Source organism: Pan paniscus, chromosome 2 (assembly GCF_029289425.2).
Source record: "Pan paniscus chromosome 2, NHGRI_mPanPan1-v2.0_pri, whole genome shotgun sequence".
NCBI lineage: Eukaryota > Metazoa > Chordata > Mammalia > Primates > Hominidae > Pan > Pan paniscus.
The window spans coordinates 53,418,208-53,994,923 of NC_085926.1; the positions used below are offsets into that span (position 1 = coordinate 53,418,208).

Sequence of the window (576,716 nt, forward strand, 5' to 3'; positions counted from 1 at the left end):
GAGGCTCCCTGTGAACTGGACCATAACCAGGACTCAGTTTATGGCCTCCACATAAGGTAATAATGGGAGACCTGTGATGAGGCTTTGGGTTTCTAGGTGTCCGTGTTAGCTCAGATTCTGTGTCTAATCGTTCTCAAAAAGTCTGGAAATTTCTCTATTTTTTTCTATATAATCACATGAGTAAATGGTTCTAGATCCTTGGAAGAAGAACTGGGGGAATCATTATAGTACAACTTGCTGTGTTGTTAAGGGACTTGGCCACCTCACCTCCTTTGGGCAGTGGGTTCCAGATCTAAAAGTTGCCTTGGGCTGGGAACAGAGTGAGGGAAAGGGAAAGCAAGTTTTTGGTTTGTTTGTTTGTTTGTTTGTTTGTGATCACCCTCAAGCTCCATTCTTCCTTTTAGTATGTGCGTGTGTGTGTGTGTATGTGTTGCTTGTAGATGTTAAGTAGCACCCTTGATGGCTGTCCATCTGTTTTGCCCCAGGAACATTATATGCTCTATTCACCATCTCTAAACTCTGTGTGTTAAGTCCCTTTCCCTGCCACAAGCCTCTAGGTCTTTGGGCCCCATAGTATACATGAATATTAAGGAGCCCAGCTCTGATTGCCTTTCCAATCATGAACTCTGGCCTGCAGAGAAGAACCATCACTAAACTCGTTGGTGGTGCCAGATAGATGGGGAGTCCTCAAGCTAAAGTTGCCTGTTGGAGGACTCTCTGTCTTGCTAGAATAAGCCTGCATTAGTACCCCTGCTGTGGCCAGCCATTGGTTGAGAGCAGCCCGTGGAAGCCTGGCACAAAATGTGGTGGCAAATCCAGAGGAGTAGCAGCTGGAGCCATCAGTCAGTGATTCCCCTGCAGCAGGGGGCCTAAGCAGTGTGTTTTCATGGCTGCTACACATCCTCTCTCAGGTAAGAGTCCAGGAGTGGAGAAGGCCTCTAGCTCACAATGTGGTAACAGGAAGGAATGACTGTACCAAAGACAGGTAGGCATAGTTTCTGGGGTTTCTTTCCCTAAATTATCTTTGGAAACTTCACTTTCACTTATTTTTTGATATGCCCAACATTAAAAAAATTGAGATATAATTCACAAACCATAAAATTTTCATATTTCAAGTGTACGACCCAGTGGTTTTTTAGTATAGTCACAAAGTTGTACAAACATCACCACTATCTAATTTCAGAACATTTTTATATCCACAAAAGAAATCCTGTACCCATTAGCGGTGACCCTCTGTTCCTCCACCTGCATTTCTGGTGACCAGTAATCGACTTTCAGTCTCTATGGATTTGCCCATTATGGACATTTTATGTAAATGGAATCATACGTATATGGCTTTTTATGTCTGGCTTCTTTCTTTTTTCTTTTTTTGGAGACACAGTCTCTCTCTGTCACCTAGGCTGGAGTACAGTGGCAAGATCTCAGCACACTGCAACCTCTGCCTCCTGGGTTCAAGCAATTTTCCTGCCTCTGCCTCCCAAGTAGCTGGGATTACAGGCGCCCACCATCACACCTGGCTAATTTTTTTGTATTTTTAGTAGAGATGGGGTTTCACCATGTTGGCCAGGCTGGTCTTGAACTTCTGACCTCAAGTGATCCATCCACCTCAGCCTCCCAAAGTGCTGGGATTACAGACGTGAGCCTCTGCGCATGACTGGCTTCTCTCATTGAGCATAATGTTTTCAAGGTTCATCCATGGTAGCATGTATCAGTACTTCATTCCTTTTGGGGTTGAATAATATTCCATTGTGTGAATATACCATATTTGGTTTATCTGTTCATCAGTTGATGGATATTTAGGCTGTTTCCACTTCTTGGCTATTATAAATAATGCTTTTCTGAACATCTGTGTATAAGTTTTTCATATGTTTATGTATATTTTCACTTCTCTAGGGTATAAGATTAGACCACTGGGTCATATGGTCACTCTATGTTTAATTGTTTGTGGAACTGCTAAACTGTTTGCCAAAGCATGTACCCAGCATTCTTTTTTACTTATTACTTTTTTAGAGATGAGGTCTTACTATATTGTCCAGGCTGATCTCAAACTTCTGGGCTCAAGTAATCCTCCTGTGTTGGCCCAACATTTTTTATAGGCATTTTGGGAGACACAAAAGTGAAGCTAATCCCTCACCCCAAAGAGCATACAAGTTAGAGTAGATGGGAGATGAAATTAACATGTATACATTTGAAATATAAGCATAGTACAGCTAATAATGAAGGGCTAATCTGTGTATCTCCAAATTAAAAGTACATCTACACTCAAATACTCTGAGAGCTAGAAGGGAAGAGAAGAGGAGGGAATGACAAATATGCAGTAGTTAGGGGTGTGCCCCTCAAAACCTCCATTTCCACGATCTTCTTCAGCAAGACCAGGATGGGACTACTCAGGACAAGGGAAGAGCAACTGCTTGAGATTCTGGAAAGCCTGCCCAGTGGCAGGGAGGGGATGTTCTCTGACTGCTTTGTTTTACATGATATTTTTAGATAAAAATCTGATATGGTAGGCTGACCATCTGTAGAACCTATGTTTTAGATGTTTCTTCCAAAAGTGAACTTAAACATGAGTTAGAGCTACTTCTATTCTCTGAACTGGTGTCCTTGTGATAGATGGTACGAATTTGCTGACTAATTTGTTGAAGTTACAGTTAAAATATGTGACCAGGAGCAGACAGAAAGCAATGACTCTATAGAGGAAATGGACAATGAACTGTGCGTTCTAAGCTATAGGAAGAATATCTTGGAGTATCTTCTATTTTATGCCAAAATGACATTGTTGCATTAGTATTCTGCCTCTCTTCTTCCTTCAGTGGGCTTCTTAATGGATGGAGTCAAATAGTTTTCATTTTCTACCCATTTATCTTTCAGAGACCATATAAATGATAGGATAGACATTATTCCCACTGACTTATTCTGAAATACTTCTTAAATAAAACTAGCATCACCTTTGGTCCATGTCATTTTCATATTTGCAGGTGACTTGTTACTCTGGAAATTCCATAACTTCTCCTCTCAGTATCCAGACCTCATTGCCCTTCAGTCATCACTGATAACTGTGGAAGACTGCTCACCATACACTCTCACCTGACAATGCTCACCCAATCTGTCCTTCACAAGGAGATTTGTTCTGGGCTCTACACACCCTCTTTTCTGAGCTTCCTCACCTTCTTGCAAGGCTGACATTAATTCTGAATTTTAAGCAAGAAAATATGGGGAGTGAGGGAGAAGAAGCCTCTTCTGTTTGTGCACTAAAAAGCATGTTCTGTTTCCCTCTTTGAAGGAGGAGGGACTTGATAATGGACTGGTTCCCTCCACTTGTTAAAATTCTCATCTTTTAGTAGAAAAAAACCAAATTGCATGGTAAAGCTGTCTTTATTTTCTCCATGACTAAACACTGCATTTCTCAGCACTTAACAAGTCATTGTTCTGAAAAATTGGTTTCAGATCAGACCCTGCTTCCTAATGAGGCAGTGACTTAGTTCGTAATACTTTTTTTTTTTTTCTGGACTCTAAACAGTAGCAGGCAGGAAAAAGGGAACAAAAGATGGATGGGAAATAAAATTGCACCATCGCCCCTTTCCAGTGGGGTCTGTCTGTGAGTAATAAAGCATTGATCGAAGAGCCGGGTCTTTGATTGGAATTCTATAAATCAGCAAGTACTAATTAAACAGCTACTGCATGACCAGCTTTGGGCATTGTTGGTTGAGGACCCAAGGAAAAGGAGGGTTGCTGCAATCTAATTTGGGAGGCAAGATTTTAATCTTTCTATTTCTGGGCTTCCTGTCTCTATCACATCAAGTCTGAATCTTTCCTTTTTCTTGGAGGATCTTCCAAAAGCTGTGATTCACCTGCTCTTACAACTTTACTTGCCATTTTATTCCCCAAAAGGAACTCTTCTTAAATCTGTCTGGTCTCATGTGCCATTTTCATTGGCTTCATTCATTGCTTTCCCATCTCCCTTATTCCAAACCCAAAACTTCCACCTTTCAGAGTCTAATTCAAGTTCCATTTTTTTTGAAGTTTCTCAATGGCTGTAGCATTTACTGATCATTTTACTTGATTTCTTCAACTTTAGAGCACAAATCTATGTTAAATAATTTGATTCTTGCTTATAAATTATTCTGTATTTTTCACTAACTTCAAGTGTTCCATGAAATTTTCCTTCAGAGTTGAGAAATATATTGTTTCTCTCAGAGTACTTTTTAAGCATCCTTCCATCAAATCAACAATATTTATTAAGTGCTTATTTTGCACTAGCACAGTTCCAAGGCACTGGAGAGATACAACAAGATGAGACAAAGCTCCTACCCACATGGAATTATACTCTAGAGAGAGAGAGGTAGACAATAAACAGACCAAACAAATAGATGATCTAATACCAGAGACTGGTAAGTGATGAGCACAGTCTTGAATACATGTACATTCTTATCTTAAGAAGTCACTGTTTGGAGAATAAGTGCAGACTAATTGGAGAATAATTAATTAACAACCTCGTGCAAATTATTTGTGCACTTTACAGTTGATCTATGGCATCATCTCGGGTGCTTAACTTTGCGATGCTTCAGTTTCTTCATTTCTAAATTGTCTATCATGTTACTGTCCCCCAAACCATCAACCCAGCTACTGGGAAGCTGCACCACATCATGGCTATAGGCAGTGCTGCTTCTTGAAGAGAATCTTCATGCTCATGTTCCCTGATGCATAAGTACAGAATCACATCAAAAACAATATTACCCCCTCCCACACTCCAACGATCACACTTAGTTACTTGCATAATTTTCTGGTCTTCCAATTGTTCGAAACCAAGCCTCTAATAATTATTCTCAGTTTTGATTCATATTGAATTAAAGGGACTTTAGAATCACCTAATCCACGACCTCACATTACAGGTGGAGAAATCAAGGCCAAAAATATAGAGGCCAATAAGTTACTGTAATCGTATTTGGGCATGGCATACCTGATTGTAGCTCACTGCAGCCTATACCTCCCAGGCTGCAGGTCAAGGCTGCAGTGAGCTACAGTTGGGAATGTCATGCCCGAATACAATACAGTAACTTGTTCGCAAAATCAGGGCTAAAGCCTAGACTGCTGATACTCCCCTCCACCCCCAGCTATAATTTCATTATTTCGTTCCATCTAATCTGGAATGGCTTTCTTTGACCCTTACAGGCTGCCAAGGCGGATATTAGAGCTTATTGTATTCTCTGCTGTGGGACTATTTCCCCAGCAAATACTAAGCTCTGAAAGCCCACCTGCTTATGGCCCTGTCCCTGCTGTATACTGTACTGCCTGGCACATTGGTGCACCCAGTAAATTTTGGTTGAATGATGGCATTATTAGTGAATAATTTAAGTGCATCTTACTTTTGCAAGAAATCCATTTCTAAAGAGTGATGTGTGAAATGAATGTTAGTAAATAGAATATGACTTTCTTCTTTTTTTTTCCCATTCAGAAAAGATGACTATATTTATTTTGGATTTGCCTTTGATTGGCAGTAGTTCCTTGCATTTTATGCTCTATGTTTCTTCCCCCGTTCAGGGACTTTGTAAAGCAGTTCATAGTGTGTAAACCGACACTCGAGTATACTAAAGGAACAACTATTTAAGCTCACTGTGATTAACTTTTCGTATGTTGAAGAATAGTTTATTCTGTCTGTTTCCTCAACCTATTATAGATCTACTTACCACTCCTGGATTTCACATGTTGATTTTTCTCATTCCATGTTGGAATGTTAAGAACCGAAACCAAGTTTGGAGTGGTCCTAGAGTGAGGACGAAGCATAAGCAACATCATAGAACAGTCAGTGTTGTAAAAGACTAGCAAGTGAGGCTGGGCACGGTGGCTCATGCCTGTAATCCCAGCACTTTGGGAGGCCAAGATGGGTGGGTGGCTTGAGCCCAGGATTTTGAGATCAGTCTGAGCAACCTGATGAAACCCCGTCTCTACAAAAAATGGAAAATAAATCAGTCAGGCATGGTGGTGTGCGCCTGTAGTTCCAGCTACTCAGGAGGCTGAGGCTGGAGGATAGCTTGAGCCTGGGAGGTCGAGGCTGCAGTGAACCATGATCACACGAATGCACTCAGCCTGGGCAAGAGAGTGAGACCCTGACTCAAGAGAGAGAGAGAGAGAGAAAAAAAAAAAAGACTAGCAGAGAGAGAGAAAAAAAAAAGACTAGCAAGTGAGAAAAGACTAGGGGGTAGACTGAGAGACTGAGACGTGTTGTGCAGTCTTGAGTGTCAGGATGGGGAAACTGCATTTAACTTGGTACATCTTTGAAGATTTGATTCATTCAAACCTCTTAGCTATAATCTAGCCAAATTCCTTACCCAATACATTGAAAATTCCCCCTTTGAAGGGTTTTTAGCAGAGCTTTTCACGTTCTTCTTGATCTGCCCTTGACTTGTCATTCTGGCCTCATTCCTTATATATCCACCAACTGAAATGATGAGCTTCTTGTAGTTTACTGAGCACTCCTTGTTCTATTGCCTCTGGATCTTCACCTCCCCTCATAGCTCTGTATTGATGGTGAACTCTAACTCATTTGTATTTGTAAACATTGTCATCCTGCATTTATTCATTCATTTAGCAAATCATTTGAGTGCTGACTATGTGCAGTGTGTGGTGTACATGACTTAAGGAAATTTAGTAATAAACAAAATCTTCCCAAATAAAAATTTGACTTTGGCTTAAATAAATGTGTACATAAGTATTACTTCTTCTTCTTCTTTTCTTTTTTTGACTTGGAGTTTTGCTCTGTTGCCCAGGCTGGAGTGCAGTGGCGTGATTTCAGCTCACTGCAACCTCTGCCTCCTGGGTTTAAGAAATTCTCCTGCCTCAACCTCCCTAGTAGCTGGGACCACAGGCACCTCCTACCATACCCAGCTAATTTTTGTATTTTTAGTAGAGATGGGTTTCACCATATTGGTCAGGCTGGTCTCGAACTCCTGATCTCAAGTGATCCACTTGCCTCAGGCTCCCAAAGAAGTGGGATTATAGGTGTGAGCCACTGCACCCAGCCTCTTTTTAAAATTTTATTTCAATGGCTTTTGGGGAACAGGTCGTTTTTGGTTACATAGATAAGTTCTTTAGCAGTTATTTCTGAGATTTTGATGCACCCATCAGTATTACTTCTTATTAAAATAAGAAATGAATGTACACTTGGAACGAAGAGGGAGTTTTTGGTGTACTGGGTAAGGGATTTGGCTAGATGACATCTAAGGGGTCTGAATAATCTGAGTCACAATTCTATAACACATTTCATAAATGAAACATTGAACTCTAACTTACTCTTGAGGTTTCACATATCATTTCTACCAGGAGCCTTTCCTGTCCCCCACCAACTGAGTTGGACACTGGTCGTGCCCACTCCTTCCCCTTGGTGACCCTGTCATACCACCTATCACTCTGAGTTCTGATTGCTTGCTGAAATGTCTGTATCCATCTCCAGATAGTAAGCTCCTTGGGAAGGGACTCTGACATGCTCACCACTGTATTCCCATTGCCTGGCACACAATGGCATGAGTATTTGATGCATGAATAAAGGAAATAATGAGCAAATAAATGCATGGGTGGAATGAAGTAATTGGTGCTGCTCTTTAAGAATATAACTGGAAAGAGAGAGAGAGAGAGTAGGTGGTGGTTCTGATAGTAATCCAGGTAAAATAGGAAGGGGCTTAAACCAGGTAACAGAAAGAGTACAAACAGGGCTCAGACAAAATATGAGGAAATTTAGTGACTGATTGAATATACAGAGTGAGGAATGAGGAATGGTCTAAACATGGAGGTTTTGAGTTTATAAGAATGGTGGCAAGGTGCATGGAAACAGGGAAGTCAGAACGAGATGGTTTGGGGTGGTTAGTGGTAGGGGGAAATGAGTTTGGCTTTAGACATGTTTTTTTAGGATGCTACAGGATACCAGAGTCATGCATGTTTAATATCATCTACTAAAGATAATTTTATGGTTCATTTTCCTGATTCATGAAAATGTATCAGAATTGAGTTACTCATGTTTGAATGGCAGATCTGGCCTCTTTTTCATCCTCACTGTTAATCCTTGGATTGTTTGAAAGATCCTACCTTCTTTCCTTAATGTGGATATCTGGCTTGCTTGGGAAAGTCAACTGTTTTTTTGCACTTCAATTCAGGCAAGATCTTGTATGCCCAGGAAATTAATGTTTTGAGCCCATTTCCGTGAGATTCCTCTCAAATGCCATGGCAAGGGAAAGTAATCTAGGACAGTCCCTATAACTCATGATACTACCTTCTCTGCTTGCATCGTGGGTCACACATGCACTGACTCTGCAAAGGTGGAATGCTTTGGTCATGGCAAAGCCACTGCCAGGTCAGATGGCAAAAGAAATGTCCTCTCATAAGGTTACTCTCAGGGTTAACATAAGAAAAGAGTGATGCAGAGGAAGTTTGTCTTTGGCATTTTTGTTTGTTGCTGCTCTTCTCATCCTTTTTTACTAGACCCTCCGCACTTTACACTCTTCCCAGTGTCTGATCTAGGCAGGAATCTTCCCTTGACATCCTGGGCCATTTGAAAAGAATAAGATAATGCCATTCAAACTTAGGTGTTAGGCTGGGCACAGTGGCTCACACCTATAATCCTAGCACTTTGGGAGGCCAAGGTGGGCAGATTGCTTGAGTTCAGGAGTTTGAGACCAGCCTGGCCAACATGGTGAAACCCCGCCTCTACTAAAAATACAAAAATTAGCCGGGTGTGGTGGTGCATGTCTGTAATCCCAGCTACTCAGGGGACTAAGGCAGGAGAATCACTTGAACCTAGGAGGTGGAGGTTGCAGTGAGCTGAGATTGCGCCACTGAGCTCCAGCCTGGGTGACAGAGCAAGACTGTCTCAAGAAAAAAAAAAACAAAAAACTTAGGTATTAATGTTAAACCTAATTTATTTTACTTAGTTATCTGTGGTAGACCTAATTTTTTTTTTTTTTTCTTAGAGACAGGGTCTCACCCTGTCACCCAGGCTGGGGTGTAGTGGCATGATCATAGCTCACTGGAGGCTTGAACTCCTGGGATCAAACGATCCTCCTGTCTCAGCTTCCCAAGTAGTTGGGATTACAGGCACAAGCCACTGTGGGCAGTGGTATTCCTATTTTAATAAGTTTCTTTGTAATATCTGAGGATGCTGGAAAATTTGTTGGCCCCATGGTATGGCTTCTGAAGGCAAAGGGAGAAGCCCGGGGGTCTGCTCCTTGCACTGTTATTGACAGACATTGTACTTGGACAAACTGAACGAACACAGCCTCAGTTTCTTTGTCTATGAAACAGGCAGTTAAACTTAATCAGTGGTTTTCAGCTATATCTGACTCAGGGTCATCTCTTTTATTTGAAACTCCCTTGTTACTATCCTGAAATGAAATTCAGAGATGATATGTTACTTATATACATAATTAAAAAATCAATATAGTATCTTAACTGTAACATAAAAAGAAATAAGTGGATTTTCTATAAAACAGTATGTATTCCAGTATGCAAATGCTAAGGCCCACCTACACCAAAGATATACTAAAATAGTTAGATGCTTGCAGCTGTATGTGGAATCACCATGACTGTGATAGCTACAAATGCTCCCCCCATGAGTGTGTAATATTAGCCTTCGTTTATTATTTTTATTGACCATCAAATACAACTATAGTAGCATTGCTGTCAGTGATGTGATTTTCCAAAATGGTGAACAATTCTCGGTAAGGTTCCAAACAAAATAAAGTATAATCTTCCCTTCTTTGTTGCTCTCCTAAAAAAAAAAAAAACACTGTGCAAAAAAACCCCCCAAAAACCAAACAAACAAAAACAAATCACATGCTTATATGTTCTAGGCTCAGGTAATTGCAAATATGTTTATCACCCATGTGATTGACAGACTGGCATTTGGAAAGTCAAAGTGGAAGTGACATCGTTCAATGTGGGCGGGACTCTTCTGCACATTGCAGTGTCCAGCATCCCTCGTCACCTCCACTAAATGCTAGGAGATTCTCTCCAAATTATTGGGAGTGCAACAAAAACTCCCACCACAATTTATAAAATGTGCCATGGGAGGGAGGCACTACTATTTCCCTTGAGAATTACGGAATTAAATGATATTTTAAGTCTGTAGAGGCACTGCCAAGGGCAGATCCAGTTATTGTGAGCTCCAAAGCTTATTCCATTTGGGAGCCCTCTCTTTAAACAAAGAATCGAAATTATAAATACAGTATTAGGTATGAACATGAGCATTTATCTATAATGGGAACAGAAATTGCAACAAAATACACAATCTTAAAAAACTGATGAATACCATAAACATCACAAACACCTACTACAGGGGTGTCCAATCTTTTGGCTTCCCTGGGCCACATTGGAAGAACAAGAATTGTCTTGGGCCACACATAAAATACACTAACACTACTGATAGCTGATGAGATAAAAAAAAAATCACAAAAAAATCTCATAACGTTTTAAGAAAGTCTGTCAATTTGTATTGGGCTGTATTCAAACCTGTCCTGGGCCACATGCAGCCCGTGGGCCACAATTGGACAAACTTGACCTAGTATTTTAAAAAATCAGTTGACTTGGGAGGCCGAGGCGGGCGGATCATGAGGTCAGGAGATCGAGACTATCCTGGCTAACACGGTGAAACCCCATCTCTACTAAAAATACAAAAAATTAGCCGGGCATGGTGGTGGGCACCTGTAGTCCCAGCTACTCTGGAGGCTGGGGCAGGAGAATGGTGTGAACCCGGGAGGCAGAGTTTGCAGTGAGCCGAGATCGTGCCTCTGCACTCCAGCCTGGGTGACAGAGCGAGACTCTGTCTCAAAAAAAATAAAAAATAAAATAAAAAAATCAGTTGACTTGGACCAGGCATGGTGGCTCACATCTATAGTCTCAGCACTTTGGGAGGCTGAGGCGGGAGAATTGCTTGAGCCCAGGAGTTAGAGACCAGCCTAGGCAACATAGTGAGACCCTGTCTCTACAAAAAATAAAAAAATTAACCAGGCATGGTGGTATGCGTCTGTTGTCCCAGCTACTTCAGAGGCTAAGGCGGGAGGATTGCTTGAGCCTGGGAGGTTGAGGCTGCAGTGAGCTGTAATTGCACCACTGCATTCCAGCCTGGGTGACAGGGTGAGACCCTGTCTCAGAAAAAATAAATAAATAGAATAAAAACAAAAATTTAAAAAAAAATAAAGAAGTGAAAACAAAAACTTAACTCTATACAAAAGTGACTGTGAGCTATATAAATATTTCCCACTGAAGCAAAACTAAATGTATCTACAATTCGACTTCCTCTTATCCAGATTCCAAAAATGACTTCTATTCTAATGGTACTCAACCCTAGATGTGTGATGGAAGGGAAGTCAGAGTGGAAAGACAAAATTCTTAACAATTTTGGTTGAAAACACTTTATGTTTGCAAATTACCTGTTTTAATGTGTGTGTGTGTGTGTGTGTGTGTGTGTGTGTGTGTCTGTGTGTTGGAATTGTGAGTATAAGTGTATTTCTATATGAATACATTGTGGAGAGGAGAGACCCTTCCAGGGCTTTGAAAGGGGCCTGTGCAAGCTTAAGTTCCAATAGCTTCATGGTGAATTGGACACTGTCTAATACTCTATAATTCTATGAATTAATCCCTAATGTTGAGGATGAGAGGAGTTGGGGTGGGAGCCTTCCCAAAGCCTCTAACATTATATAACACATAGCACTTCCTCTGTTTCTAATAAGGCAGGATTTTCTCCTCTAATTATATGTCCTGTTGCATTTTTTTTTCTTGTGATGCCAAATTCTGGGTGATAAACCACTTAAAAAATTGTAAACAAATTTTTACTACTGGAAAAATAATAAATTCACATATTTTAGAGATTCAAGTAAGGCTGATAAAAATCAGCAGTCCCATGGCTTCTCCCAATCCAACAGTCAACCACTTTCATCCAACTTTTTAAGATTATTTCAGGTTTTAAAAATATTTTAAAAATTATTTATATACTATGGTCTCTCAGGTCATTATTTTAGACATTATTGCCTCTATCATAACCTATGCAAAATTTAGCTTTCAGCTTTATTGTTTTCTTTCCTGGAGCCATCCCTTCTGGAGCCTCCTACTGCTCCCTTCGGATCTGGACCCATCATTCTCCAGGACTCTCATATGGTTGTTTTCCTAGGGCTTCCCTTTGCCAGCACCCTGAGGTATTGAGAAAGTCCTTTCATCTCTGTCCTGTGTAGTATTTCTGATTCCTGGCTCTCATATTCTTCTTTTTTTCTTGGTTTACTCATCTATTTTGATGAAATATATCTTACAGTAGCTTTCTGAAAAAGAATATATAGGAGGCAAGTCTTTAGAAACTGCAAATTAAAAAAAAAACCTATATATTTTTCACTCTTAGGTCAAAAGTAATTTCCCATCACATCAGAATTCCGAAGGCATTGTTCCAATGTTTTCCATCTTCAGTCTTGCTGATAAGTCAAATACAATTTGACTTCCACTTCTTTGTAGGTAACCTGTTTCTTCTCTTTGGGTGTTTTCAGCATTTTTTTTTTTTTTTTTTTTTTTTGAGACAGAGTCTCACTCTGTCACCCAAGCTGGAGTGCAGTGGCGTGAGCTCCGCTCACTGCAACCTCTACCTCTCCGTTCAAATAATTCTCATGCCTCAGCCTCTGAGCAGCTGAGATTACAGGTATGTACCACCATGCCCACCTAATTTTAAAAATTTTTTAGTAGAGACAGGTTTTTGCCATATTGCCCAGTCTGGTCTTGAACTCCTGGCCTCAAGCGATCTGCCAGTCTTGGCCTCCCAAAGTGCTGGGAATACAGGCATGAGCCACTGCACCTGGCCTGGATGTTTTTAGGATCTTTCATTTAACCCTGGTATTCTGAAAATGTATAATAATTTGCCCAGTGTGTGTTGTTTTTTAGTCACTGGGTTGGACACTTGGTGGGTGGACGTTTTTAGTCTGGAGGATCATGTCCTTTGGATTTGGGAAATTTTCGTCCATTTTTTTAAGTTAAAAAAATAATATTCTCCCTACTGTTTGCTTTGTTTTTGGGTTCTGGAACTATTATTTAGAAATTGGATTTCCTGGAATGTTTCTAATTTCTGTTTCTTTTTATTATTATTGTCATTTTTTTGGTCTTTTTTTTGTTCTACTTCTACCTTTTAGGAAATTTTCATGGATTTAAAATTTTTATGTATTTTTAATTTTGAAGAACTTTTTTTCTTCTTAGATTATTACTCTAAAACTTTTATATAGTATCCTGCTATTATTTCAAGGATGAAATATCTTTATTATTTCTCTGAGTTCTTTTTTTTTTTGAGACAGAGTCTTACTCTGTGGCCCAGGCTGGAGTGCAGTGGTGGGATCTCGGCTCACTGCAACCTCCTGGGTTCAAGCAATTCTCCTGCCTCAGCCCCCCGAGTAGCTGGGACCACAGGTGTGCACCACCATGCCCGGCTAATTTTTGTATTTTTAGTAGAGACGGGGTTTCACCATGTTGGCCAAACTGGTCTCGAACTTCCGGTCTCAGGTGATCTGCCCACCTCAGCCTCCCAGAGTGCTGGGATTACAGGCATGAGCCACTGTGCCTGGCCATTTCTCTGAGTTCTTTATTATTATTATTATTATTATTATACTTTACGTTCTAGGGTACATGTGCACAACGTGCAGGTTTGTTACATATGTATACATGTGCCATGTTGGTGTGCTGCACCCATTAACTCATCATTTACATTAGGTATATCTCCTAATGCTATCCCTCCCCACTCTCCCCACCCCACAACAGGACCTGGTGGGTGATGTTCCCTGCCCTGTGTCCAAGTGTTCTCATTGTTCATTCCCATCTATGAGTGAGAACATGTGGTGTTTGGTTTTCTGTCCTTGCAATAGTTTGCTCAGAATGGTGGTTTCCAGCTTCACCCATGTCCCTGCAAAGGACATGAACTCATCCATTTTTATGGCTGCGGAGTATTCCATGGTGTATATGTGCCACATTTTCTTAATCCAGTCTATCATTGTTGGACATTTGGGTTGGTTCCAAGTCTGCTATTGTGAATAGTGCCGCAATAAACATACATGTGCATGTGTCTTTATAGAAGCATGATTTATAATCCTTTGGGTATATACCGAGTAATGGGATGGCTGGATCAAATGGTATTTGTAGTTCTAGATCCTTGAGGAATCGCCACACTGTCTTCCACAATGGTTGAACTAATTTACACTCCCACCAACAGTGTAAAAGTGTTCCTATTTCTTCACATCATCTCCAGCACCTGTTGTTTCCTGACTTTTTAATGATCGCCATTCTAACTGGTGTGAGATGGTATCTCATTGTGGTTTTGATTTGCATTTCTCTGATGGCCAGTGATGATGAGCATTTTTTCATGTGTCTGTTGGTTGCATAGATGTCTTCTTTTGAGAAGTGTCTGTTCATATCCTTCGCTCACTTTTTGATGGGGTTGTTTGATTTTTTCTTGTAAATTTGTTTAAGTTCTTTGTAGATTCTGGATGTTAGCCCTTTGTCAGATGGGTAGATTGTAAAAATTTTCTCCCATTCTGTAGGTTGCCTGTTCACTCTGATGGTAGTTTCTTTTGCTGTGCAGAAGCTCTTTAGTTTAATGAGATCCCATTTGTCAATTTTGGCTTTTGTTGCCATTGCTTTGGTGTTTTAGTCATGAAGTCCTTGCCCATGCCTATGCCCTGAATGGTATTGCCTAGGTTTTTCTTCTAGGGTTTTTATGGTTTTTAGGTCTAACATTTAAGTCTTTAATCCATTTGAATTAATTTTTGTATAAGGTATAAGGAAGGGATCCAGTTTCAGCTTTCTATATGTGGCTAGCCAGTTTTCCCAACACCATTTATTAAATAGGGAATCCTTTCCCCATTTCTTGTTTCTGTCAGGTTTGTCAAAGATCAGATGGTTGTAGATGTGTGGTATTATTTCTGAGGTCTCTGTTCTATTCTCTTGGTCTATATCTCTGTTTTGGTACCAGTACCATGCTGTTTTGGTTATTGTAGCCTTGTAATATAGTCTGAAGTCAGGTAGCGTGATGCCTCCAGCTTTGTTCTTTTGGCTTAGGATTGTCTTGGCAATGTGGTCTCTTTTTTGGTTCCATATGAACTTTAAAGTAGATTTTTCCAATTCTGTGAAGAAAGTCATTGGTAGCTTGATGGGGATGGCATTGAATCTATAAATTACCTTGGGCAGTATGGCCATTTTCACGAATTGATTCTTCCTATCCAAGAGCATGGAAGGTTCATCCATTTGTTTGTGTCCTCTTTTATTGTGTTGAGCAGTGGTTGGTAGTTCTCCTCGAAGAGGTCCTTCACATCCCTTGTAAGTTGGATTCCTAGGTATTTTATTCTCTTTGAAGCAATTGTGAGTGGGAGTTCACTCATGATTTGGCTCTCTGTTTGTCTGTTATTGGCGTATAGGAATGCTTGTGATTTTTGTACATTGATTTTTTATCCTGAGACTTTGCTGAAGTTGCTTATCAGCTTAAGGAGATTTTGGGCTGAGACTATGGGGTTTTCTAAATATACAATCACATCACCTGCAAACAGGGACAATTTCACTTCCTCTTTTCCTAATTGAATACCCTTTATTTCTTTCTCCTGCCTGATTGCCCTGACCAGAACTTCCAACACTATGTTGAATAGGAGTGGTGAGAGAGGGCATCCCTGTCTTGTACCAGTTTTCTAAGGGAATGCTTCCAGTTTTTGTCCATTCAATATGATATTGGCTGTGGGTTTGTCATAAATAGCTCTTATTATTTTGAGATATGTCCCATCAATACCTAGTTTATTGAGAGTTTTTAGCATGAAGTGTGTTGAATTTTGTCGAAAGCCTTTTCTGCATCTATCGAGATAATCATGTGGTTTTTATCTTTGGTTCTGTTTATATCATGGATTACATTTAATGATTTGCATATGTTGAACCAGCCTTGCATCCTGGGGAAGAAGCCAATTTGATCGTGGTGGATAAGCTTTTTGATGTTTGCTGGATTCAGCTTGCCAGTATTTTATTGAGGATTTTTGCATTGATGTTCATCAGGGATATTGGTCTAAAATTCTCTTTTTTTGTTGTGTCTTTGCCAGGCTTTGGTATCAGGATGATGCTGGCCTCATAAAATGAGTTAGGGAGGATTCACTCTTTTTCTATTGATTGGAATAGTTTCAGAAGGAATGGTATCAGCTGCTTTTTGTACCTCTGGTAGGATTCGGCTGTGAATCTGTCTGATCCTGGACTTTTTTTGGTTGGTAGGCCATTAATTATTGCCGCAATTTCAGAATCTGTTATTGGTCTATTCAGGGATTCAACTTCTTCCCGGTTTAGTCTTGGGAGGGTGTATGTGTCCAGGAATTTATCCATTTCTTCTAGATATGCTAGTTTATTTGCATAGAGCTGTTTATAGTATTCTCTGATGGTAGTTTGTATTTCTGTGGAATCGGTGGTAATATCCCCTTTATCATTTTTTATTGCGTCTATTTGATTCTTCTCTCTTTTCTTCTTTATTAGTTTTGCTAACGGTCTATCAATTTTGTTGATCTTTTCAAAAAACCAACTCCTGGATTAACTGATTTTTTGAAGGGTTTTTTGTGTCTCTATCTCCTTCAGTTCTGCTCTGATCTTAGTTATTTCTTGCCTTCTGCTAGCTTTTGAATGTGTTTGCTCTCGCTTCTCTAGTACTTTTAATTGTGATGTTAGGGTGTCAATTTTAGATCTTTCCTGCTCTCTCTTGTGAGCATTTAGTGCTCTAAATTTCCCTCTACACACTGCTTTAAATATGTCCCAGAGATTCTGGTATGTTGTGTCTTTGTTCTCCTGGTTTCAAAGAACATCTTTATATCTGCCTTCATTTTGTTATGTACCCAGGAGTCATTCAGAAGCAGGTTGTTCAGTTTCCATGTAGTTGAGTGGTTTTGAGTGAGTTTCTTAATCCTGAGTTGTAGTTTGATTGCACTGTGGTCTGAGAGACAGTTTGTTATAATTTCTGTTCTTTTACATTTGCTGAGGAGTGCTTTACTTCCAACTATGTGGTCAATTTTGGAATAAGTGTGATGTGGTGCTGAGAAGAATGTATATTCTGTTGATTTGGGGTGGAGAGTTCTGTTGATGTCTATTAGGTCTGCTTGTTGCAGAGCTGAGTTCAGGTCTTGGATACCCTTGTTAACCTTCTGTCTCATTGATCTGTCTAATATTGACGGTGGGGTGTTAAGGTCTTCTGTAATTATTGTGTGGGAGTCTAAGTCTCTTTGTAGGTCTCTATGGACTTGCTTTATGAATCTGGGTGCTCCTGTATTGGGTGCATATGTATTTAGGATAGTTAGCTCTTCTTGTTGAATTGATCCCTTTACCGTTATGTAGTGGCCATCTTTGCCTCTTTTCATTTTTGTTGGTTTAAAGTCTGTTTTATCAGAGACTAGGATTGCAACCCCTGCTTTTTTTTGCTTTCCATTTGCTTGGTAGTTCTTCCTCCATCCCTTTATTTTGAGCCTATGTGTGTCTCTGCACATGAGATGGGTCTTCTGAATACAGCACACTGATGGGTCTTGACTCCTCATCCAATTTGCCACTCTGTGTCTTTTAATTGGGGCATTTAGCCCATTTATATTTAAGGTTAATATTGTGATGTCTGAATTTGATTCTGTCATTATGATGTTTGCTGGTTATTTTGCTTGTTAGTTGATGCAGTTTCTTCCTAGCATTGATGGTCTTTACAATTTGGCATGTTTTTGCAGTGGCTGGTACAGGTTGTTCCTTTCCATGTTTAGTGCTTCCTTCAGGAGCTCTTGTAAGGCAGGCCTGGTGGTGACAAAATCTCTCAGCATTTGCTTGTCTGTAAAGGATTTTATTTCTCCTTCACTTATGAAGCTTAGTTTGGCTGGATATGAAATTCTAGGTTGAAAATTCTTTTCTTTAAGAATGCTGAATATTGGCCCCCACTCTCTTCTGGCTTGTAGAGTTTCTTCCGAGAGATCCACTGTTAGTCTGATGGGCTTCCCTTTGTGGGTAACCCGACCCTCCTCTCTGGCTGCCCTTAATATTTTTTCCTTCATTTCAACTTTGGTGAATCTGATAATTATGTGTCTTGGGGTTGCTCTTCTCAAGGAGTATCTTTGTGGCGTTCTCTGTATTTCCTGAATTTGAATGTTTACCTGCCTTGCTAGGTTGGGGAAGTTCTCCTGGATAATATCCTGCAGAGTGTTTTCCAACTTGGGTCCATTCTCCCCGTCACTTTCAGGTACACTAATTAGACTTAGATTTGGTCTTTTCACATAGTCCCATATTTCTTGGAGGCTTTGTTCATTTCTTTTTACTCTTTTTTCTCTAAACTGCTCTTCTCGCTTCATTTCATTCATTTGATCTTCAGTCACTGATACCCTTTCTTCCACTTGATCGAATCGGCTACTGAAGCTTGTGCATGTGTCACGTAGTTCTCGTGCCATGGTTTTCAGGTCCGTGAGGTCATTTAAGGTCTTCTCTATGCTGTTTATTCTAGTTAGCCATTCGTCTCATCTTTTTTCAAGGTTTTTAGCTTCTTTGTGATGGGTTTGAACATCCTCCTTTAGCTTGGAGAAGTTTGTTATTGCTGATTGTCTGAAGCCTTCTTCTCTCAACTCGTCAAAGTCATTCTCCATCCAGCTTTTTTCTGTTGCTGGAGAGGAGCTGCATTCCTTTGGAGGAGAAGAGGCACTCTGATTTTTAGAATTTTCAGCTTTTCTGCTCTGGTTTCTCCCCATCTTTGTGGTTTTATCTACCTTTGGTCTTTGATGTTGGTGACGTACAGATGGGGTTTTGGTGTGGATGTCCTTTCTGTTTGTCAGTTTTCCTTCTAACAGTCAGGACCCTCAGCTGCAGGTCTGCTGGAGTTTGCTGGAGGTCCACTCCAGACCCTGTTTGCCTGGGTATCACCAGCAGAGGCTGCAGAACAGCAACTATTGCAGAACAGCAAATGTTGCTGCCTGATCCTTCCTCTGGAAGCTTCGTTTCAGAGGAGCACCGGGCTGTATGAGGTGTCTGTCAGCCCTTACTGGGAGGTGTCTCTCAGTTAGGCTACCTTGGGGTCAGGGACCCACTTGACGAGGCAGTCTGTCTGTTCTCAGTTCTCAAAATCTGTGCTGGGAGAACCACTACTCTCTTCAAAACTGTCAGACGGGGACGTTTAAGTCTGCAGAAGTTTCTGCTGCCTTTTGTTCAGCTATGCCCTGCCCCCAGAGGTGGAGTCTACAGAGGCAGGCAGGTCTCCTTGAGCTGCAGTGGGCTCCACCCAGTTCGAGCTTCCTGGCCACTTTGTTTACCTACTCAAGCCTCAGCAATGGTGGATGCCCTTCCCCCAGCCTCACTGCTGCCTTGCAGTTCGATCTCAGACTGCTGTGCTAGCAGTGAGCGAGGCTCCGTGGGGGTGGGACCCTCTGAGCCAGGTGCGGGATATAATCTCCTGGTGTGCCGTTTGCTAAGACCATTGGAAAAGCGCAGTATTAGGGGGTGGGAGTGTCCCGATTTTCCAGATACCGTCTGTCATGGCTTCCCTTGGCTAGAAAAGGTAGAAAAGGGAATTCCCTGACCCCTTGCGCTTCCCGGGTGAGGCGATGCCTCACCCTGCTTCAGCTCACACTCTGTGGACTGCACCCACTGTCCGACAAGCCCCAATGCTGTCCGACAAGCCCCAGTGAGATTAACCTGGTACCTCAGTTGGAAATGCAGAAATCACCCATCTTCTGCGTCACTCATGCTGGGAGCTGTAGACTGGAGCTGTTCCTATTTGGCCATGTTTCTCCAAAGCTCCATTTCTCTGAGTTCTGAGTGACTTTTCTTCTGCTCCTTGGGTTGTATCTGTTTTCTCTGAGTGTTTGTTTTGTTTTGTTTTGTTTCATTTATTTTATCCCACTATATTAGAAATATTTCTAATATTTCTCAAATGTCTCACATTTCTAATATTTGTCAAATGTCTGATGGTCTTAGGTTGTCTATTCATATTTAAGGATAAAGTCTAAAGAGCTGTTTGTGTATCTAAAATACATCTAGAATTCTTCCACTTCTCACCACTTTCATCTGTACTATCTTGGTCACAACCACCATCAACTCTTGCCTATATATTGCAATAGTCTCCTAATTGATCTCCCTACTTCCATACCTATGCCTTACAGACTATTCTCAATAGAAGCTAAAATGTAAGTCATATTACATCACTTTTTTTTTTTTTTTTGAGACAAAGTCTCGTTCTGTGGCCCAGGCTGGAGTGCAGTGGCGTGATCTCAGCTCACTGCAACCTCTGCCTCCCAGGTTCAAGCGATTCTTCTGCCTCAGCCTCCCAAGTAGCTGGGATTCCAGGCGCAGGCCAGCACACACAGCTAATTTTTGTATTTTAGTGGAGACGGGGTTTCGCCACGTTGGCTAAGCTGGTCTTGTACTCCTGACTTCACGTGATCTGTCTGCCTTGGCCTGCCAAAGTGCTGGGATTACAGGCGTGAGCCACCATGCCCGGTCCATAAATATATTTTAAATGAATGAATGTGTATGTGCAGGACTTGTTCTCTGATAGGCTTAACAACAGGACAATTGGATTGGTGGATGGTTGGCTTTTTTTGTTGGAGATCCCCAAATATCAGCATCTATAGGTCTTTGCCTATCTGCCATTCAGTTTCTCCAAGAAAGAAACTTACAGAATATTCTCCAATCTATTCATCCACATTACATCCATATTACAGCCTATTCATTCAATCTCCCACTTGAGGTGTCTAAGAAGCCAACTGCCATCATCTTATAGCTATGCAGTGGAAAGGACTGAGGTTCTCATATTCAGTCTGCAGATTTTCCCTTATCTCCCAGTTTTCACTTCTTTTCCTCAACAACTCTCTAGTCCCTAGGCCTATTGTCCTCTGATTTGGTCTTTTCTGATTCAATTTCTGTCTCCTGTGAGAAGGGGAGTCAGTTGAATATGCCAGGGGTTCGGATCCTGGGGGACTTACCTGCTGCCACTGGCATCCATCTGGTACTCACATTTCTTGGTTTGATTCTTCCAGATTTTTTTTTTTGTTTTTTTTTTTGGAGAGACAGGGTTTTGCTCTGTTGTCCAGGCTGGAGTGCAGTGGTGTGATCATAGCTCACCACAGCCTCATATTCCTGGGCTGAATCTATCCTCCTGCCTCAGCCTCTCAAGTATCTGGGATTACAGGCATGTCCCACCATGCCTGGCTGATTCTTCTAGAATTCTTGAGGATGAATTAGCTTTTCTTTCACTGATATCTTCTTTTGTGTGTGCTCAGGTTTAACCTTTCTCTGTTCTGTTAAGTCATTTATCCTTTCTCTATCCATTTTCTGACTTTATATGGAGTTTCTCTTTGTTTTCTTCCTCATCTTGGAGAGAGTTTTGAGAGGAAAAGAATGCCATGTTGGTACTGAAAATCAAAAAAAAAAAATTCATCCGGATGTGTAACCTCTCTTTGGGGATAAGCTTAAAGTGTAACAATATTGATGACAAATGGAAAGTCTTATCAGAGGAAGCTTAATTCTGTACTAATGGTAAACATTAGGAAAAGGCTTCTAGACAACTCAAGTGTTAAATAGGATTGGAGGAGGACGAGGTGAGAGGTACCATCTACAGTCAATGATTCTGATAGTTTATACCTTTTGGCCCTGTAATTGCCACTCTATGACTATGTCTTAAGGAACAACCAGAAACTTGGGCTAATAAATGTGCAATTGTATTCATTGTTACTAGACATATGGTCTAAATTAGCGAAGCCATGGCAAAATAAAATATGATATACTCATTGATATATTAATATAGACTTTTTTTTTTTTTTTTTTTGCGATGGAGTCTCGCTCTGTCCCCCAGGCTGGAGTGCAGTGGCATAATCTCGGCTCACTGCAAGCTCCGCTTCCCGGGTTCACGCCATTCTCCTGCCTCAGCCTCCTGAGTAGCTGAGACTACAGGCGCCCACCACCACGCCCGGCTAATTTTTTGTATTATTAGTAGAGACGGGGTTTTACCATGTTAGCCAGGATGGTCTCGATCTCCTGACCTCGTGATCCGCCTGCCTCAGCCTCCCAAAGTGCTGGGATTACAGGCGTGAGCCACCGCGCCCGGCCTAATATAGACATTAAAAGATATTTTTAAAGGTATTTTTAAAAAGTTAAAAAAGGTACTTTTTGACTGTTTAATGACATGAGAAAGTGTTCACAATCTATTAAATATATTAAATGATAAAACAAGGTAAGTACATATTATTTTTATTGTAAGAAAGCTTTTTAAAGGCACAACTAAATTAGGGTGCCATTTAATTTATTTTAAACCATTTAAAAAGATTCCTAAAAGGTACACAAAGTGAGTGTTGTATAAACCAGAAGTACCAAATCATACCAAATTATGGTTTATAAATTAGTTTAAAAGAAAGCATTGGTTTCCTTTCTGAGGTACCCTTTTCTCCTATGGGTAGGCATGAAAGGGAATAAAGCAGTCATACTCCTTTTCAAGGAAACCAATTACCTTTCCTTCAGACTGTTTGGTAAACTTATAAGCCTTCGCTTTCCAGCTTTCCAAAATAATCTTTGAATGTACTTTAAAAGAACAGCTTTTCCCAATAGTCTGCCAAGCTTTTAAAAAAAGAACTACTCTTGACCAAGTTTGGAAAAGTGCGTAAGTGTTCACTCCACATAAAACCAGTGTGTTCATTTCATAGAAAATTCCTCAGTATGTAAGACATTTTACAGCATGCACGTGGCCTGTGCTGTAATATTAGTTATTAATACTGAAAACATTTTATTTAGGGAAAAATGATTTCCTTAGTGAAGATGTCAGTTTTTGTACCTAAACCCTTCACTACATAAAATGGATGTTGGGAAACGTCATGGCTCAGGAGATAAGCATCACCGTGAACCTTTGTGCTTAGCCTGCATTCATTTACTCGATTCACAGGGACAGAAACTGTATAGCTTCTAGGAGGGTACATCTAGCCTTTGGGCAAAGCAAGAGTTAGGATGATGAGCAAAAGTTAAATGAGGGTATGTGTTCTTCTCTGTTTTCCTTGCTCTTATTCTTTGTGTTCTTTCTCTCCTCCCTGCCCCACCCCCAATTTCCATTGGAAATGGAGAGGATAAGTATTTATATTTGCTGTTCCACACTCACAAACACTCACAAACTGATACTGACTACACAATTATGCATTTCTACCCTTCATTTCTCATATGCATTTACTGAGCATTTTATTCTGTAAGGCATTATGTGAGACATGTGGCCTTAAGGAATTTATGATTGAGCTAATGATTCAAGGTAGTTCAGTCTATACCATGTATGGTGTGGGTAGACAGGAAGGAAATCATTGTGGGCAGGTATCATAGGGAATAGCTTTTGTTCTAGGCATTTAGCTTTCTGGAATGGGGGCTTTTTCTCTTGCGATAGTTTGAATTTCATTGTTACAGCTGGGCATTTTTATATATACCCTGAAGCTGTGTATACTGGACAAAGGCTTAGGAAATAGCCTTCTCTGCCCAAGAAAGTTTGGAGTTGACGGCTGCAAATTTAAAGAGGTGAACTTTCCCTGGGTTTCTACAGAATGAGAGGATTTGTTTGGTAGAAATGTTAGACACAGATACCTGAACTAAAAATAAAGAAGCTGGACTAGTTAAAAATAGGCTAATATTCTCAGTTTTTACATATTTCAAAAACTTTAGATGTTTTTGTTGAGAAAATTTTACTGAGCAGAGTCAAATTTCTGAATCAGTAACTTTATTTTATTTTATATTTATTTATTTTTTGAGACAGGGTCTCGCTCTGTCACCCAAACTAGAGTTCAGTGGTTCAATTATGGCTCACTGCAGCCTTGACCTCCTAGGTTCAGGTGATCCTCCCACTTCAGCCTCATGAATAGCTGAGAATACAGGCGTGCACCACCACGCCTGGCTAATTTTCTGTAGAGACGGGGTTTTGTCATGTTGCCAGGCTGGTCTCAAACTCCTGGACTCAAGTGATCCACAAGTGTTGGCCTCTCAAAGTGTTGGGATTATAGGCATGAGCCACTGTGCCCAGCCTGATTCAGTCACTTTAGAGCAAGCTTGTCCAAACCATGGCCTGTGGGCTGCATGCAGCCTAGGACAGCTTTGAATGTGGCCCAACACAAATTTATAAACTTTCTTACAAAATTATGAGGTTTTTTATGATTTTTTTTTGGCTCATCACCTGTCATTCATGTTAGTGTATTTTATGTGTGGCTCAAGACAATTCTTCTTCTTCCAAAGTAGCCCCGAGAAGCCAAAAGATTGGACAGCCCTGCTTTAGAGCTTCCATATTTTAGACCTTTTAATTCTATGACTTGCTTTGGTGGATCTGATATCTCCTTAATAGTCTTAGATCCATGTGGCAGAAGTTGTAGTGTTTTCTGTTTATTGAAGAGAGAGGTCTGGGATGACAGTAGCATTTCTGTAGTTCCATTATTAAATCTTATTCACTAGTCTTTAAATATGAAACAAATCATCCTAGCACCCTACTGCAACACTCAGAGTTGTGGTGATGAATTCAGTATTGATGAATTAGTCTGTCTGGGACCTTCACAAGGGGATTTAATCATTGAAAGACACTTTACTCAACACTAAGCCCATAAAGAGTTTAATATTAATACATAGTGATTCCTCAACTCACAAATCTTTTGGGAGCAATGCTGTTATATATTTTATTCTATTAACTTATTTTTACAGAGACAGGATCTCACTCTGTCACCCAGGCTGGAGTGCAGTGGCACAATCATAGCTCACTGCAACCTTGAACTTGTGGCCTCAAGTGATCCTCTCACCTCAGCCTCCCCAAGTGCTGGGATTACAGGTGTGAGCCACCACACCCATCCCTGTTATATATTTTAACATTTTTCATATATATCATGTAAAGCAGTGATATTTTTTAACAATTTGTTTGTGCAGCTACACAGGACCAATAAGCTACAGCTAAAAGCAAAGAGGGCCTATGTACCCCACTCTACAAGGGAAAAGAAAGGATATCTAGACATATTTCAGAATCCAGCTTAATCCCATGAAGCTTTGTCTGTCTACTGGACTACTCATTGCCTTCCCTTGGCTTTCAGATCTTACAGCCTCTGCACACAACTGTTCACTCCATTCATACCAACAACTGCTACAGCTATGTTTTGGTAACTGATTCATGCCAGGCTCTGTACTAGGTACTAGGTGAGCGAAGCAGGCAGTGGTTTCTGCCCTCCTGGATGTTACAAAGCCATGGGGGAGGAGATAAACAAGTAACAATAAACAGTGCATTGAGTATTCTCCAGTGCATTGCATATAAACTTGCAACAGCTTTTATTTTTTCCCAGTGACTGCTTTCAACCTTGTTCACCCAATTTCTCATCTCTTAGTGAATGTTTGGCAGATCTATTAATATAACTTTCCAGTCAATTAGAGTGATTAAAATACAGTACAGACAAGCTTAAAATTCACCCTGACGTCTGATTCAAAGTGAACCCCTTCCTCACTATGTGCTGAACTTCTGTTCACCTAATCTGCAGAGAGATCCTCAAGGATTCTGGTCATTCTCTTTTTCCCGGGAAAACATATAAGATAAAAGTTTGTGGGCTGAGATGCGTCTCAGCTGCAGTTAGTCTCAAGGCTACAAGTGGTACTCAGCATCCTTTCTTTATACTCCCTCTAAATTCCTGTCACTCTTGGCTAGTACATCTACTGGCTTAGGTGTTAACCTTATGTGGTGAGGACTAAACCCCTGGTCATTCCTGAGATATCCAAGATCCAAGTCTACTGTACGTGTCCTTGTATCATCAAATCAGGCAGGGGAATACCAAGAGAAGTGCCAGTAGGTCACCCAGGTGCCACACACATTCTTCCCTGTCTCTTGTGTAGTGCAGCCCTACCTTCTGCTGATGAACAAGACCAATGACCTCTGCCAGTATGGTAGTGCCTTTCTTTGCTTGCTTGGCTTTTGGAACAAGGAGCTCAAAGTAACTTACTTAAAGTGTAATGGGACTCATGCATCCTCTGATAGAACTGCTACTCCTGTGAGAAATAGGATCTCAAGACATGCAGAGTCTGAAGTTTCAGGGAAAAGAAGCACAGATTCCCCTGGTGGGTTACTGGGGGTGACAGTAAAGTGAAGGCACTCCTATTTTTTCACCCTTTGTTTCCCAGGCCTATGCATTCTACCTACTAGGGGCACAATACAACATAATGGTTGTTGATTTAGGTGTAAACCGTGTGTATATCCTGTGAGCATCATCTCTAAGGTGACATCTAAGCTGCACCTGCAACAGGCTGTTCTATCACTCTATCAATGTAGCATCTTCTGGAGAGATGCAGAATATGAAATGACCAGTGGATCTCATGGCCGTGTGCCACCCTGCTTCGCCTCCTTTGCTGTAAATGGGTCCCTTTCTCTAGTACAGTGTTGTGCAGGATCCTGTGCTGGTGGACTGAACGCTCCGTGGATAACATCTTGGATAATGGTGCTGGCAAAGGCCTTGTAGGCATGAAAGACAAAGGTAAACTGTCAAATCCCAACAGGTGAATTGCTGCTCCTTTCAGGCGGAAGGGGTCCAATGTAATCAACTTAGTGTTTGGTCTCACCAAGAACAATGCTGTGTTGGGCCCTCGGATTTGGTCTCTGTTGCTGGCAGGTTAGCTCTTTGCCAGTGGCAGCAGAAAGATCAGCCTCAGTGAATGAGGGCCCATGCCATTGGACCCATGCGTATCCTCCAGCCCTGCACCGTGGCTACTCCATTCATGAGCCTATTGTGCTAGCACTAGGGTAGCCAGTGGCAGAGGCTGGCTGATGTCGACTGGCCACATCATGGTGTCTGCTTGATTTTTAAATACCTTTTCTGTGGTGGATGCTATCTGGTGAACACTAATATATGATAGAAAAATCTTCACATCTTGTTTTTTTTTTTTTTTTTTTAATGGAGTCTTGCTCTGTTGCCCAAGCTGGAGTGCAGTGGTATGATCTCAGCTCACTGCAACCTCCACCCCCCAGGTTCAAGCAATTCTCCTGCCTCAACCTCCTGAGTAGCAGGGATTGCAGGTGCCGGCCACCACACCTGGCTAGTTTTTGTATTTTTAGTAGAGATGGGGTTTCACCATGTTGCCCAGGCTGGTCTTGAACTCCTGACCTCAGGTGATCTGCCCGCCTCGGCCTCCCAAAGTGCTGGGATTACAGGCGTGAGCCATTGTGCCTGGCCCATATCTTGTGTTTCTTCCCATAGATCTATCCGTAGGCCTCTTCCCCAAACCTCCTTGTCCTTGATCATCCAAACTTTTTCCTTCCATGCCCCTGGTCAACCAGTCAAGCCATTCACTTGTGCCCATGAGTCTATGTATAGTCTTACTTCAGGCCACTTCTTCCACATAAAGTGGAGGACCAAGTGCAAAACACATAGCTGCTGTTGTTCAGTGTCACCCCAGAGTGCAGCAGCGGTGTATTATTGGCTTGTACCTGCATATCAAGTCACTCTATCCATGAACCACGTTCTGCCTTTTTTCCTCTTCTGTCAGCTGTTCCCAGAGTTCTACCCAGCTGGCCAGATGCGTGAATTGAGGGAAAAGTGTCTGTGACACCATGGAGGACGTGGAGGTCTGCTTCATGTAGCTTCTTTGTGCCCTCTGTCCCTACTCATGCTCTGTCCTAGATGTACTATTTCAGTCTCATGATGGAGCTGTTGGGCCCATCCTATTTTATGACTTGCTGGGTCTGAGAGAACCCAGTTCATGATGCACAACTTTGGCCACGTGGTCACTTGATGCCTTGTGATCAGACATTCCGTCTCTCTCACAACCCAGCAGCACACTAGAAGATGTGTTTTTAAAATGAAATAACTATCTGCTGCAGATGTCATGGTCTTTTTCTGGAACCCTTGGAATTTATGTTGTCATTCTCTTGCAGGAGTTTAACATAAACTCCCCATAGCATTTTCCCCCCAACAAATATACCTTGAGAATCATACATTCTGCTAGGTCAGATAATACAAGTTACAGAGTTGAATACATCATTGCTTGGACTTGGTATAGAGCTCTTTCCTACTCTGGACCCACTTAAAACTTGCATCCTTTAATGCCACTTAATAAATGTGTTTGAACAGTATTCTCAGATACAGAATATTCTGCATCCAGAGCTCAAAGATTTCCACTAGCTCTTATGCTTCCTTCTCTAAATGGAACTATCTAGTGGGCAGTTGACATACATTGTTAGAGTCAGAAGGGAGGTCTGGACTATAGATGTAAATTTGTGAGTTGCCAGTAGATTAATGATATTTAAAGCAATAGAGAAGTATATTAGTTTGGATTATAACTGATTGCATGTTTCAGAAAACCAAAAATAGCAGTGGTTTAAACAAGATATAATTTTTTCCCTCTCTACTGTAAGAGTCTGGGTGGATAGTCCAGTGCTAATATGGTAGATTCTCAATCATCAGGAAATCAGGTTTCTTCCACCTTGTTGTCTGGGCACATAACCATCCTCATTATGCAGCTCCACTTCATGGTTCTGGAGGGCCACTCCAACTCCAGCTCTGGCTCCTCCATTGTATCTTCAACATATCTGCTTCTCCATGCAGCAGAATGGAGAAAAGAAAAGAAGACCACGTCCCCACCTTCATTTAAAGGCAATTCCCAGGAGTTTCAGACACCACTTCCATTTATTTCTTGCTGTCAGAGCTTAGTCATCTGGCCACATCTAACTGAAAACAAGGCTGGGAGATGCACATTTTTTTTTTTTCAGATAACGATGCAACTAGCTGCAAATGGGAAGTTCTCTTATTGTAGGAGGAGACAGAATAGATATTGGGAGTCACCTAGCAGTTTTCAGCTACAGATAGATTGAGAACACCTAGAAAGTATAACTGAGGAAGAAAAAAGATCCAGGACTGAGTGTTGAGACAAACCAAGATTCAGAGATCAGGTAGAAGAGGAGGAAAATAAATGAGGGTTAAATGGAACAGGCAAAAAGAGAGATGGTAAACAAGCTGAGAATGTTATCTTGAAGTCAAGAAAGAAGAGCATTTTGATCACCTGCATCAATTGCTGCTTGGATGTTGACTAAGATGAGGACAGGAAAGTATCACAGGGCTTACCTCTGTGCAAGTCTTTGAGCAGGCTCGGTGTTGGGAAAAGAATTACCTTGGAGTGGGATGATGGGTAAATGGGAGAAAGTGAAAACAGGATGTGTAGACCAGTTTTTGTAGGTTCATCTGTGAAAGAGGGCAGAGAAATAGGATGGTATTAAATTAGAATGGGGTTCAAGGAAAAAATTTTTTTTTTGCTTGATGGTGTTTGTTTGTTTGGTTGGTTTTAGAATGTCAGTACTACAGTTTTTTAAAAAAATGCTGCTGGAATAATCCACTAACAAAGGAGAGCCCAGTGATGGAGAATGGGAGGTAACCAATGGAACTTATGTGATGGGTCAAGTAGAAAAGATACTTCCTCCACTCTAACTGTAAAAATTAGGAAAATATGGGTTCAGCTGTGGAGAAGCTAGTGGATTTGGTCGTGGAGTGATGAAAGAACTCTCATCAGATGGCCTTTGGTTTCTCAACTTAGAAGGCAGGAAGGGTGAGAGTGAGGAAGAGGGACAGGAGATGGTGTGAGGGCAGGAGATGGTATGAAATATTCCTCTTATAGAGCGTAAGGTCAGTATTAATGCAAAAATGTAATAGGATTTCCACAGTATTGAGAGCCCATTTAAGGACTGAGATCGTTAATTTAAATTGAAACCAGCCTGCATGTTTGTGGAGTTTCTTTAGTAACCTTCAGTTACTTGGGAAGACCTGATGAAGGAAGATGCCTAAATATATCTAAACAGGGTTGATGTTTTATCAGGGGAATACAAGAATGGAAGGAAGGAGGGGCAAGAATTGTGAGGCTTTGTAAAGAGGTAGTTATAAAAATGGAACATGGACTCCAAAGAGAATAAGGGGGGAAGGAGATAGAGATGTTGATAGATGTGAGGAAGTGCATTGTAGTTCCAAAGTGATATTGAAGAATTGCTGTAGTTGGGATTCTTGAGCCACAGAGCAAACAAATAGGAGGCTGGAGCTGGAGTTTGAAACTGAAAAAAAAAAAAAAAAAAGAAGTGGTGTCTGTGTCTCTATGTGTGTGTGTGAGATAAGGTCCACAGTGTCATCATGAGGGTTGGTAGGTTGCTGCAATAGAGTGGGGGAAAGAGATATCTGAAATTAGAAGGAGGAGAGTTCAGTCCAGTCTTCTGTATTGTTTGTGGTTTGTTTCATGAAAGTGTATGTCTTCCCAACAAGACTCAAATCTCTTATAGTATTTGGCATCTGATACAGTGCTAAGCTGGTAGTGGAGATTCAATATATACATGAGAGGAAGAGCCTTATGATGTTACATATGGAAAGAAAAATGTGAAGTTACAGACTGAAGAGCTAGAGCCATGTATACCTTTATACCTGTGAGCAGATATAATGTTATAAGGAAGCCAGAGAATCAGTAATGGAGAATAGATTTGCATTTTTTTTTTTTTGAGATGGAGTCTCACTGTGTTGCCCAGGGTGGAGTGCAGCAGTGTGATCTCAGCTCACTGCAAACCCCTCCTCCTGGGTTCAAGTAATTCTCATGCCTCTGCCTTCCAAGTAGCTGGGATTATAGGTGCATGGCACCATGCCTGGCTAATTTTTGTATTTTTAGTAGAGATGGGGATTCACCTGGCCTCAAACTCCTGACCTCAAGTGATTTACTCACCTTGGCCTATATTTGCCTATTTTTGATGTTTGCGTTTAGCAGGGTGACTGGCGAACAGTGGCAATGACCAGAACACAGAATCATTTCTGAGATTTTGTTATGTATTATTTCCAAACTTATTTCTTTTCTTGTATATCATTGTCTGGTTCATTATTTTTAATGATGGGGGGGGCCTGTATAGATACCTCTTTTTCCCTTATGTTATGAAGTTGTGTTACTTTTTCTCTCTTCTTCCGAAGAAAATGAGATGGCTTTGATTTTAGGGACATTTAGAAGCTTTTTTAGCTGGGATATGTTTCTTTTGAGGGAATCAAACTTTCCTTAGAGTGACTGGCTAATGCTGAAAATTCCTTTCACTAATTTAGTGTATGTCTTCCATTAAAGAAAAACCTTAAAATGCAAACTCCTGGCGGGAAGATAACATAAAGCCTTACATACATGCTAGGTTGCAAATCACTAAGACTGGAGTCTTTTTGGAGAGAAAAGTATACTGAGGAAGGGGGCCAGAAGACAGTGATGGGTGGAGTGGAGAGAAATTGCTCTACAGTGATGGAAAAAGGAAGCTTTTTGCCCAGTGCTGGCTCCGCCACCAGGGAGCCTCTGGGTTGCAGGGTTTCATGGCGAATATCACTTGTGAGAGCCAAAGTCATGGCAGTGCTTCAGACTTCAAGAGGAAATACAGGACTGTGCTCACTTTCTTGGTCCTTTAGGAACTCATCTGGCTTATCAAATTTACATTTCCTCAAATGCATGAGAATCCTACCTAGTTTTCCTCTCTATGTGTTCCAATTCATTCTTCCAGCTGTTTCATATGGCCCATGTATGTAGAAATGAGGTTTTTTTTTTTATTATACTTTAAGTTCTAGGGTACATGTCCACAACGTGCAGGTTTGTTACATATGTATACATGTGCCATGTTGGTGTGCTGCACCCATTAACTCATCATTTACATAGGTATATCTCCTAATGCTATCCCTCCCCCCTCCCCCCACCCCACAACAAGCCCTGGTGTGTGATGTTCCCCTTCCTGTGTCCAAGTGTTCTCGTTGTTCAATTCCCATCTATGAGTGAGAACATGCGGTGTTTGGTTTTTTGTCTTTGTGATAGTTTGCTCAGAATGGTGGTTTCCAGCTTCATCCATGTCCCTACAAAGGACATGAACTCATCATTTTTTATGGCTGCATAGTATTCCATGGTGTATATGTGCCACATTTTCTTAATCCAGTCTATCATTGTTGGACATTTGGCTTGGTTCCAAGTCTTTGATTGTGAATAGTGCCACAATAAACATACGTGTGCTTGTGTCTTTATAGCAGCATGATTTATAATCCTTTGGGTATATACCCAGTAATGGGATGGCTGGGTCAAATGGTATTTCTAGTTCTAGATCCCTGAGGAATCGCCACACTGACTTCCACAATGGTTGAACTAGTTTACAGTCCCACCAACAGTGTAAAAGTGTTCCTATTTCTCCACATCGTCTCCAGCACCTGTTGTTTACTGACTTTTTAATGATCGTCATTCTAACTGGTGTGAGATGGTATCTCATTGTGGTTTTGATTTGCATTTCTCTGATGGCCAGTGATGATGAGCATTTTTTCATGTGTCTTTTGGCTGCATAAATGCATATCCTTTGCCCACTTTTTGATGGGGTTGTTTGTTTTTTCTTGTAAATTTGTTTGAGTTCATTGTAGATTCTGGATATCAGCCCTTTGTCAGATGAGTAGGTTGCAAAAATTTTCTCCCATTCTGTAGGTTGCCTGTTCACTCTGATGGTAGCTTCTTTTGCTGTGCAGAAGCTCTTTAGTTTAATTAGATCCCATTTGTCAATTTTGGCTTTTGTTGCCATTGCTTTTGGTGTTTTAGACATGAAGTCCTTGCCCATGCCTATGTCCTGAATGGTATTGCCTAGGTTTTCTTCTAGGGTTTTTATGGTTTTAGGTCTAACCTTTAAGTCTTTAATCCATCTTGAATTAATTTTTGTATAAGGTGTAAGGAAGGGATCCAGTTTCAGCTTTCTACAAATGGCTAGCCAGTTTTCCCAGCACCATTTGTTAAATAGGGAATCCTTTCCCCATAGAAATGAGGTTTCACAGTCATCAAATTAAAATAGGACCTGTCTCAATGCTTTAAAAAGCTGAATTCTGAGTTTAAAACAAGTAAAATATTTTTAGAAAAAAACTTTTTTCAAACAAAAGTCGATCAAGATTCCAAAGACCACAATTTTATTTCTAGTTCTATCACCCAGTAGCTGTATGGCCTTGCATGAGGTGTTCTACTTTTGGGGGGCTTCGGTTTCCTCATCAAACAGGAGGAAGACTACATTCAATTAAATGCAATGCAATTAATGCACGAGAAAATGCTGGGTAAACTCTGAATAGCCATATGACTCTTTGATGCTATTACTAATGTGGTTTGAATCTTGGTAAATATAATACTGCAACTGCTTTGGGAATTTGGTTAAGCTTTTTCAGCTTTTGTTTGTTTGGATTTTGCATCTTTTTTGGGCTGTTGAGGGTAATATTAGAATCATTTCTGGTGACCCTATCCTCTTGAAAGCTAATCCCCAGGCTTCAAAGTTATTGCGGAGTCAACTCTGCTTGCCTTTTCTCTCCTAGAAGTAGTGTTGATGTTTCTGGCTTTTTATTTCTTCTCTCCCTTGAGGCCTGTTAAGTTAAAGAACTTATTTAATTCCCTGTCTCCAGCTGGGAGTGAACTTGAGTTCTGTTTTTTCTCCAGGATCTGTGAGGAACTTCTTGCTTATTCCTAGATATTCTATCCCTTATGTTATCAGAGTTGAGCCTACTACTTGGCTTCCACTTTCTGCAGTTTTCTTTTTTCCCCCTCTGTTAGTGTATTGATTGATTGACTGATTTTTGAGACAGGGTCTCACTCTGTCACCCAGACTGGAGTGCAGTGGCATGACCATGGCTCACCTTTCTGGGTTGGAGCTATCCTCCCACCTCAGCCTCCTAAGTAGCTGGGACTAGAGTTGTGAGCTCCCACACCCAGCTAATTTTTATATTTTTTGTAGAGATGGAGTTTCACTAGGTTGCCAGGCTGGTTTCAAACTCCTGGCCTCAAGAAATCCTCCCGCCTTGGCCTCCCAAAGTGCTGGGATTACAGGCATGTGTCACTGTGCCTGGCCTGTTAGTCTATTTTCAAACCATTGCTGCTTCCATCAAGAACCCTGTTTGCTTTTCATTGGAGCCAATGAATAGTGGACACTGTGGTTCTTCCAAAGTGTGCTAGTTATATCCTAACTCCTCTACTTCAGTTCACACACTGTTGATGAAGTGAAAATTTAGGAGTTACCTTTCCCCCTTTCTTTCCATCTCTAACCCTATGACTCTGGCTTGACCACAGGGTCTGAGAGCACTCATAGAATTATACCAATTTATGTTTTGGATGGATTGAGTTTTTCTACCAACCCTGGAGGCACAAGGTACATATTTTTATCCCAATTTGCCATTTACCTGCCATGGGCTCTTAGGGGATTCACTTAACATCTGAGACCCTGATTCCTTATCTGTACAATGAGTAAATGATTTATTGCCTACTACACAGTTATGAGGATGAAATGTGATCTGTAAAGGGCTGTATACATGTAAATGATCTTTCTTGTTATTGTGGCTGGTCTTCCAGAATGTATCATTAATATTGCCAGTGATGGGGCTGTGGGACTGACTGGCCCACTGGAACACAGGAAAGGGTATGTGAGAATATTGGAGAGTGGGCAGAGTCACAGAGTGGAGCTGAGATACCTGAGGTTCCAAAGAATGTGACTGTGTTAATAAGTAAGATGTGGACACTAAGTCCTATCTTTAGTCCCAAGATAAGGGCCTCTGTCCTCCTCTGCAGTGCCTTCTCTGGTCTCTCTTGTCTTTAGAGCTCACTATCAGTTTTTCAATGCCCATTGCACTGGCTATCCATACCACTTACCTGAATAAAGCAGGGTAATCTTTGCCATTTTTCTTTTGAATTTCTGTATTCTTTTTCCCCTACAAGATTACAAGTGTCTCAAGGTCTAGGACCATGTATATGAATGTCTCTTATCTCATGGCGATAGCACATCACAGTGATTTATACCAGGTAGGCACAAGAAATGTGTGGTGTTTATGAAAAGCTTTGTAGGCCATGTTTTTCTCTGTTGAAGGTTGGGAAAAAAAGTTTTCTGTATGTGTTCTGTTATTCTTAAAAAATTTTTTTAACAAAATGATAAATGAACATCCATTAAAAAGTTAAGTAATGGTCAGAGGCTTATAAAAACAGTAGTCTCTGCCAACCACACATTCTAGTCTGTTCCCTAGAAGTAACCACTTTTTTTTTTTTTTTAGAGATGGGGGGGTTCTCACTATGTTGCTGAGGTTGGTCTTGAACTCATGGGCACAAGTGATTCTCCAGCCTCGGCCTCCCAAAGTGCTGAGATTACAGGTGTGAGCCACTGTGCCTGGCCAAGTAACCACTCTTAACTGTTACCTGTTCTTCCTCTTCTTTGCACTGTCTTATATGTATGTATATATAATTATCTCCTGGTTCACTGATTTTACACATTATCTACTAACTTTAAAGACTGGCAAATGAAAAATTTTAACTATCTTTCACTCCCCTCTCCTCTTCCTACAGTCCCGATATAATTATATCCCAATATAGTGATATAGTCCCAATATAGTTACATGGTTATTATATATATATTTACATATATAACTATATATAGTTATATAGTTATATTTGGTTAACTCTCTTGTCAATGTTCCTGTTATTTATTGTGGCTGAACAAATCATTACAAAACTTGTGTCTTAAAACACCTACCATCTTTTTATTCTTTCTCACATTACCTATGGGCAGGCACTGAGAAAGGCTCAACTGGGTGGTGGTGTCATGTACTTGCAGTCAGGCAATGGATGGAGCTGGCCAGGCCATCTCTCCATGTCTCTTCATGTAATCTCAGGGCTTTTCCATGTGGTCTCTCCCTGTGGGCTAGATTGGGCTTCCTCATAACATGGAGGCCTCATAACACGTGAGGGTTCCAGTGAGCAAGGCAGAAGCAGAATTGCCTCTGAAGATATTGCCTCAGAAGTCACATAGCATCTCCTCTCCCATACTCCACTATTTACCAAAGACTTTCTCAGATTCAAGGAGAGGGGACATAGAACTTGCCATTTGATGAGAGGGGTGTCAAAGAACTTGGGGCCGTTTCTTTAAACTGCAACAATTGATGTTTTCATTATGACCAAAGAAATATGGTCTACTCCTGAGCCACGTAGTGTACTGCAGATGCATTACCTTTCTTGTATAACTTTCTCTTTTTCCTGGAGACATGTGTCTTAGTTTGCCATTTGCTTTGTTGTCTTAAAATCTCTGGCTGTGTTTTTTTTTTTCACATCCACCAAATAGCTCTGTAGTTTTCCACATGGTCAAACCTGCCAGATAATCTGTCAGTAACACTTATTTCTTTCCCTGCAGATGTTCCTGCTGGATTCTGCTGCTCTCCTCTGATCTAGAATAGCTGCTTTCTAGGTCAGCTGCATAGCCATTGTCCTAGGAGTTCTCTTCACTATCATCATGAGAATCTCCTTCATCTCTTCTTGGGTTAAATCCTTGATTCCTGGATCTTATGTCTTCTTTTTTGGCTTACTCATGTTTTAGTGAAACACGCCTCCATTAACATCTTTCTTGAGAAAGGATGCATGGGAGGTAAGCTTTTAGAGACTGTGCATACCCGAAGACATCTTTTTTCTACCCTTTTACTTTTGTCTGTGTGCAGAATTCTAGGTTGCAAGCATTCTCTCTGAATTTCGAAGGTGCTGCTCCTTTGCATTCTGCCTTCTGATATGCTGATGACAAGTCAAATGTCATTTGATTCTTGATCCTTTCTATGTAAACTGCTTCTTTTCCCCTGGAAGTTTTTAGTATTTTCTCCTTACCCTTGGTGTTCATGCCTTGGATCTGAATCTTTTTTTCTTTTGAAATTTTATTATCACTATTTAAAAAAATTTATTTCCATAGGTTAATGGGGAACAAGTGGTGTTTCATTACATGAGTATGTTCTTTAGTGGTGATTTGTGAGATTTTGGTGCTCCCATCACCCAAGCAGTATACACTGCACCCAATTTGTAGTCTTTTATCCCTTACCACTTTCCCACCCTTTCCTGTTGAGTCCCCAGAGTCCATTGTGTCATTCTTATGCCTTTGCATCCTCATAAGCTTAGCTCTCACTTACGAGTGAGAACATATGATGTTTGGTTTTCCATTCCTGAGTTACTTCTAATAGTCTCCAGTCTCATCCAGGTTGCTGCAAATGCCATTAATTCATTCCTTTTTTATGTCTGAGTAGTATTCTGTCATATATATATATACCACAATTTCTTTACCCACTCATTGACTGCTGGGCATTTGGGTTGGTTCCACATTTTTCCAATGGCAAATTGTGCTGCTATAAACATTTTTTTTCATTCATTGTTCTGGAAATTAATAGTTCACATAAAAGATATCTTTACATGAATTAGAAAAAGTTATTCTCTTCTAGGGCCAAGTTACAAAAGGAATTTTCTTGGGGAGATCAATTAGAGAAGGGTGTTCCCTCTGGGTAGACCAGTTAGAAATATGTTCCCCTTCCTCTTGGCTAGTGCCGCAAGGTACAGGGCATGGTAAGCAGAGCCTGGGCGCATTTCAGCCCCCACTTCCCCTCTGTTGGCTAGGGATCTTTGTGTCAGGCACACCTTGCATGACTGCACTGCACATTGACCTTGCAGTTAGGCACTTGGCCAGTGGGCATTCCAATCTGGAGACTCACTCTATTCCATACCTGGGAATTTTCCTGTATTATTTCTTCAGTAAATCTCTTCTTACTGTTTCCTGTCATCTCTTTTTAGAATCCTATTTCTCAGATGTTGGATCTACTGACTGAGTTTCTTGTCTTTCCTCTCTTGTTGTTCATCTCCTGGTCCTTTTATTCTAGTTTCTGGGAAATTTCTCAAGTTCAATTCTCATACCAAAATTTTTTCAACCAAAATTTTAATTTCACCTATACTATTTTTTATTTTGATGAGTGATCATTCTATGATGACTCTTTTTTATTTTTACTATATCCTTCCACTCATGTTTCATTAGTACAATATCTCATTATCTTTCTCTGATTCTTAATGAGATTTCCTTTTCCAGCAGGGTGTCTGTTTCCTTTCTTCTCTCTTGCTCCTCTAGAGTGCTTTCTTCAAATATCTGTTTATACTTAAGGATGAAGCACTGGGAAACTAATGGGAAACTCAGTTGTTGTATGTGGCTTGTTAATGATGGGCTTCTCAGTAGAAAAACAGGATGACCCTTTTCACTGGAGAACCTGAAATATCAGTATCTGTGGGTCTTTACTTGGGTAACTCAGCTTCTTCAAAAAGTAATGCTTCAGACTCCAGCCTTAAGGGTACAAATGTGTCTGGTTGCTGTTACTCTGAAACTGCTTAGGGAGTCTCACTTTCAGCACACAGACTTTCCCTTAATTTCTCAGTTTTTACTTTCATACCTTGTCAATTCCATTCTTGAACTAAGTCCTCTAATTGTGGTATTGTTGCCATTTCTTCAGAGACTACACCTTTTGACTCCTCCATGGGTAGCAGTGGCAGCCGTTGATTATGCTGGGTGGGATGGGGATGGGAAGCTGGGAGGTGCCACTGGTCTTTATATAGACTTTCAAACAAGTCTCAATCTCAGTCCTGTACCCTCACCACAGCTTCCTTTCTTTTTTCCTCTTCTTCGTCCTTCTCCTGCTCTTGTTCTTCTTTCCTTTTTTAAATATAAAATATATACATATAAAGATGTATATGAAGGATAAAATCCAGTGAGTTTTGGGAAATGAGTTATACCCAGGTAATTCACACTCGTAGCAAGATATAGAACATTTCCATCACCCCAGAAAGTTTCTTCACATTCCTTCTCATCCCCTCCAGAGGCATCCTCTATTATGTGTTTTTTCACCATAACTTAGTTGTTTGTCAACATATTCATATAAATGAAATCATACAAATGTACTGTTTTGTGTCTTATGGCTCAACACGGTGTCTGTGAGGCTCATCTATGTCATTGTGTGCATCAGTTTTGCTCCTTTTTAACTGCTTCCCCTGCCACCCATGAAAGAGTCAAAGGGTGTAGTCTCTGAAGAAGTGGGAACCATCTCCCAATCAGAGGACTGTAATTCAAGAATGGAAACGATGAGGGATGAAGATAAAAACTGAGAAATGAAGGAGAAGTCTGTGTACTGAAAGTGAGAATTTTTATTGATGAGTAATATTTATTCCATTGTGTGAGTATACCCCAGTTTTTTTCTTTTTTTGAGACAGGGTCTTACTCTGATGCCCAGGCTGGAGTACAGTGCCACAATCATGGCTCATTGCAGCCTTGACCTCCCGGGCTCAAGTGATCCTCCTGACTCAGCCTCTTGAGTAGCTGGGACTATGGGTGGGTGTGCAACACCATGCCTGGCTAATTTATTTTATTTTTTTAGTAGAGAAGGTGTTTCACCATGTTGTCCAGGCTGGTCTCCAACTCCTGAGTTCAAGCAGTCCACCCACCTTGGCCTCCCAAAGTGCTGGGATTATAGGCATGAGCCACTGCACCCAGCCACAATTTGTTTATTCATTCTCCTATTGATGGACACTGGGTTATTTCTTGTTTCAGGCTATCATGAATAAAGCCACTATCAATATTCATCTACAGGGCTTTTTTTGGAAATACATTTTCATTTCTCTTGAGTAAATATGTAGAAGTAGAATTGCTGGGTTAAAGAGTAGGTACATGGATATCTTCATAAGAAACTGCCAAAGCTTTTCCAAAGTAATTGTACCATTTTACATTCCTGCCAGTATTTTATGGAAGTTCTGGTAATCTAAATCCTTGCCAACATTTGATGTTGATAGTCTTAAATTTAACCATTTTAGTGGGTGTGGTGTGTCTTTATGCTTTTAATCTGCATTTCCATAATAACTTCTCTTCCATTGCTGGTTTTCTGAGAGTTGTGATTATGAATGTGTATTGAATTTCGTCAAATTCTTTTTCTACATCATGTTTTTCTCATTTAGTCTGTTAAAAAATACTGAATTACATTGACTTTTTGAGTTACACTCATTTTGCATTCTGGGGTATACATTCTTGGTCATAATATATTATCCATTTATATATTGCTGTATTCCATTTTCTAATTTTGTATTAATAATTTTTTTTGTGTGGCCAGGTGCAGGGGCTTGGCTCACACCTATAATCCCAGAGTTTTGAGAGGCTGAAGTGAGAGGATCACTTCAGCCCAGGAGTTCAAGGCGAGGCTGCGCAACACAGCAAGATCCTATCTCCATAAAAAATTAGCTGGGGCTGGGCACAGTGGCTCACACCTGTAATCCCAGCACTTTGGGAGGCCAAGGTGGGTGGATCACGAGGTCAGGAGATCGAGACTATCCTGGCTAACATGGTGAAACCCTGTCTTTACTAAAAATACAAAAATTAGCCGGGCATGGTGGTGGGCACCTGTAGTCTCAGCTACTCGGGAGGCTGAGGCAGGAGAATGGCGTGAACCCAGGAGGTGGAGCTTGCAGTGAGCCAAGATCGCACCACTGCACTCCAGCCTGGGCGACAGAGTGAGACTCCGTCTCAAAAAAAAAAAAAAAAAAAAAAAAAATTAGCGGGGCATGGTGGTGTGTGCCTGTTGTCCCAGCTACTTGGGAGAGTGAAGTAGGAGGATCCCTTGGGCCCAAGAGATCAAGGCTGCAGTGAGCTATGTTTGGACCACTGCACTCCAACCTGGGTGAGAGCGCAAGACCCTCACTCTTAAAAAAAACAGAGTAAAAATTTTTGTGGCTATATTCATGAGGAATACAGGTATACAATTTTCTTTTCTTGTCATGCTTTTGTCAGTTCTTAGTATAAGCATTTTGTTGACCTTATAATTAGTTGGGAAGTATTTCCTCCTGTTTTTTTGAAGGGGTTTGTATAAAATTGGCATCAATTCCTTCTTGGATGTTTGATAGAATTCATCAATGAAGAACAACCTGGTCTTGGGTTTTCTTTTGTGTGTGGAGGTTTTTATAATACATTCTTTTTTTTATTATGCTTTAAGTTCTACAGTACATGTGCACAGCGTGCAGGTTTGATACATAGGTATACATGTGCCATGTTGGTTTGCTGCACCCATCAACTCATCATTTACATTAGGTATTTCTCCTAATGCTATCCTTCCCCCCTCCTCCCACCCCACGACAGGCCCTGATAGGTGATGTTCCCCACCCTGTGTCCAAGTGTTCTCATTGTTCAATTCCCACCTATGAGTGAGAACATACAGTGTTTGGTTTCCTATCCTTGTGATAGTTTCCTCAGAATGATGGTTTCCAGCTTCATCCATGTCCCTGCAAAGGACATGAACTCATTCTTTTTTATGGCTGCATAGTATTCCATAGTGTATATGTGCCACATTTTCTTAATCCAGTCTATCATTGTTGGACATTTGGGTTGGTTCCAAGTCTTTGCTATTGTGAATAGTGCCACAATAAACATACGTGTGCATGTGTCTTTATAGAAGCATGATTTATAATCCTTTGGGTATATACCCAGTAATGGGATGGCTGGGTCAAATTGTATTTCTAGTTCTAGATCCTTGAGGAATCGCCACACCATCTTCCACAATGGTTGAAATAATTTACACTCCCGGCAACAGTGTAAAAGTGTTCCTATTTCTCCACACCCTCTCCAGCACCTGTTGTTTCCTGACTTTTTAATGATCGCCATATTAACTGGTGTGAGATGGTATCTCATTGTGGTTTTGATTTGCATTTCTCTGATGGCCAGTGATGATGAGCATTTTTTCATGTGTCTGTTGGTTGCATAGATGTCTTCTTTTGAGAAGTGTCTGTTCATATCCTTTGCCCACTTTTTGATGGGGCAAATTTGTAAATTTGTTTGAGTTCATTGTAGATTCTGAATATTAGAGCTTTGTCAGATGGGTAGATTGCAAAATTTTCCTCCCATTCTGTAGGTTACCTGTTCACTCTGTTGGTAGTTTCTTTTGCTGTGCAGAAGCTCTTTAGTTTAATTAGATCCCATTTGTCAATTTTGGCTTTTGTTGCCATTGCTTTTGTTGTTTTAGTCATGAAGTCCTTGCCCATGCCTCTGTCCTGAATGGTATTGCCTAGGTTTTCTTCTAGGGTTTTTATGGTTTTAGGTGTAACATTTGAGTCTTTAATCCATTTGAATTAATTTTTGTATAAGGTGTAAGGAAGGGATCCAGTTTCAACTTTCTACATATGGCTAGCCAGTTTTCCCAGCACCATTTATTAAATAGGGAATCCTTTCTCCATTTCTTGTTTCTGTCAGGTTTGTCAAAGATCAGATGGTTGTAGATGCGTGTTGTTATTTCTGAGGCCTCTGTTCTGTTCCATTGATCTATATATCTGTTTTGGTACCAGTACCATGCTGTTTTGACTACTGTAGCCTTGTAGCATAGTTTGAAGTCAGGTAGCCTGATGCCTCCAGCTTTGTTCTTTTGGCTTAAGATTGTCTTGGCAATGTGGGCTCTTTTTTGGTTCCATATGAATTTTAAAGTAGTTTTCTCCAATTATGTGAAGAAAGTCATTGGTAGCTTGAAGGGGATGGCACTGAATCTATAAATTACCTTGGGCAGTATGGCCATTTTCACGATATTGATTCATTCTTCCTATCCATGAGCATGGAATATTCTTCCATTTGTTTGTGTCATCTTTTATTTCCTTGAGCAGTGGTTGGTAGTTCTCCTTGAAGAGGTCCTTCACATCCCTTGTAAGTTGGATTCCTAGGTATTTTATTCTCTTTGTAGCAATTGTGAATGGGAGTTCACTCATGATTTGGCTCTCTGTTTGTCTGTTAATGGTGTATAGGAATGCTTGTGATTTTTACATATTGATTTTGTATCCTGAGACTTTGCTGAAGTTGCTTATCAGCTTAAGGAGATTTTGGGCTGAGACTATGGGGTTTTCTAAATATACAATCATGTCATCTGCAAACAGGGACAATTTGACTTCCTCTTTTCCTATTTAAATACACTTTATTTCTTTCTCTTGCCTGATTGCCGTGGCCAGAACTTCCAACACTATGTTGGATAGGAGTGGTGAGAGAGGGCGTCCTTGTCTTGTGCCAATTTTCAAAGGGAATGCTTCCTGTTTTTGCCCATTCAGTATGATATTGGCTGTGGGTTTGTCATAAATAGCTCTTATTATTTTGAGATACGTTCCATCAGTACCTAATTTATTGAGAGTTTTTAGCATGAAGGGTTGTTGAATTTTGTCAAAGGCCTTTTCTGCATCTATTCAGATAATCATGTGGATTCTGTCTTTGGTTCTGTTTATGTGATGGATTACGTTTATTGATTTGTGTATGTTGAACCAGCTTTGCATCCCAGGGATGAAGCAGACTTGATCGTGGTGGATAAGCCTTTTGACATGCAGCTGGATTCGGCTTGCCGGTATTTTATTGAGGATTTTTGCATTGATGTTCATCAGGGATATTGGTCTAAAATTCTCTTTTTTTGTTGTGTCTTTGCCAGGCTTTAGTATCAGGATGATGTTGGCCTCATAAAATGAGTTAGGGAGGATTCCCTCTTTTTCTATTGATTGGAATAGTTTCAGCTGGTAGAATTTGGCTGTGAATCTGTCTGGTCCTGGAGTTTTTTTGGTTGGTAGGCTATTAATTATTGCCTCAATTTCAGAGCCTGTTATTGGTCTATTCAGAGATTCCACTTCTTCCTGGTTTAGTCTTGGGACGGTGTATGTGTTGAGGAATTTATCCATTTCTTCTAGATTTTCTAGTTTATTTGTGTAGAGGTGTTTATAGTATTCTCTGATGGTAGTTTGTATTTCTTTGGGATCGGTGGTGATGTCCCCTTTATCATTTTTTATTGCCTCTGTTTGATTCTTCTCTCTTTTCTTCTTTATTAGTCTTGCTAGCAGTCTATCAATTTTGTTGATCTTTGCAAAAAGCCAGCTCCTAGATTCATTGATTTTTTTGAATCAATTGATTGTGTCTCTATCTCTTTCAGTTCTGCTCTGATCTTAGTTATTTCTTGTCTTCTGCTAGCTTTTGAATTTCTTTGCTCTTGCTTCTCTAGTTCTTTTAATTGTGATGTTAGGGTGTTGATTTTAGATCTTTCCTGCTTTCTCTTGTGGGCATTTAGTGCTATAAATTTCCCTGTACACACTGCTTTAATTGTGTCCCAGAGATTTTGGTATGTCGTGTCTTTGTTCTCATTGGTTTCAAAGAACATCTTTATTTCTGCCTTTATTTCATTATTTACCCAGTAGTCATTCAGGAGCAAGTTGTTCAGTTTCCATGTAGATGTGCATTTTTGAGTGAGTTTCTTAATCCTGAGTTCTAATTTGATTGCACTGTGGTCTGAGAGAGAGTTTGTTGTGATTTCCGTTCTTTTACATTTGCTGAGGAGTGCTTTACTTCCAATTATGTGGTCAATTTTAGAATAAGTGTGATGTGGTGCTGAGAAAGTGTATTCTGTTGATTTGGGGTGAAGAGTTCTGTAGATGTCTATTAGGTCTGCTTGTTGCAGAGCTGAGTTCAGGTCTTGGATATCCCTGTTAACCTTCTGTCTCATTGATCTGTCTAATATTGACAGAGGGGTGTTAAAGTCTCCTGTTATTATTGTGTGGGAGTCTAAGTCTCTTTGTAGGTCTCTAAGGACTTGCTTTATGCATCTGGGTGCTCCTGTATTGGGTGCATATGTATTTAGGATAGTTAGCTCTTCTTGTTGAATTGATCCCTTTACTGTTATGTAATGGCCTTCTTTGTCTCTTTTCATTTTTGTTGGTTTAAAGTCTGTTTTATCAGAGACTAGGATTACAACCCCTGCTTTTTTTTGCTTTCCATTTGCTTGGTAGTTCTTCCTCCATCCCTTTATTTTGAGCCTATGTGCATCTTTGCATGTGAGATGGGTCTCCTGAATACAGCACACTGATGGGTCTTGACTCCTCATCCAATTTGCCAGTCTGTGTCTTTTAATTGGGGCATTTAGCCCATTTACATTTAAGGTTAATATTGTTGTGTGTGAATTTGATCCTGTCTTTATGATGTTTGCTGGTTATTTTGCCCATTAATTGATGAGGTTTCTTCATAGCATCGATGGTCTTTACAATTTGGCATGTTTTTGCAGTGGCTGGTACTGGTTGTTCCTTTCCATGTTTAGTGCTTCCTTCAGGACCTCTTGTAAGGCAGGCCTGGTGGTGACAAAATCTCTCAGCATTTGCTTGTCTGTAAAGGATTTTATTTCTCCTTCACTTATGAAGCTTAGTTTGGCTGGATATGAAATTCTGGGTTGAAAATTCTTTTCTTTAAGAATGTTGAATATTGGCCCCCACTCTCTTTTGGCTGTAGGGTTTCTGCTGAGAGATCTGCTGTTAGTCTGATGGGCTTCCCTTTGTGGGTAACTCGACCTTTCTCTCTGGCTGCCCTTAACACTTTTTCCTTCATTTCAACCTTGGTGAATCTGACAATTATGTGTCTTGGGGTTGTTCTTCTGGAGGAGTGTCTTTGTGGTGTTCTCTGTATTTCCTGAATTTGAATGTTTACCTGCCTTACTATGTTGGGGAAGTTCTCCTGGATAATATCCTGAATGTTTTCCAACTTGGGTCCCTTCTCCCCATCACTTTCAGGTACACCAATCAAACATAGACTTGTTCTTTTCACATAGTCCCATATTTCTTGGAGGCTTTGTTCGTTTCTTTTTACTCTTTTTTCTCTAAACTTCTCTTCTCGTTTCATTTCATTCATTTGATCTTCAATCACTGATACCCTTTCTTCCACTTGATCGAATCGGCTATTGAAGCTTGTGCATGCGTCACGAAGTTCTTGTGCCATGGTTTTCAGCTCCATCAAGTCATTTAAGGTCTTCTCTACACCCTTTTTCTAGTTAGCCATTCATCTAATTGTTTTTCAAGGTTTTTAGCTCCCTTGTGATGGGTTCAAACCTCCTCCTTCAGCTTGGAGAAGTTTGTTACTACTGACCTTCTGAAGCCTACTTCTGTCAACTCGTCAAAGTCATTCTTTATCCAGCTTTGTTCCATTGCTGGCGAGGAGCTGCGATCCTTTGGAGGAGAACAGGCACTCTGATTTTTAGAATTTTCAGCTTTTCTGCTCCGGTTTCTCCCCATCTTTGTGGTTTTATCTACTTTTGGTCTTTGATGTTGGTGACCTACAGATGGGGTTTTGGTGTAGATGTCCTTTTTGTTGATGTTGATGCTGTTTCTTTCTGTTTGTTAGTTTTCCTTCTAACAGTCAGGTCCCTCAGCTGCAGGTCTGTTGGAGTTTGTTGGAGTTCCACTCCAGACCCTGCATGCATCACCAGTGGAGGCTGCAGAACAGCAAATATTGCAGAACAGCAAATATTGCTGCCTGATCCTTCCTCTGGAAGCTTCATCCCAGAGGGACAGCCACCTATATGAGGTGTCTGTTGGCCCCTACTGGGAGGTGTCTCCCAGTTAGGCTACACAGGGGTCAGGGACCCACTTGAGGAGGCAGTCTGTCTGTTCTCAGAGCTGAAACACTGTGGTGGTGAGAGAGAACCACTGCTCTCTTCTGAGCTGTCAGACAGGGATATTTAAGTCTGCAGAAGTTGTCTGCTGCCTTTTGTTCAGCTATGCCCTGCCCACAGAGATGGAGTCTAGAGCCAGTAGGCCTGATTGAGCTGTGGTGGGCCCCACCCAGTTCAAGCTTCCTGGCCACTTTGTTTACCTACTGGCCTCAGCAATGGCAGATGCCCCTCCCCCAGCCAGGCTGCTACCTCACAGTTTGATCTCAGACTGCTGGGCTAGCAGTGAGCAAGGATCCATGGGTGGCAGCCACCGAGCCAGGCAAGGGAGAGAATCACCTTGTCTGCTGGTTCCTAAGACTTTGGGAGAAGTCCACAGTATTTGGGTGGGAGTGTCCCATTTTTCCAAGTAGTCTGTCACAGTGTCTCTTGGCTAGGAAAGGGAAATCCCTGACCCCTTGTGCTTCCCAGGTGAGGCGATGCCTGCCCTGCTTCGGCTTGTCCTCCACGGGCTGCACCCACTGTCCAACCAGTCCCAGTGAGATAAGCCAGGTACCTCAGTTGGAAACGGAGAAATCACCCATCTTCTGTGTCGATCACGTTGGGAGCTGCAGACTGGAGCTGTTCCTATTCGGCCATCTTGGAAAGTCTCATAATACTTTCATTTTTAAAAAACATACAGGGTATTAAAAATTTCAATTTGATTTTAGGTCAGTTTTAGTAAGTTTGTTCTTTTAGAAATTTGTTTCCTTTAATCTAAGGTGTTAATTTTTTGCCATAATACACTTCATACTATTTCAGTGTTAGCCTTTTAATATTTGTAGGATCTATCCTTTCTTTCATTTGTAGCAGTAACAGCTTTTGTTTTCCTTTCTTCTTGATCATCCTAACCAGGAGTTTACTGATTCCATTAAATTTTTCAAAAACCAACGTTTGGATTTGTTATTTTTGTATACTCTTTGTTTTCTAGTTTCTTAATTTCTGCTTTATATTTATGATTTCTCTCTGTTCACATATTTTGGGTTTAATTTGCTCTTCTTTTTTTAACTTCTTAAAATAGAAACTTAAAATAATTGATTTTAAATCTTTCTTCTTTCCTAATATAAGCAATAGACACTAAAAATTTCCCTCTAGGCACTGCAGTGCTGCATCCCATAAAATTTGATATGTTTTAATTTCATTCAGTTCAAAAATATTTTCTAATTTCCCTGTGATTTCTTTTTTTTATTTAATAAAGTTTTGTTTTTCCAAATGTACAGTCAGTTGGACCTGTTCATGCATCTTCACCAGTGGTTGTGGCATCTCCACTTTTGGTATTTCTGGTGTAAATAACTTGAGCTCTGTGTTTTGAAACCAGTTTGATAAGTCCTTTACCAAGGAGCTCCTGAAGGGCTGCCCTGGCCAGGGAGCCTCGAATCTCCAATCTCTGAGAGACCACAGCTGGGGTTATAAACCTATAGCTGGAAACTTCCTTACAGAGTTTGTCATACAAAGCTTCCTTACAGTAGCATTGTCAAACAAGACTTGGTTATTGAGCTTATCCCAAACTTTGCCTTTGGACCACTTCTTTTTGGCTTTGCACCTGAATTTGTTCACTGGGTTTTTGTCTTTTTTGGCCAACTTCCCGGGGTCTTTCCTCTTGTTGTCCTTGGATGGCATTGTGAAGCTTGCAGAGCAGCGGCAATCACTGCAGCCTTGCTGAGATGTCAGACGAAAAGTGATTTCTTTGATGCACAGGTTATTTGAAAATGTGTTGTTTAATTTTCAAATATTTGAGGGGCTGTAATAGATATATTTTTGTTATTGATTTCTAATTTAATTTCAGCGTGGTTAGAAAACAATGTATATTCTGTGGTTGTTGAGTTTAGTGTTCTATTTTATTTATTTATTTGTTCTAGTTTTTTAGAGACATTCTTGCTCTGTCACTCAGGCTGGAGTGCAGTGGTGTGCTCAGCCTCCCAAATAGATGGGACTACAGGTATGTTCCACCATGCCCAGCTAATTTTTTAATAGAGATGGGGTCTTGATATGTTGCCCATGCTGGTCTCCAGCTCCTGGCCTTAAGTGATCCTTCTACCTTGGCCTCTCAAAACTCTGGGATTATAGGCATGAGCCACCACATCTGGCCTAGTGTTCTATAAATGTCAATTAGGTTAAGGTGATTGATAGCATTGTTGAGATATTCTACATCATTTTTGATTTTTAATAATCTATTTGTTTTGTCAATTACTGAGAGAGGGGTGTTAACATCTCTAACTATGATTGTGGATTTGTTTATTTCTCCCTTTAGCTCTTTCAGTTTTTGCTTTATGCATTTTGAAGCTCTGTTATTAAACACACATTTATAATTGCTATGCCTTTTGAAGAAATGACCCTTTTGTCATTACAAAATATTGTTCTTTATTTTTGGTAATCTTTCTTATCCTGAAGTCTATTTTGACGGATATTAATCTAGCCATTCCATATTTCCTATGATTAGTGCTTGCATGATATTTCTTTTACAATTTTTAAGTTTTAAACCTATATGTGTCTTTGTATTTAATGTATCTCTTGTAGATAACATATAGTTGGATCATAACTTTTATCTACTATAAACAATCTATTTCTTTTTCTTATAGCATTTAGTCAATCTACATTTAAGATAATTATTGATATGGTTGGATTTAGTTCTCTCACTTTTATTTGTTTTCTATTTTTCTGATATGACTTGTTTCTTGGTTCCACTTTTCTTGCCTTTTTTGGGAATTAATATGGTTTAGTATTTCATTTTAATTTTTAGCTATAGCTCTTTGCATATTTTTAGTGGTTACTTTTGGGATTAAAATAATTTTTTTTAATATTTTAAGTTCTAGGGTACATGTGCAGAACGTGCAGGTTTGTTACATAGGTATACACATGCCATGTTGGTTTGCTGCACCCATCAACCTGTCATCTACATTAGGTATTTCTCCTAATGCTATCCCTCCCTGAGCCCCCCACTCCCTGGCAGGCCCCGGTATGTGATCCCCTTCCCCCTGTGTCCATGTGTTCTCATTGTTCAACTCCCACTTATGAGTGAGAACATGCGGTGTTTGGTTTTCTGTTCCTGTGTTAGTTTGCTGAGAATGATGGTTTCCAGCTCCATCCATGTCCCTGCAAAGGACATCCTTTTTTATGGCTGCATAGTATTCCATGGTGTATATGTGCCACATTTTCTTTATCCAGTCTATCATTGATGGGGATTTGGGTTGGTTCCAAGTCTTTATGTTCTATTATGAACAGTGCTGCAATAAATATATGTGTGCATGTGTATTTGTAGTAGAATAATTTATAATCCTTTGGATATATACCCAGTAATGGGATTGCTGGGTCAAATGGTATTTCTAGTTCTAGATCCTTGAGGAATCACCACACGGTCTTCCACAATGGTTGAACTAATTTACACTCCCACCAACAGTGTAAAAGCATTCGTATTTCTCCACATCCTCTCCAGCATCTGTTGCTTCCTGACTTTTTAATGATAGCCATTGTAACTGGCCGTGAGATGGTATCTCATTGTGGTTTTGATTTGCGTTTCTCTAATGACCAGTGATGATGAGCTTTTTTCCATATGTTTGTTGGCTGCATAAATGTCTTCTTTTGAGAAGTGTCTGTTCATATCCTTCACCCACTTTTTGATGGGGTTGTTTGTTTTTGTCTTTTAAATTTGTTTAAGTTCTTTGTAGATTCTGGATATTAGCCCTTTGTCAGATGGGTAGATTGCAAAAATTTTCTCCCATTCTGTAGGTTACCTGTTTACTCTGATGACAGTTTCTTTTGCTGTGCAGAAGCTCTTGAGTTTGATTAGATCCCATTTGTCAATTTTGGCTTTTGTTGCCATTGCTTTTGTTGTTTTAGTCATGAAGTCTTTGCCCATGCCTATGTCCTGAATGGTATTGTCTAGGTTTTCTTCTAGGGTTTTTATGGTTTTAGGTCTTACGTTTAAGTCTTTAATCCATCTTGAGTTAATTTTTTTATAAGGTGTAAGGAAGGGGTCCAGTGTCAGCTTTCTGCATATGGCTAGCCAGTTTTCCCAACACCTTTTATTAAATAGGGAATCCTTTTTATTGCCCTCTATATTGCTTGGGGAAATGCCCTCTATATTTTTTTAGTGATGTGTAGATTCTACTGAAAGAAAAATGAAAACTTGTTCACAGGCAATGTTGAAAGGATAACTTTCAACTTTTTAAAGGGTTGAAAATTTAAACTACTCTCCATAGTTTCCGGAAAACATCCTCAAGCCTTTACAAATGAGGGTGAGGGCTGTGGCAGCCTTAAAGTTCAAGAGAAGGAAAATACGTTAATTTTCAAAGTTTTCTCCTATTTCAGATCTTTCTGAGGAAAATAATGTGAGGCCAGGTGTGGTGGCTTATACCTGTAATCCTAATACTTTGGGAGGCCCAGGCAGGAGGATCACTTGAGGCCAGGAGTCCAAGACCAGCCTGGGCAATATAAGGAGACCCTGTCTCTACAAAAAAAAAACACACACACACAAAAACTGGGAGTGGTAGTGTGTGGCTGGAGTCCTAGCTACATGGGAGGCTGAGGTGGGAGGATCACTTGAGCCTGGGAGTTTGAGGTTGCAGTGAGCTATGATTTTGCCACTGCACTCCAGCCTGGGCAACAGAGTGAGACCCTGTCTCAAAAAAAAAAAAAAAGAAAAAGAAAAGAAAAGGAAAAAGAAAAATAATGGGAAAGAATCCCTTCACATATCCAGTGGCAGATCTGACCTGCCAGAGCCCTGTTCATCTTGACAATGAGTCAGGTGATCTGGGTTCATGGCCACACTGCATGACGTCTGCTTAGAGCAGCACCCATGGGTTCTCTTCCTTAGCCAGTAGCTTTCTCAGCTTTCTCATGGACCTAGGAACTCCTCAGTGCCTAGATGCAGTGGAGCACATAGATAGCCTTGTGTTGTCTGGAAATATCTGTGTTTCTGTGTAGTCTCTGCCAGTCCAATCCCAGGATGGAGGGTGGATGTGGGAACCTCTGTTTTTTAATTAGCCTTTAGGGCATAGTCTTCTCTCCACACACTTGTCAGAACAAAGGGATCTTTTTTCTTCAGGGAATAGCATTAAGAAGCAGGAGGTGGAGTAGTATACTTGTCTTGTTTGAAATGGCTTTTATCTGCTGTTGCATCAGTGATCTTTGACAGCTGATCTGCAGTTCTGGCTTAACCATTTACTAGTTGCATAACCTTGGCAAACTCACATCCCAGCATAATGAATCTAGTTTACTCCTTTATGAACTGGAAGTGTTAATATTTTCCCTGACCTACCTCAGAGGCTTAAAGGGTTGCATGGAGATGAAAACCCATTATAAAAATAAATTATTACTATGAAGGGTTAGAGAAGTTTGTCTTAAGAAGAAGGGTAATTTTAAAAAAGAAGTCTTTGTTGCCTCCTGAGTGAGCACAGTTCTTGGGGTAGAAACGGGATATAGGACAATCTGGCACTGAGTCTGCTGAAGGCTGTCCTGCCACTGCTACATCTTGCCCTTCTCTCCTAACCTCACTGCCCCAGGGGTGGAGACAGTCATGACACTGGGCAGGCCAGCCCTCCTCTGTGCTGCTGGCCACCTATGCGGCACAGTCTTGTCAGAGAGCTGACAATCAGCTCCCTGCTGCTTTCTCATCTTTTAAAGTCCAATTAAACATCTCTGGCCACAGCATGATAATTGTCTGGGCTCCACACAGTGGAACGTGACCTGAGGTGGCATTAGGAGACCAGAAAAGAAAGAAAAGCCCTTTTATCTTGGAAAGATCATGTCCCCAGTTCCTTAAAGTGTAGAATCATTGTTCACATTGAGCAGTTGCCCAGCTCAATTCCAAACGTCAAGATATCAAAAGGCATGCAGGAGATTTAACCGTGTCCACATGGACTCATGTGCCCAAGAAGCAATCCGGTGGCTTAAGAATTAGCAATGGCATAAGGTATGTGTGAGAAACAGTGAGTCTGAGTGGAAAGTTCCAGCAGGGAGGGATGCTGGAAGGCTAGGTTAGGGCCAGATTGCAGAGGACCTTGATGCCAGGGGTAAAAAGGTGAACTTTGCTTCAGCAGGATAATCAGGAGTCTTACATGGGATTGTAGGGCCTGGTCTCTGGTGGAAGGCAAGAAGATTCTGCTATGGACAGGGTGTCCTGCCTTGTAGATTGCCCTCTTATAACATCTTGCCATTAAATGTTTCCTGAGGTTTATATCCAGCCCAACTAATCACAGTGCATCAGCACATTGTCTGCTTGATGCAGTGGTGGCTCCCCTTAAACATTTAGGAAGTTGCTACATCTGGAAGGATAAAAAACTCAGAAATATGGCCTGGCATGGTAGCTCATGCCTGTAATCCTAGCACTTTGGGAGGCTGAGGTGGGCGGATTGCCTGAGCTCAGGAGTTCGAGACCAGCCTAGGCAACATGGCAAAACCCCATCTCTACTAAAAATACAAAAAATTAGCTGGGCGTGGTGGTGTGCACCTGTAATCCCAGCTACTCGGGAGGCTGAGGCACGAGAATTGCTTAACTCGGAGGCAGAGGTTGCAGTGAGCTGAATTCATGCCACTGCACTCCAGCCTAGGTGACAGAGCGAGACTCTGTCTCAAAACAAAACAAAACCAAACAAAACAAAAACTGAGAAATATGGACTTTGGTCCTGAACCTGCTATTGATTAATTGGGTATCTGAGGAAGCTCTTTCTCTTGTCAGGGCTTCAGCTTCTACCAGAAAAATCTGGGGAGAGAGGGATGGTGAGACCAAGTGATCTCTTAAGTTTCTCTTCACTTGAATGTTCTTAGGAATAGCTTCAGTTGCTGACATGTCTGCAATTTGTTTATTACGATTTGCCTCCCATGTCCCTAGGATCATTCTGCTGGACCAAGTTTCTGAGGAGCTTTTTATTTTATTTTATTTTATTTTATTTTATTTTATTTTATTTTATTTTATTTTATTTTTTAGAAAGGGAAAATGACTTGCTAGCAGTTACAAGATGTGCCCAGTTTCCCTGTCTCTTTTGGTCCAGTTTTCTTTCTGCTGTCAGCTGCAGAGCTTAGTACATGATGGGAGGATCACTGTACTTTCTATAGCACTGGGAGATTACAGGAAAAAAGGATTAATAAACCATGGAGTTGTTGGGGAAGACTAAATGGTAGATAAAGGCTTGGGCCCTTTGGATACTGATGGAGGGGTGAGGATGCAGAGAATTCTCACCAGGCAGAGAGAAGGGAGTCAGGCATTCCAAGTAAACCAGGAAGGAGAGGAAGGGTCTGTGTCTGGATGTGTCAGGAGCTGGCCTGGTAAGAGAAGGAAGCACCAGGAAATGAGGCCAGGGCCTTAAAACCAGGCAGAATGGGAGGTTAGACTTGATGCTCTAGGACCCTGATACACAAAGTGTGGCGTGGGAACTAGAAACATCAACATCACCTGGGAGCATGTTAGAAATGCAGAATCTCAGCCAGATGCGGTGGCTCACGCCTGTAATCCCAGCACTTTAGGAGGCCGAGGCAGGTGTATCACTTGAGGTCAGGAGTTCAAGGCCAGACTGGCCAACATGATGAAACCCCACTTCTACTAAAAGTACAAAAATTAGCCAGGTGTGGTGGCACACATCTGTAATCCCAGCTGCTCGGGAGGCTGAGGCAGGAGAATCGCTTGAATCTGGGAGGCGAAGGTTGCAGTGAGCCGAGATCGCACCACTGCATTCCAGCCTGAGGGACAGAGCAAGACCCTGTCTCAAAAATAAAAAATAAAAACAAACAAAAAAGAAATGCTGGGCTGGGTGCGGTGGCTCACGCCTGTAATCCCAGCACTTTGGGAGGCCGAGGCGAGTGGATCATGAGGTCAGGAGATCGAGACCATCCTGGCTAACACGGTGAAACCCTGTCTCTACTAAAAAAAATTACAAAAATTTAGCTGGGCATGGTGGCGGGCGCCTGTAGTCCCAGCTACTCAGGAGGCTGAGGCAGGAGAATGGCGTGAACCCCGGAGGCAGAGCTTGCAGTGAGCCAAGATCACGCCACTGCACTCCAGCCTGGGTGACAGAGCGAGACTCCATCTGAAAACAAACAAACAAACAAAAAGAAATGCTGAATCTCAGGCCCAGCTCAGCCCTGCTGAATCCACATCTCCATTTTAACAAGATCCAAAGGTGACTTCATACCCCTTGAAGTCTGAAAAGTGCTATAGTTCAGGACATTTGTTCTCAGTGGTACCGATCACTGGGCCCCACCCCAGGCCCCCTGAATCAGAATTTTCTAGGGATGGGGCTTGGGCACTGGAAGTTTTAAGAAGCTCTAACCTGTAGCCAGGGCTGAGAACTACTGTTCTCATGGTTATAAAGCAAGAATGACAATGTCGGTTCACAGAAGAACATTTAATAAAGATCAGATAGGCAGCAGTATGAAGAGTGTACTCAGGAAACAGAAATTAATAGCAACGAACCAAATGTGCATAGTGAAGAAGACAGCTCCATCATGTTGAGTCCTGAGAGTTGAGAAAATGGCTGTGCTAGAAGTGGCTATGGGGAGCTGGTTTGTAGAGGATAATGAGAAGTGAATTTGGTTTTAGACATTTCCACTTAAATTTGATGGTGGCAACATCTACCAGGAATTAGTTGATGTGGCACTGAGCTTTGGTTAAAGGGCAGGACTGGAAGTTTGAACTTGTAATTTATTATCACCGAGGTGGAAGCTGGAGTCATATAAATGGTACAAGACAACCGGATAACAGAATAAAGGCTTTTGTTGTGTATAAATTAGAATTGTAGGCTTGGAAGGAATTTTAGATAACTTTAGGCTAAATGTCTATGCATGAACCAAGTGTACTGGCCTTAGTGATAGAGCAAGGGATGTCTTTTCAGCTTGGCCATAGCAATCCTCTGCTTAGAGTCTGTGAAGGACCATGGCCTGGGCCACCTTCAGAGCCCTGTGGGGCTCATTACCAGAGGGCCTGGCCTATGTGAAGTTCCCCTGCCAACTCTGTGACTCATCCACACACTTCCACAGTGAAATTTTCAAAGTACAATTATGTGTAGCAGAATGTCTTTTCCATGGCTGACAATGTTGCCCATCTGTGAAGTCATTAAGCTCTTGTGCTCTAAAAGCAGGGAGGAGGTAAACAGTGGCAGCAAATTGGGAACCTGCTTGAATGATGGGAGCCTGGGATTCACACTCCATGCCGGGGCTCTGGATCCCTGATAACCTTCTCTTTAAAGGAGTATGGGAGTTGAGCATTAATGCATGGTTCATCCCTGCAGTTGGGTGCAAACCAGATTGAAAATACACACTGGGGCCAGGTGCAGTGGCTTATGCCTGTAATGCCAGCACTTTGAGAGGACAAGGTGGGAGGATCGCTTGAGACCAGGAGTTCAAGACCAGTCTGTGAAACATAGTGAGACCCTGTCTCTACAAAACTAAAAATTAAAAAATTAGCTATGTGTGGTGGCATGCTCCTATTGTCCTAGCTACTCAGGAGGCTGAGGCAGGAGGATTGCTTGAGCCCAGGAGGTTGAGGCTGAAGTGAGCCATGATCATGCCTTTGCACAACAGCCTAGGTGATAGAGTGAGACACTGTCTTTAAAAAAAAAATTAAATTAAAAATGAAAATGCACACAGATGAAAGAAGTAGGCTTGGAATTGGAAAACCAGGATTCAAATCTTAGTTCTGCCATGTATTGGCAGTAGCCAAGCCCAGGTTTCCTCCTTAGTAAATGAAGAATTTTGTCTTTTTCATAGGGCTGTAGTGAGCAAATGAATATTGTATGTGAGAGTGCTTTGCAAACTATAAGGTACAATACAAATATAATACTTTTTAAAGAAAGGGATGTATAGACAGGTGAGGAAGAAGAGAACCAAATAGAATTGGAAGTTCTATTGATCTATTTCCATGTTAATTTGGTGGTGGGGGTATGGTTAGGAGGGTGGGTCTTGGGGGTGAGGGTTTTTATCTTTCCTAGTGTACCAAAAGGCAGGAATCTGCCCATTTACTTCTATCTCTGTTAAGGTCTACTCATTCTTCCTCCTTCAGCCTCCACAGTCAATCCTTAAGGTTTTTATGCACCTATATTGTACACCTGGTTATGTGTGCACACCTGGCCCTTGGCAAAATTATGCAGAAAGCAAAGTTGCATATAGTGACCCTAGATATCCCCTTTGGAGTAGTCTTCTCAAAGCAGGTGCAGACATTCCACTTCCTGAGAACAAGGTGCTCATATCCTCTTTCTTCCATCTCTTACCCGAGAAGTAAAGGGCTTGATATGATATTCCAGGGATATTTGCATTTCAGATGGAGGACTGGAGCTTTAAGCTATGATGTTGGAATTTCTGGCATCAGTGAACTTGGTGGAAAAGTGTAGAATTTGATCTTTCTGGCATCCTTGAAACCATAATACACAGTCTTCCATCAGGTCATTGGGCTAGCTTTGAGGCGGAATATTTTCCAGCCCTCAAAGCTGTCATAAATTGTATTATTTACATGATAAGTCCTATGAGATTCTGTGAAACAGATCCAGTTGCATTACTTTGCAGGGATTTTATGAGAATCAAGAAAAGAACAGAAGAGAATAAGCTATTGTGCTTTTCACATAAGTACTATTGAAACACAAGGGCATTAACATTCCTTATGCTGCCAGAATCTATTCAGAATCACAGAAAGCTACAACCAGAAGAAATCTTACAAAAAGCAATTCATCTGTACAGTGCAATGTCTTCAAACTTTAGAATGAATCAGAATCACTTGGAGGGTTTGCTGAGACACAGATTACTGGGCCCCACCCCTAGAGTTTCTGATTCAGTAGGTCTGAGGTGAGTTGGAGAATCTGGATTTCTATCAAGTTCTCAGATGATGCAGCTGCTGCTGTCGGGGCAACTACACTGAAAACCATGGGTCTTGTGGCTTATTATGGATTTGGAGATAGAGTCTTGCTCTGTTTCCCAGGCTAGAGTGCAGTGGCATGATCATAGCTCACTGCAGCCTTGACCTCCTGGGCTCAAGCAATCCTCTTGCCTCAGCTTCCTGAGTAGCTGGGACTAGAGGCATGCACCACCATGCCTCCACACCTTGCTCTCTCTCTAGAGAGAGACAGGTGTCTCTCATAGAGACAGAGTCTCACTATATTGCCCAGGCTGGTTTTGAACTCCTAGCCTCAAGTGATCCTCCCACCTTGGCCTCCCCAAGTACTAGGATTGCACGAGTGAACCACCACACCTGGCCATTATTCTAGTTCTAAATTGTACCACTGCAGAGTTCTAGGATGTCAACTAAGTGTGGCCAGGAAGAGAACCTTGATCTTCTGCCTCGTCTTGTTAAATCTTCCTCAGGATGATGACCTTGCCTTTAGTTGTCTCTGGTGAGCTATAATAATTGGGGCACTTTGGAGATTCATGAAGAAGTATTTGGAGGAGGAAGTAAAGGGACTAGAGGGAAGAAACTTCCAAGAAGAAAGGTCTATGGGTGATGAAAGGAACCCAGTTAGGCCCAAGGAGCTGGGAAAGGAAGCCAAGAAGAGGCCTGCTGAAGGGAAGGGAGGCAAGCTATGGGTGGAAAGTTCAGAATCCTGAAAGACCTTTTTATACCACTTAGATATTTAGCTTCCTGGGACAAGATGTCCAGTCTTCTATCTTTTGGCTATTCTGTCACATCATTAAAAGTCTAGTCTGTTTGTGATGTAGTGTGTTTGCAAAAACTCTCCCATACACCCTGGCATTCTTTGTTAATTGCCATTAAAGTCATGTCAGGTTTTGAAAAATTATGGTATTCTTGACACTGTTCCCTTTCAGCCTCACGTGTTCCTTGTATTTATCACAATGGAACACTAACAAATATTTATTCAGTTTTATAGACATGTTGACAATAAAGTCTACCATGTGTGTCTCCCTGCCATGGTGATTATTTTGCTCAATATGTGATTGACTGAGATTTTTCAGTGTATTGTAAACACATTAAAAACAGCAACATAAAAAAGATAAAACAGAAAAACGGAAAGTTCCATATTTCTGGATGCAATACCGTGCCAACCGGGTTATTAGGACACGAAACAGATAATTCTTAGTGAGTTATCTAAGTTTGTATAATGATTCTTCTTCAAATAAGTAGTTTTGGATCCCATAACCTTCCTCTTCAAAAATTTCTCGAATTAGAACCTTTTAAAAAGTATTTTTTCCCCTGTGTGTTTGTTCCAATAACCTAGGAAATATAAAGTTTGGCTATTTTATCAAACTTTCAAACCCACAGTCCAATTCCAATTTTTAGCATCCATTTTAAACCATAAGCATGAAGCTGCAAGAGGTCACTGCATTTTCATATTGCATTTTTGTCAAACAGAAAGAAAACTTATTAAAGTGGCTAAGTCCTCTCTACTGTGTTAATCAAAGGGGTGGTGCTTATTTCAAAGGGTCTTATTAGAAAACTGAGATTACAAAAGGTCAGTATTTTTAATGATTTCCTATTTAATGATCCCCCAAAGTCCTGTTTAACAAGCTTATGTCAGTATTAAGGATTTGTGATTTAGTTTTTTTTTTTTTTTAAGTAGTAAGAAAGGTAAACAGGCCCACATACATGGTAGGTGCCAAGTCTGAGAGACACTGGTGCCATTTAAACTTCAGTTTTGTTTTGTGAATTAAATATTTAAACAACTGCTCTGAAAAAACAAAAAGGTAACTGTAATGTTTGAACTATAAAATTTCTGACGTTTATTGACTTTCTGGATCTCCCTAACAACTTCCTGTCCTCATAAATTTGCTCCTGTGGTTGATTGGATGCAGATCTGTGTGATTTTTTCATTGCAGTGTGTGACTATACCAGTTTTATTTCCGGTAGCTAGCTTATGCTTTTAACCTGGAGATGGCTGTGTAGTGGTGTTGACTGAAACCAGTGTTGTGTGCGGTGTGTGTGTGCCTATAATTACATTCAGCATGAGCCACGGGGCTGCATTTATGTGCATGTGTGTAAATACCTATTTCACTATGATCTCTGTCCTGCTTTGGGGTTGTCAGCATTGATTACTGAATCTTAAATACTAAATAACAGAAATTAAAATTAAGCAAAATTCAAAGACTGTTAAAAAAAACCACTGTGTTCAGTTGCTTTGGGACTGTATTTGAACGACAGAATGCACTTAAGAAAAAGGAGAGCCATTACAGTGGATTGTATTAGGTCGGTGCAAAAGTAATTGCACCCAGCTAATATTTTAATTAAGGTGGTGAGTTAAGTTCTAAAGTCAGGACATAAAGGTAAAAACTAAGACCAATCAAAGGAAGGACAGACTCCTGCCAGCACCACTTAAGTGGCTCCCTCCGTCCCTCTGTAACTGAGTATATTTAAATTCACATGAGTTATATGATTTAACTCGATGGTATGTGTCAGAAGCTCTGAAACAGTATTTTAAATGTTTGCAATACATAAACAAGATGGGTGATATTATCCCTGTTTTAAAGGTGAGGAAACTGAGGCCGTAAGAGGGTAAGTGACATCCCCCAAACAACATAGCTAGTAGCTGGCAGAGCCAGGATTTGGGCCCAGTTCTATGTGTCTCCAAAGTCTAGGCTCTCCAGTACGCCACCCTAGAATGTGAAGAACTCTTAGAGATCATGTTATATAACCAGTTTATTTCACAGATGGGAAACTTCAGACTTATTCCCTCCTTTCAGTCAGCATGGATAATGGGGTGTTGACTGCATATTCTAGACTCTGCCAGGATTTCCCAACTCTGGAAGTGGAGAGTACTTGGTGCATCAGAGAGTGATGGATAAGATTTAAGAATTGGGTCAAAGGGGATGGGAATGAACCAGTTAAAGGAATTGGAATTACTTCGTCTGATGTGAAATGTAAATCCTGTTCTTCGAGTGAACAGTCACTTGATGAAGGATAAAGACCAGCTGGACTCCATGCAATGAGGCCAAAGCAAGAAGAAAGGACTTTAAATTTTGCTGGGTGAGGCCTAAGTCAGTTGTAATGGAGAAGTCCTGATGGTGGTGGGGTATGGCGGTGGATGGGGAGAGTAGCGAGTTAGCACCATGGGGTAGGGGACCTCACTAGACAGTAAGCTGCCCTCTGCTGGCTTCCTGTTTTCCCTGCCCAATCTCAGAGTAGCGCCGCCCCTCACAGTAACTAAAGAAATTCATCAACAAATCTTGTATTGATTAAGACAAAAAGTGACATCTTCTTAATGGATCCATCAGACCTTTCTGTGCTCTACAAATCTTTTCATCCTCTGATCTACCTTGCCCACTAAGGTTAGAGCTATTTTCATGAAGTACGACTGATTCCATTTCTCCGCTCAAAAATGAACCAAAGCAGCCTGAGCAGCTGTTTTCAAAGTGTGGTCTATGGACCCCCAGAGGTAAGGTGGCCAATTGTGGCAAATAAAAATACAGAAAGCCCAAGGAAATTTCAGTTTCAAATAAACAGCTTTTTTTTTTTTTTTTTTTTTTTTTTTTTTTTTAGTGTAAGTATGCCCCATGCAATATTTGGACATCCTGTATTTTATCTGGTAACCCTACCTGGGGGACCAAAAGGCCCTCTCTTTGAGGTCAAGACTATTTTCATGGTAACATTAAGACTTATTTGTCTTCCCTAATGTGTTGACATTGCACTGATGGTACAAAATCAACAGTGTTTAAAACTGCTGGTGTCTTAGCATGAATCAGGGCAGTGACACCAAAGTGTACTGGTGGATGCTGCCTTATTCTGTCATGCACTCACTGTAAAAAAAAAAAAAAGCCAGTTTTACTTAATAATCTCCTTGATGAAGCAGTAAAAATAATTAACTTTATTAAATCTTAATCCTTGGGTAGATGTCTTTTTAATATTCTGAGTAACAAATTAGGACAAATGCATAAAACATTTCTGCTGTATATGATTGCCTCACTTCTGTGATGGTTTGAGGTAGGAAGCTGAATGGCTTTTTCATGGAACACCATTTTTACTGAAAAACTATGTTTATTCAGACCTAAGTATTTGGCAGTTATTTTCTTGAAAATGAATGAAGTAAGCCTGTTACTTTAAAGAAAATCTTGACAGTATTTGTGCCAATTACAAAATTTCAGCTTTCAAGTGAAAATTAGAATTTTGAAAAACTTCTGTCTACCACAGGGAGCTTGACAGTTTCCCAATACTTAAAGACTTCTGATGAGATTGGTGGTGATAACAATGAATGTGGCTTTTTGATATTGTATAATGAAACGTGTCAACATTTGGAAAACCTGTGTAACTCAGTGAACCAGGATTTTCCAAATGACCAATGCATAATGTTACCAAATCATGCATGGGTAAAAGATCCATTCAAACTGTGAAATAGACTGATAGAATTTAATGTAACATTGTAGAAAGTTTCACTGACATGGTTTGAAATAACACATTTCAACTAACTTTTAAAAGTCAAGTTTTGGTGTCATGGCAAAGAATAATATCCACGATTATCTGAAAAGGCGATTAAAACAGTCCTCCTATTTCCAGCTATATACCTGTGTGAGGCTGAATACTCTTCACATACTTCAGTCCAAACATTCTATCACTACTGATTGAATGCAGGAGCACAAAGGAGAATCCAGCTGTCTTCAGCCAGACAGTGAAGAGATTTGCAAACAATAAGAACACCACTCTTCTCACCATTTTGTTCTGGAAAACAGTTACTTTTCATTTTTAAAAGTATGTTAGAACACGTAATGGGCTTGTGACTATTTTCAAGTGAATTATAAATGATTTAAAAAATGTTCTAAGCCGAGTGCAGTGGCTCATCCCTGTAACCCCAGCACTTTGGGAGGCTGAGGCAGGAGAATCATTTGACAAAGCGAGACCCCATCTCTACAAAAAAATTTTAAAAAAGGTTGCAGTGAGCTGTGACTGTGCCACTACACTCCAGCCTGGGTGACAGTGAGACCCTGTCTCTGAAAAACAAAAACAGAAACAAAAAGCTCTTTATAATTGTTAGGAGTCTAAAGAGGTCTGAGATTTAAAAAAAAAAAAAAATCAGAACTGCTGGGGCAGGGTAACACCTAGACTGCTGAGCCAGACACTAGGGACCTGACACTACTTACTCTGTGCTGCCTTTACAATCTTCCTTACCACCACTATCTCTTAAGTCCCCCTAGGTCCCAGCCTAACCATCTACTTATTAATTTCTGCATGTACTCTGGACTTCTCAGCCTGACTTTGTGCATCCCATTCATTCCTCTACCTGGAACACATGTCCCCACCCGCTTAATCCGCCTTTTCTGGTGGTTAGTGGGTCAGGGCTATCCCCTCTTAGCACCAGGGCCTGTGGATGGAGGAACTCATTCAAACCCAACTACACAGTTTGTTTAAGGATATGTTCTGCATATAGCCTTCAGGATCTGTTTATCTTCCTTAATTAGAATTCCTGGTGTGCAAAGGACCCAATTTTCCCTCTGTTTTATATTTTTACCATCTAAGGGCCAAGTGTGCTACCATAAACTTTATGGGATTTTTGTAAATATCAGCTGACAATTTCTGGTGATCTATGTGGGCTTTTATGATCCTGTGCAGACTAATCAGAGTATTTAGTGCCCGCTGTGAGCATAACACTTAGCAGCAGGGAGAGGGGGTTAAGGAGGTGATCCTTGCTTAAGGACCCACACTGTGGTTGGAGAGACAGGATTTATAGCCAAGAAGCAATCACACAAGACACAAGAATGTATGTCATCAAAGGGGAAGCCAGGTGCTGCAGGCCTTTAGGGAAGGGGAGGTGGGGGTGGGGGCACACGAGTGTCCATAGCAGCAGTAGCAATCAGAGAAGGCTTCTGGAGGAGGCAGAGACTTGACCGAGGCTTTTTCAATGGAGAGGGGTTAGTGAGAGGTCAGCAAGTCAACAAGGTAGGGATTCCTGGTCAGCGAATAAACAGGAGCCAAAGCAGAGAGTCAGAAATGAGCACAGCATGTTCACAGTCTAATGAGACTGCTGACCACAGTTGAAAGTGAATGGTGCGAGATGATAAGGTTGAACGCTAGTCAGAGGAGTTTAGGTTGAATGTGGAAGGAAGGAGGAAGAAAACATTTTTTGGTCAGGGAAGTGACATGGTGTGTTTTGAACAAGATGGATTATTTGTGGGAGGAAAAATGGAGAATGGGCATCTTGTGCATGACCTGGGGTGTGAGATGGTGAGGTTCTGGATTGGGCCATCAGCAAGGTTTTTTGAAATGCAGTGCACGCAGGTAATCATGTCTGGCATGCCAGCTCAGTGCGTTCAAGTGGGAGTGCTTTATAAATAAGGTCATGGAGATTAAGACCCCACAATAGTGTGTTAGCAACATAATTGGGTTGTAGCACATGTAGCTGATTTAGAGCTGAAATCTTTTGTTTTAGCCTTTCCTCATGTCTTGTTGGCTCAGCTACTAAGTAATTGTGTGTGGTTTTGGGCAAGCTACTTAACTCCTCAGTGTCTTGGTTTTGTTGTCTGTAAAATGAGTTTTTTTTTTTTTTTTTAGAGTTTTGCTCCGTTGCCCAAGCTGGAGTGCAGTGGTGCAATCTCTGCTCACTGCAACCTCCACCTCCCAGGTTCAAGTGATTCTTCTGCCTCAGCCACCCATGTAGCTGGGACTTAAGGCACACGCCACCATCCCCGGCTAATTTTTGTAATTTTAGTAGAGATGGGGTTTCACCACGTTGGCCAGGCTGGTCTCAAACTCATGGACTCAAGCCCGCCTTGGCCTTCCAAAGTGCTGGGATTATAGGCATGAGCCACTGAGCCTGGCCAAAATGAGGGTTTTATAGTACCTCGTAGGCTTGTTACGAGAATTAAATGAGTTAGTACATATAAAGTGCCTACCCTAGAACCTGGCACACAGGAAGCCTTTAAAAGATCTTATTATTTATTTATTCAGTAGTTTGCATTATCATGGGAATATAAATATTTAAATTACCCAATGGGCCAATGCATCTAGAGCTGTGCTGAATCAAGGCCCTCAAAAAAAAAAAAAAAATGCTTGCTGGAGACATCGCCAAGATGAGACTCATTCAGAAACTGGGATGGAATGTCAAAAACTCCAATTCAAGGCTGAGCAGTGGCTCATGCCCGTAATCCCAGCACGCTGGGAGGCTGAGGCAGAACTGCTTGAAGCCAGGGCTTGCAGCTTACAGTGAACTATGATCACACCACTGCACTCCAATCTGGGCAACATAGTGAGACCCTGTTTCTAAAAATAATTATTAAAAAAAAAATCCCAAACCCTCCTGCAATACCATAAACTTGTTAAGATCTAACGCACAAAACCTGGAGACCGAAACCACAATTTAATCATGTCACTTTTGAGCTAAAACACCGTCACTGGCTCTCACTGCCAAGAAATTGAATCTGGTCTTCTTAGCCAGCCAGCCTTCCTCCACAGATTTGGGGTGGCCTTTCCAGCCTCCTCCTCCTCTAGCCCAGGTGGTCTTTGCCTCAGCCACACTGTGCTCCTGCTCATTTTTAAACACACCCACCTTGCACTTCAGTCTCCCCTGTGCCTTTGCTCTTACCCCCAAAGCTCATTCCTCATACATCATTTATGCCCTGTAAAAGTAGTCACCTGTTTTTAATAGACTTTATTTTTTTTAAGAGCAGTTTTAGCTTTACAGAAAAATTTTGCAGCAAGGACAGAATTCCCATATATTCTCTCCCCCAACAGTTTCTCCTATTAACATCTTGCATTGGTGAGCTACACTATATACACAGTTATAACACTGGTACACCCCAGTGTTATAATTGATGAACCAATATTGTGGTACTACTATTAACAAAAGTCTATAGTTTGCATTAGGGTTTATGCTTTGTGGTGTACAGTCCAACGGGTTTTTGACAAATGCATAATGTCCTACGTCCATCATGGCAGTATCATAAAGAATAGCTTCACTGCCCTAGAATTCCCTGTGTGCCACCTATTCATCCCTCTTTCTCCCGGTCAGTTTTTAAGAATCAGTTCAAATGCCCTCTCTTCTGTGAAAACATCTCAGTTCCCTCAGTTACAATTAATCTGTCTGATGCTTGTATAGCGCTTTTTCATACTTGTTATAGCTGCTATGTTTGCATGGTATGAAAGAAGTATACACGGCCGGGCGCGCGGTGGCTCACGGCTGTAATCCCAGCACTTTGGGAGGCCGAGGCAGGTGTATCACCTGAGGTCAGGAGTTTGAGACCAGCCTGGCCAACACGGTGAAACCCCGTCTCTACTAAAAATACAAAAATTACCTGAGGGTGGTGGCGCGCGCCTGTAGTCCCACCTACTCAGGAGGCTGAGGCAGGAGAATCTCTCTTGAACTCAAGAGGCAGAGGTTACAGTGAGCTGAAACTGCATCACTGCATTCCAGCCTGGACAAGAGAGTGAGCAAGACTCCGTCTCAAAAAAAAAAAAAAAAGTATACAAACTTTTCTTCTGTCATTAGGTTGTCCTTGAGGAAGGAACTGTGCCATAGATTTGTCCTGACATCTAGACCAGACCCTTATTCTTAACCGGTGCTTTATGAATGCTGGCTGCACTGAACTGAACCATGAGCAAATATGGTTCAGCTCAGTCATCCACTAGATACAGTATTTTTCCCTCTAGACAGGAGCTGCTGTTTGCAAATCTCCCCCATCCCAAATCCGAGCCAGCAAAGGTATCATAAAACAAACTTGCTCAGGGAATTCTGTAGAAAAGGCCTCAAGAGGCAAGGCTTTAGACCAGGAGTTCTGAAAGTGACATGTGTACTTGTGAATTTCATACATGCTCCTTGGATGGGCTAGTTCCTTTGGAGGGAACGGTCTTCTATCCCTTCAGATTTTGGATCAGAAGCAGCCATAGGAGAGGTGGCCCAGGCCAGCTTTATATTGTTACTAGACCATAGGGCGATTTCTCGCCTCTCCAGTCTCCAAAAACAAAGCACAAAAAAGGACAAGAGCCTGGTTGTTTTCATCCTCACGGACCAGACACCCCCTCAGGAAGGCCTCTGGAGAGTCTTCTGCCTGGTCCCCAGTGTCTCTGCCCAGGTGCCCCCCAACAATTGAGGATGACTAGTGTGTTCTCTTTGGGTAAGGAGCACCTTCCCATAAACACTTATTTTTCTTAATTCACGCTGAGCTTTTACTTTATTTTTGCTTTAAAGTCACTGTTCTGAAACGTTCTAAAACGCCGTAGGAACATGCAGATAGGAACAAAAGCAAATAAATCGAATCCTGTGAAGTAACAAAGCAGACGCCCTTCTCCTAACAGCCAGCACAAAGCTAAATGAAAAATATCAGTCATCCACTAGATAAAGTATTTTCCCCTTTAGACAGGAGCTGCCGTTTGCAAATCTCCCCCACCCTAAATCCAAGCCAGCGAAGGTATCAAAAAATAAACTACTCCCTTCAGCTCCCAGACTGCAGGCAACAGTTTCAGCAGCACCGTCTATTTCCTTGAGCAACACGAGCGGTTTGAAAGACCTTGGCTTTGACTTCCCTGTACCTGCCTCCAAACACACGTGGGGGCGGGGTGGGGTGGGGGGAGATATTGCCCCCCATCCCCGTTGCCTTCCGCGACGCCAGGCCAGGCGCAGGGCAGGGGAGAAGATGGGGGGCGCCCTGGATTCGCGGTTCCAGCTGCAGGCAGTTACCTGGGGTAGTGAGTGCTCTCTACAGACCCGGGCTACCCCAACCCCCCCGATTCCAGAAAGGGCCGGAGAAAAGCAGGGGGCGCCTGCCCCGCTCCGGAGCAGCCAGGGAGCCGGGCCGAGCCTTGACGAGGATGAGCTCGGAGACCGCAGCAGCTACCGCCCGCTAGCACCTGTGCTCCCAGGGGGCGGGGCCTCCTCCAGGTGTGCGTAGAGGGAGGCCGGCGCGGAGTCGGGGCCGGCGCGGGAGCCCGAGCTGTCCCCCAGCCCAGAAATGCGCGGGGAGGAGCGGTTCATCCGCACCCCAGCGCCGCGGGAGACACTGGCGCCGCCTGCCTCCTCCGGGTCCCGGGGGGAGAGCGCACCGTGCGGCGCGGAGGGGGTTAACCGGGCAGCCCGCGGCTGGAGCGCGCTTAACCCTTTGGAGCCCGCAGGTCAGCCGGGCCAGGCTAGGGTGGCGGCACCCCGAGTCCCACGCGGCGGCCACCCCGAGCGCGCAAGCGGTGCCGGGCAGAACCGCGCGCCGGGCTGCAGACCCGCCGGGGCGCGGCGCGGCGCGGGCCGTGGGCGGCTCGGGGCGGGCGGAGGGCGGGGGACGGCGGCGGGCGCGCAGCGTCGCCAGGGCGAAGCCGGCGTGCGGCGCGGCGCGGCGGGCGCGGAGCGAGCGGGCGGGCGAGCGCCTCCGTCCCCGGATGTGAGCTCCGGCTGCCCGCGGTCCCGAGCCAGCGGCGGCGCGGGCGGCGGCGGCGGGCACCGGGCACCGCGGCGGGCGGGCAGACGGGCGGGCATGGGGGGCGCGCCGAGCGGCCCCGGCGGCCGGGCCGGCATCACCGCGGCGTCTCTCCGCTAGAGGAGGGGACAAGCCAGTTCTCCTTTGCAGCAAAAAATTACATGTATATATTATTAAGATAATATATACATTGGATTTTATTTTTTTAAAAAGTTTATTTTGCTCCATTTTTGAAAAAGAGAGAGCTTGGGCGGCGAGCGGTGTTTTTTTAAATCAATTATCCTTATTTTCTGTTATTTGTCCCCGTCCCTCCCCACCCCCCTGCTGAAGCGAGAATAAGGGCAGGGACCGCGGCTCCTACCTATTGGTGATCCCCTTCCCCATTCCGCCCCCGCCCCAACGCCCAGCACAGTGCCCTGCACACAGTAGTCGCTCAATAAATGTTCGTGGATGATGATGATGATGATGATGAAAAAAATGCAGCATCAACGGCAGCAGCAAGCGGACCACGCGAACGGTGAGCAGCCAGAGCCCGGGCACCCGCTGCCAAATCCGATCCTGTCATGGTCCTCCAGCCCCCTCCCCCTTCCCCGCGGCGCTGGATGGGTTGAGGGGGTTGGAGAGGGTGCTGCCAGCTCGGTGTCGTCTACACAGAGAGGGGACATGCGTGACAGCCACTCCGCGCTCCCCTCCAGGCCCTGAATGTCAGAGTTAATTCTGCATTTGTGGGGTGGGGGCGGCCGTGGAGTGTGTGGAGCGCGGTGCAGCCGGAGGGGCGGCGAGTCGAGGTGATTCGGGTTCAGTGTCCTCGGGCTCAACTTTCCTTCAACGCCCCCGAGCGATGGCAGGAGGGCCGCAAGTCTTCAGCCGGAGCCCCCTTGCCAGCCTCTTCTCGCCTTCCACTCCTCCCCCGCCCCCTCGTTGACTAGGAAGAAGGTCCCTGGTGGCATCCGGAAAATTCTAGGATTGCCCGGTTTCGCCCTCCGCGCCGGTGGGTGAAGCACACCCATCCCCTCGCGGGGGAGGCCCGGCCTCGGTATCGGGGAAAGGGGTTCGGGTGGAGCGTGCGTTCCCGCTCCCGTCGCCGGCTGTGCACACGTCGGTAACCTAGCAATGCCCGGGGAGCCGCTGCCGCTGTGGGGCTCCCCTCCCCAGCTCTGGCCCGGGCACCACGTGCAGCTTCCACGCCGGCCGGGGCTGGGTCGAGGGAGGATGGAGCAGCTCCTGGCCAGCCCTCCCCTTTGGAGACCGCCAGTGCCCCCCAACCCCTGTCGGCTGGAAGCCTTTCCGGGTGAGCGCTCCCCTAGGGAGAAGCTTGACATGACTCGACTCGTCCCCCGCTCCGATTGCCCGCCGCTCGCCCGCTTTGCCCCCTTCTCAGGCTTTCAGACCCGTGCTTGCTTTGACTCTTTACTTAGCAATAATTGGCTTTGCAAACGCCCATCTCTCTACCTTGCTGTCACCTCTCTCACTTCTGCTTCAGTGAGGAGACTGTGGCAGAAGGCGGCAGGTGCCTGGGAGATCTGCCTGGGAGATGGCCTGACCCAAAGCTGGCGGGGGCTTCGCATAGGGAGCCTCCTTGGGTTTCTGCCTTGTGTGCACCTGGATACCAACCTACACGGAAATAATTCCCTCTTAGGCCTGGAGGCCCCTGGCATAATCCAGTCAGTCTATCCTAGGTGTAGGGGTGCAGGCTGACTGCCTTGTCTGTCTCTCTGGATGCTGGCTTGGCTGATGCTGCTGCAATTTAAAATGCAAAAAAGCCCTAAAGATGTTTTCTGTTTTCGGAAGCCTGTGGAGGAAATGAGTCCCAAGCATCATGAATTTTCATTTGCAGGAAGTGTCAGTGCATAATCTAGATATTTGTTATGGGGTTTTTGGTATTGCCTGGGTGCCTATGGAAGATTTTTTTTCGGTACTGAAAAAAATGCATTTGTGGCTGTGGAAAGATGTTGGAGTAACACTCTGAAAATGATTAAGACTATTGAATTATTGGTACTGCCTTTTTTTTCCCCCTTGGTGATGGTGGTAGTTATGTTAGAGAAAAGCCGTTGTATGTATCTGTTACTCATTAGAGATAGATGGGTTTTACAAATCAGAGATGCGGAGTAAATGTGGGAATGACCTCAGTTTTGTCAGAAGAAATGCACTAAAAGACCCTTTGTGAAGACATGATGTGAAGGAGTACTAACCCCACTGGGTGTGATGCAGCAGTGATCCTGTGTGATTGACACTGAGACCAGAGCTTGTGGACTTTTCTTGACTCTCCAGCTGACTAAAGCCCAGCTTGTGAAAAATAGGACATGAGATTCAAAATGGAAACATAGGAGTGAATGATTCCCCTGTTATTGATGGGAGACGACCTTTGATTTTTTTCTCCTACCCACTGGATCCTCATTTTAAAAAAAAAATCTTTGTTTTTCTCCTTCTCCCCAGAGGCAAACTATGCAAGAGGCACCAGACTTCCTCTTTCTGGTGAAGGACCAACTTCTCAGCCGAATAGCTCCAAGCAAACTGTCCTGTCTTGGCAAGCTGCAATCGATGCTGCTAGACAGGCCAAGGCTGCCCAAACTATGAGCACCTCTGCACCCCCACCTGTAGGATCTCTCTCCCAAAGAAAACGTCAGCAATACGCCAAGAGCAAAAAACAGGGTAACTCGTCCAACAGCCGACCTGCCCGCGCCCTTTTCTGTTTATCACTCAATAACCCCATCCGAAGAGCCTGCATTAGTATAGTGGAATGGAAGTATCCTTTTTTGGGGGGAAGTCTTTCTCATTTTCTCTTTTACCATCTGTTTTTTAAAAGGATTTGCTTTCTGAAGTGACACAAAGCTGTAGCAGTCTGGAATGCGAGTAACAGAAGTTGTATATAAGGGGTTTCATTGTATATACCTTCCTGTCTCCTCGGGTTGCAGAGGGGTGTCTGTACGGGTATATTTAGCCCACTGTCTGGGTGTGTGTATAGTAGTAGTAGTGGGGGGAGGGAGTGACAGCCTGAAACTTCACAGGGGTAGATAATTAAAATGTGAAACCAACCTTTGGTTATTGGACATTAGATGGTTAGTTTTAAATTCAGTGTTGTCTTTGGGCAATAGCATGCATTGAACCTATTGCAAACAAGATATACAGATTAGAAAAAAAGACTGTGTAAGACTCTGTTTGAAGGGAATACATTTTTGACCTTTAGTAGAATTTTCTCATTCTGATGTTTGAAATTTGCTTCTGCAACTACAATTAATGCTAAGGTTGCTTCTAGTCTGACATTTGGTGATTCTAATTATTCAGGTAGCTACAGATATGAGCACATGCTTCCTAGGGAGAGATTACTTTTGATTTTTTTTCTCTGATCAGTGCTATAACTTCCTGGAATTTCCTTTTGACAAGTTCCAAAGAAGCATTTGGAACGTGAGCATGAGGGAGCCAGTGAAGGGAGAGGTTCGTGTGTGCCTCTTCCTCCTGGGCCCTTATGAGTTATAGAACAGCCTTTTCAGTGGAGGAATTTGCAGTTGCTGCCTTTATAAAAAATTCTGTCTATGTCCTTGGACTGGAGTTACATTTCTGGGTGTCTCCTTTGTATTTTTAAAATTGAACTCCAAATGCCCCAGAATGGCTATCATGTCCCAGATCTTGGAAAATGATTGTGCTTCAGCCTGCTTAACCCCTTCCCTGAATCTGGAGGCCAACCTCCAGTTACTGCCACTCTTCAGAGAAGGTTGACTGAGGCCTTCTTTCTGAGCAAATGGCTTTTTAATTAGGCAGATGATTCATTGGTCTGGGTAAAATAAAGCATTTCCTTTCCCCAGAAGTGTGTTTGGAACTGTCAGGGGCCTTAGAACAGTTCCTAACTATAGGAAGGGGTGTGAATATAGGAATTCCCTCCACCAGGCCCAGAAGGATGGAGGGGCCACACCAAAAAGGGAGGATGTTGGCAGCCAGCTAGAAAGTGGAGCTGAAATCCCCTTATAATTTGAGGATCTAGCTCGGCGGCTATTTGCATGCCCTCTGTCTTTAGTTGGCTATTTTCTGTGCTAATGGACAGGAGTTAAAATGAGGTAACTGTCTAGAAAGATTTTGGAGAGAGCAGCCAAATGCTAGGGTAGGATTTGAGGGGTTCTCATGTGCTTTTTCATTTTGCAGCAGATGTCCCTTCTCTAGAGTGAGTTATGGTGTCTCTCACATAGCTGGGGTTGTGTGTGTGCATTTTCTTTTGAAGTTCTCTAGTCTGAGAACGAGGAGGGAGCTCGGTAAGCCAGCATGTGGCCCAGTGGCATTGCTAGAGTCATGACAATGGCTGTACCTTGCCAGGAAGACCTCAGACTGGCTTGACATGACTCTGAGTAAGCAGAGACCTCTTTGTGGGGTCACTCCTTTTGTGTGGAGTAGGTGGGAGGCCTGATGCTGTTTCTGTTTGTGCACAGTAATGTGTACATAGCAAGTTTTGCATGCAGAGTGAATTCCTGGATCACGCTGCTGTCTCCCTTTCCCAGTTGCCAGACACATGTGTACAGGAATTAGGGGATGTGGCTGCCAATTCAGGGAGAAGCTTGTTTACAAATGGGACAGTTTGTAAAATAGATAGACCCTTAAGCGATATATGATTTTTTTTTTTTTTTAATGACAGTTTCCTTCTAATTCAGGGAGCATGCTATAGAAATCCTTTCCACCCCGGGCAGCTCTGTCAAGGCCCCATCCACAGTGGGAGAGCAAGGGTCAAGGGTCATTTGTTTTTACAGACAGGCATGACAGAGTGTCCTGCCCCCTGGAGGAGTGAGGGATGCTCTCCTTATCAGAAGGAATTGTTAGGATCAGACCCATCTATTTCTCTATTGCTCTGTTCTGCTTCACTTGTGAAAATCTTATGGCAGTGAGATGGTATCCACTTGTACCTGGAGACCAAAACTGGACCAACATAAAGAAAAAAAAAATACAGCTTATATTTAGTCTTCCTGAACAGTGTTAGTATTTCTCAGATGTGCTGGTTTATCATTTAGGTATTGGGAAATTGAAAAGGAAGAATACCTATTACTTAGGTATTGGGAAATTGAAAATGAAGAATGGAAGAAAGAGGGAGGGAAGAGGCTATTGTGTTTCTATGGAGAACAACATTGGGGCCCTTGACTTTAGATTTCAGTGGGGACCTACAAAAAGGAAAAATGGAAAGGGAATTCTGAAGTCTTAAGGTGGGCTATCTGAAAGTTGGATCCCTGGGTGAAAAATATTTTATAATGTTAGATGAGTTGAGAGAACCAATGTGAATTAAAGCTGACTGGCTTAAAAAAATAAACCCATCAAAATTAGTAAGGGAATAATGTTATTCATTGCCTTTTTTCGTTGAGTTATGAAAGCTCTTCGAAGATGAAGGTTTTATGAAACTCAAGATCTCTCCAGAGGCCGGGCACAGTGGCTCACGCCTGTAATTCCAGCACTTTGGGAGGCTGAGGTGAGCAGATTGCGAGTCCAGAAGTGAGCAGATTGCTTGAGTCCAGGAGTTCAAGACCAGCCTGGGCAACATGGCAAAACCCCTGTCTCTACTTAAAAAAAAAAAAAAAAAATTAGCCGGCGTGGTGGCACATGACTATAGTTCCAGCTACCTGGGAGACTGAGGTGGGAGGATGGCTGGCTTGAGCCTGGGAGGCGGAGGTTGCAGCAAGTTGAGATTGCGCCAGTGCACTCCAGCCTTGGTGACAGTGAGACCCCATCTCAAAAAAAAAAAAAAAAAAAAAAAAGATATCTCTAGAGAGGTAAAGAGTATTTGTTTCCTGTGGCATTTTTGGATTTCCCAGAAGTGTGTCAGGATGAATGGAGAATAGTCTGTTCGTATGCTCCAGTTTTAAGTACCTTGAAGTGTTTAGTTAAACCATGGCCTTGCCTCTTGTGGGTGAGTGTATAGGCGAAGCACTGTGGTAAAATTAAGCCCAGGAATTGCAGATGAGGCTGATGCTCACAAAACCTTGTATTTGGAAAGGCTGAAAACCCAAAGAAGAAAAACAATCATTTTGGCAGATGTCAAATTTTGTATTGCCAGTTTTGACAATGTCTCTTAATAACACCAGAATGTTAGGTAAGTATCTCTTGAAGGCTGATCTCAAAGTGATTCTTCCAGACAGACCACCGAGATTGAGAAATGTTAAAGCCTACTTTGAACGTGTCTGGTGCTGATTTCTTATGGCTTTTTAATTTAATTTGTTTACAAATTGAGCACAGTAACAGCATATTATAAACTGAGCTTCAGTCCGGCTCTAATCTGAAACAGTTATAGCCATCGATTCCTCTAGCAGAGAAAGCAGAGGCGGGAGCTGAAGCCTGGCTCGCTGCTGATCACATCTGAGGTATTGGAATATGCCATGGGAAAGTTATAGGTAGAATGAGAAGGTCCTGGTGGCTTGGCCTGGCCCAGTCCAGACAGGCGATTTAGGCTGACCCTGCCAAGAATAGCCCCTGAGAAAATGGCTCTAACACATGGAGGCAAGGATCTGCGGAAGACATTTATCCCATGATGATTTCTCTGTGTCTACCACAGCCAGGAACTTAGTAAGGCTCTTGTCACTTTTAAACCTGTAAGAAGCAGAAACCTGGTTCACACAGTGCCCTAATTGGATGTACTTTTAGGTTTTAATATGCAGTGTGCAGCCAAAGAATGAGTGTAACATGATCCTTGCAACAGAAGAAAAGGACACGGAGAGGTCATTTGGTAGGAGGCTCCACTGTGAGATGACCACCGATGATTACTTCTGCCGAAAACCTAGCAGTCACAGCAGTCAGCCGAAATAGGATTTGTGTATGTCATTTTCCTTTTAAAAGTGCTTTGAAAGTGGTGTGATCGGGAGTGTGATGAGGGACATGGTTTATGTTTCCATAACACATATATACCTTAACACATTTTTTCAGACCATTTGACATATTTATATTATTGGCTATTTTTGCCAATTGTGTGGCCTTAGCTATTTACATCCCATTCCCTGAAGATGATTCTAATTCAACAAATCATAACTTGGTAAGTGTCCTTAGAGTTCCTGCTGGTCCTGGTATATGGTTATCATTTGCTTCTATACTTAAACTGGCAGCTGGCCTTCTGGGTGGTTGAAGTTTATAGCTATGCATGTCGTGTTTCTTGGAGCTTTGCAACAGTGGTTTTTTGTTTGTTTGTTTGTTTTAACCTGTATTCTCAAATTTATACTGACTGAAAGTATTTAAAGTCATGAATCTTTTATAAATAGATATGGAATTTTTATGGAAGAGATTTGGAGCAGATTTTAAAGTAACTGTTATCTCCACATAAGTTTTTGCTACCATTCTTTTCCTGATAATATTAGCTTTTTTCTTTTCTTTTTTTTTTTTTTTTTAATCTAGTGTTCTTGGGAGTGGTGGGTACTTTGGTCAGTTGTTCTGGTAAGTAGAGAATTATCGTAGACTTTGTACATGAACTATTTTTAGAGAAGTAGAATATAACAAAACTAATAAATCTACATAGAGCATAATTTGGAGAATAATACATGATATTATTGAATACATGATATAATATTAAAGTTTCTACTCCACGTCCTATGAAATGCTCCAAGAGAAAATGATTGTATGGTTAAATAAATCAGGAAGCTTCCATATACTTTGCTGCCTTCTTAAAGATTTATAGTGCACATTAGCTTAGTAAAAGCTTTGGGAAGTTCTGCAGTTAAAAAACAGGTTTCCTTTTGTTTAACTCAGCTAGTCCCTAAAAGTAATCAGTCATGAATTCTTTAAACATTTTTTTTTTTTTTTTTGGCAAAAGACTTTAACATCATGGAACCAGTGGTCCATGGAACTTCCTTTGGGAAAGGTTGATATAGTTTTTTTTAAAAAAAAAACACTAAAGAGTACTAGACTGGGACTAGGATCTTGTCCCACTCACCTGTCAACTAGCTGTATTTGGGGTCATTTCTTATACCTTTCTGCATTGCTGTGCAGCCACCTGGCAATTAGGAGGATTGGGTAAGAAGATTGCTAGTATCGTTTTTACCTCTGACATTCTGCAATCTTTCTTTGATGATTCAGAAGCCATTTCAGGATTTTTCTGGTGCTGCAGCATCCTTCTTGCAAGGATTGGTTCTTTGCAATCAGAAGCCATGCAGAATGGGAGATGAAGGGGAGCCCATTCTGGATAACAGGAAACTCTATTGTTTTTCTTCTCTTCTCTTAGCTGGTTCCGTTTGTTTTTGGCTTCTCATGTTGAAGCTCTATTTTAGCAGGGCTGGATGTTCCTAACTGAGCGAGCGTTGTAAAGGCAAACACACTAGGCTCTCCCTTGTGTGGGAGAGCTCTGCTGGCTTCTGAAGATAGTGAAATTATGCTCTTGTGAATAAGCCTTAACGATTTATGTACAGGATTTCATGTTACATTTAAAATGTTGTGGCACATTTCAGATGTAATGTGATGTCTATTTGTATGTGGGCTTTAGTAGTTTGATATCTAGAGAATTTTCTAAAAATTTTGGGAATTGATGCTGAAAATACAACTATAAATGGGAGTTGGATAACCACATAAACGCTGGTAGTATATATTTGGACAATGCCAGAGATCATTTGTGTAACTTTGGACATTTTATGTAGCTTTTGATTTCTTTGTAGACATGTGACATTAGATAATTGTTTTAAAGAAAAAGCAGAAGTGGTGGAAAGCCTCCCATCAATGGAGATAGATCATCGTAGTCTAGGCCACAGATGGTGTTAGCCTTGTTACCAAATTTAACGACGTGGATGGTGACCCAGATTGTTACTTTTCGTAGCTCAAGAGAACATGATTAAACAAACTTAGAAAATAAATACCTTTCAGAAAGGCAGATTAATTCAGATCAATGGAATAATTAATGTAGCTGCATGTGTAAGCCAATTAATATTCTGAATTTTTCCCAGGGAAATTCAGGGCACTGATATAGGCACTGTCAGACCATTTGGATTTCTCAGCTAAGAAGTCAGGAAATAAAATACAGGAAATGGATTTATCTTTCCCTTTTGCACCCCTTCTCCAGTGAATCTTTTCTTGACTATTCTTAAGCTTTGAACTTTTTTTTTTTTTTTGTGGGGGGGGATTTGGCAGTGTGTTAATTTGGCGGGCCTTTCTAAAAGCCAACGTATATTCCTTTGACCTCTTCACATAGTATTCTGAAACTCATGGCATTCAACTTTGTGTCTTGCTTTCACTTGGATGGTCACATGGCCAGATGAATTTTTACTCTGCTTGACTCTTTAAATACTTCCTTTCCCACTGTGGGAAGGGAAGATCTTTGTGGAGTTCCTTCTGACTCTAAGCAAGGTCCCATGCCATGTTGGCCCTCCCATGAGGGAGCTGGTTTTTTTTTTTTTTTTTTTTTTTTAATACATTTGACCCAATTTGTACTAGAGTGATTGCTCTATTTTTGGGATTGGTTTAGAGGCAGCTGAACGAAGCTTATTTTTCATCTGTAGTAAATACCTTTCATTTAATGTGAATGGTAAAATCAAAGGGCAGACGCTGAAATGAGTTGCAAGGCTGCATGTATCTGGAAGCTGCTGGTTTTCTTTGCCTGATAGCTCCATGGGAAAGATGCATGTTGAGCGATACAGTGAGATTCAGGGCCAGCTTTATGTGTGATGTTTCTGCCTGTTACCAGTTACCTAGTAAAATTATGACTTTTTTTGGGTAAGAAACGTGGCCATCCCCATTGATCCAATGTGTCTTTGTTCTGGATAGTATGTAACTCAGCTAGTTTTGGGATTTGGAGACTACCTTGGGGGGCAGAAGTTTTCCCAGGGATAGTTTTTGTTCTTTATTTTTTTAAAAATATAAACACTCTCAAGTTTCTATGCAGCTTTCATTTATGGACTTGCAGGGCTAGTGGAGGCTGGAGTCATGGAAACAGTGCAACTCAGTTCCCACAGTAATAGCCCTCCTAGTTCAGTCAATAGCAGTATTTCCTCAGTTCCATTTACTGAAAGCAAATACCATTGATTTTATTATTATTTTTTTTTAGCACAGAGGAGGGGAATGCCTCTGTATCAAGTGTCAGAGTGGGGATGATTACAATATCATACTTCACTGTGATGAAAAATGCTTTATTTCATATCATTCAGTTTCTTATAAGCAAACCGACATGGTTGAACAGTTTTGAGTCTGTGTAATCTGTTCCTGGTACTCTTCCTCCCGATGCTACCTCTTACTTCTCTGGAGTGTGGAACTGCTTGAAATTAAAAATGTCCAGAATGGAGATCTTCATCTGCCAAGTCAGACCTTCTTTGATCCCTACTGATGGCTGCACTCACCTCTAAGCCATCTCTGAACCAGCACTAAGCGCCTGGAGGCGAAGGCCCATGGCCCATGTCTCTCTATCCCCTTATCTAGCAAAGTGCCTGATGTACCAGGTGCTTTTTATTTGTTTATTTGTTTTTTCTTTTTTTTTTGAGGCTCTGTTGCCCAGGCTGGAGTGCTGCGGTGCAATTTCGGCTCACTGCAAGCTCCGCCTCCGGGGTTCATACCTTTCTCCTGCCTCAGCCTCCTGAGTAGCTGGGACTACAGATGCGCGCCAACACGCCCGGCTAATTTTTTTGTATTTTTAGTAGAGATGGGGTTTCACCGTGTTAGCCAGGATGGTCTCGATCTCCTGACCTTGTGAACCGCCCGCCTCGGCCTCCCAAAGTGCTGGAATTACAGGCTTGAGCCACCGTGCCTGGCCTATATGCACATCTTTATCCTCTAGAGCATCTTCAGAATACAGTTAATAGCGAAGCATTCTGAACCCCCAACCATGCCTGATGGAGTGGTAGGGGTATACAGTAGATGTTCAGTAAATAAGTATTGCTGATGTGCACCAAATGAATGACTTTCCCAGGAGAAGCACCACCATCATTCCTTCCTCTGAGCCATGTTTCAGATTTTCTTGGGTGGCAGGTCCCTTTGTGGATTTCTTGCAGGTCCTTAGCTGGGAATGAGTGGGAAGGTGTACGTGTTATTCCTGAAAAGCTTAGGGTCTGCGGCCCTTCTTGTGCACCTCTGCTTAAAAGAGCCCACAGTGTTGGCTTTCATAGCAGAGCAGTCTAGGAAATTTTGTGCTCTGGTTCCTGGGCTCAGAGTAGCAAGAGTGCTGGGACCTGTCTGAGAAGCAGTGCTGGGCTGTGGATGCTTGCCTGTGGCACCAGACGCCTTACAGTGGCCAGGAATGCTGTGGGACAGTCTACTTTGATTGCTTTCTTTCCTCCATGGCTGAGATCTGAGTGTAGTGTTAACTGGGCTTAAAAATCAAGTCCGTTATATCTGCATGGTCACGTAGTTCGGCATCTCATGGCTTTTGCACCTAGAGGTGTGAACCATATACCTGAAACACAATTTCATAACCTGGCTCCTTGGGCTTAGCCTATATGGTGGAGGTTAGGTCTGTATATCATCAAGACTGTGTCTTTGCGTGGTTGTCGTTCTGTTGGAATTGAACTTTCTTATTTCTGTAGGCCTAGGTTCTGTCTATTCTTCTCAGACAGCTCATATGCTGCTTCTTCCCTTCAGCCTTCTCTGATACTTGTCCACTCCCCGCCTGCCTACATCTGAATACTTGCTTTCCCTCTGGACACCCCTGTGCCCAGTCCAACTCTCCTGTACAGACACCAGCCCCTTTCCCCCGGTTTATAACTGTTATGGGAAGTGGCATGGAGTGTGATGGTCTGCTCGTGGGCTGTGGGGTCTGACAGCCTGACTCTTTGGCTGATTAGCTGAGTGACTTTGGATGGAACTAGAATATGAGTTCCTAGAGGCTGAGACTGCAGTCTGATTTGGGTGTATAGCCTTGTGAACTTAATCCTGTGCCTGGCACACAGGAAGCACATCAGGAAATGCACGTCAAATGAGTGAATAAATAAATGAATGACCATACAAGGGCTCCATGGTATATTCTCGTAGATCATTAGTTAATTATCAACAATCGGCTAGTGATTAATGTTTGCCTGAGAGGCTGACTTTTTGTCCATTAGTAATGACATCCCAGGAAACACCTGGCAGAGTTCCTCTTTAACTTCAGGAGTATATCTTTCTTTCTTGGCAAATTTAACTATTACAGAGAGAAGAAAGACAAGTACTTGATGCTTTTTGAATCAGTAAGTTATAAACCTGTCTTCTGTGTTCAATGTTGTATATTAGCCACATTGCAGATGATTCTATTTGGATGGATGTGTGACTGTCACCTTTCACATAAAAATTGATTGAGCCAGTCATAGTGGTATGTGCCTGTAGTCCCAGCTATGTGGGAGGCTGAGGCAGGAGTCTTGGTTGAGCCCAGGAGTTTGAGACTGTAGGGGACTATGATCGAGCCACACTGCACTCTAGCCTGGGTGACAGAGCAAGACACCATCTCAAAAAACAAAACAAAACAAAAAAATGTGGTAGAAGGAGAGAGAGCCTCAAAATGACCAGAGTAGATGGACTCGTGTAGTAAAACTTTACCCAAAGCTGGTTTCCTAAGGATACAATGTGAAACAGTCTATGTGCTATACAAATAATTATATCTCTTTTGTTAAGCCTTATGTCATTTTGACAGAGGCTTTACTTGATTGAGTATTGACGGCTTTTCCAAAATAAAATCCAGCTCTTAATTGAGATTTGTGGCTGGGCATGGTAGCTTATGCTTGTAATCCCAGCACTTTGGGAGGCTTAGCAGGGAGGATTGCTGGAAGCCAGGAGTTCAAAACCAGAATGGGCAACATAGTGAGATTCCATGTCTCCCCCCGCCGCCAAAAAAAAAAAATTAGCTGGGTGTGGTGGCGTGCACCTGTGGTCCCAGCTACTCAGGAGGCTGAGGTGGGGGGATTGCTTGTGCCTGGGAGGTCAAGACTATAGTGAGCTGTGATTATGTTACTGTACTCTAGCCTGGGTGACAGAATGAGACCCTGTCTCAAAAATAAAGGAAAAAAAGAAGAATTTAGGTTTTTTACTATTAAAATTCCTTAAGAGGAATTCCAGTGGGGGTCCTTGCTCATTTGGTTTGTTTTTTTACAATGTGAATATCATTATTTTATAGTCATACCTTATACAACGAACCTCCCCATCTAGACCCTTCACTAGTGAGACTACCTTAGGGTGAGGATATTTGGGTATTTTAGAGTATTAGCCAGAACTCTTTGGGTTACAGATTGTGGGAATACAACTCACTCAAATTGGCTTAGCTGAAAAAAAAGTGCATATGTATGTACAATTTATAAACTCAGTTAACCAAAGAGTCCACTGGGTAGAAATGGCATCAGACACAGCTGGAAAGGGGGGGCTGAAAAGATGCCACCAGCGTTCTATCCCTGCCCTGCACCCTGGGGTTTCTGAGCCAGAGTCTGACTGACCTCTAGTAGGTCAGCCTCACGTTGCCTATGTGTACATCTTCCTCAGCTCATTTTGAGGAGGGCATGTGGGGACATGCATTTCTTTCTTTTTTTCAAATTTTATTTTATTTTAAGTTCCAGGATACATGTGCAGGATGTGCAGGTTTGTTACATAGGTAAATCTGTGCCACGGTGGTTTGCCGCACCTATCAACCCATCACCTAGGTATTAAGCCCTGCATGCATTAGCTATTTATCCTGATGCTCTTCCTCCCACATTTCTTTATTTTGTTTTTAGCATTTATTTTAGGTTTGGGGGTACATGTGAAGGTTTGTTACATAGGTAAACACATGTCACACAGGTTTGTTGTACATATTATTTCATCACCCAGGTATTAAGCCTAGTACCCAATGGTTATCTTTTCTGTTCCTCTCTCTCCTCCCACCACCCCCCAACTCAAGTAGACCCAGTGTCTGTTGTTTCCCTCTGTGTTCGTAAGGTCTTATCATTTAGCTCCCGCTTATTAGTGAGAGCAAGGCATTTCTTTCTTTCTTTTTTTTTTTTTTTTGAGACGGAGTCTCGCTCTGTCGCCCAGGCTGGAGTGCAGTGGCGCGATCTCGGCTCACTGCAAGCTCCGCCTCCCGGGTTCACGCCATTCTCCTGCCTCAGCCTCCCGAGTATCTGGGACTACAGGCGCCCGCCATCACGCCCGGCTAATTTTTTGTATTTTTAGTAGAGACGGGGTTTCACCGTGCTAGCCAGGATGGTCTCGATCTCCGGACCTCGTGATCCGCCCGCCTCGGCCTCCCAAAGTGCTGGGATTACAGGCGTGAGCCACCGCGCCCGGCCGGCATTTCTTTCTTAATCTCAGCTTAAGTTCGGTATTTTAACAATGATTGCATCAGAAACAGAGACCTCTGTAGCAGATTGGTGGGTAGTTTTCTTTTTTTTTAACCTTCCTCGTTGGTGTTTGTTTACTTTTTAACTGTCTGACAAATGTGAAAAGTACCCAATACAGGGGGACAGCATGCCCAGCAGTAGAGACACTTGGGTGTTAAATACCAGTGGCGGTGGGGACACACCCCAACAGACCCCAACAGCTTCTCACCAAAGAAAGTTCCTAAAGGAATGGAAGAGGTTCTAGAATTCTGGAGGTGGGGTGTACAGGGAGGGACCATGTGCACTGTTACTGTTGAGTGGACAGATGTGCAGAAGGGAGGGGTGTCGGCGGCTGTCCCTGCCCCAGCAAGGGTAGAGGGCTGGTTAGCAGTTGATCCAGGAGTAGATGTTAGCATCCCCACCATGCAGCTACAGGATGTGGTCCGCAAGTCCTGTCTGCTCATGTGATGGAAATAAGGAGAGTGGTGGAGGGGGGGGGGGGTCTTCCTTTTTTAATTCAAGTGAGATTGGTATTCTCCCAGCTGGGGTTCCTGTGGGCTGTAAGGGTGTTTGGCTGGGCAGGCAAAGCCGGAAATGGGTGGTATGGAGGAAGAAACAGAATAGCTGAAGATGGGATGAAGGAGGAACTGCCTGAACTGATCAGTGAGCTCCACAGCCACCTCTGTGTGTGTGTGTGTGTGTGTTTGAGAGAGTAAGAGAGAGCTCATGCTCATGAGTGTGTGAGTTAGGGGAAAGGTGGAGGTGGGCATTGTTGACACAGGCCTTGCAGGACGAAGCCTTCCTTTGGTGGCTTTAATTAAGCAGGGCCCCAGACACTGCCTGGGCTGGAGAAAATGACTTTCTTCTCCAGAACTTCAAAGCAATTTTTTTTGCTAATTTTTTCCTTCCTCCCTGTTAGGTGAGTGGTAGTTTTAGAAATCACAGGACATCTGTTGAAATTATTGAGTGAGTGAACGCGAGGTGAGGCTGGAGGGAATCAGGGGCTGACCCGAGGGAGGGCGGGGAGGCAGGTGCAGACTGCTCAGTGAGTGTGGTGGGAGCCCGGTCTTGGCTGGCCCTGTAGGAGCCCAGCCAGGGAAGGCAGGAAGAGGTGGCCTAGGTTAGCTTTGCCTGGGGATTCAAAGGGGCCAGGCGAGAGGCTCATGCTCTTTCTCCTTCCCTTTCCCTGCCATGCTCATCTTCTGAGGGCTGACTCTGAATCCTTTTCCTGTGTCCGTCAGGGATTCCTGCATAACATAGACTCACAGATACTTTTTTACAGCTATAAAGGCACGTATTTATAAGAGAGGAAATTGAGGCAGCTTTATTCAACAAATATTGATTGAGACCTCCTGTGCAGAGCACAGCAGCCCTGTGTTTCTGCCTTCCAGCCCGCTGCTGTGGCTCCCCATGCCTTGTTGTGAAGGAAAACCTACAGTGTGGGGTTGGAGAACAGCTAGATTTGTTTTCATATTTTGCATTCTTACTATAAATCATCACTCAAAATTGACACAAGTAATACATGAATACAATGTTTCAAATAATTAAAACAATACAGATAAAGTAACAAACCCCTTTACCTACCCAACTCCTTCTAATTACAATGATCAGTTCTGTGTGTCCCTTCCGAATTGTTTTTCACAGCGTGTGTGTACATATGTATATATCACCTGTGCATTTTGAAACATAAATACAGTTTGAATATTTTAAATTTCATGCAAGTGGGAACATGCATTCTATGGCCTCCTTTTTCCCTCTCAATAGACCTTACAGATCTTTCCATATCTGTATGCAGAAATCTAACAACTTCATAGTTGGTGTAAAATATTCCATGTATGAATGTACCACAGTTTATTTGTTTTCTTTGTGATGAACATTTAGGGTAATTCCAAAAGTTTTACTGTTTCAAATCATGCCGCATTGAATATCCTTTTGTATGCTTCTTTGTGCATGCAAGAAAACGTTTATCTGGGACGACAACTCAGAAGTAAACTCTCCGGGTTGGAGGGTATGTGCGTTTTTAATATCCGTGTTTATTGCCACATCATTCTTCACTAAGCCTGTACTCTTTTACCTCACACCACATCTCACTGCCTCAGCAGTCATTTCACTCTGCAGAGTGACCTCATGTGTTCTGTATCTTAGGCTGTACAAAAGGAAGTCTTGGGGATTGGGTCTGGCCTCTCTCTGGGATGTTAGTAGCATCTGGTTAGAGTAGAAAGTCCACAAACCTGAGCCCTAGATTTTTGGAATCTATTTTGCACCAGTGACCAGATAAAAGGCACCAAAACTTATTCTTGTCTCCCTTGCTTTCAGTGCCAGGTGCTTAGATACTAATGTTTCTTTTGAGTGAAATATTCATTCCAGGTAGCTAATAGGTAAATAAGTTCCTAATACAAAAACTGAGTCTTATTTTGGAACGTTTGCTTGCTACGGACTGGTTTCATGACAAATACTGACTTTATGTCCCTGTTAGTTGGGGAAGAAGAATATCCAATCCGGTATGTCTCTGATGTCCCGTGTTCTTATTATCTGTTTTATTTTCACACACAGTAAAATCTCGCTATTATTATGGTGTTTAGGGTTTGTGCCCTTCTTATTTCCGAAATCTCTGAGGTGGTTTAGAAAATAGAATTTGATGAAAGTGGGACAATTGGGAATGGAAGCAAAGTCTACTTGCCAGGGTGCTCGAGGGGAACTGATTGCTGACACCTGGACATGGAATTGGCCTCAAGGTTTCCCAGCAGCGGCGGCGAAAGAGAGTACATCCTGACACACAGGGTTTTTATCCTTTCGACAAAGGGAAGCAGCCACGCTCATTCACAGCAGCACTTTCTAGGAAGCACATCCAAGGAGGAATCTCCAGCACAGGTCCTTGTGTAAGGTACATTGTTGGAGCACAATGAGCCATGTCTTCGCCGTGCTTTTGTCGGGGTCAGAAATGCCGCGCAAGCAGATGGTCCCTGCATTCATGTTTTTCAAGGGTCAGGGCACGACATTAAACTGTGGTATAATGAAAATGGAAGCACTTCTCATTTCTATAAAAACGCTGCTTTTTGATTATATAAATTAGTATAGGATGAAAGCTGGGAAGATGACAAAAGAGTAGTTTAACATAGCCATTATTTAATCATTCATAAAGTACTTTTTAAAGCATTTATTACGTGTAAAATATAGTCCCATTAGACACATTCCCTCTTTGTGCTAACTTGGTTTAACTCAAAATACAAAGGGATACAGGAATTTATGCAAAGAACATCCTCCCCTGCCCCCGTAAAACCATCTTTGAATATATGTGGTTTTATTATTTTACTCTAATGTAATTTAAATAAATGACCAATATTTTTAAAAATAAGAGATCCTTGAATATTCTTCAGTAAATAGATAACAACAGGGTATAATGAAACACTGTTTATATTTAAATGACTGCTTTGAAACGGTGTGAAAGCAGCTTAAATGGGTAAAATGCTGCCCTTTTATGTCAGTAATTAGCCCCTTGGTCCTTTTTTCACGATAATGCAAAATTGTACTTCTCTGTGGGCTTACACAAATTCTGAATTATTGAAATATAAATTAATGATGAATCTTTCTAAAGCTCTTTTCAGAATTTTTATCTGGTGGGAGTGAAATTAAAACATCCAAAATTCTAAATTAGAATGTGGCAAAGTGGAGACAGCCAGCTAGAATTTGGTAAAAGACAGGTGTTTAATAAATCTTTTCCTAGAGATCCATGGGTTGGTACTAGTGTGGTGGGGTAGAGAAAGCTTTGGCGTGTTTTAGGTTGGCCAAATGAATCAGTTAATTGATGTTATTAAAGCCAGGTGGGACAATAGTAGGTTAGATGGCCTGGTTTTGATTGACCCTGAATGAGGAATCACAGACATGATGAGGTTGGGATTGGAGAGGACATCAGAAACCTCCATATGGGTCTGTTCCTTTTTCAGACCCGCCAGCATGACCTGCCCTGGGTTACACAGTGAGAGACGAACCGCATGGGGATGTAGGGCAGAGCATCTGTCTCCCAATCTGTTTTCTTCCCACCCACCTCAGTTACAACTATGACTCCAGGTTGAAGTTGGGCATCTCCTATCTGACCAAGGGACAGGGTCTAAGCACAGCAGGGGCAGTGATGACAAAAGATTGTCTCTTTAAAGCAAGCTGGGCATTGAGTCAACTTTTCATTATCTCTTCAATTATTTTCTTTGTGTAGTATTAGGTCGGTGCAAACGTAATCACGGTTTTTGCCATAATACATCTTCCAAAAGATAGTTTCCATCACCTCTCCCTCCCCTGCTTGATTTCATAAAATGCTTTATTGCTTTCTTCATACATACCAACCTGTAGAAATCATTTGACCATAGATTGCCACATTTATTTTATGGAAATAGCCAGGGCACAGGCCAGCGGATGTAGTAGGGCAGGAGAGAATCAGCAGAGCTGGCTAACAAATGCAGTGGGTCTTTCCTCAGTTCTCTTGTTTTTGTGTGGTTAGCTTGCCCTGTCTTTCTGACTATAACTGGAGGCACAGTGGTTATTGCCTTTGTTACTAGCTGACATTGGCTGACATTGCTGAGCTAGGTGGGCTTTCTATATAGGGTCCTGTGCTGAGTAACAGTGTTTCAGTTCATCAGCCAAGATCAAAGTCGGTGGTCCCATAAGATTATAATGGAGCTAAAAAATTCTTGTTGCCTAGTGACATCGTAGTCATTGTGCCTTTGTAACATTGTAGCACAATTACTTTATTTTAAAAATAAATTTGGTAGCCAGGCGTGCCTCACACCTGTAATCCTAGCACTTTGGGAGGACGAGGTGGGCAGATTGCTTGAGCTCAGGAGTTCGAGACCAGCTGGTGAAACCTCGTCTCTACCAAAAATACAAAAAAATTAGCTGGGCGTGGTGGCACACGCCTGTGATTGCAGCTACTCAGGAGGCTGAGGTGGGAGAATCGCTTGAGCCTGGGTGATGGAGATTGCAGTAAGCCGAGATTGTGCCACTTTATTCCATTCTAGGTGACTGAGACCCCGTCTCAAAAAATAAAAATAAGTAAATTCAATGTAGTCTGAATGTACAGTATTTATAAAGTGTATGGTAGTGTAGGCTTTCACATTCACTCATCACTACTGACTCACTCAGAGCAACTTCCAGTCCTGCAAGCTCCATTCATGGTGAGTGCCCTCTACAGGTGTACTGTATTTTGGCTTTTATACAGTATTTTTACTGTACCTTTTGTATATTTAGATACAACTGGTGTTATAATTGCCTATAGTATTCAGCACAGTCACATGCTGTACAGGTTTGTGGCCTAGCAGCAACAGGCGATCCCATATAACCTAGGTATGTAGTAGGCGGTACCATCTAGGTCTGTGTAAGTACACTCTGTGTTCACACAATGATGAAATTGCCTAACAATGCACTTTTCAGGACCCTGTTGTTTATCCCTGTTGTTAAGCTATGCATGACTGTAATCTCCTCTAATTCCCATTTAATCTTTACCATAAACCCACGAGGGAGATACTGTTAAAAAAAATCCTCATTTTACAGGTGAGGAAACAAGGCTAGAAATGGTTATATTGCTTGCACGAGGCCGTGCTCCTGGTAATTGGCAGGGCCAGGATTCACACCTGGACTTCTGACTCAAGCGCCCACGCTCAAGTACTAGGCCATGAAAGGGAGTCCAGGCTCACAGGCTGATGATGCCTAAACACCAAGCGGAGGAGGGTATGACCAAAGGGCAGAGCCAGAGAGGAGACCGTGGGGGAGCTGACGGCAGAACCTTTTGGGGGCGTGGGGGTGGGGGTCTCTCTGGCCAGGCTTCACATTCATGCTTTTGATTAGTGATTGGAACCAAGGTCTGGGGACTGGCATATGAACTTTCCAGGTTAGGATTCAGTCCCAGCTTTGCCTTTCACTGGCTCTGTGACTGGGTCAAGCCCTTTCTGCATCTGCTCTTTCTCTGTGGAAGAGGAAATAAAATGGCTAAAGGTGTTATCACAGGCCCTGGCTCCTAGAAAGCACTGTGCTGTGAGCCAGAGGTTTAAGATGGGCTTCAGCCTGATAGCAGTCCTGTGAGGTAGGTGTCGTTAGCCTTAGCTGTAGATGAAGAAACTGAGGCTTGGGAAGACCAGCCGGCTTGCTCTGGGGCACCTGGTGAAGAGCTGGCTGGATGGAGGATCGGATAGTGATGGGCCCCTCCTGCCATACTAGAAGAGCTTCCTGGACAGTTTGCTTGGATTGGAGTTTAATTTCTAAAGCCATTTTTTTAGGTGTTCTTACCAGACTGAGCTAGTGCATCTGTCCCACCGAATAGCCTAAGACTTTAGTGGTCATAGAGGGTTTTGCAGTGGATCTGGTGAAGAAATGAACTGAAAATGAGCCTGCTGGCCATAGGAGGGCCTAGACCTAGACCATACCCCATCATCATTTAGACAATAAAGGGTGGTTAATTCCCTTGGAACACCAAGGACAGAGAGGGGGCTACTTTAATGGTCAGGATCTGATTCTGCTGCAGCTAGAAGACTGAAGCCTGCCTCTACATGGTGATCCGGGGTAAAAAGTTCAAAGCTCAGCACACTACCCACAAGGCTTGGTGGTTTCTTTACGTGTGACTTTCTCAGCCGACTTGAAATCCACCAGCTGTCTCTTGTTCTCTGCTTGGCCCAGGTGGGAGCCCCTGATTGTCTCTTGACTTAAATGTTGCTCAGAAGAGGAAATAAAGCAGGAGCTAAGGAGCACAACGATGTCGGGGGGATTCCGGCCTGATGGGCGTGCAGTTCCTAGATTTGGAGTCATGAAAACAATCACTAACACCTGCGTGGTCAGGGACGGCCTATACGGCACTTCATCATAGGGTCTGATTTTTATCCTCACAGCAGCCTTGTGAACATTGCTGATATTTGACACACCAGGTAGCCAAGGTGTGGGGCCGTTGAATGACTTGCCCAAGAGCAAACAGCAAGTAAGCAGCAGAATTAGGATGTGGACCTCTCCTGCCCTTTCTGCCACACTGTGTTCCTCGTGTCATGGAGTCCTCCCTGCAGGTCACTCGGGTAAGAGACCAAGGCTCACAGATGGGAGCTGGCTTGCCAGAGCTAGGGCTCCTCAGGACCCAGGTGATGGGCTTGCTTCTCTGACATGTGGTCCCTGACCTCTGTTTTCTCACCTGTAAGATGGGGATCGTAGCATTATTAATAGCCATGTTGTTGAGAGGATTAAAGGCGATTTTGCAAGGGAACCCTCTGTGAACAACAGATGCTGGCCCATTAATTTCCTTGTGCATCTAGTCCCACTTTCTCAGGCATTTAGGCTTTGCCCTGCTCTGGCTCTCTCTCTCTCCAGCCTTCCACCCTATCAGGAGAGTGGAGACTCTGGAGGAAGACAGATCTTGGTTTGGTTTCTAGGTTTGATGCTGACTGACTGGGTTTGGGAATGAACAAATGATCTCACCTCCCTTGGTCTGGCTTCCTCATCTGTAAAACAGAGATAATAATTCTCATCTCACTTTTCATGAGGGATCTTTGTGAGGAGTCAATACAAATAATGTGTGAGGGAGCTCTCATTTACCAGAAGGCATTAGTTAACTGGTCAAGAATAGTTCCAGAGAGTCTTACCTCCCAGTGAAGTTTAAGGTTTGGCAGTATCTGAGCACTGGGGGAATCTTTTCCTATACCCCCCTTGAAGTGCTGTAGGGTTTTGAGAATCAGTCACACGGCATACCTGTTAAATCCCTGTGTTCTTCCATGATTGCTGCCTTTCTTTGCCTTATGATTTTTTCCCTTATTGTGGCCTAGTCCACGGAGGTTGGAAAGAGGAGTGTGCCCTTCCCTTCCCTTCCCTTTCCTCAGCAAGGGGCTAGTTTCTACTCATAGCTCAGGGCTCACCCACAGCATAGCGCTGTGTGGAAGCCTGGTGGGGGCACTGGGTGAGTGGTGCTGCAGCAGAAAGGCCTCCTGCTGAGATGCTGAGGTCAGCATTTTCAGCAGCAGGGAGCCCTGTGACTGAAAGCAGAAAGACCAAGTACAGTGTGAGGACTCGGGTTGGTGTTTGTGGCCCCATTGATGGCTTCATGGAAGTATGTTCCCCTCTGTGCAATGAACTAGTAGGGCCTGTGTCTTGGGGCCTGCACCTTTTGATTGCAGGCACCAGGCCCAGCATTTTTTCTGTGTTGCCTATCTTGACGACAAGCCGTACGGTAGTTACTAGCATCCCCATTTTGCAGGTGAGGCAGATGAAGCTAGGAGGCGTTAACTAAATGACTCTTTGCTGAGGGAATAAACCCATAAGATGACAAATGAGGTCTGTGGTCACTTTCTTCACTGTTGCAGTGCTGTGCCCAGCACTGAGTATGAGGGATGTCATGGAGAGAATGCTGAATTTGGAGTCAGGTGGCCTGGCTTTGAGTCCCTGCTCTGTAACTTTACTTCGTTGTGACCCTCACTTTCTTCGTTGGTCATAAAGCAGGAGGTAAAAATTTAAATGAGATCTGTGTGAAAGCGTTTTATAATCTACGAAGCTATATACACATGGGTGGCATCATCCTTATGGCTGTCTGTTGAGAGAGGGCCTCGGGGAGAGGACTTGGCCTCATCTTGCCTTCTAATCCCTCACTGCAAGGCCCTGAATCCTAATTCCACTCCATCTCTCCATGATGCCAGTGCCACATCTGGGACCTACACAGAAGAGTCATACCCGCCAGCACAGCTATGGTGATTGTGCTTGGGAAGAAGTTGAAGTTGCAGAAGGGAGATGGTAGAGAGGGACTGAAAGAGCCAACCAGGCCAGAGCTTGACAGGACCCTCCCTCCTTCCCTACCCTTCAGACAGGAGCTGCATCACCATTTTCTTTTTCTTTCTTTTTCTTTTCTTTCTTTCTTTTTTTTTTTAGACGGAGTCTCACTCTGTCACCCAGGCTGGAGTGCAGTGGCAGTATCTTGGCTCACTGCAACCTCTGCCTCCCAGGTTCAAGCGATTCTTCTGCCTCAGCCTCCTGAGTAGCTGGGGCTACAGGCGTGTGCCACCACGCCCAGCTAATTTTTGTATTTTTAGTAGAGACGGGGTTTCACCATATTGGCCAGGCTGGTCTCAAACTCCTGACCTTGTGGTCCACCCATCTCAGCCTCCCAAAGTGCTGGGATTTCAGGCATGAGCTACCGTGCCTGGCCGTGCATCACGATTTTCAAAGGCCAGCTTCCTGACTGTTCCTTGAACTCCTTGAGATAGGTATTTACTGTGCTTGTGAAATGCAAACTGCAAATGATTCTTGCCTCATAATGGATAGGCCTGTAACCCAGCCAGCCCTCTAGGCAAGCAAATGTTATTTCCTAGTTTTAAGTGTGAGCTTAATATGTGAGTTAATTTCACATCTTCATCCTCTTCCTAAATCTGTCTTTGTTTTGTCTGATGAATAACTGAAGTAATGGATTTGGTCACACCACTAGCTGGGTAGCCACCTGAGGCTGGAGTTCTGATATGTGGGTCTTGCCTGCTTTCTCTGCACTGTGGCTTTGCACATCGGGTGCTGAAGCTGGGGAGCTGGAATCAGCTGGTGTGTTCTCTGTAGAACTGAGAGGACTAGCACCCTGGGGTGGAAGCAGCCCTGCCTTCTGAACCACAGACTTGCTTGTGTTTGATCTTATGCTGTTTTCTTACTATTTCTGATAAGAATGTGAACTCCTTGTGGGCAGGGACCCAGTGTCCCATTTCTCTTAAATCCTCTACAGCTGCTAGCATGGGATGTTTGGTAAATAATAGACCATTTAATGAAGCATCACTCTGTCTGTACCAGGCACCTTGAGGTTGCTTTGATTGCTTTGCCTGTTTTCCTAATAGGTGTCCGGTGGTCTCTCTTTCCAACGCAGGAACAGAGTGCTGGAGGTAGAGACTGTGATTGCTTAATGAAGATATCAGAACTTGCACAACCCACACATAGGGCTCCCATCAAAGTAGTAGTCCTAGGGCTGCAACCTCTTCCCAAAGGTGTTGCAACACTTGTCTTCAGAGCCAGTTTCTGCTTTTCATTTTCCTTTGCTTCTGGCTAAAAATGGGATCCTGTTGTCACTGACCTTACTCCCCAGTCTTTTCTTTAAGAAACTCTTGAGTATTTGTAAGAAAATCAAATCTATCTTCAAATAACCAAGTTTTCTTATCTTTGAGAATCTTGAGTGCAATGTGTCATGGGCTCTGAAGGTCTTACGTTGACATTTTTGAAAACACTCTGAGGAATGGCAATATTATCAGAATTACGTGTCCAGCTTCCCAAGCTTACTACTTTGAAGGAACACATATTTACACAATTCTGATGTGTTTATTAAACAAACAGCTTTACCACTTCGCAGTCACGCTTCTCTAAGTCTGCAGTCTCGTCTGGCCTGACTTTCTCCTTGTGCCAAGAATTCCTTCACCTTTTCTCTTTAGCCTTTGGCCCCAGGAAAATGGGAAAGTAAGATATTTTACTCCTGGCCAATGCCTGATTTTTAGAAACCTTCCTCACTCCCTGGCAAGGCACATTTTCCTGTTACCTCAGAGTAAAGAGACTCGGTTCTGGGGTTCTGCATAGTGATGCTACATGCCTGACCCTTGCTAGGGTTTGAGGGTCCTTGGGAACTGATGCAGTCGTAGAAGTCCCAGCTGTCATTCAGGTTATTTACAGAAGTAGACAGAATTGCTTCACTTGCCAGCAGGGCGTCTTGAGCTTGACTCAGAAGGATATGTAAGTTTCTGCTTTTTTTTTCTTGCCTGTTTCAAAAACGCATTTTTGATACCAGGAAAGTTAGACAATTTAATCTTATCTGTAGCAGAGGGAGCTTCATCCTTGCTGTGTGAAGCTGTGCGAGACGACAAAGACTGTTGTAGAAAGAGGCCTCTTGCTTATAATTGAAGCATCTTTGACCTGAGTCAGTGTTCTGCAGCCAGGATCAGATAATCAGCACTGGTCACTGGCACCTGGCATTGGGACCTGGAGGCAAAGAATAACAGAATTAATTGGTTTCCAGTAAGTAGCAGGGATCATGGCATGTTCATACTTTTTAAAAGAAGCCTTATTGAGATTAAGATATAGTTCACACACCCTATACTTAACTAATTTAAATCATACAATTCAGTGTTTTTTACTATATTCACCGTTAAGCAACCATCATCAAAATCAACTTTAGAACATTTTCATCACCCAAAGAAACCCCCATACCTGTTAGCTGTCACTCCATTTTCCATTCTATTCCCCTTCCCTAGCCCCAGCCCTAGGCAATTGCTAATCTGCTTTCTGTCTGTGGATTTACCTATTCTGAATATTTCATATAAACGGGATCATACAATATGTGGCCTTTTTGCCTGGCTTAGCATAATGTTTTCAAGGTTGATTCATACTATCGTGTGTATCACTACTTCATTCCTTTTTATGGTAGAATAATCTTCCATTATAGGGACATACCACATTTATTTATCTCTTCATCAACTGATGAACATTTGAGTGTTTTCCCCTTTTTGGCTATTATGAATAATGTTGCTGTGAACATTCATGTGCAAGTGTTTTGTGAACTTAAGTTTTCAACTCTCTTGGCTATATTCCTGGGAGTGGAATTGCTAGGTCATATGGTAACTTTCCCATTTTGAGGGACTGCCAAGCTGCTTGCCAAAGCAGCTGCACCATTTTACATTACCACCAGCAACATGTGGAGGTTCCAATTTCTGTACGTCTTTGCTAACACTTGTTATTGTCTATCTTTTTAATTATAGCCATCATAGTGCATGTGAAGTGGTATCTCATTGTAGTTTTGATTTGCATTTCTCTGATGACTAATAACAGTGAGCATCTTTTCATGTGCTTATTAGCCATTTGTATCAAATCCTTTGCTCATTTTTAAATTGAATTTTTAAAATTATTGGTTTGTGGCAGGGCATGGTGGCTCATGCCTGTAATCCCAGCACTTTGGGAGGCCAAGGCGGGTCGGTCACCTGAGGCCAGGAGTTCGAGACCAGCCTGGCCAGCATGGTGAAACCCTGTCTCTACTAAAAATACAAAAAATAGTCAGACATGGTCGCAGGCATCTGTAGTCCCAGCTACTTGGGAGGTTCAAGCTGGAGAATCACTTGAACCCGGGAGGTGGAGGTTGCAGTGAGCCTAGATCATGCCACTGCACTCCAGCCTGGGCAACAGAGTGAGACTCAATCTCAAAAAAAAAAAAATTATTGGTTTATAAGACTTCTTCATATATTCTGTATACCAGTTCATTTTTGGATTTATGATTTGCAAACTCTTTTTTCTTTCTTTTTCTTTCTTTTCTTTTCTTTCTTTTCTTTCTTTCTCCTTTCCTTTCCTCCTGTCCTTTCCTCCCTCCCTTTCTCTTTCTTTTCCTTTTCTTTCTTTCTTCTTTTTTTTCTTTCTTTCCTTTTTTCCTCTCTCTCTTTCTCTCTTTCCTTATTTCTTTCTCTTTTCTTCAGGCTTTTGCCCTGCTGGCCATACTGGAGTACAGTGGTATGATCATAGCTCACTGCAACTTTGAACTCCTGGGCTCAAGCAATCCTCCTGCCTCAGCTTCCTGAGTAGCTAGGATTACAAGTGTGTGCCACCCAACCTGTGCTAATTTTTAAAAATTTTTGTAGAGTTGGGGGTCCTGCTACGTTGCCCAAACTGGTCTTGAAATCCTGGCCTCAAGCGATTCCCTGCCTCAGCTCCCTAAAGCATTGGTGTTCCAGGCATGAGCTACTCACTGCTGGCCTCTTCAATTTCTTGATGGTATCCTTCAAGCACAAAAGTTTTTACTTTTGATGGCGTGTAATATACATTGTTAGAAGGCCATAGCTGGAGTGAGTCTTCAAGGTTGCCTGTTCCAACTCCCTTGTCGGAGTGATGGGAGGCACTGTGATCAGAGAGGAGGGGCCTTTCTGAGGGTCACAAACCCACAAAACCAGGACTGGAGTATAAGTCTCTGGACTTTCACCTTGGGACATTCTCAGTTTCCACCCTGCTGTTTCTGAGGGTCGAAAGGTTTGGGTATATATGTGGGGAAAGATAATTGGTAGGCTCTGAAGCACACAGTTCATTTGTTTTTCAATAAGGAAGAGTCATGTTAGAAATTTGGTCCTTTCTTCCAGAAGGTACACTATATAGCCTGGAGCCACACTGTCCAAAATGGTAGTCACTGGCCACATGTCATTATAAGAACTTAAACTAATTAAAATTACATGAAATGTAAGATTCTCAGTCATAAAGCTGTATTTTGGCTAAGCATTGTGACTTATGCCCATAATCCCAGCATTTTGAGAGGCTGAGGCAGGATTGCTTGAGGCCATGAGTTGGAGAACAGCCTGGAAAACATAGTGAGACCCCATCTCTACCAAAAAAAAAAAAAAAAGAAATTAGCCAGGCATGGTGGTGTGTGCTTGTAGTCCTAGCTAGCTACCCAGGAGACTGAGGTAGGAGGATTGCTTCAGCCCAGGAGTTCAAAGTTGCAGTGATTTGTGATCATGCCACTGCACTCTAGCCTGAGTGACAGAGCGAGAAGCTGGGGGGGAAAAAAGCCACATTTCCATTGTTCCTTATTTATATATGGCCACCGTATTAGAAGACATATGGGTTGTTTCCATGATTGCAGCCAGTTCTGTTGGGCAGCACTGGCTGTACCCACTGGCATTCTGTCCACTCCTGACCCAGTGGTGCCCTAGACACACAGCTGTGATCTGTCTTCTATGGGTCCCTCATCTACCTGCTGCTCAGGCTTCTTTATGTAGTTGCCTCTGGGCTTCCTAGCAAGCCACCTACCCAGACTAGATGGTCTGTGGGCCCTGCAGGCAGAGACACTTCTTCTGCATAGTTTTTGGATGTGGTTGCCAGTATAAAGGCTAGTGCCTTTCCTCACCTCAGCCAATAGGTGTGACTTGCAGAAATAGAGCTGAAAGATGCTTGCAAGAAGTGTGTTCTTTCTTGGAGAGGTTAGCTCCTAAAAGTGAATGCTGAATGAGTGGATGAATTGATCTACTCTTTGGACTAGGGGAAGATGTTGAAGAACTTTTTATCGAAAATTCTATTGATATGTAATAATTGTACATATGTATGGGGTACATGTGCTATTTTGATACATGCCTGTAAGGTGTAAAGATCATAGTGGGTAATTTGGGTATCCGCCACCTCAAACACTATTTCTTTGTGTTGGGAACATTTCAAATCTTCTATTTTGAAATATACAATAAATTATTAACTATTAGTCACCCTACTGTGCTATCAAACACTAGAGCTTATTTCTTCTATCTAACTGTGTGTTTGTACCCATTAACCAACCTCTCTTCATCCCCCTCCGGCCCCTCTTCTCAGCCTCTGGTAACTATTATTCTACTCCCTATCTCCATGAGATCAGCTTTTTTAGTTCCCACATAAGAGTGAGAACATGCGATATTTGTCTTTCTGTGCCTGGCTTATTTCACTTACCATGATGGAAGTTGGAGTACTCTCGAGTTTAGTTCTTTGGCTGCATTGGTTGGTGGTGTTTTGGGTGGGTACTTCATTTTAGAGGCAGTCAGTTCCAAGAATTTGCAAGATGCTGAGTGAAGTGGGGCAAGAGGCAGGAGTTGGAACACTGGATGTTCTGAGACAGTGACATGAGGGAGACGGGTGTAGTCCTGCTGGGTGCCCTGTGTAGAGGTTTCCTTTATTTCAGGTTCCTGTAACCCTGAGGGCCATCTGAGCCATCAATCCAAGGTCAACAGGCTATGGAAAAAAATCTCAAAACTGCTCTATGTAAAAGGATGTTTTACCCACATCTTAGTGATGGGAGATACTGTGGTTTGGACCAAGCTAGGATATTATAGACCAGAAATGAGTCTGGGGACTATCTCAGACACGAGAAAGGATTGACCAAGAATCATAGCAGATTCACAGTGGCACAACTGAAACTGGCATCCAGGGCCTCTGGCGCTTCGCCATAGGCACATTCCAAGTGCCATGGTGTATGTCTTCATTTACACAAGGACAGGTACTTCATACACACAAGCAAGCAAAGCAACTTCTTGGAGACATTGCCCAGTCTTAGATTTTAATTTATTTAACTCATGTTAGGCACTCAGTCCTGCCTTCAGGCCCCCCTTTGCCACTCTCATAATTAGAAGGTATTAAGAAACCTTTCAATTACGGCAAGATCACCAGGGTTCTCATTTCTTTTTCTTATCTCCAGCCTATCTCTAGAATCTATTTTTTGCAGGGAGGACTGTCCTTGACTTTAAAGAAAGCATTCAGAAACAAAGAGACTTGTTATTTTTGAGGTCAGCCTCCTCCACCAGACTCTGAGAGCCTTGAGGGCAAGGACAGTGTTGTCTCTTATCACTACTCAAGGACTGGTGCAGAGTGTTCATTTGGTGAATATCTGTAAAATTCTCATTTTTAGGAGAACTCCCTTTTGCTGGGCTTCTCAGGTATGAGGTCCCTTTTCCGTATGGTCCTGAAACTTTATCAATTCCAGTTTAGAAGTAGTGACCTGAAGAAATGGAATAATTCTTCTGTCCATGGTGAGGGGAGGACGGGGGGAAGGTGCTCATTTTGCCTTTGAACTTGATAAGAGCAGAGAACAGTCAGGTTTGTGCTGAGAATGTAAGGGTTACTTTTTCCTGAATTGGGCAGTGGGTGGATGGAGCCCAACAGGACATCCTGGGAAGGATTCCCAGAGCAGGGAGAGGGCAAGCACAGAATTGTGGAAGGAATTCCGTGCCATAAACACAGAATATCTTATTTAACAGTGGAACTTTTTTGCTCTCTTCTTTAGAGGTGGAAAACAGTTCTTTCCAAAGACAAGCTTAATGACTGCTGTGCCAACACACAAAACTACAAGATACATTTAAGCATCAGTTTAGCACCAGAAATGCAGTTTACAGAAGATTTGCATGAAAATCTTAAAAACAGGTTGAAAATGTCCTAGGCTCAGCTAGTGCACTTTTAAGTTAGTAGGAACAGGGCTCTAGGGATGAGATGATGGAGCAGGGATGTGACATAGGTCAGGGGTACATGTGTACCTGGCCTTTGAAGCCTCTTTTGGGGTTCATTTTAATTAATTTCTTGTTCAGCTTTTACCATGGGCCTAAGTTTCTCTGGTTGGAGCAGAGTAAGTTTTCAGGCTGAATTTCTTGGATCATTGCCTTTGTTTTCTTTTTCACATAGCCTGTGGATGTCTGGCCTTTTCAGCCAAGGAAAGAAAATGGAAATGGTTTTAAACACTCACTCACTTGAGCCATGAATTTCAACCATATATTAATTTTGCTTATTTTTGGATTTTCAAATCTTCTGAGAAGCAATGAAATGACACAGGGGCAGGCCACTAGGGTGCTTTGGAGGTTCTGCGTGGCCTGGAGCAGTGGGGAGAGGCTCGGGAGAGTGGAACTGTGCCCTCCCACTCATGCTACCCACACAGCAGCCTCCTGCCTCGCTCCCTCCTTCATGTATGTGTGTTTGAGGTTCTGCTTAGCACTTTATTTGGGGGAAATAAGTTTTCTGAAAACTTATTTTGTAGGCAATAGAGGAGAGATTGGTGTATGTCTTATCCTTACTCGAGTTGGCAAGGACTCTGGGCCGAATATTTAGGGCTTGGCTCTTGTTCCCTCTACCTAGGTGGATTATGCAGTGAGGTCTCACTTGCCTTTAACTCATAGTTATTGCTTAGCTCTTAGGAGCAGTAGAAGTAAAAATCCTGGTATCGTAAATGAGCACAATCCCTGTAGTAAGTGATTTCTGTGTATTATTGGTAGCTTGAAAAATATTAAGTGTTACCTCCATTTTTTAAATATGAAATAAAGGGCTAGATCAGGACATGAACTCATTCCTGTTGTCTTCCAGAGCTATTTTACTAAGGAGGAGATGACCCAGTGGTGAAGAGTAGGTAGCAGCATGTCAAACCTGGTAGCTTTGCAGTAGGGGAGGTGGGCAGTACAGTGGGAATAAGCTAGAACTAATAATTCAGTGATCATATGGGGCCTTGCAGGTTTTTGTTATTTTCTGCTTGGGTGTAGGTTTTGCTTTGCAAAGTCTGAAGGTGACCTATATAATTCCCATATATTTGGAGCTCTCAGGATGTGCCAAGGATCAGCCCAATTCTCTGAACGTTAACTGAGGGAGTCAGGAGCTCAAGAAGCTCACAGTTCAGTTGGGGATAGATGGCCTTGAGCTTGTGTTTTAGAGCTCTGGTCCCAGGTAGTGAGCTCAAACCCAGCACAGACTAGATTAAGCTAAAGAGGAATTTATTGGCTCACATTGCTGGCCAGTCCAGGGATAAACTGGAGTCAGCTCAGGCACTCAAATGATGTCACCAGGATCTGGTTTCTCTCTCTCCAGCCTGGCTCCACTTCCTGTATGTTGATTCCATTCTCAAGAATTCTCAGACACGACCTCCCCTTGTAATTGCAGGATGGCTGCCAACAGTTTCTAGGCCTACGCCTTTCCACCTTCCAGCAAAAGAGAGTGTGAGAGTCTTTGTCCCAGTCCTTCCAGATGGAGTCTTCTTTCTTCCCATTGTCTCAGATTGGGTCACGCGCACATCCGGAACCAGTTGCAAGGCCAGGGACATGTGCAGCACTGCTGACGTGGGGCCAGGTCATGTGCGTCACCCCTCGACCTGGGGAGGAGCCAACTCTACCCTGAGTTCCTGGGCTAAGAATGGAAAGAGAGTCAAGTATTGGTTATTGGGGAAAGGTAATGATGTAGGCTTGAACTCTGGCCTGACCCATTGTCAGGACAGCCTGAACTTGGGGCTGTATTCCCACCTGACATAGCCTTAAGTCAGAATTTATTCCAGTATGAGTACAGCATCTTGTTACCGTGTGGTTTTAGCTGCACTGTGGATTTAGACACCAAATCTTGTCTTCCCTGAGAACATTGTCCTTCCTAGAGGTGGGGTGGAAAACTTATTTCAGGTAAGCATTCGGACCTTGACCCTAACCTTAATGGTGATTACTGTTCGAGGTTTTTCAAACACATAGTGAATAAGGACAGCTGGTGCAATGGCACGCCCTCCAATTGGCTACATTACACAGATAAACATGTCTTAATCTTTCTGAGGTTTTGTATAGAAGAGTGGAGAATTGTACCAACTTTTCTCCCCCAAGTTGTACATCTTGACTTTGTCACCAAGCCTGGATTCCTCATCTGTAAAATAGTATCCCCTCAGAGTTGCTATGAGAAATAAATGAAGTGATTTGAGTAAGGCATGGCACCTGGAACTTAGTACATCGTGCATAAGAAGCAGCTATTGTTATTATCTCCTAATTTGTCAAATGAGCAGGGCGTATTGCCAGATAAGCTCTTTAAAGTTTTAATGTTCACATTCTATAAATCTAGGAAAATCTTTCCTCCACTGCCCACCCACACTTGGATTTTGAGAACTGCATCTTCATTGAGGGTAACGTGTTAGAAAGCTCTCAAACATTATAGCCCTCACAGAATGTATAGTACTTCATAATTCACCGAGTACTTTCGTGTCCATTCTCTCATTCAATCCTAGAACAATCTATGATGAAACAAAGCAGGTATCACAATTCCTGTTTTATAGATCAGAAAACTTAGGGCTTAGAGAGATCAAGTGACTTACCCAAGGGCATAGTGGCTGGAAGGTTGCAGGGCAAGGCCTATTGCCAGAATCTTCTCAGATATCCCATGTCTGTTGGAGCATTCTTCTACTCCAGTGTGGATTTGCCTTTCTGATGGATTTGACTGGAGAACTATATTGGGTAGTTCATCAAAATAAGAAGCCTTGAGTTCATATAGTGAAAAATAAGATCACCTTTTCCCTTTGTTCATTGGCTTGATTTATTAGGATTGTATTCTCAAACCTTTCCTGCTATTAAAGGAAATGACCTTAGTTTGTGTTGCATGAAATAGCATTAAGTCAAGTTTACAACATTTCAAAGTTATGGTCAGTAGCTTTCCAATTAGAACATGAAAAGCTTACCTAGCTGAGGTTTAAGTCGTTGATCTTGGAAAAGGTAAAGACTTCTCAGGGAGGTTGGGCTGCTGTGTATGACAGCTAGACCCTCAGTTCTTGGTCTGTTAACATGTGGCCCATTTCTTCCTATCCATGCCCCTCCATAAAGGTTTGTGCGCTGGTAGTATTTACAGTACTGGATGATAATTATGGCATTAATTATTTGAGATAAATGGAGTGTGCCCAGTAGCCAATAGACTATTGTTAGAGTATTATTAGTATTTTTATAGGTCTTTTGGATAGCATTCTATTTCAAGACATTTGAAAATGTAGACCAGATTAGTCAAAAGCATCGTACACGATCTGTCCATGAGTATAGGCTCTCATTAGAACTTCTGGAATCATTCTGAGATATACCCAGCTAGATAATACTAAGTCATACCAATTAAAAGGAAAGACTTGAGTTTGAGTTATAGAATGTTGGAGAGAAATCTAGTTTTATTACTTTTAATATTGAAGTCAAATTTTGATTTTTCTTTTATGGTTAATATTACCTGGGTCCTAAGAAAGATTGCAAACATGTTTTCTTACCTTTTTTTTTGTAGAAGCTTTATATGATGTTAGCTTTTGCATTTAGGTCTGTGGTCCATTTCAAATTAATTTCTTTTCTATGGTATGAGGTTGGGGTTAAGAGGTTAATTCCACCCACCTCCCCTGTGGGTATCCAGTTGCTCGAGCAACATATGTTGAAAATGCTTTCCTGTCCTCATTGAATTGCTTTGGTACCTTTATTGAAAATCAATGGATCACATAAATTTGGTTCTGTTTCTAGGGTCTCTGTTCTGTTCCATTGACACATTTGTCTTTACGCTATTTCTGTACTGTTATTATTACTGATGCTTTGTTTTAAGTCTAAACATTGGATTATATAAGTTCTTCCATTTTTGTTCTCCACCCCTCACTACAAGATTGTATTGGCTATTCTAGGTCCTTTGCATTTCTATCTAAATTTTAGAATTAACTTGTCAATTTCTATAAAACAGCCTTCTGCGATTTTGATTGAGATGACGTCGAATCTATAGGTCAATTTGGGGAGAAGGATAGCTAAAGAACATTGAGTCTTCTAATCACTGAGTGTGATGTATCTCTTTAGATCTTCTCTAATTTTTCTCAGCAATGTTATTAGTGTAGAGGTCTTACATGTATTTTATTTATCCCTAATTTTTATATTATTTTTGATTTTATTGCACATAGAATTTTAAAAAGAATCTTCTAGTTGTTTATTACTAGTATATGGAAACATGCTTGATTTTTGTATATGTTGCCTTGTACATGCCACCTTGTCACATTTACTTATTACTTCCAGTAGTTTTTGAAGATTCTTTAGAATTTTCTATGAACACAATTATTTTGTGAATAAAGACAGTTTTGTTTCTTCCGTTCTAATACTAATTTATGTATATATGTATGTATGTATTTTTCTTGCCTTATAACATTGGCTAAGACCTTCCATACGATATAGAATAGAAATGGTAAGCGTGTAGACATTCTTGCCTTCTTCTTGAACTCAGAAAGTGTTTATTCTTTCATCATTGAGTACAGTGTTAGTTGGAGGTTCTGCATAGGTGTCCTTTATTGGTTGAGGAGGTTTCCTTCTGTTTCTATTTTCCCGAGAGTTTTTATTATGAAAGGATGTTGAATTTTGTCAAATGTCTTTTCTACATGTATTGAGATCATAATATGGTTTTTCTCCTTTATTTTATTGTGGTAAATTCCATTGAATTTTGCATGTTAAACCAATTTTGCATTCCCAGGATGCACCTCACTTGGTCCTGATATGTTATCCTTTTTATATATTGAGGGATTTGATTTTCTAGTATTTTAGCATAGGCTTTTAACATGTATGTTCTTGAGGGATATCAGGTCTGTACATTTTCTTTGTAATGTCCCTGTCTGGTTTTGGTGTCTGGGTTGTGCTGGACTCATAATGTGAGAAATAGTGTGGTACCAGTTGCTCTGTCATGACCAGCAGCAGAAGTCTAGTTTTCTTTAAGTGTGTAGAGTGATGACTGTTAGGTAAAGAGTTAGAATTATTTTAATGATCAGCCAAGAGTCTCTGCTAAGTAACATGAGGTATCTATGAAATGGCATAACTGTTGTGTATGAAGCAGTGCATCAGAGCGGCTGGGAAATACTTTAAGTGGGTTGAGCAACTCATACCATTCCTTATGCTAAAATTGTACTTATATTTTATTAGCAAAATTTCTTTTATCACTGAGAGAATGAATTATCTATCTGATTGCCACTCATAATTTATGGAGTTATCAGTTAATAAGGTTTTATTGTATGTTAATGTGAGACTCATTTTTTTCCTTTCTCCCCTCTTTGGGTTGTATTTCTTCCAAATAAGAGCTTAAGTTCATGGGTCAGCTAGTACTGACCAGCATCTGTTGAGTTATTTTGCATAAATTTGGTTACCTGGCCTCAGATAAGAATTTTTTTTAATCTGTATTGGTGGCATTGTTGGTTGCTGATACTGCTGTGGTTTGTTTTTGCAAGACTTCTGTTTAAAAGAAGGGTTATAAATTCAGTGTAACTCAGAGCAGAGGTAAAGTATAGAATGGAATTAGAAGAAAACGAAGCATCAATTTCAGTAAAGTAGAAATTGTTTATTAAATAAGCGGTGAGTGACAGGGAATTGGGAGTAACCATCCTGGTTCCCATAGTGATGGTGCATCCAGGAAAAATACAGGGAAAAAGGGAATCATTATGGAAGAGTTTTGGGTGTGTGTTGTCATGCTTTAGGAAACTTGCCAATTTCTACACCTCTGTCTTCAGATTGTCGTGTTTAGACACACATCCCACACAAAGTGCTCAGCAGTACTTCTTGTGCTCGTCTTTATCCCCTGGAATCTAGAGGATGGCACCTCTGGGGGAGTTATTGTCTCACATGATTTAGAAAGACCTCCACTATTTTCTTTCCAAGAGTCCAAGGAAGGTGGGTGAGTTGTGGGCCAAGCCTGGCACCTATAAGCAGGGACCTACGACACTGCTTGAAGCACCTGGTGACATCTGATTGACAGGCTTCCCCTCCCCACTGTTGTCACCACTTCCATGGGTGGTGGGTGGTGTTGCACGGTGCCCATGGGGTGGTGTGCATGTTCTCCAATGCCACCTGCCCTGCCTCAGTGCTGCCTCCTGTAACAGTCTCATTTGTTTCTCTGGAGTATCCTTATCGAAAAGGTCTTGGGGACCATTTGCCTAAAATGTTCCCCAGCATGAAATGTCCCCCACACTTGCACTGTACCCGTGCACATCCTCCTTTTTTTTTTTTTGAGACAAGGTCTTGCTCTGTTGCCCAGGCTGGAGTGCAGTGGCACAATCACTGCTCACTGCAGCCTTGACTCCTGGGCTCAAGCAATCCTCCTACCTCAGCCTCCTGAGTAGCTGGGACTATGAGAGTCCCACCATGCCCAGCTAATTTTATTTATTTATTTTTTTTTGTAGAGGTGAGGGTCTCAGTATGTTGCTTAGGCTGGTCTTGAACTCCTGGCCTCAAGCAGTCCTCTTGCCTCAGCCTCCCACTGGGATTATAGGCATGAGCCACTGTGCCCAGCCTCCTCCTCATTTTTGTAGACATATCAAGTCTGGCTTCCTTCAGGAAGCCTTCCCTAACTAACTAATCAAGCTCCCCATGTTTCTTTCCTTTAGGATCTATTTTTTGGATGTGTATGGTTTAATATCCCCTTAAGAATAATGCGTTTGGAATTGTAATTGAGAAGACAAGGTTTACGTTAGCAGATTATAGTCTAACTCTGATTTTTAGAAAAGTGATATAGAATAGAGACTTAAAAAAAACGACATTCTCACATAGGTTTTGGATATTTGGAGATAGGAGGAAAAACATGTCTTTAAACCACACAATGGGAAGTGAAGTGTTTGCAACAACCAGAACATTTAGGTTATAAAGTGTCAGAGCAGATAATTTAGGCTAAAAGAAACAGAGTTAAATGATTTGGTGGGGGCTTGATTTCTCTGGATTGACCCCCCTGGATTATTGGCTGTTTCCTTCACTTCCAGACTGTCTGGTAAGATTTTTCTACAGAGGTACCTTCTTATTAATGAATTCTTCCCATCACACCCACTCTGTTTGAATTTCGGAATTACCTTCTCCTTTTGGTTTCTGTATCTCAACTTTCTTCTTATTGAGTCTTCTCTGACAGTTTCTTTGAGGGTATTGCTATCAGACTCAGACATGCCCATGGCAAGATTCCAGGCTGTGTAATTTTGAGCAAATCAATCTTGCTGGTCTACTTTTTTTCTTAAAAGAACAAGGAAGCTTGCCTTGCAGGGTGGTTAGAATTTGAGACAATGTATGTTGCATGCCCAGCAGGTGGCAGGTAGCTAATAACAGGTGTGTGCTTGCTCTACACCAGGGATCCCCTCGGTCTTTGGTCTTTGCATATCATAGATGCTCAGTAAGTGCTCTCGCAAAGGATTACTGACTTAACAGGTAGGGTAATGTTTATAGCCAAGGGGAGGTGAGTGTCATCAGGCCCAGGTTTGTATGCCTATTTCTACTGAATTGTCACAAAGTTATGTTTCATCCTATTTACCAAGTTGTATTTACAGAAGACTAGTCCTGTTATAACAAAGCCCATTGAAACAACACCCAGGAAGTAGACCACAAGAAGTCAGTGGGTATCTTACTCTGTGTCCTGCAGGGGGATCTGGAAGTGAATAAGGGAGAGAGAAAATGTGGAGTGCAGAGGATGCTGCCTGAAGGTGAGACTTTAACCACATGATTATTCTCAGTTATGGAGCAACGGCTTTGTTCCAGGCATTGTCTCCAATAGTTGCAATCACACCATAGGGCTGATGTTTTTTCTATCCCACTGAGGTGTAAACAGAGGCCCCAAGAGGTTGCATCTGGAGGTGCGTGAGCAAAATTTGGAGAGAAGTACCAAGTGGGCACTTCACAACAGGGGAAGAGAATGAAGAGATGGATAAAGATAAGTGTTAAGCACTTTTTGGTGGTACTGGAACTTTATCATGTCTCTTGATTTTTAAGAAAAGTGGCCTATTGACTAGAATTTGAGACTTTCATTATATCGTTCAGTTGGCTTTTGCATGTATATTGCTTTTATGTTTTTGATGCGTTTTTTCAAAACCCTTTAAATTAGTTGGATTTTATGTTGTTCTTAAGTTTGTTGAGGTAGACACTTTTTTAGCTGGGAGGAATAGAGAGGCAGTGAGTGTGTTAACAGAACACAGCAACCTCAGACTCCAGCCCCCGCTCTCCTGTTATCCAGCGGTGTGACGTTGAGCCTGATGCATGACATCTTGGCAGCAGAGGTGCTGGTGCTCTGTCAGGCTCCTGGACCCCTGACTGAACATGCCTAGGGTCATGAGGAGGTTTTTGTTCCTGTAACATTGGCCACAACTGCACAGCCAGTGGGTGAGGATGCTGAGATACAAACTGAGAATTTTGCACTTCGACCTAGGCTCTTTGCTAGATCAAACTTCTTTTGATGTCTTAGCCATGATCCCTCTGAGATATCTTTCTCCAAGTTATTAATATATCTGTGTTTCCCATCATGTTTCCCCTTTTGTCTTGGCTTCAAAGAAGCTCAGAGCTAAATTTATTGCTTGATTATAGTTGCTGGATTGGCCAAGGTTTAAAATTTATGTTTTTAACTTTTTTATGTGATTCCCTCCCCATTTTCATTTTGATAGTCTTATTGTTTATTGTATGTCACCTTAAATCCATTTGAGAAGTAGATCGGGTCTACGTTTAAAAATCGCGTATGTGGGAGGAGAGGGCCATTAGGCAAATGGGACAGAGATTGGGGTGACTTTGGCCAAAAAAGTTTGGGATAGATTTTTGTATTCTCTTGTGTTATGTTATTCCCTATCAGATGGTCTTTGCAGCTCATTTTTCTGTCTTCTCCTGTGTGGTCAGAATCAGAGGAGAGTTTTTCTTTATAAAAATGATTTGTTTTCCTGATAGAACAGTGCTGGTGGGTAACATTCAGTTCTGACCTTGTAGGCAGACCTGGGATTCCCAGAGGGTGCAGGGACCGCAGCACTCGCTCTTCTTTGTGACAGGCCTGAGGCAGCTTCCCTGGGGTCCCCAGCCTGCCTCCTCCATGGCTGCTATGGCCGTGGGCTCTGAGCACGTGCAGCTGCTGCCTGATGCTCCTGGACAGGGAAGGATAGATTTTGGGCATAGTTACTAGGTGTCACTGCCTCCTTTTTTCAGCCTGGCTTTTACAAGTAGTTGTAATTTACTTGACAAACACTTATTTGGCATTTCCTTCAATACGCTGGGTACTGAGATGGTTACTGCATTTTTAGGCATTTAACGGGGATAATAGCATCATCGTTAATAATTACAAATATGATCGATCCATCATATAGGCAATACATTTCAGAAGAATATTATTAAAAAGACTCATAGTAGTGGGTGTATGCAGCTGTAGTAGAGGAGCTGAAGCCACTGAGTTACCCTGGGGTTCAAGGTGGGGAGCAGCATTCCCATCTCTAGGTTGTGTTCTTGTGTGGGAGGGCCTCCTTGGATACCTCTCGACAGTAATTCCAGGTACTTGAGCTCACAAAGAAAGTGCCTGGGGCCCTCAGCCCTTTGCTGTGGCTCCCAGGGACGCCTGAGTTATTTCCAGAAGTGGCGTGGTGGGTAGAGTGTGAGGGCCGGCCTCGCCTCCCCGCCCCTCTCCCCTGTGTGGCTTTTCCTTTCTGTAATTCAACTGATTGCTTTTCCTTCCAAATTGCTGGCTTAAGCTTTATCTTATCTAATTTTATCTCCTCCAGCCTCGTACATCCAGAGCATCATTAGGGCCTGTGCCCATTCTGTCCCTCCCACTTCTCTTGGTCTCCCTCCACGTCCTGAGGGGATAGAAAGACGGAGTCTGCATAACCTCCGCATCTTCCTGCCTGGGAGGGCGGCTAGGGTGGTGCCTGCAGCCTCTGGAACCTCTCCATTCTGTGTGCCCCTCAACCTCATGGACATACTGGCGTTTCAGGACCTGGCCCTGCTTTCTCTGTCCCCGTCTCTCTCTGCCCACTGGTTTCTGTGACCCACGCCCTTCCCACCCCATTCTGCCCCTTTTCCTCACTTGCTTTTCTTACCTTCTGTCACATTCACATGCTCACTATTTCTTTTTACTCCAAGCATCTGTTCCTCTAAATCATGAACTGTAGTTGGCATAATTAAATATGTAATGTGTTTATTTTAATATCAATATGTCTTTTCATACACATATTAGTAAGAGACTTGGCTGTCAGCGCCGGGCCAGATCACCATTTGCAGATGTCCACTCACGCCAGCTCCCCCACGGAACATTTCTTATGCACCTCATCAGTTCTCTTTCTCCTTGTCTCTCTTTCTCTCTCTGTGTCTCTTTGTTCTGTGTACATCTCTCTGTATGTCCCTGGCTTCCTCTCTAACACAAATTGCTCCAATAGGCCGGCACCTTTTCCTCTCCGTAAACCCCGGTTTGTAGGTATACACAGGCACCCAGGCAAGGGTAGAGAAACCAAAGAGCGCTTGTTCACACTTGCTCACACAAGGACCAGCAGAGACCTAGAGCTGCATGCCACGTCTTTATTATCCTTGCTGCTAGCTCCTCTGGTACAGCAGCACTGTGACAGTTTGGAATTTGAGCCTGGGCACTCTCCCCTGAGTGCATCGGTGACGTAAAGGCAGGCAGGCAGGAGCAATCACAGCCTCCCGTCGCCTGTGTGTCCCAAGTGAGCCCCCTCCCCAAAGGGATGTAGGGAAGCCAGTCCATCTGCAAGGTATCTGGAGTGGAGTGACAGGAAGCAGAGGATCCAGTATTAGAATAGATTACATGGTATGTGCTTGTCACTTCCGTTTAAAGGTAAATACAAATCTGTCTTTGGCTTAGAATTCTAGCCTCCTGACCTGGGGGTGAATATTGACTGGCAGGCTTTACCTCCCATGTAGAAAAGAGTTGCATGCCAGGGTTATAAATTAGAGCTCTGCATTGGATGGATCTTCATAATGTTTTCTGTGGAGTGGAATTAGAGCATGTTGTTTCTTTTGAGGTTGCAAAAAGCAAACAAGGATCCCTTTCCTCCCAGACTAGTGGGAAGTAGACTAATTACTTGAAATCCTGTTTTATCAGCCATAAAACTGAGATGAAAGCTGGGGCAGTTATGAAGATCCTGATATATCCTAGACCACAAATTTCTATTCCTTTTCTGGAAGAGAAAAACTGCATTTTAGGTTTAGATAATTTGGTCAAATTTTTTAGGCTACCAAATGCAAAGATTAAGTTTCTAGAGTCTTGAATTTTAGCACAGAGATAGCATCACTTAACCTTCCCGAGTGAAAATTCCTGCCTTCTAGGTGGTGGGGAAGATCAAACGAGCTGTGGATGCCAGCATACTTAATATGTGTTCAGTAGATATTAGTGACAGATTCAGTGGATATGACTGCTGAAGGCCTGGGTGGCTCTTCTGGGCTTGTTGGTTGGTTTCGTTATAATGTATATGGTTGGACCTAAGATAACCCATGTTTGTGCTTCTGTGGACACTGGTGCTTTCAGGGTCTTAACTATATTGTTTTCATGGAAACTTTGAAAGGACTCATGGCTCCAAAAGGGGCTCAAAAGTTTTGAATTTCCTTTTTTCTTTCTTTGCAAAAGATTTTACAGCTTAAGTCATGTAATTAATAACAGGGGAGGTTAAGAGTCAAAGATTTTTCTCTTACCCTGGTCATTTTCGAAGCTGCACTTGGCATGGGTTGAAGCAAATTTGTGTCTTCTTGACCATTTACTTTTTTTTTTTAACTGAGAAAATAGATTCTATCTCTAATGAAGTAATTGTAAACAGCCTTGTTAACATATGGTACTGATTTTTTCACAGAAGCATTGTTGAAATGCATGGGAACTACCAGGTTAAAAGACATAAAAATAGACAATCTATATAGTCCAGATGGTATCTCCAAACTAGGGGATCCAAGTGGCATGAGAAACTGTCTAGAGCAGGAGTGGCAAACACGGCCCCCAGGCCAACACGGCCTTATGCCTCTTTTTGTATGGCCTGTGAACTAAGAATGGTGTTTTACATTTTTTAATGTTTGAACAAATAGCTGAAGAATAGTAATATCTTGTGACATATAAAAATGGTACAAAATTCACATTTCAGTTACCATAAGTAAAGTTTTATTGGAACACAGCCCCACTCATCCATTTACGTATTATCTATGGGTATTTTCCCGCTACAATGGCAGAAATGAGTAGTTGCCTAAGATATTTGCTGTCTGGTCCTTTACAGAAAAAATTTGCCGATCTTTGGTCTAGATGGTGAGGAATTTTAGTTCTCATATGTGTTAACTGATACATGATTTCGTTTTGAAGTTCAGCTTTTAACTTGCGGTTATTTTTCTTTCTACTTTTATTTTTTACTAATAAAGACAGAAGAAAACCATGGCTGGTTAGTCTCACTGCTCAGACTATGCCTTCTAATGTTTTTGATAATAAAAGTTAAAATGCACATGCTAATTTTATTTCAAACAGTATAAGAAAGCAAAATCTCTCTCCTACATTGTCCTTTATTCCAATTCCTTTACCCAGTGTTAACATTTAATAGTTAACATTCCAAAAAATGTTTTGTTTATACTAGAATATATATTCTTTTCAAAAGCTTTTCTTAAGCTTAGTTTACTAGTAAAAATACTCTTAACCTTTTACTATGAAAAAAATTCAAATATGTACAGCACAAGACAGAAAAGTGTAATGAACCCTGTGTACCCATCATTCAGCTTTCATACTCTTCGTCTTATAGCCCATCTTATTTAATTTGTGGAATCCATTTCCTGTATTATTTTGAAGCAAATCTCAGGTATATCATTTTTTTCTCAGGTATATCAGCAAATCTCAGGTATATCATTTTATCTGTAGATATTTCAGTATGTATCTCTAAAATATAATAACTTTTAAAAAACATAACCACAGTCTGCTAACACATGAGAAAAAAAATAATAATTCCTTAGTGTATATTTGAGCACTGAGTATTACCTATAATTGTCTCCCCACACCCACAGTTGTCTTTTAAATGTCATAGTTTATTTTACTCTCTTTGAATTAGGATACAGGTAGGTTTCACACAGTGTGACTTGGTTGTTGTCCTTTAAGTCTATTTTAATCTGTCTGTTCCCTCTGTACACACTCTTTTATCCTCCTTGCTACTTATTTTTTAAAGAAATGAGGTTACTTGTTAGAGGTTTTACATCCCCATAGTATTGTTTAATATGTTCCTCTCTCCTCTGAATTTCCTGTGAATTTGGTAGTTGGACCTACAGGCTCATAACATTCAAGTTTTGTTTTATTTTATTACTATTTTTTAGCTAGGCTACTTCACTGGTGACATTGAGTCCTTCCAAGAGGAGGCACTTAGTATCTGATTGTCCTTTTTTGTGATGTTAGTACTCATTGGTGTTTAATGTGTAGATCAAGTCATTCCTTATGGGTTGTAAAATGCTGGATACTCTTAGTTCTATGATTTCTGTGACATTTATTGGCTTAAATGTTTGATTTTTCTCCATATTTACCAGTTTTTGAAGTTTTTTTTTTCTTTTTTTTTTTTTTGACAGAGTCTCGTTCTATCTCCCAGGCTGGAGTGCAGTGGGGTGATCTTGGCTCACTGCAACCTCTGCCTCCACAGTTCAAGCGTTTCTCGTGCCTTAGCTTACTGAGTACCTGGGACTACAGGCGCACGCCACCATGCGTGCCATGTCTGGCTAATTTTTGTATTTTTAATAGAGATGGGGTTTCACTGTGTTGCCCAGGCTGGTCTCAAACTCCTCACCTCAAGTGATCCGTCCCCATCGGCCTCCCAAAGTGCTGGGATTACAGGCGTGCGCCACAGTGCCTGGCCTGTTTTTGAAGTTTTGACTTAACTTATTAGTACCCTTTAACAGTGACTGGTTTGTTTTTTGGTTTTTGTAATTTTTAAAAGTATGATGTATTTTAACATATTTACTGTGTTCCGCTGAAGTTACCGACGCTCAGATCATCCCCCTTGTGGTAGTGTGAACCTTCTCACATTGGTCCCTGTGTCTGTTTGGCATAACCTAGTAGTCTCTGATAGCTTTCTCTCTTTCTGGTACAACAAGATGTTTTGGATTCATCTTACACATTTCTTGCCCTGGATCTGGAATCAGCCATTTTCTTCAAGGAGTCAGTCCTGCTGCTTTTTAGTGGGAGATAGTATTTCAGAACTAAATTTTGGGTTCAGAGGTACATATCCATAAACAAACAGCTTTTTATAGTAAAAACACATACAGAAAATGCATACGGTACAACACCAATGTAGCCTCAAAAAAGAACACAGCAGAGCACCGCAGGGGATCCCTTTCTGAACACAGTCTTCTCCCACTTCCCTCAGTCACTCCTCAGTGTTTATGGTAATGACTTCCTCTATTTTCTTTCCTGTTTGATCATTTAAGACAAAATACGTCCCTAAGCAGTATCACTTGGTTTTGTCTGTTTTGAATTTTATTTAAATGGATCATGCTTCCTGAATTTTTTGTTGTTGTTGTTGTTCGAGACAGAGTCCTGCTCTGTCGCCCAGGCTGGAGTGCAGTGGCGTGATTTCAGCTCACTGCAACCTCCGCCTCCTGGGTTCAAGCACTTCTTCTGCCTCAGCCTCCCTAGTAGCTGGGATTACAGACGCCCAACACCATGCCTGACTAATTTTTGTATTTTTAGTAGAGACAGGTTTTCACCATGTTAGCCAGGCTGGCCTTGAACTCCTGACCTCGTGATCTGCCCGCCTCCGCCTCCCAAAGTGCTGGGATTACCAGCATGAGCCACCGTGCCAAGCCTCCTGAATTCTTTTATATCTTGCTTCTTTCATTCAACATGAGATTCATTTGTTTTCATTTTCTTTGCAATATGATACTCCATTGGATGAGTAGACCACAATCTATCCATTCTGCTATTGATGTACAGTCAAGTTGTTTCTAGTTTTGTGCTGTTAAAGAATTGCTGCTAACCTTGTATCTGTCTCTGGTTGCACATGTGCATATGTTTTTGAAGGGTATATACATAGAAGTCGAATTGCTGGGTTAGATGCTATGCATGTCTTCTTTCCAGTGTGTCATGCCAGCTGATATGCTCACCAACAGCGTGTGAGCATTCCTGTTGCTTCACATTCTTGCCCACACCTGGAATTGTCAGACTTTAACATTTCTGTTAGTCTGTTGATGGAAAGTGATATCTGACTGTGACTTTGGTTTGGTGTTTCTCTGATTACCAGTGAGGTTAAACACTTCTCCATATGTTTGAGTATTGGACTTTTCTCCTTTATGACATTTCTATTCAAGTTGTTTCAGTAAGTCTTTGGTTCATTTTCCCATTAAGTTATCTTTTATTGATTCATAGGCATTTTTATATGTATTGGGTACAGGTTTTGATTGGTTGGGTGTGTTGCAAATTTCTTCTCCCACTCTGGCTTATCTTCACTTTCTTTATGGTGTCTTTTGATGAACACATTCTTTTTTTTTTTTAAACACAAATGCTATTTATTTGTTTGTTTATTTATTTTTGAGACGGAGTCTCACTCTGTCACCCAGACTAGAGTGCAGTGGCATGATCTGAGCTCACTGTAACCTCTACCTCCCAGGTTCAAGCGATTCTCCTGCCTCAGCCTCCTGAGTAGCGGGGATTACAGACATGTGCCACCATGCCCGGCTAATTTTTTTTGTGTTTTTTTTTTTTTTTAATGGTAGAGACAGGGTTTCACCATGTTGGCCAGCCTGGTCTCGAACTCCTGACCTCAAGCAATCTGCCCACCGTGGCCTCCCAAAGTGCTGGGATTCCAGGCGTGAGCCACCGCGCCCGGCCACAAGCACTTTTAAAATTTTATTGTAGGGCGTCTTCCTCCACTTGTTGGGATATGTGGTATATAGTAAAGATTTCAAATATAGTAATTATTATTATATACTATTTAGTATTATATGCAACTTATATATGATCTTTTAAAAAAAGTCTTATATCTTTGCCTTTCTATTTAAATTTCCTTTAAAAAAAATTGACACCAAAGAAATAATAGTGTCACATTGTTTGCACCTTACTTTTTCACATACAATTTTATTCTGGAGCTCTTTCTACATTATCCATATGCCAGTCGGCTTCATTCTTTGTCATGGTGGCATGATATATGTATATATTTTTTTGAGATGGAGTTTTGCTTTTGTCACCCATGCTGGAGTGCAATGGCGTGATCTCGGCTCACTGCTACCTCCGCCTCCTGGGTTCAAGCGATTCTCTGGCCTCAGCCTCCCAAGTATTTGGGATTACAGGTGCACACCACCATGCCTGGCTAATTTTTGTATTTTTAGTAGAGACAGGGTTTCACCATGTTGGCCCGGCTGGTCTTGAATTCCTGACCTTAGCTGATCCATTTGCCTCGGCCTCCCAAAGTGCTGGGATTGCAGGCGTGAGCCACTGTGCGCGGCCGGCATGGTATTTCATTGACAGAATTAAGGTTGTTTTTCTTGTTTAAAATTGTGCTGCAAAAAACTCTGGTACATAATCTTGACATAATTTTGTGAGTACATCTATAAAGCAAATTCTAAACATGGGAACTTCTGGGTCAAACAATTTGATTGTTTTAAATATTAATAGACAATATTTACTCCCAGTTAATTCATGTAAAATAGCAGTTCATACAGCATAAATTAGGAGGTCTAACTGGCCATATTCAGAGAAATTATCTGGATATGAAGTAATTTTTTGTTAGGTCTAACCTGTATTAATGACAATATGATGACAGTATTTTCCAAAGATTGACACTTAGCCATTCTCCATGTTTCAAAGGAATAAATGCTAATTTAGCCAAATAATAGTTTGGAGCAAATTTTGTGGGAGAGCCTGCGCTTGTGTGGAGCAAATCCCCTGTCGTGTTGTGAAATGGGCGCGGAGAAGCCTGTTCTAGTGACTGTCGATGCTCTTTGTGACAGCTAACGTGAGGGCTCTCCGGCTCCTGAGTCATCCTCCTCCCCAAATGGGGGGCTGACCAGTCTTTTGGATCTCTGATTTTGTTAAAGTGGAAATGTTTTTCTCTCCCATTCCAGTAATTCTTTGAGTATATCTGTTTTTCTTCAGATGTTTCCTGAGCACCTGTGTTCTGGGGAATAGTGAACACCGTGAGGAAGGTGGAGTGTTGACTATGCCATCCACTGTTTGTCTTCAAGCAGATTACTGTCGCGTAGGGGAGTTGTGATGTAGTGTATTTGTATAATGGTCTTTTACCATAAGTGGGTATTACTCCCTCCAGGACATCATTTAAGTCAAGGCAGCTGAGACAATCACAAAAGACCACGTATTTTATGATTCCATTAATATGAACGTCCCAAATAGGGAACTCTATAGAGGCAGAAAGTAAGATCAGTGATTGTTTCAGGCAGGAGAGAGTGGGGTGATAGGGAGGTGATAGCTAAAAGATACAGGGTTTCTTTTTGAGGTAATCAAAATGTTCTAAGATTGACCATGGTGCTGGTTGCATATATCTGTGAATATATTAAAAGCCATTAAATTGTGTACTTAAATGAATTGCATGGTATGTGAATTATGTTTCAATGAAGCTATTAAAAAACATTAAAAACAAGCAAAAAATGCAGGTTTTTTTTTCTCAGTTGTCTCAGTGAAGTTTTCCCTGTAGGTTTCATAGTTACTTTAATTGAATGGATAGTAAAGAGTTGTCTGGTCTGGGTTAGATGCAGTGGCTCGTGCCTGTAATCCCACCACTTTGACAGGCCAAGGAAGGTGGATTGCTTGAGCCCAGGAGTTTGTGACCAGCCTGGGCAACATATGGAGACTTTGTCTCTACAAAAATAAAATAATTAGCAGAGCATGGTGGTGGTGTGGCTGTAGCACTAGCTACTCAAGAGGCTGAGGTGGGATGATCACTTGAGCCCAGGAGTTCAAGGCTGCAGTGAGGTTTGACTGTGCCACTCCATTCCAGCCTGGGCAACAGAGCAAGACCCTGTTGCTTAAATAAATAAATAAATAAACAAATAAATATTCAAGAATTCTCAGGTCTGGATGTAGGGTTAGATGCCAGTTAGATATAAGTGAAATAGCCGGTTTACTTACCAATAGACAGGAAAGTAGTCTTTTGTGATTCCCTTCTCCACTAAATACGAATCAGTGCTACTCAGGGGCTCTTTAAAGAAGGAGTTGGCCAGGTGTGGTGACTCACGCCTGTAATCTTAGCACTTTGGGAGGTTGAGGCGGGTGGATCACCTGAGGTCAGGAGTTCGAGACCAGCCTGACCAACATGGAGAAACCCTGTCTCTAAAAATACAAAATTAGCTGGGCGTGGTGGCGCATGCCTGTAATCCCAGCTACTTGGGAGGCTGAGGCAGGAGAATCGCTTGAACCCGGGAGGTGGAGGTTGTAGTGAGCCGAGATTGTGCCATTGCACTCCAGCCTGGGCAACAAGAGCGAAACTCCGTCTACATGTACCCTAAAACTTAAAGTATAATAATAATAGAATTAAAAAAAAAAGAACAGCAGCAGTAAAAAATAAATAAATAAATAAATAAATAATAAATAAATGAAGAAGTCAATCGGTACCATAAGAAAGGACAAAAACCAAAACAAACCCAAAGCAAAACCAAAAACTCCCCACAAACCAGCCTCCCCTAACCCTTTTAACTCAAAGCTTCGTAATGTCTCTGAATTTATAATTACGATTTTAAAGAGCACTGTTTCTCATGCCCCATCCCCCAACCCATTTCGGGAGTAAACCTTTTCTGTCAGGGTGAGGAGAAAGTGGGTAAAGGACTTTAGCATTTACAGTTGGGTTAGTATTTGTTGTTCTCCAAATGTGCAGGATTCAGGGCCCTCTCTTTGGTAGGTGTGTGGGAATCTATTGGTATTTATTGGGTTCTTAATGCCTGCCTGTCCTTGTGTAAGACACTCTGGCAGTACCCAGGAATACATCAACCAGCTGAGACAAACATGAAGAATAATTATTGTCCTAATAATAGCTAACATTTATTGATTGCTTACTATGTGCTAAGCCTCTAAATTTTAAAGTTGTTGTAAAAGCAGGAACAAAGCCTGTGACATGTACCATTGTCTTATTTAGCTCTCAGAATCACAGTGGTAGAGGCACTCTCATTATTTTACAGGTGAGGAAACTGAGATTCAGAGGGCTTAGATATCTCGTCCAGGGTCACATGGCTGGTAAATGGTAGATTCATACCCAGATCAGCCTAACAGATCTGAACTTTTTCTTGTTGGGGGAGAGGGGCAATGGAATTTTTAACATTTTCATTGCACAAATAATGCAAATTAGGCAAGAAAAGCACAAAGAAGAAAATAAGAATCATCCATATTTCTACACACAGATTTGCTCATCTTTAATGTTTCTGTGTGTTTCCTTCGTTTGTGTTTTTATGCCTTCTGATTTATTTTTATATCCAGTCAATCTCTGTCAGCCCATCAGTGAAGGCCATTGCTAATTCATTAAAAGACCTTGGGACTGAGGACATACAAATCATAATCAGGATATTTCATGGACTGGGGATTGTGGGTGGGGGAAGGATGCAGATCTGACAAATTCATGCTGTGGTCTAACTCAGAGAGGGTCATCTTGTCCCAAAGTGTCCCCTCAGTCTTTCTCTCCTTCCCCAATTATTAAGACTATCTTGTGAAATAATTAAAAATATCTATAAAGGGGCAAATTTTGCAGCACATATAATTATAGAAATTATATAGTACAATATGGACAAATGCAGGGCTAACAATAATTCTTAGGGCTTTCACAGATGGGCAAGGTTGGGGGTAGGGACCGGCTGGAGGCAAAGAGAAGGCTTCCTGAGACAGAGGGGACTGGGGCTGGCTCCCACCCAGATGAAAACCTGCAAATCTCAGGGAGAAAGCTTCATGCACTATGAAAAGGTCACAAGAACCTCCAGTCCTGGGATGATGCAGGCAAGGGAAAAATCAGATGGGACTTTCCCCATTGAGTCATGAATCATTTGCCTGGTGATTGGTGGGAGTCAGCTGTGTGTTGTGCCTGTTCCCAGTGGGAGGTTAGAGCTTCATCTCTGAATTAATATCAAAAGAAGAGCTGTCTTTACAAATCAATATGCTTCTCACAAGGGGATGGCATATTTAGATGCAGAAGTTGGCATGGCGAATCGGATGGTTTGAGGGTAGTGGGGCATCTGGGTTAAAGGCCCTGATGTTCTACAGACTTGGGTTTGAATCTTAGCTGTGCTACTCTCAAGCACTGTCACCTGGCAAGTTGCTTCCTCCCTCATTCGAGGAAGTGGGGCCACTGGAGCGTCTACCTCATAGGCTTACAGGTGGTTGGGAGGATTAAATGAGATGAGCACATGCAGCATTTAGTACAGTGTCTGGCATAGAATAAGTGCTCCATAGGGATTAGCTAATGTTTTATAATTCTAAAGGGGAGGAAAGATGGATATTAAGGTTGGAGAACTATGGATCCTTCCCATTGTATTCACAAAGAAAACCATGCCATGAGGCTTTTTTGGCAAGTCACTTTAACTTTTTGGGCCTAGGTTTTCTTAACAGTGAGATGCTGGGTGGTTCTAAATGATCTTTCAAATTCTGCCCATGACTATAATCCTATGATTCTGCAGTTTTAAAGAGCATCTTAATGAATACAAAGTACTTGCCAGAATATTTTCTTTTTTGATTCTCCCCACAACAGTAATGGGCCGATGATGATTCCTGCCATTTTCCCAGACCAGGCAGCAGGGCTGGCAGACATTTAATGACTCTCCCTCACAAGGCCATGGAGCTCGTGAGAGGGCATAAGGCCAGGTTCCCTTTACACACATGTGGTGTGTAAAACGGATGTACCTCGATTGGGCTTTTGCCCTTGTCATGGAACTGAGCCCGAAGGAGGTTCTTAGGGGAGCGGGGTGAGGATTTCAGGAGAGGTGATTCCCAGGGGAGCTTCAGGCCAGGACTGTCATAGTAGAGCAGTAATTTATGGGCTTCTGACAGCTTGAAAAGGTCATGGTGTTCTTCTTTACTTATAAATGAAAACAAAGTAATTTGGGGGTCAGGGAAAGACGAAAGGGCTTGTGCAGACTGACCTCAAAATCCCTGGTGGTTATCATGTAAAAATTCGATTTGTTTGATGCAATTAGCCAAACCTGGACACTTTCTTCTCCTTCTCAAAGCAATTGGGATTCAGGGCACAGGATAAAACAGAGTTGGGGCAGGGGGCAGGGAGGAGGCGCTCTGGCAACAGTGGGAAGTCCAGATTGTTTCTATTGTGCGTGCTGATGTAATTCTTTTTCTGCAAGCCCTCTGTGGTTTATCACTTTCCCTTCATGCACCCTTCTTATAAAGCAATTACAGAATCACGGGAAAATAGGCAGTAGCAGTGTGAATCAGTGCCTTTTGGAATGGAGAACTGATACAAACTGGGCTTCAGTTTGCAGAGGGTTGAGGAATGTCTAAGGCTCGTGGATGGGGGAAGGAGAAGTGACAAGGGATCACAGATATTGTATATTGGGCCTCTTTGGCCAGGCCCTCCAGTCCCTGAGGCCCTTCTATGCTGCTTACTGGCTGCATGAGGGCTGTGGCTGCGGCCGTCGCCGTGTCAGCTGAGCTTGTAATTTAGATGTTACCACTGCTCAACTATGAAAAGTCAGGATCAGCAGCTTTGTCCTAGTGCTGGGAGGGAGGTGTGGGCCCTGGGGGAACCGGCAGCTGGATTTAGAGTGTGACCGATTCCAGGAACCCAACAGAGCTGCACTAGGGCCCTCCTCATCTCTGTGGGTCTGAATTTGGGGTGGGGGTTCCCCAAACCAAACTGTCCAGACTTTTCTGTATTGACATTGAGTCTATAGTCGTTAGTGATCAGGGTTCCGATTAATCTGTGTCCTTATTTTAGAGTAGCTTCTGGCTTAGGGTTCTGGTGACCAACTGGTCACAACCATAATTTAGCTTCTGAAAGGCCATAAGAGTCAGAATTTGTCTAACAGGAATCTCCACAGAGATCCTGCTGCATTTATAATTGGGCATTTCCTCTGCATTTACTTTTGCCCCTTGTCTCCTACTCCAAGCCACCCCCATGTGCTTGAATGCTGAAAGTTTTGGGTTGCCAGGCTCAACTTACCAGCATGGTTCCATTTCTGTGATTATTACTAACTGCATTGCATCATACACAGAGCAAGTGGTTGGAAAATAGACCTGCGTCCTAGCAGTGGGCAAGAGACTCGACTCTCCTGAATCTCAGTGTTTTTACTTTTACCATGGGAGTTGTAAAATATCCAGCCCAGTATAACATTGGCTGGATGTAAAACAGCCTAGTATACAACATGGGCTTTGTAAAGTGAAGTGCTGTTGGAAAGTTGTTTGTAGTAAATTGTATTATTACATACTATACTTATATAGGACCAAACATTGGCCCAAAGAGTTTTTATTTTGTTACTTCTTTTTGATCTCATCAACCATGCCATGCAAAAAAAGAGGCAGGAAAAAAAAGGGGCATTTTAGAAATGAGGGAAATGGAGGCTCATGTATGTTGAGTGACGTGTCCAGGATTATTTGCTGAATAAATGTCAAAATCAGCAGTACAACTAGGTGTCTGGAATCTTAGTCCAGTGCACCTGTCATTGTGTGCTGGGTGCAAGGCATTAAGGCTCACTGGTTGTGGTCCTAAGTGCTCCCCTGCCTTTGCCTGCTTGCCCCCCATTCATTTGTTCATTGGCTATTATGAGAGCAGCTGTAAGCCAGGCCCTGTGTTAGGAATGCTGCTAACGAGGGCAACAGGGCTCTTGCTCTCTTGGAGCCTATTGTCTAGTAGGGGAGACAGACTTAAAAAAATATTATGGCATCAATTGATTCTCTTTATTTTCTGCATCCTGTGAATGCACAAGGGCCCAGAGTGGAGAGAGACCTGGTCCCCTCATCTTGGGCTTTGTCTTACTTTCTCTTTCCTTCTAGAAAGTTGTGAGTCGGTTCTTTAGATGGGTGCGTCAGGGTTCTGCCTTCCTGTATTTGAGGCTTTGTGTACTTGGTAGTTGGAGATGATGGACGTTGCATTTGTGTGGGCTGAAGAGAATTAAGGAAGAAACGAGGCAGGGAAGTTTCTCCGAGGAGGCACATTTTGAACCCGCTGTTAACGATAATGGCAGTGGCCCTTTGGAGGCGGCTGCCTCTCTCGCTGACTGTCATGACCCAACCATGGCAATTTTCACTGAGACTGCACCTTCTGTTTGTGATGTTTTAGTTCAGGTTTACATTATCTGAGTAGAACTGGGAATGACAAGGCTATGAGGTCCTGCCTATGCCCCTCTAACATCGTTTCCCCACCAGAAGTTTTCCCCTGAGGATGTATTAAATGCTGACTACTTCCTTGGAATTGCTGGATAGCCTTTCCAGCGTGAGCAATGGGGACAGCTCCAGAAGAGTGGCACGTCAGGCCAGGGAGGATTATCCCAGATTTTACAGCTGGGTAGGTAGAAGGCAGGTCTGGCTTGTCCCCACTTCCATCAAGGAGTAGAGGTGATTTACAAATTTCTCTGTGGTTTGGTTTACTTCTTTCTCTTGGTCCTTTGATTCTTTCCGCCTGTGTCTTTCCTTTTCTTTCTCTTTGCACCTTTCTCCCCTGAAAGATCACTTGGCAGAATGGTTAGAAAGTACTACCTTTGTGGCTTAGTTGATGGTGCACAAAATAACTGAAGAAGAAAACATACCTTGGCTTTGCAGATTGTATCCTCCTGGAGAGCTGAATTTTCCAGAGTGCTAAAGCTGAATTTTATCCATTGTAAGCAACAAAGCTTTTTTTTTTAAAAAAATTATCTTTAAAGAATCCATTTTAGAAGGAAATTCTCTGAAAATACATTACACATTTAACTACCTTCAGAAGCAGCCGGCTGAGAACTTAACCCGACATTCTCTCCATCATGCCGGGTCACTGTTAGGAACATCCAAGATTCTGCTGTGCTCGAGTGATGGTGCCTTCAGGTTGCTTGCCCCTGCAGGTGGTGGCTCCAGAGTCTTAGACTTCTCTGATTCTTCTTTCTTGTCCTGTCCCATCTGGATCCCCCAAACCCTGACCCCTCAGACTGTTAGGTATTATTTCTGCTTGTATTATCTCTCCCTTTCTGATTTGTGTGTTAAGAAACAAGACAGCAATTTATTTAGAAATATAAGAACAGCATCTGCCATGTAGTGGTTCTTATTGTAGATACTGCAATAGTTTGCGTAAACGTTCCCATTTAACGTCCACACAGATCTGTGAGGTGAGCAGCGTTGTGATCCTTATTTTACAGAGGCAGACGCTGAGTGGTAGAGAAGATGACCACATATTCTCCTTGCCTGGAATACAGGAAATGAATTCAACATTCATTCATTGGGGACTTCTATTGTACTTGTTAGATATCATTAGTTAAAAATAATTGATGTTGGGGGTGTTGAGCAGTAACAGAAGAGTTAAAAAATAGAATATTCTCATAGTCTGGTTATGTACAGGGCTTCACAAATCTTTGTGTTGTTTTACAGCACTTAGCGGGCCTTAAGAATGAGAGAAACAGTCTGCAAATTAAATCACAATGCAGATGCCATCTTCTCACTGCTGCTGTGGGGTTTAGCTCTACAGATCAGAGGATGGCTGAGTATAGTAGGCATTTTCTTTTTGTCACGTACTGATGTCACAATACTTTGTGTTCTTTTATGTGGTCTAATTGCCTCAAACTTGAATGTGCTTTCATTTAAATCCATTTACGTTGCTTTTGTCAAATGGGAATGATTTCCATATGAATTTGAATTTACATACTCATAGGCCCTTGAGACCGTGTGGATATAGTGAACCCAACTCTTGGTAGACTTGGGCTCTATTTTTGCCTCAGCCACTGACTTGTTGACTTGCTGAAGGGCCTTGAACAGAAATGATTACTTTTCTGGACTTAACACTCCTCAGCTGTAAAATGAGGTAGGAAATCTGATGTGATTTCTAGTTGGGGACATTCTAGAAGATTCCATATTGTATCTCAAATGACTGTTCAGAGACACAGTCTTTAGGTGCTCACTCTAGAGAGGACTGTGATAAGCATAAAGCATAATAATGTAAACCCTAACTTACAAGTTTCTTTAAAAGTTGACTCTTAAGGGTATTATACTTGCTCATATTTTAAATATTTAAAAACAATTAAAATTTTTTTCCTTCATATTCACCATTGGCTTTTCAAGCATGCACAGAAGTGGTGTGCAGATCGTTTCAGATCAATTTATCATAAAATCTAAGTTGGTAGGTGTTCTCTTAATGATGTTCTTATACTGCCTGTTCACCTTGACCCTTTAGCTTTGAGTAGATTAGAGAGTGTAGGGGAAAGATCTTTTTCCCTTCAAATACTCAAAGGATCATGTGTTCTCTTGAGCAGTTCTGCAAATCCATATAGGACAAAAGGAGAATAAGGATTTAAAGTGAAAGATTTCAGTCGGCTGCTGAGCTGCTGGGAAGAAGAGATGGTGTGTGGTGCTGACCTGTCCCTGATTGCCCCTCATAGAAAGAGAATTGGCTCTCCCCACGTTGGCTCCCATGGAAGGGACTGATGGGAGAGAGAGTGAGGAGAGCTGGGGATGCCCTTCCAGAATGCTGACCAGGGCACGTGGGAGCAGTGGTGCTGGCTGGCCTTCAAGATCCCTTTCTGCACATGGGAGCTGAACCAGTGAGACACAGCACCTGGATCAGGCAGCGCAGAGGAGCAGTGTGGTTCTCCTCTGTGGTGTGAAATTACCCTGGAACCACCAAGCAGGGTTGAACAGCACTGATCCCTCCCATCAACCCAGGTCTAGGTCTCACTCCCTCAGCACCATCTCGCAGCCTCTAGCACCCCTGGAGGCTCTGTGAACCTCTCACCCTGCATTCCTTGACTCTTCATGAACTGTTGGCCTTCCTGTGTAAGTGGGTCAGGCAACCATGTGACCTGCTCACTGCCAGTTTCTTCTTTGAATATATGTTTATTTCATGGATCATTTTGAAGATTCTCCGTGGGTGTGCAACATGGTTTTAGAATGTTGGGTAATTTCTCATGTGTTCTTTGAGATGGATGGCTTCTCAGTCGTCTTTGCAGTCAGCCACTGTAGACTTGAGTTTCTCTCTTGCTGTCTTCATTTTATTGCTCCATATCTGAGGAAAACCATGTGAAAAATCCCTAGACCCATAGGAGCCCTGAGAAGTGGTGGCAGGGAATGCTTGGGGGACAAAACAGATTTTAGAGTTACGGGTATTTTAATTAAAAAAAGAGAGACCCAGAATTGTTTTTCACTTAAATGAGCAATTATATCTTTAACTTGGGGATGGAAATATGTTGTGAAATTTGTTTAGTCAGCTCCCTCTGAAATAAATAAAATTACAGTGATGATATCATTCTTGTTTAAAATGTTTGAAAAGGTATCAAGACAAAGTGATTAAGGCCTAACTGTTTGCCAAATTTTCTTTAAAGCTCCATTTTTGGGGTATTTCTATGCCAAAAAACATCTTAAACTGATGAACATATAGTTCTCCACACTTGTATTGGCTGGTTTTTAATTAGATGACTGTTCTAATAGTGGAAGAAATACATTTAGGTTGGGCCTAAGCCCCAGGGTGCCAGATTTCAATCCCAGAAAAAAATGTTCTCTCTGTTTAGTGCTAATGTGCACTTAAATAGCACAGGTGTGAGTGCTTTTCCCTGGCCACGGTCACACATGACTTTCCCGAGGGCTGATTGGTTATGGGGTTGGCAGGTTTAAGGTCAGGTTCCCCGGCTTGCCCTCCACCCAGAGGAGCCAGGACTCTCAGGCTCCCTGTAAGGGAAGAAGTTACCCAGATCATGAGCCTGTTTTGTCTGGGTCAGACTGACTTGAGCCACAGGGAGTGGGTACAGAAGCCTGGGTTGCTGCCGGATATGACCCGACCTTCGTCTTGTACCCACTGTCTCCTTCCTTTTGTGAGTCACCAGCTCACACATCCACATGCCTGTAAATGAACTATGAGGTATCGAGTATGTGCTACCTACCATGGTGGATGCTGGGAAGGATGAACCATGCATTTTCCTAAACCCACACTTCGAGGCTTACAAAGATAAAATCTCATGGCTCTTTGCCATCCCCTTCTCAAGAACCTTCACTGGCTCTCTTTTTAGTTAGGAAAGAAGGTCCAAAGCAAAAGAAAGGAAACACAGGGTGTGAAGGCTGGACTCCTACCTAACACACCTGTCCATTCCAAACAAATTGGCCGTGCCTCCTCCTCAATCTCCCACTTGTGTGGGTGGCTGTGTCATTTCTGTGCAGCAGCTGATGGTGAGGTCTTTCACTTGGCTCCATGGTGAATGGGGAAATTCTCCCAGGCACTCTTCCTGCCTCATCTGTAACTGTTTGTCTTCCCCTGGGGCTATAGTTTGAGTACTAGGTGGTATTTTCAGTCTTGTCTTTGCCCTGAGGATGCAGAAGTACTCTATGGCTATCCCACTCCTGACCTATGCCCAGGCCCCCTCTTCCCTCTGGGGGTGGATCCCACTTGTACGGGCAACTCAGTGCAGTGCCCTGGAAAATGGTAGACCTGGGGTATCTCTGGTCTCTGCCACTGTCTCCCAGTGTGTGTGGAGGGGCTGTATGCTTGAGGCATTATTTTACTGTGGCTTACCTCCTTGGTGTTTTCTCCAACTTGGAGCTTGGGTGAGAATGCTCAGGGCTTGGTTGACACCTCTTCATTGTCCCAGAGGTGTAAGGGCTGGGTCGGAAGCTATGCCACCAGAAGCCATGCTGCCCTTTCCACCAGATACTTCTGTTTCTCTTCTCGACATAGACCATTTCCCTTTCTTTCTTTTTCTTTTTTTGAGACAGGGTCTCGCTCTGTTGCCCAGGCTGGACTGCAATTGCACAATCTCAGCTCATTGCAACCTCTGCCTTCCAGGTTCAGGCAATTCTCCTGCCTCAACCTCCCAAGTAGCTGGGATTAAAGACATGCACCACCACGCCTGGCTAATCTTTGTAATTTTAGTAGAGACAGGGTTTTACCATGATGGCCAGGCTGGTCTCAAACTCCTGACCTCAAGTGATCTGCCCGCCTCGGCCTCCCAAAGTGCTGGGGTTCCAGGACATTTCCCTTTCTTGTTTGATTTCTCCTGGTATCTTCTTTCTTTCTCTTTGGACTTTCTTTCCTATCTCATATTTATTTTGCTTGGCATTGTAGTAGAAAGATAACATGTTACCACTTTACCCTCCAGTCTGAACTTGGAACTGCTGCCATACACTAAAAGGATTTACTATTCTTAAGGATTTCCTTCCAACCTAAACTACAAACTTTTTCAGGTCAGGAACTACATTTTATTTTGTGTATTCCCACTGTACCTTCACCTGCTGAGTGCTTAATAAACCCAGGACAGGATTGAAGGCAGGCTGAGCCTGTATAGGAGAGCAGTTGCTTTCAAGTTATGTTAAAAACTCCTGGGCGGGAGCATTCAAAAATTACTCATAGATAACAAATCCAGCTACCTGCACGTGCATGAAAGCAGGGAACTAGAGCCACTTTCAGACAGTGACTTCAGCTTAGGAAACAAAAGGTTACTTTAAAGTAATGCTGTTTTACTTATGTTTAACCAATTCTAGTTGACACACTTATTCAGAATGGCCTTACTGCCAATTAGTGGAGCATGTTAGTGAAGTTTGTAATAAAGTCCTAATTTCCGTGACTAATGAAGCTTTACTTGTGTTCAACACAATCCCTGCTCTCAGTTATGAAGTTATACAAAAATGTGTTTATGCTGTTGCTGCCGCTGCCCGTCTGTCTGCCTCCCTGCCTGCCTGCACAGTCTTTAAGAGCACTGTTGCTCTCCTCCTGTTCCTCACGCATTTCAAGCACAAATCCCTACCATTCATCAAAGGCATTTGCTGGTGGTGGCAGGGGAAATGTCACAGCACTGCTGCCACCACTGCCAGGTATCTTTTTAAAATGTAATGTGTGTGTATGCGTATGTGTGTGTGTATGACTTCCACCATTTCTACGGGAATGTTTTTTGCTTAGAAAAAGAAATAGTTGTTACATTTGCAATTTGTAACCAGAACCATTTTCTTTCCAATGCAGTTGTAACAGTGTAATGATAAGTAGGGTCTTTATCCAACCCTATGACAAGTCACATGTACACACGCCAGACATAGGCTCCAGATTCTGTAATATTTAGCCCTATACAGTCAACAGATTTGATTCCCTGGCAGTCAGTGTTTGCATTGGAAGAGAGAGTAAAAATTAGGACTGTTGAGTTCAAAGGTTCTTCTAAGGCCTAAGCCTTTGCAGTAGGAGCTTTCCATACTAGATATGTTACCTAGAGACTTGTGTTAAAGTGGAAAATCATGGGCTGGGCATGGTGGCTCACACCTGTAATCTCAGCACTTTGGGAGGCCAAGGCGGGCAGATCATGAGGTCAGGAGATGGAGACCATCCTGGCTAACACAGTGAAACCCTGTCTCTACTAAAAATACAAAAAATTAGCCGGGCGTGGTGGTGGGTGCCTATAGTCCCAGCTACTTGGGAGGCTGAGGGAAGAGAATGGTGTGAACCCGGGAGGCGGAGCTTGCAGTGAGCCAAGATGGCGCCACTGCACTCCAGCCTGGACGACAGAGTGAGACTCTGTCTCAAAAAAAAAAAAAGGTGGAAAATTATCATACAAATCATATTTGTGTCAATCTTTGTGAGGGTGTCCTAAACTGTACGTGTGCCTATATGTGTGTTTTAAAACCAGAATGTGTAGTATTGTACCACAGAAAAAAGACGCTACAAAAATAGAAATTGTGTCAGTAATTTGCTTTTACTGCTATGAACAATCACATGCAATTCCTACAAGTCATGCTGTGTCTAGCCTCACAGCCCCCTCACTCTCCAGGCCTTTCTGCCAAACTCAGCTTCTCTGTGAGCATGCCCTGATGAGTTCAAGGGGCTCCTTTCTTCGTGCCACCACCTTTGAGCCCACAACAGGATGGCTGTTGAATTGAACATGCACTTAGATTTCGTTACCATTTCCTAGGTCTTTTTCAAATACATTCCGCTTCCCTCTTCAGTTACTTTTTAGTCTCCCTCAAGGGTAGGGATTAGATTCTTCTTTGTTCCCTCTCCCATAGCACAGTTTATGTGGCTTTTGCTGCATGAGGTTAAAGCACATTGGTGGCTTACATTTTATCCATTCGTAACCACTCAGGGACCAGCACATGGCCTTGTACCCAATAAACAATCAATATTTTGTTGATTAATGATGCCTAAAGCTGGTTAAGTTCTTGGACTCAACATTCTTCTGAGCTCAATGACTATTTGCATTCTAGTCATAAATAGGAAAAGGTTCTGTTGGCAGCCAGGGACATAGTAAATACCCCTGACTCTCATACATTGACTTAATCAGAAGCAACAACTTCCCCTTTTCAAATTTGCATTGTGAATGATAATATCATTTTCAAATATGTAGGATTATGACATTTTAAAGAGAATATAATGAAATAGAATGAAGGTGAAAACTTGTAATTATATTAGAGCAAAACCATGTTTCCCATAGCTTATATCCTACTATTTCTATGTAGTGTATCTGGCATGGTCCCATGAGGATGCCATAACCAAATGATTGAACTAGAAACTGAGAAAGACTTATCAAACATTTAGTGTCACGGGCTTGTGAGATAATCAATGCTGGGATTTCCAGCTATGTTTTTTATGGTCCTGTATTTTACAAAGCCGTGGAAAATATTGAGTATTTGAACAAGGCTCTCAGTCACAGTCGTATAACAAGATGCAGGATAGGGCTTTGCCCATGGAGTTCAGTGTGCAAGTGGCTGTGGTTGGTGGACCCTTTCCCCTATTGCTCTCTGGCTGCTTTTTCTGGTGTGTATGTATATGTGTGTGTGTGTGTGTGTGTGTGTGTGTGTGTGTGTGTGTATGTGTGTGTGTGTGTTTTCTGAGGTGCTTCCCAGGGAACAGAGAAATAAGTTGACAAAAGGCACGTATAAAAGAGAGATCTAGGACTTTCTAAACCTGAGGCCCACAGCCCTTTCATTTAATGCTATATTGGCACATGTCTTTTTTCTCTTCAAATCATTCTCAATCATGGTCCATTTCTCACCACCCCCTCCTCCCAACTTGTTATCAGTTGCACCTGACCTTTTGGGAAGAAGAATCTTTAAACCCTGTTTGCATCTCAGCAGACGGGAATGCCTGCCTACTTCTTGTCTAGGGCTCCTTTCTCTGCCTTTAGAAATTCTTTTTTATCCTTGATACACACTGCTCAGATTATTTATTAATTTAAAAATTAACATACAGTAAAAATCGGGGTGTGTGTGTGTGTATACAGTTCTGTGAGCTTTAACATATAAATTGTTGTATCTCTTACCACAATTAAGATACAAAACAGTTTTGTCCCCCACAAAACTTATCCTGCCTCTTGTAGTCCTATTCTTCCTTTACCCCAGCCCATGGCAACCACTGGTCTGTTCTCTATTGCTATAGTTTTGTCATTTCCAGAATGTCATGTAAATGGAATCACTCAGCATAATGCCTTTGATATTCATCCATGTTTAGGAGTGTGGAGAAATCGTTCTTTTTTATTGCTGAGTAGTATTACATTTATGGATATAGTACAGTTTATCCATTTATCTGTTGAAGGAAATTTGGGTTATTTCCAGTTTCTGGTGATTATAAAAAGGTGCTAGAAACGTACAGGTTTTTGTATGAATATAGATGTTCACTAGTGTAAATACCTAGGAGTGGAATTGTATATTTAACATTATAAGAAGCTAACTGCTTTCTAAAATGGCTGTACCATTTTGTATTCCCACCAGAAGTGTATGAGAGCTATAGTTGCTTCACATTCTTGCCAACACTTAATCGTGTCAGTATTTTTTATTTTAGCTTTCGTAATAGGTGCGTTAGTGGTATCTCATTTTGGTTTTAATTTTTATTTCCTAATGGATAATAATGTTATGTTATTTCATGTGCTTATTTGCCACCTGTTTATTATTATTTTGGTGACTTGGTGAAGTGACTATTTCTGTCTTTTGGGTTTCTTTTTACTGTTCAATTTGAAAAGTGCCCCATATATCCTGGATCCAGGTCTTTTATCAGATACGTGATTTGCAAATATTTTCTCTCAGTCTATAGCTTGTCTTTCTATTATCTCTCTTGCTCTCTTTTTTTTTTTTTAATTTTTTTTTGAGACGGAGTCTCGCTCTGTCACCAGGCTGGAGTGCAGTGACGTGATCTTGGCTCACTGCAACTTCTGCCTCCTGGATTCAAGTGATTCTCCTGCCTCAGCCTCCCGAGTAGCTGGGGCTACAGGCATGTACCACCATGCCTGGCTAATTTTTGTATTTTTAGTAGAGATGGGGTTTTACCATGTTGGCCAAGCTGGTCTTGAACTCCTGACCTTAAGTGATCAGCTCACCTCGGCCTCCCAAAGTGCTGGGATTACAGGCATGAGCCACCATGCCCAACTGTCTTTGTATTCTCTAAGTGTGTTTTGCAGAGCAAAAGTTTTAAATTTTGATGACATCCAGTTACTCAGTTTTTCCTTTTATGAGTTATACTTTTGATGTCGTATCTAAGAAATCTTCGCCCAACTACAGATCGTAAAGATTTTCTCCAGTTTTTTTCCTAGAAGTTTTATAGTTTTACATTAAGATCTGTGGTCTGTGGCCGGGCGTGGTGGCTCACGGCTGTAATCCCAGCACTTGGGAGTCCGAGGAGGGCGGATCACCTGAGGTCGGGAGTTTGAGACCAGCCTGACCAACATGGAGAAACCCCATCTCTACAAAAAATACAAAATTAGCCGGGTGTGGTGGCGCATGCTTGTAATCCCAGCTACTTGGGAGGCTGGGGCAGGAGAATTGCTTGAACCCGGGAGGTGGAGGTTGCAGTGAGCCGAGACTGCGCCATTGCACTCCAGCCTGGGCGACAAGAGCGAAACTCTGTCTCAAAAAAAAAAAAAAAAAAAAAAAAGATCTGTGGTCTACTTAGATTTAATTTTTGTAGAAAAAGTATGACGTTTAGGTTGAAGAGGGTTTTCTTTTGCATATGAATGTTCAGTGTTTCAACTCTATTTGTTGAAAAGCCTATCCTTTCTCAACTGAATTATCTGTACATTTGTCAAAAATCACTTGGCCATACTTGACTCTATTTCCAGACTCTATTCTGTTGGTCTTTGTGTCTGTCCCTTCACCAGCACTATACTGTTTTGATTACTACAGATTTATTGTAAGTCATAAAGCGGGGTGACTTGAATTCTCCAGTTTCTTATTTCTCAAATTTTTGTCGTTCATTTCAATTCCTTTGTCTTTTCACATAAATTTCAGATTCAGCTTGCTGACTTCTACCAAAAAAGCCTGCTGTGATTTTGATTGCACTGAATCTATAGATTGATTTGGGGAGAATTGATATTTTAATCATATTGTTTTCTAATTCCTGAACATGATATCCTTCTCTATTTATTAAGGTCAGCTTCTGTTGAGTTGATCATGTGCTTTTGATCTTTATTCTATTAATATGATGTATTACACTGATTTTTGTTTGAACACAATCTCACATTCTTCATATAAATCCCACTTAGTCATGGTCAAAATGTTTATATGTTTATATGCTGCATTCAGTTTGCTAGCATTTTGTTGATGATTTTTATGTCTATATTCATAAGAGATGTTAGTATGTAGTTTTCTTTGTGATATCTTTGTGTGGTTTTTGGTATCAGGTAATACCGGCCTTATAGTATTCCCTCCTCTCCTGGTTTTTGTAGAAGTGTTTATGAAGGATTGATGTGAATTCTTTTTTGAACATTTGGTAGAATTCACCAATTAAGCCATATGGGTTTGGCCTTTTCTTTGTGGGAAGTTTTTTGATTACTAATTCAATCTCTTCAGTTATTATAGGCCTGTTCCAATTTTCTGTTTCTTCTTGAGTCAGTTTCAGTAGTAGTTATTTACTTATTTTTCCTGAGAACTTGTCCATTTCATGTAGGCTATCTAATTTGTTGACTGCATTTCTTTTAGAATGAATTCTCTTAGTTTGCATCCCTCTGAGATTTTTCTTTCACCTGCATTTCAAAAGGATGCTTCTTGCTAGGTAAAGGATTATAGATTGACAGCTCTTTTCTTTCAGTACATTATCAGAATTGTTCCTCTTCTTTCTGACCTCCATGGTTTCTTCTGAGAAATCTGTAATAATTCAAATCATTCTTCTCTATGCTGTATGTTGTTTTCCTCTGGCTATTTTCAAGATTTTTTTCATCGTCTTTAGTTTTTAGCAATTTGATTATGATCTTTCTAGATATTGATTTCTTTGAGATAATCCTGCTGGCAGTCTGCTGAGCTTCTTGAAGTGGTAAGTTTAGGTCTTTTGCTAAATATAGGAAGTTTTCAGCCAGTATTTCTTCAAGTATTTTTCCTACACAACACCGTTTCTTCTCTTCTTCTGGAACTCCAGTTCCAGTATTTTAGTATTTTCTTTTTAGTATTTTCTTACAGATCCCTGAGCCTCTGTTTATTTTTATAATCTTTTTTCTCTTCATGTTTTACATTAGATAATCTCTATTAATCTAAATTCACGTTCACTCACTATTCCTGCTATTACCTCTAGTCTGCAATTGAAGCTATCCAGTGACATTTTAAGTTTTATTGTATTTTTTATTTTCAAAATTTTTGTTTTTGCTATCATTCCATTTATTTTAAGAGTATTTAGCCTTACTTCTTGGAGCATGGTTAAAACAGGTACTTTAAATTATTTGTTTGATAATTCTGGTATCTGTGCTATCTTGGGGTTGGTGTCTTTTGATTGTCTTTTTCCTTGCAAATTGAGAGTTTTCCAGTTTTTCATATGTTGAGTAATTTTGGAGTATGTTCTAGACATCTTGAATATTTTTATTCTGAGTCTTATTTATTATGGAGACTGTTTATTTCCTTTCTTAAGCAGATAATCGACCTAGTTGCAAATTCTGACCTGACTTCTCTGGGCTGTGTTTCTGACTTTGGTTCAGTTTTCAAAGCCTTTACAGTGTCATTTTAGTCTGTTTCTTTTGTGTACAATCTATTGTTCAGTCTGGGACCTGGGCAATGATATCCTAAAGTGAAAATCTGAAGGCCACTGGCATACTTTTTAGGGTCGGATCCACAACGAACAGCTTAAATGTGAGCCCAAATGTTAATATGCCCCTTTGTGATATAACTCTCTTGAGCTTCCTTGATTCCCTGATGTCCTCTTTTTGCTGTCCTCCAGCTAGAAAGCCAGGAATTTAGTTCCCCTGTTCTCCCGCATTACTTTATGTGACTGTGTCCAAAGCCAAGCGCTTGAAGGTCAGGGAGAAAAAGAGGCAATGGAAATTCGCCCCTTGTTCTGGGACTACAACTCTTGTGAGAATCATTCTTCTTTCTCAGAGTTTTAGGTACCTACTCTGCCTGTGCTGCTGCTTCTTGGTACTGAGGGATTGTCTGGGGGCTGGGGTGGGAGGGATTGGAAAAAAACAAAAGCAATACAGAGAATTTCTCTGAACATTAGGAGTTCCTTTTTTTTTTTTTTTTTCCTTTGTTGGCCAGAAAATGAGGGTTCTCTTCAGGTTATTTCTGTCCATACCCCGCTAGCACTTTTGGATGGTGAGCTGCCTTTGAATCCAGACTGGGTGATACTGGAGGGGGAAAACAGTGGAAAATTCTCCACAGGTTTGGTGATACTCTGAGTTCTAGTCTCATTTCTCAATCTATTTGTTGTTATTTACTTTTCAGAGTCCTCTGATTCTTCATGTTTTCTGTCTAGCTTATATATTTGCATTTGGTAGGAAAGATAGGGTGGGAGTTCTTACTCCATCTTGCCTGGAACTGGAGCCTCCATATTAGTCTGTTTATTTATTAATCAAATCCTGCATAGAGTGGGATTTACCAAGCCTGGTTTCTTGAGATCCTAGGATGTATTCATAATATGTACCATGGAATTCTCAAATAATGCTTATGATAAAATAAGCTTAAATTTTCCTTACTTTAAACCAGAGGCTGGCAAATGTTTTCTGCACAGGACCAAATAGTAAATATTTTAGTCTTGTGGTCTCATAGTCTCTGTCATAACTTCTTAACTCTGCTGTCATAGTGTAAAAGCAACCATGAACAATACATAACTAGTAAAGATAGCTATGGTCCAATTAAACTATTGATTGACACTGAAATTTGAATTTCTTATGCTTTTCATGTGTCATGAATTATTATTTTTTTGATTTCTTACAACCATTTAGTAGGTAGTGGGCCAGATTTCGCCCATGGGCCAAAATTTACTGACCACTAATTTATGTCATGGATGGCTCTATGGCCCTGATCAACAACTCCTCTTGATTGAAATTTTCTGTCTGTTCTGGAGAAACAAAGGTAGGAAAGCAAGAGAAGTTCTAGAAATCCTATGGAATGCTTATGGATACAACCTGTAAACCAAAGTAGCTTCTCAGTCTTCTTTTGAACTCCTTAGGTAGGGCACAGAGAGAGCTCATAGATGTTTTATCTTAATTCATCTCCATATTACTTTGTAAGGTAAATGCTTTCATCTTCATTTTATGGATGAAGAAACTGAGGCACAGAGAGGACTGCTAGCATGTCTCAAGTCACGACTAAACTGGGATTTGTATCCAGGCCTGTCCAGCACCAAAGCTGTTGCTCTTCACACTCTAGGATGGCACAAATCTCCTTTTTTTCTGTTTTGTCTTGTCTCTGTACAAAAAAGCCATGTCAATAATGGTATAGGTCATTGAAAGCCTTATACTTTAAGACTGCTGCGCTCTGGTCTGGACTTGTTCATGAATTATTGCATAACTCTGGGCAAACCTCTTCATTTCTCAAGGTCTTAGTCTCCATGCCTATAAAATAGGGGATTGGATCCCTATTTTACGTTTATTTCTCTGTCATGGTAGCTGTGAGAGTTTTGTCAGTGAGCATCCTAATCACAGACAGCGACTTTGGAAAGAGATGGTACACCTTGTCATTGGAGGGCTGTGGGGAGTTGTAGAGAACAAGCTTCATCCTGGGACCATGTGTGATGGCTGTTGACATAGAGCTCTGTAGCTGTCAGGGAAAATAGAGTAAACACACTACTTCCTTTTGATCTTCAGTTTTTCACAGTATGCTCCTAGATCATATTTCTCTTGATTTAGTGATAGCCTTATAAATTATTGCCATTTTCTTTGAACCCTTATTGGTATAAGTCGGTGATAAATGCTTGAGAAACTAGGCCTTGATGAAGTACTGGTATACCTCGTTTGGAATTTGTTCTGAAAATAGTAAAGCATTTCTTAAAGACTTTGTTATAATATGAAAATGTTCATTGCTTTTTTTGTTCATTCTATAATTTTTTTATCCCTTTTACATTGCATGTCTTGATTACATAGTTGATTTGATATTCTCTGAAATGTGATGGAAAAGAAAATGTAAACACAAAATTAAAAAGCAGAGGAATGAAGACACATTTTGTGTGCTGCTTCATGCCAGATAATTTTGTACATATCCTTGTACAAAATAGTGGTCTCATTTTACCACAGTGAGTAAGCCCCTGGTCTCTACCTTTAAGGAACTTAGAGTTTGATAGGCTTAATGGTTCTCAACTGGCATTACTCTCTCTTGAGAGTATTTAGAAATCTGCGGAGCAGCTGCAATTGTCACAAATATTGAGGGATGCTGTTGGAATTTAGTGTGTGGGATTTTATCACAATGAAGAATTATCCCATCAAAAATGTTTATAGATCTCCTTTTGGGAAACACTGTGCTGAGTAAAATAGTAGTAATGATAATAAAAACGCTTGCATATTGAGCACTGCCATTGTGTTCAGAGAACTCTACAGATACAGTCCATATTCTCTGATATGTAGCTGTAAATTCAGAAATCTCTAAAATTGAAGCGGGTTTTTTATTAATCCATTTGGTAAAACGTGACCTGAATTGATGTGAGAACTTTTTTTTTTTTTTTTAAAGCTGGGAGCTGTATTTTTTATAGCTGTATTGAAGTATAGTTTACATACCAAAAAATTCACCTGTTTTAAGTGTACAATTCGGTGATTTTTAGTAAATTTAAAAAGCTATATGTAACTATTACCACAATCCAGTTTTGTAACATTTTCATAAACCCCCCCCCCCAAATTCTCTTGAACCTGTGTGAGATGATTTCCAGATGTTTCACTGAACAAATATGGAAGTGTTTGATTATGGAGTGCTGCTCCAGATCCTTCCTGAATGGTAGGTATTCATTCAGTTTCTGAGATCTGAAAAATTTTGAATTCCAAATATACCCGGCTGCAGAAGTTTCTTGTAAGAGATTGTGGACTGTATGAACACATCCCATCCCCACAATAACCCTGGAAAGTAGATGCTATTATTGTTCCTTGTTTTGCAGTTCAGGAAACTGAGGCATAGCCTTTATACAAGGCTGAATGGAATGTCACAAGAAAGTCCAGTGGGGGTCCAGAAGAGAAAATCTGTGACCACTGGGCCTGTAACAGAATTTGCCTATATTTAAAGATGGAGGAAATAATCTTTTTGTTTTGTTTTGTTTTTTAGTTGATACTAAAGGATATGCATAAAGTATTTAAAGTTTAACTCAAGATCCAGTGGACATGTGTGGACCCTCACTACCTAGTCTATAACTCACCACACCTTTCACTCCTTTGGGTGTCCATCCTTATCCTCTGTCCCCCTCCCACAGGGATGACCACTGTCTAAAATTTGTGCTTATCAGGCCAGGCACGGTGGCTCACACCTGTAATGCCAGCACTGTGGGAGGCCAAGGCGGATGGATCACCTGAGGTCAGGAGTTCAAGACCAGCCTGGCTGACATGATGAAACCCCATCTCTACTAAAAATACAGAAAGTAACCAGGCGTGGTGGTGGGCGCCTGTAGTCCCAGCTACTTGGGAGGCTGAGGCAGGAGAATCACTTGAACCCGGGAGGCAGAGGTTGCAGTGAGCTGAGATTGCACCACTGCACTCCAGCCTGGGTGACAGCCTGGGTGAGAGCGAGACTCCGTCTCAAAAAAAAAAAAAAAAGTGCTTATCTTTCTTTGATTCTCTTTAGTTTTACCACATATGTTTTAATTCCTCAGCAACACTTTAATTTTGCATATTTTTGAAGTTTATATAAATGGAATTATACTGAGTATATTCTTCTGTAACTTAGTTTTCCCTCAATAATACTTCTTAGATTTACCGGTAATTCATTAGTTTTCATTGTTCTTTTGTAGAATATACCATGATCTATCTATACTTTGACTGTTGGTGGACATTTGTGATGTTTTCTTTTTTTCTAAAAGATAATTCAAATGGTGCTATCTTGAATAGTCCTCCTGAATTTTTCTTGATACATATGTGCTAAGGATTATGTAGGCATGAAATTTCAGGGTCCTATTGTGGGTACATCTTCAGCTTTATTGGATGATGCCTAGTTGTTTTCCAAGGGGTTATATAAATTTATACTTCCTCCAATAATTTATAGATGCTAGAATTTTTCCAATCTAATGGTTCTAAAATGATATATCATTCTGATTTGAATATGTATTTCTCTGATGACTAAAGAGATTGAGCATCTTTTAATATAGCCATTTAGTTTTCCTTTTTTGTGAAGTGTCCGTTGAGTCTTATGTCCATTTTTCTACTGGTTTGTCTCTTTTTTTGAGACAGTCTTGCTCTGTTGCCGAGGCTGGAGTGCAATGGCATAATCTCAGCTCATTTCAACCACTGCCTCCTGGGTTCAAATGATTCTCCTGCCTCAGCCTCCTGAGTAGCTGGGATTACAGGTAGTTGCCACCATACCTGGCTAATTTTTGTATTTTTAGTAGATACAGGGTTTCCCCATGTTGGCCAGGCTGGTCTCGAACTCCTGACCTCAAGTGATCTGCCCACCCCGGCCTCCCAAAGTGCTGGGATTTGCTGGGTTGTCTTGAATACTCATTTATTAAACTTCTTTATGTGCTCTGGATACTGATCCTTTGTTGATTATACATGATAGAAATGTTTTTTCCTTGTTTGTGGCTTGTCCTTTTGATCTCTTTTTGGTGTCTTTGGATAAACAGAAGTTCTTAATTTTAATGTAGCTAATTTATCATTTTCCATTAGGAATTTTTTTCTTTAGTTTTTAAATTAGCGTTTATGGAGTACTTTGTATATCCTAGACACCTTTCTAAGCACCTTATAAATATTCATTAATCCTTATAACATTAGAGGCAAGTACTGTTGCTATTTCCATTTTATAGGTGAGGAAACTGAGGCACAGAATATTAAGTGACTTTTTCAAGGTCACTCAGGTAGTAAATGGTAGAGCCAGGACTTGAACCAAAGCTGTTTAAGGAATTCTTAAGAAAACCTTTTCTACCATGATAAGACGTGCAGATATTCTTATATGTCCTCTGAAACTTTTTTGTTTGTTTGTTTTTGTTTTTTGCCTTTAGCATGTAGGTCTTCAGTTGCTCTCTAATAGATTTTTGTGTGTGGTATGAGGTAGGGGCCCAGTTTAATTTTTTTCCATGTGGATTATCAGTGTTTCAGCACAGATTACTTAAAGTCTAACCCTTTCCCCACCTCTATAATACATGCCTTATAACAAATCAAATTTCCTTATATGCTCATATCTATTTCTGGGTTCATTGTTTTAGTGGTGAATTTGTCTCTGTGTCAGCACTGTACTGTATTAATTAGTATGCCTTTATAATAATTGTTGATATCAGTAAGTCAAGTCCTTCCATCTTGTTCTACTTTATCAGCAGATTCTTGGAAAGTTTCCTACTCTTTAAAAGCAAGATTGCAGGATAATTTTTGACTGTAACACACACACACACACGCACGCATACACACATGCATACACACATTGGGGCTTTGGAAGATGATTTGTCATTGCTATTGTATTGACTTGTTTCCTGAAAATTTAGCAGATATAATTTCATTTGAGTGGCTTGAGCTCTATTTATCTGCATGGCCAAAATCTCAAACACACATGATGTAGTGGCTTGTAGAAAGCTTTTGATTCTTGTTAAATGGAGAGGAGGGAGAAAGGAAAGGAAAATCAGTCTGATAGATTACTAGTGTCTTCTGTTTAAGTTCAGTTGCGCTCATAATTCCAGAAAATATACTGAGGAACTTCAAAAGGTATGTGGAACCTTGTGTAGTATGATTTATACTAATCATAGTATGTATGTATGATTGTATAAGGTGAAAAACAAGATAATGCATCTTCTATGATTAAGTTGCCTTATTTATCAAGTAAGAGGTAACTGTACCCCGTTGGTCTTAAATAGCTGATATGTGGTTTGGTACTTAATGCTGTCTATTGGAGGAATTGAAATAGAATACCCAGAGATACCCAGAGTCTCCACTGGGAATACTTCTGCTCCCCAAATGTGATGTCAGAGTAATATCAAATAGAATGTGGAGTACACCCACCTATTGAGGCACAAACTGCCCTCTCCCATGACCCTTTCTCTGTAGAAAGTATTAATTATACTGTAAATAGCAGTCAAATTTCAAGTTAACATCAGTTCTCTACATCTTAGCCTTTTCCAATCTGGGTGGCCAAAGTGAAGAATGATTAGGTACTGAAAATTTATAAATGCTGTGTCTGAGAATTTCTAGACAATGGGAAGACACCTCTCTAAGGAAACCTGTCAGTCTGAAGTCTTCCCAGCTTTCAGAGCATAGCAAGTTCTTACCATAGCCTGGAGAATATGTGATCTGCCAGTGCCTGCTCCCCCTTCACCTCTTACTGACATCCCCCTTCTCTCTGCAAGAGTGACTGCCTTGCTGTTCTTCAGAATGCCAGGCACCCTTTCACCCCAAGCATTTGCTCTCCTCTTCCTTCTGCCTGTATGTGCTTCCCTGGATGGGTGTTTGGTTTACTCCTAATTACCTGGGTCTCTGCTCGAATGTCATCTTCTCAGAGAGGTCCTCCCTGACCACCCTCTCCCATAATAGCACCCACATTCATCTCTGCCAGCCCTCCCTGAGTTCCTACATGGCACCTGACACATATTCACTGTCTGCCCTCCCTCGCTTCCCCTCCTCACACACTAGGAAGTCACTTCCTAGAGGACCAGGGACTTTGTCTTTTTAACTGCTGTTTCTTCCACACATGTGCCACAGCTTGGCACATGGGAGCCACTTGAGAGCTGTTTGCTGAGTGAAGGAAGCTGTTGGCTGAAAGGAGGGCAGAGAGGGCCTCTGGAGGAGGCCCGTGCCCCACCAGCCCTCCCCGAGAGCTCCTGCGGCAGCTTGCTTGCCTCTCTGTCGGAAACTTGCACCATTTAGGCAGCTCTTCCATGAGTATTCTTCCATTACATGCTAAGCACCTTGAGACAAAGGTCTGTCTTAAGTTCTTTCCCTACTGTCACCCCTGCTGTTTTCCTTCAGGGCTCGGACTGAGCCTGGCACGCTATTTGCTCATGCTATTTGTCTTCAGCTATCTGTTAAGAAGGCATGCAGGTAGCAGTCATCCTCCCCAAGGGGAGCAGCAGATTAGGCAGCACTGTAATTCCTTAAGCAAACTCCTGGCCCAACTAGCATTTCCATTCTGAATTCCTCTATGTACTGTCTTTGAGTCTTATGGAGACGATAATCTTGGTGAGAAAAGGGACCAGCCATATTCACTGCAGGATCTCCCGTGGATGCATAGCATGGTGCCAGAGGCACCCCAACTCAGCACACACTCACTAATAATTCATCGCTAAAGTTCACTTTGGCCTATGTGAAATTTATTATTGTTGATGTCCAACATTACACTAAAATTATAAGAATTTATGTACAATCTCTGTACAGGATCTATAGGGAGCACACAGTTTTTCATTATGAAAGAGGCTTCGTTGCTCATCTGAGCTCCTGTGCTATTGAACAAAAGGTGTTAGACACACACCCATTCCCTACTTGGGGTATTCACAAATGTCAGACCTCAAAGTCTCTTCTGAGTAAATTACTGCCTTTGCTTCATTTAAAGGTGCCCTTGTGACCTTAAAGAATTCAGCCACCTTTCAAAATAGAGCTGTATTTCTACTCCCACCTCACCAGAGGGTGAGCCTCAAGTGTTTGATTACAGAGGACCAAGAACTTACTCTCTAGGATTAATGTAATAAGAGATGAAGAGCAGACAACATAGCCACTCACCGAAAACCATGTATTCATAAAAAATAAGCCAAGCCCAAAGTCTGGATTTCAGAATATTTTCATTAATAAATACTTTATTGCAATGAACAGCTTAATTGCTTAATCTCTGTGTAGTTATGGACGTGTCTTGTATACACTGCCTGGGCTGTATACACTGTGTACACTGCTGGCTGGATGGGCTTAGGCAGAAGCAAGGGTCAAGGCTTTTGCCAGTCTTGCAAGGCAGGCTTGCATCAGGAATTCCTAGAGACTGAGGAGTTCTCATTGTAGGTTTCTTTCTGACTGAAAGAAGCATGGTGCGGGCAGAGCACTAGGCTGGGGGGGTTAGAAGACCTTGCCTCACGACTCTAAATAAGTCCTTTAACCTAATTGAGCCTCAGGGTCCTCCCCTAATGGAGACGGACACATCAAGGGGCTGTTTGGATCAAATGAGATCATGTGACTGTTTGTGGATAATGAAGTTCTGTGGAAAGAAGATGGGAGGGTAGCATTGCATACTGTCTTGGTAAGACCTCAGACTTGCTTAGCTGCAGCTCTTCACCCTCTTACAGACCTGCAGCTGAGCAGCTAAGCGTCATTGGAAATGTCATTCAGCTACGATGATTGGTATTCTTTAAAATGACCACTGACTTCAAGCAAGAACTTCACACCACTGGCATTGATGCTACATTCAGGACCATTCTTTCTCATTTCTAGACAGTGATTTCATATATTTTCCTCTCTCCCGAAACCTCCAGCACCTTCCAGCCTCACTCTCGGCCGATGGCTTTACTTCCCATTTCCCTGAGAAAATTCAAGCCACCAGGAGAGAACTTCTCAAAAGCGCCCACTGCCACATCCCCCTGCCTACTCTTCTGTCCACAGATACTACTGCCTCCCCTGTTAGCATGGGTGACCATACACACCCCTTGCTAAGGCCAGCTTCTTTACTCGCACACCAGGTTGCATCCAGCCTTGCTTGTTGAAGTCCATGGCAGTGCCGTTCTCCTGCCTCTCTCCTGCTGTCAGCTTTTTCTTCTAGACTGGATCTTCCCAGTCAATACACACAAACATACTCTCGTTAATATCTCCCACTTAGATAACCCTTTATTGATTCCTTTTCAGCCATTAGCTACTACCCCATTTCTCTTTTCCTGTATGGCTAAATGCTTCAAATTATTTTCCATATTCCCTGCTGCCTATTCCTCCTCTCATATTCCTCTTGAAACTCATCGTCATCAGGCTTTTGCTCCCTCCAGCCTACCAAATCTGCTGTCATCAAGATCACAACTGGTCTTCCTGCTGTTAAATCCAGTGGTCAGTTTCCATCCCTCACTGTACTCGATTCCACATCTAGCATCCTCCCTCCTTAATGCACTTTCTTCTCATCTTCTCATGGCTCCCAGGATACCACACTTTCCTGGTGTTCCCCCCACCTCACTGTTGCTTCCTTTCAGTCTTCTTTCCTGATTCTTCCTGGCCATTTGTTGTCTTGTTGGAGTGCCTGGAGGAGTCTTTAGGCCTTCTCCTCCTATTTCTGTCAGCACTCGCTCCCTCAATGATCTTACCCAGTCTAGAGTTTCAAATCCATCCAGAAGCTAATATCTCCTGCATCTCCAGTTGAGGCCTCCCTTCCACACTGCAAGTTCTCACATCCCTCTGCCCTTGGAGAGGCACGCCCTGTCCTACTTACCCTCCCAAGTGCTTACCACTGCTCACTGGCTTAGGCGTACGTGTTGGCCAGGGGTTGTCATCTCTGTGCTCTCCACTAGAATGTGGGCTCCACAACGGAGGACTCTGTTTACTGTTGTATCCATAGCACTTAGAAGAGTGCCTGGCACATAGTAGGTACTTATTCAATATTTTGTTAAAGGAGTGAATGTGTTAGGTCTCCATATACAGTGGAGATTCTAGTAATTTGCTGTCTCAGGTCCTGTCTCAACTCTCCCTACTAGTATTAGGGTGCCCTAGCCTTTCAGAGATGGTCTTTGTCTTGGAACTCTTACTAAATATATTTGATAAAATATGATTGTTTCTCTAGAACTCTGTTGAATTGATACCAGGCATTCAACTATGCAGTATTAAATGTATTCTTTATAATTGATTTGGGGAGGCTATTTGGGATAGTAGAAAGATCTTTGACTTTAGAGCCAGATACTTCTGAGTTTAAATTCTTGCTCTGCTGCTAAATAGCTACAGAGCCTTAGTTGAAACATAGCAGCCTTAGGCCTTAGTTTTCTCATTTGTAAAGTGAAAGATTTGGTTCATAGGGCTCTTGGGAGAAATTACATGCTGAATATATGAAATGCATCTAGCATAATCTCTGGCATATAACAGGCATTCTATAGTGGTAACTGTGATGATTATGGTCCTTAGCTATACGGATAATCTTTAGGATTGCTTGCAATTCAAAACTTTTTGGAAAAAAAAATGTAATTATTCCTTTTAAATACTGGCAGTTGGTCTTTGGTTCAGAACATAATTGTCTAATTTAACATTGTTTCTGTGGTAAAAGTTAGATTTGATTTACATTTCAACTTACAGAGCCTTTTTCAGGAATTTATTCTGCTTCAAAGATCAAGGACTTCCTTTCAGTGAAACTTAACGACAGTGCTTAGGAATGGAATGCTCTTGAAGGATTGTCTTCTAATTAATGAGAAAGGAGCTTATTTTGTGGGGGGAGGTTCTAAAATGCCTTTATATGTGCACTGAGCATAATTCCAAAGTTATACAGTAAACACTCCATGAATACTTGGTTACTTGTTTTTGCTCCAGAGATACTTAACTGAACTCCTCTATTGATTGCCCTGAGGTATAGCTATGGAAAGTAGAGGTGATGCTACTAAATACAAATTCAACATAGGCTTACAAATATCTTAGAGGAGCTTTTCTGGCTTTGAACTGTAAACGTCAACGTAGCTATATTCATGATAATTATATCTTGATTGTATCTTCTTAGGGAAAGGATTGTCAATGGTCCTAGCTCAAAGGAAATTGAACAAAGAAGTTAAGATAGCACATGCAAACATACACATCCGTGTGTGCCCAAACATACGGACTCTCTCACACTGTTAAATAATGCACGAGCAAAATATTAAGTGCAAGGTACAGTCTAACGCATATCACTCTGCAGTATGTGGTAAGTGCCAAATGAACAGGATAAATTTAAGTACTGTAATTTCAAAGAACGAGTCATTAGCAAAGGCTAAAAATGGTCAAGGAAGGCTTCCTGGAAAAGGTGAGCTTGGAGCTGGGCATTGACAGATGAGTCACACTGTGCCTCATGATGCAGTGTGCAGAACTGGTCCAGCCAGGGTCAAGTGGATGGCTCTCAGGCCAGTCCACACCCTCCTCTGGGGGAACTGGGGCAAGTCTGCTGGCTGCCTCAGTCCTTCCCTGTGAATGCAGCCCATTATTCCTGAATCACATCCTTGTCTGCCATTGGTGATTTTGGGTGCTTCGTGGGCTTTGGGTCAAGGCAGGGGGTTCTTAAGTGGGGAGGGCAGGAAAGGGAGTTTAGGATCACGTTTGTTGTGGGGAAGTATCTGAATGATTCATTTCCTGTGCGTGTCTGAATCTTTCTTTGGAGATGAGTTGATGAGGGCAAGCTTTGGCTGTGGATTTCTCTCTGGTGATGTGATTTGATTTGATGGATAATTATGGAAGAGAAGGAAAAGGAGATTCAGGATTCAGACACAGAAAAACCTGACACCATTCACAAACACTTTCCTCCACCCACAGAAACCCAAATACTTAGACTGTGCCTTGTGGCAGGGGCAGTAGGGTGGCTGGAGAGAGCTGTCACATGCACTCACTTGCCCAGCTCCATGGATTGTTTACTTGGCAGCCATAGCTGTCGATAGTTGGTTATACGAATGGGGTGTGTTTGGCCAGGATCCCACAGTCTCACTTAGGCCTTTCATAATAGTCATGACAGGTTCTCTGTGGTCAGGGAGGCTGTGATAGAGGTGGGGGAGCTGGAAAAGGATGGGCCACCTCTGTCCTGTCCATAGGGTGACAGCCACAGTTCTCCATAGGAACCAAACCTGCAGGTGTGTCAGTTAACCGTGAACCCTAAGCAGGAAAATAATATCGTCTTTTTTAGACCTCCGCAATTTGTGTCTCTGCATAAGACAATGAGTTTTATTGCAAAGGCCTAGTTACAAAAAAGCGTGACCTGTGTGACGATGACTGTGACTGTCCCAAGCTGTTCTGCTTCGGTAGGACAGTCCAAACCAGAACCAGGACCAGGCTTGCTTGACAAATCCTCTCTAAAGGAACAGGTGGTAGGAAACTTCTGACCCTCAGCGATTGGACTCAAAACATTCTCTGGAAGTGCCTTAGACATTACCCTGGTTTTACAAATGAGAAAACTACCACTCCGTCCATGGACTGATTTGTTTGAGGTTACCAAACTCTTCTTGCCTGTCTCTTTCTCTCTTTACATGCTGTTAATTTGTTGTGGACTGCCAGATTTACATCTCTTCCCCTGACCTGTTGCTATTCTAGACTTGTATGTTTCAAAAGCATCTCAAGCTTGCCACGTGCAAAATGGAACCCAGCTCTTTCTCCAAGCCTGGCCACTCCCAGCCTTTCCAGTCCCAGTGGATGGTGTCAAGTCCACCTAGGGTGCTGACCCCACAAGTTGAGCCTGAGAATGTCTTGGATTTCTTTTTATCCCTCTACCATCGAAATCATCAACTTTTTTGGCCCTCTCTGCCTCTGGTTTGTTTGTTTGTTTGTTTGTTTGTTTATTTATTTATGTTTTAGAGATTGGGTCTCACTCTGTCACCCAGGCTGGAATGCAGTGGCACGATCTTGGCTCACTGCAGTCTCGACCTCCTAGGCTCAAGCGATTCTCCCACCTCAGCCTCCTGAGTAGCTGGGACTACAGGCATGTGCCACCATGCCCAGCTAATTTTCGTATTTTTTATAGAGACAAGGCTTCACCGTGTTGCCCAGGCTGGTCTCGAACTCATAAGCTGAAGTGATCCACCCGCATTGGCCTCTCAAAGTGCTGGGATTACAGGCGTGAGCCACAGTGCCCAGCCTTCTGGATTTATTTTGAACCTCTCCACTTATTTCTCTTTGTCTCTGCTATCACCTCCCTGATCTAAACCACCACCATCCTTTGTGCCTCCAGTCTCTTCTCCACACAGTCTCCAGAGTGGCCTTTTAAAAACAAAGCCGAGCATGTTCCCCGTCTCAACACCCGTTTATAGACCATCTTTATATGAACAGAACTCAGACTTTGTGCTGGCGTCCACAGGCTGTGTGTGGTCCCTGTCTCTCTCCTGCAACCCTGTCCATCTTCCCTCTTGCCCATGGCACACTGGCCATATCAGCATCATTTCAGTGTCCTTTGAATGATAAATATTTGTTGCCACAGAGCTTTCAAACATAGTTTTCCACCTGAAAACTTCTTTTTATCCATTAGTTTGTAGCTTAGATGTCGCCTCTGTTAGGCCTTCATGGATTCCTCCATCTAAAAAGTCCTCCCATATTTTTCTCTGTCATTATGGCCAGCTTGTTTTCTTGACAGCATCATTTGTGATTGTTTATTAATTGATCTGGTTATTCTCTGTGCCAACTGCTGGCAGGAAAGGGCTGACGTTTGTTTTGCACCCCCGTAGGAGCGTCCTTTTATTCCCAGCTGGCTTCCTATTACTGTACCTTCCCCTCACTCCTCCACACTTGTCTCCTTGCTGTTCCTCAGCCGTGCCAGGCTTGCTGTGCCCTGGGGCCTTTGCACTTGCTCGGCCTTCTTTTAAGAACTTTTTTAAAATACTGGTATCTATGTGGCTGACTCTCATTTTCTTTAGATCTTTACTCAGAGTCACCTTTTCAGTGACACTAGCTCTGGTCCCAGTGTCTAAAACTGCACCTGCCCCTGACACTCCATACTGAACTTCTTGGCTTTATTTTTCTCCTTTGTGCTTCTCCCTATCCACCATATGGCACATTTTACTTATGCCATTTATTGTTTGTCTCCCCAGCTAGAATGACATCTCCATGAGGGCAAGGAGTTTCTTCTGTTCTTTCACTGTTGTATGTCCAGTATCTCGAATAGCTCTGGGCACACAGGCACTCTATACATGGTTGAATGAATGAATGAATGAATGAATGAATGAATGATTTCATGAACAAAGTGTGTCCAGTCACTGGCACATAGTGGGCTCTCCTTATCCTTTTTATTGTGGTGAGATACAGTGTATCATTTTAACAAATTTTAAGAGCACAGTTCAATGACATTACGTTTGTATTGTTGTGTAACCATCACCACTGTCTGCTCCCTACACTTTTCTGAAATGAAGGAGTCGAGGAATAAGCAAGTAATTGAGTGAGGGACTCTTGGCAAAGCAGTTGTACAGTGTCGATCTCTTGACTTGGAGGCCCAGGGGGTCCTTTCCATTGCACTGTGCTCTGGAGGAGGAAGGGCAAGAAGATGAGTCAGAGCCCCATCTCAGGGTGCTCGATGCATGCAGCAAGGAAGCTCAGTGTTTCCACACGTTTCAGGTTGCCTCTGTTCTAAATGACGAGGGTGCTGCCCTGTCTCCCCTTCCTTCTGCCGTGCACACACCTGCTCACACAGGCACCATGTGTACACATCCCTTCCTCTGCACTGGAGGAAGGGCCTTTGCAATATTTCCAGCTCATGGGATGGTGTGAAAGGGATATGCTCATTCTCCTTTGAACCCTTCTCACCGGATCTCCATCATGAGGGGACTCTCTCTGCCTCCCTTGGTGTTCTCGTCAGCACCTCATCAGGTGAGTATTCCATTGATGGCAGGGAAGTGTTTATTTTTAATTCTAAAGTAAATCAGATTACATAGAACACAAAATATTGTGTTGGATCAAAACCATTGACTATGAAATTCTCCCAGATGGATGAAAGGCGGGGGCTTGTTTTCAGCCCTTAACCACTTCTTCTCACAAGCTGGTTAAATTCTACGAGAAGTCCATCCTTGCGAGCACTTCGCCATCGCAGGCCCTTCCCTTGGGGAGCTGTGGCATCTCCCCCACCCCCAGCACACTCACACCCCCCAGCAGACGGGAACATTCTCATGCTCACTGTCACTCACGTGTGTGCTGTCCCACGTGTTCTCACTCATATGCACTAATTACACACACACACCCAACCTGCAGGTTTGCTTTTGACACGCCAGGAATTACATGGGAGCAGCCAGAGAGCCCAAAGTAAGCCTTGAGATGACTTTAACCCCTGTGAAGCCCACAGGGTAAGACCCCTGCTCAGACCAACGTGACAGGCTTCTGCTCATCACATGAGTTGCCCTGGATTCCTCGATGACGTTGCAATGGTGTCTTCTCAACAAAACCTCATTGAGGTCTTGAGACAGGGGCGCAGGCCAGGCACATCTAAGTGTTCGAGGTCTTCTTTGTTGAATTCCACAGCATTATGTGTGCCTCCAGGATGTGCCTGGCACATGGTTGGCCTGGGGTGTTTGGAGAGGACTGGGTGTAGGCCAGACCCTAGAGGAGCTTATAGGACAGTGCTGGCGGCAGGGGTGCCCATACCTGCGTCCTGCATGATGTCGCGAGCGTGATACCCGATCTGTGCCCAGGAAGCTGCGGGAGCTTGGAGGAAAAGAGAACCTTGCTCTGTGGGATGAGACTGCAGGTCAAGGTCAGGGGAGAGTTCAGAGAGGCACTTGCCAACCTGAAGGTGTGGAGATGCTGCCGTGCATGGGCAGGAAGGGGAGTGGTGGGGCAGAGAAGTCAGGGTGTGGGGTGGGGGCATGGTTCCAGGAAGCTTCCTATTTTGTCTTGTCAGCAGTAGATAGGAACTGGATTGAATCGGGATTATGCTCACTTCTATTGTTAGCTCTGATCATTTGTTGTTTGACTTCCTGCTTTCCCACTAGAGATACGAGTACATGGCAAGAGATTTCTGAATTCCCACACCACAGGTGTGGTCATGGTGCACAGCATTGCAAGGTCCAGGCTCAGTCGTCATTTTGCTGGTAAGGAAGGCATAAACTAACAGCCCAGTAGACAAATAGCAGTGTCCCTTCATGCGGTTGTTACTTTGTGAGAGTAAAGACACACACCAATTGGTTTAATGTATTCGGGTAGATTTTCTACTAGTCGTGTCCGTTTAAAAAAATCACCAGTCAGTTCTCTTTATCGGAAAAGGTACTAGACACCTGTAGTTGAGCATGTGCTGAGATCTGGTGTTTTGTTAATTGCAGTATTTGATGATACTGGCAAAAGTCACTAAGAGAATCCTCAAAACATCTTGTTAGAAATGGGAAGAATATTCCTTGACTGGCAAATTTTTTTTCTGTTCTTAAAATTAAGCTTATAAATGGCTGGAAAAATTAGTTATTTTTTCCAGGCTTTAGTTGGGAAGAGATTTTTGTGTCTCGTGGGAACGTTCCCTCTCTCCATTGATGCTTGAGAAAGCTACAAGACGCTGATGGTGTTGGTGGCAGCTTTGCCTTATTGGCTCTCCTGGATGTCTTGGCCTCAGATAAGACACTTAACCCACAGCGGGAGCATGCTGCTGCTTTTCAACTGGGAAACGTTACCGTCTGTTTCCATCACAGTGGCCCAGGACGAAGTTGAAAGATGCCTCTGACATTTGTTATATTACAAAAATGCCAAGAATCTCCTAAAGTTTGACTCATAGGTCAGTTTGCTTTCTTAAAACAAAATGGCAACCAATGAAAGTTTTCTGGTGAGTGTTATCCTCCGAAATTTTAAGTGGATTTAAATAAAGTTCAGTCCGTGGATGAGAGGATTCTCAGTGAAATTTTCAGTGTGCAGAATTACTCGAGGCCATTGAGCAGAGTCATTGCTTTCTGTAATGTTTTCCCATAAGAACACAAGAATCTCCATCCTCCATCAGACTAATGGTTTTTCCAGTCCAGCATTTTGCCACTGAGAATGGAATTAAGGGAGTTGCTGTGGGAAGACCCCATAACCCTTCCAGCCATCACCTCAAAAACGTAGGCGTGTGCTTTAAATATGTGTAACTCCCCTTAATAAGCTATTATGGAGCCCTTATTCATATGATTCTTGAATTTGTCTAAATTGCATTTGCAGCAGTTTTTATTTTGGGCTGTTACCATCTGGTGGAACGTGGCGGGCAGTCTGAACAGCAGCCAGTCAGGATTTACCCCATATCACCACCAAAGGATCTCAGTCCTTTTTCCATTCAATTTTCATGCTGATTCATTTGATTCACTAAGTAGAATTGATAAATGCCTACATTGTTCACCTATGTGTTGATTTTTGGCTCTTTGTAAGGGCATTGCTTTAAATCATGTCACCGTCAGTTCTTATTCTTCCTCTTAGTATGTAAGAAGTGCAGCTTCTTCATATTGATTCCAAAGGCACAACTCACCATATTTTCTCTTTCATTTTCTACAGGGGCAATCGGAGCTGTAGAGCCTCTGGTTGGTAACACCCATTGTAGAATAGTGGGGTGTGGGCCTCAGAGAGACTGAGGTTATCCCTGGCCCCATTGTTTACTGGCCATGTGGTCTGGAGTGCTTTGCTGCATCTCCCTGGGCTTGGCTTCCTCATCTGCGAGGTGGGGGTAATAGGTGGCTTCTCATAGAATTGGACTCACTCAGACTCCCTCAGTTGCAAGTGACAGCCCAGTTTCAGTGGACTTCTGTGAAAGGTGCAGCTGACCTCAGGTGGTGCTCGATTCCAGGGGGTGCTGGGGAGGAGCTGTCTCTTTCTTCATCTCTCAGCAGGGGTTGTCTCTGTTTGGCTTTCTCCTAGGATGTGGTGGCAAAATAGCCACTGGCAGCCCTGGATTTATATCTTACCAGTGTGGCAACCCAGCCAAAAGAGACAGCATTTTTCTAATAGAAAAATTAGAGAAATCCCATGGAGGCATCTAAGTGTTTGGCATGGGGCACAGTCTGTTCTTTTCTGTTGCGGCCAAGGGAGGAGAGTTTTCTGGCCCTGCAGTGGCCAGAAGATGGAGTCACTTTTACCCAAACCACATGGGGAAAGGATTCCCCACAGAAACGGAGGTTCTCACCAGGGGAAGTGGAGGGAGGCATTTACAACAGTGTGAGATTACAACAGTGGCCGCCCTGGAGATGTGAGGGCTGTGAGGCAATGCAGGCAGAGCTCCTCAGGCAGAATTCTGTCATGCAGAATTCCCACTAGATGGAATCCAGCCTCTTTTTTCCTTCCCTTTACTGCTTAAGGAATGCAGCTTCTTTAGATTGCTTCTAAAGGCACTTCCTTCAAACATTAAGTTGATTCTACCTTTAATACTTTTATAAACTTTTAATTCTATGTCCTCTCAACCTGGATGTGTTTTGGAAAGATTTATTTTAAGAGGGGGGTTGGTATGGCAGGGGGAAATTTCACTTAATCTGCTTTTTGTCATTCAGTCAAAAATTACGTATGGAGCCTCTGCTGCATACAGAACACCCCAAAGTCTGTGGGGGATGGAAAGGAACCATGAGAAGCCCCTTTCCTGGAGTGTCTGTGGCCCAGTTGGAATGTGTGGTGGGTAAAGTGTGTAGATTCTGTGGTATAAGGTGGAATATGGGCAAGTGCTGTTAGGGAGGTGGGAAGCTGGAGGGAGCCCAGAGTGGAGCAGAGCCCCATCCAGCTGGGACAATACAGGAGGACTAGATGGAGGGGGTGGTATCTGAGCCAGGCCTGAGGAGGGGTGTGGTTTTATAGGCATAGCTGGTGGGGGCAGAGTGGGGTGGAAGGAGGAGTGGCCCAGCAGAGGTGAGGGAGAGGGAGCTGACAGGTTCATTCTTGATGCTCACTTTATGCCAGGCTCTGGGCATTTGGACAAGTAACAGTTCATTGCTCTATCCAAGGAAGAACCCCATCAAGTCATGGGTGCCCAGCCGAAAGTCTTTAAGGGGTCGAGTGAGGGCGTGGAGGAGGCAGCCTTCAACTTTCCTGAAAGGCACAGAGATGGGATGGTGAGGATGAATCTGTGAAATGATGATGATTCCTGGGTTTCTGGAGGCTGAGGTCTACAAGGAGGGTGGTGCAATGGAGCCAGGTGGTGGAAGACCTTGAATGCCAGAGTAAGGAGTTTGGCGGAGATTGTTGAGGCACTAGTTCTTCAGGGAAGGCCTCATGGGTGTGTGTTCTGTGCAGTTGCCCAGGGCCCCATGCTCAGCTTAATGCTATGGTATTGTCCTCTTGAAATTCTTAATACTTTTAAAACAAGGGGTCCTGCATTTTCATTTTGCACTGGACTTGCAAATCAAAGCATGCTTGGGGGATGATGTACTTTAGAACAGAGCTGTGCTTTAGAGAAGAGGTTGGGCCATAGTTGGGAGGCTGTTTGCATCCTTTTGAGGAAGGGGGAGTAAAGGGCCCAGACGAGGATGGGTATGCTGGGGATAGAGGGAATTCCTCTGACAGCCTGTGGCCAGGCCCGAGCAGCAGGCAGAGGAGGAGCCGCCATCAGCTCTTGACTGGGGAACATTCTTGGAGCTGTCCTCTAAGTCAGGCCTGCAGGTGACTTCCAGGGATAGCGTTGGTGTTCCAAACGGCAATTGAGAAGACTGTCTTAATATTTTTACTCTCAACAGTAAGCTAAAGCTGACATTGGCAGTCTCATTCAACGAATGTGAAATAACCAGAAAAGACATTCCAAGGCGTTCTGGAATCAAACAGATGGACGGAGCAAACATGTTAAAAACAGTAAATCACAACTTGAACTTCAGCTAATCATAATTGCATTTCTCTTTCCTTATTTAATTTTGAAACATCTTCCTAAGTAGTTTTTTATTTTGGTTGCTTTTACTTAAGAGACCTTGTTATTATAGGGCACCCCAGTTAAAGATGCCTCATATATGACATCTGAACCAAAAAACCTTATCATTTAGGACATGATATCCTTTCTGAGGTTTGAGAAGTGGCTATTTTGTCTCTTACAAAGATTTGTAGGGAATTTACTGAGGGAATTGTTCAGGGACTAGTGAACAATTCTTGTTCACATAGAAATGAACAAAACTGCATTTACCCAGTGATTTTCAAAAACATACTCCCAGTAAATCAAGGTTGCTCTGAACTGAACTTAGGGTCTCAACCAGCTGCAGACCAGTTACATCTTAGCAAGCAGGGCTTTGAGTGGTGCAGTGGGCAGAGTGTGTGGCTCTGACCTATCAGGTGTGATCCCCTCCTACTGTGCACTGTTTCCTGTCTGGCACAGACACAGGCAAAGCACTTTTGCTGAAAGGACAGAAAGACTCAAGGTGAAGGCAGTGCCGTGCAGGCCCCGGATGCTGTGCTGAGTGTCTTGGAACTGAGGAAGCCGCTGATGGCCAGCGGGGCCAGGGCAGGGCTTGCGAAAAGATTCAAGGCTTCATTCCAGTCACATGGACAGACTGGTACTGCTTTTCACATTCTTATCAAAAAGGGCTGCAGGCAGGTACAAAGACCACTGCAGCCTTTCCTGTCCTCATGGCATTGCCCTACAACTGGCCACCTAAAATGACCTTCTCTGCTCCTGCATCCTTTTAGGAATGGGTAACTTGGTACCATTCAGATGTGCCATGCTAAAAAAATGAGGGTGCTTTCTTTTGAGGGAGTTGTGGAGGAATACATGATGTCCTATATGGGAGGCCCATAAGGTTAGTGAGGTAAAAAAAAGAATCAAGAGTTTTTCTTGCTCTGCTCATTCACCCATAGTGATGGAGAGATTTGATTTCATCTGGATGCTCATGTTCCACTGACAGTGAGTACTGCTCAGCCAGTGCTCACCGCCAGGTAGTTAGGTGTGTCTTTTACAATGTTTAGCACAGCGAATAGAGAAAGTGCCTGGCAGATGCTTGGCCATCTCCTCTGCATCTCCCATAGTACCAAGTATCTTGCCTTGTGCACAGTAGGTGCTTGTCTGTGGGGCAAATAGATACATTTGCAGTTGAAGTAATCCTGTTTCTCTGCCTGAAGTAAGAGACATTCACCATCTGTAGAGTGGGAATTGTGACTTCCTCTAGATGCAGGGACAGTTTTGTAATAAAGCATCCTCATAACCTCACTTGGCCCTTTTTGGCACAAAGACCTGTGAAGGCAGAGACCATGACCTATTTTGCTCAGCATTTATTTCCCAGTGCAAATACTCAGTATTTGTTGAATGAATAAACAAATGGGATACACCTGTCTCTCTTAAATTGCAGAAGTTCATTGCTTAAAGTAGCCATGTATGTCTTCGTCAAAGTTTCTTCAGTTCTCAAAATCTTCTCATATATGTCTGTGCATACACACACTCACTCAACCCAGCAGTTGGCATACAATGGCCATTTGGTATTTGTTTTGCAAAAGAAGTTAGTAAGTGGCAGTAGGTAAAGAAAAGGGCACTGACTGGGAGGTGAAAGATCTGGACCCAAGTCCAGGTTTGGCCACCTAAGCAATCTGGAGACCTTGTTAAGGGGCTGGGTATCCTGTCTCGCCCAGTCAGAATCTTGCTGTCTAAATGGGGCTAATCACTGCATATCTTGAAGGTGGTTTATCCAGCTCACAAGAAAGAATTGATGTGCAGCACTTGTCAAAGTTAAGCCTTGTACATGTGTGAGGACTTTGTTCTTGTCACCGATACATGCTCGGATCCGCATGTTTGATGTGAGGCTAATGTGTATGCACCTTCTCCCTAGTCCACCCTGAGAGCTGAGGGTGTCATTTTACCTAAATAAAGAAATACATTGTTAATGTAGAAAATTTAGAATTCACAGAAAATTGTAAGTAACAACAATTACCTGCAGACTGTAGCCCAGAGATAACCACTGTTAATCTTGTGGGATGTTTCTTTTTGTACCTCTCCTAGGCAGCGACATTCACATCGCACACACACAAAGACACGGTATTACTTCAGTCACATAACCATTATTTTTGTATCAAATTTACCCAAGTAGATAACCCATTCCAGGAAAAGAAAGAGACTTAACTTTGTTGTTCTGTTACTTTCTCAGGGCCTAGTGCACTATGAGACCGAGCAGGTATTTGTTAAATACTTAATGGCTTTCTGGAACATCAGGGCTGACAAGATTCTGAGTTATAATCTAATGTTCTCAGTTGAAGTGCAGGAGAATGAAGGCCTATGGAGAGAAGCAGGCCCAGGGTCCTAGGGCTGGATGTAGCTGAGCTAGAACTCAGAAATGTGCTGTTGTCTTGCCCACGTCTACTCCCTACTAATAAGTTAAGAGGCACATGCAAGAAGGCCCATCTGGTTGATGCTTCTAGCAGAGAAGCTGATTCATGCTTAATTTTGACCACATCTCTAGGTTTGTGGTTACTGCTCAGAATCAGGATAGCATCTGGGTATCTCGAAGCTGCTGTCTCCAGTGGAGGCTTTGGACTGATCTCACAAAGTTATGCTAATTTCTACATCAGCCTACATCTGGGGTCCTTCTCCTGGTTATCATTGTTTGTACTGTATGCACAGATCCCACGCCCTTACTTAATAATCCAGCCTTGGTGGAAGTATATTCTCCTGTGTTTTTGTTGGAATATACCAACCCTGTATTGCCCTGCCCTGCCTTTCGAGCATCGTGAAAAGAAGTCCTCCTTTCTCTTGGTGGTTCTTCCCTCATGCTCTCACCCTCCCTTTTTGTGGTGTCTTACTGAGCCAGTTGTTCATTCCCCAGCAAACATTTCATGTTTACAGTCCTCAACTAGGCTATACTGTGGAAGATTCAGCAGATGTGCAAGCCCAACCTTTCAGGATCTGAGTCGAGAGAGAGAGGGGACATTATATAGAGAAATTATAGCTCAGTTTATAAAGTGGCCAGTGACCCAGGAGAGCGGCAGAGCACAGGCTGTGGATCCTGGGTGGCAGGAGGCCTTTGTCATGGTTATTGGGGGTATAGGGAGCTGGGCAGGCAGGGATTTGAAAAGAGGGGCATTAGAGCTTGACTTGGAAAGCAGGACTGGGATGTGAACATTTGGAGATTGCAGGAGAAAGCATTCCTGGCAGAGGAACAAGTAGTAGATGAGAAGGGTCACAGGTGGATCCCTAGGTGGGGGTAGCTAAGGATTCTCAGGATCTGGGAGCTCAATAGCAGCAAGTTGAGTTCTGCACCTCTGCAGGCCATGACCTGGGAAAACATCACCTCCCAAGCCCCCCACTGCCTTTACTTGTCCAATGCTGTTGGTGCAAGTAGCCTGGCAAGTTGATACAACCAGTTTTCCTTTGGGACAAGGGACTTGGTGAGGGGGTCTGTGGACTCCTAAGAGCCTTCCAGTGGATTCCAGGTGATTTGGGAACTTCCTAAAATTGCACAGATGATTTTGTGTACATGTGCACCTTTCCCCCACAACTTTCAAAGATCTCTGTTACCCTTGAAAGTGTAGGAGGAAGAGGGTCGGCATGTGGATTAATTTTAAAACCATATTTAAAAAACTCTCAAATCATGTGAAGTTTGTAGTGGAAAGCTCCATTCAGTTTGAAAGCCTTCACCATTCTCAGGCACAGCTCACTGATCTCCTTAGTCTGTGCACCCCTGATGGGCAAGATTATGTCTCATCCCTGCCCAGAACTTGGCCTCAGAATCTTATTTGTGATGTTTGTTCAGGGAATAAAATAGCTTTGATGTGGATATAAATTTGCATGTGTGCTGACTTGCAATAGAGTAGATTTTTTTTTAATTGCTACCTCTAGGATCCTAAGGCTGACTTTATGTGGAGGAGACATTTCCAATGTCAGTCTTCCTGCCTGGTCCCTACCTGACCCTCCTTCTTAAGCACAGGGATAAGCCTTGGCATGTCCTGCCAGCAAGCTGAGGGCTGGGGCTGTCTGGCCTGTACTTGCCAAATGTAGTCTGAACTGTCTTCTCTCTAAAGGACTCTTCAGCCCCATGACCCCCAAGTATAGAGCCAGACCCAAATGTGCCTCTTCACATGTTCCAAGGTGGGCATACTTGGGAACCTCATCCAGCCCCTCCTTGACCTGAGGGGTCTGCAGCAGCAGCCCATGCTCATCTTAGGCAGTATAAGGACTCCTGTGGCTGCAGAACCACGAGGTGGGACTCTCCTCAGGGGCTGCTTCTTGGTGAATCTGCACTCTATTTATAATCAAAAGCTCTGCCAGATGGACGTGAGGTGCCCAGCAGAGGGTAGGAGCACTGGCAGCTGCCTTGGCATTTTGTTAAGTAGGTACACAAGTTGCTGGCCCATCAGGGAGCTGTAAGGTGCTGGAATGACAGAGCCATTTGTTTTCCCATGTGACATGGTCTGTTTTATAATGTGGTGGGTGAGATCAAGGGAGAAGAGTGGGCCCCTTCATAGTTTTTCAAAGTCCTTTTTTCCTCTTTTAGAAAAGTTCAAAAAGGACATTGACTTTCTACAGTCACAGACATCAGCCTGTCTTGGAGAGACAGCAGCTGTGGCATGTAGTATTTTAAGGTGATGAGCCAAGTCAGACAAGTCCTGATATAGGTGGGGTCTGGACATCCTGAGTGATCATTCTCATCTACCACTCCTCTATCTGGGCCATTCTCATTCATTCAGTAGCTCATGGATTGTCTGTCTTTCTGGGCCATTCTCATTCATTCAGTAGCTCTTGGATTGTCTAATATGTGCTGAGGAGAGAGGGAATAGATGCACGTGGATCCTACCCTCAGCAAGCTTTCTGAACAGGAGGCAATGGACACAAACAGCTGTAATTAGCACAAGGTAGCATGAAGCATCGTAAGAAACTTGGAGATGTGCGCTGGCATGGGGCTGGGGTCAGAGGTGGTTGGATTGATGTTCCTGATTCCTCCCTTCTGGGATGCTCATGTTTTATTTATTTTATCGAAAACCTGCAGAACCTTTACCACTTGTTTCTACCTTTAACATCTTATTGCATTTATAGCCTCTCTGTTCATCTGTCTGTCCATCCATCCCTCCATCCATTCACCATCTAACATTTACCATCCTAAGACAGGATGCAGAAGGAAGGAAGACTCAGTGCCTGCTCTCAGGGAGCTCACCTTTGATTGCTTCCTTATGGTCCCATTTGTGTTGGGGGTTTTGTTCCCCAGCTTAACTGTAAGTTCCTTGAAGGTCAAAGACTGTCTTCTTCAGTGTTCTTGGAAGTTGAAAAATCTGTTTGGTCAGTGGATTGCTGCAGCTGTCGTCTTGGGTGTATGTGCTTAACAAAAGGCTTAAGAGTGTGTGTCTGCAGGGCACACCAGCCTTGCTGTTTGCAGTGCTGCACAGATGACTCTATTAGAGTCTTTTGGTTCTGATTTGGAAATCTAGAGTGGTGGGAGGGTGGGAAGGGAGGTGGGGAAAAATACAATGTCTCAATAGACCAAGTTCCCAAAAGTGTATCTGCACTTGAGGCTTTCCTGAAGAATGAAAAGCTTAATTTGTGCCTTTTCTTTATGCTACTGGTTCTTTTGTCTTTTTTTTTTTTAAGGAAAAGATGTGTCAATTTCAGTTGCCTAATTCATTTTTAATATGGGTCAGAGCTGCCATATTCACACGCCTTTGTCTCATCACACCTAGGCTTCTGTTGAAATGCTTGCTTCACAAATGAAGTTTAATTAATAGACATAGGGAAGTGAACACAGGGCTGATGAATCTGGGGAGACATGACTTGGTGCCTGCCCAGAGAGGTCCCTGGGTCAGATTCCTCCCGAGCCTGTTGTCAGAGGCAGATTCTTACTTAGGGAGCCAGGATACTGGGAGTCAGGCTGGGGCATTCATCAACAATGCATAGCATAGATTTGCTTCTTAGCAGATGTGGCTGGCCTATTTACAGTCAGAAGAATTGTCATTGTTTTAGAAAACTTTTTTTGACCAAAAGATAAAATAACCACCAACAAAAAACCCAGACTCTTGAGTTGAGGCCAGGTTTGAATCTTAAAGCAGGTTGACCTATTTTCATTACAGCATTATCAAAACTTTGTGATTCTACCTCCCTAACATGCTTTTCCTGGTGTCACATGAATTGAACACCTGATTCAAGCAGGAGAGAGAGAGTGAAGACCTTGTCCTTGTCTGGGGCGGCCCTGTTTCCCACTGTGCTGTGGTCTGAACCTCTTTGAGTAATGCCTCCCAGAGCTCACCTGCTAATGACTGTGCTCCACCTGGGGAGGGGCTATTGGGAGGGGCTGGTCCATGCAGACAGGGCTGTACCTTTCATGAAGTGCTTTCACATCCCCTGTTTGACCTTGACAACTTCCCAGTAAGGGAGGCAGTGCCTGCAGTGTTATCCTTGGTCCACAGGGGAGGAAACTGAAGCTCACACAGGCAGGCAGAGGGAAGGCCTGGGAGAGAACTTTCAACACTGGCATACCACGGGGATTTGTGAGAGCACCTGCCTGGAGTCCCTGCCTCCGAGAACTTCGACTTCTTTCCAGATCTTCTGTTCTCTTATTTGATTTAAGTAGATCCAAATATGGTTCAGGAACAAAGCAAGCCCCAAACTGTGTATAGGATATGTGGGTAATGGGCCAGAAAGCTCACTCCTCTGGAAAATGTTGGAAAGTGACCTCTCCTGAGCATCCCAGTGACATGGCTGGATGCCCTGTTGAGATATGAGGGAAAGGGCTGGGGGACAAACCCATGGCAAGGGCACTAGCTGAAGGAATTCATGCAGAGGAGAGGAGAGGGCTTTTCCACTGACGTTTCCTTGCCTCTATTCTCTGTGTGTGTGTGTGTGTGTGTGTGTGTGTGTGTGTGCATTCCTCCTTGGAAGATGAGAGCTTCTGGCCTCAAGGGGCCACGCCCTGTTTCTCAGCAGCCTCCTCATCTACTCTCTTGGTTTTCCTCATTCTCTTCGAGGTAACAAGTCCTCACCTATTTTTTTTTTTTTTTTTTTTTGTGGCACCCTACAGTGTCTGCAGTGATAAGAGCAGGTATCTTTAAAAAATCAAAGCCAAATTAATCTACTTTGGTTTTTTAAAGTCCCCATGGTCCACAAAAATATTTACAGGGACTGGAGATTATCTGCTAGTATTCTAAAACTAACAATAACAACGATTCTTTACATTTTTATAGACAGCTTCAAACATTTTAGACTATCTTTACTTCTGTTTTCCTGTTATTCCTAGTACCTCTCCAGATTAGACAAGATGATATTAAATATTTCCATCTTACAGATGAGCAAATTCAGACTTAGAGACGATAAGGTACTAGCCCCCTGGAAAACAACTGCACTGAACCTAGGTCCTTTATTTCTGAACAAGACAGGCATCGTGTTGAACTTCATGAAGAAGATAATCTAATAATTGAAAATACATCAAATACAAGGACAAATAAGAGACCCTGGGGGGGTAATGTGGGAGAAACCTAACCTTGTCTGAGGGTAAAGGCAGTGTGTAGGTGAGACATGGATGCTGAGTTGGCCTTTGCTGGGTGAAGAGAGTCAGGAAGATTGTCCAGGGCGTGATGTGTTCCTGGAACCGTGGGGCCCCATCTCAGTGGGCCTTGCAAGCCAGGATGAGTGCTTTGGTTTGTTTTTAAAGCTGTGAGAAGCCACTAAAGGGTTTTAAGCAGAGGACTGATGTGGGTTTTAGAAAGACTGCTGTGGCTATTAGGCAGAAACACGTGGGGAGGGGCAAGAACAAAACTGGAGAGCCAGAGCAGGCAGCTGTTAGAGTTATTCAGGGAAATGTTCGTGCTGTAGACTCTGGGGTGACTGAAGTGGGAAGATTCGAGAACTATTGGGGTGTAGAAGGGACAGCAGCTAGGGATTATTTGGTTGTGGTAGAGGACAACAGGTAATAGAGACTCAGGATTTTGGCCTGGATGTAATGGGGCCATTTTCTGAGTTAGGTAACTTTTTACATTACAGGGTCTTCTCTGGGACCTGCGGGGGCCTGTTTTGGGCAGGAGGGCAGGAGCATGGACTCAGTTTGGGACATGCTGAGTTTGAAATGCCTTTAAAGTATCTTATGTGGAAACTTCAGGCAGGAATGGGGACAGGTGGTTCTGGAGCTCCAAAGAGAAGTGGGCTGGAGGTGCAAATTCCAGATTCATTGCCACAAAGTGAATAACTGGAATAGTGGACAGGAATTAGACCACCAAATTCTGTGATTCTTTCGTCTTTCCCGTACTTCTTGAGGGGATTTATAAACTCAAGCTCAAAATAGGAACCTGAGCTTTAAGAGAGATATAGCCACGTTTGGAGTTGGTTTAACAAAGCCTGTTCTGCGGGTCCCAGAGAAGACCCTGTAATGTAAAAGGAGAATCTGGTAGGTAATTGGAACCAACAAATATACTTAATGTTATATCCCAGTGATGGTGATCTCAGAACTCACGGTTGGTTGTACCAATGCTGGTTCCTGGTCTCTGTAGAATTGCTTCCTTATGGCTGCACATTCCATCAAGTGGTTCTGCCCAAATTTACTCAATTAGGTCTTGGTGGTGCATTTCACAATAAGAAATAATTCTGAAATACACTCATAATGGTTTCAAATTTTAGATGAATTCTTTGGATTAAGACCTAGGGGTATTTCCTTGGTTGTAGAGAACACACACTTTTATGACTCCTTGTTATGAAGGCAACAGACTGTGTAAAAGAACTCTGGAGTTGTTGGGGCAAGAGCTATGTGGTGTTTCTCCCTGAAGCCCTCAGAGGGTTGTCCTCCTCGGATTTCAAGGGACCTGCTCTGTGAGGCACACTGGAGTCTCAGGGGCAAGCTCTTGTTCACTGACTCATTCACCAGTGTTTGCTGAGTGTGTCTCATGCCTTCTTTCTTGCTTGCCCCTGGAACATGCACAGGACTCAGACCCAGCCCTGCTTGTGGCCTGGGGCTGGTAGATCTCATGCAGGTAATCACGGCTGAGGATGAGCTCTGCTTTGTGTGAGTTCTGGATGAAGTCTGGGGGAGTTTGGAGACGGGAGATGCTCGTTCTGCCTGGGGGAGTAGAGAAATGCTTCCCAGAGGTTATGGAAGGAAATTGGATTTGTGGAGGTGACTGACAGATCTGTGCCCCTTGTGTCAGTGTCTCTAGCTGCGACAGACACATGGGTCAGCAGGCGACCCTTGTTTTCCCTGAGAGCAGCAAAGGCCCTGGTGAGGATGTGTCCAGCACTACAGGACTGGCTAGCTGCTTTCTTTTTTACCTTTCAGTTTTCAAGGTATGAATTTTTAACCAGATACTTTCTAACCTTAAAGTGATTTGGTACTCCCAAGGAATCATTCTGAAAGTTAGGAAATTTATTTATGATTCATTGAGTTGAACTATCAATAACTGTAACAGATTCTGATCTCCTTCGTGGAAAAAAAAAGTAACTGTCTTCTCAAGTACAAGAATGAGAGAAAGGGTCTTGATTACCATTTTGTCCTGTTCACCTTTTTTGGAGACCACCTTTAATTTCTTGGCCACGCCGTGCTCGTCTTCATTTTGCACAGCAGCACTGTTGTAACTCCTAAAACTTACGCATCACGGCAGATGTGTGATTCTTTCATTCTTTAGAGCTGTAGTTTTCCCTTATACAGAAGTTAGTGTCTTTTCTTCCAATGTATTTAAACCTTTAATGAATATTTCATCAAATGAACTTCATTTCTTGTATTTCATTATTAATGTTGTTTATGAGACCCTATCCTCATTAGCATAACTTACAAACTAAGAGGAAGAATGATATTTTAGGACAGTGGTTGGTGAGAGAATAGTTGCGCATCCTTCTACACGTGTCAAATGTGGGCCTTTAGCGAGCCTGCAGGAAAAGCTGGGATGCTGAGTATGTGTCTCGCCTGGGGTGACAGATGGGGTGTTCATGTTCTGTGAGCTCTCAGCCGTCCCGAGTGTGTGGCTGTCCCTGCAGCATTTGGACGAACTCCCGCCAAGAGGAAGCCTGGGCATGGGGGTGCTGTGAGGCAGGACTGAGTGTATGAATCAAGGTCGGCCTTGTCCTAGCTGGGTGACATAAGCCAAACCCCTTGCCGACTCTTCAGGGTCATTTTGATCTTCCCGCCACCCAGATGTCCCCTGGTTCACTGATGACCCCGATAACTAATGTGTCATTTTCCTCTATGTGCTTTTCTTTTAGAGACAAGGTCTCCTTCTGTTGCCCAGGCTGGAGTGCAGTGGTGCAATCATGGCTTACTGCAGCCTTGAACTCCTGGCCTCGAGTGATCCTCCCTTCTCAACCTCCCAAAGCACTGGGATTACAGGCATGTGCCATTGTGCCTGGCCTTGTTTTGGCAAAACCATATGGATGTCCCATCTAACACTCCAGCCTCTCATTTCAAGGGCCCTTTTCCCCTTTGGCCATCCACTTCCACTTGCATACCCTGGGCCTCATGGTTTGGGTGGCCGTTTCAGCTCCTGAACCTCTAACTTAGTGTGCTCCTCACCAGCCTTGCCCTTCTCTCTGGCCTGCCTGCTCAGCATCACCCAGGGCCTGTTTTCCCTGCAGACCTGGGCTGTCCTCCTTGGTCAACTTAGATGCTAGACCTTTCACCTCACCTCCTCAAATCCCTTTGGTCCTTTTCATCACTTCTGTGCAGGACATCCCAGCCCTGGATGGATCCAGCTAGTGGTCCTGGCCCTGCCTGGCCATCCAGCCTCAGCTCATGCCACTGCCCCTGCATCCACTACTGTTCTGCTTCATGAGCTGCCTTCTGTTGCTCTAAGGAGTCAACTCCTTCCCACCTTGGAGCTTCTAGACCGTGTCCTCTCCCCAGATGGCTCCTCCCTCACTTCATCTATTACTTTAAGCTCCACATCATCATTTGTTTCCTAGGGGAGCCTCCTCTGACTGCCTGGTTGAGGTCAGGCTTGTCGTCCAGCCTATACTTAGGATTGTCACTTACTGTTTCTGTGCTTATCTGTTCAACACCTGGCCCAGGGTTGTATAGGGCAGACCTAGTTTCAGACCTTCTGTTCCTTCATGCCCATGAAATGTCCCAGAAATCCTATTGCCTTGGCATCCAAATGCCATCGCCCAGACTGTCTCCTATAGTCAGAAACAGCTCAGAAAGCTTTTATCAGCATGAGTGTCCTAGTTTTTGGTTCACAAAACAACTGTGGTCATCACAGTTCTAATTCCTGTTGGTTGGTTGGAGAGTCAGTACAGAGTATTAGCTTTGGGCCAGATTCCTTGAGTTAAATCCTTGCCACTTATAACTAGGTGAGCCTGGGCGGCCGGGCACCCTCTCATTTCCTCATGTAGAAGGTGATCATGGTGCCCACATCCTGGCATTGCCGAGAGGATCGAGTGAGCGGGCATAGGTACTTCTCTACACTGAGAAGCACTGAGCACTTGGTGAGCATCCGGAAACATCTGCTGCTGTTAGTGTGGGCTGAGCTCTGTCCGCTGTGGGCTACAGAAGGCCCTACTGCCTGTGCTGCATTTTTCTCTTATGTATGGGCTTTCAGTAAACATGTTTGGATTGAAATACACATTTGAGGAGGCACTGGACCCAGACCTTTGAGCCTGTGATTCCAAACCCTTTCCTCCTGTGCAGTTGCAGCTCACTTCCCACATCACTCAGTCCTGCCTCTAAGCGACACTACACTGTCACCTTCCTTCATCATCACTGTTGGCGCTTTCACATAAGCAAGGGCCCCATGTATTTTTCTCTTATTCTCTCTGTCTGGAATACTCTAATTCTTTCCTTGAATCCAATGTTCTGTTCACCTCCTCCTTTATATTTTTAATTTTTTGTTTTATTTATTTATTTAGTTTTGAGACAGAGTCTCACTCTGTTGCCCAGGCTGGAATGCAGTGGCATGACCTTGGCTCACTGTGACCTCTGCCTCCTGGGTTCAAGTGATTCTCCTGCCTCAGCCTCCCGAGTAGCTGGGACTACAGGCATGCACCACCACGCCCCGCTAATTTTTTGAATTTTTAGTAGAGACGGAGTTTTGCCATGTTGCCCAGGCTGGTCTTGAACTCCTGAGCTCAGGCAATTCGCCCACCTTGGTGTCCCAAAGTGCTGGGATTACAGGGGTGAGCCACCACACCCAGCCCACCTCCTCCTTTAATACCAGCTTCACAAACATCCTTCAGGATATGTCTCCGGACTCTGAGCCTGTGTGTTGCTCTCTGTCCACTCAATGCTATGTTGATTTGCCCTAGTAATTGGCAATTATAATTCTAAGATTATAAACTACAGTGTCAAAGGTAAGAGCAATGTTTCCTCTCCCAGGAACTACACAAAGCATAGAAGAACTCAGTATTTCCTAGGCCTTCAGGAAAAGCTTGTTGACTAAAAGAAATAACCAGTTGACCTGGTTTTGGTGTCCGTTTATTTTTACGTGGATATGAGGTGTACCCTGGGATCCTTGTTAAATCTCATGTTACTCAGCTTGTTTTGTCACCAATGTTGGGCAAAACTGGGTGACAGGCTCTCCACCTTCTCTGCCCCTTTCTTTTCTTTCCCTGCTTTTCCAGGAACACCTGATTCTTCTGTACGCTAGGGTGTCATTTCTCTCGTTCCTTCAGCAGTTCAATGAGAGTTCCTGAGCACTGCCTACAGTGTGACAGGTGCTCATCTGAGCGTGAGGAGCAGCAGTGAACCAAATAGGCAGGGCTCCTGTTCTGGTGGAGCTATGTTCTAGTGGGAAGAGAGGTGATAAAGGAATATGTCCACGACATAGGTGGTGCTTCGATTCTAGCAGGGAAGACTTATGTTGATTGGCCAGGAAAGACGTCTTTAATGAGGTGCCATGTAGGCAGGGATCTGAAAGAAGTGAAGGGAGCAAGCTGTGAGGATAGCCAGGGCAGAGGGGATGGGCACCCAGCCTGGCTGAGAGTGTGTGTGTGTGGGGGAAGGAGATGTTTTTAATTGGAATGGGGTAGGGGTGAAAGGAGGAGCTGGAGGCATCAGAACATAGAAGGCCTTCTAGGAACCCCCTAAAAGGGCCTTGGATGTTACTCTGAATTAGATGGAGAGCTGTTTGAAGGTTTTTGGGAGCAGGGGACATTATCTGATTTGTGTAATGTCACCTTAGGTCTCTCATGAGCTTAAGGAAATATTAACTCATTCATAGGAGGAGGGAAGTAATTTCTGTTTTAAGGAGGGACACTTGCCTAATTCCTCTTTGAGTAAGGCCTAATCTGTCAGAGTCGTGGTTAGACTGTGTTCTGAACTGTAGCATCCCAGGGCCTGACCCTAGTTCTGTTTTTTTTTTTTTTAGATGGAGTTTTGCTCTTGTTGCCCAGGCTGGAGTGCAATGGCACAACCTCAGCTCACTGCAACCTCCGCCTCCTGGGTTCAAGCGATTCTCCTGCCTCAGCCTCCCAGGTGCCTGCCACCACGCCCAGCTAATTTTTTGTATTTTTAGTAGAGACGGGGTTTTGCCATGTTGGCCCGGTTGGTCTTGAACTCCTGACCTCAGGTGATCTGTCCGCCTCAGCCTCTCAAAGTGCTGGGATTACAGGTGTGAGCCACTGCGCCTGGCCAATCCTAGTTCTTTTACTCTCTTGCTTTTGCTCAGCCTGTAAGTAGGAGTAGTAAGTTTCAAAAGTTACAATAATTAACATATTCACACCTTTTTCACGGTCTGGGAGAGCTAAAACAGGTGCAGGATAAATGACGGAACTGAACCAGGTAGGACCAAAATCAGTAATTTGAACCCAACTTGATAGCTACTGTTTTGAAACTGTCATTCCTACCTATGGATAGATAAGGGCAAGAGATTATAAAATCTGATGGCCACGAATCTAATTTTATGAGACAGTGTAATGATAAAAGGAATGAGGCAGGCTGATAAATACAGATCTGTATGTCTTCCAGTTTTAGCCAGCTTGTCTTGTTTCTGAGTTTCTTGAGTTTCTTACCTGGGAATTGTTTTAGGCCCAAATGGTAAGCAAAAGGAATATGGTGTAAGTGGAATTAAATAACTCCCCCCAGCGCCTCCTACTTTCTCTCCTCAGATGTGTGAGTGGTAAATACTTTGAAAGAAATACACCCCAAGCCTGGTGTGTTCACTCTGCTCCCAAAGGTGCTTGGGCAGTTGGTGGTGATGGGAGTGTTGGTTGATTGTAGCTCTGTATATGAGGGTGTCTGAGGATTGTAAAATTATCAGGAAATCCCTCTTGGTGTTGAAGTCATGAGCAGGTGCAGGAGAGGTGAAAGGAAAGGGCAGTGGGTATTCTTCCCCCTCAAAGTGTGGGAAGAGCAGTGCTCCAAGGCCACCCAAGGAGCTGGGATTTTTTCCTTCTAAGCTGGTTTTCCGTTTCTCCCCACTCCCAACTAGCAGGTGGGCAGAAGGAAGTGCTTTATCTGCCTGCTACAGGGCTGGGAAATGTGGCCCATGTACTGCCTCAGTGCTTGGGTCACCAGCGGAGATGGCTGCAGTCCCAGCCAGCTCTGCAGGAGCTTCAGTCAGAAACACTGATGTTAGGATGCATTCTTCAGGGAGCTGCAGCTTTTCTTAGAAGGTGGAAAAAGAGAAAGAAGTGAGTAAGGTGAAGTCTTAGAAGAAGGAACAACAGAAACCAAGTTCAGTGACAGCCCACCAGGCCTGGCAGAGTCTAACAAGGAGTCTGTGAGGTAGGGAGTGTGCACGTGTGTCCGTGTGTGTAAAGGCTAATGGAATGGGAGACGCCCTTGAACAGAAAGGCTTTCACCCATAAGTGTGAAGTCTGGTTCGTCTTAGCGACAAAAGTTAGAAAACCACTTTCAGACAATAATTGTATTATTTTACAGCATTCGAAGCAACCTGAGTTGGTCTCAAAGGTGGCTCCCTCAGGCCTTACCTGAGGATGGGGACAGAGTTGCTCAAATGCTTTGGGATTACTGAGACTAGAGTCAGGATAAGCTCGATCCCAGGTTCCTCAGGCCATGCTTTTCCACTAGCCAATTCAGTCCCTTCAGCAAGTGTTTGTCGAGCACTTACTAGATAGCAGGTACTGTTCTTGGCACTAGAGATATTTGGTGAAAAAGGTCAGCCTGGAGCTTCCATTCTACTCAGGAGACAAATGAGTAAATACAGGAGGTGATTTAGAGAGCACCTGCCTCCTGAAGGAAAGAAAGGGAGGTGATGCAACAGCACCTGGTAAGGGTGGTCAGGGAAGGCCATGTGGGGCTCTGGGACAGAATTTTCCAGGCGGAAGGAAGATACAGAGGCTTCAAGGGAGAAAGAAACATCATTGTGGAGTAATGGCAGGTGGCTGATCCCACTCTCTGCATGCAGAAAAGAGCAGCAGCCTTCTTGAAGCCTTCTTACCTTTCTCACATTAGTACAATTCCACACCCTTGTGTGTATGTGGCAGCCACTGTTATAGGCATCAGGGATCCTGCTTTTCTTCCCCTTGACCAAGATGTGAAGATTTGTGATCAGAGCATCAGAAATAAAGTCCCTTGAGACTTGCAGATTGAGGAAAAAATGACAGGAGTCACCCAGATATGAAAATCAGATCTTGAATTCCTCTATTGATCAGGCATTAGGCATGGTGGGAGTTCACTCCGTTTCAGCTTTAATGTCCTGTTGTTTTGCTATTGATTTCTTTCCTCAGGTTTCAATTGGTATTTTTTCCATGTTGTCTGTACATTGGTCATCTATTTTAGTGATGCTAATTGTTTAGCTATTAAAATGGTGCATTAGTCCCACACAACTCTTATAAACAGCTGTGTAGTAAGGAGTATAATCTTTGTATCTGTAGTCCCCCTTAGGGTTAATAGTTAGGTTTTTGACAGCCAGCTCAGCCGGCTTGTTTTCACAGTTCCCTGTTTCCCACTGGAGAATGCAAGGATGCAGTCACGGGAGGACCAGGTGGACAGCATTTGGAGGATTTGGGTGGATCTAAGAATATTTTCATTTGGAAGAACAGGATGGACACCAGAGGCCAAACCAAGGAGTAGAGGAAAACATGGCACCTTTCCCCCATTCCACCCCTGGAACTTTCACCCACAGTATAGGATTGCCTTGAAGCTCTGGATTACCATGGAGCTTTCAATGAGTAGGAGGAGACATCCATTTGTCCTCTGTCTCCAGCTGGCCCCGGGAACTATTCAACATCTGGGATTGCTTCCTGCGGTGCCCCCTGACCCAACTCACCAGAGTCTACTGACTCTAGACCCACTGTTGTCCTGGGCCCCTGCCTGACTCTTTTACCCACTCCAGGATGACCCTGGTTTCTACTGACACCTGCCTGACCTAACTCCGTTTGTCTAGAATGCAGTTGAAGTTGCAGCAAGGGAGATGAGGAAGGGTAAGAATTGGTGAAAAAAATTACAAAGGTTTTTCATGGTTCCTACCCTCGATGAGTTTACAGTCTAGTCTTCATGAGGACATGTGCTCATTTGATCATAAGGCATTTTGTGACATGTGCCTGGAGGTGATTCAGACAGATGGGCTGGGCAGGAGGGAATGCTGGGGTGTGTATAGCAAAATGTATTATTAAATTATGGCATCTGTTGTCAACAACCGGTTTAGACCTTCTTGATCTCCTGGGGTTTCTTTTCAGTTACAGAATTCTGTCATCATTACAGAAACAAGGCTTAGCCACTTACTGCTTTAAATACCAAAAAGAGATGGCGAATAAGATTGGGATCCATGGGGCTTTGAGAACCTAGTAGCGTGTGTGCTGTATCACAGTTCTCTTCTGGCTGATACTGGAGAGGGCCATGTAATGCTGGGGAAGGACAGCTGTACTAGGGAGTCTGAATTCGAATTCTGGACATCCCTAGGCTCACTGTGTGACCTTCATCCCCCCTCCCCCCACTCCCTGTACCCTTTGAGTGCCCCTGCCTTCTTACTCTGCATGTGTGTGCATGTGCATGTGTACCCATGAGTGTGAGGAAGGATAACTCCAGTGTTGGGGGAGAGTCTGCCAGGAGATAGGTGCCCTGAGTAGTGGTCTTCTCTTGGTCACTTACCGACTGTGTCATTTTGGAAAATGGCCCCCCCAAAAGATTTCCACATCCTAATCTCTTGAACCTGTGAGTATGTTACCTTACATGGCAAAAGGGATGTTGCAGATGTGATTAACTTCAGAATCTTGAGATGGAAAGATTACTCTGGATTTAGATGGGCCCACCCAATCCTTACAAGAGGGAGGCAAGAGTTAGCCGGAGAAGGAGCTGCAGTGATGGAAGCGCAGAAGTCAAGAGTGATGTAACCACGAGCCAAGGAATGTGGGCAGCCTTAGAAGCTGGAAAAGGCAAGGAAACAGGTTCAGCCCTAGAGCCTCCAGAGGAGCACAGTCCTGCTGACATCTTAATTTTAGTTCAGCAAGACCCATTTCTGCCATCTGACCTTCAGAACTGTAAGATACTAAGTTTGTGTTGTTTTAAGCTACTAAATTATAGTAACTTGTTATAGAAGCAATAGGAAACATACATCAATTATTCCTCTGGATATTAGTTGCTTCAGCTCTAAAATGGGGACACAAAATGTTTTCTGCCTGAAGGCTGAGAACTGGACCATGTGACTTTTGGCATTCCTTCAAGTTCTAGATTTCATGAGAGAGAAAATCGACCTGAAAATGCGTTAAATGTTTAAAAACATAGGGAAGAAAGAAATATACAATTATTTAATGTCTGTGTATGTCATTTAATTCTTACAACCACCTGAGAGAGATTTTATAATTATTATTTTCTTTTAGTCATTCAAGTATTTGAGTGCCTATATGTGCTAGATGGTGTTCTAGGTGTTAGAAATAAAGCAGTGAACAAGACCAATAAAAATCTCCTGTCTTTTTGAAGCTTATCTTTAGGGAGACAGATGAGAAACCATAAGCATAATTGCTAAGTGAATCATCAGCTAGGTTGGCAATTGATAGCTGGGATGGAAGAAAATTAGAGCAGGTCGATGGGAGCATGTTACTGACTAGGATTGCAGGAGCTCAGAGGGTGAGCAGTTTGCTCAAGACCACGGCACCAGGAGGTAGTGGAGGGGGGATGAAACTCAAATCTGTTGGAATCCAGAGGCCTGGTCTGATCCTTTTCTCAGGCTAGTAGAAGGCTCTGCCTGACTTTGCCTATTTGGATTCCCCACTTTACTGAGGGAGAAGAGTCCCCACTGCCAGCTGTTGTTAGGACAATTGCTATCATCCTGGGTTTCATATTTTTAGCTCCTTTCCCATCTCTCTAATAAGTAAATGCCAGAGGGCTAGGGCTAGGCTGATGCTGGGAATGAGACGAGGAACACAGACGGCACAGGTCGCTTCATGAGTTCCAGAGGCTTGTACAGGAGACACATGGGCCGGCCACTGTTTCCTGTCTCTCTGAGGGAGCTGTAACTCCAGCCTTTCATCTCACAACTCAAGTTGCTTTTGCTGCAGCTGAGGCCTGAATGTGCATTTGTAACTCTGGGGAAAAGGGTGTTCAGTTATCAACAATTACTATTAGGTTGGTGCAAAAGTAACTGCAGATTTTGCCACTAAAAGTAACTGTAAAAACTGCAATTACTTTTGCGCCTACCTGATATTTTTATGTTGCATGGCCTTTTCCTGGCAGTTTGATGTTTATCATTTCCTGTCATTGAGGAATGTGTTTTTCTAGGACAGTATGAAGGCTTTCAGGATCTTTAGAGGGAAGCTCTAAAATGTGCTTCTCTCTCCATTAGGTTGGCTCATCAGTCAGATTCTGATTTGAAAATGAAGGGTGCTTGGCAGTAAGAATAGTGGAAGTAAATTTTCAATATTATACATTAACAAGTCATAACTAATAACTCTTATGGGTTCTTCCCATCTCAGATTTCAGAGAATATTTTTGGGTTGTGTTCTATTGATTAGGGCTTAAAGAAATGCCTTGTTCTGGCTGGGCATGGTGGCTCAGGCTTGTAATCCCAGCACTTTAGGAGGCCCAGGAGGGCAGATCACTTGAGGCCAGGAGCTTGAGACCAGCCTAGCCAACATGTCACAACACTGTCTCTACTAAAAAAAAAAAAAAAACCAAAAATTAGTTTGGGCATGGTGGCTCATGCCTGAAATCCCAGCTACTCGGGAGGCTGAGGCAGGAGAATCGCTTGAACCCAGGAGGCAGAGGTCGTAGTGAACTGAGATTGCACCACTGCACTCCAACCTGGGCAACAGAGTGAGAATCTCATCTCCAGAAAAAAAAGAAAAGAAAAGAAAACCAAAGCAAAGCCTTGTCCTGTTGTGCTTGGTTTGAAACTGCCATTCCCTTTAGTTTCTGCTTACTGCTACTTTTACACAAGGTCAAGAGAAAGCCTGGCTTCAGAAGAATTACATAGTCAACCCCTGGGGCTAGCTAGCTGCAGAAGAACTTGAACTTTTGGTTAATTAATGGAGGCTGGGCCATAGCTGGCAAAGCAGGATGTGCCCATGCCTGGGTGTTGAGAGATTGGGTCTTGACATGGCTCTGCCACTGTCCATGTCATCTTGGAAGATCTTTCTGAGTTGGGACAGCTGAGAAACTTCATGCCATTTGACAGTTTTCTTGAGGTCATGAGCAAATTAACCAATCAAGGAAGTAAATAAGTAAGTTTTGGTGGAACAAATTTGTATGTTATTGGTGTGCCTTTTTTTTTTAATACCATAGGTGTGTTCCTGATGAAAAGGGTGTGAATAAATGGAATTTAAAATAGTTTTCCAATGAATGGAATCTTTCACATGTTAATATATCAGGGTCTTCTGAAGTGACAGCTTTGCCTGAATTTCATTTTTCACATTAGCTTAAAAATATTTTAAAGTAAAACATGTTAATTTCGAAACATATAGGAAACAGATAAAGGCAATATGTTTTTTATAAAATGGAATCATATCCTATCATTGGACTTTTGGCTGTTTTCCTCTTTTAACCACTATAAACCATGTTGCATTGAGCATCTTGGGGTAGCAAAATCACAGATTCCTGATTATTTCTTTAGAATAAACTCTTAGCCTTGAAATTGCTGCATTGAAGCATATACAGGATTTTTTAAATATGAGTCACAAAGTTATTTGCTTTGCTTTTGCTTTTTGAAAGAGATAAAAGCTTAGACATCTTGACATTAAAAAAAACAAAAGGGTTAATAGCCCAGACTTTAAAGTCAGACATACCTGAATTTGAGTCCTGGCTCCACCATAACAAGCTGTGAGACCCTGACAATTTACTTCCCATCTCTAAGCCTCAGTTTTCTCATTTATAAAATGGGCATAATATCCTTAAACTCACTGTGAGCATTAATTGAATGACACGATATAAGTAAAACACCATACCGTACATGAATTCTCTATATGGGAATTCTTACTAATTTGTACCTGAACCTCTCCTTATTCACTAGAAGAGTGTGAAAACTTAGTTTCCTCTCTGCTCCACCCACGGCTTTCTAGCAGTCACTGTAGGCCCAAGGAAACCCACCACCATCTTGGTGCACTGTAACCAGGGTTGAGGTGTCTGTCCTAATTTTGAAAGCCTGCCTTCAGACATTTATATGTTCAGACAAACTAATCAGGCTGAAATTTCTCATGCTTGTTTGCAGCTAGATGAAGCAATCCATTTAGTTGCTTTGGAATTACCCAAGCATGGAAGAAATTGGTTTCTCAGCCTTGAGAAATTCTGCAGATACTGAAGTACAGATGGCACCAGGGCCAGCTTGGTAAAACCAGAAACAAGGGGCCTGAGTTTGGCCCTTTGTCAGGGCCTCTGTCCTTGGGAACTGGTGGTTCCACCTGGGCCCCAACATAAGCCTCAGCTTTTCATTTGGCCAGCATGTATCATGAAGTTACTTCTTATCTCACCCTTTGGGGGACTCTCAGCTGCTCAGAGCTTTTCTGTTTTCTCTTTTCAGCTTCCTCCTCAATTGATACGGATGAAGTATTTGCTGAATCTGTTTCTCTTTCCTGAATCAGAGGCCCAGAGGCATTCATATAGTTGCTTTCTGGTAAAACCTTGCTGATCTGGTATTTGGGCTGTCATTAGGCTGTAGTGCAAAAAGACGAGGTGAATTTTGAGACTCCAGATTTCAGAGTGTATAATATCTCTTGTAGTTAATATTCACAACCCACGAGATAGGAACAGACAGGGAAACTGAGATACCAAAAGTAATGTGCCCAAAGACGTGCAGCTAGTAAATGGCAGAACTGGGATTTGAATTCTTGCTGACTATGGTTCCATTTAAACTATTACTCAATACCACCTTTTAATCTGCTTATTATAATGTATTTCATACCTTTCTATGCTGTGGTATTGATCATTCATTCATCAGTTACACAATTATTGCATGGAAGGATACAAAGAGAAAAAGATATGGCAATGTGGTCCTTGTTCTTAGGGAATTTTCATAAGGTATTAACAGGAGAAGCAACAAGATAACTATAGATCATAATATAAAAATACCTCCCCTCTTTGTTAGATAGCTTTAACCCCCCTGTTCGCTGAAGGACTTGGTTCTGAATGATTGAAACAGATAATCCTCCGTGATTCCCGTACATGTCCTCTGTGCCCACCTCCCACTCCAGCGGTGAGTCCATTGTTTTTCCTTTATTGGCAACCCTAACGTGTTGGGGCACCCTCTCTAACTCCACAGTACGTTGTAAGTTTGGTGTTAGGAGAGAAATGATCTCAGGCCTGCACAGCACACTCTTTTTCTGTTCCCTGCCTTTTAAGGTCATGCCCTCTTGTCATGAATATAAGAATGCCTGTGCCCCCTTCGGAGACCGGTGCCACTTTCAGGCTGTGTGCATGCTCACTGCCCCTCCATCCTCCTTGAGAACCATCGATGTGCACAGAGGGTTGTACTGTTTCTCTGTACATCCCATCAGCATGGCTTACTCAAGCTTTGCTTCCTGTCATATGTACTAAGGTTTTCAATGTGAAAATATGAAATTACATTCTCATACTAAATAGGCTCCTTTAATCCATACTCCCCTCTGAGAACCAATCCACTTTACCAAGATCTACCCCTCTTGGGGCTGTGCTCCCTGGTTAAGAACAACTGGTTTAGTAGCAAGGGAGAAGGCAGGAGATGATTTAAAACAGACCCTGGGATTCTAAAAGTCCTGGGATTTTATAATTCCTGGGATTCTAAAATTAGCTGGGAAGATTTTGAGTAGCGGAAAAGAGCCTGCCAACTTTAGCCATCCTGGAGAATACCATTCTGTTTTAGCTTGATCACTAATTTTTCTGACCCCATGTAGAAAACGTATATAAATCGTGGTGGTAGCAGCAGTAGTAGTAACAACAATAATGATAATAATCATGGCAGTAACTCCCCTTTTTTTATTTTTTATTTTTTGAGACGGAGTCTCACTCTGTCACCCAGGCTAGAGTGCAGAGGCACGATTTCAGCTTGTCTTGGCTCACTGCAACCTCCACCTCCTGGGTCCAAGCGATTCCCCTGCCTCAGCTTCCAGAGTAGCTGGGATTACAGGTGCCCGCTACCATGTCTGGCTAGTTTTTGTATTTTTAGTAGGGACGGGGTTTCACCAGGTTGGCCAGGCTGGTCTTGAACTCCTGACCTCAGGTAATCGGCCCGCCTCAGCCTCCCAAAGTGCTGGGATTACAGGCATGAGCCACCACGCCCAGCCTGTGTTAGATTAGTGTTAGAGTCACCTTATTGATCTGTCAACACTAGGTCTGATTTCTTCAATCTATTTGTACCCATTAATAAGCCTTTCCTCATTCTCCCCTCTCCTCACCCTTCCTGGTCTCTGATAACTACCATTCTACTCTCTATCTTCATGAGAGCCACTTTTTTAGCTCCTACATGTAAGTGAGAATGTGATATTTGTCATTCTGTGCTTGGCTTATTTCAGTTAACGTAATGACCCTGGTTCCATCCAAGTGGCTGCAAGTGACAGGGTTTCATTCTTTTTATGGTAGCATAATATTCCATTGTGTATATATGCCACACTTTCATTATCTCTTCATCCATTGATGGGCACTTAACTTGATTCTGTATTTTGACTCTTGTGAATAATGCTGCAATAAACATGGGAATTTAGATATCTCTTTGATATATTGATTTCCTTTCTTTTGGCTGTATACTTAGTTGTGGAATTGCTGGATCATATGATAGTTCTATTTTTAGTTTTTTTGGGAACCCCCATACAGTTTTCCATAGTGCTGTATTAATTTATATGCCCACTAACAGTGTGTGAGGGTTCCCCTTTCTCCATATCCTTACCAGCATCTGTTATTCCCTGTATTTTTCATAAAAGTCATTTTAACTGGGGTGAGGTGGTATCTCATGGTTTTGATTTGCATTTTTCGGATGATTAGTGATGCTGAGCATTTCTTCATATAACCTGTTGGCCGTTTGTCTTCTTTTGAGAAACATCTATACAGATCTTTTGCCCATTTTTTAAATTGGGCTTTTTCCCCCCTATTGAGTTGTCTGAGCTCCTTATATATTCTGGTTATTAATCCCTTGTCAGATGGATACTTTGCAACTGTTTTCTCCCATTCTGTGCATTACCTATTCACTTTGCTGGCTGTTTCCTTTGCCGTGCAGTGGTGCAGCTTTGCTGAGCTATTTCTCTCCAGCGGACAAAGTTGTCCCTCTTGGAGAGTGAGATGCAGTTGCGTCACAGGATGTTGTCATATGCTGGGCATGTGGCACAGGTGAGGTCCCTAGAGCCGTGAAGGCCAGGAGGGCTGGTTGGGAAGCATAGACCTACATAGCATGAAACTGTGCTCTTCATTTTGGTTTTGCATCTGCGGCTTTCTGAGAGACCTGAGCTGACACATGGAACAGATACGCTTCTCCCTTGAGAAATTGTTCCAAATATTTTGATGTACTTCAGCCAGTCACTGAAACTCTTTAGAGTGGGAATAATGTTCATGCTTGCCTTGAACAGCAGTGGCACAGAGTGATTGAAAGCCTGAGCTTTGAAGCCAGACTGCTGGGGTTTGAATCGCACCTCGGATATTAACTGCTTTACCTTGGGCAAGTTTTGTAACCTCTTCGTGCCTCGGATTTCTCATCTGTAAAATGAGACATAATAAGAAATGTACCCCTTGGGGTTGTTGTGAGAATGAAATGACTTTCTACCTTTAAAGCATGTAGAACAGTTCCTGGGACCTAGTATATATAGATGGTATTACACTGTGAAATCATTTGATTCTCTAAATCAAATGAGAATGCTTCGTAAATTGCAAAATACCACTCAGTACTCTTAGCAACAGAGGGAGAAAAAATGGAATATTGTGTTGGAAGCTATAGTTTATAATCCCACTTCATGCGGCAGCAATAAACCTGGCAAGTTATTGATGGGGAGCCCACAAACATGACAGGCTCCCCAGGACAATGATGCCTCATCTGTGCATGAATACCCCTGGGGAACTTCACAATCCATATCCTATGGTTGATTTCCAGATTCACTGAATTAGAATTTTGCAGGGATAGGGGGTACTCAGGAAGGTTTTGTTCATTTTTTACAGAAAGATTTCCAGGTAATCCTAATGCAGCTGATGTATGGACTGGTGTTTGGTAACTTCTGACCTGGATGCTCTAACAGTTGGTTATATTTAATGGGATGCAGGAAGATTTAGTAGAGGGCCTGACAGCAGGTATCTACATTTACATAAATTTTCATTAGGTAATGCGGATGGAGCAACACAGGCAGATTTGTCTGGAGGAAATTCTAGACATCTAAAGACACCTAAATCCTGGGGCTGAGAGTATGGCTCTATTTCTTATTGAGGTCAGCTTTCACTGGCTGACTGATTCCCTTACCATGAAGCACAGTGTTGATGGGTACTCTTAATTGTGTGAAAAGTGGGAAGTGGGAATAGTTGCAAAGGGAGTTGGAAGTAGGCAGTTTTGAATCCTGGCTTGCCTGCTGCATACTGGATGGAAGCTGCAGATGGAGGAAACAGTGCAGAAGACTCACTGAGCGGGCATTTGGATGACTGGCCAGCAGATGGGGAGTGGAGCTCAGTAGATAGCCGTTCTGCACTCTTCAGGAGAGAAGAACAACCTGGGGCCATGTGTTCAATAAAGAGAGGGCGCTGGCACATTGTTGAGGAGGAGAAGGAGGATTTCAAATGGAGGGCTTTTTGAAGAAGGCATTGAACACCTCCCCAGCCACCCCTGCCCTGCACTTCTCCCTGTAGCTCAGAAACCTTTTAATAGCCATGGGACCAACATCTAGCAGCTGGCTTGGTTTTGCTGTTCCTTGCTTTAAAATGGGGATAAATATCCCTGCTTTACAGACCTGCTGTGGAGTTGGATGAAATGGTGGATATGAAAGTGCCTTAACTGTAAAGTGCTGTACATACTTACAGAAGCATTGGCTACCATGTGGAGATGGCATGCCCCTTGGTATTAGTAGGAGGGGACAGATTCTGACCCTCTACCAGGGGTAAAGCCCCAAATCTAAAGATCTAGAAACATTAGCACCTTCATTTCAAGGTCTGATATGTAAGAGGATGGACATTCCTAAGATTTATTGTGGGCAGAGTAGCGTGCTCACCCCTGATGGTGACAGTATCCGTAGTGGGTTCTCACTGTGGGCTGTTGCATTTAGGCCACTGGTTATGCCTGCTTCCCAGAGCTCACATGTAACTCCATTCCTTTCTCCTCTACTCAAGAAGGTGCACTTATGTGTGTATGAAACAGGGACATTATTAAAAAGGTAACCTGAATCTACCTAATTAAAAACACAAGAAATTCAATAGGTTATTCAGATTTCCATACTGTACTGTTAGAAATAAATGACATTCACACACTGCATAGCAGTTGTGAAGGTGAGAACCGCGACTGTGGGTAGGGAGATCCTCCAGACATCAGCAATTCCCATGCACTGTGAGACCACCGTGGAGGGCTCCTTTGTGTGTCTGGCACTGTGGGAAGTTCTCAGGGGGACAAATGAGGTATCATTTTCTGGCCCCTCAAAGTACTTTCATCTTTCCAGGAATGTGTAATTATGTGCCCAAATGAGTGGAAGGCTCCTAGGTTCTGTAGTTGTTCAGAGAAAGAAGGGACTCGAACTAATTGAAGTGATTGAATGAGCAGCACACTGAAAGCTAGCTGTCAAATCTGTAATTATAACTTCTGTGCAGTGCATTTGACATTTTACAGCATTTCTATAAGGATAATGAATTCTGATACCTTCAGAAGCCAGATAGGTAACAAAAATCAGGGAAGCAGTTAGGAAGACTACACTTGGATGGTTAGTATTGTGGCGAACCAGAATGTGTGTGGCCCACCTTTAAGACATGGCGATCCAAAATTTAAAACAGAAGCATAGCACGGCACTTCTGATTTTCAAAGAACTTTTACGAATGTCCTGTTTCATGTTCACAGCATCCTATGATACAGGTCTGTTCTCCCCTTCCAGAGATAAGAACACTTACCAAGATCAGTAAAGGTGGAGATAGCATGTGACCTGGAGACTGCAGTGCCAGTGCTCAGAGCTGTGAGATGCTTTCCCTAGAGGCCCTGGGTCCCAGGACCAAGCCCTTGGGGAAAGAAGGTATCATGCTTTCCTGAAGTGTCCGCCCTCTCCCCAGAGCTGCCCTAGTTATTCTCTGAGCACAGCTCTGGGGAGATGGGCCTCTGGACCTGTTTGTTTCTACTGTTACCCCGTGACTTAAATGGGCCCAGGAGGCAAAGACTAGGAAACACCAAGAAGGCTGGTGTGGGAATTGAAGAAAACCATCAACTGTGTCAACAGACTGGACCCAATAATAGGAACAAAGTGCTGAAATCAGCTTTGCAGTCACATTTAGTTGGCTGACCTGTGATTTCTCAACTGTCTCTTTTTTATCTTTTAACCATCCATGTCATTTTTCACTGAAAGAAAAAGAGAAATGCAGAGATCCAGATGGAGTCCCTTGAACCCTTGAACCAAAGTACAGAAACCCCTGCACTGTGGCTGGATGCCCCTGAAGGAGGGAGGCCATGTCAGTTATGATTAATGTGAGCAGCTTCTCTCATTCCGGAGATGTGACCTCTGGTTACAGCAAATGTGACAACATGAATTACCTTCAATTATGGTGAACTACGTTTAACTACATGATTGCCTCCACACCTTGGTGGGAACTGGCTGCTTTGATAGCCTTGACCATGGAAGAAAAAGACAGCAGAAAAGAGTTGGAAATGACAGGCACCTAGAATCTGAGTCTAGGGTACAGTGGCAGTCCAAGGGCTGTGGGCTTTCTGTATTATCAGTAAATGTGATATGTGGTTTGGGCTTTGATTCCCACCAGTGCTTGAGAAAAGGATAGTTACCCAATTTATTGAGCTAAAATTTACTTAAAACATATGCCTTTAAGTATATATTTTACAGATGGATGTTTTGATAAGTATATACACTCTGTAACTACCAACCCACTCAAGATGCAGAACACTTCTGTCACCATAAGGGTCCCTTGTGCCCTATCTAGTCAGTCCTCACCCCCAATTCCTGACCCAGGCAAACACTGATCTGCTTTTTACTACTATAGATTAGATTCATCTTTTTACTATTACAAGTTATATTCACGTTTCATAAGTGAAATGATATAGAATGTAATCTTCTGTGTGCATCACAAGTTTGTCCTTTTTATGGCTGTATAGTAGTCCATTGTATGGATATACCACAATTTGTTTATCCCTGTACCTGCTGTTGGACATTAGAGTCTAAACATTGGAAACATTGTTTTGGCTATGAAAAATAACCAGGTTTTGGCTATTACAAATAAAGTGGCTATGAACATTTTATATAGGTGTTTGTGTACACACATATATGCTTTTATTACCCTTGGGAAAAATAGCAAAGACTGCAGTTGCTGGGCCATATTGTATGTAGGTGGGGTTTTGGCCCTCATGATTTTTGATGCTCCCTGGTGATACACCTGTGAACGTATTATGTTACAGGGCAAAAGGGACTGACTGTGCAGATGGAATTAAGCTTGCTGATCAACTGACTTTAAGATAGGAAAATTACCCTGGAAGTGGGCAAGCCCAGGGTTATCACATGAACCCTTAAAATCAGGAAGGGAGGGCATAAGCCAATCAGAGAGACATGGTAGAAGGAGAGGTCAGACTTAAAGAGTGAGAAGAACTCAACCTGCTGGCTTTGAAGACAGGGAAAGGAGGCCATGAGCCAGGCATTGCTGATGTCTTCTAGAAGGTGAGAAGGACCCCCAGCTGTGACAGCAAGAGTGGGGACCTGTCTTATGTAACTAAATTCTGCCAGCAACCCGAATTAGTCTGAAAGTGGATTCTCCCCCAGAGAATAAGAGTCCAGACTTATAGTTTTAGCTTTTGCATGTAGCTCTATGATTCATTTTGAGATAATTTTATATAAGGTATCTGTGAAGTAAGAGTTGAAGTTCACTCCTTAACCTGAATATCCAGTTGTTCTAGCATCATTTGTTGAAAAACTATGCTTGTTGAATAACTTTGGCTCCTTTGTGAAATAAATTATGTATGTGTGTTTATTTCGGAACTTTCTATTCTTTCCTATTGGACTGTATGTCTCTTCATACACCAATCCCACTATGTCTTGATTAATGTAGCTTTATGGTGTATCTGGAAATCAGGTAGTATAAGTTCTCCAGTTTTACATTAGGTTCTTTGTATTTCCATATAAATTTAATAATTGGTTTGTCAATTTCTATAAAAATAGCCTGTTTAGATTTTGATTGGGATTACACTGAATCTATATCTCAATGTAGGGAGAATTGACATTTTAATATCAAGTCTTCTGTCCATGAACATGTATATTTCTCATAATTTATTTAGATCTGATTTAATTTTTTTCAATAATGTTTTGTGGTTTTCAGTTTCAAATGTTTTGCATAATTTTCTAAATGCATCCCTATATCATTTGTTTCTGATGTTATTGTAAATGGTATTTATTTCAATTTTCATTTGTTTATTGCTAGGATATAGAATTAAAAGCAGCTTTTGTATATTGACTCTGTATCCCATAACCTTGTAAACTCATTTCTTAGTTACTTTTTCGGTGAATTCATTAGGATTTTAGACATGTAGATCATGTCATTTGTGAACAAAGATAGTTTTCCTTCTCCCATTATAATCGGTAAGCCTTTAATTTCTTTTTCCTGCCTTATTACATTATTTGAAACCTCTATTACGATGTGGAATAGGAGTAGTGACAATGGAATCCTTGTCTTGTTTGTGATCTTAGGGGAAAGCACTCATTTCTTCACCGTTAAGTATGATGCTAGCTGTGGGTTTGTTGCTGATGTCCTTTATTAGGTTGAAGAAGTTTCTTTCTATTTCTATTTCTCAGGAGCTTTTACCATGAGTAGTTATGGAATTTTATAACACTCTTTTAATGCATCTATTAGAATGGTCATTGGTTTTCTTTTTTATTCCACTAATATAGTAAATAGCATTAATTGATTTTTAAATGCTAAAACCACCTTGCTTTCTTAGGATAAACATCACTTGATTGTGGTGATGGTGCCTTATCCTTTTGATATATTATTGAATTTAATTTGCTGATATTTTGTAAGAATTTTTATGTCTGTGTACATGAAGGATATTGGTTTATAGTTTTCTTTCTTTAAATGTCTGGTATTGTTGGCTTCATAAAATAAGCTGAAAAGTGTGCCTTCTTCCTCTGCTTTCTAAGAGACTTTGTGTAGGATTAGTATTATCCCTTAAATGTTTGACAGAATTTACCAGTGAAATGGAGTCTGGAGTTCTCTTTGTGGAAAGATTTCAAGTTAAGAATTCAAGTTATTAGGCCGGGCGCTGTGGCTCACGCCTGTAATCCTAACACTTTGGGAGGCCAAGGCAGGCAGATCATGAGGTCAGGAGATAAAGACCATCCTGGCTAACATGGTGAAACCCCATCTCTACTAAAAATACAAAAAATTAGCTGGGCACGGTGGTGGTCACCTGTAGTCCCAGCTACTTGGGAGACTGAGGCAGAAGAATGGCGTGATCCTGGGAGGCAGAGCTTGCAGTGAGCCGAGATTGCGCCACTGCACTCCAGCCTGGATGACAGAGCAAGACTCTATCTCAAAAAAAAAAAAAATTTTCAAGTTATTAAATAGATATAGGACTACTCAGATTTTCTGTTTCTCTTCATCTGAGCTTTGGTAGCTTGTATCTTGGAAGGAATTTTCCAATGTCATCTAAGGCATCAAATTTATTGGCATAAAATTATTCATAATATTTCCTGATTATATTTTCAAAGTCTATAGGTATTCTAGTAATTGTCTTTCTTTTATTTCTGATACCAGTAATTCATTTCCTCCTTTTCTGCGATCAATCTAACTGGAAATTTCTAAGAGTCGTTGATGTTGAAAAAACCACCTTTTCCTTCCCTTGATTTTTCTCTATTGTTTGCCTATTTTCAGTTTCATTTACTTTTGCGCTTGCCGTTGTTTTTTCCTTCTTTCTACTATTTTGGATTTAATTTGGTCATCTTTTCTGTGGTAGAAGGTTGCACAACTGATTCTAGATCTTTTCTAATATCGGAATATTGGCTATACATTTCCCTCTAAGTACTGCGTTACCTATGCTCAGTTTTTTTGATATGTTGCATATTATTTCACTCAAATGTTGAAAATATTTTATTTATCTTCTTTGACCCTTGGATTATTTAGAAATGTGTTTGTAAATTTCTACATATTTGGGTTTTGACCAACATCAAAAGGTCAATCATTGACTTTTAATTCCATTATGATCAGGGAATGTTCTTTGTATTCTTTTAAACATTTTCAATGTATTAATGCTTGTTTTGTGGCCCAGCATATTGTCTATCTTGGTAGATATTCCATATTAACTGGAAAATCATGTTTATTGGGCTGTTAATGGGTAGAATGTTTTATAAATGCCAGGTTCTATAAATTTAACCAAGCTGATTGATAGTGCTATTCTTTTGTATACATACTGATTTTCTTTCTACTTGTTTTATCAGTTATGAGAGAGGAATGTTGAAGTTCCCAACTATACTTGTGGATTGATTTATCTTTTCAGTTGTGTCAGTTTTTGCCTCATATATTTTGAAGCTTTGCTCCTGGATGAATTCACATTTAGGGTTATTATGTTTCCTTGATGAACTGATGACTTTATCATTATGAAATGTTCCTCTTTCTCCCTGTTGATGTTCTTTGTTCTGAAATTTATTTTGTCCAATATTAAGGTACACATACCTTGGAAAGACCAGTTTTAGTTGGGCTTTATTATTCACTATGACAACTCTGTCTTCCAGTTGAAGTGTTTGTGTCATTTATGTTTGGGTTTTAAGTCTACCATCTTGGTACTTATTTTCTATTTTTTCCATCTATTTGTTGTTCCTTTTCCCCTTTTTCTGCCTTCTTTTAGTATAATTGAGTATTCTTTGACATTCCATTTTATTTCTACTCTTGCCACATAAGCTATATCTATTTTATATGTGTCTTCTCTGTATACGTGTATTTACCATTTATAGGGCTCTTCATTTCTTTGCATAGATTCACATTTCCATTTGGTGTCATTTTCCTTCCATTTGAGGACTTTGCTTTAACTTTTCTGTAGTGTATTTCTGTTGGCAGTGAATCCTCTCAGCTTTTGTTTGTTGAATAAACCTCATTTTACTCTCATTTGGGAAGATATTTTCACTGGATATAGAATTTTGGATTGACAGTTTTTCTTGCAGCACTTTAAAGATGCCATTCTATTGTCTTCTGGCTTGCAAAGTCAGAACTTTCTTTTGGCCAGGAACTGTGGCTCATGCCTGCAATCCCAGCACTTTAGGAGGCTGAGGTAGGAGGATTGCTTGAGGCTAGGAGCTCAAGACCAGCCTAGCACAGGCAACGTAGCAAGACCCCATCTCAACAAAAAGTTTAAAAAATTGGCTGGGGATGGTGGCATGTGCCTGTAATACCAGATGCTCTGGAGGCTGAAGCAGGAGGATTGCTTAAGTCCAGGAGTTGGAGGCTGCAGTTGAGTCATGATTGCACCACTGCACTCCAGCCTGGGCAACAGAGATTGAGACCTTGTCTCAAAACAAAACAAAACTTTTCTTTGATTCTGTGTACATATACACATAAGGTTTTTTTCTTCATTTGATTTCAAGATTTTTTCTTGATATCAGTTTTTGGGTACCTGATTTTAGTGAGAGGTTTTCTTTGTTTATTCACCTCTGGATTTATTGAGCTTCTTGGTTATGTGGGTTATAGTCTTTATATTTATTAATTTTTCAATCATTATTATTTTTTGCTTCTACCCCTCTGCCCAGAACTTCGATTACATGTATTAACCCAGTTGATCTTGTTCATAAGTCATTGAGTTTCTGTTCATCATTTTAAAAACCAATCTTTAATTAATTTTGGATAATGTAAATGTAGCCATGTTCATTAATCTTTTCTTCTGTAGTGTCTAGTTCAAAGATAAGCACATTTTTTTCTATAAAAGATCAGATAATAAATATTTTATGCTTTGTAGACCAGATGGTCTATTACAATAACACAGCTCTCCTAATGTATCACAAACACATGCATAGACAATACACCAAAAAATGAGTGTGCCAATAAAACTTTATTTATGACAACAAGCTACGGTCTGGGATTAGGTCTATCGGCCATAGTTTGCTGAACTCTGGTCTAGTCCACTGTTAATTCCATCACATGTGAATTTTTAATTTTAAACATCTTCATTTCTAGAAATTTCATTTGATTTAAAAAAAATTTGATATTTCCTCTTTCATTATGCATGTTTTTAAGAATACTTGAATAAAATTATGATAGCTGATTGAAAATCCTTGATTGCTAATTCTATTACCTCCTCATTTCTAAGTCTGTTTCTGTTTAGTAATTTTCCAAAAACTGCTTATGGGTCCTATTTTCCTTTTTCAGGACAATTCTAGTAATTTTTGATTGAATGCTGGGTATTGTAAAAATTATATTGTGGAGCATCTGAATTTTCTTCCTTTAAAGAATGTGTAATTTGTTACGGTTGACAGTCAAGTTACTTGTTGCTCATAGTGATCCTTTCAAAGACTGTCTTTAAGCGTTGTTAGGGTGGGTTTAGGATCACCTTTTAGGGTCTCTGCCTAAACCCCAAGGGATCAACAACATCTTTTGACTCTGATAGTTGGAAAATCAAATGAATGCTAACCCTATGTGAATGCTGGGATCTGTTCAGCTCACAGTTTCAGAGTTGCTTTTTGCTTAGCCTCATGGAGTTTTGTCCTCACATCTATGACTTTTAGTATTCAGCAAAGACTGGAGGGTTTCCCTCTTCAGATTTCTGGATTCTTTGCCCTGCAGTGTCTAGCCACCTCAGACTCCCTACCTTCCAGACTGTTTCCTCAGCTCAGTGAGACCTTTGTGTTCTGCTTGGCGCCCCCACTCTCTGCTTCACGTTTCAGAATGAACCTCCAGGCAGAAAGCTGGGGCAGTCATGAAGCTCACTTGGTTTGAGAGAAGGGAGCCCATCTCTCAGGCATTACAGTCTTCACTGTCTGTTGTTGAATATTAGAAATATTTGTTTTATATTTTTCCCCAGTTTTCAAGTTGTTTAAGGCAGGAGGATAAATTTGGTCCATTTTATTTCATCATTGCCAGAAGTAGAAGGCAGTCGTCACCTTTTTAAAGGTGGTCATTTATAAACAGGCCAAAAAATGCAGTTCTGTAGGATTGAAAGGGAAATTTCAGTTTGAGTTTTTAAAAGTGAGACCGTTAATAGGTTATGTAGGTAAGAGGGCACTTTGCTTCTGTGCAAACACCACAGAGTATGCTGCTGAGTTGCTCTGATTAACCCTAAATGCGTGAATTTAAGCTTATAAATTAAATTGTCTATAATGTATTTATCAAGTGCCAGGACAGAGCTATTATGGTTTTTCTATGCTTTGCATTGGCTTCTGAAAATTAAGTTTCATTTCCCTTTTGACCACAAAGAAGATGGCCCTATTCAAGACTTCCTCGTTCATAATGCCTCAATTTGTTATCCCTCCCTCTTCCCTCTTCTTCCTGTACTTCCTGCTTCTCAGTAATGATAGTTGTTCTTGTGATCTAGTAGAGTGGAAAGAGCGTAGTATCTGAATAAGAAACCAGACGTTGTAATTCTGGAGCCACATCTGACTCTGTGACTTGGGATGAGACACTCCAGCCCTCAGCATCTGCTTCATATTCCTTATTTATATAATTGGCACGGCCATCTGTGTGTGTGTGTGTGTGTATGGATTCAAATATTTTTAAAAGGATGTGAGAACTCTTTGGAAACCATAATACATGCTGTGAGTGTAAGGTGTTTTTGAGGTCACTGTGAATTTCCTCACTGAGACTCAACCTAACAATGGAAATGTCTTCTTGTCCCACTAAACGCTCCTGCAGAAATACCCAGCTTCTGCTTGGATTGAGAACTGTCACTTTCTGACACTTCTTCCTTATATTGTATTGATACAAGGTTTCGGGCAGTTTCTGCTTTTTGTGATAGCTATGCTGTTGAATCTCACACTTGCTCTATCAATCTGTATCTGTAACCAGGAGACAGAAATCACGTAGTAATTTGAATAACTAAAGTTCAATATAAGAAATTATTAACCATAGTGGAATTGGAGTAATGAAGGATTGGCTAGTAAGAAGTAGAACTCTAAAGAAGATAGGAATAGATAATAAGATACAGCTAGGTGTGCTGGTGCATACCTGTAGTGCCAGCTACTAGGAGGCCAAGGTGGGAGGGTCACTTGAGCCTAGGAGTTCAAGACCAGCCTAGGCAACATAGTGAAGCCCCCAACTCAAAAAACAAACAAACAAAAAAGAGAGACAAGAAACTACCCTTAGGGCTGAGATAGAGCACTTGAGGAAGACATCGTCCCGGGGCTGAGATCCAGATCTTGTTGCACAGAGCTTGACTGTGGTTCACTGAATGGCATAGAAATTGTTTTTGTGTCATGAGGATGGTGGGGAAGTCTCTCTGGTCCTGTGCTGGTAGAACTTGCTGGAAACCTCTCCTCTGGAATTTGCCAGAAATCCGCCCTCTAGGGTGCCAAGGGAAGATGTGGGAAATATCTCACTGGAGGCGCTCCATTTAGAAACTCCCCAAGGTGTAGGAGGTGGGGATGCTGGAGAAAGTGCTGGCCAGTGGGTGCTGTTGTCCACAGGCACTGTAGGAGCTGGCCCTGGAGAAGGCAGGTACACTGCAGGAGTGTGCTGAGTGAGCACAGTACAACCAGGAACAAAATGCTTTCTTCCTGTTAAAGCGTCACACTTTGCCAGTTGACAAAGGAAGAATATTTATAAGGCCCACATTCGTTTCACAGAACAAGCAAACAGGGTGTAGTTGGAATGGAGAGGTAATCAGTGTATAACTGGTACACCTCATGGCTACTCAGCTTCCATACATCCCTTTTGTGTGAACTCCTGTGTGTCATAACAACTGTCTCTACCTAGCAAGATGCAGCTAACTTGGTTACAAGTGAAGAAGTTATCACCATTCCCCAAAATGAGGAGACACACAGTGCCAAGAGTCACCATACTCCTTGCTGGCTATCTTAATTACTCCTCAAATTCATCACACTCCTGTGGAATAGTCTGTTATCTACACACTAAATTGTACTTCAGTAAGTTAACTATGTTAATTTCCCACAACTTGTGTAGAAGATCAAAATGGGAAGGAGAGAGAAGAAAATGACTAACACATTTAAATAAGATGCAAAGATAACAGGCAAATAGAAAATATGCAAAGTTGCTACAGCCTTCATTTTTTAAATTGGTCACCAGACCATCATTGACATCCGTGGCTTCATTTTTTCCACTATCTATTTTATGTGTCCCCTGCTCTCAGCCCCATCACCTGCTGTTCAGGCTTCTTCACCTGGTAGAGGGACCCAAACCTTCCTTCCTCAGGGGTTCAAATCTTCAGTTCTCCTGCCTGGTTTTGGTTGCTGTAATTCTCTATTAACCTTTACTATAGGCCATGGAAATAATAAGAGATGCACCAGAGGATCACCCGGGTTCCAGACCTGGCCTCTTTGCCTAGATTGGGTAGAAGCAACCTAGTTGCCCTGTGCTAATCATAAGCAATCACAACAGACAGTAGATTAACCCACCCTTTCCTGCCTGTTGGTTTGGTGGCATAATGGGACCAAAGTGTCCAGGTGCTCATCCCGTGTTTAAATTCAGTGGAACCACTGCTTTATAGCCTGGTGGAAGAATCCCCGTTTCCTCCCTTGGGGACCAAGATCTCCAAACCAGTGGGCTTAAAGTTGCTGAGACAGGAATGAAATATTCTATGCATTGTTTATTAGCGAGAGGAGCCACCCTCACTTTCACCCTTTGAATTCTGGACCCACATATTGTAGCTGTGAGAGAGGCTGCACCATATATGGGTTTCTGGTCCAAAGCATATGCTGCATTCTATGAAACAGAATTCTACTCTTCAGGTTATTTTGTTCCAACTGGCGCTGTAACTTGGGTCTTTTGGAAGCCTTTCTACTTTTCAGTTAGGGCAGCCACTTCTGGGTGACAAGGAAATGTCAAACTCCTCCTTGGCAGTTCTTTTTTGACACTGTATCGATAGCAGGTTTCCTGCAGTTTCTGTATTTTTGTTACAGCTGGCCTGTCAGTTCTCATACTTACCTGCTTTCCAGTATGACTTGATGTGTGACATTAGGTAAATCCTTTCCTCTCTGTGGACCTTTGAGTCTCCACGGAAGAGTGGGAGGTTTAGACTTGATGATCCTTGGGAAACTTTCCCCTTCTAAAGCATTCTTGCTCCAGTGACCCTGCAGGGTGAGGGTGAGCTCAGTTGGGATGGTGCAGGTGAAGTGAATTGTGAATGCTAAGGGCTGTGCACGTAGCAGGGTTGAGGTATGATGTGTTCTTCTCACTATCAGTGGTTGTGATCAGCGTTCGACTTTGAACCTACCTGGAGCTGAAGAAAGGGTACCGGCCCCCCGGTTCATATCATCATGTCTCTGTTTCAGGACCCCTAGAGGCAGTGCTCATTCTGTGGAGGTGGGGGAAGGGACAACATTGTGGAGAGAAGGCTAGAAAAGGAATGAGGAAGAGGTTGACATTCCCAGTCTGTGTCTTCCTGTCCCCTCTTTCTCTGCTCTCCCTCACAGAGGCACACACGCACATTCTCTCTCTCTGCCATCCAAACAGATGCAGCTGCTCTGGAGTCAACCAGACTTAATGAGGAGACAACTCTTCTGCTTTCTTCCGTCTTCTTCCTACCCACCCCCTGACCTAATGCTGTGCTTGCCTGTTACAGCAGGCCTAGGAGGAAATGCACTATGCCTTCCCTGTTTTTGTTTTGTGTGTGTTTTGAGATGCAGACCTAAAAATATTCTGCTGTATAATCGGTTATCCAATCAGCCATGCGAATAATCACTGTGCCAGAGCCTGTAGGAAATGAGGCAGGAGCCTGAAACTCAGAAGCATGCCAGTTTTGCCTTGCCTTTTTTTTTTTTTTTTAAATGTGCTCCCTTGGGATCTGGGTTTGAGGGTTGAGATAGGAGGATATGCTGGGTGGGTTTCCATGGAGGCAGGTGCAGGACACTGATGGTATGTCTCCCTGGTGGGTTGAGGGGAAAGAACGGTTGGTGTCACAGTAGGAGTTTTGCACGTAGTTGAGGCAGTTTGACTTATGCCTCTTGAACCTCTATTCCCTCCTCTGGGCCTTGCTTCCAGATGATGCCTCCCTCCCCCAGCACACCTGCCTGGAATGTTCTCTCTCCTCCTCTCTGCTTTTCCAAGTCCTGCCAATCCCCTGAGGTCTAGCCCTCTATGTTGTCAGCAGGACCAACCATGCATAGCGGCTGTTGTCTCACGATACTCACTGTTGATAGCAGAAGCATCCAGCTCCCATACCTCTGTGTAGGGCTTGTGTTTCCAGAGTCACTGTGTGCTCTCCTCTCCACTGTCTCCCCCAATTCTCTCCAAAGCCCTCCGATGTCAGTGGGTGGGGTGGAGGTAGTGAGGGGAGGCAGGAGGAGGTAGGTAGTTTAGTGTTTAGGCTAAGAGCACAGGTCTTGGAGTGACAGATTTGCTACTTCCATGTAACCTCTGTTAAATTCTTTACCTTCTAAGCCTCAGTTTCCTCATCTGTGAAGCACTGAAAGTAGTATTTTCAGTTTCATAAACCCTAGGGTTTAGGGGTGTTATGACAATTAAGTGACGCATTGCCTGTAAAGTACTTAGCATAATGACTGGCTCCTAGGCAATGCTCAACAAACATGAGGTATGACATTGTAATTATCACCATCCCACTTTACAGCTGAGGAAAAGGAAGTGTGGGGAGCATGGGCGACTTAGTTCACTTGTACAGTAATTGACTACCCAGCAAGGACTATGGGTGGTCAACTAACAGGATTATTCAGGGCTGGCTCTAAGCCCAACCCAGTGCTAGATGCTGTACTGGAACAGTGACTCAGGCACTCAGCTAGGGACGCAGCTGGGGAGATAGATATTTACATGTGAGCCTCAAATGTACTAGGGGAGGTGGAATGGAGGCATGTGTGCAGTGGAAAGAGCCCTGGACTTGGAGACCAAACAGAAGCACTATAAGGAGAGTCACTTGTCTGTCATTTCCACCCTTTTATCCCCAGCACCCAGGCCAAGCCCAGGTATGTTTTAGGTGCTCCATCAGTCTCTGCTGAAGGAATGAAGAGAAGCCCCGAGCCACAGCTCTGGCTGGGCCTCTGACCTGGGGAACCTTGAACAGCTCTTTGCATCCACCAAGTCACAGGGACCTCCTCAGTACAGGGAGGGGTTGGACCTGTAGGGACCCGCCAGCTCTTGTGGTCCCACTTGGTAGACTCGACAGCTCCTAGCAGCTGCACAGTACCCAGTGTGTGTCTTTACCTCAGTTGTGCTTTTGGAGAAGCAGCTGGAGAGGTGAGGGCATGAAGGGCTGGGCTGACGGGCACCAAGGTCGCCCAGGTGCTGGCAGTGCTGCAGACAGCATGTAGCTGTCCTCAGATGGCCCAGGTCTGGCCGGGCTCTGCAGGAACACTTCAGCTCATGGGCAGCCTGGATTTGTGCTGATGCGGAGACTTCCCTGGCAGCCACAGTTGCTGCTGTTGCTGCTGCCTGGTCAGAGTTGAGGGCTCTGACAACAGCCACCACAGCTCGCGGTCTGTACACTGCTCAGAAACCTCACACAAGAAAACTTCTGAGACTGCCTCTGAGGCCCTTTAGATCCTGAGAGCCCCACACTCACACTGCAGCCTCCCCAAATACAGCCAGAACCCACCCGCTTCTGGTTTTCCATGTGGACCATTTATTGCACCTGCCCCTCCTCTAGGCATAGCACTGCACTTTGGGCTCCACCCTGACCTGCTCAGATGTTGTGCTCCTTAAGGAATCTCTGCTCGTTGGTCAGACTGACTGTTTTCCTCCAAGAGTGCACTAGAGTGTACTTACTTCTGTCTGGCGCTTTATCATCTGTAAGGCAGGGCACTACAGTAGTTGACGGGCTGGTTTTGCTGTTGCACAAACTGAGATTGAAATTCTGGCCCTGCTGCTCCCTAGCTGTGTGACCTCAGGCAAGTCACTTCACCTCTTTGACCTCAATATCATTATTGGTGAAATGGGGTTAATAACTCTTACGTCCTAGGGTTTTGTGGGATGATGCACTTGTACCCCTTTGCAGGCGGCCCTCACCCGGCAGCCCCCACTGCCAACGTCTCTGTTGTGTTCAAGTCTGTTTCACGAGCCAGTGTAACCTCCCTCCATGCAGAAACAACGCTGTAAAGTATTAGCATAACAGTAGGTCCATTGGGCAGAAAGCATACCAAAAAAACGGGCACACCCCACAGTGGCTCTGATTTCCACACCCTTCCCAACCCTGCACTCCCAAGCCTTGCCCAGGGCTTTCCATGGACTGAGCCTCAGTAGAAAGAGGTTGAATTAGATTTTGAATTTTCTCATGCCTCCTGTCTCCTGGCCCTCAGAAAATTAAAATCCAGCATTGGAATTAGTCATGGAAAAATCCCCATTTTCTTTCCTTTCATTCCTCTGTGAAGATCATAGGTTCAGGTTATTTCTTTGAATTAATTGGCTAAGCCTCTGTGAAACATGGGTAATTTACCTGGCACTGTGAGGTGCTGGAAATTATAACCAGTGCTCCTAAATGGATATGCAGCTACCAAGCACCTTCATGGTGCTGATGGGTTTGTCCTCACAGTGCTGGGAGATGGCTAAGCGGGTGCTGTGGCTATTACCATCCTTACTTTAGAGGACTGGGACTCAAGCCCTCATCTTGTGGCTCTAAGGTGAATGTCCTTTCTCTAACATATCTGACCTTCTCCTTCCTCGGCATTTGGACCCTGGGTAGGAGGGCCAGTAGAAGATCCGTCAGCAGAACTTAACTGGCCACCAGTCCAGAGTGGAAGGCTGCTGCTTGTTTAAAATTTTAATCCCTTTTTCTATTAAGTGTGAAGAATACTGGGCAAGTGTAAAAGAAGGGAAGACATGGTCTCTTCCAACCAGAAATATATAAACTCGCTGCAGTGCCTAGGACACATGCGTCTTTATTGAACAAATAGTTATTGAATGTCCGCTTGGTGCCCGGCCCTGTGCTAAGCATTGGTAATATGGTGGCAAAATAGAAAAGATACCTCTTAGGCTTCTGGCCATGGGCACAGACAGTTAACAAGGATAATCAAGTTACAGATTGTTACAAGTGCTATGAAGAAAATTTATGAAAAATTAAATAGCAGTGTAAGTAGGACACAATAAAATAATACACTAAGTATCATGTATCAGCTCTGGCTGCCTCCCTGTCTTTAAAGCAGAGAAGTCCAGGCTCTCAGGGGTGCGACAGAGCCAGGACAGGTGTCTAGTGAGCGGCCTTTCCATGGGCAGTGTGTATGGAGGGGCCTGGAGGTGTGGGAGTGGCCATTTTAGAAGGGTGTTGAGATTAATTTCTACCATTAGAACCCAGTTCTCGTCCATCTCTCTTTTCTTCTTCTTTGTTTTTGAGACAGGGTCTTACTCTGTCCAGGCTGGAGTGCAGTGGTGTGATCATAGCTCATTGCAGCCTTGAATTCCTGGGCTCAAGTAATCCTCCTGCCTCAGCCTGCCCAGTAGTTAGGACTACAGGCACACCAACACACCTGGCTATATATTTTTTCTGTTTTTGTAGAGATGGGGTCTCACTGTGTTGCCCAGACTGGTCTCAAACTCTTACGCTCAAGGGATTTCCCCTCTCGGCTTCCCAAAGTGCTGGGATTACAGGCGTGAGCCACCATGCCCCACCTGGTCCCTCTGTTAAAGCAAAACTCACAGAAGAAAGCCCAAAGGAACAAAATTTGTACTTTCATGATGTGGGAACATCTCTTCCAGTTGAGAACTCTCTAAAGCATTTGCAATCATAGATTTGTGTAAGAACTTGATTTGCACCCTAAATTTTGGGATGTATTTATTACATAAGCAGATATACCTGGATTTGCATAACAGAAAGGACTATTTTGGGGTGACTTATGACAGATCTGCTACGTGAAAGCCTCCAGGAACTTTTAGCATCAGTTGAGACCTGGGGGGAACAGAGAGGAAGGAGTGTGCAGGCACTGAGGCCAGAGGAAGAAGGGATGTGCCCGTCCTCAGTGGCTAGCCATGACACTGCCAGAGGAGCACTGAGAAGGGAGCAAGAAGAGCACTTCCTAAGTGGCGAGAATACCCAGCTGCAAACAAAACCTCAGACACTAGCCTGAAGCTCTGTGTCCTTTTGTGCAGCCCCTTCCTTACCCCATTGAGTAGCAGCTTGGAGAATAGCTTTTTATTACAGATGACACCTATGAATGCAAGTGAGGGAAAAGAACCGACTAAGCCAGAGCTGTGAATTCCCAGAAATCAATATGGACGGGACTGGTGATGCAGCTCCCTCAGCTTCTCTCTCCATGGCCCCTATTTGAGGCTGAATCTAGGAGGCCCTGTGTTTTGATACAGTGTCTCACTCTTTTTCTGAGACACTTTTCAAAATTTCTGTCCCAGCGCTAAGCCTGGGCGAGCTCCACAGAGCTAACCTGTGTGTCCAGAGCCAGCCCTGCCTGTTTTTCCAGCTTTTCCTTATGCCAATAGTAAGATTAGGGCTGGGGACAGTGGTGGCGAGAGTCTAGTGTGTGTTTCTCAAAAGTTGCCTTGGGAGAGGAGTGAGGTGAAAGGAATCAAGGCAATAAGTGTAACATAGGCTTAAACATACTTGCATGAAGAAAACAAAGGACTTAGGTATAAACAAATGTTTCTAAGAGCACAAAAAGCAATCATCATAAAAGTCTGATACAGTAACTTCATCAAAATCAAAACTTGTGTTCATCAAAAGATGCTGTTAAGAAAAAGTAAGTAAGCCACTAACTGGGAGAAAATATTTGCAAAACATCTATCTGATGAAACATTTGTATGCAGGACAAATAAAGCATCCATGCAACACAATAATAAACAAGCGAACGATTTTTTTAAATGGGCAGAAAATTTAACAGATATTTTTAATAGAAGATATAATGGCCAAGAGGCTCATAAAAAGATGTTCAACATTATTGTTTTCAGAAAAATGCAAGTTAAAACCATAAGACATGCTACTACACACCTACCAAAGTGACTAAAATGAAAAAGCTAATAAAACTAATGTTGGTGAGGATGTAGAACAACTGGAGACTCTTAACGCATCATCGGAGGGACTGTACAATGGTCCAGACACTTTGGGTAAACTTTTTTTTTTTCTTTTTTTGAGACAGAGTCTCACTCTGTCACCCAGGCTGGAGTGCAGTGACACGATAATCTCAGCTCACGGCAACCTCTGTCTCCTGGGTTCAAGTGAATCTCCTGCCTCAGCCTCAGCAGTAGCTGGGATTACAGGCGTAAGCCACCATGCCTAACTAATTTATGTATTTTTAGTAGAGACAGGGTTTCACCATATTGGCCAGGCTGATCTTGAACTCCTGACCTCAAATGATATGCCCGTTAGGCAGTTTCTTATAAGGCCTGTGACCCAGCAATTTTATTCGTAGGTATTTGCCCAAAGGAAATAAAAACATGTCCATAAAAAGATTTATACACAAATTATTATAGCAACTTTATTCATAATAAGAAAAATAATGCGGCCATGAAAAAGAACAAGATCATGCCCTTTGCAGGGACATGGATGGAGCTAGAGGCCATTATCCTTAGCAAACTAACACAGGAACAGAAAACCAAATACTGCATGTTCTCACTTATAAGTGGGAGCTAAATGATGAGAACACATGGACACAGAGGGCAACAACACACACTGGGTCCTTTTGGAGGTTGGAGGGTAGGGGGCGGGAGAGGATCAGGAAAAACAACTAATGTGTACTAGGCTTGATACCTGGGTGATGAAATAATCTGTACAAGTTTACCTGTAACAAATCTGCACTCGTACCCCTGAACTTAAAAAAGGTAGAAACAGCATAGATGTCCATCGGGAGAATGGATAAACAAATTATGATGTATTCATACAATGGAATGCTACTCAGCAAGAAAAAGGCATGAACTGTGATAGAGGGAGGTAACATAATTATGTTCAATGAAAGAAGCCTTTTTTTTTTTTTTTTTTTTTGAGACGGAGTCTTGCTCTGTCACCCAGGCTGCAGTGCAATGGCTCGATCTCCGCTCACTGCAAGCTCCGCCTCCCGGGTTCAAGCCATTCTCCTGCCTCAGCCTCCTGCGTAGCTGGGACTACAGGCGCCCGCCAACACGTTCGGCTAATTTTTTGTATTTTTAATAGGGACGGGGTTTCACCGTGTTAACCAGGATGGTCTGGATCTGACCTCGTGATCAGCCGGTCTCGGCCTCCCAAAGTGCTGGGATTACAGGCGTGAGCCACCGCGCCCGGCCGAAAGAAGCCTTAAAAGAGAAAGCGTGGTGTATCAAAACTCACTAAATGCCACATCTAAGATTTATGCATTTCTCAATGTGTATATTTTACTTTAAAATACTCATAACCAAATATTAAACTCTAGATGGTGATATACATGTGTCAGGGTTTAGGGGTTGAGTGTACAGAGGTCTGCACCTTCTTTTGAAATGTATGTAAAAATAAGATAGATTGATGGATGGGTTGAGGGATGACAAGGTGTGTGATAAAGCTAGGAAAATCCTAGTTGTACAATTTAGGTAGTGGAATTGTGGGTATTCACTGTACAATTCTTGTAGCTTCTCTGTGTATTTGAAGATGTTTGTAATACAGGTTGGAATAAATATGCTCAAGTGGAGGATGCAAGTTGCAGTAGCATGAAGGGAAGATAATTATGATTTATCACCCTTTGTTACACAGTGCTATTTTGTTTATTTTCTTTAAAATTCCATTAAAACCCACCACAGGAGCCTTTGCAATGTAGCTGATTTATCAAATTCAGAAGAATACTTCCAGCGTCTCTGACTCATTTGTATCACCTGGATACCTTTGAGTTAATCTTCCAGCCACAGCTCTGATTCTCCCCTTTTGACTGTGATCATCCTGAAGGTGTTTCCCTCAATGCTGAGTGCTTGGAGCCGCTTTAGAATTGCTTTCACTCTCTGTTAATTTGGAGAACAAAGAATCAATAAGTAGAAGGAGATTGGGAAATTAGTGATCGAAGATGGTGCAGAGTTCATAAATAATTTAAAATATACAAAGTTCTGGCTTTTCAACAGAGATTTTAATAAAAGATGAACAAGGTCATCTTCTTCCCTCTGATGAAAGTTACCCATCTGTAGTGCCATGGTGGATGCTGTGTACAAGAGCTGAAATGGTGGTTCATGTTAACTTTGAGAGCTTTGGACAAAAATGCCAGATACATCCTTCTAGATAGCAATATCAGGCGAGCCTTTGCGTGGGGAGGGGAAGTTATAAACCACTGTAGAGAATCACAGAGTGAACCGAGGACAGAGATTGGATCAAGACTCATTCCTTTTCTGTTTTCTTGGAATGAAGTCAGAGCAACATTGTTTTCATTTTTGTTTGCAGTGAACCTAATTTTTGAACTGATCTATGTAGTAATAAGCACAGGAAAGGAAAAGTGGAAGAAAGGAGATTCAGCACATTAGCTAGTGAGGTCTTGCGTGATAACGAAGACAACACAAGCCTGAGCCCTCCTGGCTAGTGAGGTTGGCTCTGCCTGCCTTTGCCCATCCCACCACCTTCTCCCGTGCTGAGCCTTTCCCAGCCAGACAGTGTTTTGGGGGGCCTTTACTACCCCTCTCCCTGCCAGCCCCAGCCTAGCTGTAATCACCCATCTGGAAGGCGTGTTTTCCTGGCATTTACCTCCCATTATATGGCACTTCACTTGGGAAGTACTCCAACAGAGGCACTCTGCTGTATCCCAAGAAGCCCTCAATGGCATTACCGTAATTCTGTTTATATGACGCACCCCCAAATTCTTGAGCTGTGGCCGTGACAGAATCAGTAATTGGAAATAGAATTTCTGTGATGGTCACTGAGTTCCCCCAAGTATTAGGCCTGGGAGTGGACTTGTCCAGGTGGTATCCGTGGGATTGTATAGGGGCAAACAGCGATGGATACCCTGTTGATATACTGAGAGATGCTAAGAAATCCAAAGCATTCCAGTGACAGCGAACATTGCATTGATAGAATAGGGATGTAAGAAGGCTGATTAATTGCCACATTTGATAAAGGGTTGGAGAGGGGATGAAGGGGGAAGAACGTGTGTGTGTGCATGCACACTAAGGAGTACCACGATAGTTTGTGTGTTTCTTCCATTGTTTTCAGCCCTGGATAAAGAGGGCCCACCTGTCTCCAAATCCCTGGTAGCAGGCAGAGCTCAGTACAGTAGGCTATATTGGGTATAGGGCATCTATGAGGCAAAGACCACATCTCACTCACATCCGGGTCTTGAGGTCCTGACATTGAGTGTGTGCCCTGGAAAGAGCACTGAAGGTTAGTGAGGGCAGCTGGGTCTGAGCACTGGTGCTGATGCTGGTGGGATGGACTACAGAGTCTGTCCCCACTACCTTTGGAAGAGCTACCCAATTAAAACTGAGTTGGTGGAGGTATTCCCACTGTGTCTCCCACACCTTCTCTCGAGGGTTCAGATATGTCGCGTTCTGACTTCCCAGCAGCCTGCATCATGCCTCTTGTCTCCAGCACTTCCCTCACTGTGTTCTTGCTCTACTGAGTACTCTCAGCTGTGTGGTTGCTTTAGGACCCAAGCGGTGCTGTTCCCTCCCCTAGGAAGGTATGCTCTCCTGGGATTTGGGAGCATTCATAACATCGTTCTCTGTACCACCCTACAAGCATCCCTTTCCCTACCAGGTTTGTAATATAGTCAACTTTTAGGGAGGGGGACATGTGTTCATTTATTGGTTTATTAATTATTAAGTGCCCTTGCCATGTTGGGAATAGACAAGGAATTTGCTGAAACTATAATCCATAACCACCCAGATTTCTATTTGACCTTCATGTTCATTTACAGATAGGACTTAATTTTCTTAATCAGTTACCAATTGTTGGGTGACTGGTTCCCTGTTAATGTATGGTTGGGTGAGTGGGCCAGTTGGGTATACAGAGGTTCAGGGTATTCAATGCAGAAAGGACCTGAAGATCCATGGAGGCCATGTGGTCCAACTTTCTGCCTTCAGAGGAGGAGTGTGTGTGGGGTGCACATCTGAGAAAATTTACAGACTAGGCTGGGGTGGGGATAAAGGAGAGTCTTATCTGTAGGTCTGCTGCTTTGGGTTTCTTTAGATTAGCTTAGAAGCTGGAAACTGGCCAACGAAATGCACAGAATTGCTGGAATTCTGGAGAAGAGTTTGCACCTTACTCTGTACTTTCTAATTAAAAGTGGGACCCCTCAGAGGTGATTCCGATTCTGGACTCCCACTGGTGTAGTGTGGCAGGTTGAGTTTGCTGCCCCGGGCACATCCCCTCATGGTCAGAGGGATGAAGAGGAGAGGGTGGATGTCAGGTTCCAGAAAAGCCTGCTCTAAAGTCATTTCCTGGTCATGCTGATCTGGAAATAGCTGAGAACTGTGACTGAGGCCCAAGTTTTGCCCCCAAAGCTAGCTTTATATATGGTTGTAGCAGTCAGGACCTACCAGATGGAGGGGACCTGTGGGATAGGGATAACCGGTGCCGTGTGCATTGGCACACAGGAGGGCAAGAGGGGAGAGAGGGAAAGCCTGCGAGGGGAAATGGAGAGAGAAGGGAGGCTCTTAGGAAAATCCCTGGAGGAGGGAAGACTTCTAACCTGAGCCGAGGCCCTGAGCCAGTTCCTCTGATTTTCTTTTTAAAGTCAAACATGGATAAAGTCACACTCAGGTGTCACTGTGCGGGGAAAGGCGGAGACAAGTGACTGTGGTTTCAGTTTCAGCTTTAGCCACCATCTTGGCTTATGATGTTAGATCAGTTCTTGCCTCTCTCTGAGCCTCAATTTACCTATCTATATTTTATTAGTTGAGGAATCCTGAATTGTAACATGAAATGGTTGTATGTTTCCAATCTCTGCTTTTACCTGTGCCTTGTTGGATCTCCCTCTCCCCTTCCTAGATGACCTCTTGGGCAGACTTCCCATTTTCAGTTAACGAAACGTCAGTGTTTTCATCTGATTTAAGACTCCTTCTTGCTCCTGCCTTGCCATAGTAGTAAGGGGGCATGGGCTGCTCTCCCTACCTCTCAGCTCTGACTCCTCCATTAGTGAGAAGGAGGAAGAGGGATAGGAGCAAGTACCTTTTTGCTTAACTGGGCACAAGAGATGTTTTTTTCCTGGTTGGTTTTTGCAGCTTCTCTAGCTGAAACTGGCCAGGCAGCAGCACCCTTGGTCTGACAGGCATCTACGTGCAGATTCCTGCTGAAATTCTGTGGAGACCTCTCCACCTCACAGGTCCCAATAGGGATTTGTGGCTCTGGTTCAGCCACTCTGATCCCTGCTGCACAGCCTCTGGTTGCTAGAGTAACCTTGCATGGTGGCCAGTTCCCCTGGGTGAGATCCCAGAGAGAGCTCAAGCCTAGCCACCCTGTGGGGCCCACTTGACTTGCAGGAAGCTCATGGGTCTCTGCCAGGTCAAAGGGTAGCATGGCGACTGTCCTAGCACAGGCGAGCGGAGCAGCGGTTCAGGACTGTAGCCAAAGCTGAGAGTTCCCTGGGGTCTGAGGTGCTAGTTTATCCATCTTGCAAATGTGATTGTCTTGATGATTCTCTTAAGTCCCCGTTTCTTAGATCTAGGAAGGGGACCTCCCTCTAGCTGTTATCCTCTTCCACAAGGCTGCCAACATGCTGATGCTGTGTTCCCTCTCAAGCCTCACTAGCCTGTGGCTGTGGATGGGTGGGGGGTGGGGGACGGTGGAAAAGGGATGGTTGATTATAAAGGGCTGGCTTAGTGAGCCCTGGGCTGGGGAGATGTCTAGTTCCATTTGTTGGTTTCTTAGAAAATGAGGTGTTCAGGCCGGGTGTGGTGACTTACGTCTGTAATCCCAGCACTTTGGGAGGCCGAGGTGGGCAGATCACCTGAGGTCAGGAGTTCGAGACCAGCCTGGCCAACATGGTGAAACCCCATCTCTACTAAAAATACAAAAATTGGCCCAGCGTGGTGGTAGGCATCTGTAATCCCAGCTACTCAGGAGGCAGAGGCCGAGGTAGGAGAATCGCTTGAATCCGGGAGGCGGAGGTTGTGGTGGCCCTGAGATCACACCATTGCATTCCAGCCTGGGTGACAGAGCGAGACTCCATCTCAAAAAATAAAAATAAAATAAAATAAAATAAAGAAAATGAGGTATTCAGTTCTTGTTTTCAGCAGGGAGCCCTGTCTTCTCTAATACCTGGGTAACAGGAAGCACTCACCCAACTCTCCTTTATGTACAGAATGAAGAATTTTATCATAACCCACACTACTATACCTTAGATACGCACATAAGCACAAGTGTCAGATGCAGACCCTGTGGCTTTTATTTGTGTTGTCTTTCTGTGCTTTTGCTGTTCTCTCTGTGGTTATTTGTCAAAGTATGAGGGTAACTTCTTGTGGAAGGACAGATGTTAAGTATTCTTTAAGGCCATTGTAAGCTCCCCATCTTCCAAACCTTAGAGAGTCAACACACACTGTTCTGAGTCTGCTGTGTGCTTACATCAGTGCTGACAGACCAAATTATAGTACTCCCTAACTCAATTCTAAAGGATGAATGCCATGGCACTTAAAGTATTTTGCAGAAACTATTATTTTAACTCATTTTCACAGTGGCTATGGGTTTTTTATAGTCTTGTAGGAACTTTGGTTAAATACAGAGTAAAAACTGAAGCTGCTATGGGAATAATGAGGGACCAGGTCCTTCAAGGTCTTAAAAAAAAATCTCTAAGTAGCAGTTTCTTTTGTGCCTGCAATTCTGAATTGCAGTGTGTCCCTCCAGACAAAGCTGAGCGCCATATGTGACTGTGCCTGTTTGTGTTTTCAAAAGCCTCAGCGGTCACTGCCATTTCAGTGCCTGCAAGTCTTGACAGGAAGCAGTGGGAAAAGACTGTCAGAACCTGTTTGTAAAAATGTTTGTGTTTGCAAAGATTTTTGCTAGTATTCCACGCATATCTTAGCTATTAAGCAAAAATATTATACCATTCATCTTAGAAGAAGGAACAAGGCTAGGTAATCACTGGCATTCTCTTTTCTTTTTCTGGCAGAGAAGTGAAAGCCAAGAGCATTCTATCTCATGAGCACTACAGGTCTAGGGCAGGGGTGAGCAAACCTTTTCTGTAAAGAATTGAATAGTAAATATTCTAGGCTTTGTGGGCCATGCGGTTTCTGTCACGGCTACTCAGGTCTGCTGCCACAGAGCAAAAGCAGCCTTAGACAAGAAAACAAACGAGCGTGGTTGTGTGGCAGTAAAGATTTATTTACGAAAACCTGGCTGGTGGACCAGAGGCCATAATTTGCCAACCCCTGGTCTAGTGAAAAGAACAAGTTTCGAGTTGTCACCGATGGTTGAATTTAGCCCAAGACGGTAGCTTTGCTTGTCTGATTACCTTCATGCCAACCCACATTTTCTCTGGCTGACACTAACCAGGACAGAAGCCTAGGCTGGTCTTCCATTTTCTCTTAAGAAAGTGATCAGTTTATGGGATTGTATGCACTTTACCTCACCCACGGCAGATGTTCAGGAACTGAGTATCCAACATAGGATAAAATACAGAATGAAAGCATCCTTGACCATTGAGATGAGGTTGTGGTGAAGGGGAGGAGTTAGCAGTCTGTCACTGGGGTGACTTTCTGGGGAGCTCTAATCAGTCGTGTGTTTCTGCTAGCAGCAGCATCCCCTCCTCATTCCTCGTGTGGCATACATTGCAGGTCTTCCTGGCGCAGATGCTTTCTTTGCTCACACACATTCCCTCCCTTCTTTCGTTTTTCTCACCCCAGCACACAATGCTGCTGCTGCCACACACCATTTCACCCCATGCTGGCCCACAAAGAAGACAGAGGTTGATGACATAGCATGCAACTTCAGAAGTTCACCACTTCGAGCCCCGATGTATAAATGGTAGCACTTGGTACTTACTCTGCCAGTGCGTTCAAAAGTCATCATAAGGACAATGTGATATTTATTTAAATACATATTGCATTGCCGACTGACAGTGTATTTGCAGTCATTATCCATTTCTAGAGACAAGTTTATGGCAAGCATGGTAAAAAGCTGGACCTCAGGAGGGAACTGAGGACAAAGTAAGCCCTGATGACTCTCACTGGCCTCCTGCTGCACCTGTCCTTATATTTGACCTGTTAGGTTGGTTACTTTAAAAAGCCAGTTATGGGGAGGCTCATTTAAAAAGACATGACACCTGTGAAAGATTATTTTAACGTGGAATATATGACTGGACAATTATTTGCCAATCTGATGAAGTAGGGCCACAGGTTTTGTTTTCATTATTCCGTATCTACTGATCAGCATATCCACTTGCTTGCACAGGCTACACCTATAATGTCCACAACTTCCAGTTGCCTGTTATGTAACAACAGAACAAGAACATAAAGATACAGAGGAAAGCTGAGAGCAATTCTACTTGTCTATGGTTTTTTCTTTATCTTTTGTTGTTGCACATCCATATCTGATTCAACAATAAAACATGTAACATTGCTTATCCAGTACTTCCAATGGATTCAGCCTGGTGTTTTGGAAGCAACAACTCTTTCTTTTGCACTCGTATCTCATTATTTGAGACAGTACTTAATTAATTTAGGTAGTTACTAATCCAACTGACATAAACTTGGGAACCAACCACCAACTCCTGATAAGCAAACAGCTCAACTCTTGGGGAACAAAAACGTGTAAGCTCTTTAGAAATTAACAAGTCATGAGAGTTCAGTATGGCTTGGGCGTTAGTCATTACCTTTTAGCCAGAGGGAACAAAGAATGCCAGTTCAAATGACAAGTTGGTTAAAAGGAAATCTGACAGCTTCTAGAGTGTTGGAAAAGAGGTCAAGACCTGAGCTTCTACCCTCAATGGCTCAAACAGGCATACCTTGGAGATATGGTTGGTTTGGTTCCAGACTACCACAATAAAGTAAATATTTGCAGTAAAGTGAGTCACACAAATGTTTTTGTTTCCCAGTGCATATGAAAGTTATGTCTATACTATACTGTAGTCTGTTAAGTGTCCAATAGCATTATGTCTAAAAAATGCGCATACCTTAATTAAAAATACTTTATTACTAAAAATGCTAATGATCATCTGAGCCTTCAGCAGGTCATAATCTTTTTGGTGGTGAGGGGCTTTGCCTTGATGTTGATGGCTGCTGACCGATCACAGTAGTGGCTGCCGAAGAAGGCTGGGGTGGCCGTGGCAATTTCTTAAAACAACAAGGAAGTTTGCCACATGATAGATTCTTCCTTTCATGAAAGATTTCTCTGTAGCATGGGATGCTGTTTGACCGCATTTTACCCACACTAGAACTTCTCTCAAAATCGGAGTCAATCCTCTCAAACCCTGCCACTGCTTTATCAACTATGTTTATGTAATATTCTAAACCCTCTGTTTCATTTCAACAGTGTTCACCAGGAGTAGATTCCATATCAGGAAACCACTTTCTTTGCTCATCCATAAGAAGCAACCCCTCATTTATTCAAGTTTTATCTTGAGATTGCAGCAATTCAGTTCTACCTTCAATCTTCACTTCTAATACTTATTCTTTGCTATTTCCACCATGTCTACAGTTGCTTCCTCTACTGAGGTCTTGAACCCCTCAAAGTCATCCATGAGGGTTGGAATCAACTTCTTCCAAACTCCTGTTAATGTTGAAATGTTGACTTTCTTTAATGAATCACAAATGTTCTTAATGACATCTAGAATGGTGAATTCCTCCCAGAGGTTTTCAATTTACTTTGCCCAGATCTATAAGAGGAATTGCTATCTATGGGAGCTGGAGACTTATGAAATATATTTCTTAAATCATAAGGCTTTTCAGAGTCAAAATTACTCTTTGATTCATGGGCTGCAGAATGGATATTGTATTAGCAGGCATGAAAACCTCCATCTCCTTGTGCATCTCCATCAGATCAGGTGCATTGTTAGTGAGCGGTAATATTTTGAAAGGAGCTTTTTTCTGAGCAGTAGGTCTCAACAGTGGGCTTGAAATATTCAGTCAGCTGTGCTATAAACAGATGTGCTGTCACTCAGGCTTTGTTTTCCATTTATAGAGCATAGAGTAGATTGAGCATCATTCTTAAGGGCCCTGGGATTTTCAGAATGATAAAGGAGCATTGGCTTCAACTTAGTCACCAGCTGCATTAGCCCCTAACAAGAGAGTCAGCCTGTCCTTTGAAGCTTTGAAGCCAGGCATTCCCCTCTCTAGCTAGAAAAATCGTCGATGGGATCTCCTTACAATAGAAGGCTGTTTTGTCTACAGGAAAATCTGTTTAGTGTCACCACCTTCATCAGTGATCTTAGATCGTCTGGAGAACTTGCTGCAGCATCCTCATCAGCACTTGCTGCGTCACCTTGTACTTTTATGTTATGGAGATGGCTGCTTTTCTTAAAACTTATGAACTAAGCCCTGCTAGCTTCCAACTTTCTCTGCAGCTTCTTCAGCCTTTATAGAATTTAAGAGAGTTAGGGCCTTGCTCTGGATTAGACTTTGGCACAAGAGAATGGGCTGGTTTGATCTTCTGTCCGACCCTTAAAACATTTTCTGTATCAGCAATAAGGGTGTTTCACTTTCTTATCATCATGTGTTCATTGGAGTAACACTTCTAATTTCCTTCAAGAACTTTTGCTTTGCATTCACAACTTGGCTAATCGTTTGATACGAAAGGCCTGGCTTTCAGCCTGTCTCTGCTTTGAACATGCCTCCCTCACTAAGCTTAATCATTTCTAGCTTGTGATTTAAAGTGAGACATATGAGTCTTTCTTTCACTTGAATACTGAGAGGCTGTTGTAGGGTTATTAATTGGTCTAATTTCAATGTTATTGTGTCTCAGGGAATATGGAAGCCCGAGGACAGAGAGAGAGAGATGGAGAACAGCTGGTTGGTGGAGCAGTCAGAACACACACGTTTATCAATTTTGTTCACAGTCTTCTATGGGCGCAGTTTGTGATGTCTCCAAACAATTACAATAGTAACATCAAGGATAAGTGATCATAGATCACCGTACCAGATACGATAAAAATGAAACAGTTTGAAATATCACAAGAATTACCAAAATGTGACACAGAGACACAAAGTGAGCACTTAACTGCTGGAAAAATGGCACCAATAGACCTGCTTGATGCAGCATTGCCACGGACGTTCAATTTACAAAAAATTGCATTGTCTGTGAAGCTCAATAAAGTGTGAAGTACAATAAAATGAGATATTCCTGTATAATAATAACTATTGTGTGCATACTATGTGCTGACTATTGCACATTATCTCATGTACTCCTTTTAACCGTGCTTTCACTGATTAGAAAACCAAGGCAAGGGCTGGGTGTGGTGGCTCACGCCTGTGATCCCAACACTTTGGGAGGCTAAGGTGGGCAGATTGCTTTGAGCTCAGGAGTTCAAGACCAGCCTAGGCAATGTGGCGTGACCACATTTCTTAAAAAAGTATTAGCCTGTGTGGTGGCATGTACTTACGGTCCCGGCTGCTCGGGAGGCGGAGGTTGCAGTGAGCTGAGATTGCACCATTACACTCCACCCTGGGGAACAGAGACTCTGTCTTAAAAAACAAAAACAAAAACAAAAAGACTGAGTTAGAGAAGAGCAAAGTGCTTGCCCAAGGTTATATAGCTTAGACCTAGTGGGGATTTTGAACTCAGACTGCTTGACTCCATATTTACTGTGCTCTCCAGCTTAGGGCAAACTGGTAGCCGGGAAGTCATCCAGCTCGATTTCAGCTTGCCTCCTCCTGATTTCCTGGATGTCTGGTTTTTAAAAAGCTAATAGCAAACTAGTATAGTGTTGGCTCCACAGACGTGCTTTTCAGAACCCACCTATTTGCCCTTTACTGGTAATCAGGGGTAATCCTGTCCCATATCTGTACCCTGATAGGTCTGGGTTGTAAAAAGTGTAAGACTGGATGGTACAGTTAAGCTATTTGTTCTGGATTTGGGTTTTTTAAGTTTGGCATTTGAGCAGAATCACAAGTTGTAGAAAGTAGTAATTTCCAGACATTTGAGATCTGATTCACCAACATTACTGTAATTAAAGAAAACCTATATTTGTTTGCTCCATTTTGTCTCACTAGGATGTTTTATAAATAATAAACCTAGACATTTAGAAAATAGCGTCTATTCAGCTGGTTAAGCTTTCGTGGCCGTTCATGTTCAGATGTCTCAAGGTGATATGAGTGTGCCTCAATTTATAGGGAGTGACTATGGACGGTGAACTATATTGACATATAAAGGCAGCTTTAAAATACAGACTACAGAAATCAAGTGGCTTGACAGTTCCCTTAGAAGATATGTTTATGAAGTATAGAGCTCAAATGTAATGATTTCAGTTGGTTACAGAGTATTAATGAATTTTGAATTGAGGCAATTGTGATCAAGCTTGTTGCCTTTTCTAACATGAATCATTATTAAAATGATGATTGTCCTCAATAGTTATGAAAGCATTAAAAAAGCATCTACCTATGACTGAATTAACGGGACAGATGTGGTTTTCAGCTTTCACCTGGCCAACAGGACTTCCATGGTTGTGATTTCAAGGTGCTTGTTTATGTATGTGATTTTGCTGGTATTTTCTGAGTCTTCAATACCATTTCTTGTAATAGGGTATGAATGGGTGTGTGTGTGCTTGCTAGTATGTCCCCTTGGTCCTTAGCATTGTGGGAATGTGAAGTGAAGCTGAGTAGGATGTCTCAATGTCCTAGAATCCTCCAGCCTTTGGTTTTTAAGAGGTATCCCTGTGCGAGAGCTCGTGGAGGCCCTTCTGTGTAACATTCACAACACAACCACCACATTCAGTGACAGCAGGCACTGAGTGCAAACCATGTGCCAGGCATTTCCCACCATCAGTATCAATCCTCAATTCCAGAAAGTTGGTAGTGTTGTGACCATTGAGAGGATGAGGAGACCGTTGCTTGGAGACTTTCAGTGCCTTGCCTAGGGCCACACGATGGAAAAGAGCAGAACCAGGAATTGGACTGCTCTTCACCATCCTCATGGCTGCCTGGAGGGCAGGTAGTCTTGGGCTTCCTTAAAAGATTTTTGTTTTGGGAGGGCTCTTCACTGTCTCAAGAAAGCTGAGGGAAGAATTCGTCTCATTTAGTGGATGAGGATACAAAAACATACGTTAAAAATTACAGCCTCGGGCTCTGTAGACCCTGTTCAGGTGCCAGAGGGCTTTTCTCCTATATTGACCACCTTTGCCACAAAGAAGCTAGAGGAGGAGCCCTCCCCCGATTTCACCTTGTGAGTTACAGGTGTCCGACAGCCCTGTTCTTAGCTAAGAAGTGTGTGTGCACCTGACTGCAAACAGCCGCCATGCCTGGTGGAGGACACACATGACACACAGTTTCTGGGGACCCTCCTGGGCCTACAGACTGCAGTCTCGGGTGGGTACCCATGGCCCAGGACTTCACATTCCTCACGCTGCCCTGCTCTGCTTCTCTTCTGTCTGACCTGATGCCCCAGGCTTAGGATGGGGAGGGGATGCTGGTGGGTGGGTTGTCATTTTCCTGTCCCAGTCAGGTATTTTGTATTGTTTCTCAATGAGCCATTTCCCATCTGGATTTGGGGGGGATCAGGGAAGATGGGTGGGTTATGAGTTAGTTTGCTGGGCATCTTCCCTTTTTTCTCTGTCCAGCTCCCGGTGTTTGAGGCTTTTTCCTGCCTCCAGGTGCTCCAAATGTGGGGGCTGCCCTTTCTCTATCTGGGTTTCAGCCTCTCCAGCTCCTGCAAGACAGTGCTGTTGGATCGCTGTAGTGCCTCTTGGTTTGGCCACTCTGGGATTTGTGAGTCATAGTCTTCAGTTTGGTGCTTTTTCCTACTCCATCCTGCCTTCTGCTATTCATGCCCCATTGCAAGAACAGGCATTCTTCCTTCCCGTATAAACTTGCAACCTGGTTCCACCCATTCTCCTCTCTTCTTCTCCAGATAGTCGTAGAGATCGCTGCCTCCCAAAATAGCCCCATTTGATTCCTTAGGACAGGCAGGAAACTCGCTGCCCGACCCTGCCTGAGTCTCCGTTTCCTTAGCTGGAGAGACTGTTCTTGCTCTAGAAACCAACCACCGGAAATTCACCTCCATCCCTATCACTTCCTGGGGTAGTTCTTTCTGACCATTGGGTTTGCTTCTTGGGTGTCTGGCTCTGCATACAGTTAGAAGCTCTTTAAATACCTTTTAACTTCAGGGTTTTTGTGGATGTGTATATGGTGGAGGGAGAGAGTGTATACCAGTGAGCATGAGAGCAAGAGTTACTGTTTATCACAACTGGTGTCCAGGGGTGGCTAAAGATTATCGACTTCTAGAGTTGTGTTTTTCAACTTTTTAAAAAAATCTTAGTGAGCAGTAATAAATACATTGTAACTCCCAAGCACACATAAATGTCATCTGAAACACGTTTGAAAAATATATACAATTTATTTGTTTTTTGAGATGGAGTCTTGCGCCGTCGCCCAGGGTGCAGTGCAGTGGTGCAATCCGCCCAGGGTGCAGTGCAGTGGTGCAATCTCGGCTCACTGCAACCTCCGCCTCCTGGGTTCAAACAATTCTCCTGCCTCAGCCTCCTGAGTAGTTGGGACTACAGGTGTGTGCCACCACGCCCGGCTAATTTTTTGTATTTTTAGTAGAGAAGGGGTTTCACCGTGTTGGCCAAGCTGGTCTCAAACTCCTGACCTCAAGCAGTCCGGCCTGCCTTGGCCCCCACAAAGTGCTGGGATTACAGGCGTTAGCCACTGCGCCTGGCCGAAAACTATATACTCTTACATTCTGATATTTCCTGTGCAATGTGATATTTTCCGTACAATTTTATTTCATTTTTCAAAAATTGCTGGATACAAAGCACTGAATTAATTTCATATGTATTTTATTTAAACAATCCTCTCTCCTCCATTACAGTATACATTTCATGGAGACAGGAATTCCATGTTATTCTACTTCCTATAATTGATGCTTAATACCTATTGTCAACTGATTCTTTTCTCTGTGCAGATCCTCTGGAGAAATATTTTGTTCTGTGCCAAGAAACAGTTTCATTCAACGGTTAAGGTGACTTGTGTCACTGATCTGATTTCCTTCTTTTACATTAACTATCAAAAATCTCAGACTTATTAATAAAGACATGTCTTCACAGGATACATCTTTATAATGGTCTTATTTTTATTTTATTTTCCTCGCTCTTTTTTTTCATTTTACCTTATTCTTCTGTCCTAAATATTTAAAGTTTCAGCTGATTTTAAAGTAAAAGATGCTCAATGGGAAAAGCTCACACAAATCAGAGCTACCTAAAAGTAGAGTTGGAAAGTCCCAAGGATCTTTTTCTCTGAGGCAAGCCTCTTTGCTTCTGGGTGCTTGCCCTGCAGACTGGCTTATGAAGAGGTCACCATCTTTTCAGATTCCAGGGGCCTGTAATGTTCATACCACTGCAGTATTCGTATTACACACTGTAATAATCTGGAATAATAAGATCGTAGGCACTCTTTCTTGCCCTCACATGTGGATCTGCCTTCTCCTTTTAAACAGCCATGTAACGTTCCCTTTCTCACCTACTTTGAATTTTTATATTCTTGCTGCTCTAAGGTTTTTTTTTTTGGAGCAAGGAAAGCAATTTTAAAAATAGAATTTACTTTCAAAAGAAGAGTAGAGATAATTAACCAGCCCTTGCCACCTAACTAAATATAATCCCCTAGTAACTCCTCTTGGAGCCACCAGGTTCCCTGGGAGTGGAATTGCCTGTGGAAAGGCCTGTGTGGATTCTGAGCTTGGGAAATGGTGACGGAGCCCTCTCTCTAGCCTCTGGGAGGTGTCAAATAATGGATGAGAGTGACCTTGGACTGGCAAGAGCAGGTCAGTGCAAGTGACATGGGTTTCTTAGATACTCCTCAGCTCAGTGTGGGTCTCCCAAGACTCAGTTCTGCCTGCTGACTTGCTCATTCATTTCCATTGCAGGGCTGCAATTGGGTCATGCCTGGTTTTTTGGCCTCCCAATGTCTCTTAATTAACTTAATATTACTTGGTAATACTAAAGCAATGATGAATTATGTGCATGGAGTCATTAATCTTCTGTGTAAATATCTCAAACGCTGTGTCTTAATTATAGACTCCATACTTAAAATATTTTAAAGCTTCTATTCATATATTTACTTAGAAAGGTATGATCCGTGTTTCTATGGTGTGGGCACACTCAGTGGGAAAATGGTGTCCGTACATTGGAGACGTTCATATGAAAGAGTAGTTTCTCTGATGAGATGAATGCTGCCTGTTCTCCACTGACCCACAGACATTCTTAGCCTTAGCAATGAAGGGAGTTGGGGTAAGATGGGGCCTGGGGATCTGGGCCCTCTTTCACCTTCTGACTGTTCTGTCTATAGCAAACCATAGAGAGTTTTTCTGGACAGTCCAGGAAGGTGTAAGAGCAGCTTTAGATGAGGCGGCTGTCTCCCTCATAGCAGAGCCAGCCCTAAGCCAGGGCAGGGCCTCCTCCGGGAAGAATTGTGCACCTCCTTCAGGGTCATCAGGGAGTTAGGTACATTGTGAGTATACTAACTTAGTATTTAGCAGTTACTCTGCACCGGGCAGCATGCTGTTCCTGCGTGGTGGCTGGTGGCTGGGGCAGGGCAGTGAGTGTTACATAGACTAGACACAGCAGTAATAGCCAATGTTCCATGAGAACTTGCCATGGGGTTTGCCACACGAAGACACTGGCTCTTGTTTACATAGGCTGCCTCATTTGCACTTACCAACAAACCTGGGTAGCTTCTGGTGTCTGTATTCTCATTTTACAGTGAAGAAGCTGCAGTGAGGAGGGGTAAAGTCACTTGCCCAAGTCTGCATAGCTAATAAGTGGCAGAGCCAGAACCTGAGCCCACTGTCCAAGGTGAAGGTGCTTCCTAGCATGGTGGCCACCTCTAGGTAGGAGCTCAGCTGTGCCACCCACTGGGACAGATACACTCCCAACAGCTGTGATTGGGTAGGGTGGCTCCACCTCCCAGATGGGTCCTCGGTTTGCTGAGTGTTGGCTGGATAACTTGACTAACTTTCTCAGCAGTCCTTTGAGCAGCTGAGGTCATACTTAGATGTGACTTACGTGAGACAACAGAGGAGTCCAGGTGAGAGCTGGCAGGCATGGGACCAGGGTGGAGTTGTAGTTTTCCCCACCAGGTGGGTGGAGCCAGGTCTCTTCAAACCAGAGGGCACAATTGCTGTTTGTATTGTTCACGTTGACTGTAGCAAAAATAACTCAGTGCCTGTGAACCTCATCTGTGAAATGTAAATAACCCCTTCTCTGCCTATTTGTTTTTTGAGACGGAGTCTTGCTCTGTTGCGTAGGCTAGAGTTCAAGACCAGCCTGACCAACATGGTGAAACCCTGTCTCTACTAAAAATACAAAAATTCTCCACCTATCTTACTCTGTAGCTTGGGAAATCACCGAGATAAGAGGTTGGAAAGTGATAACTGTCCAGGCATGCAAGTAGTATGTTTATAGGAACATGACTGAGCAACAGGGAAATGAGATTTCTCTCTCTCTCTTTTTTTTTTTTTTTTGGAGATGGAGTCTCGCTCTGTCAACCAGGCTAGAGTGCAGTGGCACAATCTCGGCTCACTGCAACTTCCGCCTCCTGGGTTCAAGTGATTCTCCTGTGTCAGCCTCCTGAGTAGATGGGACTACAGGTGCATGCCACCATGCCCAGCTAATTTTTTGTATTTTTAGTAGAGATGGGGTTTCACCATGTTAGCTAGGATGGCCTCCATCTCCTGACCTCATGATCCACCCACCTCGGCCTCCCAAAGTGCTGGGATTACAGGTGTGAGCCACCGCTCCCGGCCGAGATTTCATTTTTAACTCGGACATCAATCAACGTAGCCATATACAGATTTGAAAAGCTTTTCTTTATCTCTGTTAATGGAGAAAAAGAATGACTGCTTTCTTGTCAAAATGAAAGTGTTCAGTTTTAAACTTAACCAGTTCCTGCCATTTTGAAATGTTCACTCATTTCTTACTTTTTTTTTTTTTTTTTTTGACACAGAGTCTCGCTCTCACCCAGGTTGGAGTGCAGCAGTGCTATCTCGGCTCACTGCAACCTCTGCCTCCCGGGTTCAAACAATTCTCATGCCTCAGCCTCCCAAGTAGCTGGGATTACAGACTCGTGCCACCATACTCAGCTAATTTTTGTATTTTTAGTAGAGATAGGTTTCACCGTGTTTGGCCAGGCTGGTCTTGAACTCATGACCTCAGGTGATCCACCTGCTTCGGCCTCCCAAAGTGCTGGGTTTACAGCTGTGAGCCACTGTGCCCAGCCACCATTTCTTACTTTTTGGCAAAGGAGATAGACATATTGGAGGGTTGACCTGAACTCCATAGATTCCCAGGGAGACAGTGTATGACTTTGATCAGCCCATGTAGGGCACATTCCCATTGCCATCCAATTTTACCTGAGCCATTGGGATGGGATGCAAAGGCCTGACATGGTTTAGAAATAAAGCTAACTCTGCAGTGCCAACTAGGATGGGGTAAATGGGATTCTGGCCTGGGTGACAACTAAGACAAGATTGCTGGCCCGGGTGCTGAGAAATGTAGCCCGAGATAATGGTTCTGTTTCTCCTTTTGTGTAGAGATGGGATCTTGGAATCTAGTGAGGCGATGTACCCAGCTCTCTGCTTTGGTACTGTGAGGGGATTCTGCAGAGGTAGATGGAATATGGTTTTTGTCCTCAAGGCACTGACAAGCTGCAAATGATACGAGACAGTGTATCAATAGGTTCACCTTCCCAACCCTTCTCTGCTCTTGTACTTGGTTGGTGCTCAATTGTTTGTTGATATGATTTACCTTCATGATGACATGTCAAAACATGTGATATAATTTTTAGCTCTGGATGGCAAACAGTTTCAACTTGGATGCCAACTCTACCCAGTGGGTGCTGCCTGAATGGCAAAACATGTGACACTGCCTCAGGGTGCCAGGAGAAAGAGTGCCGTCTGATGACCAGTGGGAATGTCTGCTATGGTCGGGGGATGGGGGTTAGAAGCAGCAGGCATGTGGTGGTCATTGGTTCATCCTAAGTACATTAGGCTTTCAAAAGGGGAAAAATGATGCTCAGAGGAAATGAAACTCCTTAGTCTTCCCTTAAAGGGTGAAGCGGGATTTAGACAAACAGGAGTGCTTTCAGTCTTGGAAAAGAGCAGATATGAAGACCGTACCTTCCAGTGAGTATGCAGATATGTGGGAGGCTGTGGGAGCTGAGGGACTGGAGGCACGTGGAGGAGGAAGGGGCATCAGGAGGGGCAGGGGCACTGTCCTCGCTGGACCCATGACAGACGTCAGTTGGTTGTTGGTAGGTTGAGTGTAGACAGATTGCAGAGGTCCTTGGGGATGCCAGATGGAGGAATTTAGATGTGATGCAGTCCCGTGCTTCTCAAGAAGCCTTCCCAGATGCTCCGGACACGATTAGCTGCTCCATCCTCTCTGCCCCAAAGGAGACTCCTAGTACTCTGCTTGAGCTTGGATTCTTGTCTGCTGTCCTGAAATGTTTATATATTATCTGCCATCCTCCTTGAGGATATGAACAGTGTTGTAGCCATCTTTGAATCCCCAGTGCTCAGGATCATGCCTGGTATGGAGCAGATACCCAGTGAGTGGTGTTGAATTGAGCTGAAATAGGGTCCCTGAACTGCCAGGCGAGATGGGATGGAAGTGGGCAGTGCCTTAGAGGTGAAGCTGGGTGCGGAAGTGGGAGGCTGCCAAGCATAGAATGTACCCTCTGCCAAGGGAGCTCAGAGTCCATGTCCCTGGGATGCACGGGATGGGAAGGAAGGCAAGTCTGAAGCGTCAAGTTTACAAGAGTGTGCACAGCACAGGAAACCAGTTGAAATTGAAGATGGCAACAGAGAACGGAAAAGATGGAAGGAGGGAATTTGGAAAGCTGAGCCTAGATGAATTCCCAGAGGCAGTGACTTATAGGGCTCGGAGGCCCTGTGTATAGGGAACCACCGCTGAACCTGTGGGTCAGAGGGAGTCATCAAAGATGTTGTCTCTTCAGAAATGAGGAGCTACTGAAGAGTCTCTCTCTCAGATACCTCAACATTTTAGAGACATGGAGTGATCCTACAGCCCATTGTATTAATATTTAGGTGGGACTTCTTCATTTGCAGGTGACAAAAACTGAACCCAAACTAGCTTAATTTGGTGGCTTTTATAACTGAAAAGCCCAAATGGGGAGGGGAGGGGAGAGAAGGGAATTTTTGACTTCAGGCTCAACTTGATCCAGGGATGCATACAGTGGCCTCAGGGCCAGGTGCCTGCTTCTGAGTTTCGCTGGCTGGCTGGCTGGCTGGCACACTTTCTCTTCATTTTTTGGCTTGGCTTCCCTTGGTGGGTGTTAGCTCTTCATCTCTATGTCCCCCTGGCAACTCTAGGCTTGTGGTCTCTCAGGGCTGAATCCAGCCAACAAAAGAACTTCTTACCTAGTTACCCCAGGGAAAGCTCCCAGACTTGCTCTCTTCGGACCCAGTTGGTGTGGGTTGGAGCTTATGCCTATCCCCGAACCAATAACCTTGGCTGCATGCCAACTCTTATTGCCCCTGGGATGAGAGCAGGAATGGAGCAGTTCCTGGGGGAAGGTCAGGGTGCTGTTACCCTTGGAGTTTTGCTGGGTGGCAAGGCCATCGTTACTGACCCATCCAGGCTAACTGTTGTAGTCTTGGCAGCAAAGCAGAAGCTGCCTTTTCTCTGCCGGTGAGGAGGAGAGCTCCCTGCCAGCCTCTGCCGCCCCAGGCATGCTGCTGCCCTCTTCCCACAGACCGCATGTCCTTGAAGCTGGGCTCCGTAGAGTGGTCCACCAGGTCACCCTGCTGGCCACCTCCATTTGTCATCCCTGGGCACATTCTAGACAGCATCTTGGGCCGGGGCCTTGCCCCACCTGGGTGATTGTGGGGTCACTGAACTGTCGTGGGATCTCAGGAGAAACCTCTTCAGAGAGTCTGCATCCACAGGGAGAAGTGTATTCACACTTCCCATAGGCTGGGGAGCTGTCTCACCTATCCTTAGTCAGGGCGAGCCTTCCATTGTGAGGTGCTTTATAGTTTGCACAGCTCTATCCAACTTGTTACTTAATCTGGTGGGCAAACTTAATATGGTTTTACCATAACACTGGTGGGCAAGGCAAAGCAAGAATGATTGTCCCTGTTTTATGGATGAAAGAACTGGGAATCAGGAGGGGTAAATGTCTCAAACGGGGCAACACAGCTGTCGAGACTAGCATTAGACTTGGGGGACACAAATGTCACATAAAATGTGTACTTTTAAACCGAAGGTGAAGAAAGATGAAGGCAAACAGACTACTGTAGCCAGTTTCTTCATGTAAATGTGGTGTTAAATTACCCATTGTTGTTCCTCTAAGTGCATACTTCATTAATACCTGCAGGGGAAAAAATGACCTCTATTTACAGCCAAGCATCTCTGAGCCGACGCCTGCCTGCCCACCAGCCTCCTGTGGTTTACCCACCAAAATTTTACTAGAGGTTGAATCGGCTTGTAGAAGCTGTGTGATAGCGCTGCGGCTCCCCTGGGTCACCTCCTGAAACGTGTAGGGTCGTGAGTGGGAGGGTGTCTCAGCAAGCCCAGCCTGAATGTGCACGATGGCCTCAGTCGACCCAGCCACTTGAAAAAGCAGCCGCTGCTCTCGGTTCTTGCTGTTCTTGCTTGGTCAGCTCTACCCTGGGGTCTCTGCGCCCTCACAGAGCCTCCCTGTGAAGCCTGTCCTTGGAGACTTTGCTCACCAGGTCATAGACAATTGTTGTTTTCCAACTGGAAGAGATCATCTGATTTAGTCTGTTCATTTCACACATGAGAAACGAAGACCAAACCCCGTACCGTGGCACCTGGGGCCCTTTGTGTCTGCCCTCCACTGTGTCCCTGCAGCCTGTCCCTTCCCTTCCCACCTGTCCTCATACCTTGTGTTTCAGCCATGTGGACTGCTCTTCGCCCTGAACAGCTTGCCTTCGTGCGGGCTCCTCTTCTGGATGGAACACCCTGCCCGGAGCAGGGAGGGCCATGATGAGGGAGCAGGTGGCTGTGCTGAGCCTTTCCCTGACATGCACTCATGGATGTTTTCCTGGAACAGAGCAAAACCAGGGGGCCCTGGTATCATAGAACTTCTTAGTGGGAAGGGACATTTAATAATAGTTGGTCAAAACCTCTCATTTTGCCCATTTATTTATTCATTTATAAATGCTGAATATCTATTTTTGTGACAGGCCTTGGGAATGCAATGATGCATGAAATAGAAATGATCTCTGGCTTTAAAGGAATGATAATTTATTAGGGGAGACAAATATTAAAGAGGCAATTTTTAAAAATTGACAAATAGCTACATAATTAGGGTGTACAACATGATGTTTTGATATATGCATACACTGCAGAATGGCTAAATTAAACTAATTAACATATCTATTACCTCACATGCTTATTTTTTTGTGGTGAGAAAATTTAAAATGATCTTAGCAATTTTCAAGTATGCAATACATTGTTGTAACTATAGCCACTATGTTGTACAATAGATCTCCTGAACTTACTCTTTCTAACTTTTGTATACTTTGAAATTTTTTATATGTTGATCAACATCTCCCCAATCTCCCTGACCCCCACCTCTGGTAATCATCATTCTTCTCTCTGCTTCTGTGAGTTCAGTGTTTTTAGACTCCTCATATAAGTGAGATCATGCAGTATTTGCCTTTCTGTGCCTGGCTTATTTAGCTTAGCATAGTGTCCTCTAGGTTCACCCATGTTATTGCAAATGACAGGATTTCCTTCTTTTTAAAGGCTAAATAGTATTTCATTGTGTATCTATACCACATTTTCTTTATCCGTTCATCCATTGATGAACATGGAGGTTAATTCCATGTCTTAGCTATTGTGGATAATGTTATGAAGAACATGGGCGTGGCAGATATTTCTTTGACATACTGATTTCATTTCCTTTGTATATACATTCCCAGAAGTGGGATCACTGCATTATATGGTAGTTCCACTCTTAATTTTTTGAGGACCCTCTATAACTGTTTTCCATAGTGGCAGTACTAATTTACACTCCTATCAACAGTGTACAAAGCTTCCCTCTTCTCCATATCTTTGCCAACACTTATCACTTGTGTTTTTGACAATAGCCATTCCAATGAATGTGAGGTGATGGCTCATTGTGATTTTAATTTATATTTCCTTGATGATTAGTGATGTTGAGCACTTTTTCATGTATCTTTTGGCTATTTGTATGTCTTCTTTTGAGAAATGTCCATTCAGGTCCTTTGCCCGTTTTAAAGTCAGATTGTTTTCTTGCTATTGAGTTGTTTGAGTTCCTTATCTATTTTTGATATTAACCCTTTATCAGATGAATGGTTTAAAAATATTTTCTCCCATTTCATAGGTTGTCTCTTTATTCTGGTGGTTTTCCCTTTGTTGTGTGTAAGCGTTTTAGTTAGATGCCATCCCATATGTTTATTTTGGCTTATGTTGCCTGTGCTTACAGACTCATATCTCAAAAATCTTTGCCCTGACTAATGTCAAGAAGCTTTTACTCTGTTTTTCTGTAGTACTTACACTGTTTTAGATCTTAATGTTTAAGTCTTTGATCCATTTTGAGCTGATTTTTGTATATGGGGTGAGAGAAGGGTCTGATTTCATTCCTCTGCATGTGGATGTCCAGTTTTACCATACCCGTTATTGAAGAGACTGTCCTTTCCCCACTCTATATTCTTGGCACCTCTGTCAAAGATCAGTTGACCATAAATGCCTGGATTTATTTCTTGGCTTTCTGTTAAAGAGGTAATTTTTTAAAATTTAAATTTCTATTGTGAATTACGGCTGTGAAAAAGTATAATGGGCTTTGACAGCATGTAACAGCAGGCTCTAATTTTGTCTGGGAGGTCAGTAAAGGTTTTGCTGAGAAAGTGTCATTTAAGCTGAGCCTTGAAGGGCAAGCAGAGTGTAGTCTGATGAGAAAGAGGGTTGGGGAGACTGTTTTAGAAAGAAGGGAACAGGATGTGGAATGGTTCCACTGTGGCCCAGGGCCACAGCATGAATCAGTGGCTGAGTTGGGACTAGCAGAAATCAGATCTATGGCTCCAGGCCCTGTGTTCCTTGCATTCAACCCCGCTGGGTGCGTTTTTGGCCCTGTATCACAGAGCTCTATGCTTATTCATCTAAAGAGGGAAGTTCATGTCCATGGGGCAGGCACTCTTGGTGGATAAAGCAGGGAGGGCAAAGACATGGAGGTGGGAAGGTGGCTGGCATGTGTGGGAGGGAGCAGGTTGGCCCATGACTTGGAGTGAAGCACTCTGACAGAGGAGAGGTGGGAAAGTTGGAAGAGGAATCTAGGCAAGGATGAAAGGATGAGATCCTTAACCAAGAAGCTGCAGGTTGGGATAGCAGGGGAGGCCAGGTGAGATATTGAGATCAGCTGTTGTCCTAGCAGTTTGACTCTTTATTTCAGGCTTGTTCTAAAAAGGGTTTATGGTAACTTAGATACATACATATGTATCCTGTTTTTTGTTTTTGTTTTTTAAATACATATGCTAGGATCATAAAACCTCATGCTGTAATAGCCTCTACATGTCTAGATCTATAGCTTTATTCCTTTCGGTTTTTTTCTTCTCTGCTTTCTAGTAGCACCTATGAGTGCCTTACATATGTCTGATGCTACAGTTAAGGACACAAAGAGAGAGGGCCCCTTTCAATAGAGAATCCAGGACTGCAGGGCACAGAAGGAATGGAAGGTGTCAGTGGGAGAGGGGGACTTCTGGCAGAGTATAAGCCAGAAAGCCTTCCCAAAGCTTTGGGCCACATGGGTGGAAGAGCAAAACAGAGAAGTGACTCTTACCTGGCTGCATCAAGCCTCTGTTCACCTTTTGACAGCAGCTTGGGAGCTCTGTGAGGACAGGGTTCTGGCTTTGCTGAGAAGGATGGAGGTGCTCAGGGATAGATGGATAGACAGATGGACAAGTATTCATGCCACAGCACTAATAAGAGGATTCTTAAAATAGGAAAGGAAAGTACCAAGTCTAATGAAGGATTTTGGCATCTCTCACCTCCTGCTAGTTGACAGTTTCTGTTTCTCAAGATTCTGTACAGCATTAACTGGTTTGGAGATTATTAACTAGTTTAGAGACTACTGATTTAGAGCCTCTCCTGTTGGTGAAATTTCACTGTTTAAAGAAGACACATCAGGTTTTAGAATTAGATTTCAGCCTTTGTTTCTCTAGTGGCTTGAGTTCTCGTGGGCGGGGTAGGGGGAGGGAGTTGGGGGACATCTGTCCATATATAGGGTAGTTTCTGGACGTTGTTTTCTAAAGGAAGGTTTGACTGGCCCTGCCTACTCAGGATCTCCTGCCAGGGAGAAGAAATCCCTGCTGGTGGGTGACTGAGTGCCACAGGTGTGACTCTGCCTGGCACACAGAGGGGGATGAGATGCAAGAATCATTTACTCTTTCCCTGTACCTGGGGAAGGGCTGTTAAGGTACAGCTCCTGCTCAGGCCTTTTATACCAGGGACACCTCATTTCATGTATGGTTCTAGAGGGTTCCTGCTGGCCCCTTCTTCTGCCATCCCAGTCTTTCATCCTTGACAGTGCTTCTTCCTCTGTGCTTCCATCAATCGTGGCCACAGACCTCAGTGTCCTCTATGTGTCACCTCTCACCTAGCTGTTTTGGCTGGGCCCACAGTCCCACCTTGCCTGTTAGGAACCTGACTTTCTTGTTGGCTTCCTTTTCAAATTGTTAATTCAACATTCTTTTCTCAAATGAACAATCCTTTTGTAAAGCGAATAATTATCCCACTTCTCCTGAACGACGTTTTGCAAGATTTAAAAATAATACTTCATTTGTTGAATGTGGAGGGATACCTGTTTCATAGGATTCCTTTTTAGTGGCAGGATTGAGGACCGGGATGACATTGGCTTCTAGACAAACTGGTCTGCCTGCTCTCCAGGCTGTGATTGTTCAGTTGGCATCATGGTAGAATCTCTGTAATAAAGAATTGCATTAAAGGAAGTTTGTATTTCTTATGAAGAATCCCATCAAATAATTCACTAAGGATTTTGGAAAGAGAAACCAAATTCTTTAAAAAGCAGGGAGAGGGCAAAGGAGAAGGAAAAAGAACGTTAAACAGTTCATTTATACTAATGGCCCTTGTGTTATTGTGGCAAAATTTCTTCTAAATAAAAGTCAGAGAGGAAAAACAAGCTTTGTTTGGGAGGTGTACTGTCTGTTCTCTGCCTTGTTTTTCTGCTCTGAAGTATAGTGTGCTGTCTTGACGTAGGTATGTAACTGCTATGAATATTGATGGCAGCAAAAGCTTTTTTTTTCTCTCTGGCCTAGTAAATAAAGCAGCAAGGATAAAAAGGGATGAATTGTAAAATCAGTGTGCTGTTTTTAGCTTCTCTGGTTCCCTTAGAACTCTTAAGTCTCAAACATATTGACAATCTGCCTTTGGTGGTCAGGGTCTGATGTGAGCACTGTGGGTTGGCATTTTCAGGGATTTTTGCCTCTGGTTGAAGTAACAGAGTTCCTTTTTCTTTGAGCTTTCAGAGTTAATGTTATGGCTTCATCGAGGCCTTCCTGTATCTTTCCCTCTATCCAGTGGCAATGCTGGTCCCTGCTCCTCAGAATACCGCAGTGGCATGAGTGTGTGATCGTTCCTCCAGCAGCCACGCCTTGCATGCCTCCCGAGCAAGCACTCCTCTGGGGGATATGGCAGGGAACGGGGCAACGGGGAATCTGGACAGTAAGCAAGGAAGGGCATCCTCGTAGCTCTGAGCGTGGCATTTCATGTAGCTGTATGAAGGGCATGGGGGAAGAAGGCATGGGGGCACGGGATGAGCCTGGCTGAGAACAGGACTGGTCTGAAGTCTAGAGGGGGCATGAGTATAGAGGTTGGAGATGAGCTAGGCTTTCTAAATTAAATTATAAACACACTGATGCTGGCTAACTCTCAAAACACACACACACACACACACACACACAATTCGTTCACTAGACTGTTATAATGGTGTTCTGAGGAGCAAAGGGAGCTTTGGAGGGCAAGTGTTTAGAAATGACAGGAACCACAACAGCCCTGTCCTTGGAAGGAAGCCCTGTTATATGACCAGTGAAGAGTGGAGAATGGGGGAAAAGACTGGGATGCATGGCCATGGCTGCATGGTGGTCAAGAGGGAGGATACCTGTGGCACGACAAAGGGATGTTCTGCCTGGCACGGCCGGTGACAGAGGGGAAGCGATTCTGGCAGCAGACAGCCGGAGCCCAGGGGCAGCACAGGCAAGGCTCCCATTTAAATGCACAAGGGTGTTGGGGATACTGCAAGCAAACATTTAATAGGTGACGGTTCCTCAAAGGGTCAGGCTTATGGGAATCATCCTAAAATTTGTGTTTTTAAAGATGTTTCTGAATAAAAAGTGTTCTCTTCAGAAACATAAAATTTATTTTCAAATATACATTTGCCTATTGCATAAAAATATATAATAGTGATAATATATAGCAAAGTGCTTTTTTTCCCCCTGGAATCCGTTGTGAAAAGGCGGGGGTGGCCTGATGGGAGGGCTGAAGATACAGAATCGCTCTTGTCAGTTACTACTTTTGTGACTCTTGAGAAATTCTCTGTGTGTACATTCAAAACTTCCCCCTCCACACACCTCCCCCCCACACCAACAGACTAAATGACAGGTACCATAGTGGGGACATTTTTCTGGCTCCTGGTACAGTGCCTGTCATTTAGAAGTGGTGTTCACGTGTTTCCTGAGCCTATTTTATTTTGACCTCTTGCCCTAGGCATTTTAATGAGTGAATTTCATGACCTCCATTTCTCTAAGGTATTGGTAACTTTTCGGGTCCCACTGATATCAGTATAGGACTCTATAGTTCATATTGGAAAGTTACAGTTGCTGATGATACTTTGTTATTTAAGTAGCTTCATGCCGAGGAATGCCTCTTGCAAAGTTAATTACACACATCTCTGTTGGTCCATGTTTCTATTGAAACTGAAGCTGTATAAAGAAAACATTTATAAAAGAGGAAGGAGTCAAAGTTTTTAGACTTGCTGATTGGTATGTTTTCCACAGCTCATAGAGTTGCATGGGTTGGAACTGGAAAGGTTCTACGAGTCATTTAGCCCGTGAGCAGCACCTGTGAGGTCTGTGGCAGTCAGATGGGCATGGCTGCTGGGATGGATACTAGAGGAAAGGTCAGAGGCTCTGCCTAGGTTTCCTGGGAAAGTGCATGGTGACCTGTCACAAGTTCAGCTGGGAGAGGCGGCGGCATGCCAATAAGCAGGCAGGGTGTTTGCCATCCTGAATTTACTTCCCTTATTGTGTGGATGCAAAAACTTATATCCAGAGGAGGAGAAGGACTTGTCCAAGGTTACCTTGCTACTCAGTGACAAAGCTGACTGTGACTTCGAACTCAGACATAAACCCAAGAGGAAGAGAGGGTCAAAACAGATGCATCTTCATTTCTTCCAGAGGATGAATTTCTTCTGTTCAAAGACACCATTGGAATCTTTGTTGTACCCTTGTGCTTTTCTGGACCTGATTTGGCAACCTCAGGAGGAAAGCATGCTGTGTTTTGCAAATGTGTGCAAATAACAAACATGCCTGTTATGTCCTAGGCAGACTCATCACACGCATTGGGGCAGTTGGCAAAATGCAGTCATGCAGCCTGGAACGAAAAATGTTGCACACGTAGTTGCTTATGAGAAATTCAGTGTTAGAATGTAAATGCCTTCCTGGCCCAGGGGCAGTGTAATTGTTCCATTTCTCATAATGAAACTTTGCTTGGAGGAAAATGCTTATATGTCTAAGGTGTTGATTCTAATCTCTGTTCCTTTTTCTGTCTCCTCTTCCTCCCCTGCCCCTGCTTTTTTGGTATGTTTCTTTGTTTTTCTTCACAGGAAAAAGTAGAATATGCCTTCCTGATTATTTTTACAGTCGAGACATTTTTGAAGATTATAGCGTATGGATTATTGCTACATCCTAATGCTTATGTTAGGAATGGATGGAATTTACTGGATTTTGTTATAGTAATAGTAGGGTAAGTCTCTTTTACTTTGGGGAAATGTTGATTTGGAAAATGGGAGGTGGAGGTTGCGGGGGGGTGGTAACAAAACAGTCTTTTTAGGGAATGTGGTTGCTCTTTTATGCCAGCTGTTGCACCAGAACCTCTCAGGAGTTCTTTTAAGGCTGGTGATGCTGCTGTCAGTCTCTGGGCAGATACTAGTTTGAAATTCTCTCGTTGTTACTCCCGTTTTTAGTAACATGTTATAGAAGGGAGTCTGAACTCCTAATATGAGAGGCTTTACCTAACACGGTCTTGGATCTCCAGAAATAGACCAACCCTGTTGGTGATTAGAGTCAAATGAGTAGAGCTTTTAATACTTAGTGCCAATGTTAAGTTAAAAAAAGTAAAAAGTAATAAAACCTTCATAGCAGTAAGGTACTCTGCTATTTAACATCCCTTGAGCAAAGCTATTAATTTTCTTTCTTTCTTTTTTTTTTTTTTTTTTTTGCTGACTTGTGGGAGAAACTCTGGCATACTACTGTTCCATTTTAAATAATGAAACAAGTGTCTGGATAATGTCACGTATCTGGCATAAAATGAAATAAGCTAGAAAATGCAGACAAGCAGGTGTTCCACCAAAATCCTGTTGCAGGAAGAAGACATCAGTAGTTTTAGTGAAAGGAGAATGTTAAAATAAAAAATAGTGGCCTGTGTTATTTTAGTCCTTCCACACCTGGAAATGTTGCCAGGAAGAGAAAAATGAATCCATGTTACAGGAATGCTGGGTCTTTGGACCAAATACCCATGTAGGAAGATAAGATATCTCCTTTTTCCCAGTCTTAGTTATGCTAGCTGTAAAGTGAGTTGCTCCTCAAATTATGTTTCTGTAAATAGCCTCTCTGTTTTCATCTTCATGACTTCAGTGAACTGCCTTTTGCAGTTGAGCAAGTTGATTTTTCTTGTGGATTATCCTTTTATCATGAATCTTTTGCCTTTTCATTGGAGACTAATTCTGCTGGGTATTGGGAGAGTGGAATTGGTTGTGGGCCTTCCTAGGTCCTTTCAACCTAGGAAGTTAATATGAGATCCTAATTGCCCAGTGGGACAATTAGACTTGTGGGAAACAAGTTAGCTTTTCAAACCGCCCCCACCGCCAATACATTGTCATTTAAGGCATCATTGCAAAAGAAGTGTACCAAAATGAACAGGTAGCAGATATGTGCCGTACCTTCCTGTATTTGGTGGACTCTGTCGAGGAATGGCAAGCGGAAGCCTTGCAGGTATGTTGGTTCTGGGATAATCTGGCTGTGCCTCTTCTGCCACTGGACTTTTTGTTCAGCTAGGAATGGAGATGCTTAGCCCCATTTCTTTCGTCACCGTGCTATGATCACCTCATATTTCTGCCTGGAGACATTTTTCACACTACAGCACAGCACAAGGACAGGGAACCAAGTGGAGCATGGTGGTCTTATTGAGTTAAGGAGACAGAGACAAGAGTTTGGGGAGGCAGAATAGGGGAGGGGAGGGAGCTATTTAGAGAAAGAGCTTCATAAATATGCCTTCAGTTTTGGCTGAGGGCTAAGCTACGCCTACACGGAGTTGTGAGTCCATGAGGCCAGGAAAGACCACTACTAGGGAAAAGAGAAAGATCAGGGAGCTGTAAAATGAATAATAACCAGGGCTCACAAAGGAGTGGAAGGCATTCAAATTCTGACTAATTAGGGTGGAAAGACCTCATTGAACACCCTGGACTGTCAGTAGAGACCCCACAGGGCCACTGGTAGTAGTGCTAAACTGGCTCTAGAGCAGGGGCTGGCAAACTGTGGCCAATGGGCTAAGTCCTAGCCCATCTAGCCTGCCACCTATTTTTATAAATAAAGTTTTATTGTAACATGGCCACACTCATTTGTTTACATAGTTCAGTTTGAGTAGTTTAGGTCTACAAAACCTAAAATATTTAAATATTTACTATTTGGCCTTTTACAGAAAAAGTTTGCCAATTGCTGCTCTAGAGTACAGAGACTACCTGAAATCCTTGCTTACAATGTTTGAAAAGAAGTCTGAAAAGAAGCAAACTAGGCTGGGCATGGTGGCTCATGCCTATAATCCCAGCACTTTGGGAGGCCGAGGTGGGTGGATCACCTGAGGTCGGGAGTTCAAGACCAGCATGGCCAACATGGTGAAACCCCCGTCTACTAAAAATGCAAATATTATCTGGGTGTGGTGGCACATGCGTGTAATCCCGGCTACATGGGAGGCTGAGGCAAGAGAATCACTTGAACCTGGGAGGCAGAGGTTGCAGTGAGCCAAAATCGTGCCACTGCACTCCAACCTGGGTGACAGAGTGAGACTCCATTTCAAAAAAAAAAGCAAACTGATATGCTAACTGAACTGCCTGCCAGAACATAACTCAACATTCTTTAAAGGAAGACAACAAAATCCAGACACTGAACATATGAAGAAATGTGACCCATAACCAGGAGGAAACTCCATCAGTAGAAACAGATCCTGAAATGACAGAGATGATGGAATTAGAGAAGGACTTCACAAAGCTTTAAAAACTGCTATTATAAATTTATGGACTTAAAGGGATACCTGATTATAGTAAGGAAAGATGGGACAATATAAAAAAAAACAAATGGAACTTTAAGAGATGAAAAATATATCCAAAATGAAAAATTCTCTGGTTTGGCTTAACCTCAGCTTAAACACTATAGAAGGAAAAAATATCAGGGAATTTGAACATATAGCAATAACATGAAGAATAATGATTGAGGAGAAAATGAATACCGCCTCTGTGGCCTGTGGGGGAATAAGAAGTGGTCTAACATATATATATTTGGAGTCTCAGAAGGAGAGGAGAGAAAGAGGAGACAGAAAAAAAAATTTGAAGAAACAGCTCCAGATTTTCCAAATGTGATGAAAAATGAAACTCACAAGAAGCTCAGCAAAGCCTGAGCAAAATAAACATGAAAAAAGCCACATCAAGGCACATCATAATTGTAATCAAATTGTTAAAAACCAAAGATAAGGAGAAAACCTTAAAACAGAGAAAAGAAAATCTCAGACTATTTGTCAACAACTATGCAAGCCAGAAGACAATAGAGAGACATCTTTAAAGTACTGGGGGAAAATGTCAACCTAGGATTCTCACTCAGTAAAATATCTTTCAGAGTTAAAGTCAAAATCAAAATTTTTTCAGACATTCTAGAGTTTCAGAATTCATGACTAATAGACCTGTACCTCAATCAGTGTTAAAGACAGTTCCTCAGGGCTGAAGGAAAATGACACAAGGTAGAAAAGTGGATCTACACAGAAAGAAATGAAGAGTGCCAGAAAGTGGCTCTACACAAAAAAGAATGAAGAGTACCAGAAAGGGTAAATACGTGGGTACATATACAGATATTTCTCCCCTCATTTAAAAATTTCTTTAAAGGTAATTATTTAAAGCAAAAATAATAACAGTGTATTGTGATGTCTATAGCTTCTATAGAAATAAAGTACATGACAATGGTAGCATGAAGAATAGGAACAGGGAAATAGCCATACGGTCTTGTGATGTACTTATACAGTAGTTGGAATGATTAAATATTATCTGAAGATAGACTGTGATACCTTTAAGATGTATATTGTAAACCCTAGAGTATGGATTGGCGAGCTACAACCTGTAGACCAAATCTAGTTTGAGCCTTTTTTTCCCCCACCATTGACAAAGTATTTTATTTACTGCCTGCTTTGGCAAATAAAGCTTCATTGTAATTCAGCCACATTCAGTCATGTCTATGGCTATTTGGTATTATAATGGCAAAGTTGGGTAGTTGTGACAAACCCTATGGCCTGCAGATTCTAAAATATTTACTATTTGGCACTTTATAGAAAATGTTTACTGACACTTGCCTTAGAGAAGCCACTAAAAAAGAAAATCCCAGGTATATCTAATAAGCCTATTGTAGAGATTAAATGGAATTTTAAAAAAACCCTAAATCCAAAACAGGCAAGGAAGAAGAAAAAAGGAACAAAGGACAGGACAAATAGAAAACAAACGGCAAGTTGCTAGATTTAAACCTAGGTAAATCCTTATTAAAATCATTATCATGAAGAAAGGATAATGGCCTTTCTTTGTGTCCATGTGTTCTCATCATTTAGCTCCTACTTATAAGTGAGAACGTGTGGTATTTGGTTTTTTGTTCCTGCGTTAGTTTGCTAAGGATAATGGCCTCCAGCTCCATCCACGTGCCCACAAAAGAAATGATCTTGTTCTTTTTTATGACTGCATAGTAATCCTTGGTGTATGTGTATCACATTTTCTTTATCCAATCTGTATTGATGGGCATGTAGGTTGATTCCATGTCTTTGCTATTGTGAATAGTGCCACAGTGAACATTAACATGCATGTGTCTTTATGGTAGAATGGTTTATTTTTCTCTGGGTGTGTACCCAGTAATGGGATTTCTGGATCAAATGGTAGTTCTGTTGTTAGCTCTTTGAGGAATTAATACACTGGTTTCCACAATGGATGAACTAGTTCACACTCCCACCAACAGTGTATAAGCATTCCCTTTTCTCTGCAACCTCGTCAGCATCTGTTATTTTTTGACTTTTTAAGAGTAGCCATTTTAACTGGTGTGAAATGGTATCTCGTGGTTTTGATTTGCACTTCTCTAACGATCAGTAATATGAACTTTTTAAAATATGCTTCTTGACCACATGTATGTCTTTTGAATAGTGTCTCTTCATGTCCTTTGCTGACTTTTTAATGTGATTTTTCTTTTTTTCTTGAGAAGTTGTTTGAGTTCCTTATAGATGTTGGATATTAGACCTTTGTCTCTCATTCTGTAGGTTGTCTTTTTACCCTGTTTCTTTTGTTGTGCAGAAGCTCTTAAGTTTAATTAGGCCCATATGTCAGGTTTTGCTTTTGTTGTGATTGCTTTTGGCATCTTAGTCATGAAATCCTTGCTCATTCCTATGTCCAGAATGGTATTGCCTAGGTTGTCTTCCAGGGTTTTTTATAGTTTTGGGTTTTACATTTAAGTCTTTAATCCATCTTGAGTTGATTTTTGTATATAGTATAAGAAAGGGGTCCAGTTTCAATCTTGTGCATATGGCTTGCCAGTTATCCCAGCATGGTTTATTGAATAGGGAGTCCTTTCCCCATTGCTTGTTTTTGTCACCTTTGTCGAAGATCAGATGGTCATAGGTGTGTGTCCTTATTTCTGGGGTCTCTGCTATGTTCTGTTGGTCTATGTGTCTGTTTTTGTATGAGCACCATGCTGTTTTGGTTACTGTAGCCCTGTATTATAATTTGAAGTCAGGTAGTGTGACACTTCCAGCTTTGTTGTTTTGCTTAGGATTGCCTTGGCCATCCAGGCTCCTTTTTTGTTCCATATGAATTTAAAATTTTTTTTTTCTAGTTATGTGAAGAATGTCATTGGTGGTTTGATAGGAATAACATTGACTCTGTAAATTGCTTTGGGCAGTATGGCTAATTAATTGATATTGAGTCTTCCTATTTGTGAGCATGGTATGTTTTTCCATTTGTTTGTGTCATGTCTGATTTCTTTGAGCAGTGTAAAACCATGAAATTTATAGTAGAAAATATTGGATAAAATCTTTATGACCTCAGTGTAGCCAGAGATTTCTCGGGACACAAAAAGCTCCAGCCATGAAAGAATAATTGAAAATGTTGACTTAATCAAAATTTAAAACTTTTCTTCAAAAGACAGTGTGAAGACAATGAAAAAGCAAGCCACAGATTGGGAAAAATATTCACAATACATACACTTGTATTCAGAATATATAAAGAACTCTTACAACCCAATAGTAAGAAGACAACCCAATAAACAAATAGGTAAAAGATTTGAACAGATCTTCACAAAAGAAGATATGTGAATCATCAACAAACATCTGAAAAGATGCTCAACATTGTTAGTAATTAGAGAAATGCAAATTAAAACTACAGTGACAGTACTGCATACCCACTAGTATTACTAAATGTAAAAAGACTGAACATACCAGGTCTTAACCAAAATATGGAACAACTGGAACTCTCATACACCACTTGTAGAAATGGAAAATGGTATAATCACTTTGGAAAAAATGTGCCCATTTCTTACAGTGTTAAACATAGACTTACCATATGACCATATTACCAGTTCTACTCTTAGGTGTTTATCCAAGAAAAATGAAAACACATGTCCCCAAAAAAACTTTATTCATAATAGAGAAAAACTGGAAGCAACCCATATATCCCTCAACGGGCGAATGGATAAACTCATTGTGATGTACTTGTGTAATGGGATATTACAGAACAACAAAAAGAAATGAACTGCTGATAAAACAACGTGGATGAGTGTCAAAAACATTATGGTGAGCAAAAGAAGATGAGCCAGGAGAACATACTATGTGATTCCATTGATATGGGTTCTAGAAAAAGAAAAAAAAAACTCTAGCGATAAACAGCCAATCACTGGATACTCAAGGCTGAGCTTCAAGGGAAGCTCTGTACAAGGCTGTGCAAAAGGGGCACAAGAGAATCTTTTGAAATGTTGAAATCTTCCCTATCTTGATCATGGTGTTTGTTGCTTAGGCTTATGCATTTTTCAAAACCCATTGTACACTTTAAATGAGTGTGTTTTATTATAGATAAATTAAACTGCAATATAAAGTGATTTAAAATGCAAAAAAAAATAGGAAACTGAAGTAGAACTGGACTCTAAGAAAAACTTCAGAACATCAGATTATTTTTTATCTAAAATATGCATGAAATTGGAGTCAAAGAACAGAAGAAAGGTTTTAAAAAAGAAAAGGAAGAACTATGATGTCTTCATTTGAATCAAATTCCTACTCACTAAAGTTTCCAACTACAGTCTGTATCTCAATCCACTGGATTTTTCCATTCCAACAGTGACCTATTGCTCTTGTCCAGATTCCCAATAATCAAGACATTAAGAAAGTAATTGATATTTCTAAAATGTTAACTGTTAATGTGACCACAAGAGGACTCAGTGTGTCTGCCAGAGCTGAAGTTATTCCTTTAGAGAAAAGTTTGATCTAAGCCAACTTTTATCCCATGCCTCTAAATTTTCAATAAAGATATATTTCAAGCATTCAGGCTCTATCACTTAAGCTTTTTTTGAAGAACGTGACTCCTCATTCTGGTGCTTCTGACTTCAGTCAGTTTAGACAGCTCCTTGTCTTTTTTCTCCCACCTTGGGGTAAACTTTTAATAACAATCTAGAGTCAGTTACTCCTTTCTCATCCTGTCCTTATCTCTTCAGGCCCATGGCACTTCTTTTTTTTTTGAGAGGCGTGGTGGTGAGGAACAGAATCACGGAATATTAGAGTGGAAAGGTCATTCTCTGAGTCGTTAAATCCAGTTTTGTCATTTTATAGAGAGGAGAACTGAGGCCCAGAGAAGGAGAGGGACTTTCCTAATATCTCATAACTCTTAGGAGTGGAAACCAGCCCCGGCCCCTTGCAGCCCTGCACTGTGTGGGAACACAGCCTGCTTCTCTCTCTGACTTGGCCTCTTTGGTGGCAAGAGAGACATTTTTCATGTGTTTTCAAGGACATTGCTGAAGAACAAGGAATAAAGGGACCATGATGTATATGTTGCAAAACATGGATACTTGAAAGCAGTCTTCAGTCACTACCTGCATAAATTACTTTGCTAACCCTTTGGGATGAAAATTCCTGTGGCTTGCACATTTCAGAAGAGTTTGAGGTTTTCTTTCTTTCTTTTTCTTTGTTTTTCTGAAGCTATGAATTTGTTTTGGAGGAGAGACTTTTCACTTTAGCCTTGCTGCAGGGATTTACAGTAATCTTTTAAAAACTATGCTGAAGAGAGAGAAGCCTGTCATAAATTTGATCTATTTCCTCAGTCATAACTAGGGAGAGCTCACCATCTGAAGCTTTGTAAAGGTAGAGACCGGGCTTGTTTTCCCTCCTGGCTGGGTTCGTTGCTAATTGCTGTACTGTTATTAAAACAAAGGGCTGATCTATAAATGCCCCAGAACTACACAACTATACCCAATCAGGGCTGTAATCAGACCACCCGATGTTTTATGGACTCGGTGTCTTGGCAATCCAGAGGCACGCCAGTGGGGGCAGTTTCTGCTTTGTCTGCTCATTAAACTTTGGACACCTTTTCTTTGTTGCTGGGCCAGTCATTCCCACAATCTGATTGGCCAGAGTTGATGCTGTTTGAAATGGGCAAATTTTATACTTACTCTGAAAAACGAGCAATAATTCCAAAGAGTATTTATTTAAAAGAGCAAAAGTCACTGTTAAATGAGCAGATTGCCTGAAAATAGATTTATCTGAACGTTCTGAGACTAGGAAAAAATTTATTGTGACTGCCAGGTACAATATTATTCACATTTCAAGAGAGAGAATGATGATATTAATACCTTACCTTAGGTAACTGCCTTTAGCCTTTGCACAGCTCCTTAGTATCTGTGATTTACATCCTCCAAATATCCCTATGAAGGTGAAGGTTGGGGTGTGTGTGTTAGTGACTACATTGACTACATATAACATATTAAGATGTGAGACTTTGAAGTCATTCATTGATTGATTCATCAGATATTTTTGGAGTACTTCCTATGTGTCAGATACTGTAATAGGCACTAGACTAGAACAGACCACATGCACAAATGAGCAGAACAGACTAAAACTCCTTGCTGTTACAGAACCTGCATTCTAGTGGGGTCCACATGCCTGTGTTTACATGTGTTGCTGCTAGTTGTGTGACCTTGGGCAAGCTACTTATTCCTATCGAGTTTGTTTTCTCGTGTGTAACATGGTGTTCATAATTCCTGCTGCATAACATTTTGTGAGAATTAATGTGACAATGTATGTGCAGTGCTTAGCACATAGCAAGTGCTCATGAATGGTAGCCACCAAGATGGCTGTTGTCATTTTAGTTTGCAGCAGTTCCACTTGTCATCATTGAGTTCCCAGGGAGTCCCCTCTTCTTTGGGAACAGACTTGCTCTCTGTTGCTCCATTGCGATAAAAACAGATGAGGTTAATCCCTGTCCCAATCATTTTGGAGATGGCGTCGTTTGTATTCCAATTCCACAGCCCAGTTCTTGTCTTTGTCTTCCTTTTATTTAAGCAGCAGCCACACAGAATTAGCCCTTTTCAAAAATAAATACGATTATCATCCTGTTTTCCGTCCCTGGGGTAACAGACTCTAACATTTCTTTCTCTTTCTCTTCTTTCAGATTGTTTAGTGTAATTTTGGAACAATTAACCAAAGAAACAGAAGGCGGGAACCACTCAAGCGGCAAATCTGGAGGCTTTGATGTCAAAGCCCTCCGTGCCTTTCGAGTGTTGCGACCACTTCGACTAGTGTCAGGAGTGCCCAGTAAGCACTTATTGTTTCCTAGAGTCAGGAGTGTGCTGGTTTTTTCTTCCAGGTGGGTTTCAGAATCACTGGTGCTTTGAGGTGAGTTGCCCTGTGCCAGCCAGGGGTCAGCAGACGACCATGGCCTCCTTCACAGTTGACAGGACACTTTGGCTTGCACTGTCACGTTGGATCCCCATGACAGAATGACAGGCAGTTATTGTCATTCTGATTTTGTGGACGAAAGAATCTTCTCTTGCAGAAAGACAAGGTGTTGGGGTGAGACCTTGGGTTCAGGCCTTTAATTCCAGTCTATTTTTCCTCTCTGGCAACATGCTGCCATCCACGCCTCCACTCCCAGGCCTGCCCCTCTGAAAGTGGTGGGTTTGTGGATGAGGGTGTTGGAGTACTTAGCTGCCTGCCTCTTTTTTTTTTTCCCCCAAGTGGGGAGCATCAGAGGGATGGACTCCTGGAAACTGATTAGATCCTCTACTATCAGGAACTGTGCTACCCAGCTCTGGGGGAAGGGATGAATGCTTCACCTGTCTTACCTGGATACAGGGCACAGGAGTACCTGCCTTGAAGGCTGTTGTGAGAACTGAGTGAGATAATGGAGGGAGAGCCCCTAACAGGATGTCTGGAGCACAGAGGCTCTCAGTGGGTGAGAGAGAGAGTTTTAGCCGTTAGGCCCTACCATACCACTCAGTGCCAGGCCCCAGTGTGCTTCTGGCTCCAGGCCCCCAGGCCAGGTTAAATCATACCTGAGTTGGAATAGATGCCCTGTCTGTGCCCTGGCCAACAGCTGCAGCCTCTTATCCTTCCATAAGGTGTTTGGGGTTGCCTCACTGGGGTCTGCCCCTGATAGGACTCCTGTGCTGGGGACTTCCATGGGTAGAAGTCCTAACACCTTTCTGAGGGCTGGTGCCTCTGAGCAAGAATATGGGATTGCAGGGTGTGCCTGTTTTTCACAACTCATAAAGCCATCAGAAGAACACAGATCACATTTTTTGCCTCTCCAGAAGTTCTTCATGAAATTTTTATTAAATTTGTTGGCACTTAGAATGCACCAAAAATCCTCTGGAAAAAAAAATTTCCAAATTTAACATTTTAAAATGTAGGACGTGGTGTTTTATGTGTACTTGTTTTTCCAGATGGTTCATTTATTTTCATTGAAAAAGATCAGCACAAGTCAAAACCACAGAACTGTGTGGAATCAATTGAGAAAAACAGAAATACCTTGGAAATGACTGGCTCTGTTAAGTGTAACACGATTAAATGAGAAGTTCAGTGAGCAAACATGTTCTTCCAGATTTAGTTGTTATAGCTTAATCTAATTTCAAAGTAACCACGACAGCTTTTTCCCCCAAAGAACAAATAACAGGACAGCCTGTCTATGGTATGTGTTGTGTGCAGACTTTGGGGGCTGTGGCTGTGTGCGTGTGTGCATGCGAGCTTCTGGCCAGTGAAAAATCCAAGAACTCACATAGCATTGTGTCTGCTTCCTTGGCTAATGAGGTTTTTACTAAACTAGTGCAGTGCTCCTAGATATTGAGAATTAGTTTTAAACTGTATTTCTTCCTTTCCCCAACAGACATCACTGTTTGAAATTTGATAGGGTGATTTGTATGTAACTCTCCCCCAGGTCAGCAGGGAAAAATGTGAGTCTCAGTCTTGTATGAGGACTTTTGAGCTTATATTTTTAACCACCTAGGTAGGGAACATCCCAGTCTCTCATCAAACTCAAATAGGCTTTTGAAGAAAAGGATCAGAGGTTGTCGGATGTGCTGTTTCTAGTGCTGGTTGGCAGCCGTGGCCTGCTGATTTCTTCTCTAGTACTTGAAGTTGTTAAAAATGTCCAGGAATGTTTGACTGTTTACACTTATCTTGGAATTGTTTAGTCCCTGCTAAAGAGAATCCAGACTGTTCTGTAAGACATAATTTTGTGTGCATGTGTGTATGGAAATATATATTCATTCAGTGAAAGGTAAATTTATTTCACAAGGTGGTGAATCAGGCATTTGTGGAGTTCTTAAGCACCCACATTAAGAGACTGAGGGAGAATGGGCAGGAACCGAGAACCCACCCTGGAGACCAGGCCTTCTGACCCCTGTGTTGACGTCCCCCATTCTCTCCACAGCCCCGCGACCTCAGCACTACTGTGCTGCTCACTGTTTAACTTCTTACCTTCTCTTTCCCTGTCCTTCCGTGTTGGACAGGGAAACATTTATCAAAGTTCAAGACCATCAAAGTGGAAAAGAATCCTAAAGATCATCTGGTCTACCTGCATCTTTTAGACAAGGAAACTGAGGCCTGTTGGAGGTAGTGACTAGTGTAAGTTCTCACAGCTAGTGAGTAGCCAGACAGAACCAGACCCATGATCTCCACATTTCTGACCCGGTGTTCTTCCCACTTCTGCCTCCTTGACTAGAGTCCCATGAGATCCACTGAGATCTACTGTACATATTGATTATGTACAAAGGAGCGGAATGCAATAAAGTATACATGTTCACAGTCGAATACAACTTTATCATCTCATAAATGTGACAAATCTGAAATACAGTAGTTACTCTAAATGTAAAAAATATTCACAAAGCTTACTGCCATGGAATTTAGAAGAGCTAACTGCTGGGGGTTCGTTTTGCATGGCCCATTGGTGTCTCAAGAAAACCAAAACAACAATAGAAACCTGGCCATGGGGATTGGAATGGGTGTCATCTTTTCCTTTCCATGTGTTCCTTGTAGGAGGTAAAAATATTGAAAATCATCCTAATTGATCATTTTTGAAAAAACCATGTGGACATTTACATATCCAAAGATGTAGCACCCAGAGTTTTAGTTGTAATAGAGGTTGTAGCAAGGCAGGGTCGTGCTGAGTCTGAAATCCTCTTACTGCTCTTCCCTCACCATCCTCTCCCCTGCCTCCTCCTGTGCTGCTTATCACGGTAAAGGTTTGTCATTATTGCTAAGTCTTCTCTTTGCTTGCTGTATTCTGGTTTCCGATGTAAGCATCTCAGCTTCTTGCATTCTTTCTTTCCTGAATATGTATTGGGAAAGTGAGATGATAGCAGAAGATGGAAAGTTTGAAGGTGGAGAGACAACAGGGAAGGACAGGGAAGGAGAAGGTAAGAAGGAAAAGAGTGAGCAGCACAGTCATGCTGAGGTCGCGGGGCCATGGAGAGGATGGGGGATGCCAATGCAAGGTCAGGAGGCCTCGTCTCCAGGGCAGGTTCTGGATTCCTGCCCATTCTCCCTCAGTCTCTTGGTTCCTCACAACCAATCCTAATCCTGAGTGCTGCCCCCATCCTTCTTTTCATGACCTCTTTTTCTGTCCCTTGGCGGGTAGCCTTACCCACACTCTGGCACTGAGTATGACTCCATGGGTAGCTTCTATTAGGTTGGTGTGAACGTAATTGCGGTTTTTGCCATTGAAAGTAATGGGTCTGAGTCTGAGGATTTCAGACTCAGCAAGACCCTGTCTTCCTAAGACCTCCATGGCAGCAAAAGTTTTAAATGTAGGAAATAATCGTCTCTCTCTCTCTCTCTTTTTTTTGGAGATGAAGTCTTGCTCTGTCACCCAGACTGGAGTTGCAACCTCCACCGCCCAGGTTCAAGTGATTCCCCCACCTCAGTCTCCCGAGTAGCTGGGACTACAGGCGCACACCGCCACACCCAACTAATTTTTGTATTTTTGGTAGAGATGGGGTTTCATCATGTTGGCCAGGCTGGTCTCGAACTCCTGACCTCAAGTGATCCATCTGCCTCGGACTCCCAAAGTGCTGGGATTACAGGCGTGAGCCACCTCACAAGGGCAGAAGTAATCATTTCTCATGTGCCTGTCTCTCAAGACCACATTTCAGCTTCAGGACACGTCTACCTTAATGTTACATAATACCAACATCATACTTAACAAGGCTCAAGTCAGTCTCAACCTCCCCCTTCCCCTCCCACCTCCCTCATTCCTGGAAAACCTCCCTTTGGAATGCTTAGTTTTGTTGGGGACACTGGGATTTTGCCTCAAGACCCTGGCTCAAATAACTGGTGTGCTCCATAGGTACCTTCCTCTCATTCTGACTCAGTTGCTGAGTTCTGGTCTCATCCTGATCTTCACCCTCACCTACCCCAGCATTCTTGAACTACCTCTCTGTGTGTCTGGCCTGCTGCTGTCCTGTTGGTCTTTCTAAAGCAGCTGCCTTTTGCTAGTGATCTAAAGTTTGGCTTCATGACCTGGATTCAACACCCACAACCCTGGCTGCAATCTACTTTTCTTTCGTGATTTTCTTTTCCACTAACCACCAATCAAGACTCACCACCCTCAAGCCCATACTGTGCTACTCTCCTCTGTGCTTTTGGTACTCTGTTCTTCTTCCCTGAAGTTGCCTCTCTCCCATGCCCACCTGTGGAAATCCACCCCACCTGGCCTTTGGGCTGTGCCCAGAGAGAAGCTGCCTCAGGACCCTTTCTTCACCCCATTCATCCCTACTTGTCACCTGCATGGACCTTGGGGGGACTGAACAAAGGATGATGAACATGGGAATAAAGACAAAGACAAAAGAGTATATTTGGAAGAAGGGGTCAGGGGGCTCCTTGCTTCTAGTGAACAAGAGCCCTGAGCTTCAGAGCCTTTCACATTTTACTGGGTAGAGGAGTTAGGGAGAGAGGGGAGTGGTTATCAGTCAGCAGCTTGATTTACAGCAGACTTTCAAGACTGCATTCTTCTAACAACAGGCTCTAGATGTCCCAGTAGATAACCTCAATGAGCACGGTGCCAGGGAGTGATTGCCCTCAGCAAACCTGGCGGTAGGCACAGTCGTTGAGTTTGCCCACATCCTGCATTCATGATAAACAGTTTGCTGTTTGATCATATAGCCTCCAGTGGAATGCTGAGTTGGTCACAATCCCTTTGGCCTTTTCAACTCCCAACACCTATTAATTTTAACTATTGGGATATTTATATAGCATCTATATGCTACCCCAGGGTAGAGTTATTTGTGTTTAATTCTATGTCTCCTAGAATATAATTTTTTGAGGGAAAACATTTTACATAAACCATCTTCATATTGCTCCAAAACACCAAACCTTATGATTTCCACATGGTAGATGTTTAAGAGATTTTGTCAGATGGATGAAGAAATGCATAAACGAATGATGAACTTTGACATTGGGCAGTCCCCTCCCTAGGCCTTAGTTTTTCCCTCTGTCTAGTGAGGGAGTTTGACTAGATGATCCTTAAGGTTCCTTTTCAGTCTATCTCACATCCAGGCTTAATATTAATGAAAAGCTTTGAAATACCTCTTTGAATTTTATTACTATGTGTTCTAAGTAAAGGAGGCATGGTTAGGAATTATGTATATGATTCATTGGAGTGTCTTCCTGGCTCACAAACTTATTTTTTTTTTGTCTTTCCTAGGTTTACAAGTTGTCCTGAACTCCATTATAAAAGCCATGGTTCCCCTCCTTCACATAGCCCTTTTGGTATTATTTGTAATCATAATCTATGCTATTATAGGATTGGAACTTTTTATTGGAAAAATGCACAAAACATGTTTTTTTGCTGACTCAGGTGAGTAATGAGAATTGTAGCTAACTTAACTTTAAAATTTTTTTGTTTTCCCCAAAGCAACTTTCATGGTTTGGGGAAAATCTAAAACAAAATAGGAAAAAAAATGCCCAATATACCAGCACATTTACTGAGCCAGTTCTCAGTGTGAGCTATGTTCAGAATAGATGAGAATTCAGTCTCCCTTTCCACCCCGATTTCCTGTGTAATGTGTCCTGGCAAACAAGATAAGAGACCTCCAAAGTAAAAACATGAGGCAAACCAACAGCATTGTGCTATCTAAGCCTAAGGAGGATGCTGTAAGCGCAGGTGCAGAGGAAAAGAACCATGGATGCTGACAAGAGGAAATGGCAGATTCCGCTAAGGAGGGAGCATTTGAAGGGAACCTTGAAGGACGAGCAGGATCCTGAGGCAACGCAGATGGGGCGGTAGGGTGTCCCAGGCTCTGGCAAGGGTTCTCACCTTCCGCTGGCTTGGATTTCCTGATGTTTCTGTCCTGAGTGGTACAGCCTGTTTGCTCTGTTTGCAGATATCGTAGCTGAAGAGGACCCAGCTCCATGTGCGTTCTCAGGGAATGGACGCCAGTGTACTGCCAATGGCACGGAATGTAGGAGTGGCTGGGTTGGCCCGAACGGAGGCATCACCAACTTTGATAACTTTGCCTTTGCCATGCTTACTGTGTTTCAGTGCATCACCATGGAGGGCTGGACAGACGTGCTCTACTGGGTAAGTACCCTGGGGAGAGAGTTTATGGAGTGTTCTTTGCTTGGATAAGTGGGTTTTGTGAGCTAGAGCCACTGGAGAGGTGGCTGGAAAAGAAACCCTGAAGTCAGTTATTTGGGAAGGGAAGCAGATGCTGTCTTTACCAGCAGGCTTCATCATCCTGCTCCTCGAGGGCCTTAGTTTCAGTTGCAGGAAGCTGCTGCGCGATGTTGGCTTCTGGCTTTAGTCCTCTACTTCCCAGTGCTGCCTGAAGACCTGGTGCCAAGGGTGCCCAGTGGTCCCCTTTGGAGGAACTCCAGGGAGCCAGGGCTATCCTGATTCAACTCTTAAGAGAGCCAAAGGGTCACTTTCCAGGTAAGGAGGCTCCTGGACTGCCACAGGCTAAAGTTAATCATTTATACATCAAGGCAGGTTGCTCTACTAGATCCTAAAGGGAAGAAAGGGAATGTAAATCGGATCCCTTTCATGCTTTCCATAACTCAGTATAACCTTAAACCCAGTGTGAGTTTCTTCCATGATAATATTTCCCATTCTTTAGTATTACTATAAATCATCCCAGCACAAAACCTTAGCTGTCTTCCTTTCTATTTGAAGCTACAGACCTCTGGCAGAAAGGGTAGGAATGGCACGTAGACTTCCAGGGCTGGTGGACCCATCCAGCCTGCCATGAAAACAGTTGGACACTCTTTCAAGGCGAGGGTCTGATTCCTCTTGTTCCTGATAGAGCCAGAAAGATTTGCTGTATAAAAATAAGTGCTATAGCATTTTAACAGCCATTTCCCAGGGCTGAGTTTGTTAGAATGCAAATAAAGCTCACAGAAGTTTAGAAATTGTTTTTCACGGTATAAGAGTTGCTGGTAAAGACAGCTAACATGTAGATTTTGAGCCTAAATCCAAGTCCAAAGGGGAGTAACCAGGATTCCAATCATGAGTTGTTAAAAGGAAATTAGTAATAAAGTACTTCTGAAATCAGCAGCTTTTAGACAGAAGGCCTGTAAATTGATAAGTAGCTTCTGGTAGTTTCTAAATTTTAGATACTTTTCAGGATTTCCTATACTCCATAACTTCAAATAATGTAACATATAATGGTTATAAATAGGTTTTTGCTTCCCTTCAGCAGCTCACAGGATTGTAGATGTCCCTATATATTTAATATGAGGCAAAGAAGTTATATTTTTATCTTTAATCCCCAAAGTCAGTCTAGTTTGATCAGGTTTAAGCATCACCAACATGTTATATCTTGTTTTTCCTACTTCCCTTTCTTTTTCTGATTGTCATAGGAGTGTGAGAGTGTGTGTGTGTGTGTATGCGTGTGTGTGTGTGTATGCACGTCTGTTTATTTATATTCATAAAACAACGTCTTTTCATGAAGAGGAAGGCGGACGGAGATGATATTGGCTGAGCCAGGGGCATGGCTTCTGTATGCAGGAGGGCCCTCAGGTTAGGTGAAGCATTCATTTTCGCTATTATTTCCTAAATTGCAACTTCTAGTCAGATTAGTTGAGATCTCAATTCCAGTCTTCCCTTGAAGTTTTTCATAAATAGAAAAAGCATCATCAAAATAGCCCAAACTGATACTTCCCCTCCCCAAACAGTACATAAAACAACATTTTGATTTTTTTAAATATCAAAATCTGTGACTCTTCTCAGCTTTATTTTTCTCTCTATTGACATGGTGAATTGTCAACTGCAGAGCCAACATGCCTTGACTAATGAACAATTTTATACTTTATGTTATATTCCTTCACATCGATTCTCAGAATTTTCCTGTTGCCAAGCAAGTGTAAAACCTGGGAGTAGATGGTTAAAGGAGAGGGAACTTCAGGCTCCTAGAAACGAAAGTTTCCACTTACTTTCCTGAGAAGGTTTAAATATCATCTAGGATGATATTATTTTTATTACTAATATGACAATCACATGGTTAATACTTTGACAGTATAATTGCATTCTCCATAAATTACACAGCATCTTTACTCTGGTGGGGATCTCAAGCCATTCATAAACTTTATCCCAGTCTGTATCCCTTTATAGAAGGTCTGGGATCTTGAAGATGGAGACAGTGGCGTAGAGACCATGGAACATTCCCTGAGTTCTACAGCAAATGGTTGTGGTCCTTGATCTAGAACAGTGGTCTACAAACCTTTTCATAAGGGGCCAAATAGAAAATGTATTTGGCCTTGCAGGCTACATGGTCACCTCAGCAACTGTTCAGCCCTTCCACTATAGCTAGGAAGCAGCCATGGGCAATACATAAGCAAATGGATGTGGCTTTATTCTAATCAGACTTCATTTATGGACCCTGAAATTTGAATTTTGTATGACTTTTCTGTGTCATGAAATATTTTGCTTTTGATTTTTTCCCCCACCAACCATTTCAAATTGTAAAAATCATTTTTAGCTTGAGGCCATATAAAAGCATACAGCAAGCTGGATTTGGTCTGCAGGTCGTGTTGTGGGACCCCCTGGCCTAGACTAGAACCCAGCACTCTTTCCTTGGCATTCTTCCACCTGTCAGCAGTTGATGAATCCTTCCAGAACACTAGGGGGCAGCTAAGTAATGTCTTCCCGACTGTTCTCTAAGATTTTACTCTCTGAAACACATCAGGATTGTTTTTAATTACCTGTTGATTGCATTTATTAGCTCATCATAGAGATAGGCAGGGGCCAAGGAACCAAGCCTTCCTAATATTTCATGGGCCACAGTCAGCTGGAAGCCACACCGCTGTGATACACAGCAGAACATCCCTGCCCAGCATGGTGCCTGGCACCGAGCAGGCACTCAATAAACACAAGGGATGGTCATCATCCTTCAAGTGTACCAGGCATATTGCCTCATTAGTGTAGATGTGCCATGTTTGAATATCTATTTTTATCCACAACTAGGGCATAAAGGGAACATCTTGGGAGATAAAAAGAGATTAGATTTTAAATATTGGCTACAAGCACATTTCTGAATCCTTTAGGCATTTACATATGGTGGACAAAGTCTTTGCAGGGCATTGTTTTGCATCTAGTCAAGTTTATATTCAGTCAGCGTTCTCAAGCTCATTTATGCCTTGCTTCTCACTAGTGTCTGGAAAATGTCTGGCAGGGTCTTGAGAAGGGAAGTAAAGGTGGGTCCAATATGTAGAAAGGCACACTTAGAACAGGACTATTTGGATGTGTGGGAAGTGGGATCATTAAGTTCTGGTGGAAAGAAACCTATGGTAGAGTTCTTTGATAAAGTGAGTTCCATAAATATAATTGAGCTGTTGTTTGACTCACATGTGAGTGTTTGTTGCTCACAGAGGCAGTAGGGTGTAGGACAGGGAAAGAGTGTTTATTTAGGCTGGTTGTGTGACTTTGAGTAGTTCATGGAACCTCTCTGGGCTTCTCAAGATGCAGAAATAAACTTACATGATTTAATTTTTCCCTTCAACTTAGAGGAAATTTTTTTTCCTTCAATTCAAAGAAATTGTTTTTAAATGCAGGAAATAAAAAGTATTGGTTTCAGGAGACAGCTATCCAGATAAATAATTTCGGTGTCTTGTCTTAGCACCAAGCTCTTTTCTCAGTGCACACTCCTACGGAGGTGCTGGCTGTCAGACCTTCATGGGAAGTACTCATGGTCAAGCTGACAGTCTCCTTCATTCAGGGCACCTAGGAAATCTCTCTGTAACCAGCCGAGGGCTTGCCTTTTTCTTATTGCGTGCTCTGGGGTGTTAAACCAGTATACCAAGTTTCCAGAAGTGTTTTCAGCAGCTAGAAAAACAGCCTTGCATTGGTCTATAACTTGAGACATGAATATGCATTTCAACCTTTTATTTTTATTTTTTTAATTTTTTTGAGACGGAGTTTTGCTCTGTCGCCCAGGCTGGAGTGCAATGGCGTGATCTCGGCTCACTGCAACCTCTGCCTCCGGGGTTCAAGTGATTCTTGTGCCTCAGCCTCCCAAGTAGCTGGGATTACAGGTCCTTGCTACCACGCCCAGCTAATTTTTGTATTTTTAGTAGAGACGGGTTTCACCATGTTGGCCAGGCTGGTCTCGAACTCCCAAACTCAGGGTGATCCACCTGCCTTGGCCTCCCAAAGTGTTGGAATTGCAGGCGTGAGCCGCTGCACCCGGCCCATTTCAGCCTTCTAAAAGAAGGAAAACTGAAGCTAAAAAGAAAATTATTTCCTGGGCACCAGATGACACCCCTTGATGACTTTGATATAAGTTTTTTAAAAATTAGTCTAAATTGAAGTCCTTCAGTGGAAGCCAGTTCCTTCATTGTTGATAAAGACCATACAGGCAAAATCCCAAGCAGTCTCTATTTTCACGTGGGTATTTTTGGGAACAGCTTGCATGTTCTGATTTTTCTTTTGTATATGGTAAGATCCAAGAAATGCTTGGCTCTGAAAAGGGACTTGGATTGAGAAGGGTTCAATGGGAGCAAGACCGTTCTCAGAGCCGAAGCTTGTCTCTCTTGCCCCACCTTCTGACTTAGAGATTTGGAATCTCCAGTGGACTGTATTCAACTCCAGCCTTCCCCTCCAGGCCTCAACTGTCATTCCAAGTGATACTTCTGATTTGAGCAAATGTGAATCTGATGAACACCTACTCCCAAGAAATTAAAAGGGTTTTAAATTTTTTAAAGGAAAATTTCCCCTCCCAAGTAGAGAAGACAGCTGTTACTAGAGCCATTCTCTGGAACACCAGACTGAGGCCTGAAGGAGGGTTGGTGAAGCAGATGGCTCAGCAGATGACGGTTGCTAGGGTCATGGAAGAGTGAGGTTTCCTGATGGGAGCCCTGGACCTGTCCGCCCTCCCGTCACCTTGTTGGGCACCTTCTCCCCTGCTGCATGCACCTCTGTTCCAACACAGAGGGAAACAAGCCCAGATGGGGCTCTGTCTCAGGTGCTGACCCAGGCCAGGCACAGGCCACCACACCAGGCAGCCAGTTCCTTCTTCATATATGGGTTTTTCAGTAAGTTTAGTGGTATAGTTGCTCTGGATGAATTACCCTCTGCCTTCCTGCTAAAATTAGTTTATCCAACTTAATTAGATCAACAATTGCAGCCACAGCCCAGGCTCATTCATTACTCTAATTGCCAATGTAAGATGTGCAGACTGATATGAGTTCTATTAAGCACATCAATTTTCATGTGGCCAAACAGGTGTTTCATAAGGGATTTAATGCCCTCTCCCTAGACTTCAGCAACAGATGTTAGGTAATTTTTTTTAATGTTCACTTTCCCTATTTGGCTTCTCGAGGCAAACATTGTGAAATGCACGAGCCTCATTCTGTAAAGTTAAAACCTGGAGCCAGATCATATGCAGGAAAGCACATGCTTAACACCCTAAGGGCTTGCACCTGCAAGGCAAGAGCGATGGCTCTATCCAGACTGTTTGCAGTTCTCATTGGCTGAAAATTCTGGGTGTTGTGGCAGGGTCATACCTTGGGCCATCCATTCTGTCCCCTGACTGGTTCTTAACACCTCCTTCCTGGGAAAGGTGTTTTGCTGAATTTAACACTGACCTGTGCTGCTGGAAAGTTCCATCCAGCTGTGATCCTTAAAGCACCTGTTTGCTCTAGCTTCCTTTGGCCAGGTCTGCCAGGGAGACTGTGTCTGAATGTGCAGCATGAGCTTGTCCGGGAATAGGGGAATGGGGTTCCTCAGGCCACACCCTTTCACCTCTAAACCCAGTCAGCTCACAGCTGGAGCCAGTCTCCCAGGGGGGTCATCTAGATCAAAGCTAAGTGTGGAGAATAAGGGCTGCTTCTCCTTTCTGTGGGTGCAGCTAAGAAAAAGCCCATTCCCCAAAGAGCCCGTGGCTTGTGTCAGCTAGTTGACCTTGAAAAAATTTCTTTTTCACATTCATTTTGCTGCATTCATTTTGTTTGCACTCACAGGTTGCAGATAATCCAGATCTAAGGTGGGTTTGGTTTCCTTGGGTAGGTTGGTTTCCAGTAGAAGATTATTTTAGGAGTTTTTAAAAAGAGTTTATAGAGTCAGATGGTACAAGTTTGTCTCTATAATTAAGACTTTTCCACCATCACAAACTTTAAACACAAAGTCTAAAATCTTGGGCAGCATAGAAAATAGGTTCTAGCTAAGCAGGAGTTTTGTCCTCTACCAAGACCTTTCCTGAAAATCACTTATCAAGACAGTTTCCTGTAAGAAAAAGCTATATCCCAGCTGATTTTCCTTCCTGGGGCCAAAATCTGCTATTATTCAGCCTGAAAGCCTTGATGACTCTGTGTGTGTGTGTGTGTGTGTGTGTGTGTGTGTGTGTGTGTGTGTGTGTGTGTGTGTGTGTATGGATGCTTGTGTGTGTGTATGGGGAATATGTGATTAATGTGTGTTGGCTGCTGTTGTCTCTGATTTGGCTACTGTTGTTTCTGATTTAAATCTAAGTAAATGTTTAATTAAATGTATAGAATGCTGTCTCTAATGTGACCCTCTCTCCTTATTAAATCCTCTTATTAACCCACTCCTATGAGACCATCTTATTTCTTGCAGATGAATGATGCTATGGGATTTGAATTGCCCTGGGTGTATTTTGTCAGTCTCGTCATCTTTGGGTCATTTTTCGTACTAAATCTTGTACTTGGTGTATTGAGCGGGTAAGCTACACCTCTTTCATCTTGAAAGCAGAGTCCTGAGGACAGTTGCCAAGACCACACAGGCTTTGCTGGATGAGGGCCGCCAAGAGGGGTTGCCAGACATTTTATGTGTCCTCTGAGATGCTTTCTTTTCTGCTGAGGCTTCCCAAATCAAGCTGTTTCCTGGAACCTCACCAGGCTTCATGAAGGAGAACTATAGAACGATTATTGACCAGAAATTAATCAGCATTGTTGCTTGAGATTTAAACAATTTCCATAGCATGCCCTTTTTTTGTCTGTTCTAAAGTGAGATACATTTATAATTGCTTTATTTGTCTGGATCCAAATATAATGCAGACTAATTGTTATAAAACGATAGCAAAATGAGCTGGATTGGGTGGGCTTTTGGTAGGCCCCATTTGTAGATTTCAGCCGCTGAGCTTGTCCTTATTTGCAGAAAAAAAAAAAAAAGGGAAGGACCTAGGCCCAGTCCCTGTCCTAGGAGCACTAACCTTCAGCAAAGCACTGAGAGGTTTGGCAGCTGCAACTGGGGCTCTGCTCTTTAGTAAATGGATAACTGATAACTGATCTCCTTACATTTTACAGGTAAATGATGCGATAGGATGGGAATGGCCATGGGTGTATTTTGTTAGTCTGATCATCCTTGGCTCATTTTTCGTCCTTAACCTGGTTCTTGGTGTCCTTAGTGGGTAAGCAGTTGGATCCGTGTTGCACCTTCTCCTGCTGCCACGTGTGAGGCAACTCTGCGTGTCTCCTAGCTGCTCCCTGACAGCTTCTCTGCATGTGTTTGGACTCTGATGTCCTCTCAGTGTGTTGCTTTTGGATTGAACTGTGATTCTTTCTGCCTGTATCTGTCTGTGAGATTCCGTGTTTCCAATGCTTGCCAAACACTGTTAATTTAATGAAAATGTTCCCCCGAAGCCAGTTGTGTTAGTATGTGAACGTGTAGAGGTGGATTACAAGTGAGTTAAAGGAATTCCAGCCTTGGTCTCCCCCAGGAAAGAGGCTTTTGTCCTTTGTCATTTTGTGTCTATTAGTACATAACTCCTTGTCGTTTTGTGTCTATTAGTACATAACCTGGCCCCTTTAGGTCACCGCAGTGCATTATAAATACTTCCAGGGGAGTTTTAGATTTTACTGTGAAGGAGAAATAAGCCTCAAGCACATAAATACTGGACAGTTTCAAAATCTTCCTTAGATTGGGATTCTTTATTAGCTTGGTGTTCTAGTGCTGTCATTGTGAGAACTGTCCCTGTGATTCAGTTTTAACCGAAACTTACAGAATCCTTCGCTTAATGCAGAGTGATGATCGACTTTTGTGCAGACATTTCCCATGGCCTTACAGAGACCCCGTCATTCAGTCACGATTTTTGAAGTTTGCTTGTTTATCACTTCCTCTCTATGGATTGACTCTCCATAAAGAGGGTGCAACAGATTCTGGCCTGGAAAGGGGACTCCTTATGTTGCAGGCTCTGCCTTGCCCGTAGCTGGAGATGCCATCCCAGAACCCTTGTGGGCAGCCCTGCATCCACACCGCCTCTCAGACACCCCCAGAAGGTGGGGTGCTACAGAGAAGGGAGCTGGGGGCTGTATGGCTCTCTCACAATCAGCTCCTTCATACAGCCATTGCCGGGTTGTAGGGGGCAGGCAGGATACCAGGAGGCCAAGAGGGGCCCACGTCTCCCAGAGGAGCCTCTGTCACTGCGCTGTGCCCAGGCACCCTCAGGAAGTAATGTTGATGGATTTAATTCCAGGCGAGTTTATCTCCTCCTCACTCACTTTATCTTGCTCTTTCCGAGGCTGTATCTCGGGGAAGTGATGTCTTCATGTATGCTGAGTTAGTGAAAGGCTTTAATCGCATTTTTGGAAACACTGCCTTTTCCAGAGCAGAAAGCAGAGTGCGTTTATCCATCTCGGCTTCCTTTCTGCATCTTCCCCTAAACCTGCCCTGGACTGAATGTAGTCAGTTCCACACCAGGGGACGCATACTGTCACAGGAAGTCCCTATGTAGAGTTGGCCCAGGGGCCAGTGCCCCCCAGAGAGAGGAGTGGGGGCTGAGCCTGGGATGGGGCCACATCACCCTCCCCTGCCTGAGCCGCCTCCTGTAGATGAGTGGCTCCTCAAGCCTCCGGCCCTTCCACCTCAACGTGAGAAGTGTCTTTCTCCTAGTAAACCTCAGTGGCCTTAGGCTGGGGTTGGACATGTGAGGGTGGTGTCTATTCCTGGAGAAATAACATCGCATTTGATTTTGCCACAGGAGCTTTCTATACAAGGTTAACAGCAATCCTGTTGTGAATTCCTTGGCGCCTCATGTCTCCTAAACCCAGCTAAACTGACGGAGGCCATGGAAACCACTAATTTTAACAGTGCCAGTGACATCCCTTATCTTTTAGCTTTCCCAGGCAGGAACCGTTGCCCCAGCAGACATGATGAAGTAAAGGCAGGAGCCAGATCGTGAGGTGCTTAAAAAAAGAAAAGAGAAAAAGATGGGCGGGGGGGCTTCCCACTATCACAAATGGGGATTAAACCTGCAACTCCGTGGGCGGTACCCAAAGCTGGAGGATAAAAAAGGTACACTCCTTCATGGAACAACCAGTTTACTGAAATATATTTTGGGGGGAAATAATTTTTTTAAAAAATATTTTTTCATCAAAACAAAACTTAGATCCCTGATGGAGGAGACTGGAAATGACACATGAAATTATAAAAGAAAACCCGAGACTTCCCAGCGATTTTTAACTGTCAGTGCGGGCTGCTCAAACCCCTAGAGGCTGCACATGACCTCCTCTCTACTCCCCCAGAAGGCCTCCGGTAGGGCTGGTTTGGGTAAAGGCAGAACCATGTCTGCAAAGCACAGCCTCGCAGCTTTGTTCCTGATTTGGCCAGTATTTCCTGAGATCCTGTAGAGTGCCCGGCTCTGGTCCAGAGGCGAGGGGTGCCAGGATGTCTCAGACACAGACAGCAGCCTTGTGCTTAGGCCTTCATTACCTCATGGGGTAGCCCATTTTGAAGCAGTGCAGAAGGGCACATATTCAGTAGAGGTGCAGACCAAGAGGCTCTGTGAGCTGCCCTAGAGAGATGAGGAGGCATCTCCCCCGGAGACTGACGATGGGCTGGCATGCCTCCACCTCCGCCCCTCCGCCCCCCCGCCCCCCCAACCACCACCTTCCCTCTCTGCCTGCTACTCCCCTCTTACTTTCCCATTGATATTTTTGTTGTTGTTTAAGCAAATTATTGTTTTTTTAAAATTTTAGCCTCAAGAGTCTTCATAATTTTTTAAGGGAACACTAGAGGTACTGCAAAACCAGAAGGATATAAATGTTGAGAGGAAGACAATTTGTGTTGCATAGACCCTGAGGGACTGTCAGACCAACACAAATGTAATCCCCTAAGCACTGAATTAAAACGCCCTCATTTTAGAAAGGCTGGTCGAGACCATGTGATTGCCTTCTCACGAGGAAATGTTAGATGGTGCTGTATGTCTTCAAGTCTGTCAGCCATTTGGAAATACCTGTATCTGTTTTTGCTCCTTGGCTCCGTCATGTGTGTGGCCATGCCATCCTATTGTATTCTTGAACAGACTTTAATCTGCACATTGGATTTGGTGTTTATTTGTAAAGTGTTGTAACACTGATGCTTTGGGAAAATCTTTGGTTTTATAACAGAGTCTTTTTTCCCTCAAGGTAAGTATGAAGTTTATGAACTGTTAACCCTATGCAGCCATGCATGAATATAGATGAATACTTCCATCTCTGATCACAGTGCTCTGTGGGAGGGGCTGAGAATGTCTATGTCTAATGTTGCAATTTAACCTTAAGTTGTCATTGACGATATGCTCCCATTATGACCAGGAATTGGCAAGAATGTCTTCTTTAAGTCTGCAATTCAGACATATTACACGTGGTCTTCTAGAAGTTTGGCAATTTTTCACTTTTCAAATTGTTAATTGAACTCCCTTTTGAGGTTTTCATCTTTAGAATCATGCTAGATTCCCAGGGGGACCATGGGGGTCATGGGTGGTAGGCTGGTTGGCTCTGCCTCCTTCTCCATTTCAGGGCCCACCTGCCACCAGCCATCCCTATGGTGGCGGTGTCTGAGCTTGCAAGATGAGGGACGCCGTAGGCTCCCAGGATGTGGCTCCAACCCCCAGGAAGGGGGCTGGAAGACTTGGGTTCCGTCCTGCTGGAGTCCTGCGTTCACTCTGGGACTTCACTGAGTTACCCTGAGCCTCGGTCTCTTTGTCCTTCAGGATATCAGCGATATCCTGTCTTGCCGTCTCCCACACAGGGTGGTTTTCAATCAGCTAATGACTGTAGAAGTGCTTCTAAAAATACATAAAGGGTTTTTCTAATTTAACATATCCTTATCTTAAATCCATGGATATCCCCCACTCCCCTCACTGGGTTAGATGGGAAGGGTGCAGGGTACTCTTTGGAAATTCTGGAGTGTAGCATTTTCTGGATTTCCCAGCAGGTGGCCACACTTTACACACACATCAACGTTGTACTCAATGTCACCCAAGAGGTGGCTCTGGAGAATGTGGAAGCACTGTGTCAGCTGCAAAGTATTATGCAGGTCTAAATCATTGTTATTAAAGTTATATATTTGACAATGTTTTTTTGCACAAATTGAGGGGAACGGCATTTCTATTACATAGTGGTTAAGCACACCAGCTTTAGAATCAGACAACCAAGTCTTGAATGTTTGTTCTACCTTTTCCAGTTGTGAGATTTGGGGCAAGTTACTTACCTCTTTGAGCCTTACTTTCCTCATCTGTGAAATGCAGCTCATCACAGTAGCAGCTTCGTGAAGTTCAGTGAGGACTCAGTGAGCTGAAGAATGTAGAGGGCTTGGCCTATTGAAATTATGATAGTTCAGGAAGGGTGCATCTCTTCCTGGATTTGATGCAAGAAAAGAATCGAATCAATTCATTCCTTTCAAACTAATTAATAATAGCTGGCCAAGATAGGTCTGTGTTAGTGAAAAGCCCAAGTTATATTTTTAAAATGTTTTATTATATATATAATGACATAAGCTACTGCTGACTGAAGGATATTACTACATAAACCCCCTCCTGGGCTTGCTTTAAAGAATAGATCAAAATCATTTATAATTCGCCTATGAATTCAAACCTTTGGTTTTGGCAACAACTTATGAAAAATATTTGAAATACTTTGTTAAGTAGATCTTGTATGTTGTTAGGCAATAAATATTGTTATATTAAACCCACTCTATGACATAAAATTGAATGTAAACCCAGCCCAGGTCTATAAATTCAAAATCATACCAATTAATTTGTATTCTTGGTGTTCTAGTAAGTTCCAGATCCTACCAGATCACAGGTATCATTTTAAATCAATCCAATTTTGTATTACTATAGGCCTATTTATCTTTAGAAGTTTAAGGGAACATGGATGAAGTGAAGCATTATAGAAAACTGAAGGCAATTTTCAAACTAGTTTATGTTTTTGAATCTCGCCTCCTACATCCCATTCTGGCCAATTGGATACCAGGGGCCTAGACAAAGACTCAGGCATGGCTACTTTTAGGAAGCTTTGGTTTCCTAAAGCAAAGATTCATGGGATGGAGAATGTGAAGAGGGAAGGTGGTGCCGGTGCCAGTGTACTGTGGACTGACTATACCAGAATTTTACATAGTGGAATCAGGTTTGGTCCATTTAAATTCATACTAGTAATAGCCAGACAATCTCTGATTTCTTCCACTTGAATGGTGGCTCAAGAGGCAAAACACACCAATAGATAGTAGTTGTATTACTTGTGAATATTTTCTAACTGGAGACATATCCTCTGGGAATAGGCATTCTTATACATTTTTCATGACTGAGATTAGATTTTTCTCTCATTTGGCCAGGCACAGTGGCTCACGCCTATAATCCCAGCACTTTCGGAGGCCGAGGCAGGTGGACCACCTGAGATCAGGAGTTTGAGACCAGCCTGACTAAGGCAGTGAAACCCTGTCTCTACTAAAAATACAAAAATTAGCCAGGCATGGTGGCGCATGCCTGTAATCCCAGCTACTTGGGAGGCTGAGGCAGGAGAATCACTTGAACCAGGGAGGCGGAGATTGCAGTGAGCCAAGACTGCACCATTGCATTCCAGCCTGGGTGACAAGAGCAAAACTCCATCTCAAAAAAAAAAAAAAAAAAAGATTTTTCTCTCATTCAACACTTTGCCAGCATCTACAGACAGAAAATGGACAATTGAATTTCCTCCAATATATATACCTCTGATACGTCTGCTTTGTAAAAGAGTAGTGTAATTGCTTACAAAATTGAAAAGGTTGTTATTGGGGTCCTGGGGTAGCCAGGATATCGGCATGATTTGTCACCATATTCAGAATAAAACTGTACTGCAATAGTGAGTTAATTCCATATCTTGGCCAACAGAGAATTTTTGGCAGTGGCTACTAAGGCATACGGAAGTCCAGTCTAAAAGGGACAGGGGAGGACTCTTTGTAGATAGTTCTTATGATTAAAAAATAACTTCCTATGTGTTGTAGTGATGATTAAGCTGACAGAATGCTAAAGACACACTTAATGATTACTTGTAGCAAAGTACTTCCCCACATTTAGCTGGATTTGTCTTTGGTTTGAAGAGGCTAATACGTGAAAGATTTGTTCACAGTTGGATGTCCCCTTTTCTGAACCATGAAGTAATATTGTGAATGGAGTTGAATGATGAGGTTAGGGTGCCGGAAAGATTCAGGGTCCTTCAGTACCCTCACGTGGCTTGGCTTTGGTAGAACAAGAAACTAAGCTCTGATTTGGCTTTAAATGAGAGTGCTAAATTTCCTTTTTCTAATAAAGAACCTAGCTAAACATTTATATATACTTTTGAACACTGAACTTTCTTGTTGCAGAGTTAACAGCTGTTGGGGGTAGCTGACAGCTGGATCCTGGTGCTGTTGGTACCATGGTACCTGAAGTGCACAGGCTGGTAGCCACACCTGACATTAACAAGTGAGTGGTAACCTCTCTGCCGCTGGCTCGCAGCTACTGTTTCCATAGAAATGGCTGTCGGGATCAGTGGAAACGAGGTAAGTGAAAGTTTTCGCTGATCCTTGTTTCCATCAAGCTGACGTCTGTTTCCCTGGCAACAGCAGTGGACAGCAGCCAGGCGCTAGCAACAGATTCAGTAGAGCTCTCACTTGTCAGCTGTGGCTATCATCTGTTCCTGACCAAGTTCTTTTTTTTTTTTTTTTAATAATGTACAGAAAGACCTCTGAGGACCCAGGAGGCACCTCTGGCCACATGTGCCCTCCTGGACGCTCGTTTTGCAGATGGAGAGCTGTGTGCTGAGTTGACTTCTCTGTCCGCAGTTCCCCCTCCACCTGTGCTCTGGGTTGTTGATGTGCAGGTTAGAAGAGGGAGGTTGTTGAGGGTATTAGTGTTGCAGGGGAGGCTGTTGAATCTGTTGATCCCAAATCCTAGGGGAAGAGAATTCATTACAGTGCTTTCATGCACAGACCCAGCTCTTTATAAAGCTGTTGCTACCTTAATAGTTGAAATTAAAGCCATAATTTTCCTGTGGTCCCTATTCAATTGGAGGCATTAACAATTGCCATTACTTTTACAATGAAAGGGATATTTAGGAGTTTAATAATTTGGCTTGTGAGAAACAAATTGATGATTGTCTCTAAGATGCTACTGTCAACATTATGCTTTTTTTCTCTTTTGTGTAATATTCTTTTACAGGATGGTAAAATTGCTTTTACAGGGATCAAATATTGGTATTGCAGGGCAGCTTGGTATACAAAGACCAGTAGATCTATAGTGTAGGGAACTCTTCCTTGTTAAAGTTCAACAGCTCCTTTTCTGGATTTCATTTTAATATTTCAACAGATGTATGCACCCAAGCCCTAGCCCTAAGTATTCTCCACCCATATGAGACAGCATTCATGGTGCCACAGAGCAAAGGAGAGCCACTGTTACTGCCCTGGTGTGTGAGATGAGAGGCATGGAATGAGGTGTTGGTTTTAAGCCCTTACTGATACCATTTATTAAAGAGATTTTCTCTGGAAAAAACAAAACAGCTTTGATATTCAGAGCTGTATTTTTGAGACTCAAATGAACATAAAGATCCACAGTCTTATGAGAATTTAGATCGGCTGCTAGAAGAGCATTGGAGAACCATGGAGTTTTGTCTTTGGAGGGCTTTCCGGATGACATTGTTCCACAGCTCTCTGGAAATAGGGCAACTGTGCTTGGCCTGGAGGCAGTTGAATTTGATATCACAGACGAATAAGAAGCAGAAAATCCTGCTGGATCCTTTTTTCTCCCTCTCTCTTAACTTCCTAAGAATGACTTATTCATTTAATGAATTTTTTTTCAGTTCCTACACAGTAGTAGATGTATGCCAAGTGCCCTGCTAGGCACTGGGGTTACAGTGGTGGAATGTAGGCACTGGGTAGGCACCAGGATTACAGTGGTGGGATGTAGGCACCAGGGTTACGGTGGTGGGATATAGGAACCAGGTAGGCACTGGGGTTATGGTGGTGGGATGTAGGCACTGGGGTTATGGTGGTAGAGTGTAGACACCAGGGTTATGGTGGTGGGATGTAAGCACTGTGTAGGCACCGGGTTTACGGTGGTGGGATGTAGGCACCGTGTAGGCACTGCAGTGACAGTGTGGAATGAAATGGTTTCTTTCTTCGTGAAGCTTATATCTAATGATGGAGGCCAAAATGACAATTACAAACTCATATAAATGCTTTGAAAGAAAGGTTCATGTGCTGTGAGATGGTTTAACAGGCACAACTGCTGTCAGTTTAGTGGGTAGGAGCATCCCGGAAGTGAAGAATGAGTAGTCCACATATCCAGGCAAGGTGGGACAAGAAGCTGGGACAAGGGTATTCTAGTCAAGAGAAAACCCACAGAAAGGAGGTACAGTAGGAAGGAGCAGAGGATGCTGGAGGAACTGAACGAAGCTAGGGTGACAGGAACTGGGGGAGCTGGAGATGAAGTCAGATGAAAGGAAAGAGACTGGCCGGCAGAGTCCAGGTCACATAGGACCTTTAGACTATGTCGCAGGTTTTGGTCATTAGCTGAAGGGTAAGAGAATGCATGGATGAATTTTAAGCAGGGAGTGATATTCAAATTCACATTTTCTAAAAATTATGCTGTATTCTCATATCCTCAACTTACCTTAAAATGCTTCAAAAAGATAAGATGAATTAATAGATGGATAGGGGGATGCAGAGATAGGCGATAAAGAAAATGTAGCAGCTGGGTGCTGTGGCTTGCACCTGTAATCCGAGCAATTCAGAAGGGTGAGGTGGAAGGGTTGCTTGAGGCCGGGAGTTTGAAACCAGCCTGGGCAACATAGCAAGGCTTTGTCTCTGGTAAAAAAAAACAAACAAACAAAAAAAAACAGAAGTCTTTTTAGCTGGGCAATGTGGTGTGTGCCTATAGTCCCAGCTACTCAGGAGGCTGAGACAGGAGGATCACTTGAGCCTAGGAGTTTGAGGTTGCAGTGAGCTATGATCATGCTTCTGCACTCCAGCCTGGGGAGCAGAGTGAGACCCTGTCTTAAAAAAAAAAAAAAAAGAAGAAAAAAAGGTAGCAGGTGTTAATTATGGAATCTAGGTGAGGTAGGCATATGGGTGTTCATTGTATAATTGTTTCTACTTTTATGGATGTTTGAAATTCTTCTTAATAAAATGTTGGGAAAATCTGCATATGAAAATCACTGTGGCTGCAGTAATATGAATAGATTGGATGGATACACAAATGGATGTAGAGAGACCAATTTAAGGCTCATATAATCTGCTTCCAGCCACAACATACTAGTGCTACCAGACTGGACCTTTCACCATAAGCAACTACAAAAGACTGGGCAAAAAATAGGAAGCGACTATTTTCAGAAAATGGAAATGGGATATACAGGATTGCAATCCCTACGAGAAGGGAAACACATGAGGTAAACTCCGCAATTGTCCTGGCTTTCTGCCTGGAGACAGTTTTAGAATTATGGCAGAGAGGCAGAGCCCAGCAGAGAACGATGGTCTATTTGCTGAGGGGTCAAAGAACAGTGTTCAGGGCTGCTAAGATGGCTGGGATTTTCAGGGCAGAGTACGGGTGAGAAGTATGCAGAGAAGGGGCTCCAGTAATCAGAGTGGAGGTTCTTTGAAATCTGACCATATGCTAAGCTGCTTCTGTGCCAGGTGATACTTATTGAGGCCAGGCAGAGAACAGCTAGTAGAATGCTGTAAGTGGTTGGAAATCTCTCCATGCTGGGAGGTATATGGTTCTGCTCAGCTGTAGTGGAAGGACCTAATTGAATACATTGGGTACTGAGACTTCAGAAACGCCAGGCTTTAGGGTTGGAGCTACTTTAGCCCTTGAGTAAGCCTACTCTAGACCCGACTTAAAAAGCATAGAAACAAGCTTCAAAAGGATCAGGGAAATGGCCAATAAATTAAACACCTGTCAAAAAGACAAAAATCAACACTCATTAAAGGAAGAGATCAAAACTCAGATGTTCCCAGAATGTTTTTCCTCATGACCCAAAACTATAAGACATGAAAAGAAGCAGGAAAATATTCACGATCAAGGAGGGAAAAGTCGATAGAAACAAAAGATGACAGATGTTGCAATTAATAATCAAAGACTTTGAAGTCACTACTATGAGCCTGTTTAAGGAACTGAAGGAAAAGATGGACATAATAAAGGAATAGGTAAATCTCAGTAGGTAAATAGAAACAGTACAATATCTGAAAAAAGTAGACTGGACATTGCAGAAAAAGTCGGTGAGGGCTTAGTGATCTCTAAAACAACAATAAGCAATCTGGTGTATATGAAATTGGAGTCACAGGAGAATAAAGAGATTGAGGAAGAAAAATTTTAAGATAAATAAAGCTGAACATGTTGCAAGTATTGAAAACTAAGTTAACAGATCCAAGAGGCCCAACAAACCTCAAGCAGTGGAAACACAAAGGGAACCACTGCTAAGCACATCAAATTTAGGTGGCTGAAAGTAAAAGATACAGAGAATTTTAACAGAAAGCAAATGGGAAAAGGCACATTACATACTAGGAGAAAATAATAAGAATATGCATTTACTTGTTTGCAGATATAGTGCAAGTCGTAGGGCAATGGGTGACATCTTCAAAGAGGTAAAAGGAAAAACGATTCTGTATGAAGCAAGAATACCCTTCACAAAAGAAGGAAGTAGAAAAACTTTCAGGTAAACAAAATCCAAGAATTGGTCACCAACAAATTTGCACTCTAAGAAATGTTAAAGGAGGTTCTTCAGGCTAGAAGAAAATAATACCAGATAGAAACATTAAATGTCCGCTTTAAAAACGAGGAGCATGGCCGGGCACGGTGGCTTACACCTCTAATCCCAGCACTTTGGGAGGCTGAGGCAGGCGGATTACCTGAGGTGGGGAGTTTGAGACTAGCCTGACCAACATGGAGAAACCCTGTCTCTACTAAAAATACAAAAAATTAGCTGAGAGTGGTGGCGCATGCCTGTGGTCCCAGCTACTCCGGAGGCTGAGGCAGGAGAATCGCTTGAACCTGGGAGGCGGTGGTTGTAGTGAGCTGAGGTCATGCCACTGCACTCCAGCCTGGGCAACAAGAGTGAAACTCTGTCAAAAACAAACAAACAAACAAAAAAAAAAACAAACAAAAAAAGACATCAAAATGGCAAACAAAGATAAAAGATTTTTTCTCATTTCTAAATTTTCTAAAAGATAATTTAAAGTAATCACAAGGTATTATGGGAACTGTAACAGGTCAAAGTAAATTATAGGATAACCATACGCAGAAGATAGAAGGAAGTTAAATGGAGCTTCACTGTGATAAAGTTACTACATTTTGAAATAATATGAATTCATGGTAGACTGAGAACTTAAGGATGCATATGATAATCTCCAGAGTAATGACTTAAAAGGGATACTAAAAAGCTAAAAGAAGAGATAAAATGGAATATTAAATAGTGCTAAATTATCCAAAATAAGTCAGAAAAGGAAGAAAAAGGAACAAAGAACATATAGTACCAACAATGAGATGGTAGACAAACCCAGTAATATCAATAATTGCATTGGATGAAAATGTACACAACATTTTAGTTAAAAGATAGAAATTGTCAGACTAAATAAAAATTTAAGATGCTACAAAGACATGGATTAAAAATAAAAAATGGATGAACTGTACTAATCCACACAAGTTGGACTTTAGTATAAGGAACATTTCCAGAAATAGGGACATTTCAGAGATAGACATTTTATGCTCATAAAAAGGTCAATTCACTGAGAAGACACAATGATCCTAAATGTGTTGGCACCTAAATACAGCTTGAAAGTACATGAAGCAAAAGTTGTTAAAATTAAGTGGAGAAATTGATAAATCTAGAAACATAGATGAAAATTTTTATCATTCCTTCTCAATAATTACTAGGTTAAAAACAGCAAGTATAGATAATATCTAGATTATATTTAGATTGGTTAATAACTTCAGCCAACTTGACCTAATTGATATTTATAAAATACTGTGTTCAATAATTGTGGAATACACATTCTTTTCAGAGCACGTGGAACATTCACCGACATAGACCATATCTTGGCCATGAAAGTCTCATTACCTCTCGATTGAAATTTTACAAAGTATCTTTGTTCTAATGGCAGTAGATTTAAAACAGAAGCCAATAACAGGCTGTTTATAAACCTTCCCAAATGTTTGGAAATTAAATAACCTATAACTCAAAAAATAATAAAAATTAGAAAATACTTTGAAACTGATAAAATCCAACTGGGAAATTGTATGATCCGTTGAATGCAGTGCTTGGAGGGACATTTATAGCTATATCAGTAAGGAAGAAAAGTTTAAACTCAGTAGTTCTACATTTCCATCTACTAATCTAGAAAAAGAAGACCAAATAAGTCCAAGGTAAGTAGAAAAAAGAATAACGGAAGTAAATAAAATAGAAAACACAAATTATAAAGTTATTTGGAAAGCGTAATAAAAATTGATAAATCTCTAACAAAACTAATCAAAAAAGGAAAAAGAGCAAATTACCAGTTTTATAAATGAAAGAGGAGATACCACAGATATTACAGACATTAAAATAATAAGAGAATAAACTTGGTAACTTAGGAGAAACAGGCAAGTTCCTTGAAATACACAGCCTACCAAGAAATAAATTGGGAGAGTCCTATATTTGCCTTTTTAAATGGAATTCAGAATCGCAAACCTTCTCTCAAAGAAAATTAGAAGCCTAGATGAGGTCAAAAGTGAATTATGTCAGCCAATTTAGAAAAAAATTATACCATCCCTAGAAATTATTTCAGGTAGTAAAGTTGGAGGGAGCATTTCCCAACTCATGAGGCCAAAATCTCAATACCAAAAGTTTACAAAGACATAATAAGCACAGTGTCCTTCATTAATTTGGACACAAAAATTCTCAAATATTAGCAAATAGAATATAGCAGGATGAAAGGAATAATATCTCATGGCCAAGTGGGATTTATACCAGAAATAACAAGTTGATTCACCATTGGAAAATCAAATAATTTACCATATTAATAGAATGAAAGAGGAAATCATACGATCACCTCAGTAAATGCAGACATTACTAACAATATTCTATAACGATTTCTAATAACTCTCAGCAAACTAAGAATATGCAAAAACTTCCTCAGCCTGAAAAAAAAAACTATAGCTGACAGCATACTTACTGGTGAAAGACTCAATCTTTTCTTCTTAAGATTAGGAACAAAGTAACCATTTTTCTCTCTTATTTTATTCAATGTTTTATTGAAAGTCTGAAGGTAAGACAAAGAGATAAAAGGCAGAAAGATTGGAAAGAAAGAAAAAACTATTTCTATTTAGAGACATAATTGTCTACATAGAAAGTCCCAATAATTGAACCAAAAACCTGCTAGAATTAATAAGTGAGTATAGCAGGGTGACAGGATACAAAGTCAGTATACAAAATTCCATTTTATTCCTGTATACAAGCTGCAGGTGTTGAAAATGAAATTTAAAAAAATTACCATCAAAAATTATTTATAATAGCATTCCTAATAGGAATGAATATAAGAAAAGATATGGAAGACCTCTACACTGAAAACTACAAAACACTGATTAGTAAAATTACAATGATCTAAATAAATGAAGATATACCATGCCCATGGATTGAAAGACTCAATATTGTTAAGATGTCCATTTTTCTCTATGCATTGAATGTTGTCCCATTTATAAATCTCAATAGCCTTTCTTTTAGAAACTGACAAGCTTATTCTAAAACTAATATATAATTGCAAATGACCTCTAATGAAAACAATCATAAAAAATAAAGAAGGAGGGCTTATACTGCTGATTTCAAGATTTACTCTAAAGCTGTAATAAATACAATGTTTGACATAAAGATAGATGACTAGAATAACTGAATGGAATAACAAATTCAGAAATTCCTTTATATGTTCAATTGCTTTTTGATAAAGGTGCTAGATAATTCAGTGGAGAAAGGATACTCTTTTTAGTTAAAAAAAAAAAAAAAAAAAAAGCTGGAGAAACTGGGTGTCTGCAAAAAGTGTGATGCTCAGGTCATACCAGACACAAACATTAAACTTGAAATCAATCATAGATCTAATTAAAAAGCTAAACATATAAATATTTTCTAAATAGATTTCTGCTCTTCAAAGACTAGAAATTTAAAGGGAAACCACACTGGGAGAAAATACAACACTTACATCTGTGTATCTAGAATATGTGAAGAACTCTTAACAACTAGATAATAGATGAACAACTCAAAAATTGGCAAAACATACTTTACACAAGAATGTATATGAGTAGCCAGTAAGTACACATTAAAGATGTTCTATATCATAAACCATCAGGGAAGTGCAAGTTAAGAAACTGCTACATAGATAGTACAATAGCTAAAATCAAAAAGACTATTTCCAAGTGTCATCAAGAGTACAGAGCAACTGATATGCTCATACATTGTTTATAGAAACATAAAATGATACAACTACTTTAGCAAAGTTTGTCAGTATCTCATAAAGTTAAACATATACTCACCATATGGCCAAGCAATTCCATTTCTAGTATTTGCCCAAGAGAAATGAAAATCTATGTCTACAAAATGACTGGTACATGAGCACTCATAGAGCCTTATTCATAGTAGCTCCTGTGGGGCTGTTGGAAGCTTCAGTCTCCACAGACTCGGCCTTGGGTGGAGGTCCGCCCAGCTGGGGTGAGGCAGTGATCTGGCTGCAAGCTGTGCCACCCTGGCCTGTGGGGTCTCTGCTGGCTGAGGGATTACTGGTTTCTCTGTTGTAGTGGGGGGAGCACAATGGCAGGGGTCGGAAGTGCTGGCCTGTGTGCTGGCTCTGTACTTATAGAGGCATGACTTCTTTGGTCAGTATACTTCACGTTTCCAAATCAAGGCTTTTTCTTCCTAAAATTGGAGCACCCCATCTCTGACTTTTCTCACAGAGCCATCCTAATAACCAAGGAGAGAAATGGATGGGAAGGGCCTGGATAAACGGGAAGGCCTTTCCAAGTATGTGGGAGCTCCACACTGGCCTGGTTGTGTCCTCCTTCTCGGAGGTCGTTTCTGTGAGCTGGAAAAGTCATCTCATTTGCAGTCTGGATGTTTATCTGCACTTGTCTCCAGGGCCTCACATCCTTCCAAGACCTGGAGCGGCACTTGGCGCATTAGCCTGATTTCTCTAAGTCTGACTGTCATGAGTTTGGTTTTGGGTTCAGGGATGAAACATTAATCCACAGTGAACCCATCATTCCCTCGAATTTCTGCTTTAAAATAAATCTTGGTTTAAGTTGCCTGCTGGCAGTTTTGGGCCTCTGAGTCTTGGAGACCGTTGCTGTGTCTGAAGGATTTTAAGTCAATGAGTGAGAGCACACCACCTGCTGAGAGGTGTACTGTCCCCAGAGGCCCACCTGTCCTTGAATCATGAACTATTACTTACAAACAGGCCCACAGACACATGCCAAGAATTCCAGGGCCCAGTGTGGATTCCAGCAGCTGCACTCTGTCCCCCTTTGGCTATCAGTCAAGGATGTTTTAGCGTCAAACCTGTATCTGTCAGTATGCCCTAGGAGCACAGCAGAGGGTTGGCAAGTCAGAGGGCCTCACCCAAGGAAGCTGGGCTCCAGTTGGGCATTGAAGGATGGACAGGATTCGTTAGGATGGTAAAGAAAGGAAGCAAGTTGTCAGGAGAGTGGGACCTGGTGCCTCCTGCCTGTCGGAACCAATGAGTGCAATGGTGAGGCTGCCAGGGTGCTCCGTGCTGGCTGGTGAGCAGTGGGCAGAGCAGATGTGCAGTTGGGAGTACCCACTGAGAGAGGCAGGGTTTTTTTTTTTTTCTTTAAGCTGCGGGAGCTGTCAGAGTGTTTGGAATAAGGTGATGGTTGACAGCTGTGCCTGGAAGGTAAAGCTGGCACCTCCCAGAGTGCAGTGGAGTTAGGAGAGCCTGGGGGCTGGGGGCTGGGGGCTGGGGGCTGCAGGGATGGGGTCTGCACGGAGGTGCAGAGGTGGAGATGGAAGTGAAGGTATAGATGTGGGAGTTTGTTGTGGCTCGTGCCTCTCAGATAAGAAGAGGTCTCTGGATTTTGATTGTCAAGTCTGGGGATGTGGATTGTATGAGAGAATTTTTCTTTTTTCTTTTCTTTTTAAAAATATTTTTTACAGAGACAGGTCTTGCTCTGTCACCCAGGCTGCAGTGCAGTGTTGCGATTGTAGCTCATTGCAGCCTCAAATTTCTGGGCTCAAGCAATCCTCCCACTTCACCCTCCCAAGTAGCTGGGACTACAGGCATATGCCACCATGCCTAGCTAATTTTAAAACTATTTTTTGTAGAAACAGGATCTCTCTATGTTGCCTGGCTGGTCTCAGGTTCTGGCCTCAAGCTGTCCTCCTGCCTTGGCTTCTCAAAGCCCTGGAATTACAGGTATGAGCCACTGCACCCGGCCAGATTTTTTTTAATTGCTTATAATCCTGTGCTTTATTCAGTTTATTTTAATCATCTCCACTACTTTGATGAGGCAAGTGTTCTTTGCCTCAGTTTACAGATGAGGAAATCAAGACTCAGGGAGGTTTATCAATTTTCTCAAAATTTACACAGCTAGTAAGTAGTTAAACTAGGAATTAAATCTAGGTCTGTCTGTCTCCAGAGCTGAAGCTGCTTTTCTCGTCAGTTGGAAGCTGGTTCTAAGTCTGGTGAGAGGAAACCCGCTGTGGGACCCTGTCTTCCCAGCCTGGGTCTGTTCTCGTACATCCTCAGCTGCTGTATTCTCAAAGCTCTATGCTTTGTCGTTTTTGTTTTTGTTTTCTCTTCCTGAAATTAATTACCCAATGCTGAGTGGAACAATGGGATACAGAGGCTTCAGAGAAATTGGTTTAGTTTTCCTCTTGAATCTGCTTTTGGACAAGTCTCATTTGAGCTCAGGTGGTCCTTTTGGGTCCTGTTGCTGGAGGGTGGATCTCTCAGTCTCTGAGCCCAGCCCTGGGATGTGGTGCTCTGCCCCTTGTTCTCCGTCAGCCAAGTCTGGGTGCTCTGGGAAGGTACTTCCCACCCACCGTGCCTTTCAGTGGGCACTCCCCCTGCGGGGGGATCTCCTCTATCCCTCTCCTCTCTAGATGCAGCTCACAGGGTGGTTTCCGTGGCCTGCGAGTGGGATTTGGGCTGAATTTCCTACAGTGACTGCTTTGGGGATATGCCAGTAGGGGGTTCAATTTCAGCCCCTTCCTTGGGTCCACAGTGCTCCTCCACAGTGGGAACCCCTAGCAGCTCTGAACAGCAGATCCAGCCTCGAGCTTATTCTGGCAGTGTAACCAGGCCCTTCACACAGCAAACTGTAGTGACATGTCAGTAGCACATGCCCTGCGATTGCTGGTGCCTTCAAAAGTGTTCATTTTAGGTGGTTCTGCCACCCTCCCAAGCCAGACTTCATGTGCACATCTTCCTTATTTTTTCTTGAAAAACCGGAATCTGACAAGTCTAGCAGAGTGTGTTTATGAAGTGACTTCTTAAGCAGTATTTGAAACCTGTCATGAAGATATGTGGTGATATTGGTTTGGCTCATGTGATTAAGTGATCTGTTTCGTTCAGAGAGAGTGATGGCAGAAAAGAGAGCCCATGGTTTTGAAGAATACCTCTTTTTTTTTTTTTTTTTTGGGAGATGGAGTCTTGCTCTTGGAGTACAATGGCGCGATCTCAGCTCACTGCAACTTCCGCCTCCTGGGTTCAAGAGATTCTCCTGCCTCAGCCTCCCAAGTAGCTGGGATTACAGGTGCACACCACTACGCCTGGCTAATTTTTGTATTTTTAGTAGAAATGGGGTTTCCCTATGTTGGCCAGGCTGGTGTTGAGCTCCTGACCTCAGGTGATCTGCCCGTCTCGGCCTCCCAATTGAAGAATACCTCTTAAAACATGTTTAAGTTTTAAAAAGATTGAAACAAAGTCTGTAACTTTTAGCATGCAACCTTCATGGATTCTCTTCATTGGGAAAAATTTTCTACTAGAAGCATTGGCATGTCTTTTGTAGCCATGGAAACTAACCCTTCAAAGAGAGAGAAGCTCTTCTATCCTCAAACAAGGACATACAGTGAAAGGAAGGCATATTTCATACTCAGATGCCTGAAATACTTTATTTCTGTGTGTGTGTGTGTGTGTGTGTATATATTATATATAATATATATATTTATATATATTATATATAATATATATATTTATATATATTATATATAATATATATATTTATATATATTATATATAATATATATATTTATATATATTATATATAATATATATATTTATATATATTATATATAATATATATATTTATATATATTATATATAATATATATATTTATATATATTATATATAATATATATAATATTTATATTATATATTATATATAATATATATAATATTTATATATATATTATATATACTATATATAATATTTATATATATATTATATATACTATATATAATATTTATATATATATTATATATACTATATATAATATTTATATATATATTATATATACTATATATAATATTTATATATATATTATATATACTATATATAATATTTATATATATATTATATATACTATATATAATATTTATATATATATTATATATACTATATATAATATTATATATATATTATATATACTATATATAATATTTATATATATATTATATATAATATATATAATATTATATATATATTATATATATATAATATTTATATATATAATATATATATAATATTTATATATATAATATATATATAATATTTATATATATAATATTTATATATATAATATATATATAATATTTATATATATTATATATATATAATATATATATTTTAAGGCTTATACAAGACTCCTGCTTGTTTTTGTTTATCAATGGCACGATGGGTGTAGTTTTAGGTGATTGAAGTTACATATGCACTGTGGCCAAATACACCCAGTACAAAGCCCAAAGTTGTATGTCTTTGATCCTCATTAGTGTAAAGTCCATGTCTGTGAAAGCAATTATTTAGGTGATTTTTATCAAGCAACTACTAATGGCCAGGGTTTGTGATAAGGAACCAGTATACAAAGATAAGACAGACACAGCCCCTCCTTCACAGAGTTTACAGTCTGGTAAGTTAAAGAAAATAGTGAAAAACCAATTGCAGGACTGTGAAGTAAATTCTGCAAAAGCAAAGTTCTAATCTGGAGGAATCTAAGGTAGAGAAAAGTCTTTATGTCCTGAGCCAGCCGAGTGGGATAGTATCTGGAAGAGCAGGAGGGGTTATGCAGGCAACAGCATGCACAGTGGCCTGGTGTTGAAAGAGCTCCATGCCTTGGAGGAACTGAGTGAACTTTAGGATGTCTAGAGTACAGAGTTCAAGGGGGAAGAGGTCAGAAAGGAGGCAGGAGAGATCTGACATGACCAGATAGGTGGTGCATTCCTTCACTCCATCCCTACCGCACTCTCCTGCTCAGGGTTAAGTGCCACATGTAAACAGTTAGGTTTGGTCTGTGCAGGGTGGCCCAGCTGCTAATTCCTGTGTTCTGTTCATGGTGGATAACTCAACCTAGTCATTAAAAGCTAGGAAACACCGACTCTGAAAATGATTCATCTTCCCAAAAGATGAAAACTGTTTTAAACATCATCACCGTCTTTTATGTCAATGAAAGCATCAAGAACCCTGGCTGGGCACAGTGGCTCACGCCTGTTTTCCCAGCACTTTGGGAGGCTGAGGAGGGTGGATCCTTTGAGGCCAGAAGTTTGAGACTGCCCTGGCCAGCATAGAGAAACCCTGTCTACTAAAAATACACAAAAATTAGCTGGACATGTTGGCGCACACCTGTAATTCCAGCTGCTTGGGAGGCTGAGGCACAAGAATCGCTTGAACCCAGGAGGTGGAGGGCATGCCACTGCACTCCAGCCTGGGCAGCAGAGCCCAGACCCTGTCTCAAAACTAAAAGTAAAAATAGAAATGTGATTGTCAAATGTTTTCCTTCAACATATTTTACTTTGTAAACAAAGGACCCCCATTTTCTCGCCCTTTTTGCCCACCAGCGGTTCCCATGCATTTCTTGGCAGCTGTGTTTCATGACTGCTGCTGGAGAATGCTGTCCCAGGCCAGCTGTCTTCCCCCCACAGACATTACCTGCAAAGGAGCAGGTCTTATTTATGGGGTGCTGTATTCCTAATCCCTCCCCACCCCACTCTGCCTATTGGTCTCATGCAGAGAGAACATCCTTTGGCTATCACCAGCTTTTCATGGTTGAGGGAAAAATGGAACAAATACAATGCTTTTGATGAACTATGAGCTGAGCCAGTGCCAATGATTAAAAATTTTTTAAATTGTGAAACATCACACATTGCTGTTATTTTTTTTTTTACAAAATTCCTAGTTTCCTTGAACAGAAACTGAACCTTTATGCTTTCCAAGAAATTATATTTAAACAAAAAAGTTCTTTGAATCAAACTACGTTTGCATTCTGTTTCATTTCCTTTATGTCTATGTAGAGGAAATAATTTAGGTCTAAAGAAGGCTGGACTCCCCTGATAAAAATCAGTGGGTTACTTCTTCAACTTCCCCCTTCTCTTTGCCTTTATAAGTGTTGCCTTTGTTTTTTTCTGAATTTCTGAGCCTTCTGTTTTACTAAAAATCTGAGTCCCTAGTGATTTTCTTGGCAGTTTTCAATGGAGGTTATGTTGTTTTTTGCTTTGTTTCGAGGGTTTTTTGTTTTGTTTTGTTTTTTGCATGTGTATGTAAATATCAAAGTGTTTTGTTTGTTTAAATTTTATGTGGGTCTAATTAAAACAGATAGCATTGCAACACAAGAAAAAAAAAATCCTGTATCTAAATCAAGATGACTTCCAGTGGCCCATTTATTTTATGGGACGTTTAAGAAATGAAAGTTCCCACAGCAAACTGCGTGTCCTCTTGCATCTGTGGCAGTCCCATTCCACCTGCACCTCCGTTTGTGTGTGATGGCTGGCTGCAGCCTGGGCGTGCTGTCTCCAGTAGTGTTGGCTGAGCCAGGGGTCCCGGAGATCAGGATGTCAGGGCCTGTAAATCCTGGGGCATGTGAGTGTCTGGTGGCCTCTCTGCAGAACATGGGGCATGTGCCCAGCCCATGGGGGCTCCACTGGGGCTCCTTAGATGGAGGCTGGCTGGGTCTGGGGCAAGGGGTTCTCTCCCTGGAGTGGTGCTTACTGAGTGGGAGTGAGGGACAGCAGGTGGAGAGATGAGCGGAAAGGGGGCTGTCACCTTTCTCTGTCCTGAGTTGGGGCTCTTGGGGAAAATCAGAGTGCAGTAGTGAGCAGAGCTGTGCTTTATGCCCTGTCCTCCCTCCCTGGTCCTGATTCATGACCTCCCCGTGAGCCACAGCCCCACGGAAGGGACGTAGGGTTTGGAGCCTGGTTAGTAACGCTGTTGTCCTGTTGACTGGGCATATGATGTAGGCCAGCAACAATGCCTCATTGAGCCTCCGTGTTGGCCTTTGTGAAATGGATGTGAAAATCCTCCTCCTGCCTCTTCCACTGAGGTTGTGAGCAGCCCAGGGGGCAGTGAATGTAAAGACATTTGGAGGACTCTAGGAACAATCTAAATAAATGAGGGGCTTTTTTCTGTTATTGTTAGAGAAGGGGACATGGCAGAGACTCAGGCTGTTTTGCCAAAACCCAGGTCGCTTTCCCCAGCTGTGCAGGCTCTTATTCTGCTGAAGCTGCTGTTGGTTATTCCTGGGACCCTGGGCGATGCAGTCACCGGTGAAGGACCCTGGGCGATGCAGTCACAGTGGGGTGGGCTCAGGCTGTGCTTGTTTCAGAGACGATTTTGGCTTGTTCTGCTGTGTTTGTCTATTCCATCTAAAGGTCTTTTGGGGGCTGGATGAGTATGGGGCGCATACCATTGTTCTGTCGTCAGAGCGCCCTGCAGCCATTTCTCGTGAACTCACTCAGCACTTATGCTTCTTGGGTGTCAATGCCACCAAACTACTTGGCTGCCAGGTCCAAGAGTGTGCCAGGCTGTTGCCAGGGAAAGAAATGGGCAACAAAAAATGGACTAAGTCACAGCAGTCAGGTCCCCGTGGAGGAGGTGCTGGGGAGGCTGGAGTCGCAGCAGCAGCTGAAAGGTCTTTAGAACGTGCTGTGATCTGGTGTCGCTGCCGAGTCATTAGTCCATCTCTACTGAGGATCCCTGTCTGGGGAAGTTGCTGCATCCCAGGGCAACTGTGCTGAAATCAGTTGTCTTATTTCAAAACTTGTGCCTGTGCCCTGAGACCCTCAGCAGGCATCCTTCTTCCTTCATATGGCAGCCCTTCAGATACCGGGGACCAGCCTCTCTTCTCCATCCCTCCTCCTGCCCCGCCCAGCCCGTCCTTCTTCCCTGAACAGGTGGACAAGAAATGTCCATGTGGCAGATGGGGTGTCACGGGGCCCTGACAAGGAAGGTCCACATGAGGGGAGATGATTACACTGGTGTGCTAGACCCAGGGGACTGGTGTGGAAAGGGCAGAGGTGACAGTGACCGTAGCATGGTGGTGGTTGGGGGTCAGTGACAGGCGTCATAGGTGTTTTTCCAAATAGTCGTGTAAGAAAGCTGGGGCTTCCTGAGAAGTGTGTTTTTGACCACATTGGTATTGATGTTAAATCCAACCCATCACCCAGTGCTTACTGAATGTCTGTGGTCTTCCTCAGCACCATTTTCTTCTTATTTTCATTTTCTGTTCACGCATAACACCTGTCAAAGCTGATAGGAGTCCTATCAAATTTCTGTCTGTTCCTCCTTGCCTACAGAGAAGTAATCCAGGTTCCATAGTTTTGTATTTAAGCCCCTTTCCGGACTGACAGGAAGCCTGTTTTCGTTTTTTTTTTTGTTTGTTTGATTGTTTTTGAGACAAGGTCTCTGTCTGTCACCCAGGCTGCAGTGCAGTGGTACAATCACAGCTCACTGCAACCTCAACCTCCCAGGCTCGGGTGATCCTCCTGCCTCAGCCTCCTGAGTAGCTGAGACCACAGGTGCATGCCATCGCACTTGGCTAACTTAAAAAAAATTATTTTGTAGAGATGGGGTCTCACTGTGTTGCCCATGCTGGTCTCGAACTCCTGGCCTCAAGCAATCCTCCCACCATCACCTCCCAAAATGTTGGTATTTCAGGCGTGAGCCTCTGTGTCTGGCCTTGTAGCCTGGTTTTGATCCTCATCCTCCTGGTGTCTACCTTCTCCTTCCTCTGCTCCTGCTTTTCCTTCCAGGCATCATGTTGAGGTGCTTAGGGTAGATTCAGCAGCTGCATGGCCTTGTGTGCCCAAGTGCTGTGAGCCTCAGTGTCTATACAAGAGGGTGATAGCAGCCCCTGCCTCCCCATAGTCACTCACCAGCGGGGATGGGGTAAGGTGTTGCTCTGGGCTCTGGTTAGGTTGCAAGGCTGAGGGGGCCACCCAGGGTAGGGGACACATGTATTCATGTTTTGGTGCTCAATGAGTAGAGTTTTCTGGTGAATTAGAGGCAGGCAGAATGCATTTGGATGGGGTAAGCCAGAGAATGTGTCACCAAAAGCATGAGACTTGAGCTTGGTCTTGAAAGGCGCACTGGATTCAAAGATGGGAGAAGGCTGCTCAGGTGGATGGAATTCTGTAGACAAAAGCTCACAGGGTTGCGGAATTGAGAAGAGTGTGGCCAGAGTATAAGGTGTGCATTTATAGGATGGGTGAATAAGGCTGGAATAGCACTTGGGAGAAGGCTGGAAGGCCTTGAGTGGCAGGCAGAAGCATCTGACCTTGATCCTTGAGGGAGGCAACAAGGAGCTGTGAGACATTCTGAGTAGGATGCCACCAGGGGGACGTCTGGGTCTGCAGTAGTCACCTGGAGCAGAGAGGGAAGCAAGCTCTGATGAAATGCTCTGGCCACAGCTCCTGTGGCTGCCCAGGGAATGGGTGTGTGCAGACAGGCCTGCATAAGACACTTCACAGCTGTCCTGTTAGGCTGTTAGGGAGATTCCTTACTGAGTAATTGCTTCTCAACCAGGAGATAAAAGGGAATATCTTAATGACCTAGAGACAGAAGATCTACCACATGAGGCCTGAACACAATAAGGGAAAATGGCGAGCTGGCCGTGGAGGCTGCTCCAGATGATATGTCTAGGTTTGGGCACACTCATTTCATGCTTCTGGGCGATCCCAGCAATTGTGGGCTTTCTGTCCTATAGGGACATTTTCTGGCCTCCTGAAGGAGTAGGAGTAGGGCTTGTTTTGTTGGATACAATTTTTTGTACATAGCCTTCCTGCATGCCTATATGAAGTGGCGCCAAGGGGAAATAGAGACATGGGAAGAAATACATGAGAAATGGACAACATTGTCCATTCCTGCCTGCAAGGAGCTTACAGTCTAGCTGGTAAGCTGAAATGAATATGTAATAACATGAATTTGAATTTGGTTAGTAGTGGAGTTATATCTTCTAAGCATTCAAATTTTTTCTATTTGGAAATAATTTCAAATGTAAAGAACAACCCCAAGAATAGGAATAGCACAGTGAATAATCCATGTACCCCTTACCCCAGTTCACCTAATATTAAATTTTACCTCATTTACTTTTTCATTTGTTATCTATCCATAAGAAATGTGGACTGATTTTTTAAAATATTTTATAATTTATTACTGTCCTTAGTTATTTCAGTGCTCAAATTTCCTAAGATTTGGCTAGTAGGAGCTACTTCTCTAGCTCCTGTATCCTTATGACATATCTCCATAATGTGTTTTGGTTTGTTTTTGTTTTTTGAGCACTTCCTTATTTTCTTCATCTTGTACCTACCCTACCCTTGCCCTGGAATCACCCAGTTCTCCAAAGTCCCCTGGTTCCTTTTAATGGGGAATGTTATTAGAGACCAAGATGTGGGTACCAGGTGTGCTTGTACCTGCCAGAGCATCTTTGCTTCTAAGTCCTTTCAACAGGCAGACCTAGGAAATATATGCATTTCCGTACACATATTCATACACATACTTACATTGATACATACACATACTCACATATCAGCCTCTTTTAAAAATCAGACATTGGAAATCAGACTTTAAAATAAACATCTTTTAGAAATCATCAGTTCACACCTATACCTTCAATTCCAGTCTGTCCCCAGAGGGTTCTTCTCTGTTCCATGTTTCTGTGTCCCTCCTTCCACAGCGAGAACTCTGGCTCCCAGCAGCATTAGCACATGTACTCACTGGCTAAATCCCGTAATGTGTCTAAGATAGTTTCAGAATGGTCTCATCCACATCACTGCAAAAAACAAAGCTACTGAAAAGAGTTCAGCATTTGTTTGTAGTTCGTCCCTCACTCCAATCCTACCCAAGACTGAGAGCATGTCGTCAAATATTCACGAGCTATTTGAATTAGTTTTGTCTTTCTCCTTCAGTCTGGTTATGGTATTCATTTGAATTACAGATTTGTTTGTTTCAAATCACTTTCAGTTTAGGGGTATTTTCCCTTCATCTCATCCTTACTGACTTAATTTTTAAAAATTTAAGGTGAAGAACATTAACATGGTTCCCAAAGTCAAAACTATAGAAAAAGATATACTTAAGAGTGTCACTCCAACCTTGATTCCTTTGGCCTAATTCATTCCCATCCCTTGTTTTCTGCTCTTTCTTTTAGATACACCTGAGAGAAATATGCTCATTTTATTTCCCAGTTTTTCGTGTGTAAAGGGTAGCACACTTTATTGCTTTTTTTTTTTTCATCTAGGCACTTCTTATTTATCTTTTGATCAGACACACCATAACCAAAATTCTGGTTTGGAACAAGAAGACTCCTAGCATATAACAGTTGTTGGATTTTTAGTCACTTGCAAAAGTCTGTTGGTTTCTACCAATAGCTTTATTAAATAAGCTTTGTAAAACAATCTCTTAGTAATAGGATTCTTAGAATATGATGAATTCTTATGCAAAGTGGAGTAACTTTTTTCCCATCATTGCAAAGTTTGATAGAAGGTGCCTCGGACTTGAGGTGTGATTTTCAGGATCAGAGGGTCAGTTGTGATGGGAATGGGTTATTCTCAACTGAGCAGATAGTGTACAGGATTGGCAGTGGGTTTGCCAGCTCATTGCGGTCACTCTGAGCCTTGGGACCCATGTGTCCTTCTATGTGTCTCCTAATCCTAACGGGTTTGTGGCAGCTTAGAGCCCATTCACAACTAGTGCTAATTTTTCTCCCTTTGATAATTTGAGAAAGCTCTTCCATTTGCCTTTTGAATGTCTCTCTTATGTCTGGATTCAACAACTATTATACATTTGAACTTCACGTTGATACCACTCTTTGTGTTTTCAAAGCCTTACTGAATGTCTTGCTTAATTCCTGTGAAACAGCGGAACAGGTATTGTTGTGTCTGTTTGGAAGTGAGGAAACTGAAGCTCAGAACACAGCAGTGACAGAGCTAGGACTAGAAGCCAAGTCTTCAGATGAAGAGCCCAGAGTGGTGTAGGAGGGCCAAGGATTTATCTGGGTTTATCACAGGGACTCTACCTCCCTGCCCCCTTCCTCCATCCTGCCCTGTGGCCAACAGATTTCTACTGTATAAACCTCACCTCTGTCCACATCAATAAATAATACCTTCCTGCTAAATATTCAGCCATTCAGAACTGTCTAAAATCAGTTCAGAGGGTCTATATCAGCAGCTTTGTTATATGAGCTTTTGTGATAGTGACCATCATTGTGAGTGGGCCATAAACCAGGACTTGGCAGGGTTTTTTACTCCTAGGAATTTTAGTCAGAGTAGAGTTTTACTTACGCCTGCTTAACTGTGTCCCAGCAGTGGAAAATGTACAACAGTGATGCAGCTTGTTAGAAATGGGATTTTTATATTTGTAATGTTAAAAAGGCATAAAATATTACAAAAGAAAATTACGAAGATAGTAAAAGAGTTACCCTGAGAAGTTTAAGGACGTTCATTTTATAATGTACGTAATTATACATTATAAAATGTATATAATTATATAATTTAAAAAATAAAATATAATTATATAATTATAATACATTATAAAATGTATATAATGTATGTAATTATGCATTATAAACTGAATGTCCTTAAGCTTCTCAGGGTAACTCTTTTGCTATCTTCATAATTTTTTCCCAAGAACCCATATATGATATGGACCCAAAGTAAGAATACCTTGTTTGTATGTAACCATCTGAATTTAGTATTCTAAGTTCGGAATGAAAACATGCAAACAGATTTGTACTAGGATACTTTTTTGGTGAATAATAGAACCGAAGGTCCACTTTTCTTTGAGGTGTATTTAAGAAAACAGATTATATAATTCATTTTCCTGCAGACACATGACATTCCAAGCCCTCTTATTGTTGCTCAGGGATGTGATTCTGGATTGAGTTGTGATTTTTTCAGAGTTCAGAGAATCATTTGGTGAATTTACCTAGAGCTGAGTTATGTATTTCCCATGTGTCAGGAAACCCCGGAGGCCTAGAAATCCCAAACCGTTCTCAGGGTATGGTACATGTGAATGGCGAGACACTGGAGTCCTTACTTCTTCGAGACAGCAGGTGTTCTTTGGGCTGGGAGGTCAGAGCACGTGTCTGGGCTCAGATCGGCTCCTGCTCACTCTCTAGATCCACAAAGCCTGGCCTCCTTCCTTATTCACAGGGGGTGGAGTGGAGACTGACAGCCCTAACAGGACCAAGGATAGGTTCCAGGGAGTCTGGAAAGTGGGGTGATTTAGAAGCTATGAGAGGGATCCTTTCTTTTTCTTTTCTTTTTTTTTCCTTTCTTTCTTTATTTTTTATTTTTTTTTTATTTTTTTGAGATGGAGTCTTGCTCCGTTGCCCAGGCTGGAGTGCAATGGTGCAATCTCAGCCCACCGCAACCTCTGTCTGAGTGGGATTCTTTCTAATTGTGGGCAGAGGGTGGCACTTGGTGAGGATTCCAGTTTCTTATCTGAAGTATTAGTGTCACTGGGTGTGCAAGCATCTGTTCAGCCCCTCAACAGCCTAGAGTTAAGAGACGGGTGTGAATATGGGGTTAGTTTTGTTGTTGTTGTTATTATTATTATTATTATTTTGGAGACAGCGTCTTGCTCTGTTGCCCAGGCTGGAATGCAGTGGCACGAACTTGGCTCACTGCAACCTCTGCCTCCCAGGTTCAAGCAATTCTCTTGCCTCAGCCTCCTGAGTAGCTGGGACTACAGGCATGCACCACCATGCCCAGCTAATTCTTTTTATTTTAGTAGAGATGGGGTTTCACCATGTTGACCAGGCTGGTCTCAAACTCCTGACCTCATGATCCGCCCACCTTGGCTTCCCAAAGTGCTGGGATTACAGGCGTGAGCCACCGTGCCTGGCTGGGGTTAGCTTTATGAAATCAGGTCACTTCCCCATTCGTGGGTTGGGTTGGGTTGGGTTGGGTTGGGTTGGGTTGGGTTGGCTTATCGAGGTAGGACCCTGAAAGAGACATGCTGGCTTTGACTCGGAACAAAGGCAAGAAGGCAGACAGAAGTAACCTGTGTCAGAATCTCAAGGTCTGTGTGCAGAAACTGCATTGCTGTAACCTCACCTGCTTCCTTGGCAGCTTTTTACTAAGTCTCTAACTCACATATCTTGGCTCCTATAACAACTCACGGTTGGAGATGCAGATGGTTCCTCGTATATAAAAATTGGGTAATCGTCCACCTGACTCTCAGGCTTGCCTGAGTATGTGGGGTTTTGTATATATGCATAGTCAGAGGCTTGCACACATGGTGGAAAGTAGCATAAACACCCCACAATTGGGAACACTTACCTGTCTGCCAGATCTTTTCCAGGGCAGGTATTCCTATAAATGGGCAGAAAATCATATGCCTCTTCCCCTCCTGCAGGGAAGACTTTTGGGGAAGACCATGACAAGTAGCAGGGGTTAAGAAAAACAGTAATGCTTCATCAGTGCTCGAGTTCCCATCTGGGAAGGGAGAACTGGGTTGTGGAGGGGGTGGGGATTGCCCTGACTCCATGCACTGCTCTGGCCCGAACCTGCAGGTGATGGGTAGAGGAGCCTAGTGTGGGCACCAGCAAGGACTGCTGCCTGCTCAGAGCTCTTGGTTTGGACAAAAGGGGTAGCACACAATATTAATGCAAAGTTTGTCCAAAAGCATTGAAGAAGTTCTAAACTTGGTACTCTTTGACCACAGCTTGGCCCATTTGGGTCCCTCGTCTTTGAGGAGGCTCTGGGGAAAGTGGGGCGTCTCTGAGTTCAGGCCCCTTGTTGGGGGGTGTCAGAGGCCTGCCATGACAGCACATGGTGTTTTGAGCCTAGGCCCCTTGAGATCGCTGTCATCGAGGGGAGTTCATTTTCTAAGAAATGATGCATGTGTGTTGGTGTGGGCTCTGCGACTCCGACCCCCACAGTCTTGCTTTGGAAGACACTGTCTTCTGTCCTGTCCAAATGTGTGGCTCCATTGCTGTGCTCATGTGACTATACTCAGTGCTGTGTGTCCTGCCCACAAGACTGTTGTGCAGCAGGGCAGTGGCTCAGGATGCAGGTCCCCAAGGATGTCCTGATATGTGCTTGTCCTCTTTGCCTCCTTCAGAGAATTCTCAAAGGAAAGAGAGAAGGCAAAAGCACGGGGAGATTTCCAGAAGCTCCGGGAGAAGCAGCAGCTGGAGGAGGATCTAAAGGGCTACTTGGATTGGATCACCCAAGCTGAGGACATCGATCCGGAGAATGAGGAAGAAGGAGGAGAGGAAGGCAAACGAAATAGTATGTAGCGCCTTTCCTGCCCCTGGCTAGACAGACCCAGTGTGCGGTTCAGACGCCTAGCAGCAGGCCTTCCTCGACTCTGACCCAGGCTGTGAGTGGGACAGCCTCCTCCCAGCCATCTGGTCCCTTCTGCCTGCACACATCACGGAGAGAACAGGTGCATTGGTGCTGACTCTGGATTTCTGCCTGAGGTTTGGGGTTTAGAGTCGTATTTGGTAAGGTGGCTTTATAGCCAAGGAAGGTCAAACGGACCCACTGTTGGCCTGGGAAATTCAGTAAGCGCATTTCTGTGCGGGCACAGGGGTGATGAGACACATATTCTTGTACCACAGGAGAAGAAGCTGTGGTTTCCCTCACCTCAGAGTGAACAGTGTTATTGGACAAGAATTTGAAGTGCAGGGTTCCTCTTGACTCTTACTCTTAGGCCACCTGACATGGCTCCTACATGTGCTATTCATATGAAGCCATATGCTTAGCCCATCAGGGGCTGGGAGGAAACCGGCTCACCATTCTAGGCAGGTGTTAAGGGGCATGTGAGTCAGTGACAGCTGCTTTGCTGTCACCCATCGACACCCCACACTGTGACACTAAGCACCCTAGAGCACCTTCTGCAGGAGGCAAGGCCTGAGAACTCAGTCCATCACTGACATTAATTGCCATTGTCAACCACGGTGTCTCTTTCACTGCATACTTTTCCCACAGATGCGCTCTTATTCTCTCTGGGGCCCTTTGTGCCTTGGGTCAGAGTGGAAACTGGAATCCAGCAATGCATTTGACTGAGATGTCTGTGACTTGCTTCAAATCTAGAAGAGTTGGATAGGAAGGACCAAGAACATACTTCAAGGGCACATGTCCATTGAGAGGCCTGGGGACCCGAGGCCGGCCCTACGTTGTAGAAGATGGCCGAGCAAGTCCCTGCTTGGGCAGAGTGCCTTGGATGTTTTGCTCTCAGCAAGGCCTGTTGCTGGGTACAGGGGAAACCCGGAGCTGGAGAGGATGTGGAGTGCTGCCTCCTAGGGAGAGACAGGCCTGTCACACTAAATGCAGCCCTGGGGAGCAGAGCTGCAGGGCACACATAGAGGGCAGGCACCGCCGACGAGGGATCGAGGACAGGGCTGGAGGGAGTATTTGGCCTGGGCCCTGAAGGATGGATGGATTGCAGGTGTGACCATTCAGTGTCAGAAGAAGCACCCTGACCCAGGGGACTAGCGTGAGGGAGGCGTGGAGGTGGACAAAGGCCAGGTTTCCGGGAGGAAGCAGTGGGCCCTTCAGCTGGAGCACAGAGGGTATGAAGGTCGGGGTGAGCTGCCATAGGAAGGGTGGGTGAGGTGCAATTGTGCCTCTTCTGGAGGTTGTGGAGTGTGTAAGTGGGGGCTGAGAGACCCCTGGTGGAGGGGCTTTTTGACTGAGAGGGCCCTTACCTTTCTTCAAGCCTGGGCTCTGTGCCTCCATGGGGAGGGAGTGTGTTCCGTGATCTCAGATGCCCTGGCTGGTGCAAACCAGTGTGCTGACTGGGAGTGGGCAGGGTCAGGCCTCTCTTCTCTCCCTCCCTGCTTCTTGCCAGGCTCAGGAAGGGGCCGGGACTTCAGCACCTGAGGATCAGAAGACTGAGGGAGGGTTTCTAGAGCTAACTGTTTGCTGAATGCAAGTTCAGAGTTTATAAATAGACATTCATGTGAGTCTCAGACTCAGCGATGTGCCTATGAAGTGATCAGATGTAAGAGTGTCTGCCTGTCCTCTGCACAGCTCTCCCCTTGGCAGTTGAGCCAACGTGAACCCCATGGCTTTCGTGGAGCTTCTGCACCTGCAGTATGGCAACAGGCCATGTAGGTGCAGCTTGGAGATGCCTGCACCGCTCTTTTCCCCTTCACTTGCAAACTGTAACTCAGATGCTGATCTGCCTCATCTCCCCTAAACCCAACATGTTATTTGTAAACGAGAGGAGGTATGGCCCCTTTTTCTCAGCAGAGTATCTTTCTTTGCTAGTTTAGCTGTGTCCCCCAGGGAGCTGAGTGAGGCCTTCTTACAGGCCAGTGGCCTTTCCTCTGTTTATTTCTCCTCCTCTAGAAGTAGACAAGGATTCGTGTTCTAGTGTTGCTAACATTAGTCGTGGTAGAGTTGTTTATAGGGCCTATGATTTGAGGATTAAGGGTTTTCATTGGATTTAAGGTGATATCTTGAGGGTTAACCATTTTATCTCAGCCCAGCATTTCCTATGACCTATCACTGTAAAAACCTGATGATGACAGAAATCAATGACTCTGCCTTTCAGAGAACTTGCCATGAGGGGAAGATGGAGAAGGAGTGGCTTAGTGTGAGAAGCTGATCCCATTGTTAAGGCCCAGCACTCTGCTGTGTGAGCCCAGGAGGGCGCGATGATTCTGGCTGGTGGGAGTGGGCAGGCTGGGGCGATGTGAGGAAGGCTCCATGGGAGGAGCAGCCCTGGGCGGCAGAGGTTGGGGGTGGGGGCTTTTTCAAGCTGGGGAAATGGCACAAACAAGGTGTGCGAAGTGACAAATATTCAGGGCCCTTAAGTGCTTTGCTCAGTAATATAATCTAGGAAAGAAACAAAACCTGTTTAAAAGCCTTGTAGATCTTCAGAATTCACTCTCACTGGGGCTCCCAAGCCCATAAAGCTGCACTGTGTCTTGGGAACATCAGCAGTATTGTTTCTGCTATGCACCGTGATGTGTGACTCAAAATGATTAACTAGCTTAATGTTTGATCCAGAATAGCAAATATTTCTGTGGTGTGCCCTTGTTCTTTATGGAGCTCGTTTTGCCAGGTGCTGGGGTTTCCTGTGGAGTGAGGCTCACAGTGCTTCCCGAGTCATCAGATTTCCAGAGCCTTGGTGATGAGGGTTTTAAATACAGACAGAAATCTTGGCTGTGGAGGCCATGATGGGATTTAGCTGACTTGAGAGCACCAAGTCTCCTCCTCCTCTGAGGAGAGAACCTCTCTGATCACAGACCTCAGCAGCCCAGACCCTCTGGAGGAGACAGCACTGTTGAGGTTTCCCTGGGGCCTCCTGTGGCTGCCAGCCATTTTCTTCCTGTCACAGCCAGAAAACCACACAAGGAGAGGGTTTCAGTGAGGCCCACATGGTCCTCCTCACCAAATAAACAGTCCTGGATTCACCACATGCACATGCCAGGTCTGGGGCCGTCTCTGTGCATCTGATTAGCAGGCAGTAGAAATGTGGGTGTTGCCAGTGTTACGGTGTCTGCATCCTCCCTGGGGGTGTGAGATCACCCCACGTGCCTTCCACTCCAACCCTGCTCCTCTGTTACCTCTTGAGAGGAGGATGGCGCAGGGCCCGGGCTCCTGACTTTGTCCATAATGGCTAAGGATGCTAATTCAACTGATAGCCCTTTTCAGCTGGGTCCTGGATGTGAGTTGAGCAGTTTCCTCCCAGACCTTGAGGATTGAAGTGACAGTGTGAGAAGAAATGCTTCCTGATAGCCGAGCCTCAGCCTAGATGAGCAGAAGTGGGTGTAGGAAGTCATTAATAACAGCAGATGTCTGTGAGCTCACAGGAGGCAAAGGCTTGGGCTGGAGGGCATCTTGATGCCCCTTCTCCGGATGTGGCTGCAATGGAGTTTTGTGACTTGGAATTTGGACTTTAGTATTAGGCAAATTACTCAACCTCTCTGGACCCCACTTTCCTTGTCTGCAAGAAGGGGATAAAGATATATCTCCCCATGGGGCTGTTGTAACAATTGAATGTTCTGTGACTGCTAGGAGTAGTCATAGTTGTAGTATGTGCTGCTGCTGTTTTCATCAGACACCAGTAAAAGTTGACCTCAACAGAATTTCAGGGGTATAAATTTAGGGGGTACAAATACCGTTCTGTGACATGGATATATTACATAGCAGTGAAGTCTGGGCTTTTAGTGTAACCATCACCCAAAAAGTGTACATTATACCCAGTAAGTAATTTCTCATCCCTCATGCCTCTTCCACCCTTCCACCCTTCTGTGTCTCCTCTGCCTATTATTCCATCCACACCCTATGTCCATGTGTACACATTATTTAGCTTCTGCTTATCAGTGAGAATATGCAGTATTTGACTTCCCTAAACATAATATTTTTGAAGGTTCTGCTAGACCTCTAAACAGCCTCAGGGTGGGGCCTCCCTCTTAGCACCATCCTGTGCTTTTCTGTTCAGAAACTGTAAGGTTCTGAAGTATTGATGGAAAACAAATCTGTTAACTAGGTCACTTTCGAGATAGGGCAGCACAGCTTTCAGGCTCTTGAAGTCCATTTCTAGTTTGGCGGTGCTTGCTGTCAGAGAACAGATGTCAAATCAAGTACTTGGAGATGCGCTCACATTATCTTTTCTCTCTGATCTGCTAAATGTCACTGCCTGCATCTGTGATGCCCAACACTGGCTGTACGTTATAATCACCTGGGGAGCTTGGATGCTTCTTGATGCCATACTCCACCCTCTAAGACTCTTGATTAATCTTGGGGTGGGAGCCAGGGGTGGCTCTTTTTCATTAAGGTTCCCTGGGGATTCTAATGTGAAGCTAGGGTTCAGAACTCCTGAGTCCAGGATGCTATCAGTGGCTGAATATCACACTGTTCCAGGCATTCACTTGAAAGAAGAGGAGAGGCAATCAGGCCTCTAACTGAGCTGTCTGGTGACTGGTGACAGGTAGCTCCAGCTTTGTGCATTCATAGAATATTTAAAATGTCAATTTCATAAATTTGCTATTAGAAAGCTGGTGTTACACAATTAACTGAATGGACAAAATTCCCTTTGAAGTGAGTTCCTGAGCATTTGGTAAATTTTCAAGGATAATTTATTTAACTTTTTGCTGAGCTTCAAGTTTCTTAAGAAACCCTGCCAAATCTCAAAGTGATTTTTTTAGACATATGCAGCTGCTTCTGAGTTAACAATGGAGTTTTGCTAGGACCATTAAAATCTGGAAGCCTAAAATTCTATTTTAAACTCTTCTCATTGTCAGTGATTAGTCTTAAAAAAAAAAGCATTAAAAATGAAATCATTTTAAAGGGAGCTCATTCTAAAATTCTGGCCAGAAAAGCAGGGCAATTTTATTGTAGGAACTATTAATGATTAATAATTCCTCTAAGTAAAGATATTTGATGCCCAAAGAAAGGGAGGAGCATACCTGAAACTTCATCTCTGACCACAAGGGCAGCCTCTCTTGTCTTCTGCTTCTTCAGTGGTCCTGGAGGCTATGGGCACTGCCCCTGCCTGCCCGGGGACTCTGCCACCCTGGGGCTTGGTGGAGCAGGTTGCCCTAGTTGCCTCTCTTTTGCATGTGCTACCTAGTTGCCTCTTACTGCAATGTTTGCTTTGGGGGTGGACAGAAAACCAGGACGTTATAGCTGGTTGCAAGCATAAGGCATAGCAATTTGCTGGTCCTGTTTTGAAAGACTGTGTTTTGAAATTTTGATTTACAAAACTGCTTTCATCACCATTGAACTACCTCAAGGCACAAGTTCAAAATGGAAAATACTCAATTAAAAGCTGTAAAGCAAACAGCAGCAGTTAGAGTGGCATACGGTAAATATGCGTCCAGGTCAAGAGCCCTCACTGGAGAGGCAGCTGGAAGTGCTTTCACTGGGAAGTGGGAGGGCTGACTCAGGGGCTGGCCCTAGGGTCAGTGGCTGGACACTGTCTCCATTGGGGTGGCACTGGGAGTAGTTGTCTGGACAGGCAGACTCTCTCCACAGGGGTGATAGAAAGCAGTGGTAATTTCTAAAAGTGCCTGCATGTCTGCCATCACCTTCAGCCTCCTAAGAGCTGATGGGAGCTGGACTCAGGGACTGTTGCCCCACTGTGGAGACAAGGAGTGGGTACTCCAGCCAAGTTTGCAGTCTCAAATCAGGGTTGTTTTATTTGTTTTTAATACATTTTAATTATGGAAGTAATATTTGCCTACATAAAAAATTCATGTAATTTCAAAGTATATAAAGTAAGAAAAAAATTCTCTCTTCCTTCTCCTTAAAGAGAGGCAGACTTAGAAGTTTGGGGCCTCTACTTCCCCACCTCACTGCACATAATACATGACACAGACAGCATGCATATAGCTTCCACCCTAAGATGCCCAACACAGGTATTTTTCACTGAACCATGTACCACAGATATTTCCCATGTTTTTAAAGCAAAATGTTGGCTCTTTTCAATAAATTGCCATTATAAAAACGGCTACAATGGACTATGCACTCTACAGCACGTGGACCTCTACTTTATAGAGGTCTCTCCACCATGAGACCATCAGCTCCATGGGCGCAGCAGGAATAGGGTCTGTTTCTGCCCTCTGTTGTGTGGCTGCACCCAGCACAGTGATTGTCCCATACATGAGCATGCCATTACTTCCTTCTTGAATGAAAGAACATAGAGTAATAATAACTAGCATTTGTCAGGTGCTTTCTGTGTGTGAGACACTGTTCCAAGGGCTGTGGGTGAATACATTCATTCTTCTTCACACAACTCTGTGAGACAGGAACTTGACAGATGGGGAAACTAAAGCACAAAGCAGTTCAGTAGCTTCCCAAGGCCATGTGACTTACGTGGCAAAGCTGGGATTTGAACCCAAGCTCTGCCACAGTCTGCAGGCTAACTATCATTAACCCCTGCAAACACATGCCCCTGTGTCTGCGTGCTCGTGTTCATGGTTTAGTGGGAGAGGATACAAGAAAAGGGTCTGCTGTGTCAGAAAGGATGCACATTTTAGGAACGTGAGTATTCTGCCTACCCATAGTGTGCAGGTGTCTGTGCTGCCCATGCCCTTGCTTACTCCAGCATTCCTGCTGCTGTCTCACACTGCCTCGCACAGCCCTCCCCTAGAGCACAGGGTCCGTACTCTAAAGACTAGCTGGCTTAGAGTGATCATGGAATCATGGGGCTGCAAGGGGTTAAAGATCCTAGAGTCATTTCTCTCGTGACCTGGTGGTCATGGGAGAGTCGTAGTGATGACAGTAGTGGTGGTTGATTGTGCCTTGCCAAAGCTGGGCACATTGCTTTTATTACCGTCTCCACTGTTCACCTCTTACAACAACCTTACGCAGTACAGGTCCAATTATTATTGACATCTTACAGGTGTGGGGGAAACTAAGGCTTCACAGTATCAGGTAACCTGTCCACAGTCTTCTGACACGGAAGTGACAGGGCTGGGGTTAGACCTGGCCTGTCAGAGTCCAGAGCCCACCTTTTGAACTCCCACCTGTCCTGTCCCATATGGTAGTGCTGTTTGGAATCACATATCCAGTCTGTACAGGGCTCCTGACTCCCCCTAAAGTGCCTTTTCCTTAATACCCTACTTAGATGGGAAGCCAAACCCTGGAAACCTTTATCTAGCATGGGTTAGCTGGTTGTTGATTTAGAACAGGTTCTTAAAGACAGGTGTTTGTGTAATAGCTGTGGAAAGGGCACTTCCTTTCCGCTGTTCTGATGCTGAGCTGGATTCCTAGCAGGAGGGGTCTGGGGCAGGCAGGCGTCCATTGCGTGAGGCAACCTGGCTGGCAGGGCTGGCCGCGTGGGGCCCTGGTTTGGCTGCTGTTGCTGCCCTCTGCTGCTTCGTAATGAAATTGCCTGTGTTCAACCTGAAGGGGTCACAGTGGCCGACTTGCTTAAAGAGGATAAGAAGAAAAAGAAGTTTTGCTGCTTTCGGCAACGCAGGGCTAAAGATCATGGTAAATTGCTGAGACTGAACTTTCTTTTTCCGCAACATCTCTGATACCTTTTCCTTGCACATAGGCATTGTGTGAAATGCATGTGCCGTGTGGTGTGTTCAGAAGATGCCTATATTTTAATTGCTTGATTTCTTTCTTCTTGTCTTTTTCCAAAATAACGTGCCCTTACCAAGATAGCATTGCAGTTTTCTTTTTGTTTGAACTGTACCTTATAAAGAAGCAGCTGAACCAACTCAAAAAATGTACTTGATTCAGCATGAATATTCTTAGACTGGAAGACAGACTTTTAAAATACTTTTCCCCAAATGATTTTTTTAAATTTAAACCGTTTAGAAATTCCAATAATGTTATTTGATTGATTTTTTTTTTCTCCAGGCTACATGTTTCAAATTGCTTCTCTGTCTTTTAGTCTCTGGCTACTTTGCCCAGGACTATGCCAAAGCTAGTAGTGGCAGCTTTAAGAATGAAATTAGCTGGGTGCAGTGGCTCACACCTGTAATTCCAGCACTTTAGGAAGCCGAGGCAGGAGGATCACTTGAAGCCAGGAGTTTGAGACTAGCCTGGGCAACAAAGTGAGACCCTGTGTCTACCAAAAATTGTAAACAAACAAACAAACAAACAAAAAAATCAGGTGTGGTGGTGCATGCCTATAGTCCCCAGCTACTTGGGAGGCTGAGGCAAGAGGATTGCATAAGCCCAGGAGTTCGAGGCTGCAGTCAGTGATATTGCGCCATTACACTCCAGCCTGGGTAACAGAGTGCGATCTCTGTCTTTTAAAAAATAAAAATAAATAAAAATAGACTTCAGGGATGCAAAGATTTGGGGGCACTTGCCTTTGAAAGTGAGAATGGGCTCATGTGGGAAAGTTACATTTCCAGCTATGTCCTAAAATAATGCTAAACATACCCTTCCTCAGAATCCCTGGAGTAGCTGTCAAGCCCATCCCCAGGCAGACAGTTAGGTGAGCAGCTGGCTCCCTGCCTTGCTCTGCCCAAGTCATGGCAGTGGTTCGACAGCAGCACAAAGCTTTGCCTATGCACACCAGCACAGTCAACCCAGTTCTGCCACCAGGATCGGCCCTGGTCACCTGACTCTGGGGAAAGTCTGTTTAAGAAGATTCAGACCGCAGGGACGTGAAGCCAACAACTAAGGGAACAGAGGGGACACACTGTACTCTTTTCTTTGAAGTGGCCTCTGCCGCCATGGGAATGCTGAGCTGAGAGGTTATGGGACGCAGATGGGAACAACCCGTGGATATCTGAAGAGGGTTATATTAGAGTCTAGGTCTCATCAGAAGGCCTAAAAGTGAAAAGGAATTAAGAGATTATCAGATATAAGCCCTTGTCATTCAGCACGTTGTGGACCCCAAAGGAGGGAGAAGAGAAGGTGGAACTTGCCTGAGGTGGGACAGTGAGTTAGGGGCAGAGTTGGGGCTGCCTTTTTTATCTGTAGCATTCACGGAAGGTTTATGAACAGGAGGCTGGGCTTGATGCAGCACCTGAAGGTGTCTGCAAGAAGAATGGCCTTCAGCTAAGCAGGAAATAGTGTCATGGACATAAGAAAAAACATCTTTAAAGACTGACATAGGGATATATAGCTCTGGAGAGGTTACCAAAAGGAGATAAATGATTTCTGTCCCCAGAAAAGAAAACGCTCCTCCTTGGTTCTGCCTTCCTGAATGCAGGCTTGGGCCTTGTGATTCTTTAAGGATTCTTGTGGCTTCTCCATTGTCTTTCTGAGATCTGCAGGGAGAGGAAGCAGGCTGACACATTTAAGGAACTTTATTTTGAGTGGGAATGGCTTTTTATTGACTGAAATACCTGGGACTCAGGAAGGACTCTGACCCTGCTGGCACCAGGTGGGGCACGAGCCCTCATATGGATGCTGGGCTGCCCCTGTCCCTGGACACGCGGAGATAGTTATTGTCTGGGCATAATTCTTGCTTGAGACATGGAAACCTTGGTCTGGCCTTGACCTCCATTCTCCAAGAAGAGCCTGGCTTCTTTACAGCAGCAAGAGGCTGTTACTCTGTGGTGGCCTAATGTGTCTCTACTAGCATGTGCATGTGCCTTTAGGGGGTGTGTGGGCTTCTTCTGGATTTGGCAGGCCTGTACGTCATGGTACTGCTCATGTTTGTCATGAAAATAAGATGAAAACATGAGGTCTAGGTGTCAGGTACCCTGTCCCCTAGGAAGGCAGCCACAACTCAGCCACTGCTCAGTTGTCCAGCCTCACCCCCTACCCTTACCTTTGAAAAGAATGAGAAGCTTTAGGCTGCTTGGAGGTGGAAGGAAATGCTAAAATAAATTCCTGAGTGTCCAAAAACCTGTCCTGTGGAGAACAGAGGAGTGAGGCTCTGAGGCCAAAGACATCTGTGAATGAGGCTACTAATGGGACAGGTTCTAGAAGGAGGCTGGAGGGCTCTGGGCTCAGTTTGATGTGTGGCAAGCCTTCCCTTCAGGGTGCCTTGACTGGAGGACTGAGGCTCTCCTGTGACGCCCTGAGGCCTCTGGGGAGCTACTGCTTCCTGTGCTGCACCCCATTCCCTGGGACATTCTACATGCAGAGCACTTGGACTCAGTTCTCCTGTGCAGGCTGCTGGCTGGACCCCTGGCTTCCCTCCTGAGGGTGGTGGGCAGGGGCTCACTTCTTGTGCCCTCCCCTCCTTGCAGAGCTGGGGGAATGCAAGGGAAACCCCCTGGTCGTTGGTAGTAAAACCAGCCAGCATGTGGGCGTTTCTGCCTTCCTGCAGTTATAGCAGGTCAGAGGTAAATGGATCTTAGAGATGATACTGTCCTACAACTCATCTTACAGATCTGGTAGCCAAGCATAGGGGAAAAGAGGCACTTGTCCCATTGTCACCTGATGATAAGAACCAGGCTTTCCTGACATTTCTTCCATCATTTTTGACCTCATCAGCCTCCATCACTGAAGGTTGATCTGAGATTTTGCTATACGTGTTAATGGTGAACATAATTTTGAGGCTGCCTGCTTAGACCCACACATAGACTCATTTGCGGGGTGTGTGTGTGTGTGTGTGTGTGTGTGTGTGTGTGTGTGTGTGTGTGTGATTTGCCTCCAAATTCACAAGCCTGACACATTTGGCTGAGGCGAATGTCGTCCTTCAGCATAAGAGTAGATGGATAAATGTCTACACCTTGGTGAAAATGCTAGTTGTGCTTGCCTGAGAAGCAGCAGATTTCCCTGGTTTACTCTGTGTGGCATTGCCCATGATAACATCTGGCCCAGTGCAAGATCTTAAAGAGAAGCACCATGACCCACATCCACAGAGAGTGCTCCAAGTAGGGGCCTGGCCCGGCTGCCCATGCTGCAAAGGCCTTGGAAACTCTAATTACAGTCTGGGACATGCAGGGCTGCTGTCTGCCACCATCCTCTCACCCCCAGTGGCACCCAGGCCCCCCCCCCCCCCCCACCAATCTCAGTGCACCACACTGTAAGCCTAAGGGTCTGCCCTGGAGCTCTTCCCAGAGATCCCAATGCCTGGAATAGATTGCAAAATATAGGCCTTGAGCTTCCCCGGATTTTCAGCAGGCAAATTGCAGTGCCAGCATCCTCTCACAGGTCACAGGCTTTCCTAATGCTTGGTTTTTCCCAGACTCACTGAAAGTAGTTTTTAAATTTATATAAAAAATAAACTTCTCTAACAAAGCTCTAACATTCCAGTTTCCTGAAATGTGTCAGGGAAGAGGCTTCACAGCTTGTTCATGTGCAGATGGCCCCTGGTGCTTATTTCTACAGTAGGGGACTGGCACTTGTCGGCAATGTGGGGAGGTCTGAGGGGTCTGCCTGCACCCCTAATAAGGCCTAGCCACTTGTCAGCAATTAACACTGAATCCCTGCTGAAGGGGACAAGGCCATCACCTAAATGGGGCAGTCACAACGCTATGGAAGCCAGTTAGGAGAAGCCCATGTATTCCGGTAATTTGCCCATGGCTTTACCTTCATGAGTTTGTATGACTCTTTCTGTCTGGATTTTTATAAAAGCCCAGTCGTCACCATTGCAGCCTGATTTTTGTGCTGTCCTCGGTCACTGAGCTGATATCCTGTAAGTGATCTGGTTATATGCCAGATTTTGAGTGGTTAATAAAGGTCATCAGAATAGTAAACCAGCACTGGTAGATAATAGACTCGTTTGGCTTTTTGGAACTTGTTGATTTGTGGAATTTTAAGTACATAACACCAAAATGTATACCCGTGAAACCACAGTACATACTTGAAAAGAATGGTGAGTGGAAGTTAGGAGAGATTTCTCAGTCTCAGCTGTGTGTCCCAAGGCATTTTGGCCAGTTCTGTCCTCTGAGAAATCAAGAGTTTGCTCACGTATTCTCAGAAGCCCCTTCTGGTTCTAACAGTCTATGATTCTTCTCTTTATTTTTTAAAAACATAGATGAGATCCTATTGGGGCTAAAGGAAGGGAAAGTCATATTAATTTATTAACATTAAAAAAATGAATGCCTAATGCAAGTGAAGGGTAAAATGCTTTATTTTTAATAAATGAGGTCTTTGTTATACCCACTGAGCCTGATCTTTTCAAATATTTTCAGAAAAGGGTAAGTGTGATATTTCTTTTGGAAATATTTTGGAAAAGGATCCTGTGATAGGGAGTAAGTGGCTGGAGAAGGTAGGCTGCCAGGGCCCTGGTCACAGTGCATTTCCTCTGCCCAGATTTAGGGGCTGGATCAAGGGCTGTTTCCAGGACCAAATGAGGTCTCCAATTTCTAGCGTAGGCACTGTCCTCTTTCTTTCCGTCTGCCTCTGCTCCTCCTCAGCCCTGGCAACATCTTTTTGGGATATATTTATTTCTTATGTGCCTGTGGCTCTTTAGGTGTCAAACAACTATGACAGGAGAAGTTGCTATGTCTACAGTAGGCAAAGTTAGACAATAACTCAGCTAAAAACAGAGAAAATACAAACCAAGAATGATGGCCAAAGCTGATTCAGAGGTATGGAAGATGGCTCACACTAGATGCGTCTGTGCGACGATGAAAGTGGCCAGGGCAAAGTGACACTGGATTGGTCGCTTTGCTTCCAGGGAGCTCCAGGAGAGCTTTTCTGAGATGATGGAGTTAACATGTGTGGGCCTCACTGATCATCCAGCCCTGGGGACCCAGCACTCCGCATGCCTCATCTCATTCTTACCCTTTTACAGGTGAGGAAATGGAGATGTACAGAAGTCAGGTCACAAACGCGGGGTTAAACTTAGATCTGGCCAACCTGCGCACCTGCTCTCAGCCACTATCCCAACCCAGCTGAAGGACAGAATCAGCTCAGAGAGCAGGAGGACCCTGCCTCACCCTCAGTGGAGCCCTGGCACAGTGCTGTGAGACTATCTTCCCCTCTTTGTTGCTGTTTGGGGAGTTCGGTTTTACTTCTTGTCTTTCCCCACAGTTAGTCTAGGGAGCAACTAGAACATTTCATACACTAATAGTTGGCAGGGGGCCAGAAATGCTAACTGATGACCCCGTTCCCATAGAAAATATGTAATTTGTCTGTTTCAATCAGATTGTTTTTAAAATGAAGCTTTAGAATTGAAATGCTGCAACTGTACCGATATCAGCATGAGACACGACTCCAGAGATTAAAAAGCCACAAAGACTTAGTCTTTTCAGAAGTTTGCTCTTTTGAAAATAATGACTAATGTTCCTACATGATTAATATTAGAACTATGAGATAGCAAACTGTTAAAGATGGAAATGATCCTCAAGATTGTGGAGTTCACACCACCATTTTAGAGACAGGAAAGTGAAGGCTAGAGAGAGGTGATCCATTGCCCAGGAGACTCAGAAAACAGGACCAGGCCTGTGGGTTCCCCACATCATACTGCCCTCAACTCCTGGTCCCCTCAGTCACTGCAGTAACCACCAAGGAAAATGCCGCACAGAGTTAACTCATGATCAGATGTGAAAAGGGTCTCCCACTGTGATTTTCTTTGTTGGATTTAACAATCTCCTCACCTTTCTGCTGAATCAGAGTGAGGAACAGTCAAGGAGAATTGCATGAGTAGCTTCTTGTGTGTCTGTGTGTGTTAATGGAGTTTTTTTTTTTTTTTAAGGTTTTTCCATGATTAGAGTCGTATTTTTTGTTTGTTTTTGTCCAGTTTTTTTGTTTGTTTGTTTCTGCATGAAATAATGAAAAAGTAAATCAAGGTTTGTAATTGGTTTCTTCTGACTTAGGAAAGAAGAAAATTATTCTATGAGAGTACCAGCGATGTAACATGAGTCTATAATTTTACTCACTTGGTCTTAACTTTTGACACCCTTGCCTCAGTGTTCCTGGGCATGGCGTGGAGGCTTCCATGCAGGCAGGCTCAGTTTCTCGGGCACTCACAAGCGGAACGGATCAGGGATCTTCTTTGGTATCCTCAAGAAACTTCTCAGACCACTGGGTTCCTTGAGCCAGGTTCCACCTCTATCCCTGCTGTTACCTTTATGAAGTCTGCTATGAGCAAGGCGGGCCGAACACAGCCCCCTACACGAGCTACCTGATCCAGCTCCTTTCCCCCTGAGCCTGGGCTGGGCCTCAGAATCTTCGCCATAGCGCTTCCAGCCCACTACCAGTATTTGCAGATGAAACTTGAGGCATCCTTGCTAAGGGGAGCCACACGGGCCGAGCCCATGGGCCAAGCTTTCCTGAAGACATCGTAAGGTCTGTAAAAACGGTCACTACAGTTCAAAGCCATGCCTCAGGAAAAAGGAAGTACACATGGATTCTCTTCGGTGGCTTCCTCTTTTACCTCTGCCCCCTGGCAGAATTAATCCTTCTTTACTCTGGAACCTCCTGCACAGACCCCTGAGGTAGCTCTCTTCACAGCTGATGGAAGTGAGCTGGGGGCTGCCTGTCCCTCACCCCTATTCCAGGGGGGTGCAGTGCTGTGTGCCATCTTTTTGCCCCTGCCCTCCTCCACTGCCTGGGCTCCAGCATGTGTTCGTGATGTTTATGGGGTTGAATCAAGTGGATGAGAAAAGACGCTCATGCACCAGATGGTGGCCCTGGGTGGACCCTGGACCTCCACACACTAGTGGGCGTGTTTCCACATTTCCTCTACTTCCGCTCAGGATCCTACCATGGAGAAGTGGGACGGGCCCAGAGACCCTAGTCATACTGAGACCAGAGTCAACCTTGCCCTCTGCTCACTGGTTGATAATGATCTTCTTCTTCCACCCGTAACACTATAATTCCTTGGTGCTCTAGTTGTTCTTACCCAGCTTACTGGGTAAGAACTTTCTGCGTATTGGCTTCACAAGCTCAGCAGAACTTCAGCATCAGGTAAAATAGCAAAAAAATAGAGTTCTTAACTCTAAAAAATGTTGTGCATGGTACCTTCATGCACTGCCTTCCCCATTCACAATAGCTCTTCTCCCTCAGTATATTTAAAATGATTGACTCATGAAATGTTAGGGTTATTCACAGATGTTCTATATGCACCTTTTGGGGCAAGCAAAGATGTACCTGTAAAGTACATTTTGGTGGCTTCTCAGTGTGATCCCAGAGATGAGGAGGATAAAGTGGTGCTATACCCAGCCACAGGATTCACTTTGATCCCTTAGCTTCCTTTCTTGGAAATGTCTAGGGGGATAGAATGTCCTCCTCGAGGGGGACTGTGTTCCCTACAGGCCATGGGTGCAGAGACTCGCCTGCAGTGGAGGTGCCTGGCTCCTTGGCACTCCCTTAGCCCAGCTGAGCCCCTGAGGGCCCTTTTCACCCTCCTCCTGGGTTCCAGAGGTCTGCTTGGTGGCAGAGGCTCCCACCTGGCCTGCCTCCCAGGCGTGCAGTGTGCCCCGCATGCTCTCTGAAGCCCGTCTTCTCCCCACAGCTAGCATGCCCACCAGCGAGACTGAGTCTGTGAACACAGAGAACGTCAGCGGTGAAGGCGAGAACCGAGGCTGCTGTGGAAGTCTCTGGTGAGTGTGGGGAGCACTTGCCCTCTTTCCCCTCCTGTTGTCTCAGAGAAGCAGGTGGTGAGGAAGACGGCCCAGGCTGCAGCACAGCCCCGGGCCATCGCCTTGGGTGTGGCGGGTGGGAAGGCTCCTCGTACCCCACGCCACGCTTCCTCCTGTGCCAGGGCTATCCCTCCTGCACACCTCCCCACCCACCACCCCCACCCCCCCGGCCCAGCATTTCACATGCCTCTTCCTGTAAGTAGAGCCCGTGAAGAATGTGGTGGTTAACCTGGCCACCTGCTGTGTCCATTAGGTGCTGGTGGAGACGGAGAGGCGCGGCCAAGGCGGGGCCCTCTGGGTGTCGGCGGTGGGGGTAAAGGCCTGATTCTCCTTCCAGCCTGGGTTTGGCATTTGTGCTTTTGAAGAATAGCTTCTGTGGCAGAGTTGCTGACTAGAATGTGCTACGTATTTAAGTTTTCCTTTGCTCATGGGACCTTCCTAACCTCAGGCCTGGCGGTTGGATGACGAGGCCCTGCCTTCTTGGTGCCTGGCACTTTTTCCCTGGAGCCCTGCACCAGCCTTTCCTCATGATGGAAGGCACCATTGCATTAACACTCACTGGCTTTTTTCTAGATGATTTGGGCTGTGGCAGCTGGCGGGGGGGCTGGGGGGGACCAGCAGTGCAGAATGTGCTGGGCACTGCCTGCCGTGGGGGAGCCCTGTGCGGTTTGGTTTTGTTTGCTTCTTGCTGGTATCCTTCAGGTCTTATCTCTGTAAAGTGCAGGTGTCATTTTTAAGAGAACTCAATCTTACTCTTGGCAGAGTTTCATAAAAATGATGTGTTATGGGCAGAATATGCAACCATTTGTGAAGTGATTTTGCCTCCATTCTCTTGCTCTGCCCTCTCTGAGACATCATGAAGCAGACAGAGAATGGGTTTGTCATCCCCATTTTACAGATGAGAATGCTGAGGCCCAAGACCTGCTGCTTTCCCATACTCACCCAGTGGGAGAATGGCAGTGCTGGGACTCCTAGTGCAGTGCTCCCTCTGTGGTAGTAGCAGCAAATGCTGCTGTCGAGATGAGTGGCAGGAGAGACTCTGCTGCCTTCATTTTGGCCCCTGCATCACTGCCTGCTGCCAGGGCCTGCAGGGAATCTGGCCGAGTCTTCCCTGACCTGGACCTCGAGGGTGCTCAGTCTGCTCCTCTGGCCCTGGCAGCATCCTGATTTCTGCTCTGGCCTTGCCCCCGCTGGCCTGCTGTGGTAACCAGGGGTGCTAAGTCCAGGCTGTATGCATGGCTTTTATGATATCTCAGCTGAAATGATGGGGAGTGTGTGCTCAAGCCCTCGGAACCAGAATCTTAACACTTTTTGTCTTTCTTTCAGTCAAGCCATCTCAAAATCCAAACTCAGGTCAGTATCTTCTTTCTGTTTCTTCGTTAGCCTGTGTGTTGCCTTTGTATGTTCTCACTTCTGAATTTTACGTAGTATTGCTCTGGACTTGAGTTTTCCTCTGTGGATTATAACATTGATACTGAATTGCAGTCAGTCAATTGAATCCTATGAGCCTGCCTTAGGGGGAGATCTTAGGTGCCAAAGATCTCCCTCAAAATAAACCAATAAGACCCAGTAACGAGTTTTGCCTCCCCATTAATCCTCCTTATCCTCTGAGTCATTTTCCTAAGAGAGCTGCTGCTTGTCACTTTTCTGCTCGAAAGCTTTCCATAGAAAGGGAGTTCAAGAAGTCTTCCAAGGTACTAGCATTTCTTGATGTGCATGCGGGTTACGTGTTCAGTTGGTAAAACTCATTGAACCATATACCTATGATTAGTGTACTTTTTCATCTGAGTGTCATTTTTCAACAAAAACATTTTCCTACTATATATAAACACTAACTTAAAATAGGCAAAGACCTAAATATAAAATATAAAATCATGAACATTCCAGAAAGAAAACAGGAGAAAGTCTTTGTGATCTTGAGTTAGGCAAAGGTTTCTTAAGATACAACACCCAGTATACTTTCTGTAACAGAAAACAAACAGATAAATTGGTCTTTGTCAAAATTAAACTTCTGTTCTTCAAAAGAAAAGAAAAAGGTTAGCTTCAGACTTGGAGAAAAATATTTGCAAAGCATATTTGATAAAGGACTGGTATCCCATATATATAAAGATTAATGCATAAAGAAGAGTGTCAATAATAGAAAAACCCAATAAAAAATGGGCAAAATTTTTAATAGGCATTTCACCAGAGAAGAGATGTGGATGGCAGATAAGCACATGAAATGACCATCAGTTGTTACAAAAATGCACATTAAAATCACAGTTAGATACCACTACACATCTGTTAGAGTGAATCAGATTTAAATATCTGACAATGACAAGTTCTGACAAGGATGCTGATTGGTGGGAACTTTCATACAGTGTTGATGGACATGTCAAATGACACAGCCGTTAAAAAAATAGTTTGGTAGTTCCTCATAAAGTTTAAACATATATTTACCACGTTTATATTTGGCCCAGCCATCCCACTTCTAAGGTGTTTGTATAAGAGAAATGAAGATATATGCCTACATACAAAGTTGTAACATGAATGTTTGTACCAGTTTTATTCATGCTTACCCCAAGCTGGAAGTAACCCAAAGGTCCATCAAATGTGAATGGGTAGACACACTGTGGTTCACCAGTATGATGGAGTACTAGTTTATGTCTGCTGAGTTATGCATCCCAGGAGAAACCCAGCTGTGAGCGGGACAGTCTTTAGTGTCCTTAGTAGAGTTTTTCCACGCTGGCCAACATGTTAGAAGCTGCTCTTTCCATTGGAACCTGCACAGCAAGAGTAATAATAAAATACACCTTACTTGATCCAGGTTTTGGTAAAGAGTTGGCACAACTCTTTCTCTGCTCACTTCCTGGGTTACAGATTTTCTTTTTGCCTAGCAACACAGCTGAGTCAGCCAGGGCTGCAGCTTGGGTAGCCTGGAGATTCCTCTTGACTCAGGCCCCCAGAGGAAATACCCCATTGTCGTTAGTGAGGCAGCACAGCCTGGAGAGGACTGACTTTACCAATTGGCTGACCTTTTCATGGGATCTGGGTCGCTGAGCTGCAGCTCATGGCACACTTTACCAAAGCATCCCCTTGTGGCAGGGAAGGTTTTCTAGAAGGAGACAGGCTAAGGGAGAGAATATTTTCTCTAATCACAATCAGGAACTGAAGGTAGGTGGAGGACATGCTACTTGTCTGTTTGGCTGAGCTCATTTTATTTTTATGAAAACACGATTCAATATTGGCTCTTCTCCTAAAGGTATATTTTGAGCATCACTAGTTAGAAAGGGCACCTGATGACTCAGTATGAAGATTCATGTCCTACTCAGCTTTGACAACTCTGCCAGGCTCTGGAGGAACCTCAGAGATTTAAGAAAGTATTGAAAAGGTTCCCTTTAAAAAAAAAAAACTAGCTTTGTAGCACTTTGCTGCCTGGTAAATTCTGTATGGTGATTGAGATGCTGCAAGAGATGTGTATAATAAGCGAAGTGGCTCTCTGCACTGATTGCATGAGCAGATCTACGTCCCATATGGTGGATATAGGAACTGCATATGTGTGCAAGTGTAGTTTTGCATCTGCACGTGAATCTATGAATATCTAGATTTTCTAACCCACTTAAGGGCTGCATATGACAGATTCTGGAGTTATCTATAAGCCATAAGGAAGGACTGATAGCACGATCAAGTCAAGATTATACTTTTAAAAGTCGCATTTTAAGACCAACATAATTTTTATGATGAAGTCTGTTAGTTTCTGTGCCATTTGTGCTCATCTTTCTTTCCTGCACTCCCACCCCAATCTAGACCTCCAGAGTGAAAGCCAAATTATCTCTCAATCATATTTATTGGATACTCAGATGCTGTATCTGTCATCTACGTAGTAATGTTTGCTTGTCTTTTAGCCGACGCTGGCGTCGCTGGAACCGATTCAATCGCAGAAGATGTAGGGCCGCTGTGAAGTCTGTCACGTTTTACTGGCTGGTTATCGTCCTGGTGTTTCTGAACACCTTAACCATTTCCTCTGAGCACTACAGTCAGCCAGATTGGTTGACACAGATTCAAGGTACAAGCAGAGGCCATTCCTTTTTTGTTCTGAACTAGAGATTTCTGTGGCTGTCCAACTGCCATTTGGTCTTATCTGATCGCTGCATGATGAAGTATCGCAACATTTCTAGTGAGGACAAACTTGGTAGAACCATCCAGACACAGCAACTACCAGAGCGAGGGTGCCATCTGTGCCGCATGGTGAAGCACCTTGGAGCCACTTAATGCTGAGCATCTAATTGTCCTAACCCTGAGCCAACCTAGGACCAAGAATTCTTGGAGCTGGAAGGGACCTCATAATCCCTGCTCCCTGCCCTCATCGGGGAAGCTTCATTTTCCCCTATAGTACTTCTGGCAAATGGTTTTGGTTCCCCTGCTTTGAATGCTCCAGCACTGGGATGTGGGACACTCATCCCTAGAGATAGCCCATTCTGGGTTTGACAGTTTTGAGCCTTTGAAAAGTCCTTCCTTTCATCCAGTCAAACCCGTTTCCCTCTACCTCTCCAGCCTGCTTGGTGATATTTTCAGCTGTTAGAAATGACATTGATAGGTGACTGCTTATGATATCATCATGCCATAAATGAATTCAGACAGGTCTTTTCTGTGTGATTGAATGAAAAAATATGTATAACCTGATGGTGTCAACGCAGAATCATAGGCTTTTGGGGCTGGAAGGCGTCAGAGATTATGTGATGAGCTGCCCCTTCCCATTTTGTCATCAGTGACACTGAGACCTGGAGAAATCAAATAACTTCTCCAGAGTCACACACCTAGCTAGTAGCAGAAGCAGTACCAGAACCTGGTGGACAGACTGTCCACGCGAAGGCCACGTTTCTGTCCTGAGTGAGGTAGTGAAGAGAGAGACAAGGTATTGGCGTATTTCCTGTGGGGCCTGATAGGGAGGGAGGTGTGAGGGGCACGAGCAGTCTGAGTGTCTTGCAGGAGACCCTGAGGATGGGTGCCCCTTTTTCTTTCCAGATATTGCCAACAAAGTCCTCTTGGCTCTGTTCACCTGCGAGATGCTGGTAAAAATGTACAGCTTGGGCCTCCAAGCATATTTCGTCTCTCTTTTCAACCGGTTTGATTGCTTCGTGGTGTGTGGTGGAATCACTGAGACGATCTTGGTGGAACTGGAAATCATGTCTCCCCTGGGGATCTCTGTGTTTCGGTGTGTGCGCCTCTTAAGAATCTTCAAAGTGACCAGGTAAGGAAATGTGGGTCCCACTGCAAATGTTTTATGAACATGAGGCAGCAACCAGTCACATCCCCGGGCAGGTGATGTTCTGCTCTGTCCTGCATGGGTGTTCTGAGCTGACACCCTCATCTTGACTTATAGGCACTGGACTTCCCTGAGCAACTTAGTGGCATCCTTATTAAACTCCATGAAGTCCATCGCTTCGCTGTTGCTTCTGCTTTTTCTCTTCATTATCATCTTTTCCTTGCTTGGGATGCAGCTGTTTGGCGGCAAGTTTAATTTTGATGAAACGCAAACCAAGCGGAGCACCTTTGACAATTTCCCTCAAGCACTTCTCACAGTGTTCCAGGTGAGTCCTCCCTCCATTCCCCGAAAAGCACTTCGTGAGTGGCAGCTAAAACTCCTCTGCCTTCTTGTCTGCTCACACTCAGGAAGACAAAAGGACTCCATTTTTGTTCATCTCTGCCCTAATCATAGCCTGGTAAATTTTGTGCCATTTAAGTTATTTGTTCTGCATCATCCTCCAGCTGTCTATCTTAAGTGATGTAATTTTTTTAAAGACTTCTAGCTACATTACAAAACAATAAACCAAAAAAACCGTTTTTCACACTCAAGCTCTTCCAAGAAAACTTTTTGATTGATTTTATGAAGTTTCTTTGAAATAGACTCTAAAATTCTTTTTTCTTTGGTACTTTTTGACGGCAGGCCAGTTCATAATCCTAGTTATAATAGATTTACACAAGAAGTGAATTCTCATGCCTCCATGCTTTGGTGTGTAGTTGGAGGAATCAGAGTGGTAGGAACTGTGGCAGCCATTGGCCCCTTCTTTCCTCCTCCTGGGATGCAGTGAGGACACAAAGATTCTGAGGGTGCCTGTCCTGTGGGGCCTCTGCAGGCAGTAGCTGAGAAGGGAGCGGTGGTTGCAGAGAGGCACCGATGGCTCTGCTGCGCAGAGCAGCAGCACATGCTCCCCTGACTCTACGCTGAGGTGCTCAAAACCCTCCTCCTTGGACAGGGTCAGATGGAGAAGTTTAAAAGACCCACCTGTCCTCATTGCTTTTCCTGTGTGATGTGAGCTGCAGAGCCCTGCCAGAGAGGAAAGGCAGCAGACAGCTGGGTCCTGTGGTGGCCCTTTCCATGCCCAGCTCTCTGCTGTGGATGAGTCACTTACCCATTTCTGAAGAAATCCAGAGACCAAAGGGAATGATCTGGACAATTCTCTCCCACTTGGTCATTTTCAGGTATATATAATCTGCTGTAAGCCATAGTTTTGTTGTTTGAATTATACTTAAATTTTGGCTGCTGATCAGTGATTCTTTTTTAAAAAAAATTTTCTTTCAGAGAAACTGGTGTCTTTTTTTTTTTTGGTAATGCATGGATATGGCACAAAATTCTAATGTTACAAATGAATAATAATTCTCCCAGCCAGCCACAAATTTCCTCTTCTAGGAAGCAACCACCATTAAACAGTTTCTTGTGAATTCTTAGATCTGCATTTTCTGATAGCTACAACTCAGTTAAGCTACCTATAGGAGACTTTCCACAGACAGGAGCTCACTGTACGTGCTGTTTTGCATCTTGCTTTTATCACTTCGAGTGTCCTCAAGAGCCTTCCTGCTTGGTCCATAAAAGGCTGCCCCTCCTTTGAAACGCTGCATCCATGCGGTCGTAGATGTGCCGTTGTTCATATGACCAGTCCCTTGCTGACAAGCATTGAGTTCTGTCTGGTCTTAGCCCACATACACAGGGCTCCAGTAGGTGACCCTGAACACACATCAGAGGGCACATGTGTTGGCTGTAGATCTGTGGGATAAACTCCCAGAGATGGAATTGCTGCTTTAGAGGGTGTGTCCATTTTAAATGTTGACACACGTGCCCAAGTGCTCTCCCTATGGTTGTATTAGCTCATTGTCTTCACACTGCCCATTGCCTCACTGCCTCTCCCCTCAGTGGAGAGCATGCTTTGGGATGCCCATGAGATAGGTGAAAATGGCATTTCATTGTACTTTTAAAAGATACTGTTCTTATCAGGAGTGAGGTTGAACGTCTTTTCCTATGACTCAGAGCCATCAGTAGTGCCTTTTCTGTGAATTACTTTATCTTTTCAAATCATTTGCCCATTTTTGTTTGGTTGTGATCCATAACAGTTTAAATTTTAAAAATATCTAGTTCAGATTGAAGATAAAGGAGCTCTGTCTGTCGTCAGAAGATAGCATTTTTTTCATTACTGTTCTTATTCATCTGATTCTATTTCATCATGGATTGAATTATCAAGTATGATCAGTAGAGAAGATTAAATTTCAGGTCATTGGTGATATCTACTCTTGAGGTAGTTTTGTAAATTTACATGAGACATTTAGAATTTCCTGCTTCTGTAATTTCATAGGTATAATTATCCATTTCCACAGTTGATGGACTATGTGGAATGCTATGCAGCAGTTAAAAGAATGAGATGCACCTTCTGACACAGAGGGTCTCCAGAGTATGTTGTTGAATGAAAAAACAAGCCAGTTGCAGAAAACTTTGCATAGCATGATATCCTTTATGTCTGAAAACTCAGAGAAGACACCTAGTGCTTGTTTTCTTTGTGTGTAAACGTGTTTAAATCTGTAGTTGAAGGTTCCAGAGAGACACAGAAAGAGTATGCTTTCTGGGGAAAGGACTAAAACTGGGCTGGGGTGTAATCAAAAAGCACATGAATCTTGGCTGGGTGAGATGGCTCATGCCTGTAATCCCAGCACTTTGGGAGGCTGAAGTGGGCGGAACACTTGAGGTCAGGAGTTCGAGACCAGCCTGGCCAACGTGGTGTAACACTCTCTCTACTAAAAATATAAAAATTAGCCGAGTGTGGTGGTGGTCACCTGTAATCCCAGCTACTTGAAAGGCTGAGGCAGGAGAGTTGCTTGAACCGGGGAGGTGGAGGTTGCAGTGAGCTGAGATCAAGCCACTGCACTCCAGCCTGGCAATAGAGCGAGACTCCATCTCGAAAACAAACAAACACTTAAGTCTTAATAATAAGGTTATTTTTTTTCACTCAAAGAATTATCTATTTGTGTAATTAAAAAACAATGTTTTAGAAATTCCATGGGATAACAGATGGATTTGTTCAGTGCAAACTGGACTGTGAAAGGCAGCTTAAACCAGATCTAGGCAGCCACCGAGGGGCTCTAAGAGAGCGGCTGCAATTTGTGAATCCACCTGCTGGCTGATACCAGTTTGGCTTCTCAGATCCTGACAGGCGAAGACTGGAATGCTGTGATGTACGATGGCATCATGGCTTACGGGGGCCCGTCCTCTTCAGGAATGATCGTCTGCATCTACTTCATCATCCTCTTCATTTGTGGTAACTGTATCCTTCAAGCCGACCAGGCTTTGTTGTTGCCTTCGTTATCTGGTTTTGTTTTTCTTCCTCTGCATTTCTCTGTGGTGATGGTGGTGGTAGTAGTTGTGGCAGGGAGGTAAATGCCTTTACCTTATTAGCTCAATATCTGCTTTTCTTCCATGCTGCTGGGGGACAGCGTCCTGTAAGCAGAATTCCAGAGAGGCTTTGAGGGATGCGCTCTGGCTAAGAGAAGCAAGCCCAGGGAAGGAGCTTGAGACAGCACACATACTGGTCCCAGAGGTCACTCAGTTTGGCATCATGTCTCCTGTACAGGTCCCGAGGGATGGCTGAGCGCAAGGCCAGGTGGTTCTTTATGTTATCATTATTGGGAGCTTAGGCGTCCATCTGTGACTTCCTAAGACCCTTCGTGACTGATGACAGCCATCTTTGTGGACTGATCTGTGCTCCCCTGGGCTAATTTCACTTTGCTGATCTGTCCATCTTTGCGGATCAAGTGTCCATTGGCTAGCTGCTAAATCATGCTGCATAACTTCTCTCTGCCTTACTTTACCCCTTTTCCCTGTCGAGAGGCACCCTCTAATCCTAGACTTCTGGAATTGGCCCTTAGATCTGTATTTACCTCATTCAGACCCTTCCTGATCCTATAGCCTTTGGTTCTCGGTGTTTTATCTCCAGGTCCTCCATGCCTAGCACCAGACCTGGTACACAGAGGCCTTTAATGAATGTTTGATGCATGAACGACGTACACACTCATGATACTACATCTGGGTTTTCACCCTTCCATTTTAAAAGGTCCTAATCTGGATTCTGCTTTTAAGGTGGCCCAGATCTCTGTAGGTGTTTTCTTCTTTATCTTGTCTGGCTCACTGATAAATTTTCTTCAGTGTGGTAACCTCAGTGCAAACCTGCCCCCTTTTCTACAAGGACAATGCTTTGTGCTATAAGGTGTTTTATAAAAACCCCATCTCAACACATATACATCCTTGTAGTCCCTTGACTCGGCTCTAAGGCCCCCTCCACAAGAGCCACCCCTGCCCTGTCTCCCACCCAGAGAAGGTTCTTCTACCTCTGAGCTCCCCCTCAGATTTTATCCATGTCTCTTACCGCCTGTAGGTTCTTCTGTCTACTGGATTTTTATTTATTTATTATTATTATTTTTTAGAAGGAGTTTCACTCTGTCACGCAGGCTGGATGGAGTGCAGTGGTGCAATCTCGGCTCACTGCAACCTCCGCCTCCTGGGTTCAAGTGATTCTCCTGCCTCAGCCTCCTGAGTAGCTGGGATTACATGTGTGCACCACCATGCCCAGCTAATTTTTGCATTTTTAGTAGAGATGGGGTTTCTCCATGTTAACCAGGCCGGTCTAAAACTCCTGACCTCAGGTGATCCGCCCGCCTTGGCCTCCCAAAGTGCTGGGATTACAGGTGTGAGCCACTGCGCCTGGCCTGTCTACTGGAATTTTGAGTGGGCATTCCTCCATCTCCCTAACTAGATGGATAAGCTTCTTGAGTCAGGAATCTTTTTGTATTCACATCTCTCAATAGAGTACAGGATCTTGCACATAGTTGGCCCTTGGTAAATGAAAGGTCATTATTTTCTTTTTCTGCTGTCCTGTGGTTGACTCTTTAGGCCACAGCAACATCCTGGACTTGAATCTGCAAAGAAGTATTCCCTGGTGCTTGTCTGTGGTTGCATGTTGTTTTCTTTATAGCACATGCCACTGTATCAGAGGTGCTTAGGGAGCTGCTTATGCTCTGTCTTCCCCACCTAGAGTAGACATTCCAGTGTGTGGTGTTTCTTCCTGTGCCCTCAGCACCCACAACAGTGCCTGACACATTGGAGGTGCTTGGTAGATCTTTCTGGATGAATTCCAGAGCATGCCACTCTTTAGGAGGGTCTGAGTAATGCCTCTCAATACAGATGATGGATTTTGCTCTGGAAAGTTGTTACAAGCTTGTAAGATCTTCCTGTGGCTCATCACTCTGGATTTGCTTTCCACTACCCAAAGGAGTTGAGTGTCATGGCAAGACTAGAGAGATTATTGTTTCTTCACTGAGATCATGGAGGAAATACTCAGTACAGCTAGTCTCATCACTAGCCCCTGTCTGAGTTACCATTACCCCAGGCCTAGCAGAGGAATGCTCATGTTACCAAGCCATCTCCAGCCCAGGACAAATTGCTTCCTGAGGCTCATTGCAGCTCCAGTTAAAAAATAGGCCAGCATGTCAAAGGCTTTTTGAGTCTTAATGTAATTCACTTACGTTTCTCTCCTCTTTAAAACCTTGAATAGATTAGTCAGGCGTGCTATTCCCTCACAGAGATTTCATCATCTGTTCCTTGTTAGGTTATGTTGGTTTACGTGTTCAGCAACCCATCCAAGACAACAAATTGCACAGGGCGTATGGGACAGTGCTATGCTGCTCCTGTCTCGGGGTCTCTGGGCTCCTGCAGTTTTGCCTGCAGATGGCCGGGCATCAGACAGAGAGAAGCATTTGTCACAGAAGGGGGCCTTCTCACTTATTGCCCTCTCATCCCTGTGCTTCTCAAAAACATGCTTCACTGCTAGTGGGTAAGAAACAGGCATCTTCTGATTTAGGAGTCTTGTTCAGAATACTTGTTAAAAACAAAAACATTCAAGAAAGCCATATATACAACATTAGAGTAAGAGTGAAAAAATATGATAATTTGTTCAGTCACCTAACCTTTTATTGTGTTTTTTAACTGGAACTGCAATGAGCCTCGGGAAGCAATTTGTCCTGGGCTGGAGAGGGCAAAAATCAAGTTCAGGTACAGTGATCAAAGATCGAGCTGCAGTGAGACTATTCACAACAGTCCAGCACCAGGTGGCAGTAAGTCAGACACATTATAGTCAGTCAGTGTTTGTGGAGTGAAGGAATGAATGAGTTATCTGTAGACTCTGAAGGTTATTTCAAAGGAGAAAGTCTCATACTGTCTTGTGCAAGGGGATCATCATTTGAATAACTTGCAACCTTTGAAGTGGTCTGTTTCGGAAAGCACTCCCCTGAATATATATGTTGTAGTTGTAGTATGTGTTTAAAAAAAAAACCCAAACTACTTTTTAATTATACCATGTTTATGTTATAGATTGTTTTATAAAATGTATAACATAGCTATAGATATGTAGATGTTTGGACACACACACACACAGAGAAAGGTTGAAATTAGTGGGTTTTCATGGGTTTTAGTGAATCTTAATTTTACTTCTGTAGACTGTCCTTTTACAGGTTTTTACTTTTGTTTTGTTTTGTTTTGTTTGAAAAGCAGGGCTCTGGTACTCTAGTTTTGCTGTGTGAGTATAACACTTGGGACGGTCACTTACTACCAGCTTCCCGGGATGCAGAGGTGTGTGGCGTTGCCGTTGTTGGCCGCACGTAGTTGCATTTAGTAGTGTGTTGTGCCCTTAAAAAGTTGAAATTAGATATTCTACTGAATGTCTTCTTGGCCATCGCTGTAGACAATTTGGCTGATGCTGAAAGTCTGAACACTGCTCAGAAAGAAGAAGCGGAAGAAAAGGAGAGGAAAAAGATTGCCAGGTAACCCTATTTTCCCCTGACGTGTTTGTCCAGGGGCTGTGTTGGGAGCCCTGCAACAGTTGCAGCCTGCCAGGCTTACCCCCGCATCACGGCAGCTGCAGCCCCCGGGTTGCTGCTTTGTGGATCGTGGTTGACCATGCACTGCAGACCAAAACGGATGGAATCTTGGGCAGAAGCCAGGCTCTTGGCTGTCATCCCTCGGGGCTGAGAGTGGGAGTCACGTGTCTCCATGCTTAAAGAATCACTGCAGTTAATTTTGGCGTCATAAAATAAATGATGCATTCAGTGCTGATTAGCTCTCAGATGAGAATTTTAATAAGATGGTCTGTGTAATGAATCCATCGCATTGAGATTACCAGGAAGCTCTGAGTTGGGGTTGTGCTAGGCTCTTGTGGTTAGTGTTGTTTCTAATTAAATTCTGTCCTTCATTGGAGCATTGTTGATTCAGAATCCTGATTAGCATTTTTATACAGAGTAACATGGTTATTTGGTTTCTTGTGCTCTTTTCTCTTCTCTTTAGAAAAGAGAGCCTAGAAAATAAAAAGAACAACAAACCAGAAGTCAACCAGATAGCCAACAGTGACAACAAGGTATGTATTTTGAGATGCTTCTCCCCTTTTTGTTTCAAAATGATCCTGTTGATCTCCATACATGTACCATTTACACTGTGGAAGTGTCTTGTGTATCATTCTTATAATATTTTGGTGTGAAGAATATGGCACACCATATAGACCCTGGCTTCCCAGGGGGATTCTGGTTGAATTTAGGCAGTTAGTTGTGTTCACTGATATTTCACCAGAAAACCAATATGATAAAGATTTGACTAGTTTGACCACTTATGTTTTCTTTATTGGAATTGTGCAATCAGACCTGACCCGTGGTCAGGATCACATTCGCATCTTCTGAGTGGGTATGAAAATCGTGGATTTTTAATAGATGTCTGTTTCCAGAGGTAATCCCAGGATCAGGTGGCCTCAGGGCTATACTGTCAAATTGAATCCCATTTATGACAGCCCTGGTTGTTTTGTTCTTTCTTTGTTCATCGAGTTGATAAATGCTTACCGAGTGGCTATCATGTGTCAGACACTGAGGATTCAGGAATGAAGAAGACAGGTCCCTGCCTTCATGGGGCTCGCAGTCTGGCAGGAAGACAGGAGTATGAGATGCATTATCACATGGTATGAGTGAATGTGCTGGCACAGGGCAAGGACAGAGCCCTGAATGGTGCTGGCTAACCACGACTGGGTCAGGGTTCAGCCTTCTCCTCACCTGCCCTCAGGCCTTCTGTCTGAAGCAGAATCACCATCTGGGGACATCTGCCTGTCCCTGCACACTCAAATACAGATGCAGCTTTGGGGAGGAATCCATGCCCTATGCTGGACCACCAGGGTGACTTTTCCTCTCTGAAGTGATTTTAAGTCAGTCTCCCCTCCTCCCAAGATGTCTTTGTCATCCTAGGTTACAATTGATGACTATAGAGAAGAGGATGAAGACAAGGACCCCTACCCGCCTTGCGATGTGCCAGGTATGGTGGCGGAGGCCGGAGACGCTGGCTTTGCTGTGTGTCTTTGCTACTGCTCTGTGACCACCTGCCGAGTCTGCGGCCAACCAGCCCAGCAGCGTGCACATGAGCTGCTGAGGCCACCAAGGCCGTGGGACCAGTTAGCTCCCCTTTTTCCCATGGTCACAGGCAGAATGTGTCACTCAAATTCCAGGCGATGGGGAGGGAAAGTGCAGGTGGGTCAGGGCAGTCCCAGCTTCTGCTGGGAGACTGGTCCTGTTAGCGCTCACCTGACACTTTTATATTTGACTGGCACATTTATTGGCTGATGTGGGTGGGACTGTGGAGTTGGGAGCCTAGGAGCTGATTGAGACTGAAAGTCCCACACAGTTTCTCAGGCTAGTCTGAGCGAGGAGGTTACTGGGGAAACAGCCAGGTGTTGGGAGGTTGGCAGTGAGAATCTCAGCACTGCTACCTTTCATCTGTGGTCAGATCTTACCCTGGTGGGAATCTCATCATTCCCGCAAACTAAACACGCTCACCAGACGGGGACACTTCTCAGCACCCCCCACCCCTGCAACACACACTCAGTCCATGTTCTGAAGGAGCAGGAGGGTTTTGATTCATGTAAGCAGGTAGATGTTGTTAAAGTTTAAGCCAAATTTGCATGTGAAATTAAGAATAATTCAAACCCATATGTAGTCTTTATTTCATGCCTATAAAAAAAGTATTTCATTTAAAGTAGGGGAAGAGGAAGAGGAAGAGGAGGAGGATGAACCTGAGGTTCCTGCCGGACCCCGTCCTCGAAGGATCTCGGAGTTGAACATGAAGGAAAAAATTGCCCCCATCCCTGAAGGGAGCGCTTTCTTCATTCTTAGCAAGACCAACCCGTAAATACTCCCCTTCTAGTCTCTCACGGCTGCCTCTTGCCAGTGACCCTACAGGTTGCTTGAGGGTGGCTCGGGTGGGGGTGAGGGGAAGTGGTTCACAGCCCTTTCTGAACCTGAGTGTCCCTGGCGCCCTCACCCAAGTCCCCTCCAACCCCTCTCTCCTCCACTGTTGCTCTTGCCCTCAGCTCATCTCTTCCTAGCTGCCTCCTTCCCACAGGGGTGTGGCCAGGTCCTGGGAGGAGCTCCATTCTAGATTCTCCTCCCTGCCTTCACCCCTGCATGGGGACAGCAATGGGGAAAGCCTTGTCCACCCCAGCATATTCGAGCTGGAGCTCACTGCTCTGGTGTTCCATGCTTCGGCCAGCCGTGGAAATTTTTCCTAATGAGTGGATCTTCTGTTAGGATGCCTTGTGGGATGAGAATTTTTGTGACCAAGGTCCGCATAGCATCCTCATCCTCATAGATCCCCCACTTGATTGATCAGTTTTCCCAATTGAGTTTTATCTTTGTAAAGTCATATTGCACAGTGATATTTTATGGGTTGTAAGTATTCAGTTCAGCTCTATGATAGTCTACTTAAAATAGCATTTCTCATGTTAAAATGATAAGGTGCTCACAAGGAACAGGGTAATGACTCACAAGTACTATAAGAGGAAGACGTTTATTTACTAGCTAGTTTCTAGGTTTTAAATCATCTGGGACTGAGTGGAATGCCAGGGGAAATAAATGGCTCCTGGAAAGGTTTCTAGAATTGCAGAAGTAGTTCTTGGCTGTCAGAGAACAACTCTTTATAATTCATTGGCCCTAGGGAGACACAGGTGGGAAGCAAGGCCTGCTGGCATCCTCAGAGATATGAAGATGTGATGGTAGCTTTTACAGCTCACCACTGTTTGGGTGTCCTTTTAAAAAAAAAAAGGTTATTAAACTGATATTGCTGACACCTACAGCCCTTTGTGTGTGTTTGTGTGTGTGTGTGTGTGTGTATACACACACACACACACACACACACATATATATATATATATGTTGAGGGAATGCATTTATTTTCACCTAAAGCTACAAAGCACTCCTGCCCTCACTAGCTTGGAAGTTCTTTCCCAGACTCAACTGCTAACCACCTTCAGGTCCTCAGGGGGGTACGCCCAGCATTAAATAGGCCCAAAAGGGAGGACTTGAAGTGAGGGGTCGCCTTACATAAAGTTGACTCCAGTTTGAAAGTGGAAAAAATCTTTTCCAAGGAAAAGCTATCTATCTATAATAGTCTTATAGAATACAGGAATACAGATAGGTATATATACATATACACATGTATATACTTTAGAATTTAAACATATACATACATATTTTAGATATACATATATACACACATATACTTTACAATTTAAATATATGTGTATACATATATTTATGTGTATGTTTTATGTATATGTTTTATGTGTATACATATATGTACATATACATACATAAATACATACATGTGTATATGTATATGTTTAAATTCTAAAGTCAAACATTGAGGGTATGGATAACCAGTTGCTAACCAGGCGCAGGGCACATTGAGGACAGCAGTGAGGTTCTGATGGCCCAGAGAGCCATCGTTTGAGCCCAGGTGTCAGGCATGAGCCACCCTCCTTTGCTTCAGGAGACCACAGGACTTGGTGAGAACTCTCATGCCGGGCCATGAGATCCTTGCATGTTAGCAAATGATGCTCCAACCTTCACTTTCTGAGGACTGCTTGTGGGTCAACTCCAAAATTTAAAAAAATAATAACATCTATTACAAAATCTGCAGACAGCCAGAGATGTCCTGAAGCCTCAGTTACTGCAGGTCACTATAAATAGTACGACCTTGCACCTGCAGGACAAGCCTGGGATTCATCTCATTCTGTGTGAACTGTTGAGGGCAGGCCTGGCCTCAGTTTCCTCTCTCAGTCAGGGAAGATAAACAGATGAGTTTCTTGTCATAGTGGAAAAACTTCAGTGATGTAGACCTGGATCGATTCTGCCCCTGGTCCTTATTAGTGTCACTTTAGAATTCTCTTATTAAGCCTCAGTTTCCCCATCTTGAGGAAGACAACAAGCCCCACTTCCAAGGACTTGGCAGAGTGGTCTGTGTGGCACCCCCAGCACAGAGGAGACACACCACCCACAGTCCACAGGTTGCCTTTGGTGGGCTTCGAGAGGCTGACGGACAGGTTGCTCAGGTGTGCCGGGCAGGGTGCGTGGGCAGCACAGCAGACAGCTGCCCTCTGCCTGGCCTCTTGCTGCAGTGGCCCCACACTCTTAAGGACCCAGTGTGTTCCACCCTATCTGGGACTGTTTCCAAGCAGCGGCTTTTCCCTGCAGGATCCGCGTAGGCTGCCACAAGCTCATCAACCACCACATCTTCACCAACCTCATCCTTGTCTTCATCATGCTGAGCAGCGCTGCCCTGGCCGCAGAGGACCCCATCCGCAGCCACTCCTTCCGGAACACGGTAAGTCCCCAGGGTGGGGCTCGCTCTGGGATAGCCCTGGCCTCTCTCAGGCAGAGGCCACTGTAGAGATCGGAGCTGTGGAGGCCCTCAGGGTGACAGCTAGAGTAGGTCTTTCCTTCAGCTGGGGACGTTGGCTGTTTCCGGTTTGTAAGTGCCAGAGAGCTTGTGTTTTAGCTGGGTAAATCTGAATGGAATCATTAACTTAGAACTTCATCTTACGCAGGAATGGTCAGTGAATTCAGGGAGCCTGCTTCTCTGCCTCTTTGCTCCCTGCTGCCGATATTTAGGTCCTCCCTTCCCTCCCTGCTCAGGTTTACACTCACCCCTGTTTTGAGATTCATGCCTCGTGGAAGCACACAGCAGGGAGGAAGCAGAATTCAAACCAGGCACACCACATGCCCAGGCTGTCTCGTTCAGGGTTGGAGGCAAGATGCCTATGTCGTGTAGACTTAAATACACCAAGCTGCTAGGCTCCACGACTCAGGAGAAATACAAGTTAGGGAGATGATAGAATGTCGAGTTGAGGTGTTCAGTGGAGAAGAACATTAGGCCAGGTGCACTGGCTCACACCCGTAATTCCAGTGCTTTGGGAGATAGAGGGGGAGGATCACTGAAGGACAGGAGTTCAAGACTAGCCTGGGCAACATAATGAGACCTAACCTGTACAAAAAATAAAAAAAATTAGCTGAGCGTGGTGTCACATACCTGCAGTCCCAGCTACTCAGGAGACTGAGGGAGGAGGATTGCTTGGGCCCAGGAGGTCAAAGCTGCAGCAAGCCATGTTTGCACCACTGCACTCCAGCCTCAGTGATACAGTGAGACCTTGTCTCAAAGAAAAAAAAAAGAATATATAATGAATGTTAAAAAGTTTCTTCTCTGGGAAGATTTATTATAAAATATGTGATTATGTTATATATTTCACAAGTATCTCCAAAGAAAGTGCTGACCTTGGCCCCAGATAGCCAATATTAAGTTTGAGTAACTTCATGAAGCAGAGTGCACCAGGCAGAGCCACTTGGACCCTTAAGCATGTTAACTTAGCTGTTTACAATATTACTTTTCATTGGTAGAATTAGGAATGTACAAAGAGTTATTAATTGGCTGGGCGTGGTGGCTTATATGTATAATCCCAGCATTTTGGGAGGCCAAGACAGTAGAATCGCTTGAGCCCAGGAGTTCAAGACTAGTCTAGGCAACATAGTGAGACCCCATCTATGTAAAAATTTAAAAATTAGCCACACGTATTGGCACATGCCTGTCCCAGCTACTTGGGAGGCTGAGGTGGGAGGATTGCCTGAGCACAGGAGGCTGAGCCTGAAGTCAGCTGTGTTCACACCACTGTATTCCAGCCTGGGTGACAGAGCAAGACCCTGTCTCTAAAAAAAAAACAAACAAAAAGAACTCTAGATTTTGGTGTGGCAGAGGTGGCTATCCAGTTAGCCCTCTGTATCCATGGGTTTGGCATCCATGGATTCAACCAACCACAGATAGAAAATGTTTGGGGGTGGCCAGGCGTGGTGGCTCACCTGTAATCCCAGCACTTTGGGAGGCCAAAGTGTGTGGATCGCTTGAGGTCAGGAGTTTGAGACCAGCCTGGCCAACATGGTGGAACCCCATCTCTACTAAAAATACCAAAAATTAGCCAGGTGTGGTGGTGCACGCCTGTAGTCCCAACTACTCGGGAGGCTGAGGTATGAGCAGTGAGCTGAGATCGCACCACTGCACTCCAGCCTGGGCAACAGAGTAAGTGAGACTCTGTCTCAAAAAGAAAAAGAAAAAATATTTTGGGGAAAAAAATGTACTGAATTTGTGCAGATTTTTTTCTTGTCATTTCCTAAATAATTTACATGGCATTTACTTGACCTTGGGTATCTTGGGAAATCTAGAAATGATCTAAAGTCTACAGGAGGATGTGCATAGATTATATGCAAACACTACACCATTTTATATCAGAGACTTGAGATTTTGGGGTCTGAGAGAGTCCTGCAACCAATCCCTTATGGATACTGACTGTACTAAGAAAACAAGTCAAGGGACCGGGAGCAGTGGCTCATGCCTGTAATCCCAGTACTTTGGGAGGCCAAGACAGGCAGATCACTTGAGGTCAGGAGTTCAAGACCCGCCTGGCCAACATGGCGAAACCCCATCTCTACTAAAAATACAAAAATTAGCTGGGTGTGGTGGTCTGCACCTGTAATCCCAGCTATGCAGGAGGCTGAGGCAGGAGAACCGCTTGAACCCAGGAGGCGGAGGTTGCAGTGAACTGAGATCATGCCATTGCATTCCAGCCTCTGCGACAAGAGCAAAATTCTGTCTCAAAAAAACATACAAACAAAAATACAAGCAAGTCAAGGGTTTTCTATTAGTTAGTTTTGTAACTTAGAGATGGTGCCCGCCGACTGTGTCTGTGTTGTAAGGAAAGTTGCACCTAAATTGGCTCTTGCCTCAGCAGCCCCACCTTAGCTGTGCAGCTTACTCGGCACTGAGGACCATTCAAAGGCAAGACGGCTAGAAGCAGCAGCCTGTTGACTCTCAGGCCTAGATATTATCGTGCAGTTTCAGGTTATTACCAAGAAACCCGACCAGCAGAGGGAGGCTGGCGAGTGTGCAAGCATCAGGTGTCCCTGGCTTGCTGGTGGGCACCTTTTTCTGAGCACCAGGTTGTTAGAGATTTTAGGGTTAAGACACACCTGCAGATCTGTGCCTCCAGGACTCTGTTGGGACAACCAAGCCTCATGCTGTTGCTTCCCATTTCTGGAGCCTGGCAAGCCCTACCTATCAGATTTATGAAACACGCACTCCTATATGAAGAGAAAAAGTGCTTTCCCCATGGTGCGTGTTAGTGTCAATATAAAGAGGAAGGCACTGGGCCTGTCTTGATTTGTCCTCACAGATTAGGGTTTTTGTTAGAGAGGGTTTAGTTGCTCCAGATGCCCCAATAGAAGAAAGACCTCTGTGTCATTTCATTCCATCATAAAAAAAGGACACAAGGGCAGTGTTTGGAAAAAAACAGCATTAGGTGACAAACTAGGCCAGGAGCTAGTCTAGGATTCGCATTGACAAGGGATTAATTTACATGGGGGTTTCATGTAATTATAATTTTTAATTATAATTGCTTCTCCATAAGTTTATTTCCCTGCTGCCTTACCCAAAAATGTTACCGTTCTGCTTAAATAGATGTACATATGTGTATGAGTATTGCTTTTTAGATTCTGCAGTGTTTTGTATGTTTTTTAACCTTAGCCGAATTCTTAGTTTAAAAAAGAGAGCAAGAGAATGCAAGCAGAGTGAGGGAAAAAAACAGCTTAAATTTCAACTTCAGCCCTGGTGCCAGGTTGCCTTGTAGACTTGTGGGCTGCAGTGTCTTTCTGGGCTACTAGATGCTTTCCATGTTAATATTCCCACTGTGACCTAGGAAGGAGTAAGGAAAAGGTGGCTGAGGCCTGGCAGTGCACGGGAAGACACCTTCCATAGCCTGGCCAAGAAACTCCATTACACAGGAGTGGTCCCACAGAATTCATAAGTCCAAAACCAGAAACAGTTTGGAAAGTGAATATCCTCTGAAGAGAGAGACTGGGCTTGAAACAGAGGTCCTCGCGTTATTGTGACACAGCCCCCAGGCGGCTCCTCTACCTACAACAGCTCACCTCTGTGACTCTCCACTGGCATATGCCAGGCCTACTCCTTGCTCTGCAGTGCCTGTGACTAGCTGCGTGGCCTATGCGTGTGTCCACTCCCTGCTCCCAGCAGCCACATCTGTTAAAGGATTAGGCCTGGGTGGTCTCCACAGTCCCTTCTAGCTCTGGTCTCTTCAGTTCTTTCAAAACCATAGATCATAGTTGTCATGAAGATCAGTGGCCAAGACCAACTCGCCTTTGCAGATAAGGGTGCTGCGGTCAGAAGCTCCTGGTGAGCAGCTTTCCTGGTGGTCAGACTTCTTGCTGCTGGCCCACTTGCCTCCACGGCTCCGAGGAGAAGCAGGGACCCCAGAAAGGGCTAGCAGGACTCTGCCGATGGGATAATAGATGGTATTGTCACCAATGAGGATAGAGTTGCCTGGACTGAAAATTCAAAGACCAAGTCAGTCTGTTATTTGAGTGGGCCCAGCAAGGTTTTTTAAAAAAAAACCTGAGTTTAGAGAGAGCAGTGTGAGATGCAGAACAATGGGCAGGAGTGCTGGAGACCACCAATGCAGGAGTCTGTAAAACCATCCCTTGCAGACTTAGCCAGCCCAGCGCATGAGCAGGGAAGGGTGCTGACGCCCTGATTACACAGGCTGGAATGCGAGGAGGCATATGGAAGCTACTGGCTCCGACAGATGCCGCTGCCATCTTCATTTATGCTTCTCCACCAATCTGATGCTCAGATGGAGGGCAACATACTTCATTCAGCCAGAAATGCGGTTAAAAATCCAAAATGTGTATAAGCCTCTAATTTATTTGGTGCCACAAGTCATTTGTAGATGTAGCGCTCTCTGATGAGAAAAGCTTGTTAACAAAGCACTCTTAGAAATGAGCCTCTCTGCCTGTCCAAGACACAAGACTGGGAAGCAAGTCAGGGTGAGTGGTTAAAGGAGGTCAGGATTCTCAAACGCTCTTTGGGAATGATGTAATTGACCAAAGTGGGCATTCACCCGTGGCTCTGCACTTACCTTCAGAATGGCAGGGTTTTCCTGGAGGGATGGGTCTCTCACTGGATCGAGGGTTTCTGCCTGTAAGCATGCAGATGTCAGAGTTTGTCTGAATGCCTTTTCTCACTCCCACATGTTGTGCCTTGCAGATACTGGGTTACTTTGACTATGCCTTCACAGCCATCTTTACTGTTGAGATCCTGTTGAAGGTAATGGATTTTCCTTGATCTTCACATACTCCACAGCAGCTGGAGCAATAACAGTTGCACTTCTTTGTTTGCCTTCCAGATGCTAGGTTACGCAGACTATGTCTTCACTGGTACTTTTGCATTTGAGATCATTTTAAAGGTAACAGGTTACCCGGCAGTGTGTTTAAGGGCTGCTCCAGCGTGTGACACACGGGAAAGAAGTGTGGAGTGCTTTTGATTTTTTATGGGGTTTTTTTTTGTCTTTTGTGGTTGAGCTAAGTTTTTTTTTGTTTTTTAAACCGAAGGATTTTTTTTTCCTGTGACCATTCCAACTTGTTTTTGCTCTTTTTAACCTTTGAATGCATGTAGGAGCCACTCTGGCTTCATGATAGTGGTTGAGAATTATATTTTGCTCATTTAAAAAAAATACCCTCTGGAATTTGTCAACTGATAACACATATATCACTATGTGCGAACTTTTTTCCACCCTTTCTGACGTCAAAGTCAGAGGAAAAGCATTTATCCTATGAAGAGGATGTCTCTCTTTTTGTTTCTCTGACTGCATTATGCTTTTGGGGACCTAAAATAGTAACACACTATTTTCTTGCAATAGGATTTGCAAGATGACTTGGGTCTATTTGTATTAAGGTATTTTCTGTCTGTTTTAATGGATGGGCTTACATTTGCACAAAAGGAGCGCCCTTTGGCTGGGGTGACCTAAATGTACTGCCCATGCATGAGCTAATGGCTGCCATTGCTGCGTGTGGTTTGTGTACTGACTGTGAAGTCTGCCCCATGGGGAGCCCATTCCTTATGTGCTTAGAGTGCTGGAGACCACAGCAGCGCTCCAAGAACCTATCCAAAACTGGCCAAGAACCACAGGGCGTGGGTCACTGTGGTTCTGGGAGAACGTGGCCCATCAGAACTGTCAGGGCAACCATCTCCTAGCAGGAAGACAAGCTGGGAAATGAAGACTTTTAACCATGGTTTTCTTTAAGCCATTGGGGAATTTTTGTGTGTGCAACTCAGGCAAAATGTATTTTGCATCGGACTACTGTGGAACTTGGGCTCTTTACAAAATCTTATATAAAATGAAACCTCAATTAATGTGGTCAGGGAATGAGGTGGTTAGTTTTTTGAGGTTGGTTTTTTTATTTTTTTATTTTTTGGTTCATGAAACAGCATAAAGCCAACCAACAACTGTTTACCTCTTTCTTAAAAGTCTTCTAAAAATGTGAGTTCATTTTCCTGCCTTTAAGCCGATGAATTTGGTTGACACTTCTCCTAAGTCAGAGGTGTGCAGTGGGATGGTGACCAGCTCTTGTTGATGAGGCCTCTGTGGGAGGGCCTGTGGATGCAGAATGCACAGTGGTGGGGGTCGGAGGGATGCCGCCAGAACACTCACCGGCTCAGCTTCTGCCTCAGCTTCTTGGTTTTAGAATTTGACTTCTTTTCAAAGTGAATGGGGAGCTGTTCTACTTAGTCTGTTAGCCTGGTTAATTGAGGTTTTATTTTACTCTCCACATTTTTTAGTTGTTAAATGAATATAGTTACCCTTGGGCTTTGGGGAAAATTAGACACAGGATTATTTAAAAGGAAAAAAATGATTGTTACTTTTTAATTTCTGTAGAATTGCTTCACCGACTTAAATCTTCTGAGTCGTTCTTCATTTTGAAGGTATTTTAGAGAATGGAAAATAAGCTAAAACAAGAAGGATTCAGAAAATGGAGACTCACTAAGAAGTGTCTAATATCTGAGACGATGGTTCCTGGTGGCCTTGGGGAGATTTGGAAGGCTGTTTGGTTATTTGCTTAAGCCCTATGAAATTGCCATTTTTGTAGGTCAAAAAGGGTTGAACACTGGCGATTTCATAAGGTTCAATGTAATATTTCCCACCTCTACCTCTCTTATACTGTACTTACCTGAGCCTTCTCCAACCTTTTTTGTTTTAAAATAAATAGTGAGCTGTATATATTTTGCTATTTTTACTTTGGGGAACTAAACTCTTTTTCTGTCACCAATAGAAATCTCACTGAAGCACCCATAATAGGTGCTCCAGGTACATGTGGCAGGTGAGCACAGAGCCGTTGAGACTGGCTCAGGTGAGATGCCACCTGGCTTCCTAGCCATGCCTGGCATGTGTCATCAGACTTGGAGGAATTGCTTAAGATGGCTGTGTCGTTAAAGACCATTAGGAACAATAAGGGGCCTCTGTGGAAAAGTGATGTAGGTCCATAGAGCCTGGGAGCCCTGAATTCAAGCCCCCACTGGAAAGGCTTAATTGAAGCAAGGTAGGCTCTACCAGGGCCTCAGAGGGTCCAGAACCAGTGCTTTGTGGGGAAGTGCGCTCTCTGGACAGCACTTACCTTTTGACGAATGTAGTCCTGTGGAGCCTCTCTTAGACAGGCTCTTTGGACATGCCAACAGTGTATTCATACTTGAAACCTGTGATCACTGTAATAAAGCCTAAATTGGTTTCTTCTTTTAAAATGTATCCAAAATAAGCTGCCCCTTTTTGATTTTTGTTTGAAGAAATTATCCTGTGGCTCAACCCCATTGGTTTACATTTCTGACTTCTTAATGCACACTTGTTAATGAAGTTATACTTTCCTCAAGATTTTGCAAAGAGCCCAGGTTTCTTTTCCTCTGGAGACAAAAAACGGTAAATCATCCATGATTCTGCTTCTAGATGACAACTTTTGGAGCTTTCCTCCACAAAGGGGCCTTCTGCAGGAACTACTTCAATTTGCTGGATATGCTGGTGGTTGGGGTGTCTCTGGTGTCATTTGGGATTCAGTAAGTATTCTGGGGTATGTGCCCAGAACTGTTGGGCTGAATGGTTTATGTAAGGGATTTTAACATAATTGATAAAAGCTGGGCATCATTTTCATGATTATATTTAGTTATATAGGTTTATTTGATTTGCTCCCATTCCAGAAAGCATTTAGACAATTCATGTTTTCTTGTGTGTGTTCTTTTTTCTTTTTGTGCCTGCTGCTAAGTTGAGCTTATTACTGTCTGTGAAATTTGCTTTCAACTGAGGTGAAAGAAGTGTTGACTAGGAGGGAGGGAATCTAGGTTCTAGTCCTGGTTCCTCCAAAGGCTGATTCCAGGGACTTGAGGGCATCCTCTCTCAGGAACCCTGTGCCCCTTTTATATAGGAGGGGCTGGGGCCAGGTGGCCTTTCAGTTTTTCCAGCTTAGATATTGAGAACTTCCTTTGATTTTCAGGATATAGAACCTGCTAGGACTTTTTCTTTGGCCTCAAAATTTTTCAGCTAGGAGGGAGCCAAGACTGAAAGTCAGGGCCCCAGGTCTTTTCCATGGCATTTAGCGATTTCTGGTGGGAACAGCCATTGCTGAGTACTGCTTACTATCCCCAGGGGTGTGGGGCAGAGGCTCCAGTAGAGCCTCAGGTGTGGCCTTGCTTTCTTGCTGGCCTGTGAGCACTTCTGTTCAGGTGCTGAGCATAGAATCTCCCCCGTATGAGCACACATGCACACACATGCCCTCTAAGCTAAAGAGAAATGGAAAGGACCTGCCCTCCTAGGAAGACCAAAAACCTCTGCTTGGAACAGCCCTTTGTGTTATCCTTCTCTCCTGCCACTGAGGGAACCCTGTGATCATAGCTTGGAAGGCCATTTGCATTAACATCTTTGCAGCTCCTATTAACTCCCAGGCTGTTCATGTCCTCTCCAGCTGCAGCCTTGCCCACTTCCTCCTGAGCATGTGTTCTGGCCACACTCAGCCATCTGGGGTGCAGCAGAAAGCTGCATTCTCTTGTGTCGCATCTTTGTACATGCTGCTCCCTCACACTGGAACCCCCCTCCCTATTGTCCTCGCTAACCCCTACTTCTCCTTTGGGACTCACCTGGCTATCACCACCCCCACCCTAGAGTCCTTCCCAGGCTCCCCCTGCCCCACCCCCACAGGTTGTGCTCCCCTGGCTGAGCACACCACATTTACCCCCGTCATGTGCCACACTGGGTTGGGATTGCCCATCTCTCCACCAGACTGTGAGCTCCTTGAAGGCCAGAGAAGCCCTGGTGCCAAAGTGCTACAGCAGACCTCCAACCTTAAACAAAAACAAATGATATATGAAGCCTAAAAGCCAGCTACTACCTAGTATTTACAGTGAGTGGAAAGAACAAAGAGAGTTCGTGAGTTGTGTCTCTGCCAAGGTTAGCTGTGCACCTGTCAGCCTCTGTGAGTGCCATGGGCTGGGCTTGGGAGGTGCTGCCTCGTGTGGGTGGGGAGGAGAAGTCGCCTCTGAGTCATGAAGAGAGATCAGCTCAGCACCACATGGATCCCACGCTAACTGTGCAGGGATCCTAAAGTGAAGATCCAGTGAAAGGGTGAATCTCAAAGCATCCTGTCCATTTATAACACGCTCTGCCTGCCGTCTTTCTGCTCCTTCCCTAGATCCAGTGCCATCTCCGTTGTGAAGATTCTGAGGGTCTTAAGGGTCCTGCGTCCCCTCAGGGCCATCAACAGAGCAAAAGGACTTAAGGTTTTGATTCCTCTCCTCCCGGCTGGGCTGGCTTGGGTTGGGGTTGGCTGTAATTACTGGCTCTTCTGGGCAGAGCTGAGCTGAGGCCTGATGGATTTTTAAAGTGAGTTATAAGGACCTTTCTAACCAATTCAGCCACCTGTGCCAAGTGCTAATGGCATTTTAAAAATTATTATTTATTGTCTTTATTTTTGGTAATTGAAGATATTTCTCTTTGTAATTATTGTTCATTTATTACCTTTTTATTAGTAATTCTTTGTGTTTATTTTAGTCTTTTATTTAGTTTATTTAGTCTTTCAGTTTTCATGTAGACTGTATAAGAGGCTACTGGGTTTCTATTTTCCTGAGTCATTTATGGGGTGGGGACCCTTTGGGCCCATGTGCCAGGCAGCACTGCACCTGTAGCATTTCTTCTTTTTTTTTTTTTCTTTGAAACGGAGTCTTGCTCTGTTGCCCAGGCTAGAGTGCAGTGGTGTGATCTCGGCTCACTACAACCTCTGCCTCCTGGGGTCAAGCAATTCCCCTGCCTCAGCCTCCTCAGTAGCTGGGATTACAGGTGCACACCACCACGCCCAGCTAATTTTTGTATTTTTAGTAGAGATGGGGTTTCACCATGTTGGCCAGGCTGGTCTCAAACTCCTGACTTCAAGTGATCTGCCCACTTCTGCCTCCCAAAGTGCTGGGATTAGAGGTGTGAGCCACTGTGCCCGGCCAACACAGAAACTCTCGGCTGATGTTAGCTCACCTCAAGGCCAAAATCACAAAGAAGAGTCACACCCCTCTGCCCTCTCCGCAGCACGTGGTCCAGTGCGTCTTCGTGGCCATCCGGACCATCGGCAACATCATGATCGTCACCACCCTCCTCCAGTTCATGTTTGCCTGTATCGGGGTCCAGTTGTTCAAGGTAGAGGAACTGCCTCCAAGCATAAAACTCAGGTGGATTTCTTTAAGGAGAAGCCTGCATTTACTTGACTGCCTGTCTATTTTGTACCCAGGGGAAGTTCTATCGCTGTACGGATGAAGCCAAAAGTAACCCTGAAGAATGCAGGTGAGCGTCCTGAGAGTGGAGTAGGGGACTTAGAAGAGCAAATAGCAGACTTCAAGGATTCACACATGTTGGCACGTCAGAAGTTTTGGTCATGAAATAAAACAGGCCTGTGTGCTCAGCTTGTGGGTGGATAGATGGTGTTTGTTTTTCATTGAGGTGAAATTCACGTAACATCAACCGTTTTCAGTATACAGTTCCTTAGCATATAGTATCCATGGCATTGTTGTGCAACCAACATCTCTATCTAGTTCCAAACTTTTTGCCATCCCAAAAGAATGGCTAGATGGCTTTTGTGGTGGAGAATCTATAAATGGCGGGAGCTGGGGGAACCCTGAAATAACAATTATGAAATGCCCCAAATAGCTTCCATGACAGCCATGTGGATGATTTCCCCAAATCAGAATTTGAAACTCAACTCCCTGGTGTTTGGGAACTGGCTCCCTCTTCTTATACACTTTCTAGACTTCCTCTCTCCTGGCTCCTATTACCTACATCTTGGCCATATTTCCATAGACAAGAACTGGCAGAGGAGAGACAAGGTGGGAGATATTCATGCCTCCCATTCCAGGATGTCCAGTGACCATGAAGGCCGTCATGGAAGCCATTGCCTAAAGTTTCAGACTGTGCAGAGGCCTGTGTCTCCCCACCCGCGAGAGACATAACTGACTGGGCTCTGGCTGACTGTGCCCGTACATTGGTTTGGGGTTTATTTTAAGCAGAAGGTGCAGTCAGAGAGCACCAATTGCAATTTGGCTGTGTCTCTGCACCTCCAGAGGCACCGTTCACACACCGTTCATGGCGTCCCTGGAGGTGAGCAGCCTGGCATTGGCGTGAGGACACTGTTTCTTCCCTCTCGAAGCCTCTGTGTCTTCATTTGTAAAATAAAAATATTGCGCTTTATCTCTTGGGTTCCTTCCAGAAATGAAGTTCTGGGAGAAATAATTTGCCAGAAATAATGCAATTCTTTTGGAAAGAAAATTGGGAATGTCATTAGTAAGAAGAGAAAGGGATTTGATTAAAACTAAAATGCAGGAAGAATATACGTGGGTTTGTTTCCTAGAGCCTACAGAGTTCTCTATGGCCGAGCTTTGATCCTTCAGAGCGCGCCTCAAGCCCATTGTGTAAGAGATGCACTCACCGTGCTGTGGTTTTTATCGGCCAGCGACATATGCCTGGTGCCTGGGTGGCTGCTCTGGAGAATACACGTTGCACTGGTAGTTATTCAATGGTTATTTGAGCCGCGAAGTAGATTAAATTGAGGGCGAGGAGAGGAGAAACGGCGCCGGTGGTATGCTCAGCTGTGTGACTGGTGGGCGGACTGAGTGTGACCTGCCTGGAGGTGGGATCGGGGCAGTGTGTCCAACTTTACGCTGCTTCCATCTGTCATGTGTGAAGCCAGACGACCCACACCTGTTTTCCTCTCCAGGGGACTTTTCATCCTCTACAAGGATGGGGATGTTGACAGTCCTGTGGTCCGTGAGCGGATCTGGCAAAACAGTGATTTCAACTTCGACAACGTCCTCTCTGCTATGATGGCACTCTTCACGGTCTCCACGTTTGAGGGCTGGCCTGCGTGAGTACAGGGAGCACACAGTCTTCTGGAGAGGCACCTGCGTGCCCAGGGCTGAGCCCTCGCTCCTGGAGTCAGTCCCATTTCTGTTCTCCAGTGTCGCAGGATTGCCCTGTGGCTTTTTAACCTTGGGCCACTTCTCAGTCACTTCTTGACCCACAGGGCCTCTTTCTGTGTAGGTGGATGATTTGTGAAGCAGGGTTGGTAGAGGTGCCTGGCAGCGTCTCTGAGTGGAAGCAGGGAGGCCTGAGATGCCTCAGTCCTGTGAACTCCCATTGGATGTCAGGAAAGCTGCCATCCGCTGCTCCCAAAGAGGGTCTGAATGGTGTTCCAAACCATTCATTCATTCATTCATTCATTGTACTTCATACTAATATATTCCCAGTTGCGGACAGTTGCTGTTGTGCCATCTCTTTTACTGAGCACCTGCGTGCTCATTTACAGACCATGCTGTGCAGAGGCTTGTGTCTCCCCACCCATTAGAAATGTCTAACTGGGCTCTGGCTGACTGCGTGCTAAGATACCAGCTCCATGCAACATGGCGTGTTAGGCACTGTGGAGGAAACAGTGTCTAAACATGCTTCCTCTCCTCAAGCCCAAATCAAATCAGTGTCAAGTGGTCAAACCAGGCAGGTGGTCTGGTGTGTCCTAGATGTGCAGAACAGGGTCCTGAAGAATGGCTAAGATGTTGATGGGTAAAGTAAGAAGAGCAGGGAAGGAGAAGTTAGAATTTGAAAGGGAGAATCCTCTGTGCTTTCGTGTTGCTCTTTGCTTCTGGAGCTCCCACCCCCAGCTCCCGCCATCAGTGTGCAAACACACCTAGAGTCCTGGATACCCAGTCCCCATGCATAGATGAGCTGCAGGAGGTGGGCAGGCTGGGCCTCGCAGGCCAGCAGAGCTCTTGGGGTGTGTGTAAGAGTCAGATATTTTCAGGAGCTCCTGTGGGATAAAGAGACAGTCAGGTGGGGCTTGTTCATTAGGGATTTAGTCCTGGGAGAACAGAGGCATGGAGTAAGGCCCTTCATTGTGTGCAGGCACTGGCTATAGCGTCAGGCTTTGAACACTATACTTGAGCAAATCATGGTGGCAGCTGAGGAAAAAAGGAGCAAACCTGGGACTCGGGGCTTGGAGGAACTGGCTCAACTCCTGGCTCTGCCCCCAAGGAGTGTGACTGTGGCACTTTGATACCTCCCTGAATATTCCTATGATGGGGATGATAGTAATGTCTGCCTTCCCAGATGGATGTGAGGATTAAGGGAGAGGCTGTGAAAGTGTCTCGGGAAGCCTATGCATGGGCTGGGTGCCCCAGAAGTGTTGAATCTGCATCAGAATGGGGATCAATGGACCCCAAGGGTGTTACAGTAATCCCCCTCTTCCTGTTAAGAGTTCCGCTAGGCATAGCTTTAATTTTAGTGCATATCTCTGTTTGGGGAAGCACCCTTAGTTCTTTGGAACTACTCTGGTTGGTCACTTACTGTCTTGCCAGTGTGCATAGTTTTCACTTCCTCCAGTGTCTTACACGTGATATTCTTCCTCTCTGAATAGAAAGGAGTGTTTTAGGATATTTGTGAAATCTTTTGATTTTCAGTTCCTCAGAACAGTCCCTCGATGATGATATCCTGGGTGCCCCCTCCTCTTAGTGCTGGCCGTTTGGGCCTGAGGCTGATGGGAGAGACCTGGTTGTGTCCAGCGGCCTTGGGGTGGGTTCCCAGCGAGTGCTCATGAGAGGAGTTCTGGAGAGGGAGGACCTGGGAAGGCAGCGAGCTGGGCCGTGTGGGCTGGGGGGCTTGGCAGGTCCTCACTTGGTTTTTCTCTCTCTAGGTTGCTGTATAAAGCCATCGACTCGAATGGAGAGAACATCGGCCCAATCTACAACCACCGTGTGGAGATCTCCATCTTCTTCATCATCTACATCATCATTGTAGCTTTCTTCATGATGAACATCTTTGTGGGCTTTGTCATCGTTACATTTCAGGAACAAGGAGAAAAAGAGTATAAGAACTGTGAGCTGGACAAAAATCAGGTTAAAGTCACACACTATTTTGGCTTCTGTCCCTTGGTCAGGAGAGGAGTGCCTTCTTTATTGACTGATTTCCCCCATACCCAGAGAAGGGCACCCACATACTGTCTGTCCCTGGGGCTAGGGCCCTGTTCTAAGCACACCCTCAGCCCATTTGAGTCATCACTGCTGAGCGTTAGGTTTCCAGATACATATGAGACTTTGTAATTATGAAATCCATCCCCAGACCTGGTGGTATGAAATCAGAGAGTGCTTACGCCACCTGCCATGGTCATGACCCACTAGTGATGGCTCAGAATCTTAGTTGGGGTGCTGTGGCCACTCACACAGACATTCACAGTCCCTACTGGGAGATGGTCTTTAAAGCCGCTTAGGGCAGTTTCTTACCCTTGGTGCTATTAGCATTTCAGTCTGGGATGATTCTTGGTTGTGTTTCCTGGGCTTTTTAGGCTGTTTAGCAGCATCCCTGGCTTCCAGCTGTTAGATGCCAATGGTTCGTCTTCCCCTGGTAGCAGTAACCAAAATGTCTCCAGACATTGCCAAATGTCCTTTGGGGGGGCAAAGCTGCCCCTTTTTGAGAACTGCTGACCGAGGGGGGAATACCCTACATCACCCCAGGGAAGTCAGTAACTTTGAATTTGGGACTAAGATTGTACTGGCATCATTCTTGGCCAGTCTGGTAGAAGTAGGAGCCTTTTGCTTGGGTGACGTGGTGAGGAGAGGGAGCCCTGTGCTCTGGGCTATCTTCCTGCACCTGCACTGTGACCCTAGGTGCCCTCTGATCCCTGCTGGGGCTTGATCCCTCATCTCTAAATCGAGGGCATTAAGGAGCTGCTCTTTAGAGATTCCTTGCAGCCCTGAAAGAGTCTACAAGATCGAGATTCTGTTCTGGGAGTTTCCCCGGGTCCTCTATCAGTAGCATCTCTGTTTTGATGACGACATCGCAAGCAAGAATGATCTGGTAGCCTAGGCTTCCTCAGAGGAAGTGGCCCTGGCACGGCAAGCCAACCATAGCCTGGGAAATGTGAGGACATGCCGGTTTGTGTTTGCAGGAAGATTTTCCCTTGAGTTGTCAGGGTGTCCCTGTAGACTCCACCAGTGATTGTCAGGGAGAGGTCTGGCCCAGCAATTTGCTCACCCAAGGAAGAGGAGTGTCAGAGCAAGGCCAGGCCAGCCACGCAGAGCCAGCGCTGAAAGTGTGTCAGCCTCTGAGGTCCAGCACAGGCTCGAATTGGGGGTCCCTGGAGTCAGCATGTGAGGTCAGAGCAGCGCCGGGTCCCAGACACTGGGAACCTGTCCGAAGCCTGCATCCAGAGTCAAAGCAGGAGAGCGGGGGTAGGTCTAGGCTCTCAATGCTGAGCTGAGGGCTCTCGGGCCTGCTGCAGAGGGTGGACCAGCCCCACTACCCAGAGTAAGTGAGAAAGTGCTCCAGCTGGGTGCCAACCTGTGTTCAATCCAGTTGTCACTACAGTGCTCCAGCTGGGCCCTAACCTGCGTCCAGTCAATCCAGCTGTCACTACAGTGCTCCAGCTGGGCCCCAACCTGTGTTCAATCCAGCTGTCACTACTGACCACATCCTAGGGATTCTGAAATGAACACGACAAGCTCCCCAGCCCAGAAGCTCCCCAATGGACATGTGGATAGCTCCCCATAAGATGTGTATTGTTAACACACTCTGGCTCCTGAAGGGTATCTCATGTGGTTCCATCTGGGAGCATCCAGGAGGCTTATTAGTCTTGGGGAATGAGCCAGCCCCTCTCGTTCTTGTGAGTTTCTGTGGTTACTTGGCCTCCTTTCCTGGAGGACAGCACAGGCAGGGGAACTATAGGTGTGATCCACCTATAGATCCCCCGTATGTGTGATAAAGAGGAAAGGCAGTGATAAGGCCTGGACCCAGTCCTCACTCCTGCTTGTGTATACACTGCAGGGCCTCAGGAAAGACAGCTAAAAGCTCTGAGCCTCAGTTTTTAGTAAGCAAAATGGAAGCCACATGGGTAGGTACCCAGCTTACCCGGAGCTTGCTGGGAGGGTCAGCGAAGGTAATGGAGGCAGGGCCCTCGGTGACTCAAGAGTGGTGCCAGCGGCAGGAAGGGGGTCACTCGTAATCATTTTCACCGTCGTCCACGGCCCCTTCCCGGGAGCTGTAGGGTGAGCTCTTTCAGAGCAGATGGCCACGGGGTCCTCCTTCCCTGCAAGTGCTCAGAACCCCGTTTCTGCCCTTTTCTGCTGTTGCAGCGTCAGTGTGTTGAATACGCCTTGAAAGCACGTCCCTTGCGGAGATACATCCCCAAAAACCCCTACCAGTACAAGTTCTGGTACGTGGTGAACTCTTCGCCTTTCGAATACATGATGTTTGTCCTCATCATGCTCAACACACTCTGCTTGGCCATGCAGGTAAAAATGGAGACAGCCGTGGGGATCAGGTCCGGGCATTCCGCACAGCCCCGTGCCCCAAATGCTGAGGGTGGAATGCTGCCCCTCACAGGAGGGGTTTGATTTTTCTGATGAGTCTGGGCTGTAGGTTGGCCAGAGTTCCGTTCTGGCTGACAGTTGTCACGGTAGGAGTTTAAGATAGTTCTTTTGTTGAAGAAATTATCCGTACAGCATGATGGTAGGTAACATTTCCATGGAGCCTGGCATTGGTGCTCAATTCTGTAAACATTTACCATGGGCCTCCTGTGGCCAGCTAGTGGTTGAGAACTACAGCTCTGGAGATACACAGCTGTTTCAATCCTGATTTTACTCTGAATTTTTTGTGACTTGGGGAAAGTTGTTTAAATTCCCCGAGGCTTGATTTCTTTATCAGTAAAATGGGGAAATCTGTCACAACTTCGTTAGAGATAAGGTTTATGCTGTAGATAATTCCCCTCAGACACTTTGTTTTTTATTTTTTGCCTTTTGTTTTTGAGGCAGTCTCACTCTGTAGCCCAGGCTGGAGTGCAGTAGCGCAATCTCGGCTCACTGCAACCTCCGCCTCCTGGGTTCAAGTGATTCTCATGCCTCAGCATTCTGAGTAGCTGCGATTACAGGCGTATGCCACCATGCCCAGCTAATTTTGTATTTTTAGTAGAGACAGGGTTTCACCATGTTGGCCAGGCTGGTCCCGAACTCGTGACCTCAGGTGATCTGTCGCCTCAGCCTCCCAAAGTGCTGGTATTACAGGCGTGAGCCACCGCACCCGGCCCCTTTGGACACTTTGATCTGGGCCTGTCACAGAGTAACACCCAATGTTGGAAAACAAAACATAAGTCACACTCCTGTCCTCAGGTGGCTCTCAGCATGGCAGTAGGGAATTTTCCAGTTGATGAAGTGTTGAGTTTGACCTGAGTTACAGCTACTTCTTATTCCAATGGGGGCAAGAAATGCAATTCAGTTTAATTGGCCAAGTCAGATTATAGTGTGGTATTAACAGTGAATGTTTTCAAAAGTTACATTGCCTAGTAGATACTCTACGAGGACAGGAAGCAAAGACCAAGGTCTAGAGCCAGCTTTTGCACTGACTTTAAGAACTCCAGCACATCAAACCAGCTCTCAGTGCTGTCTGGACAGTAGGTCTAAAGATAGGGATAAATTTTCTGGCATTTTTCTTAACCTAAGAGTTCTTTTTGAATGAAAAGGACTGTGTGCTGACGTAGAAGAAAGTGTAAAATCAAGAAAACACTGCCTTTTATTCAACATAAACTTACATGGCATAAAATTTATCCCTAACCAAATTCTACCTTTATTCATAGACATTTTGGTGGTATCTACATTGTGCTCTGGTCAAGGCCCTCAACATAAAGCCCTGCCAGAAGAAAGGGTGAATTCCCTTTATCCTGAGCAGAGGAAATGGATATGTTTTCCCCCTTCATCATTCAATCATCCTCATCTTGTCACAGACCCTCCTGCACTTTGTGGGAGTTCACCACGTGACCTTGCAATGCCGGTGGAATTGCCGAGCGAGGGTGCTGGGCTGTGGAGGATGCCCACAGGGGCACAGAGGGCTGGGAGCCTCCATGTGCAAGCATGTGAGATCGTGGCTGAGGCTCTGAGAACGGTCCCTCTGTCTTCATCCATAGCACTACGAGCAGTCCAAGATGTTCAATGATGCCATGGACATTCTGAACATGGTCTTCACCGGGGTGTTCACCGTCGAGATGGTTTTGAAAGTCATCGCATTTAAGCCTAAGGTGAGTTGCAGAACCCACTTTTCAAAGGTTGTTGCTGAGTCACCCTAGAGAAGTACCCGCTTCCTGTTAGTCTTGTGTTACTGAATTATGCTAAAGTGTTCTGGCCGCTAACTGGGTTACCACCTGAGAACATTAAAATCTGATTAGAGCATGTGTGTACATATGGGAAAATGAATCTGCAAGAACAAAACCTCATGAAAACAGTTCTGAGAAACAGAAGCAGGGAGATTAGAATTGGGAATTTGTAAACTGGAGATTATTTTGAAAGCCAGTTTTCTGTTTCTAGAATAGTACGTATCATGCTGTGTCAGGGAAACCTGCCTCATTACTTGAGCACTAGAGAAAATGTTTGAACATAACCCATCAGAAAGAATTTGACCCTGATTATACTTTCAGATATCTAGTCTAAAGACTTTGTTTTGTTTGTTCTTGGTCTGCAGCATCCTTTTTACCCTTTAAGGGAAGTGCTGATACCAGCTGCAGACCTCTCACAGCCATACCATCTTTTGTTTGCTTAATTTAGAAAAATTTCACTTGACTTTAACACAAAATGAGACATGAAATGTGTTCAACTGTGCTCGACAACTCAGCGTGTTGTACCCCTTTGGGAGGGAGTGAATTCAGTTCCCCACTTGTCAGTGGCTGCCAGATAAGGGGCAGTGTAGTTCAGTGTCAAATTGCATAGTTGTGGAACTGGACTGGATTCAAATCTCTACTCTGGCACTTGCAGCTGAAACAAGTTCCTTTCTTCCCTGTGCCTCGACTTCCTCACCCATAAAATGAGGATGCTAATAGTGCTGTTTCGTGGGGTTGTCATGAGGAGTAAAGAGTTCCCATATACGCACTGCTTAACAGAGTGCCTGGCATGTAGCGCCACGCTGCGGACTGTCGGCCACTGCTGCTGCTACCCGCACCACCACCCTCATCATCATCAAGCAAGGATGTTCTCTCATTCTAAAAGCCTAGACAGAGGAGCCACACCAAGCTGAAATGTGGGATATTTGGCCCTCAGTTTCTTTTCCAGTACAGCCAAAAACTCTCAGAGTTAGAGATGACAGAGTTCAGTGACCCAGTTAGTTATCTCTGTGTAAGGTATCTGACGACACTGATTTAATTAAGTTAGACATGGATTATGAAATGGATGGTTTCACATACTCCATAGTTACATGAAATTCTAATTCCAAACTGTTCCTTTCTTTAATTTGAATTAATCTCTATGCAATCTTTATCAGATCTTTGTGGACCAAAAAGAAAGGACATTTGTAAGTGATTAATTGGGGTGATTGCAGTGGGGTCAAATTTGGCACCTAATGCATGGCCAGATGTTATTATCTACTGTGACTTGTCCATATCTACATACATAAACATTTCCTCCTTTTCCAAATTCATCTTAATTTCCTTTGAGATTTTGGTTTGCTTCCCTCTCACCTTTACTTCTTTGAGCAATATTTGTCTGGACTGATGGAAAAGGTTGCAAAGTAAGAACATCGAAGGTACTTGAGAAATGCAACATGGAACCTCTCTGTGGAACATTTCCCAGATACCTGGGCCATGTCTTCCCTTGCCAGGTGATTAAGCTCTGAAGTTTTTGAAAGCTTGCTCCAGGCTGAAGAGAAAGCACACTCACCCATGGTGTGTATGTGTGTGTGTCAGTGTGTGTGTGTGCACATGCGTGTGTGTTCATGTGTGTGCTTGCTCCCTTCAGCAGGCCAGTGCATTGTCAGCCCAGTAGTGCACTGCCCAGTAGGCTGACAGTTGCCCAGAAGATCTCCAAATCTGGGAGGAGAGTTCAGTAGCGTGTGAACAGATAGGCGATACCAAAGGGAAGTGAGTAGCTAAGCTATAATCAGTACTGATAGATCAGAGTTTTTAAATGGTTGATTTCTGCTGGAAATTGTACTGCTTGTAGTTTCACTCAGCAAGATATCTTCATAGCATTAGACAACCTCACGTTACAATTGGGAGAACTTTTAAGACAGTAGCAGCAGCATCTCCACACTTGAAGAGCACTGTCGCTGCGTTCCCCCCGGCCAGGGGAGGTTGAGTTTATATCATGTGCCTGGATAAGTGGGAGAGTATCGGTTCACCAAGAAGCAATGCCCTCCTTAAAATTTTTCCTGCCCTTTTTTTCTTGCTCTTCTCTTTGGTGTTCACAAGCCCAGCCCAAGCAAGTGGTCTTTCACAAAGAAGCCAGGGAGGCCTCCTCCCTCCTGGTCGATGGGGTAGTCGGGCTGAAGAACAAGGTTGTCAAGGCTGCAGAAGGAGGAATATTCTGAGGAGATGGCCACATGGGACCTCAGCCTCATCTCAGGAGAGCCTTTGTCTCATGGGAGGAGCTTTGTAACAGGGTCCCTCATGGCAGAGTTCTCCACTGAGTCAGGTACACCTTCTAGCAGGACTCGTCAGTATATCTGTTAGGGGACACAGGCTGGCAGAGTTTCAGTTGCTTCATAAAATAAGTATAGAAAGTGAGGTAAGACAAAATTCTTACTGGTAGGTGAGAAGGCATTTCGAGAGGGAAGGGTTAAAGAAAGTTGAGAAATCTGACCTTAAGGACTTATTTTATATAAGGGAGCTTGATGGAGAAACTGGGCCTCCTAAGAGAGCATAATTAGAGGGAAATGGCCCAAGGTCATGGGAGATGAGATGACCCAGCCTCTGCTAGCCCAGAGGGAGGTAGGAGGTAGACAGAGGGAGAAAACTCTGGGCTGGGAGCCTCCATGATGGAAGAGGCCATCTCACCTCAGGGGAAGAGGCATTTTGGAGCACTGGTCAGGCAAGAGTGGAAGGTGGTTAGGAGCCGAAGCGCAAAAGCATCCGGGAAAAGCAAGCAGGTGATTTAGCCGATTGTGGGTTCCTGAAGGGAAAGTTCACCAGCTGGGCGTTGACCTGGTGCAGCCTAGGTCCTGCTTTCAACTTGGGGTCAACTAGGCCTCTGTAGGGTTTTCAAAAGCAGGCCCTAGTTTAGGTGACACAAGCCCCATTCTCCAAGCCTTTCCCTCCAGCTGCTAGAATTCTCCAACAAGTTTTCTTGCTCCAAGGAGGAAGATTGACTAAGAAGGGCCTTTTTCAAAGTGCTGGCTGCAGCAGGTGTAGAGAGCACTTCTGTGGAGTAAGAAGAGCCTGGTCTGTCTGGGAGTCTCTCTTTGTGGGATGTTGCCCATCTGGCGTTTCGTCCAGGCTGCATTCTAGGCCATGTTGTTTGCTGCGGTTACTGGCCTTCTCCAGTGAGCCATACTTTGTTCCCATCTTAGTCCTTTAAAGTGTTTTGATCTTGATTCTACCCTGAAAATATACTAATTTATACTCCTAGCTACTTGGGCTGGAAAAAGTAAGGAGAAATTAGGTTTGGGGAAAGAAGAAAGTGTTTTGGTGCTGTCCTCATGCTGCTGTGCAGAGCTGATGCAGAATGGGCACTGAGTCCTCATCTGCCTTCGAGGGCTCTGTTCGCTGCTCCAGGGTCCCTTGCAGGAGTAGAGCTTCTTCATGATCTTCCTAGAGTACCTTTTCCACCTGCCAGAGAGAAAATTTGACACTGTTTTTTTTCAGTTCTTCATGACCCCATCTATTCTAGATTTACTTTTAATGGCAAATAATACTTGAAACCAAATATTACTGTCCTTAGAACTTTACATTGGGCTTCTCGTTGGGCTCCATCCTGTCCTTTTGACATTGAGGTTTCCCAGAGCCCTCTCCTGGTCCCCTTCTTGCCTGGTAAGATGCCTACATGCCAGAGCATCAGTGGCCACCTCTGTGGCATGCAGACCTGCACTGCCCTTCTCTCTCCTGAGCTACTATGCCTCCCTGCCTTCAAAATGATCTCCCTGCCTCTGGCCTCAGCCCTTCTACCTACTCCCTTTGTAAGCCCGAAGCTGACCAGACCACTCTTGCAGTGATATTTTGGCACTGGCCACCTATTGCTTGAGAAAGCATATACAATTTTCTTAGTCGAATATTCAAAGTCCTCCATGAAGCACTGGCCCCTGTATATTTCTGCCTCATTTCCTGCCATTCCCTCCCTGCTATTTATTCATCCCCACCCCATCCCTGAGTGTTGGCATGCTAGACCTTTCCCTGCCCATGCGCCTCTGTCTAGATACCGTGCTTCCTCTTTGTTATCCTTGAAGGCCTGTGGGAAATGTTATCTTCTCTGAGACAGCATCCTCACCCCAGCCAGAGCCAGCCCTGTCCTCTGCTCGTGCATCCGTTGGGGGCCTACTATGCACCATCGTTACCAGCACTACTCCATGTCTGCCTCTCTGTTTGTTGGTGAGCAGCTGCTTGAGGTCTCAGGCTGAGTCTTCTGCTTCTGGTTCTGTTACCTCACATGATGCCTGGTGGTCGCTTCCTGGTGGTAGCTCAGTAAGATTGGTGGAATGAAGAAAGGAATAAAGGGATGATCCTGGAAGTGCAGCCTCTGGGCATGAGACGATACCTGCTTTTCTGTCGCAGGGTATCTGGGTAGAGCAGAGTGGAGCACATCTTCCCTTAATCCCCCGCTTACCTTTGGAAAGGCTTTTGCTAGTTAGAAAGCTGTCAGGCATAGTTTCTATCAAAAGTTGGCACTTTGGGTTATCACTTGGGTCAAATGCTACCCAAATAATCCCTGCCAGCATGGGTAAGAGATCTGGCTGCCATGGTCAATGACAAAAGGCACGTTATTTATATAGGCTTCTTCCGATCTGCAGATGGGAGTGAATCCAGGCAGCAAAAGGAATCTGAACTTGGGTCACTTTTCTTGTTTCCCATTTGCAACCGTTCCACAAACATTGCCCCCTTACCATGTGCAACGCCTGTGCCATATCCTGGCAAGAGGGCCAGGAATAAGAAGAGATGTGCCTTCCAGGAGCCCACTGTCCAGCAGGAGACAAACATTGATGGATGGTGACAATAGGGTTCTTAGACATAGTGGTGCTTCCTGACCCTGAGGCCCACATTAGTCTGGTTTATGATTTTAAATTTCCAGAGTCAGAAATGTTTCTGCGCAATACATATTGCATGTGGCTGACTTGTTTGATCTTTTCAGACAGGTAGAGCTGGACACAAAAATAATATAGATTTGACTGCTGGTTCCACTTGAGAGGTTCTGGCCTCAGAATTCAGTTGTAGGAGAACACATCATCATAGGCCAAGAGGAGAGAGCAGGGAGAGGGGCCCTCTGTTAGGAGGCGTGTCATTTCTTATATCTTATCTTCTGGTTACAAAGGCAATATGGTGCCTTTGGTGGGAGAAGGGTGGGGGAACCGAGTCATGCCACTTGACAGTGATTTTATTAAACAAGAGGCTACTAAATAGGGAAACAGTATGTGGGAAGAATGGGAGGGCTGACATTTTCTCCCTCCCCTGGACGCCTGTCAGAGCCACCTGGTCAGAGCCTGTGATTTCAGCCACCTGCCTTCTGCTTCCTAGATTAAGGGTGTCAACCTTCAGTCCATCAATCATTCCAATTTGGGCACGGTTTTATGAGTGTGAGGGGTTTCTGGAGAGAGAGTCAATGAAATTGCCAAAAACTTCCAAGACCCCAAGGAAATGTTAAGCCCCTATTGTGTTGATTTAAATGGATTTTATCCATCACAGTGCACCAGCATTGAGAATATCTTATAGGCTGATGGAAATGGCCTGAAGGGGAGAACACTGATAATTCTGGAGAGAGGGAGAGAGGAGCTGTTCAGGAATAAAATCTCAAAGTCAGAGGCTGGCCTCCAGCACCCATGTGGTGGGTTTGGCCTTTGGGAAATGACATAAATAATGGAGAGAAGCGGCGCACACGGTACAAATGCAGGTGGGGCTGGGGCAGGCACCACAGCAGGTGCGAAGGGCGAACGCTGGGTCTCCTCCGCCCTGTCAGTACTCTGGAGGTCTAGTTGCTACTTGTGACCAAGTTTTTGATCAAGGTGTAAATTCCTTCCTAGAGGGGAGGGGAAGGATCACTGTGCTTTCTTTAGCTTTTGAGTTACTCTTAACTCCCTGAAGAAAAGGGCAGGCTCTGCCCCACCAAGTGTGGTCTGTGGCACTGCCACCAGTCAGAGAACTGCTTGTTATCCATTCGCAACAGGAGCTGTCAGCTCTAACACTAAGCACATTGATTCAGCTGGCTTTCTTGTTAGGAGACTTCTTGGACGAAGGAAACTGCTGTGTTCCCTTACAACCTGAGGCTCGCTCTTGATCTCACCTCTGACTGCTAGTCTAGACCTCAAAGGCAGCCCATCTCTGCTCAGTTTTGCCAGCCAAGCATCATGAATTCATGCAAAGGAAAGCTAGAAAGCATAAGCTGTGCTGTTTTTAAAACAGACCTTCCCATTAGACTTTTATACATAGATCATCAGATTTGGGGCTCACAAATTCCTTTTGTCTGCTGATAGATGGGCCAGGGAGGGTAGCAGTCAGTGAGGGTAAAATGGGAGAGAGGCACTGTGATCATAGGGCGGGGAGAGAGGTGGAGAGTTGGTTAGAAACCACGGCGGTTGGGTGGGGGAATCTTACATTATTAAGATGAAATTTAAGAAGCAAACCCTAAGTCAGTGTCGTAGCTCCCCCATAAATGCACCTACACTGATGGATGGTGACTAGAATAAACATCCCTACTCCAGCTGTTAGGACAGTCAGTACGTCCACATCTTCTATACTGTCGCAAAAGGCTGTGGTTCTGCAGTGGCTTCTTCTGGGTCTGTGTTTGATCACAAGTTTCTGGGACCTGACACCTCAAAGTACTTTTTGTTCTGGTTTTCTTAATGCTGCACTAAATGTACCCCGTTGTAAACAGGCTGGGCCCCATTTTATATAATATGTACCTGAATTTTCATTTCCAAAAAGTGTCCAGACTCTTTGGAAAAACACAGTTGGTTTATAGACAGAGCTGTTGATCTTGACAGTCAGTCCGTTGCCTCTTTGGCTGTCTGTGCAGTATCTCCCCACCACCCTCTCCAACCGGGAGCTTCCCAGGGGTGTCGAGAGACCACAGGCACTCATTTAGCACCTGCTGTGCTGATGCCGGAAGAAGATGTAAAATGTCCGGCACATACATATAGATTTTAAGTTACAATTGTGGGGATGTTGTACCCTCAAAATTGTTGCAAGATAGGAGGACCTGAACAAACAACCAGACAAAGCTGGATGACAGGCAGGGTGCAAGTTGGTGGACAAAGGGGACATTGCACATGTCAAGCCCTGACTGGGTTCAAGGCTCTGGCTAGATAATGGGGTTAGGGAAGTTGGGGGACTGAATATGCAGCACAGTCATCATCCTTCAGGGCTTTTGATTGGTAGAGCTGCAGACAAAGACCCCACATTCAGCCATCAGTACGTAAGAGATTCAGCGTCAGCCTGAGGGAGTGCAGACAGCCGGGACTGGGAAGGTTCCATCAAGGAGCATTTATCTGACCTTGAAGAAGGGTGAAGTTGAACAGATGGAGTTGGGGTTAGGCAATTAGGATTGCAGAGACATCAGGAGGTGGGGAGGAACCTGGTGCTATTTTTGAAGGATGGGAAGGACTCCTCTCAGCCTAGAGGGTGAAAAGTGGGAGGGAAAGAAAGCAAAAGCTGAGATGGAAGAAGGAGCCTATTGGCTTCTTTGAAGGACAGAGGGAGCCCTGGAACATCCTCTTCATGCCATACTCTTTTCTACTATAGAGCCTGCCTTGACTTCCCCACACTAAGCACCACCCCCATGACAAGGAGCCAGTGTCTCTGCCACGACGCTGTGCCTCATGGTGCCTGTGTCCCCGTAAGCCATTATCTACCCGTCTGTGTCGTCTACACTGAGAGTTCTTTGAAGACAGGGACTTATCTCAGTCATCCTGCCACAAGGCATGGCCTTTGTAATACAGGCTGGACTTGCGAGGACTGGAGAGCATTGCTGGCCCATTTGAAGGAGCACAGAAATGGAAATGTGTGCAATGCCTGGTGACAGTGCTCTTTAAGTGGGGTGAATGGAGATTCTAAGGAAGGAGTCCATCAGATCGTGAGGGTTTGGGATCATCCCTCTGGGTACCAGGACAAGGTTGCCAAAATGCCTTCCTCTGCCCTGTAGATATCCTGCTTGGTTTGGTGCCACTCAGGACCGTGAGAGTGTGTGTGTGTGTGTGTGTATGCACACGTGCGTGTGTGCGTGGGCGTGCACCTTCTCTCACACATAAAGGTGCACAACCACCCTGCTGTGCCCCTTTCCACCAGTGGACAGTATTGTTACTTCCCCTTTGGCTTTCCCACCCTACCTGGGTGCCATGGGTGCGGCAGGGACTCAGATTCGCCCCTATACGGTCCATGTGGCGGGTCATTCATACATGCTCATAAACATCTGCCCTCGCCTGCTCTGTCCAGGGGTATTTTAGTGACGCCTGGAACACGTTTGACTCCCTCATCGTAATCGGCAGCATTATAGACGTGGCCCTCAGCGAAGCAGACGTGAGTATGCACCTGGCGTGGCCGCCACCTGTGTCCTCTCTCCTCTGTCTGTGCATACTCCACTCCCTGCCCTGCAGTGGCATCACCTGGACAAGTCACAGATCCCAGTCACTTGATCTGAAACTAGGATTTCCTAATGAGAGCTGTAGGCAAGACGTGTTTCAGGGTAGAGCCTTATCCCAGGGCCTTTTGTAGACACAAATCACCTTTTGGAGGACAGGCCTTTTTGCAGCATTTACCCTGGTCACTAGTAGGCAAGGTAAGATAGGATGTCTCTAATTGTTTTCATTTGCTGTGTCAGAAGTGATACCCACAGTGGCGTATCTATAACATGTTTATTTTAGGGGGATGTTTCAAGTAGCCGTGTGGTGCGATGCTAGAATGTTCCCCTTTTGTAACACTGTCCTTTTCTTCTTTTTTCCTGTGGTGCTTCCTCTCCTCTGTGGCTTCTGAATGCTTGCCCTAACAGCACTATTTCACTGATGCATGGAACACTTTTGATGCCTTAATTGTTGTTGGTAGCGTCGTTGATATTGCTATAACTGAAGTGAATGTAAGTAGCAAACTTTGTGTCCTATATCATGGTTGTTTTCATTAAGTCTGACATAGAAGAGACTAGAGGCCCTGCCCTTAAATCTCCACACACTTTAGAAATCCAGACACAAATTTATTTTGAAAGACTAAGGATAATTTGTAGTTTCCTCTATCTCACCCCATCTCTATCTCCTTCCCCTGAAAAAGAGTGGGGAAGTCTATGTAGAATTGCCTTTTGGAACTAGAATAGTATTTCAAAAGATCTAATTAAAGTTATAAGGGCTGGGAGTTAATTGTGTGTCCGTGTGAATGTTGTCACTCACCAGTCGTGTGACCGTGGAAGTCATCCAAGTGCTATGTGCCTCAGTCTTTACAGCTGTACATGAAGTTACTGATGTGCACCCTCGTCCCCGCAATGGTTCTGTGAGGGCACAGGCCGGAGACCCCACAGCCAGCTATGCCCTGAGCCTGTGGTGGCTGCTGCTGGTGCCCTCACCTGTACCGTGTCTGCTCTGAGTCTGACTGGTGACACTGGTGAACGTCCCACACCCAAAGGGTGATGCCAGCCAGCGGAAGGCTGCTTGGGGCCAGGGAAAAGAGGGCCGAGTGCAAACCAGGGAGAGGGTGTCAGTCCGCCTTTGTTACATCTAGTAGATTCACTTGAGGGGGAACAAGTGCAGTAGTGGCATTGTAGATGGAGTGAACCGCTCTCCCTAGAAGCACTCTGAGTACCTCTCCCCCTGCAAAATTAAGAAGCGTGAGAAAGGGAGCCCCTCCTTCTGCCTGGCTCCCCTTGGGTCTGACCCATGCTAGACCGGAAGGCCTCAGGCAGGCAGAAAGGGCCCTGTCTACCTGATCTGTTCCCAGTTCATCAGCAAGTCTTAGTGGGCGTCCAGTGTGTGTGCCGATCCTGTGCAGAGCCTTTCGAGAGAGTGGGCGGAGCACGGGGAGGGACTGTTGTGTGGTATTGGCTTTTGCTCCACAATGTCCAGCCCACCCCCTGCCCCTGATGCTCTGCCTGGTGACATCTGCAGGATTGAGGATTATAAGGTCCATCCTGGTGCCCAGACAGCCTGCATCACACAAGGACTGTGAAATCCCTGTATGCCACCTATCTGGGGCCATGCTGATCCTGGCGTGTGAATAGTAAGACAGCCACCAGCCTGGCAGTCCTAAGACCTGGCAGTTGCAGCTCTAGTTCCAAACTGACTTGGATTCCAGCTCCCTCACGGGCCAAGTGGGGTGAATAACATCTGCCCCCTTGCTGCAGATATGTTATAGTGATAAAATGATCGGAATATTTGGGAAAATGCTTGCTAAAAACCCCAAAGTTTTAGGGAGATACAAGTTTTGTATTATTCTAAGTGTAGATTTTCCCTGTAATAAGTAAAACAGACTGTCAGACATGACTGTGCCCATGAGGGTGTGATTTAAGCCTCGTCATGCCACGCTATGACCAGGCACTCAGATGGTATTTTGCTAGACCTAGGTATACACATATTCCAACTTCTAAAGCCCAGACATGTAAATTCTACTTTATGTGAAATGTTCCATGTGTCAGCTATAAAATTGCCATTCATGATATGTAAATGATGCTTGGTTGTAAAATAAGCTGGTGCTAATGGGAGAACAGCAGGTCCCTAACTGGGCTGCCCTGAGCTCTCTCCGAAGTTTATGGCTAGACATCTGCCAGCTTAATCATCTCACAACGCAAAGTGCTTACAATCTACTCGGAGGTATATTTACATGAAAATTCTGGAACATACCCTTCTGTGAGCCAGAGATGGCCTGTAATGGAAGCGAAAATACAATAAACCAGCAGCTCGGCAGATCTCCCTGGACTGCTCAGCACTTCAAGTGCTGTGCAGGTGGTGGGTGTAAACACTTAGCTTCCGGGCACCAGGATGTGGCCAAGGTCTGTCCACCTGGGGACACCCAGCTTTCTCACGCCTGACCTGCCTGCTGGCTGGCAGGGGTGTAGCACCCATGTACTCAGGGACAGCACGCACCCGGCTTCCTGGCTGCCTCACGTGTGCTGCAGGCTGGCCCTGCTCCTCCCGCTGCCCCGTCCCCTGTGGCCCAGCTTTGCTCATCAGTGTATCAGTGTTGCTGTGTTCACCTTGCACCAGTCAGGAAAGGGGCAGGTCTACGCTGAAGTTTCTAGTTAGCATTTGACATTGGGGTATCTGTGCAACACAGGCTTTCAGGGGGCCCCTTCTTGGCATGCAATTAAGCTTTCAAAATCACATAGGCAGACACTCCCATAGTGTGCTTTCAGTCAGTGACCTTTTTCCTGGTCAGCTGTGGCCTGAGACCAGATATATTCCTCAGCCATGGCAATGCCACTTCCCTACCCCAGGCCAGCAGAACACCACCTTCAGAAATCTCAGTGTCTCCTTGCTGGGCCTTGGAACAGAGGGGATGCTCAAGGCCACCTTCACATTTATTCCATCTTTCAACACACATTCACTGGGCATCCATCACTTACAGGCTCTGGGCTAGGCTGTGGGGAGGCACAAAGATAAAAAAGGACTGGGTGTCCTTAACCTCTGGTTTAAATACATGACAGTGGGACTGTTGGTTCTGACACCCCACTCCCCTCCACATGTAGTTCCCCTGGGGAGCAGTGCACATCACATCCTTGGTGGCCTTGTCCCCTGAGCTGAGGGGTCAGCTGTCAGCTGGGCGTGAACACCTTTGGTTCATCATTGGCTGGTTGTAGCTGCCATAAGTCATCATTGTTTGCAATGTTTAACCTGCCATGCTCTCTTCCCTAAACTCTGTTGATCTTTCTTTTCTGTTGCCTAATTGATTTTCATGTTGGTTTTATTTTTAGAAAATTGTAGCGGCAAGTATATATAAGCATATATACGGTGAAGTCCTTAAAGCAAAGCACTTCTAAAGAATGTGTGCTTGTTTTTGGCCTCTCCACCTTTGGTTTTCACTGCGCTTCACAGGACGTGCTAAGGATTGGTTGCAATCATCTAAATTGTTCCCCATCCCATAGATTGTCATCTCCAGCCTGGGGCCATCTTGGTCAGTCACACTTGGCTCTGTGACTTGCCAACAGTCTTCCAGAATGAATGATCTGGCTGAGAAATGATTGAATTCAGCCTGCGTTTGTATTCTTTGCAAAAACGTTTTGGGTAGTCCTTTGCATGGTCCTGCCTGCGCGCGCACCAGCCTGCTTCATCCTACTGTCCCCCTCCCATGTCCCCACACCCTGCTCAGTTCCTGGTTTGGCAGCACTCATGGACTTATCTCCATCACATTTGGTCCTAACCTCACCAGGCTGCTAAAATGACACACTGTGACTGCTGGGCTCCCTCTTGCTCCGTCCCTCTTTGATGCCTGTTTGTTCCTTGAATGATGAAATGACCCAGCAACATACTGTCCCTAACCCAGGGATGGCTGTCACTGACATTTGTCTCTTCTCATTATCATTAGTGTCTGGGAGGCAAAACACTTGTTTAGAAGCCATATCTGCCTTATTATTACTTACTTTGAAGGAGCAGGTAAAAAGTCATGAGGGAGCTCACTCTCAGAGATCCAGGAATGGTCCCTGCCTTTTAAGGTATGCTGTTTGGACCAGGTGGCTGACAGTCTCACTCATCTTCTTTTTCTGACCCCACAGTAAGGTTGTGTAGTCCCCCATTTCATATGTGAACCCTTTCCCAGGAGCCAGCTCAGCTGGGCACTGGGTTGTGGACACAGACCCAGCAACCCCAAATAAAGAAGCCCTCCTCCCAGAAGTGTTACCTGTGAGCTCAGAAATAGTCAGAGGGAAGACTGGCTTCTCCGCAATGCCTCGGGTTACCTGGCCCAGCTGTTCTGGGATGCTGGTTTGCTTCCTATATGAATTAGAAAGCTGCATCCTCTCAGCTCTTCCAAGCACAGATAGAAATTAATACAGAAAATGAAATGGACTGATTTCATTGATTTCACTTGGGAACCTCAGGGTCTTTTTGACTTCCACAGTTGCAGGGGGCTGCCCCAGAGCCTATGTGGTAAGAGCCTGCTTGAGAGCCCTGTAGGAAGAGGCTCGAGGGAACATCAGCAGAGCCTCAGGAGTCTAAGGAGCTTTCTGGACCCTGACATGTAGTCCGGCCTCCTGAGGCTAAGGGGCTGTCTCCTGTAGGGTTCCCAGCTGAAGAATGTGACATCTTAGGGTGGGAAGGAACTGCCAAGTTTGTCTTGTCCAAGCCCTGAGGTGACACTGGAATTCCGCTTATTGAAAACTGATTAGCAGCCCCTTGTGGCCGTGTTTGGAAAGCTACCTAGTGAAGAGTCCTTCCCCAGTCTGGTGTCCTCTAGGGGTGTCCAGCATAGCGTAGCCCACTTGCGTTCCAGCTCCACCAGTTCCCTTCATGTTGAAACCTCCTCCATCCCTTGTAGGGAAGATGGGGATGGAGTCTAATCTCTCTCTCTGCATCCGTGTACTGTTCCCTCATCAACCCAAAAAGAACCCACTGTTCAGCCACAGCAGCCTGAGTGGGCTTTTCTAGTGACCCCACTCTGTATGGCCGCTCGAGATCTAAAGGGCATTAGCTGGTATAGACCACCTGTTAACTACTCGGGCCAGCTTTACCCTGGCCCAGGACTGGAGTTCTCAGCTCTGGCAGCATATTTGAATCACCAAGGAGCTTTTAAAATTCCCAACATGCAGGTCTGGCGCAGTGGCTCATGCCTGTAATCCCAGCACTTTGGGAGGCCGAGATAGGCAGATCACCTGAGGTCAGGAGTTGGAGACCAGTCTGGCCAACATGGTGAAACCTCATCTCTACTGAAAATACAAAAAATTCGGCAGGCATGGTGGCGGGCGCCTGTTATCCCAGTTACTCAGGAGGCTGAGGCAGAAGAATTGCTGATATCCTGTAGACAGAGGTTGCAGTGAGCCAAGATCATGCCACTGCACTCCAGCCTGGGTGACAGAGGGAGACTCTATCTCAAAAAAAAAAAAACAACAAAATAAAATTCCCAACATGCAGATACGCCCCAGATCCATTAAGTAAGAATCCCTGGGGTGGGACCTGGGCTTCAGAGATTTTGTTAAAGATCCCCAGGTGGTTTTAGTGTTCAGGCTAGTATGAGAGCTGGCCTGCCCTTTTCATTGGGCTGACATTTGTCATTTGGGCAAAGCCATCCTCAGGGTTCTTTAAATTTGTAAGATATTTTGGCAACTTGCACTGTCCCCCCGGGGCTGCCAGTCACATCCTCCCCTGAAGCAGCCCCCCATGCCCAGTGGTGCGTGGTGGGAGGGGAGGTGTCGCAGGCGCACTGAGGGTGCATGAAGCCTGGTGTGCTGTTTGCTCTTTCCTTCCTCCCTCCCTCGCATGTTGTGCTGCCCTCTCCCTTTACAAATGCTGTCTCCTCTTCCCTTTTGTTCTTTTAAACAGAATATTCATGGTTTGAAGTTCATAGTCCATAGGTTGTCAGTTTCAAAGATATCAGTTGAAGAGATGTACACTTCGAAATTCAGTTCGGTTGCTGACTTTCACAAACTCTAAGGAAGGGGGCCGTGGATGGCCTATCAGACTTGAAGCAGAATAGGGAGAGGCCCGCAGGAGGGTCTTAGGCCAGACTGTGGCCAGGAGTGTCTTCCCTGACCAACAGGCCCCTTACTGTCTTGCAGGTCTGATACATAAGTCGTGCACGTTTCAGAAGGATAACTGTAGAGCCGTCTCTCTCGTGCACACTGCCTGGTCCCCTGAACACAGGCAAGCAGAGGTGCACATGCAGGCACACTTAGCATGCACACTCACACCCCACACTCCAGCCAGACAGGGAAGAGTGGAACCTTCCTGTGCACAGCCTTAGTGAGAATGATGTGGAAAATGATGAGAACTTTAAAAAATTAGTTCCTTCATTTGTTAAGGTCTTAAGTTGAAAAACATTGTCTGTCCCTTTAAGGAGCTGATATTTCTTTTGAGATGAACTAATAGAAGAGGGAAATAAAAATAGCAGTCCTGGGTTTTTGATAAACCTGTGGCAGAGTTCCCATTCTGAGCATCCCAGGAGAAGCAAGGACCCCTTTTAAACTCTGTCAGAACCTGTTCCTCTTGGGTTCATTGTCACATTACTGAATTTCAGTTTTTCTGTGATATGCTGAAACCCCTTATTTTCTGTGAACTTTGTAGAATTTCCCTTTGGTCTCAGGAGGTAGCCCTTGATGCTAGAGAGGCTTCAGAACTGAGCTCTACCTTTCCCCAGATCCCCAGGGAGGAGGCCCTCGAGAAGTGAGCACATCCAGACGTGTACACATGTCCCTTAACTTTGCAGACACTGTACAGAAAGCGTCCTTGAAGCCCCTAACCGGAAGAGCCTCATTTCTCTCTGTCGGCTCCTGGTGACACCACTGAGGGGAAAAGAGAGGCTGGCACATGCTGGCTCTGGTTCCGCTGACTGTTGCTGTTTAATGTAAAGATGCCTCCTGGTGCTGGCTGGAGTTTGCTTCCAACTCCTCTGTGTTCTCTCAGACACTTTCTGAACACTCAGGTAGTGCTAGGCACCATGCTGGGCACGGAGTAGAGTGAGGCAAGGCCCCTGCCCTCCCTGGGGTGGGGGTTGGGGGGCAGGTAAGCACCAGTCATTACAGATTCTGCATCCTGGGGCCGAGGGACAGGAGCACAGCCAGACCCTGGAGGAGGTGGAGCTGCTGAACCACAGGGGAGCTGGTCCTCCACTGTTTCTTCCAAAGACTCATACGGACCTGCACTCCCTCTTATGTGAAAGCTGTCTGAGCTGTGGGGCAGGCAGCGAGGGTTTCTGTAGGGAAGCCTGCCTCTCTCCTCCTCGCCCTGACTCAGTCTGTCCAGCTTTTCAGCCGCCCTGCCTAAGAGGCTGTTGTCAGACATACACCACCCAGGCGTTTAGTCTCATAGGAACAGAGTGTGGTCCAAGGGGGTTTGTGGCCTGCAGGCAGGCACCACTGCTTGCCCCTCTGCTAGAGACATTCTGTTCCTCGGGGCTAGGAGGCCTGCTGCAGAGCGGTTAGTTCCTGAGACCCACAGCCCTGACTAAGCCAAGAGAACTAGCCTCCTCGCGAGAAGCGGGGGCACACTCTGCATCTGTTGAGGTCTTGCAGCACTGCCTTTACTGGATGCCTGTCAGCCTGGGCACAGCATGTCCTCAAATGTGAATTAGAAAGTGGTACTGTGTCCATGCCCATGTCCATGGCTGCCTGCCCTCAAGTCCACCTCCAAAGAGAGCCAGTGGTATTTTCTCAGGGAGGGAGCAGGTGTGGTGTCCAAAGATGGGAACCACACATTTTTTTAAAGGGGGAAATGCTCTCCGGAACCATTGACTCCTTCCTGGTTCATTAATCCATTTTCAATCTTTGATTTCTTAAAGCCAACTGAAAGTGAAAATGTCCCTGTCCCAACTGCTACACCTGGGGTAAGATCAGTGACTAGTCCCCAGGGGCTGGGCCTTTTCCTTAAGTTTATTTGACCATGTCGAGTTTTCCACTGGTTTTTCTGTATTCTCCATGATTGTCCTTCCAGAACAGTGTCTGCAGTGGTTTGCATTCATCATCAGTGTCCAGTACTCTTGACCAGCCCAGCGTTCTCCTCTAACACAGTAGAATACGTGGACATGCATGTGCTGTGTGGATGCAGTTTTCCAAGCTCTGTGTTGTTAGCATGTAACTCTTCCTTTCATATCATGCTTTTTAAGATGAAAAGGCCCTAGAATCACATCTTCAGTTCTTACCTCTGTCACCTTTGCATCTGTTGCTGTTTTTCTGAAAGTGTTGCATGTTCTACTTTCCATTGGGTTTGACCTCTCCATGATAACCCTTCAGAACTCTGAAGAGAGCAATAGAATCTCCATCACCTTTTTCCGTCTTTTCCGAGTGATGCGATTGGTGAAGCTTCTCAGCAGGGGGGAAGGCATCCGGACATTGCTGTGGACTTTTATTAAGTCCTTTCAGGTAAGAGCCATGCCAAGGACTTCTCTCTTTGTCTTTGAAGATCATATGTAAGTCAGTGATTGTCCCCATCCTAGAGGACCCAGGCTCCCCCTGTGTGGCCACTCTGTGGACCTAAATCAATAGAAAACATGGAATGCTGGAGAGACCCAAATCAGCATTTCTTGGGTCAATCACATGGTATTACTTGCCTAAAGGAAACAGAAGAGAAAGCAGGAAGGATCCGTAGCTGAGAGATCTGTAGCATTTCCAAGACTGAGAGAGGTGTGGGGCCTGCAGCCCTGCAGTGCCCCCGGGATGCCTGGTGGTGATGGTGAGTGCCAGGTCCCAGCAGACTGCCTGGAAGCCCAACAGGCTCTCTCTGACACCTTTTCCTCATAAGGCTACAACAGTGCTGTCTGTTGGCTAGTCTAGATACAAATCAGAAACCACCACCTGGGCCAGCGCACTATCACTGGGTTATCCTGCACCTGGAAGGGTCACAGAGTTCGGGATGTTTGGGCATACACCATGTCTCATTTGTCACCTCTGATTCTCCAGGCTGGTACAGCTCGGTTCTAGACTTTCCCAAGTAGAACCAGCTTTTCCCGTACCTGCCAGTACCCTGCCCCAGACATTCTAGCCTTCTGGACTGATTCCATTTGGAAGAGAAGGTGTGGGAAATATAGATTCTTAGTAAAAGGTGGACCCATGTAGGGAATTTGTGGATATCTACAAGCATTAGAAAGTGAATCCTGCATCTTCATTTTTTAAATTATTTGACTATTTTTCATTCAAAAGTTATAAATGTTTACAATAACAAATGAAGCTGTCTAAAGATATATAAAGAGAAATTTCAAACTTGGCCCTCACCCACCCCTGGGGTAACCAGTGTTACCCTCCCAGTAAGCATTTGTCCCTAGTGGATGGGATTTTCACAGGTAAAAGGGAGAAGGGACAGCAATGGGGGTGGTGCAGGCACTCACAAGGGAAGTCACAGATCCTTCTGGAGAGAATGAGGTTGGAGGAAGGTAGAGTGGGGGCCTCAGGCAGGTGAGCCTTGAACTTGCTAAGGCACAGAATCCTCGACAGTTATTATTCATTTAAAGTACCAAAACTTGGGAACAAACTGCTATAAAAATAGATAATTCAGAGGTAATGTTATCTCACTTTTTAAAGAAATTCTTAAAGATTCAATCTGCCACAGATAAGAAAGTCATGTTCCAGAGCAGCAGTTCATAAAAGCAGAGAAACTGTGCAAACAAAAATCTTAAACACTTGGCAATCTAGGAAGAAAATGCACGTAGGTATGTTGAGGAAAGCCTGAAACGAACTCTGTGGGACCCTGCTGAGCAGTCCAGCTGCAGGGAGGGCCAGGCTGGCAGGCACAGGTCAACAGCTGGCACAGGTCTGAAGGTGGCTGAGCACCTGTGAGCCACTGACTTTCTGACAAGCTCTCTCGGATAGTAGAGAAAGCGGGTGCTTTAAGCGTGTGTTCCCAGAATTAAGCCTAACACTCTGGGCACCCTGTGCAGGTAGACGTGTTGGTCACATGTGATGAGGTAAGACAGCAGTTGACATTCAGTGAAAGGACGGGGGCTCTGTCAGACACTCGTACTTGTACTTGGTGTTTATGAAGGGAGCCACACTTGGCAACCCCCCAGCTCACTCCTTTTCTTCCCTGGCCCAGCCCCCCAACTTAGCAGTTCTTTCAGAAGGTGTACATCTTAAGAGAGGTATTTTGCATTCTACAGCCACAGCCAGAAAGTGGTTCTTCCCCTCTGACCCAGTAATTCCACTCCTAAGACTTCACCTTAAGGAAATACTTCAGCAGAAGCAAGGTGATTTTGCATAAAGATATTCCTTTGCAACATTATCTACAATACCGCCCCCCAAAACATACCCACAAAAGAAAGTGGAAGTACTCTAAATGTCCAGTGTTCTGGAATGGTTTGATCAATTATAATTTCACCCAAAAAATCCAGTAATGAACTTAAGAATTATGAGAGTTACATGTCTGTGTTGAAAATGTTTAGGGTTAGGCTACAGGGTTAATGACCATGGAAAGCACATCCTGCCTGTAATATTGTAACACTGGGCATGCATGTGGATGGTGTCTTCAGGACTAAAGTAGTTGGGCAGGGCTGGGATTTAAACGGTTCTTCCTCACTGTCGATATTCTTTCACGGTAACACGTGGAATAGAAAGGAAGCATGTGGCCACTCATGGGTCTTCTCAGGCTGTGCCGGGCCGTCACGGGGACAGCCGGCTGGTGCTGAGCCAAGTGCCTTTTCTCTCCCAGGCGCTCCCGTATGTGGCCCTCCTCATAGCCATGCTGTTCTTCATCTATGCGGTCATTGGCATGCAGGTAAGCTCCAGCCATCTCGCCCTCAGGGGCCCTTTCACTGGGTAGCCCCAAATCTGTGGCAAGATGTACCCTGACCAAGTGAAGTAGAAGCATTGTGATTTTTCAGCCAAATGCCTCTGCTGAAGCCTAGGAAGACGAGAAAGACACAGCTGCTTAGTAGAGAGCTCCAGGGGAGGCCCAGGCTCAGATGAATGTGGAGAGGTTAGAATGCACCAGGAAAAATTGCATGTCATGGCAGAAGAATTATGCTTTATCATAACAAAGTGAAATTCACTTGAAACTAACTATTTCCAGATGCTAAGACTGAAGAGAGAAGCAAGTAGCCCCTCGTGGGTCTTTTCAGTCTGTGCTGAGCCGTCGCGGGAACAGAAGGCTGGTGCTGAGCCAAGTGCCTTTTGTGACCATTGTTGTGCTTTAGTAGCTCACCTTTAAAAAGAGGCATGAAACTGGGCTCTTCTGTGACCCAAGCAGAGGGGCTGCACCCTGTTTCCCAGTTCCTCCTGGGCATGGGAAAGGGACTGGGCCTCCCTAACAGAGGAGCCCTAACATCAAGTGGGCGGTGGGATGGGTTGTGGGTGGAGGGAGGCAGCCTAGTCTAAGAATGGCGGCAGTCGAAGAGCCCAGGTGGCTGTAGATCTCTGCTGGCAGGCTCCTTGCAGATTCTCCATGTGTGCAGGTGCTGTCTTTCAGGTAAAGGAGGGATGTAAGTGAGAAAGAAGTAAAGTGATTCTATGATTTTTGGGGCAGAGAAATGGTAGTGCTTTTTTTTTTTTTTTTTTTTTAAATCCTGAAAGCATAGAAGCATTTGCAGATCTCTGGGAATCTTACCAGGAGTTATGAAACAAAAGTCAGCATACTTGAGCCTCTGTGATTCAGCAGCACGTGGTGCTATGTGCCCTGGAAGGTCTTTTATCACATATGTTCTCATAAAAAAGAGCCATCTCAGAACTGCAAGCTGCATGGCACACACAACCCCAGATTCACCCAGCAGGCGTTTGTAAGCATCTGCAGGTTTCTCTAGAATGTCAGTCTGCTCCCTAAATCTCACAAGTAAAACTCTTTAGTACCTTCCCATTGCCCTGAAGATAAAGCCCACTCTTCTGCCCGGGGCTCACAACCCCTGCCTGTTGCCTCCTGCCCTTGTCTCCAGCCTGGTCTTTTATCTGTCTGCTCATCATACATGTTATTTTCATTCCCTCGGTATCTATGCTGTCACCCTGCTCCTATGCACATGGTGCTCCCTCCACCCGAAACAGTCTTCGCCTTTCTTATCACCTGATGTATCTTTCAGTTCTGAGTTTACATGTCACTTCCCCCTCGAGGCCTTCCCTGACCCAGCCCCCCAGCCTTCAGTAGATGAGCCTGTCTCACGCTTCCCTGTGTGTCTGGACCACCCCAGCATCATCACTGGGGTTTGATGTTGGCTGGCTACCTTTGTGTCTCCCCCAGGGGAGATCCGCGAATGTGAGACCGTGCCCCTCTGGAGCACCACGTTCCCAGTGTGTAACCTGCTGCCTGGCACATGGTTGTGCCTGGCAGGTCTTTTTTGAATGAGTGAAGTGCCAGGTACCATGAGAAAACCCTAGCTGGTAAAGATCAAACCTGAGTTAGTTCTAAATTCACATACGGATTTTTTTTTGCATGACGAAATCTATTCTCTTTTTCCTGACAACTTCTCCACCTAGATGTTTGGGAAAGTTGCCATGAGAGATAACAACCAGATCAATAGGAACAATAACTTCCAGACGTTTCCCCAGGCGGTGCTGCTGCTCTTCAGGTGACTGCAACTGGCTTGGGCGGTGCTCCTGGGCAGGGGGGTCGGCTAGGTGTGGGTCCAGAGGGACAGAGGACACAGGTTATTAAAGCAGTGTGCCTTTCCCGGTTGATTGTGATGGCTTTTTGTTTTTGTTTGTTTTGTATTCTTAAACACAGACCCTAGCATTTCAAACACAGGAATTTTGCTGGATTGTTAAAACTGCTGTGGTAATCCCGATTGTGGCTGGCATAAGGTTTATTCATTTGGGAGTTAGTAGGGCTACTTAGGCCACCTGAAAAATTGTAGGATGTATGTTTATGCATGGAGGCATGCACTTAAACACGACCAGGAAGACAGAAACTTAGCAAAAACCTCAAGGCCTTTTGCACAGCCAGTGGGGAACATCCTAAGATGTATGATTTCAAATTTTTTGGGATTGCTTTTAACGTCAGTTAATTAACTTTATAAAACAAGCTGCCCTCATAGTGAGAAAACTTTCTAGAGATCATGAAGTATTTCTAATGACTCTAGTGACTGACAAGTCATTTGCAAGTTAGGTGGTTTCCAACTCTGCCTTCAACAAAATTGAACAGAGACTTAAGTTGTTAAGTATTTTGGTCATTAAAAATAATCAATAGGCCAGGTGCAGTGGCTCACGCCTGTAATCCCAGCACTTTGGGAAGCTGAGGTGGGTGGATCGCTTGAGCCCAGGAGTTCGAGACCAGCCCAGGCAACATGGCAAAACCCTGACTCTACTAAAAATACAAAAATTAGCCAGGTGTGGTGGCAACTGCCTGTAGTCCTAGCTACTGGGGAGGCTGAGCCCAGGAGGTCGAGGCTGCAGTGAGCCAAGATCACACCACTGCACTCCAGCCTGGGCAACAGAGCAAAACCTTGTCTCAAATAATAATAATAATTAATTACTGTTAATTATACAAATGTTCAAAGTAGAGAAGACACAAAAACAAGCATCCATTTATACGCAGACAGTTAGCACGCTTGCATCAGATGATGGCTGTAAATCCAAGGGAATTGCAGCAGGACCTCCAGTTACTGTGATAAGTTGCACGTGAAAATCAGTAGGAATTTCACATTTCCATTAATTCAAATTGGATTTTCTTCAAATGACTTAGGTTTTGCTCTAATTATGAGTTTTTCTCCCCTAAGATCTAAGCTTCAAATTCCTTCTTTCCCCCACTAAAGCCCCTTTGTTCTTCATCTGAAAAAGGTGTGCAACAGGTGAGGCCTGGCAGGAGATCATGCTGGCCTGTCTCCCAGGGAAGCTCTGTGACCCTGAGTCAGATTACAACCCTGGGGAGGAGTATACATGTGGGAGCAACTTTGCCATTGTCTATTTCATCAGTTTTTACATGCTCTGTGCATTTCTGGTAAGTGAGCAACATAGCTCCCCCTCTCAATTTACAGATGCTTATGTAGCATTCAGCGTTCACACAAGTGGCCTTGCCCTGTCCCATCGCCTGAGGACAATTGATGTGGATGAGCACTCTGGACTCCACTTGGCAGTTGAGGGCTTTTGTTTAACCAGGCGTGTGTCACTGCCGCCACCTTTGTAAGCAGAGATTTGGTGCTCACTAATCGGCTTGGAGCAATTACCAATCACCTTAGCTTCTTAGGGTTCCTTTCTAAAATTTCAAAGCCAGTGCATATGGTGGTGACTTAACAGTGTGAATTATTTGGTGATAATGAAATTATAAAACTGCAATGTGTTTCAGAAGGCCTTCCTTCCCCAGGACTTAATTAAAGCCATTCCAGAAAGCTAGAATCACACTCTTTTCTTAAACATTCTCCAAATAGAAAGTTTTTACAACTTCTCTTGGAGACATGGGTTCCCATGTTTCATGTCCATGTCATTAGAAAGCCTGTGCTCAGTTCTAACGCAATCCAGCTGCAGCTGAAGTTCTTCCTTTCCTATTTGCTTTTTCAGATCATCAATCTGTTTGTGGCTGTCATCATGGATAATTTCGACTATCTGACCCGGGACTGGTCTATTTTGGGGCCTCACCATTTAGATGAATTCAAAAGAATATGGTCAGAATATGACCCTGAGGCAAAGTAGGTTGAAAAATATTTGATTTGGCGTCTGTGGGTGGATTTTGGAATGTCAGCTTTTTTTGTGGAGTGGACTGAAAGTTCGGGCCAGCTGGTACTGTTCCTGGACCTTACATTGTATTTTACTTCCAGGGGAAGGATAAAACACCTTGATGTGGTCACTCTGCTTCGACGCATCCAGCCTCCCCTGGGGTTTGGGAAGTTATGTCCACACAGAGTAGCGTGCAAGGTGAGTGTCCTGTGTGCGTGTCCGACAGCCTGTCTTGTAGAAGCTTGCTTCATTTAACAAACACTTGTTAAGTGACACAGCCAGGCCTTCTGTCAGTTGCTAGGGATGCAGCAATGAATAATATGTGGTTCCTACCTCTGGGGAACTCTCAGATTTGTAACTCTTTGGACACCCTGTCAGGAACCATCAGAAGAGGAAGGGAATTCTGTAATTTGTCATTGGGTGGATGGTAGGGAAGGCAACATTTCAGTCAGGTCCAGAAGGAACACAGGAGTTTGTCAGAGGCAGGGAGGGCTCAGAAGGAGGCAGGAGAATGGACATCATAATGGCAAAGGGTGAGCCATTGGCTCATCCTTTGGCTAGGACATAAGAGGAAGTCAGAAGGCCCCAGGTACAAGCTGAGCCTTCTCTGTCCTGCCGAGGTCCAGGAGAATGGGGAGGAAACGTGAATTTCAGGTTCCCATGTTAGGAAGTTGGCTGTTGGCAATGGAGAAGTAGACCTGAGGCAGGGGGATCAACCAGGAGAGCCAGAACGAAGGCAGCAGAAGTGGGAAGAGATAGGAGCAGTCGCTTGGAGATCCACTTAGGGTGTGGAGTGGGGAGGACTTGGTGGCCTGGGTGAGGGGAGGGGGAGTGCTAGGAGAGCACATCTCCCAGCCTCGGCATTGGGGGACATGGTGCTCTGTGTTCCACACGTCCCCTCTGCTACAGAGCTTTGTGGCCATCACAGGAAATGGGGCCCCTTTGCTGGCACACTAGGCTCTAGTCTCTCAGGGATGGATGCAGATCTCCCACCGCAACGCAATTCTGTGTTTCCATGCCAGAGCACGCTCTCAGGAACCCTCAGTGAGACTTTTCCTTCCACAGAACTCACGGTGTAGCACCTTACATTTGTTGCAGCGACAAAAAAGATTTTCCTTTTTCAAGGAAAACGCAAGATTTGCCTCTTGAAACTCTGCCTTCTAGAAATTCATACAGTCTGCATAGCAACTAGTTCTTGCTCCTCATGGATCCAAGGGGATCCTGGGGTCAGGCGTTTTTACCACTCCAGGATGCTGAGCCAGCTCTAGACAGAAACCAAGGTAGCAGAACAGAGTCTAAAATATGTTTCAGACTCTCAAAGAAATCCCTTGAGTCAGACTCATGTTCTCTGCCCTGAAAATCCAGAAAGCCTTCTAGGCAAGTCCTTAGGGTCCTTGCCTCTCTTCAGGCCGGACTCTGGATATTGAAACAGAGCTTGACTTTTTTTTTCCATAAACTTCCCAGTACTGTCCTCTTTTCTGCTTTCCAAGAACAGTGTGGGATCCAGTTCACTGATGTCGTCTTGTGTTTTAATTTCCAGACCCTTTTACATAAAGCTTTCAAATGTCCTTGAGGCACAGTCATCCATTTTGCTGACTCAGGAACTTGCCAGGAAAAGTGAACAAATGTCCAGGGTTCCCTGGCTGCCTGTGCTGGTTTTGAAGAGGGGGCCAGGGTTGGTAGGAGGACTAGGAATTTGGGTGGGATGGACTTATGCAGACACAAGATTCCAAATCATCAATATGGAAGAGAAAGAAAATCTTTTCTTTTGGAACATGCTGTTAACGAAAAATAAGAAGTTTTTAAATATTATCAACATCACCATTAATTTAGTGCTTGCCATGTGCCTCACACAAAACTCTTTGCGTCCGTGAGTCCTTTAATCCTTGCAAGTTCCCATCCATTGGGCATGTCATCTGCATTTACAGGTTGAAGTGACTGGGGTCCAGAGAGGGTGTACCTCACCCAAACCCCCTCCAACTCTCATTGCTGGTGTTAAAGGGATCAGGATATAGAAGAGGAGTGGGGAGCATGGATCCTGCTCTGAAAGACCAAAGCCTGGGAGAAGCCACATAGGCTCATGCAAAATGCCACAAGATGTACATGATGGTCTAACTAGGCAAGGTCTGAAGAACATTCCCTGAGTTGGGAATAGTAATGGATCCTGTCGGTTGAGAACCTAAGTCCCAGGCCCTGTGCCTAGCCCATTGTCTTTTACTTCCTTTAACCCTCACAACAGCTTTCAAAACACGCTTGGAGCCGGGCACGGTGGCTCACACCTGTAATCCCAACATTTTGGGAGGCCAAAGCAGGAGGATCCCTTGAGGCCAGAAGTTCAAGACCAACCTGGGCAACAAAGCGAGACCTCATCTCTAAAAAAACATAACAAAACAAAAACAATGTGCCTGGAATGGAGGTCTGACCCTAAGATCTCCATTGAGATTAATGAAAAAAAGGAGAAGACTGCTTGAACAGTGAAGTTTCACGGTTTAAAAAACAAAACACATCATCTGCATGTTAACATTTATATTTCATGACTAAACCTTTGATCTTTGTCATCCCAGAGTCCCCTAAATGGTAGGTTGTATTAATCAGGGTTCTCCAGAGAAACAGAGCCAGTAGGATGGATATGGAGGTGTATATGTATGTATGTATGTGTGTGTGTGTGTGTGTGTGTGTATTTGTGTGTATATATGTGTGTATATATATATATATACACACACACAGAGGTTTATCATGGGGAATTGGCTCACGTGATCATGGAGGCTGGGAAGCCCCATGGTCTGCCATCTGCAAGCTGGAGCCCCGGGGACCTGGTGTTGGTGTCCACTCTGAGTGAAGTCCTGAGAACCAGGGGAGCCCATGGTGTAAGCCTCAGTCAAAGGGCAGGAGACAATTGATGTCCCAGCTTAATCAGGCCTATAGAGAGAGAATTAAATCTTCCCCCACCTTTTTGTTCTCTGTGGGCCCTCAGCAACAGAATGAGGCCCACCCACATTGGGGAGGGCATTGCTTTACTCACTCTACCCACTCTACCAATTCACATGCTAATCTCATCTGGAAAAACCCTCGCAGACACACCCAGAAATCATGTTTCACCAAATTGGCATCTCGTGGCCCAGTCAACTTGACACATAAATTAACCATCATATGCGTACCCCCAAATGGCTGTTGAATGGAATTGAGGGTTGACTAGAAAAGAGATGAGTGATAAATGGAAAATAAACACTCATTTGCATTCTACAAAGAAACCTTCCTTTCTGTTTACAGAGATTAGTTGCCATGAACATGCCTCTCAACAGTGACGGGACAGTCATGTTTAATGCAACCCTGTTTGCTTTGGTTCGAACGGCTCTTAAGATCAAGACCGAAGGTGAGCATTCCCTGCCAGCAAGACAAGATGGCAGGAAAGGAAAGAGACATCACATCCCATCTTGCCTTCCTCATCTGGGCCTTTTCTTGGCCAAGGGGAGGCCCTGGGGAAGGGGCTGGCAAGTAGAATGAAGATGTCCATGCTGGGCTTGCTGGCTGGCCCCTGCCTCCTGTTTCCTCATCCTTTATCTCCTTCCTTTATGCTTCACTTTGTCCCAGAATGTTTTGAGTTGACTCATACCACTGCTTACTACATAGCAAGGGAAACAGGCAGGGTATCGGAGCAGAGACGAAGCCATCACAAATGAACTCACTCCAACCATCCCTAACTAGTTGTATGACCTGTGGTGAGGGATTTCACTGGTCTGAGCTGTAGTTTCTTTCCCTATAAAAAGAAAATACGGGGATGTCTAGGAGGTCCTGAGGATGAAATGAGGTGATGTCTGCAAAAGCTCCTTTGCAGTGCCTAGCACACAGTCAGCACTTGAGAAATATAGTGGGATCAGCATCTTCCCAGCTGAGAGACCAAACCAGAATGGCCTTCACAGCCATGCTCAGCCCTGGTCAAATCCTGGTAAAACAGGCACTAGAGTGTGGCCATTGGAGCTGGCTCAGTGGTGACTTCAGAGGTGGAATGGAGAGCAGATTGCAACAGGCTGAGGAGTGACCAGGAGGTGGGGGGAGGTGGGAGGTGGAGACCTCAAGGAGAGCTGACTCTCTGAGGCACTGGTGGAGGAGAGGGAAGAGGAGGCAGCAAGGGACTCATGCTGAGTGCAGGCAGGTGACTTCTTACAACCCTAGAGCCCAGGGAGACTTGATCCAGCAAAGGTAGCCTCTTCCAGCCTAACTAACAGGGGCACCTTGTAGCATGCTTGTCTGTACCTGGCCCCAGGCCAGCATTGTTAAGGGCTCCAGAAGGCAGAATCGTCCTCTATACTGACATGTTAGTTGAAAAGACAAGTGTCAGCTCATATAATAAAAGGCCAAGGTTATGTTGTATGGATGAGTACATATAGTAGGAATTGAGAGTCTTATTTGGGTGAAATTTAGGCTGGATCTTCAAGGAAGGAGGTACGATTTGGAACAACCCATGAAAGAGCAGAAGGCAAAGACATTCTGGGTTGGGAACAATGGAAAGCAAGTAGTAGGTTTCAGCTGTGGGAGGGCAGGATGGAATCAGAGTGGGACAGGCCTTGAATCCCAGGGTGAACCGTGTTTGTTCCCATGGTGGAGGGACTTCCCACTGGGAAGGCATGATCGCTATTGCTGAATATAGGAAGTGTGTTTGCCCCTGACTGGGGAGAGCCTGGTGGGAGTGGAGCCCCATCAGAGGGCAGCGTGTTCATCCAGGTCAGGCTGGGACAAGGCTGTGCAAGCAGAGGAGGAGCTGGGGAACAGAAATGAGGCTTGCTTTTCCCCTTTTGTTTTTTGAATCCAGGGAACCTGGAGCAAGCTAATGAAGAACTTCGGGCTGTGATAAAGAAAATTTGGAAGAAAACCAGCATGAAATTACTTGACCAAGTTGTCCCTCCAGCTGGTGGTCAGTGCAGTCTATTTCCTAAGTAGTCCTTGGCCAGTGCTTTGGTTTTAATGCTAGTGTCTCCAGAAAGTCCAGAGAGTGTTTGCAAAATGCTTTATGTATCATTTAGAGCATTAAGGCCAACTGATAAAGAAAGCCCTTTGGCCATTTGGTGTGATTATTTTGGGGGTAATATGAAGAACATTCCAGACAAAGGAGAGGCTTCAGTGAAAAACCAAAACTCACATGGCTGGAGCAGGGATTTTCTTTTTGGTGGAGGAATTAATGTTTGAGGACAAGATTGTGATCTCAAAGTGAAAAGCCTATATTTTTTGTCCAAAATGAAATATTCAAAACTAGTTTCCAATTACCCTTCAGTATATTGTTGAAAATGTCCCATGAAAAATAGACAGCTTTCAGGAAATTGTATTTTTGAAATGTTCTTATCAAGACTGAATTTACTACCATAATTACCAAAAATGTCCTTTTAACTAACAGGCATGCTTATTTCCTTTTGTTATTTATCACAAAATAACTAACCTTCTTTAAATTTTTATATATATAAAAAACATCTATATATATATACACACATTCAGTGTGTGTGTGTGTGTATATATATATATATATATATATATATATATATGCATACTGGCTTTGCATTTTTATTTAAGTACATGTGGACTTAGACGTTGAGGTGGTTGTTTTTGACTGTTCTGTTTCCAAGTTTTAAAGGTGCAGGATCTGTTCACCCAGTGCCACCACACCAGCATTCTAGCATCCTTGGGCCGGGCATGTGATGAGCCTTTGGTGTGTTTCGTGACCAGCGAACTTTTATAGTGTCGCTGCCGCCACAGCTTTCGAGACTGGTCTGGCTCAGGTCTGGTAGCTGACTTCAGGACCCAGGCCAGGACGGTGACCAAGGCCCTGCCCCTGAGAAGGTGATGAGCTCTGGCTCTTGGGGTGCAGACAGAGCAGCATGCCAGCCAGCTCTGCTCCTTAGCATGAAGTGAGAAGCAACGTGAGCTTTTGTTGCTGAAGGGGTTACCCGTAGCTGGCACGGCCACAGGCTCAAAGCTGGGGAAGATGGCCCAGAAAGAAATGATAAAAGGAAGACAAACCAACAACAACAACAAAACAAAACAAAAATCCTCCCACCTAGAGAACCCTGGCTTCCCACAGGAGAACTGATACTGCACATTTAAAACAACTCTTTGGTTTTCATTCTTTTCTTTTTAGCTGCACACCCAAGAGCTTGCATGGCTTAGATGAAATGCTTTTGAAAAATTGTAACAATGTGCTTGAGCTTTTTCTGCAGCCTCCATTCCTTTCACCTCTCAGTCTTTCAGAATATTCTGAAGCAATTCTGTTTTAGGGTGGTGGCATGGAATCAGAGTTATCTCTTGCCAACTGTATTCCCCTACATTGTTTCTTTAAATACAGATGCATGCTTCAGAATAGTGGGCTATGTCTGTCTATGTAAACCTTCCCCCTGCGAGCTGAGGACCCTGCTCCTCCCTCGCTCCACCTCACATCTCTCTTGGAACGCCACCTTCATCACAACCAGCCAGACTCCCACATTAATGCCCATCCTCGTGAAATGCCCTTGGAGGGTGTCATTTGCATTAGTGTGAAACTTCATTTCTTTTCATTTTACCAAAAGAAAAGTCCAGAATTTAGCTCGCCATCGAAGCTCCCTTCCTTTGAAAAGCTGATCAACTTTTAGCTTTATCAGACTTCTAGTAGAGTAGAAATCTTCTTCTTTCTTGGCCCAATAACTGGACCTCGCCTTTTCTCTCTATTTCTTAAAATGGATTGGAGTTTAGGATGACAGGTTTTAATCTATTCCACAACGGCAGCGAGAGGCAGTGTGAGGCACAAGAAGAGAGAAGTGGGGCCTTAGGAGGGATGTAAGGCTTTGCAAGCTCCCTGCCTGTGTTGAGTGATGTGCCCAGTGCAGGGCTTATCCGGGCTGAATCTCATGTGAGTGCTGTGGCCACGAAGGAAGTTCCGAAGGCAGTGGCCATCAGGCTTTGGTGCATAGACTCTGGAAGAGTTGCCGGACAGGGCTTGGTTCTCCACATTCATCATTTGTCTGTCTTTCCTCTTTTATCTTCCAGTAGGCCCATGTCCCCAAGCTTTCCTGCATCACAGCATACTTAGAAAAGGATATTTGCATACCCCTCTGGGAACAGATGTGGCGTTCTTGAGGCTGAGGGCCTCAGCATCCCCTACACCATCACCTGGTCAAGAAGCAGGAGACTGAGTAAGGCCAGCCTCCACTCCAAGTGGCTGGGACTGGCAGATGTGGGGTGCTCAGGAAGCCCCTTTTAGCCCTGGTGATAGAACTGAGTCAGATGCTTGTCTTAGGTGGCTTTGCTAGTGTGCTGTGAGGTGTGGCCTGGCTCCTCATGAGCCCGATTATGAGATCAGGAATGAGCTGTGGATCTGTGGATACATGTCAGGCTTGCTTCACTCCCAGTGGCCCGGGGGTCTCCGCTGCCCCCTCGCTATCAGTGCTGAGCCGCCTCATCTCTGCCTCTCAGCTCAGGTTCTCACCTCTGCTCTTCAGCCTTCCCCTGCCATCTTGTGGGTCCTTCCCCTTCATTTCAGAAGCTCTCTCTCCTCCCCAGGACTCTCCTCCATCCTTGACCTGGATCCTTTGCTCCTTTGCCCTGAAGAGCACACTGAGCTGCCTCCATTGCCTTCTTTTCAGTCCGGAGCCCAGATGGCCTCCTTGTATTCCTTCTCTTCCTTCCTGTTCTGTCCTGCTGTAGCTTTGACTTTTCTTGTTCTTAGGAACTCTTCCTTGGGCCCAGTCTCCTAATTAGCGCAGTGTCTCAATGGAGAAGACGAAGTGACCCTTGAGTTCTCTCCTGCAGAGCTCTGGGTGGGTCTGCCTCTACTCTGGAGGCTGAAGGGAGATCAGAGTTAGGCCTGTAGTTGCTAGAAGCATCAGGGTGGAATGAGGTGTGGGTCTTCTTCAGGTAGAGCCAGGGCGTTTTCTGGGCCCCACAGAGAAGACACAGAGCCCTGGAATATAGAGGAAGGCTGTGGCATGGCAGGCCACCAGAGACTCTCCCTGGGGTCCCTGGAGGCATTAGCCAGACAACAGCGTGTCCACTTTTTGTGTGCAGCCTGGGAAAGGGATACACTTGCATGGTGTGAGAGGCAGCTCTGAAGAAGCCCGGCAGCCAGTGTGGCTGGAGACGGCCATCTCTGGAGAGGTGGTATGAAGGATAGGACCCCAGGCTCGAGGAGCACACTGTCCTGTGGTAAGGTCCCGGCTTGACTGAGCTGGGCATTTAGCCCTCTCCATCTGTTGAGGGGGTGGTGGTGAGCAGATCCACCATGTCAGAGTTGTGAAGAGGCCATGAGACCCACATGGAATTCTTCTGACACAGGGCTTGGCATCTATAGATGTCCAACAGTAGGGGCTGGCTAGAGCTAGAGCTGATATTCCAAACACACCCTGAGCAAATGGGGAGGCTGGAGAGTACAGCGAGGGGTGAAATACCAGGACCTGAGTGGTCTCTGCTCACCTCCTGCCTTCTTGCCTATGGACCTTGCATCATTAGACAAGCCGAGACAGATTAGGAACCATGTTTTACATGCTACTCAGAGTCTTTGGCTTATACCTGGGTGGCCCCTACACCACTCCAGGACTATCTTAGCTTAGGTTTAGAAGGAACAGAACACTTCTCCAGGCCAGACCACCTGAGACAGCCTTCTCACACAGTAACACTGAGTGGCTTCTGACAGGGAGGCCTGGAGAGGCAGCCCAAGGAGGCCCGGGCATCTCCAGTGGGGACCACAAGATGTTGGCAGCACCTCCTGGATGGGCACTAAGTGAAGCCCACCCCGGGTACATTAGTGAAGGATGATGGTTCTCCATGTCCCCCAGCCCATCAAGCTTCAGGATCCATGTCAATGGATGCCACCGTCAGCACATTTTAAAATAAGGGTGACTCTGAGGGCTCATGATCAACATCAAGTGCCCAGCACTTAAGACAGCCTAAGCCAGGTGGCTGAGTGCTTTACCTGCTTCCTCCCACATCATCCTCACGGCTCCTCTGAGAGGCTTATCCCCACTTTACAGATGAGAATACAAGCTCAGAGAGGTTGAGCCCCTTGCCCCCACATCAGCATGTAGATCTTGCAAGGGTGGCCTGGCCTAAAAGCCAGCTGCTCTGTAGCCTTTGGACCAGCAACCATTCCTCCTTCCAGCCTCTGCAAGTTGTGGTCAGTGGCCCCCAGGGCCCCACATGGCCCCACACACATGGGACGGAGTACTAAAGTGGTCACAAGCTTTACCCCCAAGAGACACAGCACACTGAAGATTTGGTAGCAAGCAGCCATGGGAGAGCCATGGGGCACATTTACACGTCCAAAGTGGTTTACCATGAGACAGCCAGAGCCTCTATTCTGCCTCATGCATCACCTTTAAAGTCATCAGCAGAGTTCTGATTCCCCAACCATACACGTTGGAGGTTGTTTCTGAACAAAGCAAAAATAAGCCCAGCTCAACTATGAGGTTGGTTGGAGCTGTCACTACAGTGCAGAAAATGAGCTGTTCAGAATTACAAACCAAGAAATGGTATATGGAGCTTATTGGTGGAGAATAGGGGGCGGGGAGCTCATGAAAATCTGAATTTGCAGTCACTTTTCTAAACCTTCCTCTCCTTCTGAGCATGTATGTCACCTTTCTAGGTCTCTATCTTGAGACATCGGGATTTGGATGGTTAATTGCCCTTGATAAGTTTATGGTAGTTATACATGCAAATCCCTATGCACAGGGGTGAAATGTGGCCCGTGAAGCCTCTTTTTGTTTTGTAATTTTTATTTTAAGTAAATAACCAAGACAGCATTTCATAGTGTTACTAATATGCTGCTCTATTAAACTCATAACAAATATATTATTTTCTGCAACCTAGAGTATCAGTTCATTTAACTGACACTAATTTTGAGCCTTAGTTGCTTTGCAAAACCTTGCTTTTTGCTGGTTTGAGACTCCTGTGTTATATGCTGAGACCTCGGTGCCTTCTGCACCGGACCGCCCACCCGCCCCACTCTGCCCCTGCCCCTGCCCCAGCCAGAAGCAAGTGTTTAGGCTCTTGGTCTAATGTGCTGATTCGGGAGAGCTCTGTCTGGTCTCTCCGTTTAGATGATGAGGTAACCGTGGGGAAGTTCTATGCCACTTTCCTGATACAGGACTACTTTAGGAAATTCAAGAAACGGAAAGAACAAGGACTGGTGGGAAAGTACCCTGCGAAGAACACCACAATTGCCCTACAGGTGAATTGTTGTCTCATTTTGTTTTCTCTTTTGACTAACGATTTTACAAGCTTATTTGAAATACTAGAGAGCTGCCTATTCATGGTTGAGCAGTACCACAAGGATTTTGTTTAAACTGAGATACTACACACTCCCCCAAATGTGGACTAGCCATTTCTGGGCCACAAGGTAAGTGCTTCCCTCCCCGCTGCCTACCCCATAGAGCCCTGCACCTGCCACTACCCACGTGGCAGGGCTGCCAGGACGGAGAGGAGCGAGCGCTACCCTCGCACCCCAGCCCCGCCAGACAGTGTCCTCCAAGCAGGCACCCACCTTCCCCACAGCCCTGGGCTCCAGGGTTCTGGCTGCCCAGTGAATGAACAGCTTTCCATCTGAACGCAAGTGCTTTGTTTTGTTTCCGTTTGTTTCTTACCCCACTGCTTGTTGGTTTTTGGTCCATTTCAGTAACATCCATCACCTCCTAGTATGTATTCTGTGTGTGTGTGTGTGTGTGTGTGTGTGTGTGTGTGTGTGTGTGTGTGTGTGTGTGTGGTGTGTCTGTCTCTGTATGTTGTCTCCTGATGGCCAGGAGGCCAGCTGTGCACATGCTATGCTCTCATGCCCCAGCCAGCCTCTGGTCCCTCTCCCTCCTCCACCTGGGCCCTGCTCCAGGCTCCTAGAGTGTGGATGTGGCTTTCAGGAACCTCTGGTACCAGCCAGGGTCCTTGCATGCGAGGAATGTAGAAACCTAGGAAAGCCCAAAGCTCTGGGATGGGAAGCAGGTATGTGGAGGGGCAAGGAAGGCACGATGAGGACCAGCAGGAAGAGGGGCTAGGAAGGTGGTCTGTGAGTGCCGTGGATGAAGGAGGCAGGGCAAAGAGGGAGAAGATGCTAAGGACAGGGAAGAGGGAACCACAGAGGCTGGCAAATCATCTGAAACAACTGACCTCTGCTGCCCAGAGTGCTCATAATCCATCATGGATAGGATAAAGAATTTTTTAAAATCTATTTACGCCACAATTTTATGCCCCTGTTCTCAGTACATGTTAAATTTGGCCTTGTAGATATTGATAAGGTTCAACATGGAAGAGTCCTTCACTCTTATCCAGGGAAAAATGCCCAGCGTTGTGTGTTCAAAGTGATGGTAACAGCCCAAATGAGGGCTTATCTTTGATCTTGCTGAGAGAGAGAATATGAATATGAATGACAGTGAATGAGTGAATGACAAACATGAGCTGTGTGTGTGTATCTCGTGGGTTAGTAGATGGCCTTGTGTAACAGTGACCTGCTGATTCATGGTGCAACCTCTGCTCTACCCAGACAGCTACAGGGGCTGGGGAAAGAGGCATATGCGGGTTGGCAGGTGGACCATGAATCCGACTGAAGACAGTGATCTTCCTGCCTCTCGTCACGTATCCTAAAGGTAGCTGAGGGAATCACAGGCTCAGTCACACAGCCCATTGGCATCTCAGGTGGTAGGATTTGCAAATGAAGCTTTCTCACTTCCAACCAATCCAGTTTGTAAAAGTGACAGCCCCCCTCCTGGATTGCAGTTCACAGCTAGCCTCCGAAAGACAAAGCAAACTGCAGAGATATGTTTGCAGATTAGAAGAAGTCTCTGGTCCATCCATCCTTGAGGGCAGCGTGGCCAGGTTGGGTGCCAGGAGAGGGAGTGATGAACATGCTTCTGCAGGCTTGTCCTTAAAGGAGTCCCCTGCCCAGAAGACGAGGCTGGTTAGATGGTTTAGTTCCATTTCCCAGTGCCCTCTGCTTGTAGGGAACTGCTTATTGTTCTGGGAGCCTAATTGGGACCAGAACTTGATAACTTTTCTGGAGGGAGGAACATAGTCTGTCATCGATGGTTGATGTCCTAATTTACAGCCAGCAGGTTAGCTAGGTACCATGAGAATCTTGCATTTTCTGTGAGAGGCATGGCGGCCACTTGGATGCAGCGTCATTTATACTTTTTCTGAACCCCCAAGACTTCCCAATTAGACAATTTCAGCACTTTCTCTAGTGGCTGGAAATAGCGTTTTGATGTTTTAAGATATGCACAAACAACACACAGCTAAGTGATTACCAGGTTTCACGTATGGGGTTTACTGAGTCTTAAGTTGAAGGGTCAAATGGCATGAATGATATAGCGGCAGGTTGTGGGTTAAAAGACTCTCTTTGTGTTGCAATAATGTTGAGGGTTTCTCCTAAATGTTTTTCATTTTATTGTTTATAGAGTTTCATTTTATTGATGAAATGCAAACATTTCCAGTTAGATGATACCAACATATTTTCGCATGGCTCCATTGGGAGCTGAAGCATCGTCTGTAATTTATGTTGCGAATGCAGCCTGGAAAATTAAGTTTGTGTTCATAATCTTAATAGAGAAACTGAAAATGTACTTGATTCTGAAACATTAAACATAGACATTTTTTTTGTCTCCTTGAAGGATAATTCTAATTGCATTTTGGCTTCCTGTGCTGTAGAAATGGCTGTGAGTGTGATTTGTTACTCCATGTTTAATTAGCATGAGTAGGCTTTCGTTTCTGCGTGATGAAATACCGGGTGACGATGTAGCAGTTAGGAAAATTTGGTGGGATGGCAGTGGGAGAGATATACCACCAGTGTAACTAGGACAAGGACACAGCCTCGGGAAGCCCCTGAGAGTGGGCGTGGCCTGTTGAGATGGAGGATGGCTTGCCTCCTCCCACAGCAGGGTGCCCCATGGCTGGCAGACTGCGTGCTAATGGAAAGCGGAGCATGGCCGTCGCAGTGTGAGCGCAGAAGTGCGGACCTAGGCATGTGCGTGCTTGTGCTGCGTAGGGTGCAGTCTGTCTGAACAGCTTCCAGGATGGGCCCAAGACCTCTGCGCCCCCACCCCCAGGGAATGTTTTTTCAAGGACACATATACGCACTGTGGTTTTGAACCCTGTGGGCTCCATCTGATCTCCCTGTGTTCAGACCAACTGCAATGCTGCCTCCCACATGAAGGGGAATGGCTTGAGCTCCTGGATCCATGTGTGGGAAGGAGCTCGGCATCCGGTGTCTTCTGGCCTCTGTGGTCTGAATGAGTGTGCAGTTTCCATCCTTCCATCCATCTTCATCATTAAAACCAACCTTCTCTCCAGCCCCTCTACAGAGGGAACCAGAGAGAAGCTGCATCAGGCCTTTTTTAATTTCCTCTTGCGCATCTCCTACATGCCATGTTCACTTTGGGTTGACTCAGCATTTGCTCGTCATCCATTGTTGCTACATCCGAGTGACCCACAAGTTTCCACGAGGGGCAAATAAATAAAGGAACACAGCCATGCAGCCATGAAAATTCTCAGTCCTCCTCCCAGCAGACAGCAATGCATGCTGAATGTCCCATCAGACCTTCTAGATGAGGACATCTGTGCAAGTTACAGACACTCATTAGTCCAGTGTCTTGTGGATAAGAAAAAGACCCCAAAGTGGGAAAAGTTTTGTTCATTTCTCTTTCTTTTAACATTCAAGAATTTCCTTTCTGCAAAAGACATGCACTCCGGTGGAATCCGAGGACACTATGTCCCCCACTCATCCCAGATGGGAGCCTTTCCATCTCCATTGTAGGAAAGCTTTGGAGGGATAGTCCTTTTGCCTGTTTGGAAGTTTGGTTTAAGGAGGAGACCATTATTTCTAGCTATAAAGAATTAGGTTGTTAGGTTGAATAATTGTAAAGCCTGTGCCCGAGCCGCCAGTTGGCGATGCAGGTGGTTGAGGGGAGATGTGGGTGGTATATAAGAAGCAAAGGACTCTCAGCCCCTGATGTGCCCCACGTGGTCTTCTTAGGGAGGCTCAATGCATAAAGACAGAAGAAAATGGGATCCTCCACAGAGATTTAATCTGTAGAAGATCAAACACCTGTTGCCTGGTCACCTTAGTCTAAAAAGTAGTGGAGTTTTGTTTTGTTATTTTTTTAAAGCATGATTCTACCTGAAGCCATCAAAAGCCTCTTTTTAAATTTTTTTCTTTTTTTAATCTAAGAGGAGAACAGATGCTAACAGATGAGATTTCACTGGCTGATTCGTTTGTTTCAGATGCTTGAACGGATGCTTTAGAATTTTCTGCCTGAGCTACGGCACCAAGCTGGTTAGTCGGAAGGCGTTTGTGGCTAAGGCCTTGAAAGGGAAAAGTCTCAAGTGGGCTTATTTCTACTGAAACAGCATTTCAGAAGAAATGCAGGAAAAAGCAGACCCAAGGCCCCAGGGAGACCCCTTCCAAGCAAAGCACTCCTCCGGAAGGTGGAAGCGGGGCCGTGGCTCATCTGCGGAGCCAGGGCTGCCTGTCGCGGACGTTGCTCACGGTGGTTCTTTTTCGTGAAAGGGAACGTACAAGGCTTAACAGTTTTCCCTTCCAAGCAGAGACTCAGAGAAAGGGAAAGAGTGAGAGAGAGCAAAGGAGGGGGGCAGCTGCCCCACAGAGAAATGAAATGAACACAACTTCCTGATGCTGGCCAGTAAAACAAAAAATTAAAAATAAAAATAAAAAGATTAAGCAGACCTGCCTAAGGTGGGTATCTGACTCCATTCCAAAGTCCTGCATCCCTAGTTTGACCGAACTCCCAAAGACTGACAGGCCCCTCGGCGCTGAGCTGACAGAGTTCCTTTTGTATGCCAGTCCACCATGACCTCCTGAGCGTCCGGCCCTGCTCTCTGCAGAGACCCAGTCCAGAATACAGTGAGAAGTGGACAGGCCAGGAAGCTCAGATACACCCATTGAAACTAACACATACACCCGCATGCCAAAACCAATCCAGGCAACACCTCAGGTTCCATCTTAACGTGTCCACAGGAAACTCCACCACACCCAAACCTCATCTAACATTGTCCGTCTTTAATTCGTGCTCAGAGCCAGTCTGGGGATGCCTCTTTGGAAGCAGTGTGGTCTAGTTTCAAGGACACTGGGAGTCAGGGAACCTGGGTTCTAGTCCCAGTTTCAGCATTCACTTGCTGCGTGACCTTGGGCAAGACACTTAACCTCTCTGTGCCTCAGTTTCCCCCATCTGTAAAATGGGGTTAATAATGTCGACCTACCTCACAGGGCTGTTGTGAGGAATAGCTAAGTGATTGTAAAGCACTTTGAACGTATAATTGCTTATTAAGACTACAACAATAATAATATCATATGCCTGTTTACTACCAGAACTTTAAGAAATTCTTGTTTTCCTTTTATCTCTTTTCTGTTCTGTACCATACTTACCCATTGAGAAGGAGAATTCCCCCCTTTTAAAGAAATCTAGGCAATGCACAAAGATGTCAACAGAGGTAACCCTGCAGGTTGCATTTTCACATCTTAAGAATAGCAGATTTTTGCCCAAGATGTTGGTCGATAAGGGTGTCTGATCTTGAATTCTCAGCTGATTCCAAGTGGTGGTTGGAGTCTGTACCTCTGATGCTGAGCCCAAGATACCCAAAGTGGCCAGTTTGGGTTTTAAGATCAACATTCAAAGTAGCCATAGTGCAGAGGTAATGCAGAAGAATCTAAAAAAATTGAAGTATCTGAAGTGTATAGAGAAAAGAAGGGCTTATGAGCCCCTTTCACCTGCCCTGATGTGTACAGGCTGGAAGCTGTGTGTGTGTGCGAGTGCGTGTGTATGTACGTGGGGTGTGTGGAGACAGGGGAAGAGAGAGCCAGCAAACTCTGGGGGGCCCTATTCCTGTAGAAGTGGACGCCCTTCCAAGCATCCTGGGAGGGCAGGAGTCCCAAAGGCTAGGCAGAGGGTGAGAGCAATGTCACCAGTGGGAAGTATGCTTTCTGCAGGCTTGTCCTAGGTGTGACTGACAGGGTCAGTCCCAGCCTCAGGGTCTTTTCCAGTGGTGTCTTTTGTGCCTATGACATTTGCCCTTGGCTGCAGTCCTCACTGTACCAAGAGGTCTAACCTACCTGGACTTCAGTGGACCTGCTGTCCTCATTATGGAAATGGGCCTAGCTCCCGACTCTGCCCCCATGTGTATAAGTGTGCAGACTAGTTAACATCCAGGAGCTCACAGTAGGTGCTGTGGGTTCTCACAGCACAGTCCACAGGGCCCAAGGACGGTTTGACTGCTTCGTGCTGCACCACATGGTGATGTGGGGGATGGGGTAGAAAGCCAGGAACACTCCAGTGTGGCCAGGCCACTTGTCAAGATGTTGAAGCACAGCTGCACCTGGTATCAACCGCTGTTACCCTAGCACCTGAGCCTCCTTCCCCACTGCCAGCAGCCCAGCCCCTCCTGAGACTGCTCTGTGACCCAGCAGCTACAGGTCTAGTGCCTGGCATTGCAGGGAGCCTCCAGGAACCTGCTGTGATCCAAAGGCCCACTTCTGCTCTGATTGGGCAGCACCTGGGTATATTAAGTTATAAGAATTTATGAAGAATGCGATGTATCGTCCCTGAAAGGGAAGCCCGTCAGTCCTGTGGGGGTCCGTCAGTCCCTCTGTCAGTCCCTCTGTCTGTCTTTGACCCACCCGACGTTGAGTTGATTCAGTGCTGAAGGATGGCACATGCCTACCCCCTGTATGTGTCACTCTGTCTCAGAGGGCCGGTGTGACCGACCTTCTAGATCCAAGATTCCATACACTCAGGCCTCGGCAGAAAGGCCCCAAGCGATTCAAGTGGGTGGCGTTTCCATGTGCCTTCTCCACGCTCCTCAAATAAGTAAAAACTGACAAGTGACCACTTTCTAGATGGGACTTAGGGAGTGATTTAAATGGAACAAGAGAGTCTTCTCCACTTGGGCCTGGCTGTGTTGCTGGGGAATGGCATTGGCTAAGGTTGGTAGCCAAGGCCAGCTTAGGAAAGACAGCCAGGAATCAGGAAAGCTGCTTCCAGCTTCAACTCAAAAGGGAAAGAAGGCTTCCTGAAACTTGATTTGCAATCAAACTGCAGAGACACCGCTGTCGTTTCTCTTAATGCCTTGGCAGAGAAGTGTAGCTTCTAGTGTAGTCAAAGTTGTGAGAGACGACTCAAGTTCATTATTTAGAATCTTCACAGACACACACAGCAAACTTGGCACCCCCAACACCAGCATCCATAGGTTAAACTCTTCAGCTCCTGGATAGAAGATGAGAGGCAGGCCAGTATACATTGTAGGGAGGCTCTTCTCAAATAGCTTATACTGTCTAACAACCCAATTAAAAATTAATCCACAGGACTATTGGGTACTACATTCTATACTCTTTCTGAAAGTGGGGAGATCTCGTTCCTTTGAGAATAATAATTATGTTCAGGAGTCTTTGAGAAGAAAGACTGCAAAGAAGTTAAGTGATGTGACGTAGCAGTAAAAGGTGGTAATTATCGTGGCTTGTTATTTAGTACCATTCACCTAGTGTCCTTTGGCAGCCCAATTGTGTCATGATTAGATGATCTGTGTGAAGGAGCTGGCCAAGACTTACTAACAGTTCCAGGGTGGGTAGAAACCCAGGTGAGTTCATTCTCCTTGGCACCTCTTAGACCTAAGGGACACAACTGTTTGAGATCTTGGAAGGGCACATAATTCTAAGGCATGGTGAAGGCAACCCATTCAGACATCCCAAAGGCTGGCTCAGGGAAGCCATAGGAAGGCCATTTCTTCCAAGAGTGGAGAAAGGTCCACAGAAGAGCGGGAATCCTAGATGGGGTAAAAAGTCTACACCTGAGGAAAAAGTAGTAGTGCCTGTTGGAGGATAGATTGATCAGCAGTTATCAAACTTTTTGGTCTTTGGACCCTTTTATACTCTACATTATTGAAGACCCTTGTGTGTCAATATTTACTGTCTTAGAAATTAAAACTGAGCAGTTTTTAAAACAAGAATATGCAAGCACAAAGACGCCAGGGTGATGACATCATGCATCAGGCAGCCTTTGAAAACCTCAGTGTGCTCTCATGAGAGGATGAGAGTGTTGAAGGCAAAGAACATCCTTCTGTTATGCAAATCACAGTGACCTCATGGACCCCTGACAGTGTCTTGGGATGCCCCAAGGTCCCCAGAACACACCTGAGAACTGCTTTGGGGGAATGCTACCAGGTCCCCCTAAAGGCAGAGGGTGCTGGAGCCTTTTAATCATCTCCCTTGTTAAAGAGGCTCCTGTGCAGTGGCACTGCCCTAACTGGAGCCCTTCTCCCCCTCCAGCCCCTTCCCAGTCTCAGCCCACTCCCCGGAGGCATGGAGCTGCCTGTGTCCCCATTCGTCTAGCATGGCCGAGTCTTGCTGCCTGTGCTGATCTGCAGGTGTGATGGTCTGAATCAGGGCAGGATAGAAAGTGTTTTTAAAAATCGGCTTCCCTAAGTGCACAACTGGGACCAAGGATGTGTGCCAAACAGGATCCGTTTCAGGGATAACTTTTGATCATTTGTCATCTCCATGCTGACTTAGGAATATAAGAGCTCTGCTAGGGTAGTCAAAAGGGGGTTAGCCTTGATCAGGTGGCACCCCACAGTCGCAACTATAGGTGAGTAAGTGTGTGATTCAGACTCCAATCCAGCATTCTTTCCCAGTAGGTGCAGTGACTTTGCCTGGGTGGTGGTCGAGGTGGGGAGTTTGGGAGAGGTGAGGCAGCCCAGTGTCACAGGAAGAATAGGCTTAGGGGCCAAGAGTCCTCACTGAGCCTTTGACTCATTTGGGCACATAATTTAACCACATGGGAATAACTTTGGCTCTCCCTTCCTCCCAGAATCTAGTGGAATATTTGTATGTAAGCTCACAATGACTGGTATAAAGATGCTATCAGAACAGAAGTTGTGTTTTACAGCTTCTGCTAAGCCTAAACTTTACAGAATGCTCTATTATCAGGAAACTGGCAAGACTTTTTTTGATTCGGTTGTTAAAATTACAACGAATCAGATTCCTGATTGCACCAAGAATCAAGGTGGAACTGAAATGGAGAGCTCTCAGATTGTATGCAGGCAAAGGTCATATTTTAGATAATTTCTTTAAAGTTTCCTTTATCTTTCCAAGTGATGGGAATAGCGCAACCCCTAGGGGAGCTCGTGGGGGTCATGTTACCCCTGACTTTTCAGTGAGGGTTGGAATCACTGTGGATGACTAACAGAGCGCCAGGATTCCAACCCTTTATATCTGACACAAGGACCATTCACAATGGACACAAAGGCTGCCATCACATTATCCCTGGAGGAGAGTGGTGACAAAATAAGGGGTGTGCCCATGTGTGATGTGCTGAGGAGGCGGACGGCAGCTTGCAGATGAGCAGGTTTATTCCATAAGAACTTAATCTCATTCTGTTTTCTAATGGAACTAGTCTAAAAAGGTCCCCTCTCATTGGGTATAGACTGAATCCTGCTAAAGGGTTAACCAGAACTTGTCACCAGCGAGACGACTGTGTGCAGGGCCAGCCTAGGCTGAGTGCAGCCTGCCTGTGATGGGGAACAGGCTCTGCCAGGCAGGGTTCTTTGGCTGGAGTCTCAAAGCCTGGCGCTTGTATCCTGAAGATGAATGGCCTGGCCCAGTCCCGACTAGAGACATGCATCTCTTATCTCCACTGCTACAGCGTAGGTCCAGGGCGGGGCTCTGGGCACTTGTGCATGCTTGCTGTGGCGCTGTGAGGGCTGGCAGATGGCTGGTGTGTCTGATGGAGCTAGCTTAGGGACACAGGCAGCAAAAGCATTGCAAATGCATCTAGGCAGGAGAAACTTAACCCTAAAAGTGGGCAGGAGAAAGAAAGGTAAATGGGTGTTCATATTTGATGTCAAAATGTCATCATGTTATGCTATTCAGAAGTGTTTTGAGACATTTTAGTTTTTTTTGGTAACTTAATCATTCAATAGAATATCTATGAAATTCCAACTAAATGGTGTCTAAAATTTTAAGCAGCAGTCTACAGGCAAAGCGCCAACATTTCTTTTCTAAAAAATATTTATGATAACATCTAGCATTTTGAAATCAACCAGAAACTAGGCTTGATTCTGTTTAATATTTTATAAGATTGGACATCTTAAAATAAGTCAATAATGTTTATATTTTATAGCAACACTGTGTTTCTTCAAAACCATATTTCTGCTGTGATGTTAATGGAATGACTTTATATGGTTTTAATTGTGTTGGTTTAAGTGCTAATGACCACTTTTCAAATTAAAATAGTATTTTGCTGATAGAGGTAGACACAGATATGAGATATGAAAGAATAGATAATTTTACTGATTGTAAAGTGTTTATCCCAAGAAAAAAAATGTTCTTTTTTTTAGGGCTGTGGAAAAGTAATTTTTTCAAGAGTCTAAGATAGTTTTCTGTATTTCTGGGGATTGGAACTTGTGCCTATGGAATTTTGGGAGCAGCCTAAGCTACCTTTTAGCTTGATATGTGTGCTAGAAAAACTTCATTACCATGTTTTGTGATATGTAATAAATTCAGGGTGCTGTGCTTAAGCTTCATGTCAATTCTAGTTTGGGAACATCTGTTTCCCTCACTCCCAGTCGTGGGGGACAGCCTGACCTGGCCCTCCCCAGAACACATGTGAAAAAGTAGAGTCAGTCCCTGACTCTTATGAGGTCTGTTTTTTCCTGCCTGGAACAAGCAGAATATAATCATGATTTCTGACTCTCTGCTTCTGTGTCTGGGAAGAGCGATTCTTCTCTCCTCCTCTAATGTCTCTTTAATAAATATGTTGTCATTATTTGTCTTTGGAAGTGGCAACTTGGGCCACCTTTCAACCTTCTCCATGATTTATGTTGCAAACAAATTCTCTGTCCCATGTCTGTTCATTGCACTATCTTGTCGACTAAATCCTAATCTTGTGTATCACTGAAGATGTGCTGGAGACAGTTTTTGTTTCTATTATGCAATTATGTTATATGTGTATTTCAGTGAAATGTCAACCCGTCAACAGAGGATGATGTTTAAAATTATCCAAATAAATAGTTTTCTATTTATTTTAATCAGACCTAGTCCAATCAGTTGAATGACAGTAAATAGGATTATATGTTGTTTAAACTTGGGAGCATTCCTGGCCTTTACTGCCTTGTAATATGGATTAATGTACCAAATTTACTTGGGGGTGTTGACTTGAGTGCATTATAACCTATGTTTATTTTGTGGAAGCAGCAGCAGGTGTTTTAAACCTTGTCTTTTTGTTTGGGAGCCTTAGATATGTAACCGAGTTTTCTTCCCAGTTGATCCAAAATCAGAAGTGAACCCCTTGCTTAGCTCACCATCCCTTGATGATGTACCCTAGGAAGCTCTGAATGAGTGAAATGCGGCTGTTTAGTACTGCCGGGTATGACCTTTCTTCACGTTCCTGCAGCTGTGCTGTGTAAGAGCTTTTACCAACATAGCATTACAGTTGCCTTCTTGATGTTTCCATGAGAATGGCAGGTGGGTCCACCTCAGAACCAAATGACTTCCCAGGCTCAGATGTGCTGAACTCGTGGATCCTGAGAGAGGGAAAGTGTGTGTGTGTGTGCGTGTGTGTGTGTGCGCGCTTGCACGCACATGTATGCACAAGCATACCCACATGTGCATATGTGTACACACATGCATCCTGAGCCTGTGATCAGAGGGACAGGAGAGCAAGAAGCAGCCTCCCTTACCACCCCAAGAACTGTCTTGGTTTGACCCGGGACATGACTGTCTGTCCCCTATAAGATCTCAGCATTCCTAGTCAGGAAGCTTAAAGCTTTCATTCCCAGCTCTTCCTTCCCCTTCAGAATTCACTAAATGGAAAGATCTGCTGCTCTATCTTCATAGAATGGTTCAAACCAAACCCAACCTGGCACCATTTTTAGCAGAATTGTCTCAAAGGCTTGGTGCTTTTATGCACCAGGCTATTTTTATAAGGGCCTCTTGGGAAGTTCCTGTGTGACTTTACATTCTAAATTATCATCACCAGCACTGGCATTGGCAACTGCACGTGACCAGTTTTGAGCATCCCCAGACCAGTGGGACCCAGCCCTGATGGATCTGGCCAGACTGCAGCCACCATCCCCTCCTCCTCCCTGAACCACTGCTGGGTATCTGTTCTACCCCATGCTTGTCTCAGGGATGGTCATCATGCCTCTCCGTCATTGCCACAGCTGCCCACATGCTAAGAGGTGTTGTGGAGGAAGGACAGGGAAGCGGTCTCCTCCCCTGAGGACCCACCACTTAGTCCAGTTTTCCTTTGCAAACCACCCTGAGGTTGAAGCATTTGCTGCACATCCATTGTCTTAGCTGTTCTCCAGGCCTTTATGGCTACGGAGCTGTGGACAGACTGCCAGTGAGTGAGGAGGGGCTGCCTGGATACAGGACCGTAGACCCAGGGCAGAGAGGACATGCCTTCTTCAGATGCAGGTCTTTCTGTGGAAAAGAATAAAGTTGCCATACAGTCCCTATTAGTCTTTAACTCAGCATACTGTTTTCCTTCAAATTGGTGGTCAAAACATCATCATTCTCTCAGAGCTGGAGCAGTGCCTTCCTCCATGCACCGTGCATAAGCATCTTGGAATGCTTCCCTAATGAAGTCGTGAACAATGGAAGGGCTTATCCTGGGCCCTGTCTCAACATAGCAGGGACCACAGTGAGGAAGGCAGCTGTGAGGGCGCCAGGGGAGATGCAGAGTATCTGTGATGGGCCCGGAGGAATCTACCAGGGGTGTCTTCTGGTGGGTCTTGCACTGCCTGCAAAGGCTGATAAGCCACTTTCAGTTTGTTGTGATCTTCAAAAAGCGGACCCCCTGTTGGTGAGTTCTCAGCCTGCACACAGGCTACAGGCCAGGGTATCCTGATGACCACGGTGGCCGGGTCGGTGTGCGTGTCAGTCTGCTCCGTCGTGGTCCAAGTGTGCTGGTGGTTGCAGTGTGTTGTGTCACTCACTCGTTCCATGGCTTTTTAGCAGAACCAGTGGCCTGAGGGCTGCTTGGTCTGCTTGTGCCTCTGGCACCTACACCTAGGCTTCCTCATCCTAGATGCAGCAAGGGAGTCCACATCAGCCTCCCTTTAGATCGGCCAGGCTGTGCTCCTTGCCCTGCTCTGGGCTTGGAGAGAGAGGGCTCTTGTAGGCGAGCCTACTGAAGACTGTCACTGAGACAGGGGCATAAGCTCTTGGCCTGGCAGATCCTAGCACTAGTAACCAGGCAGTGTTCCTTGGAAGTGGGGGTTTTGCAAAGGAGGTTACGGGGTTGCAGGCCTCAGGCATCCTACCTAGGACCTTCTTGACCATCTGGATGCCTGACCATACCAACAACCCTTAGACTGCCTTCAGTGACATCAGTCAGTGCCCTGGATTGGCTTTTGGGGAAGCCTTCCTCCCCACCGCTGAATCAGGAAGGAGCAAAGCCAGGACCCAGGCTGGCCCCAGGGCCCATGTGTGGTCTAACCTGTTCTGCCATTTTCATTGATCTAGGCGGGATTAAGGACACTGCATGACATTGGGCCAGAAATCCGGCGTGCTATATCGTGTGATTTGCAAGATGACGAGCCTGAGGAAACAAAACGAGAAGAAGAAGATGATGTGTTCAAAGTAATTATTCCACGCCTAGCTACACACTGGCCATCTGGAAATAGCAGGGCAGGACTCCAGTTTGGGCAGTTAATCAGCCACAGAAGAGTCTGGAGAATGCAGCCCATCCCCAGGGCCTAGAGGGGCTTTCAGACCACACCCTCCCCCTCTTACAGACCCTCCCCAGGCATCAGCACCTCTTCTAGGGCCAGGCCAGCTCTTTCCCTGAGCTTACCCAGCTTCCCCTCACTGCCTGCTTCTGAGGAGCTCGGCCACAGCCCCTGGCCCTGTGGATGAGCATCCTGAGTCCTTCCGGCAGCTGCCTTTGCTACCCTCCTCCTTCCCGGGCCAGCTCTTTGATCTGCCAGCTGGCTGTCAGTCCCCCAGCCCAGAGAGCATGCCCAACCTTGGGGCCACCAGCCAGCCCAGCTGGGTATAAGTCACCCCAACTTGGAGCAACTGGAAGAGCACACTCGAGTGACAGCCGACAGCTTGCTCCCCAGCTCAGGAAATCGGTAACCTTCCTCATCTCGGGGGGACCAACTGCCACACAGTCACATTCACCTTGATCATTGAGACACTCAGATTGTTTTACAGGGATCCTACGGAGCTTGCCTAGAATTTGTTTTTCATGTAGAAAAAGTTACCTAACATAGCTAGTCTGCATCAAATACTTGTTAAATTACCTGGTGTTGTCTCCCATTATTTTGCAGAGAAATGGTGCCCTGCTTGGAAACCATGTCAATCATGTTAATAGTGATAGGAGAGATTCCCTTCAGCAGACCAATACCACCCACCGTCCCCTGCATGTCCAAAGGCCTTCAATTCCACCTGCAAGTGATACTGAGAAACCGCTGTTTCCTCCAGCAGGAAATTCGGTGTGTCATAACCATCATAACCATAATTCCATAGGAAAGCAAGTTCCCACCTCAACAAATGCCAATCTCAATAATGCCAATATGTCCAAAGCTGCCCATGGAAAGCGGCCCAGCATTGGGAACCTTGAGCATGTGTCTGAAAATGGGCATCATTCTTCCCACAAGCATGACCGGGAGCCTCAGAGAAGGTCCAGTGTGAAAAGGTAACCTTGACAATGTGTTTGGACTTGCTCATGTGGTGTCTGCCCGTGTTGCATCTAGTCCCAAGGAGCAAGGCAGGTCTGTGCTCTGTGCTCTGGGGCATGGAGGAGGTTCCCCGTAGGCATTTGTGTCAGGATCTGTGAGTGCCCCCCAGGTCACTGCTGCCTCTGACACTCTCCACGTGATGGACCTAAAGGATAAGGGCCACGTGCCATCCTACATCCTGTATGGGGTGCCGAGGGGCCTTAAAACAGCAGCAGCCACAAAATCCACCTCTCAATTGTGCTCACATACTGTGCGACAGGGGTTGGTGAATTGTTTCTCTAAAGGGTCAGTGAGTCAATATTTTAGGCTTTGAGAACCATACAGTCTTGCACCTTCTCAGCTCTGCCGTTGCAGTGTGAAATATGTAAGTGAATGGGTGTGTGGCTGTGTCCCATTAAAATTTCCCTATGGTCACTGAAATTTGAACTTCATATATTTGCATATGATGAGATACTTTTTGTCTTCAGATTTTTTTTTATGTTTTTCAATCCTTTATAACAATAAAACCTGTTCATAGCCCATGGGTCATACAAGGCCAGGTGGCAGCCACTATGTGGATGGCGAATCATAATTTCCTAAACCCTACTCTAGGAGGTAGCCTGCTGTTTGCATTGTAAATTTGGTTGGAAATTAACTTTTATCTTCTCCCTCCTTCCCATGTTATGCCTTTCCTGGATAGAACCCGCTATTATGAAACTTACATTAGGTATGTGCTCATTACCTGTTTTTGTGTTAAATACTGTGATGGTATGTTACCAGCTGGCCTCTCTGAGTGCTGAAGAATGAGAAACACTTCTTTGAGCCAGCCTATTAAAGGTTATCATAATTCATGGCTGTGGACTCAGAGGTCAGAGGTTGTTGCTTCTAAGCAAAGGCACCTTCAGATCCATATCTCTGTCGACTGTTGCCATCCAAGGACTGGTGTCCACACACAAGGTGCACCCCATGGGCTGGCTCCTGCAGGCCTCACGCTGGCACTAGGAGCATCCATTGTGCATTTACAGGGGCCTCAGCCTGTGTGGCTGGCAGCTCCGGCTGCTCTCTGGGGTCAAGCTTCTTGTGGGTGCTTTGCAGCATGACCCAAACCTCCTGAAGGTCAGGAATGGGATCTTGTCATTTTCCCTGTAGCCCTCAAGATATGTGTAGTATATTCCACTCCACATGTATTGACCTGAGTTGAATTGTGGGCAGAATGCCCATTTTGTTGGGGGCCAAGGGAGGATGGGTCTTCCTGTGTCATGTTATCAAGTGAAGTCGGGAGCCATGTGGGCCCAAGTTGGGTGCAAGAAAGTGGAGAAGTCAGAGGAAGTGCCATCCTTCCATTGGAGAGAGGATTGACATCACCACGTCCTTCTCTGAGGACTGAGGCCAGGATGAGCCGGGTTTCAGGGAGACTTACCACATTCCTGGGGCAGGGCAGCCTTTGGAAATATGGTGGACATGTTCTGTGACAGTTTCCCCTGTGGCACTGTATCCAGAACTCACTCGACCTTCCTGATTTGATACAGCAGGAGGTCGGTGGCCAGGAAGCTCCTTTGTTCCAGGTTCTGAAGTCACACTGGGCTGGAGCTGGGGGACTAGAAGGAGAGGGAGGGATCAGAGCAGATGCCCTGGGAACCCAGGGTCTTTTTCCCTAGGTCCATTTTTTTGTTCTGTTCTCCAAATTGCACCTGTTCCTTTGGCTCCAAGGCCTCTGGACACAATGGTTTGACACCAACATTGTGCAGGGCACTGAGAGAGACCCTATCCTGGCCCGCAGGCACACCACACACACAGACACACACACGGTGCTGTTGCCAGAAGCCGGAACAGTCCAGTGCTGCCTGAGGCAGGTGCGTGCTGGGAGAAGCCAGGAGCACCCGGGCAGGGTTGCTGGCCACAGGCAGAGGTGCGGCTGCAGCAGGAATTATCTGCCGCCTGCCCAGGTTCTCAGATCCTCTCTCCCAACTGCAGGTCCGACTCAGGAGATGAACAGCTCCCAACTATTTGCCGGGAAGACCCAGAGATACATGGCTATTTCAGGGACCCCCACTGCTTGGGGGAGCAGGAGTATTTCAGTAGTGAGGAATGCTACGAGGACGACAGCTCGCCCACCTGGAGCAGGTGAGCTGCTCTGGCTCCTGTGGAGAGCGGGAGGCCGCCCTGCCCTGGTGCTCGGCCCGCTCCGGAAGCCAGGGCCACCGGCAGCTGCACTTGGGCTTCCCCTAAAAAGCAAAATGGGAGCAGAAACTCCAGGCAAGAGGGAGAGTGGAGCTGGAGAAAGAGAGCCGCAGAGAGGCAGGGTGAGGGCTATTCTTTCAGACCTGTTGCCTTATTTCCACTAGGGGCCTCTGAGGCCTTTTAGTGAAGGCTTGGGAAATGGGAGATGGGCCTGCTTCATGGCTGGGTTAATGCCTTTCCACCACCCCGTCTTTGGAGAGATCAGTTTTTGCTGAATTAACACTTGGAGCTCTGGCGGCCCCAGGGCTCTGTGTGCACGGCGGCTTGGCCAGCCTGGAGCTCGGCCAGGTCCTCATGCACAGCACCTGCCTCCTGCCACTTCAAGGGGTCTCTCGGGGAGATGAAGAAATGAGGGGTCACTCAGCAGAGGGGTCCATCTGGCTTCTCTCCTACAGAAAGAATGTTTGTTAGTACAATGGGCACTCTGCTTTAGGAGGCGTAGCAGGCGGCACAGGCGGATGAAAATCGCCCTCTACCCTCTTCTCTGAACCGCACCTCACTGTGACCAGGGGCCCAGTGAAGTGGAAGTGGAATGGCAGTGAGGTGGCTTCTGGCATCTGAGCCACAGCCTGACCCTCACCCTCTGCTCCCGCAGCCCTTCCCCGTGCCTCTCTCAAATGCCTGACTTCTGAAACCACTGACTCTGAGCCAGATGAACTCGTGTTCCCTTCTCTAGGGCTTTTGCTCACACTGTGGCCCCTGCTTGGATGCCCTCACTCCGTCTGCTGGCCTCATCCCCCCTGTCAAGGGCCTGCTCTAGGGCCTTGCTTTTTATTTCCATGACTGGAATTGAAATCCCTCCCCCAACCCCCAGAAAAGAAAACCTCACGAACCGCATGAGTTCCTCTCTTCCAGCACTGGCCCTTTCCAGCTCGCATTTGATTTCTGTGTGCTCATGGCATTTTCTAAGCCCATTGAGGGTGGGGCTCATGCTTCATGCATCTTGGTGTCCTTGGTGCCCAGCACCTGGCAGAGGGAAGGCACTCAGGAGAGGGGCTCTCACGGAGGAAATGAGTGGGTGAGAGCCTGGCTCACAGGACATCTGCGATCCACATTTGCCCTGGAGCTGAGGGATCAAAACTGCCAGCACATCCCTCAGCACAGGCCTCCAGTCCTGTAATGGCCCTTGGTCTCCATCTGGAATCTTCCATGAAACTGAGGCCAGCCTTGTTCTCAGCCAATCCTACTGTGTCCAAGGGAGGAGGCGGGGAGAGGAGTATGGATGTCAGCCTGGCAGGGTTGAGTGACAGAGCTTGTTACCTAGAACCTTACTGACCTCCTCTCTGACCTCCAGGCAAAACTATGGCTACTACAGCAGATACCCAGGCAGAAACATCGACTCTGAGAGGCCCCGAGGCTACCATCACCCCCAAGGATTCTTGGAGGACGATGACTCGCCCGTTTGCTATGATTCACGGAGATCTCCAAGGAGACGCCTACTACCTCCCACCCCAGCATGTGAGGCCAGATTTTTTGTTTTGGGTGGAACCTCCCGGGGAACAGTGTGCCTCTCCCCCAACCCCCGCTCTGGGGGCCGGTGATGGATGTGTGCTGCCGGGTCAGGATCCTTAGTCCTCAAGACCAGCCCCCAGCCAGAGAGTGTGTCTGCTTTCCTTCCTTTCTCATCCATATCTCACGTGATAGAGCTCTAGCCTCTTCAGTGCTATGCTTGACTCTCTTTGAGAAGAGAGAGGCTGTGGGGCCCTAAGATTGCATGCACACATCTGGTAAGGGGTGTTTTGCATACATAGCATTGTCTTTGAACCTGGGACCATCCTGAGAGGGAGGCAAACCACACACATGCTTTTGCTGTTGTCAGCCCTGCTGCACTCTGTGATGGGGTGACTGAGCCCCCAAAGGGGAAGAGTGGGCTCAAGTGCAGAGCTGGCTGTGCCCCAGTCCTGTCTTGCAAAACCCCATGCCTCTGAGGGCCACCTGGGCATTCTGGTGTCCATCTGTCCTCAGGCCCCTCCAAGCCTTATCCTCCTCCCTCATCTCTGCTCCTCCTCCCTCCCTCATCTTCCCTCCTCCTCCCTCATCTTCCCTCCTCCTCCATCTTCCCTCCTCCTCCCTCATCTTTCCTCCTCCTCCCTCATCTTCCCTCCTTCTCCTCCCTCCCTCATCTTCTCCTCCTCCCTCATCTTCCCTCCTCCTCCCTCCCTCATCTTCCCTCCTCCTCCCTCCCTCATCTTCCCTCCTCCTCCTCCATCTTCCCTCCTTCTCCTCCCTCCCTCATCTTCTCCTCCTCCCTCATCTTCCCTCCTCCTCCCTCCCTCATCTTCCCTCCTCCTCCCTCCCTCATCTTCCCTCCTCCTCCTCCCTCATCTTCCCTCCTCCTCCCTCATGTTCCCTCCTCCTCCCTCCCTCATCTTCCCTCCTCCTCTCTCATCTTCCCTCCTCCTCCCTCATCTTCCCTCCTCCTCTGTTCCTCCCTCATCTTCCCTCCTCCTCCCTCATGTTCCCTCCTCCTCCTCCCTCATGTTCCCTCCTCCTCCTCCCTCATCTTCCCTCCTCCTCCCTCCCTCATCTTCCCTCCTCCTCCCTCATCTTCCCTCCTCCCTCCCTCATCTTCCCTCCTCCTCCGTTCCTCCCTCATCTTCCCTCCTCCTCCCTCATATTCCCTCCTCCTCCTCCCTCATTTTCTCTCATCTTCCCTCATCTTCCTCCTCCCTCATCTTCTATCATCTTCTTTTATCTTCCTCCTCCCTCATCTTCCCTCCTCCTCCTTCTTTTCCCTCCCCCTCTCCTCCCTCCTCCTCCCTCATCCCTCCTCCCTCATCTTCCCTCCTCCCCCCTCCTCTCCCTTGCCTTCCCTCCTCCTCCCTCACTTTCTCTCCTCCTCCCTCATCTTCCTGTCAAGTCTGTCAGTGCCCTCTGCTCACGGGGCAGGTTCTGGACTTGTTGGTCCCCTTCACTCTGGGGCCAGGAAACCCATCCCACCTAGAGGGGCTGGGGCTGGGGCTGGCTGCTTCCACCTGCTTTCCCTCTGCAGCGGTGGGTGGCAGGAGCTGGAGGATCTGGGTCATCCTGAGCAAGGAACTCCAGCTGGGGGAAGAGGTGCAGCCCTGGCCCCTTCCAGCCCTTGGCTGAACAGTTTCATTTTGGACATGTGGGCATTTTGCTGATGGTTAAGGACTATCCATTTCTGGAATTTCTGAGGAATGAAGCATATTTTTGAACAGGACTCTAATCAGTAACCAAAAATAGCCGTGACACATCGGCTTCTGAGTCTGCCAACTGCATATACTATAAAGAGCACCACTGGGAGGTGCCCAGGGCCCTCTGCCTCACTCCAACTGTCACAGCCCCACTGGGGAGTGTGACCAGACCCATTTCCATGGTTAATATTTAATTCCTCAGCCCTGAACACATGCAGCTAAATGAAGTCACTCCATTCCCATAAATACTAGATGAAGCAGATGCAGGTGAGGCCGGGTGATGGCCCTCGCCCTTGTGAGTTCCACTGCCTTCCTCGGGCCTCGGCCTTTGTCTACTGCCTACTTGGCCAAGCAAGCAAGCACATGAATCCCACCAGCCACAGTGCCAGAGAGGAGCTGAGTGGGCAGGAGTGGCTGTGCTCTTGATTCGTAAGGTGGTTTTGCTTTGCTGCCCTGCAGCTCAGACCTTGGACAGGAAGAACATTTCCCTCCTCCACCTGTGTTCTCAGCTGCAGGGGGATTCCCTCCTCCTCCAGAGAGTGTTGTGCAGAGCACATGAGATCATGGGGATCCCTGGAGCATTTTAGAAATGGAAAAGCACCACATACAGGAGAGGGACTGCTGCTCTCCTTTCCCAGCCCCCAGCCCGGCCATTCGATCTGGAAACCTATGCTCCACAGCACAGTTGGCCCCTGGGTGGTGCGTGGAGGGAAGGCTTTCTGATGAGGCAGCCGTGTGTGTCTCATGTAGGCAACTGAACCAGGAGGCCCCACAGTGCGCACTGGGCACGAGAGACCAGGACTGGCTGTCTCGTTCCTCTCTGCTGGGCAGTGCCTAGCCAAGGACTCAGCCCGGTCTCTTGTGTGCGCCCCAGTGTGCCTGGGAGTCCTCTCCTGGCTAGGCCCTGGGCTTTCCAATAGAGGAATGAGGGGCATGTGGAGTTTTGCCAGGGCTGAGAAAGGAGGCCCTGTGATCCGAGAAAAGCAGCGGTCAAGATAGGAGCCATAGAAATGCCTTGTAAACGATAGGTGTGCTCTCGACAGAGGCCCCTGCAAGGGGTAGGAGGTTTCTGGGAGGAGGCTGCTGGCTGTCTTAGGGCCCCAGAATTCAGACTGATCTCCTGGGCCTGGTGCCCTGTGAAGCTGGGAGCTGTGGATTGTCTTGTGTGAGCCTCAACCTCTGTGTGAGCCTCTGTTGGAAGAGCTGTTAGCAGGACAAGCATTTTCTTAAAATTAGAGGTGTCCTTTGTTTGTCTTCAGTGCTAGAGAAGCTGAATCTTTCCCAACAAAAATAATTTGCTTATTACCTGGTCAAGCTGATCAGTGCAGGTAAAGTCCCTCCCTTTAAAACAGGTGTAAACACAGGAGCCCCAGCAAGATATGTCAGCCGCTGGGGACACTTAGGGTATCTGGAAGGTGACAGTGGGAAGTGTCGTGGGGTTCTGGCAGGACTTGTGTTCTTGCACTGAAGTGCTGTGCGCTCCCCACAGTATGCAGGGCCAGGGCTTCTGACTCGGATCAGTTGCCCTATGGGCTGCCTTCACTCCTCCTCCTGAGAACAGGCGAACGTTTAAAAGTAGTAAGTTCTCTTTGGGAGGCTGAGGCGGGTGGATCACAAGGTCAGGAGATCGAGACCATCCTGGCTAACACGGTGAAACCCTGTCTCTACTGAAAATACAAAATATTAGCCGGGCGTGGTGGCGGGCGCCTCTAGTCCCAGCTACTCGGGAGGCTGAGGCAGGAGAATGGCGTGAACCCGGGAGGTGGAGCTTGCAGTGAGCTGAGATTGCGCCACTGCACTCCAGCCTGGGTGACAGAGCCAGACTCCATCTCAAAAAAAAAAAAAAAAAAAAGTAGTAAGTTTGTACTTTAAAAAACATCCCTCACTGGGGCTTCTGCCTTCATCCTCTCCTCCTAACATTTGGAGACCTCACTACCTAATCTTTCTCTTGGACAAACCGCATGCTTCTTCCTGGGCTCGTTGCTGAGCATCCGGGGCCACCCTGACTCTGAAAGACGGTGTCCCGGCAGAGAACTTGCTTCACAGCTGCGTGATGCCCTTTGCTTTCCCAGCCCACCGGAGATCCTCCTTCAACTTCGAGTGCCTGCGCCGGCAGAGCAGCCAGGAAGAGGTCCTGTCGTCTCCCATCTTCCCCCATCGCACGGCCCTGCCTCTGCATCTAATGCAGCAACAGGTGAGCGGCCCACCTGGCCTTGCCCCCACACCTAGGGGCACCCCACATAGGACCCCCATCAGGTCACTCCCTTCTCCTTGGCCTTAAGCACCAGGAGGGAAGGAGAGAATCTTCACCTACAGTCTAGTTAATCTTTGTAACAATCCTGTCAAATAGCTATGGCCATGAGTCCCATGCTGCCCAAGCTCACACAAGTGACTGCTGGCATTTGAATCCAGGGAGCCAGCTGCCAAAGCTGGCCTCGCTGCCCAGGTGCCCCCACCACCTCTTCCTGGCATTGAATACAGAGCCTGATGTGATCTGAGCTCAGGGAGTGGGGGCCACTTGGCTGATTCTGAACAATCGGAGCAGCCCTTCATTTTCTCTAAGAAGTGGTTCCTTCATTAAGTTTATGGGTCCCTCCATGGGCAGGGCCCTGTGGGTACTATGCAGGGTTAACCTCCCCTGCCTACAAAGGGAGCAGTCTGGGGAGAACAATTTGCCCACGTTGAGGGCGGCTGCACAGGCAAGAGGGTGGGGCCGGAGCCCACTCACCAGGGCTTTCCCTCAAGGATAACAATATGGCGCTTTTTCTTTCTGAAAATATCACATCAGAGATGCCATTCATTCGTGCACGACAGGGTGGTGGGCATGGACCTGTGCTGTTTACAGACAGCGTTCCCTGTCCCTCTCTGCAGAGTGTGAACCCCAAGGTGCATCTGCCGTGGTGGGATTGTAAGACCGGGGCTTGTACCCAGTGCTTTAGCACATGCCAAATGCCGGCTCTAGGATGCATTACTCCAGAGCAAAGAGAACCAGCTGTTTTCCTATAAGTGCTGGGAAGTGGTGGTTTCCCCTGAATGTACTTCGGTATTTAAACCCAGCATGAACTGGGTGGTGTGTTCACACCCACAGCTTGTTGGGCTTCCCTGATTCTTCATTCTGAAGCAATTTCATGAATTAGCAACTGATACCTCCTTGGGAAAAGCCAAAGGAAATGCATTATGGATTCGGGGTAAAAGAAAGCACAGTCTGCTAGAAAACAAAGTCATCACCGCCCATTCATTCAGCGTACTTCAGTGTGCCCATGTCCTTTCCAAGTCCTTGCCTGGACTGCCCCTGGAGAGCGCAGCGCCGGTGCTTGGTCTGTGTGCAGAAGGTTTGAGGCCCGGACCTCTGAGAACCTCTGGTCTCCCAACAGTCCCCTCTTTCCTCAGATCATGGCAGTTGCCGGCCTAGATTCAAGTAAAGCCCAGAAGTACTCACCGAGTCACTCAACCCGGTCGTGGGCCACCCCTCCAGCAACCCCTCCCTACCGGGACTGGACACCGTGCTACACCCCCCTGATCCAAGTGGAGCAGTCAGAGGCCCTGGACCAGGTGAACGGCAGCCTGCCGTCCCTGCACCGCAGCTCCTGGTACACAGACGAGCCCGACATCTCCTACCGGACTTTCACACCAGCCAGCCTGACCATCCCCAGCAGCTTCCGGAACAAAAACAGCGACAAGCAGAGGAGTGCGGACAGCTTGGTGGAGGCAGTGAGTACGGTTCTTGGCCGTGGTGGGCAGGAAGCACCAGGAGCAGCAGAGGTGCAACTGTAACAGCAGGAAGGGCAGTGGTGGGAGGGCAGCCAGGCTGTGAGCTAGGCTGCCTCAATCAGACACCTCTGAGCAGCAGGAATGTACCTGAAGCATGAGTAAAAACTGGTCACCACCACTGGCTGCGGTGGCTTACGTCTGTAATCTCAGCACTTTGGGAGGCCGAGGCGGGTGGATCACCTGAGGTCAGCGACTCAAAGACCAGCCTGGCCAACATGGTGAAACCCCGTCTCTACTAAAAATACAAAAATTAGCCGGGCGTGGTGGTGTATGCCTGTAATCCCAGCTACTCAGGAGGCTGCAGCAGGAGAACTGCTTGAACCCGGGAGGTGGAGGCTGCAGTGAGCCGAGATCACACCACTGCACTCCAGCCTGGGCCACAGAGCGAGACTCTTGTCTCAAAAAAACAAAAAAAAACCCAAAAAAACTGGTCACCACCGTCAATTCTCATAAATGAGCTGTGCTGGCATTATGGGTGCTGTTCCGGCATATGTTTCTAGTTTATACTAAATGTCTTTCCCCAGTGGGTTTCACTCTTGTTGGGCCATGTGTAGTTTTTTACCTCCAGGACATTTTCAAAGCCATTTACATTAGTTATTATGTATGAGGTCTAGAAAACATGATTGAGCTGCATCCCCAAAGCACACGGTGCAGTTAAGTTAGCACTGGAGTTGATTTTTCTGTCGTCCCCCTGCCCTGCAAAGCCTTATAACACCCCCACGCCATCCATCCCTCTTTTCTGTACAGGTCCTGATATCCGAAGGCTTGGGACGCTATGCAAGGGACCCAAAATTTGTGTCAGCAACAAAACACGAAATCGCTGATGCCTGTGACCTCACCATCGACGAGATGGAGAGTGCAGCCAGCACCTTGCTTAATGGGAACGTGCATCCCCGAGCCAACGGGGATGTGGGCCCCCTCTCACACCGGCAGGACTATGAGCTACAGGACTTTGGTCCTGGCTACAGCGACGAAGAGCCAGACCCTGGGAGGGATGAGGAGGACCTGGCGGATGAAATGATATGCATCACCACCTTGTAGCCCCCAGCGAGGGGCAGACTGGCTCTGGCCTCAGGTGGGGCGCAGGAGAGCCAGGGGAAAAGTGCCTCATAGTTAGGAAAGTTTAGGCACTAGTTGGGAGTAATATTCAATTAATTAGACTTTTGTATAAGAGATGTCATGCCTCAAGAAAGCCATAAACCTGGTAGGAACAGGTCCCAAGCGGTTGAGCCTGGCAGAGTACCATGCGCTCGGCCCCAGCTGCAGGAAACAGCAGGCCCCGCCCTCTCACAGAGGATGGGTGAGGAGGCCAGACCTGCCCTGCCCCATTGTCCAGATGGGCACTGCTGTGGAGTCTGCTTCTCCCATGTACCAGGGCACCAGGCCCACCCACCTGAAGGCATGGCGGCGGGGTGCAGGGGAAAGTTAAAGGTGATGACGCTCATCACACCTGTGTCATTACCTCAGCCATCGGTCTAGCATATCAGTCACTGGGCCCAATATATCCATTTTTAAACCCTTTCCCCCAAATACACTGCGTCCTGGTTCCTGTTTAGCTGTTCTGAAATACGGTGTGTAAGTAAGTCAGAACCCAGCTACCAGTGATTATTGTGAGGGCAATGGGACCTCATAAATAAGGTTTTCTGTGATGTGACGCCAGTTTACATAAGAGAATATCACTCCGATGGTCGGTTTCTGACTGTCACGCTAAGGGCAACTGTAAACTGGAATAATAATGCACTCGCAACCAGGTAAACTTAGATACACTAGTTTGTTTAAAATTATAGATTTACTGTACATGACTTGTAATATACTATAATTTGTATTTGTAAAGAGATGGTCTATATTTTGTAATTACTGTATTGTATTTGAACTGCAGCAATATCCATGGGTCCTAATAATTGTAGTTCCCCACTAAAATCTAGAAATTATTAGTATTTTTACTCGGGCTATCCAGAAGTAGAAGAAATAGAGCCAATTCTCATTTATTCAGCGAAAATCCTCTGGGGTTAAAATTTTAAGTTTGAAAGAACTTGACACTACAGAAATTTTTCTAAAATATTTTGAGTCACTATAAACCTATCATCTTTCCACAAGATATACCAGATGACTATTTGCAGTCTTTTCTTTGGGCAAGAGTTCCATGATTTTGATACTGTACCTTTGGATCCACCATGGGTTGCAACTGTCTTTGGTTTTGTTTGACTTGAACCACCCTCTGGTAAGTGAATTACAGAGCAGGTCCAGCTGGCTGCTCTGCCCCTAGGGTATCCATAGTTACGGTTCTCTCTGTGGCCCACCCAGGGTGTTTTTTGCATCGCTGGTGCAGAAATGCACAGGTGGATGAGATATAGCTGCTCTTGTCCTCTGGGGACTGGTGGTGCTGCTTAAGAAATAAGGGGTGCTGGGGACAGAGGAGCAACGTGGTGATCTATAGGATTGGAGTGTCGGGGTCTGTACAAATCGTATTGTTGCCTTTTACAAAACTGCTGTACTGTGTGTTCTCTTTGAGGGCTTTTATATGCAATTGAATGAGGGCTGAAGTTTTCATTAGAATGCACTCACACTGACTGTACGTCCTGATGCAAACCCACTTTTGGATAATTAGAACCGTCGAGGCTTCATTTTCTGTCAACAGAATTAGGCCGACTGTCAAGTTACCTTGGCAGGGATTCCCTGCAATCAAAAAGATAGATAGGTAGCAATTTTGGTCCAAAATTTTTAATAGTATACAGACAACCTGTTAATTTTTTTTTTTTTTTTTTTGTAAATAACAAACACCACTTTGTTATGAAGACCTTACAAACCTCTTCTTAAGACATTCTTACTCTGATCCAGGCAAAAACACTTCAAGGTTTGTAAATGACTCTTTCCTGACATAAATCCTTTTTTATTAAAATGCAAAATGTTCTTCAGAATAAAACTGTGTAATAATTTTTATACTTGGGAGTGCTCCTTGCACAGAGCTGTCATTTGCCAGTGAGAGCCTCCGACGGGGCAGGTACTGTGCCAGGGCAGCTCTGAAATTATGGATATTCTTATCCTCCTGGTTGCTTCGGTGCCAATGGTAACCTAATACCAGCCGCAGGGAGCGCCATTTCTCCTAAAGGGCTACACCACTGTCAACATTATCTTGGACTCTGTGTCTCTCTCTGTTGGGTCTTGGTCTTACTGTGTGGCATCACATCAGGCCAAAATTGCCAGACCAGGACCCTAAGTGTCTGATAGAGGCGATGATCTTTTCCAAAGTCAGTACTTACAAACTGGCGTTCTTACAGGCTGCACCATTTCCTAGTATGTCTGCTTTAAGCCTGGTTCAACCTCTCATCGAATATTAAATTTTTCTTTGTAAGAAAAATTTGAAGTTGTAGAGCATGGTTTTTTGTTTTCCTTTGTCTTAGGAAAGTTTTAAGATGAAATGTTTTTCCTTTTTGGTTCCCTCCCCATCTGAAAAATACACATTTTTGTGTCCACAGGAATAATACATTTAGTTTCTTTAATCTTATGTTTTTCATAATCTCACAAAATGTAAATGGCAGCTATGATTTCACCGTCAACTGGCAGCGAGAACCTCACTAAGAACCATCTCTGCTCAGCCTATGGACTCCGACATCCACCCAGACAGCTGGATCTCGCTTCACCACATGGCACTTTCCAGCTCTATCCCACGAAGTTTCAGAATTGGGCGAAGGCCACGCGTGGCGGGCTGTGAGGGCCACGTTACCTCTTGGTGCAGTCTCACCTGTGTGAGATGGGACCAGGGGCACCACTTGCTTTCCTGCTGACCCTGCTATGAGAAAAACTGGAGCAGTTTCACCTTGTGTACTTCTCAGCATCGTAAGTGTCTTTGCCAATTGCATTTCCTATAAAAGTTTTACTGTTTTGATAGGCAGCTGGCTGGTTTAGAAAAACCAGTTAGCCATAGAACTGACATCACGCAGAGAGCCCCGACTCCCTGATTAGGCCACCCCAACTCAAAATCTGACTCCAGGGATGTTTTGTTGAAAATGTTATTTCTCTAAAACAGTATTTCTTTTCCTCTCCTGGGGACTAGGAGGGCAGGAGAGAATGAGGAGCAGGCCTGGGCCCTGGTTCCAACATCAAGAGTGACAGGGTGGTCTCAGGGATGTCCTGTGAGGGCAGCCTGAGCCACTAAACAGGTCCAGTAGAGATGGTATTTTATCTTTAAAAAATCTGTATTGGATCTGATGTTAAGTTGGCTTATCAGTAGAAGCATGAAACCACTTCTGAGTGGCGAGACATGGTTGGCTGGAGAAGAATCTGTTTTTTTGTTGTTTTTTTTGAGACAGTCTCACTCTGTCACCCAGGGTGGAGTGCAGTGGTGCAATCTCGGCTCACTGCAGCCTGCGCCACCCAGGTTCAAGCGATTCTCCTGTACCGGCCTCCCAAGTAGCTGGGACTACAGGCGTGCAACACCATGCCCAGCTAATTTTTGTATTTTTAGTAGAGACGGGGTTTCACCATGTTGGCCAGGCTGGTCTCAAACTCCTGGCCTCAAGTGATCCACCCACCTCAGCCTTGCAAAGTGCTGGGATTACAGGCGTGAGCCACCATGCCTAGCCAAGAAGAATCTATTTGAATTCGTGGAGATGATGCCTGCAACCTTCGCTACGAGCAGAAAGACTAGATGTTTGGGTGCCTACAATTCCTGCTTCAGGAACTCACCATCTCCAGTCAGGCTGCCAGATGCTCTTGGCTCCCACACAGCCCACCCCTATCCCCTATTCCATCAGGAGCTGCCTTCTACTAGTGCAGCGGCTTCAACACAGGCTTCTGCAATAGGTCAGGGCTCCTGAGAGCACTGGGCACATGGACAGCGCATTCTGTTGTGCTCTTTGAGCCATTTTTGCAAAGCACGTTTCTCTGTTTTTAGGTACTGCAAGCTTTTGGCCAAGGGGCCCAATTCCCTATGAGACTGAAGATGGGGGGGTACCCTCTGTGCACCCCACTTTGTAGCAAGTGCCTTTCTCCCCCATGCTGGCTTCCTCAGGTGACAGCCTCTCCTCCTGGGGTGAAAGACTCCCTTCATGGCAGGGGAATGCTCAGGTTCTGGACATGTGACACTTACCATCTTTTCTTTTGAACCTCATTCCTGTTTATGGCCAAATTGTGCGATTGTGTAGAACATGACTAAGTATTTGAGAGTGAAAGAAGGGCCTGGGTGCAATTGAGCAGCATCACCAATGGGCTCCTCTTACCATATGACATTTTGCTTATTTTAAAATACAGCCACCAGACTGAACCCACCATGGTCTCAGACGCTGACACACCCATGGAACACAGAGATGGTAGAACTAAGTGACTGTCACCCTGCCATATCCATACCTGTTCCAGAGAAGAAGGGTCAGCACAGTCATGGTTGGCCCAGGACTATCCCCTGCCCCTGAATCCACACACGCTCCAGCAGGAAAGCTGCACGAGGCCCTCCAAGTTACGGGGCTGGCACCTGAACTCCTGTTTCTGCACTCTTGTAGGCAGCCCCGAGACCCAGGTGACTGATGGCCATGGACTGCTGCTGTGGGGCAGGTGGGGACCCTTCGTAGGAGAAATAAGTCTCTTGGCTGGTTTAGAATTTTCTTTCTTGACCCTCTCTTCGAACAAAAATTTAAAAAAATACAGGTAAGATTAAACAAGAGCTGTTTAAGATTTTTAAAAGGAGAGGTGTGATGGGTTTCTTCCTGCTGCCTCTCTCGAAGGTTTTTCTCAGAAAACTAACTTGTGGCTGTCGGACCCCCCCGCCCCAGTCTGTAAGCCGCCCCAATCCTCTCAGATCCGAGCAAAGCCTGGAATCCCCCAATTTCCTCCCGTCCTTATTCTGGGCCTAGTATAGCTGCAGGTTTCCACACAACAATGCTTTTCTTCCCAGCCCTTGACGGTGGATGTGGATGTCTGGAAAAATCCAAGTGCATTTTATTTTCATTACCTTGTCAGAACAGTCTGGAGAAGGCATCTCAGTTCAAATGTAAGTGACTGGATCACTTTATTGAATGGTAAGAAATTTAAAGAGCAAAGAGCTGTTGTAAATGCTACTTGTATTTTTTTTCCTCCAAAACTCCAGTCTTGAATTTATTTTTCTTTCACAGAGGGGCATTTCTACAGCAACAGGGTGCATGGCTGTGCTTAACTGTGTTTTCCATCCTAGTCTGTTCCTGTGGACGTCTACAGAATAAGAATTAACCATCCTTGTCCACTGCTGGGATGGCTCAGGCTGCCAAGTCATTTCCTAAGACCAGTATGAGAGAGTCCTTTCTCTGGCTAGCTGCTTCAGTAGGAATCAGTGATCTGGTACGTGGGGTTTGCTCTTGGTTTCTGCATTTCTTGGTAAAAGGAAAACCTTTTAAACTGCTAAGTCATAAAACCTTTGGTAGTGAAGCCAAGTGGCATTCCCTCCAGACTCCTCTCCCCTTGAATAAGGTCCAAAAAAATCTCAGGTTTTTTTTTTTTTTTTTTTTTTTTTGAGACAGGGTCTCACCCTGTCACCCAGGCTGGAGTGCAGTGGTGCCATCAGGGTTCACAGGAGCCTCAACCTCCTGGGCTCAAGCCATCCTCCCACCTCAGCCTCCCAAGTAGCTGGGACTACAGGTGTGTACCACCATGCCCAGCTAATTGTTTTCCAGAGACAAGGTCTCACTATGTTGCCCAGGCTGGTCTTGAACTCCTGAGCTCAAGTGATCTTCCCAAAGTGCTGGGATTACAGGTGTGAGTCCTGCACCTGGCCCTGGTTTAATAAGAACCAGAGCCACAACCCTCTCAGAGTGACCCAGTGGAGCCCCAGTTACCTGCCTCACTCTGAGAGTGAAATTAGGAAGCGAGAAAGGAAAAGCCAGTTTTTCTACCAGCAGGCAACTTTCCCCTCTCAACAGGGACACTGGGGATTTATGTGCCAGCCCAGGCTGAACTAACTACTGTGTGACTTACTGCCTCAGCTAAAGCTTGCAGCTCAAGAAGGAGGATGCCCCTTCCTTCGCGAACCCTCCGTGGGTCTGGCAGGCACCCAGCCTCTGTGCATGGCCTGGGAAGGAACCACTGCCCTGGGTTAGAGAATGCCACGTGAACACAAGAAAAAGGATGCGGCAGGAGTTAACCATCCTCCCCTTCTGTCCCTCCAGGAGGCAGGGAGGAACATCTCAGGCTGAATGCTGGCCTTCCCCAAATGGCCCACAGGGAAAGGCTGGGGAAAAGGAGCTGGATTCACTGCCCAGTACTTGTCTCATTTCCCAAGACTTTATCCAATTCTCAGCCACTGAGTAGGGTACCACCTGGGTCCTAGTGTGCTAGATAGTTTCAGGCAGGAGCCTGGGAGCAAGGGCTGTGCTGGCCCTCTTGGCTTATCAGGGGGCTTCCCTGGTCATCCTCCAGCAGCAACTGTCTTAGCGCTGGGTGGCCAGCGTCCTGGGCTTGTAGACAGGGACATCTTTGTCCCAGAGTGCAGGCTGCCCCTTGATAATGTCAGCTGCCTTCTCTGCGATCATGATTGTGGGGGCGTTCAGGTTGCCGCTGACCATGCTAGGCATGATGGAGGCATCGACGACCCTGAGGTTTTCCACCCCGAGGACCCTTGTCTGCGGATCCACCACGGCAGTGGGATCGGAGGGCTGGCCCATCTTACAGGTGCACGAGGGGTGGTAGGCGCTGTCGGCTTTTGCCCGCACAAAGGCATCTATCTCTTTATCTGACTGAATGTGGCTTCCTGGCTGGAGCTCTTTCCCTCGGAACGGAGCCAGGGCTTCCTGTGCAAAAATTTCTCTGGTGAGCTTCACACACAGACGGAAATCCTCAATATCAGTTTCTGTCGAGGAGAAGAAACAGGTGAGGACCCCTCCTTTTGCCAGTGCTGGCCTCACTGGAAGATTCACGGCATGGAGAGGCTCTGTAAGCTGTCTGAGGGGATGGTGTTTGGGGACAAAGTTCAGGGCCATGGGGGACTGAGCCAGCAGGCTGCTTGTCCCCTGCCCACAGCGGGTTAGACTGTACCGTGTAGCTCAAAGGTAGCATCCTACATGGACACAGCCCACCCAGAGGCCCAGGTTTAAATCAGGGGTCTGACTTATCTGTAGGGCAGGGATAAGTACACACACCCTGCCCCTGCTACAGTGGGGCCGTGAGCACCCTGCAGCCATTGCTGGGCAAAACCTGCCCAGTGGGTAGTGCTCGTTTTTGCTGCATGCAAAGAGGCAGGCCCAGGAATGGAATTTGCTTTTAGAGACTGCTCAGAGTGACAACAGGAAAAATGCTCTACCTACAGACCTGGCACCTGCATGGCGTGGTCTTCCTGCACATCATGGCAGATTGTTCTGAAAGCTGCAAATCTCCCCTACTGTCTAAACCCCGGGACTTCATTTATCTCATGTGTCCCAGGACACTACGGGGCTGCCTATGCAAGTTTACAGCCTAAAGTGACAGGGTGGGGGACGACAGAGGGTCACTTGTGTCTTAGAAAGTGTAGTCCAAGGGTATGATTCAGGGATAAACAGGAACCCCACAAAGGCATTCGTTTGTTCAAGCCCAGGAAGACACAGGTGGGTGAAGTACCTGTTGACAAGTAGTTGGGCTGGATCACAGGGTGGTCTTGGGGATTGGCACTTCTCAGTTTGAGCCAGCCCACACTCGTGCCCCGCATGGGCCCCACATGTACCTAGAAGAACACAGAGGAAGCAGTGACGGTCCCTCCATAGACATCCACGGTGACCTCTGTCAACCCTGGTTTACCTGTAGGGTGGGCCTCTGCTTCCAGAATCACTTCCAGAATCAGTGGGGAACAGATGCATGTTAGCATTTGCCCGCATGGTACCCACCTCCACGAGTGATTACAGACCACCTCAAGGAATCACTCTTTCATCCTGGCCTCATACTCCATGGCTCAAAGCTTTCAGAGGTGGTGATCCCAGAGCCAAGTCAGCCCCTCTGTTTGTCCCATTTCTGGTGCTCGGTACCTAGCCTGCATGAAACAATCATACCATTGGCACGCACCACGCAGACTGACACGCTGGGCAACTGGAAGGCAGGGGACAGGCCTCTGTGTCCCCCACTCTGCAGCCATATGGCACCAGGGAGAATGCTGCCTTGGAAGATGGGAGCATCTTCCTTCCTGGTGGGAAGGAGACATCCTGGGAAGCCGAGGCTCTTCCACCTGCTCACCTGGTAAGCCTCCTGCTGGGTGGGGACCCGCCCGTGGTCAATCACTTGGGATGGCAGGAAATGGAACTGGATGTCCGGGTGGGGGACCCCAGGCTGGCTGCGGATGAACCCACCTGTTTCCAGATGGGCAGTGGCTCCATCCCCTAGAAGCAGAAGAGGATGAGGCAGAAGAGCCAGTCAGGCCGTGGCAGGTGGGCCGGCTGCTCCTGGTTTCCTCCTTTCTCCTGGCCACTCCTCTTCCCTTTCCTGGACCCCACTCTAGTGCCTGGACCCAAGTCCTGTCCACATCTGTTCACCCCTCACAGGGGGCTCATCCAGCACCACACCATAAAATGTCAGCTATTTGCCAAAAGGATGGCATCAGCTCTGCTCTCTACCAGGGCCAATTCTGCCACTGCCCATGCCACCTGCCTTACCGGCTCTTCCCACTACCTAGCACAGCACACAGCACGTACTAGGTGTGTGAGAAATACAGACTGAGTGGATGGGTAGGATTTTAAACTACCATTTCCTGGCCCAGGCACAGCTACAAATCAAGTGGAAAAGGTTGAAAGATGAATGCTGATTCTGCAGTCTAGCCCCAAAGTCTCCTCTCTCCACCTTTTCTCCTGGCTCCTTGGACCTCGCCTGCTGTCCATCACAAGGCCATCCCTGCTCATCTGTAAGGAAGAGCAGCCCCTAAGCCCCGAGGAGTCTTACCTCCAGCAGGCCCTGGGCTAAGCTCCTTGGCATGTGCTATTGTTTCTGGTCCTCGCTTCAACCTGTCAGGTTGAAACTGTGCATCCCCATTTTGAAGATGGAAAAACTGAGGCTCAGGGCTAAGGTAAATGGCATAGTTCCACATCAAACCCAGTGGCCAGAACCCCTGTTCAGCTCCTCAGGAAGGAGTTCTCAATGCTTATAGACAGTCTCCTCCCAGGTTACTGATAAGCGTGCTCACCTGTGAATTTCCAGAGCCACTCCAGACCAATGCAGACCTTCCGCAGGGGCTTCTGTGCTGAATGGAGGGTGATAGGGCGGGTGCATGCCTGCTGAATGTAGATCTCCAGGTGGTCTTGCAGGTTCTGGCCAACCCCTGATACGGGAAGGAGTGGTTTAGAAAATGGCTACCAAGGGGGCTCAGCTGCTTCTCAATATCCCCCTGGTTTTGAAAAATTCTTGCCTATTCCCTTATCTTCTGGACCAGCTCCTGCTCAGTTCCCTGGTCTCAGCTTAAAGGCTGCCTCCCAGACACAATATGTGTGCACTCCTGGCCAAGTCTGGCCTGCCTTGGATGCTGCCAAGGCCACCTGTCCTTGTCACTCACTCCTACGGCAGCCTCTGGGTGCCCCTTGTCAGCCCTGCTCAGCAGCCCCCTGTGAGGGCAGGGCCTACGCCTTCAGCAGGCACTGCTTGGTGAGCGGTCGCTGGATGGTGATGGCCAGAGGGGCAGACAGCAGCCCCACCCTCACGCCAGCGTGGGGAAGGAGGAAGCAGCCCTGTCGTGCTACACCGTCCTTGCATGAATTCATCCAAGCCTATTGGGACACTGGGCAGGTCAACATCATGAAGCAGCACTTCCCCGGGCCCCTCATGATGAAGCCTAAATGCACAAAGGCCTAGCCCTCCCGGAGTGGGGTTATCAAGGAGGGCAAGAGACAGAGCCCGACCCTCAAGAGCATCAGAGACAGTTTATAAAATAAAGTTTACATCTTAACATGAAGAGCAGGCTCTGGAGCACGGAGCTGACCTCATTCATGCTCAGGGCAGCCAGCGAGTCCTGTGGATGGAAGGATGAGGCCTGGACCCCTCTCGCCATAGAGCTGCCCTGGTGACACGCCCATGCCCGACCCAGTGGGGCTTCACGGGCAGATACTCCCTGCTGCAGGGTGCCCTTCTCCAAGTGAAATAGGGCAGCCGGGGGAGGGAGAAGGAAAACAATGCAAGACTCGGGGCCCAGGGATGACAGTGTCCAGTGAGGCCTGGGAAACCTTCGGGCTCTCGGGGACGATGTGATAGTTCCAAGGATCACTGACTGCCACCACCTCCCCACTTCATGCTAATAAGATACATACACTAAGCCTTTTGTTGAGCAGAGACAGCCTCTGGGGAGCAGTAAAGAAGGGGACTCACCAGGTAGGTGGCACACTACAGGGATGCCCAGTTTCTTGAGGTCATCAGCATTCCCGATGCCAGAGAGCATGAGCAGCTGTGGAGAGTTGATGGCACCTCCACTCAGAATCACCTCCTTGCTGGCATAAGCCTGGAAGAGGTCCGGCCAGGTCACTCCCCGAAAAGCCAGCTGTTCTCCTGACTCACAGACCAGCGCCCTACTCTAGCCAGCACCATGAGAACACGGCCTTGGGATGTGGAATCCTGTGGCACACCCGGGACAGGCCCCAGAATCAAGGAGAGGAAACTCGCTGAGTCACTACTTGAAAGCAACCAGCAGGTGCAACTACAGCTGGACAGTAGTGACAGCCTTAGAAACAGGAGGGGAGGGCTTACATGAGATAAATGAAAGCAGGCATTCAAGTGGGTGGTTTAGAGAGAGCAAGCGGTGAACCAGATCTACACATGAAGCTGCAAAACAATCAGACCCCCTGCCAACAACACAGAAATAGAGTACAATCACATTTATGGGTTTTAAAACCTCTAGTGTAAACCTATAGCTTTCTGTGACATCAGTGCCTTGAAATGGTGTGGAAGGTACTGGGGGACAGCTCTGAATTAGGCATGGCACACAGGGGCACTGACACCATAGGCCCTTTCTAGGTGGCAGGACTAGGGGCTGCCTCACCTCCACCAGCCCACTGCCATCAGCTACTCGCCCCTTCCCCTAGCCATCACAGGGATGAGCACGTGGGGCTGGGGGTGAGGGCGTGACTCCTGCCCACTCTGAGCTGGACCACCAGGGTCACTGCCCACCCCCTTCTTCCAGGACCCCAGCTGCAGTCCACTCACCCTGTGGCTCTGGCCATTCTTGACATACTCCACGCCCACTGCACGGGTGCCCTCAAATAGCACCCTGCTCACAAGCGTCTCGGCCTCGGCCTTGAGGTTGGTGCGGCTCAGTGCTGGGTGCAGGTAGGCACAGGCTGCGCTCCACCGTTTGCCTGCAGGATGGAGTGAGGTGGTCAGGCATGGCTCCGCCCTCCCCTGGCACCTGGGCAGGAGGAAGGAGCTGGAGAAAGAGTGGATATGCCCAGCTCTGACTGCAAGTCCCGCCTTCAAAGTAAAGCTGAGACGGAAAGACCCTGCCCTGCTGAGTCCACATCTGCCTGGGGTCCCCTGGATGCAGGTGGAAAAGTACCCTTCACCCTCAAACAGGAGGACACAGAGACCAGGAGCACAGCCAGAGGGGTGAGAGCCTTCAAGAGGCAGGCAGAAGCCCCGGGTCAGCCCTGGCTCGCTTCTGTCCTGCTGTGAGCAAGGCCTTTCACCACTCTGTGCCTCAGTTTCCCCATGTGCAAGTCCCCAGAGGACTTAGGCTGTCTGTCCAGAGAGCTGATTCTCTGTTATCCACACCAACAGGGGCCAAAGGTGCAGAGAATGCCCAGGGTCACCATCTTGGGTCACTCTCAGGGCTCTGGGTTGTACTCTTGGGGGGTATACTAAGCCAGATCTCTTCCCGGTCGTGCCAGCCTCAGTCTGCCCATGCCTCCTGACCATGCTGGAGCCAGGAGCCCGGAGCCACGGGCCAAGATGGGTGGGGGCTGGGGTAGGCGGTAGTGCTTTTTAAAAAAGAGAAGGGAGACCACTACCTTCATGGATGGTCATGTCCATCCAGCCGAAGCCCTCCTGCTGGAAGCCATTCATGTCCTCGGTGAGCGGGTAGCCGGCCTGCTGCGTGGCCTCCAGGAATGCGCAGTGCAGCGGGTGGTTGGTCTTGCCCCGGGACACCCGCAGCGGGCCATCGGCGCCCCGGTACCGGCTGGCGCCCAGCTCGTGGCCCTGCGCCTTGCGGAAGTAGGGCAGGCAGTGCGCGTAGTCCCAGCCGCGGGCGCCCTGGCGCTGCCAGCGCTCGTAGTCCTCGGCGTGCCCACGGACGTAGACCATGGCATTGAGGGATGAGGAGCCGCCCCAGACGCGGCCGCGTGGCCAGTACAGCACGCGGCCGTCCAGGCCCCGCTGCACCTCTGTGTGGTAGCACCAGTTGTACCTGTCGTCGCACAGGTTGGCCACCAGGGCCGCAGGCATGTGGATCTTCCACGAGAGCCGCTTGCTCCCCGCGCGCACGTCCTTGGGCCCGGCCTCCAGCAGCAGCACGCGCTCGGCGGGGTCCTCCGTGAGCCTCCCGGCCAGCACGCAGCCCGCCGAGCCCGCGCCCACCACCACATAGCTGTACTCGTCCCGGCTCTCAGAGCCTGCGCCGGCCAGGGCCCGGGCACCCAGGGATTGCTGCTGCCCCAGGGCTCCCCGTGCCAGGGCTCCGGGCCGGCCCAGGCCTCGTAGGAGACACCACATGCTTCTATCTAGTCCAAGTCCTCTGATCCACGGAGGGGAATGAGATGACTCACTTCTCCCTAAAACAGGAAGAGGGGCTTTAAAAATCTTAACTCCGCATATCCAGGGTATGCTCACCAACGGCCTGCCGGGGCAGGGTGCAGCAGGCCCAGCCTGATGTGGCTGCTCAAAGGAACTAGGAGGAGGAAGTGAGGGACACACAGGAATTTCAGAACTGTTTTGTATGTGCCAGGATGCACAGGCACAGGCCAGGGGATGGGGCAGCAGAAAGGCCCCTCCCCCAACTAAGGGGTAAAATGCTTCCCTGTGCCCTGTGTATGAACCTGGAGACTGGGCTGGAGTCTGCCTGCTGGAAGGCAGGGGGGCGAAGGGCTTTCCAAGGGAGAAAGAAAACAGAGTATTTGTACTCATCCCTTCAAGACAGTGGGCTCAGCCCCTACCATGTGCTAGGCACTATTCCCTGCCCCACCCAGTTCCTGCAGCAATACACAGAAAGACATCTGCTCTCAAAACGGATGGTTTAGGGCCTGGGAAAAGGACAAGACTTAAATAACGGAAGGAAGATCAGCATGAGAGGCACGAGACTGTAGAGCTCAAAGCCTTTGACCCGAGGGGCCATGGGGAGCACTAGAGGGATTTGAAGCAGGTTCAAGATCAGAGCTACACTCTTCAAAGATCACTCTGTAGAATGCTAGCGTTTTAACAGAAAAATGGCAATAGCTTTGAAAGGGCCCTTTCCTAACAATGTTCAAATCAATCCCAGCATAGTGCACAGAGGTAGAAAAGAAACAGGATATGTCATGAAAACCTCCATTGAAAAGAACGCCTGAGAACGCCCCATCCATGAGGCTCAGACCAACAAGGCCTGCCCAAGACTGAGGCTGAAACAAAAGGAAAGCCTGATAAATCTCACCACCCCTTCCACAAGCCCTGCACCAAGTAACAGCAGCCTACCACTGGAGTACAGAGGCTCTTTTTCCTCCTCCCGTCCACTGTTGCACAGGCATAGGAGACAGAGGTGGTGGGGCCTCCTGAATGGTATGTCTGAGGCTGCCGGAACACTGAGAAGAACTCTTCAGAGCTCCAGGCCCCACACCACTCCCCACCAGACTGACAACACTCCACACTAACAACCCAACAGAATGAAAGACAGGTCCTTTGCTAGGTATACTGTTTACCTCAGTCTCCACTATCCCATTACACACAAGGTCTAGCATTCAATAAAAAATTAGGATACATACCAAAAAGCAAGGCAAATAAATGACTCCTTATCAAGAGATAAAGTAGTCAACAGAAACAGACCAAGGAGTAATGCACCCAGATGTTAGAACCCATCAAACAAGGACTTTAACCAAGGTGAACATTATAAAAGATATAGTTGAAAAGGTGGACAGATAGGAAACTTCAGCCAAACAATGAAAACTATAGAAAAAAACATAAATGCAAGAAAAAAATACAATGTTAGAGAAGAACAGTTTTTAATTGGATATAGCACAGAAAAGAATCTGGAAATATAAAGAGGGGAAGAGAGAAAAAACAACCAACAACTCTGGGACAATATCAAACTAAAGTACAGATAACTGGAGTCTGAGGGGGAAATAGTGGGGAAGGAGGGCAAGGCGGAAAGAACAGACAGAGAACAAGGGAGGAGAAATATTTGAAGAGATAATTGCTGAGACTTTCCCAAACGTAGTGCAAGACAAAACACTATGGATTCAAGAAGCTTAGAGCATCCCAAGCAGGATTAGTACAAAGAAAAACACATCTAAGTACATCATAGTTAAGCTGCTGAAACTTCAAAATAAAGAGAAAATCATCACTGTAGCCAGACAAAAAACATATGCAGAGGAATAAATATAACAATGACAGCAAAATTCTCAGAAAACATGCAATCCAGAAGATAATGGAGTGACAACTTTAAATATTGAAAGAAAAAAAAAAAACCTCTAGTCCTAGTTTACTGAAATTGAAAAATTATACCCAGGGAATACATCTTTAAAAATAAAGTAGATGAAAATTTAGATGAAATGGACTAATTCCTTGAAAGACACAAGCTGCCAAAACTCACACAAGAAGAAAGACACTCCAAATAAGCCTATATCTATTAAAGAAATTGAATCAATAATTGATAACCTTCCAAAACAGCACCAAGCTTGACTAAGCTCACTGGTGATTTCTATCAACCATTTAAGGAAGAAATTATACCAGTACTCTACAGTCTCTTCTAGAAGATAGAAACAGAGGATTACTTCCTGACTCATTCCATGAGGCTAGCATCACCCTAATAACAAAACCAGACAAAGACATTACAATAAAAAAAAAAAACACTACAGACCAGTATCTTTCATGAACATAGATAAAAACACTCAACAAAAATACTAGAAAATTAAATCAAAGTATGTATAGAAAGAATTATATACCACAACCAAGTGGGCTTTATCTCAAGTATGCAAGACTGGTTCAACATTCAAAAATAATCAACAGGCTGAAAAAGAAAACTCACATGATCATATTAACAGATGCAGAAAAAGCATTTGACAAAATTTAACATCCATTAAATGATAGAAACTCTCAGTAAACCAAGCGTAGAAGGAAACTTCCCCAACTTGGTAAAGAATATCTACAAAAACCCTACAACTAACATCATACCTGATGGTAAAAAATTCAAAGCTTTCTCACTAACCAGGAATGAGGCAAGGATGTCCCTTTGAACCACTCCTTTTTAGTATTGTACTAGAAGTCCTATCTAATGCAGTAAGACAACAAAAGGAAAAGGTACAGATTGGGAAGGAAGAAATGAAACTTTGTTTGCTAATGACATGATTGTCCATATAGAAAATCTAAAAGAATCAACAAAAATTCCTGGAACTAATAAGCAATTATAGCAAGGTTTCAGGATATAAGGTTAATATATAAAAGCCAATTGCTTTCCTATATACCAGCAACAAACAAGTGGAATTTGAAATTAAAAACACAATACCATTTAAATTAGCACCCCAGGCTGGGTGCAGTGGCCCATATAACCCCAACACTTTGGGAGGCTAAGGTCAGAGGATCATTTGAGGCCAGGAGTTTGAGACCAGCCTGGGCAACATAGAAATACCCCATCTGATATGGTTTGGATTTATGCCTCCACCCAAATCTCTTGTTGAATTGTAATCACCAATGTTGGAAGAGGTGACTGGATTATAGGGGCAGACTTCCCTCTTGCTGTTCTCATGACAGTGAATTATCATGAGATCTGGTTGTTTATAAGCGTGTGGCACCTCCCCTCCTCTCTCTCTTCCTACTGCTCCAGTCATGTAAGACATGCCTGCTTCCCCTTCACCTTCTGCCATGATTGTAAGTTTCCTGAGGCCTCCCAAGCCGTGTTTCCTGTAAAGCCTGTGGAACCATGAGCCAATTAAACCTCTTTTCTTATAAATTACCTAGTCTCAGGTAGTTCTTTATAGCAATGAGAGAACAGACTAAATATACCATCTCTAAAAAAATAAATAACTAGTAAAAAATAAAGTAACTGGGTGTGGTGGTGCATACCTGTAGTCCTAGCTTGAGGCTGCAGAGAGCTATGATTGAGCCACTGCACTCCAGCCTGGACTACTGCACCTCAGCCTAAGTGACAGCAAGACCCTGCCCCTAAATAAATAAATAAGCATCACAAAGAAATACTTAGGTATAAATCTAACAAAATATGTGTAAGATCTATATGAGGAAAACTATGAAACCCTGATGAAATTTAAAAACTAAATAAATGGAGAGGTATTTCATGTTTGCAAATTGGAAGGCTCAATATTGTCAAGATGTCAGTTCTTCTCAACTTCATCTACAAATTCAATGCAGTCCCAGTCAAAACCACAGCAAGTTATTTTGTCGATATTAACAGACTGGTTCAAAGTATATATGGAGAGGCAAAAGACACAGAATGGCCAACAAAATACTGAAAGTGAAGAGCAAAATTGGAGGACTGACACTACCCAACTTCAAGATTTACTATAAAGCTACAGTAATCAAAACAGTGTCATATTGGTGAATAGATCAATGGAACAGAACAGAGAGCCCAGAAATAGACCCATATAAATGTAGCCAACTGATCTTTGACAAATCATCAAAGGCAGCACAATAGAGCAAGAAAGTCTTTTCAACAAAGGGAGCTGGAATAACTAGACATACACACACACACACATACACAGAGTAAATATAGACAAAGACCTTATACCCTGCACAAAAATTAACTCAAAATGGATCACAGACCTAAATGTAAAATATAAAACTATAAAACTCCTAGAAGATAACACAGGAGAAAGAACCTCTAGATGACCCTGGGCTTGATGATGACTTTATATATTACGACACCAAAGGCACAGTCCATGAAAGAAATAATTGATAAGCTGGACTTCAATCAAATGTGAGTTTTCTACTTTGCTAAAGACACTATCAAGAGAATTAATAGACAAGTCACAGACGAGGAGTAAATCTTTGCAAGAGATATACCTTATAAAGGACTACTATGTAAATACACAAATAAATATATTCTTAAAACTCAATAACAGATAACCTGATTAAAAAATGGCCCAAAGACCTTAACAGACACCTCACTAAAGAAGATAGACAGATGGCAAAGATGCATATGAGAAGATCGTCCACATCATATGTCATCAGGAAAATGCAAATTAAAACAAGAGTGAGACACTACTATACACATATTAGAATGGCCAAAATCCAGACACTGACAACATCAAATGCTGACAAGGATGTGAGGCAACAGGAACTTTCATTCATGGCTGGTGGGAGTGCTAAATGGTACAGCCACTTTGGAAGACAGTTTGGTGATTTCTTGTAAAAATCAACACACTCTTACCACATGATCCAGCAATTGTGCTCCTTGGTATTTACCCAAACGAACTGAAAACTATGTCCAAACAAAAACCAGAAAATAAATATTTATGGCAGTTTTATTCATAACTGCCCAAAGCTGGAAGGAACCAAGATATCCTTCAGTAGGTGAATGGATAAATAAACTGTGGTACATCCTGACAATGGAATATCATTTAGTGCTAAAAAGAAATGAGCCAGGAAGCCATGAAAAAACAAGGAGGAAACTTAAATGCATAATTACTAAATGAAAGAAGCCAATCAGAAAAGGCTACAAACCATATGAGTTCAACGATATTACATCCTGAAAAAGGCAAAACTATGGAGACAGTAAAATGATCAGTGGTTACCAGGAGTTGGGAGAGGGATAAACAGGCAGGCCACAAAGGATTTTTAGGGCGGGGAACTAATCTGTTTTCTGTACAGTGGTGGATACAGGTCATTTTTGTCCAAACCTATAGAATGTGCAATACCAAGAATGAACCCTAATGTAAACTATGGGCTTTAGGTGATAATGATGTGCTAATATAGGTTTATTATTTGTAATAAATGTACCACTTTAGTGCGAGGATGTTGTTAATGGGAGGATTATGCATGTGTAGGGGCAAAGGTTATATGGGAAATCTCTTCACCCTCCTCTCAATTTTGCTGTGAGCCTGAAACTGCCTTTTTAAACAGTATTTTAAAACTATAATAGAGCCTGACTCCATTTTTGATGTTTGACTACTGATAGCTTTCAAGCTCCATCCCTCCCTCTTCCCCTCTTGCCCCACACCTGGGCAAGTGAATAAAAAAGCTCTGGCATTCCTGCCTGGAGTATCAACAGGGAGGTTCAAGTCATGCAAATCCAATTCACGTGTGGGATTCTCACCTTGACTCCACTCCCTAACTATAATAATAACCAGGAACACTCACCGCTTCCTTCACAGACAAGCCTGGGTGCTTGCCCTGCTCACCCTATAAAGCTCCATTATGTGAGCAATAAACCTTATGGTAGCCACTTGGTGTGTGTGTGATGTCATTAGTCTCAACATTCAAACCAACTTTGGGTGGTGGGGGGTTGATCCCACCCTCCATGGGCAACCACAAGACAAAACAATAACACTTACAAGAGCACCAGGAAGCATGACATACTTAGTAATAAACTTAAAATATATACAGGACCTATATACTGAAAACTACAAAACATTGACAGAAGTTAAAGATGACCTAAATAAATACTACGAATAGGAAGACCCAATATTTTTATGATGTCAGTTTTCCCCAAATTGATTTATAGATTTGATGCAATGCCAATCCCAGCAGGCTTTTTTTTTTTTTTTTTTTTGGTGGAAATTGAAATGCTGATTTCAAAATGTATATGGAAATATAAAGGACATAGAAAAAGGTATAGTTCAGTTGGTCATACAAAGAAACCCCAGACAGCAGTGAAAATGAAGGACACATAGCACCTCACATCAACATGGATGAATCCTAAAAATATATTCAGCACACAAAAAGAATATTATAGGAGGCTGTGGCCTAAATGAGATTTTATATATTTATAAATATATATCTTCACATATATTTGTATATATGTGAAGTTTTAAAACATGCAATTCATATATGCACCAAATATCAGGGCCCCAAAATGAAGCAAACAATGACAGATTTGAAGGGAGAAATAAACAGTCCTACAACAATAACTGGAGACTTCAATACTCAGATTTCAATAATGGACAGAAGCTAGACAGAAGATCAGTAAGGAAACAGAGGATTTGAATAACACTATAAACCAGTTGGAGACCTAACAGATATATACAAAACATTCACTACAACAAGAGAATACACATTTTTTCCAAGTGCACATGGAACATTCTCCAGGAGAGACCATATGTTAGGAAACAAAGCAAATCTTAATACATCTTAAAAGAGACTGAAATCAGGGAGGAGAAGAGCAAGATGGCAAATCTCTATTTGCTCCATCAATCGTCCCCCTCGCCCCCCACCCCAACAGGAACACCAAGTTTGACAACTATCTGCACAAAGGGAGCAATTTCATAGCAACCAAAAATCAGGCACCAGCTTGGCCACAGTGGAGGAGAGCACCAAGAGGGTTCTTGGGTTCCCTGATTCCAGGCCTTGGCTCTTAAGTGGCCTTTCTGGACCAACCCTGGGCCAGAGAGGAGCCCACTGCCCTGAAGGGTGAGTCTCAGGCCTGGCAGCATTCACCACAAGCTGACTGAAGAGCCCTTGGGCCTTAAGTGAATGCTGGTGGTATCCTGGCAGTCCTCCCTGTGGGCCTGTGGTGGTCGCCATGGTGTGAGGCTCCTCTGCCTGTGGAAAGGGAAAAGTGGGAAGGACTGTGTCACACGGTGTGAGTGCCAGCTCAGCTACAGTAGAATAGAACACGAGGTAGCTTTCTAATGTTTTTGACTCCAGTACCTGGCTCCCGGAAAGCATCTCTATCTGCCCAGGGCCTGGGGAAACTTGCCGCCCCAAAGGAAAGGCCACAAGCCTGGCTGGCTTCACCGCTGGCTAACTGTAGAGCCCTGGGGCCTTGTGTGAATACAGGCGGTAGCCACGTAGTGGTTACAGCAGGCCTTGGGCAAGACCCAGTCCTGTGCTGACTTCAGGTCTGACCCAGCACAGTCCCAGTGTTGGTGGCCACAGGGGTGCTTGTGTCACCCTACCTGTAGAAAAGTTATATTTCATCAAAATCAAACACTTTACTGCATCAAAGGACATTCTCAAGAATGAAATGACAATCCATAGGAGAAAATATTTGCAAACCATATATGTGATAAGAGGTTAATATCTAGAATGTGTTTAAAACTATAACTCAACAACAAACAACTCAAATAGAAAATGGCCAAAGGACCTGAATAGACATTTCTCTAAGAAAGAAACACAAATGGCCAATAAACACATGAAAAGATGCTCAACATCACTAATCATTATGAAACTATAAATCAAAATCACAGTGAATTACCACTTCACACCCATCAGGATGGCTATAATAAAGGTTGCAGTGAGCCGAGATGGCACCACTGCACTCCAGCCTGGCAACAGAGCCAGATTCCATCTCAAAAAAAAAAAAGAAAGAAAAGTAACAAGTGTTAATGAGGATATGGAGAAATGGGAACCTCTGCACATTGCTGGTAGGAATGTAAAATGTTGCATATTCTGTAGAAGACAGGTTAGCAGTTCCTCAAAAAGCTAAACACAGACCATGTGATTCAGTAATTCCACTCCTAGGTATATACTCCAAAAACCTGAAAGCAGAAACTTGAACAGATATTCTTACACCAATGTTTACAGCATCATTATTCACAACAGCAAAAAGGTGGCAACAACTCAAATGTCTATCAACAGGTGAGTAGGGCCGGGCACGGTGGCTCACGCCTGTAATCCCAGCACTTTGGGAGGCCAAGGTGGGCGGATCATGAGGTCAGGAGATTGAGACCATCCTGGATAACATGGTGAAACCCCGCCTCTACTAAAAATACAAAAAAATTAGCCAGGCATGGTGGCGGGTGCCTATAATCCCAGCTACTTGGGAGGCTGAGGCAGGAGAATGGTGTGAACCCAGGAGGCGGAGCTTGCAGTGAGCCGAGATCGCGCCACTGCACTCCAGCCTGGGCAACAGAGCGAGACTCCATCTCAAAAAATAAATAAATAATAAAACAAAAAAAACAGGTGAGTAGATAAAATGTGGTATGTACATATAATGGTATATTATTCAGCCTTAGAAAGGAATGAAATTCTGGCACATGCTACAGCTTGGCTGGACCTTGAAAGCATTATGCTAAGTGAAATAAGCCAGACACCAAAGGACAAATATTGTATGATTCTATGGAATAGGCAAATCCATAGAAACAGAAAATAGATTAGAGGTTACTAGGAGATGAGGGGAAGGGAAACAAGGAGTTATTGTTTGGGGAAACAGAGCTTCTGTTTGAGGTGATGCAAAAAAAATTGGAAACGGATAGTGGTGATGGGTGTACAACATTGTGAATATACTTAATGCCACTGAATTACGCTTAAAATGGTTAAATCACCAACAAAATCCTACATGCAATTGAATTCTGGATCTTGTTAAGTAAATCAAATCTATGAAGGGGAAAGGTATAGAGAAACTTGAGGGTAGTAGTAACCTCTGAGCAGGGAGGCATTCCTGGGGGTTTTCATTTGCACCAATCACATTTTATTTCTTGATCTAGATGACAGGCACATGTGTGTTTGTTGTTGTGTAGTTTTACAGAAGGTCTGCAGTAAACGACAATAATTAAAATTGACAAGATCAAGAGGCAAAACAGGAGCTTCGCCAGGGGGCAGCAAGCCTACCCTGTAGGAGTGAAGACAGACGCCTTCTTCCTGAGGTGGCAGCAGGTCACTTACTCTTCCGGGTCCCAGTCATTTGAAAACCCCACCCCGTATCACAACTCTGCTCCAACACCTCCCCTTGATACTCCCACCCTCCCCACACAAGGGAGGGGCCTGCTACCCAAAGGGAACTCCTTGAGGACAGGGACTCCTAAGCTGCTAGCATAGTGCCCTCTCAGGCCCGCAGGCTGGGTGGGTGGGCAGACTGACTGGTGTGAGGCAGGAGTTCCAGGGAAGCAGCCCCTTCCACTTCCCTGGGCTGCCTGGGCAGGGAAGGAGGTGCCTGGCATTGGCAGGATGGAAGGTGGGCAGGAATGGGAACAGGGAAAAACAGGATAGCATGCATGTTCATTTCCGTGTGTTGGGGTCGGAGTCCTCCCTGCCATGGGTGGGGTCTGAAGTTGGTGAGGTAACATCCAAGGCTTCCCTTTTGACTCTGCGTGCCTGCACTCCCAGCCCACTCTGTTTCCTGAAACCAACCATGTCCAGGCCCAGTCTAGTGCCTGGACCAGAAGAGGAAGATGTGGCTTTGCCAACTGCCATGCACGAGGAAGAAGAGACTTTTGCCTGCTCTACCTTCCAGTCAAGAGGGAAAGACTCATGTGACATGAGTCCTCCCGCAGCACTGGGCAGCCCCACCAAGCCTCACCTTCCATCTGGCCGGCTGGCCTTGGTGTTGGACACCTGGTCCCTGTAGCGCCACTGTGTGGGAGGCAAGGCTTTGGTCAACTCGAAACCCCCACCCCCAATGCCAGTGATGGCCACAGTGGGTGGATCAAGCAGAGAGAGGAGTAACAAACACGGGGGCCACCACGTCCTACTGGTTATGGCTGGTGGCTTTCATTGCCATAGCCCTTTGTAGCATCAGCTAACAATTCTCATTTCAAATTCTCAAATCAGTAGTCAAAAATTGGCCAGGCGCAGTGGCTCAGGCCTGTAATCCCAGCACTTTGGGAGGCCGAGGTGGGTGGATCACTTGAGGTCAGAAGTTCAAAACCAGCCTGGCCAACATGGTGAACCTTGTCTCTACTAAAAATACAAAAAAATTAGCTGGGCATAACAAGGCACCTGTAATCCCAGCTACTCTGGAGGCTGAGGCAGAAGAATCTCTTGAACCCGGGAGGCAGAGGTTGCAGTGAGCCCAGATTGCACCACTGCACTCCAGCCTGCGGGGACACAGTGAGACTCTTTCAAAAAAACAAACAAAAAAAAGGAGCCAAAGACTGCTATTGACAAGTTTGCTACATTTTGTGGTCAGAAAACGGATTGCTTTATACGACAAGACAGATTTCCATGTAATTTTGAGCATGTGGCCAATTGCACAAGACATTTTATAACTTTGGTAGAGTGAAGTTGCAAAAGGATCATGCCCAGAAGAAGATGCTTACGCACCATTCCAGGAATACCCATACTTGCAACACGTCTGCCTGCAGAGTCGCACAGCTAGAGTACTGAGGAAGCTTCCTGAAAGGGCCCTTCGCACAGGCCTCCCAGCAGCACTTTCTTCCTCACCACATCTTGGTGTGCACACATGTTTTCTTTCTAGCTCTTGGCCAGTGCAGTGTACTGTGCCCTGTAGGATTAGATCCTTTGGCCATTACAGTCCTAGCTTTCACTGATCACCCAAGAGGAGAAGACAGAACTCTGGAGAGAGGCCGAGCCACACCAGCCTAGTCCTGCATGCAAAATGATGCCTCAAACTTGCTCAGCCTTTGAGGAGCTCAGGCTGGACAAGGCCAATGATAAATAATGATTCCACTTTGGGGACAACCTGGGAGCATGTCAACATTTCCAGAAAAACAGATGCAATTTAAAGGTATAGCCCTTTGTCTCAGCAATCCTGCTTACAGGAATTTAATCAAGAGAGTGCTCTGCACAACCATAGAAAAACAAGCACAAGGGCCCTGTCCCTGTGTTGTTTACAGTGGCAAAGAATTATAAACAACCTAACACTCCCCTAATAGGGTACTGCCCATTAAAAAGTGAGTCCATCCACACGAAAGGACCCTGTTAACACATTTAAAAAGTGGCCACCATAGCCCATTGTGGACAAGGCTCAGGTAGGCCTAGCACAAAGCTCAGCTACTCATGAGCTTCAAAGCCCAGAAAGTTACTTTACAGCCCTGAATCTTGGCACCCTGAAGTCAGCACTGCCCCAGGCTTACACTTGACCTTCACACCTGTCACTGTGCCCACAGGCCAGGCTGATGATGACAGTCTTTTGGGGAAACTGCAAAACATGTGGTAAGGGCCATGGCCACCTGTGCCCATCTGGGGGTCATTCGCCAAAGGAGGATTCAGGGCAGGTCACCTGCTTTTTTCCATCTGGCCTTCTAGTACTGGCTTTGACCTGCAATCTCTGTGAGACCTCGAACAAGATTCCCTACATGCTAGGCTGGGCTTTGTGTGGGTAAGAACACACTGCTCTGTGGCTGCCTTTATCTGATCATACAGCTCCATTAAACCATGGGACCAAACTGAGTTATATTAACAGGAGCAGCTACCCCTGCTGAGCACGTCACATGGGTTATCACATTTAAGTCACCAAAGATGCTGGGTGGGGTGGAGGGTCTTCATCATCACTCCGTCACCATCAGCCCCATGTCACAGAGAGGGAAACGAGCCTGAAGAGGTCGAGCCCCTGCCCCATGTCAAGCCAAAGGCTAGGACCCCCTCCACCACAGGCCCAAACAACAAAGCCACATCACAGAAGCCAAAAGGTCATAGTCAGCATGCAAAAAGGTGCAAGACACCAAGTTCCCATGCCAGGGGTCTCAAGCCAAGAAGGCTTGGCTGCTTTCCTACAGCCCAGCAGAGCCTCCCAGGAGCACAACCGTCTGAATACCCAGCCCTGTGGTGGGCTGAGGGGAGTGCAGTACAGTGGCCCAGGGTGGGAAGGATCCCAGTTTGAGAATGAGACCTGGCTGGGCCCAGAGGCGGTGGTGGTCCAGGGAGTAACCCTGGGCAGCTGCTCCTCCTCTCACAGGAATCTCATGCCACCCCCAACCCAGGCCTCCATCTCCCTAAGACAGTGGGACAAGCTTCCTCATGGCCCCCCAGGCCTTCTTGTCCTAAGCCCGACCAGGCCAGGCCCCGGCCTCTGTAGCCATCATCCCACTGTGAGCATCACTCCCTGGGATCCAGGTGCATGGTCCACCTTCCCTTCTTCCCCAGGGCCTTTGCACATGCTGTTCTCTCCTCCAGGTACAGGTCCTAACCTCCTTTCACCTACTCACTCCTCACCTTCCCTCAGGCATGGATTGCCCTCCTCACCACTGACCACATCCATCCTGGGACTTCTCTGTGCCACTTACTGGGACCTCAACAGGCTAATAGTGAGATGAGCTGTGGAAAGCCCACATCCCTGGCTGAGGGCTCCACGCCCTTGCCTCCCACCATGTGCTGAGCTTGGCCTGAGGCTGGCACTGCGTCATGCTGGCCAAGGGGACACATGCAGGGGATGAGGCTGCACGTGGCCTACAGCAAACCCAACCTGGGCAGTCTGAGATGTGGAGGCTGAGCTCATACACCTGTGCCAGGACCAACAGAAGGCACCCCCTGGGAATGTTCTGGATCCAGACCTGGTGATGGTTACCCAGGCATACACACAGATCAAAACCAACATGATGGACACTTCGTATGTCTGTTGCACCTCAATTAAAATGTTTAAAACAATTTTTTGAAAGCATTTTCTGGGCTGAGGCAGGATTGCTTGATGCAGTTGAGGAGTTGAAGACCAGCCTGGGCAACATAGCAAAACCCAGAAATTTTTTCTAAAAAAAACCTTGTTTTTTAATTAGCCAGGCATGGTGGTGTGTACCTATAGTCCTAGCTACTCAGGAGGCTGAGGCAGGAGAATCACTCGAGCCCAGGAGTTCAAGGCTGCAGTGAGCTAGCACTGTTCCACTGCACTCCAGCATGGGCAATAGAGCAAGACCCTGTCTCTAAAAGAAAGAAAAAAAAGCATTTTCTTTAGTGTCAAGTTTCTCTTCCCAGGAATCTCATCTCCCACATATTGATACATAATTAACAACCGAATCGGAAACTGCTACCTGGGAGATGATTCTGGACAGTGTGGACGAGGCCATACCACTTGGCCCCTTGTGCCTTGGCTGCTCGGGCGTAGCCCACCTGCCCTCTGGATCCTCTTGGTAAAAAGGGGCAGATGGGACTGGGCTGAGGCTACAGGCTGCCAAAAAAACCCGAGTTGGAGCCCTGAAGTCTGACATCGCATCAGAGCTCTGCCAGGCCCCACCGTGTGACCCAGGGCAGGGGTTTCCTGTTGGTAAGGCGTGGGCGCTGGCCTCTGCGGGCACCTCTGATGCCTGTGGCTCCTCCGAAGTAAGTCTGCCCTCCTGCCTCCCCTCTGCTGCCCCACTGTGGGTGCTTCCTCAGCCTGGGAACCTTGTGCTCCACATTCCAGGCCTCTGCCCTCTGCACACATCCCTCCACTCTCTAGCTGCTTCACCACTTTCTAAAACCTTCACGGTGGTCTATACCAAAAGCAGAGTGTATGTAAGGTGGGAGGCCGGGCGCGGTGGCTCACATCTGTAATCCCAGCACTTTGGGAGGCTGAGGTGGGCAGATCACCTAAGGTCAGGAGTTCAAGACCAGCCTGGCCAACATGGCAAAACCTCATCTCTACTAAAAATACAAAAATTAGCCGGGTGTGGTGGCACATGCCTTGTAGTCCCAGCTACTCGAGGCTTAGGCAAAAGAATCGCTTGAACCTGGGAGGCAGAGGTTGCCATGAGCCAAGATCATATCACTGCACTCCAACCTGGGCGACAGAGTGAGACTCTGTCTCAAAAAAAAAAAAAAAAAGAGAATGTAAGATTGGAAACCTGGAGTTCTAACACCCAGGCAAGGGTGGGGGGCCCAGGCCGCTCAACCTCCACGGATGGCTCCTCAGGGTCACCTACTGTTTCTTTTCCCTTGCAGGCGTGTCTGTGGATCCAGTCTGTGCAGGTGCTGCGGGCGCCCAGCCATGGGTAGGAGGCAGGGTACAACAGAGGTCGCTGCTGGGGAGACCCGAATCCCTTAGGGGCCCCTCCCAGAGTCAAGCACCTGATAGACTAGGGGATGGGGGATACAGTGCCTCAGGCTGGCCCCTGAGGAAGACTGGCCACTGTGCTCCAGATGTGAACTCCCTGCACTCCGGGCTGCACTATGCCTGGGTGAGTGGGATCTGCAGCACAGAGGGCCTCGGGTGAAAGTAGGGAGGTGGGTACGGGTAACCCGGAGCACAGCCAGAGGCAGACCGAGGGGATAGAAGGCGCTGGTGTCCCAGCTCTTACGCAGTCACATAGCAGCAAGAGAAAGACAACTGCTGTTCCCTCTCCAGGGGAGATGAAGGCTCTCCTCATGGGCAGGCTTCAGAGGCCAGGAGTTACCAAGCTCCCACCTGGCAGAGCCCATCACGGAGCTGCTCTTCCTGCCATGTGCATTCACTTACAGACAGCAGTGGGGGAGAGCTAGAAGCTCCCAGAGCCACGTACACAGCAGGCACTCAATAAACGCTTGTCATGTGACTGGTATATAAAAATGCACTATCCAGGGAGGAAAAGCAGACACAGAAGCAGAGGCCTAGGGGGTAGTAGCTTCTCTCATAAGGATGAGGCTGGTGCTGCAGAATCTGCCCACTTTTGTCCACCCCTTGGACACCACCTGGATCAGGCCCCATCATCTCCACTGGGACCCTCCTCACAACATACTAGCAGTGTCCCTGCTACTAGTGCTGCCTCCTCAGGCTACCCCAGAACCAACTCTCCACAGAGTAGCCAGGGTGATGTCAGAACAAGGGGGGAGCCCGGACCAGCAGAAGGAGAAAAAGATATGGGCGAGGGTCAGCTGGGGACTCACCAAGGTGACTTCACACACATGAGGCAATTAAAAGATCGACTTCTCTGTATAGTCCAGGCAGGGGTCTGAACGGGAGAATGCAATACCACCTATAAAACATCCTTGCCCAAAAGTTCAAACCTGAATCTGATCACACTTCTAGATCAATCCACCGACTCACAAGAAACGCAAAGGTCAGAGCAACTTGCAAAGGTCCATCATCAGCAGAATCCAAGTGCAGGGAAACCCCACACAGTTCTTCAACAATAAGTCCAAGTATAGAATGGATAAATGAGAGAGAGATGAGAGAGAGGAAGGGAAGCCTACAGGCTGTGAGAGGAACAAGATCCAACCATGAGAATGTGCTGCTCTTCACTGGACCCTGCTCATCTGAACACTGAGTGCGTATGTGAGGATGTCAAGTATCATTATTTGTCAGACATGACTATGATTCTGCAGTTATGTTGTTTAAACTCACCCTTTCAGGAACCTTTGTACATTGTTTGTGGGAATGCAAATTAGTACAGCCACTGTGGAAAACAATATGGAGATGCCTCAAAACACTAAAAATAGAAATATCATATAATCCAACAATCCCACTACTGGGCTGGGTATATAGAAGAAAGGAAGTCAATATATCAAAGAGATATCTGCACACTCATGTTTACTGCAGCACTATTCCCAATAGCCAAGACATGGAATCAACCTAAGTACCCATTAATGGACAAATAGATTTTTTAAAAATGTGATCCATATACACAATGGAGTACTATTCAACCATCACAAAGAATGAGTTCCTGTCATTTGCAGCAACACCGATGGAAATGGAGGTCGTTATGTTAAGTGAAATAAGCCAAGCACAGAAAGTCAAAAATCACATTCTCACTCATGGTGGGGAGGCTAAAAAAGTGGATCTCAGGAAGATAGGGAGTAGATGGGTAGTTATCAGAGTTCAGGAAGGGAAGGGAGGATGGAGGGTTAAAGATAGACAGTTAGATAGAAGAATTATCTAATATACAGTTAGATAGAAGAAATGAGATCTAGTATTTGACAGGTCAGTATGGTGACTGTAGTTAACAATCTGTTATACATTTCAAAATAACTAGAAGAGAATAATTCAACTATTTCTAACGGTAAATATTTAAGGGTGGCTCACACCTGTAATCTCAGCACCTTGGGAGGCAGAGGTGGAGGTGGGAGGACTGCTTGAGGCCAGGAGTTCAAGACCAGCTTGGGAAACATTGTGAAACCCCATGTCTACAAAAAAATTTTTTTATTAGCTGGACATGGTAGCAGACACCTGTAGTCCCAGCTCCTTGGAAGGCTGAGGTGGGAGGGTTGCTTGAGCCCAGGAGTTCAAGGTTACATGAGCTATGATCTTGCCACTGTACTCCAGCCTGGATGACAGAGAAAGACCTTGTCTCCAAAAAAAAAAAAAAAAAAAAAAGTTATCTAGGATTTGGCTTACAATCACCCTAGGGATTAGGGGGACATACAAAACAGGACCCCCACGAGGTGATGCTAACAAAGTTATGTGAAGAGAACACAAAATTCCCATCTCCATCATCTCTTCTGGCTAATTTTATACAGGTTTCAAATCTTCCATGATAAAAAGGATTTTTGTAGTTGTTGTTTGTTTGAAATCTCAGATCCCACCAGAGGAGTGAAGGAAAGCAGAAAGGTGGGAACATCTCTGTGGCACAGGGCCTGGCCGACAGCGAGGGATTTCCAACTATTCCCCAGAAGTTTGGGGTGTTCTGCAAATGCTCATTGCCAGCTTCCTTTTTCAAGTAAACTTTTAACCCATCTTTTTGAAATCTCAGTTAAAAAATACCCACCTCACATCCAGAAGTGACAGGATACGGTGCACTCTGTGACCGGGGCTGGCCTACGCACTCTTTGTGATTGTCTGAGAGAGATAAGTACAGAATCAAAAGTCAGAGGGTAGAAACTTTAACAGTTTTATCATTTGACACAGCAACCTATGTCTGTTGAGTCTAATAAGCAGATAATGGGCTTATCTTTTTTATATATCTTCAATTTTATTATAACAATTTTCATCATATTTTAAAAATTGGCCCATGAAAGATTAAAATTTTAAAAACAGTCATCTAGTCTTTCACCATGGAGAGCTTGAGAAGCACTGTTATGGACCAGACATGGAACCCCTGCAGACCCCAAATCCATCAGCTTAGGAGGTTGGCCACAGATGCCAGGACAAATCTTCCCTCCCCACCGTCTGCTGCGCCGACTCCAGTACTTCCTATAAACACATCACAGGCGCTGCAAAGCCTGTTTGATTTTCTGCGCTCATTGGCACACTTCCACACCAGTACAAGCAGAGCCACTTCCAGCAGACACCTCTGTCACCCAGGCTGGAGTGCAGTGGCAGGTTCACAGCTCACTGCAAGGTCCAGGTTGTGTGCTGGGTGCCCCTGCTGGTCAAAGCACCTTGGCCAGCCAAGGTTAGCCAGCCAATTTTCACACACATGCCCACTGCTGTTTCCTCTTCGAACTTCTGGGTGGGTTTAACCACAGAGGGTCCTAAGATTGCAAGGTGAGTGTTTGAAAAACTGACTGCTTCTTTGTATCAACTGGAAATCACTCTATCACTAAAGTACTGAAATTAATCAGGAGCTGGGACTAGTGTAAGACATCAACCTGCACCCATGGCCCTAGGTTTCTAGTGTGCTCCTGAAAATGGTATCACTGTTCTAACTATGATACACACACACACAAATCACAAATATAAAGTTATAAAATAAACTCACAGGCTGGGCGCAGTGGCTCACGCCTGTAATCCCAGCACTTTGGGAGGCCAAGGCAGGAGGATTGCTTGAGGCCAGAAGTTCAATATCAGCCTCAGTAATATAGCAAGACCCCATTTCTAAACAATAAAAGAAGAAAGAAAAAATTAGCCAGGCATGGTGGTGTGCACCTGTAGTCCCAGCTACTTGGGAGGGTTGCTTGAGCCCAGTGAGCTGATTGCACCACTGCACTCCAGCCTTGGCAACAGAACAACACTCTGTCTCAAAAAAAAAAAAAAAAAAAAAAAAGAAAAAGAAAAAAGAAAGAAAAGAAAAGCGCAAAGCTAAAACCAAACCACACAGTGATTTTATCAAGTTCACAGCTGGCCTGAGTTTCATCCTCCCTCTTCTTACATAGCCTCACTCATCTTGTTGCTTCCTCCATAAAGTGTGGAATGTGATGCTACATCTACGACCCATAATATTATTAATAACAAATAAATTCAAGTATCATGGATCAAAAAATATACCACCGATCCTGTTGCAGGTGCCCAACATAGGGCCCAACGTAGGGTGACAGGGTGGTCCTCCCTGCAGCCCTATGAGGCTAACTTCATCACCCCTGTTTACAGATGGAGCTTTGACAGAACGACAACATTACCTGTCTCCTCTGCATCCGAGGCTTTCTTTGAGACCCCAGTGTGATAACAACAATGTAAAAATCAATGCAAGTACCCAGGAGACAAGGCACAGGGACCACAGCCATGAACAGAACACATGTATGTGACCTCAAGGGGTTTCTCCTAGGAACCAGGAGGAGTGGGATTAACGCTGAGTTAACACCTAGCCTGAGTCTGCGGGCTTTCCTGGGCCAGCCCCTCCTACTAGAGCAGAGAAAATGTGTTTTGTAGCCCTGCTGGGAACAGTGGGGTGCAAGCACTCAGAGTGGCTTCAGGGTCTTTCCCTCAAAGCAGGCATTAAAATTGACCCTGCCAAGCTTAACCAGCTGGAGGAGAACATGGGGTTGAGGGAGCACTGAGGCCAGGAGTGCTCCCAACAGTTCCTCTCCCAGCTCCGGCTCACCACCAGGGGCCCTGGGAGACAGCCAGTATGTGCCAGAAACGGCTCACTCTTCACGAGACAATGAATCCACTGTTGACCAGCCAGGGCCTTGATTAATATTTGCAAAAGAACCAAGTGGAAAATTCCACCTTTGTGGGTGGAGGCTGGACCCGCAGGACATGTCAACAACCCTGATGGCCCTGTTCTCCCAGGGATGGATCAGGCAAAGAAGCAAAGGTCTGAATAACAATGACAGAATCTGGGGATTACCGTGACTCTTGGGTCCTAGGGAATTTCTTTTTTTCTTTTTTTTTTTTTGGTTCTGCCTCTCCTGCCCCTAAATTTACACAGCATTCTTAAATCCTTCAACTTGCTTTCCTATCTGCTGTTTTGCTGTTTCTTCTGAGTTTCCTAACAGCCCTGCTGGGGAGGCAGAACTGATGTCAGCCCCATGTTACAGATGGAGAAACTGAGGTTCCGAAAGACTAAGAGCCTCACTCAAGGCCAACAGACGGTGAATGAGTCACAGAACCAGGTGGTCTGGAAGCCAGGCATCTCACTACGCTGTGGCTGCACAGAGCCTGTCCCTAGGGTCAGGGTCTGGGTCAGGGCCATGGGTACTTGACCCAGTGATCTTCCAGGCTCTGGCAGAGGCCCTGACCTTTGCTCTGCTTGTGAAGAAAGAGGAGGAAGTTCAAACCAGCTCCCCTGGGTGGGCAGGCTCAGGCACTGGCCTTGGAGGAAGGTAGGTGTTAATTTATTCATCCATTCAAGCATTTAATGAGCACCTACAAAGCCCCCCGGACAGGAAGGCACACTGTCTGGTAGCTCTTTCAGAAACCCAGACCTAGCAGAATTTATGACTGAAGGGAGAAGTTCAGAAAATGTCCAAAGGTCGCTTCTCTCATAGACTCAAATCACTTCATCGCCCCTATCACCACCCCATTTTACAGAAAAGGAAACTGCTCTGAGAAGAGCAGTGACTTGCCAGAGCCTCCAGTTCAAAAAGCCACAAAGTTATCAGGCTTAGGCAGCCAAATAAATTGTGTGCCTTCCGGCAGGCCACCTAGGACCTCTCATGCAGGGCCACTTGAGGCATGGCCTTCTGAGCTAGGGGGGAAAACCCCCGAGGGGACAGGCAGACACACCCTGTTTGCCCACCTCAACCTCCAGTTGTGGCTACAGGGCCCTTCACACCCTCTCCTCCACTCCACAGCCCCAACTATGGAACTGAACCAGGTATCACCCCATCCCTAAGCCCCAGGGGGCCAGGGCAGTGTCATTCTGAACCCAGAACAGCAGGAAAGCCACTTGGCCTGGGTCTTGGGTCTCTGCCTGGCAGCCCCTGCCTGAGTACTCCTCCTTCTTACAGCTCAGCCACCTCCAGACCACCCTCACCTGACACTTCTTCCCCTGGAGAAAGAACCTCAGCCCTTCTCTTTTTACAAAACCCCCTCCCCTATCCTCTTGCCAAGGCTTCCTGTGACTGCCACCAACCAGCCTCAGTGCCCTTGGTCTCTCTGCCCCATCTGACCCCATGAGCTCCTCCCTCACTACTGGGCTTTCCTGCTGCAGCCCCTTAGACCTCCCCACCTCCTCAGGCAAGCTCTCCTCCCCAGGGCTCTATCCTCCTCTCCTCTCCACTGCCCCCTGAGAAAGTCTGACTCATGAACCCTGTCTCCAGGCCTAACCTCTGCACCCCGGTTGTCTCAAAGCCTGTGTGCCGAACAACACCAAGCTCACAGCAGGGCCTGCCCTGGCACACAGCTGAAAAGCCAGCACAGCCCAGAGCCTGGCCCACAGCACAGAATCAGATACTCACGGAATGAACGCATGTTAGTGAATGGCTGCCTGCTCGCTCGTCTCAGAGGGACTAGCCCTCTATTTGCCCTGCAGAGCCAACCAGGTGGCCTTTCTAAAACCAAAAATGGATGACCATTTAAGCCTGTACCATTGTTCCTCAGCACCATGGGACAAAGTTCACAATCCTGAGCTTGCAGACGAGGCTGTTTTCATCTGGGCTTCCGCAGCAAGGCGGGTACTTGTGTCCTTGAAAATACTTGTCACTGCACTCATCCTCACTCCAGGAGTACCCATCAGCCAGCACCCATGTGTGGTTCACCTTTGCACCCAGCAGGTATTTGCTGAACAGGAAGATGACTATTAGAGCTGAAAATGTTCTCAAGGGCCACAGGGCCCAAAGCAACTCAGAGAGGTGGAATGAGGGGTTCAGGGTGGCCCAGTCCCAGGCAGGGGTGCGGCCACAACCTCAACTGAGTTCCTTGGTCAGGAACCAGAGCAATTCTCTGAAAATGCTACCTGCAACTCCACACGTATGCATGCCAGAGCCCAACCCCCTGGCTGATCCCCAGTCCATGCAAGTCTTAATCAAGCTGGCAGGTGGGCCAGGCCTGGCACACAAGTAGGGCCTCAGCTAAAACAGCTGCTTGACTCAATACAGCCTCTCACCAGCTGACAACACACCCCTAAGTTCCATACCCCTCTCTAGGCCTCCGTCTTCTCATCTGTAGAATGGAGCTAATTCTGCCTACAAGTTTAAATGGCCCTGAGTTGGTCACCACAACCCTGTCGTTTGCAAACCGAGGGGGCTGAAGCAGCAGTTCCAGCCTCTGTGACTCCACTGTTAGCCCAGCTGATTTTTGTGAACTTTCCCCCAAACCACTGTGTCTCAAAGGATGGTCCCTGGGCCACCCACCCACGAATTACGGGGGCGTGGGTGGAGGCTCGTTAAATGCAGATCCCGGGCCCGACCCGGACCTGCCGTCTGGATCTCATTTTAGGCGGCGCTAGAGATCCCGGGCCAGGGAAACTTGAGAACCGCAGCTCCAAATCGCCAGTGCTGACGGCTTCCGCTTTGGGAGCCCCAGGTGTTGCTGTCCGAACTCACTTGGTGGAAACAGACATTTACCAGAAAGCCTGGGGTCGGGCAGCGGGCACTCCTACCGCTCTAACCCCGCGTAGCTGAAAGAACTCGCTCCCTCAAAGGAGTCAGTGAGCTTCGGCAGTCTGCGTTCCACCCGTTTCGCTTCGCGCGGCGGGGCGATTGTGTAAAGCGGGCCCGGGTCTCGGCGTCCAGCCCGGCTCCAAACCTCCGGCCACCAGGCCTCTCCGGGCTTCCGGCCGGGCGGCGCTGCTGCGGGGTGGTCGGGGCGCCTCCGCGGCTACTCACCCGGGGCGACTCGGCCGAGGGCCCGACAGTCGGGACCGGAGCGGGAGGAGCAGGTGGCCGCGGCCCGGCCCCTGCCCCGCGGCACTTTAACCGGCGGCGCCGGCGCCCCGCGCGCTCTCTGCGTCCGGAAGGGGGACGCAGCAGTTCCGACCCGGTCGGCCCCGGAGCCGCGAGGCTAGCTGGGCTCCGGCGGAGGCGCGCGAAACCCGAGGGCGGGTGCAGCGATGCACCTGGCTCACTGCACGCACGTGTGCGCGGGGGTAGGCGCGCGTCGCGGCGGCCCGTGCTCCGCCCGCGCTCGGACACGGCCCATCCCTCCGAGCCCCAGCAGGCGAGGGCGCTGCGACCTGCCCCAGCCTGGGAGGGGGCCAGCGGGCCCGCCCTCTGTTCGGGTGGCGGGAATGGGTCCGCGCTGCGAGAGGCGGAGCCGAGAAGGGGCGGCCCCGCGGCGCCGGGATAAGAGCGCAGCGTGCGGGTGGCCTGGATCCCGCGCAGTGGCCCGGCGATGTCGCTCGTGCTGCTAAGCCTGGCCGCGCTGTGCAGGAGCGCCGTACCCCGAGAGCCGGTAAGTCCCCGCCAGCACCTCTTCCCTCATCTCCCGGCCCTCGAGCCCAGATCCTGACGTCGTCTGATCCGCCAGTCCAGGCTGCCCCGAAGGCGTGCGCGGACTGCCGGCTCGAGGGGCATGCCTGCACCCTCAGGGCAGCCCCGGACATCGGCGTCAGGTTGCTTGAGTCAGGGGCTTGGGAATCAGACAGACCCGGTCTCAGATGCCACCCTGTACTGTTGGTTCTGTCATTTATGCTCACCAAGTTCCAAGTCCCGTACGGTAAAACGAAGGGCAGTACCGAACCCACCAGGGTCTCTTAAGGTATAACGACATGGCCTGCAATTAGCGGCGAAGGGCCTGGCACGTAGTTATTGTTACTTGGGGTCTGCTCACCTGTTGGGGCACAAGAACTGTTTCTCCATTAGTACCCCCTCCCTTTTTGGCCATATTGATTGCCATGTTCACTCGTGAAGGCAGTTGCCTTTCTTCCCCAGTACCCTGAATGATCGAGGGAATCTTCTGGGTCACTGAAGAGAAAATAGCTCATCCCCCAAATAACCTTTGAAATGATACCGCTGCCCTCTTAGAATAGCATATAGCATCAAGCTCCGTAGTCACCTGCTGGTGGACAAACCCCATTCACTGTTTCCTGATGTCTTCAGCTCCTATCCTTCCCCTCTGTGTCAGTTCAGAAGCCCTCTTGGCTCTTCGCACTAAAGGGAAGAATTCATCCCTTTTGCTGTAGTTGCTACAAGGCCAGCAATTTGAGCTTGGTAGCATTTAGGGTTGTTGCTTGGCCTCTCACCGGCCGTTTGATAAGAACTCAGCTCCTGGTATGATGGCTCATTTGTTAAAAAAAAAAAAAAAAAAAAAAAAAAGTCAAGTCTGGCCGGGCGCGGTGGCTCACGCCTGTAATCCCAGCACTTTGGGAGGCTGAGGCGGCCGGATTGCCTGAGGTCAGGAGTTTGGGAACAGCCTGGCTAACCATGGTGAAACCCCGTCTCTACTAAAAATACAAAAAGTAGCCGGGCATGGTGGCAGGCACCTGTAATCCCAACTACTCCGGAGGCTGAGGCAGGAGAATCACTTGAACCCGGGAGCCGGAGGTTGCAGTGAGCCGAGATCTGCGCCACTGTACTCCAGCCTGGGTGACAAAGTGAGACTCTGTCTCAGAAAAAGGAAAAAAAAATCTGATGATATCCCTTAGAGTTCATTTTTTAAAAGACAAATAAATGATTGACAATTTTGCTCAAACTCAAATCATTCAAACCATCAAAAGTCTTAGGAGGTCTTAGAAGGTGTTTGGAAATGTGGATGCTCAGCAGGATATTCCAGAGCTGCTGGACGTATCACATTGAGTCTTGTCATTTGAGCTTGCTGCTGCCTAAAGCCCCAATATTTTAAGTTCAGTATTTTATTCCAGAACCAAAGCACAAATTATTTTTTCTTATGATAAAACACGAGCAGCTAACTTCAAACGATTTAGTACCAGCCTTTCTTGAACACTAATAATTGCTTATGGTTTCGTGAATTGCTCAGTGAGTCCTTTTGTGTTAGAAGGGGAACATTTTAAAGAACCTGAGGAAAGTACCGTGGACTGCATTCAGAGCTTTCTTTTGTTTATCTCCTTAGCATAGCTACTCCTTAACCTGGGGTAGCCCAGTAAATACTCTAGGCCATCCTAAAAACCTAGAGTTAAACATTAGAGTGTGAAGGGGCCTCACATCGGTCCCAAGTCATCCCCTGCTTGCAGCAGGGAAGGCTGACATCCAGAGACAGATGGAGACCCACCTGTGGTCTTCAAGTGAGGTTATGCACTGGCTTGAGGATCAGGTATACTGATGGCTAATCCATGGTCCGTCATAGCCTACAGTGGGACAGCTTAGTTCCCCCCTAAGCTGTGAAGCAGAACCAGTTCATCTTTTCTTTGAAAGTTTGTCACTTGTATATGCATTTAAGGGGAAAATGGTGTTCTGCCTAATTTGGCAAAGGAAAGCTTGTGGTTTGCCGGCTTCAACATGACGCTTGGTTTTTTTCTCTCCCACAGACCGTTCAATGTGGCTCTGAAACTGGTAGGTGCATTAGAGAATGGGTATTTGGGGCTTTACATTGAAAGCACAGTTGGACTTTTAGGAAGCCTAATATAGGCAATAGGTCATCGAAGACCAGACACAGGGTGAACCATTGCTTTATTGGCTGATGCAGATGAAGTCTCTGTCTGCTCGAAGCAGAACTCTGGGGCTCTGTGGGAATGAGGCCGTGTTTCAGACAGGCTAGCCTCTTGGCCAGTCAGGATGGGACTTGCCATACAAGGTGGAAAGTGATGCCTGCCACTCTGCAGAGGGAGATCAAGGCCGTGGAAGGAAGGTCACTTAGAGTTGGGACCGAGAAGCAAATGTTTCATAGGAGAGCGGGTGTTTGAGATGGTGGCATTTGAAGAATGGGTAGGCTTCTGCCCAAAAAATGTGGGTAGGAAGAGTGAGCTGGAGGAGAGATGGCACCAGCAAAGGTTAGGAGGTGGGAAAGTGGGGGCTGTGTGGGCCAGCTGGCTGAAATCCAGGGCCGAAGCCTGAGGAAGGCAGGCCTGACTCTAATAAACATGTCAAATACACTAAATATATACATGTGTACATACACAGGCACCTGGAGTGGTCCCACGTGCTCTGTAGGTGAAAGCCAGGAGGTTGAGAGTACTTCTGTTAGATCAAAATTATCTGGGCTATAAATCAGCCAGCACTAAGAAACATTTGGCCTTAGCAGGAAGAACTGAGGAATTGGGTCAGGCGTGGTGGCTTATACCTATAATCCAAGCACTTTGGGAGGCTGAGGCGGGAGGATCATTTGAGGCCAGGAGTTTGAGATCATCTTAGGCAACAGAGTGAGACCCCATCTCTACAAAAAACAATTTTTTTAATTAAAAAAAAAAGATGTGAGGAATTGTGAATGGGGGAAGGTTTGGGGTGAGTCATTGAGAGGAGATGGCATGGCATCAGACTGGGCTGGGAAAGACAGTGTCATGGAAGTCTTGCTTTTTCCCAGGGCCATCTCCAGAGTGGATGCTACAACATGATCTAATCCCCGGAGACTTGAGGGACCTCCGAGTAGAACTTGTTACAACTAGTGTTGCAACAGGGGACTATTCAATTTTGATGAATGTAAGCTGGGTACTCCGGGCAGATGGTAAGTTTGCATCCATCAGAGATAAGGCCCAAAGTGTCTACTAAATCAGAAATGTGCAGACTATATGAACCATTAATTCCCCTCCTACGCATAACCAACATAAATACATGCATACACGCACCAAAAGCCACATACTAGGATGATCACAGTAGCACTACTTATAATAGGCAACATTAGAAAGCACTCAAATGCCCAACAGTAGAAAGGAATCACCAAATAAATTCCATCACAGCAACAAGAATGAATGATCTGTAACTACGTACAACAATGTGGATGAATGTCACAAACATAAGGCAGATTCAAAAGAGTTTGTACATTTATATCTGTGTGCATGCCTGCAGGCATACATGCCATATGATCCCATTTACAGAAAGTGCCAAGCAAACAAAACCAATCTAGTGTTTAGAAGTCAGGATAGTAGCCAGGAGCGGTCCCAGCACTTTGGGAGGCCGAGGTGGGTGGATCACTTGAGGCCAGGAGTTCGAGACCAGCCTGGCCAACATGGCAAAACCCCGTCTCTACTAAAAATACAAAAATTAGCCAAATGTGGTGTTGCGCACCTGTAATCCCAGCTATTCAGGAGGCTGAGGCACGAGAATCGCTTGAACCCAGGAGGCGGAGCTTGCAGTGAGCTGTGATCGCACCACTGCACTCCAGCAGCCTGGGCAACAGAGTGAAACTCCGTCTCAAAAAAAAGCAAAAGACCAGGTGCGGTGGCTCATGCCTGTAATCCCAGCACTTTGGGAGGCCAAGGCGGGTAGATTACTTGAGGTCAGGAGTTCAAGACCAGCCTGGCCAACATGGTGAAACTCCATCTCTCCTAAAAATACAAAACATTAGCCAGGCATGGTGGCACATGCCTGTAATCCCAGCTACTTGGGAGGCTGAGGCAGGAGAATAACTTGAACCCAGGAGGTGGAGGTTGCAGTGAGTTGAGACTGTGCCATTGCACTCCTGCCTGGGTGACAGAGAGACTGTCTCAAAAAAAATAAATAAATAAAAGTCAGGGTAGTGGTTCCTGCTGGGGTAGGAATAACTGAAAGGAAGTATGAGGAGCACACCTGAGGGAGTTTCTTAACCTGCATACTGGTTGCATGAATGTCCCGATGCATCAAGTGGTACACTTATGTGTGTACTTTTCTGTGTATGTACTTCATGGAAGAAGATAAGGTAAGGTGAGAGATGATTTTCCCCACCCCACTTCAGTTTAGGGAAAGCACTGGCTTAGATAGATTACTTTTCCACTTCCCAGATGACGTCATGAAGCTTTTGGCATTTCCCCAAGACTGTGCTGCAAGGCACCATATGAGTTCTTTCAGTGAGCTACTCCTGGGATCCTAATGCCCACCCTTTTGGTTTCCATCTGCTAAATTCAGATCGGAAAAAAGTCTACCTGGTCAAGAATCCATGAGTGCCAGGCACAGAGAGAGGAGTCACCTACAGTCTCCACCCAGGAGGATTCAGAGGGGTAGGGGAGGCAGACACAGGCACAATGTCAGGGGAGTCCCAGAAGGGAGCTGTGCTTCATCTGAGTGGGATAGGGCGAGAGGAGCTGGAAAGGGTCCCTGGTGAGGTTGCTTTAGGTGAGATGTGGCCATAAGGGTTTGGGCCCTTACCTGGCACAGAGTGAGCTCTTTGTCAGCTGTGGTTATGGGCTGTGGTGCATGAGTGAGTTGGGCTTTAAAAGAGTGAAACTTGAAGAGGTAGATCATGGGAGGAAAGGACCTTCAGGGAGAAGAATCAGCATGGATAACGGTGCAATCGGAACAGGTGTGGTTTGGTGATGACAGTCTTGGAGGGTCTTTGTGGGTCTCCCTGAGGCCAGCCTCTTCCTCTTAAAAGAGACCCAGAATAGTGCAGAGCTATAGCCACCTTTGCAGGCATCCTATGAAATTCAAGCTGACCTATGAGGAGGAGGGAGCTTGGGCTTTGGAATCTGAATTCGTATCTGCTACTTGCTGATGAGTTTTCTAAGTTTAAGCAGAGCTCCCTGAAACTTCCTAAGCCTCACGAACCCCATCTGTAAACTGGAGACAGTGGTGCCTACCTTTCAGTACTATTGTGAATATGAACCAAGACATAAAATAAAGCATGCTAGTAAAGTATCTAGCATCAAGTCAGCCACACAGCAAGTGCTAAATAAACCAATGTCCTCTTGCCTATCTCGGCAGCCAGCATCCGCTTGTTGAAGGCCACCAAGATTTGTGTGACGGGCAAAAGCAACTTCCAGTCCTACAGCTGTGTGAGGTGCAATTACACAGAGGCCTTCCAGACTCAGACCAGACCCTCTGGTGGTAAAGTAAGCACTTTTTTGTTTTTTGTTTTGTTTTTTGAGATAGCGTCTTGTTCTGTCACCCAGGCTGGAGTGCAGTGGTGCGATCATGGCTCACTGCGACCTCAATCTTCTGGGCTCAAGCGATCGTTCTACTTCAGCCTCCCAAGCAGCTGGGACTACAGGCATGAGCCACCAGACCTGGCTAATTTTTGTAGTTTTTGTAGAGAGGGGTTTCACCGTGTTGCTGGTCTTGAATTCCAGTGCTCAAGCGATCTGCCTGCCTCAGCTTCCCAAAGTGCTGGGATTACAGGTATGAGCCACTGTATCCGGGCATAGACACTTTTATGTATTTGGCTAATTGTTGCTGAAAGCTATGCCCTTTGTTTGGGGAGCATGGATGATGTGCTGCTCACACGGGCTGGTAAATAGCTATGACTCAGAGCTTAGAGCAAGATCCCTTGGTTCAAATCCCATTTTCGGCTACTTCTCTGTTTTGTGCCTTTCGTAAGTCAGCATCTCTGGGCCTCAGTTTTTCCCTACCAGCCAATGGAAGAGAACTGGATTTAAATTATATCCTGGCTTTAAAATTTTATACTTCTCTGATTCTGTAAATTGTGTACTGCCCATTCCCTAAGTAGACATTGGTTGGAGACCTAAGTTTTCACAGAGTAAGTAATGAAATACAAACTAAAAGGGCAACACACTAAGGTATACTGTTTCTGTATTGCAGTGTTTTGGGAATTGAGAGTTCCTTGCTTTGCCTTTCAGTGGACATTTTCCTACATCGGCTTCCCTGTAGAGCTGAACACAGTCTATTTCATTGGGGCCCATAATATTCCTAATGCAAATATGAATGAAGATGGCCCTTCCATGTCTGTGAATTTCACCTCACCAGGTAAACTTCCTCATTTGTTTATTATTCTTTGTCTTGCTGGGATGCCTGCTTTGCGATATGTACAGAGAGAGCCCAGGGAACCCTGGATAAGGCTTTTGGCCTTGCTAAATCTCAGTTCCCTTATCTAAAGCATGGACACAGTAGTAACCATACTTTACCCACAGAGCAGAGAGAATAAAGTCAGGTAAAATGTAGGAAAAAGCCTGTTCCTGTGTGCCAGGCACTGTGCTGAATACTTGATATGCATCATCTCACTTAAGCATCTCAGCAACCCCAAGGTTGGGATAGCTGCATTTTACAGATGAAGAAACTGAGAGGTTAAGTCACTTTCCCTGGGTTATACACACATAAAAGTGAAGCTGACATTCACACTTTGGTCCTTCTAGAGCAATGCACCTGAGCCACTCTTTATATCACTGATGCAAAATGTTTGTTCATTCCTATCTCAGCTTTCTAGAGTGGGCTGCATATGGCTGGGCCTCTGAGAATCTACAGACTCCAGTTGGCTTGTCCCCAAGCTGTCCATGAGAGGCAGGGTGGTCCTGAGTTGGATGCTGGGCCCTTGCCCCAGCTTTGTGACACAGGACCAGTTCTCTGGTACCACAGCTGCAATGTCACACACAGGGCTGTGATGAGGATGAGACAGGATGGTGTGTGTGAAGGGTCCATCTGAGCCGAGTCACCCATCCCATACCACCATCCTGTCATGTGTCACAGGCAAGGCATCAAAGCCAAACGGTAATTTCCAATTCACTGCTGGTCTTGGAGATTGTGGTCCAGGGTGTTTTTGGTGCTGCACCATTTACTACACGTGGTTTCCAACTTTCTTGATGAGAGCAAACCTCATTTTGTTTTCAAATAAGCTTTTTTATTTTGGAATTCTTTTATTTTATTATTTATTTATTTATTTATTTTTTAGACGGGGTTTTGCTCTTGTTGCCCTGGCTGGAATGCAGTGGCACCATCTCAGCTCACTGCAACCTCCGCCTCTCGGATTTAAGTGATTCTCCTGCCTCAGCCTCCCAAGAAGCTAGGATTACAGTCATGAGCCACCACACCCAGCTAATTTTTGTATTTTTAGTAGAGACGGGGTTTCACTATGATGGCTAGGCTAGTCTCAAACTCCTAACCTCGGGTGATCTGCCTACCTTGGCCTCCCAAAGTGCTGGGATTACAGGAGTGAGCCACCGCACCCAGCCTTATTTTGGAATAATTTTAGATTTACAGAAAAGTTGCAAAGATAGTACAGTTTCCATATACCTCTCACCCAGCTTCTCCTATTAACGTCTTGTATTACCATGATACATTTGTCAAAACTAAGAAACCAACATTAGTACGTGTCTGTTAACTAAACTCCAGACTTTATTTGGACTTCACCTGCTTTTTCATGAATGTCCTCTTTCTGTTCCAGTTGCATGTAGTCCCTGTGTGTCTCTCCTCTGGTCTGTAACAGTTTCTTAGTCTTTGTTTTTCAGAACGTTGACAGTCTTGAGTTCTGACCAGGCATCCTGTAGAATGTCCCCCAGTGTGGGTTTGTCTGATGTTTGTCTCATGATTAGACAGGGAATTCATACCACAGAGGTGCCGGGCCCTTCTTATCCCATCAGGGGTCCATGGCACCCACATGACACCAGGCTGGGGGTCACCATCAACACTAGATTAATATGGGGACTGCCAGACTTCTCCATGTAAATCTACTGTTTTTCCCAACTCTCGTTTTTGGAAACAAGTCACTAATTCTACCCCACCCTGGGGTGAGGGTAGGGGAGTGTTAGGCTTCATGTCCTTGAAGGGGCAGCATCTACAGATATTACCAAATGTCCTTTTCAAATGATGGATGGTTTTCGAGTCCTCTCTTAGGGATCAAAGATACTGTTTTGATAAAGGCTATATTTAAATTAGACTCTGGTTATCACGTAATGGGCAGATGTTCTCTGTTTAGCAGTAAAATGTTAGAGCCCCATAAAAAATTAGCCGGGCGTGGTGGCGGGCGCCTGTAGTCCCAGCTACTCAGGAGCCTGAGGCAGGAGAATGGCGTGAACCCGGGTGGCAGAGCTTGCAGTGAGCTGAGATCGTGCCACTGCACTCCAGCCTAGGAGACAGAGCAAGACTCCGGCTCAAAAAAAAAAAAAAAAATTAGAGCCCCATTTGAATTTGCCATCTTACATCTGGAATGTTTTGGCAATTTGTTACAGGTGTGGTATGCGTATGTGTGTGTGCACTTGGCAAAGGGGGTGGGGCAGAAATACCTTTTTCTAAAATGTAAAAACTTTCATTCAAATTTCCAGGCTGCCTAGACCACATAATGAAATATAAAAAAAAGTGTGTCAAGGCCGGTAAGTAAATACAGCATTTGCTTTTATTATTTGAAGAAACTTGTAACTTGAGGCAGCATAGCTCTCTTCATCTTTGCACAGAAGAAGAAACTGAGCCCTAGGGGAGAGTCGAATATCCAAGCACCCCCGATGGTGGTGGCAGAAGCACCTATGGCTCCTGATCTCCAGCCAGCACTTTGCCCACTGAGTGCAGCAGCCTGTCCAGAAAGGGGTAGACCCTCAGTACATTTATATAGTGTAGCAACAGTCACAAAGAACCACCCCCATCCACTTGGTTAACAACATTTTAGCCCAAATGGCTCAGCAGTGCCAATCAAAGGCTCTTCCTGATTGATGGGAGTCCTACGAGCCCTTCCACCTGCTCAGACGCTAGCACCGCCCACCTGTGGCCATGGGGACCCTAAGAACCTTCTGTTTGGATTAGCAAACATTCGAGGTGGGAGTGTGAGTTCGCTAAAGGACTGGCCCACAATTACGCTCTCAACTTGTGTCCTCAAAGAGGATCACTTTTCACAGGCTAGTGAATTTTACCCCTTGAATTTTGTAGTAATCCCCTTTAGGATTATCAGTCCCTAGTGCCCAGTTTCCAAGGGTTTGTGTAAATTTCTGAGTAATATAGTGTTGGAATGCTAATGAGGCTAGTGGCATTTGGATCAGTCCAGAACTTTTAGGCACCCTTCACTGCACAAGGCATCCCTGGTACCCTTTCAGATAGCCGTCCATGCTGTCCTTGCTAGAAGGCAGATTTGGACGCTAAGCTTCCCACCGAGGGTACAGAGAACACTGCAGGTGTGAGGAGGTCAGAGGGCCTTGAAGTCAGTCCTGAACCTGAACTCCTAAAGACAGTTCTGAGCCAGGGCCTCAAATGGTAGTCTCAGTGGAGAAGATAATTTCTGCTGTTATACATTATTGTTCCTGGAAATCAATCCAGTCCTTATTTGCAAGTCACATGAATGAAACGACTGACTTTTTCTGCCAGAGCAGACCTATCAGGGTATATCCTCTAAGCTACGAGCCATTTCCTTCTTTCTTTGCATCTAGTGAAGCTGGCAGAATGGTCTGATGGATGAAGCTCCTGGAACACAAAATATTCTAGTGGTTGTAGTCCTGACTGTGAATTCACTTGCTCTATAATCTTAGACATGTTTTCCAACCCGTAGCTCCTTCTCCCCATCCTGGGAAGGAGAAAATACTGACCCTATCCCTTAACTCAAGAGACAGGTTGAAAACAGCAGTGAGTAGCAGAACCAATCCATTCCTCCCACCACACTCAGCCCAGGGAAGCTGTTTTTAGCAAAGCAGCGATGTACGGATCCCCAAACTGTCTTGGGCAGCAAGTACTTTGAGACTTTGGAAACAATGATAAAAAGTTCACTATGTAGCAGCGTCCCTATCTCTTGGACATTGTTCCTGAGAACTTGGATTTGTTTCCATAAAGCCCTGTGGGGAACTTAAATGAGGGAAGAGTTAGCAAGTTCATCTACATGGTTCTCTCTCAACTCACAGGAAGCCTGTGGGATCCGAACATCACTGCTTGTAAGAAGAATGAGGAGACAGTAGAAGTGAACTTCACAACCACTCCCCTGGGAAACAGATACATGGCTCTTATCCAACACAGCACTCACAGCACTGTCATCGGGTTTTCTCGGGTGTTTGAGGTACTCTTTCTCTTCATCCCCTTCACCTCGTCCTCCAGCTTTCCTTAGTGCGTTGAAGGAAAATGGGGACAGTGTTGTCCAAACGTGCTGGGCTACTTTGATGAATTCAACAGATAAAAACAAGTCCCTGTGGACATCCTGAGAGATGTCACTGTGAACCTCAAACCACAGAAAGAAGGAAGTCTCCGAAGCAGGAAATGAGCCCTTCTTTACACATGGTCTAGTGAAAGGAGTCCTTTTGGGAAGCAAAGCTGCTTTGCTGGAAGCCTCGAAATCTACTCACTCCTGTGCCTCATAATTTTTGGGGGGCGGAGGTTGACACAGGGTCTCACTCTGTCACCCAGGCTGGAATGCAGTGGCACAATCACAGCTTACTGCAGCCTCCACCTCCCGGGCTCGAGTGATCCTCCCACCTCAGCCTCCCCAGATAGCTGGGATTACAGGCACGCGCCACCATGCCGAGCTAATTTTTTCATTTTTAGTAGAGACGGTTTCGCCATGTTGCCCAGGCTGGTCTCAAAATCCTGAGCTCAAGCCATCTGCCTGCCTTGGCCTCCCAAAGTGTTGGGATTACAGGGGTGAGCCAGTGCACCTGGCACCTCATAATTCTTGACTCTGTCTCTCTTAGCTACACCAGAAGAAACAAACGCGAGCTTCAGTGGTGATTCCAGTGACTGGGGATAGTGAAGGTGCTATGGTGCAGGTAAAGTTCAGTGAGCTGCTCTGGGGAGGGAAGGGACATAGAAGACTGTTCGTTCCATCATTCATTGCTTTTGAGTTCTCTCTTGTCAAATGCACTTCTGCCAGCAGACACCAGTTAAGTGGCATTCATGGGGGCTCTTTCGCTGCAGCCTCCACCGTGCTGAGGTCAGGAGGCCGACGTGGCAGTTGTGGTCCCTTTTGCTTGTATTAATGGCTGCTGACCTTCCAAAGCACTTTTTATTTTCATTTTCTGCCACAGACACTCAGGGATAGCAGTACCATTTTACTTCCGCAAGCCTTTAACTGCAAGATGAAGCTGCAAAGGGTTTGAAATGGGAAGGTTTGAGTTCCAGGCAGCCTATGAACTCTGGAGAGGGGCTGCCAGTCCTCTCTGGGCCGCAGCGGACCCAGCTGGAACACAGGAAGTTGGAGCAGTAGGTGCTCCTTCACCTCTCAGTATGTCTCTTTCAACTCTAGTTTTTGAGGTGGGGACACAGGAGGTCCAGTGGGACACAGCCACTCCCCAAAGAGTAAGGAGCTTCCATGCTTCATTCCCTGGAATAAAAAGTGCTCAAACACACCAGAGGGGGCAGGCACCAGCCAGGATATGATGGCTACTACCCTTTTCTGGAGAACCATAGACTTCCCTTACTACAAGGACTTGCATGTCCTAAAGCACTGGCTGAAGGAAGCCAAGAGGATCACTGCTGCTCCTTTTTTCTAGAGGAAATGTTTGTCTACGTGGTAAGATATGACCTAGCCCTTTTAGGTAAGCGAACTGGTATGTTAGTAACGTGTACAAAGTTTAGGTTCAGACCCCGGGAGTCTTGGGCATGTGGGTCTTGGGTCACTGGTTTTGACTTTAGGGCTTTGTTACAGATGTGTGACCAAGGGGAAAATGTGCATGACAACACTAGAGGTAGGGGTGAAGCCAGAAAGAAGGGACGTTTTGGCGGAAGTAGGAGTCATGGTGAGATTTTGCTCTGATGCATGGTGTGAACTTTCTAAGCCTCTTGTTTTTCCTCAGCTGACTCCATATTTTCCCACTTGTGGCAGCGATTGCATCCGACATAAAGGAATAGTTGTGCTCTGCCCACAAACAGGCGTCCCTTTCCCTCTGGATAACAGTAAGTGCCCAGTAACTTCAACCAGATGATCAAAGTGGCTCAGGACACACAGTCACTGCCCCCCACTCAGTATGTGGAAGGGTTGTGTGTATGTGGGCAGTGCAAGGGGTCGCTGCCTGTGTACACTGAACTGGGGTGCAGAGAAAGCCAACAGTGCTGTCCCAGAGAACCTAGAATCTGAGTAAGAACAGGCTTTATTTGTAAAACCACTCGTGACTCTTTACAAAGCAGGATACACAGAAGGGAAAAAAATACACAGTGCAAAATGGATGTTCTGAGTGCCACAAGGATCTGCTGAAAAAAGCCAAAGATGTAAGATGACTGGTTATATATGAGAATGAATATTTCACTATATTCTGATTCAATTACCAGTCTCAGTGGCCCAGGATGAGCTTTTGGTGTGGTCACATGGCCAACATTTGGATAACAAATGAGGAATAATGGTACCGCCTCACTAGTGCCTGAGAACAGCATGTTCCGGAAAATGTCTCTGGAGTTAGAGATGTGTTAGCTTTTTCATTACAGATGGAGAAATACAATGTTTACACAACAGTCCAGGGGTGGGGTCAAAAGTTGGAAGGTGTCATTAGACGCAGCCAAATGAAGTGAAGACAACCCAGGTGCCTGGCAGCCCTGACTTGTGCGTGGGCGAAGCCTTACAGATTCCTGGGCACTCTGTGCCTGAGCTTACCTGATGTTCTTGTGAGGCGGATGGCACTATCCTCCATGTATGTCAGTCTAAGAAGACGGCCTGTAAAAATGTCATCTATACGTGCTATGTATGTAAGCAGTTGTACCCAGAATAACATTAATTCCTTAAAGAACCAAAAAAACTGGACAGAAACCCTAGTTCCTACTGTGAAAATGCCGGTGCATATCAGGACAAAGAAGCCAAAGAGATTTTAGGACTGTTCTTAACTTCCTGGGTCCCATATCCCTTTTGAGAATCTAATGCAAGACCTGCACACTCTAGGGAAAAAGATATGATTGGCAGACTCTCTAAAGAGCTTCTGACTGATGGTTTTAAAGGGATCTAAATCTCTACAAAGTGGCTGGGCGCGGTGACACATGCCTGTAATCCCAGCTACTCAGGAGGCTGAGGCAGCATTGCTTGAACCCGGGAGACGGAGGCTGCAGTGAACCGAGATTGCGCCACTGCACTCCAGCCTAGGCAACAAAGCGAGACTCTGTCTCAAAACTAAAAAATAATAAAAAATAAATAAACCTCTATGAAGTATACAAAGTCTTAGTTTTTAAATTAAGAGATAAGTGTGGATTTGTTTTCCAAAGGTGAATAAGCTTTGTTTTTTCCAGACAAAAGCAAGCTGGGAGGCTGGCTGCCTCTCCTCCTGCTGTCTCTGCTGGTGGCCACATGGGTGCTGGTGGCAGGGATCTATCTAATGTGGAGGCACGGTAAGGGTTATAATTCTTTAAAGACATCCTAGTAAGGAAATAAGATTTTGAATTTTTTTTTAAAGAAGATTCCTCTGGAGGCAATCACATGTTGGCATTTCCCAGAGTTAGACAGCATTTATGTAATACCTTCAAGTGCTCCTACAGAGACTGATATGAGCATGACTGGATTACACATGCCAGGTGAAAGCAGGGTCAGGACTTGCAGATCTTCTGACTGTCCCGTTTTTATTTTTACCATTGAGCCTTCTACCAGTACTGAAATGGGCAAAAGATGGCTGATAACAAATTACACTTTACCTGTGATGGTTACTCTATGCTAGTTCCTGTTTTTTAAAAAATAGTTCTTATGAGGTGTAAGAAAAGCTTTCGCTTGGATTCACACACAGTTGACCCTTGAACAACACAGGTTTGGACTGCGCAGAGCCACTTACTTACACCTGGATTTTTTCAATACATATACTGGAAAATTTTTTGGAGATTTCTATCACTTTGAAAAAACTTAGATGAAACTCGGATGAACTTTTCAATTAAAATATTGAAAAAAATGAAGGAAAAGGTATGTCATAAATGCAGAAAATGTATACAGATACTAGTCTACTTTATCATTTCCTACCATACCAATAGTTAACTATTTTAACTATTAAAAGTTAAACATTTATCAAAACTTAAACACACACATACCAACTGTACATGGCACCATTCACAGTTGAGAGAAACGTGAGCATAAAGATGTGGTATTAAATCATAACTGCATACAATTAATTGCAGTGCGTACTGTCCTGCTGTGAATAATTTCCTAGCCACCTCCTGTTGCTACTGTGGTGAGCTCAAGGGTTGCAAGTATCCACTTAAAACACCCTGTGATGCTAACCATCTCCAAACGAGTAGTTCCTGTCTCCAGTAAATTACATATCACAGTAAAAAGTATCTCCAGTGGTTCTCTTGTATTTTTCGTGTTTAGTGCAATATCGTAAACCTTCAATAACACCTTAGGACCCATACGAAGTGCCACTAGTAATGCTGGCAGTGCTCCCAAGAAGCAGTGTCATGAAAAAAAGCAAAAAAAACTTTTTTTTTTCATTACAAGAAAAAAAGCCAAATTGCTTGATATGTACCATAAATTGAGGGTCTGCAGCTGTGACTGTTCACCATTTCAAGATAAATGAATCCAGCGTAAGGACCATAGTCAAAAAAGAAAAAAATTCATGAAGCCATCACTACAGCTACACCAGCAGACATGAAAACCTTGCACATTTTGCAGAATACCTTTTAATCTTGTATTGAAAATGTAGCTTTTATGTGGGTGCAGGATTGCTGTGAGAAAGGCATATCTGTAGACTCTAATATGATTTGAGAAAAAGCAAAGTCATTATATGACAACTTAAAGCAAAAGGAAGGTGAAGCATCTAAAGCTGGAGAATTTAATGCCAGTAAAGGATGGTTTGATAATTTTTAAAAGTGGTTTGGCTTAAAAACTGTCAAGATAACATGAGAAGCAGCTTCTGCTGACCAAGAGGCAGCAGGTGAGTTCCCGGATGCCATTAAGAAAATCACTGAGGAGAAAGGATACCTGCCTGAACAGGTTTTCGGTGCAGATGAAAGTGTCCTCTTCTGGGAAAAAAATGCTACAAAGGACACTGATTAGTAAGGAAGAGAAGCATGCATCAGGATTTAAGGCAGGAAGGGACAGGCTAACTGGACTGCTTTGTACAAATGCAATTGGGTTTATGATCAGGACTGGCCTTATCTATAAAGCTGCTAACCCCCTGGCCTTGAAGAGAAAAGATAAACACCAGCTGCCAATCTTTTGGTTGTACAATAAGAAGGCCTGGACACTGAGAAAACTTTTTTCTGGATTGGTTCCACTGATGCTTTGTCCGTGAAGTCAGAAGTACCTTCCCAGGAAGGGACTGCCTTTTAAAGTTCTTTTGATATTGGACAATGCCCCCAGCCACCCAGAGCCCCATGAGTTCAACACTAAAGTCCTCAGAGTGGTCTCCTTGCCCCTAAACACATCATAATTTGGCCTCTAGATTGGGAGGCCATAAGGACCTTCAAGGCTCATTACACACAGTACTTTATGGAAAGGATTGTCAACACTATGGACGAGAACCCCAACAGAGAGAACAACATGGAAGTCTGGAAGAATTACATCACTGAAGACGCCATCATTGTGACAGAACAAGCCATGAAAGCCATCAAGCCTGAAACAATAAATTTCCTGCAGGAGAAAACTGTCCAGATGATGTGCATGACTTCACAGGATTTACAACAGAGCCAATCAAGGAAAGAGATTGTAGATGTGGCAAAAAAGGTGGGGGGTGAAGGGTTTCAAGATATGGATCTTGGAGAAATTCAAGAGCTAACAGATAACCACACTAGAGGAACAAAGAGAAGACAACCTGCTGGAGACGAGTGCTTCCCCATCAGTGTGAGGTGATGATGAAGATGACACAGAAGAAGCAGCATCAGAAAACAAATCGACATTAAACAATCTGGCAGGTTTCTGATTAATCAAGACTGCTTTTCACTTCTTTTGTAACACAGACCCTTCTATGATACAAGCATTAAACCTAAAGCAAGTGGTGGAGGAAGGATTGGTACCATATACAAATATTTTTAGAAAAATGAAAAAGCAAAAAAGCCAGAAATTATGATGTATTTCTGTAAAGTTACACTGAGGCGCCCACCGCTCCTGCCTCCTCTTCCACTGCTTCTGCCTCTGCCACCCCTAAGTCAGCAAGACTAACCCCTTCCTCCTCTTCCTCGTCAGCCTACTCAACAAGATGATGACAAGAATAAAGACCTTTCTGATGGTCCACTTCCATTTAATCAATTAGTAAATAACTTTTCTCATGATTTTAATTACATTTTTTTCTCTAGCTTACTTTATTATAATACAGCACATAATACACATAACATGCAAAATATGTGTTAATTGGCTGTTTATGTTATTGGTAAGACTTCCAGTCAACAGTAGGCTATTAGAAGTTAAGTTGTGGGAAAATCCAAGGTTATAGGAGATTTTCAACTGCATGCAGGGCCGGTGCCCCTCCCCACTGTGTTGTTCAAGGGTCAGCTGTACTCTCTAAGGGCTTTGCTAACTTCAAAACATGGAGTATTTGAATACAGAAACCAGAGCATTTACATGCTCAGCTCAAGGCAGAGCTATTAAAAAAACTCCTCTTCTCCATATGTAGGAAAGGAAATACAAATGCATCCTTTGAGTCATTTGTGATGTTGTAAATAAAATGAGATTAACTCCATGTTCTAAGCTAAGAAAGCCACAGGGGCACCTGGACCTCAGGAATTCTTACATTTAGGGATGCTGTCTGACCTGTATTCGTTACAGTAGTTTCAAACATGGTTTGTTTTACAGCACTGTATAGGGCAGAATTCCAGGTTAAGTTCCAGGGGCTGAAAAGGGGTGCCACTTAACTTTGGGAACTATAAAGAAACTCTACCACCTGCAGGTAGAAGACAGTACAAGCAACTACCTAATTGACCCGACTCAAAATGTGAAGTGCAGAGGTCAAGTGTCCCTGTTCATATACAGCACTAAAAGTACTGAGGTTACAATCACACACCTCAAACAAAGTTTTTTTTTTTTTTTTTTTGAGACAGGGTCTCACTCTGTTGCCCAGGCTGGAGTGGAATGGTGTGATCTTGGCTCACTGCAACCTCTGCCTCCTGAGCTCAAGTGAACCTCCCACCTTAGCCGCCTGAGTAGCTGGGACCACAGATGCATGCCATCAAGCCCAGCTAATATTTGTACTTTTTGTTGAGATGGGGTTTCGCCATGTTGCCCTGGCTGGTCTGGAACTCCTGGACTCAAGTGATCTACCAGCCTTGGCCTCCCAAAGTGCTGGGATTCCTGGTGTAAGCCACCATACCTGGCCAACAAAGTATCTTAAACCTAAAGTTTCTATGAATTTATCTGAAAAGAGAAGCCTTGGTTGAGAGGATTGTTTTAGTGAGAGGGACTTAGAAAATACTGCTTTTAAAATAAGGTTTAAAAAGTTAAGGTTTAAGGCAGGGTGCAGTGGCTCACGCCTGTAATCCCAGCACTCTGGGAGGCCCAGGCGGGCAGAACACGAGGTCAGGAGATCGAGACCATCCTGGCTAACAGGGTGAAACCCCGTCTCTACTAAAAGTACAAAAATTAGCCAGGCATGGTGGCGGGCGCCTGTAGTCCCAGCTACTCGGGAGGCTGAGGCAGGAGAATGGCGTGAACCCAGGAGGCGGAGGTTGTAGTCAGCCGAGGTCACGCCACTGCACTCCAGCCTGGGCGACAGAGTGAGACTATGTCTCCAAAAAAAAAAAAGTTAAGGTTTAAGCATCAGTGTGTTTCAAGTGATGTGTTCAAAAGGAACATCAGGATGTTTTTCCTTGCTGTCACTAACAAGGCCCTTGGTGCTCAGCTGACCTTCTCTAGCAAGGGATCATTTGTCAGGGATGGTTTACAGAGTGAAAGCCTGCTGTTTGCTGTTCACAGATAACAAATGGTTTTCTCCTCTCACAGAAAGGATCAAGAAGACTTCCTTTTCTACCACCACACTACTGCCCCCCCTTAAGGTTCTTGTGGTTTACCCATCTGAAATATGTTTCCATCACACAATTTGTTACTTCACTGAATTTCTTCAAAACCATTGCAGAAGTGAGGTCATCCTTGAAAAGTGGCAGAAAAAGAAAATAGCAGAGATGGGTCCAGTGCAGTGGCTTGCCACTCAAAAGAAGGCAGCAGACAAAGTCGTCTTCCTTCTTTCCAATGACGTCAACAGTGTGTGCGATGGTACCTGTGGCAAGAGCGAGGGCAGTCCCAGTGAGAACTCTCAAGACCTCTTCCCCCTTGCCTTTAACCTTTTCTGCAGTGATCTAAGAAGCCAGATTCATCTGCACAAATACGTGGTGGTCTACTTTAGAGAGACTGATACAAAAGACGATTATAATGCTCTCAGTGTCTGCCCTAAGTACCACCTCATGAAGGATGCCACTGCTTTCTGTGCAGAACTTCTCCATGTCAAGCAGCAGGTGTCACCAGGAAAAAGATCACAAGCCTGCCACGATGGCTGCTGCTCCTTGTAGCCCACCCATGAGAAGCAAGAGACCTTAAAGGCTTCCTATCCCACCAATTACAGGGAAAAAACGTGTGATGATCCTGAAGCTTACTATGCAGCCTAAAAACAGCCTTAGTAATTAAAACATTTTATACCAATAAAATTTTCAAATATTGCTAACTAATGTAGCATTAACTAAAGATTGGAAACTACATTTACAACTTCAAAGCTGTTTTATACATAGAAATCAATTACAGTTTTAATTGAAAACTATAACCATTTTGATAATGCAACAATAAAGTATCTTCAGCCAAACATCTAGTCTTCCATAGACCATGCATTGCAGTGTACCCAGAACTGTTTAGCTAATATTCTATGTTTAATTAATGAATACTAACTCCAAGAACCCCTCACTGATTCACTCAATAGCATCTTAGGTGAAAAACCTTCTATTACATGCAAAAAATCATTGTTTTTAAGATAACAAAAGTAGGGAATAAACAAGCTGAACCCACTTTTACTGGACCAAATGATCTATTATATGTGTAACCACTTGTATGATTTGGTATTTGCATAAGACCTTCCCTCTACAAACTAGATTCATATCTTGATTCTTGTACAGGTGCCTTTTAACATGAACAACAAAATACCCACAAACTTGTCTACTTTTGCCTAAAGTTACCTATTAGAGGTCACTGTCAGAGTTCTCAGTTTCTTAGTTACTATTTAACTTTTCATGTTCAAAATGAAAATAATTCTTAAGTTGAAAGCCCTCTTGAAGTAACCTTTTTATAAATGAGTTATTATAATGGTTTACTTAAATAAAAAACAGGGGTGGGTGCAGTGGCTCATGCCTCCAATCCCAGCACTTTGGCAAGGCCAAGGCAAAAGGATCGCTCAAGACCAGGCTACGTCACAAAGCGAGACCTCCATCTCTACAAAAGATTTAAAAAATTAGCTGAGTGTGATGGTGTGAGCCTGTGGTCCCAGCTACTAGGGAGGCTGAGATGGGAGGATCACTTGAGCCCTGGAGGTCAAGGGTGCAGTAAACGGTGATTGTGCCACTGCACTCCATCCTGGGTGAGAGCCAGACCCTGTCTAAAACAAACAAACGAAAAAACCCCCACAGAATGACAGAACATAAAAGATGCACATTTTGTCTTCCAACTTTTTACTCTTCTAAAAGCATCTTTTTTAAATTTGTTAAAATTTTTCTTTTTTTGAGACGGAGTTTCACTCTTGTCACCCAGGCTGGAGTGCAGTGGCGCAACCTCGGCTCACTACAACCTCTGCCTTCCGGGTTCACGCCATTCTCCTGCCTCAGCCTCCTGAGTAGCTGGGACTACAGGCACCCACCACCACACCCAGCTAACTTTTTGTATTTTTAGTAGAGATGGGGTTTCACCCTGTTAGCCAGGATGGTCTTGATCTCCTGACCTCTTGATCTCCTGACCTCGTGATCCACCCGCCTCAGCCTTTCAAAGTGCAGGGATTACAGGCGTGAGCCATGGCGCCCGGCCTAAAAGCATCTTTTTCTTTAATGCAGAGGTTATGTTGTATTATTAGCATAAATGTTTTTTTCTGGGAATGCTTATTTCACACAGCACAATACTGAATCTTCTCTGGAATGTGGATCAATTTCAGATGGATGACTATTAAAATGTGTATATTTGCAGATTATCCTTAAAGGGCCACCTCATGCCTTCTAATTTATGTCTTATGGATAAAAAATCAAAATGAAGCATAAAGTAAAAACTGTGTCCAGCTTTACAAGTGGACACTTAGTAATGGCTGAGGCAATATGTTTAATGTAGCAAATTTTACTTATTTGTCATGATCAGTTTTCACAGTGCTTGTAAGTGCTGGTAATAGAAGATGGACATGGTTTAGGTCAAAACTTGGACCAGAAACCAACTTCCTTTGAAACAGCTCTACCAGTTATAAGAGCAATATGCTGTTAGGTGAAGAACTGTTTAACAGAAATATATTATGTTTTTGCAAGCAGGCAGCTGATCCGAAATTGTGTTGAAACACCTCAGAAACATAAATGACATCAATACTCTATAAATTAATGCTGTTAACAAATTTAAAAAATAAAACATACAATTTTCAAATTGAAGGCACACATCCCAGTTGGTACTGGCAAGTTTAAATTGTTTCTAATACTGGTGGACTCTTCATTTGTAACCTACTGAGCAGTTACAGAGGGTACTCCCATTGATACAAAATGCTCAGGTACCGGCATTTCTCCACATCCAGAGTTCTTTCTATATTCCATTCTGATTTCCATCCCTTATCTGTTCCCTGCTTTTGTCCTTCCCTGGTCTCACCCCCATCTCTAGCCATGGTAAGTGAGATGGCGGAAGCAGGTGCCTAGAAGCAAGCAGCAGGAAGCAGCATTTTCCCACTCCTCCCAGAGCTCTGGGCTCCCAGACTGTGTTCCTACCTCTGGACAATGCTTTCTCTTCCTCCTGGGCTCAGAGGGCTTCACCAGAGCCTGGACCACCAGTGGTAATAGCTGCATTGTTTAGATTTTGCTTCAGGATGCTCAGAGGTTAAGGTTAACTGATCATACTGAACATCATGAACTCCAAAAGCTTTCACTTAATCCTTCAGGTAAAGGAAAACTGGGGCTTGATGACTAAGTTGGTAGTATTAATAACTACATCAGTCACCATATCTGTACAACACAAGAACTCTTAAATTATACCCAAATCATTTCTATTTGGCTTTAGGAAGAAAACAAGATTTCCTTTTCAGCATTTGTTCTGTTTTGGCCAAATAAAAATTGTTTTCTTTCTTCCTCTAAGCTCACCCTACGGCATGTCAGGTAACAAAAGCCAGTCTGCCCAGCCTTCCATCTTTACCTTTGGAAATCGAGACCTGAATGGGTCCCATTCTTTTTCTGTACTCCAACAGAAAATGAAAAAAAAAACAAAAACCACCAAAACTTTTTCCCCCTATTTGGGATTCTAAGAGGACACATGAGTCACATAAGTGCATTTAACTCAGACAACTTTAGATCCTAATGAAATACTAGACAAGAGAGAAAATGGCATGAGTGGACAGTTCTCCCTCGTCACACACTACCCCTCATGGTTGCATGAGGCTGCCTGCTGATGAGATTCAAGCCAACTTAAATGAAGGGCTTCACAACATGAGAACCTTCAATAGCAACGTTTACATCACTGGGGAGTTTATGAGACCCTGAGAGAGGGCAAGAGAGTTTACAACTGAAGAGAAAGTTCCTATTTATTCTCAAATGCCCTGACTAAACTGCTCAAAAGCAGTTTATAATTTCAAATCAATGTCATGTCCTCAACATAAAGTTCAAATTCATTTACTGTCCATGACACTTAAGCATCTAGGTCAATAAATTACAATACGTATATTCTGTAAGAGTCTTTTATACCAAGAAGCTTGTTTTTGGTCTTCGGCAGTGACATTTCCTCCCCATTCACCATACAAACGCAGCCCGCTCTCGTAACATGCGGACACCAAAGCGCTGCCACTCTCGCTGATAAATCCACAGTTCCTGTGTTGTATCCAAACAAGCCAACACTGCCCCTCCTTTCCATGCAATCAGCCGGGGGTCCATGTCCTACAGAAGGGATGAAAGCATTTCAGCCTAATCACATAAGACATATACTCAATCATTTACTTGAATATGGGGCCGAGAAAAATCCCTGCTGAGTCAATACCTAGTAAGCCAGGCTTTCACCCTGTATTAAAGACAGCAGGACGGCCAGGCACAGTGGCTCACGCCTGTAACCCCAGCACTTTGGGAGGCCGAGGCGGGCAGATCACGAGATCAGGAGATCAAGACCATCCTGGCTAACACGGTGAAATGCCGCCTCTACTAAAAATACAAAAAATTAGCCAGGCGTGGTGGCAGGCACCTGTAGTCCCAGCTACTCAGGAGGCTGAGGCAGGAGAATGGCGTGAACCCGGGAGGCAGAGGTTGCAGTGAGCCGAGATCGCGCCACTGCACTCCAGCCTGGGTGACAGAGTGAGACTCCATCTCAAAAAAAGACAGTAGGACTTATGAACTACAGGCATCTTTCTGTTTCAATAGCCAAGAAAACTTTTAAATTTTTATAACTAAAGATGCTACTATTTACTACTATTGCACAAATACCCTATTTACCCTGTACACAGGAACATACATAAATAAATGACTTACTTATTTCGAAGTTTGAGTGGAATAAATAAATCCCCACAATCCCTCCCTCAGGATTAAAAAGAAATAGGAACATTTCCAGGAATTGTCAGTGAGATTTAATAAAACACACAAAATCTATTTCTAAATTCCTGGGTTTATCTTTCTTTTCAAGATAGTTCAAACCAAAAAGATCCTTAAAGATCATCTGGTCCAGGGAGCAGAAGGAGATCCTTAATATAAAAAAGACATTAAAATGGAGCTGTTCTGGCTGGCAGGGCTTGAGAGCAGTCGGTCCTCCCCTTGCCCCACCTGATCCTTTAACAAAGGTGGAATTCAGTCATGCTAGCTTGGGGAGCACGGCAGGGGAAAGCAGCAGAAATCCAGTACCTTAGGCCAGAGCACCTTCCACCACATCTATGGCTTGCTGAAATTAACTTTTCCACTTGCCCTAAGCCCTCAAGAACTCCTCAGACACAAGCCCATGCCTCCCAGGATTTGATCTGTCCACATACAAGGCTGGTTTCATTGGCATACAGTCCAACTTGCACAATGAAACAACCTACCTTAGGCCTTGTGATCACATCCACATTTTCAATTATTCGCCTGAAGGATGGTGGCATTTTGTTGAGAATTCTGTGCTGCAGAAATTCTTGAGCTTTATGAAACATCAAACCACCTCCCACCACTAGGATGGAGCTGTACATCTTCTTTTTGGTGTCGTCAGATGCTGAAAAGACAGTTGACATCCTCCATGCTTTTTTCTCCACATCCATAATTCTAGGCCAAGCCACCAACACGTCTTGCTTGAGCAAGTGCAATAGCCTTCTCAAAGATTTCCCTCCAGCCCACCCTCCACACTGCAGCCAGGGGAACCCTACGAAACACAAATGTAGGCATGTTGCCACGCCACCGCAATCCTACTTGCAGGATTAGGATCAAAATCTTTCAATGAGGCCGAGCATGGTGGCTCACGCCTGTAATCCCAGCACTTTGGGAGGCCAAGGCAGGCGGATCACGAGGTCAGGAGTTCGAAACCAGCCTGGCCAACATAGTGAAACCCTGTCTCTACTAAAAATACAAAAAGTAGCCGGGCATGGTAGCGTGCGCCTGTAGTCCCAGCTACTTGGGAGGCTGAGGCAGGAGAATCACTTGAACCCAGGAGGCAGAGGTTGTGGTGAGCCGCGATCACGCCATTGCACTCCAGCCTGGGCAATGGAGTGAGACTCTGAAAAATAAATAAATAAAATCTTTAAAGGGACCCACAAGATCCACTACGGGTGGTCCTCCCCTGCTTCTCTAGCCTCATCCTCACACCCTGCTTCCCAGCCACACAGGTCTTCACAGGCTTCTTCCTCTACCCCATCTGTGACTGCTAACTGACCCCTTTCATCCTTTACATCTCTCTCAAGGTCCGCCTTCCTCAAGGAAGCTTTCCCTGCCTCCCACCTTCCATACCATCCCCTAGTGAGTAAAGATTCTATGTGAAATTCCTCAAATTATTACACAAATGTGAAATTACCACTGGCAGGTGCTACAAAGTTTATCTAAAGGGTACTGACTGCTTAGTAGTAGCCTGCCAGTGGTAATTTCACATTTGTGTAATAATCTGACTTATTTTGGCCTCTTCCACTAGGCTATAAACCCATCCTACTTCGTTAATGTATTCCCAACACCTGGCAATGCAAGCCAAGTAGGCGCTTAATCACTTTTCAATGAATATGTTATACTGCACAAGTATATCCTAGACTGAACCAATTTATTTAACTGCTATCTTGTTTCACTGCTATCTCCCGGTCTCCCCAGATGTGCTTACAACAGCAGTCTATGCTATGGAGGATGGCTTTATCCAGGCCCAGGGCTTTCCCTTCAAACAGCGAGATGGCAGTCTTCCTGGACATCAGCGCAGTGAGGGCCTCCTCGGAATCGTTGCCGGCCATCAGGCCATCTCCCTGTGCGGACCCCAAATCTACCTCCTGGGAATGGAGTCTTTCTGGAAGATCAGAGGACTGGCCACGAAGATCCCCTTCAAATCCAATAGGTTTGGATGCAGACTTTCGGTCAGCAGTAGCTTTTGCAGACTTTAAATCAAAAGGACAATCAAGTACGTGGTATTACAACAACAGAACACTATTGATGTTGTCTAGCTAGATCCCTCCCTACCCTACTACTATAAAACAAAAGCCACACAGCAATACAACAACTGCCCAGCACCCATTCCCAGGTAACTTAGGAATGAGAGACGGTGCACAGATGAAGATGCTTTGACCATTCCAAAGCAGGGTAGCTGCTGGTAGGCAGGGTAGCTCTCAGAACCTTATCATCACTGGTTAGATTTTAAAAGTGAAATACCAGTGCAGACAGACTTTCTTCCTCGTGCCCTGAGTTTTTAAATGGAGTATTCCAGTGGGATTCATGGGCCATGACTGTTAAGGAATTCTTACTTTCAGATCCTATGAGTCCACCTCATGCCTGCCTCTGGGGAGGAACAAAGACTAGAAAATCTAGTCTCCATCATGAGCTGGTACTGTTTCATTAGCAGACAAGACCTTCAATTTGTGCCCCTGTACCAGACATCATATTATGGGGATCCACTTTCAACAAAGGAATTCAGCTCTTTGGCTATGCCACACATCTTTCACAAAATTAAGTAACAGGTGAGATTTTAATGAAAATACTACTGAAAAAATATTCAGAAGTAGATAATGTAAGTAAATGATATACACCAAAAGGAAAGTGTCATTAACTTTTAAATGTATGGACTAGCATTCAGAAAATTAATGTTTGCTGAATAGAGAAATATGTCTTCCAGATTTTAAACTCAGACTTCAGTTCATCTACAATTCTAAAAGCTATATCAGTGTTATTATGCTGGAAGATAGAACTGATTACAATGGCCTATTAACTCTGGACAAATTTCTCCTTCAGGGACAAAACTCTCTCTTCTCCTACCAGAATTGCTACGGACCTGTTCTTGTTTGCTCTGTGTGGCCAGCAGGTAATGTTCATCGTGAGGATCCTCAGGATCGCCCTGAGATCTGTGCTGCAAAGTCGTCATTTTCTGTCCAACAATTCCAAAAGTTGCGGGGTAAAACAAAGCCATTGGAGCCTGTACATGGAAGAAAAAGAGTGATCAACAAAAGATACTGCCTCCTGAAAAAAACTGATCCACTAAATTCTGTTCTTCTAAAAACAAAACTGGCAGATCAGATTCCCTAAGTTAGACTGGGCAATGTTCTCTTTCGGGAGTGGCATTATTTCTCTGGTGCACCATATGCCAGAAAACTCACTCATCATCCAACCAGATGGGTGATATGACACCATATGAGAGAAATCTCAAAGCAAATATCAAGTACCTCAAAATCTACTTCATAATTTCCTAGTAAGAATGATACCTTTCTTTCTAATTAACACCTCATCATATAGGGGCTAAATAGAAAGATATTCTTCAGATCCATTCTAGTCTACACCAGTGGCTTAAATGTTGGTTTAGTGGATAATCTACAATCAGTTGACATTCTGATCTCACAATGTTTCCAGCAAGGGCATATTCTCTCAGTTTGATTGAACCTGGATAACTTTCTTTCTACCCATGGAAACAGATACCTATAAGTTACCTGCAGTTTTTCATCTCCTAATCGAAACTGGTAAAGCAGGGCAGGAGAATCAGGATGTCGAATCTGAAACTCATGGTCCTGAAGCCCAGAGATGTCCTGATTCCAGGAAAAGATGCTGTCAGTGAATCAGTAAGAATGCATGTAAACTCTTCAAATTATGCTTCAGCCTCACTATCATCTAAATATCACCTATAAAAAGACCAACCTACAGCTTTGTACCACTCTCACTATAATTTAGTAAAATAGGAATTAAGTTGTACTTTGTTCCCCTATTTAACATTTCTGGAATTTCCACTGTTTGCATTATTTGTTTTCCCCATTATCAATATACGTTAGTACAACAATGACCCAAATCAATAAGCAAATTCCCTCAGTAACTGGGAAATTTACAGTATTTTTGTTTCCCCAATTTTTTAAAATGTAGATTACCTGAAAAAAGTAAAAACAAGTCTCAAACAAAAAAAGGATACCAATCCATATATAGCAATGATTAAACACTGATTGTCTGCAATATTAATAAAGTGCTTCAAATTATAACATTTAACAAAATGTCTGTTCTTACATATTTACCTACTATCTTCCTTACACCTAAAGGTTTATCTTCATCTTTTATCAGGATGAGACAGAGAAATTTGCTAAACTCGTTCCCTAAAAAAATCAAACTGTTTTCCAGAGCCTAAGACACAGCCTCACTGCTCGGACTTTAGCAAAAAACTCTCACTCCTTAAGGGCTTTCACCTGCAGGCTTTATCTTGGGTTGAAAAAGGCAGTATAATGCTGTTACTTCATTTTATTTATTTATTTATTTTGAGATGGAGTCTCGCTTTGTCGCCCAGGCTGGAGTGCAGTGGTGCAATCTCGGCTCACTGCAAGCTCCACCTTCCAGGTTCACGCCATTCTCCCGCCTCAGCCTCCCGAGTAGCTGGGACTACAGGTGCCCGCCACCACGCCCGGCTAATTTTTGTATTTTTATTAGAGACGGAGTTTCACCGTGTTAGCCAGGATGGTCTTGATCTCCTGACCTCATGATCCACCCACCTCGGCCTCCCAAAGTGCTGGGATTACAGGCATGAGCCACCGTGCCCAGCCAATGCTGTTACATTTTTAAGTATCTTTTAAATCTCTTAAATTTTTCCTAGAAACAAAAATAATCAGCAATATTGATTCTGCTCCCACCTGATCTAAATGACAAAAAGTTTCTTTAAGGTGTTGCAGAAGAAGACAATCCATTTTATTTGTTAACTGGCATTCTCTGTAAGGGAATCCAGCTCGCTGCATTAGCCAGTAAAAACATCTTGACACATCAGATCCTCCGTATGCCAGACAAAGCCTAAAGTTAAGAGAAAAGGGTAGATGGTTAATCTGTTGGTTAAGAAGATGCAAAAGGTGTTTGAAGAAATCCATTAATGGCTGGGCATGGTGGTTCCTGCCTGTAATCCCAGCACTTTGGGAGGCTGAGATGAGCAGATCACTTGAGGCCAGGAGTTCAGGACCAGCTGGCCAATATGGCGAAACCCTGTCTCTACTAAAAATACAAAAATTAGCCAGGCATGGTGGTGCACACCTGTAATCCCAGCTACTCGGGAGGCTGAGGCACAAGAATTGCTTGAACCCAGGAGGAAGAGGTTGCAGTGAGCCAAGAGGTCACGCCACTGCACTGCAGCCTGGGTGACAGAGTAAGATTCTATCTAAAAAAAAAAAAGAAACACAAAAAACAAACAAAAATGTCCATTAAACACAGTGATATATAGCAAGTTTCAAGAAATGTATGTTGAAAGGACAGAATGAATGGATGGAAGAAGGGAGAAAAGGAACTTCAGCAAAAACCAGTGGGGAACACCTAAAGTAGTCATGATGTTTGCAAAATGTATCTGAGAAACCCAATACTCACCATTAAATCCAGCTCACTTCCCAGTCAATATGTGTTTATCATATGACAGTTGTTTGGTGGTCTACACTCACTAGCATGTAAGGCAGCAATGACAATATAAGACAAACTTATGGGAGAATAGCTTAGAGAAAGCTGTCTACTGACTGAAGGTTTCTACAATTTGGGAAGACAGCTGCTGTATTATTTTATTGGTAGGAAACCTGGGTCCAGCATTTTCTCCACACTTTGAGAACAAGTGGCATTGGATATTCTAACAATGGATGAGCCAAAATAACTCAAAATGGATTTTAGAATGTACTAGAACTTGGGGCGGGAGGCAGCAGATGACCCTTTCTCATGGACGATTTAAGCCCTCTTTTAAAGACTCAACTACCTAATGTGGAGGACGGGAAGAATGAAAGCATCCTGAGGGGCAGCAAGAAGCCATCTCTGGAGCACAAAATGCTTCAGAGAGCCCATACCTGCATTACCCGAGCGTGCTTACATATGTCAGGCTTGCCTGAAGAAGGACAAGCTGCAAATCTGGTCCTGATAGTTATTTTCTTTACCTGTCTATCATCATAAAGTTATTCACCCGCAGAACACCACTATGACAAAAAATGCAGATATTCAAAACACTGGCCAGAGAATTCAGATTGAAAAGGTCGATTTTCTCCTACATGACTTGCCTAAATAAAGCTCTGCTATAAGGGTGTGATTAGTAGCTCTATGCCAAACCACAGCTAAAGACACGAAGCTACTGTTTACGTTTCCCCTATGGGAAAGCGCATAAAACATACCAGGACTTTCAGGGGCTGCTGATGTAAATTCATATTAAGAAGTTCCAATGGGAAGGGTAAAATGATTCGTTTTAGCCTTGCTAGAATATGCACTTCCATAATCTTGCTGGTTTACCATGCAGACTTTTGAATTTATGGTTATCTTATAATTTTTAACCTGTTATTTCTTATTATTTATGGTTGAACAGATTATGAGGGAAGAGGGAACAGGGAATGCCACCTTCCAAGTTCCTTACCGAGTATTCCGATGAGACACCCCATCCTCCACACAGCATACACTTGTCTTCTGGTCCCCAACATCTACAATACACGTGCTGCTTAAGCCACTTCCATAGGTGGCACACACAGACTCCTGATGGACCACAATCCCTTGGCGGCGGGGGGGGGAAGGCAGAGTAGTCATTAGCTGTACCACAGTAAAGATCCCAAAACAGATAATCAGCTGAAGTGGGGAGCCTAGGGACCTCTGGGCAGGGCATCTGAGGAACACTGATCCTTTCAGAATAAGCATTTAAATAAGTCAGTAGGCCCGGCGCGGTGGCTCACGCCTGTAATCCCAGCACTTTGGGAGGCCAAGGTGGGAGGATCACGAGGTCAGGAGATGGAGACCATCCTGGCTAACACAGTGAAACCCCGTATCTACTAAAAAATACAAAAAACTAGCCGGGCATGGTGGTGGGTGCCTGTAGTCCCAGCCAATCGGGAGGCTGAGGCAGGAGAGTGGCGTGAACCCGGGAGGTGGAGCTTGCAGTGAGCTGAGATAGTGCCACTGCACTCCAGCCTGGGCGACAGAGAGAGACTCTGTCTCAAATAAATAAATAAATAAGTCAGTAAATAAGATTAACTCTGTCATTAAAGAAAGAAAATTCCATTTAAAATAGGTTTCACTGGGATATCAGACATACCTGAAAAACCCATCTTCATTAGTATCATATTCACTAGTTCCTTCACATGCTGCTTATTATAGATATCAGGAATTAACAAGATACATCTATAATACTAAAAAGAAGAACAAAGATAAAAGGGTTAGCACTCAAGTCTAGTCAGGTCAAATTCACACTCCTTTTTAGAGAGACTTCCCTCCAAAGGAGTAGCAGCTACGGTTACACACCCAGATTAAAGCTCAAATCTCTGTACTATCCTTTGGGTTTTATAAAGAAAAAAAAATGCTCAAGTGTTTTTTTTTCCTTGAAATTTTTAAAAACTTGTAAAATCAAAAATAAGACAACTGATGTGTCAATAAGGTCCAAAGAGAAGACAAAAATGAGCAAGCTTGCTGATTTGAGTAATAGAGACACCAAAGAAACAGAGAAAGAAGAAAAGCACCAGAAGGGAATTAAGTGAAGAAGAAAAGACATCCTCATGCCACCAAGATCCTCACCCTGAAGGTCAAGAATATTTCAAGAAGGACACTATATTACAAACAACTCGGTAACGTGTACTTTCATTGACCAAGAATCTTAAAAACAATCCAAATAACTGAGGATTTTAGCTCACCTTTAAATCTTTCAGTGGGATTTCCAAGTATTTTTGTATCGCATGAGACCATATTACTTCAATATCTGCCAGAACAGCTGTAAGAGAGCCCCCAGGGCCTGGGTGAATATTTAACTGACCTCTTCTGATAGGCCAGTGAATATTGTAACAGTCCAGTGGATTAACATACAAGGCCTAGAAAAGGAGGAAGGAGATGAGTACTTTGTTAAAACTTTTCTCTCAAGGTTTTCTGGATTCATATCCAAAAATCTAACTAACGTTTGCTGAATGTGAGAAATGTTGAGAGCGAAGTAGGAGTCGGTGTGACTATCTGGTACTCAAAGTAGGATTATAGAACGCTAGGAAACAACTAGGACTGGGTGGCAACGTAAGTGAATTTTAGGAGGAGGATCAGCTTCCCCTTTTTTCATTCTATTGTAAAGAAGTTTCTTACCTCTTCTCCTACTAAATACTCAGGGTGATGAGATGTGTTTGTCCACTTATTTCCCGAACAGTGATCTAAAATTGCAGGTCGCATCTGCTTATTGTAGGAGCGTGCCTGAAAAGAAAAACCATCAGAAAATTATCTCAATTTATTCAAGGCGGGGGCAACATAAGGGTCTCCTTTTCTTCTCTCTCGCATACTAGACACATTGGCAAATTTTAATCACAAATATTTGGCAAAATATTGACTGGCTGTAAAAGGATTCTCTTGTCCTTTTTACAATCTTGGGGTTCTGTTTCCCCCAATTTTAACACCTAGGCTGTGATTCACAGCCAGTCCAAAATTAACACTAAACGCTGCTTAAAGCTGAATTCAAATTTATATGTAATACAGACTCCTGTCCATTCCTATCATATTGGTTTATCATATGAAATTGAAGAATGTAGTAAGAACAGTTTCCCACCAAGATCCTGGAATCACACCTTCTCAGGTAAAGTATAAACTTCCATCCACTTGCCTACCACCACCTTATAAATTATGTGGCTTGCCTAAGCATTTGCAACACTGACTCGGGTATTCTGTAAGTAGTTATGAGGGGTTTTCTTCCTTTTTAAGGAACTCCCATCTTGTATTTGCATAGTGATATAGGAAGAACATGTGAATGGTATTATGATACAAATAGTGGTGATAAAAGAATAAATCTGAAGAGTTAATCGAACCTGTTCAGGGGACACAGGAATGCGTCTTGTACCATTGGACATCTTTTTAGACCATATTGCTTGATCCACCATTTTAAGGCCATTTTGTCTTTGTTCATTACTTTCTGGTTTCTGGGGGAAAAATGAAAGATGAGCAGTACAAAGGATTTAATGAGAAGACAAAGCAATTCAAAAACTACTAATTTAATCCAATCTTTGGAAATGCTCCTTCATCAACAAGTAGCGTTTCCTTAATCTTTATCACATGTACTACTCTTAAGAATTCCCTCTAGCCTGGGCAACATGGCAAAACACCATCTCTACAAAAAATACAAGAAATTAGCTGGGTGTGGTGGCACAGGCCTGTGGTCCCAGCTACTTGGGAGACTAAGGTGGAAAGATTGCTTGAGCCCAGGAGGTGGAAGGTGCAATGAGCCGAGATCGCACCACTGCATTCCAGCCTGAAGAACAGAGCAAGACCCTGTCTCAAGAAAAGAAAAAAAGAATTCCCAGGAATCTTTTATTATAAATAAGTCAAAAGCAGCCCTCACTATAAAACAACTATATGCAAAATTTTCAAGTGATTTTTCATAAAATTTCTCACAGCACTAATCAAAGCATACCTACTTCATGTTTAAAAAATATTTCAGAGACTCTTCCATACAATTATATAATTCTTATGTTTACAATTTTGACAATGACACATTCCTTCATATGTTGATCAGTAAGGCTTAAACTTTTTGGTTAAGCCATAAACTTATTGGTTCTCATTATTATAGTATAAAGAAAATGCCCATAAATATCTTTACAGAAATGTTTTCTTTTGATTTTTATTTCTTAAACGTACTCCCTAAAGTAGAATTATAAGATCCAAAGATAAATAATGAAGTGCAGACTCTTATATCAGCAAGTTATATTTAAACTTACAACTAGACTTACGTAGAGTCTGCTTGTTACACTAAAAAATGGAACCCTAAGGCCTACTATCAGAATTAAAGAAACTTTACATTCCCAAAACTATCCTTGACTTAAAACTTCAAAGTAAAACGTGGATTATGATGTAATATATAGATTTATCATTGATCACAAAGAATTTTCCTGATAATTACCATCTGCAACACAGGATAAAGTAGATGCTTACTGCAAGAAAATTTTTTCTTTTGCCTTGAAATTATGGTTAATCTAAGATCATAATAAGTGCTTATTGTAACAATCTAATTTGCTAATGGATTGAAAATAAGAGTTTGACTTATTGACTTAAACTGTAAGTATCTGAAAGAGATACTTACAGTTTAAATATGGCTTAATCCATAAGTTTAAGCCTGTTAACAAGGACCTGAATATATCACTGTGAGTGATGATTTTGTGTCTTCCATTATAGATCACCTTCGTCCACACTCAATTCACCCTGAAAGACTTACTTTTGTTGTAACTAATTCTTTACATCTAAAGTCACTAGCTCTGATGAAAAATTAGTGACATTATTAATGTTTTAAAACACAGCAAAGCTATGAAGATGTTTCTTTAAGATTCTGGTGTACTTGTGTCTAAGCCCTCCCAGGGAAACAACCTTAGGCTTTCTCTCCAGGTCGTTTTTGACTTACATTTAGTCCCTCCCTTAGGAGCCAACTGTCCTTGTATAGGTGCTGCCCTTGTTGTTTGTGTCTTCGGGCAATGACGTGAGGAATGCTGGCAGGAAGAGTGTCTGTGGCTCGACCAATCCTTAAGGTTGTTGAACCTGGATGTATGACAATGATGAAGTTGCTCTGGATTTGCTGCAGATATAAAACATAGATGTGTGACTTTGTAAATAATATGCAGGTAACAAAGTTAAACAACATACACATAACAAGCTAAACTAAGAAGCTGACTCAAAGGTATCGAAATAATTCAATAAAGAGAGTTCTTTGAGAAGTATCCAATTACTGCTCTCTACCTAAACACAAACTCATTGTTTATTATGTTCCCTTGACCTGAGTTATAGTACATAGCTCAACAAATATTTGTTTAAATAAATGAAACAAAAATTATCCACTACAAATTAACATACAGTTATTGAGCATTTATGTGACTGAAGAAATGTTGCTATACAATCCGGGCCCAAGCTCTGAATTCACGGATCTGTCTACAAATTCAGACTGCCACTTCCTTGCTCTGAATGAAGCTCCTAACTCACAGTTACTGTGAGAATTAAATGAGTTATACATGTAACTCAGAGCTGGGCCACAGGAAGCATTCGAGGAATGTTGGCTCTTAACTATAGTAAAGCCTTTCAACGTGATCCACTGCCTTCACAAGAGGTCAGACTCTGTGGCTTACATGACCCTCATGATATGGCCCCTGCTAAGATCTTCAGTCCCCTTCCTTAACTCCAGACATCCTAATCTACTGGCTGGGCCTCCAACACTTCACATCCTCTGTTGGCACAAGTGTCTTCCACACTGTTCTTCTTCCCTGAGATTCCCTCCTCCCTCTGGTTAGCTCCTAATCACCTTCAGGACTCTAAACAGATGTCACCTCACCTCCTTTGAAGAAACCCTCCCTGACTGTCGGGGATGGAGGAGGTACTTGCTTGAGTGCCCAATACTGCCCTCTGCACAAGACCATTCCATGCCATGCTCTGATACCTGTTGTCCTATCTCCAAGTGTGACCTCTCTCCTCCTAATCACCACCCACAGAGTGGGAGAATCCTAGAGGGAAGGATCTGGCAAGGCCCTTACAGACCATCCAGTCAGCCTTCTCAACTAGACAGATGGAGAAACCAGGCCTGTGCAACAGTAATGGCCACTCTGGGCTTACGGTGTGCCAGGCACTGTCATACTAGTGATAACTAACAAGTAGCTGCTACTAGTTAGGTATTATTCTTAACCCATCTACCGGTAAGGAAGCTGGATCAGAGATGTCCTACATGAATTTCTGAGCAGTTTATGCCTCATTTCTTCTGTGAATTGTACACTGCCTGTGCCCGTTTTCCTACGTGAATGCTGTTTTAGTTACTGATCAGTAAGGTTTTGTGTACGTGTATACGTCTAAGGTCCTTTGCCAGGCACGCTACTGCAAATAATTTTTTCTAGTTAGTTTAGTTTGGTCTAATAGTGTTGTTTTTGATACACAAGCTCTTAATATATATTTAGACAAATGTCCACCATTTCCTTGCTTTAAGCTTGAAATGACTTCCATTATCTGAGATTTCCTTAACAAAGGAAAAAGCCTGGACCCAAACCTATCACTTAACAAGCACAGGCTGACGCTCCCAGTGAGCCAGCCTGGTCCTAAACTCTATCTGCCACCATTTAACCCTCACGGCAACTTGCTAGGCGGCTGGTATCACCGTGGTCGTTTTATGGTCGGGGAAGCTGAGGCCAGAGCCCGGACAGGAGCGCACACAACCAGCCGGTGGGGCGTGCGGGAGATCGGAGCGGTGTCCTGCGGGGGCTCCGCCTGGCTCCTGGCGCTCCGCACCTCCCAGCCCTCGGCGTCCCGGCGCGCCACGACCCGGAAAAGAACGACCGCTTCCGCACTCCCCACCAGGAGCTGGGGCCTGCAAGGGGAACTCGAAGCCTCCCGCCGCCTCCCGCCCCCTGCCTGGCAGCGGAGGACCCAAGCAAGGGCAGAGTTCCAACCCAGCCAGACCCGCCCCGAGCCGCACCTCTTGCAGCGACTCCGGCACCAGCGCGGGCACGATGGGCCGCTTCACGCCGCGCTGCTCCTTCTCCTTCTCGCCGCCCTTCTCCTTTCCGTTCTCCGTGTCACCCTTCTCAGCCTGGGTCATTGTGGCCGGAGACACCCACCAACCTCTCGCCTCAGCGCCGCAGCCACGACTGCCGGGATGGAAGGGCCACCGCGCAGGCGCACGGCCGGTTGCCCACAGTCAAGATGGCCGCCGCGGAGTCGCCCCAGAGGGCTCCGAAAAGGCGGGGGTGGGGCTGCCCGGCGCAGGGGCTGGGGGCGGGGTGTGCTTGCGGATTGATTGGGTGGGTGTTGCTGCGATTAGTCCTGACTGTGTAGATGCCAGCAACATAGTACACATAGCTTTTCGAGCGCCTAGTGGGGGTCGGCTGATAACCCGCATCTTATTTCGTCCTCACAGGCATCTCTTCTCCTGGCTTCCCAGATACCATATGTACTCTTAGTTTTTCTCATATGTCTTCATGTTCAGTCCAGCCTCTGATGTTGGGGTTAGGTCTTTTCCAGGCACACTCCTTGGGTGACTATCCAGTTTCCTGGCTTTAGCAATGAATACGACTCCCAAATGTATATATCCAGGATGAACCGCTCAGAGAGATCCGGACTGATAACCAGCGCCTACTTGGTCTCTCCATCTGGATTGTCTACAAGGCACTGCAAACTTAAATATGTCCAAAATGTAACTCTTGATTCCCTCCCCTCTCACTTTCACCATCTCAGTAAATGTCATTTTGATTCTTCACTTGTTGACAGCTTCTACATCCAATCCATCAGTAAATCCTGCAGTCTCTAAAATAGATCTTGAATTCATCCACTTCTCCATTCCCATGCCACTACCTAGCCCAAGCCACTATCATCTCACCTGGATGATTACAACAGCCTCTTAACTCGAATTCCTTGTCCTGTCCCCCTATGATCTGTTCTTATATAGTTGCCCACGTTGTTTTAAAATATTATGTAGTTAATACTACTATGTACCCAGCACTCCACTAAGACTTACCTCAAAAATTAGATGTCACTCATGCTTTAAACTCTAATGGTTTCCCTTTGCTCAAGGAACAGAATCTAAACTAACCACCACCTAAAGACCATATCTAGTTATTGCTACATTTATAATTTCACCTCACAACACTCTCCCCATTCCTTGGCATTTCCAGCTACACTATCTTTGTCAGACATGCCAAGCCCTTCCCGTCATCGGGCTGTTGCACTTGCTGTTCATTTTGCCTTGGATGCTCTTCCCTCAGCTGTCTCATTCTCACGTCTGAACTCAAATGTCACCTCAGGCCTTCCGCAGTTATCCTCTCATCATCCTATTCCCTTTGAAGCATGAAGCATTAGTCTGTAATTATCATGCCTGCTCACTTACTGTCCCCCACACTAGAATGTAAGCTCCGTGAGACTTTGCCAGTTATCTTCAGTACATGGTAGGTGCCCAATAAGCATGTGATGACTAAATACTAAATAAAGAACTCTTGGAGGTAAAAATTTAATCCCCGTTTTACAGGTGAGTGAAGTGGGATAAAATGGCATAATTCACTCAAGATCATAAGCTATTGAGTAGCAAAGACAAGAGTTAAGCATAAAGTACTCAAGAACCTGTGTTTTACATTCTATCTGAAGTGCAAAGAAGAATACCTGAATGTCAAATGCAGCCAGGACTCTGGGATAAGACCCGAGGAACAAGTCCTGCAGCAGCAGTGCTAGGAGGCAGAAGAGGACCATGGTTCACATGCTCAGGAAGAGCCATCAGTAACAACAATCAACCACCTACTGAGACTCTGCCATGGTCTCCCCGCTATAGGGTAAGGTGGAGGTTTAATAATGCCTCTGCCATTCACTGGCAATACAATCTAGGAAGCTGCCAAACTTTACTGAACCCTTGCATGTATCTGTATAATGCAAATGTCATTATACATTTACCTCACTTTGTATATATGTATACATTATACATATCCCTAACTTTGTCAGAATTTAAAATGTGTAAAAATTTACAGGCTGGGCATTGTGGCTCACACGTGTAATCCCAGCGTTTAGGGAGGCCATAGTGGGAGATCACTTTAGCCCAAAAGGTCAAGGCTGCAGTGAGCAGCCACTGTACTCCAGCCTGGATAAGAGTGAGACCCTGTCTCAAAAATAAAAATAAAATAAAAATAAATAAATAAAAAAAATCTGACACATAATTGAAGTGGCCAGCAAACTGTTATCCTTATCCTGAAACCTGCATTGTAATTGCTTCTTTATCCTGAATACTGGTATCTTATGCCACAACATCCCATTTCCTGACAAACGGGGTTGAATAAATGCTGATAAATCAATATAAAAAGGCTTTCACCTGAACACTTGGTTTCAAAGCCTGTTAAACACCAGAAGAGGAATTATCTGTTTTCGTTTTTCCAATAAATATTTATTTCCAATAAATACTACATGACTATCTTACATGTAGTCACTATTCAAAGGACTGGGGTAAAGACAACAAAATTCCTAGTCTGAGCTTCCACTCTAGTGAAAGAATGTGAAAGTTATCAGTATTCAGATGGAGTTTAAAGCCAATAGGCAGTATTTTGAGTGATGCTATAGAGTGCAAATTTGTCAAGATAGCATGGAAGCCCATGGTTTTATTTATTTTTTTGAGACAGGGTCTCACTCTGTTGCCTAGGCAGGAGTGCAATGGCATGCTCACAGCAACCTCCACCTCCCGGGTTGAAGCGATTCTCCTGCCTCCGCCTCCCAAGTAGCAGAGATTACAGGTGCACTCTACCACGCCTGGCTAATTTTTGTTATTTTAGGTTTCGTCATGTTGCAGGCTGGTCTCAAACTCGTGAACTTAGGCGATCTGCCCGCCTCAGCCTCCCACAGTGCTGGGATTACAGGCATGAGCCACCGCGCCAGGCTGAAGTCCATGATTTTAAAAACTATTTAGTAAATTTTCATTTTGTAGCTCAGTTTTGTTAGCTATGGCTTTATAAATACCCTGATAATTACATTTGGTAGCAAATTAGACACAATGTATTAAAGATTGATGAGACAAATATGTTAAAGATAAAAATTAATTCAAGAGCACAGATATGCTATGCATACTACTAAAATAAATAGAGTGATTTATAAATGAGAAAAAGTTAACAATGAACAGTGTTTCAGAAGTTGAAAAGGTGACACTAACAGTGCTAAATACGCAGGCTTTTATTTGTTTTCTTCAGATTGCTTTTTCGTGAATATAAAGATGAGGAGTCCATTCTGCAACCTAAAAATATTTACTTATTAAAACTATATTAATACTTTAATAAACTATACAAAAAGGTAATGAGACAAACATCTGCATTTATGGAACTGCATGTCAGTCAGGCCAGTTCCCTGCAGAGGGAATTCCCAGCATGACCTCATTCATCTGTGAGGACACAGAGCAGTCCTTGTTTAGACATACACATTCATCTACTGCTCATCATGGTCAGCCTTCCACTTCTTGATGGTTTCCTTCTGCTATGAATGCGCATGTCCGGTTGTCTGCTTCTTAGAGCAGACATTTACCTGAAATAAAATGTTACAATAATTAGTTACTGGTTATTAATTTGGATCTGTGTGAAAACCCCAACATATTACATGTTATAAAATCTTTCTCAAAAGACATTTTGATAATAAGGCCAGTGAATTTTTCAAGGGTTAAGATAACAAATATATTTCCAAATAATGTCTGAGTAATTATAAGCTGTTGGGCAACTTCTTAAAGAAAACATTACTACAGAAGTGTTTTCAAAACAAAATCCTACAAAAGAATTTCAGATCTGAAGTTACCTTCCTCATCCACCAGCCATTGGAGGGGGACTAGGGCCACGCAGATGATTGATTCTACCCATTCTTCGGGGAGGGTTTCCCGGTGGCCTAATAAAATAAAAAGTTAGTATCTACTGTTTGATAGACACAACTTTGTCTCCTTTTAAAAGCACTCAACTAGACCCTTTTCTTTTTCAGCACCCACATGACCCTAAAACACAATTTAAAATAGAAACTAACATTTTAGGTCAGGAGGCAAAAATTAAAACACTTAAAGGGACCAGACACATAATGCACACAAGGAACTAAGTCAAGAAAGGACTGTGATGAACTGAACAGCACCTCCAGTAATGCCCCACTGAAACCCAGCTCCAGCTGATTTTTGCCAGGTAGAAACATAAGCCTAGCCCAGTGCTACTTGATCTTGATCTTTACGGCTTTTTTTTTGAGATGGAGTCCCACTCTGTCTCCAGGCTGGAGTGCAGTGGTGCGATCTCAGCTCACTGCAACCTCTACCTCCTGGGTTCAAACAATTCTCCTGCCTCAGCCTCCTGAGTAGCTGGGACTACAGGCGCATACCACCACACCCAGCTAATTTTTGTATTTTAGTAGAGACGGGGTTTCATCATGTTGGTCAGGATGGTCTCGATCTCTTGACCTCGTGATCCACCCGCCTCGGACTCCCAAAGTGCTGGGATTACAGGCTCAAGCCACCGTGCCTGGAGATCTTCTAAGTTTTTAATTAGCAACTAGAAATCCAGATGTTCAAACGAAATCTTTAGATTTTAATGTTGGCCATCAGTTTTCATCCTCTAATTTAGACTTTTTCCATGGGATATTTCATGTATATTTTAGCTTTGTCAGATTAACTGATTATTATCAAATCAGAAGCAATTGACTTTTAATTTACAGTAATGCATTAATTTTGTAAAATAGGATTTAAACTTTCAATTTCCAAAAATCTAACTCTATCTACCTAAAATATCTAATAAAGGTATACAAAGACATAAAAACAACTATTATCAATTTAAAAAGCTGTACCCTCTTCCATCATCATATCTGGAATCAGACGAGTTTCCATAGCTTCTTCTTTTTTTCACATCTTGCTGAAGCAGAGTTTTGAAACTGAAACAAGGGGCAGAAAACAACAAAGGTATCACTTTTGACAACATTCTAAAATATATTTCCATGGTTTTTAACCATCATCTCTGTGAGAGGATTACTAAACCCACTTAGCTCCTACCCCACATTTCTTGCAGCCAGCTGGACACCACCATCTAACTTAAGCATGTGTCTAAACTGAATGTGCTATGTTGTACACCAAATCTACCCTTCCTTGTATTTCTTATTTGCTAATAACTCCCCTAGACAGAGCATGAAACCAGAGTCATCCCTGACCTCCACTTTAAATCAGCCATCGGGTTTTTACAGTGTCTCATGTTCATTTCCCCTGCAAAAGTCTACCTAACATCTTAGGGAAGGAGGGGCCAAGGGTGGTGTGGCAAAGGCACAGGGCTTCTGGGAATCCATTGAAATGGAATTTTTAAAAATGATATGTAAAATTATATGGAAGGATTTAACTGAGTTTAAAAAGTACTTTTATAAACAACATGGAGTAGGTGAAATTTGTAAAAGAGTTAAGTTTTGGATTGGGTAACTTAGGGCCTCTCTGGTGCCCTGTTGTATTTTTCTATGGAACCATCTCTTCCATTTTACATTCTACACCATCTAGTTTATGCTATATATAGCCATAAAATTAAACTTTCTAAACCACAGCTAAGATCAAATTAAGCATAAAGACCACAGCCTGATACTCAAACTTCTATGCCATCCTTCATGTGGTTTCCTTTATCTGGGATAACTTCCTCTGATGTTCACCTCCCAGTCATGCCCACCCTTGCAATATGAAGATATTTACTGACAGTAAACTCAATGAAAAAAGGGTCTCCCACATCTTTGCATCCCTACAGTTCCCTGATCATGAGACACTCAAATATATATTCAAATTTAGGAATAGGTAAGACTTCTTAATTATTGATGAACAATTCTAACAAACAGCATGTAAAAGACCAAAACATGCATTTAACTAGTAACTGCTTACAATTATGAAGACATTTAAATTTTTGTCTCCTTTACCAATTCTAACCCTTCATTATAAAAAAGTTTACTTCTTTGGAATTTTTTTTAAACCAGGATATAAAACCTTTTATTTACTTGTTATATAATATGGAATGAAAGTTGCACGCACAAAAAAAAAAAAAAAAAAACAAGAATAGTAGAGAGAAAGTGAGGTCCAGTCATTTAGCATCAGAATTGACAGACCCAGCCATAGGTTGAAGTAGTTACCACCAAGGTTAAGATGTGGTGAAGTTTACCAATCCAACTAACATATACTCATAATCACAAGCTATCTGGTGGTAGCAGCTTTATCACTAACGTCTATTTCCCTGTGTAAAGCTATTTTTTAAATTGCAATAGAAAACTGTTTCAGGAAAGTTGAGCTTATTTAAGATCCCTAACATAATGCACATGATGTACACCTGTCAACTTAAATATCAGGGCAATTAAGAGCTCTTCTATACTTACAACAAAACCACAAACTCAGCTATTCCCCAGAAGAAATCTGTTATCAAAGATAATCTCCATGGAGACTGACTCCGGCTGTCCAACACTTGTCCTACAGATAAGAATTAAAGAAACTTTAGTGAGTGCTACAAATCCCTAACCCAAGAGGCATCACATTTAACTATTGAGGTAACAATGATTGGGGTTTTAACTTGCCCATTGTTCCAAATGGCCAACACCAGAAGAAATCTGTGAGCATCATTCCAAGGAAAGGTTCGGAGAAGTAATGTTCCATTATCTAGGGACATTCCTCTAGTATGTCAAAAGCCTACTGGTTTATAAACTTGGTGGGTGACTTCATTCTATTCAACTACTTTCTCTCTTTCTATAAATATATAACAAAGGCTGGGCGCGGTGGCTCATGCCTGTAATCCCAGCACTTTGGGAGGCCGAGGCAGGCGGATCATGAGGTCAGGAGATTGAGACCATCCTGGCTAACATGGTGAAACCCCGTCTCTACTAAAAACTACAAAAAATTAGCTAGGCATGGTGGCACACACCTGTAGTCCCAGCTACTCAGGAGGCTGAGGCAGGAGAATTGCTTGAACCCAGGAGGCAGAGGTTGCAGTGAGCCCAGATGGCGCCACTGCACTCCAGCCTGGGTGACAGAGCAAGAAAAAAAAAACAAAAAACAACAAAAAAACACATATATATAAAACAAAAATTTATCATGGTTTAAAAATGTAACAATGGTTACCAATGGTTAACCATTTTAAAGAGTACAGTTCTGTGATATTAAGTACATTCTACATTGATGCACAACCATCACCATCATCCACCTCTAGAAGTTTTTCATCTTCTCCAGCTGAAACTCTATACCCATTAAACCCTGATTCCCATTACCTTCTCCACCCAGCCCCTGGCAACCACCATTCTACTTTCTGTCCCGACAAATTTGACTACTCTAGGAACCTCATAAAAGAAGAATCATACAATTTCTGTCCTTTAGTGACCAGCTTTTCACTTGGCATGTCTTCAAAGTTCATCCATGTTGCAGTATGTGTCAAAATCTCCTTCCTGAAGGTTGAATAATATATCCTTGTATGTATATACTACATTTTGTTTACCCACTCATATCTGTTGATGGACACTTGAGTTGCTTCCACCTTCTGACTACTGTGAATAATGCTGCTATCAACATGGGTGTAAAAATACCTCTTTATTCAAGTACTTTGAAGAAACAAATGGGACAGGTGAATATAAAGGAATGCTCACACCACTTCCATATTCCTAAACATGTTGAGTATTTCTTTTCATTTGCAAAGTCTCTTGCCTGTATAAAAAGATTGCGTATTCATACTCTTACAAGTCTTTGGAATCAGTTATTTTTATAAAATTCTTATAAAGAGTGTGTATGCTCTAAGTACTAAAGAGAATTTGGCTTGTTCTTCATTAAAATAACTACTGTTTCCTATAACAGCATACTCTTAATTCTAATAGACTCTAGCTTTATCTTAAGCAAAACTGGATCTATTTTTCAAACCACTTTAATAGAAGCTACAACATAAGTTGGTACACTATATTTCAGCCTTGCAAATCAAGATGTCAGAATATTTTCGGGGAAGAGTAACTGTCAACTACCTCTCCTTTCCATTATCCCAAGAGTTAACCCCACTCACCTCTACCCACTCCATGAGGGTTTACTTTTCCTCTTTTCTTGACCAGCTTAATTTCAGATACCCACTTGGATCTAAGCTCTCACTGTGCTACTGAGAGCAAGGGGCTACAAAAGTTTAGAGGGTGGATGACAGGCTTAGTTCTCTGCCTCTTCCTAGCTCTGCTTTGTTGGCTGATGTGACATTTTCTTTCTCCAACAAAAAGTATTCCAGGGCTAGCCATCACATAAGATTTTTGAGAAAAAAAAAGAAGTCATCTGACAGTAGGAGAAAGATTTTGTCAAGTGCTGATAATACAGTCCTAAGAAGGTGGATCTAATTGGAACCTGTCATTTCTTCCTCTGTGATTCTATCTTGCTTTTCCACTTTCCCTTTCTTAAGGCAGAATGTCCCTTCCACCAATATCCCCAGAGAGAAGTAAGGTGTTTGAATGCAGTTGCGTTTCTCAACTTTTAAAGTACGATAAAGAGTCCTAATCGGCTACTTATGTGGACCAAATGAAATAATGCGAACAAAGTAAGACACAACAAATACAAGGAATTATTCAATAATTCATACAGAAGCTTCCAGCCTGAAGCTTATATCACAAAGGCTATAAAACAGGCTATAAAACAGACTAAAGTCTGAAAGCGCCCAAAACTAAGATGAAATTTTGATGCTTTTCTGTAGTGTCCATCAATCTACTTGTTTCAAAGATTTTTAAGTGGGAGATGAGAAGGGGAGATTTTTAAAAGTCAAGAAATGCAAAAGTGCAGTCAGCCAGAAGGCTCCTCACTGACTACCTTACTCGTCTCTGGAGAAAAACAGATGACTCAAATAGAACCAAGACCCAGTTCCAGTGATCCACAACTCCTTGTTAAGACTGTACCAAAGAATTTCACCTGAGTCAAACAGGTGGGCAGGCAGCTCTAGCACTGATCTGACACAGTCATGTCCTTCCTTTCCGGTCATCTTCTTTGTGGGGTCGCAGAATTAAGTCTCTCGGATTCTCCATTCCGGTAATAATTAACTTGCTCCTAGGGGAAGATAGTACTTCTTCCCATGCCCCTTGAAATTCGAGCAAAAAATTCCATGTTTGACTAGCTACCCTTTCCTGGGGAAAAAGCCTACGCAAAGCTTTCTTCTAATTATCATCCTAGGTCGGCTCGGTCTTTTTACACGTTGTAGATAGGGGCAGCATAACAGATAACAAGGACGCTGACGTCAGCCTACCTGTGATCGAATCCCGACTCAGCCATTAAGTTACCTCTGTGACTTAAATAGCCCAGGCAAGCTATTTAATCTATCTGAGCCTCAGAGTTTCCACCCGTAAAACAGGATTGAATGTGACGATAAGCAAATAACTGAAACACTGTCCAGGGCACAAGCGCTACGTGTACAGCGTCGGCGTCATTGTCCTTACTAGTTTTAAGGATACCGACACCCGAGAGGAAAGACCACCCTCGCAAATCCACAATCAAGCGCTTGCTGCACGAAGGCGGGGTTGCAGGGCTCCCAGTACTCAGCGTGAGGCCGGCGGGACCTCGGCCCCCGACTGCCGGCTCAGAGACCATCGGCTGACGCGCCGCAAGCCGAGGCGACTTCGGTCCAGCTCCGCCCGGTCGCGGGGCGCTAAGCCCGGGGAAGCCGCACCGGGCCCAAGACTCAGCGAGCGACGATGAAAGGAACCTGGAGTCCGATCTTACAAGTCACCGGTCGAAGCCACAGCCCGCTCTCAACTTACCGTTCGAGATGTAAACCATCTTGTCCCACTTCCCCGCTTCGGAGCCACCGGGCGCCTGGCCCCTGTCGGTTTCTGTATCTCCCTCTGCTCCCCGCCCTTCGAGCGTCACAGGCCGCGATTAGACAAAATGCTGACGAGGACGAAGGTGGGCAGAGCCCATTGGCTGCTGAAAGAGACGCGCCCCCGACGGGCGTTTTTGCATCGTCACATCGCGACTTCCGGTTAGGCGGAGGCGGCCGAGCTGACAACCGGATATGACGTTAAGGACTGCCCTGTAGTGCCCGCGGTTTCCAGTCCTCTATGCGACTTGATCGTGCAGAGTTGGTTCGCACCGCCCAGTGAGGGGAAGCTGTTTTCTCGTCGATTGATAGGCTCCGGGTCTGGGTAGGAGAGGCTGCCCTGTATGAGGTAGCTTGAAGGGCCGCTGACAGGAGGAAACGCTTCCGAATTTTCCAGACGTGTTGACGTTTGAGGGTGCTGACTACACGTTAAGGAACTTTATTGTCACGCCTTTGGGAATATACTGCCAGGCTCTTCCTAGATATATTCATTCTCTTTAAAATGAGCGTGTCTACCTGGGTTCACCAGAAACTGAGTTTTTCTTAGCCTTTTGTGAGGCAACTGAAAAGTAAATTGAACTGTAGGCCCTTTCTCTGCTTGTTTCTTATTGATGGCGACTGCTTATGACCACTTTGGTGACAGACGAATTAGAAGACATGTCTTGGACATTCAGTAAATGTGGACCACATACCATGTATATTTACTCTGCTCCAGCCAGTGGGCTGCCTCTGTTCCTTGAACGTGGCCATTTCATTCCCTTCTCAAGGCCTCTGCACTTGGCTATTCTTTCAGCGTGGAGACCTAATGGCTGCTTCCTTTGACTTCCCGCCCCCAGTTCTCAAGCCATGTGTCATCTCTTTGGAAAGATTCCTAATCGCCTTCCAGAAAATGAAAATTACATGCTAAAAATCTATTTTGAGTTTAACAATGTTGGTTAAGATTTTATGTTCTAATACTTAGAACTGACAAAGATCTAATTTTATGTTGATTTTGGAGAGAGCATTTTCCCCAGAAAAGTTCATAATAGGACAAGACAACATCCTTCACCTCATTTGGGATTTGTGCAGCACAATCATAAAGGATCATTTCTGCAAAAATATTAGGGCAGGACCGTTAATTTTCCCAAGGGCCTTTCTTATTCTAGACCATGCCACCATCATCTCTCACCTGCTCTACGCTAGTTTCCTTCTAAATGAAATCTCAGGTTCAGTCTTTTACCATCCTTAGGCAGTTTTACAAACTGTAGCAAGATCCATCTTAAAACGGAGATCATCTCGTTCCCTTGCCTAAAACCTTTTGGACACTAAAATTTAGTGATTTCCTATTGCTCTTAAAATCCAGTTCCTTGTCGTGGCTTGCAGGCCCAAGGTGACTTGTCCTCTTGATTGCTCCTCTCACTGTACTTTCAGCCACATCTCCCCACCCAGATTATGCTCTGGCAACATTGTTGTTTTAGTTTATGAACACCCCCACCGAGATTATGCTCTGGCAACATTGTTGTTTTAGTTTGTGAATACCCCGGGTTTTACTGATACCTCCAGGACTCTGCCCATGCTTGTCCCTCTACCTGGAACCCTCTTCCTCTGACTCCTTGCACATCCAGCTCATTTTATCCTTTAGCCCTCTGCTTAGTTGTCACCACTTCTGGGTGCCCTTCCCTGGCCACTCATCTCCGTGTTTATTTTCTTCATAGTAATTCACATTGTGAAACTGTCTGATAATTAATTTGTCTCTTGTCCTCAAGAAAATATAAGACGTAAGAGGTCAGGAATCCTGTCTGCCTTATTGTCTTTTATATCCTCAAGGTCTGTCATAGTTCTTGGCAAGTAGTAGGTGCTCAGATATTTGTTGGTTGGTTGAATGAGATTTTTTTAGACAATTTTTTGACAATTCCTTAAAATCTCTCCAATTGCCAAAGGAAGAAAGAAACTAACATTGGGATCTCCTGAGTATCGGACATTGTGAGGCTATCTCTTCCTCTCCATTCCTTTATCTAGATCATTTTTGCCTGAGATTTAATGCAGTGATTTCCTAATGAGCTACCTCTAGTTTCTCCATACTCCATTTCATGCTATCTTCACCTGTTAGTTTAATCCAATCTTGCCTCTCCCATTCACAGACCTTCCGTTTCTTCCCACCACCTGACAAACATCATTCAGCCTCCCTGGTCTGGCATTAAGGGCTTTCCTGATACATCTTAGATTTTGCTCTCTGATTTCTACTTCCCTAGTAGACCCTTTGTTTTCCTGCCTTGTTGCCTCTGCTCATGTGTTTCCTCTTGAAGGGAACTTTCTCCACCTGCTAAAATCTAATCAATCCTTCAAGTCAAGGCATGTTCCTCTCGAATAACAAAGGTGAAAGGACTTTGAAAATTGAAAAAAATTATATAGTTAGTTACAATTATAGTTAGTTACAATTATATAGTTAGTGGTAGAGGACAAAGATAGCATTTCCCCTCTTTCCCTAACCTTTAATATCTGAAACTAAGTATTAGCCACTAGCCACATGTAGCTGTTGAATATTTGAAATGTGGCTAGTCTGAATTGAAATGTACTGTACAAAATACCAGATCACAAAGATTTAGAATGAAATGAAGACTGTAAAATATCTTGTTTTTAATATTGATATGTTGAAATGATATTTTGGAGATTAAAGAACATATGTTACTAAAAGTAATTTTATTTGTTAATTTTATTTATTTTTATGTGACTACTAGAAAATTTAAAATTACATACTTGTCTCACATACATGGTTTACATTACATTTCTGTTGGATACTGCTTGTCTAGAATGAAGACATTGGCCTGGCAAAGAAGAGGTATTCAATAAATACTTGTTGAGTGAATGAAAGAATTGGTAGTTTTAATAATGGATAATATGTATACAGGGTTACTATGTGTTAGGCACTGTTCTAAACACTTTCCATTTATTCATTTAATCCTCATAACAACGACGATAATAATAGCTAACATTTATATAGCGCTTACCCTGTGCCAGGGAATGTTCTGATTGCTTTTCATGTATTCATTCATTTAAACTTCAACCCTACTGAGTTCTGTTATTCCCATTTTACAGATGAGGAAACTGAGAGAGAGCTCAAGTGTCTTGCCCAAGGTCACACAGTTAATAAGAAGCAGAACTGAGGTTAAGATCAAGAGCCAGGCTCTGTAGTTTGTGCTCTTAACCCCTGTGCTATGCTGCATCTCCACACATAACAGAAGTATTGAAATAGTGTACAATCCACCACGGTATTCGTAGTATAGAATGAGAGGTTATTTCTGGAGACTGTTTGACTGTATCTCAGCTTTCTCAAAGTTGCAAAATAGCTGCCCAGTTTTTCTTTTCTAGATTCCCCAGCAAAATTCCCTGAGCATCTCTAAGTGGATGACCTTCATATCTCTGCACTAAACCCTTGGCCAGTGGGATGGGCCATTCTGAATGACAGCTACCTCTGGAGCTGGAGCTTGACTCAATCCCACTTAAGCTAGAGGGCTTGAGAGTTGGAGAGGGGTGGTGGTTACCACGAGATAATGAAGGAACACTGGGTTACATAGAAACAATAAGATGTCCTCAATATTACTGTTAGGAAACATGAAAACAGATGGCATTTATATTCTTTATTGACCTTTTATGTGTTTGTTCTTAGAGTTATTGCCTTTGCATTCTTTATTTCATCTGGACTCAGAATCCTTAACTCTTTAATTGCCTCATTCTTCTACCTTATGCTCTTTATTGTTGCTATTCACAGCAACTTCTTTTTAATTTTCAATTTTTGTAAAACTGTGTAGCCAGACTGGACCTGCTGTGCAAATCAGCAATTTTTGAACCAGTAATCACCTCATCACTTCAGCTGAAGTGATGGTTATACAACTCTACAAGTCACTTTCTTAAACTACCTGAACTTATTTTCTGTATCAAAATGAGAAAATGTTTATAAAAATTCACATTGCAGTCATCCTTGGAGAATTCGATTGGCTTAAAGTTTAAAAATTTCCTCTGTAGTCTCTAAAGTATTTCACTGAGTTAATTACATTATCAGTTTCACTAGTGAGCCTGTATGATTTTCATATATATATATATATATATATACACACACACACACACACACACACACACATAGCCTATTTTTAAATGAATAAGGAATATCTAGACTCAACCTGTGGTTCTATTACAGGATGAAAAATACTATTCCAATGATAATTTCTTACTTTTTAACTCATGATCCATTTTTGGCAACCCTGGTAACTGTAATGTAAACCATTATAGTGGTAGATGGAATGGAATACTGGTCCAGAATTTTAAAGTTAAACCATCAGAGATTTAGGTGTTAGTTGCCTTCTAGGGGCATTGACTGATCACTAAAAGCAAATTTTTAATATTTTTAGAATTGTATTCCATAGTACCAAAATATGTGTTACTTTCTAAGACCTATCTTTAGATTCCTAAATATGGAGCATACAAAGTATAACAGTATGTGCATTTTATTATTATAGATCTCAAGATAACATCAGCCTTTAGATTTTGAAAAAATGGAGTATGGATATGTGCCATGTGACATTAAGGAATGTGTAATTTATTATTCTTATTCACTAACTGGTTTGGTGCATATTATTGATGATTCTTGAATCTTCCTTTGTTTGAATGTGGTACCTGTACATAATATTAAAATCAAAAGATGCAAAGGGATATCCCATGAAGAGCAAGTCTCCTTTCTTCTCCTGTAACCCAGGATTCTCAATGTTGATTCCCTGGCTTAGTGATACTGTCATAAGCACTGCTTGGCAAATTCCTCTTGGGCAATAGAAGCCTTGATGACAGATTCACCTCTCTGAATTTCCATCTTCTGAATCTTGGCCAAGCAATTCCTCACTCATTTTTAGCTCTTTTAATGCCTTTAAAATGTTATTTTTTTCTCATTATTTTGTCTAGGTTTTTTTTTTTTTTTTTTTTTTTTTTTTTTTAGTTTTCCTGAGGAGGAAAGTTAGTACAAATTACTTAATCTTTCACGGCAGAAGTGGAAGTTCATACATGTATTTAATCAAATCAACATGACAATTTAGGTCTTAGATTAAATGCTGTTTTGCTTTTGACTGTAAAAATTCTGTTATTTATGTACAAATTTTCCAGAACAACTGCTGTTTTCCTGGTATTGTCAAAACACATTATTACTTATAAACAGGAAGAATCATTACTAGTAACCTGAAATGTGTGGATGATTTAAAAACATTTATTTTGCCAATAAACATCCCACTTTTAATCTTTCCAAAACCAAACAGATGAATAAAACGTTGATTTGGTTTGACACTTTCTGTCCTTTTAATGGAAGGTTCAATGAAAATAGTTTTATTTTATAGTCTCTTAGGGAAGAGTTCTTTCTTTATGGCCCAGTGATTACTGTTCATGGGAAAAATTGTTAGTTAGGCTTGAGAGGATGCTATTAGGGAGGTTGCTCTGACCTCAGCTGGTGGCTAGGGAAGCTGTTGCTAATAGTTCAAGAGCACTTTATTTTTCTTACTAATTGTATAACACCAGCAGCTTGGATAATATTACCCAAGGTCAAATATGGGTCTCAAAAAATCATCTTTCACAATTATCAGTAATTCACGTCTTCGCTGTGAAACTGTAACTTGTTTTTGATGGGAAGTATGAAACAGAGCCTCTGAAAATGGAACCTGGCAACTGAAGACGTGTTGCTTGATATTATTTTTTCATTTCTTTTGAATGTATTTAGCTACTCCTTAGTGGCACCCAGTCTTTTCAGATTGAGATGTTTCACAAGTATGGTGGAGACCATATGTGCAGAAAAGTGGAGAAGCAAGTAGAAATGGATATACAGCCACCCTGGGTGCTGACCTGTTTCTGCACTGGACTCAGCTGGCTAGCAAGGGAGGGGAGCAGATGTAGGGGATGCAAACAGGGCTAGGACACAAGACAGAGAGCCATCGCTTAGGCTTACTGCTGCAGCAGCAATGGCAGCATGAGCAGTTCACACCCAGATTTAGTAGGCTAACTGGGTACTCAGGAGCTCAGTGTTGGGACTGTTACCACATGGGAAAGCCACCCAGAATATAACTCTAGTCATTTCAACAGAGTTACTGTTTTTAGAAGCGTAAAATTCCAAAGAAACCCTACTAAATTACATTTTCCATCAGAAGTCTTAAAAAAAGTTCATATCCTTAACCCAGCATTTCCATTTCTAGAATTTATTCTGAAGAAACAATGAGATGTTCAAACAGATTTATGTGAAAGGATATTTATCACAGTGTGTTATTTGGAATGAAAAAGAATGGAAGCCATGTAACTGTGCAACAATGGGGAATTGGCTAAGTGTTGGAATACAACATCATACTGTACATTAAAATAATGAGAAACCATGATATATTAAGTGAAAAACCAGATTACAAGACAATATGTTCAGTATGATATCAATGTAAAAAAGAAATGTATTTATATGGAAATATACTAATATGACATTATGGGAGCTGTAATTTTTTTCTTTCCCTTAAGCTTTTCTATAGTTCCCAAATTTTCTACAATAAACATGCATTCCTCTTATAACTATAAATAAATATCAATACTTTCTAAAAGTTGGGCCAGGCATGGTGACTCACACCTGTAATCCCAGCACTTTGGGAGGCTGAGGCAGGTGGATCACCTGAGGTCAGGAGTTGGAGACCAGCCTGGCCAAACATGACGAAACCCTATCTCTTCTAAAAATACAAAAAAATTAGCTGGGCATGGTGGCACGTGCCTATAGTCCCAGCTACTCAGGAGGCTGAGGCAGGAGGATCACTTGAACCCAGGAGGCAGAGGTTGCAGTGAGCTGAGATCACGCCACTGCACTTCAGCCTGGGCAACAGAGTAAGACTCTGTCTCCAAAAAAAAAAAAAAAAAAAAAGTTATATTTGTTAGAAATGTGGTTTATTTCTAGTTTAATGGTTTGCATAATTCTTTTAAAAATTTAAAAAATTTTTTCTTGATATGATAGAAATGATAGAAAATTAACTACTCGGGTAGTTGTTAACTTTTGCCAATTTTATTTCATAAGATTATCATCAGCTCTGCCTAATTGTGTATATATATATATATATATATATATATATATATATATACACATATACCTAATTGTATACTAATTGTAATTAGGTATATATATATATACCTAATTGTGTGTGTGTGTGTGTGTGTATATATATATATACCTAATTGTATATATATATATATATATATATATATGCACCCCACTCAAGTGAATTAGTCAAGTCAATGTTTTTTTTTTTTCTAAGTATGAATAGACTCTAGTAAGAAGCAAGGAAGCACAGTTTCAAATTCCTTGCTGGTTAGCTCAAAAAAGCCTTTGCTTCTGATTAAAGTGAAGCATTATACATTCAAATTTTGTGAATGATCTATTGGTAAGGCTAGTAATTAAAAACATTCATTTTAAACACATGCTTTTTCTGAGTTCTAACATGTTATCATATTACTAATTTTTTTAAAAAAAGTTTTTAGGTTTTTAGCCTTTCGTTTTGGTAGTAAACTGATTGTTGATAGATACTAGAATCATCTTACCAGTATTTTGACCATACTGAAAAAATGACCTGTGAATCAGAAAAATCTGTGGAATTTGATATTATGGCAAAAACCCTTAAATTCTCAAAACAAACAAACCCAGATGTTGCTTTGTGAGAGTTCTATCTGCATCCCTTTAAAATAACTTAGAGGGTATAGTATAGTACACTGTGGCAACTGAGTCTTATTTTTAGGGAAAGAAATTAGAGTCCAAATCAATGGTTTTTGCCCTCCAGCTGGAAGGCACTTTCTGGAAATAGGCAGGGAATCAATGCTGAAAATAAGTGATTTCTTTTAAGTACTCATACAGTAAAATACAAAACTTGAGCTGCCTTCTGTATGAGAGTGAACAAGGGCTGCAGAGACTCTGATTTTTCCTAAGCCTCTGCAGGGTCAAGAGGATTTGGGAGGCTGCCCACGTGGTGCCCACCAAGCATGCTCTGGAATATCCTCCATGAGCAGCTTGTTTTCTTTAACTCTCACTCCAAAATAAGTGGTATTTCAGCTTTAGGGATAAATAAACTGCTTTTGAAATCTAAAAGTAGAGAAGGAAATGGCCTCCTTTGACCATCTGAGTGATGTGAGGTGTACTTAAGAGCTTGCCTGGTTGTTATGCGATATAGGCCCAGGGAGTGTGGCTGTAGATTCTCTGCCATTAAGAAATTTCATTCTCCACAAGAAGGAAGGGGATTGATAAATGCACAGATGACTAATATAAGACAGAAGAAGGTCAGGTGCCATAAGAGAATCCTACACAAAATGAGGAGGAAGGATAGCATGTGATACCTGGAGGGAATCAGAGAAGGATTCCTGAGAAATGACAGCTGAAGTATATCTTGTAAGATAAAGTTTTTGTTTGTTTGTTTGTTTGTTTGTTTGTTTGTTTGTTTTAACCGGTGTAAGAAGCTAGAAATGAAATGAAGGATTACAATGAGACTTCATCAGTCTTTCAGAAATCCTTTCACTTGAATTTTCAAATGATCACATACCTTAAACCTAATACGATTTATGATGGAATTAATTTGAATTGACTGATTTTTTAAAAGCATTCTATTTCCATAGCTTATATGAAAGAAAATTGTTTGTCGTTGACTTAGATTTGTTGTGTACCTAATAAAGCCTAGCTGGTTCACTGTCACCCTAGAAATGTTCTAATTAGCATCAAGTCTTGCATAAGATATTTTCCTGTCACTTCTGAATGCCTTGTAGATGGGTGAAATGTTACCTCTTAAATCATTTTTGTTCTTCAGATGTGAGTAATAGTTTACATTGGTTAAACTCAGGCACACTTTTTTTATTATTGTTCATTGTTATCTCCTATTGTCAACAAGCCTTGGAAGTGCAATAAAGCAGGAGTGGCATGCTTTGGTGCCTGTGAGGGCTAGGCAGCTGGGAACTATGGCAAATAGAGAGTGCCTTCCTTCTCTGCAGGGGACAGAAACTTTTCAGCTCTAGCCAGCTGTCACCATGAGGGATCGGGGGCCAGTGTAGCCAGAGTTTCCAATGGTTTTAAGAGAAATGTAAAATCTGGATGATTATCTGAAATTTCTCTATTTTTAAATGTTGGTAACTAATTCATATTTTCAAAAAACATGGTGCTGGCCAAATAAAACCTGCCTATAGGATATGAACAGTGCAACAGCCACCTGTTTGCAACCTTTACTTTAATACATACTCACTAGAAATTATGAAAATTCCTCACAGGCCCAGGCATAAAGAAAGATAACATTACAAACAATACCCCTAAGCCTTTTATTATGGAATATTTCGAACGCTGAAAATAAGAAAATAAACACAATTTAAAAGCTATTGGATCTCCCAAAAAACCCTTTAAGGACTGAGATACATATGACTGTGATCTGAGTCACATATGGTTCCAACTTGTTTTTCAGATTATAGACTAACTTGCTTTCTTAATTTTCTTGTTCAGTACAATGACTAGAAAGAATTAAACCAAGTCAAGGACAAAAACTTCTTGCCTTCTTAATTAATGACCCTTATGATAGATTAACTTCTTCCTCTTTGTTGTCCTGCTTTGCTTAGATCAGGTGACAGAAAACCCATGACTATTACACTCTGTAAAAAGTGTTAAATGTACCCTTCCCAAAAAGAAACATTCCCTATAACCAATCAAATTGCTGTAACTATGTGCCAGTCTTGTATGAAAAATGTTGTAATCCTGCTAAAAACTCCTCTGTCTCTGCCTGTATAACTGACACCTTAACTTCCCTACTTCAGAACACTGACTCCATTCCTTTGGAGTTGATGTTTTCAGGTGGGCCATCCTCACACTTTGCACTCTCCGTAAATTAGATTCTGACCATTTTGATTCTTTTAGGTTGACAAAAGCTAGAATAGTATAATGAACCCCTTTGTACATACCAACCAGTTTAGACAATTATCAACTCATAGCTAGTCTTGTTTCATCCCACCCACTTCCCCCATTTACTCAGATTATTTTTAAGCAAATCCTAGATGTCATATAGTTTCATCTGTAAATATTTCAGCATGCATCTCTAAAACACAAGGACTCCTTAAAATATATAATTGCTATGCTACTTTCCCACCAACAAAAATTAATAATAATTTCTTAATGTCATTAAATATTCAATGTTCCAAAACCCCCTGCTAATTATCACAATTTTTTTCCATTTTCATTTGTCTAATAAGTATCAAAATACATTGCAGTGGTTGAAATGTCTTGATAAATCCCTTGTCATGTGTGAATGACCATGTTACTGGAAAGGGGTCCTGATCCAGACCTGAAGAGAGTGTTCTTGGATCTCGTGCAAGAAAGAATTTGGAACAAGTCCACAGTGCAACATGAAAGCAAGTTTGTTAAGAAAATAAAGTGGTGAAAGAATAGCTACTCCATAGACAGAGTAGGGCATTTCTGAAAGAGGAGGAAAGCACCCACCTTGTTTATATATAGGATACATATATAAATGCTTGTTTATATATAGGATACATATATAAATGCTTGTTTATATATAGGATACATATATAAATGCTTGTTTATATATAGGATACATATATAAATGCTTGTTTATATATAGGATACATATATAAATGCTTGTTTATGTATAGGATACATATATAAATGCTTGTTTATGTATAGGATACATATATAAATGCTTGTTTATGTATAGGATACATATATAAATGCTTGTTTATGTATAGGATACATATATAAATGCTTGTTTATGTATAGGATACATATATAAATGCTTGTTTATGTATAGGATACATATATAAATGCTTGTTTATGTATAGGATACATATATAAATGCTTGTTTATGTATAGGATACATATATAAATGCTTGTTTATGTATAGGATACATATATAAATGCTTGTTTATGTATAGGATACATATATAAATGCTTGTTTATGTATAGGATACATATATAAATGCTTGTTTATGTATAGGATACATATATAAATGCTTGTTTATGTATAGGATACATATATAAATGCTTGTTTATATATAGGATAACAACAACAACAACAAAATCATGGGGAGATGCGCTCTACTACAAGGGTTTGTGATAAAGGATTAATTTTCTTAATTACTATATTTTTCAAGAATCGATATTATTAAAGCAAAATTAGGAATGCTTCTGTGCTCGAGATAACGGGATGTCAGGACCATTCCTGAGTCTGGGTCTGTTTAGTAAACGTTATCAATCTGTTTCCTTAACTGTAAACATCTAGAGGCTAGGAATACCTAACTTCCGGGGAATGCAGCCCAACAAGTCTCAGCCTCATTTTTTCTAGCCCTCACTCAAGATGAAGTCACTCTAGTTCAAATGAATGCTTCTGACAACCATGTATTTTAATAAAAATAAAAATTTCTAATAAAGAAGAGAAAACTAACAAACTTCTGTCCATAGGAGGAAACCCAGTGTTCTGATGATTTGGTGACTAGTATGATATGTTTTCCAGGAACTAGGTAAGTACCAAATATCATGTAGATACTGACTCCATTACCCTATTATCTGAGTACTCTTCTTTTTTTTTTTCTTTTTTTTTTTTTTCGAGACGGAGTCTCGCTCTGTTGCCCAGGCTGGAGTGCAGTGGCGTGATCTCAGCTCACCGCATGCTCCACCTCTCAGGTTCATGCCATTTTCCTGCCTCAGCCTCCTGAGTAGCTGGGACTACAGGTGCCTGCCACCACACCCAGCTAATTTTTTGTATTTTTTTTTTTTTTTTTAGTAGAGACAGGGTTTCACCATGTTAGCCAGGATGGTCTCGATCTCCTGACCTCATGATCCGCCCACCTTGGCCTCCCGAAGTGCTGGGGTTACAGGCATGAGCCACTGCATGCAGCCTATCTGAGTACTCTTTAAGGAGTAATATTTTTCAAGTAAAAAAAATCATAAAAATAATACATTAGGAAGACATCAGCAAAAATGATGGAGTAAGAATCTCCAAAAATTATCTTCTGTATAAAAACAATGAGCAAATTTGCAAAAATGGTCTCAATCAATTTTTTTAGAACTGTGAAATTAACCAAAGGCTTGCAGCAGTCAGGAGTGTTCTCGGACCAAACTGAAGGTCAGGCTGCTATTTCTTGTGGCCCAATAACGAGATGCAGATGAACTGGGGGAGGAAGAGAGTTTTTATTTCTGCAACTGGTTATAGGGAGAAGGCCTGGAAATTATCACCAGACCAACCCAAAATTACAAAGTTTTCCAGAGCTTATATAACTCCTAAGCTATATGTCTATGTGTAAGTGTGCATTCATCTAAAGACTTAAGTGATTAACTTTTTTAACATATAACTAAGGTCTAAGTCCTGAAGACCTTCCTCTGGAGCCTCAGTAAATTTACTTAATCTAAATGGGTCCAGGTACTGGAGTGATTGCCCTTATCTTGTCTCCTGCTAAATCATGGAAGTTTGGGGATTCCTTCAGACCCCCAGTAAACTTGTTTGTGGAGGCCTGGGCAGTTTCTTCAGACCCCCAATAAAACTTGTTCTTAAATGGGTCCTGTTAAGAATTCCTTTGTTATTTTGTTATGGTTTAAGGCCCAGGAAAGGTCTAGGAAAAACTCTTGATGGGCTTTTGTTACATCCCAGCCTTTGTATAAGGGCACTAGCTTTTAATATTTAACTTAACCACTCAGTACTGAAACAGTTGTTATGGAGGCCTGCATTAGTGAGACCTGGCCTACCACAAGGAGAGCATTTATTCTAAAAAGATGGCTGAATCGGGTAAAAATAGCAATCATGGTGCCATTTTCATTTGCCCTATTCCCATTCCCCCTTCTTCATTTCTGCAGAAGCTTTGAAAACCATCAGCCCTTAGTCATAAAAACCAGCAGCCTGGCAGTCAATAAAAGAGCAGAAGGGGGTTGGTGAACTATTATTAAAGCCCCCTTCACAGAGAATTGTCATTATTTTACCCGTCTGAAGAGTCCCTGGAAGTTTCTATTTGCATGGCTTTTTTAAAATCTGAATCAGGAACTCAAGTGTAGAAAAATACTTATCACAGGGGCATTTGTTGAAAACAATTAAAAGCAATTGATTGACTTTGTGACTGCCTCAGGCAGTCAGTAACAGTTGGGGTAGACAATAGGCTAACCAGAAAGCTTAAAAGGAAAGCTGGGCAATGAGATATCCACAGGGCCTTTGAAAAGCCCTGACATATTCTTAGGAATCTACAAGGCCACCTGCATGAATAGGGCTGTGTACATGCTGAAGAAAAACTTGATATTACTTCTAGATGGTGAGATTAAAAAAATAATAAGCAAACTGAGTAGGTCCCAAGCTCTCACATCTGGCCAGTTTTGAGATGGAACAAGCAGGAAGTGAAGGATAAGGCAGAATTGCCAATTACCCAATTGAATGTTGAAGGCATGCCCCAACACACACCCAGATCCCTTCTGCAAAAAGTGGGAGACTTATTGGTTCCAGAGCTTTAAATCTCTGTCTAGTCATTAGCTGACTACTAAGCTAACTGAGCAGAGACATCAGTAGCTATATATGACAAAGAATACAGCCTTTACAGCATTGGTTTTAAAAAGTCACTAAACAACTTGGAGAAGGAAGAATAATCTCATTTTTGGAATTGCCAAATTATATTATTTAAAATGTCAATTTTTCAATAAAAAGTTATGAGATATGCAAAGAAGAATACATGGACCATAGAGAGGAAAATAAAAATAACTCCAATAGAAACTGTTTCCAAGGAAGCCTGGATGTTGGACTTAGTAGATAAAGATTTTAAGACTGGGCATGGTGGCTCATGCCTGTAATCCCAGAAATTTGGAAGGCCAAGGCAGGAGGATAACTTGGGCCCTGGAGTTCCAGTTTGAGACCAGCCTAAGCAATATAGTGAGATCCCATCTCTACAAAAAAAATTTGTTTTAATTAGCTGGATGTGGTGGTATGTGCCTGTGGTCCCAGTTATTCAAGAGGCTAAGGTGGGAGGATCACTTGAGCCTGGGAGGTCAAGGCTGCAGTGAGCTGTGATTGTACCACTGCACTCCAGCCTGGATAACAGATTGAGACCCTGCCTCAAAAAAAAAAAAAAGAAAAAAAAAGATTTATGGGCAAAGAAGCAAAGCAAAGCAAAGAAGCAAAGCAAGCAATGTCTAAAGAATGAAAAAGGCTGGACATGGTGGCTCATGTCTGTAATCCCAGCACTTTGGGAGGCTGAGGCGGGTGGATCACGAGGTCAGGAGATTGAGACCATCTGGGCCAATATGGTGAAACCCTGTCTCTGCTAAAAATGTAAAAATTAGCTGGGTGTGGTGGTGCACACCTGTAATCCCAGCTACTTGGGAGGCTGAGGCAGGAGAATCACTTTAATTTGGGAGGTGGAGATTGCAGTGAGCCGAGATCACACCACCGTACTCCAGCCTGGCGACAGAATGAGATGCTGTTTAAAAAAAAGAAAAAAAAGAAAAAGAAAAGAAAGAAAGTATGACTGATTGACTGATGTTTTGACAAATAGAAATATTAATAAAGAGATCAAAAATTTTTTTAAGAAGAGAGAACCAAATAGAAATTCTAGAGTTGAAAATATAGAAACTGAAATAAAAATCCACTAGAGTGGCTCAACAGCAAACTTGAGCAGGCAGATGAAACAATCAGTGAACTTGATAGATTGAGATTATCCAATCTAAGGAACATAAAGAGAAAAGAATGAAGAAAAGTGAACAGTTTTTAGAGACCTGTAGGACACCATCAGTCATACAAACATATGCATAATGGGAGTCTCAAAAGAGAGGTGGGAAAGAGGGATAAAGAATATTTGAAGAAATAATGGCCAAAAACATTTCAAGTTTGATGAAAAATATTTGTCTATGCACCCAAGACCTAAAATAACTCCAAATAAAATAAAACCAAAGAAATCCATACCTAGATACATGATAATCAAACTGTGTTGAATCTTTAAAGCAGCAAAAGAGAAGTGACTCATCACACACAAGGAATTCTAAATAAGATTAACACGTGATTTCTCACCAGAAATCACGGAGGCCAGAAGGCAGTGGGATGATATATTCAAAGTGCTGAGAGAAAAAGATTGTAAATCAAGAATTCCATATCTAGAAAAACTATCCTTCAAAAATGAATGAGAAAATAAGACATTCCTGTATAAACATATCCTGAGAGAATTCATTGCTTTAAAATCTGCCCTACAAAAAATACTAAAGGGACTAATGCAGACTGAAATGAGAGGACAGTAAGCAATAACTCAAATCCACATGAAAAATAAAAAGCACTGGTGTGTTAGTTTCTGAGGGCTGCTGTAACAAATTACTACAAACTGGGTGGCTTAAAACAACAGAGATTTATTCTCTCACAGTTCTAGAGGCTAGAAATTCAAAATCTGGCAGGGACACATTTTTTCCAGGGCTCCAGGGAAGAACCCATTCCTTGCCTCTTCCAGTTTCTTATGGCTTGCCCAGAATTCTTGGGCTTATAGTTACATCAATCCAATCTCTGCCTTGTCTTCACATCACCCTTTCCTCTGCGTCTGTCTTCTCCTGTGTGTGTGTATTATAAGGACACTTGTTAGATTTAGGGCCCACCTGGATGATCTCATCTCAAAATCCTTAACTGTCTTACATCTTCAAAGATCTTTTGTTTTTTCTTTTTCAAATAAGGTAACATTTTCATAGGTTTTGGGGTTTGAGACATGGACATATTTGTAGGCGGCCACCATTTGCCCCTCTACAATCAGTAAAGGTAACTACATAGGTAAATAAAAAAGACAGTGTAAGTATATTTTTGTAACTTTTTCCTCTTAACTAATTTAAAAGATAAGTGCATTAAACAATAATTATAAAATCTGTAATGATAGGCAAACAATGTAAAAAAAAGGTGTAATTTATATGACAGTAACAGCACAAGGGGGGAGAAGAAACGGAACCATACAGGAGCAAAGTTTTTGTATATTTTTGAATTAAGTTAGCATTAATTTAAACTAGAGTTTTAAAAGTTAAGGTGTTAATTGTAATCCCCACGGCTACTACTAAGAAAATAAGTTTTAAAATATGATAAAATAAGCAACAGGGGAATTAAAAGAAGTCAGTAATGGAGGAGTAGAAATCAAAAAGGCATAAGACATATAGAAAACAAATAGCAGAATGGTAGAAATAAGCTCTGCCTTATCAGTAATTACATTAAATGTAAATAAACACTTCAATTAAGAGGCAGAGATTGGCAGAAGACATTTTTAAAAATGATTTCTGTGTTTCTTACAAAAGACACATTTAGATTTAAGTACACAAATAAGTTGGCAATAAAAGGATGGAAAAAGATATACCATGCAAACAGTAACCAAAAGAAAACTGGAACCACTATACCAATATCAGACACAATAAACCTTAAGACAAAAATTATCAGTAGAAAACAAGGATATTTGATAAGGATTATAAATCAATACACCAAAAAGGTATAAAAATTATAAACATATATGTACCCCAAAATAGACTTTAAAAGTGTATTAAGCAAATACTGATAAAAGTGAGGAAAGAAATAGACATTTCAACAACAATAATAGTTGGATAATTCAACATCCCACTTTCAATACTGGCAAGAAGACATACACAGAGATAAACAAGAGAATGAAAGACTTGAACAGCACTAAACCAACTAGACCTAACGAACCTCTCTAGAATACACCATGCCAAAACAGCAGAGCACATATCTTTTCAAGCACACATGGAACATTCTCCAGTATAAACATATGTTAGGCCATAAAGCAAGTATTAATACCTTTTAAAAGATTGGAATCATTCGAAGTATTTTTTGTAACTACAATGGAATGAAATTAGAAATCAATAACAGAAATGTAGGGAATTCACAAATTTGTCAAAATTAAACAACATATTTCCAAGTACCAATGAGTCAAAGAAGAAATCACAGAGAAAATGAGAAAATAATTCAAGATCAATGAAAACAAAACATGACAAATTAAAACATATGGCATGCAGTGAAGGCAATGCTTAGAGGGAGATTTACAGCTTCAAATGCCTTAAAAAGAAGGGAAGAAGCCAGGGGCAGTGGTACATTCCTGTAGTCCCAGCTACTTGAGAGGCTGAAGCAAGAGAATCATTTGAGCCCAGGAGTGAGAGGCCATAGTGCACTATTTTCATGCCTGTGAATAGCCACTGCACTCTAGCCTGGGCAACACAGTGAGACCCCACTTCTTAAAAAGAAGAAAAATGTCAAATCAGTAACCTAATCTTCCACCTTGAGATACTAAAAGCAGCAGAGCAAACTAAATCCAAAGCAAGGAGAAAAAAGGAAGTAGCAAAGATAAGCATGGAAATAAATGAAACAGAGGACAAAAAAATAAAAATAAAGCTAAAACTAGGTTTTTTGAAAAGACTAATGCAATTCTTAAACTTTTAGTTAAATTTACCAAGAAAAAATGGATTACAAGAAAAAACTATGAACAACTTTACGCCAACAAATTAGATAACCTAGATGAAATAAACCAATCCTTACAAAGACACAAACTATCAAAACTGACTCAAGACGAAGAAAATTGGAATAAATCTATAAAAAGGAAAGAGATTGAATTAGCAGTCGAAAATCTTCTTACAATTAAAAGCTCAGAATTAGATGGTTTCACTGATCTGTTCTGCCAAACATTTAAAGAATTGATACCAATTCTTTACAAACTCTTTCAGAAAAGAGAATAGGAGAGAAAACATAGCTCATTCTATGAGACCAGTATAATCCAGATTCAAAAATCTTATTTTAACAAAATTACTAGCAAATGGAATCTAGAACATATAAAAAGGATTACACACCATAACCAGTTCGGATTTTATCCCAGGAATACAAGTTTGATTTAACATCTAAAGTTAATAAATGTAGTATAAAGGATAAAACCACATGATCATCTGAATAATTGCAGAAAATGCTTTTGACAAAATCTAACACCTTTCATAATTAAAATAGAGCAGTCAACAAGTGAAGGGTAGATGCGAACTTCCTCAACTTGATAAAGGGCCTCTACAAAACACCCACAGCTAACATCATACTTAATGGGTAGAAAACTGAATGCTTTCCCCTTAAGATTAGAAGCAGGCAAAGATGTTCATTCCCACCACTTATATTGAACATTGTACTGGAAGATCTATTCAGGGTAATTAGGCAAGATAAATAAATAAAAGGCATCCAGAACTGAAAGGAAGAAATAAAACTATCTCTATTTGCAGATGACATCTTATATGAAGAAAATCCTAAGATCCTTCCCCCAGCACCACAAACACACACTATTAGAGATAGTAAATGAGTTTAGAAAGGTTGCAGAATGCAAGATAAATATACAAAATTCACTGTACTTTTTCTACCCTAGCATTTAACCACCCAAAATTGAAATTAAAACAATTTCATGGCCGGGCATGGTGGCTCATGCCTGTAATCCCAGCACTTTGAGAGGCCGAGGCAGGTGGATCACCTGAGGTCGGGAGTTCGAGACCAGCCTGACCAACATGGAGAAACCCCATCTCTACTAAAAATACAAAATTAGCTGGGCGTGGTGGCACATGCCTGTAGTCCCAGCTACTCGGGAGGCTGAGGCAGGAGAATTGCTTGAACCTGGGAGGCAGAAGTTGCAGTGAGCTGAGATCACGCCACTGCACTCCAGCCTGGCGACAGAGCGAGACTCCGTCTCAAAAAAAAAAAAAAAAAAAAACCCAGAAAACCAAAAAAACCCAATTTCACTTACAATGGTATCAAAAATAATAAAATAGGTGCCAGGCGCAGTGGTTCATGCCTGTAATCCCAGCACTTTGGGAGGCTGAGGTGGGTGGATCACATGAGCTCAGGAGTTCATGATCAGCCTGAACATGGCAACGTGGCAAAACCCCATCTCTACAAAAAAGTACAAAAATTAGCCAGGTGTGGTGGCGCATGGCATGCCTGTAGTCCCAGCTACCCAGGAGGCTGAGGTGGGAGGATCATTTGAGCCCAGGAGGTCAAGGCTGCAGTGAGTCAAGATCCTGCCACTGTGTTCCAGTCTGGGTGACAGAGTGAGCCCCTATCTAATAATAATAATAATAGTTAACAAAATAAGGGTAAGACTTGTAATCTGGAAACTTTAAGATATTGTTGAAAAAAAAATAAAGAAAACCTAAATAAATGGAAAGACATCCAATGTTCATAAGTATCTTTAAGACTTAATATTAAGCTGGCAATACTTCTCCAATTGATCTGCAGATTCAACACAATCCCTATTAAATCTCAGTTGGCTTTTTGGCAGAAATTGATAACCTAATCCTTAAACTTCATATGGAAATTCAAAGAACCCAAAATAATCTTTGTTTTTTGAGACAGAGTCTTGCTCTGTCACCCAGGCTGGAGTGCAAGGGTGTGATCACAGCCCACTGCAGTCTCAACCTCACTGGTTTAAGTGATCCTCCCACCTTGGCCTCTCAAGTAGCTGGGACTATATGTATACACCATCATGCCCAGCTAATATTTTTCTATTTTTTGGAGAGACAGGCTCTTTGTTACCCAGGCTGGTCTCGAAATCCTGGCCTCAAGTGATCTTCCCACCTTGGTGTCCCAATGTGTTGGGATTACAGGCATGAGCCACTGCACCCATTCCAACATAATCTTGAAAAAGAACAAGGTTGGGGGGCTCACATGTCTCAGTTTCAAAATTTATTACAAGGCAAGAGCAATCAAAATAGTGTAGTACTGGCATAAGGATAAACATATAGATCAATGGAATCGAATTGAGAGTAAAAAATAAACTCATGTATCTGTGATCAATTGATTTTGACAAGCGTGTCAAACAATCCAATGACAGAATTGTCTTTTCAATAATGGTGTTATATATTCACATGCAAAAGAATAAATTGGACCCCTAACTTACGTCATATAAAAAATTAACTCGAATCAAAGACCTAAATGTAAGAGCTAAAACTATAAAACTCTTAGAATAAAACGTAGGTGTACATCTTCACGATCAGGAATTTGGCAACGGTTTCTTTGTGACACCTAAAGAACAGGTAAACAAAAAAGGTAAATTAGCCTTCATAAAAATTAAAAACTTTCATGTATCAAAGGAAAGTATGAAGAAAATAAAAAGTTAACCAACAGAATGGGAGAAAATTTTTGCAAATCATGTATTTGATGAGGGTCTAGTGTCCAGAATATGTAAAGAACTCAACAATAAAGACAAGCACCCCAATTTAAAATGGGCAAATGATCTAAATAGACATTTCTTCAAAGAAGACATACAAATAGCCAATAAGTACATGAAAGAATGCATATTATTAGTCATTAGGGAGATGCAAATCAAAACAAGAAGATACCACTTCTCATACAATGAGAAGGCTATAATAAAGAAAGACAATAACAAGTGTTGACAAGGATGTGGAGAAATTGGAACCCTCATATGTTGCTAGCAGGAATATAAAATGATGCATTCACTTTGGAGAACAGTTTGGCAGTTTTTCAAACAGTTTAACATAGTTACCATATGACCCAGCAATTTCACTCCTAGGTATGTACCCAAGAGAAATGAAAATATGTGTCCATACAAAAACTTGCACTTTAATGTTTATTGCAGCATTATTTACAATATCCAAAATATAGAAACAACCCAAATGTCTATCACCTGCTGAATGGGTAAGTAATGTGGTATAGCCATATAAGTGAATATTATGTATCCATAAAAAGGAATGAAATACTGATATGTATACTATGACATGGATGAACTCAAAAACTTCGTTAAGTAAAAGAAGCCAGACACAAAGAACCAAATATTGTATGATTACATCTACAAGAAACGTCCAGAATAAGCAAATGCACAGTGACAGAAAGTAGATTACGAAGTGCCAAAGGCTTGGGGGAGGAGAAAATAGGGACTGACTCAGAGTTCCTTTTTGGAGCAGTGAAAATTGATACAGGGTTTCTTTTCAGAGCAGTAAAAATGTTCTAGAATTACATTGTGGTGATGGTTGTCCTTTGTGAATGTAATAAAAACCACTGAATTGTACACTTTAAAGTGTTACTTTTATGCTACCTGACTTATATGTTTTTTAAAAATGTAAAACATTAAAGACAGTTTTATTAAAAAAATACAAACATCTTGTCTGCTCAGGGGAGCTTCTTTATGACCCCTTATGCAGCTTTTGAAGACTGTAAATAGGGTTTGCCTATTCATGTAACTTCAAAAGTCAGATGTATTTAATCTAGAAATAAGTTTGTTACCGGTGGAAGGTATCTGAGTTACCTGTGTTGAATCTGTACGAGTCTGCAGCAACCTCAATTCTTGCCTCCTCAGAAGAAAGAATTTGACTGAGGGGCATAAGGCAGAAAAAGAGACCGAGGCAAGTTTCAGAGCAGGAGTGGAAGTTTATTTTAAAAGGCTTTAGAACAGGAAATAAAGGAAAAGTACACTTGGAAGACACCCAAGTAGGCACGTGAATGTTAAGTGTGGTGTTTAACTGTGATCCTAGGATTTTATAGGCTGGCCCACTTCTAGCATCTTGCACCCCTTTCCCATGATTCTTCCCTTAGGGCGGGCTGCCTGTGTGTGCAGGGCCCCCCCTTTTTTTTTTTTGAGAAAGTCTTGCTCTGTTGCCCAGGCTGGAGAGCAGTGGCACGATCTCGGCTCACTGCAAGCTCCACCTTCCGGGTTCACGCCATTCTCCTGCTTCAGCCTCCCGAGAAGCTGGGACTACAGGTGCCCACCACCACGCCTGGATAATTTTTTTTTTTTTTTTTTTTTTTTTAGTAGAGATGGGGTTTCACCGTGTTGCCCAGGATGGTCTCAATCTCCTGACCTTGTGATCCGCCCGCCTCAGCCTCCCAAGCAGGGCCCTTCTTACCCTTGGGAGGTGAGCACGTGCAATGTGTTTAGGAAGTTGTACACATGCCAGTCTGAGGCTTTCTTCCCTTTTCCGGTGACGTGCCCCTGGAAGGTCATAGTCCGCCATTTTGTCTCTTACTGCACATGCCTAGGCAGTTGCTTCTCTCTGGCATGTGCATTCAATTAACACTTGAGCATAGCAGGTGTGCATCATCAGGAAATGGCCTCTCCCTGGCACTGGCTGCCAATTTATCACTTTCAGAGAGGCAATGTGATAATTGCCAAACCATCACCCAACATTCCTAGTGGGTGGGGGAGAGCCCTCTCCTGCCCCGCTCATGCCTAACTACCTGTAACAAGTTTAATTTGGGGAAATTTTGAAGATTTGTAAGTGTGAAAGGAAAATGAATCTCAGGACCCCAAAACCACTAAGCCAAAGGGAAAAGTCAAGCTGGGAACTGTGTCAGGCAAACCTGCCTCCCATTTTATTCCTAAATAAGATAGTTACAGATATTAGAAAAGCTAAATACATTTCTCATAATTTTTCCGCAAGGCAATTCCTTGTGGGCTCCAAGATCTTTACCCTAAAACAGTTCTGTTTAATTTCACCCTGGCAATGTAAATTAATAGCTTCTCTTCACAGGTATGGGACAAAGATTAGAACTCAAAGTCATCCCTCTGCTCACCTGAGACAAATGCATGTCTGATTGCCTCCTCTGCCCTATTGTTTACATGATCTCTGTTTACATGATCTTATGTAAAAATGCAGATTCAGGGAGCAACGTGAAGGCATGAGTGACTGTTCCTCTACCCCCCACCCCCATATGTAAATTGTGTATTCAGTGAAAGGCTGATCAAAGACTCAAAAGGATGCAACTGTTTGTCTCTTATCTACCCACACATTAAAACAATTTCTTCCTCTTCCACAATATCCACCCTTTCCTTCTTAAATATTGAAACCCTCAAAATCATCTTTAGAGAGAGGCACAGACCTGCCTCCTGGGCATGCAGGTCTCTGGCAAAATAAACTCTAAATTGATCGAGACCTGTCTCAGATACTTTTGGTTTACATAAGTATTATTTTACTTTTCATTTTAGATTGGAAGGCAGGAGAAGTTTTCAGTTTGTTGTTGCTTATCAGTAATGATCATTAAAGGATATTGATGTAAACATGATGGGTCAGGGATGCAGGTCAGGGTGATGTATGGCATTAATTTTATTGCTGTGATGCAAAAGTGTAAAATAAAGATTCTGTGATGGGGAAGTGAAAAGAAAGTAATACGTCAACTAGAGAAATTTTGAAAAATGTGAAAAGTATTCTTATTGTATAACATGACAATATGTCATGGGGCAAACTTACCATTTACTACTAAGGCCATGTCTAGACAGCCACTACATAAACTTTGTTCATTTGTTTTATTGTGGTAAAATACATAAACATAAATCTTACTATCTTAACCATTTTAAAATATACAGCTCATTGATATTAAGTATATTCATATTGTTGTACAGCCATCACCACCATTGATCTCCAGAACTCTTTTCATCTTGCAAAACTAAACTCTGTACCCATTAAATAATAACTACTCAGTCTCGCCTCTCCCCAACCACTACAAACCACCATTCTACTTTCTGTCTCTGTAATTTGGACTACCCTAGGTACTTCACATAAGTGGAATCATATACAATATTTGTATTTTCATGACTGGCTTATTTTACTTCAGTATAATGTCCTCAAATTTCATCCATGTAATAGCATATGTTAGAGTTTCGTTCCTTTTTAAAGCTGAATAAGATTCCATTATATGTATATATCACACTTTGCTTATCCATTCATCTGATGGACACGGGTTTCTTCCCAAGTGTTCAATGCTGTCCATTATTGTGAATAATGCTGCTATAAATGTAGAGGTGCAAATATCTCTTTAAGATCCTGTTTTCAGTTCTTTTGGGTACAGTAGTTCCCCTTTATCCATGGTTTTCTCTCCACAGTTTCCATTAATTATGGTATAGCACAATAAGGTATTTTGAGAGAGAGCAAGAGACCACATTCACATAACTTTAATCATAGTATAATGTTATACTTGTTCTATTTTATTGTCAGTTATTGTTGTTAATCTTTTACTGTGCCTAATTTAGAAATTCAACTTTATCGTAGGTACATTTGTATATGAAAAAAACATAGTACATACAGGGATCAGTACTCTCCACAGTTTCAGGCATCCACTGGGTGTCTTGGAAGGTGTCCTCCATGGATAAGGGAGAATTACTGTATATACTCAGAAGCAAAATTGCTGGATCATATAGTAATTATATTTTAATTTTTTGAGAAACTGCACCATACTGTTTTGTATAGTGGCTATACCATCTTACCAACAGTGCACAGATGTTCACATTTCTCTGAATTGTTGCCAACACTTGTTTAATTTCTGCTTTAAACATTTTTGATAATTGCCATCCTAATGGTTGTGAATTGATATCTCATTTTTCTTTTGAGTTGCATTTCCCTAATGATTAGTGAGGTTGAGCATCTTTTTATGTGCTTATTGCCAGTCACATATCTTTGGCGAAATGTCTAATTCAAGTCCTTTGCCCATTTATGAACCTGACTGTTTTGTTGTTGTTGAGCTCTAGGAATTCTCTTTACATTCTGGATATAAATCTCTTATCAGATATATAACTTACAAATATTTTATCTCATTCTGTAGAATACTTTCTCACTCTGCTGATAGTGTCTTTTAATGTACGAAAGTTTTAAATTTTCATGAAGTCCAGTTTGTCTATTTTTCTTTTGTTCCCTATGCCTTTATATCATCTCCGAGAAATCATTGCCAAATCCATTTCTATGGAGATTTTCCCCTATATTTTCTTCTAAGAGTTTTATAGTTTTAGATCTTATGTTTAGGTCTTTGATTCATTTTGAGTTCATTTTTGTATATGTTATTAGGTAAGAGTCTAACTTCAATTTTTTCCATGTGGATATACAACAATTTTCCCAGCAACATTTGTTGAAAAGACTGCCCCTTCCCACGAAATGGTCTTGGCATCCTTGTTGAAAATCATTTGACTATATTGCAAGGGTTTTTTGGGGGACCGTTTATTCTATTCTATACTGTTGGTCTGTATTTGTTTTTATGACAGTACCACACTGTTTTGATTACTTTAGATTTGGAGTAAGTTTTTTTCTCAATTTTTTTGTTATGGTAAAATACATGTAACATAAAATTTACCATCTTAACCATTTTTAAGTGCACAGTTTGTGTAGTTAAGTTTTGAAATTAGAAAATGTAAGTATTCCACTTTCGTGAATCTATTTTCAAGATTGTTTTTGGCTATCTATGATCCCTTACGATTCCATACGAATTTTAGAATTTTTTTTCTATTTCTGCAAAAAAATTGGTATTTTGATAGGGATTGCATTGAATCTGCAGATTCCTCTGGCTAGTATTGGCATCCTAACAATATGAAGTATTTCAATTTATGAACATAGGATGTCTTTCCATATCTTTATGTCTTCTTTAATGTCTTTCAGCAATCTTTTGTAGTTTTCATTGTACAATTCTTTCACCTCCTCAGTTAATTCTTAAGTATTTCATCCTTTTTGATGCTATTATAAATGAAGTTGTTTTCTTAATTTCCTTTTGATATTATTCATTGTTAATGTATAGAAATATTACTGATTTGTGTTGACTTTGTATCCTGCTACTTTGCTGAATTTACTTATTAGTTCTAACGGGGTTTTTTTTTTTGGTGTATATCTGTGAAATCTTTACGGGTTTCTACATACAAGATCATGTCATCTCCAAACAGATAAAATTTTACTTCTTCCTTTCCAAATTGCATGCTTATTTTTTTCCTAGTTGCATTGGCTAGGATTTCCAGTACTGCAGTATATATTAAATAAAAGTGGCAAAAAGTGAGCATCTTGCCTTGTTCTTGATCTTAGAGGAAAAGAGTTCAATCTTTCACCATTTAGTATGATGTTAGCTGTGGGTTTTTCTTTTTTCTTTTTTGAGACGGAGTCTCACTCTGTCACCCAGGCTGGAGTGCAGTGGCACGATCTTGGCTCACTGCAAGCTCCACCTCCCAGGTTCACACCGTTCTCCTGCCTCAGCCTCCCGAGTAGCTGGGACTACAGGCGCCCGCCACCACGCCCAGCTAATTTTTTTGTGTTTTTAGTAGAGATGGGGTTTCACCATGTTAGCCAGGCTGGTCTCCATCTCCTGACCTTGTGATCTGCCTAACTCAGCCTCCCAAAGTGCTGGGATTACAGGCTTGAGCCACTGCGCCCAGCCAGCTGTGGGTTTTTCATACACAGTTTTTATCATGTTGAAGTAGTGCTACAGACTGAATGTTTGTAGTTCTCCCAAAATTCATATGTTGAAATCCTAATCGCCAGTATGATGGTATTTAATTTCCACAAATTTGTCTGTTTTCCAGTTTTCCTTCCATTATTGATTTTTAACTTCATCCCATTGCGCTCAGAGAAGACACTTTGTATGGTATCTGTGTTTTAAAATCTATTGAGACTTAATTTGTGGCCACACATAAGGTATTTTGGGAAAATGTTTTTGCACTTGAGAAGAATGTATATTCTGTTGTTGTTGAATAAAGTGTTCTGTATATGTCTGTTAGACATAGTTGATTGATTATGTTGTTCAAGTCTTCTATTACTTATTTTCTGTCGGTTTTATCCATCATTGAGAGTGAGGTATTGAAGTCTCCAACTATTATTGTAGAACTGTCTATTTCTCCTTTCAATTCGGTCAGTTTTTAATTTATGTATTTTGATGGTCTGTTATTTGTTTTGCAAAAGTTTATAACTGTTATATCATCTTTCCATATTGAGCCTTTTATTAATATATAATATCCTTCTTTATCTCTTGTAATCTTTTTTTGATTTATAGTCTATTTTGTCTGATATTAGCATATTCACCACATCTACTTTCTTTAGGTTATTATTTGCATGGAATATCCTTTTTCATCAACCTAATTGTGTCTTTGGAACCAATGAGTCTCTTGTAGACAGCATATAGTTAAACCATTTTTTAATCCATTCTGTCAATCTCTGTCTTTTGACTGGAAGATTTAATCTATTTACATTTAAAGTAATTACTGATAAGAAATAACTTACTTCTGTTATTTTGCTATTTGTTTTCCGTATGCCATATAATAGGTTTTTTTGTCTCTCATTTCCTGCATTACTGCTCTCTTTTGTGCTTAGTTGATTTTTTTTGTAGCAAAATGTTTAAATTCCTTTTTCATTTCCTTTTGTGTATATGCTTTAGCTATTTTTTTCTTTGTGATTACCATGGAGATTACATTTAATATCCAAAAGTTGAATTTACATCTGGTTAAATTTAATAACATATGTAAACTCTGCTCCTTTAGAAGCTCTGTTCCCATCATTTTCAGCTGTTCATGTTACAGGAATCCATCTTTATACTTTATGTGTTGAAAACCTTCAGCTAATAATTTTTAATGCATTCATATCTTAAATTATACAGAAAACAAAATGGACAGTTACAAACTAAAGTTACAACAATACTAGCTTTTAGACTAATAATTTTTTAAAAATGTATTTTAAAAACTCTCATAAATTACCTGGAAAACAAAAAGTAGTGTTACACACCATTGTTACAGTAATACTAGCTTTTGTAATTGCCTGTTTATTTGCCTTTACTGATATATATATATTTTTTTCAATATGACTTTAAGTTACTGCCTTTTCTTTTCAACCTGCAGAACACCCTTTAACATTTCTTTTCTTTTCTTTTTTTCACTCCTTAGGTCAGTACCTTTAGGATTTCGTGCAGGGAAGTTTTAGTGATAACAAACTCCTTCAGTTTTTATTTGTAGGGAATGTCATAATTTCTCCCTTACTTCTGAAGGACAGTTTTGCCACATGTAGGATTCTTGGTTGACAGGTTTTTGTTGTTGTTTTTTGTTTATTTTTGCTTTTAGCCCTTGAATTTATCAACCCACTGTCTTCTGGCTTCCAAAGCTTCTGAAAAGAAATCTGATGTTGGCTGGGCATGATGGCTCACACCTGTAATCCCAGCACTTTGGGTAGCTGAGTAGGGCAGATCACTTGAGGTCAGGAGTTTGAGACTAGCCTGGCGAACATGGCAAAACCCTGTCTCTACTAAAAATACAAAAAAAAAAAAAAATTAGCTGGGTGTTGTGACACATGCCTGTAATCCCAGCTACTTGGGAGGCTGAAGCAGGAAAATTGCTTAAACCCGGGAAGCAGAAGTTGCAGTGAGCCAAGATCGTGCCACTGCACTCCAGAAAAAGAAAAAAAAATTGATTTTAATCTTATTAGGAATCCCTTGTATGTGACAAGTTGCTTCTCTCTCACTGCTTTCAAGATTCTCTTTTTGTTTTGGCTTTGGACAGTTTGATTATAATATGTCTTGGTATGGGTCTCTTTGCGTTCATCCTATTTGGAGTTTATTGAGCTTGGATATTTACATTCATGTCTTTCATCAAATTTGGAAATTTTTTGGTCTGCACAAATGTTTGTGGCTAAATTAATTAGTCTCCCCTTCTTCTTTCCTTCCCTCCTTTCCTTTATTGATGGCCGATGGCCAAAAACTCCTTTGTTACCAATTTTTTTTGCAGGTTTTTCTTTTATTTGTAGCTTATGTTTCATGGCTTAAGTGGCACCATGTCTCTTAAGTGGTGATTAAAGGAAGAAATCTATCTGTCATCTGGTCTCATTTAAATAGCCTGTAGAAAATATTTTGGCTATATTTCACCCTCAGGCTCTACAAAATAAAGATTCAATAGGCCATTGCATTCAGATGATTCATGTTGTGTTGGAGACATAAAGTGTCTTGTAGTCATTTGGAACTTGCTTGATTCCATGGGATGTAATCACTATTGAGCAGATTCATTTTTAAGGCTCTGATAGAATAAAATTCAAATTAGCACATTTATTGCACATCTACTGTTATGTGAGGCACTATAAGCTAGCTCAAAACTGATTTTGCTGAACCTAATTATGTTTGTAAGTAGGCGCTGAAGAGAAAAGAGTAAAAGAAAAATTTGGAATGTCTTATCTTGAAATGTATTATTTAACTAAAGAAAGTTTCAATAGTTTGTTGTTGTTGTTTCTGAGACAGAGTCTCACTCTGTTGCCCAGGCTGGAGTGCAGTGGCACTCGGCTCACTGCAACCTCTGCCTCCAGGGTTGAAGCAATTCTCCTGCCGCAGCCTCCTGAGTAGCTGGGATTATAGGCATCCACCACCATACCCAACTAATTTTTGTATTTTCAATACAGACAGAGTTTCACCATGTTGGCCAGGCTGGTCTTGAACTCCTGGGCTCATGTGATCTGCCCATGTTGGCCCCCCAAAGTACTAGGATTATAGTCATGAGCCACCATGCCTGATCAAGTTTTGACAGTTTTAAAATTACTTGTTATGGGTTGAATTCTGTCCACTGTTTCCCTCTTGTCCCCTTCAATTCATATGTTGAAGTGCTAACCCCTAGTACCTCAGAATGTTGCCATATTTAATGAGAGGGTCTTTACAGCTGGGTGTGGTGGCTCACACCTGTAATCCCAGCACTTTTGGAGGCCAAGGCCGGCAGATCACTTGAGTCCAGGAGTTCAAGACCAGCCTGGGCAAAATGGTGGAACCCTGTCTCTACCAGAAATACAAAAAATGAGCCGGGCCCAATGGCTCCTGCAGTGGCTGGCCAGCTACTTGGGAGGCTGAGGCAGGAGGATCCCTTGAGCCCAGGTGGTTGAGGCTGCAGTGAGCTGAGATTGTGCCACTGCACTCCAGCCTGGGTGACAGGAGTGAGTGAAACCCTGTCTCAAAAAATAAGCAAATAAATAAATAAATAAACAAAAGAGAGGGTCTTTACAAAATTAATTAGTTAATGTGAAGTCATTAGGGTGGGCCCTAACCCAGTATAATTGGTGTCTTGATGAAAAGGGAAATTTTGGGCACAGAGACATGCATAAATAAAGAGAAGATGATGTGAAGAGACACAGGGAGAAGACAGCCATCTACAGGCCAAATGAAGAGAGGCCTGGAACAGACTGTTAATTCACAGCCCTTAGAAGGAACCAACTCTGCCAATTTTTTGACTTTTGACTTCCTCTGTCTAGAACTGAGACAATTAATTTTTGTTATTTAAGCCACCCAATGTGTGCTCTAGCAAACTAATATATTATTGTATAATTTTACTTATTTATTTTTCTTGTTTTTTAAAAATATATTAATTGTATAATTTTTTAGGTAAACCAACTCTTTTTTTTTGATAGCTTTTTTATTATTATTATTATACTTTAAGTTTTAGGGTACATGTGCACATTGTGCAGGTTAGTTACATATGTATACATGTGCCGTGCTGGTGCGCTGCACCCACTAACTCGTCATCTAGCATTAGGTATATCTCCCAATGCTATCCCTCCCCCCTCCCCCAACCCCACAACAGTCCCCAGAGTGTGATATTCCCCTTCCTGTGTCCATGTGATCTCATTGTTCAATTCCCACCTATGAGTGAGAATATGCAGTGTTTGGTTTTTTGTTCTTGCGATAGTTTACTGAGAATGATGATTTCCAATTTCATCCATGTCCCTACAAAGGACATGAACTCATCATTTTTTATGGCTGCATAGTATTCCATGGTGTATATGTGCCACATTTTCTTAATCCAGTCTATCATTGTTGGACATTTGGGTTGGTTCCAAGTCTTTGCTATTGTGAATAATGCCGCAATAAACATACGTGTGCATGTGTCTTTATAGCAGCATGATTTATAGTCCTTTGGGTATATACCCAGTAATGGGATGGCTGGGTCAAATGGTATTTCTAGTTCTAGATCCCTGAGGAATCGCCACACTGACTTCCACAATGGTTGAACTACTTTACACTCCCACCAACGGTGTCAAAGTGTTCCTATTTCTCCACATCCTCTCCAGCACCTGTTGTTTCCTGACTTTTTAATGATTGCCATTCTAACTGGTGTGAGATGGTATCTCATTGTGGTTTTGATTTGCATTTCTCTGATGGCCAGTGATGATGAGCATTTTTTCATGTGTTTTTTGGCTGCATAAATGTCTTCTTTTGAGAAGTGTCTGTTCATGTCCTTCGCCCACTTTTTGATGGGGTTGTTTGTTTTTTTCTTGTAAATTTGTTTGAGTTCATTGTAGATTCTCGATATTAGCCGTTTGTCAGATGAGTAGGTTGTGAAAATTTTCTCCCATTTTGTAGGTTGCCTGTTCACTCTGATGGTAGTTTCCTTTGCTGTGCAGAAGCTCTTGAGTTTAATTAGATCCCATTTGTCAATTTTGGCTTTTGTTGCCATTGCTTTTGGTGTTTTAGACATGAAGTCCTTGCCCGTGCCTATGTCCTGAATGGTAATGTCTAGGTTTTCTTCTAGGGTTTTTATGGTCTTAGGTCTAACGTTTAAGTCTTTAATCCATCTTGAATTGATTTTTGTATAAGGTGTAAGGAAGGGATCCAGTTTCAGCTTTCTACATATGGCTAGCCAGTTTTCCCAGCACCATTTATTAAGTAGGGAATCCTTTCCCTATTGCTTGTTTTTCTCATGTTTGTCAAAGATCAGATAGTTGTAGATATGCGGCATTATTTCTGAGGGCTCTGTTCTGTTCCATTGATCTATATCTCTGTTTTGGTACCAGTACCATGCTGTTTTGGTTACTGTAGCCTTGTAGTATAGTTTGAAGTCAGGTAGTGTGATGCCTCCAGCTTTGTTCTTTTGGCTTAGGATTGACTTGGCGATGCGGGCTCTTTTTTGGTTCCATATGAACTTTAAAGTAGTTTTTTCCAGTTCTGTGAGGAAAGGAATTGGTAGCTTGATGGGGATGGCATTGAATCTGTAAATTACCTTGGGCAGTATGGCCATTTTCACGATATTGATTCCTCCTACCCATGAGCATGGAATGTTCTTCCATTTGTTTGTATCCTCTTTTATTTCCTTGAGCAGTGGTTTGTAGTTCTCCTTGAAGAGGTCCTTCACATCCCTTGTAAGTTGGATTCCTAGGTATTTTCTTCTCTTTGAAGCAATTGTGAATGGGAGTTCACTCATGATTTGGCTCTCTGTTTGTCTGTTGTTGGTGTATAAGAAAGCTTGTGATTTTTGTACATTGATTTTGTATCCTGAGACTTTGCTGAAGTTGCTTATCAGCTTAAGGAGATTTTGGGCTGAGACAATGGGGTTTTCTAGATATACAATCAAGTCGTCTGCAAACAGGGATAATTTCATTTCCTCTTTTCCTAATTGAATACCCTTTATTTCCTTCTTCTGCCTAATTGCCCTGGCCAGAACTTCCAACACTATGTTGAATAGGAGTGGTGAGAGAGGGCATCCCTGTCTTGTGCCAGTTTTCAAAGGGAATGCTTCCAGTTTTTGCCCATTTAGTATGATATTGGCTGTGGGTTTGTCATAGATAGCTCTTATTATTTTGAAATACGTCCCATCAATACCTAATTTATTGAGAGTTTTTAGCATGAAGGGTTGTTGAATTTTGTCAAAGGCTTTTTCTGCATCTATTGAGATAATCATGTGGTTTTTGTCTTTGGCTCTGTTTATATGCTGGATTACATTTATTGATTTGTGTATATTGAACCAGCCTTGCATCCCAGGGATGAAGCCCACTTGATCATGGTGGATAAGCTTTTTGATGTGCTGCTGGATTCGGTTTGCCAGTATTTTATTGAGGAATTTGCATCAATGTTCATCAAGGATATTGGTCCAAAATTCTCTTTTTTTGGTTGTGTCTCTGCCTGGCTTTGGTATCAGAATGATGCTGGCCTCATAAAATGAGTTAGGGAGGATTCCCTCTTTTTCTATTGATTGGAATAGTTTCAGAAGGAATGGTACCAGTTCCTCCTTGTACCTCTGGTAGAATTTGGCTGTGAATCCATCTGGTCCTGGACTCTTTTTGGTTGGTAAGCTATTGATTACTGCCACAATTTCAGATCCTGTTATTGGTCTATTCAGAGATTCCACTTCTTCCTGGTTTAGTCTTGGGAGAGTGTATGTGTCGAGGAATTTATCCATTTCTTCTAGATTTTCTAGTTTATTTGTGTAGAGGTGTTTGTAGTATTCTCTGATGGTAGTTTGTATTTCTGTGGGATCAGTGGTGATATCCCCTTTATCATTTTTTATTGCGTCTATCTGATTCTTCTCTCTTTTTTTCTTTATTAGTCTTGCTAGCGGTCTATCGATTTTGTTGATCCTTTCAAAAAACCAGCTCCTGGATTCATTAATTTTTTGAAGGGTTTTTTGTGTGTCTATTTCCTTCAGTTCTGCTCTGATTTTAGTTATTTCTTGCCTTCTGCTAGCTTTTGAATGTGTTTGCTCTTGCTTTTCTAGTTCTTTTAATTGTGATGTTAGGGTGTCAATTTTGGATCTTTCCTGCTTTCTCTTGTGGGCATTTAGTGCTATAAATTTCCCTCTACACACTGCTTTGAATGCATCCCAGAGATTCTGGTATGTTGTGTCTTTGTTCTCGTTGGTTTCAAAGAACATCTTTATTTCTGCCTTGATTTCGTTATGTACTCAGTAGTCATTCAGGAGCAGGTTGTTCAGTTTCCATGTAGTTGGGCGGTTTTGAGTGAGATTCTTAATCCTGAGTTCTAGTTTGATTGCACTGTGGTCTGAGAGATAGTTTGTTATAATCTCTGTTCTTTTACATTTGCTGAGGAGAGCTTTACTTCCAAGTATGTGGTCAATTTTGGAATAGGTGTGGTGTGGTGCTGAAAAAAATGTATATTCTGTTGATTTGGGGTGGAGAGCTCTGTAGATGTCTATTAGGTCGGCTTGGTGCAGAGCTGAGTTCAATTCCTGGGTATCCTTGTTGACTTTCTGTCTCGTTGATCTGTCTAATGTTGACAGCGGGGTGTGAAAGTCTCCCATTATTAATGTGTGGGAGTCTAAGTCTCTTTATAGGTCTCTAAGGACTTGCTTTATGAATCTGGGTGCTCCTGTATTGGGTGCATATATATTTAGGATAGTTAGCTCTTCTTGTTGAATTGATCCCTTTACCATTATGTAATGGCCTTCTTTGTCTCTTTTGATCTTTGTTGGTTTAAAGTCTGTTTTATCAGAGACTAGGATTGCAACCCCTGCCTTTTTTTGTTTTCCATTTGCTTGGTAGATCTTCATCCATCCTTTTATTTTGAGCCTATGTGTGTCTCTGCACGTGAGATGGGTTTCCTGAATACAGCACATTGATGGGTCTTGACTCTTTATCCAATTTGCCAGTCTGTGTCTTTTAATTGGAGCATTTAGTCCATTTACATTTAAAGTTAATATTGTTATGTGTGAATTTGATCCTGTCATTATGATGTTAGCTGGTGATTTTGCTCGTTAGTTGATGCAGTTTCTTCCTAGTCTTGATGGTCTTTACATTTTGGCATGATTTTGCAGCGGCTGGTACCCGTTGTTCCTTTCCATGTTTAGCGCTTCCTTCAGGAGCTCTTGTAAGGCAGGCCTGGTGGTGACAAAATCTCTCAGCATTTGCTTGTCTGTAAAGTATTTTATTTCTCCTTCGCTTATGAAGCTTAGTTTGGCTGGATATGAAATTCTGGGTTGAAAATTCTTTTCTTTAAGAATGTTGAATATCGGCCCCCACTCTCTTCTGGCTTGTAGAGTTTCTGCCGAGAGATCTGCTGTTAGTCTGATGGGCTTCCCTTTGAGGGTAACCCAACCTTTCTCTGTGGCTGCCGTTAACATTTTTTCCTTCATTTCAACTTTGGTGAATCTGACAATTATGTGTCTTGGAGTTGCTCTTCTCGAGGAGTATCTTTGTGGTGTTCTCTGTATTTCCTGAATCTGAACGTTGGCCTGCCTTGCTAGATTGGGGAAGTTCTCCTGGATAATATCCTGCAGAGTGTTTTCCAACTTGGTTCCATTCTCCCCATCACTTTCAGGTACACCAATCAGATGTAGATTTGGTCTTTTCACATAGTCCCATGTTTCTTGGAGGCTTTGCTCATTTCTTTTTATTCTTTTTTCTCTGAACTTCCCTTCTCACTTCATTTCATTCATTTCATCTTCCATTGCTGATACCCTTTCTTCCAGTTGATCTCATCGGCTCCTGAGGCTTCTGCATTCTTCACATAGTTCTCAAGCCTTGGTTTTCAGCTCCATCAGCTCCTTTAAGCGCTTCTCTGTTTTGGTTATTCTAGTTATACATTCTTCTAAATTTTTTCAAAGTTTTCAACTTCTTTGCCTTTGGTTTGAATGTCCTCCTGTAGCTCAGAGTAATTTGTTCGTCTGAAGCCTTCTTCTCTCAGCTCGTCAAAGTCATTCTCCATCCAGCTTTGTTCCGTTTCTGGTGAGGAACTGCGTTCCTTTGGAGGAGGAGAGGCGCTCTGCTTTTTAGAGTTTCCAGTTTTTCTGTTCTGTTTTTTCCCCATCTTTGTGGTTTTATCTACTTTTGGTCTTTGATGATGGTGATGTACAGATGGGTTTCTGGTGTGGAAGTCCTTTCTGTTTGTTAGTTTTCCTTCTACCAGACAGGACCCTCAGCTGCAGGTCTGTTGGAATATCCTGCGGTGTGAGATGTCAGTGTGCCCCTGCTGGGGGGTGCCTCCCAGTTAGGCTGCTCGGGGGTCAGGGGTCAGGGACCCACTTGAGGAGGCAGTTTGCCCCTTCTCAGATCCCCAGCTGCGTGCTGGGAGAACCACTGCTCTCTTCAAAGCTGTCAGACAGGGACATTTAAGTCTGCAGAGGTTACTGCTGTCTTTTTGTTTGTCTGTGCCCTGCCCCCAGAGGTGGAGCCTACAGAGGCAGGCAGGCCTCCTTGAGCTGTGGTGGGCTCCACCCAGTTCGAGCTTCCTGGCTGCTTTGTTTACCTAAGCAAGCCTGGGCAATGGCGGGCGCCCCTCCCCCAGCCTCGCTGCCGCCTTGCAGTTTGATCTCAGACTGCTGTGCTAGCAATCAGCGTAGACTCTGTGGGCGTAGGACCCTCCGAGCCAGGTGCGGGATATCATCTGGTGGTGCGCCGTTTTTTAAGCCGGTCGGAAAAGCGCAATATTCGGGTGGGAGTGACCCGATTTTCCAGGTGCGTCCGTCACCCCTTTCGTTGACTCGGAAAGGGAACTCCCTGACCCCTTGCGCTTCCCAAGTGAGGCAATGCCTCGCCCTGCTTCGGCTTGCGCACGGTGTGTGCACCCACTGACCTGCGCCCACTGTCTGGCACTTCCTAGTGAGATGAACCTGGTACCTCAAATGGAAATGCAGAAATCACCCGTCTTCTCCGTCGCTCACTCTGGGAGCTGTAGACCGGAGCTGTTCCTATTCGGCCATCTTGGCTCCTCCCTCCATCGGTAAACCAACTCTTTAACAAAGGTATAGAAATGTGAATATCTAGTGATTTTTTTTAATTTTAGCAGTGTTAAATTTCTTAAGAATTTATATATTATGTCCATGTCATGCATCTTTTATTAATGGAGTTCCAATTTCATGGAATGAGGAAATAAATATTGGACTTGCCTCATTTCTTCCTGTTATTTAAAATGAGCCCTGCAATGTTATGCTCTCAGCTAGGTTTTCACTTTCATGTATCTTGTTGAAAAGAAAGCTCACTTTTGATGTTATTCTACTTAGGACTCATCAAAGGTTTCAGGGCATCTGTACTTCAGGATTCTCTGCAGAACCACCTACAACATAGCCGAGGTCTAAAAGTCATCTTACTCACAGTGCCTTGCAGACTGATTTGTAGGTTGCTGAATGTGGCTAAATTGAAAACTGCCCCATTTGAAAGGAAATAGATGTCATCAATCCTTCTAGAATATTAAGAACTATAGGATAGAAAGCTCACAAAAAAATAATGACTGCCTAGAAAATCACCTGTAGAGTGGCAGTACCTGTAACTCTGAAGTTTAATAATCTATTTGGCATGTTTGCTATGGAATCACTTGCTTTTGAAAGCCTCTTTTTACATCAAGGCCTGTGTGGGAATTTGCATAGACAGAGAAGCCTGCCAGCCTTGCGGTATGATACTTTTACCAAATTGTGGCCCATATTTTATTATATTTATCTGAGCAGAATAGACACACAGCCTAGAAGAAATCAGCCAGTTCCCACTAATTGGAAGGCTCACATGGTCCGCTGTTGTAGTGAGCTTTCAATTCTCCTATTTCCAGGTTTTTTAGTGGAATTAGGCTCTGCAATCTTTTGGTATATCTGAGTGTCTTGCATTCTTTAACTCAGAGGTACTCTCTGTATTTGTGGAGATGGGAGTGGGTGAGCTTGTCAAATTCTTTCAAATGTATTGAGATTATTATCAAAGTGCAAAGGAAACTTGTGGGAGGACTTGCAGTTTCTATGCAATAACTAAGAAAATGAAATCTTACGTTGGATGAGGTTTTTAGGAGGCTTTATTGCAGCTGAGGAACAGGAAATGTGGATTCTGTTTTACATGTGGATGGATGACTGGAGGGACACAGATACAGGTTGATATCTCTTAGGAGGACGTGGAGCTGGCCTAGGAGGCAAATGGAGAGCCTTCACATTTTAGCCTGTATACTTCAATGTGGTTTGCTTTTTTTTGAAAAGCGGAATATTTGTGCAACATAATTTAAAATCAACGAAGATAAAAATGTAAACCCTGAACTAAAGTGAAAACAAACCTGAAAATACTTAGGTAATTAACACCAAATGTTTTGGATGTTTTTGGAAAATGCTATGTGGGAGTGCAGTGATGAACAAAAACATAATTTTCTTGCTTTTTCCTTTCTGACCCTCATGTGGCACTTTAAAAAAAAGCTGTTTTCACAATCCACAAAAAATAAAGTAGCCTGCATTTGTTGAACATCTACCTAATGTATCGGGCACTGTGTCAAGTGTGTTACACTGTCTTCATCTTAAATCCTCACCACAATGTTAAGGGGGAAAACTTGTGAATCTTAGGGAGCTAACCACCTAGGTATCATCTACAGCTATTGTATCAAATACATTATTCTGGGGAATGCATTGTAAATTCTGAACTTCACAAAACGCCACTTGGAGTTACTATTTTTTTCATTAGATTTCCGTCAAAATGATGAACTGTTCAAGTAGAAAGAAACAGAATTGACCTCTTTTAGTCATTTTTGTTACTGCTAGAAATTAAATCTCTGATGGTTATGTTGTGATGTATCTCAATATACCTTCAGAGATAGCCAGTTTTGGAATCTCGGCTTGAAGATTATATGCCAGGCTAGAAGAAACAAACTGTCAAGGTGTATCCAGAAGTGAATTTAGTAACATATGGTATTCTGAAATAGACTGAGCTATCTCCCACATGGCAAATTCTTCAGATAAGTGATGTCTAAGCATCAGAGTTTTTAAAGATTTGCTCTTTCTATTGGAAATCTTTCAAAATTGTACATCATGCGTCACGATACATGGTATGCTACTTGTAATTTCACCTTGATAACACAGGTTTATTATTACAAACATCCATTACTGTTTTGTGCTAGAATGTGAAATAATGTGATTGATTTAGAAGGCTCATTTAAAGGGTACTTCCTATTGGAAATGGTTCTCTTCAAAATAGTTGTCTTATGTGGTTTTATGCTATTCTAAAAATGCTGTGACTGTGTACAACATATTTGGAACTGTTCCTTACAAATGTCCTACTTAGCCTTAGACATATTAGTTCAGATTTCCTTAGTGATGAAACTATCTCATTTTTTTAGTATAAATTTGGTTTTTGGAAATACATTGTAGTTACTTGGAACCAAGACTAATATAGATACATAGGTATCCATGGACTTACTATCTGAGATCAGAAACAACATGTGATTATTAAGTAAGGAAAGTAATTTATCACTTGCCCTTGGCTTTTGTATTTGCACTTGGCTCTGCTTTTGATATCTATATTTGAGATGTCCCTTTATATATAAAAAAATTAGGTACATTTGGTTGGGCATGGTGGCTCACACCTGTAATCCCAGCACTTTGGGAGGCCAAGGTGGGCAGATCATGAGATCAGGAGGTTAAGACTATCCTGGCTAACACGGTGAAACCCCGTCTCAACTAAAAATACAAAAAATTAGCCGGGTGTGGTAGCATGCACCTGTGGTCCCAGCTACTCAGCAGGTTGAGGCAGGAGAATCACTTGAACCCAGGAAGTGTAGGCTGCAGTGGGCGGAGACCGCACCACTGCACTCCAGCCTGGGCGACAGAGCGAGACTCTGTCTCAAAATAATCAGTCAATCAATCAATCAGTTACATACATTTCCTGTCTTTCTAGAACAGAAGAACAATGGATATTCTTACTGATAAGCTAGATATGGGACTTTGAGGACATAGACGAGTAGAGAATTTTCAGGAGGTTTTGGTTTGTGTTTTGTGATCTAAGCTATCCTTTTCAAAAGACCTTCAATAAAGATTCATATGTTTTCCTCAACACTTTATTATGTAATTTTTCAAGCATAAGAGACATTGAAATGATTTTATAGCCAGTCCCATTTATCTACCCTCTAGTTTCTACTGTTAACATTTTATTATACTTGATTTATATCTCCATCAATACATCTCTACACTCATCCATCAATATTTAATTTTTAAAATTCATTTTAAATTTCCAACTTTATTCTTTTTCAAGATTTCTATGGATAATCTAAGTCCTTTCCATTTCTAAATAAATTTTAGAATCAGCTTGTTAGTTTCTACCCAAAAAGCTTGCTGAAATTTCTATTGAAATGGCTTTAAATCTGTAGATCGATTTGGGGAGAATTCACATGCTAATAAGATAGAGACATCCAGTATTACTGGATGAATGCATCTTTGTTTGTTAAGATTGTCTTTAAATTCTCTCAGAATGTTTTATAGTTTTCAGCATAGAGATCTTACATGTTTTTTGTTAATTTTACCCCTAAGTATCTTGGTTTTTAGAAAAGTATTGCAAATGAAATTGTTTTTAATTTTTTTTCAAATTTTTTTCCAGACCTGTCAGCAAGAAGGTGTTTTTTGTTTGTTTGTTTGTTTGTTTTGTTTGTTTGTTTGTTTGTTGCAACAAGGTCTCAATCTGTTGCCCAGGCTGGCTGAAGTACAGTGGTGTGATCATGGCTCTCTGAAACCTCAACTTCCTGGGCTCAAACAATCCTCCTGCCTCAGCCTCCCAGATAGCTGGGATTACAGGCACATGCCACCACACCTGGCTAATTAAAAAAAAAAAATTGTTTTTAGAGATGGGGTCTCACTTTGTTGCTCAGGCTGATCTTGAACTCCTGGGTTCAAGAAATCCTCCCACCTTTGCCTCCCAAAATGTTGGGATCACAGGTGCAAGCCACCGTGCCCTGCCCTGTTTGTTTATGTATCTCTCTATATATACAATTAATTTTTGTATACTAACCTTGCATACTATAACTTTGCTAAATTCACTTAGTGCTAGCAGTCATTCTGTAGATTTCATAGGATTTCCTATGTAAACAAGCATGTCATCTCTAAATAGAGACAGTTGTAGCTTTTGCCTTTCTATTTCTTTTTCTTTGCCTCATTGCACTGACTAAGGCCTCCAGTACATTGGTGAAAAGATGTAATGAGATGGGGCAAGTATGTATATATTAAATCAGAGTTATCAGAAAACAAGTTGGAAAGTTATTCCTCTCTGTCTAGTTTTTTTAAAAGGTTGTGTAATATTTATATTATTTCTTACTTAAACATTTCATACACCTCACAAGCGAAACCATCTGAGCCTTGAATTTTCTTTATGGGAAAGTTTTTGGAAATAAACTCAACTTCTTTAGGAAACATAAAGCTATTTAATAATTTCTGTTTCATTTTTTGACCATTTTGAAAAGTTGCATTTTTAAGGGAATTTTATTTCATCTAAGTTGTCAAATTAGCATAAATTTGTTCATAACTTTTTCTTATCATATTTTAATGTCTTCTTAATATTAGTGCTTGGCATTTTTTATTTTCTTTTGATTAGTCTGGCTATAGGTTTATCCATTTTGTTGATCTTCTCAAAGAACCATATTCCTCCTTTGTTAGTTTTCTCCACTGTTTATCTGTTTTCTGTTTCAACAATATTTGCCTTTATCTCTGTTATTTTCTATTTACTCTTCTTTCCTAGTTTCTTAAGTTGGAAACTTTGAGTTTTAGATTTTTATTACTCTCTAATATAAGCATTTAAAGCTATGTTTCCCTCTAGCATTGTTTTAGCTGTATCTCACCAACATTGTTTAATTTCTAAATATTTGGGTGTTTAAAAATTTCATATTGTTAATTTTGAATTTAATTCCATTGGAATTAATTCCATTGGAATTAAATCCATTGGAATTAATTCCACTGGAATTAAATAGTAAATTCTGAGGCTGGGCACGGTGGCTTACGCCTGTAATCCCAGCACTTTGGGAGGCCGAGGCAGGCAGATCGCAAGGTCAGGAGTTTGAGACCAGCCTGGCCAACACAGTGAAACCCCATCTCTACTAAAAATACAAAAATTAGCTGGGTGTGGTGGTGCACGTCTGTAGTCCCAGCTACTCAGGAGGCTGAGGTGGGAGAACCACTTGAACCCGGGAGGCAGAGGTTGTAGTGAGCTGAGACCATGCCATTGCACTCCAGCCTAGGTGACAGAGTGAGACTCTGTCTAAAAAAAAAAAAAATTCTGTATGATTTAAATAATTTTAAATGTGTTGAGACTTCTTTATGGCCCTATATATGTTCTATCTTGATGAAGTTATCAGGTGCATTTATAAAGAATATGTACTCTGTAGTTGTTGGGTTTAGTGTCTTTTAAATATCAACAGAAGAGAATGTTGGTGAAATCTTCTATGGCTTTACTGATTTTTTTGTGTCCCGTTACTCTACAAATTGTTAAGATTGAGTTGTTAAATTCTTGATTTTTGTTTTGTTTTGTTTTGTTTTTGAGATGAAGTCTTGCTCTGTCACCCAGGTTGGAGTGCAGCAGTGTGTTCCTGGCTCACTGCAACCTCTGTCTTCTAAGTTCAAGTGATTCTCCTGCCTCAGCCTCCCAAGTAGCTGGGATTACAGGCATGCACCACCACACACGGCCAGTTTTTGTATTTTTAGTAGAGATGAGGTCTCACCATGTTGGCCAGGCTTGTCTCGAACCCCTGACCTGAAGTGATCCACCTGCCTCAGCCTCCCAAAGTGCTGGGATTACAGGCATGAGCCACCACGCCCAGCCTGGGAAATTCTTGAACTATGATTCTGGAATTGTATATTTCTCCCTTTAATTCTGTCATTTTTAGCTTTATGTATTTTGAAAATATATTATTAGGCATATACATATTTATGATTATGTCATTCTGATGTATTAACCTTTTCAGCATTACAAAAGGTCACTTTTTAATCTCTGATAATACTTTTTTTCTCAAAGTCTATTTTATCTAGTATTAATCTAGTATCTATTGTAGCCCTCTTTATTTCTTTTTCTTTTTGCCTTCTTGTACTTACTATTGCATGGTATATCTTTTTCTATTCCTGTACTTTCAATGTATCTGCATCTTTACATTTAAAGTGCTTCTCTTGTAGACAGCATATAGTTGAGAATTGCATTTTTATGCGTTCTGACATCTCTGCCTTTTAATTGGTGTGTTTAGGCCAGCACTAACTAACAGAACTTTCTATACTGATAGAAATATTCTATATCTGTACTCTGCAATAGGGCAGCTATTAGTCACACGTAACTATTGAACAATTAGAATGTGGCTAGTGTGACTGAGGAACTGAAGTCTTAATCTTATTTAATTATAGTTACTTTTAATTAAATTTATGTAGCCACAAGTGGCTAGTAGCTACCATTTTGGATAGTGAAGGTTTAGGTCATTAACATTTAATGTAACTTTTATTATGGTTGAATGTATGTCTACTATTTTGCTATTTGTTTTCTTTTGGTTTCCCCCTGTTTTTTATTCCTCTGGTTCTCCTTTCTTACTTTTTTGTTTGTTTGTTTGTTTGTGAGATGGAGTTTCGCTGCTTTGCCCAGGCTGGAGTGCAATGGCGCCATCTCAGCTCACTGCAACCTCCACCTCCCGGGTTCAAACAATTCTCCTGCCTCAGCCTCCTGAGTAGCTGGGATTACAGGCATGCACCACCATGCTGGCTAGTTTTTTGTGTTTCTAGTAGAGACTGGTGGAGGGGGGAGGTTCACCATGTTGGGCAGGCTGTTCTTGAACTCCTGACCTCAGATGATCCAACTGCCTTGGCCTCCCAAAGTGCTGGGATTACAGGTATAAGCCACCACGCCCAGCCCTTTCTTACCTTTTAAAAATTATCTGGATACTTTTTATAATGCCAATTTAATTTTCATTCACTTTATAGCTTTATCTCTCTGCATTATTATTATATTTTACTGTTTGTTCTAGGGATTACAATATACATCCCTAACTTTGAAGTCTACTTTGAGTTAATATTGTGCCACTTCTCTTAAAATATAGAAACCTGCAACTGTATAAGTCTATATATGTTACATATTCCACTGTAAAATTTTATGATTTTTGTTTTAGTCACTTTTAAGAAAGAGGGAAAAAAGTCTTTTATATCATCTACATGTCTACCATTTTTTGGTCATTTATTTCTTCCCGCACTTCACATTTCATATGGTATCATTTCCCCTCAGTCTGAAGAATTTCCTTTAGCATTTCTTTTTTTTTTTTTGAGATGGAGTCTTGCTCTGTCGTCCAGGCTGGAGTGCAGTGGTGTGATCTCAGCTCACTGCAAGCTCCTCCTCCCGGGTTCACACCATTCTCCTGCCTCAGCCTCCCAAGCAGCTGGGACTACAGGTGCCCGCCACTACGCCTGGCTAATTTTTTGTATTTTTAGTAGAGATGGGGTCTCACCATGTTAGCCAGTATGGTCTCGATCTCCTGACCTCATGATCCGCCCACCTTGGCCTCCCAAAGTGCTGGGATTACAGGCGTGACTTACTGCGCCCGGCCTCCTTTAGCATTTCTTGCAGTACATGTCTACTAGCAATGAATTGTCTTAGGTTTCATTTATCTAATAATGTCTTTATTTTGCCTTCATTTTTAAAGGATATTTTTACTGGATATAGATTTCTGGGTTGACAGGGTTTATTCTTACAGCATTTAAATTATGTTCTATCATGTTCCAACCTCCATTATTTGTGATGAGAAGTCCATGATCATAAATTGTTGCTTTGTCTTACTGCTTTAAGATTTTCTGTATCCTTGATTTTCAGCAGTGTGAGTAAATGTATGTAGGTGTGGTGTTTTCAAAAAAATATTTGTTCCTGCTTGGAGTTTGCAGGATCTTCTTGAACCTATACACTTATTTCATTCACCAAATTTGAGGAAATTTTGACTGTTACTTCTTCAAATGTTTTTTTTTTCTGCCCTATTCTCTTTCCTCATCTTCTAAAACTCCAATTACACATATGTTAGACCTTTTGATATTATCACACAGTTCCTTGTGACTCTGAGTATTTTTTTAAATCTTTATCTCTCTGTTATTTAGGTTAGATATTTCTTTTACTCTCTCATCCTTTTCACTTAAACTTGAAAAAAATTCATTCTGTGGCTGGGCATGGTGGCTCATGCCTGTAATCCCAGCACTTTGGGAGGTTGAGGTGGGCAGATCACTTGAATTCAGGAGTTCGAGACCAGCCTGGGTAACATGGTGAAGCCCTGTCTCTACTAAAAATACAAAAATCAGCTGGGCATGTTGTCACACGCCCATAGTCCTAGCTACTCAGGAGGCTGAGGTGGGAGAATTGCTTGAACCTCAGAGGTGGAGGCTGCAGTGAGCCAAGATTGTGCCACTGCACTCCAGCCTGGGCAACAGAGCAAGACTCCATCTAAAAAATAATTAATAAAAAAATTCATTCTGCTGTTAAACACAATGAATTTTTTTTACTTCAGATATTTTTACTTCTAGAATTTCTGTTTGATTATTTTTAATGATTTTTGCTTCTCTGCTGAGATCCTCCATTTATCTTTGATTTGAAGCGTATTTTTTTCTTCCTTGAATGAAGTTATAATAGCTGCTTTAAAATCTTTCTCTGCTAACTCCAATATCTGGGTCACATCAAGATTGTTCTTTTCAGGCTCTGGGCTGAGCTGGGCTTAGCTCCTCACTATGGGTTAATCTCAGATCTGTTCCATATGTGTTCATTCTGAGGCCCAGGATAAAGGGGCAGTTACTACTCAGCGAAAGCTCTTTTCATGGCCATGACAGTGAGAAAAGAGGATAAGCCCAAGCATGTAATTATATTTCAAGTCTTTACTTGCTATATTTATTTATTTATTGAGACAAGGTCTCCACCCAGGCTGGAGTTTAATGGTGCAATCATGGCTTACTGCAGCCTTTACCTCCTGGGCTCAAGTGATCCTCCTATCTCAGCCTCTCAAGTAGCTGGACTATAGGTGTACACCAACATACCTAGCTCATTTAAATTTTTTTTTTTTTTTTTTTGGTAGCAACACAGTCTCACTATGTTGTCTAGGCTAGTCTCTTAACTCCTGGGCTCAAGTAATCCTCCTGTCTTGGCCTCGCAAAGTGCTAGGATTATAGGTATGAGCCACCGCACCCAGCCCATTTTGCCTCTCTTAGGTCTGGGTTCAAACATGTTATGAAATGTTTGCTAAGCGCAGATGATTTAAGTTCTTGAGTTTTCTGGCTTCCTTGTCAAATGTCCTGGGAACCTTCTCCAGGAAGACTTGTGAGACATCTGTTTGTGAGACCATCATGTCTATTCCTCAGCCTCCTAAAGTAGGAGGGGGAGGGCTTTTCTGATTTGATTTTATAAAAAAAGGGCTCAGTTGAGTAGTTTGGACATGGCAAAATGTACTGAGGAAGATTTTTAAAAATTACCCTGGCGTACTTAAAGCCAGAACCTGAGCAAGACTATAGGGGTATGTGACACAACAAAAAATAAATATCTGGTCTTTGTCCCTGGGTTCCTGGCACACAGCTCCTAAAATCCTCGGACTCTCTGGAGTGATAAGAGTGTATTTTGCTTGGTGATGAGATTACTGGTGGCTGGGGGTCCCTAGATAACTGCAGGATGAAGGCTGGCCACCAGAAACACCAAAGTGTGATTAGAGGGTTGGAACTTTTTCAGCCCCAGCCCCAGATCTCCAGGCAGGGGAAGGCAGCTGGAGATTGAGTTCAATCACCAATGGCTAATGACTTAATCAATCATGCCAAATAATGGAACCTTCATAAAGCCCCTAAACAATGGGGGTCAGAGAGCTTCCAGGTTGATGAGTACATCTAGTATGGGAGGTTGGCACACACCAACTCCGTGAGACAGAACTCTTGTGCTCGGGACCCTCCTGAATCTTTCCTTATATACCTTTTCATCTTGCTGTTCATTTGTATCCTTTATAACAAGCCAGCAATAGTAAGTAGAGCACTCTCTTGAGTTCTGTGAGTCATTTTAGCAGGTTATCAAACATAAGGAGGGAGTTGTAGAATTCCCTTGAATTTATAGTTGGTCAGTCAGAAGTACCAGTGCAACTGGAATTTGAAGTGAGGGCAGTGTTGTGGGATGGAGCTCTTAACTTGTGGGATCTGATGCTAACTCCAGTAGAGAGTGTCAGAATTGAATTGAGTTGTAGGCAGCCAGCTGATGGTGGAAGGTTGGAGAAGTGGTGTTGGAAAAGACATCATGCATTTGGTGTCAGAAGTGTTGTCAATGTAAACAGTTTGAAAGGTGACAAAGGTGTCTTGAATTCTTCCTACCTTTCTTTGCATTTAATTCCCATCTCTCTTCTCTCAGGCCCTAATCTTCTCTCTGCAACTGCATTTGATCCATTTTCATCAGGGTCTAGATCTCAGCTAGTTGCTGTAGCCATACAAGAAACTCTACAGTCATCTAACTTGATCCAGTATACAACTTCACCATCCGGATTCCTTAATAAATAGTCAGTTGATCTCAGCTTTAATTCACCTTCCTTCCTTAGAATGTTAGCAAGGCCTAAACATTACCCAGGTGAGGGTCATTTGCACTTAGTTTATATCATTAAGGGTTGCTGAAAGTTGTCAAGTTCCAAAGGAATGAGCTACAAAATGGCGAAAATCTGGGCATTGATACAGACAAGAAAGGAAACATTTGGGGGGGTAGAAAAGTCTTTTCACTTTCCTTAGTGTCAGACTAGGCTGTTCCCTATCCTGCACATCCTTAAGCCACCCTGGACAACCCTGCTACTACTTGCCTTAAGTGACATAGTCATTTAAGACTTGAATGGTCATCTTCAGGCTTCTCTCAGGACTGAAAACAAATGTCATCGATATAGAGGAAGTGTTTTGGATAGAACAGGGTTTATTAATTTCTTACCTCTCCGCCACATTCAGGTTACAACGGTTTTAAAAGGAAACAAAGCTAAACTTACTATCAGCAATGGTGGAGACATGAAGGAGCTTTTACATTGGAACTGGTGGCTCTACCTACTCAAAAGTGAAGGTTATCTTCAGGGAAGTAGAATCACCCAACATACCATTTTTTCAGGTGCCTGCCTGGGTGCTATGCTTCTTCTCCCACTAGGTGTCACCACAGTACACAGTAAAGAAGGGAAATGAAGGCTGCGTCTGAAAAGCTTCTAGACTAGAGAAATGGTTGCGTTTAGGTTAGCAGCAAATTGGGCATAATTAGTTTATTTAATAAACTGTATCTTTAAGATATGAAAATCTCATATAATCAGGCTAGAAAGTAAATCACCTCATTCATTCACTCTCTTAAAATGCTATCAGTCCTGGAACCCAAACAGAGAGGAGCTTAAAGTCACTTACCCTATCTGTAAAACACGCAGCTGGATTAAATCAGCTGATGACCCTGCACAGCTGAGTGGATCTCACCCCTCAGGATAGTAAATCTCTTTGTTGAGAGGTCGGATTACTGCTAGATCTCTTTATCACCAGAGCTGAGCTCTCGCGGCTGCTGAGGATTAGACATGATCCTCCTCCATCCACACTTTAGCATCCTTCCCCCCACAGCCCCCTTTGTGGTCACTCTTCTGTGAAGGTGAAGAGAAGATGCCAGAGATAACGAAGGAGGGAATGTGGCAGCCTTTCCAGCATCTCATTTCCGACACCCCAGTTGACAAGCTGTCCCATCAGCAGTGAAAAAGATCCTTATTCTCTGAACATCCAGCCTCCGGGGGCCAGGCCTCTGTATATCAACTCCATCTCAAATCTAATTTAGGATTTAGGGATGCTTGGTGGAAGGCGAAGCACAGCTAATCTGACGTATCACACAGGGTGAGTGATGTGCACTTGTGGATAGTATCTAAATCCAATGACGCGCAGCTCCACGGCGCTGATCCTTTCCATCTTCATGACAGACCCCCCAGTGTGCCACCGTCTAACTTCCTATGGATAATAGTTACATCTGGGAGTCAGGAAGCTGGTGGCTCAGGGATCCCCTCTTGTGTTCTGTTCTTTGACAAAGACAAGATGCCACTGACATCTGGCCTTCCTTTTGGTGCAAGGTTTAAAGTTTCATTTCAGATAGGTCAGCAGAGATGGCTGTAAAACTGTCCTGAGAGTTTGTAAGCTCTCAGAGAGAGAATTGGAATTTAGCCACCATCATTAGCATCAAGCAGGATTTATAAATTAATCCTCTGCCTCCAACTCAGGGTGGGTCTCACATTTTTTTTACCCTACATAGAACACCTCCCTACATACCTCTAAATGAAATCAAACAGGCTTGCTGCATACAGTTGTGTACAACACTAGGAGGTGCCATTTATATAATTGCCCACAGAACCATAGGCAGTGCCTGGGTAGCACTCCAACATATAAACCAGATAAAAGCAGCGTTCTGTTAACATAAAAATGTACATTCCAATTTTGAAATTTTATTTAACAGCCAATCAAGGGAAATACCTTTTTGGTGAAAATAAAAATTTGAAATCATGAGTTATCGTTGAAAGTTGCCCTTTTTATCAGTGTTTGCATCTGAGATTATGCAGTTAAGCAAGTGGAATCTTAGGAACACTCTTTTTTCTTTTTCTGGAGACAGATTCTTGCTCTGTTGCCCAGGCTGGAGTGCAGAGGTGTGATTTCAGCTCACTGCCACCTCCACCTCCTGGTTTCAAGTGATTCTTGTGCCTCAACTCCCCGAATAGCTGGGATTACAGGCATGCGCCACCATGCCTGGCTAATTTTTGTATTTTTAGTAGAGATGGCGTTTCACCATATTGGCCAGGCTGGTCTTGAACTCCTGGGCTCAAGTGATCTGCCGGCCTCATCCTCCCAAAGTGCTGGGATTACAGGTGTGAGCCACTGTGGCTGGCTTAGAAACACTTTAATCAAACAGATCCAGACACTCATAAATGCACAGTTTAGAAATGGGATAGTCTTTGTGGAGGGGAAGAAGGCAATATCTATCAAATGCACATTCTGTTTAACCCAGCAATTCTACCTCTAGGATGTTATCAGATCTATTCTCAACTATGAAAAATGATCTGTAGACTGAGTTATTTATTGCTGCATTGTTTGTGCAGCAAAATACTGGAAACAACCTAAATGTCCGATAGAGGACAGATTACACAATGGAATACTTGGCAGTTCTCATAGGAAAGAGAAAGCTCTCTATTGTTAATATGAAATGGTCTCCAGACCTTGGGTTCCATGAACAGAGCAAGGTGCAGAAATGCGTGAATAATATGCACACCTTGAGTGTATGTGTAGGGGGGTGGTGTGTATATTGATCTATCTGTTTGCAAATGCATAAGAAACCTCTGGACAGATACCCAAGAAACTAATAGCACTGCTTGCTTCCAGGACGAGATACCGACTGGTATGGTCAAGGACAGGGGACACTTATTGGATAAGATATCTTTTGTACCTTTTGAATTTTGAATCACATGAATATATTACCTATCCGAATAACAATAATAATACGGTAGTCTCCGCTTCTCTGAGGGGGATATGTTTCAAGTCCCCCAGTGGATGCCCGAGACCCGGCATAGTACCGAACCCGACTTACACTTTTTTTTTTTTTTTTTGATCTGATAATCGAGACAGCTACTAAGTGACTAATGGGCAGGGAACATATTCAGTGAGGATGTGCTGGACAAAGAGCGATGATTCACATCCTGGGAGGGAGGAAGTGAGATGGATTTCATCCCACTACTCAGAATGGCCTGCAATTTAAAACTTATGAATTATTTCTGGAATTTTCCATTTAATATTTTCAGACCATGGTTAACCATGAATAGCTGAAACCATGGAAAGTGAAACCTCAGATAAGGAGGGACTACTGTAATAATAATAATGATAAAAATTAATAACCAGATCCCCCCACCAAAAAGAAAAACCATCCTGAACAGATGAAAATCACGGTAGCAATCTAAAATATGAAATACGGTGTAGCTGACCCATGGCTAATTTCCTTTGGTGTTGCAGCTACATACCAGGATCAGCTCACTACAGCTAAGACAGCGTCATACTTATTGGCTGTGTGACCTAGGGCAAATGTACTTAACTTCTCTGTGCCTCAGTTCTCTTTTCAGTAAATGATGATAAATCCTACTTCAAAAGGTTATTGACAGGACTGAATGAGTTAGTACCTGTTAAGTTGAAATGTTTAAAAAGAACACAACAGAACAAAACCCCCGCTGAGCCCTGGCATTAATTGTGGTGCACATGGGCTACAGCAGTATGATTGATAAGTAAGAGAATATAAGTATAGCCTTTGACACACAGTAGGCACTTAATAAACATTAACTCCCTCCCCACTCATACTTAATTGGGCTGTCAGGGCTTCATAGACCCTTTCTGAGCAGACTAGAAACCAATTTGCTACTGAGTGTATTTGTGATCTCTACATTTCAGTCTGCAGGTGGACCCTTTGAGCTGTCTTAGACTGGGTCAGGGTGCTTTTAAAATGAAGAATCTGTTTGGCTCCGTTATTTTCATGTCGGTTTCTTAGGTTTGTCTAAGTAAACGTTTTCATATATTTTGGTCCACATTTTTTATGGATTAAATTGTTGCAGTGGAAATGCATCGTGATGTGAAATGCGAAACTTGTCGCTATGACTTCAGGCATAAATTAAGGAAAGGCATGAGGCAATTATATGAATAATTCTTATAAATACAGAAACAAAACAAAAAATTAATTGCCAACATTTTTAGCATGTTAGGGGTCTTGCCAAACACTTTACAAGCCTTACCTTTAACTCTTTGTGTGAGTTATCATGATCAGTTCCCGTTTACACACGGAAACTGAGGCAAGTTGCCCAAGGTTACAAGGTAGTAAATGGCACAGATAGGATTGAAATCCAAACCTGGATAATTTCAGGCCCCAAGTTTTGTATATATATCTATCATCTTCTCTGAGGCAAATCATTACAAAACAAAATTTATAAGCCTTAAACAGAAATTGCTAATTGATTTTATGATACAGTTTTCCAATTGAGGAAGTGACTGTAGTTTGTTTCATGTTAATATATGTTAGGGTCCTTATAAGCATTGTCTTAAAATAATTCTTACATTAACTCTCTGAGTTAGGGATTGTCCTCATCCTTCAGGTAAGAAACCAAGACTCAGAGAAGTTAGGTAACTTGCTCAAGGTCACACAACAAGTGAGGAAGAAAGAAGGCATTTAAGCCCAGGTCTGTCTACTTCCGTAGGGCTCAGACCTGTAGTTCTATAAGAATGTCTCTTCAGAACCTTTTCTTATTTCTTTCTCAACTCCCCCTGCTGGGGCATGAGTTGAAAGGAAGTTCTATGCAAGGGCCTCAAAAGTGGTCTCATGGATTCTGTTTCTCCTGGTCAAATACCCATGTAACTCAAAATAAAAAACACTTTCACATTAAGATGAGATAAATCTCTGTCTCTCTGTATCTAAATTCTATCTACCTTCTCTCTATCTGATAAAATATTTCTCATTAGAATATGCATTTGTGGGTGGGGTGTGGTGGCTCATGGCTATAGTACCAATGCTTTGAGAGGCCAAGGAGGGAGGCTCTCTTGAGGCCAGGAGTTTGAGACCACCCTGGGCAACATAGTGAGGCCCTGTCTCTTGAAAAAAAAAAAAAAGAATATGCACTTGGGCATGATTCCTATAACAACACAATTATGTCTGTAGTTCCTTATCATCTGAGTTATTGGTGCTGACGGGATGGAGAGAGCTTGGAGGGGTGGTTGGACCTCTCATTTCCAGACTGAGTTTGGCCATTTGCTGGCTCTGGGATTCTGTATCTGTAGAATGAAGACAACTGGGTCTTCATTCAGAGACAACGAAGCTAGATTGTGGCCCCTGGCAAAGGTGGAGCTCTTCTCCTCATATAAGGACTGAGTGCCTACCATATGTCAAGCACACCAACAACTAATAACACATGAGAACTCTGAGACTCTGAGAAGTTTGATCACTTCATCCAAAGGCCCCAAAGCCAGTAAGTGGCAAAGTGAAGATTCAAACCCAGGCCACCTTGGCTTAAGACCTTGCACCATCACCACTTAGCTCAACAGTCCTGATGCAAATAGAACTACCCATCCTTATACTGCTCAGAGAGAGGCCATCCTCTCTGCAAATACATTCATATGCATGGAGAAAGCAAAAATTGGATTCTACTACTTGTACTATTTGGTAGTTTTTTTCTCTTAACAATATGCTCTAAAGTTTATCTTCATTTTTAAGGGGAAGCCTCTTCGTTCCCTGTTGCTGCATTCTCCCTGCAGGGCTAGGCAGACTGAGGGATGAGATGCTAGGAGGTACACAAAGGCGGCCTGGGCTCACTGTTAAAAATACTTAAAGTGCTAGGGCCTTTAAATGACCCCCAAAGAGCCAGATCCTCTTCAGCAAAAGGAGAAAAAAACCAGAATTTTCTTGGCTGTGTTGTGTAGCTTCCATTAGCTAAACTGTCATCAAGAACAATGCTGAGTCAGGACGTGAATTATCTTTTTCTCTGCCTGGGTTCTTGCCTTTGGCTTGCCGCCATTCTCTGTGTGCTACAAGGCATGAAGACAGGTCTCCACCTCATCTATCTCTCACAAAAGGTGATAGAGGCTGTGTATATTTTGATGGGTCATAATACAGCATGTGGGTTAGGAGAATGCGTTCAAGTCCTGGCTCCAACATTGTTGAGCTGTGTGTCCTTGAGCATATTATTTAATTCAGAGCCTTGGTTTCTTCCTCTGTAAATACAGATTCTGAGACTGCTTCCCTCATACGACTGTTGTCAAGGTGCAATGAGATAGGCACGGAAGTTGCTTAGCACAGTGCCTAACACTGGCCCCATACAAGGCTGTGGGGAATTCTGTGTTTGTTCTCTTGGGGCCTCATGGAGTCATGTTGCTTTTCCCAAGTCATATGGTGAGGCTACCTTGGAGCTGTTTCTAGACATGCCTCAGCACACAGGGCCTTGGGAACTCTGGGTCTTACCACGTACTGGGCTCCTACCGGGCTCCCAGGAGGGTGGGGCAGGGGGCAGGAACAGGGAAATAGCTCTCCCTTTTTCAAATGCCAAAAAATTGTCTGTGTGAGAAGTTAATCCTCCCCTTCACCAGGAATTTGGTCCAGAAAGGGAAGGTTCAGGGCCCCTTCGCAGGGATGGATCAATATCTATGATTTTTTTCCCCCTGTTTCCCACTGCCTTTTTTCCATGAAGCCCATGAAATTTTTATCTAGCCTGGGATGGAGAAGGGACAGCTGTTGGACAGGAAAGCTATCCCCTACTGTACATTCTTGCAAATCTTCTAATTAATGCAAGGAGAAGCTTTTGTAATTAAAAAGCTAGTCATTGACCCCTCTATTTATTGTGCTCTATTTTAAAATAGTATCCTGCCACCGTGGCATGGCTTTATTTTGTGGAAAATGCTAAGCAACTCCATATCTTTGGTTGCCTGGCTAATATCTGTACAGGTTGGCTGTTTTAGACTCCTGTGTGGGCACCATGAGGGGCCTGTGGGCCCCTTAGTGTTTGGCACTGGCACTCCGCCTGTCTAATGACAGCATCTTACCAAAGACACATTCTCTCTGAGTTGTTGAATATGATTTTCAAGGTCGTTGATGATAGTTTTTGTGCACAGGAGAGATTATTCGGAAGTACCTTTGATTTTTAAATTGGTCTTTGATTTATTAGTTAGAATTTAAAGAAAATCTTTTGTATTTTTAAGCTTTTAAGTTTAGATTACAAATCTTATTATTTTATTTATAAGCCTAGCAAGTTATAAGTCACTTCTAAGGAGTCTTTGATTAATGTTTGGTCCCATTTAAAAACTTGGTTAAACTACTTTTAAACTGCTTTTATAAATTTTATATATTCAATTTCCTTTTAGGTACTATAATTGTCTGACTTAACAAAACCTTCCCGAACACTTAAATAACTCTTATAAATCTAATATATTAGACTTAGAAATATGGTAAACTTTTAGTTCTTTTAACGTATTCAATTCTGTAATAAACCTATTAAATCTGAACTTAACATCACAAGTCTACATCAATTACATATTTAAAATTAGAATCAAAAGAATAACCTCTTATTCCATTAGGCTTAATTCTCTTAAACATTATATAAGTACATAAAACATCACCAAACATGCATAGAGTTCTTCACCTGAAAATATTAATGCTACATATTTTGAAACCACCCAATTGTCCCATAGAACTGATGTTTGTGGTTTCTTTTGAATAAACATAGAAATTGACCCTCCCACTTTTGAAACTTGCAAAAGTTACATTTGTCTTATCTGAGTTCCTTTCTCAGAAAACCAACCATCAGGCCTCCCAGATAACATCAAGGAACTGAAACTTACCAGATTACCACATCTGGACAATGAGAGGCCAGACCCCTCACCTGTCATGATTGCCTAGCCCACCACCTGCTTCCTGTTGACCAATTCCTCTTCCTTACCTCTCCCTAATTCCTGTTTTCCCACATGGTTACATTTTTTCCCTGCTATTTTAGTCAGTCAGGGAGACAGATTTAAGACTGATCTCCCATCCCCTTGGCTGCAGCTCCTGATTAAAGCTTTCTTCCCTGGCAATATTTGTTGTTTCAGTGATTGGCTTTCTGTGTGGTGAGCAGCAGGACCTAGATCAAACCCCTGGTGTTTCACTAATAATTTGAGATTCTTAAACATTTCTATGTTGATTTTTAAACCATCCTGGAATTAAAAGATGCTGATGCACCAAGAAATAACCATGCTATCCTGGACAATCTTCCTCATCTTTTCTTTTTTCCTTTATATGTTTGCTCCCCAACCAACCTGACTACATCTCAGTTGCCACCAACTGCCCCTGTGAATTCAATTAAAGTTGCTCTCTTACTGCCCTTGTGAATTCAATTAAAGTTGCTCTCTTAGGGTTTCTGCTTTCTTGCCTGCCTTCCTTTCTTTCTCTTTCCTTTTCTTTTCTTCTCTTCTCTTCTCTTCTTCTCTTCTCTCTTTTCTTTTCTTTCTTTTTTGAGATGGAGCCTCGCTCTGTTTCCCAGGCTGGAGTGCAGTGGCGCCATCTTGGCTCACTGCAAGCTCTGCCTCCCGGGGTCACGCCATTCTCCTGTCTCAGCCTCCTGAGTAGCTGGGACTACAGGTGCCTGCCACCATGCTCAGCTAATTTTTCATAATTTTTTTAGTAGAGAAGGGGTTTCACCGTGTTAGCCAGGATGGTCTCGATCTCCTGACCTCTTGATCCGCCCACCTCAGCCTCCCAAAGTGCTGGGATTGCAGGCATGAGCCACCACATCCAGCCACGGTTTGTGTTTTCTTTACCTATGAAAACTGGATGGGCCTGGTGTGGTGGCTCACACTTATAGTCCCAGCACTTTGGGAGGCTGAGGCTGGTGGATTGCTTGAGCCCAGGACTTCAAGACCAGCCTAGGCAACATGGTGAAACCCTGACTCAACAAAAAATACAAAAATTAGCTGGGTGTGGTGGTCTATGCCTATGGTCCCAGCTCCTTGGGAGGTTGAGGTGGGAGGATCACTTGGGCCCCAAAGACGGAGGTTGCAGTGAGCCAAGATCATGCCACTGCACTGCAGCCTGAGTGACAGAGGGAGACCCTGTTTCAAAAACAAACAAACACACCAAAAAAAACCTGGAAGAGATTAGGTTAGGTGATCTCTAAAGTCTTAGCCATAAAATTCTGGAATTCATATTTTTCTGTTTATTCACAAACATAATTTTCCATTTAGATTTATGAGAATGAACAAAATTGCTAAAAAACAACACTTACTTTGCTTGTAAAGCTACCAATACAGAGAATGCTCACTATTGCACATATTATGTTTGCAGTCTGCTCCTGTTGCAAAGATTCTAATGATGTTTGGGCTTCTTGACCTCAGAATACAAGCAGTCAAGAAGTCACATCTGGAAACATCTACGGTGTTTTAAAGGAGGATATAGTTGTAAAGTACATGTTCCAGTTTATTTTGAAAATTGTGTCCCTGATTGATGGGTTTTGTCATTGCTACTCCTTCTGAGAATGGACTGAATTATCCTCTCTATGCCTGCCATTTTATGCCTAGTTTCTGAAATAGTATATTGAGTAAAAAATAAATGGAAGGTGGTATGCATAACAGTAAAGGGTGGGAGCTTGAATTAGACCCCCTTTTGTTCAAATACAGATTCACTCCTTAAAAGCATTGTGACTTTGATGAACAACTTTATGCCAACAAATTGGATAACTCACATGAAAGGGGCAAATTTCTAGAAAGACACAAGCAACTGAAATTTACTCAAGAAGAAATTAAAAATCTGATAGACCTTTCAAAAGCAAAGATAATAAATTAATACTTAACAATCTTCACACAAAGAAAAGCCCAGGGTCTGGTGATTTCACTGGTGAATTTTATCAAACATTTAAATAAGAGATTATACCAGTACTGCAAATTTTTTTTTCTGAAAATACAGAGTGAAATACTTCCCCATGCATTCTATCAGGCCAGTGTTACCCTGATGCCAAAACCAGGAGAAGACATCACAAGAAAGGAAAACTATAGACCTGTATCCCTTATGAATATAGATGTAAAAATTCTCAAAAAAATTAGCCAACTGAATCCAGTAATATACTCCAAAAATTATACACCTTGACCAAGTAGGATTTAACCTAGGAATGCAAGGTTGGTTTAACATCCAAATATCAACTAATGTAATACACCAAATACAACATAATCGTCTCAATAGATAGAGAAAAACCATATACCAGTATCTAACACCCATTCATGATTTTAAAAAAGTTATTAAACTAGAAAGACATTTTCATAACCTGGTAAAGAGCATCTATGAAAAAACCCATGATGAACAATATACTTAATGGTAAAAGACTGAATGCTTTCCCCCTGACATTAGGACCAAGGCAACTTGGTTGCCTTGCTGTCCTTGCTGCCACCTCTTTTATTCAGAATTGTACTGGTGGTTCTAGACAGTGAAATCAGGAATGAAAAAGAAATAAAAGGCATCCAGATTAGAAAGGAAAAAGTAAAATTGTTTTTGTTCACAGAGTATCCTATATATAGAATTCATTATTCTATATGTAGAATACTATAAGGAATACACACACACACACCCTGTTAGAACTAATAAACAAATATAGTAAGGTCACAGGATACAAGATCACTATACAGAAACCAGCTGTATTTGTATGAGCAATGAACAGTCCAAAAATGAAATTAAGGTTATAATTTCAGGCTGGGCATGGTGGTTTATGCTTGTAATTCCAGCACATTAGGAGGCTAAGGTGGGAGGATCACTTGAGCCCAGGAGTTTGAAACCAGCCTGGACAACAGAAGGAGACCTTGTCTTTACCAAAAGTAGAAAAAAAAATTAGCCAGGTGTCATGGTGCACCTGTATGGTCTCACCTACTTGGGAGACTGAAGTAAGGGTATCACTTGAGGTCAGGAGGTCAAGGCTGCAGTAAGCCGTGATTGCGCCACTGCACTCCAGCCTGGGTGACAGAGCAAGACCCTGCCAAAAAAAAAAAAAAGAAAAAAAAGAAAAAAGAATATAATTCCGTTCATGGTAGTATCAAAAATACTTAGGAATAAAATTTTTAAAAGAAGTGTAAGGCTATACACTGAAAATTTCAAAGCTTTGCTGAGGGAAATTAGAGAGGATTTAAGTAAATGGAGAGACATTCCATGTCTAGTGTTTGAAAGACCCAGTATTATTAAGATGCCAATTCCTCCCAAATTGATCTATAGATAAACGCAATCCCTATCAAAATTCCAGCGGGATTTTTTTTTGGCAGAAATTGAAAAGCAGATCCTAAAATTTATAGAAAAATGCAAACACCTAAAATAGCCAAAACAATTTTGAAAAAGAAGAGTAAAATTGGAGGATTTTCATCTCCCAATGTCAAAATTCACTGTTAAACTACAGTTATCAAGATAGTGTGGTACTGGCATAAGGACAGATACATAAATCAAAGGAAGAGAATTGACAGTCCAGGAATAAATCCTTGCTTCTGTAGTCAAGTGGTTTTTGGCAAGATGCCAAGGCAATTCTCTGGGGAAATGGATAGTCTATTCAACAAATGGTGCTGGGATAATTAGATATCTATATGTAAAGAGATAAACTTACATCCTTGCTTCATACAATATACAAACATTAACTCAAAACGAATCATAATTTAAATGTAAGAGTTAAAACAGTAAAACTCTTAGAAGAAAACATATAATTTTCTAGACCATGAGTTAAGAAAAAATGTATTAGATACAACAATAAAAAAAGCACATCAGTAAAAGAAAAAAATTGTTAAATTGGGCCTCATCAAAATTCAAAACTTTTGAACTTCAAAAAACACTATTAAGAAAATGAAAGGACAAGAAACAGACTGGGAGAAAATATTTTCAAAACATATATCCAATAAAGGACTTATATCCACCATTTACAAAGAACACTTACAATTCAATTATAAGAAGACAAAAATCCAATTAAAAAATTGGCAGAAGATATAAATAGACTTTTCACCAGCAAAATGTGTGTGTGTGTGTGTGTGTATGTGTACGTGTGTGTGGTGTATGTATGTATGGCTAATAAGTACATGGAAAGATGCTCAATGCTATTAGTCATTTTGAAATGCAAATTAAAATCACAGTGAGAGAGCATTTCACACTCACTAGAATGCCTATCATAAATAAGACAATAACAAATGTTGGTTAGGATGTGGAGAGACAGGAATTTTTATACGCTGCTGGTAGGAATGTAAAATGATGCTGCCACTTTGAAAACACTTTGGCAGTTTCTCAAAAAATTAAACATAAAACTACCATAGGACACTACAATTCTACTCCTAGGTAGAGAGAGATGAAAGAAAAATGAAAACATAAATCCACATGTAAGGCTTGCGTACAGCTATTCATAACAGTGTTATCCATATAGCCCAAACCTGTAACAACCCAAATGTTCATCAGCTGGTGAACCGATAGACAAAATGGGGTATAACCATACAATGGAATACTATTCAGCAATGAAAAACAGTGAACTACTGACACCACATCACAGATGAAGCTCAAAAACATTATGCTAAGTGTGAGAAGCAAGACACAAGAGACTATATATACATGATCCCATATATATGAAATGTCCAGAAAAGGCAAATTTATACAGACAAGGTGGATTAGTTGTTGCATGGGGCTCAGAGTATTAGTAAGAAGTAACTGTAAATGGGCATGAGGGATCTTATTGGAGGGATGAAAATGTTCTGGAACGGATGTATGGTATGGTTGCACCACTTGGTAAACTTACTAAAAATAATGAATTGTACACTTGAACTGGGTGAATTTTATGATATGCAAAAAAATTGTGAAGTTGTTATAAAGAAAAAGCAGGTGACTTTGGGCAGGTGACTTAATCTCTCTCTGCTTTAGCTTTTTCACCTGTACAATAGAGATACTGAGAGTGTTCGCCTCATAGGGTCATTGGGCAGAGTGAGTGAGATAGCATATACATAATGTTTAAAATTAGAGTGCCTGACATGTAGTAGTCACTCAATGAAATGATTATTCTGAAATCACTTCGGAATGATTATTCTGAAACATTGGAACACAGGTTTGAAGGAATAAGAAGTTTGTTTCTTTTATGGGAAGATACTAGCATGTTAAAAAACACTTACCTCTTATTTGACCCTAAACTCTGTATCAGTGGCACAGAAAAACTGGTAGGAAAGAAAAAAATATTTGTGGGAAACTGATAAAATTTGGCTTAACAGGTCAAATAGACAAAGAATTAAGTTTCAGGGATAATGAAACTAGAACGATTTATCATTTCTACTTATTAAATTCCAACTTAGTAGAAGTGAAAGATATTATTAGCCAAAATAAACTTCAATCAAGATGCAGTAAATATTTTTCTTTTTTATTTAAAAATTTTAAGTATATAAAACATTTATACAGTTTCAAGTCAAAACTACACAATAACATACATAAAGAAGTCTAGCTTCTTTCCCAATTCCTTCTAACTTGTCCCCTTCTTCCCTCACAGGTAACTTTTTTTTTTTAAGTTTTTGGATTATCCCTTGCTTTTTACTTTTTTGAAAATAAAAGCAAACATATACATATGTGTGTGTATATATATATATATATATATATATATACACACATATATGTAAATATATATGAAAATAAAAGCAAACATATACACACATATATGGCCTTTCAACCAGTTGACCAGGATAAATTTATTTATTTTTAGAGAGAGCATCTTGATTTGTTGCCCAGGCTGTAGTGCAATTGTGCAGTAATGGCTCACTGCAGCCTCAAACTCCTGGGCTCAAACGATTTTCCTGCATCAGCCTTCCAAGCAGCTGGGACTACAGGCTCATGCCACCATGCCTGGCTAATTATATTTTTTATTTCTCATAAAGACAAGGTCTTGCTTTATTGCCCAGGCTGGTCTTGAACTCCCGGCCTCAAGTAATCCTCCTGCCTTCGCCTCCCAAAGGCAAACATGTATTTTTATCAATTAATTAATAACATGTAGTGTATCAAGTCAAATGCCAGGTTACTTGGAGTTTGACAGAGCCATAGATATATTTCTCCCCTCCCCGTTTCTTACCAAAAGAAAGGTACCTTACTATCAACCTTGTCCCCATGCTTCTTGCTTTTTTCGTTTAACAATATATCCTACTCATTATGCCATGGCAGTAGAGATCTTTCCCATTCCTTTTTTTGAGTGACATAGTACTCCATTGCACAGCACCATGGTTTATTCAGCTAGATTCTTGGTGATGATCATTTGGATTGCTTCCAGTCTCTGACTATTATACGTAATGCTGCAATGCATAGCCTTGAAGTTGCAGCAAATTTAAGGTGCAAACTATGAACATTCCTTGGCATCTGAAAAAGTTTGTTCCTTAGTAAGCCAAGTTAGCTACTGTTTATATAATTGATGCAGCACTGTTTGTGAAGAGATTCCATTTGGAGCACTTGTTGGTTTGAATCACCTTGGAATTATTCGTTTTTCTAAGCTACTAGAATGTTTTGGAAACAAATCCCTGATAGTAAATACCATTTCTTATTAACTATGTTATGTAAATATTGAATTGTTTAATATCTATTACCAAATTGTTTGACCATCTTTAATTAGTATTTCAGGACTTTCTGTTTTGTTGTACTAGGCATCAACTCTGTGAACTTGTTTCATGTATTGAAGCAGGGAAATTGTGGGAAATTTGGGATCAACAAAATTTATCAAGTCAAATGTCAAGTATTTAGAGTCTGACAAAGCCCTAGATATATTTTGTGAAGACTTTTAAATGTCTTGACACTTTTACAAACATTTATAGTTTTCAACTTTGATTGCTTTTTACACATTATCTGTGTTCACTGGAGAAAAATTAAGGAGTTCAGACAAACAGAAAAATAAGTCCCTGTAATTCCAATCCCCAGAGATAACAAATATTAGCATTTGGGTACATATTTTTCTAGACTTTTTCAATGAACATAAACGGCTCCCTTCTTCTCCAATACCCATGCACATCTAATTTCTTTATCTCTTATTCCCATATATGGTTCAAAGGAAATTTCATCTTTTTTTTAAATTAGGTTTTATCCTTTAACTTTGCTTTTTTTTTTTTTTTTTTTTTTTTTTTTTCCTGAGACAGAGTCTTGCTCTATCGCCAGGCTGGAGTGCATGGGCGCGATCTTGGCTCACTGCAACATCCGCCTCCTGGGTTCAAGTGATTCTCTTGCCTCAGCCTCCCAAGTAGCTGGGATAACAGGCATGTGCCACCACACCCAGCCAATTTTTGTATTTTTAGTGGAGACGGGGTTTCACCATGTTGGCCAGGATGGTCTTGATCTCCTGACCTCAAGTGATCTACCCACCTCGGCCTCCCAAAGGCTGGGATTACAGGCGTGAGCCACTGCGCCCGGCCACTTTGCTGTTTTCCTAGCATAGCATATAGATGCTTTTTTCCTGTTTCTTCATCAAAGTTAGCTCTTCATATTTCTTGAAGTGTTTACTTTAGAAATAGAAAATCACATTTTCTTTTTCTTCATAAAAAAGAAAAATACGCTGATAAATACATTGAAAAAAAATACATGGATAAGTAAATTGAAAGCCCCTGTAATTTGTTTTCCATAGTCTTCTAAGTCCATGAACTACCCACTGTGTGTTTGCCTAGGGACATTTTACTGATTCCTATAGGGAGATTAGTATAAAAGTCCAGAGAGAGATCTATTCTTGGAGTGATTGGTTATGCAGAAATTGAAGTCAAGCAGATTTTTCATGATCATTGTTCTGCTATGAGAAGGTTTGTGGGGGGAAAATTCTTGCAAGTACTTTCTGTGATCATGGTTGCCTACATCTTATTCTAACTACTAACACTGAATATCTAATTAAAAATGGAAAAGATTAAATATTTAGATGATTCAGCATACAGTACCCCCACAAAATTCCTGGTAATGACCTGAGTTTTTTACTTTTTTTGTGGATACATTTTGATGTTTTGGACACTAGTCTTGTGTATCTAGGGTGGAAGGGGGACATTTTTTCCTGCCATGGGTCATTGGAATTAAGGGCCACATGAAAGTTACTTATTACTGTGTTTTATTGTATGTTTAGAGAGAGAGGTATGAAAGATGAAACTATCTAATTATGTATTTGACAAACAAAAACAGAAAACTTTGCTCATAACAAGTTAAAGTTTGAAATATGGCTGAGTGTGGTGGCTTCTACCTGTAATCTTGGCACTTTGGGAGGCTAAGGCAGGCACATTGCTTGAGCTCAGGAGTTCGAGACCAGTCTAGGTAACATGGTGAAACCCTGTTTCTACAAAAAATACAAAAATTAGCCTGGCATGGTGGCGCATGTCTGTAGTCCCAACTACTTGGGAGGCTGAGGTGGGAGGATTACTTGAGTTTGGGGAGGTCGAGGCTGCAGTGAGCTGTGATCACGACACTGCACTCCAGTCTGGGTGATGGAGTGAGACCCTGTCTCAAAGTAAATAAATAATAAATAAATAAAATGAAATTTGAAATATGTCTTTGTGTCATGTTATAATCAGGTAAACAGGGCGGTAGAGGGATGGGGGGTAGAGGTAAACAGAAGTGGAGAGAAGGGCAGGGAAGAGGGAAGGAGACAGAATTGAAAGGAGAAAGGAAAAGTGAAGAAGACAGATAAGAAAGGCCAGAGGCAGGAGACAGAGTTTAAAGACTATACCCCAAAGCGGAAGAGGAACACATGAAGACAAAAAGAGGCTGGTTAGGAAAGTTGTTTTAGCTATTTGATAGTATCTATCAAAAAATACAAGTTCCCTAACTCTTTAACCCAGCAGTATTACTTCTGGGTATCTTTACTACAGAAATAGTCACATAGGCATGCAAGGATATTTACTGCAGCATATTTGTAAGAGCAAAAAACTATAGACAATTTAAATAACAGGAGGAAAATGGTTACGTGAATAAAAGTATATTCATTCAGTAGAATTGTAGGCAGACATTCAAAAGAATAAGGTAGGGCCAGGCACAGTGGCTGACACCCATAATCTCAGCACTTTGGGAGGCCGAGACAGGTGGATCATTTGAGGTTAGGAGTTCGAGACCAGCCTGGCCAACGTGGTGAAACCCCGTCTCTACCAAAAATACAAAAATTAGCCAGGTGATGGTGGCCTGCGCCTGTAATCCCAGCTACTGGAGAGGCTGAGGCAGAAGAATTGCTTGAGCCTGGGAGGCAGAGGTTGAGGTGAGCTGAGATAGCACCACTGCACTCCAGTCTGGGTGACAGAGTGAGACCCTGTCTCAAGAAAACCAAAAAACAAGAAACAAAAGAATAAGGTAGAGTTAGGCATACTGATGTGGAAAAATATACATATATTTGATTAAGTGAAAAAAGCATGTTGCAGAACATTATATTTGATTTCAATTTTGTAAAAACAGAAAGTGTATGTGTGTATATATATGTGTATATGTATGTATATGGAAAAAAGTCCAGATAGGTACATATTAAACTCTTAACAGTTTTGGATGGGAAAGTTTGAATTGTTACACAGATATTAATTAGTTTTTGAGAAGATGAAAATGAGAGAATAATGTGTTTGAATGTATTGAGAAGAAATTTCACAATTGGGATGGAATTGTTCTCTGAGTTCTAGTAGGTGCCCAGACAAAATTCAGTTTAGGGCTGGGTCAAGCCTGTGACTTTCTGTTTCCCATTTCTAATAGACACCAGCAGAGCTCAGACCTATGTAATTCTATTCTTGACATTAATAGATAATTTTCATTACATTTGTGGGATTTGGGGTGAGCCTTGGAAGGACAGGAGACTGCCTCTTCTATAATTTGGTGATAACAATACTCCTTTCCATAAAGGATTATTTTGAGTATTAAGTGTAGGAAGATGTATAAAATACATAGCCCAGTGCCTGGCACATGGTAGGATTCATAAATGGCAGCCACTATTGTTATTAATTTTTTGGAGAAGTTCAGGATCACATTCCCATTTTTCTTGGCCCTCATTTTCTTGTTCATGCTTCCAACCCTTATAGCATAGAAAGCAGTTTGATCCATGGAATTGGAAGTAGACAAAGTTCCCTAAGATTTCTTGCTATGTCATCACAGCTTGTGTTCTAAATCTATTGTGAAGAAGAATCTTTTGTTCATTTTTGACTTCCCTCTCACCACTGCTCAATTACTTAGCTGGCATTTTATATCAGTCATCAAGGCAGCCCCCCAAATGTATCTTTTCATTTCCTGAGTGTAGACTTTTAATTTTAAAGAGACTTATATAATTTTTAGACATTTTTATTATTTTTAAATGAAACAACTTTTGGTACATTAGATTTATTCTGAGAGGTGACATTAGGCCATGTTCTTGTGTCTGTTCTCTAGAATTTAATGTACTTCCACATTCTTAAAATGTTTTTATAATAGCTTCATAATTTCAAGTGATTCTTTTTAAATGTGTTGCCCTCTCAAAAAAAAGAGTGATTCTGCCTTGCAATTTTTATGAATTTTGCTAGTTTCTTAATGCTTCAGCTTCACCAGCTTGTCGGAAGAAAAAGGTCGTGTTCCACAAACCGCCAGTTCAGCTGTAGCAATCAGGACGGCCAGGCAGCATTTGCACATGGTTAGCATTGCGTAGCAGGAATGAGGCTGTTGTGTTCCTTGTCATATTTATTTAATAGTTTAGTCTAATAATTGACGAAACTATGTACTTAGGAAAAATTGCCCTTCAGTGGAGAAATGTAAATAGTACATTTGCTTTTTTGAAACAATTTTTTTTTTTACAAAGGACCAAGGATTCCCTTAAGTGCCAGAATAATTCAGTACCCACTCTACAATATTATGAGCCTCAGAGGCATTATCAGTGGTTCCATGCCCATAAGAGGGAAATATGATACCGTACATGGCACAAGTGGTGCTCCTCACCCCCTCACAACACCTACTCCTCCTGGCCACCTGCTCTCTTCCTCTATCTCTCCCCTCTCCCACATCCCTGATGAGTACAACTAGTCATATTCATTATTATTATTATTATTTTTTGAGACCCTGTCACCCAGGCTGGGGCACAGTAGTGTGATCATGGCTCACTGCAGCCTCAACTTATCAGGCTCAAGTGATCCTCCAACTTCAGCCTTCTGAGTAGCTGGGACCATAGGTGTGTGCCAACACACCGTACTGATTTAAAAACTATCTTTTTTGTGTGTAGAAACGGGGTCTCTCTATGTTGTCCAGGCTGATCTCAAACTCCTGGGCTCATGTGATCTCCCTGCCTTGGTCTCCCAAAGTGCTGGGATTACTACCATGCCCGACCAGCATCACCAATCATTTAGCAAATGTTTTGTCACTGAGCCTGAGTGTGTCCTCAGAACACCTTTAAATACTGAGCTCCAGATAGTTACTTCCAGTTAACTGCTATAGAGAAAGAAATCTATCAAACTTCTAGAATTTATCAATATATTAACAACATATCTAGCCAGTGTAGGCGATTCACCTCCCAAATAAGTTGGTTCAGTTTTTAAAAATCAGCCACATTATCTTTTGACATGCTGTAAATAAAAATAGCTAATTTGGGGGAAAGATTTTTACTTTTCAAACCATTGTTTCAGCATAATGTTGGCAAAGTTGGAAAAACTAACTCCATAATTAAATACAGTGTACAAGTAGCATCGCATGAAGTTCATTTGTGAAATAGCTGACACTTAATGCAGGATCATATCAGCTATGTGTGAATGTGCCCAAAACTTCTCTTGCTTTGAAACAGATTTCTCCCTGACCTTCATTCTTTGCCATTCTCCCTGCATGTAGTATAGTTGTTTTCTACCCCATGAAAATTCATCACCATATCTCAGCATTGTGGCAGATGGAGAGATCTGTGGCTGGCATCGTTTTGGAGGCCTTCCCCGCCTATTCACTACTGCCGAGTAGTTTCACGACTTGGGTTCGTATAGTACAGAAGAGAAACTACACCTTACCTTCATGTCATATACCAGTCGCAGGCATCAAAATACCCCTGATCCATCTCTAGCGGTGTGGTCGAGGCAAAAGGCCTCGGAGAGCTATGGAATGTGTTTCCTTCTCTGCTGCCATTTTTCCAGAATTTGCAACAACTGGCAGTCCTCTAGACTGGACCCCTAGGGATGCAGGACCCCCTTGGGCTCTCCTTAACCATGCTCTCCTCAGTCTTCTTCAACAGGTACAGAAACGAGCTGGGAGGAGCAGTGGTTGACACTCCTTTCCCCAAACACATTCTCTAAGACTTGAAATGTGGTGACAGTTGTCACTGCAATATTGTTGATATGATATTATTTAGACTATGAGGAAAACACATGAAAAGAGATAGTATAAAATCAACACAGAAGGCCAGGCATGGCAGCTCACATCTCTAATCACAGCACTTGTTGGGAGGCTGAGGTGGGAGGATTGCTTGAGCCCAGGAGGTTGAGGCTGCAGTGAACCGTGATTGCTGCAGTAAGCCATGATCACAGCACTGTGCTCCAGCCTTAGGGACAGAGTGAGCCCCTGTCTCAAAAATAAATAAATAAATAAATAAATAAAAATAAAGTTTTAAAAAATCAAGCATGAAGTGCAGAGAGATGTCAAAAAGGGGTTCTGTTTTAGATGTGTGCTGCCTTGCCAACCACCAGGGCCCTGGCCCTGTCAGGCCCTACCCCAGGCTTGGGCACGTCTGAGTAAGCTCCTGGCTAGGCCTCTGATTGGCTTCTGTGTGAATGTGCATGCCCTGCCTATTTGTGAACTTGAGACACATTGCAGGTGTAAATCCAGATGAGCAGGTGTGCGTGAGCACACTCAGTATGCTGTCTGTGTCCTTCTGCAAGAGCTGCCAGCTCCTTCTCTCTTGTTTGTTGCCCCATAAAGTGCCCTGGCAGCCCGAGGCTTGAAGCAGACACCCCAATTTGCAGTTTGCAGGACTGCTCAATTCCTCTGGCAATGGAGGTCGTGCAATGACTGACTAATTCATTCTCTTTTATTTTGAATATTAGAGAAGTTTTTATTAAAGTAAAATTTTTACAACAGGACTTTTGATCTAAAGTGTCTCTTAATCTTGTGTTTGATAAATAATGAATGGCTCACTGCTCACCAAAAGTGTTGCATCCACTAGTCAGTGATTGCTAATGCCTCATTTGCATATGAAATTAATATTCCATATGGTCGGTCTGATCATGTAGGCCTAAACCAACAGGAGGAGGCATGCTGATTTGTGCAGAAGTTTGGGTTGCAATGGAATATACTTTTGAGTCAGTGTCAGTACTTTAATGCTCTGATGGCCAGTCCTGGAGGCATACAACATGAGCAAAATTTCCATTTTTTTGGTGGTGTCTTTGCAATAGCAAACTTATTTTGAATATCAGATGCCATGAAGATCATTCAATGAATATTTATTAGATTCCTACTGTGTACATACCACTGTGCCCAGAGCAGCTGTGTTAGGTGCTTATAATGGTTATTAGAAATGCAATAAAGAAAACAGAAATTTAACTCTGATTTAGTATGGAATTGGTCTCTAGATTCCAAGCACAGACCATGTCAGTGCTCTGAAGTCCCCTGGTCCCTTGACACTTGTCAGCATGAGCCATATAACCAAAAGGTCTTTTCCCTGAATCTTTGGTTCACCATCAACTATGATTAAGTTTATCATCAATACTCTGCTAATAAGCAAAGAATATTTTGTTATATAATGGGTTCCGAAGCTCATTTTTATTAATATCAGAATACAAAGATTAACTTTGTTACTTACCGTATTATAGTGGACCTTCATAAATTTTTTTTTTTTTTTTTTTTTTGAGACAGAGTCTCGCTCTGTCGCCCAGGCTGGAGTGCAGTGGCGCGATCTCAGCTCACTGCAAGCTCCACCTTCCGGGTTCACGCCATTCTCCTGCCTCAGCCTCCCGAGTAGCTGGGACTACAGGCCCCTGCCACCACACCCAGCTAAGTTTTTGTATTTTTTTTAGTAGAGACGGGGTCTCACTGTGTTAGCCAAGACGGTCTCCATCTCCTGACCTCGTGATCCACCCACTTCGGCCTCCCAAAGTGCTGGGATTACAGGCATGAGCCACCACTCCCGGCCTCATAAATATTTTAAGAGTAGAATGTGATGGCTTAGAAAGTATGTCAGATAAACTCCAGCTTGGGTTTTGTGCCAGTAAAATGATGTAGTTATGATTTCCCTTCTTTTGGCGGTGGTGTTGAAGAGGATAATTCTAGTTCATAGATGGGCCATGTATTAATCAAGGCAGGCAATATTATGTTATGATAACAAATAGCCCCAAATTTTAGTGGCGTAGTACAGCAAAAGTTTCTCACTTATACAAAGTCTGTTGCAAGTCAGACAAACTCTCCAAAGCACCTACCCTGCATATACTGACTCAGCATTCCAGGATGTGTCAATCTTATGCCATATCCATGCTAACATACTCTTCTGTGATCACTGCAGCAGTGGGAGACAGGGCTGGAAAGTGGGGCAATGACAATTAAATGCTTCTAATAATGAGATGTAGCAGAGGAGATGTGTGTACTTTCCAGCTCACAAGAAGGACTACAAGTCACTTGGCTATGTTCAACTTGAAAGGAGTAAGATGCCATTCTTATGAATGAACCTAGAAGTAAAGGATACCTGGGCATTGATGAACAAGATGCTTGTCTGTTGGCCTAGGTCAGACTATTAGAAAATCCAGGAGAACGTTTGTCCCTCCTTTGATTAATGAATTGGAAAAAAATGAATAAATGTCTCTGAATGACATTTTCTTTAGTTTGATGGTGATTAAATAAATGTGGGAAATGCTTCCAGATTATGGAAAAGGTTGTGCCATAAAAATTAAAAGTAAAGATAATCTATATATTTTGGTAGCTTCAGAAGTATGACCTGGTTAAGGGAGACTATCTTTCCACTCCCTCTTTGAGGACTCATGTGCTGTGGTTGGCAGAATGATGGCCCCCCTGAAGATGTCCAAGTCCTAATCCCGAAAACTTGTGAATATGTTGTCTTACATGGCAAGGAGGAGCTAAGGTTGCAGCTAGAACTGAATCAGCTGACCTTAAAATAAGATCCTGGATTATCTGGATGGGTCTGATATAATCACAAGGGTCTTTGAAAGTGGAAGAGGAGATCAAAAGCAGAAATATGACTGCAATGAGAAATACTTGGCCTGGTATCGCTGGCTTTGAAATTGGAGGAAGAGACCACAAGCCAAGGAATGTGAGAGGCCTCTAGAAGCTGGAAAAGACAAAGACATGGTTTCTACTCTGGAGCCCCCAGAAGGAACACAGCCCTGCTGACACCTTGAATTAGCCCAGTGGGACTCATTTAGGGTTACTCACCTCTAGAACTGTAAGATCAGAAACTTGTGTTGTTTTAAGCCAGCAAATTTGTGGTAATGTGTTTCAGCAGCTGTAGGAGACTGATACATGTCCCATGACTTCTCTAATAGGAAATTATATTCTCTTCTTGTCAATATCCCTCCAAACAGCCTGCAAAGTTTCTGGAGGAAGGAGAGAAAACTGGAAAGGCACAATTTTCTGGGAAAGCTATAAAATGCATCTTTTTAATTCTACTCATAAGTAGGCTTGTCAATCTTTTGAGACACTTATGCAGAGTAATGGAAGAAGAGGAAAATGCAAAGTTTCAATTTTATCAGAATTTTATTAGCAATTCAATTTTATTAGAATTTCTAATTTCAGGCATTAAAAGAACTAAGACTTTGTGGCTAAAACGCAGCAAGTATTCAGAAGAGTGACTTATGAATGGCTTTGGGGCAGGTGAGGGCTGGGGTTGGTATATTAGGAAATGGCTTTGTATGTGATCTATTTGGTTAGAAAAAAGGTTAGGATTATGGATAATGTGGACAACCTGTCTGTCTTGAATCTAGTGTGTAGCCAAGGCCAATAGCAAAGCTCTAGTTTTCAGTGAAGACTGTGTACTGTTACAAAAATATCTTTTCATTAATGCATCTCTTTCTCTCAAAATGGTTATTTAGAATAACCAGCAGTTGTAACACATATAGAGAAGCAAGAATTTGGCTCAGAATAAAGAAGTGTTGAAGGCTCTGTTCAATGAAAGCTCCCAAGGATCACCAATGGCAGACACCCAACTAGACTAGTGGCAACAATTATTTATATTTTACCAATTCCCAATAGACGAGGATCCTTTTCTGTTTTATTTGCTAAAATTCTGCATTGAACAGAATTAGAAAATATCCCTAAAAATCCTTTCTGTTTGGGCTAACCTATGCCACTTGTCATTATCCTCTTCTCCCTTCCTATCCTCATTACCAGGAACCATGTTCTACTTGAGAGTGTCATGTATTTTGATCAATAGTAGCTGCTTTACAATAATGATGGCAAGAGATGGCTAATAGTTCTATTATTTATTTATTTTCACTCCCACCTTGTTCCAAAAAGGATTTAAGGTGGGCTGCAAAAAAACATGCAATCCAACAAGATGAAACCAAAATCAGCAAGTGAGGAAATTAGAACAAGAGGAGAATGAGGGAGGGAAAAATAAGAAACTGGGAGTACAAAATGTGTCCCACCAGGCTCTGAGTCCTAGCCAGGGTGGACCACACACTTGGCCCTCACTTTCTAAAACCATCTCAAAACGGTGTGGTCGGGGGTAGTGTGATCAGTCCCATGAGTCACATAGCAGTTGGTCAGAAGCAGCACAATAAATTCTGGGATTTAGACCAGAGAGAAATTTCTCCCATGGGTCTCTGTAAAGAGGACCCCCTGTGTAATTCAGAGAGCAGTGGCTTCAAGAGCATCCCCGAAGATATGACAAATTCCTCAGAGCTATGTTTTGTCACATCCTTTAGTATAGGCCTGTGACATCACCTCCCAGTGGAATTCAGCTAAGGTGCTCTACAGGGGATCAGAAAGATGCATTTCAGTTTCTCTATGTGTTGCTAGTTTAACTAGGGGATAGCTTAAGAGTTTCTACAGGAAAGGATGGATGAAGAATCCTCCACATACATTGTTCCCTCTCAGCTGTGCCCCTGCGGAAGTTAAACTTGTATGTTTGTGCTTCTCTACACTTTAGTGAAAGGGTGCTAGAAAGGTGGATGACATTTGCAGTTAAGATTCAGGTCTGGGAAAGAGCTTCACTCCCCCTTTTGGGATTTGGGAGCTCTAAAAGGAGACTGTGCCAGGCCCAGCAGAAGAGCCTGGAGGAAGGAAGGGGGCCTGAGTATATGCCAGGAATGGCAGGGTGGTGGTTGTGGTTCTCAGGTGGCGGCCAGGTGGGAAATCTTCTCCCAGCATCATGAGCACTGCAGTTGTTCAGTGCTGTTGCCTTCAAGGGGGCGAGTGTCAGGTGAGTCAGTGGGCAGAGGAGTTTCCCTTTTGTGTGCTGAGGATCTTGATGGAGGCCCCTTGAGCTAGGTTGGCTGGGGTCCTTCAGCCATCAGTGAGGATTGGAGGTCTCCGTCTCAGGCTCCCTCCCACGGGCAGGCCCCCTCGAGGCCCCACATGTTCACCTGGCATCCTGACATGTTGTAAACAAAGATCACTCACACTGCCCTCCAGCAGCCCAGCACTCTGTCCCCCAGAGTCCCGAGGCCACAGTGGGGTTTGGGAATCCCTCCAGGCTCCAGCAATCGGCCACTCACATTGTTTCAGTGGCCTTGTCCTCCTACACTTTTGGCAGGAAGAGGAAATAATGAACATGTTTTCTTCCAAGAATATTCCAATTTATTCTCCACATGGCAGTCGCCGTGATCTTTCTAAAACATCAATTTTGTTGTGTCACTTCCCTGATGAAAACCCATCTGCAGCTTCCCAGGATCCCCAGGGTAGAGCTGCAGGGCTGTAGCATGGTTGACAAGGCCCTAGGCCATCTCCGCAGCCTCATTCCTCCCTGGTTCTCTTCTTTCTCTCCCCTCAATTCCCCTCACCACTGGGCTGTACAACTGGCCACACTTTTCAGTTTCTTGAGCTTCCCATTTTCCTCTTTCTTTCCCCAGGCCCAGGCACAGGCTATTCTTTCTTCTTGGAAAACTGCTTTTTACCCTTTCATCCATTAGGCTGGCCTATGCCTATGTACATTTCAGGTTATAGGCCAGAAATTAATCCTCTGGGGAGTGGTCCTGGACCCTCAGACAAGAGGAGAGGTCCTCTGCTAGGTGCCCCATAGTATCCTTTGTTTTCTCCAACTATGGTCTTGTATTAGTTAGGAAAATGCCATCTGCAGAGACAAGGCCCATCATTTCCATGGCTCCATGCAATAGAATTTTATTTCTCACTCATCTAACCATCTTCTGCAGGTGCTCCTGACTGTTAGGTGAGTTTCTCCACAGGGTGAATCAAGGCCCCGAGTTTTTTCCATCTTGTAGCTCTGCCATCCTCTAGGGCCTCAGAGTGCATAGCATCCAGCTGGAGCAGAAGGGAGGGGCCGGAAAGTACATCTGCCCCTCACTGCCCTGACACAGAGGCATCCTATGTTCCTTCCACTCCTGTTCCATTGGCACCAACATGGTACCCCCTAGTTGCTAGGGACAGCTGTCCAATGATAAGGTTATAATACAGAAGGAGGAACACACATTTTAGTGGGCATACAAGCCCCTAAAACAGCTAATTGTAACTTCCTGTGATTCAACTAGACTCTGAACTCCATGAGAAAGAAGGTGAGAGTATTGCTACTATTGTATCCCTTTTTCCCAGCACCATGCCTGGCACCTTGGTGCAGGGATTGCCCCATGAATAAGAGCAGTTAGTGCTTGGCTGGAGGAGGAAGTGGGTCACATAGACAATTCATCCCCTTGAAGCCCTTCCCCTACACTGTGAAAGAGTTGGGGAGAGAGAGGCAGCAGGCAGATAAGCTTTCCTTATCACTGCTGCCAGCCAAACCCCTCTAAAAAGCACCGACTCCCTTCACAGACAGAGGCATTCATTATGAGCAGGGAGCTTCCATAATCACAGGTGCCCATGAAGGCATGAGCCCCCTCTTGTATGGTGAGGCCTTCTGATTAAAGACTTGTTATTGGTACTTTATGGGGCAGAGAGATAATGTACTGCTGTTAGTACTGGCATTGCAGCTCCATCTCACATCTGGCACCTGCCTCTGAGTCCAAGGAGGTGGGTGGTGAATGAATTTTCCCTGTCTCTATCAGCTGGCTATGTCTTTGGAATGTCTCTTCACAAGTCGTTTTTTGTGTGTGTATTGGTGTGAGTGTATAATAGTAAGAAGGCAATCACCTACCAGATTGTCTGGATAGAAAAGAAGGAATGAATAGACATGATGTGTAATTGACTTATGAAACTGGAGAAATATAATTCACTATCGCAAGCAATGTGGTTCTATTTCTGAAAATCCTCAGGTAGGACAGTAATATGCTGACTTGTGAAATTTGGGTCTTCTGCTTTACAATTAGAGGCCCTAAAAGTGGCCCAAGGTAATGACACAGATGATTACAGTCAGGGGCCCCGTCCCCACCATCCTACATTGGGAGGAAGTCTGGTATTCTTCTCCCCAAGGGACCCCTGTTTCAATAAGCCCAAGAACCCCAGGGCTGACTCAGTCCAAAGGGGCCAGTGTTAATTACTTTCTTCTGTCTGTTACTGTCATTGTCTTTGGTGTCACAGCAGAAAAAAGGGAGTCTGACAGTCTCGGGCAGTCCCCAATCAGTGCAATGGACATTGTGGAGGTTGAGGTGCAAGTGGCTGTTTCTGGTCTTGCCTATTTTCTCAGGGTTTGGGGGAAAGGAGCATGCCTTGCTTCTCCCTTCCCAGGGGTCCTTCAGAGGTGGGCACTGTAAGCCCAGCAGATGCTAGCCGGGTTACAGTTCCCTGGTGAGACAGTCATGTCCCAGGCAATGAGCTTTTCATCTCCAGTAGAACCAGGGCAGGGCAGAGTAGTCTGACTCTATGCCCACTCTGCTCATGGCCCAAGTACCAGCCCCCTGGACCTGGTTCTGTAGGCCTTCAGAGTTAAGTTGATTGTAATCTTACTGTCCCTCACTAGCCTTCAGGTTTGGTTATGGCCACTCCAGGCCTTAATAGGCACCTGTGACTTTGAACCTCAGAGACCTTGGTTTTTTCCTCCGGCAAGGTCCAGGATATCCCCTTCTCTGAGTCCCTTCCCTGAGACCACGATTTTCCCAAAACAGTGCAGCAACCTGCAGAGACCACAGCAATCGCCACGCCTATGCCCTGATTCCAATGGGGGCGAAGGGTGACAGCAGTAATGGGTGGCACAGGGTGGGGATGGGGAGTCCTGGTGGGGTCCAGAATGCCAGGGGCTGATAGAGCAGAAAACTAGAACCTGCCCAGGAGGCAGTAGGAGGCTGGAATGTGGCTCCACACCTCCAGCACATACTCCATTGTCCCTTGGACTTCACTTACAAAACACAAATTCAAAGATAAAATTATTAAGAATTTTGATTTGGTGACTGCAGAACATTAAGCCTTAAGTGTGAGCCCTTCTCTGTGTGTTGCAGTGGTTGCAGGAAGCCTGAGAAGCTGGCTCTGATGTGCGTGATTGGGAAACTACCTTTGCAAAGATTATGACTATGAGAGAGATCTATTATAGCCATGCTTGCTTCTATTATACTCCATCCTGCTTCTAGCTTCACAGGCTGGCTGTCCTTGCTCATGCCTGGATGTAGGGCAAGTTAAATATGGGAAGAATTTAGTTTCTAGTTCAACTTTAAAGCGAGGAAGATAGTATTCCCTGCCTAAAACTGATCCCCTCTTTGTTTAGGGACTGAAACAGCTTTTGTAAAAGTAATGGATAACCATGTGATTAGGATTATGGGAGAGGCCTGAATTCTGCTAAAATGCAGGCATAATTTCTATAATCCTTTACTGCTCAGGAGTCATATGGCCAGAGGTCACAAGATTTGTTACTTCCCCAGTTGTTCTTATAGATAACATCACTATTGTAGAACCTAAGATTATCACTGGGCACTGTGGCTCATGCCTGTAATCCCAGCACTTTGGGAGGCTGAGGTGAGTGGATCATTTGAGGTCAGGAGTTTGAGACCAGCCTGACCAAGATGGTGAAACCCCGCTTCTACTAAAAATACAAAAATTAGCCGGGTGTGGTGGCAGGCGCCTGTAGTCCCAGCCGCTCTGGAGACTGAGGCAGGAGTATCGCTTGAACCTGGGAGGTGGAGGTTGCAGTGAGCCAAGATTGCACCACTGCACTCCAGCCTGGGTGACAGAGATTCTCTAAAAAAAAAAAAAAAAAAAAGATTGGTCTTTGAGATGTTTTCAGACTTGTACATTCTGGCAACTGACTGATCCCACCTGGACTCATGACTCATCACTCAACTGGTCCTGTGGCCTCCCACCCAGAGGCAGATTCAGTGCATGAGGACTCTTTTCCACACCCCAATGATTGCATCCCCAACCAATCAGCAGTACCCATTCCCTAGTCCCCTGTCCAGCAAGCTACCCTTGAAAATCTCTAACGTCTGAGCCTTGGGGAAACAGATTTGAGTAAGAAAACTCTGGTCTTCCATTTAGCAGCTCTGCATTTATTAAATTCTTTTTTTCTACTGCAAAACCCAGCAGTTCTCAGTGCATTGACTTTTCTGGGCAGAGCGCAAGATGAACCCATAGAGAGATTCCACAGTGACCTGGCAGCAAGACTGTAGCAGTGTGGGTATGCAAACCCCCCATCTGCTTTTGACCACCAAAAACTGCTGATATTCCCAAAAGGAACTTGAAAAAGAATTGATGAGGCAGCTTTGCTGTATCTTTCTTTTTTTTTTAGATGGAGTCTTACTCTTTTGCCCAGGCTGGAGTGCAATGGCACCATCTTGGCTCACTGCAACCTCCCCCTCCCAGGTTCAAGCTATTCTCCTGCCTCAGCCTCCTGAGTAGCTGGGATTACAGGCATCCACCACCACACCTGGCTAATTTTTGTATTTTTAGTAGAGCCAGGGTTTCACCATGTTGGCCAGGCTGGTCTTGAACTCTTCAGGTGATCTGCCCTCCTCGGCCTCCCAAAGTGCTGGGATTACAGTCGTGAGCCACTGCACCCAGACTGAGGCAGCTTTGCTGTATCTTTCTAGCCCTTCTCTATATTTGTAATCATTTTAAATATCTTTGTGCTTCCTTATATGTTGTCCACCCATTTTTTGTCTTGTCCTGAAGGCAAAGGCTTTGGCTGTTCCCACCATCTTCCTGGCCTCAGCAGAGTGCCTGGCTCTGACTGGGGCTCAGTACAGCATCAAGTACCTTCTAGTGAACAGTTGGTGAGACACTTGATTTGTCATGGCTGGAAAAGAGGGGAGACAGTTTCACAAACGTCCCTAAGGACCAACCAACCTGCCAGTTGTCTGGTTATGTCTGAGTCCACACCTAGTATTATCTATAAGTTGCACTAAACTTCTGAATATTTCAGGCCGAAGTTAAAAGAATTCTTGCTTCAGTATGTGGACTACTTCTGCCTTCATCCATTTTCCAGGCTTGAAGGCTGAACAAGTTTGATGCACAGTGCGAGGGCACAGAGGAAGGAACAAGGGATTTGGTATCAGACAGCCTTGAATTTGTATTCTGGTCTTTCCATTAAAAACAACAATATGCTAGGTAAGTGTTAGGCTTTTGTGAACTATGAATCTTCCCTGTAAAGTAGGGATAATGACACTCTCTTTGTAGGGAGATTAAATAAGATCATATATATTGAGATGCCAGGACAGCTTCTGGCACCACAGTAGGCAATCTGTATACAGAGCAGCTAATATTGCCTTCGGCATAAGAAAAAGTATTAAGTGACATTTGATTTGGGATTTTCCATTAGTTGCTCTCTTGCTCCCTTTTCTCTGATATTACCACCCAAAAATATCAGTGACTTAAAACAAGATGTTCCTCTCCCTTATACTACATGTCTGTAGTTGGTGGACTAGGTACTCTGCTCCATGTGGCCACCAGCCTTGATCTGACACCCAAGCTGATGGGACTTTGCTGGTAGGGAACCCTCTGGTGGATCTCACACCAGCAGCTAAATGCTTGGCCTGAAAGTGACACGCGTCATTTCTGCTTACAGCTCATTGGCCAGAACTGGTCATGTGCTTCAACCCCACTGCAGGGGACCAGGAAGTACAATCTTACTGACTTAGTCCGTTTGGGCTGCTGTGACAAAATACCACAAACCAGGTGGCTTATAAACAACAGAAATGTATTTCTCGTAGTTCTGCAGGCTGGGAAGTCTGAGATAAAGGCACCAGCAGATTTGGTGTCTGGTGAGCGCTGGCTTTCTGATTCATCTGGTTCATAGATGGTGCCTTCTTGCTGTGTCCTCACAGCTGGAAGGGGCAAAGCGTGGCTCTCAGGCCTCTTTCATAAGGGCACTAATCCCATTCATGAGAGCTCCACCTTCTTCATCTAATTGCCTCCCAAAGGCCCCACCTCCTAATACTATCACCTTGGGGGTTAGGATTTCAACATAGGCATTTTGGGGGTCACAAACACTCAGACCATAGCAGTTACCATGTGCTCAGAAAGGGGACAACTGGGAATATTTGGTGAAAAGTGAAGGGGAAAAAATAATTTATTCTGTCAACTCTCATAAGTTATTAGCTGGGACACCTCTGCAACAAAAGACAGGCCGGATGTAATGGTTTGCGCCTGTAATCCCAGCTTGGGAGGCTGAGGCAGGCAGATCACTTGAGGTCAGGAGTTTGAAACCAGCCTGGGCAACATGGTGAAACCTTGTCTCTACTAAAAATACAAAAATTAGTCAAGCGTGGTGGCACGTGCCTGTAGTCCTAGCTACTCAGGAGGTGGAGGTTGGAGGATGGCTTGAGCCTGGGAGGCAGAGGTTGCAGTGAGTTGAGATTGCAGCACTGCACTCCAGCCTGGGCAGTAGAGCCAGACCTTGTCTCAAAAAAAAATAGATTAACAAGAGAAAAGCAAGTATTTTTATTTTTAACATCCATTACACAGAGAAATCTCAGTTCAAAAGCATCTGTCAAAATGGTGGCTTTGGGTCCCAGCTTATATAGCATATCAAACAAAGGACAATAATAAACAAAGGGACCTTGGAGTCAAATGGGCCCCCACGCCATCCTCCTTTCCTCATTAAACTTGAAACTTCAAGGTGAATTAAAACCTTTAAGGCCTGGCTCAGGCATTAGCCCATCTTCCCTGGAGCAGTCCAGCCACAGACATCTCTCCCTCTTCCAGACTCCTGTAACACAAGACACTTGTCTTGTCCCTTTATTAGCCATTGTCAAATATTGTCTAATTATTAAGATAAGTTGCTGATAAACATAGATTTTCCTTGGCATTGCAAGGTGCACAAATCTTAGCCTTGGTGGTTAGGTCACGCTGTACACAATCTGTGATTGCCCTTCTTTCCATTAAAGGTTTCATTATGGGCCATGTGGGATTCTGAATTGTGGACTGAGGCACAAGCAATGTCTTATGGAAATCACTGGAGACTAGCAGTGTAGATGGTAGACATGTGACACAGGAGAAAGGGCATATAAACATTTCTTTCTCACATTCTTTGTCAAATTTGGAGTTTTAATATTCCATCTCAAATAAAACCCTGCTGCACAGTATAGGTGTGGAGCTCAGGGTTGTTACACAGGGAACTAGCTGGGTTAGGGGAGGATGTCATTGAGCCCATTTTAGGGAGAAGATTAGGCCCAAGGGCAGGCCGTTTTGAGCCATTCTCACTTTGAGGTTGCCATGGCCCAGATGCTGTTACCTTTAGCTCTGTCCACTCTAGGGGTGCTGAAAACTGCTCCCTACATCTCAGTGTCATTCAGGAAATCAGGAGCCTAAGGGACTGGAGTATACATTGGTAGTCCCTTCCCAGCATCAATTTCCCCTTTTTATTCCGAGGCACATCTGCTTTAGGGACTCCAAATGTCCTTCCAGTACCTGTTCTTCCTTTCTTACTTAGTAACACAATCCTGATTTTTATCTGAGTGCTTTGCCTTTGGGACAAAGACTATATTTTTCTAGCTTCCTTTGCAGCTAGGAAAGGCCATGTGACTAAGTTTTGGTCAATGTGATATAAGCGGATGTATTGTGTGATACTCCAGAAGGACAACCTAAAGAAGGTGACTGAGCTGAAAAGTCATCTTCTCTTCACTCTTTCCCCCTTCATCTTTCTGCCTGGAGTACAGATGTGATGGCTGGAGCTCTAGCAGCTATTTTGGATGGAAAACACCTACTGGAATAGTAGAGCAGGAAGTTTAAATGTCCTTGTTTCCCTGATGACTGAACTGTTAAAGCTGTCATATCAGCCTTGGGCTTTCTACCTTTGCACTTGACTTAAACGAAAGAAAAATAAACTTTTGTTTATTCACTTTTATTTGGGGTTTTCTGACATATGCAGCTAATCCTATCCTAACTGTTACTGTCCCCTTCATGTCCTCTCAGGGGAGCTGAGGCTCTGTGGCTGGAACCTGGGACTTAGGCCTGAGTTAATCAGAGCAATGCACTCCACTGGCCATAAGTATATTTCAGAGGTGGGCATATGACCAGTCAGAATGAATCCTGGACTCAACCATGGGAGGTTGTGAAGCTGGAGCTGTTGGCAGCCATCTGGAGGGGACAGTTTGTCCTGGTGACCTTATGGTATGGTTCACTGTGTCCCCACCCAAATCTCATCTTGAATTGTATCTCCCATAATTCCCATGTGTTGTGGGAGGGACCTGGTGGGAGGCAATTGAATCATGCAGGCAATTCTTTCCTGTGCTGTTCTCATAATAGCAAATAAGTCTAATGGTATCTGATGATTTTATAAAGGGGAGTTCCCCTGCACATTCTTTCTTGCCTGCCACCATGTAAGACGTGACTTTGCTCCTCATTCAACTTCCACCATTATTGTGAGGCTTCCCCAGCCATGTGGAACCGTGAGTCAATTAAACCTCTTTCCTTTATAAATTACCCAGTCTCTGGTATGTCTTTATTAGCAGTGTGAGAACAGACTAATACACATTACTTGAATCCTGGGTTAAGCTTTGCTTGAAGTTAGACCTATCTCTAGACTTTTCATATAAGTGGGCCAATATATTCTCTTTTTGTTTAAGTCAGTTTAAGTTTTTGGTTGCTTGTCTCCAAAAGAGTCAAGTCTGATTCTGGTCTTTCTATTTGGTTTAATTAGTCTTAGTGCTTAATTGGTCTTTCTACTTCCACACTTGCCCTGACTGGTGTTGTCTTGGTAACCCTCAATGCTTTAACAAATGGACCCCAGATTTCTTGGATCACTTCTGCTCATATTATTTTGGCAAGACAGGTTAAAAGGCCACACCTAACTTTGAAAGAGTTTGGGAAATGTAGTCTAACTGCACATGCAGAAGGAAGAGGAGAGCCAGGACCCTGCAGCACCATTAGCCCTCCCTGCCATCCCACCCTCTAATCCCTCCTATCTCCTGCAGCCACAGTGGCCCTTTTGATATGTGAATTGGCACATGTCATTCCCCTGGATAAGGTTCGTCAGCAGCTTCCTGGGAACTCAGATTCTCCTCCATGGCCCGTGAGGCCCTGCCTGATCTGGCTCCTGCCAGGTCTCTAACCCCCATCTGAATCCCAGGAGTGCCCTGGCTCCTTTCCCATCTGCCACGTTGGCCTCAGGTCAGTTTCTATGGCTTGCTGGGCCTTTCCAGCCTCAGAACTTTCTACTGCTGAAATGCCTTTCCCCCAGTTTTTCATAAGGCTGGCTCCTTCTCACCCTCCAGGAACCCTCTTGAGAGTGACTTCCTCAGAGAGGCCTTTCTGGAACACCCTACCCAATATAGGTCTTCCCTCTTATTCTTTTTTGTTGTTGTTGTTGCCCAGGCTGGAACGCAATGGTGCGATCTCAACTCACTGCAACCTCCTCCTCCTGAGTTCAAGTGGTTCTCCTGCCTCAGCTTCCTGAGTAACTGGGGTTATAGGGGCCCACCACCAAGCCTGGCTAATTTTTGTATTTTTAGTAGAGAAAGGGTTTCATCATTTTGGCCAGGCTGGTCTTGAACTCCCAGCCTTAGGTGGTCCGCCTACCTCAGCCTCCCAAAGTGCTGGGATTACAGGAGTGAACCACCGTGCCCAGCTTCCTTCTTATTCTTTATCACAGGACTAAATTAGGTAATGGTTTATTTGCTTCCTATTTTTAGTCTGCCTTCCACTCTAGAATATAAGGTCCAGGATGAGGTGACTGTGTCTGTCTGTTCCATTCCATCTGCAGAGCACCCACCTTGCAGAGTCTGGTACACAGCAGGTGCTCAAAGGGTTTTATTGAAAGAATGGATGGATGGATGGATGGATGGATGGATGGATAGGTGGATGGATGAATAGGTGGATGGATGAATGGATGGATGGATGGATGAATCGATGGATGGATGGATGGATGGATGGATAGATGGATGCATGGATAGATGAATAGATGGATGGATGAATAGATGGATGGATGGATGAATGGATGAATGGATGGATGAATAGATGGATGGATGGATGGATGGATGGATAGATGGATAGATGGATGCATGGATAGATGAATAGATGGATGGATGAATAGATGGATGGATGGATGAATGGATGAATGGATGGATGAATAGATGGATGGATGAATAGATGGATGGATGGATGAATGGATGGATGGATGGATGAAGTGTCTTTCATGCCCATCTGTGGATGCTGGAAAGTTAAAATGTACCTTCTATTTATAATGCTACATAACATTAAAGAAGTTTGCCAGGGCCTGCTCTAAAATGTCCGCCAGAAGGAAGGGAGGGAATGGAAGCCATTCATATTCCCCCACAGAGCCCCTGAGTTTATTGTATGTTAGAGGAGGGCTTTGCTTTTGCTTTATTTCTTATGCTCTGCATACCAGTGGAATGAAGCACAGGGCACCAGGCAGTGGAAATGTGAGCACCTACTCCAAAAGGCACTGCATCAAACCAGGCACTAGGAGTTGCTCTCCTCATTCTGCCCACTTGTCACACATTTGTTTAGCATAGTTGCTGCCTCAGCATCCATTTTTAGGCCTAATCTAAGTTATTTGAAACCCGATGTATCCTGTCACCTTTGGCCTGGTTACAACTTCCCCTCCCTTTGTGGTTGTTTTTGATATAGCCCGCTCATTCTTCATCTTACTGACCCAAAACTCAACACAGCCCACAGCTGCTCACCACGATCAAACCTAAGGGTCAACACCAGTCACGTAAATACGTTTCCCACTTTGTGTATGTTTTCTTTACACTAGCCAATCCACAACCCCCAAGGGAAAGCCTAAGGAATGATGCCCATGAATCTTAATAAAGTCCCACAGGTCCTGTCCCCGCTGCCCCCCCATGGTTGAGCTCCATGCCATCTCTGGACTTCTGTCAGCACTCCTAACCTTTCTGGGACCTGTGAGTAATAAATTTCTTCTGTTCATGCATTTTGGTTTCACTTTCTGTCGTTATCTCACATGATACACACACACAAACTTAACCCCCTCCCATCTGGCCTCTCTTAGAGAGCAGCTGTCTTGATTTATAGCCACTCCTAACAGGAGGAATCCTACCAGTAGTCTCTTAACTGAACTAGGAGCACAGCTTCCTTGCTTGTGTCTGGCCCCTGGAGCTTACGTCTCAGAGGCAACTTACCTCCAGCCCTGTTCTTTTCTCCTGTGAAATGTTCCAGTGAGATTTAAAATGTCAGAAATCTGGACACTAAGACCATTTGGATTTTGGCCAATGGACCTTAAGATGCCAGGAAGGGTCTCACCTGCTCTTGAAAACAGCTTTTGAATTTTAATTCTACCTGGAAGGTGTAATGGGAGCATTCCCTTGTGCTTTTGGAGCTCACTCACAGGCATTGAGGTGTTCCTAGCAGCCGAGGGAAGGAGGGAGATGTCAGGCAAGTGCTTTGCCCAAGGTGACTTAATGAGTCAGGGCTGGAATGGGCATCATGAGGGCAGGCACTGAGCCTGCAGACTGGGTCCTACCCTTCCTACGCACACACACACACACACACACACACAGACACACACACACACACCTCTTCTAATGGGATATAATAAAATACAGATAAAGAAGCTCCAGAAGGAAAATTCCTCCTGTTAAAGTTTGCTGTGTTCCTCCCACATGGCCATTCTGGCTCCTCAGAATGTAATACAACTGCGATCTTCTTTTCACAAAAAGATTACTCTATTTATGTGTCAAATTTACAAAAGAATTAAATTAGGAATTGATTTTAAAAAGAATCATAACAACGGTTCTTTAAACAGAGAGGTACCTTGGAGGCATTTCAAATGATTTGATTTATAAACACTTAATTTGCACACAACCTTTCAGATAAATATAATGTGCAGGGAGGAAGGTAGATGGATGTGATTTGTGTGGGCGCAATGTACCTGCTGCTTCTAAACCTTGTATGTATTTCTGTGATTCAATCTATCATATTTTATGTGTTGTGATCATTTGTTTTCATGTCTGTTTTTACCATTACAGTGTGAGTCTCATCCTGGCAGGGAGTAGTATATCTTGATCGCCTTTGTCTCTTCAATACCCAGCAGGGTCATTGACAGCAAGATTTGTGTCTTATTTTCTTTCTACCCTTAGCACCTACCTTAGGGACTGTCATTCAGGAACACAAGAAAATGTTTTTTGAATTGAACTAGGTAAGTATAATTTTTCCTCTTAGAGAGTAGTGTAGATTTTTGTACTTGTAGAAGGCTTTTTATTGGGATAGACCACTAAAACTATTATTTAATGTTCCTAGTCATAGGCCATCTGTAGGAACTCTGGCTTTCTGCTGAGGGGTTCATTTATTGAATGCCTATCATGTATCAAGTGCTGAGCTATAGCTGGAGATACAGTGAGTGAGGCAATCAGATTTCTGCACCTGTGAAGCTTGCAGCAAAGGGGCATGGCAGAGAAATAAGAAATAGACAACAATGGTGGGTAAGAGTGGGGAGAGGTGCACAGACAGAGGGGAAATAATGTTTACTGAAGGACAAAGAGGAGTTGGCCATGCAGTAGGAATGGCAAAGACATTCCATGTGCAAGGAATAGAAGGCAATTTGGCATACTCAGAGCACAGAGAGGAAGGCACTGAGAGGGAAGAGACAAGTGGTGGAGGTTGGCCAGGGCAGGCTGGGAGAGGCCGTGTTGCCTGTGTGGAAGAGTGTGGAGTGGATCCTGAGGGAAGATGAGGGAAAGTGTGCATGGTGGCTCCGGCGGCAGTATGGAGGATGTATTGGAGAGACTAACACTTGGAGTTTGGATTTTTAATGTCCAAGGAAGCATTTTATTGTGGAAATAAACAAAAAGACCAACCAAATGAGAACAAGCAAAGGCTGTTTATTCAGAGCTTGCTCTAGCAAGGGACTCAATCTCTGTCACTTGAGTTTTGGCAGAGACTCAAAGGCAGGCAGAGGAGTGGGGAAGTTTTAGAGTGGAAAAAGAGAAGGCTTCAGTTATGCTCTGACTGGAGGCTGTTGGCCTGGGGAAGCTGCAGGTGAGCTAAATGGAAGCGGGCGCCCTATGGCATTGCTTAGGGGAGCACATTTGGTTTACTGTGGTTGGTTCTGAGTTGGAAGCAGAGACAAAAACTAGGAAAGCTGTCAGTTATTCATCAAGTCCTGGCCATCTTGGGTTGATTGTCACAGAAGTTATTGTTTGGCTTCTTGCATTGTGACTAGAGATAGCAGCTTGACTTCCTCTAAGTCTGACTTGGAGCAGGTTGGCTTCCTGTGCTGGTTATTGTGGATAAGGGGTTGGTTTCCCGGGCAGGCTGCTGCTGCAGGTGTGAACCAGAGTTCTGTGTTTATATAGGATCTGGCCATTGTTTGTCTGGATATTCAGGCTCCCATTATCATTAATGAGAATTATTTATTTATAGTTACAGATATTTAAATTAGTGTTACAAATAAGAGCAATTACTTTCATTAATGCACATTAAATATCCTTAAAAATTATTCCTAATCATTAAGTTAACCAACTAAATTATCTTAAACATATTGTACTGTGTTTATTTATCTACTTATTATATTTGGCTTTTTTCAAGTACTCCATGTGCCTGATTGGGAAGATTTATAACCCTAAAAGGCAACAGTTTTCTAAGCATTGAAATATTTCTTGTAACTATAATAAATAAATAAAAATTTTTTTTGAGATGGAGTCTTGCTCTGTTGCCCAGGCTGGAGTGCAGTGGTGCGATCTTCGCTCACAGCAACCTCTGCCTCCTGGGTTCAAGCGTAAATCAAAATTTTAAATGTTTCAGAGCATATTATTTTAAATATTCCAAAAATCTTTATCAACCTGATCAAATTTTAGTATATCTTTAAGAACTTTAAAAAAATCCCAAATCTGAAAATCACATAGCTTTACCAATATACCATATTAATCACTGCATTTTTTTGAGACAGGGTCTCACTAATAAGAATTAGAATAAGAATTATTTAATCTTTGTAGGGGTGGGTTGCCCCTCCACACCTGTGGGTGTTTCTCGTAAGGTGGAACGAGAGACTTGGGAAAGAAAAAGACACAGAGACAAAGTATAGAGAAAGAAATAAGGGGACCCGGGGAACCAGCGTTCAGCATATGGAGGATCCCGCCAGCCTCTGAGTTCCCTTAGTATTTATTGATCATTCGTGGGTGTTTCTCGAAGAGGGGGATGTGTCAGGGTCACAAGACAATTGTGGGGAGAGGGTCAGCAGACAAACACGTGAACAAAGGTCTTTGCATCATAGACAAGGTAAAGGATTAAGTGCTGTGCTTTTAGATATGCATTCACATAAACATCTCAATGCTTTACAAAGCAGTATTGCTGCCCGCATGTCCCACCTCCAGCCTTAAGGCGGTTTTTCCCTATCTCAGTAGATGGAGCATACAATCGGGTTTTATACCGAGACATTCCATTGCCCAGGGACGGGCAGGAGACAGACGGCTTCCTCTTGTCTCAACTGCAAAGAGGCATGCCTTCCTCTTATACTAATCCTCCTCAGCACAGACCCTTTACAGGTGTCGGGCTGGGGGATGGTCAGGTCTTTCCCTTCCCAGGAGGCCATATTTCAGACTATCACATGGGGAGAAACCTTGGACAATACCTGGCTTTCCTAGGCAGAGGTCCCTGCGGCCTTCCGCAGTTTTTGTGTCCCTGGGTACTTGAGATTAGGGAGTGGTGATGACTCTCAAGGAGCATGCTGCCTTCAAGCATCTGTTTAACAAAGCACATCTTGCACCGCCCTTAATCCATTTAACTCTGAGTTGACACAGCACATGTTTCAGAGAGCATGGGGTTGGGGGTAAGGTTATAGATTAACAGAATCTCAAGGCAGAAGAATTTTTCTTAGTACATAACAAAATGGAGTCTCCTATGTCTACTTCTTTCTACACAGACACAGTAACAATCTGATCTCTCTTGCTTTTCCCCACAAATCTTCACATGTATTCTATTATTATTATTTTTAGATAGGGTCATATGGTTTGGCTGTGCCCTGACCCGAACCTCATCTTGAATTGTAAGCCCCATAATCCCCACGGGCTTAAGGGGAGGGAGGGACCTGGTAGGAGGTGATTTGAACATGGGGGTGGGGAATCATGCTGTTGTCTTGATAGTGAGTGAGTTCTCACAAGATCTGATGTTTTATAAACAGCAGTTTTCCCTGGGCTTTTCTGTCTCTCCTGCTGCCTTGTGAACAAGGTGTCTGTTTCCCCTTCCGCCACAATTGTAAGTTTTCTGAGGCCTCCTCAGCCATGCAGAACTGAGTCAATTAAGCCTCTTTCCTTTATAAATTACCCAATCTCAGGTATCCTTTTATAGCAGTGTGAAAATGGAGTAATATACAGGTTCTCATTCCCGTCGCCCAGGCTGGAGTACAGTGGTGCAATCTCAGCTCACTGCAGCCTCTACTTCCTCGGTTTAAGTGATCTTCTCAGCCTCCTGAGTAGCTGGGACTACAGGCACATGCCACGCCCAGCTAAGTTTTTTTTTTTTTTTTTGGAAAAAGAAGGTCTCTCTATGTTGCCCAGGCTGGTCTTGAACTCCTGGGCTCAAGCAATCCTACTACCTCGGCCTCTCAAAGTGCTGGGATTACAGGCATGAGCCACCATGCCTGGCCTAATCACTGCATTTTAAATAACAGTGGTACACAGATTGTTCTGAAGATTACAAATCCTAGTCCTCTAGTTAGTGGTATTAAATTATAGATTTAAAAAATAAATAAATTATAGGTTTAGTGTATTCATTTTTAAACCTGTTTGTAAAGTCACTTATCCAAGTAAAAGAAGCAGTTTTTGCACATCAGGCAAGGTTACTGAGTCATAAAATTAGAACTACAATATTGTTACTTTTCAGTCAGATATTTGAGACTGTGACCTTGGGTGGGACCTGGTACTACATACTTCCTGGATGATTCTACTCAAGTCCCTGGAGAACTCTGGGTCCTTTTCTCCCTTCCCTTCCCTTCCCTTCCCTTCCCTTCCCTCCCCTCCCATCCCCTTCCCTTCCCTTCTTTTCTCTTTCCTACCCTTCTCTTCTCTTTCCTTCCCTTCTCTTCTCTTTCCTTCCCTTCTCTTCTCTCTCTCTCTCTGTCTCTCCCTCTCTTTAAAAAAAATAAAGATGGGGTCTTGCTATGTTGCCCAGGCTGGTCTTGAACTCCTGGGCTCAAGTGATCCTCCTGCCTTGTCTTCCCAAGGTGCTAAAATTACAGGCATGAGCCATGTGGACTTGGGTCTTTTTCTAGAGCCAGGTTCTGTCTTCCATTGTCGATGGGTAACCTCCATCTTCATACCTTCCACTGGGGTTTACTGCAGCTCAGTGCATTCCATTTCTTTTGGGAGTCTTTCACCATTAACCATTGTTTCCCTTAACTTGTTTCAGCCCTCACCTGTGTTGTGGCTGATTCTGTCACCACTTGATTGGATTACATGAATCTCTTTACCATCTAATTGAATTCTGAATTCCTCACATATTTTGCTGTGCAACCTGTCTAAGGAGTCAGGTTAGGAGGCTGTTATAGTCAGAGGCAGATGTGGTGGTCACCTGGATGTGGGGGTGGAGATGACCCCAGAGCTTCTTAGGGCAGGGATCAAATAAGATTTAGTGACTGATTAGATGCTGGAGAAGAGGATGTTGAGGGAAGAAGAAAGAGTCAGAGAAGCTGCCCAGATTTCTGCATTAGACAACTGGGTAGAAATGTGTTTTACATAAAAATCACTGATCATTTATTGAAATCTAAGTACTTACATGAAACTGATTTAATTAGCCAAACAAGTGGTAATTTGTAAACAGACAGATGCAACCTACTAGAGGCAATGGGGTCAAGTGACCAAGGATTGGGAGTCAGGGAACCTTTCCCAGCTTTGCCACTGACTTTCTAGTTGCCCTTGGGATAAATCCTGTGTGCTCTGTGGGCTTCCCTCTCTTGTAAATAAAAACATCTGCCTAAAGCCTGAGTTCTGTTAACTCTAAAATGCATAAACCTGTCAAATGAGAGGGTTGGATTAAGCAAAGGTGCACAAGCTTCTCTGATAATTTGATGAACACCAAGCACCCTCTCCCTGGGAAAATGCAGGGAATATTTACATACACTTTCTCCGGGTTCATTCCTTCCTCCTCTCACCCCCAACACTCATGGATTAGATGGACTTCAAAGCTCTTTCATGTTCTTACATGCCCTCTTCAGCAGTTAAAATCTCCTTACCTTTTCCAAAGAAACAACATAAAATTGATGATGCCTTTGTTAGTTGCTGTGTTCTTTCTTTTCCCTTTGAATTACCCCCGCTATCTATTTAAAGAGGAGTCCCTCAGGGCAAAGGCTGTCTCTGTCCTTGTTTCAGTGGCTGGAATGCAGTTGGATGCTTAACAACACCTAATTATAATAATACGGATTAGGGTATAATGCCATCTGTAAACTTTGGTAAGCTTAGGATAGATTAATAATATTTTAACAATCTGTACAAAACAGTAGATGGACATCATTTAAGGGAGTGTAAAAGGGAACTTTTGCTTCTATGGTGCAATACAGGATTAATTAAACATCCCCCAGGAGTTTATCTCTAAGAATCCATGTCTCACAGTGAATATATATATATATATATTTTCAAGAATTATTCAAAGTTATCAAGATGAATCACTAGACCTTCTGTTATTAAAACCCTTTATTCAGAACAGTAACCTGATCTTCAAGGTTAGCTTTCTGTATACTACCTGGAACCCTGACGGAAAGATTTGGTTTGGTTAGAGATGTTTTCTGGTTGACTGAGGATTTACCCCTTGAACAAAATCTTTTCTTTTTTCTTTAACCATTTTGGAGAAAGAAATTTCTGAAATGTGGTGTACACTTCACTGCCCTCTGAAACAGATGATCTGGAACATAACGTTCCCTTATGGGCATTGATTATTACATTGTGGTATGCGGTGGTCTTTAACAACTTTTAGGGCTAGGTAATCTTATTCCTATTGAAGTAGATGTAGAATTGTTTGCTTCAACACTACTTAGCCCCAGTCTACAGATTTTGATTTTTGTTGGAGTTATCCAGGCGCATAGTTCAAAGAGACAACCAGATCTTGTGGGTTTGTTAAAAAAAACAAGTCCCAGGCTGCCTTGCACCTATTTCCCTTCCCCTACAGGGAACCACTTTTTTTTTTTTTTTGAGACAGTCTCACTCTGTCGCCCAGACTGGAGTGCAGTGGCACGATCTCGGCTTACTGCAAGCTCTGCCTCCTGGGTTCACGCCATTCTCCTGCCTCAGCCTCCAGAGTAGCTGGGACTACAGGCGCCTGCCACCACGCCCGGCTAATGTTTTGTATTTTTTAGTACAGACGGGGTTTCACCATGTTAGCCAGGATGGTCTCGATCTCCTGACGTCGTGATCCATCCGTCTTGGCCTCCCAAAGTGCTGGGATGAACCACTTATATATATATATATTTTTAGCTGATTAAAAATTACCTTCCATATCTTAAATCCCATGGTTGTATTGCTACTTTTTTACTTTCCTCTTTTAGACTCTATCTATTGACTTCCCACTATGGAAGATGAGAATTTAACTCTTGCCTTATCCCATCCCTACTATGCACTCACTTCCCATCCTCCCAAGATAATTTATCTTTTTTTTTTTTTTTTTGAGACGGAGTCTCGTACTGTTGCACGAGCTGGAGTGCAGGGGCGCAATCTCGGCTCACTGCAACCTCCACCTCCAGGGTTCAAGCGGTTCCCCTGCCTCAGCCTCCTGAGTAGCTGAGATTACAGGTGCCTGCCACCACACCCAGCTAATTTTTTGTTGTTGTTGTATTTTTTAGTAGAGACGGGTTTCACCATGTTGGCCAGGTGGTCTCGAACTCCTGACCTCGTAATTCGCCCGCCTCAGCTTCCCAAAGTGCTGGGATTACTGGCGTGAGTCACCAAGCCAGGCCCCCCAATTTATCTTTTTAATTAAATCAGTATCCAGTGTTTACATTATTATGACTCTATATACTAGTGAGAGATCAGCCATGTAGAAAACTATAATTACTTTTTTTTCTGCATAATTTTTTGGGTTTTTTTCTCAAGTTAATAATTGTTTTGTTTGTTAGATTATTTTTTCAATTTGCTTTAATGTTCTGTGTATTTATTTCTGATTCAACCAATTGTCTAAATCAGTGCTTCTCAGACTATCTGTGATAAAGAACTAGTTTTTAAAATTGCTACTTTGTTACAGTCAGATACTTTTATAAAATACAATAAAAATATACTTCTAGAACAAACTGTTCACAGCACCAGTTGGCTGGCCACACTTGGTGTAGCACTGTTCAAGTCTTCTTTCAATGCATCTAAACACACTGGGTGTTCTCTCGGTTTTGGCTTTTTGAGGAAGCCTCTCTGGAGCCTTTTGATGTGACAATATGGATTGGTTGCCTTCAATAAACCAAGTGCATGGCTGTTTCATGGGTCAGATTCTCCTTTTCCTTCAGCCTTGGGCTTCTCTTTGCTTTCTTATTCTGGTTCCTCGATCCTGTGCTTTCCTCATTCACAAGTTAACCCTTCTTATGCATGGGCACATCCTCCAGTGGCTTCCTAGAAAAGTGTATGTGGAAAATAAATGTTTTGAATGTCAAAAAAAGAAAATATTTTTATTTTACTCTCTTGTCTGCTTATTTGCCTGAATATAAAATTCTTGGTTGGAACTAACTTTTCTTCAGAATGTTTGATTGTCTTCTGGCTTCCAGTGTTGCTGTTGAGAAGTCTAAGACCATTCTGGTTCCAGAACTTATCTTTATTTTTGGAATCTTACAAGGTTTTTCCGTGAACATTGGTATTCTATATTTCACATCATGTAGATTTCTTTTTCATCCTTTATTCTGGGAACTTTTAATTCTCAGAAATGTTCTTAAATAATTTTCTTCATTCTCAGTCTTTCATGTTCTCTTCCTGGAAGTACTATTGTTTATAAGTTGACCTGCTGGATTGGTCTCTCATGTAAGGGTCCTCTGAGTCAATGGATTTGGTTCTCTGCTTTCCCCTCTGCTGACTTAGAAATTAGCATTTTCCAGGCTAAGTCATCTGCCCTTGTAGCTACCAAAATTATGCGTCATTGCCTCCTCTCCCACCCTAGTGGATTTACGCCTTTTTATAGTAATTTTAGTGGAGTTTCAGGAGGGAACAAAATTAGATGTCAGTCTGCCGTCGTCCCCCAGTACCTGGTGTCTGCTTCCTATTGTTCTCAGATTGCCAACTGTACATTCCCTTCAACCAGGTAACATAATAGTTGAGGGTGTAGCTGTTGGATTCCAGCCCCACTGATGTCCCTTGCCAGCTGTTTGACCTTGGACAAATTACTTCACCTCTCAGAAATTCAGTTTGTTCATCTCTCTGATGGGGAGAATAATAATACCTACCCTATGTGATTGTTGTGAGCACTAAAGGATCGTGTAGTGAATACACCATCACTGTTCCATATGTGGTAGCTATTATTGCCACTCCTGCGGGAGGCTTGACCTTTCCTCCTCTTCTCTATCAAAAATAGTCTATGGACTAGAAAATTGCATTGCCATGCAAGTTAGACTGAAGTAAGACTCCCCAGGAGCTCTCCTAAGGTGTAATGGATAAACATTATTGCATAGACTTTATGGCATCTATTAATAGTTTGGCTGCCCAGAAACTTAGATTTTAGTTTTAGCTATTCTCCCCAGAATGGTCAAGATACTCTCTCCAAAATGCTGATCTTGTCAGTGAATGTCCTGAGTCTTCATGATGAAGGCCAAGTCCCTAGCAAGGTGTCAAGGCGTCTTCCTGTATCTCTGGCCTTGTGCGCCACCCACTGTGGCCCACAGGACTTGAGGTCCTGCTTATATCCTTCTCTCTCAAGTTTTCCTCTGCCAGCCCTGCAGAGTGCAGAGCCAAGCCTGCTCTTCCCTCAAGATTCAGTGTAGCTTTCACCCAATTCTGGAAGCCTTTTTTGGCCTTTCCCTACCTCCACTTCTGTCTCTCAGTTCACACGCTGGGTTAGTGCATCTTCTGAGACTCATCACCTTCTGTGTGTACACCCCTGTCACAGTGCTTGTGACTATTGTAGGTGTTTACTTATCTTTCCCACCCACAAAACTGTAATTGCTCTGTAGCTAGAGGATGTGACCTTCTTATTGTTTTATTTTTAGAACCCAGTATGGTGCCTGCTACATCTTAAGTGTTTATAATTTTTGAAGTGAAATAATATTTACTGAACGAATGTATGAATGAAAAGGCCTCACATATTAGTTTGGTTTCACCTACTTGCAGAATAAAATTCTCAAATTGAGGAACTTGAAAATGTTATATATGTGTATATATATATATATATATATATATATATATATTTTTTTTTTTTTTTTTTTTTTTGAGACAGAGTCTCTCTCTGTCGCCCAGGCTGGAGTGCAGTGGTGCCAAGGCTCACTGCAAGCTCTGCCTCCTGGGTTCATGCCATTCTTCTGCCTCAGCCTCCTGAGTAGCTGGGACTACAGGCACCCGCCACCACGCCTGGCTAATTTTTTGTATTTTTAGTAGAGACGGGGTTTCACCATGTTAGCCAGGATGGTCTCGATCTCCTGACCTCGTGATCTGCCTGCCTCGGTCTCCCAAAGTGCTAGGATTACAGGCGTGAGCCACTGCACCCAGCCCAAAATGTTATATTTTTTATAGAACTTCAGTGTTCAATGCCTGCCAGAATAACAATATTTACTTGGCATTGTACTTAAAAGCCTATTTGGGTAGGGACATTATGATCGAGGTGCTAGAAACGCTCCAGTCCTCTTCTTCATGCTTACCAGCTGCCTGGTGCATCTAGCATGAGAACGATCACCATGTAATAATGCCCTAAGCAGACTAATATGGTTTGGGTCTGTGTCCCCCACCAAATCTCATGTCGAATTGTAATCCCCAGTGTTGGAGCATGGGCCTCGTAGGAGGCAATTGGATCGTGGGGCCGGATTTCCAGCTTGGTACTGTTCTGGTGATAGTGAGTGGGTTTTCGTGACTTCTGGTCATTTAAAAGTGTGTGGCACCTCCCCTTTCTCTCTCTTGGTCCTGAGACTGCCATGTAAGATGCCTGCTCCCACTTTGCCTTCCACCATGAGTCAAAGCTCCCTGAGGCCTCCCCAGAAGTAGGTGCTGCCATGCTTCCTGTATAGCCTGCAGAACCATGAGCCAAACACACCTCTTTTTAAGATAACTTACCCAGTCTCTTACATTGCTATTCTTTATAGCAATGTAAGAATGAACTAATACACAGACACAGACGGCAGCTCTGTAACTTTTCTAAGAAGCCCAGCAATAACATTTCAGTCACTTTTGTGGGTGCTCATTGCCCTTCCTAAAATACAAACACTCTGCATGCTGTTTCCAGCCAAATTAAGACAGGGCAAGCTTTACATGTCTAATGAAGGAACAGCTCAGAAGATTAGGAACAAAGCATTTCGGTCACACGATCATACGCTTCAGACATGTGAGGGCAGGGACTCCCGTTCATCCACCAATAGGTTCTGTCAGCTTCAGCTTTTATCCTAGTTGCTCCTGAAGGAATCTGGATTAACATAATGAGGGTGCTCATGAACCAGCTCATTATCATTTTAAAAAACTTCAGGGCCAAATAAAACACCAGACTTTATTTTCAAGCTGTACTACCGACAGACTTTTATTTAATGAACTATTTTCTGCTTACAGATGGAGGTGGAAGTTGTATTCACAAGCTCTAAATGTCAGCCTTCATCTTTAGACCTAGTGGAAAGCAAAAAAGACAAAACGTGATGCAATGAACCTTGTTATGGTACCCAAAATATGGGGATCTAGCTTCTGTTAGCATGCCTGCATCCCTGTCTTGGCCCCACTGATGAGGAGCAGGCAAGATAGGGATTCTGAGTATGAAGAAAGTTACTGAAGCAATTAACAATCAGAGTGTCTGATTAGTGCTATAATTTCAAATGTAAACAACAACAAAAAACCTTTTAGATTTCAGGTGAGAATTGCACTCTTCAAAGATGGTTCCTCTCTGTGGCTGTAGTTAGTGTAGTGAATTGGATATTCTTGGATTGAGTCAATTTTATATCTCAAGTATATTTTTCTTTTCTTTCTTTCTTTCTTTTTTTTTTTTTTTTGAGACAGAGTTTCGCTCTTGTTGCCCAGGCTGGGGTATGCAATGGCACATTCTTGGCTCACTGCAACCTCCGCCTCCCAGGTTCAAGTGATTCTCCTGCCTCAGCCTCCCAAGTAGCTGGGATTACAGGCATGTGCCACCACACTTGGCTAATTTTTTGTATTTTCAGTAGAGACAGGGTTTCTCCATGTTGGTCAGGCTGGTCTCGAACTCCCGACCTCAGGTGATCTGCCTGCCTCAGCCTCCCAAGGTGCTGGGGTTACAGGCATGAGCCACCGTGCCTGGCCCCAGGTATATTTTTCATCTCTCAATATGCATTCATGTTTTACCAAAAGAAAGTGAAGACTCGTCTGGGCGCGGTGGCTCACGCCTGTAATCCCAACACTTTGGGAGGCTGATGTGGGTAGATCACAAAGTCAGGAGATTGAGACCATCCTGGCCAATATGGTGAAAATCCACCTCTACTAAAAATACAAAAATTAGCCGGGCGTGGTGGCGTGTGCCTGTAGTCCCAGCTACTCAGGAGGTTGAGGCAGGAGAATTGCTTGAACCCGGGAGGCAGAGGTTGCGGCGAGCTAAGATCGCACCACTGCACTCTAGCCTGGGAGAAAGAGCGAGACTCCATCTCAAAAAAAAAAAAAAAAGAAAAGAAAAGAAAAAGAAAGTGAAGACCCATCTATAGCAGCGTCTCTTCCAGGAAATTCAAAAGACACTGACAAAGCAAGATCAAAGTTACAAAATTGACTTTGAGGAACAAGTGAATGGTGTTAAGCAGCCTTATCATTATTAAATGGAATAAAAAGCTATTATATGCATATGAGCCCAAAGCAAAATCGATCAGAAGAGTTAATCACCCTCATCAAGTCACATTTCTTGAAGTGCCCTCTGGGTGCAATTTATCACTGCTTTTGGATGCTGGCCGTTCATCTCTTCAAGGGCAACAGACTCAGAATAGGAAGCTGCTCTGGACCTTGGTTGGGACTGGAGGGAGAGAAGGAAAGAGAAGAGGGATCCTTGGATCCATGGATTCCACTTACTGCATTTATGTTGCTCAAGGTATCAGTGGCTCCACTGACTCCAACCAACTTGGACCCACAGATATATTAAAAAGTAATTTCTGTATTGAAGGGCTTTTATTCTTATCTGGGAGATGTAGCGTGTCCTTGTGTTCCAGGCAAATTGAATTTAATTGTTTAGTGCTTTGAGCCATGTGCATTCAGGGAGCTTTATTGGATAACCAGTTTATTGATTTATAGTCCCTTGGCCATAGAAAAGGCACAAGGGAGAGCTAATGATGGTCTGAGTGTGTGTCTTCCACTCATCAAGCCCTGGGCAGAGACTGGTGGGCTATGGGTCTCTCCCAGAGGCCTCTAAAGTCCCCAGACTTGTCCTGATGTGGCTTTGCTTTTGCTCATCACCTGGGAATTGGACCCAAGGAGGCATTACGTTTTACACATCAAAAATACAGGCATCTCCTTCTGTTTCCTAAAACTGAGGAAAGCAGTTACTATTGATCCATTGCCCATTCTGGCCAGGCATGTGCTAGTAGTGATTTTGCCCATTTGAACTCAAATCTTCACATTCTCATGGCAGATTTTATTATTTCCATCTTACATATGAGGAAACAAAAACTCAGAGAGGTGAAGTGACTTGCCCGCCACTATTTAAATGATATAGCCAGGGTTTAAACCCAGGTCTGTCTGATTCATTCTCTTTTTGCTCTGAATCAACAAGAGACTGGTGTGTGTGTGTGTGTGTGTGTGTGTTTGTGTGTGAGAAAGACAGAGAGAGAAAGAGAGAGGTCTGTATTTATATCTGCATGAAATTGGGACCATACTTTATATATGGAGAAAGTCTGGGTTCCATAAAAGTTAAACATAGAATTACCATATGATGCACCAATTTCTCTCCTAGGTGTATACCCCAAAGAATTCAAAACAGGGACTCAGATACTTGTACACCAATGTTCACTGCAGCATTATTCACAGTGGCCAAAGGTGGAAACAACTCAAGCGTCTATCAACTGATGAATGGATAAACAAAGTGTGACATATATATGCAATGGAATATTATAGCCATAAAAAAGAAGTTCTGATTATGCTACCACATGGATGAACTTTGCAAACATTATGCTCAGTGAAACAATCCAGACACAAAAAGACAAATACTGCATGATTTCACTTATATGAGGTACCTAGAACAGGCATATTCATAGAGATACAAACTAGAATAGAGGTTACCAGGGGTTGGGGGAGGGGAAATGGGGAAGTTTCTGTCTTGGATGATGAAAAACTTTTGGGAATAGATAATGGTAATGGTTACACAGTGTTGTGAAGGCCAATGCCACTAGATTGTACACTTAAAAATGGTTGAAACGGTGAACTTTGTGTTGTATATATTTTACCACAATTTATTTAAAAGCCTGGCATGATGCAAAGAGTCAAACACACCTGGTTGTGACTCCTACCACCTGTATAAATTGGGCAAGTAACTTAGCATCTCTTAATCTGTTTTCTCATTTTAAAAATGGAGATGATGATGCCTAGTTCACTAAGTTGCTGTAGGGCACAAATTGTCTAGCCAGTACTGAGCACAAAATATAAGCACTCACTATATGGTGCTGGTGGTGGAGACATTAGTAGTGGTAGTAAATTATTATTCTTGTTAGTTTGAAAGCCCATACCAGGAAGGTTTAAACACACAGAGAGTATAACTCCTCACACACATTGACGACTGCTTAAACAATAACTGAGATTTTGCTCTTGTTTTGGAAGAATTTTTTTCAACGGAATGCCATTGAGGAACCAGGTGTTTGAAAAACGTGGCTGTGTTAAGTTAAATGAGCCTTTTTTGGACTCCAGATGGGAGCATAAAGCTGTTTGAAACCCCAACGGTCTTTTCTTGTTGATTTTCACATGACTGAAAAATGATTTGACCACATTACAGAGGAGCAGTGATGTGTTCTTGCTGCCAGTTCGTGGTTCCTATTTGGGAAAAGAAGAGATATTAGAGCAAAAACTCATAAGCCTTGAAAATAGGAGGCTTGTAATAGAAGCCTCTTTAGAGGCCTTTAATTATGGCATTGCTGAGGTGACATGCTAATTACAGGGCTCTCGGACAATTCCCTTCAGCTGAGTAGAGTCATCCATTGCCTCATGTATCAGGAAGTGGAGTTCTGTGTTAAAAGAATTGGAAGATATCTACCAAGTTTCAAGAGACCCACAGAAGACATTTAAATACATGTAGTAGACTGTTTGATTTCTGTGCTCCGTAGAGCAGATGATCAACTCTCCCACCCGATGTATATTAAATCTGCTTTCAACACACGTGAATATTTTCTTTTTTTTTTTTTTATTATACTTTAAGTTTTAGGGTACATGTGCACCTTGTGCAGGTTAGTTACATATGTATACATGTGCCATGCTGGTGCGCTGCACCCACTAACTCGTGAATATTTTCTCAAATAAGCTATGCCAAATTCTTATGGGCTTTGGCTGCAGCCCCCTAATAAAGCACAGCTGTAGACCTGGAAACTTGTCCTTTGAACATTTGGAAGCATCTCTGCAGGCTACTTCCTTTGCTTGAGACACATCTGGCCACTGAAAAATAATGCGAGTTTGTATTTAACCCTCGGGTCTTTAAAGAAACTATTTGGTGGAGCTTAGCTTTAATTTATTTAGTGGTTCCCCCATGAACTGCAAGAGCGAACACGCCTCTAAAAGTAAGCCTTAGCCCTTCCTGTCACCGGTGTGTCATGGGAAAGTACTGCCTTGAATAGTGGCTTAATTTTCCTTTTCTTAATTTCCTGTGGAACTGGAAGTAAATGGGTTTTCAGGTGGCACTTAGTGTCTCACACATTATCACATGCATCATACTTGCTGAAATTAATTAGATGCTTTGTATGAGAAAGCAGACTAATCATGAGAGTCCAACCATTCACAGATAATTGTTGTTATATTTTGGCATAGAACTCTTCAGACTTATTTCAATGCGTGAATATCAATTTTCTTTTTTTTTTGTAAAAATGGGATCATATGGTATATAGTTTTAAAACTTGCCTTTATCAAATACCAATATATTGTGAACATCATTCCATATGATATGTTAAATGGCTGCTTAGGACTTACCATCTGGATTCCAAATAATTTATAATATTTAACTAGTTTTGCAATTGTTTGACTTTTCATTTTATTTCGTTTTTTATTTTTATTTATTTATTTTTTTGAGAAGAAGTTTTGCTCTTGTAGCCCAGGCTGGAGTGCAATGGCACAATCTTGGCTCACGGCAACCTCTGTCTCCCGGGTTCAAGCAATTCTCTTGCCTCAGCCTCCCACGTAGCTGGGGTTACAGGCGCCTACCACCACACCCAGCTAATTTTTGTATTTTTAGTAGAGAGGGGGTTTCACCACGTTGAAGGCTGGTCTAGAACTTCTGACCTCAGGTGATCCACCCACCTCAGCCAAAGTGCTGGGATTACAGGCGTGAGCCACCGCACCCGGCCTTCTTATATTTTTTGAGACAGCATCCCACTCTGTCATCCAGGCTGTGGTGCAGTGGCCCAGTCTCAGCTCACTGCAACCTCCACCTCCCAGGTTGAGGCAATTCTCATGCCTCAGCCTCCCGAGTAGTTGGGATTATAGGCATGTGCCACCATGCCTGGCTAATTTTTGTGTTTTTAGTAATTTGGGATTGTGTTTTGCCATGTTGGCCAGGCTGGCCTCCACTGTTTAACTTTTAGATTGTTGACCTGATGACTCATCAGCTAGAATTAGGTTCAGCTTTATTCATAGAAAACTCCAAAGAATAGGCTTAAACAAGATGAATATTTATTTCCCTTGAACATAAGATAGCCCAGAGGTGGGCAGTCTAGGGTTGCTATGGCAGCCATCAAGGACTCAGGATTCTTCTACCTTTTTGTTCTATCATTTTTCGGGATAGCTTCTGTTTTAGTTTACTTTGTCTTGCTGTAACAGTATATCTTAGGTTGGGTGGTTTATAAAGAAAAGAGGTTTATTTCACTGGTGATTCTGGTGGCTGGCAGGTTCAAGTCTGGACAGGTGCATCTGGTGAGGTCCTCAAGCTGTTTCAACTCATGGCAGAAAGTGGAAGAGGAGTGGATGTGTGTAAATAGATCACATGGTGAGAAAGGAATCAAGAGAGAGAAACCAAGGAAGCCAGGCTCTTCATAACAACATACTCTCTTGAGAATGAATTTATTCCCATGAGAGTGAGAACTTGCCCACCACTGAGGGAGGGCATTAATCTATTCATGATGGATCCACTCTCAAGACCCAGACATCTCCCACTACGCTGCACCTCCCAACACTGCCACATTGGGGATCAAATTTCAACATGAGTTTTGCCAGGGACTAAACAAATCATGGCAGCTTCAATCCCCAGGGTCACTTCTTGGCTCAAAAAGAGCTGGACATCACATCGAAGTTGCAGATAATGCAGAGGAGAACGTAATAAAGGGTCCAAAGCGTTCCTCCCCAGCCAAATCAGCTGCTTTTAAGTAGCTTCCCTGGAAGTCCCATGCAACATTTCTGCTTACCTATAGTTGGCCAAACTCAGCTGCAAAGGAGGGTAAAAGGGATGTCAAAAGAGTTCTTTTGCTAAGGAAAAAAAAAAAAAGAATGGCTATTGTGTAGCAACTAGTGGTTTCTGCCACACCAATCTTTCCCCTTATAATCAATGCTATCATGTATCTCTTCTAGCTAAATCTTTTTACACATTCATGATTATTTCCTTATGATTTATGCTGAGGCAGTAAATTGTGCCAGGTCAAGGGTGAGAACACCTAAAATATTATCTATTTTTTTGCTATTGAAAAAGCAATGTATGCTTATTGAAAACAGTTCAAACATAGTAGACCTATAAACTTGAAAAATACATTTTGCCACTCTGAAATGTTGTGCCAATTCATGTTATTCAGTAGTGTACGAAGGTGTCAATTATACTATATTCTTACCATTCCCTTTTGCTCTGTTGCCTTATTAACCAGTCTGATAAGTTAAAAAAATATTAATTTGTATTTCTTTGAATACTCACTAGTTGTCTGTTGAGGTCCTTTTGCATTTTTCTATTGGGGTACGTTTTAAAAATAATTTATATGTATATATATCCTTTTTTTTTTAATTCCTTTGTTTGAAAAGTCTCACTCTGTCACCCAGGCTGGAATGCAGTGACGCAGTCTCAACTCACTGCAACCCCCACCTCCTAGGCTCAAGCGATTATCCTGCCTCAGCCTCCTGAGTAGCTGGGATAACAGACCTCAAGTGATCCATCCGCTCGGCCTCCCAAAGTGCTGGGATTACAGGTGTGAGCCCCTGCACCTGGCCTATATTTTATATTTACCTGATGACCGCCATATGTTCTAATTTTTTTTTTTTTTGAGATGGATTCTTGCTCAGTCACCAAGGCTAGAGTGCAATGGCGCCATCTCAGCTCACTGCAAGCTCTGCCTCCCGGGTTCACGCCATTCTCCTGCCTCAGCCTCCCGAGTAGCTGGGACTACAGGTGTCCGCCACCACGCCCGGCTAATTTTTTTTGTATTTTTAGTAGAGACGGCGTTTCACTGTGTTAGCCAGGATGGTCTTGATCTCCTGACCTCGTGATCTGCCCATCTTGGCCTCCCAAAGTGCTGGGATTACAGGCGTGAGCCACTGCACCTGGCCTGTTCTAATATTTTTTCAAGTTCATGCTTTCTTTTCTACAGTGTTTTTGTCAGGCAAAAATTTTAAACTTTATGCACTCAAATCTGTCTTTTCCTTTCAAGGCTTTCCCTTTGGTGTAAATGCTAACACTTAAAAGAAAAATATATATATTTTTGTTTTCTAGGTGAAAATTTAAAAGTTCTGTGTTGCCTTTGGAATTAAAGTCTTAGTGTTGACAGCCAGCCATAGTAAAACACGCAATTTGTTGAAGAAGTAATCTCCTTTCTTTTCTCATAACACAAAGCTTTGTGCTGATTATCTGAGGGGATAAAATCAGCATGTTTCAACAATAAAACAGGACAGGTGAGCATCATTTTCTGCAACGGGTTTCTGACAATTGGTATGGAAAGGAAGCATTTGTTTTACTAGAATTCTATTTTCTTGTTATCCTTATTATCTTTTTATTATTTTATTTATTTTTCATAGAGATGAGGTCTTGCTATGTTGACCAGGCTAGTCTCAAACTCCTGGCCTCAAGCAATCCTCCTGCCTTGGCCTCCCAAAGCATTGAAACTACAGGTGTGAGCTGCTGCACAAAGCCTAGAATCCTGTTTTCCTTTAATTTACATTATGTTTAACTTTAGGGAGATTTTTCACAAACTAGACTCCAAAATATTTATTAATTCAAATCGAGCTTCCCTGTCTTTGTGGAGCAATATGGAATCGTAAGACAAACATGAGTCTTGAGGTGAAACAACCTGAGCTAAACCCTACCAACATGTATTACTTATGGGACTTTAGGTCACCTACATGACCTGGATGGGCCTCAGTTTGTCTGGTTGATTTGCAGGATTAAAGGAAATAATAACCATGAAAGCACGTAGCACCATAATTAGCTCATGGAGATGGAGGCAACCAGCAGATGTTTCTCCAATCTGCCCAGAAACAAGAGTTTAAGTGTATGGTATCTGATAGTTTCTTTTGTGCTAAGAATCCCTTTACAATGCAAATAATCACCCCCTATTTTTTCTGTTTGGTAGTTACATGTTCAAATATTAGGGTAGTAAATAGGACAGGGCCCCCTTGGCCATCTCTGCTCCTGCCCTTCAGCACGGACGCCAGTGTTACATGTTCTAGAATACCCTCTCTCCACCGTCAAAATAAACTCCAAAACCTTTGATAGATTTTGTTTAAACTGAAATATTTCAGTTAATGTGAAGAGAGGGGGCATGGGGGAGCTTGGCTAATAGGTACTACCTACACAGCCATATAGCTACAAGTCCTGGAGCCAGCAAGCAGCCCCACACCGTTCAATTCCTTCTCTTGCTTTTTAAGAACCTAGAATTTGTTCAGCTGTCTTAGACTGTATAGCATCTTAAGATCCTTGCGGAGGGAAGGGTGAGGAGTTTTCATTTATGCTTGTGCTGGACCTGGTGAAACTAAGGCCTGGAGAAAGAAAGAAAGGACTTGGGTAAAATAGTGCAGTCGGTGGTTGAGCTGAAACCAGGGTGGCTGCTCCAGGCTCCCCAGCCTGCCCTCCAAGTCCTTCAGAGCTGATGACCCGACATGGTTAGTTGCTCACAAGCTTGAGCCTTAGAGGTCAAGATGATCATTAGTTGTGGCCTGGAGAAGAGTCATTTTATATCCAAGGGAATAATATGCCAGCTGAATAGGAACATTAGCGATTTTCATTTGTTATGTGCTAATTTGTCTTGCAAAAGGTGATCTGACTTCTTTAAGCCTCAAGCTGGCAGATTTCAGTCTGTGCTATTTCTGAGGTCTTGGCAGCAGAGCTCACTCTCCATCCCAGATCTCTGAGAACTCCAAAGAATCTGGTACAGGGTGTTCCTGTGAATTAAGATTTTGACAAGCATCAACAGAATCTGGGTGATACCGAGTGGAACAGGAACACGTGGTGAGTGGCTCAGGCCCCAACATCCCCTTCGGCTTTCAAGCAAATGGGCTGTTCAATAGCTGTGGGACTCAGGAAAACCTTTCACAGGGCTCTTACTGAAGAGATGAGCATGGAGGGAGCATGGAAGTGAGACCTGCTAGGAGCAGGTGACTCACCACGTGCCAGCCATGTTCCCTCAGCTGTGGAGAATATTGTTTATAAACATCAATTACCAATTATTCATCTGGGCCTGGCAGGTCCCATGAGTTTACAAGCCACATAACTTTAATAATTTCATCTCTGGGATTCACTGATCTAGCACTTTTGTTTACTCTCCAGTAAGTTCATATAATGCACGTTTGTGTGTCAAGTGGGTAGATTGTGGCACATGCTGGGAAACAGAGATTTGACCCCAAAATTTATCAACAAATTTAGAATGAACAAAAATTATTTTGGCATTGGCAACATTTGCACTGGCTTCTTTATCTTTTTGGAATGCCCAAGGAGTTTAGTTTGTTGAGTTCATCTTGACTCTAAGCCCTCTGCTATGGTTGGAATGTTGGTGTCTCCTCAAAATTTGTAACTTGAAACCTAATTTCCAGTGTGATGGTACTAACAGGTAGGGCCCTTGGGGTGACAAGGTTATGAAAGTAGAGCCCTCAGGAATAGGATTAGTGCTCATCCAAAAGAGGCCTCAGAGATGCCTTGCCCCTTCCACCATGGGAAGACACAGCAACAAGGTGTCATCTATGATACAAACCAGAAAGTGGCCCCCTCACGAAATCTGCTGGTGCCTTGATCTTGGACTTCCCAGTGTCTAGACCTGTGAGAAATAAATTTCTGTTGTTTATAAGCCAACCAGTCTATGATATTTGATATAGCAGCCCAGATGGACTAAGACTCTCTGTCCCTAGCCCCTCTAGCTTTGGGATATAGAAAGTAAACAGCTCTTAGAAACAGTCCAGAGTTCAACTTCACGCTGCATTTCAGAGAGGGGTCTCTGAAACACTCTCCCCTCAGTTAACGTTGATGGTTGTTAACTGAGAACTGGAAGTCCCAGGCTGGGCCTGTGGATAGGATTCTGACAATTCAGGGTGTGTCTGATGAGTTAGTGGTGGCAATGTCTGGCCTGTGTCTCTCTGCAGGAGGTAATTTACATGAGGAAGTGAGCCTTGCTCCAAGAGGAAGTTGTGCACCCAGGAAGACATGCAGACAGGGGGCAACAGGAAAATACCATGTCGTATGCTTCAACTGTGAGCCCTCACAGCAGGTCCTTGGAATTCATCTGAGTCCCTTGGAGAGGGCTACAAGCCCAAGCTGAACAGTAGTTTTCATCAGGACTGTGGCCTGTGGCAGCGCAGGCAGTGCCCCAGGGCCTAGAAGACTCAGGGCAGCAGAGCTGGACAGAGGAGTGCCTCAGAGAGCTGCACTGTTGCAGCAGAGACTCCAGGGAACCTAGCCCTGCCTTGCTACCCAGAAGAGTAGCTCCCTAGGAATGTCTGTAGCCAACGCCCCAGGTGTGGCCACAGCATTCCCATGGAGGTTGCCAGGGCTAGGGATGAGTCCCAGTCCTCACTGGACTTTGTAGAGAGGTGACATCAACTAGGGGCCTGAGTAAAAGAGCATCAGAGGGCTGTTTGTGATGCAAGTAAGCCACCCCAGCGTCCCTCAGCAGTGACTGGATAGGACTTTCAGTGGAACAAGAGCCAGTGAATTTGGGGTCCTATTAATATCACTTGCAGAGTGCCTGAGGAAGCGGGGGCTATTTGGAATTCTCTTCCTTTCTCAACTCAGGGAAGAGCAACCAATAAATGTGGGGGACAGTGGCAATGGTAGCAGTCTCTGGCTTTGAGTCTCAGCCACTGCCATCTTTGGAATCCAATACCCTCAAGCTCTGCCCTTCCCTGCCCTTCCCTCCCCTTCCCGGGGCTCTTAAATTCTCTCCGAGTGTCACTAAAGTTTCCTGCCTGCCCTTCCAGGGCTGCTCTGTCTTTCTCGCTGCAGTTCCCCTGCCTTCTACACTGTTGGATGTTGCTGTTAAGATTCCACCGTCTCCTTTTCCACTGGCACCAACTCCAATTTCTCACACTGATGTTGGTGCTTCTCTTATCATTGTAGATCTTGGTGCCCAACCCACCCTGCCAGGGTAGGGTGCCCTCTTCCCATCAAAGTTAAACTTTTCTTTGGTTCCTTAAAATATCTTTTGCTCCCTAATCTGCTTTCCGCCTTCCCACTTAAACAACTTAAGGACAAGTTACTGCCAAGGAGGGTTGCATGTGAACGGCTTTGCAAAGTGTGTCATGAAAAAGTTCTCTTTCCACTGACTATAAAAGAGGGTCCTCTCAAATTCCTCCAGCTATGGGACAATTTCCTACTGCATATCCCTCTGCTTGGTGTTCATTCTTTACATCCACTTAAACATTTCATTTCCTATCTTTAGCATCTCTCCTTCCAGACTGGAATTCCACGAAACAATCTGACACTCCCTTTCAGAAGACTTTCCTTATGAAATATCTGGCAGTTACTTCTGTTTGTTGAAACTTGAAAAAAAAAATCAATGATTTCAAATTGCAAATTCAGTTAAAATTTACTTTGAGATAATGTTGTAGGATAATACTGCCAGAGTTTGGAAGCAGAAAGCAAATGAAGCAGGAAAACAAGATAATCGAGAGGATGGTAGAACAGGATCTCTGATTAGTGAAGCACGATTACACAGAATAAATACAATATTGATTCTTGTGTAAAAATCACCCGCAGATGAGGGAAAAAAAGATGATGCTTTGTCATCTTTCCTTTTCCTTTCTAGTTTTCAGGCTATTTTCAAGTTCTCTTGTATTCATTTCATTTGGTTTTTGTTTTTACTACATTTCTGATTTAGAAGATTGATAGTTCTTTAAATGTCTTTCAACTCCTAGTATTTCCTTTTTAAAAACATGTTCCATCTGAACCCCGTAGCTCTATGTCAGGTTTATTCTTTGGCCATTCCTCACTTACTACATGATGTTATTGGTATTTGTGTCCATATCTTCACTCCCCTGCTCAGTTGTGAATTTACTGAGAGTAGACACATACTTGCATATGCTTTATCAACAGTGAATTCCCCAGTGGCATGAGTAGGTGGAATTCTTATTTTAAGAATATGATTTTTAAAACAGAGTTTTAAAATAATTTTATAATGAGAATTTTCACACAGACTGCATGGTTTGATGATTCTGAGATGGAGAATAGAGGCTCATCTATATCTTCAATAATTTGTAGGAGGAAAAGATGGATATTTTATCCATGAAATGGTTTTCTTAGTTCATTGTATTTGTTTACTGTTCCTGGGGCATATGTAAGATTTAAAGACACGCACACACACACACACACACACACACCCTTGAAAGGGATGGAGGGTCATCCCACTGTGCCCTTGTGGGAGGGGAACAGATGTGTCTCCAGTTCCAGCACTGAGTCAAAGGTTTGCAATTCCCAGAGGGCTGGGGATCATGGCTCTCAGGGGATGAGCTTGGTGGCAGGGGTCTGCTGGTGCTTAGAGGCTGGAACCACTTTGGAGAAGGAAGGTTCGACTGTGGCCTTCGTTGACCAGCGAGACCTTCCTGATGCACTTCCGGAAATAGGAGCACAAGGGGATGCAGAGATGGTCCCTATTTCCTTTCTGTATTTATTTTGGTATTAGATGAATTTGAATTTGTCTGAGGACCCTTCAACTTGGTTTTTAGCTTAGCCCTTTTGAACCCAAACAGTCTGTGAAAATTTTATTTTGTATGTGACTTTACATAAAGAATTACGGGCATTTCATTGGCATTTCATGGAAGACCATTGCTGCAGAAGAGATACCTAACTTTTTTGAAGTTGCACATTTGTTTTGTCAATTCCTTAGACAGGGAGCATATAAAGCACAGGTCAGCTGCTCAGGGCCTGGAGCCAGACCAGTTTTGGAGTAGGGCCCTGTCACACACTAGCTGTGGGAGAGGCCAGTTTCCCATGAAGCTGATAACAATGAAACTCCAGGGTTTCTCCCTTCATAGGCTCCTTCCAAGGCTCTGGGAGGGACCCTAGCCCTGTGACCAATGCAGTCGGGGAATTGAGACTACTCTCTCTTTCTACTCTGACTTCTTCTTGGTCTCTCTCTGCCTTGTGTAGGGTGGCACTGGAATGCCCAAAGGCATTTTGAGGATCTAGCTAGGGAGCAGTTGAGTGGGGAATATGTGGCTCTAACTGCAATTCGGAAAGTCATTCTGAAATGTGTCAATAAAACAAGTGAAAACATTACAGCTTCTGATTTGAACATAGGTGAATGGTACATTTTAAATGGTCACCTTTAAACGTATTAAAGAACTGAAAGAAAATTCATATGAAGATAGAAACATGAAATAGAAATGACGGAGGTGAGCAATAAAATCGCTAGACACCGAGGAGGCTTCGAACAAACACTTTTCAGATCATGTCAAACTCACTCATTCATTAACAGAAAGGTAAATTTTATCCATTCATTTGCAGCCAGAGAAAATAGTGACTAAAAATGATGAAGACGCTCCTGGAGTTTTAATAATCCAGCTAGTGATGAGGAGTGAATCACATGAACACATTGGGAAAAAACAAATTTCTTGCTTATTTGACACAAGACAAAGGTAACATGAAATTCATATTAAGTCATTATAATGAGGAGGTCTGTTCACAACAAACAGCTTAATGAATGTTGTCAACTCAGCAATATTGATTTAAGGTTCATCATTGACAGGCAAGCTTGAAATGCCCTGAAATCTTGCAGCTCAGATATGAAAGAAACTTGATAGAGCTTTCCCCAAATTTGACAACAACCCTAAGGATTTATCTACTGTCATCTGTAATGAGTCATGAAGCTGAAAATAATAAAGACAAAATTTGATCAATCACACTATGGGAAAGAAATTCTTATTCTGTTTTCTTTGTAGAAAAAGTACGCAGCCAACAAATGTAAGAAAAAATATGATAGATATATGTCAGGTAGATGATGAAAATCACTGTTATCACTGTCATTTTTCCAGATTTTATGATATTTGTAATACTTTTACATTTGTAATTTGTTGCAATTTCTTTCCCTACTATAAATAATCACTTACATATCTAAATTTGTACTTGTAGTTTTATATTCTTTTCCTTAAAGCAGGCATCTTGAAATTGTATAAATTTTAAGCCCCGCAAAACCTGGATCTGCCCTACAGCTACATGACCCTGAAGAAGTGATGTGCATGTTCTGAATGTCAGTTTCCTCATGGCAGACTGGGCTTGATACAGATCTCTGATTCTTAGTTAAGGGGTTTAAATGAGAGAACGAAGAAGAAGTGTTTAGCACAGACGATGTGGGGGAACACTCCGTTAGAATCATCCATTTATTAACTCAGTAGGCATGGATTAAGCACCAAAACGTTCAGGCATTGCAGCTTCAGCAAAGAACACGATGGAGAAAGTTCCTGCCCTTGAGAAGCTTATGTTCTGGTTTATTCTAATTATTATGGTTGTTTAGCACTCTCACTTTAGGCTGTCTTTGGGCTCCTAAAAGTGCTGCTGGCTCCTTACCTTTTCAAATTGAATGAGTAAAATTAATTGGTTTTGAAAATTCTGTGCCACCTTTTGAATGTGTGGTCTTCCCTGTAATGTCGCAAAGACAGAGCTGGAAACGATGGCTCAATGTCCACTAGAGTCCTGCAGTAGAGTGAGGTTTGCATTCACAGTTTGTAATTTGGCATTCTGAGTGGCTGGTGGCACAGGTGGAGCAGCTCAGCATGGAGCTCATCACAGGTCCTTGAAAGGGGCCTGTTGAGTGGCCCTGGGAACTTGAAGTTCCCAGAATAGCAGAGACCTTATGGAACCAGGACACAGAGATTATTCACTTCTCTATGGGTTACCTATCCTCATAGGTGCTGGAGTAACGCATCAGTTTGGAAATACCATTTTCTGCATGAGTAGCTTCTCAAAGCATAGCTTTCTTTCTTTTTTTTTTTTTTTTTTGAGATGGAGTCTCACTGTCACCCAGGCTGGAGTGCAGTGGCGTGATCTCGGCTCACTGCAGGCTCTGCCCCCCGGGGTTCAGGCCATTCTCCTGCCTCAGCCTCCCAAATAGCTGGGACTACAGGCGCCTGCCACCTCGCCAGTCTAATTTTTTGTATTTTTAGTAGAGATGGGGTTTCACTGTGTTAGCCAGGATGGTCTCGATCTCCTGACCTCGTGATCCGCCCGCCTCAGCCTCCCAAAGTGCTGGGATTACAGGCGTGAGCCACCGCGCCCGGCCAGCATAGCTTTCTTAAAGCTGGAGAGGAGTCAGGAAGGGAGAGTGCACACATGATTCTGAGGACCAGTGGGTTGGTTTTCCATTTAGACCCTCTGAGTCCAAGCATCTGCTGAAATTTATTTATAGGTTTACAGAAAGGGTCTTGGTTATGCTACAGCAGAAGCCCAGTGTGCTGGCTTTGGTCCAGTTTTGGAAAGCTGATATATTTGACTCTTTTTGTTTTATTTTAGGAGCATGCTGTACTGGTAGAATCAAATAAGGAAGGAGTGATTTGTGAGCACAATGCTATTTTTTAATTTTTAATTTTTTTGAGTGTGGGTAACTTGGTTGGAGGTCTGATAATCGCTTGGTCATTTAGAACAGCTACATTCAGTTATTAAAATCTCAGATCTAGAGAATCTATTTATTATCTTCTTGTGCTGTGTATCTGTTTTTGACACGTAAATAGATTGCAAGTTCTGGAATGACTTGTCCTGAAGAACTCCAGATACAGTCTGTGAGCCCCTTTAGGCCAGAGACCTCATCTGCTAAGTCCTAGGAATCAGCACAGTGCCTGGCACTTAGCAGGTGCTCAATAAATATTTATTGAATGAATGAATGAATAGAAGGTGAGTGAATGAAGGAAGGATCATATAAGTTAACAGCATTTCCAAGGTGAAGAAGGAGGCCTCTTCTTCCGAAATAAATTCATATGGTATTCATTTAAGGCATGCTAAAGAAGACTCAGTTAAATAAAGTTTACTTCAACAATAAATGTTGTGCTTTGAGAATAAACCTTTTCTTATGTTGAGACAGAATAAAGTGATTTGCCACTCTAGATGCATAACTCAAAATGGGAAACATTTAAATATGTGTCAAGGTAACTAAGCTGTTTGCTAGGAGTCAGCATAGACCCATGAGTTATCCCGTGGGATTTAAGTTAGAGAACCTGGGCTCCAAACCCAGCTCTGGCACACACTGGCTGAGTGGTCTTGACTAAGAAATGGAAGCTCTCTGAGTTTTCTCATCTATATAATGGGAATAATAATAATGACTTCTTCATAGAGTTGTTGGAAAGATTGAATAAGATAATGCTTGGCACAAAGTTAAGTGCTCAATAAGGATTTCTCCTCCCCACCTCCTTCCCTTCCTTTCCTTCCTGTTCCTCCTCTTTTCCCTCCTGCTAATTAATCTGGGAATTGGCAATTGCTCTTGCTCATTTCCACAGCTGATCTCCAGGAAGCAAATTAGAGTCTGGGAATGACTGG

The 576,716-nt window shown here is 43.6% G+C and overlaps 5 protein-coding genes and 1 pseudogene across 22 annotated transcripts; 2 read left to right on the top strand and 4 right to left on the bottom strand.

The window, feature by feature from the left end:
• Positions 1-47,364: 47,364 nt before the first annotated feature.
• Positions 47,365-48,295, bottom strand: LOC100975899 (small ribosomal subunit protein eS25-like; annotated as a pseudogene).
• A 19,126-nt stretch (positions 48,296-67,421) lies between these two features.
• CACNA1D (calcium voltage-gated channel subunit alpha1 D) lies at positions 67,422-386,987 on the top strand. 6 transcript variants are annotated; one of them, XM_034956669.3, is made up of 50 exons: positions 67,585-68,043; positions 69,963-70,272; positions 74,415-74,520; positions 223,860-223,999; positions 233,193-233,335; positions 238,722-238,874; positions 239,401-239,597; positions 246,081-246,184; positions 276,260-276,429; positions 291,929-292,016; positions 292,309-292,368; positions 293,382-293,408; positions 295,940-296,100; positions 297,060-297,285; positions 297,418-297,625; positions 300,505-300,625; positions 304,058-304,172; positions 304,693-304,762; positions 305,631-305,697; positions 306,419-306,563; positions 308,910-309,039; positions 313,819-313,878; positions 316,547-316,653; positions 318,279-318,366; positions 319,163-319,270; positions 319,362-319,414; positions 320,841-320,987; positions 322,806-323,007; positions 325,240-325,398; positions 327,063-327,173; positions 335,493-335,576; positions 336,046-336,129; positions 343,461-343,505; positions 343,912-344,040; positions 346,319-346,384; positions 348,070-348,161; positions 349,369-349,528; positions 350,086-350,213; positions 350,343-350,439; positions 353,512-353,614; positions 355,052-355,153; positions 360,294-360,424; positions 373,709-373,825; positions 374,518-374,885; positions 375,608-375,634; positions 376,882-377,031; positions 378,443-378,606; positions 382,379-382,500; positions 383,697-384,017; positions 384,825-386,987. In XM_034956669.3, the coding sequence occupies exons 1-50, from the start codon at positions 67,977-67,979 to the stop codon at positions 385,116-385,118; spliced, it is 6,627 nt and encodes a 2,208-aa protein (XP_034812560.1). In that variant the 5' UTR covers positions 67,585-67,976; the 3' UTR covers positions 385,119-386,987. The 6 variants fall into 6 exon arrangements, with proteins under 6 accessions (XP_003818778.1, XP_003818777.1, XP_003818779.1 ...); XM_003818730.7 differs by lacking the exons at positions 246,081-246,184; positions 336,046-336,129 and adding an exon at positions 246,770-246,873 and having other exon boundaries at positions 67,422-68,043; positions 306,416-306,563; XM_063602452.1 differs by lacking the exon at positions 335,493-335,576 and having other exon boundaries at positions 306,416-306,563.
• Positions 386,988-388,333: 1,346 nt separating this feature from the next.
• Positions 388,334-420,072, bottom strand: CHDH (choline dehydrogenase). Of its 3 annotated transcripts, none has more exons than XM_034956676.3 (9): positions 419,348-420,072; positions 414,599-414,669; positions 396,980-397,741; positions 396,180-396,331; positions 395,349-395,478; positions 394,177-394,311; positions 393,237-393,379; positions 392,631-392,733; positions 388,334-391,887 (listed from the first exon to the last, which is right to left on the bottom strand). In XM_034956676.3, the coding sequence occupies exons 3-9, from the start codon at positions 397,680-397,682 to the stop codon at positions 391,469-391,471; spliced, it is 1,785 nt and encodes a 594-aa protein (XP_034812567.1). In that variant the 5' UTR covers positions 397,683-397,741; positions 414,599-414,669; positions 419,348-420,072; the 3' UTR covers positions 388,334-391,468. The 3 variants fall into 3 exon arrangements, with proteins under 3 accessions (XP_034812567.1, XP_034812565.1, XP_034812566.1); XM_034956674.3 differs by having other exon boundaries at positions 419,760-420,065; XM_034956675.3 differs by having other exon boundaries at positions 419,499-419,941.
• Positions 420,073-420,211: 139 nt separating this feature from the next.
• On the top strand, positions 420,212-439,135 carry IL17RB (interleukin 17 receptor B). 3 transcript variants are annotated; one of them, XM_003818727.6, is made up of 11 exons: positions 420,212-420,324; positions 422,357-422,381; positions 423,349-423,489; positions 425,661-425,788; positions 426,533-426,659; positions 428,948-428,995; positions 430,502-430,653; positions 431,282-431,356; positions 432,383-432,482; positions 433,797-433,895; positions 438,421-439,135. In XM_003818727.6, exons 1-11 carry the CDS (start codon positions 420,265-420,267, stop codon positions 438,981-438,983), a joined length of 1,518 nt encoding a protein of 505 aa, XP_003818775.1. In that variant the 5' UTR covers positions 420,212-420,264; the 3' UTR covers positions 438,984-439,135. The 3 variants fall into 3 exon arrangements, with proteins under 3 accessions (XP_003818775.1, XP_008970332.1, XP_063458525.1); XM_008972084.5 differs by lacking the exon at positions 428,948-428,995; XM_063602455.1 differs by lacking the exons at positions 420,212-420,324; positions 422,357-422,381; positions 423,349-423,489; positions 425,661-425,788 and adding an exon at positions 425,833-426,074.
• On the bottom strand, positions 432,659-455,914 carry ACTR8 (actin related protein 8). Of its 8 annotated transcripts, none has more exons than XM_055110062.2 (14): positions 455,671-455,914; positions 453,625-453,795; positions 452,042-452,152; positions 451,332-451,436; positions 450,899-451,072; positions 450,307-450,400; positions 449,638-449,770; positions 447,908-448,061; positions 446,732-446,827; positions 446,083-446,223; positions 444,931-445,195; positions 443,681-443,844; positions 442,368-442,556; positions 432,659-438,694 (listed from the first exon to the last, which is right to left on the bottom strand). In XM_055110062.2, exons 1-13 carry the CDS (start codon positions 455,791-455,793, stop codon positions 442,413-442,415), a joined length of 1,875 nt encoding a protein of 624 aa, XP_054966037.1. In that variant the 5' UTR covers positions 455,794-455,914; the 3' UTR covers positions 432,659-438,694; positions 442,368-442,412. The 8 variants fall into 8 exon arrangements, with proteins under 8 accessions (XP_054966037.1, XP_063458523.1, XP_054966038.1 ...); XM_063602453.1 differs by having other exon boundaries at positions 449,638-449,701; positions 455,671-455,877; XM_055110063.2 differs by lacking the exon at positions 455,671-455,914 and adding an exon at positions 455,353-455,513.
• A 2,959-nt stretch (positions 455,915-458,873) lies between these two features.
• SELENOK (selenoprotein K) lies at positions 458,874-465,666 on the bottom strand. Of its 2 annotated transcripts, XM_003818726.7 has the most exons (5): positions 465,444-465,666; positions 462,066-462,156; positions 460,521-460,604; positions 459,501-459,587; positions 458,874-459,236 (listed from the first exon to the last, which is right to left on the bottom strand). In XM_003818726.7, the coding sequence occupies exons 1-5, from the start codon at positions 465,460-465,462 to the stop codon at positions 459,233-459,235; spliced, it is 285 nt and encodes a 94-aa protein (XP_003818774.4). In that variant the 5' UTR covers positions 465,463-465,666; the 3' UTR covers positions 458,874-459,232. The 2 variants fall into 2 exon arrangements, with proteins under 2 accessions (XP_003818774.4, XP_014199744.1); XM_014344258.3 differs by lacking the exon at positions 458,874-459,236 and having other exon boundaries at positions 459,497-459,587; positions 465,444-465,601.
• Between the last annotated feature and the right edge of the window lie 111,050 nt (positions 465,667-576,716).

Coding starts and splice junctions, on each gene's coding strand:
- ACTR8 (XM_055110062.2), bottom strand. CDS start 455,793: ATGACCCAGGCTGAGAAGGGTGACACGGAGAACGGAAAGGAGAAGGGC. Junction 449,771..450,306: donor AATGAAGATGGGTTTTTCAG/GTATGTCTGATA, acceptor CCCGCCGCCAAG/GGATTGTGGTCCATCAGGAG. Junction 446,224..446,731: donor TAGGAGATGAAAAACTGCAG/GTAACTTATAGG, acceptor TTCCATGTACAG/GCTCCAATGGCTTTGTTTTA.
- IL17RB (XM_003818727.6), top strand. CDS start 420,265: ATGTCGCTCGTGCTGCTAAGCCTGGCCGCGCTGTGCAGGAGCGCCGTA. Junction 423,490..425,660: donor CTGGGTACTCCGGGCAGATG/GTAAGTTTGCAT, acceptor CTATCTCGGCAG/CCAGCATCCGCTTGTTGAAG. Junction 428,996..430,501: donor AAAAAAGTGTGTCAAGGCCG/GTAAGTAAATAC, acceptor CTCAACTCACAG/GAAGCCTGTGGGATCCGAAC.
- CACNA1D (XM_034956669.3), top strand. CDS start 67,977: ATGATGATGATGATGATGATGAAAAAAATGCAGCATCAACGGCAGCAG. Junction 318,367..319,162: donor ACAGAGCAAAAGGACTTAAG/GTTTTGATTCCT, acceptor CCCTCTCCGCAG/CACGTGGTCCAGTGCGTCTT. Junction 349,529..350,085: donor ACATGCTCTGTGCATTTCTG/GTAAGTGAGCAA, acceptor TTGCTTTTTCAG/ATCATCAATCTGTTTGTGGC.
- CHDH (XM_034956676.3), bottom strand. CDS start 397,682: ATGTGGTGTCTCCTACGAGGCCTGGGCCGGCCCGGAGCCCTGGCACGG. Junction 395,479..396,179: donor AGAATGGCCAGAGCCACAGG/GTGAGTGGACTG, acceptor GACCTCTTCCAG/GCTTATGCCAGCAAGGAGGT. Junction 394,312..395,348: donor TGTAGTGTGCCACCTACCTG/GTGAGTCCCCTT, acceptor TTCCCGTATCAG/GGGTTGGCCAGAACCTGCAA.